This window comes from Lycorma delicatula, chromosome 11 (assembly GCF_047948215.1).
Source record: "Lycorma delicatula isolate Av1 chromosome 11, ASM4794821v1, whole genome shotgun sequence".
Classification (NCBI taxonomy): Eukaryota; Metazoa; Arthropoda; class Insecta; order Hemiptera; family Fulgoridae; genus Lycorma; species Lycorma delicatula.
In genome coordinates, this window is record NC_134465.1 from 31,059,355 (window position 1) to 31,636,070 (window position 576,716).

The 576,716-nt window shown below is 30.4% G+C and overlaps 6 protein-coding genes, 3 long non-coding RNA genes and 1 other non-coding gene across 14 annotated transcripts; 5 read left to right on the top strand and 5 right to left on the bottom strand.

The window, feature by feature from the left end:
* Window positions 1-145,785: 145,785 nt before the first annotated feature.
* On the top strand, window positions 145,786-197,136 carry Mulk (acylglycerol kinase-like protein Mulk). Of its 5 annotated transcripts, none has more exons than XM_075378682.1 (10): window positions 145,786-146,063; window positions 146,516-146,635; window positions 149,578-149,749; window positions 150,002-150,214; window positions 153,129-153,411; window positions 157,098-157,238; window positions 162,204-162,331; window positions 163,931-164,008; window positions 174,952-175,072; window positions 197,000-197,136. In XM_075378682.1, the coding sequence occupies exons 1-9, from the start codon at window positions 145,954-145,956 to the stop codon at window positions 175,027-175,029; spliced, it is 1,323 nt and encodes a 440-aa protein (XP_075234797.1). In that variant the 5' UTR covers window positions 145,786-145,953; the 3' UTR covers window positions 175,030-175,072; window positions 197,000-197,136. The 5 variants fall into 5 exon arrangements, with proteins under 5 accessions (XP_075234797.1, XP_075234796.1, XP_075234799.1 ...); XM_075378681.1 differs by having other exon boundaries at window positions 145,795-146,063; window positions 157,095-157,238; XM_075378684.1 differs by lacking the exons at window positions 174,952-175,072; window positions 197,000-197,136 and adding an exon at window positions 171,111-171,155 and having other exon boundaries at window positions 145,807-146,063; window positions 157,095-157,238.
* On the bottom strand, window positions 166,694-197,147 carry LOC142332318 (glutathione S-transferase 1-like). Its single transcript, XM_075378687.1, has 8 exons — window positions 197,054-197,147; window positions 196,878-196,972; window positions 194,219-194,392; window positions 190,241-190,299; window positions 185,960-186,101; window positions 173,333-173,500; window positions 171,743-171,883; window positions 166,694-168,677 (listed from the first exon to the last, which is right to left on the bottom strand). The coding sequence occupies exons 1-8, from the start codon at window positions 197,145-197,147 to the stop codon at window positions 168,531-168,533; spliced, it is 1,020 nt and encodes a 339-aa protein (XP_075234802.1). The 3' UTR covers window positions 166,694-168,530.
* Window positions 197,148-207,370: 10,223 nt separating this feature from the next.
* LOC142332366 (putative protein FAM10A4) lies at window positions 207,371-338,323 on the top strand. The gene is made up of 7 exons (XM_075378774.1): window positions 207,371-207,454; window positions 213,215-213,495; window positions 215,128-215,295; window positions 219,708-219,952; window positions 324,918-325,136; window positions 334,989-335,220; window positions 338,043-338,323. The coding sequence occupies exons 2-6, from the start codon at window positions 213,219-213,221 to the stop codon at window positions 335,211-335,213; spliced, it is 1,134 nt and encodes a 377-aa protein (XP_075234889.1). The 5' UTR covers window positions 207,371-207,454; window positions 213,215-213,218; the 3' UTR covers window positions 335,214-335,220; window positions 338,043-338,323.
* LOC142332364 (uncharacterized) lies at window positions 221,376-310,958 on the bottom strand. The gene is made up of 11 exons (XM_075378771.1): window positions 310,779-310,958; window positions 252,149-252,256; window positions 245,431-245,495; window positions 243,413-244,460; window positions 241,209-241,264; window positions 237,519-237,723; window positions 232,046-232,162; window positions 229,527-229,699; window positions 227,332-227,523; window positions 224,673-224,936; window positions 221,376-224,171 (listed from the first exon to the last, which is right to left on the bottom strand). The coding sequence occupies exons 1-11, from the start codon at window positions 310,852-310,854 to the stop codon at window positions 223,788-223,790; spliced, it is 2,688 nt and encodes an 895-aa protein (XP_075234886.1). The 5' UTR covers window positions 310,855-310,958; the 3' UTR covers window positions 221,376-223,787.
* On the top strand, window positions 257,950-258,071 carry LOC142332645 (U5 spliceosomal RNA). Its single transcript, XR_012758360.1, has one exon. It is a non-coding gene; the product is annotated as a U5 spliceosomal RNA (small nuclear RNA).
* Window positions 338,324-339,642: 1,319 nt separating the features above from the next.
* LOC142332367 (uncharacterized) lies at window positions 339,643-363,961 on the bottom strand. Its single transcript, XR_012758281.1, has 3 exons — window positions 363,817-363,961; window positions 351,059-351,169; window positions 339,643-341,288 (listed from the first exon to the last, which is right to left on the bottom strand). It is a non-coding gene; the product is annotated as an uncharacterized LOC142332367 (long non-coding RNA).
* On the top strand, window positions 363,134-479,982 carry Mtmr6 (Myotubularin related protein 6). The gene is made up of 16 exons (XM_075378773.1): window positions 363,134-363,594; window positions 428,482-428,598; window positions 433,842-434,004; window positions 438,642-438,799; window positions 442,844-442,969; window positions 445,783-445,917; window positions 446,528-446,660; window positions 450,343-450,575; window positions 456,795-457,045; window positions 458,331-458,459; window positions 460,635-460,761; window positions 462,607-462,723; window positions 465,148-465,238; window positions 468,554-468,690; window positions 473,334-473,612; window positions 478,014-479,982. The coding sequence occupies exons 1-15, from the start codon at window positions 363,388-363,390 to the stop codon at window positions 473,481-473,483; spliced, it is 2,274 nt and encodes a 757-aa protein (XP_075234888.1). The 5' UTR covers window positions 363,134-363,387; the 3' UTR covers window positions 473,484-473,612; window positions 478,014-479,982.
* Window positions 479,983-516,010: 36,028 nt separating this feature from the next.
* LOC142332326 (uncharacterized) lies at window positions 516,011-525,550 on the bottom strand. The gene is made up of 3 exons (XR_012758255.1): window positions 525,403-525,550; window positions 523,341-523,531; window positions 516,011-516,114 (listed from the first exon to the last, which is right to left on the bottom strand). It is a non-coding gene; the product is annotated as an uncharacterized LOC142332326 (long non-coding RNA).
* LOC142332325 (uncharacterized) lies at window positions 518,018-527,842 on the top strand. The gene is made up of 3 exons (XR_012758254.1): window positions 518,018-518,247; window positions 522,095-522,196; window positions 527,028-527,842. It is a non-coding gene; the product is annotated as an uncharacterized LOC142332325 (long non-coding RNA).
* A 29,678-nt stretch (window positions 527,843-557,520) lies between these two features.
* On the bottom strand, window positions 557,521-568,713 carry LOC142332501 (uncharacterized). Its single transcript, XM_075378950.1, has 4 exons — window positions 568,584-568,713; window positions 565,631-565,665; window positions 562,174-562,302; window positions 557,521-559,279 (listed from the first exon to the last, which is right to left on the bottom strand). Exons 1-4 carry the CDS (start codon window positions 568,711-568,713, stop codon window positions 558,941-558,943), a joined length of 633 nt encoding a protein of 210 aa, XP_075235065.1. The 3' UTR covers window positions 557,521-558,940.
* Window positions 568,714-576,716: the final 8,003 nt, after the last annotated feature.

Here is a 576,716-nt window from a genome sequence, read left to right on the forward strand (position 1 = left end):
TTTACTCTAACTAAAAATATTGTTTAACGAAGTATCTAGTCTATAAAAATATGTTTAAGCGTTTTGGGCATATAACAGATTTAACCAATCTTAACCTATGCTCGCTTCATTCGGTAACTTTTAGTAATTAAAACAGCAATGTCTTAAGTATTTAATAAGAGATGTTTTTGGAATGATTAGTACTTATACAAGTGAAAATATAAATTTTAAATTACGGCCAGTATTTGCAGAAAATGGCGGCCAGCATACATATAGGTAAATGTAACTATAAAGAAATCCACCGGGTTCGTCTAGCGGTGAATGCGTCTTCCCAAATTCAGTCGATTTGGAAGTCGAGAATTCCAGCGTTCAAGTCCTAGTAAAGTCAGTTATTTTTACACGGATTTGAATACTAGATCGTGGATACCGGTGTTCTTTGGTGGTTGGGTTTCAATTAACCACATATCTCAGGAATGGTCGGACTGAGGCTGTACAAGACTAACAATTCATTTACACTCATACATATCATCCTCTGAAGTATTATCTGAACGGAAGTTACCGGAGACTAAACAGGAAAAAAAGAAACTACAAGGAAACCGAACTGAACCGGCTTGAATTACAGCTATTTGAGGTCATTTTTCTGCTACGTTGGTTGTGTATGTTACTTCTCTCGCCTACTGTTGCCGATTCTAAACTGTTCATGTTTCAGTACAGTATAGTTTCTCGTTCTTCGAAGTTGTGTTATTCTAAAATTCCTTATTTGATCGAGGAAAGGATTACTGTAGTGAAAGTTTACGTTCATTTTGGATCTTTTCAATAAACAAGTCAAATATTCGGGGAAAAATTTCTGAATGCTACAATTTTAGTTAGGTATAACGTATATTATTCGATTTAAAATCGGCGTACAGTGGCATCGGTTTCAAACAAAATAGCACTCCAGAGGTATTTTTTGATAATCAAAGAAGATCTGCCGGTTCGAAAAAAAATTACATTAAGTTTTCTTAAAAAAGGTGGACTTTTCTCAAAAAGTAAATTGTTTAGGCTAGATGAGTAATGGAAAACGTGATAGAATTTTGTTTACTACAATTGGTCTTAACCTAAAAATATTGAAAATGAACCTAATTTGTTAATTTACTTAAGATTATTTAATTATTTCAAGAAATAAATAAATAAAATATAGCCCGTTGGTCACGTGACATAAAATACCAATCAGAGCGCATGACGTCATGTCTTGCAAAACGTCAGAATGTTGTTTATGGCGGTCTATGTGATTTGTAGATTTTGCGCTCTAAAATTGTGGTTCCCAACCTTTTCCGAGTCTTTTTCAATTAAAATTTTTCCATGGCGCCCTACCCTAAGTAAAAATATGACTACTCGAAAGTAAGAGTTAAAAATAAAGAAAACTCGTGTATCTTCTTTTTTTTACTTTATTAACATCAAATTAATAATTATAAATGTCTTGGTTCAATTAATTATGAAGCTTTTACAATATTTCGCGGCGCCCCTGTGAAGAGGCCGCGGCGCATTGTTTGGGAATCACTGCTCTAAAACACATTTTTACGCGCGTGGCGCCATCTAAGAAGTAACTAATTAATTATTGGTCAACGGGCTATTAAGCGGACAGCTTAATTAAGTGGGCATATTACGGATTTTGACCGTACTGTTTTTGAGGTTAGTTGTCAGAAGAAAAACGTATCTCAAAATTAAATAGGTATAAAAATGGCTAAATTTGATTTTAGGTCATCAAGACCATCGTATGTGAATGATAGCTGAAAAGCTACTTGCAGCTAAAACGTGATGGCAGAATATGTACAGTCAACTGTAAAGCATGCCCGGAAAATAAAGTTCGTACGAAATTGTATATAGTTTATAAACATGTATATAGTAAAATAAACAATTTTAATGGTAGTTCTTTCACACTGAGACACTACACAGTACTTGTAAAACTTGGAATTCATTTTAGACTTAGTAATTTTCGAAACATTGGAAACATTCCACTAAACATCTGATTTTTTTGTAAAGCGTGACGTCATACGAGAGGCCATGATTTTCACCTGCAGCCGTTGTCATGTTGAGTAAATTTGAAGTTTTTCTGAACTGCAAGGTGGAATTTTTTATCCGCTACTTAGCACAGGTGAAATCTACCTCCGCCTTCCGGCGTGCCGAAAGGAATGTTTTATACTTTATTCATAAAGTATCGCAACTGTTTTTACTCCGTTGCGGTTAAGTTTTAAGTTGTTTACTCGGTATTTATTAATCAAATGTTAAATAAACCTGGAACAAATTTTAATAATAAAAACAAAAAAGAATTTAATCAATTATCTTCGTAGGTAGTTTAATCCAATTTTTTTTTTTTACTTTTGAATGTAAATAATACCGTGTTTTATATTAAATATACTTTTTTAATATATATATATTAAAAAAATATATATATAAATAAATTTATATATCTTTTTTTTTTATAAATACCAGGAATATCGAAGTAAATGACACAAAATAATTTAATGAAAATATGTTTAAAAAAAATGTCATTAATTGATTGAATGAAGGTCAACGGTTTTAAACAACAAATGTCATCTGTTCGTTTCTCACGATAATTTGAATATCAATGAAGGTGAATTTTCAAATAGTTTATTTTTTTTATTTTTTTTTTATTTAATCAAGAGAAAAATAAATAATAAGGATTCTCCGTTAATCACTAACGTATTTTTAACGATATTCTCTTTTCAATTAGCGTAAGAATTATATAGTTATTGTGTGTGTGTGTGTGTGTGTGTGTGTCTCTCTCTCTCTCTCTCTCTCTCTCTCTCTCTCTCTCTCTCTCTCTCTCTCTCTCTCTCTCTCACTCTCTCTCTCTCTCTGTGTGTGTGTGTGTGTGTGTGTGTGTGTGTGTGTGTGTGTGTGTGTGTGTGTGTGTGTGTGTGTGTGTGTGTGTGTGTGTGTGTGTGTGTGTGTGTGTGTGTGTGACCGTACTTGTGTATCCTATTAACAGTGTGTGTGTGTGTGTGTGACCGTACTTGTGTATCCTATTAACAGTGTGTGTGTGTGTGTGTGTGTGTGTGTGTGTGTGTGTGTGTGTGTGACCGTACTTGTGTATCCTATTAACAGTATAAATCATAAAATTAAAAATAATTATTTTAGAAAAAAAAATTTCTATTATTATTATTTTTTTATTACTATCTGATTAAATTTAGGCATATTCATATCAATATTTCGATTACTATAAATTTAATCAACTGAGGACTTCAAAGCTATTATATTAAATTCATTTTGACTAATTAGAGATTAATATTATGATTTAAGTTTTTCAATTTACAATATTTATTTAATTTTTTTTTTTTTAATTTCTTGACATTTTTGGCATTTAGGTTAGATCAATTTTGTAATAGTGGGACAACTTGCAGTAAAAACTAAAAATTAAGATTAGAATATATAAAGGAGGTAACTGAGGATGTTGAATGTTGTAAATATATTGAGACTAAAGTAGCAAAGAGAGAAAAATGGAGAGTAACATAAAACCATTCCTAGTCAATTGACTGATCCCCCCTCAAAAAACAGAGGAATAAATTAAAACTAACCGTGCGAAGTTGGGTGTATATTACATATTGTATGTAAATCTCCATCAAAAATTCCATTTAAATGTAAAAATACTATTAAAGCATACCAGCAAAGTCGAATTACAACGGTCATGACCTAAGTGACCTTGAATTCAACTGTTACAGATTCTTTCTTCATGGTTAGTTTAGGATGAAATCCAATCTATCTCCTCTTTTTTTTAAATCCTTGACCCCTTCGTTTATAAGACTTCCGTAGTTATAAATTACATCCGGTATATTTCCTTTTAAAGTAATCGGTTCAGTTATATATATTAATGTAGGTTAGCTATTAAGGAGTTTAGACAAGAATAAATATGTAATTTTATATCAGGGCTATTCAGTTTACTGTTATTTAAAAGACATACAGCATTTCCTTAAATAATAATCGAGTTTTACTCCTGCAAATATTGTTAATATATATCCCCTAAAGATACATTCTAAAACATCTGATGTGAACATTATATGTCTTCCTTGTACGCCTATTAAATTACATATACACATTTTTAAAAGTACATAAAATTTTGTTTTATCAATAACTTCTGATTTTTAACTTTTTTTTTTGTTAATGAATTATTATTTTTTGTATTTTTTTTTTACAATCAGAGGTTAATAATAAAACATTTTATTTAAATTTTTAAAAAACTTGTTAAAAAAAGTAAATGGACTCGGATTTGAACCGATGTGCCTTCCCCTTGTAAGATCCAAATATTTCATTAATTAAAATTTTATTTGTTATAACTCTGAAACTAATGAAAGTAAGTACTACTCATAATATATCGCTGAAAATCTCTCAATGAGGGCTTATTACAGTAGTTAAGAAAAAGTCTAAAATCCAAATTTTTTTTTGGATTTTGGGCTTTTTTGGACACTTTTGGTTTAGTCGATTGCAATCAAAACAGGAGGTGCACAACTAGATGTTACAACAGTCCTAAATCCAAAATTTCAACATTTACGGCTAATCGTTTTTGAGTTATGCGAAATACGTATACGTAGTACGTATAGACGTCACGCTGAAATTAGTAAAAATGGATTCAGTGATGGTCAAAATAGATATCTCCGTTGAAATTTTAAAACCGAATTTTTACGCGGTTACAATATTTCCTTGTAAAAAATGTTATTGTAATATATTAAAGGAATAAAGTTTCATTTCAATTATTTATTCTTAAATAAATTTTGAGCCAATAAATTTTTTGAAAATTCAAAGAAGACCGATGGATTTCCTTTTTCAAAAATAACCCTTTTAAATAAAAGTTATCTTGTATTCTATTTTATTTTAAATTTTTTCCCAAATATTTTGCAGAAAATTATACTAAATGGGTAGACCTAAATAAAAACTACGTAGAATATTTTTATTTTGTAAACTTATAATTATTAGTTCTCGCGGCCAGTTTAGACAATTATTATTAGCAATGTGTACGTTGCAATCTATTCAACTAGTAACCAGTAAGTAATCTTCCCATGGCCCAATCAGATGAGGATGATTTGTATGACACGTAAATGAGATTAAACAATGATATTAAATTTAGTAAAACCTATTAATAATTTTCTGAAGAAGTTGCTATCGACATTGAAATTCAATATTCCTTAAACCATCAAAACTTAGTTTAATATGTAAAACATCGAAAATCTTTCATTTTAAAATCAAACAATTTTTTTTTATGTATATTAGATAGTAATAAAAATTGATCGTTTGTAGGCTTAAAATTAAATGTAGTAAATCTCATAGTAACGGTTTCTGGTAGCGTCTCGACCTTTAATCTGGAGGTCCCGGTTTCGAATCGGGCATGGTATTTTTACACTCTATAAAATTGCCATTCCATCTCATCATCTGAAGCAATCAATACCTAACGGGGGTCCCCGGAAGAAAAAAAAAGCGTAGAATATCGATGTAGACAATATCCATCGATATAGACAATGACATTAAATTTAGCAAAAGAAATTCTAGGTTATTTATTTATTTATACATTTTTTTTTACTTTCCTGGAATCATTGCTGTAGATATTTTTTCCTGGGTGCAAAACAAAGAGTCGTCATCAGTGCTCATACACGATATTTATGTAATAAGTAAATAAATATAAAAAAATAACAATTAAAAACTAAAATCCAGTAATATAAAAATACATCATAAATGGATAACGCCTGTGACGTATGTTAAAAGCGAAATAAAACCACAATGAAATTTTACATTAATAATCTAAATTAAAACAATAAAATTACCATCTGCTATAGGCCAAATGGCATAAATATCTGAAACAACTATAGTAAATATCAGATATTTGAATACAAATTGACAGCCTTGAGAAATCATAAAATAACATAATCGTAAAACGTGATAATATAATCTCATAGCTTTCTTTCTTTTTCTTGTTTAGTCTCCGATAATTACTTTCAGATAACAATTCAGAGAGGATGAATGAGGATGATATGTATGAGTGTAAATGAAGTGTAGTCTTGTACAGTCTCAGGTCGACCATTCCTGAGATGTACGGTTAATTGAAACCCAACCACCAAAGAACACCGTTCTGGGCCCATTACTATGGGTCCTTGTCTTTGATGGCATACTTAGTTTAAGGTATCCAGAAGGGGTACAGCTTATTGCTTATGCTGATGATTTAGCTGTGCTCGTACAAGCTAAAACAATGGAAGAAGTTAAAGATAAGACAAACCTGTCACTAGAAATAGTTGCTAGATGGTTGCGTACAAGAAGGTTACAATTATCTGTGAATAAGTGTAAATATGTCAAGTTCACCGGACGTAAGGTACTAGAATCGGTTGATATACACATCGATGGTCACAGAATAGAGGAAGTACAGATGCTAAAATATTTGGGAGTCACATTGCAGAAGAACTGTCGTTTTACAGAACATGTTTTAAAAATATGTGATAGTGCAGAAAGAATGATGAGAAGTTTGAATGCGTTAATGTCAAAGAAGAGAGCACCAAGGGCGTCGAAGAGAAGACTTCTTGCGTCGACAGTGACTTCTGCAATGTTGTATGCCGTTCCGGCATGGTGGTCAGCATTCAATATTGGAAGGAATAGAGGTAGAATGAAGAAGATACACAGAGGGGTACTCTTAGGAGTTGTATCGGCCTACAGAATGGTCTCTTATGAGGCCCTCTGTGTCCTTTCTGAAGTTTTCCCTATAGATCTTATCGCTAAATACAGAGTTGAGAAATACTTAGGCAGAACAGATAATGAAGTAAAAGAAGAGATATATAACTTATGGCAGCAAAGATGGCTGGATGCAGGGGTAGCTAATTGGACTAGATTATTAATACCTGACATATTAATATGGACAAGTAGGCGTCACGGTGAAATGGATTATTATGTTACACAATTTTTAACAGGGCATGGTTGTTTCAATGCATATCTTCATAAAATTGCCAAAAGAGATCAGCCTATGTGTATGTACTGTGTAGAACAAGATGATGTTGAGCATACCATTTTGAGGTGCCACAAATGGCAGGAGTTAAGGCAGTATGCAGGTATTAGAAGGAAAACGCCGAAGGAAACAGTTGATTATATGCTTGATAGTGAGGTAAAATGGAAAAAGGTTGCTGATTACATAAGAACAGTTTTAAAGCAAAAGAGCATAGATGAAAGAAATATGGGGTACTAGTTTGTTAGGTGGGGTGGACAGCCTCAGCAGTGAGAGCCAGCATGCTGAGGTGTGCTGGTTTCAATGAACTGCTGAGGACTCTTTGGGTATGTTTGGTAGGAATAAAAAATAACAAAAGATCCACGGGCCACACCACGGCATTGAGTTATGGTGTGGTGCCATAAAGGACAAAAATTAAAGAAACCTCAAAAGAGCCACCGGTTAGCCCGACCTGCCATGCCGGTATATGGTCGTAGGTAGGGAGGGCTAATTAGAGTAACGGACACTCCCCTGGGTGGCGTAATACCATCAAGTCGGTCCGGCCCAGGGAAGTAGAGGAAAAAAAACCAAAGAACACCGATATCCACGATCTAGTATTCAAATCCGTGTTAAAATAACTGATTTTTCTAGGACTTGAATGCTGGAACTCTCGACTTCCAAATCATCTGATCTGGGAGGATGCGTTCACCACTAGACCAACCCGGTAGGTATAGTCTCATAGCTGTAGAGCTATAACAACACTGGTCTAGTGGTAAACGCATCTTCGCAAATCAGCTGATTTCGAAGTCGAGAGTTTCAACGTTCAAATTGTAGTAAAGGCTTTTATAGGGCATTGAATACTAGATCGTGGTTATCGGTGTTCTTTGGTGGTTGGGTTTCAATTAACCACACATTTCAGAGATGGTCGACCTGAGACTGTACAAGAGTACACTTCACTTACACTCATACAAATCATTTTCATTCATCCTCTAAAGAAATACCTGACGATGATTCCCGGAGGATAAATAGTAAAAAAAGAAGCTTTAGAGATATGCTGCAAGAAGGAAAGTATGGTAATCGGTCAGAAAATGGGGTATGGTTTTTTTTTTAATTTTTCATGACCCAGGGGCTCCTAAAAACAAAACAAAAATTGGGGGTAATATTCGTATGTACGTATGTGCATGTTTTGAAGTGTTTGAAGCTTAATAGATTTGGATTGAATAAAAAAAATTTGTTAAAATTTGGTCCAAAGGTACGTGTATATCGGGTAAACCTTTGAGGTTAATATTTTCTGGGTTAGAGTAGATAGTGTTTTTGGTTATTTTCTCAAAATTTTGCAAACATAACCCCCACTTTAAAGCGCGTATGCTTATCTTAACATTTTATTACAAATTTCTCCATAAATTCCCCATTCCCCAAAAATTATAAAGGCTATCTTTTAATTTATTGCATATATTTTAACCGAATTGTTTTTAATATCTTCCTACGCATAATATTCGTACAAGTTACTCAAAAAAAAAAAAAAATACTTTGGGGGCGTTATTAGTGATGGGAAAGTAGATAAAAGTTTAAAAATACAGTTTTTACATTTTTTTAAATCTTTTTTTTTTTATTTAAACTTATAATAATATTAAAACATTTTCAATAACAACATTACAATAAAAATTTCATCATAATACCCCCCACCACCAAAAAAGAAATCTTTTTGTTGGTTGTACATTTTTCAAAGGAATTTTTTTTAGTTTCTTCCGTTTAATATAGTAAACGTAGAAAAATAAAAACAAAAATCTTAGAAGGTGATTTTGTGGTGGGGAGCAGGAAAATATTGACGATTTTTTTTATTTTTTAAAACTTTTTTGGTTTATTGTTAAACTTCATCATAAATCACCCCCATTACAAAAAAAAAAGTCTTAAGTCATTTTTTTCATGTATCATTATTTTTATACTACATAATAATAAATAAACAACGCCAAGAAAGTTTTTTTGTCTTCAGTCATTTGAGTGGATTGATGCAGCTCTCCAAGATTTCCTATCTAGTGCTAGTTGTTTCATTCCAATATACCCCCTACAACCTACATCCCTAACAAACTATTGTTTTACATATTCCAAACGTTGCCTGCCTGCACAATTTTTACTTTCAACTTGTCCCGCCATTATTAAAGCGACTATTCCAGTATGCCTTAATAAGTGTGTTTCTTTTTTTAACTATATTTTTCCAAATGCTTCATTCATCATCGATTTGCCGCAACACCTCTTCATTTGTCACTTTATCCACCTACCTGATTTTTAACATTCTCCTGTAGCACCGCATTTCAAAAGTTTCTAATCTTTAGTTTTCAGGTACTCTGATCGTCCAAGTTTCACTTCTATATAAAAACATTCACTTTCAAAATTTTTTTCCTGACGTTTAAATTAATTTTTGATGTAAAAAAATTATATTTATGACTGAAGGCTCGTTTTGTTTGTACTATTCGGCATTTTATATTGCTACTGTTTCGTCCATCTTTAGTAATTCTACTCCCCAAATAATAAAATTATTCTACCTCCACATTCTTTTCTCTTCCTATTTTTATATTTAGTGGTCAATCTACATTATTTCTAGTACATTTCATTGCTTTCGTTTTGTTCTTGTTTATTTTCATGCAGTAGTTCTTGCGTAGGACTTCATCCACGCCGTTCATCGTTTCTTCTAAATCCTTTTTACTCTCAGCTAGAATGACTATATCATCAGCAAATCGTAGCATCTTTATCATTTCACCTTGTACTGTTACTCCGGATCTAAATTGTTCTTTAACATCACGAAAATATTACACATTTATTAACATATGTTTTATCTATGATTTATATAGTAGTGTGATTGATTAGGTTTGAACTGTGATAAATATTCCGCGGGTCATAAAAGAGCTACAGTTAAAATTTTCTAATGATTGATATAGTAATCTTTAGGGCTATCGGGAACAAACGAAAAATATTTTTTTTTCTTTATATGTTAGAAGTCTTATTAAGACTCAAACTCATAGGCATATCAATTATAGCACATTCTATTTTTGTACCGTATTGATAAGTTGATTGATTTAATAATACTGTTTATTGACATATATATATATATATATATATATAAGTTCTACCAGGATATTGCCCAACTAATATGGCTGCTTAATAGATTAAACTTAACAACGCAGTTAGTGTTTTTTTTTTTTTTCGCTTTAGTGAAAAGGCTTGTTAGTATATTACGTGATAAATAATAGTTATTAATTTGTTAAAAACCATTAATTACCATTAACAAGTTGTTGACTTTTTCAAGAAAAATGTCAGATACAATACAAACTAAGAGTATTGTTTCATTGTGTGTTACTTGTTATTAAATTGATAGATTTATAATAGGTATTTGTCTCCTGAGACGTTAATTTACTGTTTTACCTGCTAAAGTTTTCTATAGTTACAAAGTTGAATAGTTAGTAAAATGTTTTTAAAAATTCTTGTTGAAATTGTACCATAAATTAAGCAACTTGTAATAAATAAAAATTTATTTTTTTCCTTAAAAATACGTAATTAATTATAAAATTAAAGAAAATAGGTTTCAGTTGTTTTTAATTCTTGATTCTTGTTAAATGTAATGGTTAGCTTTTATAAAATAAAATAAAAAATATTAAATCAACTTCAGAGAATATTACGAGGTTTGTTAAAAAAAAAACCGAACTTTTTTAATTACGCGCCAATGGAGATATTTAGTGACGTGCGGTTGGCATCATTGTATTCCGCATAACCTTCTCTGTAACTACATGTTCTTGGATTGTTGATATCTCGTTCAGTTTTCGTGTTATTTTTATTTGAATTCAACATGTTTAAGCGTTAGTAGCGATTTCTATAATTTGCGATTTTTTTGATAATTGAACTTTTATCTCAATGTTGTGGCCGTAAACCCCTACTTTCGTCTCCCGTTATACTCCTTTGCATGAATTTTTTATCATCATCGGCTTGTTCAAGAAGTTGTCGGCAGTTGTCCACGCGATGTTCTTTCTGCTGTTCGTTCATCAAACGAGGAACAAATTTTGCTGCAACTCGATGCATGTTAAATTTTTTAGTTAAAATGTCATGGCATGATCCAATCGGGATGCTAATCCTTTCTGCGAGTTCTCTGACAGTCAATCGGCGAATTACACGCACCAGATCGCTGATTTTCTGAACGAGTGTGTCATTAGTTGAAGTCGAAGGACTTCTTGGTCGAGGTTCATCTTCAATTGACTTAAGACCACTTATAAATCGTGAAAACCATTCGTAAAATTGCGTACGACCCAGAGCATCATCTCCGTAAGCTTTTTTCAAAACTTGAAAAGTTTCTGTAAAAGTTATCCCCAGTTTCACCCAAAATTTTACGTCGTATCATTGCTCCCGAAAAACGCACATAACAAAAATCGTTACAAACATGTTGCACTCAAATAAGAGTAACAAGTAAACTAAATGAGATATCAACAATCCAAGAACATGTGTTTACAGAGGGTGTTATGCGGAACACAATGCTGCCAACCGCACTTCACTAAATATCCCCGTTGGCGCGTAATTAATAAAGAAACAGATATTCAGGACATGTTCTACTGGAGAAAATAATGAAAAAAATTCATATAAACACAGGTATGGAAACGCTTTATTTTCGAGTTAAGGCTAGCGAAAATTTCACCCGGATTTCAGCTCTTTTAATAAAAAGAAGCCCTTCGGTAATTTTTGGGACCCAAATTAAGGAGTAAATTTGGTAGTTCTTATGTAATTTGAGCTGGAAAATAAGATAAAATAGACACCAGAACTGCAACTCCAGTAGTTTTTTATGATATCCGACGTAAAACACAAAATTAGGTGTCGAAAAACAATTTTTTTTAAGTTTTGTAATACAACAGCTTTGTTAAATGACTAATAAATGCGAAAGATTTAATAAAAAAAATTGTAGAGAATTTAATTTCGAGAAAATTAATGAATTACAGCCAGTAAAAAGAAAAAACTTTTAAAAAGAGGGTTTTTATTGAAGTAAAGCAGACGAATATCATTGTTGGATATTATAAAAATTACTGGAGTTACAGTTGTGTGACCTCTTTTATCTAATTTGCCAGATCAATTAGATAAGAAACCAACAACTTTACTCCTTAATTTGGATCCCAAAAATTACAGTGTGGCTTCTTTTTATCAGAAGAGCTGAAAACCGGGCTAAAATCTTTTGCTAGCCTTAACTCTAAAACAAAGCGTTTCTAGACCTATGTTTACACTACGAGTAGATCGTGGATACCGGTGTTCTTTGGTGGCTGTGTTTCAATTTACCACACATCTCAGGAGCGGTCGACCTGAGACTGTAGAAGAGTACACTTCATTTACATTCATACATATCGTCCTCTGAAGTGATACAGGTGATTCAAAGAAACGGGAAATTTTGAAAGTTGTGTTGGTAGCCGTGGGCGATAGGTACCACTTGATAAGTGGCGCCAGCCTCTGTAACCTAACCTGCCATTTAGTTGTCATGGATCCTTGGAGTGGTGCGCAACGTGCATTTGCTATTAAAGCGTTTTAAAAAAACAATGACAGTGTGGAGGGAGCGCGTAGAGAATTTCCCCGTCGTTTTAATCTAGGACGGCACGACCGTGTTCCATCAGCACATGCAATTAAAACATGGATATCTAATTTCGAGGAAACCGGTTCGGCAATGAAAAAGAAACCTCCAGGCCGTGAGCGAACCGTCACCACAGAATGTTCAAGCTTTACAAGATGCTGTCGCACGAAGTCCACATCGGTCAATCCGTCGTCTCTCAGCATCTTTACAATTGCACAGTTCAAGTGTTCGAAGAATGTTAGTGAAGGACTTGCAATACCACCCGTACAAGTTGCAGATCGTCCAGGAACTGAAACCGAACGATGCGGTTGTGCGAGCACGATTCTGTAACGTAATGCTTCAGAAGATAAATGATAACGAAGAGTTTGTTCACGAACTGTGGATGTCAGACGAGGCGCATTTCCACCTCAGTGGATTTGTTAACGAGCAAAATTTCAGATACCGGGCGCAAGAAAATCCTACGCAGCTACACCAGCGTCCGTTGCACAGCCAGAAAGTGACCGTGTGGTGTGCTATGTCATCTTACGGTCATCTTATAGGCACTTATTTTTTTGAGGATGACAACGGTCTTGCGATTACAGTGACGTCGGCTCGTTACGTAGCCGTGCTTGAAACCTTTGTTGTGAAACAACAAAAGAGATTTCCACCGATTTTTAACACAGCCTGGTTTCAACAAGACGGAGCAACGTCACATACTGCATGAATATCGATGGCAGCCGTACGCCGATTGTTTGGACAACGTGTCATTTCACGAAATGGTGACATTAGATGGCCTCCCAGATCGCCTGATCTCTCGGCTTGCGATTACTTTTTGTGGGGTCACCTTAAAATCAAAGTGTTCCGCAGTAGACCTGCTACAACGGAAGAACTGAAGGAAAAGATCCGAGGAGCAATTGCGGAAATTCCAGTTGAGATGTTACGTCAAACCACGAACAATTTAACGAAGAGATTTCGTGAGTGTTTACGTAGAAGAGAATGTCACCTGGAAGATGTAATCTTTAAAAAATAAACTAAAATGTATGTATCCTAAAATGGAAACATTTGTACAATTACATGAAATAAAATTAATTTTCAAAAAAAATTTTTCATTAACGTAATTTAATTTTTTTAATTTCCCGTTTCTTTGAATCACTCTGTACCTTATGGTGTTCCTGTAGGCTAAACGGAAAAAGAGAAAGAGTTGATATGAGTTTTTTATTATTTTCACCCAAAGAACATGTCCTGAAAATTTCTCCGTTTCTTTGAGATATTTTGTATATGAGTAATAGATAAAAACAGATTTTTAATTTAAAAATAATATTTTGATAGAGTAGGAAGTTGATTTCCCGAAAAAGTTAGGAAAATTATGCAGTTTTTTCGTAATTAATTGTTAAGTTAATAAACTGTTAATCTTAAGTTGTAAGAAATAGTTTTTTCACGTATTACTGATTTCGGTCGCAACACTCCAACACACCTTTATACAGGTCATATATATCTTTTGTTTCCTCGTAAATTTCAAATAATTATTTTCTTTCCACAAAAATAAACGAATCTAATTACTTATGAACAGTTAGATTATCATGAAATATTGAAATGCGAACAAAATTATAAGTATTTATTTTTATTATTATTATTATTAATCTATACCTAGTATTTAACAATTATTTGTATTTTTGTTTTATGAAACGCACAAGTATTTGATAAAACATTTTCAAATAAATTATATGTGTATGTAAATAATACTAGCAAACACATAGGTGCGTTTGTTTTGCATATATTATTACAATTCAAAAAGATTAAATATAATATGTAATTATACGCAATAAAGTATTTTAACTGTTAAATACAAATACATAAATCGGTCAGGGTCTGTAGTACTTAAAACATACAAATAAATAAATTAATTTTTTTAATTTTCAATTGTATTAAAACAGAATAAAAATAATTTTATTTTTTTTAAAACCACGTTAATAAAAAAAATTATGTAATAATGTTTCACTTTATAATTATTGTATGTAAAATATTACAAACTATTTTTCTTTTTTTTTACTTATGTTGAAATCTAATTAAAACTTTTTTATTTCAAAAAATATACGTGTAGTTTTTTCGTTATTGTTACGGACGAACAAAGTATTTTTTTAAATATATAATTTAGGTGACGTTGATTTTTCATCAGTACTTCATTAATAATTAACATTGGTTAACTTTTTTTTCAATTATAAATGTCATAATTATTATTATATATTGAAGGGAAGAGATGTCTACATGTTAATTTTATAACCTTAACATTAAAAAAATAATGTTTTACGTCACAATTTTACAACAAAAATGGATAAACGAGTAATAATTTGTTTATTTACACATTTTTATTTAGGATATATAATAATGTAAAAAGCACCTGAAGTATAAAAGAAACTAATTATATTTGCTTTTTCTGAGAATAGTGATGTTCATTGAGCATTACGTCTCAGTGTTAAAAAGAACGTGTAATTTTTTAGGGTAACACATTTATATTCAATCGTATAATTCACTGAATACAGAAAGCAACGTGAAATTATGGGTGCAACAATGAATCTTCATGCTTGGACTACAACGCTTAGTACGGTGCTTGTTACCCAAACTGAACTCACCGAATTGGTCTACTGGTTAAAATCTTCATCGCAAATCAGCTTATTTCGAAGTTGAGAGTTCTAAGATTTAAATCCTAGTAAAAGGTAGTTCTTTTTATACGGACTTGAATACTAGATCGTAGATACCATGTTCTTTGGTGGTAGGGTTTTAATTAAACAAACATCTCAGGAATAGTCGACCTGAGACAATAAGACTACACTTCATTAACGTTCATACATATCATCCTCTGAAGTAATACCATACGGTCGTTCCGGAGGTTAAACACAAATCTGATCAAATCTGATATAGACAACATATGACTTCCTATTACGCCTATTAAATTAAATTTACACATTTTTAAAAAATGAAAAGTACATAAAATTTTATTTCATTAAAAACTGATATTTTTAATTTTTTTTTTATATTGAATTATTATTCATCGTAAATTTTTTTTGCAATGAGAAGTTAATAATTATTAATAAATCAGTATATTTAAATTAAAAAAAAAAAACGTTAAAAAAAGAAGAAGAAGTCCGATTCGAACCGATGTGCCTTCCCCTAAGATCCAAATAGTTCAATAATTAAAATTTTATTTGGCTATAACTCTGGAATCAATGAAAATAAGTACCACTTTTTATATATCGTTGCTCTCGTAATTTTGGGTCGTAATTATCATATCTATTATAGTGAGAAAATTATTATTTAATTTGATAATAATTTACAATACTAGAATTAACAATAAATAAAAACATACAATTGAACATAAAGTGGAGGACATGAAAACAGACACATAATTACAACATCAATTTTCTGCCATAACTCGGCTATTTGTAAACCGATTTTAAAAAATAAAATGTCATTTTGTTCAAAATAAAAGACTTAATATTTTAGAAAACATACATTTTGATAAAACTAATATTTAAGGAGATATAACGGATTGAAAAATAAACATGGCCCCCATTTTGTAATTTTCGAAGGTATTTAATTCCTGATTTTTTTTTCTAATTTTAAAACTCTATTACCAAGACGCTTACCAAATATTAATGTGATACGTATATCCGAACTTCAGATATAATTTTTTGTATAAAAATATAATGGCGGACAATGGGAGAACGAAGTAGAAATTGCCATTTTTCCTAAGGATATTTTTTGTTTAGTTTTACAAGTAGAATCAAAAAAATATATAGCCAACCCACCATTTTAGGAACATTATACACAAGTAGTTAAGTCAAAATTAAAAATGTAAGTTCAAAATATTAGCCTTACATTAAGGTGATAAAATTTAAAAAAAAAAATTGTATCCTGCTATCTAGTACTAACACCATAATACATATTACGAAGGCCCATTCTTTGTTAGGTAATAAATTGTTATGCTAAAAGGATAGTCCTTTTTCTGTTTTAACCTCCGGGAATTACCGTTCAGTTATTACTTCAGAGGATAAATGAGGATGATGTATGTGAATGTAAATGAAGTGTAGTCTTGTACAGTCTCAAATCGAATATTCCCGAGATGTGTGGTTAATTGAAACCCAACCACCAAAAATCACCGGTATCCACTATCGGTCAAATCCGTATAAACGTAACCGCCTTTACTAGGATTTGAACCTTAAAACTCTCGACTTCGAAATCTTGATTTAGAACTCGAATTAGAACTCTCGACTTAAAATTAGATTTGCGATGACGAGTTAATCGCTAGATCAGCCCGGTGGACTTGCGCAAAAAGTATAGAAGAACGATTCGAATCGCGGCTATCGCTGCCGTGACACCAAGCATCAAGATTCATTGCGCCACCTGCACTTTTTCTCACTTTCTCCGTAGAGAAGTGGTAGCTGTCTTTAATTTGGAGGTTTCGAGTTCGATTCCCATTAAAATATGGCGCTTATCATACGTTACAAAATTTGTTATCATCCATCAATAATTTTTATTGGGCATCATACCGATGCCCATTAAAAATTATATAAATAAATAAATCTGGCATGGAATGTTTGTTATTCTTGAAAATCGCTAGAATCTCAGTTTTTCATTTATCGAGTTATCTATAACAATTATATTACTTAATTAATAAGCCCATTATAAAGCAGAACCAGTTTCATTGTTAAATAAAATAGTTTTTCATATTATTTTTACTTTCCCGTCTAGCTTTAGAAGGGAAAGTATTGTAATTGGTCCAATTTAGGCCTATGTGGTTTTCACCGGATCTTTACCTTTAGACACCTAAGAATCCCAAAAAAACACAAAAACCGGATGGAAATTTTCCGGATGTTAATGTTCGTATGTACGTGTGTGTTCGGTGTCGCCCTTTAAAATCACCTTATATTTCCAGAACTACTTGACCGATTTTGACCAAACTTGTTTAGAATACATTTACATATTGATACCATTAAATTTTCAACTTAAAAGGTCCTGGAGGTGAGCTTATAGAGCAAGATCATCGAACTTCCTCTGGTGAAGTATCTCGAGATTACCTTAAGATCTTAATTAAGAATTAAGGTCTTATTTTTCTTAGACACATTTGTTAAAAATTATAAATATTTCCAAAAAAAAAAAATAATAATTATACAAAATTGCACACCCACACCAAAAAATGCTCTAAATAAACTAGTGGGTATATCGCGTCAATATTACTCCCTCTCACCACAGGGAGCACTAGTGTTGCACTAACATACAGCTGTTGTAGTCGTCTGCTATGTTGACAAGTTGCTATGTCGACAGTATCAGTGTACACTAAGAAAGGATTTTAAAATTCCGAGTTTAAAAGGTTAAAGTGAAGTAAAAATGAAATTTGCCGGCTTCCGTGGAGTGAGTGAAAGCGTCTTGGTCTTTCATCCGGAGGTACCGGGATCAAATCCCAGACAAGTATGTCATTTTCACACGCTACAAAAATTGTCATTCATATCATCCAATACATAACGGTGGTCCCGGAGAATAAAAAAAAAAAATCTGATGTGGACACCACGTGACTTCCTTGTACGCCTATTAAATTACATATACACATTATTGCTGTAATTTAATTAAACCTATTTCATTTGAAAGTGAGATACGATCCTCTAATTCTTTAATAAATCTGGACAATGACACAATTGCTAAAATATTCGTGTTTATTAACATCAAATATTTATAAAATTATTAATTCAACAACCTTACCTGAAATATTAGGTTAGAGTAAAAGTCCCTTTATTACTCTTTAAATAAATGTAAGTCTTATATCTATCTAATGCTATGGTTTTTAAATTATTATGATGTAACCATCAACAAAACGTACAAAAACGAAACAGGGAAAGGTTATTAAATTTTATAGCGATCAATCGCATAAATAAAAATAATACGATTCTAAATTATAATTTTCAATTAATATTAAATAATCATATGTTTCAGCAAATCTGATGTGGACACCATATGACTTCCTTGTACGCCTATTAAATTGCATATACACATTTTTAAAAATACATAACATTCTATTTCACTAATAACTTCTGATTTTTTTCTTATTCTTTTTTTTTGCTATTATTGAATTATTATTGATTGATTTTTTTTTGTTTTTACAATCAGAGGTTAATAATTATTAATACATCAAAATATTTAAATTTAAAAAAAAAAGTTAAAAAAGGAAGATGAACTCGGATTCGAAACAATGTGCCTCCCCTTGTAAGATCCAAATATTTCATCAATTAAAATTTTATTTGGCTATAATTCTGGAACCAATGAAAATAAGCACCACTTATGATATATCGTTGAAAAGCTGTCAATGAGGACTTATTACTTCAAAAAAGCCCAAAATCCAAATTTTTTGGATTTTGGATATCCTATGGCTAATCGTTTTTTTGAGTTATGCGAGATACATACGTACGTATAGACGTTACGCCGAACTAGTCAAAACGGATTCAGGGATAGTCAAAATGAATATCTTCGTTGAAATTTGAAAACTGAAATTTTTTGCTATCACAATACTTCCTTTATTTCGTACAAGGAAGTAAATAAACAATGAAATTTAGTAGTTTTTTTTTAAATTTATCAGTAAAAAATTATATATATATATATAGTCTAAATAAACAGTAATTCTAAAATAAATAGCAGTTAAGAATTATAATTATTATTATTACTTTTTTTTTTTTAGTCAGTAGTATAGGAGAAATTTTACTTTCTTAACCGAACTATAAGTCCTCTAATGTCATGGCATCTTAAGCACCGTCTAACGGCACTCAACTATAGTTACGGTTAGGGTGCTGTCGCTGACAGTAAGCAATAAATTGCAACTACTTGGTTTTCCCTTAGAAAAAACCTAACCTTTCTAGATGAACACCTCTATTATAATAAAAATAAAAAAAAATATATATTTTTTATTTAATGTTAGCTTTGTTCAGTTTTTAACATAGTTAAATAATGAATGATAAATGGCCGACTAGATAAATGTTTTTAAAGCGGATGGATAATCTAATAGAATATTATTTCAAAACCATTACTTACTTTTTCTATATTGCCGGAACACTTTGCGTAAATAAAATATATATTTCAAGCTAAAATTAGCAGTTGTAATGAAATTCGTTTTTTACGTGTTTTTTTTAAAATTCAGTTTTGAATTAGAATTTCATTATATTAAGTTATTACATTTATTCTATAACTACTATTTTAGTACAGGTTGAGATTTTAATTTAAAAAAATTAAAAGAAAAAGATTTTTTTACATTCATTTAAAAATAAATAAAACATCTGATGTGGACACTACATAACTTCCTTATGTGCCGATTAAATTATACATCCACAATTTTTTTAAAATGTAAGTAATTTTTACTTATTTTTTTTTCATGTTTTTTTTTTTTTATTGTTATTATTGAATTATTATTTATTCTAAAAGTTTTTATAGCCGGAGAGTAATTATTATTAATATATCAATATATTTAAATTAAAAAAAATGTAAAAAAAATAATAAAAAAGGAGATGAAGTCTAATTCAAACCAATTTGCATTCCTCTTGTAAGTTTCAAATATTTCATTAATTAGAAATTGATTTGGCTATAACTCTAGAACCAATTAAAATACGTACCACTTACGATATATCGTTGAAAAGCTCTCAATGAGGGCTCATTATTGTACTTAAAAAAAAAGTCCAAAATCCAAATGTTTTTTGGGCTTTTTTGGACACTTCTATTTCAGTCGATTGCAATCAAAACGGGAGGTGCACAACTACATGTTACACAACAGTCCTAAATCCACGATTTCAACATTCTACGGCTAATCGTTTTTCAGTTATGCGAGATACATAGGTACGTTCAGATGTCACGCCGAAACTGGTCAAAATGGTTTCAGGGATGGAGAAAATGGATATTTCCGTTGAAATCAGAAATCCGAAATGTTTCGCGATTAAAATAATTTTTTGATGTACAAGAAAGTAACAAAAAACACTTAAAAGTATTTTATAAAAAAATTAATTTAACTAATTCTAAAATTATATTGTCATTTTGATTGTTACGCAGTAATCAACAACAGTAGACAATGAGGAAATTCGTATAATTATACAGAGTGATTTTGGTGGAAAGGGAAATAACTTGGAAACTGATTCTACAGGTTGAAATGAGAAAAACGTACCCAAATATATCCAAATTCGCTTTATTTTCGAATTACGGCTAGCGAAAAAGTTCACCCGGATTCAATTCCTTCGGTGAAATGAGGTCTTACTGAAATTTTTAAGACGTTATGAAAGGGGGAGTAAACTTAATGGTATCTCACCCAATAACTAATAATTTTTAATTCTATTACAAACAAATTTTAAATTTGTTAAAAATTAAAAAACACGCTGCCAAAAAAAAAAAAAGGATATCCGGACAGTGCAGAAGATAATTACAAGTCAGTGTAATATAGAAGTGCGCTTAAATCTCAGACCATTTCCATTAGATCCGTGAAGCTTTTATACCAATATTACTGAGTCCCTCGAATATTACGCATCATAAGGTGAACGTTTTGAACAACATTATTTGAAAAAAAAAAATTGCTATCATCTATTTAAAAAATGATTTTAATTTATTTAAATGACCCTTCCGGTAACGTAAGGATTCCAACGCGGAGTCACACATCTAAAATAGTTCAGCCGTTGAGCTGCTTCCGTGGAACAAACATACGTACATACATACATACGTCCTTCCTTTTTCCTGTTCAGCCTTCGGGAATTACCATCAGGTAATACTTCAGAGGATGGTATGTTTGAGTGTAAGTGAAGTGTATCTTGTACAGTCTCAGATCGACCATTTCTGAGATGTGTGGTTAATTTAAACTCAACCACCAAAGAACACCGGTATCCACGATCTAGTATTCAAATCCGTATAAAAGTAAACTGCCTTTACTAGGACTTGAACGCTGCAACTCTCAACTTCCAAATCAGCTGATTTGTGAAGACGCGTTCACCACTAGACCAACTTTTTTTTTTCTTTTTCTTTTCCCTACATCCCCGAGCCGGACATCCAATTAAGTATACTCGACTCGGGGACGTGTCCTTTCTGGATCTTTTAATTGCCTGCCTCTAATCTTCAACGGAAGAAACCAGGCCCGGCTATGCCGTACGCCCAGAAGCGACTTCCTATGAATGCTAGTTAATTTTCTTCTGTTGCGCTTGACATTAACCGCATCGGCCCATACCGGGGCGGCGTACAACAGGAGGCGTGCCTTCTAGACGCAAGTGGAATTCCTTGTCTCGCAAGGCACGGACCAACCTGGTGAGTTACATACATACACCCTAGATACACAGTACATTACACTCGTTTTTGGGCAGTCGAATAATTAAATGGCTACGTCAACTCATTTTATTTACTTTATCATAACATTTAATATTTATATTTGGTTAAATATTTTTAATATTAAATTTTGTAATTTGCGAAGGTATTTAAGTCCTGATTTTTTTCTAATTTTAAAACTTTATTACCAAGACGCTTACCAAATATTAATGTAATTCGTCTATCCGAACTTAAGATATAGATTTTTATATAAAAATAACAAAATGTAGGATAGGGGAAGAACGAAGGAGAAATTGGCATTTTTCCAAAGTATATTTTTTGTTTAGTTTTACAAGTAGAATCCGAAAAAGTACCACCATCGGTCTAGTGGTGAAGGCGTCTTCCCAAATTAACTGATTTGGAAGTCGAAAGTTCCAGCGTTCAAGTCCTAGTAAAGTCAGTTATTTTTACACGGATTTGAATACTAGATCGTGGATACCGGTGTTCTTTGGTGGGTTGGGTTTCAATTAACCACACATCTCAGGAACGGTCGAACTGAGAATGTACAAGACTACAATTCATTTACACTCATACATATCATCCTCATTCATCCTCTGAAGTATTATCTGAACGGTAGTTACCGGAGGCTAAACAGGAAAAGAGAAAGTTAGCCCACCATTTTAGGAACACTCTGTATAACAAACTCGAGAAATTTGTTTTCCTTTATCTATATAAGAAGGAAAACGTTGTATTCAATTACTTTTGTTTTATGTACACTGGTTTAATTATTTTTATTTTATTTTATTAGATGTTTATTCTGTTTTTACGAGAAATAAATTATTACTATTATTTTATTACAATATTTCATAATAAACTCAGCGATATAATAAATATATCTTAATAAGCATTCTTACTGACATCTCGCTTTTTTTTAATTTATTAATAGTGTTTTAGAGATTTTGGTTTGCCGCATTACCAAGTCTTTTGGAGTTTGTAGTATATTGTACTTTAGTATCATATTAATATTCAATTTAGTGTTACATACGTTTATATACGTTTCCCCTGTTCCTGATAGGTCTAGTTCTTCCACCAAGGTTTTATTTACTGTTGTTCTATGCACTTTCTTCACGTTGCCGTAGATCATTTAACTTCTCTCTTTGTTAGAGTTTCTTCATGGAGGTTGGGTTAGCTGTAAGGGGAAATATGAGAGCATAAAAAAAGAAAATTATTATTATTATATAGCTTAAAAGTAGTTTTGCTTCATAATATTTATAAATAACCTTCTGTACAGATCTGTTATGGAATTAATATTAAAGAAATTTATGATATCATGAAAACTGTTATTGAAAAAGTAAATTATAAAAAGCAAAACCGGAATGACTTAAATGTAATGTAAATTTAAAAGTAACAGGTTTTTTGTTAGGCATGCAGCACGGGTTATATAAAATAATGTTGTTTTATTTGTGAATGAGGCAGCTGAGCTAGGGATCGGCATTATATAGTAGCAAAACAGTGGAACAGACGTGAGAACTTAACTGCTGATAAAAAAGAAACATTAATCATGAGATTTTAGTTAAACTAGAAAATATATTTTTACCGCCTTTTCATATCAAAGTTAGAATAATAAAACTTTAGTAAAAACAATGAAGAAGGGCGTTAGAAAATTATTGTACGAACGGCAGAAATTCCCTAATGTAAGTAAAGAAAATACGACAAGGGTTTTTTTTTGGCTCACAAATAAGGAAACCGGTCAGAAATGAAATGTTTAAATCTGTATCAATCGATGTATACTGTACTCATGCTTAGACAACTTTTAAAGACACTCGTGAAAATTCTCTGAGTATCTTTATAAATCACAAAATTAAAATTACGTTCATCTATAAGATATTGTAGGTAAACTAATAATAAATTTATACAAAGCTAAGGGATGTAATAAATCGTTAAAAGTTCATTTCCAGAATCAAATCTGAATTTCTTTCCGCCAAACCTTTGGGGCAATAAGTGATGGACACGGTGAACGTCTCCACAAAGATTTATCAGTGTTGGAAAACCGATTCAAACGGAGTGTTAATATAGTAACTGATTACTGTTCAACTTAATTCGAGATGTACTTCAGACTATCTACAAAAGAAGAGTATCTCCTAATAAGTATATGATATCTAGAGACCGGATTATATACATTTGCATATTAAGCTCATTCTCACCGGTTATTGCATATTTTCGTTAAAATCTAGTGATTATGCATATTTTCGATATATTTAAAATATTTTTCGGTAGAGTTCCTTGTTAATAAATGAAATCTTACGTTGTAGCCGGCCAAACCTATTAGCTGCACGGCTCTTAGAGCGCACTTAGCAGCCGCGGAACAGTACCTCTGATTGTTTATGTTTACAAAAGTAAAAAAATGTTAAATAATTGTTAATTATCGATATGTTTGTTATTCAACTGCTTACTTATTGTATGCTGATTTTGAAATAAATAAAAGAAGAAAATTACTATTTTTTTATTATTTAAAGTTGAATATTTTGACACTTTTTGTGTATATTTTAAGCATTTATCATGCATATCTGCATGCATATTTCAAGCTTTTTATGTTGCATATAATCCGGTCTCTAATGATATCCTATAACATTAGTTATATAAATTTTTAAAGCCGTTCAATATATAATTTCTATTAAACTGAGAAGGACAGAAAGATTCTATTCATAGATATGTAATTACGGTATATTTATGTTATGTAATTATATCAAAGTTATTTCTGTTCAATAACAGAAGGTGGTACATAAGGATAACCTAAATTTGAATAATTATTATACATCTAATATTTATGAAATTTGAAAAAAAAACCTATATAAATTATACAGAGTGTATCACGAAGTTCTTCCGATACTTCCATAACCTATTCTAATCGTGAAAATAATAGAAAAAGTTCATCATATAAACATATGTTCTAAAATTCTTTGTTTGCGAATTACGGCTAGTGAAAGATTTCGCTCGGATTTCAGCTACCCCGGTCAAATAAGATCGTACTGAAATTTTTAGAACATTAATTCAAAGACAGAATTAGTGATTTATTATGGGTTTTGATTAGAGAAATCAAATAAAATAGATCTTAGATCCGTATTTGCAGTATTTGTTGCGAAATCTTCTGTAAAACACCCCTCTTTTTATGTTTGACGTACAATAATTTTGTTAAATGGGTAATTCAAATTTTTCTAACTGTTCTTTGTTTTATTCAACTTATCTTACACCATTTTGATCACAATTAAATTTTTCTACAAGTTCTGTCCAAAAGTTTTATGTATTTATTACCCATTTAACGCAGTTATCATACGTCAAACATAAAAAAATAAGTTTTTTAACGCAATTTATTGGTTTTCACCAAAGATTTCTCTAAAAATATACCAAATACGGATCTGAGATCTATTTTATTTGATTTATCAACTCAGAAACCCTAATAAATCACTAATTATGCCCGTTAATTAACGTCCTAAAAATTTCAGTACAACCTTATTTGACCGAATTAGCTGAAATCCGGGCGAAATCTTTCATTAGCTGTAGCTCGCAAACGGAGCATTTTAGAACATATGTTTATATGCCTTTTGTCCATTATTTTAACGAATGGAATAGGTTATGAAAGTCCCGGAGAACTTTGTGGTACATGTACACACACACACACACACACACACACACACACACACACACACACACACACACACACACACACACAGCCATCAAACAAAAAAAATAAAATTAAAAATAATCATAAATGATTTTTTTTTAATGATCATTTAGTTTTATAACGCATAATTTTAGCTAAGAAGGCTTGCAAACAATAAATAATTCCGCATTACTCATACCATCTTATTCAATTTCTGTGTGGGAAATGATAATGATATAATACTGATAATGATAATGATATATATATATATATATATATATTTTTTTTTTGTCTTCAGTCATTTGAGTGGTTTGATGCAGCTCTCCAAGATTCCCTATCTAGTGCTAGTCGTTTCATTTCAGTATACCCTCTACATCCTACATCCCTAACAATTTGTTTTACATATTCCAAACGTGGCCGGCCTACACAATTTTTCCCTTCTACCTGTCCTTCCGATATTAAAGCGACTATTCCAGGATGCCTTTGTATGTGGCCTATAAGTCTGTCTCTTCTTTTAACTATATTTTTCCAAATGCTTCTTTCTTCATCTATTTGCCGCTGATTTTTAACATTCTCCTATAGCACCACATTTCAAAAGCTTCTAATCTTTTCTTCTCAGATATTCCGATCGTCCAAGTTTCACTTCCATATAAAGCGACACTCCAAACATACACTTTCAAAAATCTTTTCCTGACATTTAAATTAATTTTTGACGTAAACAAATTATATTTCTTACTGAAGGCTCGTTTCGCTTGTGCTATTCGGCATTTTATATCGCTCCTGCTTCGTCCATCTGTAGTAATTCTACTTCCCAAATAACAAAATTCTTCTACCTCCATAATCTTTTCTCCTCCTATTTTCACATTCAGTGGTCCATCTTTGTTATTTCTACTACATTTCGTTACTTTTGTTTTGTTCTTGTTTATTTTCATGCGATAGTTCATGCGTAGGACTTCATCTATGCCGTTCATTGTTTCTTCTAAATCCTTTTTACTCTCGGCTAGAATTACTATATCATCAGCATATCGTAGCATCTTTATCTTTTCACCTTGTACTGTTACTCCGAATCTAAATTGTTCTTTAACATCATTAACTGCTAGTTCCATGTAAAGATTAAAAAGTAACGGAGATAGGGAACATCCTTGTCGGACTCCCTTTCTTATTACGGCTTCTTTCTTATGTTCTTCAATTGTTATATATATATTTTTTTTTTTAATTTTATTTTGTTTGACGGTTTCTCCACATATGCTTTAATTTTGTCCGTGACAAAGGAAATGAAATTTTGTAGCGTATGAAATATCATGCCTGACTGGGATTCGAATCCGGAGCCACCAGATGAAACACCGAAATGCTACCACTCCGTCTTGGAGATCGGCAGTAAAATTTATAATATAACGTAGAGTAATATTACAATAACTTATCAGAGTAATAAATATCGCCTTGATTTTTTTTTCTTAATCTTGAACCCAGAAATTATCTGAACTTCATATCACTGACCTTTGATCGCACATTTAGGTAAAAATTCACGTGTTCTTAAAAGTTATTTATTTTTACTACAATGTTATTCATGACTATATGTCTATAAAATTTAATACATATTTAAAAAAAAATATATAATAAAAAATAAAACACGTAAATACTAAAAAATTAAAATCTTTATACAGTTTAAATCATTGAAGATTTTAGATAACCTATTAAACCCATTATATTTTTAAAGAAAGAACGTTAGAATAATCAATTAAATAAAATTAAAAATTTAATCTAAATAAAAATTATTTATGAGAATGAATTATTCAATAAAATCTTTTGAACAAAACTAGGAGTATTCTAATCTATTACTTAACTTTCATTTAAACTACTCACAAATAACTATAAAAATTTATTACGTAGAAGTAGTAAAACAAAAAGAAAAAATTAAAATTCCATTTTAATTTTTTTTTTATGATCGTTTAGTTTTATAACGCATAATTTTAGCTAAGAAGAGGCTTGTAAACAATAAATAATTCCGTATTACTCATACCATCTTATTCAATTTCTATTTGCGGGAACATTTGGATTAACGATTTTAGATCATACATTTAGATAATATATGGACGGATATGTGCGCACACGCGCTTGAACAACAAATTAAAAAAAAAACTAACTTATAAATTGCGTCATCATACATAATGTATATTAATATCGTTTTGTATGTATGTATTGATCGTTTGTATGTATTGTATGATGTTGGTTTATTTGAAGTTTAATAAATCATCCTAAAATAACTATAGTAAAAATTTATAAAGAGGATATATTATTCTACATTTACTTCTTTCTTAAAATATGTATTTTTTTTTCATTACGGAAATTTGTTTTTAATAAAATTAAAATAAAAGTACCAATTTTTACAATTTTTTTGTCTATCTCATTTTTATGACTGACAACCTAGGCAAAAAAATTCTTCTTAATAAATCTACATCATTTTAATTTAAAAAAAAAACCTGACACACAGTTATAGAACTTTCCCGCTACGCGGTTTTTTTCTGATGCACGGCTTACACACAAATACACACAACTTTATTTAAAATATTTATCATTTTATCTAAATATAATATTTTTTGTTTATTTAATTCAATGATTCTAACTGAAGCGAGAACGAATACTGTATTTCATTCGGGCGGGTGTGGCGGTACTAGCGGCCACTTTAAATACTATTTTAATATTATCTATATTTATATAAAAATGAATGTTTGTCTCTTATGCCTTCCTAAACCGTTCATCCCATTGCGATGAAACTTTGGTAAGTTGTTGTGCGCATAGCAGTCAGTATCAGTGTACACTTATATTGTTGTTTACGTTTATATGTTACGCAATATAGAAGCTCCTAAGCCTGGTTTGTCATTTTTTGACTCTCGTACCGCCTTTTCACGAAAGTTCGTTTAATACGGCATAAGGCCGTTTTCTTATACCCTGTGAAGTACGGTCCTCTTGGCAGATGTCCCGGAGTATATGTACATTGGGTTTACTTTAACAACAATTCTCACAACTCTATACATCTGCAATTTGACATACCATTTGTTTTTATATAGTTTAGTTAATTGCCGTTTTTTTAGTTAATTATCACTTAAATTACATATGAAACCTGAAAGTTGTATAATTTTTACTTTAATTCATGAAAAAAGCCGTTGTATCCTCGGAACGGTGGTTCATAAACATTGTTTGTTTTTCTTAAGCAATCGACTTTTTTAAATAAGTATCGCAAGATGTTTATTTAATTCTATAATCAATAATTAAGTCGTATAGCAACGATATTTCTTTTTAGCCTCTGAGACCACCGATAGATATTAATTCAGAGGATGAGATGAATTGATAATTTTCTTACTTGTGAAAATGCGATATCTAATCGGGGGATTCAAACCCGGGGACGTCCGGATGAAAACCCGAGACGTTACCACTCGTCCCATGGAGGCTGGCGTATAGTTACGATTACGTTTAATTTAAACCATCCATTTTATAATTATGTTTAATTATGATACGGTAGTTTTTTTCCTACATTGGAAAGTTAATTACCAATAAAATTAAAAAGAAATTAAGAGAGGATTTCTTAAAAAATATTTTGATGGTACTTCATAATTTTAATGAGATTTTATTTTAATAATAATAATGTAAAAAAATAATTATTCCAATCTACAATAATGATTTAATTTTTTTTCTTAATTGATGATAGATGAATTAAAATTTAATAATATTTCTGATTTAATTGAAAATTTAATTAATAATAAAGGACTCTTTATTTTCTTAAACTTTTGTTATTGTTCATCAATTCTACAATTCATTTATTTAAATCTATTATCTATAAAGTGGTACAGTCTTATCTTCGAGCATCTGGGCTCCTTCCATTTTTCAGCGCTCTTGGGATTTTCACCCTAAACAAGGAGAATTTTCTGTCTTTAATATAAATAGGTTTGCTTACCAAATAAAAAATCGAATCAATAATATTTTTTTAAATATATTAAAATATTTAAATGCTCATTTTACATGTAATCGTACCGAGATAAAGAGAGAGAAAGTATTGTGTTCCGCTGGGAGACTATAATTTCGTGTTTTTTTATCGCTGTATCCCCAGAAAGACTTAATCGACTTTTATAGAATAAGTACCAAAACACTCATTTCAATAAACCTAGAGAAATTGAGTTTTTTTAAAGAAATTAGATAATCAACGGTAGAGATATTTTTTCACAGTATTAATTATAAAGAAATGCATCTCCTACGTATTTTATAAAATTCCTGTTGAAGTTAATGCATTTGTGAAATCACCGCCTCGCCTCTCCTCGAGTGTATTCGAACACTCGAATACATGAGGTTTTATTTCATTTCAAACCTCACAGATCATTAATTCTAGCATAGTTTACAGGTATATGTTAGGTTATGTTGGAAAACTGGCAGATATAGCAGTTTATTGAACACCAGGAAAGATTAGCTTTAACTACAAAGCAGCTGTCTATCCTATTACTACAAAATGCAACCTACCTCTCGACTGATTTATTAATAGATATTTCGGAGGATTCCAGATATTGAATGCAAATTTCTTTATTTACGAACAGTTGGCAGCTGCGTCGATTATTAATATATTGAGTGTAGTAATAACTTTTTTCGTTTCTTTTTTTTAGTTTATCAGTTTTTATTCCACCCCCCTGGAGACAGACCCGAAACCAAGTATGAACATATCTCCAGGGGTTGCCATCGCCTCAAACTGCCTAGTCGAGAACTGACGTTCCCCCAGACGTCCGGGACTCGGTCTATAATTAGCCGCCATGCCTCTAATGAGGGAACCTCGTAGAGATCCCCCCACCGCGACTCCGGTCTTGACGCCACACCTCAAATGAAGAACCCACTAGAAAAACGATCTTACTTTGCCCCCCTCATCGAAGTCCAGTCGGAACACTGAGGGAGTTCCTGACTAATCAACGGCAGCGGGACACCTAAGCGGCCCACCCCTCCTGGATAAGGCTGTCGCAACCCAGGTCTTCCTTAAAACACAGGGAAAGCACCTCATTATTTGGTCTTGTTTCTGCAGCCGCGTCCCATGAGAGAATGCCGCCGAGAATTACAAAGGGTACATTTGGCCTCCGTTGGGCAATCCTTACGTAGATGCCCCGCAATCCCACATCCGAACCCTGTAGGGGAAAACACCCAACTTGTGACGATTCAGGTCGTCACCCCCCCCCCCCTTCATAACCCTGCTGGGCTTTAACGAGATCCCAAATCCCACAGTTGAAACAATGTCCTCGTCTATTGGGACCTCCGCAGTACCCAGCCCCGTTCCCAATCCCCCAACATCTATAGCAACGCTCCTCAGCTGACTTCCATGAAACCCGGCAAGACACCCACCCAATGCGGACGCGGCCGTCCTTCAGCAATTTATCCGCGAGCAGAGGCGGAACCGCCACCGCTGCCTCGTTTGTATTCCCAAATGAGGGCCGCAGAGAGAGGACATCTATCCCAGTGATGATACATGTCCTCTCTCTGCGTCTTCAGATGTCATGCGGATATCACGCACTAAATTCACCTCAGAGGTAAAGGCGACTACGTTCTTTATGAGCAACTGAACACGCCGAACGTTCCTACCGGCCGTGCCCTATTGTGCGTGACGTCGATACGTACGTATATATCTCGCATAACTCAAAAATGATTAGCCGTATGAGGTTAAAATTTTGGATTTAGAAATTTTGTAACCTCTAGTTGTGCACCTCCCATTTTGATTGCAATCGATTGGACAAAAGTCTCTAAAAAAGCCCAAAATTCAAAAAATATGGATTTTGGACTTTTTCTTAACTGTAGTAATAAGCCCTCATTGAGAGCTTTTCAACGATATACCATAATGGTACTTATTTTCATTGATTCCAGAGTTACAGCTAAATAAAATTTGAATTAATGAAATATTTGGATCTTACAAGGAGAAGGCACATTGGTTCGAATCCGACTTCATCTCTTTTTTTCTTTTTGAACTTTTTTTTATTTAGATATATTGATTTATTAATAATTATTAATCTCCGATTGTAAAAAAAATTACAATAAATAATTCAATAATAACAATAAAAAAGTAAAAACTATGAAAAAAAAATATCAGAAGTTACTAATGAAATAAAATTTTATGGACTTTTCATTGTTAAAAAAAATTTTATATGTAATTTAATAGGCGCATGAGGAAGTCATATGGTGTCCACATCAGATTTTTAAAAATAACATCAGTAAAAAATGTAATATCACAATTATATATTTTCCAAAAGGTTTTTGAAAGTTTTCATTTCTTATATAGAATTATCAAAAGATGTCTACAATCTTTTTAAATTATAAACCCTGGACCTAATTTTCATAATTTTTTTTTTATTTTACCCTTTTTTTAAATGGGAGTTAGGTTTAGAAAAAACTTTACTTAAGAAAATTTGTTACGCGTAACCTATATATTAAAATTTTTCCCCACCTCTAAAAATTATATATATTTTGTTTTTAGACTTTAATTTTTTTTATTTTTATTATTAAAAAAATTGTCTGTATTTTTCTTCGTCACTTAAAGAGATATTGAAATTGAAATAGCTTTGGCACCTATATTGTATTCCGGACCTAAATTTAAAAGCAATTTTTTCCATTATTTTCGTAAAAGTTATACTTTATTTTTTCAAAAGTTTTAAACAATTCTCTTTTAAATTTGTTTTTTTTTTTATTAGACATCACTTCTTCATAAATAAATTTTACTAAATTTTCCTCACAGAGTAAGGAAGTCCCACAATTAAAAAAAGTATTTCGAACTGTGGAAATCTTTATACTTAAATCATATCTTTGTAATCGTGGTAATTAATTAAAAAAAGCCCCCTTGATACTTGGGCTTCCAAATAGTAAAAAATTTCGTAATTAACTTTTTTTAGTTTTTTCAATCTCAAAGTTTTTAAAATTAAATTTTATGAATTAGAAGGACATTTTTAATATGGCATAAATGAACAAGCATATAAATGATTTTTTAAGGCCACTTTATTTTACAATTAGAATTTTTATGATAATATGTTTTTACAACTTGTTTTACTTTTTTGTATTTTACTTTTTCCCCTAAGAAAAGTCAGGAAGTGGGGGTTGGTATCCCCACGGCCCAATCTCTACAGCTTTTCTTCTACTACACCCCGAGCGATTGAATACACTTACACATAACTACACCCAGAGAGAACACTACACAAATTACTACATATACCCTTACACAACTACATAACAACATCTTACACTGATTTTTCGTACACTTATGATGGTGTTTTGACACCTTACAAAACGCAACCGTAACCCAAGGTGGAAACTATCGTGTCGATAGGTGCATGGCTTTACGTATGGGTGCAGTCTCGAAAGGTGTCCTTTGGGCACCTAAGTGAATCGAGTTGTATTTAGTTCAAGCCTATATACGCGTGAGCTTTGCAGAGGTGGTCTTGTATTTCCTCGGTACTCGTGGGACCAAAATTAGTAATGATGATTGGTCACCCATCTAAAAAAACATCACCCGAAGCCACGTGAAAAGACCTCAGTCAGGGTTGTCTGATGAGGAGAAAAACGCTGTTGATGAGAACAGATTAACTGGTGACGGATCCCGTTTACATTATAAAACCGTAGGATTTGTTGTTCTTAAAAACAATCAGGAAGAAAGCTCCCTTTAGAAGTGAGACTTTTCATGTTAAATAAAGTTATAACTGGCTAAAGTCGTTCGTAATTATTTCGTTTTGCGTGTGTAAATTATTAAATATTCTGTACACAGCTAAAATATTGTTTTATAAATTTTGTATTTCATTTAAAATTATTTTCAATAATTAATGTTTTTGTTTTTAAAAAGAATGTTTATTAGGTACACGAAAATAATATCATTCTGTTTTGTTTCAATAAAAAAACCGACTTTCAAATGTATTTATTTATTTTTTATAAGCTGTATTTATATTAATTTTTTCGTAATTAAATTCTTTCTTTTTCCTGTTTACCCTCCGATAATTTCCGTCAAATAATACTTCAGAGGATGAATGAGGATGATATGTACGAGTGTAAATGAAGTGTAGTCTTATACAGTCTCAGTTCGATCATTCCTGAGATGTATAGTTAATTGAAACAGTCAAAGAACACCGGTATCAACAATCTAGTATTCAAATCCGTAAAAATAACTGACTTTACTAGGAGTTAAACGCTGGAACTCTCGACTTCCAAATCAGGTGATTTGGGAAGACGACTTCACCATCAGACCCGGTGGGTTTCATAGTTAAATTATCTACATGTTTCGTTTCTAAATCTTCCGCATTTATTCGTCATTTAACAAAGCTATTATACTACAAAACCTAAAGAAAAATTGTTTTATGACACTAAATTACGTGTTTTACTTCGAATATCTTAAAAACTACTTAAGTTACATTTCTGGGATCTGTTTTATTCTATTTCCCAGCTAAAATTACATAAGAAACCACCAATTTTACTCCTTAATTTACTTTCCAAAAATTACAGTAGGGGTTTTTTATTAGAAAAGTTGAAATCCGCGTCAAATCTTTCGCTAGTCGTAAATCGAAAACAATGCGTTTCCAAACCTACATGTTTATGTAAATCTTTTTCATTATTTTCACCAATAAACATATCCTGAATAATTCTCAGTTTGTTCGTGAGACGCCTATATATATATATATATATATATATATATATCAGTTTTATTGGAATTAACTGATGAAATTTATAATGTACAAAAGTTTAAAAAATAATATAGCCAACATATTTATTTTTATTTTTCAATACCAGTAACCACTGTTACTTTATTACCTTAGGCAGATCTGATTATATATATATACACACGCTACGAGAATATCATTTCATCTATAACTACTTCCTTTTCTTTAAATTTTACGCGCACGCACACGCACGCGCACACGCAGAGAGCGGGAGAGACTCACACACACACACATGTACTGTAAATTAATATTACTTTTTAGATACAACAGCATTATAAAGATATTTTTTCAGTTAAAGATAATAAAAATTATATTTTATGTATTTTTATATCATTTTACACAGAATAGAAATTAAATTGGATATAAATATACTCACGAAACAATTTAAATAACCTCACTTAAAGGCAACAGGTTATTTCGGTAATATAAAAGTAAAATATAGTTTTGATATGGATAGATCACTATTAAGTAAATTTATTGTAAAATATTTAAATAAATAAAAGTAAGTAGTTTTATATTACTCTCTGTCTCTTTCTCACTCTATCTCACACACGCGCGCGCACGTGAATGTATGAGATATTAACATAATCTTATTAACATGCATATATGAAATACATAGTAATATATGTTTTAGACTAATCATGCATGAAAATAGCACAAATGTAATAGACCATAACTTCATTTCTGTTTTCCCCTATTTGTACATTTATTTGTTTATTTTTTTTTTTTCGTTTCGATTTCAAATGAAACATTTACTTTACTTATAAACAAATATGCAAATAGATCGATGTAGATTCTGATTTTTATCGATACAAATTGCAGGTAAATTATTAGGTTATAGTATTAAATTGGAACACCGAGTTGGGTTTAAATAATTTATATATGATAGTTACATTTTAGAAACAATTGAGATAGAAATTTTTATATAAATTAACCTAATAAATTCATAACGTTAAAAAAAAGTCCCTTTCGGCATGCCGAAAGGCGGAGTTAGATTTCACCGGTGCTAAGCAGGGAATAAAAAAGATTTCCACCTTAAAGTTAAGAAAAACTTCAAATTTACTCAGTACAACATTGGTTGTATGTGAAAAAAATATTTCACAAGTTTAGCATACGAAAAGTCCCATCTTCTTACAATTCCAACAATATTTTGGTCATCCCTTGCCGTAAGGGTTGGTCATATCAACTTGTTAGAGACAAGTATTATGTAATGTTTAGAGGAGTAACGACCAGTTTAAACCGCTTCGATTTTGTGCCTATTAAGTGCGGTATGATTTTTTTTTTTTTGGTCTTTGAAACCCCATTTTTTCCATGCCCTGGTCCAATGGTTGGTAATATCAAAGAGCTTTACTTAGATAGGTTTTAGGTCCTTATTCAAAGAATAGTAGGAACTTTAAACGAATACGATATTTTACTTAATAAGAAAGTTATAGCGATATTTTTTTTTCGAAAAAGTCTCCCATTTCCAGTCCCATGGTCCGATTTTTCCCATTAACGAACTCGACCGAGATTTTGGGTCGTTATATTTTATGTCTCAATTTGAGAGTGATTGGCGCAAAATTACGGCAGTTATCGTGTGCACAAGAAAGTGAAATCTACATATACAGGCTGTCCCAAATAAAACGCAACCCATCAATCACTCATCCATGAAATTTCAAAAGTCAAGCCTACTCCCCTACTAGTTACTGAAATGGACTCGTCCAACATCTGAACATCGCGGCGACGCAGTAGAACACTACCGATAGTAACAACAATGCAATCATCAGGTTCAGTGTATTTCGCTAGATGGTGTTTTCGCTAGATGAACGTGTTTTCATTGTCGAGTCGTACTTCAGAACGAAATCAGCGGTTGCAGTGCAAGATTTGTTTCGCCATACGTATCCAGATAAGCCAGCTCCTAACAAAACATCAGTATTCAAAATACTGATGTTGGTCAGTCGCAAAATTTAGAGAGACCGGTTCTGTTAATAACAAGCAACACAAAAGATCTGCGTCAGTGTTGAATACAGATACAGTCGCTGAAATCAAAGACCGATTACTCGCCTCGCCAAATAAATCGATCAGACGTTTGTCTGCTAAAATTAATTTGTCTAAATCAACTGTTTGAATTGTTTGGCGACCAAACAATTACAATTACGACCTTATCGCATTCAAACGGTTCATCAACTTCTTGAACCCGACAAAGAAAAACGGCTACAATATTGTCAACGGTTCCGTCGATTTCTGCGTGAGGGAATTAATGTTATGGATTGTTATTTTTCACAGACGAAGCACGGTTTCATTTGGATGGCTACGTTAACAGCCAAAACAGTAGAATTTGGAGTGCTGAAAATCCCCACGTTTATTACGAAAAACAATTACACCCGCAGAAGTCGGGCGGGTGGTGCGCGATATCGCGGAAGAAAATAATCGGTCCTATTTTTTTCGAGCTCACCAATAATGCAGAACGATATCAGGATATTTTATTTCAGTTCATCGCACTCTTGGAAGAGGAAGAGAGACACTGCTGGCTACAACATGACGGTGCGACATCGCAATACCCAGGTTCAACTTCTTGAGGAATTCTTTGGTAATCGTGTTATCGGTCGAGGCTTGTGGCCACCAAGATCTCCAGATTTGACTGCGGCGGATTTTTTTCTACGGGATTACCTCAAACAAAAAGCCTACAGCAACAAACCACGAACACTTGAACGATTGAAAGTCAATATTGAACAAGCTGTATTAAATATCCAGCCACAAACTTTGAAAAAAGTTGCAAGAAACGCTGTAAAAAGAATTGAAGCTTGTATTCAAGAAGATGGCGGCCACTTCCAAAATTTACTCTAAATGTAAGGTAATGGATGGTAATAATAAAAATTACATTTACATTTACACATGCCTTTTTATTATTTCAATACCTACCAATATAAGGTTGGGTTGCGTTTTATATGGGACACCTGTGTATATATATATATATATATATATATATATATAAATGTATTTATAAACTTTTGTACTGATGGTGGTTTTGGGATCTGGGATATATGAAACGCGAAGGTTTGTCGTAATTTTTCGGAAGTCGAATTATGGTATCCATTACAATAGGTAGCTTTCTTATGAAGTCTACTTAATTAACAGTTAAATTTTATCATTTAAAATAATTATTTACTATAGTTTTCTTATCTAATTTATAGCACTAAATGAGCGTAACTTTTCAATAGTTAAACACAGAATAAAGTTTAGCAATTGTTTCACATCGAAACCATGTATTTCATTGAATATAAAACGACTATTCCTCCATGACCATGGATTAATAAATGGAAGGACTGTTATGATTCATTAATTCAAAGATCATTGAAATGAAATTTCAAGCTACGATATCCTCAATTAAAGTAGCTGAATTTAACAGTTTTCAAAGATAGTTTCAAATGCGTCCTACAGTATACGTCCCGAAAAGCAGTGGTCACTTATCAAAAAAATAGATGGTTTTGAGGAATGAGCAATTGCTAAATTTTATTTTTATAAAGTTGTTTAAGAGATACTGTAAATCACTTTCGAAATTATCTTTGATCTTAGATGGCCGCCATTGTATCCATAGAATGTAGTGGTATCATGTCAACTAATAGATCGTTTCAACGTAACTGCATTTATTTTTTTCCTAATGCGTGTAGTTGCAATTTGTCAACTAGTGAACAATGTCAACTAGAGACACGTGATATTCCAGTGCCCGTGGTGTGACGAGGAACGCAGCGACTGTACTGCCGTAACTAAGCATCTCGAGGTGGGGACCATCGTTGGAACGATGTTACGCAGTTCGGTGGACTTTGACCCTGCGACGGGATTTGTGTCGGGAATATTGCAACTGAAATATCGGGAAGCGAGGGGGTGAGGGAAAGATCCGCACGGAGTTGCCTTTCGCCCGTGCTTGCACGGGTGGACGGTGATGATGAAGTGCGGGGACTCTCGAGCCTGTGAGCTAAAAGACTGAATTCCGGGGAGGCCGTCCCTCCGGGGGTGTTCCCGTTAGAGGCGAAGCCCAAAGGACCAAGTCCCGGTTGCTGGGTGATGGAGGCCGGGAACGGCATAACCGGGCCTGGCATTTCCCTCGTCTGGCGACTAGAGGCAAAGGCACCTCCCGGAACTGTATTCATGCTTAATTGGGAGTCTGGTTCCGGGAGGCAAGGAAAAAATAACTAGTAAACAATAATCAAACCCTCTTTCACGAGCCAGATCAGGATGATATTTATGATTAATAAATGAAGTGTACTGTTGTACAGACTCATGCCGACCATTCCTGAGATGTGTGGTTAATTTAACCCCAACCACTAAAATACACCGGTATCCACTGTATAGTATTCAAATCCGTAAAAAAGCAACTAAAATTTACTAGTATTTGAATCTGAAAACCCTCGACTTCGGAAATCAGCTGTTAAATAATTGATTTAGCCCACCAGGCTGGACTTGTGGTTAACTCGTCGTCGCAAATCAGTTATTTAACAGCTGATTTTCGAAGACGAAGATTCTGAAGTTCAAATCCTAGTAAAATTTATGGATTTGAGTACTAGACAGTTCATACCGGTGTAGTTTAGTGGTTGGGTTCAATTAACAACAGGTCTCAGGAATGGTAGGCCTGAGTCTGTACAAGACTACAACTCATTCCTCATCTCATTGGGCCATGAAGAGGGGGGTTGCTTATTATTCACTAGTAGAACAGTTTGCAACGTACTCATTAGGAAAGAAAAAAAATTACTGATTTGCGACAATTAAACCACTACACAAGCCCGCTGGGCTAAATGAATTTGTTGTTCATTTTTTTATGTTTAACTTTTGTAAAGTTATTTATGGATTACCATACTTTATTTTTTTAACATCCACTATATATATATATATATATTTAAATTTGATTATTCTCATTTTATTGTTGTGAATTGTTAATTTATTTAAATAAAATATACTAGAATTAAAAAAAAAAAATTATTTTATGTCAACATTCTCAGTGATGGAATTTCAACTTTCCATAACTTAGACCATTATATAAAGAAAAAGAAATTGTATATTCTGAATTAAAGATAGAATTTTTTCCCCTTGGAAAACATAAACAGGATGGAAAAGGAAATCTGGAAGAAGGAAGAATTTGTATGAAAATGGGAGAAAATCTTGACCGTGGTTAGAAAAAAAAACAGTTGGTTTACATAAGTATTTAATATACAGCATGTATTTGTCAAAACATAAACAAGGGCTTCGCAAGTCGAATGGTTAAACGTTAAATAAACATGTATCTCATTCCTAAAAGGTTGTATAACGCCTCGTGTCCACCGATTCATTCTATTGAAACACTATAATTACCTGTCACCTTTGATTGCGATCATTTACACTCGCCCGCCTTACTATACTTGACCAATATGGCTTCTTTTTCTGTTATTTCCATTTATCAAAGTCCAACACATTATTAGAATACACACTTGACGAACATAACATTCAAACATGTCTATTTCTTATGTGATTCGATGTCAAAAACATAGATCTGAAATAGAACCGGTTTCTTAATTGACTAGAGGCTATGGGAACGCCAAACCGAAACCCGATGAAGTTACTGAACTAATCGCGCAAGGTGAAACTAATCGACCATAGAGATCTAACTCAGCCCCAGGCTAAGCGGGTTGGACCCAAGTCTGGTCTAAAGAGATTGTAAAACTGAGATTACTGGCCACAATATCAGGCTAAAACATAAAATGATACAGGCAGCAAAAATCCCGAACCTAGTTTGTAAATACAACTGCTCTAAGTAATAATGCTTACTCGATCGATCATTTGCTTAAACTACGATCACAAATCATAATAAGTTTAAATAATGAATTATTTTTTATTTATTTCCACAACACTATGGTTAAAGAACCAGAAATTATCGTCAATTTTTTTTGTATAGTCGAACTATGTTCTCCCCGAATTTATTCCTGTAGGTTGGATAGAGATCCGGGTTGGTTTAGAATTATCTCTAGCGTTTTTACATTGCAAAAATATAATTGGTTATATTTTTAAGGGATTCTTTTTATTTTAATACATTTTTACTATTATTAATTTTTTTTTTTTTTGATGGAAAATAGGTGGTCTCAAACTACATAGCATTGTATCCCTTCGGGTTCTCCAACTAAAATGCCTCTTCCTTTACAACATGATATGCCGGGCCCACCTCACGGTATTATCATACCATCCCATGTGCCTTGTGTATGTCACTCCACGCCCTCATTACTGGCCCCACGCCTTTTTTTTTATTAATCTGCAGGAAACCCAGGAAAAATTAATCAATCCTAGACTTCTTCTGCCATCTTCGTATGGAAAATCTTCACAAACATCGCGGGAAATATTTACCAGCCGTTGAGTTCGCAACGTAGTCCCTATGATGTTACCTGACTTCTACTGCTTGCGGTAAGAAGCTACCCTCGAGAAACGGCTGACCATCGGTCAAATACAGCTCCAAGCGCTATAATATGGTGGACAAGTACTTGCTGCCATTAAGCGACCTAGGCGTGGCTACAAATCGCTGTCCTTGACGTATTAAATTTTAATTTATCGTCAAGTCATATATTTTAGTATGTAGGCGGGGTACACCTACCCTTTTCAGTAATATATGTCAAGCGAGCGGTGGGACACGCAAGCGAATGGTGTAGGAGACCACGCTTATTCCGCTCACGCAGTTAGGTAAGCTGTAGGAGCTAATTACGATATTGGTCGTTAAACCGTTTTGAGTCAAAGTAGCCGTTTGTGACACGGACATTTGGTCTTATGCTTTAGGGCGACCGAATGGGGTGGTGGTGGGAGAAATGCCTAACAAACCAAATGATGTTACCTGGGGAAAACCCGCCGAATTTTTTCCATCATGTTTCCCTATGCTGCAGAAACTGATCGCACACAAACACGGTATGTTTTGCAGGGTTCTTCATTCTCAATTATCGCATTAGCAGAGGGGTATTTTCATATCTGTACAGCCACGCTACAAGAAGAAAAGTATTGTAATCAGTCAAAAAATTGGATGCTTTTTGCACTTCTCGAAGTTTTATAACCCAGGGACCAAAAAAAAAAAAAATAAAATAAAACGTTGTGGTAACGTTAGTTTGTGCGTGTGTTGGCATGCTCAAAGCTTAATAATGGTGTACTGAATAAACTGATTTTCATGAAATTTAGTACAGAAACTCGTGCATGCGGGAAAATTTGTTCGTAGAAGTTTGAGATCAATCAATATCTTCAGAGGGTTTGGGGTCAGTTTTCTCAAACTTTTGCAAACAAATTCACTTTAAGCTCAGTACATGCGTTCATCCTTATCACAATTTTTAAAATCATTTTGCCCCAAAATTCCCCTTCACCAAAAATCGAACAAAGTTTTTTTTTAAATTTATTATATATTTTTTAACTGATTTTTTTTTTTTGTACGTCTTCCTAGGCGTACTAGTAGTGCAAGTAACCCAAAACAAAATACTTAAAGAACAATATTAGGATGGGGGAAACCGATTAAAATTTAAAAATATCGATTTTTTAAAGTTTTTTCATATATATTATTTTTCCATTAAATAAGAATAAATAACCAGTGCCAGGAAAGACTTTGGTGACACCTTTTTTTACTTACTGGGCGAACGTTTCCTTTTTTTTTATTTTGCTTAAAATAAGAAATTTTTATCTTAATTACGTTTTTATATAATTTTATTTTATTTTTAAAAATAATATAATGTAATGTGAATTCGAATAAATCTGTTTGCTAATCTGGTGCAATACCTTACAGGTGGTACTGACCATGAGTAGGCTAAATGAAACTGAAAAGAAATATGTACGTTAAGAAATCTTCCCTTCAAGTAAACATAATATAATATTATATTAATATGCCAAAGCGTGTTTAATTATATAGAATATAAAAGAGTGTTTGTGGGTTAATATAGATCGCAACAAAGATATTTTAATTCTGTTATTTTTTACTTATATCCACTAACCACTGAACTATAACTAACTTTGTTACGGTATTATAACTATTAATTATAATAAAATAGCGCGTGATTTAAGTTATAATCTTTTAATATTATCATTTAAACACCTATTAAGTTTTTTTTTTTAAATGCTGTATTATATTTATTATTATAGTATTTATAATAAAAATATTTACTACACTTATTCTTCCGTAACTGTTGTTATAACGAAACTAGTAATTATCCGGAGGTCCCGGGTTCGAATCCCGGTCAAACATGGCGTTTTCTCACACGCTACAAATCATTCATCTCATCCTCTGAAGCAATGCCTAACGGTGGACCTAGAGATTAAACACAAAAAAAAAATGGTAATTATATTAGTAATAATTTATATTGTATTTATAAACACACACATGTGCAAGTAATAATTAAATTTTTCTGATTTTAAATTAATATCATTTTGATATAATTAATGTTTAATACATTATAATAAATTAATGGAATGAATATTTATTTATTCATCGGTTTTTTTTTTGTCTTCAGTCATTTGACTGGTTTGATGCAGCTCTCCAAGATTCCCTATCTAGTGCTAGTGGTTTCATTTCGGTATACCCCCTACATCCTACATCCCTAACAATTTGTTTTACATATTCGAACCTCACTAATTCCTACTACATCTTATCCATTTCCCTCTTTAAATTTTCTAACCTACCAACCTTTTTTAAACTTCTAACATTCCACGCTCCGACTCGTAGAATGTTATTTTTTAATTTTCTGGCGACCCCTTCCTTAGTAGTCCCCACCCGGAGATCCGAACGGGGGACTAGTTTACCTCCGGAATATTTTACCAAGAAAGGCGCCTCCATCATTGTTATATGAAAATGCAGAGAGCCACATTTTCTTGGAAAAAAAGCAGCTGTAGTTTTCCATTGCTTTCAGCTGCGCAGTACTCAGAGGACTGAATGATGTTGATATGGCCGTTTAAGTCATTGTGACTCACGCCCCTAACAACTACTGAAAGAGCTGCTGCCCTCTTTCAGGAATCATTCCTTAGTCTGGCTCTCAACAGATACCTCCCCGATATGGTTGCACCTTAGGTCCAGCTATTCATCGTATACACAAAAAAAAATAAATTTGTGCTACGAGTGTACATATCTAAGTAAAATTTTATAAATTTACTCACGGCTTTATATTCACGTGTCACGTGCGTTGATTTTGTTTATGTAACGAAATCCAAAGCAACTAATATTATTATAAAAATGTGTTATGAAATATATATATACTTCTTTTACAGTAATTATTCAAGCTATATTTAAAAATCATATATATATATATATATATATATTCGTAATCCTATTTCGTAAAACTTAAATAAAATTCATTTTCACCCTTCACACCCACCGTGTGACTAAAAGTAATACCGTATTTTTCTTCGAAAAGTCGGTAAAAATCGTTTTACTTTTTAGTAGGTTATATAAACGCATTTTAATTACTTTTACGTATTTAGTAATAAATTGAAAAGAAAAAGGCAAAATATTAAAAATAAAAAACACGCCTGCTAAAAAAAAAACATTACTCTTCAATATGATTCCATCGTGATTTTTTATTATACTAGTAAATACCCCGTATGAATTTTGAAAATTGGAAGATCAGTTGCAAAGATAAAACAACATTTTCGAATAACCGTGATTTTTTCGATCGAGAGCATACCTACTGCATGCAAATGTTAGCCTTCAAACAATTAACAAATAGCCCGTTTGAATTTACAAAATCGTACGACTGTTTGCAGAGATATTATAAAAGCACCCCATTGCACCTCACAAAACAGCGCTCCAGGGGCACCCCGTTTTTTCTAGTTGATGGCTGTGATTAGTCTAGCCTCGCACGTGGTGCTCGCATCACCTCTCCACTCTAGCCTCACACGCAATCTCCACGGGAAGCCCATTATTATTAAACAGAATTTTATAAAATTTATTTAATATTATTTTATTTTATTACCCACGATGGAACGGAGATGGTTTATACGTTTGGGGTAAAAGTTCGTGTGCGTGTGTGTTACTATTTTCCTCAAAAACTACTGTACCGATTTCGATGCGGTTTTTTGCATTACATAGGTGTCATTTCAGAGCACGTTCTTAGACATATTTTACGGTAATAGAACATCAGGGGCGGCTGCAGTAGATGTGTTTCTCTAAAACGGCTGGGCCGATTTTGATGCAGTTTTTTGCATTACATAGGTATCACCTTAGAACAGGTACTTAGATTAGTTTTACGGTTATATGCCGCCAGGATACGCTGCAGTAAATATGTTTCTTCAAAACGGCTTCGTGGGTTTTTAACATTTTTTAATTTTATCACTTACTTCACGTAAATTAAATTCTATTATTTTTGTAATGTTATTCATTCGATTGATTCGAATCATTCAGTTCAAACCCATTTACACAATGATAGAGCCTCGCAGTTCATTAATACAGTTCATTAAAGTTTGTGCTATACAAAAGGGCAATTGTATTTATGTTCGTCTGTATGTGTGTCCGTCCCCCTTAGGTTAGTTCCGGAATGTACCGAACGCTAGCGGAAAATCCCGATTCGTTAGTACATGGTGGTCAGGTGTACACTTGTTATATCGATATATCGCATATATATCGATATTTGTGCAAAATCTATATTAATAATATATTTTTTTATCTATGGTATTGTTTTTCTTCATAAAATAATAAATTATAACCAAAAAGTAGGCACCGAAATGAACCGATCACTTGCAGAAAATCCCGATTTGTTAGTATCAGTTTTCATCATTAAAAAAAAATATTTTTACACAAGAGGTAATCAATTTTGGATACCTAATAATCCCATCCGAGCCGCCGCCCGCCAGGAAAACCTACCCGGAGGGCGTGGCTGTGGCACGCCTCTGCAGCTAGTCTATATATATATATATATATATATATAGCCTATGACAACGTAAGGATTCCAACGCGGGATCGTAATCTAAATCGGTTCAGCCGTTGAGGTGCAATGGTGGAAAAAACATACATACACCCTAAATAAATTACATTCTTTTTTGGACAGTCGCGTAATAAATATCACTATGAAATTACAAACAGTTGTAAAAAATATATTATTAATCCAAACAAACAAAAATAATTTTATAGTTTCTCAAACAACTGTATTAAATCTAAGCGTTTAGTCTACATATATAAAAATGAATGTTTGTCTGTCTGTATGTCTCTTATGCCTTCCTAAACCGTTCTTCCGAAAGCGATGAAACTTTGGGGAATGGTTGGACGCATGCCAGGGAAGGTTTCTGAATTAGTTTGAACCCACTAAGTGGCGCTGGGGTCGAGATATTTCGAAAATTGTATTTATTGTCCGATTTGGCTCATATTCAGAATATATATTAATTACGTGAAAAAAAATATTTTTGCAAAAAATGGCCGCTAGATGTCGCTCGGGTTGAGATATTTAGAAAGATTGTATGTGTGTCCGCTATAGACTATAAAACTACTGGGCTGATTTATGGGCGGGAAAAAGGTAAATAGGAAAAACAGGTTGTAGTGAAAGGTTAAATTTTGTGAAATTCTATATTGTTTATTTTTTTTAATGTTTTATCAAACTTTTAATTTTGAATTCAAAATACCGTAAAATCAATACGGTGCTGCGTTATCAGAACACATCTGAATTTATAGTATAACTAGAAGTCCCGGCAATGCTTCGCTATTGCTAGATTTGTGCATATATGTAGGTTAAATGAACACAATTGAAAATGTTTAATCTACATATATACTCAAATCTAGCAATAGCGAAGCATTGGCGGGTCTTCTAGTTATACTATAAATTCAGATATGTTCTGATAATGCAGCACCGTATTGATTTTACAGTATTTTGAATTCAAATCAGTCACTACAGTACCAGACCGATCGAAATAACTCATTTAGAGGGGAAAAAATTGTTAGCTGAACTTTTATAAGTGGAAATGTTAAAGGGGCTTATAATAATAGTAAAAAAAAATAACTGCGTGAGCGTGGGTGGTGGAGGGTTGATTTAGGAAAGTGAAAAGGGATGAAAAATGGTATTATTGTATTATTGCAATTTCCGGCGAAAGTTTACGTCAAAAAATTTGTGGTTATTTAAGACACAGAAAGGTATACTTTCACCAAGTTTCCGAAAAAATTAAATTATTTTTTCGGAAATTAAAAAAAATAAAATCCGAAAAAAAGGAATATTTTTCGCATTTTTCTCGGAAATTTTGAGGTTATGTTAAAAAGTGTACGCTACAAAGTTGTAGATTTTTACATGATCTACAATTTTTTCAACCTCCAACCAAGAAAATCACCCCTTCACCATCTTTATTATTTAATTTTTTTTTACGATTATTATAAGCCCATTTCAACTTATAAAAGTCCAGGTAACAATTTATTTTTCTCTAAGTGTTATGTGGTTGTACTATACTGCATTTCAATTAGACTTCAAGGGAAAGTGCTAAAAAATAATAAGTATAATTACCATCGTAGTTTACCGTTCCAAAGAAAAAAAACCAAGTGAAAATGAAATCCAGATATAAAAATGTAAGTACTATATTATTTGGAATATAGTACATTCAGATACTTATAATTCTCTTTTAAAGTGTACTATTATTTTTTTTAAATTTATATACAATAATATATCATAAAAACTTTTATCAAAATTTTTTGCAATTGTTATATATTGGAAATTAAAAAAATGACTATATAATAAATTTCTAATGTATGATTTATAAATATATTTTGTAAGGAGGTTAAAAAATGAAGTAAAAAATTTACGTGCATGAATAATTTAAATTGTGGAGAAAGGATTTTTAGAATAAATTCTTCTCTTCAATCTGTCCTTGATTTTTATAAATTATTATCGAAGTAATATACTACGTTATTATTTTAATTTATAATGTAAGTTATTATACAATAATTCGTTAATCTTTTGTTTATAAGTATTGTAATTTTTCGTGTACGCTTGTTTGTATGTATATGTATGTTAAACGCCTCCTTTTTAAAAAAGTTTCATCATTTTTGCTGTTGTCTTACCTTTAACAATTTACCTTTTCCTTTTCATTTAACGGTTTCTCTATCTTTCTTTTCCTCTTTATTTCTCTTAGGTTAAACGTGTACTTAAATAGTATCATGAGTTCGACCGCCACGGTATGCAATACCATCACTTACCTAATCTTTACACCATTACACCAATCACATTATGTTCCCGTTGTAACAACACCGCAATTTTTCACTTTTCATTTATTATATCGATATTGCCGTAGGTTGTCAAACTTTTAAATTATTCATTGTTTTTTTTTTTTTTCAAGTGTTAACATATGCTATTAAGGATAAATATATCTTTTGAATTGTAAAGTTGTTTTTTAATTTATTTTATATCATTATATTATGTTAGAAAAATCGTGATAGGTATTTTAAATAGGAAAAGTTGTAACATATATATATATATATATATATATATATATATATATATGTTATATAGGAAATATATAAATTAATTACTTTAGATTAAGATTATCCAAATAAAGGAAGAACATCTCTAATCACGTGATCATATTTTAAAGGGTTCATTGTATTTTAATAGAAGTATTTCTTTTACCTTGACATTTTAAAGCAATTTCCTTTGGAATTGGAATGTATTTTGAAGTGAAGTCAACATCTGTTGTTTAATTGAATATTCTATTTATTATATATATATATATATGTTACAACTTTTCCTATTTAAAATATATATACAATATATTGTATATATATATATATATATATATATATACATTTTGTATTGTATATATATATATATACAATGAACATTTCTAATTTATTATTTAGTTATAATGAAATCAATGAATTCATAAAAACAGTAAAATTAGAAAAATGTATTGTAACCTTAATGATTAACAATTGGTACATTAAAGGTAGATGAGTAAAGAAACATAAAAGCCACTTATTTGTTTGACATATTTAGTTGTTAGCCATTTATTAAGTTTTTTGAGATTATAAACGAATAGGGTGGAAATGTTCTTTTATATATATATATAAAAGAACACTTCGTGAGCAGTGGTGGCTCGCGTGTAGGCACTGTGGAACGGCAGCACTCCCTACCACTTGATATTGTGATAAAATGTTATATGAGTCCTTCTCTCTTTAAGTCTTTATTTATTATACTTGTACAATACATAATCTTTAAGCTTAATGTCAGTAGCCATCCCCCAGTTTATGAAAATGATACAAAAAGTTTTGTGTGGAACTGTGCGCTTCACAATTCCAGCGGCGTGATGTTTGACTGTTGTGCGAATGCGCACATAAGAAGCTGCACGCGAGGCTGCGAGGGAGAGAGAGAGTGTGTGCGTGTGTGTGTGTGTGAGGGAACTGTCTCTCTCGCAGTGCCAACCCTGGCATGCTGGTGTGGTGGAAGGTAGATTTTTTTACTTCCCGTGTGTATGGAACGTTCCTTGTTCTTCCTTTTCTTGTTTATCCTTTTCTTGTTTAGCCAGTAGAAAGAATATGAAAGTGGTTTAATTGTTTTTTCAGTAAGAAGATGGTGGAAATCAAGGGCTCTTTGATTGCCAAATCTGTCCAAAAACATGCTGCAAGGGCAAAAGAGAAGGTAATTAGTAAAAGCTAATTATGTATTTGTTTCTGTGTACATAGAAAATTAAATTAATCACCATTGAACTGCAGTATATTTAAGCGGACATTTTGTTAGGTTATCTTTCTTTCTTTCTTTTTCCTGTTTAGCCTCCGGTAACTACCGTTTAGATAATTCTTCAGAGGATGAATGAGGATGATATGTATGAGTGTAAATGAAGTGTAGTCTTGTACATTCTCAGTTCGACCGTTCCTGAGATGTGTGGTTAATTGAAACCCAACCACCAAAGAACACCGGTATCCACGATCTAGTATTCAAATCCGTGTAAAAATAACTGGCTTTACTAGGACTTGAACGCTGGAACTCTCGGCTTCCAAATCAGAGGATTTAGGAAGACGCGTTCACCACTAGACCAACCCGGTGTGTTTGTTAGGTTATCTAATAATACTAAAAGTAGTATCTGTATTGGCATTTTATTATTTGTTCGGTTAAACCGAATAAGGTTTTTAAGCACAATGTGCTTAAAAACCGAGTATCATATCCTTGAATGTGATAAAGTGTAGAATTAGATTATTATTCTGCTTCCAGCTATTCTATATGATTCATTTTTTCGGTTCTTTTAATTTAAAGAAAACTTTAAGCCTTGAGAAGCCCCAGAAAAGATTTTCTGAAGCAGCGCCTCCACTAATTTTAGCTACGAATCGCCACTGGTCGTGAGTCAATCATAATCAATGCTCATCAAAAACTAATGAAGATAAATTGATGAAACTTTGTGTACATATTAGTCTTACGGTGTAAGCGCACACTAAGAAAGGAGATTTTGAAATTCCGAGTTCAAAGAGTTAAAATGGAATAACTATGAAATTTACAATTTTTTAATTTCTCGGTAACAAATAAAAGAATTAACTTGATTTTTTGTGCATGTAATCTTCATTTGATTATCTAAAAACTAATTTCTTAATTTGTTGAAATCCCAAGTTTCAAGGGATTAAAATGGGGTAACATTAAATTTTATATTTTTTTTTAATTTCTCTGTAACGAAATAACTTGATTATTGGTGTTTGTAATCTTCATTTGAATATGTAAAAAATAATTTCTTAATTTTTTTAATTCGTCCTTTTAAAGGGGTAAAGAAAGATAAACAAATTTTGAATAAAGATTGAAAATTGTTCCCATTTCCGACTATACTGAACGAAATATTTGGGCTTACAAATATGCTTCAGATAAATATCTAAAAACCATGTTTGGATTTTCTGAATTTTCATATTTTAAAGGGTAAAAAAAATATAAATTCTTTTTTTTAATTTTTACCGTTTTATACTACCGCTATTGAAAAAATCTTTATAAAATTTGGGAACGTTGTGATGATAATTTATGTTTGTAACTCTGATTATGTATTTCACCAGCTAAGTCGCGACAGGAAATCTAAAAACCAATTACTTGGTTCTGTATTGACGAAACAATTGCTCTAAAGAAATTACAATACACTAATCATTTTTTTTCAAATTGAGCAGACTTTAATTTTTTTTTATCATTATTATTCTTACAAGCATGACTTTAATGAACACAGGGGATCTATGGGATAGAATTATCTGGCTAAAAATCCCCTGACCGCAAAAGGAAACACTAATAAAACGATATAGCGCGGCCCCTATATATATATATATATATATATATATATATATATATATATATATATATATATATATACATATGAGAGGTTATCTCTAAAGACCGTTTCATTGTAAAATGGTTTATTTTGAAAACTTTATAAATATTTTATATTTCTTTTAAACCACATACGTTATATACTACTTCGGTGTTAATCCTACATGCATTAAGATATTTATCGTAGCGATACACCGGCTTCAATATACCCTCGTCGTATTCTTCTGCCGCCAGTCCATTTAGCCACCGATTAACAGCATTTTTAAGTTCATCGTCACCCGCGAACTGCTTACCACTCAAAAATTCTTTCAATTTCCCAAACAAATGGTAATCAGAAGGTACTAAATCCTGACTATATGGTGGGTGATCTTAATTTTCCATCCAAATATTCTCAGTAAATCACGTATCGAACCCGCAACATGTGGACGTGTATTATCGTTCAGAAGGACGACGCCATCGGTCAAACGTCCACGTCGCCGATTTTGGGGAAATTAGGGTACATTTACATGGCCCATAACCTCCTCTTTCCAACGATAATGCGTAATTTATATTTCCGGCTGGCTTTTACGCGGTGTGAGGCTGACATATTGAATTCTTATACTTTTTTACATGTTTACATTAATTTTTTACACATAAATATTGCCTAAAATACACTTATTATTACTAAAATCGATCTATCTTGACAAACTTTAAACAAAAACACAAGAATTACCGTGCTATCACGTTTAAGTCGTGAGTTACACTGAATGGAAATGAGCGAGAGCGCCAGTTTTGGCCGACCTGCGCTGTGCCTCCTCTCCGCCAACCCACTCACCAGTGATGTAAACTCAAAGTCGTATCTGCGAGCTGACCATGTAAGTTATAAAATGAAACCGCATTTACGTCTCTGAGACTAATAGTTAGGGAGTTATTAAGACAGGACGATGTAGACCTTTTTGTTACGTTACAGATTTTTGTTCTGTGATTTTAAAGACGTTAGACGTCAAAAAATATTTCCAGTCGGACCCAATTTTTTTTTTATATATTAAAAGGCGGAAAAAAAAATTCTGTTTAGATTCGAGCAAATAAGGTATATTATTGTAAAAAACTTTCATTTGCTAGTAATTAATTTTTTCCAGGTTTTTTTTTCTTGTATCTATAGCAGCCTAATTACCTTGGGAACATCTGTAATTTACCGAATAATTATATTACGATAATAATAATTTAATTGTACAATAATGATAAATCTAATATAATTTAAAGATTATAGTCTATGCAATGTTATATTAATATATATATTGCGGTTTAACATTATAAAATGCATTATCCATAACAGAATGCAAATTATTCTACATATACACACATGTATTATTTGAACGTGAAACTTGACAATGTAGACAAGCGGAAATGGTTTAATATGAAAATATCGGCCAAGGTTTAATTTTTTTTAAATTAATAATAATAATAATAATAACATAAAATATACAGTACGTAATAATTTAATCAGGAAAAACGTTTTTATCTAATATTATATTTAATATTTGTATCCTTTTGAATATTCTACGTGAGAAATATTTAATAATAGTTCAGAGTTAATGTAAGACACATACATGTTACACGTTTCATTTATGTATGTGTAAGGGTGTAGCTTATATCTATGCAACATGTGTGGTGGAAAGGAAAAGCTAATCTTTATTATTTTCTTTTTAAATATTTTTTTTAATACAAGGTTCTATCAAGGGCGTGTGAACACAATTATTTCTTTTTTTAATCATTTAACTGGTTCGATGATAGTCTCTGTACCTTTCTCTTCTATGCTAATTATTCTATTTTTCTTGTCTTCGGTCATTTGACTGGTTTGATGCAGTTCTCTAAGATTTCCTATCTAGTGCTAGTCGTTTCATTTCGGTATACCCCCTACATTCTACATCCCTAAATATTTGTTAACATATTCCAAACGTTGCCTACCTGCACAATTTTTTCCTTCTACCTGTCCCTCCAATATTAAAGCGTCTATTCCAGGATTCCTTAATATGTGGCCTATAAGTCTCTCTTCTTTTAACTATATTTTTCCAAATGCTTCTTCCTTCATCAGTTTACCGCAACACATCTTCATTTGTCATTTTATCCATCCATCTGATTTTTTATATTCTCCTACAGCACCACATTTCAAATCCTTCTAATCGTTTCTTCTCAGGTACTCCGGAAGTCCAAGTTTCACTTCAATATAATGCTACGCTCCAAGCATATTCTTTTAAAAATGTTTTCCTGATGTTTAAATTAATTTTGATGTAAGAAAATTATATTTCTGACTGAAAGCTCGTTTCACCTGTGTTATTCGGCATTTTATATCGCTCCTGCTTCGTTCATCTTTAGTAATAACACAATTCTTCTACCTCTATAATGTTTTCTCTTCTTATTTTTACATTCAGTGGTCCAGCTTCTTTCTACTACATTTCATTACTTTTGTTCTTGTTTATTTTCATGTGGTAGTTCTTGCGTAGGACTTCATCCATTCCGTTCATTGTTTCTTCTAAATCCTTTTTACTCTTAGCTAGAATGACTATATCATCACCAAATCGTAGCATCTTTTCTTTTCACCTTGTACTATTACTCTGGATCTAAATTATTCTTTAACTTCAGGAAAATATTACATCTTTATTAACAGATGTCTTATCTGTGATTTATATAGTAGTGTGATTGATTAGGTTTGAAGTGTGATAAACATTCCGAGGGTCATAAAAGAGCTGCAGTTAAAATTTTGTAATGATTGATAAAGTAATCTTAAGGGTTATCGGGAACAAACGAAACAGACATTTGTTTCTTTATATATTAGAAGTCTTATTAAGACTCAAACTCATAGGCATATCAATAATTGCACATTCTATTTTTGTACTGTATTGATAAGTTGATTGATTTAATAATACTGTTTATTGACATATATATAAATTATACCAGGATATTACCCAACTAATAAATAAACACAAACAAATAACACAATTCTTCTACCTCTATAATGTTTTCTCTTCGTGTTTTTATAATCACTGGTTCATTTACATTATTTCCACCACATTTCATTACTTTTGTTTTGTTCTTGTTTCTTTTCATGCGGAGTTCTTGCGAAGGACTTCATCCATGCCGATCATTGTTTCTTCTAAATCTTTTTTACTCTCAGCTTCAATTACTCAACTTCAATTACATCTTTAATAAAGATGAACGATCTTTATTAAATTTACTTCCCAAGAAACAAAATTCTACTTTCATAGTCTTTTCTTGTCCTATTTTTATATTCAATGATCCGTCTACTTTTCTAGTTTAACAAATTAAAAATATATCGATATCTTCAATTATTTGTTTTCTATAATTCAATATTTGGATTCTTGTAATGGTTTTACCTTTTACATATCCTTTTGTTAGCAGATTAATTAAATATGGATGTCTTAATACATAGAAAGTATTAAAATCAATGATCCAAACAGATATATTTCATAATAAAGATTTGTTACATTCGGAAGACAAATTATATGCTATTCAAAAATGTTTAAATGTCTAGTTCTATAGCGTGGCACAAGGAAACGGGAAATTTTAAAGTAACTCTCGCAAACGTAAAAGCAATGAATTTACAAGTTTTATTGTTGAAAAAAAAAAGTGTTTCAAAACAAAAAATTTCAATTTGTCAAAATATATGGACATTATTTTGACCATGTAGGCCATTCGATGTATGCATTCATGGAAGTGAATGGTCAGATTTTGCAGGGCATTTTGAAACAATTCCATGGGAATCATTTCACCACTTAGTCTGATGGTTTCAGCTCCTATACGATTTGAATTTCAATTTCTTCCCTAATCCTATGTTATTCAACATTTCTTTCAATTTATTTTTTATTTCTGCTAAAAAACTGATAACCAAGGTTTCTTATAAAAAAAAAAAAAACTAGGTAATACAGTAACGCCGCCGTCCGTGGCGCGAGTGGTAGCGTCTCGGCCTTTCATCCGGAGGTCCCGGGTTCAAATCCAAGTCAGGCATGGCATTTTCACACACGCTACAAATCATTCATATCATCCTCTAAAGCAGTACCTAACGGTGGTCCCGGAGGTTAAAAAAAAAGTATAGCAAAAAAATAACCGCTAAAAAGTTTGATGGTAGTATCAAAATAGTTCATTTTTTGGTACGATTGTTGTCTATAAATAAAAAAAGTTACGTGTTATTTTTTTTCTCGTCAAAACTGATTATTATTAACCAACCTCGCAATTTTTATAAAGTTTAAAATTTAATTATTCCAAACTCCATACGTGATCGTGTTGAAAAATTATTTTTACTTATTTTAGATAAAAATTGATGATAATTCCTTTATTCGATAACCGAAAGAGATATCGAAAAAACAAAGAGTTCTTTTTTGTAGAAGATTTAATTACAAATAATTACCATTCTGATCCACTAGGGGGAAAATACCAACCTTATGACGATTCCGATCACACCTCACTACCTCCTTCGTTCCTAGTCGTGTCGGGATTTACCGTAAGTCATCTTATTGATCCTCACATACTTATTACGTATCAAAATCATCAGCTTCGCCTCTGTCAGAATGTCACGATACAAATGCCTCGGTAGACATCTCTATCAATGATTTTAGCTCAGCTTTCTTCTTCGCACTAGACTTCTTCGGGCATAATCGCTTCTATCCTTCTTCGTAGCTCTCATAATTATTTGATCGAGTACGCGGAAGCGCAATCCTCGTGCTTCACTCTTAACACCAAACGAGAATTTTCTTTCTTTTTCCTGTTTAGCCTCCGGGAATTACAGTTCAGATATTACTTCAGAGAATGATATGTATGAGTGTAAATGAAGTGTAGTCTTGTACAGTCTCAGTTGGACCATTCCTCAGATGTGTGGTTAATTGAAACCCAAACACCAAAGCACACCGGTATCCACGATCTAGTATTCAAATCCGTATAAAAGTAACTGCCTTTACTAGGACTTGAACGCTGGAACTCTCGACTTCCAAATCAGCTTATTTGGGAAGACTTGTTCAACACTAGACCAACCCGGTGGTTTAAAAACACCAAAGGAGACTAATCACAATTAAACAAACTTTACAAAGCTAGACTGTGATAATCAACTTATAATTAATTTAACTTTAATTAAAATCAAAGGAAATAGAAATATTTGATCGCAAAACCAATAATTTTGCACCTGTAACCACGCCCAGGTGCATTTTAAAAGAATAAACAAAGTGGGAACTTCTCTCCCGAAACGTCCAATAATTCTAAGGAGATTCCACCGATTTTAACAAAAAAAAAACATCCTATCTGATCCGCTATTGGAGCAAAGACAATGCCTTCACCCTCCCACATCGCAGCTTAATCACAGCGCCTAACTTCTAACTTCCGATCTAGTCTGGTCTTGGAGACCAATTTCAAATATTGCAACCGGTTTCTGAATTCGATTTGAACAAAAATTTGGATGGCAAGGAACATAATCCGGTTGTCACACTATTAAACCGGCCACTATCGTGAATGGTGAAACATTTCGAAACGGCAATAGTCTTAATTTCTCAGATTTAAAAAAAAAACTCTATCGCTATAAAGATGCGTTACGTCAGAAGGAGGATTTCCGGGTTTGGTTAATCTTGAAAATGTACCCAAAACCTCAGTCGTTTGTCTCTAAATATAGTTACTATGAACCGATTCGCTTTAAAACCAGTAAGATTTTATTTCTACTAGGTTTACATCATCCTACCAAGTTTCATTAAAATCTATTAAAAATTGCGCCCAATAGAACGAAAAAAGCTGAAAATGTACCAAAGAAAGAAGTTTTTTGGCTCTAACTCCGACTCCTGTTAATCGATTCGCTTAAAAATCAATTCCCAATACTTTTATATCACACCACCAAGTTTTATCAAAAATTTGTTTCATAAATATTTACTAGAGCGGGTAATCTTATATATACGTATTATACAGAGTTATCATAAAAGAATGGTGCGGTTTCAGTAATTCATAGGAAGATTGTAGGGAAATTTCTTGATGTCATATTGGTATCCCTGAAAGCCTCCAACCCAAAAGTTTGCTTATCAGCAGTTGTAACCACAACGTCAGTTTTTGTATTGTTGTTGCGGTGAGTTTAGTGAGTTACTATGTTCTCGGATAAAGACAAAGCAAAGTGTGTTTTATTGATGGCCGAATTAAAATCCGTAATTTTAGTTCAACGTGCGTTTCGACGTGAATTCGGAAGAGATCCACCACACAAAAATAACATAACACGTCGGTTAAAACGATTCGAAGAAACTGGATCGGTTAAGAAACAGAAATCAACCGGCAGACCAAGTGTACCAGACGAAACGGTTGAACTAGTTAGACGATCGGCAATTAGAAGTCCTGGGAAGTCCATCCCCCGTCGAAGCGTCGAATTAGGTATTCCAAAATCAACAGTTCACAAAGTTTTACATAAAAAACTGAAATTACACGCTTATAAAATCCAGATACTGCAGGAATTGAAACCCGATGATGGTGTAAAACGTTACAATTTCGTTGTTGAAATGTTGTACAGAATAAGTGAAAACGAATCATTTTTAGACGATATAATTTTTACAGACGAAGCTACATTCCATGTGAACGGATGCGTTAACAGACACAATTCACGAATATGCGGCTCTGAAAACCCGCACGCAATTATTGAGAAACAACGCGATTCGCCTAAAGTTAATATTTGTTGTGGTATGATGAAAAATCGTGTAATAGGGCCTTTCTTCTTTGCTGAAAAAACAATTAATAGAGTTGTGTATCTTGACATGTTAACCGATTATTGCTTTCCTCAGCTGGATGAACTCGAAAGCATTCATCGACTTCATTTCCAACAAGACGGTGCTCCCCCGCACTTCAATGCGTTGGTCACGGACGCTTTGAACGAAAAATTTGGAGATCGATGGATAGGCCGGCGAGAACCCATACTTTGGCCTCTAAGGAGTCCAGATCTGACACCTTGCGATTTTTTTTCTTGTGGGGGTACATCAAAAGCGTTGTTTACACACAAAAAATTCGCGACCTAAACCGCTTAAAAAAACAGGATTAATGAAGCAATGACAATCATTAACGAAGAAATGTTAACTAATGTTTGGAGAGCTATTGAGTATCGTTTGGACATTTGTCGAGCGACTAAGGGCGCACATATTGAAATTTATTAATTATGTAAAAAAATGTTTGAGACGACAAATTTGAAAAATAAAAAACATAAACTGTAAGTAATTCTGTTTTAATTTAAACCATGTTCAGAACCGCACCATTCTTTTATGATAATCCTGTATATAAGTATGACCGGGCGATTTCCAAATTCTTGGGAAATCCGCTAAAAACTATGTTCATGCAAAATTTCAGTTGAAATGGTCGAATAATTTTTCTGTAAATGAATAACTGACTCAAAAGAAACCACTAGATTATATATATATACCAGATAATATCATGTATCGAATAGAATAAAATATTTATTTATTTCCTAACACTGTTTTCACTTAATTTAAATATACATTATATATATATTCGTATTTTTAACAAATATTTAAACGAAATCATGACGTAAGATATTCTATATTATCAAATGTGTCACTAAATTTCTCACGATGATTTATCTTATGTAAATAGACTTACACAATGTATATATATATATATATATATATATATATATATATATATATATATATATATATATATATATGTGCGTGTGTGTATTGATAAAATATACTTTTATTATACATTTCTATAAAAGTTTATTTAAACGTTTCAATAACAAATCTATCTGGGTTTTCCTATCCCCTCCTTTTCTTATTAACACATTTCACTTTGTTGCACCCTTCAACCATTCTTACTTATAATTATTATGAATGATGAATTATATATACGTATATGCGCGCGCACACACACACACACACAATAAACAAAGACTATTCCTTCAGTAAAATTTCGCAAGTTTTGAAAGATTGACAAATATTTAGCAATAATATAAGATCACGTATTCTCTTTTCAGATGACACATAAGTATATTTTAAGAAAAGAAACACGTTATCAAAATTAAATAGGTCAAAGAACATTTTGATTTTATTATTATTATTATTATTTTTATTATTATTATTATTATTATTATTATTATTATTATTATTATTATTATTATTATTATTATTATTCATGATTGATGAACTAGAAAAATTTGAGGATACGATGATGGAAAGTAATAGACGTCGAAAAGATTGTCATGTTTTTTTTTAATTTATTTGCACATGTTTATAATCATACATAAACATGATATCCCATTCATATTATATGTTAGTCTATTGTGTTTCATATTTTATATATGTAGTACAAAGAACTTTATGATATGAGAATTTTAACATGAAATAAGTATTTACAAAAAAAGTCACGAAAAAATGAAAGAATAAACACGATTTTATTCATAAAAACGTAATATTATAACAAAGATAATAATACATTTACGTATAGCTATTTTTAAGTATTAAAAAATATATATATAAATCGATAAAAGTAATCGATACTATACGATTTTTAAATTAAATCGTGCTTTATGAAGTATTTATCTACGATAATTTTATAAATTATAAATCAGTAATGAATATGTATTGATAAAATATTTAATTTTAAATTAAATTTTTTTATTTCGTGAATTATTGGTGTAATATCGATATTTATTCAAGCATACATGACAAGTAGGACAACTATTAGTGCATTTCGTCATGTAAAAAAAAAAAAAAAAAAAAAAAAAAAAATATTGTTTTTAGATAGTTTTTATACGACCATTTCATTTTTTTTTTTTTATATTAGTTTAAAATCAAAAGATATTTTCGATAATTTTATGAATTTACAATTTATTAAAAGGAAACTTGGAGTTATAAAGAAAAAAAAAAAAAATCCTCAAAAATGTCACTAGCTTTTCCTTTTATAGTTTCAATATATTAAATAACTTTTTTATTTCCGGCGAATAAAATATGTAAAATATAGAATCCACTACATTGAAGGATAAAAGTACCGTGATCATGTCAAAAGTGGGGTATCGGATTTTTTGGAAATCTTTACGTTTTCACGTCCAATTAGTTCATCTGGATCAAAAATCCATACGTATGTATGTATTGTTTGTCACACTTCTTTTGACCTTTTACCTCAAGAATGACCGTACCGATTTTCTTCAAATTTGACTCAAATATTTCTATATATGGGGCACTGATCGTATTTATTTTTTTCAATAAGGAAAATTATCACGTAAAAACTACCTTCAATTTTCTTCTGTGATATTTTAGTGAAAAGTTTATTAAAGTAAATTTATTACCTATAATTCAAACATAAATAATACAAAAAAAAATGGTAAATAATGTCATCCCCCCCCCCCCGGGCGTTTAAAATTGAAATATATATTTTTAATTCTTTTGTTCTCCCTTCGGTTTAAATATTTTTCAAAAATTTATGGAAGTTTGTATTTCATATATAGAGGGTATTTCATATACCCAAAAGGAATCTGGGTATATTTCTGAAGATATTTTAGTCAGAAATATAATTTGCTTACATCAAAAATTAATTTAAACATCAGGAAAACATTTTTGAAAGTATATATTTGGAGCGTAACTTTATATTGAAGTGTAACTTCCCGACGATAGGAGTATCTGAGAAGAAACGATTAGAAGCTTTTGAAATGCGGTGCTATAAGAGAATGTTAAAAATCAGATGGGTGGATAAAGTGACAAATGAAGAGGTGTTGCGGCAAATAGATGAAGAAAGAAGCATTTGGAAAAATATAGCTAAAAGAAGAGATAAACTTATAAGCCACATCTTAAGGCATCCTGGAATAATCCATCCTATTCAAATTTACATCCTGGAAGGCATCATTTTATATTAGAGAAACAGGTAGATGGGAAAAATTGTGCAGGCAACAACGTTTGGAATATGTAAAACAAATTATTCAGAGTGTTAGGATGTAGGGAGTGTACCTAAATGAAACGACTGGCACTAGATAGGGAATCTTGTACAGCTGCATCAAACCAGTCAAATGACTGGACAGAAAAAAGGGAAAAATTTTCGTTGTTAGATCAATATTTGTTAAAGAGGTGTGAGTTTAGAATAAGTAGACCCAAAAAATACATTTTTGATAGTAAAGTCTAGTTTGATTAAGGGAAATGGCTATCTGTGTTCTTCGGTGTTAGAAATATGCACGGGGATAGCGCTTCTACTAAACGGTTAATCAGTTTGTTGAGAGGGCTACAAATTAGAGTAGATGGGCGAAATTGATGAAAGCTTTATACGAAGGTGACCACAGTAAAGTTAAATAAACACACTCATGGGAGTGTATCCCGAGGGTTTTGCATCGGTGACATTCTGACAGAGGTCAAACTGATCACTGTGAAACGTAATCAAATTTAAGAGGGTCTAGAAGGGTAGATAAATCCTACCTGGGGTAGGAAAAGAAGGGATGATGTGCCGACCCGTAGAGGAAGACACTGGTCTTCCCCTACGGAGGTCAGGATTTTCCTGCCGCTGCTATACTACTACTACTACTACTTTTATTATACTAATACTTCTATAATGTGAAATAATTTATAGTTGAAATATAATGAAACATGCTATATATAACAGGCCTAGTCAAGGTTTGATATTTTTTATGAAACCTTTTTTTTAGACGGCAAGTATATCGTTTGATACTCATAAATACCGGAAGGTAACTTAATGTTTTTTTTGTTTTGAATAAGTACTTTGACTCTTAATGTTGATTTTTAATTAACTTGTTTTTTTATTAACTTTGTTAATATGTTGTTCTTTTTCATTATTCCTAACGTGTACGTTGCAATCTGTTCAACTAGTGAACAATAAGCAACCCCTTCACGGTCCAATGGGATGAGGTTGTGTAAGACTACACTTCAATGTAGTCTTATACAGATTCAGGCCGACCATTCCTGAGATGTTTGGTTAATTAAACCTCAACCATCAAAGTACACCGGTATTTACTCTCTAGTATTCAAATCCGTGTAAAAGCAACTAACGTTTACTAGAGATTCGAACCTGAGAACGTTCGACTTCAAAATCAGCTGTTATACAAGTAATTTGCGACGAGTTTACCACTACACCAGATTGATGGACTATAAATATATGTTATACCATCATATAAATGAGTTCATGGCAAATGTATTGAAAATACGTCAGAATTGTTAGAGATAAATATGAATGCAATAATTGCACAGTAATATATGTATAAACTAGCTGCAGGGCGTGCCGTAGGCATGCCTCCACAGCTAGGCCCTCCGAGCAGGTTGTCCTGGGGGGGGGCGGCGGATCGAAATGCTACTTTTAGGTGTCAAAAATTGATTACCTATTGGGTAAAAATATTTTTATTTTTTATTTTTTTTAACGATGCAAATTGATCAAGGAAAAGCGAAAAAATATCAGTATATCTTTCCAGTTAAATTTGGTTTAGATCGGTTTAGACAACTTTTAAATATTACACATAATCAACATTTTCATTAAGATCCATAAAAACCATATAAAAATTCACTCTATACGAGAGCTGGAAGCTTAAATAAATAAATATATATATATATATTATTTAATATTATTATTATTATTAAATAATAATAATTTTTTTTTAATATCTAATGGATTTTTCATTCATTCCTTTTATGATAATTTTTCTGAATTACTTTCTGTAGAATTTATTTTTTAATAATTTTTTTTTAAATTCGGTTTTGATTTTGTCCTCTTTTTTTGCAGTTTTCTTACTACATAAACAGTACTTACTAAAACGTTATTTTAATCGCTGTCTCTCTCTCTCTCTCTCTCTCTCTCTCTCTCTCTCTCTCTCTCTCTCTCTCTCTCTCTCTCTCTCTCTCTCTCTGTGTGTGTGTGTGTGTGTGTGTGTGTATGTGTGTGTGTGTGTGTGTGTGTGTGTGTGTGTGTGTGTGTGTGTGTGTGTGTACGCGCACACACACACAGAGAGAGAGAGAGAGAGCGTGAAAAACTTATGAGTCATTAACCGTGTTTTAAATAAATCTAAAAAAAGAAGTAAAGATAATTTTACAACAGCATTACCGTCACTGACAGAAGTACATTAAAATTTATCATTGAGCCAAATACAAGAAGACGTGCTTTACAGTTTGTTAGTTGGCGTGATCATAAGTACCGCTTGAACGTGAATGCGTGTTGTGTTCTCTCATCGTAGTTGTGGTTGCCATCATCCCGAGGACATAACCACACTGTCTTACTCCCACAATATCGAATAAACCTGACAAAGATTCTTGTTATACTCCTGTATTTTTTCTTTTTAATTAATTTAATCCTCCCACAATTATTTAAAAATAGAAGTTAAATTAAGTGCTGCAAGTTATTGGCTTTTTTATACCGTGTCCGTGACCTGATGACATGTATAATTTTAACATGCGTCGTTTAAAAGTAATTTTTTCGTTAAAGTATTGTTTAAAATATTACCAAATATAGCTACTTAATATTTCAATATATATATATATATATATATATATATATAAATATAATAGTTTATTATATAATAAGAAGCAACACAACTTTTTTGAAAGAGTCTACAATTACTTTTTTTTAATGTATTTTAATGCATTTATAAATTAAGGCAAAATAAATGTAATTTTTAAAAGACCAAAGATATGCAAAATATTTTTATCAAGTGATAAAAATTACAATGCTACCCACTTTTACGAATAAACCAATTATTTCGTAAACAATGTATCACAAATAAACCAAAAAAAAATCTCTTATATAAAAGAGAATGTCCTGACTTATTCAGTGACTCATAATCAACGTACAACCAAAACTATTATAGGTAGAGATTTGAAATTTTCAGGGTACCTTCGTATCTTTAAGAAAGCATGCACTAAGAAAGGATTTTGCGAAATTTTGATTTTAAGAGGTTCAAATCGATGAAAAACTATATTTCGTGTTAACAGCGCTAACTGTTGAACGTAAAAGCAACCTACGCTATACTAAATATTTTACGGTTCCATTGCAATGTTTACGTTATGTGTGTCCGCTATAGACTAAAAAACTACTGGACCGATTTACGCGCGGAGAAGAAGGGAGAAAGGGGAAAATCGGAAAAGGGAAATAGGAAAAAATCGAAAAAGATAAAATGGAAAAAAGAAAAGCGGAGAGGGAAATGGGGGAAGAAGAAGGGGATTAAATAAATTTTACTAAAATTAAATAAAATAATATTAAATTAAATTTAAAATGAATAAATAATTATATTAAAATGAAATTAAAAAATTAGAATATGTAAATCAAATAATTGAAGATGTCAGATGCAAAATAATTGGTTGAGATTAAAAGCGTAGGTAAAGCATGGAAATGAAGTAATTTATTACTTTTGTCAAATAAGTAATATTAATACATTGTGTGCGCGCGCAGAGCGACAGAATTAATGTGTGAGTGCCCCAGAAGAATGCCACTAAATTTTACAGATGCATTTCTCTCTTTAAAATAATGAAAAAAGTTCGTAATAAACTTGTGTCCGGAAAAGGCTTTGTTTTTAAATTAGGAATAGAAAGGAATTTTATCCTGATTTCTGCTTAGCGGCAAAATCAACTAATACCGAAATTCATCGAAAACCAATTGGAATCGAATCGGGGAAGAAGGGAGAAAGGGAAAAATCGGAAAAGGATAATAGGAAAAAATCGAAAAAGGGAAAACGGGGAAAAGAAAAAACGAGAATAGAAAATGGAAAGGGAAAAGAGAAAAAATAAAAGAGGAAGGGGAAAAGGGAAATGGGGTAAGAGAAAAGGGAAAGGGAAGTAAGGAAAAAGAAACGGGAGAAGGAAAAGGAAACCAGAATGGAGAGCGAAGCGAGCCATGACCCTCTAATCGTGACGGGAAGCGCAAGTAACCTTAAAACAGGGGCGAAGCCGCGATGGGGATGCTAGATTTGGGAATGTAATAATTTTTTTGTTTATATTATAAAAGCATTGCGAGTGAAGCTACATCTATATTGTGGGTGAAGTCGCGACGGGGTACGCTTATATATATATTTTTATTAACCGCATGTTAAAAATTTTCCTATAACTCAATTTTTTTAAATAAATTATGCCGATTTGATTATCAAGTTAGTTTTACTAATAAAAATAACTTAGATTAGAATAAAGTTAATAAATCTAACGTGGAAAGAATTAACAATTTATGATGTTAATTATTTCAATTAATTTGAAGCTCAGTCCTGAATAAGGGGATTAATACGATATTTAATTGTCCGGTTATTTAACTGTGTGCAATATCTGATTAGAATTTTTAATACCGTGGGTAATTGTTAGCTCACAGTGACGAGAAATAAAACTCAAAATGTTCATTCCACCAGCTGATTGGTGTTGAACATCATCATCAGAAGGTATTCTGCCCATTAGCAGGTCCCTGACGCCTCTAGTTCTTTCTTTTCCATGCCAGCTCTTGAGTATGTTTGTTTAACTTCTGTTCTTGATGTGTCATCTTCAATCTTCTTATTCCTCTTCTCTTTTTCCCATTCACAGTATCCTCAATAGATTGTTAATAAACATTTGCTCTTAATATACTTTATCATTGGTTTAATTTCCTATTCTGATTAAATAATTATGGCAGTAATCTGTGAGAGCGGTGAATCTTAAATGTAATCTGTGGCACTGAAGAGTGAAGGTGTATGTTTTCATTGGTTTATTTTCCTGTTCTGATTAGATAGTAACGGAAATAATCTGTGAAGGCGGTGAGGGATATTCCCTTTTAATTCAACAAATTTTCGAAAATTTTATTGCATCACTATTTTTGATGATATTTGGTATTTGACCCACCTTGTAGTGGCCAAAAAATATATTTTATATTTAAAAAAAAATGATTTTCTTCAGTAATAGAATATTTTCTTACTTGCCAACTTTTTCAATGATTTCTTCACTTTTTCCATGAGCTGTAGCTCATGGAGCTTTTTGCATTCTTATTTTACATCGTACAGATAATCAAAAAGGGCTTTTTGGAAAGAGTAAAGATGGATCTTCATTGTAGTGCACACAAAACTCATTTTGTGTACATAACCAAATCTTTTAATGCCCTTTATTGAAATTACATTTACAAATTTTTTTTTTTCAAATTTTGGGCCCAAAAATATGTTGTAAATATGTCACCCTAAGAAAAGGGTAGCAGGCCTTTGTTTACCTTTTAATTCTTAGATATACTAGTAGTACTTATAAAAAAAAAATTTGGACTGTTACCAATTGTCCTTCATTAAAATGACAGCCGCCAAATCGTAACATTTTGAAAATGTTTCATTTTTAGGACCCAAAACGCACATGTAGGACAGGTGAAAAAATATGAAATGTTTACCGTAGTAAGAATGTTTTATGAACTTTAAAACCATAAAACATTTATTTTCTAACTCAAAGGGGTTGACGAGTAATGAAACCAACAAAATTGCTAAAAACTCCATTCCTTCTAACATAAACATCACATCAAAAAATACTGATCTGTATCTTTTCAGATTATAAAAATTACAACTATACTCATTAGAATGAATATATGGATAATTAATAAATAGTCAATTACAGAATGATAAATAATTACAAAATGATAAACAATTCAAATACATAACAAGTTGTTCAATTCACTTTTACCTTATTTTACTCCTGCTAATGGAAATTATGAACAAATCTTGCACTTTTTGATAACAAACTTAACTAACATAACTTAGTGCTCCTGCCATTTTTTTAATGAGTAGAACTGATAAGTCCTTATTCATCTTTTGTGTAATGTTGTGTCCTCTTCCAGTTGTTGATGGCAAAAGCTCTGAAGGCGTGAGAATCTTTAAAGTATTTTCCAGTTGAACCCATGTTTGATTATCCCTCATTGATTTCTTGAATTAACTACCAGGACCCTGTGGATGGAAAAAGTTTATCTGATATTCCTCTTAATTCTCATGTATTTTTACTTCGTCTAACCACCACGTGCCATCGTATACGCAGCAGACATAGATTTTACATTTTGGCTTCAGTAAACCTATGAAGCAATCAAAAACACTAATGTCCTTTGCACTGGTACTGACATAAATGTTTCGGATTCAGAATTCGCCCGGACTTTCAGAATACATTTCTGACTTGTTGGAACATGACTGAGAAACATTCTTGTTTCTGGGACTGTTGTGATTACCTGATAACAAGAACTGAGGTATCCTTCAGTCTCTTGAACGTCTTTATTAGAGCAGAAAATAAATGTAATATTTTTAGTATTGTCTGCAATAATTGTACATTTCAGAAGGTGTAAAAATTTGATTGTTGACTGCCCTTTGAAGGCTTGATTTAGTCACAGTTCTTTTTACAGTTCCACCAATACCATCACATGGTCCTTTTCCATGGTATGAGGCAAAAAAATGCCATTCTCTTGCTATTTCAAAATCATCTTGATGGTAGCACAAATTGATGACATTTTTTTGTTTTATACTGGGCTGGAGCCATCAGAGAAATAAAAAAATTGTTTAACTTGCGGTAACAGTATTTTTATTTTATTAAAAACTTGGTTTTTAAAACAGAAGAACGATGTAGTATTGTACTTCAAGTACTCACTAATCACACAGTAGTATAATTCACACATGTAATAACATGTTTTTTGTCATTTTCCTTCTTTTTTAAAATTTATGAGAATTGGATGTACTGTGGCATAAGTTTTTGACCATTGATATGATTGGACTTCATCCTATATCACAAAAGGAAAATTTTGAGTGAAGTCTCCCATTACAATACATCCACCCTCCAACAAGTTTTCCTTTTTAATGTTGAGGAAATTTGCTTGTTTCTTTGCAACAAAATCATGTCTTTTTAGATTTAAATTTTCAGTAAGTTTATCTAAGTACTCTTGAAATGGAAGAATTTGAGTTGTCAGTTCACAACAGCCAACAGAAACTCACTGTTTGAAGATAATTTCAAAATCAAAATCATCGTAGCTCTCTTGCAGTAATCTGAGCACTTCATTAGTGCTTGGATGTTTCTCACACTGACAGCATGCACGTTTCATTTTCTGTATCACATGTCATGATTGAAAGGAGAATTTTATAATAAAATTTCATTTTTAGAGCTGATAACATAACTTTTACATTTTCGTGGGTGACACACACACAAATAGAGTGAGTACCTGACCCACCAGCCAGAACAAAAAATTTAGGTCTTAAATCAGCACATTTTGAAAAATTAATTTTTAAATTATATTTTTGTTTGAAGGCTGCATACAGTTCTTTTAAGTTAGATAAGTTTTTTGAACATTTCTTCCTGTCAGTTTGTCTTATAGAGACACAATCGTTCTTACTTGGCATCATTCGGCTGTGTTCATCATTCTGGTAAAAATCTTGAACACATTTAATAACATTTCCATCAACTACGTGACTGGGTTTCTTTTTGCTGATTTGTGGCAAAATTCTACTTGTTTTAACTAATTTTTTGGATTGACAGTCTAAATACTGTTTAATACTAAACTCATTTTGAATTTTTTGAATGCTCCAGCTGCTTGGTAATAAACTTAAAATATTAATTTGTTTCTGGGTTGATGTAACTGGTTTCATTTTATCCTTTATTTTAATGAATTATTCTTCATATTCCCAACTTATATCAGTATAATTTTCTAGTACTAAACTGGTTTCTACTGTAGAAATATTTAAATCAAAGGAATCGTTTAATTTATTGGTAACTGACTCGACTATTCTTGTAACTTTATTTTTTTTTAAATTGGTTCCTCTGCGCTGCTCGATAATTTTTTAATCTTAACGGGGGAAATGCAAAGTCCTAAACAGCTTTATTCACCGACTCGACTATAACACATGAGGCTCAAATATATCTTGAAATTCCGGTTTGCTTTCTGTATCATCTTGTGGTTTTTGTATTTTGTTTAAGCATTTCGTACAAAGTACTCTGCCTGGAATTAATTTTAAATTTGGAGTGAATGTGTCAAAGTTATTTCTCGAAGAGATTTCTTAACCGTTTAGTGTGGCAGCTAAATGGGTCAGAGCAAATTTTCCCATTATTATGAAAATACTTATCTAAGCTGAGCTTATCTAATTATCTGAGCTTATCTATTAGAACTTATCTAATTCGGTTTTATGAATAGTACAGATATTTTTTGTTTCAGTACATCCGCTTCTTAAAGATATCACGTTATTTTCAGTTCAGTAAACTCTAAAGTATCGTCCAATACTGAAGATCTATTGCAAGCCAATTTATGACATACTGTTTCAGTGTGAATGTCAATAGAACATTCCGTAATCCGTTTTTATAAAATGCAAGTGTTCTTACAATAACAATACAATTAGTATAAATTATAAAACTACCAATTGCACCTCATTTTGTCTTATCCCAGTTTCTCTGTAGCTAAAATAAAAATTTCTCTAATTAATAAAGTTAAAAATAAAAGATGTCGCAGAAAAGAGAAGTTCACTTGCTAATAAAATTACATTTTTTCCAGTTCCCCTGGGTTGGTCCTGCAATCAAGTATGTGGATAACTCAATCCAAGGAAGTATCCTGTGAATCATTAATGGGCCTTCCCAGCCACCGGCAGCATGTCTGATATGGCAGGTCGACCCACCGGTTCCCAATCTTTTACTATGTCTTGCCTGCCTCTAACTGACAGGACAGGGGAAAACCCGGGGCCCGGAACCCCCACAGCCGGGACTCGATCTTTAATTTACTTTATTTGCCTGTCTCAAGCTTTGAGGCGGGAGGGCCGGGCCCGGTTATGCCGTTCCCGGATCCCCCCCCCCCGCCCCAAACAATCATGTTACACTCGGTCTAACTTTTTTTCAGACCATTAGCCATTCTCTGTATTCAGTTTCCTTCTTCTGTATTATTTCCGTTACCAGTGATTAAATTGTTTCCCATTCTTCAACACCTTTTGACATGTATTCCACAGTGTTTTCAGGCGTAATCCTCCAGAGGCTGTGTCTTTGCTTGATTCTTTCCCATCTGTGGCACTCATAATACGTAAGTGTGGTGAGGCGAGTCTATCAAAATTTAAATTTTTCTTATAAAAATTGTATTAATGGAATATTTGGATATTACAAGGAGAAGGCACATCGGTTCGAATCCGACTTCATATGCATATATTTTTTAACCTGTTTTTTTTTTTTTTTTTAATTTTAATGTATTGATTTATTAATAATTATGAACCTCTGATTGTAAACAAAGTTTTACAATAAATAATATTTCAATAATAGCATTAAAAAAAATGAAAAAATCAGACGTTATTAGTAAAATAAAATTTTATGCATATTTCATTTTAATTCAATAATTTTTACACAGGTTAATAATTTTATTAATAAATCAATGTATTTAAATTTTTAAAAAAAGTTAAAAAATAATATATGTATATTAAGTCGGATTCGAACCGATGTGTTCATAGTTACGGATCCGACACGTTCTCACTTAACACCACATAACTACTTATGTAAAGTGAAACCAAATAAATACTCATAATAATTGTGTTTTGGCTTCTTGAATATTATTTGCTAAAAGAGCGAGGTCATCTGCAAATCCTAGGCAATTTAGTGTGATGGAGTTTTTCTTAGTACCCATTTTTATATTTGTGGGATTTATTTCATACCATTTTCTCATGACAAATTTGAGGGCGCAGTTAAAAAGGAGTAGTGAGAAGCCGTCTCCTTGCCTCAATCCAGTTTTTTACGGAGAAGGGTCGAGAGAGTTCATCTCTGAATTTCACTCTGGACTGGGTATTGGTTAAAGTTAATTTTATCATATTTACGAGTTTTGGGTGAAGGCCCAGGTTTCTCAGAATATTCAGCATGGATGGTCGGTGTATACAATCATAGGCCCTTTCAAAGTCGACGAAGGTGATTATTAGTTGTTTTTTTCATCTGTATATATATATATATATATATATATATTTACTTATTTATTTATTTATTGTCCAAGCGAATGTAACTAGAGTAGCTATATTAAAAGGGAAAGTACGGTGATTATATCAAAAAGGAGTAATCAGGTTTTTTTTTGTAACTCTACATTTTAGGGTCCAAGTAGTTCAACTACTTGTAAAAATAAATAAAGACTTAAGATCATTTAATAATTAACTTTTTTTATGGAGGGGGAAAATTACATTTCAAATTTTGTGTATGTTTTATGTAAATGTTATGGTTAGCTCTTTTACAATTTCTTTCTTTTTTATTAAGGTCAATATATCTGCAAAATAGTTATCGCTTAATAACCAAGGTATGACATTCTATGCGGACAGGAATGCTCTGACAATTATATTTTTAAAATAACAAAACATTTCTATTTATTTTATTAAAAAGCTTTTCCTTTATTTTAAACGACTTTTATCCGTTGAATATTTTTTTGGTTTAATTTTATCAAATGAGTTGAATTTGGATACGCTATCTATAATTTTCTTTATGCCATATTTTCAAACTTTCCTTCTCCTTCATTTTAAACATCTTCTTTTTCTTTGTTTTCCTTTTATTCTTATATTTCGTGATTCGAAATGAATTTTTCATCAAGAAAAGTAACTGTCATTCAAAGTATTCCCCGCAGATCAAAATGGTCGGAAACCAGGGAAATCTTATTCACAGTACATACCCCAACATCGTTCCGTTGAATTTTGTCTCTCCCCTTTTTTTTTTCTTTTTATTTCTCATTCTCCTCTCCCTCTTTTATTTCATTTCTTATTGTATATTTCTCCTTCTTCTTTTGAAAAGTAAAAAGGGAAATACAACTGTTATGCGTACTCCTTTATTAATCCAACTCACGTTCTGTTTTAAGTCGTCTTCTCCTATTGGATAAAACCACTTTTTTGTGTTTTTAAGTAAACTAGAAGAAATGTTTTTTCTAATAAATATTTAAACAATTTCATATTTCTATGATTTTACTATTCAGTAATTTGACTATAAAGTAAGATAAATGAAAGATAAAATGTGTTTTTAATTTATTTTATCTACTTACAATTTTACTATTTACATTTTTTAAAGTACATCAAAAGAACTAATAAAAAATATGTTCTCAATTAGATAAGTAAAATTATGAAAATCTAATGTGGATACCACATGACTTCTTCCTTATACGCCTATTAAATTACATATACACATTTATTTTTTAAATGAAAAATACATAAAAGTATATTTCATTAATAACATGTGATTTTTTTATTGTTGTTATTGAATAATTATGTATTGTAATTTTTTTTTACAACCAGAAGTTAATAATTGATAATAAATTAATACATTTAAATAAAAAAAAAAAGGAAATGTAGTCGGATTCGAACCGATATGTCTTCCCCTTGTAAGATTGAAATATTTCATTAATTAAACTTTTACTTGGCTATAGCTCTACAGTCAATGAAAATAAGTACCACTTATGATATATCGTTGAAAAACTCGTAATGAGGGCTTATTACAGCAGTTAAAAAAAGTCCAAAATTCAAATTGTTTGAATTTTAAGCTCTTTTGGACACTTCTGGTCCAATCGATTGCAATCAAAACGGGAGGTGCACAACTAGATGTTACAGCAGTCCTAAATCCAAAAGTTCAACATCTCACGCCTAATCGTTTTTGAGTTATGCGAGATACCTACGTACAGACGTCATGCAGAACCTAGTTAAAATGGATTCAGAAATGGTGATAATGAATATTTCCGTTGAAATCTGATAACTGAAATTTCTCGCGATTACAATACTTCCTTTTCTTCGTACAAGGAAGTAAAAAATCATTTTTAATCAAATCTATCTTGTAGCAATGTAGTAATGGTCGATACATATATGAATCGTTAATAAGATTAATCATCGATGTATCGATAATTAATTTTATTTAAAAACAGCACAAACAGTAATCATATTTTTAGGATATTATTTTTATAATTTAGAACATTTTCTTTTTTAAATCTTATTTCATAAAAAAAATTTTGTCATAGAATAAATTATATACAGAATGATCATAAATTTCCGCGAATTTTAGGTGTTAATCAAAGAATAACAAAGTAATGTACTTACATGCATATTTTTATTGTTGTACAGAGTATTTCAAACAGTTTTGTTTACAACACTTATTAATTTCAAACAAGTTTCACATGAGCACACTTTGTGGTTCTTAAAATGTCTAGACGATAATCAATTTTAAGGTACACGGTTTTACGGTTACGAAAAATATCTGGAGTTATTCTATTAATAACACTTTTGATTTTTCTTTTTAGTTCATTAATGTTAACAACCTTCATTGCGTACACCCAGTCTTTGACATTCTCCTAGAAAAATAAATCGATTGGTGTAACGTCAGGGGTCGAGGTGCTTTTTTTTTCCCCCCCTACTCTCCCCGACCGGATATCCATTTAAGTATACTCCGTCGGGGAGAGTGTCCTTCTACTCAAAGGGGGCGTCCCCCACCCACCGGCTTTACATCCGGCACGGCAGGTTGGCCCCCCCGGTCTTGGATCTTTTGCTTTATTTTTTGCCTGCCTCTAATTCCCCGCGTTAGGGCCAAGGTCCGGCGATGCCGTCCCCCAGCCCCTCCGCAGGGAACCGTGTCTCGGTCTTTACGCCTATGCCTCTAACCGACGGTACCCACCCCACAAGCGCCTAGACGCCCGCAGGGAGACACACCGCCGGCCGGGACTCGGTCTTTTCTTTTATTCCCATCTCCCCTGGAGTTCTCCCCCTTCGCAGGAACCCGCATACCAGGGCATACGGGCCCTCCACGGAGAGACTGTCCACCCTTCCCTAGTTAACTTAATCACAGTCTACCGCCCTCTTCTTCCTTAGTTCTCAGGATCTCTCCAGCAAACCTTCTGAACCAGTCCCAGTTCTCTTAATTTTGTACCATCCAATTAATTAGATTATCCGGTGTTAATCGATTTGTTATAATTACCCTCCTGTTTTCAGCCCATCTAGGACATACAAATATAGTGTGCTCCGCATTATCTGTTTCCTCACAATAAACACATTGTGGTGTGTCCCTTTTTCCAATTCTGGCTAGGTACTGCCCGAAAGATCCATGCCCCGATAATAACTGTGTCATATAGAAGTCAACGTTTCCGCGTCTACTTCCATACCACCTACCTATATCAGGGATTAGTCTTCTAGTCCAATCCCCGACTCTTGAGCGTGACCATTCCAACTGCCATTCTTGCTCCAATTGAGCCGCTATCTCGTCTTGTGGTTGTCCCTCATATCTAAGCATCCTGCTTTTAATCTGCAGGTCTATTGGTAGAACCTCTGTTATTACGCAAAGCGCGTCATAGGACACCGTTCTGTAACTAGCGGCCACCCTCAACAGTGCAAGTCTATGCGCGCTTCTCAATTTTCCTTTATTCCGTTTAATACTAATTGTATGTCCCCAAACCGGGGCCGCGTATAATATCATTGATTTTGTTGCAGCAGTTATTAATTTCCTAGTTTCTATTTTTGGTGTTCCACGGTTCTGGAAGAGTCCTCTCAGAGCTTTGACCCATTGGAGTGACCCTACTACATATCATATCGATGTGTCTGCTAAATCTCAAATTTTTATCGAGTATGACTCCCAGATATTTTGCCTCATTGACTTGCATAATTGGCTCTCCTCTGATATTCAAATTTATACCTCTAATAGGTCTTCTGCCGGAAAGGGCAATACAACTGGACTTCCCTGGGGCTATCTGTAGTTGGCTTCTTTGTAACCATTCATCTATAATTCCTAATGCCAGATTGGCTTTGCATTCTAAGTTATCTACATCCCTATCCTCAACGAGGATTGCTGTGTCATCAGCATAGCCAATTGCAGTAACTCCTTCAGGATAATTCAGTCTGAAGACTGCGTCATAAAAAATGTTCCACCAGGTTGGGCCCAGCACAGAACCTTGAGGAACGCCACCAAACATCTGGAAAACTGCCTTACCTTCCAAAGTTTTGATCTCAAGAAACCTTTGATGTAGATAGTGATTAACTTGATTTATTAGACATTCACTTATTCGCATCTCATGCAATGCATCAATTATAGATGACCAGGGTACTGATCCGAACGCGTTCCTAATGTCCAGCATTATCACTAGGGGGATTTTCCTGGTCCTCCAGGTATCACTCCAGCTATTTAAAGCCCAATTTTTAACTTTCTCTAAGGCATTTATGGTAGATCGGCCTTTTCTGAATCCATATTGTTGTGGATGTAGACAGCCCTTTTCCTCAAGCTCTGCCCTAAGCCTGCCTTCTATCAGCCTCTCAACCACCTTTCCCATATTATTAATAAGAGTAATCGGCCTATATCCATTATTTACCACCGCCTTGGGTATAAAACCCGTCCTGGCTGCTTTCCAGCAGCCAGGAAAATTACAGTTGTGTAGACCATAACTAGCCAGATCCACAATTTCCCAGGGTATTATTCCTGCTATAGTCTTGATGATGGCCGCAGGTATGCCATCCGGCCCTGGACTTTTCCAGTTTTTCAACTTTTTAATGGCCTCCATTACCTCTTGTTCTGTGAATCTGCCACCTTCACAAACAATTGTTTCCCTTTCAGATTTTCAGATCTAGGGAAAACAATCCTAACTTGTCGTTCCGCTTCCTCCTTACTCAACGTTGACACCTGTCTACCTAGCCTTTTGGTAATTATCTTAAAAGCTTTCCCCCAAGGGTCAGTGTCAAGTTCGTTACAGAGCTCTTGCCATTTATTCCTCTTAGATTGCTTAATGAGAAAGTTAAGCTTTTTCCTGGCCTGTCTATAGTCTTGGGCAGCACGTCGACTTTCTTCATCGTTACTATTCCTTGCTCGCGACCTCTGAGCAGTTCTTTTGTGACGCTGCATGATTTTCCTTTGGTCTTCGATTTCTCTGGTCCACCAGTACACCGGATGATATCTGTTACCGGACTGCGGTATTTTAGCAATTTCCTCTTTGATTATTTCTTGAAATTTCTCTGGTTCTATGTTTTCACAGTTCCTAATCCTATTTGCCGCATTATTTGACACCCGGTGTATCTGGAAATCCGTAAATCTAGAGATAATATTATCCTGCCTTACCCGCCTTGGACAATCTCTGATGTTAACCAATACGGCCTTGTGATCACTACCAGTTTCTTCGGTAAGGACAGCAAACTCGACGGTATCTGCTCTAAACCTACTATCCACAATTACCAGGTCTATTGTTGATTGGTGACCTCTTGCGCTGTATGTAGGAGCCCCATCATTTATACAGCACGCACCCGTAACCTCCAACAAGTCCTCGAGAATTCTACCTCTAGCATTTGTAGAATTGGCACCCGCTACAGTAGTTTTACAATTAAAATCTCCAAGCACTACCACTCTTTTCCGCGATCTAGTCATGATCTGCTAATATTTGGTTTTGATAAAACTCTGTAGTGCAATTGGGGCTGATGTATGTACCCACAATAATCGTGTCACTTAATTCAATAGCTATTATTCCGTTTTCTCTGCCGTACAAGTTATAATCCACTCTATCGAGTATTCTTCTGATGGCCACAGCCCCATTCCTGTCGGGTATCCATTGACCTCTGGCAGCCGAATACACATTAGGCTCCGTAGACACCAGAAAGTCGACATTGTATCTTGTGGCTATTTCCAGCGTCAGGTCTCCTGATAGTAGGCTTCTATTATTATTACTTAATAATATTTTAATCATTATGTTTATTGCAGCTCACACTCCCGGTTCTGTGTTCTGTACTTCTGCAATCGAGACACTTCATTGCTTGCCTACAGTCTTTGATGAAATGCCCCGTATTACCACAGTTGAAACATAAGTTGGTGCGGTCAGGGCTCCTGCATTCTCTTCTACCGTGCCCCATGCTCCAGCACCGGTAACATTTTTCGTTTTCGATGCGGATATATGCCCTACAGCAAACCCAGCCTACTCTCAGTCTTGCTGTTATTAACTTTGTTGCGCTGCGTTGAGTAGTAATTACTGTAGCATTTTTGGTACTACCGTATGCGTTTCTCATAGATGTTATTTGAAATCTCTCACCCATTCCTAGGACCTTCTCAATTGCCTCTTTTAGCTCAGCTTCCGTAGTATCTCCAAGCATGTCCTTAATGTGTACAACTATTCTACGGTCTCCCTTGTTACGTATATCGACCTGAAGATCCCCTGCTCTATCCTTCAGCATTGCAGAAAACTCCCCTGCCTTCTGTACTCCACTTACCCTAACTTCTAGCTGTTCATCTCTACCCTTTCTTATAGAAAGAATTTTTCCAGCCTCCTCTAATTTAACTTTCTCTTTCATAGTTTTTAATAGATCAGCTTATGTTTTCCCTTGTCCTTGTACAACAATGGTTTTACTCTCGGCGACCGGTGGGGTTCCTCGCCTTACAGACGCCGATCTGGATCTTGGTCTCGCATTGTCACTTGGATTGGGGAGGACCATCCTTGGTAAGGTCTTCCCCTTCCTTAAAATATATATTACTATTTTCCTAATCAAAATGCCTGGAGGGCCATTTGGTATCACGAAAACTGAAGACTCAGAGTTACCCACTACTCTTCTTAGTGCCTTAAGTACGTGTGACGCCATTTCCTTATCCCCGCAACTGGAGTCATAGATGACTGTGTATCTTTAGTATCTTTGTATCATTAGTTGTGACCTTACTGTCTTCGAGTATCGTTGATTCCTGAAGAAACATTGCACCAGGCATTGCTCCTGCATATATGCTGTTTGGTCTTATGCCATTCAAGTCTACAAAGTGACAACTACCCTCTCCAGGTTTTGCTGCGTTAACCTGAGTGATCCTGTTCATCACCCACCTTGACCATCTGGAGGGCAGTCTCTCTATCAATTGCTCGTCTGATAGATCAACATCCAAAATATCCGACATCTCGCTGTTATAATGACCTTCAGTCTGAGTGGTCTGATTACATGTCTCCGCTTTCTCTTCACACAGTCTTTGTAAGTCTTCATATATTTCTTTAAGTTCCCTTTCATGGGCTTTGATTGTAGTTTGACTCCCCTTGCCAGTCATGTGTTTCAGTTGTGTGATTGCATTACCTAATTTGTAGGTAATTTCCTCAAGAGTAGGAGGGGTTTCTTCCTCCTCCGAAGAACCCGCTCTAGGTCTTTTGGCTGCTCTGCCCTCGGTTTCCCTCCATTTATTCTTTTCCTGGGTGCTCACCGTAGTATCCATACCTTCAGTGTCCACTGTGCCACTCTCTTTCCTTCCAGTTGCTCCCTTCCAGGGTCCAGCCCCTTGTGAGGCTGTATCCTCAGATGGGTGGGAGCTACGACGTCGCATGTCTCGAAATTGTACTTAGGGGACAATTCCGCATCCGTTGATACCAAAAAAAAAAAAATATATATATAAATGATAGCTTGATAAACTAAGCTACAGCAGTCTATCTTATCAAGAGATAACAACAACCGAAATTAATTAAATTAATTCCAATATCAAAAGTTTATCACTTGAATAATAATAAACAATATTATCAGTCGATGCAACTCAAGGTACACCACTACTAACTCACACTAACCACTGCGACCAGCAGTCAACTATGAACCTTATTGCCAAGCAATAAGGCTACTCAGATAAAAAAAAATTCAATAAAAAGGTCAGTCCGCAACCAAAAATAACCAAATTATATTAAAACACTTCCGAAAATTTTCCACCGTCGATTCCCAATTCCAAAAATCAGATATAAAACCGTTAATCCGAAAAAAAAAACAGTATAAGACAGAGCGCACAACAATACGTCCGACCGCAACACAAGCTTCCACTCGACTGGGGTCGAGGTGCTTAGGGAATTAGTCCATCACGGCTAATCCATCGAGGAAATTGTTCAAATATGTAGATAATTCCTAACATGTAATCCCAGTGTGGTGGGCGCCATCTTGTTGGAAGTAAACGTCGGGTTACCAATGTTCAATTTGTGGTTTTGCATACTCCTGCAACATGTCTAGATAACTAGCATGCTAGTAACCGTTTGATCGGTGAAGAAAAACGGTTCGATCACTTCATAAGCTTTCAACGAACGGCACCATTTAAAAAATCGGTATTCAGAAAGACCCGAAAATGGTTTTCAAATATTTATCTGAAGAGTATTTGTAAGCCCAAATCTACTGAATATAGCCCGAAATGTGGGAAAATTTGCAATCATTTTTTAACTTTCCTCTTCCCTTTCCAGGTCGAATTTCGAAAAATCCAGGAATTGTTTTTTATATTCACATGAAGATTACACATTCCAAAAATCAAGTTCATATCTTCATTGAGAAATTAAAAAACCAGTAAATTTCATTGTTATTCCATTTTAATCCTTTAAATTCGGAATTTCGTAAAAATCCTTTCTTAGTGTCCACTTACACCGTAAGAAGAACGTGTATACAAATTTTCATTAATTTATCTTCACTAGCTTTTTCTGGGTGTTGATTAAGAATTACTCGCTACGTGTTATTTTAATATATAGATATACTAGCATCCCCATCGCGGTTTCGCCGCGCTACGTGGTTACTTGCGTTTCCCGTCGCGGTCAGGAGATGTTTAACCGATCGGGGCTTGCTTCACTCACCCTTCTCGTCCAGCCAGGGAGCTGTGTACCTTGGACCTCTCTCTGTTCATTAATGCTTGTGAGAATATTATTCTTCTATATATATAAAAATGAATGTTTGTTTGTTTGTCCCGTACGGGTTCCTATACCATTCATATGATTGCGATGAAACTTTGGTGAGTTATTGTGCGCACGCCCGCGAAGGTTTGTGATATAGTTTGGACCAGCTAGATGGCGCAGGGGTGGAGATATTTAGAAAGATTGTATTACGGTCCGATTTGGCTTATATTCAGAATATGTATTAGTTACCTGAAAAGAAATATTTTTACAAAAAAAATGGATCCGCAAGGTGGCGCTGGAGTCGAAATATTTCGAAAAATTTTATTTATGATCCGATTTGGTTCGTATTCATAATATGTTACGTACATGGAAAGAAATACCTCTACAAAAAATGGACCCGCTAGGTGGCGCTCGGGTTGAGATATTTAGAAAAATCTTTTTGATGGACAGATTTAGCTCATATTCAGAATATACATTTGTTACGTGAAAAGAAGGATCTTTGCAAAAATTATACCCGCTAGGTGGCACCGGTGTCGAGATGTTTACTAAACAAGAAACAAATATACTATATATAGTCTGCAGTAACAGACTTTCTTCTTTATATGTATATATATATATATATATATATATAGAAGATAGAAAACATTACCCATGTGAACAAGATACATAATACAAAATTTTACATATTTTAAATTCTCCAGAAGATCTCGTAAGCAAAAGTACCTAAGCTCTGAAGTGGTCTGAAAAAGAACTATGAAAAAGTGCATTAGTGAATAAAGTGTAAAAAATAGTAATAAATAAGTGTTTAACAATTTCGCATACGAATGCATAGTTAAGAAAATAACATATTATTAAAAGTTTGTGAGTTATTGAGCGCACACCCGCAAAGTTTCTGAATTAGTTTGGACCCGCTTGGTGGCGCTGGATGTCGAGATATTTCGAAAAATTGTATTTATGGTCCGATTTGGCTCATATTTGTGCAAAACGATAAAACATTGGTCGACACACAATTAATCATGTGTAACAATTATATAGCGCGGGCGAAATCGCGACGGTGATACTAGTTATAAATAAAAATGAAATCTTGTTCAATTTATAAAAAGTATTAAGAGTATTGTAATTTCTTCACAACGTATGATTAGTATAGGCCTAACTTTGAATGATTTTAAAAAAATATGAGTTTCAAAACAGTCGGTCTCCAACTTAAAAATATTACTTATAACTTAAAACATTAGGTAATTTTTTTTCTATGTTTAATGTTTGAAAAGTTAGTTAAAGGTTCCTATACTTTATTAAAATTTATATAATTGAACTAAGTCGATCGATTAAAACTGTAAAAATAAATTTAATAAATTTACAAAATCTTAAATGATAGTCAAAAACGTATTACATAATATAAAGTTATTTAAAAATAAATGTAGTCATACTAAAAATAACCATACATTTTAACAATTGGATAAATAATTTATAAAAAGATACAGTATTTACTTTTATTCTCTGTTTAACCGATTTTTCGATTAACCGATTAATATGTAGTCGGTAAATCGAAAAAATTGGTTATCTTCCTATCAAAAGCTATTAAAATATGTAACATAAAATGAACAACAAGAATTTTATGATACCTGTTTAAGGGACTATACATTAATTAATAGTACATTTAATAAATATTCGATAAAATTTTATGTAAAATTATTTTATTAATAATAAGAAAAGAATACGTTTTACTCAATAGTTATTCACTGTTGTTTAGACCTTCGTGATCGTAATAAAACACTTCAGTTATCATTTAAATGCTTTTTGTAATCGGTCACGTTTGACCTTTAACGTGTAAAATAACATGGGCATATTAATTGCAGATTAATTCTACTGATTTTGGTGAAATGATGTTTAATTTTTTTTTGAAAAGTTTCTTTTTATTTCTTTTTTTTTAGACTGTTAGGGATGTACTATCCCTAACAGTCTCTTCATTCTTTTAAGAAATCGGCTTGCATTCCATTAGGCTATTGTTCTGTGTAATTAATTTTTAAAAATATTTTTCATCTTTGCCAACTGTACTTCAATTTCGACAACTTCATATTCATTTTTACCCGTTCATTTTACCACGTTCATTTTATCGATTTACCGATTTATCGATTGTTTTTCATAACCAAAGTTTTTATTTTTCCTTTATTAAAAAATTTGGTGTAGATACCATGACTTCCTTGTACGCCTATTAAATTACATATACACATTTTTGCTGCATTTTATTTCAATTGAAAGTGAGATACCATCTTCCAATTCTTTAATAATAGTCGACAGTTACACAATTGTTAAAATATTAGTTTTTATTAACATAAAATATTTATACAATTGTTAATTCAACAATCTTACCTGAAATATTAGGATAGAGTAAAATTCCCTTTATTATACTTTAAATAAATGTATGTCTTATATCTATCTAATGCTATGTTTTTTAAATTATTATGATGTAACCATCACCAAATTGAAAGCAAAAACAAAACAGAAGGTTCTTAAATTTTATAGTTATATTTAATATCAAGTAGATTGAACAACTGCGCATAAATAAGAATAATACGATTCTAAATTATAATTTTCAATTAATATTAAATAATCAGATGTTTCACCAATTCTGATATGGACACCACATGACTTCCTTTTACGCCTATTAAATTACATATACACATTTTAAAAGTACATAGAATTTTATTTCATTAATAACTTCTGATTTTTTTTCATATTTTTTTTTATTGCCATTATTGAATTATTATTTATTGTATTTTTTTTTTTACAATCTTAAGTTAATTATTAATAAATCAATATATTTAAATTTAAAAAATGTATATGAAGTCGGATTCCAACCGATGTGCCTTCCTCTTGTAAGATCCAAATATTTCATTAATTAAACTTTTAATTGGCTATTACTCTGGAACCAATGAAAATAAGTACCACTTATGATATATCGTTGAAAAGCTTTTAGTAAGGGCTTATTACTGCAGGTAAGAAAAAATCAAAAATCCAATATTTTTTTTGGATTTTGAGCTTTTTACGACACTTTTGGTCCAGTCGATTGTAATCAAAAGGGGAGGTGCACAAGTAGATGTTAAAAGTCCTAAATCCAAAATTTCAACATTCTACGTTTAATCGTTTTTGAGTTAATACGAGATACATATGCACACACGTACATACAGATATTAGGCCGAAACTATCAAAATCGAGACAGGGATGATCAAAATGGATATTTCCGTTGAAATCTGAAAACCGAAATTTTTCACATCACAATACTTCCTTTACTTTGTACAAGGGAGTAAAAATCCAATTGTTTATATCATCTAGCTCTTAAACATAGTGATTCCTTCCCTTTTGGGAATAATTTTAACTCTGCCCTTTTTTAATATTTGTGAATCACAAACATTGCCTGCCTGGCAATGTTAATACATTTAAATAAAAAAAAAGGAAATGTAGTCGGATTCGAACCGATATGTTCGACATATCGGTTGAAAACTAATTTTAAATAAAAAAAAAAAAAAAAAAAAAAAAAAAGAATCAATAATTGATTCAACAGCGATCAATATATCTGAAAAAAAATCAAAGTATTTTGTTGAATGGAATATTTAAGGAACTAGAGCAAAAGAAGAAAAAACATATATCAATTTAAGAGGTAGAAGTTTATTTTTTGAAAAAAAAATTTTAAATTATTTATAAATATATTATAGGTAACAAATTTGCTTTATTATAGTTTTCATTAATATGCCTATGAAGAAAATCAAAACTGGTTTTTAAGCGATATTCCTCAACCCCCTTAACGAATTTTGAAAAAAATAATATGATCAATGACCCGTACATAGAAATATTTGTGTCAGATTTGAAGTTAATCCTAAGATATAAGCAAAAAACAGTGCGACACACATACAGCCGTATATATTTTTCTTTTGGTTTAGATCAACTAACTGGATCTAAAAAATAAAATTTTCAAAAACTCTATACTCTGTTTTTGAAATAGTCACCATATTTTTCACTTTTAATAAAGCTATTCTAGGTATATTTTCGGGGAAAGTATAAATTAATGTTTTTTTTTTCTTTTAATTTTTCTTAACCAAAATTTTTGAAAAATATACAATTGTATCGGTAATAAAAAATGAGTTAAGAGTAAACGAATCTTTAAAAAGTCTTAAGGGTTATAAATTTTAAATATTTACCCTTTTAAAATTTAAAAGTAATACGAAGCAAGTTTTTATGCGTTTAATTCAGTATCAGTAACGAGAGAAAAGAATATTTATTAATCGATTGTGTTAAAATAACGTAGATTTTTTTTCCATTTTTTCAGATGTCGCAATCAGATAACGCAATTATACATTTTATCCGTTAACATTTAAACAACATATTTGAAAGACTAATTTTTTTAATAATAATAATCTGTGTTCTACAAAACTTTAGTAATAAATAAAATAGATGAGTGGGCGTTACTAAGATAAATAAAATAATTTTCTATTGAGAAATAAATCAATTGTCTGTTTGTATATTGTACCATACATATTAGCAGCTATTTACCATACTGAATTTAGCACATAAAAACTAACAGCAAGCAATCAAATAATATAACAAATATTTATATATATGTATACATACCTTTAGTCGTTATTAAAGTTTATGCAATAAAAATATTTATCTGAGATTAAAGAAAAAACAAATAATATTAATAATAATAAAATGATTGATACAGCTTTGAAATGTACCTACATAGGCTACATTGTTTTTATGTACGTATATATATATATATATATATTATTTAAAAATTATACAAACGAAATTAGATTACATTGAAGTTTATAGTTTATCCAGTTCAAGTAGTATAAAATAGTACAACTTAATCACTGGGCCGAGTTTGTTTTATAAGGCCGCATAATCTTCAATTTAAAAAAATAATAGTAATAATTTATTTATGGGTTATTAAAAATCGTGGTCAATTAACATTTTTTTTTAATTTAATTGTTCTATAGAATTAATTTAATTGGCTAATAATAATAATAAATATTAAATTCATTTTATTGAACAATTTTATGTCATTTTAATTCTATGTAAATGTAATTTAAATTCTAAATATAAATATATTTAAAATTTAAAGAAAAATTAGTAAACCAATTATAATTTAAAAAGTAATTAATTAATTTAAAGAGAATAGTTCTGAATTAAGGATGTACTTCATATTAAAGGGCATAAGTTAATTATATATACATATATAAATAAACAAACCACAAAATATTAAATAAATAATAATCTAAACTTAATTTTTAATTAAGTTTTACCGATTAATCGACGATAATATATAATTATTATTATATTTTAATCGATTTTTTATTTTTATTATGGATTATAGCTGTTTATAAGGTAGATTTCAAAAGAAAGCTATCTATTGTAATGGGTACCATATTCGACTTCCGGAAAATTTCGACATATCTTCGCGTTTCATATCCCCCAGACACCAAAACCACCATCAGTTCAAAAGTTTAGATATACATTTATATATATATATATATATATATATTTCACCTTCTTGTGGGCATGATACCTGCCGTAATTTCGCGCCAATCACTATCAAATTGCTCTTTAAAAATAACTCGTCCCAAAATCTCGTTCGAGTTTGTTAACGGTCAAAATCGAACCATGGGGGTGGTAATGGGAGGTGCTTTTTCGAGAAAAAAAAACAGAATATTGCTATAACTTTCTTGTTAAGTAAAATATCATATTTGTTTATAGTTCCTGCTATTCTTTGGATAAGGACCTAAAGCTTATTTAAGTAATTTTTTTTGATATGAGCAACCATTGGCCCAGAGGGTGAAAAAAATTGGATTTCAAAGACAAAAAAATTATACCTCCCTTAATAGGCACAACATCGAATCGGAAAGTGGTTGTTAGTCCTTTAAACATTACCTAAAACTTTTATCAGAAACAATTTTTGATATGACCAAACCTTACGGCAACGGAAGACCAAAGTATGGGTTGAATTGTAAGAAGATGGGACTTGTCGTATGATAAACATGTGAAATTTTTTTCACATGCAATCATTGTCGTACTAGGTAAATTTGAAGTTTTTCTTAACTTTAAGGTGGAAATCGTTTTTATCCCCTATTTAGCACCGGTGAAATCTACCTCCCCTTTCCGGCGTGCCGAATTTTTTTTTGTAATAAATATACAAATAAGATCATTATATAATTAATTGATAGTTTAAATAATTCTATTAACAAGAAATTACTTAAATAAATAAATAATCTACTTAGAAAAATATAGTTGTTCTTTCGCGGTTGTTATAATGCATAGGTGTCTCATGAAGTAAAGATTCATGATTTACATTCATTGGGTCAAAATTGCAATAAGCTGATAAAAAAAGCTGTTAAACTTTCCTGATATTGGTTATTTTTGCTTGCTTTATGTTAACTCCCAATGTTTTTTTTTTTAATTTTCAATTTTTTTTTCTTTTTATGTTTTTCCTCAAATCATCTATCCTTAATTTAGCATACTTCCTGAGATTGCCGATTGATGAAATTTTTCACAGTTATTAAGGTCGGGTGACAATACAATATTCCATTATTACTTTTGCAAACATCCACCTGTACGGGGGTAAATTAAGAATGCGGCTGTAAAAGATTGCAAAATCTAAAAAACGATTATGCAGGGTTTAAAATCAGACCAGGACTTTATTTTTTATGATATTCAACGTAAAACAGAAAAAATCGGTGACAAAAAACATTTTTTTTTTAGATTTCAAGTTCAATAACTTTATTAAATGATTAATAAATGCGTAAATTTTATTATAAAAACTTGTAGAGAATTTTATTTTGAGAAAATTAATATAAATTTATGAAAAACAAAAAAGAATTACCTTATTATTACAAAAAATCTGATGTTTACACCACATGACTTCCTTGTACGCCTATTAAATTAGATATACATATTTTTTAAATTAAAAGTACACAAAATTTTATTTCATTAATAACTTCCATGTTTTCATATATATATTTTTTTTTTTTATTACTGAATTATTATTTATTGTAACAGATTAATAATATGTTGATGATAGTCCGTGATATTCCACGGACAGAGCCCATGGGAAGGGTTTTGATCTGGCTTAATTTTATGAAAATAAATAGCCCATAGAGCACTCTTCATTTCTTTTATACTATGTGTATTTTTTGTTACAGCAACACCATAGCAGCCCTGATTTTAATTGATAAGTTTATCTTTCAGTTGATCCTTTCCTAACCAGTTGACCATTTTCTAACAAAACATACTTCAAGTTTCTGTTGAGATTTCACAATCATGACTCTTTCCGCTTCTGAATATGACCAAAATTTCAAATTTAACCAAAATTAACAAAACACTAAATTTCCCTTTCATAATAACTAGACAGTACCAACAAAAAAAAAAATAAATAAACAAAAAAATAATAATCTTTAAAAAAATTCAAACTTCGGATTTTTCAGTGAGTAGTGTTTAACATAAAAAATCAATTTTGGCACTAAAAATATTATTTTTGATTTTTCTATTGTTTTATATGGATAAAATAACATCTGAAATAAGCAAAAATTAAAAAAAACGAATTTTAAAAAAAATACAAGGTACCAGGTGCCCTTAAGAAAAACTTTTCCAAAAATATTCATTTATTGGTTAAGTTTAGCAAATTTGTTTAAGTAAGGAATCCTCTAAATTTATCACTCCTTCCATTGAGGCTAAAATAAAAAAAAACCTAAAAATGTCAAAAAACCTTTTTCTAATTTAGTTCCGGGGTCGATAATTTTAAAAAATTGTAGACATTTCTTTAGTATATGAAGTATAAAGTTTCAAAGAATTTTTGAAAAATATTTAAACCGAAGGGAGAGAGAGAGCAAAAGAAGAAAGAAAAAAAAAATATATATATATATCAATTTTAAGAAGTAGAGATTAATTTTTTTGAAAAAAAAATTGGATTATTTATATATGCATTTTTTTTCTTATTTTAACCTCCGGGATCACCGTTAGGTATGTTTCAGAGAATGAAATGAATGATTTTGATATGGGTGTGGGTGTGAAAATTTCATGCCTGACCGGGATTCGAACCCGGGACATGAAAGGCTGAGACGCTACTACTCGCGCCATGGAGGCCGTCTTATATATGTATTGTAGGTAACAAAATTACTTTTAAAAAAAAATTTCTAAAATATCTCAGAAAAAAATCGAAATTGATTTTTTCGCGATATTCCTCCGCTTCCTAAACGGATTTTATAAAGATAAAGCTGACAAGTTGTAGAAAGTTGTGGAACTTTTCCGTTACTCGACTTTTTTTCTGATGCACGGCATACGCACACAACACTTAATTTAAAATATTTATTATTTTATTTAAATATAATATTTTTGTTTAATTCAATGATTCTAACTAAAGCGCGCGTACCGTATTTCATTCGCGGGGGTGTGTTGGTACTACCGGCCACTTTAAATACTTTCTTACACTTTTAATATTATTCATTTATTTAATTCTACCGGTCCCCTGTGACATCACAACATAGCAGACGAATGTAGCAGCTGTACATCAGTAGTATTCTAGCGCTCCTGGTGGTGAGTGGGGATACTAATGACATAGTATACCCGCGTAGCCATTAGTTTATTTAGAGCATTTTTTGGGATAGGAGTGCAATTTTTCAAAAATGTTTTTGAAATTTTTTTTTTATTGTTACAAATATACCTAAGAAAAAGTAAGACCTTAATTAGGCAAAATCTCGAGATACTGAGGGAGACCTTGCTATACTGAGGATGAATTTGCTCTACAACTCACCCTCTTGACCTTTTAAGTTGAAAATTGAATGGCATCAATGCCCCCATATATAGAAGTAATCTGATCAAGTTTGGACAATATCGGTCCAGAAGTTCTAGAGATATAAAGAGTGCGAAAGCAAACGCGCGCGCGCACGTACGTATGAAGATCCGGAAAATTTCATCCGGTTTTTTTGGGTTCCTTAGGTATCAAAACGTAAAGATCCGGTGAAAACCATAAATTTCCAAATTGGACCGACTATAATACTTTCCCTTCTAAAGCTATAGCGCTAGACGTGAAAGTTAAATTAATATCATTAGTGCCCCATATAAAGAATTATTTGAGCCAAATTTGAACAAAATCGGTTCGGTCAGTCCTGATACATAAGGCCATAAGCAGTGCGACATATATATCGATACGCACACTCATGTTTTTTTTGGCTAGATGAACTTTTTTTCTTTTCCTGTTTAGCCTCCGATAATTACCTTTCAGATAATATTTCAAAGGATGATATGTATGAGTGTAAATGAAGTGTACTCTTGTACATTTTCAGTTCGACCATTCCTGAGATGTGTGGTTAATTGAAACCCAACCACCAAAGAACACCGGTATCCACGATCTAGTATTCAAATCCGTAGTAAAAACAACTGACTTTATTAGGACTTGAACGCTGGAACTCTCGACTTCCAAATCAGTTGATTTATTGTCTAGATGAACTAGTTGGACCTTAAAACGTAAATATTTTCAAAACACCCGATACCTCATTTATTTACGTGAATTTCCCTTTAATATTCCGACTGTATTCGGTGAGAAATTAATGTTTCTTAAAAAATTTTGTTGTGCTATCCAACCTCGATAATTAATATTTACGCTACAAGCATTACGTAGATTTATTTTTTAAATTGGTTTCATTTATTTATATTCAGGGTATTTAATTTTTAAAGTGACATACTGACGATATACAAGGTTTTAAAAGTAGACCATATTTTTCAATATAAAAATGTACATTAATTTTGTATAACATTACTAAATATAAGTTTAAATACAAAAATATATATTTTTTTTACAACATATAATTTTAAGCTTAATTAGCCTATTTAAATGAAATATTATATTTATTTTATTTATATAACAAATTAAAATAAATATAAATTTAAATACAACGTTATAATTTAAATATATATTTTTTCTGATCTCATTAGCTTAATATGGATAGTGTGAATAGGGATATTTAACAAAACATATACACGTTTAAAAAATGGAATTCTATATATATATATGTTTTTTTCAAAACGTTAATTAATTTTTCTTCTTTTACAAGAACATATTATTTTAAGTAGAATGCTAGACAAAATTTATTTAAGGTTATGTGTGTATATGCTTAATTAAAGGACTAACATAACATGCTTGACGCAATTCTGATACAAACGTTACGAATATATAATACCAATAAATTGTACATATATAGACCACTTACATAAACAGATTTAATAATTTTACTTCATATTACAGATCTCAAGGCCCATAACCTATGACTTCAACCTTCTCCAGTCATTTACGTATTATTTTCCTTTCTCTTCTCTATTCAATTCCGCATGTATGCATATATTTTATCTAATAAATCCATCTTTTTCTAGGTCTTCCTTGTTTTTCTTATTATTTTAAAATTTAATTCATATTTCTTTTGTAATATAATACTTCTTTTTTTTTACCCCATATTTTTTTTTTTTTTAAATAAACTACGATTCCAGAAGATAATATATTACAAAAATTTTTAAAAAGTTGCTTTATACTTTAATAAAATTATTATTTTACATTGCACGAGTTTAAATTAGTAGGTTAATTTCGATTTCAAAAGATAACATCATATATTAAAATCTGTATAAATAAAAATGTAAATGTTCGTTTATTCAAAATCTTAAATCTCCGAAAGTTTTTTACCGATTGCTTTGAAATTTTTATACAACGTTACATTCGAATACGCGCGTGTTTTTATATACGTACTATTTATATACCTAAGATGTCACACTTGTGACAGGTAAAAACATGTTTTTTTTTTAAAACAGCGCTATTTGTTGGACGTAAAAGCAACACTTGTGTACTAACTATTTTACGATTCCATTTCAATGTTTCTAATATGTGTGTCCGTTATAGACTAAAAAATTACTGAACCGATTTACGCGCAGGAAAAAAGAGAAGAAGGGAAAAATCGGAAAAGGGAAAGAGGGAAACTCGAAAAAGATTAAAGGGAAGAAGGGGAAAATGGAAAAAAGAAAAAGGAGGAAATCGGGGGAAAAGAAAAACGGGGAAAGAGATGGAAAGGAGAAAAAAGAAAAGGGGAAAGCGGAAAGGCAAAGAAAGATAAGGGAAAGAGAAATGGTGAAATGAAAGGGAAGTGTGGATGAAAGGGGAAATTTGGGAATCGAAAGTAAAAGAAATAAAAGAAGATATGTTGCGAAAAATTTCGATTTTCAGATTTTGACGAAAATATCCATTTTGATCATCCCTGAATCCATTTTGACTAGTTTCGGCGTGACGTCTGTACGTACATATGTATCTCGCATAACTCAAAAACGATTACACGTTGGATGTTGAAATTTTGGATTAAGGACTATTGTAACATCTTGTTGTTCATATCCCCTTTTGATTGCAATCGAGTGAACCAAAATTCTCCAAAAAAATGGGGGAAAAAATGGGTTTTAACGTTTTCTTAACTGCAGTAATAAGCCTTCATTGAGAGCTTTGCAATGATGTATCATAAGTGATACTTATTTTCATTGGTTTCAGAATTATAGGCAAATAAAATTTTAATTAATGAAATATTTGGATTTTACAGGGGAAAGCACATTGTTCGAATCACACTTAATCTCCTTTTTTTAACTTTTTTTTCCGTAAATATATTGATTTTTAATAATTATTAACCTCTGGTTGTAAAAAACATTTTACGATAATTAATAATTCAATAATAGCAATAAATATATATATATATGAAAAATTATCAGAAGTTATTAATGAAATAAAATTTTACGTACTTGTCGTTTAAAAAAAAACGTGTATATGTATATTTTATTTTCATTATTTAAGATAAAAAAATTGTTAATAAGATAATAGATTACAAAAAGATAGTTGTAATTTTTTCATTGAATACTTACCAAATTTTATTTTTTTTTAATGGGTTACTTTTAAAACGTTCTAATTTAGGTGGTTTCCAACATCATAACATTTTCTTAAACATAATCACTCACAAACGCACATAAAACATATTAAGGTCATACCTAGAGTAAACTAAACAACATGACAAGGGGGAAATAGTGAGAGGGCTGTAGGCATACGTTTTATAAACAACTCAAGACAGATAGAGGATGAAATAGACATGTGCTGCTGCTGCTGTTCTTGTTTTCCTTCACCCTTTACTTCGTTTACAAGAATTGCTTGCTGTTAATCGCTTTGTTATTATTATTATTATTACAGTTATGGTTATTATTATTATATCCTCATAGGAACAATATTAATGAAGGGGAATTATTTGAGTTGTATTGGGAAAGTGGAGCGGGGAAACTTGTTGATGTTAATATAGGTGTATTTATTTAATGTCTTATCACGGATTTCCGGTACAAGATAAACGATAAAATCAGTGTTGTAGTTATAACTACAACACTGATTTTAACGTTTATCAAGTTATAACTTAATAATAACGCAATAAGATTATATGTGTCATTGAATTTATTTAAACATAATTCAGAATATTTTATTTTATTTTTTTTTTTTTTTTACTTTCCTCGATTATAGCGATATATGTTGCTAGAACAGCTGCAGCTATACGGGAAAGTATATCAGTCAGAATTATCCAAAAAAACTTTGGTCCATTTTTAATTCCTTGAACGAAGTATTGTGATCGCGAAAAATTTCAGTTTTCAGATTTCAACGGAAATAACCGTTTTGATCATCCCTGAATCCATTTTGACTAGTTTCGGCGTGACGTCTGTACGTTCGTACCGTATGTATCTCGCATAACTCTAAAACGAGTTTTTTTTAGACGTAGAATGTTGAAATTTTGAATTTAGGACTGTTGTAACATCTAGTTGTCCACCTCCCGTTTTGATTGCAATCGCCTTGACTTAAAATTTCCAAAAAAGCCCAAAATCAAAAAAGAAAATATGGATTTTGGACTTTTCTTAAGTGCAGTAATAAGCCCTCATTGAGATCTTTCAACGATATATCAAAAGTGGTACTTATTTTCATTGGTTCCAGAGTTATAGCCAAATACAATTATAATTAATGAAATATTTTGATCTTACAAGGGGAAGTCATTTCAGTTCGAATTTGACATCATTTCCTTTTTTGTACCGTTTTTTTTTTAATTTAAATATACTGTATTGATTTATTAATAATTAACCTTTGATTGTAAAAAAATCTTTAAAATAAGTAATAATTCAATAATAACAATAAAAATAAAATATATGAAAAAAATTATGAGTGAAATAAAATTTGATGTACTTTTCATTTTAAAAAAATGTGTGTAATTTAGCTTTCAAGTCCAAAAAAACAATCTACTTTTGTCAGACGAACATTATTGCGAACATATGCTGGCTTGTATTTGGTCTTATAACTCTGGACTCCGCTGACCGATTCTCTTTAAACTTGGTAGACAGGTACTATCTTCAAGAGGAAAGAATGTATTACATTTTTTGCAAAAAATTTATAAAGGGGGGGTGTTTAGGCCGAAATATAATTTCAAATCTTTACTGGGACACTTGCAAAAATATTTCCGTTCAAAAGTTGAAGTTTTTTTATCAAGCTCAGAAATTACCAAAAGAATTTTATCTGCACTCCCTCCCAAAAAAAAAAAAAAAAAATAGTTATATCTTGCTTCAAAAAAGGAATTAATGGAAGTTTTTTACATCTATATTTTCTATTTCAATAGGCCTTCAAACTACTATAAAAATGTTTAACCATCTACTCCATTGGTTTGTGGGTAACAAAAACTATTTTTATTAATTTTTAAAAAAAACTTTTTTTAAATGAAATCCATCTTGGAAATCAGTCATTGTATTTAAAGTATAAAGATCTTAATTTTTTGATAGCTATTATTCTAGTATTACTTGAAAAAAAAAAATTATTCAAAAATCTTTTTTAATTATGGCTCGTTGATAAATATATTTTTTTAATTTATTATCACCACTAAGAGATTTTTTTCTTAAAGGTTAATTTTATCCAAATGCTTCCCCTTGAATACTCAAGGGGTGTCTCAAAATAAAAAAAAATATTTTCTCAGTGTTAAATTTTTAAAAATCATAATTTATTTTAACAATTAAGTAACTAAAATAATTTAATGCCCCTCCCGTGATGGGGAGCTCCCAAACTTTTGAAAGAATCCAAAAGATTTGTTTTAAATTTTTATTTTAATTCATTTAAAAACAATTTTAGTGAACATTTTAATCATTAAAAAAGCCGTACGTTGTTTTTTTTTACTCTCAACTATTACATTTACATTTTTTTATCTTTTTGGATATTCATAAAGCATTATTTAGTTTAATATTAAAGCGAAGCTTCTTAATGCAGGCTTCTGGATGGGGAGTAAACTGAAAAAAAATCGACCGTCACGAAAAAGCGTCACACGCCAGCTGAGTTCCCCACTATGACTACCGCGTGCTATATATATATATGCCAACACGAGCGGTCGGTAAGCTCTCTCACTCTCTCTCTCTCTCGCTAAAAAAATTTCATTATTAGTTCATAATTTTTATTAATAAAAAGTTTTGTCATTTGTGTACATTGCGTATACGTTACTTTGCACCATTAATAATTCATGTAATGTTGCGAAAGAAGCTTTACTTACGTCGTGTGTCCACGCACCGACGCACTCGTTTTATATGAACATTGTATTTTTGATTCATCATAAATCTCCTTTTCCAGTTTTTTCCAAAACAAATAGACGTCATAAAGGCCATAGCAAAAGGATTGGCAATCGGTAAGTATTGGTTTGGCTTTGAACTTTGCGAAAGTTTTTTTTTATATATCTACCGTACAATTTAGATAAAAATTTGAGATTCTTTAAGGCGGAATTGATTCAAACTCATATTCATAAAGTATTTCACCATTATAATATTTATTTTCCTAATGTGTACATTGCAATCTGTTCAACTACTGAACAATAAGCAATCCTCCCCTAAGGCCTAATCAGATAAGGGAGATAAGGATGATATATATGACATATAAATGAGATGTAGCCTTGTTCAGATTCAGGCCGACCATTCCCGAGATGTTTTGTTAATTGTAACTCAACCACCAAAGTACTCCGGATTTCTCCTTGCCCAAAGGCACCTCCTCGGGCCTGTAGTGCTTGATCGCGGATCCGGTCCGCGAGAGTTGATGAGGTGATTAGGTTTAATCGGTAGGGCGCAGGCATAGATACCTACTGTAATAACAATTAGCGGAACCTGTTGCGAGTCCGACACTTTGTCCGTAAATGGGATTCCCCCTCATCAGGAAAAACCCAACCAAAGTACACCGGTATACACTGTCTAGTATTCAAATCCGTATAAAAGCAACTAAATTTTACTGGAATTTGAACCTCAAAATCTCCGACTTCAAAAATCAACTGTTTAAAAACTGATTTTCCAATCACCGTAATATAAAAAAAAATAATAAATTCATAAAAATTGAATTGAAAAATGAATTACCGGATTTTTTTTTAGTAAGTATTTTTTTTTAATAAATTTGTTAATTATTTCCCAATAATGAAATTAAATTAATAACCGAAATTGTTTTAATGAATTAGGGTTGTCGAAAAATAAAGGTTTTTTGATTCTTTTAATTAATTAAAGATAAGTAATATTATTCCACACATTAAAATAAAAATAATTATTTTACATCTTCCTGAAAAATTAAAAGTGCTGATATCTAAAAAATAAAATAAAAATATTAATAATTTTTAGCTGATTTGATACAAAAATAAAGAAAGATAGGTGAAGAAACAAAAAGATTGATTTATTTTAAGAAGTAAGAGAGAAAGACTTATGATAAAGAAAGAAAGGGTTTATTTTGTAAGGGGGGTTGTAGGATTCGTAGCTGTATCTAGCTAGAGCTTGCTTAGTGTTTCAGACTCCCTAATGCTCCCAAGGGTAAACCACCCGGTTCACTTACTCACCCACACACATATAAACCCCTATATGTCAACAATGACGACAGAGGTTACCTTCTCTTCTCCTTTACTAAGGAGAATTCGAGCCAGTATTATTGAACTATAGGGAACACTTATCCTCCTCTGTGACGTCACCAAGGTAACCTAGTCAACTATTCGCTTGGAGTTTACGTTGTAAACTAAATATTTCCTACTACAACATAAGTTATGACTCTGTACATAAATTCTGTCAAACTTTTGTATGCATAATAGGTAAGCAAGCACCTTCTTCCCATGAGTTGGTATGCGTTGTTTGTGTGTGTTTATGTGTATGTGTTAGAGTATTTTAGTCGACGAGAATAACAATTCTGTTTATTATTCACATAGCTGTTGTTAGGTTATAAATACATTATGTAAAAATAAAGATTACATACTATAAATCATACTGTATAACTTAATTCAACATTTCGGGAAACTCTAGCTTCTTTTGTATAACACTAGTTAAAATGGTGGATTCTAAATCGGCTCGTTTCGGATTCAATCTCCGGAAGTGTCTAGTATTAATCGTAATAAGCTGGAAAATAACTATAATGTAATCATCAAATTATTCGATTATTACAGAATGCGTGTAAAAGAATCGAAGGCGACAGAATAAAATCGATTCGCGTTATTCAACGTAGTTTCGATCGCATAAAAAGAAGATCCATCACAAGGTATCACCAAATGAATTATATTTGGGGTATCTAAAGTAGTGTGAATACTGCTAATAGTGCAGTGGAGCGGATACTGAACCACGACAGGATCTCATAGATAGGAAGAGACCAATAATCGCCGGTCAAGAAATTCTTCCTCACCCAACACGTCAACTGAACTTTCTTAATAACATTCCCCATAATCGTATTGTTACTGTATCATACTCTAATCTCCTACAACTGTAGAAATTAAATTAATAAAAATCTATTGTGGACATCACTAGACTTCCTTGTACGCATATTAAATTATATATACACATTTTTTTAAAATGAAAAGTACATACAATTTTATTTCATTAATAACCTCTGTTTTTTTTTTCATTGTTTATTTTTTATTTTTATTATTGAATTATTATTTATCGTAATTTTTTTTATAATCAGAAGTTAATAAATTATTAATAAATCAATATATTTAAATTTAAAAAAAAAATTAAAAAAAGGAGATGAAGTCTTATTCGAATCAAATGTAGTTTCCCCCTTATAAGATCTAAATATGTCATTAATTAAAATTTTATTTGGCTATAATTCTGGAATCAATGGAAATAGGTTCCACTTATGATAATATGGTTGAAAAGCTCTCAATGAGGAATTATTACTGCAGTTAAGAAAAAGTTCAAAATCCAAATATTTTTAGATTTTGGGCTTTTTTGAACACTTTTGGTTCAGTTGATTGCAGTCAAAAGGGAAAGTTCATAACTAGATGTTACAACAGTCCTAAATAAAAAAATTCAACATCTACGGCTAATCGTTTTTGAGTTAATGCGAGATACATACGTACGTACAGACGTGATTCTGAAACTAGTCAAAATGGATTCAGGGATGGTCAAAATGGATATTTCCATTGAAATCTGAAAACCAATTTTTTTTACCATCACAATACTTCCTTTATTTCGTACTAGGAAGTAAAAAGCAAAGGTTATCATATAATTTATCGAAAAATTAGTTAATTCTTCAAAAAGCAGCATAATTTTAATTTAAAATATCTAGTGTCCCGTTTTACCTTCTTTTACCTGATGTGGCTCCAAAATGCTTAAAATTATACCTCGTTGTATGATTTTTTTTTAATAAAGAAATATTTTAATTATATTTTTTTTTTTTTTTTGTCTTCAGTCATTTGACTGGTTTGATGCAGTCCAAGATTTCCTATCTAGTGCTAGTCGTTTCATTTCAGTATACTCTCTACATCCTACATCCCTAACAATTTGTTTTACATATTCCAAACGTGGCCTGCCTACACAATTTTTCCCTTCTACCTGTCCTTCCAATATTAAAGCGACTATTCCAGGATGCCTTAGTATGTGGCCTATAAGTCTGTCTCTTCTTTTAACTATATTTTTCCAAATTCTAAAATATTTTTCCAAATATTTTTATTATTAAATATAAAATTTGCTAAGTGATATAAGAAGCTAATGTGAAATTAGATACCTCCTTATGCTGTTGTCTGTAGAGGACAAAAAACAATATAATTAAATTCTCACTCAAAGAAATACTCTGGCTTAATTTAGTGCTTAATTGTTAAGCTGGTTTAGAAATATTAGGTAAAATCTAATATTTCTAAACTTAAATCTAAATTTCTAAATTTGTTTTTTTATACAAATATAAAAAACAAATTGGGTACGGCCCAGTCCTTGACAGATTGGACCAAAAATTTTAATGAAATTAGAACTTGTGTAAAAAAAATTACTTTTTCAAAATTCATATTGTTTAATTATCCATTTTGGAATTATATAAAAAATTCAAAAAAAAATTAAGCTAATAATTATTCTCTTACCTCTAAATCCGATCGATTTAAAATTTCAGTATTTTAAACAAATTTTATAATATTACTACTTTCTTTTCTTCTTTCTTTTTCCTGTTTATCCTCTGGGAATTACCTTTCAGATAATACTTCAGAGGTTGAATGAGGATGATGTGTATAAATGAAACCAAAGAACACCGGTATCCCAAGCTAGTATTCAAATCCGTATAAAAGTGCCTTTCTTAGGATTTTAATGATGGAACTCTCGACTTCTAAATCAGCTGATTTGCGTAGATACGTTCACCACTATACCAACCCGGTGGGTCAAGTTTCGGGTCCTATACTGATCAAACTGTTGCTCTGCAAAAAATTACAATATACTGATATTTTTTATAAACTGGATAGCCTTTAATTTTTATTTATCATTATTATTTTCAAAAGCATAAATTTAATGAGCACAGCTAGGGCTAATAGTCAAAAGCCCTCGGGCTAGACTGGAAGGTCGAGCCGAAGCGAGTCATGATCGTCTAAATATCAACTGACCGTGTAAATTTCAATAAATTAGGTGTAAACTTGAAAGTTTCATACGTTTCTTTGACATGAAAAATCGAATAAAACAGGTTTCAGAACTGAATTTCCCGTACTTTTCATGATATCCAACGTAAAACCGAAAAATTCGGTGACGAAAATTATTTTTTAGTTTTATTTACAACAACTTTGTAAAATAATAAATGCGTAGATTCTATTTTCAAATGAGTAGAAGATTTTACTGTGAGTAAAGATTACTCACTGGAGTTTATACTCTAATAATTTATTTCACGACTGCCCAAAAAGGAATGTAATGTATTTAGAGTATATTTATGTTTGTTCCAATGTAGCAGCTCAACGGCTGAGCCGATTTAGATGTATGATCCAGCATTGTAATTTTTGTTACCGGGAGTGTCATAAGCTATATAAATATGTATATATGTTTAAATAAATTTAAGAAATTTGAAATATATTATGCAATATACAAATATTGAATAAAAAATTGTCAAAAGTACGCTCTTTAATTATCCTGTACTAGTAATTATCCTATATTAAACAGCAATGTTTTGTTGACAGTTATATTTTTTAATATTTATCTCTCACAAAATGATAATAAACCAAATTCTATAAAAAAAGATTCTGTTTTGTAAATCCAGTTCGGAAATTTTTTTATTACACGGAGGAGACATGAATTATTTATTTAAATTAAAATAAAAACTAATAATAAAAAATCAAGTTATAATTGACACAAATAAAATAAAATTTATACAATGGAATTTATGTTTGGAAATAATAAAAAAACTAATTATAATATAAATAAATAAACAAACAAAATAAATAAAAAAATACGTATATTTTTTTATATTAATACAACCCAAAAAATAATAACAATGATAATAATAATAAATTCAAATAATATTTTGATTCCGGCATAAAAATATTACATTATTATATTTTAAAAATAATAGTATAATATTAAAATAAAATTTAATCTCACCAACCGTAAATGGTAAACATTTAATTAACAGAATAGCCTAAGTTATTTTTTTTTTTTTTTTACAAAAGATATTTCTTAAAACTAATTACATTTTTTTTACTATTCAAATTATTACAATATTAAAATCACAGAACATTATTAATTATAATATATATTACTGTGTTCTAATTAGAAATGAAATGAAATAAAAATAATATTTTATTATCAGATTTAAATTAAGTTATAAACAAAATATAATTACCATATTTAAATAGCTTCAAGCTAATATTTTATGTAAAATATTAATTCAAAAAATGAAAGATTCATGTATGAAAACAAAGAAAGAATTATAATGAATCAGTTGTAGGAGGCAAAGTTAAAGAGTAACTGATAAAAGGGAATAAATTTTGTAGGTGGACAGAAAAAATAACCAAATAAATGGGAAAAAAAAACATTAAATCGAAACAAAAGAGGTGCTTATTGTTATCCTTGTTATATTTAAATTGTTATCCTTGAAAAATACAAAATTACATATTAGTAACTTAATGTGATTAGCCGATCAATTTTAATCATTTGGTAAATTATAGCATAGTAATGACTTATATGCCCCTTTTAAAAATGCTGCGGTTATATTACATTGTTTTCTACTTCTTTTTCAAAAAAATATTTCTTTCGTATTCTATATATAACACTTATTTTTTGGTAATTTTTACTTCCTTGTACGAAGTATTGTGATCTCGAAAAATTTCGCTTTTTAGATATCAACGGAAATATCCATTTTGACCATCCCTGAATCCATTTTGACTAGTTTCGGTGTGACGTCTGTACGTACGTATGCGCATATGTGTCTCGCATAACTCAAAAACGATTAGTCGTAGAATGTTGAAATTTTGGATTTAGGACTGTTGTAACATCTAGTTGTGCACCTCCCCTTTTGATTGCAATTAACTGGATGAAAAGTGTCAAAAAAAGTTCAAAATCCAAAAACTTTGGATTTTGGGGTTTCTCTTAACTGCAGTAATAAACCCTCGTTGAGAGCTTTTCAACGATATAAGTGGTATTTACTTTCATTGATTCCAGAGTTATAGCCAAATAAAATTTTAATTATGAAATATTTGGATCTGTAACGGAAAGGCACGTCGGTTCGAATCCGATATCACTTCATTTTTTTAACTTTTTTTTAATTTAAATATATTGATATATTAATAATTATTAACCTCTGATTGTAAAAAAAATGTGTATATGTAATTTCATAGGCGTATAAGGAAGTCATGTGGTATCCACATCAGATATGGTGAAACATCTGATTATTTAATATTAATTGAAAATTATAATTTAGAATCGTATTACTTTTATTTATGCATTTGTTTCAGTCTACTTGATAATAAATATCGCTATAAAATTTAGTAATCTTCTCTTGTTTCGTTTTTGTTTTAATTTTGTTGATGGGTACATCATAATAATTTAAAAGCATAGTATTAGATACATATAACCCTTATATTTATCTAAAGAGTAATAATTGGACTTTTACTCTAACCTAATATTTCAGGTAAGATTGTTGAATTAATAAATTTATAAATACTTGATGTTAATAAAAACTAATATTTTAGCAATTTTGCAACTGTCCACTTTTATTAAAGAATTGGAGGATCGTATCGCACTTTCAAATGAAATAAGTTTAAATCAAGTGCAGCAAAAATGTGTGTATGTAATTTAATAGACGTAAAAGAAAGTCATGTGGTGTCGAGATCAGATTTTTTTTATTTAATAAAAAATTCAATTAGGGCTAAAAATTTCCTTCGAAAAGCCGGAATTAATGAACAACATCAAAGAATCTTCCACTTCCCTAAATACGAAAAAAATATTAAAAAAAAAAGTTAAAAAAATGAAGTGATATCGGATTCGAACCGACGTGCCTTTCCGTTACAGATCCAAATATTTCATTAATTAAAATTTTATTCGGCTATAACTCTGGAACCAATGAAAGTAAATACCACTTATATCGTTGAAAAGCTCTCAATGAGGGTTTATTACTGCAGTTAAGAGAAACACCAAAATCCAAAGTTTTTGGATTTTGAACTTTTTTTGACACTTTTCATCCAGTTAATTGCAATCAAAAGGGGAGGTGCACAACTAGATGTTACAACAGTACTAAATCCGAAAATGAAAAAATTAACAAAATCAGTAAAATTTAAATATTTGAGTGAATTAATCTAAATTAATGATTTAAATAAAGAAACCAATCAAACAAGAGTGAGAAAACAGAATTGGATTACCGATTCACAAAAGATATTTGCAATAACACATTGACAAAGAACATTTTTAATTTTATTAATGTAAAAAAGACAAAAACAATTGGTACAAACAAATCGAAAACCACCACGAGAAAATAAATATATTAAAAAAATTGTTTATATGAAAGAAATACATTTAGGAAATTGGTTGATGAAACTGCGAATTGATCGATTCCCCATAATACTTTGTCATTAAAAAGCGGAATTTTTTCAACTTTTCCCTACTTTTCCGCTGATTAAAACTCTAACCATATCAATTCCAGCAGGCAATATGATGTTTTCTGTGATTATAAGGGGTTTGAACATCTTAGCTACTACGAAATAATATGCTTCCAGTATACATTTATCAGTATGGTTTGATTTATAAATAGAAGCTTGTTGATTTCTCAAAGTATGTAATTTTTTTTTTTTTAAATTCCAAGGGTTTGCTTTTATGATCCGGATGTTTAGTTTCAAAGTGTCGAATTAATTTTGATGGCTTCATGCTTCATCGCGACGACTTGAAAGCAAACAATGTACTGTGGTTTTCCATCCAATGAGGTAAAACAATAATTTAAATAACTATCATTATACGTGCAATCGTATAATGACAGTTATTACCAATTTTGCTTTGGAAAAAAAGCAAAATTGATAATTTTCTTTTTACCAATCGATTCATTGGTAATATTCATTCATTGGATGGTAATGGCCCACTTCGATTTTTCACAAATTTATCCATTTTGCATTAGAATCTAATTGAAAAAAAAAACAATTATACCGTTTTACCACATACTAAAAAACCGAAACCTCAATTATTAATATTATTGTCAAAAAAAATACACTTTTAAAATATTAAATAAAGGCACCAGACTCACGTTTCGCATTGGAGAATAAACTGACTGTAATCCCTTACGTCTCTTTTATACTGCTGAGAGCACGACGTGTTCAAACGTGCCATATGCATGTTCGAACATGAAGCTCTCACAGAAAATATAATGCAACCAGACCAAATTACTTGAAATGTGTACACATCAAGTTGAGCCTGTAAATTACTCATGTTTGTACACTTCATACATGCATGTTAATACCCGTCGCTATCAACGTAGTTAAATAGTTTTAACAAGATTTCATTGTGTTGGGGTTGGGAGATTGCGAAATATTCTTTTTTTTTTTGTCTTCAGTCATTTGACTGATTTGATGCAGCTCCCTGCATCAAATTCAAAATTCCCTGCATCAAATTCAAAATTCCCTGCATCAAGATTCCCTGTCTAGTGCTAGTCGTTTCATTTCGGTATATCCCCTACATCCTACATCCCTAACAATTTGTTTTACATATTCCAAACGTGGCCTGCCTACACAATTTTTTCCTTCTACCTGTCCTTCCAATATTAAAGCGACTATTCCTGGATGCCTTAATATGTGGCCTATAAGTCTGTCTCTTCGTTTAGCTATATTTTTCCAAATGCATCTTTCTTCATCTATTTGCCACTTTATCCACCCATCTGATTTTAACATTCTCCTATAGCACCACATTTCAAAAGCATCTAATCTTTTCTTCTCAGATACTCCGATCGTCTAAGTTTCACTGCCATATAAAGTGACGCTCCAAACATATACTTTCAAAAATCTTTTCCTGATATTTAAATTAATTTTTGATGTAAACAAATTATATTTCTGACTAAAGGCTTGTTTCGCCTGTGCTATTCGGCATTTTATATCGCTCCTGCTTCGTCCATCTTTAGTAATTCTACTTCCCAAATAACAAAATTCTTCTTACTCCATAATCTTTTTTCCTCCTACTTTCACATTCAGTGGTCCATCTTTGTTATTTCTACTACATTTCATTACTTTCGTTTTGTTCTTGTTTATTTACATGCGACAGTTCTTGCGTAGGACTTCATCTATGCCGTTCATTGTTTCTTCTAAATCCTTTTTACTCTCGGCTAGAATTACTATATCATCAGCAAATCGTAGCATCTTTATCTTTTCACCTTGTACTGTTACTCCGGATCTAAATTGTTCTTTAACATCATTAACTGCTAGATCCATGTAAAGATTAAAAAGTAACGGGGATAGGGAAAATCCTTGTCGGACTCCCTTTCTTATTATGGCTTCTTTCTTATGTTCTTTAATTATTATGTTACTGTTTGGTTCCTGTAAAAGTTAGCAATTGTTCTTCTATCTCTATATTTGAATCCTAATTTTTTTAATTTCTGAACATTTTATTCCAGTCTACGTTATATTCATTACATATATATATTTTTTTTACTTTTTGGGGGTCGTGGAGATAAAAAGGTTGAGAATCACTAGTCTAGATGAACGAGTTCGACACTAAAACATCGGTTTGCTTGGCATTTCTCCCGCTTCCACCCCATTCGATCGTCCTAAAGCATAAGACCGAATAGCTGTGCCACAAAAGGCAACTGAGCCTCGAACATTTTAACGACGAGTACCCTAAATAGCTCCTAGAGGTTACCTAATAGCGTGAGCGAACTAAGTGCGGTGCCACACATTTCACCGGCTTACGTGTCCCAACCGCTCACTTGTCACATATTTTCTAAAATGGGTAGGCGCTCCCCGCCAACTACTAAAAATAAATATGACATCCATAAATTAAAATTTGTTTCGTCTAGATAGCAATTTGTTGTCACGCCTAGGTCGCTGAATTCCCCTAAAACATAAAAATTTTCAAAAAGAATCCGATATCTCATTTTTGACATGTTCGTCATAATTTTCCCTTTAAGATAGCTATTCTAGCTATATTCGCCGGGAAAGTAGAACCTTATTAATAAAATATATACGAGTATATTCAGCAATAAATAACATTTTTTTAGCGAACTGATTAATTCTTTTATCGTTGGTGTTACAGAGGCTCAATGATATGCGAGTGTGTCATTTTGTTGGTACAGTGATATATTAAGAGAATATTTTTACTAAAAGAAAAATAAATTAGTATTTTCAGGTGTGGTCTTATCTTATTAACATTTTAATATGATATTGTTACTGAAAAAAAATAAAGTATTAAGATTTCATAAATCGCAATTTAATTTTAACGAAATAAACGTTGTAAAAGATATTTCATCTAAAGAACGAAGAGACAAAAAAAAATTCATATGAAAGATAAATTGACTAAAAATTTACAATAATCTATTACTATCCATTTATCTCTTCTCGGTTATCTCATTATTTATCTCATATTTTTTCTTTATTTCCTTTTTTTTCTTTTACTGAAAACACTCATAAGCAATTTATCGTTCATATACATTTAACACTGTCCTAATATTAATTGTAAGGAATAACTTATTAGACTGCCTTAAGTTTATTTTTTTTATCTATTTTTTAGTTTAAATATTAATTCAAAAATCAATTATATTTCCAATCTGTTAAAAATACGGTAAAATTAAAAATAAAATATATTGTTAATTTATTACCATTAATTTCGTGTTTAAACGAAACAAAATCTTTGAGAAAAAACTTGGAACATCTTTTATTGAAATATTAATGATACGTCAAAAATTCTAATGTTGCCATTTTTTAAAACTTTATAAATGAATAATATAAAGTAAATGTTTTACATAAAAATTTGTTTTTAACATTAACACTAAATTTTATTCGAATATTTCTTTTTGTTTTTAATAATTTAAATATTGTTTTACGTAACTACTAGTCTTTGGTCGACAGATTTTTATATCTAATACATTATACGATTTTTAAATATTAATAAACTTTATCATTATTATATAAAATCGATTAAATAAATTAAAAAATCAAAAAAGGAAACCAATTATTGTAATATTAAGCAAAATCTAAAAAAAAAATGTTTAAATAAATTTAAAAAAAAAACATTGTTTTAATTACGGCCGTACCCCATCATCGAGTTAGGGCCAAAATTAAACAGAAGTTAGAATCTACGTAGATAAATATTTTTTTAAGGTTTCGTGAGATTTGATTACCCATTTTGGAAATTATTCTTCTTCATCTTCCTCCTGTTCTTGTTTAGCACTACAGCCCAAAATCTTCCATCCCCAAACCTCTCCAACTGTCCCTATTCATCACCATTTCTATGAAACCTCCATCACCCATCCTTCCAAGATTATCAAGAATATTATCTTCTTCTTCTTCTTCTTCTTCTTCTTCTTCTTCTTAATTCAGTTGACTCCTGATGGATACGGCCTCCACCTGACCCTGTTGGTTGCCTACCGCTTGAACTCCTCCTAGGTCCTTCCTCTTTTCCTCAACTCCTCTAACAATATCCTTCTCCAAGTATTTCTCGGCCTATCAACCCTTCTTCTACCAGCAGGAGGATTCCTGCTGGACTCAAGGGCTTTTCTAGCCACCTCACCAGACTCCTTCCAAAGAGTGTGGCCGACCCAATGGCACTTCCTTCTTTTGATTTGCACTTCTTTGGGTTCTTGGTTAGGCCAGTACCACAATAATTCAGTTGTTATGAAGTCAGACCATCTCACTTCAAATACTCTCTTCAAGCACTTATTGACACATACCTGAAGGTTTCCTTGTGATCGTTCTGCTCAGCTTCCAGAATTCACACCTTTAAAACGACTCTTGAGATTTGAGTTGAAAATTCTTATCTTACTCCTTTCAGAAAAGTTATTTGATCGACATATCTTACTCAACATACTGAATCCTCCAAAGGCTTTACTTATTCTCTTTTTTATATCACTCTCGGTCCCTCCACTCCTGTCCACAACATCCTCCAAGTAATCAAATTCCTCCACCTCTTCTTGCTCAACTCTTGGATTTTTATTGTAATTGTTCTCATTGTTGATTTCAAACATACATCATTTGCAAACTCAAGATCCTAAAGCTATTTAAAAACTCTCCAAGTGATTCCAGTACTCTCCTTCATCATGTGATCCATGACAATCAGAAAAAATGTGTCTGATGAAGAGCATCCTTGCTTCATCTCACAACCGCATTCAAAACCCTATGAAAACATTCCTTCTTGCAGTACTCTCAATAAAAAATCTATTTACAGTACTTTCATCATTGGCATTATCAACTCTGGCATTCCATACCTTCTCAACAGTCTTCACAACAATCCGCAGTTTACTCTATCTTTTCCTCTATTATCTTCTCAAAGTCAACAAAAAGCAAGTGCAACCTACTTCTCCATTCTCCTCATTGTCCAATGATAATTCGTAATATTATTTGGTCGGTACAACTTCTTTTCTTCCTGAAACCAGTTTTATTCCTTCTTAAAACCATTTCAAAAGGACCCTTGATTCTCTTCAGTAATGCTTTAGCTAAAATTTCACTTGCGTCACTCAGGAGAATAATGTCTCACCAGTTACCACACTGTCAGTTACCAATTTCTCTTTCCCATCTCTGTTGGGTTTTTTCCTGCCTCACTTTCTGTCAGAGTGGTCTTGTATATTTGTATGCAGCTTTCATGGCATTTTTAAATCCAGCCTCTTCATTCTTTCTCATAACCTCAAAACTAAAAAAAAGAAAAAATTTTAATTGGTGTAACCAGTTGTTTGTATTTATAACTTATTAAAATAAATTATTTCAAACAAATTTAGAAAAAAATTAATTTTCAATTAGCTTCATAGAAGTCTAATTAACTATTTTATTGATGTGTTTTATTGATTTTTCATTTTTTATTTTTTTTATATCCGCCATATTTTGATATGTTTTGCTTTTAATAAACTTTGAAATTCTTACGTTTGTATTTAGTTTTTATTAAAAGAATTTTACTCATAATCAAATTTTCTACAACTTCTTCTTTTAACTTTTGTATGTTTATCACCCATTTATTAAAATTATTTTACGCCAAATATAAAAAATGCCATGTTTTTTCATTCTCAATCATTTGTCTTTTACCCCAAATTTCACAAAAACTAATAAACATACAGTTCTGGGACCTTTTTTTTCAATTTTTCAGGCCAGATTTCATTTAAACCACTAAATTTACCCCTTAATCTGGGTCCCAAAAATTACAGTCATGTTTTAACTTTACTGAAAACGCCTAAATCAGGGTGAATCTTTTGCCGGCTGACATTCGCTAACGAAGCGTTTCCGACCCTTATTTATATAAACTTTCTTCTTTATTTTCACCACTAGAACATGTTACAGTATACAATTAACAGCGAGTACTAGTGTGACGTGTTAAAAAATTAAGTGAAACCTGCAGTAAGGGGGAAACATCCTGGTTATCTATCAAAAGGTGTAATTCTGCGTGATAACACTCTTCCATACCACCTAACAGTCTCCCTTGAAACTTTTCAAAAGTTGATTCGGGAGATGTTGCTATAACCCACCTTACAGCCTCGATCTCTGTTATTAGATGTTATTTTTTTTTTTGTTTACTCTCTTAAAAATTTGCTAAAGGCACTGCATTCGTTAACAGTAATTGGTTCAAAAATGCGGTACAAGAATAGCTTAGACACCGTAATGAACAATTCTTTACTACTTGAAAAAGAAAATTTACAGAGAGATGGGACAAGTGCCTAAATTTAGAAGGGAAGTATGTTGAAAAGTAGCCCTAACTTCATTGTTATTAAATGAATAATAATTTCCCCACAGTCATTTGTCTCTTTAAATATTAAATATCCCTTGTGTGTGTGTGTGTATATATATATATTAGTTATATTTATTTAATGTTTATTATTTTTATTATTATAAGTTAATATATTATTTTGTAATTGGGTAAATTTAGATTTTTATCAAGTCATTTATAATCAGTAATTTAAAAAAATAAAATAACAATGGATAATTCAAAAAACAAAAGAAAAAACCTACGTACATAAAATAAAATATATTGTTAGTTGCAAAATACCTAACCTAACCCTGTAACCCTTATAAGAAAAAATTATTAGTCTATAAATTGAATTAATAATAACCTAAATAACAAAATTAATTATAGTTACCAGCTTATTTAAATTATTAATACGACATTTAAATTATATTTATGACAAAAATAATTTTTTAAATTATAAATTAACTATAATGTAACAATAGTGTAACATAACCTATAATTGTTTTTTTTTTTTTTTTTTTGAAAAAATAAAATACTAAAACTGGGCCAACATAAGCTATTTAGCCTGTAGTATTATTGCTTTATTATTAATTACAATACCAGAGACAAAGCGGCAATCATAAAACATGTATTATTATGTAGGCCTACGTTATATTAAGTTAATAGAATTCTGCACAGGGTTAATTGTTATTCTTCGATTACGTAATTTTATATCATAAACTTACGCCTTCTTTTTCCCACTGTTATATCAATATGTATAGAACTGTCGTATAAAGATATATTAAAATACCACAATCATTTTGTATTATCTTAAATATAAGAACATACGAGTAGAATTAAATTTTTGAAAAGTATTTTTCTTTACATATATTAAACAAGAGATAAATATTACAAATTAAAAAATCCCTTTCGGCATGCCGAAAGGCGGAGGTAGATTTCACCGGTGTTAAGTAGGGGATAAAAAATATTTCCACATTAAAGTTAAAAATGAATAACTTCAAATTTACTCAATACGACAATGGTTGCATGTGAAAAAAGTCTCACATGTTTATAAATTTTCCAATGAAGAATATGTAGTTATTATTTTTTTACGGGTTCTGCAATGAAAAACACGAGTTTCACAGTGAGAATATCGTCAAAGATTTTCGAATTGGAGGATTTCAGGTCACAGAACCTTTGTTTTGGTGTTTCTAAAGTAGTGGGCTGGCTATCCTTTTTCGGATTCTACTTCGTTTTTCCACTGTCCGCTATTTTGTTATTTTTATATAAAAATTTATATTTCAAGTTCGGATAGAGGAATCACATTAATATTTGGTAAGCGTCTTTGTAAAAAAAAAGTTTTAAATTAGAAAAAAATCAGGACTTAAATACCTTCGGAAATTACAAAATCTTTATTTTTCAATCAGTTATATCTCCATAGATATTAGTTTTATCAAAATTTATGTTATTCGCTAAAATATTAAGCCTTTTATTTTAGACAAAATGACATTTTATTTTTTTAATCTGTTAGTCGAGTTACGGCAGAAAATGAATGTTGTAATTTTGTGTAATAATTGTTAGCTCTATTATTGTGAGAAAATTATTACTTAATTTGATGCTAATTTACAATACTAGAATAAACAATAAATAAAAATAAAAAAATATTTAATGGAATTGAACGTAAAGTGGAGGACATGAAAACAGACACAAAATTACATAAATTTCTCGGCTACCTGTTAACCGATTTTAGAAAATAAAATGTAATTTTGTTCGAAATAAAAGACTTAATATTTTAGAAAATATATCCATTTTGATAAAAATAATATTTATGGAGCTATAACGGAATGAAAAATAAACATGGCCGCCATTTTGTAATTTGTAAAGGTGTTTAAGCCCTGATTTTTTGATAATTTTAAAACTATTTTACAAAGACGCTTACAAAATATTAATGTGATTTTTATTCTATCCGAACTTAAGATATATAAAAATAACAAATTGGCAGACAGGAGAAGAACAAAGGAGAAACTGCCATTTTTCCTAAGGATATTTTTTATTTAATTTTACAAGTTTTTTTTTTGTCTTCAGTCATTTGACTGGTTTTATACAGCTCTGCAAGATTCCCTATCTAGTGCTAGTGGTTTCATTTCGGTATACCCCCTACATCCTACATCCCTAACAATTTGTTTCACATATTCGAACCTCACTAATTCCTACTACATCTTATCCATTTCCCTCTTTAAATTTTCTAACCTACCAACCTTTTTTAAACTTCTAACAGTCCACGCTCCGACTCGTAGAATGTTATTTTTTAATTTTCTGGTGACCCCTTCCTTAGTAGTCTCCACTTGGAGATCCGAACGGGGGACTAGTTTACCTCCGAAATATTTTACCAAGGAAGGCGCCTCCATTATTTCTATATGAAAATACAAAGAGCTACTTTTTCTTGGAAAAAAAGCAGCTGTAGTTTTCCATTGCTTTCAGCTGCGCTGTGCTCAGAGGACTGAATGATGTTGATATGGCCGTTTAAGTCGTCCTGACTTACGCCCTTAACAATTACTGAAAGAGCTGCTACCCTCTTTCAGGAATCATTCCTCAGTCTGGCTCTCAACAGATACCTCTTCGATATGGTTGCACCTTCGGTCCAGCTACTCTGTATCACTGAGCACTCAAGCCCCCTAACCAACGGTAAGGTCTCATGATTCATAGAGGGAGAATTTTACAAGTAGAATCCGAAAAAGTATAGTAGTCAGCCCACCATTTTAGAAATATTCTGTATATATATATATATATATAGTACAGTACTTAAAAAACAGTAGAAAAAATGTACCATCTCGCTGTACATAAAAAATAAAAATTAAACTTGTCTATAAAGAAAAATAAAACTTTGATGCTCTTTATCTGCGGTATACGAGTACATGTATATATATATATATATATATATATATTCATATGTGACTGGGTATGATTTTTTTTTAAATCTCTTTTTGTACACCACAGACAAAGAGCATCAAAGTTTTAATCATGTTATTTATCTGTATAGACATGTTTAATTTTTATTTTTTATGTAAAGAGTATACTAACTTTTTGTACTGTTTGTTAAGTACTGTACTAGTTTTTTTTTTTATATATCATTCTAACCCCGATAGAGGAATACACCCGCCTTGTGGCGATCTCGTTCGCCACCCAATCCTAACCCCATGGGCTTTATCGCAGGTCGTCTTTCAGACCCTCTTAACTTGGTAACACAACATAGTCATCAGTTTTGCATCTGTCAGAATGCCACCGATTCAAATACCTCGGCAGACATTTCCATTAGTATTTACATAACTTAATGTCGCCCACAACCACCTACCATAACTTACAACCCTCAACTATCAAATTAATCGATTCGCGGAAACCGATCCCTGCGCCTTCCTCTAACAATGAAGGTTTTATATATACCTTTTTATATTCGTTTATCCAGTTTTCAGTTTCCTGTATAATTTAAATTTATAATTCCATTATGTCTACTGATGATTGATTTAATGAAACGCACACATCTAGTTTTTTTTTTAATATTTCTATCTTCATTTATTAATAATATTTCTCAAGGAAAATGAAGTACTTACATTACTACTATATTACCCTGACACAGAAATTAATTTCGTTAATTTAAAAACAAATAAAAGGTAAAATTAATAAAAAAATTAAAAACTAAATATATGAATATATATATAAAATGTAGGATGTATTTAATATAAATTCAAATTAAACAGTAATTAACCCAGATCAGAATGGAATGTATATGCCATTAAGCCAACCAAAGGACTGATGACAGGAAAAATACTGTTACTTTTTTTTTACAACGAAAAAAATATATTTATATTAATAAATAGATAATTATCTTATAAATAAATTAAATATTATTTACTATAATTAGTCTGGAAATTACTGAACAATCTAGTATTTTTTTAGATGAATAATCAGGTCTCATTTTAATATTTATAAAATAAATATTATGGAATTCAATGCAAACCTATCTATATATACCTGCGTATAAATCTGTAGATTATCTATTTAAATTTTAAAAAATTGTAATAATAATAATAATAGTAAGATAGAAAAAGAGGGAATAGAGAAAAAGCGAGAGGAAAGAAAATATATGTGTTTTTAGTTTGCAACCATACGATACGGAAAATGATTCAATTATATCAAATTATACTATATGGTAACCATCAGCACACTCACTGTTCCTTTATAAAATTAAAAAAGAAGGTAATAAAGATAAGAAAGAGAGAGGTAATTAAATGCGTGCACATTTTAACCTTGTGTTGATAATCTTTAATTACAATCGGATCATGGTCTGTACTAATTGAATGGATTAAAAAGTTGCTTAAACAAGTTTCAAGTTAATTCAGTGATGTGTTACTATTATTTCATATTGCTCTACTTGTAACTTTTTTTTCATGTTAGAATAATATTGCCTGCCTTCATTTTTTGTTATTATTACTATCAGGATCTTAAGAATATCATTTTTTGTTATAAATTCATATTTTTAGATAGTAATCTAAAAAATTATATAGACGATTCATTCAGAACTTTTCATGGATTCATTTGAAGATTTTAAAATATTTTCCAAAATTTCGAAAAATTATTCCAAAAAAAAAGAAACCTTGCGTAGTTTTACACAAGTAGACCGGCTTTTCGTTAAATTTAATTTGGTTTAATATTGCTAACAATTGATACCGCAAATAAAGAAATGTTAGCATTCCAACTTGCAGTATCATAACGAATCATGCTTCCTAATTTGCCCTCTTGCTCTCTTTTTCTGTTTAGTCGCCGGAACCACCGTGAGGTTAAATTCAGATAATGAATGAGGATGATATGTATGAATGTAATTGAAGTGTAGTCTTATACAGTTTCAGGTAAATTATTCCTAAGATGTATAGTTAATTGAAACTCAATTAAAAATGAACACCAAAATCCACGATCTAGTATTCAAATCCGTATAAAAGTATCTATCTTTACTAAGATATAAATCTTACAATCTTTTGACTTTGAAATCAGCTGATTTGCGATGTTATGTTCAACACTAGACCAACCCGATTGGTTTCCTAATTTGCCCTGCTCAATTTTTTTTCTTTTTCCTGGTTAGCCTCCGGTAACTACCGTTTAGATAATTCTTCAGAGGATGATATGTATGAGTGTAAATGAAGTGTAGTCTTGTACATTCTCAGTTCGACCATTCCTGAGATGTGTGGTTAATTGAAACCCAACCACCAAAGAACACCGGTATCCACGATCTAGTATTCAAATCCGTGTAAAAATAACTGGCTTTACTAGGACTTGAACGCTGGAACTCTCGATTTCCAAATCAGCTGATTTAGGAAGACGCGTTCATCACTAGACCAACCCGGTGGGTTTGCTCAAATTTGTTTCGATTAAATTAAACGTAACTCAAGAACTACTCAACAGATCATCAAAATTTCAGATGTACAACTTCAGAAACACTACTACAGCATCTATAAATTTCAGTGAAATTGATCTAGTAGTTTTGGAGATTATCCTTATATACGAGGATAAGTCAATTATTATCCGCAATGTAGTTATAAATTTTATTGCAATACAAATAGGAAACTTACACGTACATCATTTTTCAACATAGTCCCCTTGAATTTCAACGCACTTGGTCCATCGTTACACAAGCTTCCTGATGCCCTTATAAAAGAAGGTTTTCGGTTGAGCTGCGAGCCAGGAATGCACCGCTTCTTTCACTGTTTCGTCTGAGGTAAATCGACGAACCCTTAATGCCTCTTTGAGTGGACCAAACAAGTGGTAATCAGAAGGGGCAAGATCAGGACTATACGGAGAATGAGTCGGTACTTCAAAGTTGAGTTTCTGGAGCGTTTCAGCAGTGTGGACAGCAGTAAGTGGACGGGCATTGTCGTGCAACAACACAACACCTTTCGACAGCAGTCCTCGGCGTTTGCTTCGAATCGCAGGCTTCAATTTGGCAGTAAGCATCTCACTGTAACGCGCACTGTTTATTGTCGTGCCCCTTTCCTCATAATGTTCCAGTACTGGGCCTTGTGAGTCCCAAAAAACCGTAAGCATCAATTTTCCTGCGTACGGTTGGGTCTTGAACTTTTTTTTGCAGGGCTAATTTGGATGTTTCTATTCCATACTCTGCCGTTTACTCTCCGGCTCGTAATGATGGATCCGTGTTTCGTCACCGGTGATGATTCTGTCTAAGAAGTCTTTAACGTAGCGATCCAAATGTTTTTAGCAAATGTCCAAGCCCGTTTGTTTATGCGACTGTGTGAGTTGTTTTGGGACCCTTCTTGCACAGACTTTATGAAACCGAAGTCTGTTGTGGATGATTTCGTTGGCAGAACCGTGACTAATTTGTAGATGATGTGCCACTTGATCAATAGTTCAATAGTCTGTCTGAGGAAACCATGTCCGGCTCCTTCGTCGTGCGTAACACTTGTGCGTCCTTATTTGAATTTTTCAATCCGTTCGTAGACACTCCGTTGCGGCAACACACTGTTCCCGTACTGTACCGAAAATCTTAAATGTATTTCGGTCCCTGATACACCTTCCGACCACAAAAGACAGATCGCTGAACGTTGCTATTCTGTGGTGCAAGCAGAAAGCAGAGCAGCCGTGGTTAACGGCAGGGCAGCGATAACTGAACTAACCTAGCAGCATCAAACCTGCACAGACATAACAAAAATTAAATCATGCATGCGTCATCTACGCAACACGACAGTACTACCAACATAAACAAAAATATAACTAAATTGCGGATAATAAATGACTTACTCTCGTATATATATATAATTATTAAGGAAAATTTTATGTATAAATGTTATCGTGAGAGACTGATATCTGGCAAAAGTCGATATTCTCCGGTGAATATCGATACTTATCAAATACGTCGGTGAAAGACCGAAATATTAGCATATACGGAACTTCCTCGGTATATGTCGACAAATACAGATAAGCTCTGGTAGAGGTAGAAACGATAACCCATCGGGCTGGTCAAGTGGTGAATGCATCTTCCCAAGATCAGCTGATTTAGAATTCGAGAGTTCCAGGGTTCAAGTTCTAGTAAAGGCAGTCACTTTTATACAGATTTGAATACTAGATCGTGGACACTGGTATTCGTTGGTGGTCGGGTTTCAATTAACCACACATATTAGTAATGATCGAACTGAGACTGTACAAGATTACACTTCATTTACACTCATACACATCATCCTCATTCATCCTCTGAAGTAATATCTGAACGGTAATTCCCGGAGGCGAAACAGGAAAAGAAAGAGAAGGGGTAGAAACGATAACTAGAAACTAAAAAAAAATCACCCAATACCAGTCTCTAAAGTAAATAGATTATAAGAAACCCTCGTAAAGAGAATGGGAAATTAAATTTAAACCAAACATAACCTACACTTGCTTCGTTCGCTAAATTTGTTTAATTAACGTTATATATACAAATTATATGTTATTTTCCAACAATGTAGGTGATTAATCAAATTCACCGCATTTATAAAAAAAAAGATTTAATCTAATTTTTAGCATTCTATAAACTGAAAGGCCAATCAGGATATACAGAATATGTTAACTGCATGGATAAACGATAACGATACAAATAAATGGTCAGATGATTTGTCCTTTGTTCAATTATTTACTTTCTTGTACGAAGTAAAGGAAGTATTGTGATCACGAAAAATTTCGATTTTCAGATTTCAACGGAAATATCCGTTTTGACCATCCCTGAATTCATTTTGACTAATTTCGGTGTGACGTCTGTACGTATGTATGTAGTGCGTATGTATCTCGCATAACTCAAAAGCGATTAGCCGTAGGATGTTGAAATTTTGAATTTAGGGCTGTTGTAACATCTAGTTGTGCACCTCCCCTTTTGATTGCAATCGACTGGACCAAAAGTGTCCAAAAAAGCCCAAAATTACGAAAAATTTTGATTTTGGACTTTTTCTTAATTACAGTAATAAGCCCTCATTGAAAGCTTTTCAGCGATATATCAAAATTGGTACTTATTTTAATTGGTTCCAATGTTATAGCCAAATAACATTTAAATTAATGAAATATTTGAATCTTGCAAGGCACATCGGTTCGAATCAGACTTCATTTCCTTTTTTTTATTTTTATTTTTTATTTTTTTATTTAAATATATTGATTTATAAATTATTAACCTCTGATTAGCTAATATTAGCTGATTAAATAATAAAAATTTTCATTACTTTTAATTTTTAAATTTAATAATTATTACATTTATTTATTTTTTATTTATTGGTTATTTATATAATTTATTTTTTATTTTTCAGTGCATTTGTATATTTAAAATATTATATTTTTTGTTTAAAATTCTCAATTTGATTTAATTCTTATTTTTTACTTTTTAGAGGGTTTTTTTAATTTGTTTCCTTTTTTATTAAAGTTAATATTAATATTAGTTAAATAAAAGCTTTTTTAAAAAATAATTTTTTATATGTAATCAAATATTTTTTTGTATTTTTTTCTTTTTGTTTTATCATAATGAGCTTATGAAAACCATGATCTTAACATTCATGAAATTTATAATCCCAAAAAAATAACAGAAAAAAACATATTCAATGAACAAACATAATATAGATTGAAAATATCTTTCAATTACATATTTTCTTAAATATCCATACGGTTAAGTTTCCTAACCTTTATAAAATGAACACATCAAAAGTAGTGCTTTTGAAAATTGTACAAAAGAAAATACTGCTCATTAATACTAGAAGAATTTTGGAAAAATAAGTTCCATTAACTAAAAAAAAAATGCCGTTATAATTTTTAAACCTGTTACGGTTGATTTTGTCTCGTTTTTGAATTAATTTCTGTGATTATGCAGTCCAAGAAATTTAAGCCTTTATCTTTTTTTTTTTTTATTTAGCAATAAAAGTTTAGTAGATTTCGTTGATGTTTGTGAATAGTAATATTTTCAGTGATTCTATTGTACAAAAGGTTACGTCATTGACTTATCTATAGCTTCAGATTATTTTGTTTGAGATCCTGTAATTTTTTATTTGGATTTTTGTTTTTCAATCAGTTATAAAAAAAAAAAAAATTCTTCAACTTATATACCTGAGGTGGATGAACCTATAGGGTAGTCCATTAGACATATTTATTATCAGCCTTGACAATAAATAAATCTGTAAATAGATTTTAAACAAAACACACAGCACTCCCTGTAATATTCTGAATAAGTTTAATGTAAAACAAACACTAAATCAGAAAGTTTTTATTTTTAGTAAAATAAAATGTTAAATTTCCTTTGATATTTTTTATAATATTTATTATTTTTTTAATACTTTCAAAATTAACACAAAGTAACAAATAGTTAACTATAATAGCAGCTGTTGTAATAATAACAGATATATGATATTGTGCTATGCTAAAAGCACAGAAAACTAACTGTCGTATGAATGCTTACATCCTTCAGTTTTTTTAGTTAAGATACATTTTTTAAGATCATTGATTTTATAAAAATAAATGCTATTGTTTATTTATTACTTGCAACAAAAATAAAAATAAATAAATAAATAAATTTTACCACAGTTGTGTTTGAACCTTGACGATTCCAATTCCTTGAATTTTCCTGGTAGATTTTATGGTTGGTTCGCCATTGCCTTTCCAATGTGGTTAATTGAAACCCAACCACCAATGAACACCAGTATCCATAGCCTAGTACTCAAATCCATATAAAAGCAACTGCCTTTACAAGGATTCAAAATTTAGAACTCTTGACTTTGAAAATCTTCTGATTTTGCAACGACAAGTCTAGCCACTTGATAACCCAGCAGTTAGAAAAAAAAAAATGACTATTCAACTTTCAAAGTAAAAAATATTTATCTACAAAAAATGTGTTATTTTAAAGAATATTTAAAAATAATAACACTAATATATTTTATTATTAAATTAAAACTTAAAGTTTCCTGCTTTGTAAAAGTTAAAAGATGTGTATTCCCTTACAAGAAAATGTCTGCCACCAAAAATTGTATGATAAACCAAAATATATTTGACTATACCCAATTAATTTTGTCTTGTCAACAACTAGAGATAAAAAAAATAGATTAAAAGTTTTTTATTTTTATTTTTCTTAAATATGTTTATACTATTTATAAAATTTTGAAAATTGATATTATACTTAACGTGTAATATGGAACCAATAATGAATGGATATTTCTGTAAAATTGTTCTTCCTAATCTTATAATATTAATACTTTTGCTGTATAACTACATACTGCAAGTAAAAATACATTTTTGAAGTTAAAAGAAAACAATGATCTTTCATAAAGACCAATGATATTGAGTATACAAAAATAATTATACAAATTTTTCTAAGATACCATCTAAACTTGCCATAAATAATCTCCTTAAAACATTTTAATTAGTTTTTAAATAATATGCAACCAAATTTACAAACACAATATTTTTTTGCAAATATTGAATAATCAATTTAATGTTATTCTACCAGAATAGTTTAATAATAGACACATATTGTCGATGTCAATGATTTTCATTTATGTTAATGTAACATATTTACAGCTACACATTTACATATGGAAGATATTATTGACATAACATACATGTAAGTAAAATATGATATTAAATTATTTTCAAGTCATATTTACATAATATATTATCTCTAATGGCAGCTAAAAAAATAATAAACTGTCAATCATCTATCATTTTCATATACAATTTTTTTTATTGTTATCTGTATTTAACATAATAAGTTTACATAAAGCAATATATATAAAAGTTTTTTTGTTTTATCTATCATCAATATTGTTAAGATGTACTGTAGTATTATGAAAGTACTGATTTATTTATTTATTTTTGTTTACATAAATTATAATTTAACCTTATTGAATAAACATTTACTTTGGGGGAGGGTTGATAAATATTCAATCTTTATGATTAAGAAGTACACTATGTCATTCATCATTTTATTTTATCGCACTCACACACATGCATGCATGCGCACACACACACAAATATTTGTATCATTTAGCATATTGTAGCATATAATTTCCTCTCTTTTTTCTGTTTAACCTCCTGAACCACTATAAGGTATTACTTCAGAGGATGATGTGTATGAATGTAAATGAGATGTAAGTCTTGTACAGTCTCAGGTCGGCCATTCCTGAGATGTGTGGTTAATTGAAACCCAACCATCAAAGAACACCAGTATCAATGATCTAGTATTCAAATCCATATAAAAGTTTCTGCCTTTATTATAATTTGAACCTTAGAACTCTCGACCTTGAAATCAGCTGATTTACAATGACAAGTTCACCACTAGACCAGCTCAGTGGGTTATAATTTCTTGTTTTCTGACAGTGAACCTATTTTTTTCTTACAGACAAGTTTTCTTTTTTTTGGTATTATTTTATGTTTTAAATATTAAATTTTACATTTTTTTAAACAATAAATGGATTAAATTGCTATAGGATTTAGTAGATGCTACATAAAATGCAAAATCATAAATATTTACACTTCCATGGAAGGTGGTCTGGCTGAATAGTTTAACTAGATAATTCTCAATACATCATAAAGTTGTAGAAATGTAGCTCTTCAATATCTAAAGAAAAATATTTATGTTGGTCAATAATGTGTTAAGCTAATCATGGATCATTATGCCGTAATATCCTGAAAAACTGTAAGCCAAATGGATACCCATTGTTTTGAAGCAATAAATTTAAATAAAATCATATGGATAATTTTTCATTATGATTGTAAGTAGATCAATTCTTTCTTACTATCTACTCCTGTTACTTTTGGCTATGTTTTCTACCAGATCTATGCTAAGATTATAGAGATAATTGGAGTTTCTATGTTTTTAGAATTTGGTGGATTGGTGGAAAAGTTTGATCAATTGACTATAAAAAAATTCTGTTTTGTATCCATTATTATAAAAAGCTGAAACCATTGCTGAGATGTTTATTTATTAAATAAAGCTCAAAATTCCTGCTTTTATATACGTAGACAATACATTCATACAATCGTACAAGAGTAAGAACTGCAAAAATTTTTGTAAATAAAATTTAATTTATTTATCTTTCAACTTCTTTTTTTGAGTCTAATAACGTGTTTCTACTGTCAGACATGAATATATTAGTCCATTATTATGTGGTGAATAACAGAATATGGACTCAGCATGGTAGGTGCGCCTATTTCCTGTATAAATGGGGTAAAACACCAATGCCCCTTTGTGAATGTGGTAAAAATCAAACTATCAGACACATCACAGAAGTTTGCCCTAGGACAGCTTATGAAGGGAATCCTGAAGATTTCCTGATGGCGACTCCAGAATCGATAGCACATACGAGTATTAGTTTGTTGAATCTCTGTTTATAATTTTGTCTGTTTAGCATTCTTTTGTTTAGTATTTTCCTGTTCTCTCCAATTCTCCTTAATACTTCTTCATTTGGTCCATGGTCTTACATGGACATTTATCATTCTGCGCCATACCCACATTGTAAAAGCCCCAATTCGTTTTCTGTCTGCCATTCTCATCATCCACATTTCAGCTCCATAGAGCATCACATTCCAAATAAAACATTTCATTAATCTCTTCCTTAACACTAAGTTTAACTTTCTACACAGCAGGCTTCCCTTCTTATTAAATACCTGCTGACTTCTTGATATTATTGTTTTAATTTTTACTGCGCAAGTCAGGTCATCAGTTATAAAGCTCCCCAAGTACTGAAATCTCTTCATCTGCTGTAAAAGTTCATTTCCAATCTTAATGTCACTCCTACCCTCTTTTCCTCCTAATACCATACATTTTATGTTCTTTTTGTTGATCCTCATACCCTGACTTTAATAAGCTTCATTTAAGTCATCAAGCATTTCATTTAGTTTACTTGGACTCTCCACCAGTACCCCCATGTCATCAGCAAAACATATACATTCTACTTTTCTTCCCCTAATCTTTATTCCTCTTTTCCCATTCACGAAGCATTTAATTATTTCTTCTAGATATATACTAAACAGTGTTGGTGACATGCAGCATCCCTGCTTCACTCCCCTTCCAATCCCTATTCTTCCTGTTATTTTGTCTCTTACCCTCACTTTAATTCTTCGGTTAGTAAATAAACTAACAGAACAATCTGATAGAAGAATATCAATCAATGCAGAGATATAAAGATATTAAGATTTATTAATAATATTTTTCTTTTGGCTAAATAAGACCAGGCTTCTTATTCTATATAAAATCTAATCTTTTGTTACATCAATAAATATGTAACTTAGGTTAGGTTTTGGAGGCTTTTCACGATGTTGCAAAAGAATGTTAAAAGATTTGAAAGGTTTATAAATTTTTAATTCAATACAGTAAAAGAGAAAATTGTGTGGTCAAATATTTCAAAAAGAGTAATTAGGATGTGGCACTCACATTATTTAAGAATTAGTAATAGAAGGCATAATAGAGAGTAAAACTACATGAGAAGCTCAAATGGATGATATTTGGGAAGCAATAAAAACACTTAATTAATGAAAAATTAGTCAAATTTTATCTGTAAAAAGTATTCTAAGTTGTTATTAAAAATTTTGAACAATTTTCTGTAAATATAAATGTACTGGCAAACTAATTAATGGTATTTTTATGGTAATTTAATAGTTGTTACTTCATTTTCATTAATTGTCACATAGATGATAGATGACACAACTGTACCTATAAGTATATCTGAAGATAATTATTTAAAAGGACTTGAAACCCAATTTTAGCACTTGAAAAAATATTCATTAAGTAGATTGTGACCATTTAACTGTAAATATGGATAAAACTGTTGCATTTTACTTCTCAGGTAACTTTGCATGGATAGAATCCCTTATTATTATTATTATTATTATCTTTTATGACTACATAGGATCACTTAGTCAGTCCATTATCCAAGTCTCTTCAATGGAACTATTTGGGCTTTGCAGTCCTCCCAGTTTTTTTTTCAAACGTTCCGATCTTTGTGCTTTCTAGTGTTGAAAATGTTCGTATTGTGTGTATTTTCTTGTGAGTGTGAAACGAGTGTTTTTGTTCCTGATTTTCTTGTTTAGTTTTTTTCTTATCTGTGGTGTCTTCTGGTGTAAGGACAATTTCTTTCAGATCCTCTCTTATTTCTTTTATCCATCTGCATCCTGGCTTGGTGTTTTTCAAATCGAGATTGTACTGTACTACGGTTTCAAAAGTCTTGCATCTTGCATCCTCATGATATGTCCAAAGAATTCTAGTCTCCACTTACGCATGGTATCACTGATGGGTTCTAACTTTGTACATGACCTTGTTGGGTACAACCCACCACTGCCTGTCTTTCTGGTAGCTTTTATTAATGCAGGTTCTTCCAATTCTTCTTTTGATTTTCTGGAGTCTGTCTGTCTTTGATTGTTTGTTCAGGTGGAAGAGTGTTTCTGCAGCCTAAGTGGCTTCTGGTATTATAACTGTGTTCTAATGTCACAATTTTTTGTTTATTGATAGGCATTTTTTATGTAAGTGTTCCAGGTAAATTTTTGAGCTTTGGCTAGTTTATTTCTTCTTATCTGGATCGAGGTTTTATCGTTCAGTTTGTTTGTTATTAATTCTTTGAGGTATTTAAATTAGGTTACTATTTTGATTATATTACCGTTTATGTTTACTTCTTTTAGTCGTATTGGTTTTTGGGAGATAATTTCTGTCTTTTTAAGTGATATTTTGAGGCCAATTTTATCTACAACATTCTGAAGTTCTAATATCTGTGATTTAGTTTTGTTGATGTCATTTGCTAGCAATGCTAAGTTGTTGGCCAAACCAAGACAGTTTGTTTTGATTTTTTGGGCTATTTTTACTTTTGGGGGCATTTTTTGAGCCATTCCCTCATTACTATTTTTAGAATGCTGTTGAATAATACTGGTTAGAGCTCATCGCCTTGTCACAGTCCTGTTTTAATCTTAAATGGTTCTGAGAGCTTGCCTCTGAATTTTACTTTGCTTAATGTTTATGAGGGTCAGTTTTATCATGTTTATTAATTTGGTATATAGTCTGAGGTGTCTTAGAATTTTTAGTAGGGATTCTCTGTGGAAGCAGTCATAAGCTTTCAGTTGAATAAATCGATTTTGTTTGAACAAAACCAAACCACATTGTTTTTCTTTGAAGCACCTTAAAAATGCTAAACTTGTCATCATTATTAAATATTTATTATGTTTATGAACATTCCCATCTGAAGTATATCAATTATCTCATGGAGCTACCCTCAAAAAGTCAGGATGAGTTTTCAAAATACAAAAATAGGCTGTGAGATCATTCTTTGGCATTCATAAATGATAACAATGTTTATAGATTTTTGATTAAAATTTATTTTATTTCATCTTATATTTATTAAACTTATGAATTTCCAATATTTTATCAATATTACTGAACTAATAACCACCCAATGTGTTTAAAATACTAAAACTAGAATATAGGAGGAGACTGTTGTATGACACCCAGTTTTTAGAGGGTTACAAAAAATGTAATTTTCATTGAGGATATCCTATATGTGTTATTATCCTAGTATTAATCAAAGATATTTTTATTTTATGCTATATACTAATGAGTAACATGTAATGTCTAACTTGTAACATGTTGCAAGAATTATTATGAATCTTCAATGGATTCAAATAAAAACTTACATTTAAACTCACTCAGATTGTATGAATTACATATTTGTAAATCTTTCTTTTTTAATAACAAAATTTACCATCTATAATTACTTGTAAAGTAATACAACTAATGAACCACTTTTCACTGCTTCATTTACTCATATATATTACTATTATTGTATTATTTTAGTATAATACTAAAAAAAAAACTTATTTTTTTTTTTTTAGTAAGACTAAGATAACAAAATTTTGTGATCATTAATAACAAACATAATACAAATTTTAGCATACAAAAAAATCTTTTATTTGAAACCTGGGTGAATACTAAATTACATTCTTATAATGTGATAGTTTCATAACATCTGACAGAATATTGGGTTAATAGCCCCCTGGAAATTAAAGGGTATGAATTGAGGATAAAATACCCAGTGCCAAAACCATTTTAATAAACCAGTTCCATAGATCATTGAAATTAAATCTAGTGGGTATAATTTCATTACATATAGTTAATATTTGTTAGGAATACAAGCATAGTTAAGATCAATTAAAATTAACAAAAAAAAACAAAGGAAAAAAGGTTTTATATTATAAACTGAACATTTTTAAAAATAATTATAGAAAAAATATGACAAGTAGCTAACAATGCTTGTATTCAAATAAAATTCACCACATGCTTTATGATAATATAATGTGTGCTAATTTAAACAACTGACAATCACAGCATGACTAAAATTAAGACAAAAAATAAGATATAAAGTCCTAACAATCTAAAAAATCTTTATATTGCACCTTAGTTAGATGTCAAAAATAATATCAAAGTTATGACACTGACATTTTCTAAAATTAAGTTAATTTGAACTGTTAACAATACTAATTGGGTAACCAAATTCATATAAAAAAAATTGTAGAATTGAAATCATGTTTATTTTACATTCAGTGATATGTTGTTTAATGATGACATCAGTAAATAAACATTAGAATATTAATAATCCATGAATAATTTCAAAAAAATAAAAAGAATGTATAATGTTGAGATGATCAATTTTAATGACTGTGATTATACGTTTATAAATCCTCTAATAAATATATTCCAACTATTCTTAAAAATTATCCAATATTTCAACAGTTCAACTTTCCTCAGTTTATAAAAGGAATTTAAACAAATAATTAAAGTAGTTAATATAAAAAATGTGTAGGTTTAATTTTTTTTTTAAGTAATGACATTTATTTCCTTTATTGTGAAATAAAAAATAAAACACTTGTATAATAAGTAAGGATCAAATTATAATCAGATATAAAAACATAATATATGTTTAATAAAAGTAGGAATAGATTTAAAACCAAGTATAAGGATATCACCTGACTCCAGTAGAAAAGGTATTTGAAATGAAATGTTTAAGGTGAGATGGCAAGTAAATTTGAAAGCTGGATTTGAATGTTTACACTGGGAAAAAGGTTTAACTTACTTAATTACTATCAGTTCATGTAAAACTAGTTAAATACATTAGTGTTCAAAGAAGATAAACCAGGATAAAGAATGTTTAATCTTACATAATTAAACAAAAGAGTATTCAAAGCTATCTAGCAATTTACTGTAATGAAATGTAGTATTATTGACAACATGGTTTCTCCTTGCTTTAAAATTTTTCTCTGTCCAATACTATTTTCTGTGATCACCATCTCATGTTCTTTAGATCTGATTGTACATTGTCTACTTTTATCTATCTGTAGGGAACACTTGACAGTAAAATTTTGTTTATGGCTTGTTTTAGTGTATCCTTCACCTATCAGCTTTTTTATGTTGTTTGTTTTTATCATACCATTCATCTGCATTTATCTATTACCCTTCCTCAGGTTTTAAATTTCCTGAAGAATTTTGAGCTTAAAAATTACAAATAAATTGAATAAAAATCATTTATTTAATACTAATATTAAAATTTTTTTTAAACATAAATTATATTTAGCCACATAAAATTAGCTAATAGCAGTATTGTTTGATTTTATTTATAAAAGATATAATCATAAAAAGATAAATTGAATAACTGCTTGATTAACATTAATTTTAAACTTTAAAACATGTTATAATCCATTTAATATTTATATTGTGCACCATTATATTACAACATTAAATATAACAGTATTACAATTACTTAGTGTTGAATTATGTAAAACCAAATATACAGGAAAGAATGCAGATTTATACTTATTATTAGTGGTTTTTATTATTATTATTATTCTCCCTCACAGTTGTGACCTTAATATATCTGCACTCTCAAGCTATGCCAAGTCAGTACAAATAACATTATGATTCGGTATTTAAGAAAGATCTGACAATGTTACATATTTTGAGTATGACTGACTTCTAGAAGTCTCTCTGTATGTGTGTATTGAGTCTAACTGTGCTAGATGTGGTATGAATACATTAGGTGTGAGGCCCGATACTGACATAAAGAGTGGGTGATGACAATATTCTTGTTTCCAGAGCACACAACCTCTTTATTAGTTTTGGTATGTCCCTCTTTCATATTAACGAACAGGATCTCTGGTTGCTTTCGAGACAAACTGGAACTTGCCTCTCGCTTGTCCTTGATAACATTTCCGCTGAGCCTCAGGAGGCTCAGTAACTGACAAAGGAACAGTCTCCTTAACCACCACTTCCTTCACCTGAACATGCTTATACCTGGACTGGCATATCCTTCTGCCAATGCAGATACAATTTTTAATTCTTTCAATTGTGAGGTCAATTTTGACTTTACACTAGCTGAGGCACTTCTGGGATTCTCCAGAAAGGCCATCAGCTGTTCAAACTGCCCTCTTTAAACCCTCATCAAAGGTATAGAGCTATCAGGATTACCTTTCGATTTCAGAAAATCAGCCCCATTTTCCTTTACCCAGGTGGAAGTCCCTGCCTGACTTTCTTTATCACCAGAAGAAGCTAACAAATTGTCAGTCCTTACCTCAGCAACCTCAACAGCCCTAACCCATTTGGGCTTGGGTTGCTTCTTAGATTTGCCTTCCAACATTGCCGCCTGAAGAAATAAAAGATGTAACGAAGGTCATTATCTACCTACTAACTCAAATGGATGAACTCACAAATATGACAACTGTCTGTAGCGAGCCACATCGCTTCATCATGCTCCTGTCACTCACCTCCTGGCCACTGTTAGATTGGCTGCGCAAGATCTTGGCTGAATAAGCAATCACCTAATACCAGAGATTACAGTACACAACCAAAGGGTGTAGACAGACCAGCAGTCATTGTCACTCCTTTGCCACACGTACCCTTCAGAACCTGAACAAATAGCTTTGAAGAACCCTCAATGAGGTCGGTGCATGCCCAAACCTAACCTAATTACTATTTGGTGAAGAACAACAAATGATGTATCTTGTTGCAATACTTAAGACTGACACAATGTTCGATACCAGTGGCAGTACACATGCAACTACTAGCTCATAGAATTACCAAAAGCAAGCTCAAAGCAACAACTTTGGATGCATCAGGAGGGACCGTAAAATAAACTTCAAAGCATATTAAAAAGTTCAAAATTATGCTAAATTTTTCTGTTCTTTAGATGTTGGTGTTTTGAAATTTGTGCCAAATTTGAACAAACTGCTTGCTAAATCTTAATTTGGCTCCGATTTCAAAATGTTAAAATTTAAAACATAATAATATTATTTTTTAATCTTTGTATATGTTTGATATTTATTTAATTTATTTTTATATAATTTTTCAGGTTTACTTTTATTTAAAATGTTAGTAGACCTACAAAAACATCACTCACTGAAAAAAAATCATAAACAATTGGAATCTTCTGTCCTCATAAAAATAAGAAAAATTTAAATTATGTAATTACTACCAAGTGTGAACTAAAGATATCTGGAATACAGGAATATTTATTATTTTTTACATCAAACTTTCCTTGTAATTTTTGTTTAATTGTCATATAAGGATAACTTTAGGCATTATGCTAAACAATCTAATATTGAATAACAATGCCTGTAGCATCTTTTATACCCACACTGTAGTTGTTTCATAGAGGATCATAAACAAGACGCATCGTTATCTTAGGTAACATTTAGAAAAATAATATGAAATCACTATGAATGTTTTCAAACATAAATGTCATAAATAATATATCATATGCCATTGGACAATTAGTGGTATTAGTGTGTGAGAGAGTTCAGAAAGACAGAAGTGAAGGAATTGAATTTCTGCGTGGGTGAACAAAGATGAGGTATTGTGAATAAAAATAGTTGATGGGTCCATTTGTATTGTTTTTCTCAACTATAGGAAACTAATTTAAAATTATTCATCTTGATACATGTCAACATATCTTTATATTGTAATAGCGTTTTTATTGTTCGATTTATACGGCAACTAACATGTCTACATCATTTTATATTTACATGTATGAAATAAGTACAATGTGGGTAGAGTGAAAACAACAAAAACATAAATATTTTTTAAATCGTGAACATTATGTGAAATTTTTTGTTTAAAGAATTATCCACTTCAGCTCTCTGAAGGTTACTTCAAGACTACCCATCTTCCCTAAAAATTGGTAAATGTGGTAATGAATAATTTTAATACTTTGCTCATCACTAAGACGAAGTTATTGCATCTTTCCAGAAAGTTCCAAGTTTGAACATACTGGAGCCTTACTGGTTTTACTGGTCACTGATTTACAATAATAATGGTTATCTAGTTGTAAATTTTAAGTAGGACTTTTGTAAACTGTTTTTGAGTGAAATTTGTTCTCCAGTTTAGTTTAATGATAATTTTTTTTTGTCTTCAGTCATTTGACTGGTTTGATGCAATTTCCAAGATTCCCTATCTAGTCCCAGTCATTTCATTTCAGTATACCCCCTACATCTTACATCCCTAATAATTTGTTTTACACATTCCAAATGTTACCTGCCTGCACATTTTTTCCATCTACCTGTTCCTCCAATATCAAAGCGAATATTCCAAGATGCCTTGTTTTATCCTATAAGTCTGCCTCTTCTTTTAGCTATATTTTCTAAATGCTTCTTTCTTCATCAATCTGCCACACCACTTCATTTGTCACTTTAGCCACCCATCTGATTTTAACATAGCACCACATTTTAAATCCTTCTAATCTTTCCTTTTCAGGTAATCCGATCGTCCAAGTTTCACTTCATGTGAAACTTATTTTCCAATTTTTATTTTCATGTAGTAGTTCTTGCATAGGACTTCATTCATGCCATTCATTGTTTCTTCTAAAACGTTTTTACTCTCAGCTAAAATTACTATATCATCATAAAATCATAGCATATTTATTTTTTCACCTTGCACTGTTACTCTGGATCTAAACTTCTCTTTAACATCATTTTAATGATAAATATTTATTATAAATTAGTAAATTGTGCATATAATTTTCTGCATATTATGTTATTGTAAATATAAATATTAATTTTAGTAGAATCTTAAAGAAATTTTATTAAATTCAGAACTCAGCGATTTTACAGTATGATTTCTGAATTCAATTGATGGAGGATTGGTATCATTTCACATGCTAACCAAAAATTCATTTGTTGTCTTACAAAATTAAGTAGGGTTATAAATTTGCATAGTCATGGGTAATCACCAAAAATAGAGTATTAGATGAATAAATGAACAGTGAAAAATGTTATTGGTTGAATTGAGACCTATCCCCTTTTATGAAACCAAGAAATTGTTTTATGTTATGAAATCACAAACTCCAAATTACAAAAAATGATATACCTGTATATTTATAATAAGATATAAACTTAATTAATAAGACTATTAGGCATAAAGCGTAAACCATACCATTGTCTTTTAATTATAATTATTATTGCTTTATAAATAAATAATTATTATAAAAAAGAAAAGTAGCATGTTTTTATCAAAACAAAATAAAGAAATAAAGAATTCCTTTGAAAAAGTAAATTGTAAATAAATATATTTATATGTAAATATTTATCCTTATACAAAAAGAGAAGTTAATCTAGATACATAAAATATAAAATAAATACATTTCATAAATCAAGATAATAAATAACAGTGATACATGATGTATGACACTGGTATAGCATTGTATGTGTGTCTATGAGAAAATAATGTACATGTTATTATTTAACATTAGGTATTTATTTAATTTGCATTGCATCCTTTCTGTATAAATTATCACAGTTGACAATGCTGTAATAATAATAAAACAATTTACATTTTATCCTAAATAAATATTCATAAATGTACATTTATAAAAATACTGTCGTAAGTTCCATATTTTAAACTTTTCACAATATAAAACATACTTAGTATATGTCTCATGATACTTAATGTACATATATTATATTTATAAATAATAAATGCACTTTTAATTTATAACTTAATAAGTAGGAGCACACTATACAGTAAAAACTAAGGTTTTTTATAATTATAATTAATAAAAAGAATTAGGAATGATATTTCCTAGTTATATAGAATTTACTATTAAACTCATTCTTTGGGATACCTGGGTAAACTGTATCTCTAAAACCTGGAGGTTATATAATTCATGTAATTTCTAAGAGAGTTATATCTTGGAAGTTGAAATGTAAATCAGAGCTTGTTGGTCTTAGGGTGTGGCAAGCAAAGCAACCTTGGATACTGGATTCAACATTCAAGTGCTTTGTTTTTTCAGTTAATTTCCCAAGTAATTTGGTTTTTCAAAATAATCCACTTTCTAATAAAGTGTTATAAATAGACTTGCATAATAGGGAAGTGGTTTTTAATAGATTATAACAGGTGTAATGATCTCATAAAGGATTCAAGAAGACTGTTTCTTCTTTATATTGGGTAGTATATCTATTTCCCAGTATAAATATGAATAATGATTAAACACACCTGAATTTCTCTTTATTGTCAACAATATAAAACAAAAGAAAAAGCTCTTAAAAACAATAGAATAAAACGTTCACCAATTTTTATAAAATAAAACAAATAGTTGAAAATTTTGTTTTAAATGTTACAACCTGATTGAGAACAGTCCAAGCTAAAAGTAAAAGGCTGGCTTTTAATATAGTCTGTTCCATTTAAATTTTCCAACTACATGTGCTATCATTGCCCTGTTTAATCCTTAATGTATGAGGTAGAGCATAATTAAACATTTAGCCTATTTCATAATTTAAAATTTATTCTATGTGTTCTATATGCTGCTATCATTAGTAACCTAAGTTTTCCAATTATCAAATTCCTAATTATAGTTATTTTTAAAAAATTATTTTCTTCTTTTTTTTTATGACCAGTTTCCAAACAATGTTTAATCACGGTCAATTTTTCTGATCTTTCATACTTATAATAAGCATTTTATCTTTTTATGTTGCTATTCTTAAGGATTGGTATGTCATCTTCAGGAATGGTCAGGTTGTTTTTATTATGACAAAGAGTATTCTAAAAGTGAAGCAACCTTATGGAAGAATGTTTCCTTCTCTTGTTGCAGCTTTAATTGAGGAAAATTGAGGAAAAATGGGCTACCACTGATCAGAAAATATTCATTGTCTTCCATAACATTAGATGTGCCTATTATGCCCAAACCCAGAATGCCTTCATAGAAAACTATGATGTGGGTGAACCAAACAAGTCCTCTATCAAGCTTCTGTATGACAAGTTCCAAGAGATAAGGAATGTGACAGATACCAGCAAAAAGTGGTTGAGCAAAATTGCTAACACCAGAAAAGTTGATTGACGTACAAGCTGCATATTCTGTTAGTCCCAAGAAGTCTGGTCTCTCCACTGGTAGTACCTACACGGCATTGCACAAGTGTTTAAAGATGCATTCATACAAAATTCATGTTGTTCACGAGTTGTTACCTGCAGACTCTAGAAAATGTGTAGCTTTCTGTCAGCAGTTCATGTCATTTGTAACACCAGATGGGGGAGAACTTGATTTGTTTCGATCTGACAAGACACGGTTACATCTTGATGGGTATGTGAATACACATGCATTTGGTGTATGGGAAATTCACATCAGCTGCACGATTTTCCTCTGCACAGACAAAAAGTGGGCATTTGGTGTGCTATGTCACATGCATGAATTTTCATGTCATTCTTTCATTGGACAGTAAACAATGAGTGCTACTGACAGATGGTGGAAAAATTTGTAAACACTATACCTGCAGACAGGTTAGAGTACACATGATTTCAGCAGACAATGTTAAGGTTTATTCAGCCAACAACACCATGACTTTCTTGGATCAGTGTTTTCATGGAAAAGTGATTTCGAAGAGGTTGTGGCCCCATCGGTCTTCTGATTTATCACCTCCTGACTTTTTCTTGTGGGGACACCTTAAGGATGCTGCTTATAAAACTCATCCTCACATCACTACCAAATTGTAGAGTAAAATTGAACAATATGTCGCTGCAATTCCAACAACTATTGTAATTTACTCATCTTCCCATAAGGTTGCATCATTTTTTGAACACTCTGTACTTAACATACATTCATATATTGGAAGTAATCCCAGATGTAAATTTAAAAAAAATATATCTTTTCTTTTCTTTTATAAATACAATTTTAATTTTCAATGTATTTCATAATTCATGGCTTTGTTTATACAAATTTATTAAAATTATTTATTTATTTTTGACTCTTATTTCTATTAATTATACGTATTACAATTCCATTACTGATGGCAAATTGTAACATTTGAAATGCACATCCAGTTATATATTTTTAATATTCCTTTTTGTATCAAAAAGATTGTAAAACATTTGACTATTTTAAAAATAACCCAATTTTTCTTTTTTTACACCATCTCTTTAGGATACAATTGAGAAAATTCTGTTTCTTTAGAAATGAAACTAAAATTGCAAATATCAGCTTAATCTCTTGATAACAGTGAAATCTAAACAGGAAACAATGAAATAACAACCAGAAACATTGGAACAGTAGCAACTACATGGTACTTAAGTAATTATAAGATCAAATTTATCAGTAGATTTAATTAATTTAGTTTATTACTGCAAAAAATATATTATTTTCTAACTTTTTTAAGGTTTATATGATTTTAAAGAACAAATATTACTCTAGAATTAATTTTGTCTCATTATTAAATATACTAATTCCACTACTGCAGAAACTAATTCCAAGTTTAATATGCACCAGATAAACCAAACAGTAATATAATATAACAATATATATAATATAATATAACAGTATATGAGCATTGCAACATAATTTTATATACAAGGTATAAGAGTATTAAAACTTTTTCTATATTACTTCAAAGCCTTATCACAAATTGTAATTTATTAAAACTGACCACCAGAATGTTGAATCAGTTATGTAAGCAATAAACTCTTCTAAAACATCAGCCTACAAAATCATATCAGCCAATTATTAAATAAATGATACTGAGAGATTATGATTAAGATTTAAAGTGATATTTCCAGGTTGAAGACGAAGTTTAAGCCTGAACTTGAGAAAAAATTAAAAAATTGAGTTTTAGTTGTTATGGCTCAAAAGTGAAAGATGTACAAATTAATTTATTTAATAATGTATATAGAAATAATGTTATTTTTCTAAATAATTCCTAACATCAGCTTTATTTGCACGTTATTTTTAGTCCTGTACTAAACATTTATATAAAAAGGTTGTTGGTTCAACGGTTTTATTAATTTTAAAGTTTTCCAATCATCATTATTTTTTTTTTTTTTTTATTATTTGTACAGGAAAATGCAATTCCTTCTTCAGTGGAATTTCCAGCAGTACCTGTATTACTGTAGTAGTTTAACCAGAAACTCCTCCACTTAGAACAGTGCTATTAATTAACTCTAAAAAATTTCTGCAAGAACAAATGTAACTAATTTGTAAGTAATTCATTAACAGTTTTTAATAATTTTACCAAGTTATCTTACATAGAATTTCTAAATTTATTAATCTTTTGAACAGTTCAACATTAAGATTGACAGGTTAGATTATTTGATTTGTGCGATATCCTATAAAGAATTAAATTTAAATATTCTATTACAAATAATATATAGCCAATACAGACATAAATGAAATATGAATATATCAGTAACATAGTTTTTATATCTGTCATGTTTCTTGTCTAGTTAAAATAATAAGGTGAAATGTTGAATTTCCTTGTCATATTATATGCTTGTTACCGTTACACATTTGCTTGTTACACTCACACATTTGCACACACACACACACACACGTACACATGATCCACATACACCTAGGTTATTTACATTTTTAGTTGATATCTGTATACCATATCTGGATATCATTACATTTAACTAAAGGAAGAAAAAAATTACCATTTGTAAGTAATTACCATAACAGCATTGAATTTTAATGCACTTTCTTTTTTCTAACCTTACTTAAAGTTTTCATACACAAATCCAGTCAAAAAAAAAAAAAGCAGCTACTATAGTCCAGTTTTTGTAGTTTTTCACTCAGAATTCTTTTAGACAAAACCAATTGACATGAAATTTGGACAGTAATTAGGGAATAGCTAAAGGAACAAAAGTTATATAGTGCCGATGCATGCTTTTACCTTGGGGGTGGATGCCACCCCTTCTCTGCGATGGAAATTATTACATTCAAATTAACTGCAGAAATCAATAAAAGAATAAATTCTAAGCAAAATATGTTATAAAAATTTTTTTGTAATCAATACTTTTTGAGTTATTCGTGATTGAAAATGTTGATTTTTCATCCAACCATTGAACAATTTTTCACGAATACTAAAAAACCTTTCGTTTTATCGAAAAAATTATTATTAGCAAAAATTAAACTTATAAAATAACAAAGATTTTTTATTTATTTTTATAGATGCAATACGAACGGAGTTATGCCTCGTTGAAGGTAACTTTTTGTTCGCTGAAACCTAAGTTAAACTTTTCAACGTTACATAACGGAAAAACAGGAAATCTTTTGAGGAAAACTTATAGATTATTTTTCAAAGTACTTAAAAAGAAATTTAAAATTAGCTTTGATAAAAGTCGTTAGCATGAAAACTGATGGAGTTATGATGAAAATAAAATCGTTGCCTTGCTTTTTCGGAGGAAAAAATCAGCAATGAAACAAATGACTTTAACGCAAGAATTGGAATTGTTTTTTTTTTAATTTTATTTAAGTACTAAAAATATGTTCTAGAAGTTTGACCCGTTTGGAATTGCCTAGATTTGAAAAAAGGTTGATTCAAATTTGAAAACTTTTTTGAAATTTGTTAAAAAATTTTCTTTGTTTCACAATAATTAAAAACTAAAGAAAATACGTAAAAAATGTTTTATTTTTTATAGATGCAATACGAAATTTACTTTTAAATTACTAAAAGTAAATTTTTGTTTTACTAAAAATTTTGTGTTTTTTTTTTTTATTTCTGTAGAATAAAAATTGATTGAGATATCACTATTAGAAGTTTGCATTTGAGTGCGAGGACCACCTTACCCGCCCTTTAAACTCAAAAGTTTCAAAAATGAAGGGCCAAGGTATCTGAACTTTACATGCCTTGTAGCCCTTAAAATTCCCTGAAAATTGGTTTTGAGCAATTGGACAGCTTAAAAATTAAGGAATTTATCATTGAAAAACAAACTGCATTTTTTCTGTGAAATTTACCGAGCATATAAATTTTTATATTCTCAAAAGTTTTGAAGCTTTTATGAATACATGTGAACACAAATAACTGTATATATATCCTCATGCACTCATATTTGTGTGTGTGTGTGGGGGGGGGGGTGGCTGTGGGTGTGTGTGTATGTATATACATATTTATATACAGATGAAAGTATAGGTAGGAGAAGAAAAGTAACGGAGCATACCATAGGTGAACACCTGCTGATAGATGATAGAACTTTGTGTGCGTAGATATATTCTACATATGTATGTATGTACATGTAAATATGAATGTATTTCTCTTTTATATGGTGTAGTCAGTACATTTCCAAAACCGAAAGAATAAATGCGTGGTGGTAGTTTTTAATTTTAAGTAAACATGATTGTTAATTTTAATCAAAAGGCTGGTTTGTAAGGTTTATGGATATTGCAATAAATTATAAATTACATTAACAACTGTATATTATAAACAGTAAAGGGATTTTAATTCATTATAAATGCATCATTAAAACATTTCAAACTGTAAACTTGAAAACTAATTTTGTTTATAATTTCATCATAAACAATGGGGTGGTTTCTAAGGGTTGAGACATAGTAAAACATCATAAATTATATTCCACAACATAAAAATTGTTTATTATACATATTTAAACATGATTTCAATCTACAAAACATTTAAATCTATGGTTTTGGAATTTTTTTTAACAAGGGGTAGTTTTCACCCCCCAAAGACAAAAAAGCATCAGGAAAATGTAACTTTTGAAGCAGAGGGGTTAGATAAGCTTAATTTACAAATTTTCATGAAAATGAATGTGGTCCAAAAGAGTTCTGAAATACTTTATTTTTACTGTTAACCACTGGACTACTATTATGAAAACAAACTCATTCTGAAGAAAGGGATATTTGTGTGAAAATATATTTGACAGGGACATAAGAGAAAAATCATTATTTTTTTTATTATTTTATTTTTTTTAATTAACATACTCTGTTACTAGGATCTAAATTATTGTTAAAATATTTATTAACACTTGCGCACACACACACACACACACACACACACACACACATATATATATATATATATATATATATATATATATATATATATATATATTATTATATATATATATGAATAAGTTTTTAACTTAAATTTTTTTAACTTATTCAGACAGCTAAATTTTACCTTTTTATACTTAAGGTTGAGTTATGACCTTTCATTTTTTTAGATGGTCACTTATCTTTGCTGAGGTGTTTTCAGACTATCAAAAATAGTATATATTTTAGGAATTTTCAATGAAGGTAGAATGACTCCACTTAAATTATTGCCTTATTCTCTTAATTATAATCTTTTTTTGTTTCTTTACAGTTATTTACTTATTATTGGAAATGATGGTATCACAGTGTTTAATAATATAGTTCTGCAAATTGTAGAACAAGAAAGTTTGTTTAATAAAATTATTTTGTGATTGTCAAGGATCAATAGTTCATTTTATTAAAGATATCTTATTTATTACACATATATTTTGGGTTTGGAGTTTTCCATGATTATTTTTTAACAGAATTTTTTTTTATTTTCACAATTTTACAATAAAAATAAACTGAAAGAATGGTTGTGTAAAATCTAAATGAAAATTTTAAGAGTTATGTTCAACTACATTAACATAAATAATGATTTACATTTTTACATAATCCTCCCTGACTTGCTATTTTTTTTTTTTTTTAAATTGTTCTTCCTGTCATTAAGGCAGGGAAATCTTTGTTAAGTTTATTTAAGTGTTATATTTCGTTTTATTTAGAAATATCAATATTATTTTAAAATTAATTTTATCATCAAATAAATTACACATATTTCAGTAGAAATTTATTTATTTACTGAAGAAATGCATATTATTATTATTATTTTGTATGCCTCTTTTAAGATTGTCTATAGAAATTTGCTGATCTCCATGGGAGTATGATAGCATCTCAATGTTCAGGTGTTTTATCCTGAGGGCGCGGTGGGAGGGGGGTTGAATCCCAGTCTCAGATGGCATTTTTCATTCACTTCAAAATTCCATTTCTATATTTGTACATATATGCTTCAAAGTTTCTGTGGTGAATTAATACATCAAGCAAAAAAAAAAAGTGGTGTTTATTAATTCTTATATGTTCAGATGGTATTGTTATGTTTCGTGTTTTTGTTTCTGACTAATGAATTTTTATTTTATAAATAAGAAAAATATTTATTAACTAAAAAATAAATCAAACTGCCATCCTCCTTTTTATTTATTTATTAAACAAGAAGATATTTACTCATTAAAACGAGAAATATATTTTTTCACACTGAACATAATACAATATTATTTAAACAAATTTCTCATAGATGATGAAATTTTATATAAAAGAGTATATATATCTACTTAGAAGTTCATAATCCAAATACAGAATTATTTGTTTGTTTTAATAACTTATATCATAGAGAAATAAATAGTTATAAATTTAAGTGTACAAGAGATATAGAAATACCAGATGTAACAATAACAAATATTGATAGTGGCTGGCAGAAATGAGTGAAGCAATAACTTAATTGAGTGAATTTTACAACAGATGGCACTATAATATTGTATGATATTTTTCATTCTCCAGTTTCATTATATTAGTAACCATCATTTATTTGTCTGTCTTCTTTATCATTTTTACAGCTGTACTTTGTATTGTACTTCACACCTCACTCATTTTCTATACTCTTTAAAGTTTTTAAAAATTATTGAATGCATTATTAGTGATTAATAAGAAAGATTCTGTAATTGTTTTTGTAAGATTTACGTTTTTGTATTATACATAAACTTCAAAATAAAAAACCCTCAAAAAATTGTTTAAAAAAAATGTTTACATAAAATCTAAAACTGACTGGCTGTTTTGACTGTAACAAAATTATCATCAGTAGATACTGAGGAAATAATATATATATATATATATAAAATATATATAAACTGTAAACTAATCAAACTAATATATTATTAATAACATAATAAATAATTCGTTTAATAGGTTTTTAGAAGAAAGTAATGAATTATTCTGTTATATAATAATTTATTTTGATTTTTTTAAGTTAAAATCTAGTTATTAGGTAAAATATGAAGGTTTTTTAATATATTTTTTAAAGCTGTACGAGTATTTAATAATTTACTTGTTTTTATATGTTATGTACTATGAATATTAATAGTTCTTAATTATAATTTCTTGATTATGGATGACTTAGTCAATTCATACATCTTTTTAACAAGATTTGATAGTTATTAAAAGTTTTATTTATTTCAATTAAAGTCACTACTTTGCAAAAAATAAAAATAAAAACTAATCAATGGATAAAGTTCATAATTTTTCTGAAATAATTTTTGTTATTAAAACAACAATCTACAACAGAAATTAAATTGTATACTTTCATTTTTTAGAGGCTTTTTTATTCTATTTTTCCAATGAGATACAAACCAGTTGGGTGAAAGAGTAGATATTTAGATAGACAGTGAGGAGTATTAGTACAGTCTTATTCCACTATCGCTTCTCAGCCTCTTGGCTAAAATCAAAATGTAATCTCATTCCACTCATTGTGTATCCTTTATAGTTTATTTTTAATCTTATTGCACATTATTATTGTTTGAGAGCTAATTTATAAGCAAAACATTTGGGTCCTGTTTTTTTAGATGATTCACTAATTTACAGATGAGAATAGTACAATATTTTATAAATATTGTAAAGGTTTAGTAAGGCTTTAGTAAGTTTTGTTTTATATGCATTTTCATCAATCAGCCAAGCTAGTTTATATTTTTTATTACTGCAGAACGTTATTAAATCAAAACTGAAGGAATTGGCAACATAATTTGAAATTATTCAAATATGAGTATTTTACATAAAATCAAAATCTAAACTCCAGGTAATTTTGTATAATTAATTTATTTACATTATCATCATTCTAATCATTTTACAGTTATCTGTCCTTAGGCAGGTCCCTCACATAATGTCTTTCTCCATTCTCCTACATTCCCATCCAGAACTTGAGTTCTAATAGCTGCCATTTCCTTTAAGATCATTTGTAACTTTTATGCTTCGTGGCTTCTCTTCTTTCCACCTTCTACTGATCTTTCTAGCATTGTTTAAATCAATCCTTCTCCTCTTATATTCTGTCCCGTAGAGTGTGTTTCCTATTCTGAATTGTTCTGATTAACCTTCTGTTCTTGTTCTCTCATCATTACTTCATTAGTTTTCAGTTCATCTGCTGATTTAATCTTCTCCAATCTACTCTACGTCCAAATGTCTAATGCTTCCAGTTTTTATATTTCGAAGTGACCCTCTTTGACATTCATATAGAAATACACTCTAAACACAACATTGCAGAAGTTGCTTATTCAAGGATAACTCCATCTTACTATATAATAATTGTTTCTATTATACATTTCCTTAGCCATTACTATTTTCATTTTTGCAAAAAAAAAATTAAAATTGATTGTTAAACAACCATCACTAATTACTTTCTATTAACATTGTACCAAGTATCTGAATTTATTCAATTCTTCCTTATTTGCATAGATATCAATGGGTTTATTGTCTCCTTTTCTTGTTACTTTTGTTTTCCTAACATTTATTTTTATTTCGGATAGTATCTTTTAAATTTATATCTGTTTTTTTACATCAAATTAATTTATATCATCTTAAATTTATATCACCTTTTTAGGAAAGTGTAAATTCATCAGAACATAATCATCAAAAACATATAATTATACCAGGATTTTCTAGTTCTGTTGTCCTTGTTTTTTTTTTTGCCCATTCTTTTAATTATCTGCTAAGTCCAAAATATTATTTTTATCTTTCAAATGAGTGAAGAGTATTTTCAGATGGTCTCTTATTCTTACATCTCTTTTATTACCTTTTTCATAACAATAATGATTGCCATCTTTTTCAAAAAAGTTAATGTTTTGTTATAGACATGTATTAATTTTAATCAATGTTCAGACTTAAAATAAAGATAAAATTGATATATACTTAAATATTGTACTAAATCACTTAGTAAATAGAAGTTTCTTGAATCATATAACAAAACATGAAATTAACTGAAAAGTAAATCTTCTATGAAAATATACCTTCTCCTCAGAAGCAAAGGACTGAAATATATCTCTGATTGATAGAAGAAAGTGACTATTAAAAAATAACCTAATAAAAATACAAGACCAATTAAATGTGCTCCAGACTATCAGGTTGAAGACAGTATTTTTAAAATAAATCCATTATCAGATAAAAAATCTTAAAAATTTCTCAACTTTCCTAAATTACTGAGTTGTCTAGACAGATGTAAAAGTAATGTGAACTTTCTGACTTCTACAAGTATAAGAATGTTGGTCTGGTTTGATTTTCAACGGGTTTAAGATTATGTTTTTAACTGGTTGTAGTTACGTGCAGTAGACAACAATATTTTGGTATAATACCTTTCCAAGATACTACTATTGTGCTGGTTGTTCTTGTAATCATACCAAAAATTTCACTGAAAATTAAAGTGTGAGATAAAATAATCAGATTTTTACTAAAAATTTAAGGCTAGTAACTAATATAATTTAAATTAATGAACATCAAAATATAGACAATCTACACAAATTAATACAAAAGAAATTTATTTATTTAGACTACCTTCAAGATTTATATCAAACTGGCTTATGTTTTCTCTTTTCAAAAAGTTAATCATGATGATTTCTACAGTTTTGCAAATTGATTTAAACACGATAAACTGAAGCTGGTAGTAGCTAGTAACTTTAAAAATGCATCATTCTTTTCATTTGAGGTGAAAGAAATCTGCTCATTATTTTTTGTTTTGGTAGGTTTTATAAACTGCATAATTGTACACAGTAGAACTTATTAATGCCCCTTAGGTAGCTAAAATAATTTCTGATGATGTTTGGTCTTATTCAAACCTCCATTAAATTATGTGAAAGAATTTAACTACACTTTGAGTAAAATTTTGAGATAAGAACTCGAAGATTTCACTGTTCTCTTAACAAATTATGAGCAAAATTAAAGGGCATCAATATCTCACATACAAAAATCATTGTGCCAGATTCCATCCAAATCCAGTCAAGCAAAAAATAAGCTTCATACATTTAAGATTGATATATAAAATGTCATAATTTCTAAATGCACTAAAATTGTGTTTTTTTAATAGAGAGGATAATTAAAAAAGGAAATCCTGAAAAACATAGATGTGCAAAAGATTTGACTTAATCATCATACTTTTCTTTGTGTAGTGTATACTATACAATCATGAAAATAAGCATAAAAATATCCTTTTATTTACAATAGTTATTAAAATATTCAAGGATGCTTATTGTTATTACTAGTTGTAACATTTCTTTTGAATATGACACAATTTAAATAATTTTGAAAAATAGCTATTCAGTAATGATATAAAGGGTCTTTTTTATGACTACCTCTCTAAAGCAACTAGTTTTTATTAGTCCAGTAATAACATGTAGGTAGATTCTACTGACTATGTGTATGAGCTTCTGTATTTTATCTATTGTTCAACTAGATACACGCTCTTTTTACTGGTTGCAAAGATCAGCTCTAAAATAAGCCATATTCAAGATTCCTGTAAAAAAAAAAGAAACTTTATTTGAACTGAAGAAAGTACACTTATGTTTTGGATAAATTCTTCTTTATGATTTTCTTATTTTTTTTTGTCTTCAGTCATTTGACTGGTTTGATGCCGTTCTCCAAGATTCCCTATCTAGTATTAGTCATTTCATTTCGGTATACCCCCTACATCCCACATCCCTAACAATTTTTTTACATATTCCAAATGTTGCCTGCGAACACAAATTTTTCTTTCTACCTGACTCTCTAATATTAAAGCGACTATTCCAGGATGCCTTAACATGTGGCCTATAGTCTGTCTCTTCTTTTAACTATATTTTTCCAAATACTTCTTTCTTAATTTGCCGCAACACCTCTTCATTTGTTACTTTATCCACCCACCTGATTTTTAACATTCTCCTATAGCACCACATTTCAAAAGCTTCTAATCTTTTCTTCTCAGGTACTCTGATTGTCAAAGTTTCACTTCCATTATAAAGCAACGCTCCAAACAAATACCTTCAAAAATGTTTTCCTGACATTTAAATTAATTTTTGATGTAAACAAATTATATTTCTGACTGAAAGCTCATTTCACCTGTGATACTCAGCATTTTATGTCACTCCTGCTACATCCATCTTTAGTAATTCTACTTCCCAAATAACAAAATTCTTCTACCTCCATAATCTTTTCTCTTCCTATTTTCACATTCAGTGGTCCATCTTTCATTATTTCTACTACATTTCATTACTTTCGTTTTGTTCTTGTTTATTTTCATGCGATAGTTCTTGCATAGGACTTCATCCATGCCGTTCATTGTTTCTTCTAAATCCTTTTTACTCTCAGCTAAAATTACTGTATCATCAGCAAATTGTAGCATCTTTATCCTTTCACCTTGTACTGTTACTCCGGATCTAAATTGTTCTTTAACATCATTAATTGCTAGTTCTATGTAAACATTAAAAAGTAACGGGGATAGGGAACATCCTTGTCGGATTCCCTTTCTTATTACAGCTTATTTCTTATGTTCTTCCATTATTACTGTTGCTGTTTGGTTCCTGTAAATGTTAGCAATTGTTCTTCTATCTCTGTATTTGAACCCTAATTTTTTTAAATGCTGAACATTTTATTCCAGTCTACATTACCAAATGCCTTTTCTAGGTCTATAAATGCCAAGCATGTTGGTTTGTTTTTCTTTAATCTTCCTTCTAATATTAATCTGAGGGCTAAAATTGCTTCCCTTGTTTCTATACTTTTTCTGAAACCAAATTGGTTTTCTCCTAACACTTCTTCCCCCTCCCCTCAATTCTTCTGTACAGAATTCTAGTTAAGATTTTTGATGCATGTATTATATTAAGCTATTGTTCTGTATTCACATTTATCTGCTCCTTCTTTCTTTGGTATCATGACTATAACACTTTTTTTGAAAAGTCTGATGGAACTTCCCATTTTTCATAAATATTACACACCAGTTTGTATAATCTCTCAATCGCTTCCTCACCTGCACTGTGCAATAACTCTACAGGTATTCCATTATTCCAGGAGCCTTCCTGCCTATAAATCTTTTAATGCTCTCTTAAATTTACATCTCAGTATTGTTTCTCCCCTTTTATCCTCTTCAACTTCCTCTTCTTTCTCTATAAAACCATTTTCTAATTCATTTCCTCTGTATAACTCTTCAATATATTCCACCCACCTATCGACTTTGCCTTTCGTATTATAAATCGGTGTACCATCTTTGTTTAACTCATGATTAGATTTTAATTTATGTACCCCAAAATTTTCCTTATCTTTCCTGTATGCTCTGTCTACTTTACCGATGTTCATTTCTCTTTCCACTTCTGAACACTTTTCTTTAATCCACTCTTCTGTTACTAGTTTGCACTTCCTGTTTATAGTATTTCTTAATTGTCTATAGTTCCTTTTACTTTCTTCATCACTAGCATTCTTATATTTTCTACGTTCATCCATCGTCTGCAATATATCATCTGAAATCCAAGGTGTTCTACCAGCTCTCTTTGTTTCACCTAAGTTCACTTTTGCTGATTAAGAATTTCCTTTTTAACATTCTCCCAATCTTCATCTACATTTTCTACCTTATCTTTTTTACTCAGACCTCTTGCGATGTCCTCCTCAAAAATTTTCTTTACCTCCTCTTCATCAAGCTTTCTAAATTCCACCTATTTATCTGACACCTTTTCTTCAAATTTTAAACCCCAATCTACATTTCATTATCACTAAATTATGGTCGCTATCAATATCTGCTCCTGGGTAAGTTTTGCAGTCAACGAGTTGATTTCTAAATCTTTGCTTAACCATGATATAATCTATCTGATACCTTGCAGTATCACCTGGCTTTTTCCATGTGTATATTCTTCTATTATGATTCTTAAACTGAGTGTTGACAATTACTAAACTGTACTTCGTGTAAAACTCTGTAAGTCGGTCCTCTTTCATTCCTTTTGGCCAGCCCATATTCACCCACTATATATCCTTCTTTGCCTTCTCCAATGCTTGCATTCCAATCTCTAACTATTATTTAATTTTCATCTCCTTTTATGTGTTTAATTTCTTTACTTTACTTTACTTTCTTTACTTTATTAATTTCTTCGTACACACACTCTACCTCATCATCATCATGGGCGCTTGTAGGCATATAGACATTAACAATCATTGTTGGTTTAGGTTTTGATTTTATCCTTATTATAATGATTCTATCGCTATGCATTTTGAAATACTCTACTCTCTTCTCTATCTTCTTGTTCATTACGAAACCTACTCCTGCCTGTCCATTATTTGAAGCTGAGTTAATTATTCTAAAATCACCTGACCAAAAGTCGTTTTCCTCTTCCCATCGAACCTCGCTAATTCCTACTACATCTACATTTATCCTATCCATTTCCATCTTTAAATGTTCTAACCTACCAACCTTTTTTAGACTTCTAACATTCCATGCCCTGACTCATAGAATGTTATTTTTTAATTTTCTGGTTACCCCTTCCTTAGTAGTCCCCACCCTGAGATCCGAACGAGAGACTAATTTACCTCCGGAAAATTTTACCAAGGAAGGTGCCTCCATCATTGCTATATGAAAATGCAGAGAGCTACATTTTCTTGGAAAAAAGCAGCTGTAGTTTTCTATTGCTTTCAGCTGCGCAGTACTTAGAGGACTGAGTGATGTTGATATGATGTATGATATGATGTTGTAAGTGGTCCTGACCTACGCCCTTAACAACTACTGTAAGAGCTGCTGCCCTCTTTCAGGAATCATTCCTTAGTCTGGCTCTCAACAGATACCTCTCCAATATGGCTGCACTTTCGATTCAGCTACTCTGTATCACCGAGTACTCAAGCTCCCTCACCAACAGCAAGGTTTCATAATTCATAGAGGGAGATTTTCTTAAATTCATAGAATTTCAGAATCTTTCACCAGTTCAAGGAAAATTAGAGTTTAAATATTTTAGTTCAAATTACTCATGTTCAGTTTACATCAAAGCTGTGCTTCCTCAAGATTTTTAAGTGCTAATTATATAGTTCCTTTACCAGTCAAGTTATTAGTAGCAATTTTGTTTACAACACCTCTCTTGAATTAGTTAGAAATACATTTAGTGTCTGGTTAATATATTTCTTGTAATATATTTTCATGCCAAGGTTCAAAGAACATAATCAAATTCAGAAATTCAACTTATTGAAACATGACAAACAAAAATAATATCATAAGATAAAAATGTTAAATATGAAATAAAAACGATATATCATCATGGTTGGACAAAACTACATTTAAAACATAATAATTTGTCAAAATCGGCTTATCAAATGAGCAAATTCAATAAAGATGAAATATATTATTCAATTACAACTGCTTTATACCCTACTGCTTTAACACGGGCGCCATTAACAGCAGTGCTACCAGTAACTGCACTGATAAATAACCAGAATGATTACTACAAAGAAACCTAGTGAAAGCAAAGTTTCTCCCTAATTTGGAACACGTAGTTAAACTATTTATTTTTTAATTTTTAAATATATATTTTCATTGCATCATGCTGATCAACCAACATTGTTATTCTTTCACATGTTTTGTGTGATGTCAAAAAATTTAATTTATCGTAATGACAATATTTGTCATTCACACTCATGCAACGCATGAGAATAAATAAACTGGCTCACAATGATCTTAAAAAGTCGAAAACAGTTAAATCATGAAAAGTTGTAGAACTGGAAAACGTTCAAGGTTAAAATTTAATGGTCTGTCAACCGGAGATTACAAAAATGTGAAATAAAATTCGACATTGTAGAATCCCGTGGAATTTCAAACTTTAAAGAAATTGAATTTCAAATTTATTTATGTAGTTGAAAAACAGAAATGTACTTTCAAACTGATTTTATGATTATTCGATGATTTTTATTTGTAATTAATTTTAATATTATTTGTTTAAATTTACCTTTCAAGTTTACCTGCATAATTGTCAATTTAAAAAGATCATGATGGCCTTTGGTTATTACACCAGCTTACAAATGAAATTGAATGTTGAGGTTAAGTTGAACCTGTATGTTTAAAACCGTGTAAACCGTTAGTTTGAGATGGCAAAAGTTATTAAGGTGTTTAAGGTTATTAGGAATAACTGGAAGAAAAGTGTATTCTTTAGTGGTGTTTTGGTCTACGGAGTTAACTATGGTGTAAAAAAATATGAGTAAGTTGTATACTTTGTTGTTTGTCACTTTTTAATGAATTAAAAGTTATAGTAGAAAAATAATGAAAGGTTGTTTCCTTACCATATTTTTTAAAGAATGTAATATTAAAACCAAAAGTAACTGTTGGTTAATTTTTTCATCCCGTCCAATGAAATTATGAAAAGAAACATTGCTGGATTCTAAATGTAAGGATAATTAAATGGTCCTCGGTTATTAAAATCATAATCTTACAACTTGTATCGATTGGTGAAACTGATTCTTCTTTCGACAATTACCCATCAATATTAGAAGCCACTGGCTTTATTTTCATCACTGAAATCAATTTGAGCTAACATTTTTTAATAACCTATAAGGCAAATGACTTATTTCATACATTCAAATATCATTTACTATTATTTTAAAGGACTATTCATAATTTAATTTTAATTGTTCAATGGTTTTTTTTTTTCAGCACATATCAGCAAATGCGACATTACTGTTTAGAGGCAGTGAAAATTGGAGATGAGATAATAAAAAATAATATGCAACCTAGACATATTACGGTTATATTAAATCCAGCAGCAAACAAAAGGTAAGCAAGCATATGAATTTAATCTTTCTAAAAACTGTAACAAGTTGACTCTTGCACTTACATGTCTGGCTGTAGCATCCAAATTCAGTAAATTTTCTTCTGTTTCTAGAAGAATGTGGTTCACCAACTTACATCAGTAAATAGACTTCTTATTTTTTGTATTTTTTGTTGGATGAGGTTCATTGTATTAGGCTGTAAAAATTCGATAGTAATGTTTTTTAAACAATTTGGTCTCAGATGAGCAGTACAGTTGTCAAACAGTAGTTTGATTTTTATTAAATTTTTCTGCAATTCAACATCCCAATTACTAATCCATTCTGAAGAGATTGCCCTAGTCATACAAGCATTTTTATTAGAAATGTAATGTTCCAGCAAACTGTCCATTCTAAGCCACTTAAAACAATGATGCTTGGCAGCCTTTCCAATTACGATGAGTTTTCGTTTGTTACTTCCAGACATATTAGCACATCAAAGTGCGGTAACACAGCCGATATTTTTGGATCCAAATAATACTTCATGTTTGTAGCACAAGGATCCATCCGGTATAGCACAATAATACAGTCCTGTTTCATCAGCATTGTAAATGTTGGCATCCCAACTCCATAGGGGAAGACACCCGCCTTGTGATGCTTCCGGTCACCACACCTCCCACCCCTGTTGTAAATGTTGGCAGAAAAACTCTGGAAACTTTCAGTGAGTTTGATAGATTTCCATGAAGCAGCATTTTCTGTATCAGCACTCAATTTTTCACCATGAGCCTTCTTGTATTTTATCTGATATTTCGTTTTCCAACAAGATAACCAGCCATCTATTACTTTAGGTTCATTATGATTAAACTTTTTAGCAAAATTTTCTGCCTTCTCTTTAAGCAGTGAACCATTGACACTGAGACCTTGTGAAGTTATAGTGGCGAACAATTTATTCAGAGCTTCCTTATCAAGTCACCAAGTAGGTCCTTTCCATCGCGTTTTCTTTTGTGAGATTTTGCATGATCTTTTAAAGCCAATTCTTGGCATATTTTACCTTCATGGTGTATGATACAAGTTATCATACCTTTCAGTATACCAGTTAGGTTCTATAGCTTACACTGGCATAAGTTAGGTGAATATGTTTTTATTTTGTCAAGAAGCTTTATTCGTTCACCCTGTCATATTGTTATGCAGCATTTTAACTCACAATTTTAATTAACTGTTAACAGTTAGATTAACAACAAAAATTGACACAGTTTAAAGACGTTGATATAGGCTTACAATAATAAATTGTAGGCCTCGCATAAAAATCAACAAAATGTGTGAATCAACTGGAGAAAAGTTGCTTAAATAAAAAATCAAAAACTATACTGCTGATAAAAAACAACTGGACATTAATAAAAAAGTGTGTTATAGTACACTCTTTGTTGGTGAAATTAAGTTATTCACACTCATGAAATAAAAAACTAAAGAAAAACATGGAAATACAAACGCTCAATGTATACAATGCAAAAGACAAGGGACAGCTAACCATTAATTACAAAGAAGCTAGTGCTTTAGTGGATATAACTCACTGAAATTTGTAGAAACGATAATTTAGGATTTATTAAACATCGATCACATCACGGGTGATGTTATGTGCAATGACAAACTCCTTTGTTGTGATTATTATGATGAACGTTTGATTGATTATGTTTGTTATTTTTTGTGATAAATGGACTGAATGTCATTACTGCAGTTTATCTGTCTGAATGTTTACTGCCTCTATCCCGCACCATTATTTAGCCACTAATTCTCAGAACTACAAAGTTTATTGTTCACCACTGGCCTGTATTCATTTCAATAAGAAATATACATCAGATATTGGCCTGAATAAGCAGCATTATGAACCAAATAAACGAAGTACTTATCAGTGTAAATAATTTTGATTTTGTTCTTTTTATAACTGTCCCAAAACACCGGCTGCCCGAATTAACTAGTGGACCAATTATCAAGAATCTACTTTATATATAAAAATGAAACAATGTCCAATTTGATTTGATGATTGAAATACAGTCAAAACACTTATCAGTAATTATCATACCATGTGACGAAACCTCATAGGGATGTTTTATAAGCAGTTGGTTTTTATTTAATTTTTTTTTATAAATGCTAAAATATTTTTGTTGGCATTAAAAAGCACTTCATCTAGAGACTTAAAAATAACAACTTCATTTTGGTTTGTATTAGTGAAACATAATTGAAACTTCATTGGTAAAGTTCACACCACCATGAGAAATCTGAAGTGTGGTTATAGATTCTCATGAACTTAATGAAAATAAGTTAACGTTTCTTCACATTATATAAAAAAATTATTTTCACTTATATTCCAAAAAAAAATATAAATTTACCATCCAACTCAAGTAGAATAATAAAATACAAATAAATGGTTGGCAATACTGTAAAAACTGAACTTCTGTTTATGATTTTTATACATATCAATAACTTCTTTTTTTATCTTTAGACTATTTTCACTGAAGGACAACCTAAGCTCATATTGTTTTGAATAGGTAATATATCTGCTAAAGTAATTGAGCATTCATTTTGTATTCTATTTATACAGCTCATAGAGTATCAGGAAATATATTCCTAAGTAGCTCTTGAACTCGGGCATGATAATTAATTCTGTGAATTATCATTCATTCACAGATATTTTAAAACAAAATATAATTGCCCTAGTGAATATTTCACTCTTAGTACAATCTATAATTTTTTTATAGAACTAAACTATTGTCTACCACCAGAAAAAATTTAACTGTTACCAACTGCATAAGAATAATTTCCCTCTGTGTCCCTGCAGCCAGAGGTACATCTCAAATTCTGGGAAATGCGACTTTTGGACAATCTGTTATATAATATAATTAACAGGATGTTCAGCCAGTTCATGAGAAGCATTGTACTTAATATAATATTTTTTTTATTTTTTTTTATTAGAAAAGCAAAGACATTGTTTGAAAAATATTGCGCTCCTCTTTTGCATCTATCTGGTATTCGTGTTGATGTACTAATTACCGAAAGTTCTGGACAAGCAAGATCGCTTGCTGAGAATTTAAATTCACAAACAGATGCAGTTTTAGTTGCTGGTGGTGATGGTACACTTTCAGAGGTTAGTTATCCTTTTATATATCTTTTTTTTGTATAGAAATTAATGTTCTAATTGAAAATTTCTAGAATTAGTTTTTTAAAAATTTGAATAAAATGGTTGACTTCGAAAATATTTACAGGCTTGAGCGATGCTTAAATTGATATAATCTTTTCTACCAAAACTTTTAATAAATTTTACTTTTCATATACTTGTTCTAATTTAAGATATAACCCAAGGAATTTTTATAAAATGTTTATCAGTTTTTTTTTATAGGTTGTTACTGGTTTAATGCGAAAAAATGTTGGAAAATGTGATTTAGCTATTGGAGTTTTGCCGTTAGGTAGAACTAACAGTCTAGCTTTATCATTACTTGGTTGTGATACAACTGCAGCAGAGTCTGTTACAACGAAACACTTAGCAGAAGCAACTATGGCTGTTATACGAGGAGAAACTAAGCCAGTTCATTCTCTAAAAATAGAAGTGTTAGTAAGTATTTTTATAACTTTACATTTAGTCAAACTTCTACATAGTGAATCATTTATGTACTATAAAAAATTGTTTTACAGAAAAATGTTAAAAATGTGTCTATGTTAAAAAAATAGTTATTTCTAAAAAGTAACCCTGTAAATGCGGACACCAGAAATATAGTGAGTGGTCTGGGGGTCTCTTCTTCTTTGCTCTCTGGGCAAATGTTCGAGTTAAACCTATAAAGATATGATTTAAAGCCACCATGGCCTACCAGGAACTGCGTAAGACTGTATCCCATGAGCCATGCACTCTCACATCATCCCTTCAAATCACCAATGAGGCAATGTGTCCACCGACACCTCATGCTTTGGGCCCATTTCTCTTGCCACAATTCGATGAGCTTACCTGTTATTGTCTTAATTGCCAATTTGCTGTCTACAAGCTGCAAATCCCCCAACTCACTTATTCTCTTCTGTTGCAGCAATACCAAGTCTATCAGCATACATTCAGCCAGCCTCTAACAATACTGTTCTATATGCTGATATAGCCTGCAAACAACACCTCCTGTGGAGGGACTGCAGTTTCCCTCTATATTTACAGTATTTAGCTACTCCCGAGCACAACTAGGCTCCATGCCAGAGAGAGGAATAAACAGCTCTGACCAATAACCTCCTTCTCTGTTGCTGAGGTCCACCTCTATTTGGCAGAAGGCCCGCAATCAGCCACAGCATCCTATCAGCCTTATCACTTGCCTTAATCACATGAACTCCAAAACGAAGTCTGGTTTATGTCCAAGATACTTAATAGCAATCGGTCTCGTAGCAATCTTCTTACCCTGTAGCATAAGTATCAAAGTAGGTCTTCTTTTAGCAGCAATGATTACCACTGCCTCAGTTTTCTCCAGTGCTAGCTCCAGCTTGGCGTCCTTCATCCATGCCTTAATCACCAAATAAGAGTCATGCATTGTAGTGAGAGCCTTCCTCCATGTGAGGGCATGTATGTTACCCTTACCACCACTATTAACTCATACTTTTTCAAATGTGTCAACTAACACCTAGGCCAAGTCAGCACCGTCATCAGTGTCCATTTGAAATCTGTTTGTGATCAGTCAGTTATCACTTCTACCATCACCAATTAGCCGAGCCTCAACTGTGGCCTAACTACCAGAACACTGGACGACAGCCCTCATTCATCTGCAACACAAAAAAGGGGACAAAACAAACTAGTAGTTAAAAGAGAATCTCACTTCTAGACAGCATACAAAATTCTTTCAAGAATCATCCTCAACAGGATCAGTTCACAACTTGAGAAAGAACTAGGAGAATACCAGAGAGGTTTCAAACCTGGAAGAGCAATCAAATAATCAAAAAATGTTGCAATGATGTGATAAGACGAAGGACAAACTAACATCCACCCAACATATAAAAAACTAATTATCCTCTAAGATCAGTTTTTCCAATATCAACCAGTTAGTTCATTATTCCCTTTTTTGTATGCAATTAAAATTATTTATTTCTAAAACATCTTGTGATATATACGAGTGTTCAGAAAATAACTGAAATTTATTTATTTTTTTTAATCTTTATTATTAATTTTACAGATTATTAGTCCTTTTCCTCTTCAAATTATTAGTACACCCCTTCCATATTCTTACACTTTTCCCAGGGCTGTTTCTACTTCGTGAAGCAGTCCTGGATAGCTTCATTTGAAATGGTCTTTAAGGTACATGATGAATTTGCTTTAATGTCATCAGTAGTTCCTTCATCATATAGCCTTCCTTTCATCATTGCTTTTAATTTTGGAAATAAGAAAAAATCACAAGGAGCCACGTCTGACAAGTAGGGAGGCTGAGGGAGAATAGTCATCTGATTTTTGGCACAAAACTGATGAACTGACAAAGCTGAATGTGCAGAAACATTGTTGTAGTGAAGGAACCGTGAGTTGTCTCATCACAACTTTGGTCTCTTTTTACGGATTTTTTCATGTGACCACTGTAAAATGTCTTGATAGTTCACACGGTTCACTGTTTCATCTTGAGGCAAGAATTTATTGGGCGTGGAGATCCTTTGCCAATCCATTGTGATGATTGAACTTTGGTCTCAATGTCATAGCCGTAAACCCAGCTTTTGTCTTCCGTTATGAACCTTTGCATGAATGTTTCATCGTCATTGGCTTTTTCAAGAAGTTGCCAACAAAGTCCACTTGATGTTCTTTCTGCTGTTTGATCATCAAACGAGGAACAAACTTTGCTGCAACTCGATGCGCATCAGTACAGTTCAGTTTTTCAATCAAAATGCATGGCGCAATCCAATTAAGATGCTAATCTCTTCTGCAAGTTCTCTGAGAGTCAATCTGATGGGCACTTTGCACGTACCAGATTGTTGATTTTCTGAATGCGGGTGTCATGCGTTGAAGTCTAAGGCCTTCCTGGTTGAGGTTCATCTTCAGTTGACTGATGACCACTTTTAAATCGTGAAAATCATTTGTAACATTGCATACGACCCAGAGCGTTATCTCCGTAAACTTGTTTCAAAAGTTAAAACATTTCTATGAAAGTTATCCCCAGTTTCACGCAAAATTTTACATTGTATCATTGCTCCCTAAAATCACACATTACAAAAATCACTACTAACACTTAAAGACATTGCATTCAAATAACAATAACACAAACACTAAATGAGATATCAACAATATGTGGTTGTAGAGGAGGTTATGCGGAATGAAATGATACCAATCACATATCATTAAATATTTCCATTGGCACTTGGTTAAAAATGTTTGGTTACTTTTTTAACAGACCTCATATATATATATATATAAGATACAGAGTTGACAGAAAAATATGCTAAATGAAATGAAATTATGTGACAGATTACTGTATTCAAGTTTTAGTTTTTATTTATAAGTAACAATTATTTATTCTTTGTCTTAGGAAGATGAAATACCTAAACCGGTCTATGGTTTAAGCAGTATTGAATGGGGTGCTTGGCGTGATGCTAAAAGTAGGAGAGATAAATATTGGTATTACGGCCCACTAAGAAATTATGCAGCATATTTCTTTAATCCTCCAACATTACCATATCATGGTAAATTACTATTTTCGAGTCCTTGTAGTGGATGTTCACGTTGTTATGCTTCAAGACCTGATCTTCAGACTCCTAATAGAGAAGCTAGATGGTGGCATGTATTTATACCAAAATTAGGCCAAAATAAAAGTAAGTTAATTTTCTTTATAGTAAACTAAAAAATAATAATAGTTTATAGTTTAATCAAGATGGGGAAGTTTTGTCTTGTATAGAAATTAAATGTATACCTAGATATGTATCCAATTCCTTGCAATTTATTGGATCTGAAAACTGACTAAGCCTTTCCATTTTTCTCTTTCTCTAATTTTTCCAGATACCTATAATCTTATCTGTTTCATAAAGCAGTCCATTCATCTTTCCAGCGTTCTTAACTCCTCTATCTACCTGAGAAATCTTCCTTCTCCCTCCACTTGATGTAACCAAACTGCCACATGAGACTTTTCCAAATTGTTCATTTCTACTTCTGAACTAATTTCTTCATTCTTGCTGTCCCCTTATGTTTTTCTCATTGAAATTTGATTTACATGCTTCCGCTCCATATTTTATTAAAATGTAAATCAATGTTTTCAAAAAGTGATGCAACCTTATGGAAGAATGTGTCCTTTTATTGCAGGTTTAATTGAGAAAAAAAGATTACACAATGCAGTAAAGAATATTTATTGTCTCCCAATATATTAATTAGATGTGCCAGTTATGCCCAGACCCAGAATGCCTTCACAGAAAAAGTACGGTGTGGATGCACCAAACAAGTCCTCCATCAAGCAGCTGTACGACAAGTTCCAAGCAACAGAGAATTTGGCAGATGCAACCAAAAGTGGTCAACTGGAAGTGCTAACACCTGAAATGTTGATCAACGTGCAAGCTACATATTCTGTTAGTCCAAAGAAGTCTGTTTGACTTCTATCTAGCCAATCTGATCTTTTCTTGTTGTTAGTGTCCACACACCATTGCGCAAGAGCTTAAGATGCATCTATACAGAATTTGTGATGTTCATGAGTTATTACCTGCAGACATTGGAAAAAGTCTAGTTTACTGTCAGTGGTTCATGTCATCTGCAATACCAGATAGAAAAGAACTCGATGATTGGGTTTGGTCTGATGAGGCGTGGTTCTATCTTGATGGATACATGAATACGCAGAATTCACGCATTTGGTATACAGAAAATCTACATCTGCTGCACCAGTCTCCTCAGCACAAGTGAATGTTGGGTGTGCAATGTCACATAAGTGAATCTTCATGATATTTTTTCATGGCACAATGAGCACTACATACAGATGGTACTACAGTTTGTAAACACTAAACCTTAAACTAGAGTACACGTGGTTTCAGCAGGATAATGCTACAGCTCAAAACAGTCAACAACACTATGACTTCCTTGTAACTTCACTGTTTTCATGGACAAGTGATTTCGAGGAGTTATGGTGTCCTCAGTCTCCTGACTTTTCTTATGGGGATACCTTAAGGATGCTGCTTACAAAACTCATCCTTACAGCATTTCTGAATTTCAGAGCGAAATTGAATGATATGTTGCTACAATTCCTTAAAAAATGTTCCAACATGTGTTTAAGAGCATGCAACGTCATCTTCAGTTATGTGAATTGAAGTGGAGGCCACTTTCAACAACTACTGTAAGTTACTCATTTTCCCACAAGGTTGCTTCACTTTTTGAAGATCTGTATCTCATAGCAGTTGTTTATTTCCATGACAAAAATTTTCTTTCCTATACTGAATGGAGACAGTGGATATAATCCATTTTTCTTATAGAAAATATTATATTATTTTGTTACACTACCTGTTTCAGTTTTTCTTAATCTCATCTTATTATTATTCCCATTGATTGATTAAGAGTTCATCATTGAAAAGATCTTTGCCTAGCAATCTTCAGTAGCGATTCCTAATTATGATATATAAAAAATATTTTGTAAAAAAAAAAAAGAAATAACGAAAAAAGATTGCATTTGATTGAACATGCCGTATTTCATTATATTTTCATACCATCAAATTAAATCGCTCATTGATTGGTTGTTCAGTTTTATGGTTTGACGTGCAGGTTTCAAAGTGTAAAATAATTTTAACCATCATAATAGTTTAAGATTTTTATTAATATTTTATATTAAGAAAAACTTTTTATGATTATATGTAAAAGTGGTGAGATGCAATTTTTTCCTTTTTTTATGTTAAGATATTAAATTATTTTTTTAATGTTAATAATAATTAGGAATCAAGATGGAAGATGATCTAAGGACCAAAAGATATCTCAGTTATTTTGTTCTGTTTTATTAATCTATTAGCTAGTGATTTATTAATATTTTGATATTGACAATAGTGATAAAGCTACATTTACCTACCATTGAGGTGTGTAACTACTATTGCTTAAGTTGCTTGGTGTACTGCCATTTTATCCAAATATTTGTACTTGATATTTACATAAAGTAAAGCATAAATTAAGTATTTAAACATTTGTAAACATTTTACTTTAATATCAATAACTTACTTTAATATTAAAACATTGTTCAAATAAAAATCAAATTCGATTGCTAAGTTATTCAAGATGTTAAAAAAATGTATAACTATCTTAACTTTTCAAAAAACTGTGATTTTCTCTTCATACAGTTATCATAGTTTTCAATTACATTCTTGAAAATATATAGCAGTATACTGCTGTATAGGTTGCGTTATAGGATAGCTTGCGTTATCTTCTGTACTGCCTATCACTTGATTTGCTATTGTTCACATAAGCATGCAGTTCACCATAAATGTACAGGATCATTGAAAAAGGTTGCAGCAATAAAAAAAAATCATATATTCTTATGTAATTGAAATAAAGTATCAATTGAAACTGCAAAATAATCAAGATATCATTAGATGTGATTGGCCGTGACCTTGAGCCAATGCGCACAACGGCACAATGCACAACGCCTCTGAACCACTGTCAGTGCAGTGACAACAGTTCCACAGAAAGCACAGTGCACTTTGTGTTTAGCAGAGTATAAATCAGTTTTAACTTTCAACGGACTTTATATTAAACATGCTGTTTGCTTGATCCCCCTCAAGCAAACAGCATTAGACAGTGATACGAGCAGTTTAAGGAATCTGGCAACGTTGAAGTGAAAAGGTTTCCCAGATGGCCCAAAATGAGTAACAGAGCAGTTCAGCATATATGCCAAAGTTGTTAAAGAAGCCCTAAAAAATAAAATTGAACAAGAAAGTAATGCTGTGATGTTTCAACAAGATTGTGCGCCCCCACACTTTAGCCTAGGCATATAACATGCTTTCAATGAAAGATTCCCTAATAATTGGATTGGTAGGGCTGGTCCTGTGCTTTGGCCTCTGAAAAGCCCAGATTTGACACACCTAGACTCTCTTTTATGGGATACGTTAAAAAGATTGTCAACAGTAAAAAAATTAAGGGATGCACAACATTTAAGACAACGAATCACCGCTGCTGTTGCCGCAGTTACTCCTGTTATAATCAAGAGGACCTGGACAGAAGTAGATTACTGGCTGGATGTTTGCAGAGCAACCAACAGAGCTCATATTGAAACATTCTAAGGTATGTAAAAAAACTTTTTGAATTGGTGAATTTTTTAAAAAATACTCATTTGATTAGCTCTTGTAGTTTCTGAGTTACGATTTTTTTGCGACAACCTTTTTCAATGACTTGTGTATTATTTCATGCTATTCCATATAAAATTTTTTGTTCCAGTATTTCATATTTCCACTGTATGCCCATAGGAATTAATCATGAGGTACATTATCATTATGCATATATTCAATCATAAGTATTTTCAATTAAATCTTTATTTATTTAGCAGGTAATGAACCAAAGATCGATTATATGTCGATAGAGAACAATAATTGTGGTTCCTACACCGAAAGAGAAATTCATACTTTGGATCTTTCAGTTGTGACACCAAATATTAATCCATCGTCATCTGCTGTTGATATCATTATTGGTAAATATTGATTTATAATTTAATTAACTTAAGATTTTAATCTTCCCCATCTTCATTTATGTGTTTTTAAATTTTTTTATTAAAACCATCGATTTTTGGAACCTTTCTTTTAACACATTGGCTATTATATAAAAAAACACAATTCATCTGGAGCCATAAACAAAACTAAATAGGTGTATTAATTGAACAGTATTACCAAGAAAAAACACCAGGGAACAGTTACTTCTTATTCTCTTTAGGCCGTATAAAATTTCATATATTATCAATAAGATAAAATGAATTATTGTAATATGAATGTAGTCACCATCCATGCATACAACCAATACATAATGTTGGCCAGAGGAACAGCAATGCACCTTCAATGTATAAGCCAGATGACTTTTATTTCCTTATATAATATATCAAATTTGATGAAATTTTTTATGTATTATTAAATTTTTAAGCATAAAAACTGAAATTAATGTAATTAAATCCAATGTAATCAGTACAGTTTGCATATAATCGCTACAGTAAATGTTTTTTCACGAGTGTTTATCCACATTCTCACTTCTTATTTATTTTAATTTTTAATTTACGTACAAGTACCTAAATTACAAATTAATGTATATACAGATAGCAAAAGCTCTACTGAGTTTTAATCTAAGTTACATGTTGCTTTTAATCATTTTTGAAATCAGGATCTATTATTTCATTAATATCATCATCAATATTATTACTGTGTAAAACTTCTAATATTGAATGATCAATTATTTAGTAACAAATTACTACTATATGTATGAGTGTAAAATGAAATGTTGTCTTGTACAGTCTCAGTTCGACCATTCCTGAGATGTGTGGTTAATTGAAACCCAACCACCAATGAACACCGGTATCCACGATCTATTATTCAAATCCATATAAAAGTAACTACCTTTACTAAACTTGAACACTGGAACTCTTGACTTTCAAATCAGCTGATTTGGGAAGATGCATTCACCACTAGACCAACCTGGTGGTTTACTACTTATACGACTTGGTGTGATGAAACGTAATGATTAATGTGGTTGAATTTAAAGTCAGCTTATAAGCCATTTTGCATTAAATTTGTGACTGCTTTTACTATTCTACATGATTCCCACAGGCAGAAAAATTCAGGAAATGCAGACGTAGTCAGGAAAAGTCTGGAATTTTTATAAAACATTAGGAAAAATTGCAAAAAAAATTCAGACTTGCATTTTCAGAGGTGGCTTTTCTATTAAAAAATCTCTTCTTGTGGAGAATTTGCTTGAAGAGACTAATTGATCAACAAAAGGTTTGGTCAGGAAAATTCAGTAAAGATCAGGAAAAACAAATTTTAAAATTTGGTGAGAACCCTGATTCTAGCTTGAATCATATAATTATTAATTTTACTTAACATATAGGAATCATTAATACATGTAATTTATTACTTCCTTGATTTTAACGGAAATATCCATTTTGACCATCCCTGAATCCATTTGGATTAGTTTTGGAGTGACATGTGTACATACATACGTATCTCATGTAACTCAAAAACAATTAGCCGTAGGATGTTGAAATTTTTGATTTAGGACGTTGTAATGTCTAATTCTGCACCTCCCCTTTTGATTGCAATCGAATGAACCAAAAGTGTCGAAAAAAGCCCAAAATCCCCAAAAGTTTGGATTTTGGACATTTTCGTAACTGCAGTAATAAGCTCTCATTAAGAGCTTTTCAACGATGTTTGATAAGTATTACTTATTTTCATTGGTTTTAGACTTATAGCCAAATAAAATTTTAATTGATGAAATATTTGGATCTTACTAGGGAAAGCACATCGGTTCGAATCGGACTCTTCTTTTCTTTTTTTAACTTTTGTTTTAATTTAAATTTATTGATTTATTAATAGTTATTAAGCCGTGATTGTTAACAAGTTTTACAATAACTAATAATTCAATAAAAAAAAAAATGAAATAAGTTAGAAGGTATTAGTGACATATAATTTTATGTACTTTTAAAAATGAGTATATATATTTTAATAGACATTATTACACTATGTGTATGTGTAATAGATTTGGTGAAACATCAGATTATTGAAAATTATAATTTAGAATTGTATTATTTTTGGATTTTCTAGTTTAATTTCTGTTTAGTTTTATTTAATTATTCTGGAATTTCTGTTTAATTTTGTCTACATAAAGTTAACTACAGAGTGACTGAAAAATAGACCCTCACAAGAACAACATATATACATACATGCCCAATCTTTAATAAATTGCAAAAAAGTCTTATCTTTTAGTTCATTACTCCTCTGATATTGTTGGACTATATTCTCCCTAAGTCAAAGTTGATCATCATTTCGTTTGTTTTTTGTTGCCAATCATTTAATCGCTCTTTGGTTTGAAATAAAGATTCTTCTTATCTTAATTTCTGAACACATTCTCTAGTTTTAAAATTTTTTCTGTCTTTATATTTATCATCTTCTCTTAATCTTCTTATTCTTTCTTTGGTTTTAACATTTTCTGCCTCTTCATATTCATCTTGTCATTTTTTTTTTTGAAATATATTTCTTCATGTTATCTTTCTTTTTCCTGTATGTTTCTTTTTCATTTTTGATTATTCACCAAATAATCGAATAATAAGAACTGAATATTTTACACTGTAAAGTTAAAATTAACATTTGTAACCAATATACAGGATTTACTAAACGGAATAATTGAATTATTATTAACTTTTATTTATACAACACACCAGAAATCTGAAAATTTTGTTAATCAGCAACTCACGAAGATACAAATAATACTGATCTAATAATACAAGTAACAGAGGGTCTTTTACTCTATCCTAATTTTTCATGTTGATAGTTGTATAAATATTTGATGTTAGTAAAAATTAATATTTCAGCTATTGTGTAACTGTTCACTTTATTAAAGCATTGGAGGATCGTATCTCACTTTCAAATGAAATAAGTTTAAATAAACTGCAGCAAAAAATGTGTGTATGTGATTTAATAGGTGTACAAGGAAGTCATGTAGTGTCCACATCAGCTTTTTTTTACTTTTAAAATTAATAGTTTTAAACAATAAAAAATATATATTTTATTGAAATGATCATTTTGTTAATTAAACTTTTGTTAAAATAAACTCTTTTAAAAAAATCCTCTCGCATAACTTAATCATTAATTTCAGTTTTATTTAATATACTATATTTTTATTGCACATAAAAATATCACATCAATATATTATAAAATGATATATTGGATTCAATAAAACTGCACTGCATAGCCATTGTATGAGATATTACTTATAGAAAAACTGTACATATTTGATACATATAGGCTGCTTCAAAAAGTATGTGTTCTATTTGAGTATAATTTTACTCAAAACATAATACTGTCATCAAAATTTAAGGGCCTAGAAAACTGTATCAAAACACTCCAAATGCACTGACTATACTTCTGATAATTATCACAGTTTCATATACAGTTATTTCTTGCCTATTACTAATACCATGTGGGTAGGTAGTTCTAAGGTGAAATTCATATAAATGTAATATAATATTTTTTGATTATATTCTTTGATTTGATAGGTGAATGTTTTATAAGTACATATATGTATACAAATAAATACATTATTGCCTTCTCCCTTGAACGTACATAAAAAAAAATAGAAGCACTCATATCTCAAGATTTGTGCTTGTTACCCCCCTCTCTTGATTTCTTCTGTAAATCCTAATTATGCTGATAAACTATTAAAAATAAATTATCACTTGCAGATAACTATGTGGTTAATTAAAAATTATATACATAAACGAAAACTTTCTAAATCGTAGTCTAGCATTGTGCTACTAATCATACAAAAAAAAAAACATACCACACTTTTTTACAGGATAATAATATATGTATGGTTTATATTAAATGAAGCAGAAGTATAATATATGTTATTAGTTTGCAAAATTTTTGTAATATAAACATAAAACTCCTACAACTGTGGGCTGTTTCTGATGCACGGCTTACACATACATACACACACCACTTAATTTAAAATATTTATCATTTTATTTAAATATGATAATTTTTTTATTTTACTTAATTCAATAATTCTAACTAAAGGGTGTCTACATACCATATTTAATTCACACAGTACTAGCGGTGACAGTTGAAGCTAACTAAACTGATGTAATTTCACAACTTTCATAGAACAAATGTCACTTGTACAGTCAGCATACTGGTGTAGCCGCAAGCCTTAACACACTAGGTACTGAGTCAATCAGGCGATGAGTTTGAGACCAAGCCAGACTGAGTTACTATTTTACACTTTGAATAACATTCATTTATTAAATTCTACTGTTCACCTGTGATATCACAATATAATAATAGTTTAGAGCATTTTTTTGGGTGCAGATGTGATTTTTCAAAAAATGTTTTTACAAATATTGTTATTTTTTAATCGTTAACAAATGTGCCTAAGAAAAATATTACCTTAGGCGAAATCCTGATATACTGAGAGTTACCTTGCTGTACAGCCTCACCCCTTGACTTTTAAGTTGAAAATTTAACAACATCAATGCTCCATATATAGAAGTAATTGGACCAGGTTTGGTCAAAATCGATCCAGTAGTCCCGGTAATATAAGGTTAGAGGATAACACCAAACACACACAAGTACATATGAACATTAACATTCGGAAAATTTCCATCTGGTTTTTTGGGTTCCTTAATTATCAGAATGTCAAGAACCAATGAAAACCGCATATACCCAATTTAGACCGATTACAATACTTTCCCTTCTAGAGATATAGCTCTGCTATAGCGCTATCTAAACAGGAAAGTAAAAATTAACATATTGAAGTTACATCATGAATTAATTCTGCTTAATTTTTATTGCTGCTGTAATTCAAAATGATTCATTAGAATCATTGTTTTGTTATTCTGAAATGTTTTATTTACTAAAAATCATTGCTTAATATTTTTAAAAAATTTTTGTTTAAGGACCAGAAAATATCAGCTGGACAGAATTTGTAGCAGAAGGTTGGAGAAGAGAAAGAGGTGATAAAACAGTACCTCTTGAAAGAATAGAAGCACAACACGTTGAAATCAAACCAAAAGATAGTGAGAAGGTATTTATTTTAGTTTAACATTTATAATCAACTCTTATATAGCTTAAATAAAGCTTTGTAATTCATAAATATTGCTTCACCAATGAAGATTTAGTTTTATGCTTTTAGTCTTTGAATAATATTTCACTTCTATTTAAAAACAAATAAAAAATTTAAATTCTACTCCTCATGAGTTACAATTATAGTTCTTAATGCGAATTGCTTTACTTATGGATATATTTTACAGTTACAATAAATTTTTAGTTATTTTCTTAGGGTATGTGTGAATAGTAATTGTAAATTGTATATGTTTCCTTAGGATCTATCTTTATACATAAGACTTACACACTGCTTATGGAAAAGTAATCTGTGTGATAACCGTTTCCATAATTCTGAATTATATAATTATATTGTAGAGATATTTTTTTAAAGCCTGCAACATAAAAACAGTCTACTTGGTTCATGATAATTACATTCAGTCTTCACTTACATGTTATTTAAGAGGAAGTACTATCTTATTTCTTCTCTCTTCTTCTTTTGTTGACAATCCTAGGATTGGTGTGCAGTTGATCTCAAGCTTTCCAAACCTTCACACAGGTGCAGTCATTGAAGTGGCAAAAATCAACAAGTTATGGTTCAGATTACTGTAACACCCTTCATATTCACCTGATCTGGCTCACAGTGATTATCACTTGTTTCCTAACCTAAAGAAAAATGGCTTGAAGAAAAGAGATTTTCAACCAGTAATGAAGTTACTGCTGCTGTAGATGGTTATTTTAAGGAGTTTGATAAATCGACTTACCAAACTGGCATAAGCACTATTGTGGAATGTTGGATTAAGTGTATAGACCTTAATGGTGACTTTTGAAAAATAAATTAAAATTTACTCAGAAAAATGTATGTTGTCTTCTTATCCAGGCCCAGAACTTTTCACTTACCCTTATGTATAACATAATTCATGGTCATCCTGTCCAGGTATTCTGTTCACATGTTTAGTGTTCCAGAACGTTTTCAAGAAACTTTTTTTCACTTTAGAGCTTCTAATGCATAAAATTTTATAATCCACCTATTCACATTAATTCGATGAGCATGTTCTTTTAACACAAATAGATTATAAAAAATTATAAATATCACTAGATTCACTTTTTTGTCTGTTAAAAACTCATTACAGCATAGTAGTTAAACACGTTGATTGTAGCAGACACATTCGACTCTGTGACAACAACTACGGACAAAGAGCTAATGAAAAATAGTGAATGAGTCTTGACATATTTATAGCAAGAGAATTTTGAAGCAACAAATTCACGCAATAAGTATAATATTTTGTTCTTTCATAATATGTTTTTTTTAAAAATATAATACTTTTATGAATTTATAAGGTATGAATGTTGCAAAATTTACACTAGACATGTTGAGCAATGTGGCGAATAAAGAGAAGAGATATTAAACATATGAAGACTTCATTTAAGATATTAAAAAAGCGTGAAACCCCTTTTTTGCAACGGTGCATAAAATTGTGATCCATTGTTTGTATATAATCATTATCATATTTTAATTATGTTATATAATTTGTTAAATATATTTGATGATATCTATGTAATTATTCATTTTTTTTTTTAGGATTGTGAAAGATGGTTGTCAATTGACAATGAGGATTATGAGGTTAAACCTATTAAAGCAACTTTGTTGTATAATTCAGTACGTATGTTCTATAATAATTTAAATAATGAAAGTTCATATTTTAATCAATATTAAAATTAATTTTTAAATTAGAACTACATGATTTTTTTTTTATTTTCAAATAAATTTTTCATGATTAATAAATATTTATTTGTTTAAACTTTGTACATTTACTTTTTTTTCTAGAACAAGTCACAATTGTTAATTATCATATCTGTTTATGCCAAAACCAAGATGTTTGTAGGCAATTTGGCATATATTAAAGTTACTTCTAAAACTGATATCATCCCTAAAACTAACAAATATTCCATTGCAGCCTTCCTAGGGAAAGTGAGTAATGAGTCTTTAGTGAAAGTGAATCTTTACTTTCTTCACTGAACCAAATGTATGATGCATATCATTATGTGAAGTCAATTGAAATGAAGGTGATATTCAGTCCTACAAGTGATCTTACAAGTGAATCTTCATTCACCACAAGGGCTGACTGTATGGTAAACATCATTACTCTTGGAAAAAGCCATTTCTACATCAGTTCTTAAAATATTGAAAAAGGGGAACATTTTAACAAAAAAATAAAAAATAAAGCTCTAGCAGATATGCATGAGTTAGTAATTATAGTGTAGTTAATAAAAGAGGGCAGCTTAATTTGAGTTGTGATATTTTGTAACTTAAAATCACAAAAAAGAAGTACTATAATATTTCCCAAATTAAAGTGTTTATTTTTACATTATTTTATTAAGAACTCATTTAAATAAGAAACACATCATTTACTTGAAAAAAAAACAGTGGGAAACAGTCTTTTTTTGTTTCCCAAACAAACCGGTTGGAGATTTTCCAGTTGTTAATGTTAGTATGTATGTCAGTATGTTTGGTGTTGGCTTCTAAATCATCATATATCTACAGAACTACTGGACTGATTTTGACCAAACTTGGTCAAATTATTTTTATATATGGAGCATTGATGCCATTCAATTTTCAACTTAAAAGGTCAAGGGGGTGAGGTTGTAGAGCAAGGTCACTCTCAGTATCTTGAGATTTCACTGAATTAAGATCATATGTTTCTTAGGCACATTTGTTAACAATTAAAAAATAACAATATTTGCAAAAAACAAATTCACAAAATCACACCCCCACCCCAAAAAATGCTTTAAACTACTGCTATGTTGCGATGTCACACATCATCTGTAGAATTAAATAAATGAATAATATTTAAAGTGTAAAAAGGTACTCAATTTGGCTGGGTCTCAAACTCAATTGCCAGTTGACTTGGTACCTGGTGTGTTATGCCCCACAGCTACACCAGTTTGCTGGCCTATACAAGCAAAATTTGTTCTATATAAGTTGTGATATTATATTCGTTTAATTTGTGCCAACCATCACCACTAGTACCACCACACACATGCTAAAAAAATATGGTGTGCACACACTTGCTTTAGTTAGAATCATTGAATTAAATAAACAAAAAATTATTATATTTAAATAAAATGATAAATATATTAAATTAAGTTGTGTGTAAGCTGTGCATCAGAAACAACCCACAGTTTTAGGAGTTTTCCAGAACCGCATTTTGGCCATGTGACATGGGAAGGTCCTACAACTGTGTTGTCAGCTATTTTTTTTATAAGCCATTCCCTAACATTTAACTTAGAAAAAAAAATTTCTTAAACATGGTTTCCACTGATATATTTTAATAGAATAAAAAATAATAAATGCATATCCGTGTTAACCACCAAAAAATAAAAAACCGAAAGATAGAAAGATAGAAAATATACGAATGTATATTTTCTAGAGCTTTCGGTTTTTTCAAATCATCATAAGAAGACTAAATATAATATTATAGTAAGTCAAAAATGTGTACTCATTTTAATTTTTAACTTATATTTTTAATCTCCTGATGATGATTTGAAAAAACCGAAAGATCTAAACAACATATATCTTTTTTGCTGGTAAGGTGAATATACATTTTTTTTTTTATATATTTTAATTAGCATTGATTGCTACAGTCACTAGCCACTACTAATAAATTTCCACAGCTTGAGCATGAAATAAAAATTCACTCAATTTAAACTATCTATGGGAGCACATTTATTATTTTTGACATTTCAGCATTTTACTTTACCCTTCAATTTTGATGAATTGAAACCATCACACTAAAACTGATGTAGTCATAAACTTCTCTTTATCACTTTATATTTTCAACTAAGATCCATATGTTTTTGTAATTTACTTCTTTTGTTTTATGGTGTTAAAATTAAATTTATTTATTAATTTCATTACATTTTAATAATTTTTAAACATATTATTTTATATCTAAAGGTATGATAATTTCTTTCAATTACCATTCATTATTAATTGTTAAAATAATATTTTTATTAAAAAAGTTTAAATGAAAGTCTGCAAAATTATGAACTAATAATGTCTAATGGACCTAAGGTATGGGATCATATAACAAAGGTTCTTATGAAAAAGTTTATAAATAAAAATATAAAATAAAAGTTTACACAATATGAATCTGAAATTATAAATTGCTTCCTCAGCATAATGTTTTCAGGTTATCTATTTTACATTAGTAATTGTTATTTTACGTATATTACAGTACTTTAATATCAGCTGATCATTTTTGTTTGTTATTAACATCATTGTATGTTTTATATAATCTACTGAGATCACCAGTAGATTCTAGTTAAGTAAAATTTTAATTCATTGGTATTATTTATACCCTGTAAACTCAATTTTGTTTTTTTTTTTTTATTATAATTGACGTCTGATTTCAACGGAAAAGCTGTCTAAATCAAAGATCAGCCATTTGATTCCTGAATCAAATAAATTGCTTGGATGCTATCTTAGCATGTTGGAAATTAGAAATTAATTTCTTCAATTTTCTTTCTTGAACAAATATCCTCTTTTAACCTTGAACTAACTTTTTTACATAGCAGTTGCATAATACAACTTTAAATCATAAATAATAATTGTAGATGAAAAAGTCAATTTACTTTATTTTAATGATATGGAAAAATAATTGCATTTACTATTACTATTAAATCTTGTCAAGCAATATTTTAGATTGCTTTAATTATTGTAAAGAATCAATATTGTTTATTTTTTAAATTTTGAATAGGCAACGGATGATTCTAGAGGGTGATTTTTTAGTCCTGTTACCTAATTGTTAATGTCTGGTAATTTTTTTCTAAGAAAGGGAAATTTTGTTTTGCGACACGAAGTTGGTAGCGCTACTCAACCGGTATAGATACGGCAGTGTGAGTTGATTCTCCTTGAACTGTATAAACTTTTGTGCTGTTTCTGGTCGTGTTACGAACAGAATGTCTTTTACCATAGAACAACGAGTTTTCATTCTTGAACAATATTTTGCTACGAAATCGTACGCGAGTGTAAAATAATCATTTCAAATTAAATTTGTTGGTGTTCCTCCGCCAGAAAAAAATGTCAATTTCTAGGCTAGCAAACCGATTTCAAGAGACAGGTAGTGTTTGCGTCAGAAAACGTAGTGGTCGACCAACTCGCTTGACAGATGACGTTTTGGAGAATGTGAAAACAAGATGGCTCAATTCTCCACAGAAAAGTTTACGAAAACTTTCCACGCAAGTTGGTTTGTCATATTCGAGTGTTCAGTAAGCTGCTAAAAATTGAAATTGTACCCATATCGCATACAATTAGTCCAAGAGCTTCAGCCTCCAGATTTAAACAAGCGATAGCAATATTGCCGTTGGTTTAGGTCTCTCGTAAATGATAACGGAATCAAATTTTAAACACAGTGTTCTTTAGTGATGAAGCTTGGATCCATCTCGATGATTACGTGAACAGTCAAAACTGTCGAATTTAGGCGGTTGAAAATCCTAACGCTTTACAAGACAAATCTTTGCATCCTGAAAAAATTGGTGTGTGGTGTGCAATATCTCATCTTCGTATTGTCGGACCCATATTCTTCGAAGAGACAGTAAATGGTGAAGTATGCAGGAATATTGTGCGCCAATTTGTGTCCCTCCTGGAACCTCAAGAATGGTATTGTTGGTTTTAGCAAGATGGCGCTACTTGCCACACGTCTCGAGAAACCATGGATTTTCTGCAAGAGTTCTTTGATGATCGAATAATAAGCAAGGGCTTATGGCTTCCAAGGTTCGCAGACTCACATCTCCTGACTACTTTTTGTGGGGCTATATTAAGTCTGAGGCCTTCAAAAACAATCCTCACACTATTGATGAACTTAAAGTCAATATTACAGACTTAATCACAACTATTTCCAATGAAACTCTTAAAGAGGTTTCTGCTAATATGCTGAAAAGAGTCCGTGCTTGTATAACCGCAAGGGGTAGGCATTTTGAGCATATTCTTTTACAATTATGTAAGTAATAGCTTTTTATTAAATCTCTTTTGTAAGTAACAAATACATTTTTTTATTCCACCTAAATTTCCCTTTGTAAATTACATTTAAAATTGGGTAACAGGACTAAAAAATCACTCTGTATAACGAAACAGGTGTTAACTGTTAAATTGGACAGTTTGTTCCCATTGTAAATTGAAGTCAGATTCTTAAAACATATTTTGGTTTAGGATATGTATCATACATCAAATTACTATAATTAATCTTAGAATAAGTTTCTTGCCCCATCAATGGATTTATTTCTTGTTTTATGTATTCTGCTTGTCTTCTAAATCGTCTTTGTTTTTGCTGAAACAAGATATCAAATAATAGTAACATTCAATTATTAATTTGATATATATATATATATATACATATAAAGTAACATGCAAATTAATTCAAACAGGGAATTTTTTGTTTATTTTTATGTTGTGGCTACACTGCTGGAACATCCATTTTTTAAGTTATCTGCCTAATATAAGGTTATTGTTCTTTGGTTATTTAGCAATTTTCATGTTATAAATAGTGTTTTGTGTTCTTGAATATATAGTAATGGACATAACTTCAAGAAAGTGTTTGAAAATTATTTTTCTTTCTGAGTATGCCAATATGATACAACTACAGAAAATAGCTTCAGAGTATGATCGACTATGGACAGTAAATGTTATTTTAAAACAATTTAAAGAAAATGATTCCTTTTCACCTCAAAGGAACGGCAAATGTGACTATAAAAGTAAAACTACTCCAGCACAGGATCAGTTAGTTATTAGTGAGAAAAAGTGAACTTGATCCAAAATTATCTGCTTTGGACTTAAATCAAGAATTAGTAGCCAATGTAATAGATCTGCACATGGCAACTGTTAGATGCTGAATTCTTGCAGCTAGGCAGAAAGCTCATTGGCCCAGTTATAATATCAGCTATGTGCAAAAAAGGCTTTTCTAGGACATTCCACAATGCTCCTGTAGATCGAAGAGGACTGGAAAAATGTTATGTTTTCCGATAAGTCACATTTTTACATTTAGGGGCAAAGGGTTCCATATGTTCAGATGAAAATACATCACTGGCTCATATCCAACAGTCAGTTAAACATCCCAAGAAAAAAATGTTTTGGGGTAGTTTCAGATTTGAAGGGCCCTGTTCATTACTTCCAGTAGATGGTATGTTGAAAGTGATGAATATATCAAGATTCTGATGCACAGAGTGGCGACAACTTCAAAACAGATTCCCTGTAGCCTGCCTTATAGGCTTAGTAAATAATGAAGTATAGACAGGTTTTATTTAAGAGTTGTATTCAAAGGTGTTACAGAAGGCATTCTTTGTCAAGTAAAAGTGACACATGATGCCACCTTATAGCTGAAACAAAAGTCATGGTTATTTCACTTAGCATGAAAGCTCTAGAGAAGTTGAATGACTCATAGAAATGAAATCAAATATAGTAAGCACCCAATTTCATTTAATGAAATCAGATAAGTAAATTTAGAAAGTAATATGATATCAGTACCATCATGGCTTTTTACTAATGCTTGATATGAAAGTTTAAGACCACGGGAAGTATTGAATACAGAATGGTTGGCCAAGAGTATCTGACAAAAATGTAAAAAGAGTGTAACAGGCATTTATTCATTGTTTGCACAAGTCAACATGACAAGCATCATGTGAATCACGTTACTCATTCAACTGGTCATGGTGTATTAATAAAATATTTTAAAATGTATCCTTATAAACTTCATTTACAATAGGCAATTGTACAAAAGGATAAGATTGGTCATAACAATGTTTTTATTACCACACTTGATAATTTGGAAAATGACAAAAATTATCGTAATAAATCTTTATTTTAGTGAGGTTACTTTTCATTTTTCAAGAAAGGTAAATAAAACATCAGAAATTGGGTTTATATTTCAGTGCTGAACTCTTTGTGTAATAATCATATTTTGATTAATACTAGCCGATCAGGGCTCACTTCATTTGCCCGATCATCCAGCCATGGGACTCACCCCCAGGACCCTCAACATGTTCGCATCCTCATGTTTGTGAGAATATTAAGTATTTTATAAATATTTATTAAAGAAAAGAAATTAGTAATTTTACTTAATTATATTTTATGTTGCCATGGTGACAGAAATGTAATGAAGTAAAAGGATTAATACATTCATATTGTTCGTATCAAGAAGCGTGGTGCTTCTGTACTTATTTATTTTTATAAAATTTCAAAAAACTTATTTTACAATAGTTCTTTTTAACAAAATATAAAAAAATAATAAATTTAATAAATGTTAGTGTAAGCAACATACCATTTATAGTACACATTAAAATTTATTATACAGATTATTATTTATTATTTATTTTTAGTTCAATTTTTTTTCACTAGATGGTAGTGCTTCATTCAAAATAAAAAACATGAGCACATATAGCAAACAAACCAATGCACCAGCTATTTTTACTGGAGAGATTTCCAGGCAGGCTCAACATAAATTTCTTCAAAAATTACCCAAAAAATGCTATGTATATGTATATATATATATATATATAGAGAGAGAGAGAGATAGAGAGCATTGACTTTAGGAAAAATTGAAAAAGGGAGGGGTTTTCCCCATTCACCTAATATCTTAAAAACTCATTGTCTAAAAAAGTTGAAATTCGGCAAAATGTTTTTGGCTATTTATATCCTAGTTTTGGCCTGATTTTCAACTCATCAGACAGAAGGCATCATAGTATTCTTATTCATTTTTTCCCAACAGGATGACCCAGGAGGTTCTGGCCAAACATAAGGGACTGATTCAGGACATCAAAGTAAACAAAACAGTTTATGTGGAAAAGCCTTTTCTTGCTTCATTTTTCCTCCTATCAGTATGGAATATACTAAAAGATCCCAGCTAAACTAAGGAACTGATTCAGTACATCAAAATAAATGTCATTGTGGTCAAATGCCCTATCTTGCTTCATATTCCTTCTGTTTGCCATTTAGTGTTTTTTCAATAAAAATGTACATCTTAAAAAACAGATTGAAAATTTTAAAGAAATTTGATATATCTATGCCCAACAGCAACATCTGCAATATAAATGATTTGAAAATTTACCTTTGAAAGTTCCAAAATCGCGATCATTTAAATATTTAATATTATTATTCTTAAATATTAATTTTATCAAATATTGTTTTATTAGATAAATTGTTAAGCCCTTTATTGTGAACAAAATAACACTCATTCAAATTGATTGATAAACAGCTGCAAAAGGAATAAATTTTTAAAGTAGAATTCAAGAATTATACATAAAAACAGGCATAAAATTGTCAGACTGTATAATTTCCAGTCTACCCAATTTCCCATTTATTAGTTTTTTTAATTTAGTATTCAGTAATGTGTATTCATACCAATTTCTCCTCCCACATCTGCTTCATTTCAGCTAATGATTGATCCATTATTATATTATAGCTAGGAATTTCACGTTCGCATCTGTCTAACCATTTAGTAACATATAAGTAACCATTTAAATCTGGCATTGTTGGTATCATCTGCAAAAAAAAAAAATAAATAAAAGAGTTTTTTTTTTTTTAATTTATATTAACTCTCACTTTTTCTGTTTAGCCTCTGGAACCACTGTAAGGTATTACTTACTTCAGAGGAACCCCCACGAACTAGTATTCAGATCTGTATAAAAGCAACTAACTGCCTTTACTAGGATTTGAATTCTAGAACTCTCAACTTCAAAATCAGCTGATTTTCAATGACGAGTTCACCATTAGACCAACTCGGTGGGTTAGATATGTATTAAATACTGAATAATAAATTTCCTTACACATTTTCTAAATTTAGCTGTTTAACTTGAGTAATATTAGCTCATCAGCTGTTTCATTTAGTAGTACTCAGTGGTACTCATTTAGTAGTATTCAGATATGAAAATTTACTCTCTGTTGTATATGTTGGCAACTTAGAAAAATAAAGTTTTGTTTTAAATAAATAAAGGTTTTTTAATTTGTTTTAAATTTTAATATCTACTTTTTGGACAACTATCATTTATTTTAACTTAACCTTTGTATGATTTTCAAATTTCAAGGAATTTATCATTATGATCCTGGGCAAGACAGTAAACTATTTCTACCTCCTTGGGTAGATTAATTATGTTCTTCCTGTTCTTATTATCCATGCTATTCTATTTCCATGATTAAAATCCACAGGTTTTGCATCAGCAGTTGCACTGGCCTCATTTGTGGTGCCAAGTTTGCACCTACTGGTAGGATGCCTTTTTTTTATGGTCATCAACTTTAGGTTTGTTCAAGAACTTATATATTATATGAATAAATTAACAATTAATATAATCCACCTTACCAGCACGTTTATATGTACTCTAGATCTTTCGGCTTACTTGGAAGCCATCATCAGGAGTTAAAATTAATACATTTAAAATTAAGCAATTTAAAAGCAGTCATGACTGACCCAGTCCTACTAGTGTATTAGTAGTATACTACCAATATTATATCAGTATACTAGTCGGACCAGGACAGTCATGCCTGTTTTTAAATTTTAACTATGATTTTTTTAAACTTTTGACTTTATTATACTCTATATATATTATACTTTGTACTCTATTAATATAGAGTATATTAATTTTTAATTTATTCATTTAACATATCAGTCAATGTTAAACATTTCCCACGTTTGAGAAATTAATTATATATTATAGTTCATTATTGTCTCCTTGACAGTGTTGTATACTTAAAGTGTTTATATATTTAACTGCATATAATTATTACATTTCACAATTAATTATAGGTTCTCTTTTTTTTACACATCATTTGACATTATAATGGACCATTTTTTTATTTAAATATCATTTTAAGAAATGGTTGTATAATTATTTACTAACACTTGCAGTTTTAAAGTGAAATAAAATACAGTTTAAAGAGTTTATGTATTTATGATTTCTTTTCTTTTTATATATGTATTTTAACTGGTTTACTTACTGGCCAAGTATTGATAAGAGAAACAAATGAAAAATCAGCTACGGTCATATGATTACCAGCAATCCATGTAGAATTCATTAGAATATTGTTGATATAACTAAGTTCTGTTTTTACTTCTTCTGTATCGCCCATTGTTAAACTCATGTCTGTAGTTAATAATACCTTATGCTAAAACAAAAAAAAAATGTATAAATACTATATATATATTTAAAATAAGTTTGAATAAATAATTTTTTTTTAATTTTAAGAGGAGGAAACAATGTTATAAAAGGAGAGGTAAATATAATCATATTTGTGAATGAAATGATTTTAAGCAAGGTGTGTAATTTAAGATGTAATAAATGGACTGTAATCTCATATAAGGTTCATATCACAGGAATAAAGTTCACAAAGTGTTTAGAAATGAAAAACTAACTACGGCTATAATTGAATTCCAAAATAAGATACACTATTTCTTGATGTTAACATAAAATTTGAAAAATAATAATATCAATAGTTGTACATTAATAATAAAGGTAAATTAAGATACGATTGCCGCTAGCCGAGCTGGAACTCAGTCGTTGTTGAGGTCTCGAACAACACTGACTGTGGAGGCAGCGCAATTTACCGAACCCCCACCACTCCAGCCAAAACATATCCAACATGAGCAAGGTATTGATGAAATGTATGATTAGCTGAATATAAGGAGCATGATTATTGAAAGAACAAGGACTGAAACGTAATCTAGAATAAACCCAAATCATTTTTCTAGGAAGTACTATAAACCTGAAGAACAAGTAATATTGGAAGGAGCACCCATTAAGAGTAGTTGATCAGATTAATGATTAACTTCTATCTGATTTTCAAATAATAGAAAGATAAAAGGAGAATCACTCGATGGATTGAATAAGAAGCTAGATTTTAAACCTCATGATGTAGGCACAAAAGAAATACTAGTGAGGGTAAATTATCTTTTGTTCAAAATCTCTTATTTCAAATTGCCTACAGAACTGCATAAGCTCTCAAAGTGCAATTCTTGATAAAGATTTGATTGCCAAATTCTATATACACCAATTTACTCCATATCCTGCTCTAAAGAACTGCATTAGTTTTTGGTTTAAAAGCTTAAACGATGTCAGAATAAATGGTCATTCCTTATATCAATTCATATCAGGTTTAGGGAATATTATGCCATAAAGGTTAATGTGGTGAGTCCTGGGCAAGATGGTACTTCAATCATAGGCTGACTTTCTTGTGTTTATCATTTCCTCATCTTTTTTCCTTTTGTTAGCCTTTCTTTCTTTCTGGATTTGTGCAGTGCAACAACTTCCACCCTTATTCTATCAATGCTGATATGTTTCAGTAATTAACAGAGCAGTTTTTTTTTTGAGTCAGTGGACTTACAACCCTCTATATCTGTGATACTATCCAGGGTTTGCTAAAAGTCAAATTATCAGTCTGATTGTAATCTGAGGACTGTTGTTCTTCACAAAACCTAAGAAAATCATATTAATATGTTGATAAACCATTTTAGGCCTTGGAAATTTCATTCACTATATTAAGATATCTGTGTATTGTATCTGTTGAGGGATGGTTTAATCAAACTGACATATTACATTTGACTGTCTTTCTCTAAACAGGAATTGAAATCACACTTTGAAACTAGATTGAATATTAGCTGCAGTGAGACTTTTAGCCATATTGGTGATGAACTTTAAAAATGAAGTTGGATTGTTCAACCATCATTAATTTGGAATAGAAGTGAGTCATTAACCACACTTATATCTTTGACAATTATTAGTGTCTAAAATCTTATTGGTAAGGCAATAAGTGAAATGGGTGTGAATTGTTAATTAGGTTGGCTTCTACCCAGTCTAATTGCCTTATTGAAATACCTTAAATATACCTCAATCTACCATGACTAGGCTTACCAGATTTTGTGGGTCCAGGACTTATTTTTTAAATTAATTAAAAGTCTTAACAGTTTACTGAAACATTAAACTTTATTGAGTTGTATTTTTCATTAGGCATGACTTTTCAGAAATGGTATGTTTTGTTTTAATTACATCATCAAATTCACAACAAGAAAGTTCTGAATTAATTTTAACATTTAGCAGGTGTTTAACAGTAGATACTGAAAGTCTACCTCTTTCTGCAGACCAAATAAATTGAAAAAAACTCTCTCAAATGAGGCAGATATCCCAGGCAAAGACATCGCAAACACAACCATTTTAGAAATGTTGCAACATGAAATATCAGTCTTTTTAAACATCTAAAAATTGCTTTCCACTTCTCTTCAATAGTATCTGGTACTTTTTCAGAACTTGAACCACAACCTACCCTTTGGTTTTGAATTACCTAGTTCAACAATGTACATTCATCAAATAGGTCCATCAATATTTATGGTATCTTTTATAATTTCATTAACAACTTGTGCACTCTTTTCTAAATCAGATCAGCAGTTTCAGTTTGTAAATTTTAAAACTGAAACTTACTAACTTTATCAAAACTGGTTCTCCACAACTCTATTGGAGACTAGAGTTATAATAAAAGTCTACACTTGAGAAAAAGTTTTGTTCCTGAACATCATTATTTTCTTTTAGAGTGCATAGCAATTCTAAGAGAGCATTAAAAGATTTAAATGGCAGAAAGGCTCCTGGAATAGGCGGAATACCTGTAGAATTACTGCGCAGTGCAGGTGAGGAAGCAATTGATAGATTATACAAGCTGGTGTGTAATATTTATGAAAAAAGGGAAGTTCCGTCAGACTTCAAAAAAAGTGTTATAGTCATGATACCAAAGAAAGCAGGGGCAGATAAATGTGAAGAATACAGAACAATTAGTTTAACTAGTCATGCATCAAAAATCTTAACTAGAATTCTATACAGAAGAATTGAGAGGAGAGTGGAAGAAGTGTTAGGAGGTTTCAGGAAGTGATTTGGTTTCAGGAAAAGTATAGGGACAAGGGAAGCAATTTTAGGCCTCAGATTAATAGTAGAAGAAAGATAAAGAAAAACAAATCAACATACTTGGCGTTTATAGACCTAGAAAAGGCATTCGATAACGTAGACTGGAATAAAATGTTCAGCATTTAAAAAAAATTAGGGTTCAAATACAGAGATAGAAGAACAATTGCTAACATGAACAGGAACCAAACAGCAACAGTAATAATCGAAGAACATAAGAAAGAAGCCGTAATAAGAAAGGGAGTCCGATAAGGATGTTCCCTATCCTCGTTACTTTTTAATCTTTACATGGAACTAGCAGTTAATGATGTTAAAGAACAATTTAGATTCGGAGTAACAGTATAAGGTGAAAAGATAAAGATGCTACGATTTGCTGATGATATAGTAATTCTAGCCGAGAGTAAAAAGGATTTAGAAGAAACAATGAATGGCATATATGAAGTCCTACGCAAGAACTATCGCATGAAAATAAACAAGAACAAAACAAAAGTAATGAAATGTAGTAGAAATAACAAAGATGGACCACTGAATGTGAAAATAGGAGGAGAAAAGATTATGGAGGTAGAAGGATTTTGTTATTTGGGAAGTAGAATTACTAAAGATGGACAAAGCAGGAGTGATATAAAATGCCGTATAGCACAAGCGAAATGAGCCTTCAGTCAGAAATATAATTTGTTAACATCAAAAATTAATTTAAATGTCAGGAAAAAATTTTTGAAAGTATATGTTCGGAGTGTCGCTTTATATGGAAGTGAAGCTTGGACAATCAGAGTATTTGAGAAGAAAAGATTAGAAGCTTTTGAAATGTGGTGCTATAGGAGAATGTTAAAAATCAGATGGGTGAAATGACAAATGAAGAGGTATTGCGGCAAATAGATGAAGAAAGAAGCATTTGAAAAAATATAGTTAAAAGAAGACAGACTTATAGGCCACATACTAAGGCATCCTGGAATAGTCGCTTTAATATTGGAAGGACAGGTAGAAGGAAAAAATTGTGTAGGCAGGCCACGTTTGGAATATGTAAAACAAACTGTTAGGGATGTAGGATGTAGAGGATATACTGAAATGAAACGACTAGCACTAGATAAGGAATCTTGGAGAGCTGCATCAAACCAGTCAAATGACTGAAGACAAAAAAAAAAAGAAGCAATTCTTTGGCAGAAGATGGTATAAATTTGTGAGTTTTTCTTTCCTGAAGCTGACAAATTAATTCAGAATATGTCTGAAATGCTTCTGTTGCTGTGATAGAATTAGCTTCCAATTTCAGAACTACATCTTATATATATATATATAAGACCTATATAAAAATGAATGTTTTTTTTTTGTCTCAAATGTGTTCCTATACCATTCATCCAATTGTGATGAAACTTTCATGAGTTGTGCACATGCTCGTGATGGTTTCTGAATTAGTTTGGACCCGCTAGATGGCACAGGGGTTGAGATATTTCAAAAGATTGTATTTATGGTCCGATTTGGATCATATTCAGAACATATATGAGTCACATGAAAAGAAATATTTTTGCAAAAAAAGGAAGAATGTTGAAAGAAAAGAGGTGTAGGGGTGAAGATTGAAAGTGAGAAAGAGGGAAAAAAAGAAAGTTAAATTTTGTGACGTTCCGTAATGTTCAATTTTTTAATGTTTTATCAAACTTTCATTTGTGTTCATTTAATTTATATATATATATATATATATACTCAAATGTAGCAACAGCAAAGCACTGCTGGCTCAGCTAGTTAAATAACTGTAGAGTACCATATAAAAATTTAAAAAACAGTTCTAGATTTTCAAAAAACAAATAATAATTTTTGGCATTTGTCACAAGATAAGAGGTATGATTTTAGGCCATCAAAAATGGAAAGAATTCTTTCTATTGCAGGTAAAAAACTAAGGAACCTTGTGCTGCTATGAGATAATGCTTTTGTGTAAAAGGGTTCCAAAAATTCACAGAACTCTTAAGTTTCGTTATTCTTACTGTATAGATATGAAAATATTTATAAATTTTTATAATAATAACTTCTACACCCACAGGTAGAGACTCACATGCTGTTTGTAGTGATTGCGTACAATGTGGTCTGAACAACCAATTCCTAAAATAGGTCTATCTAAATCACTTTGAACTTTTCTGAACACTTTTTCATTCTCCTTTCTCTTCACACCACCAAAATTACTGTTAGTGTTATCAGCAGTATAACAAACCAACTTTTCTTCAAGTTTGTGTTTTTCGCACACTGCAGAAGATACAGAGTCAAAATTTGAGGAATTTCACCTGACACTTCATTGAAATTTAAAAGTTTAACTTGAATTCCCTCCTCCAGAATGAAATATCTTACAACAATCAGAACAAATTTTACGTCACTTCTGTTTGAGTTATCCATCGTTACTGTTACATAATTAATGTTTTCCAAAGAACACAACACATTATCAAATATAAATGGTGAAATAACATTAACAATAATTTCCCTCTGTTTTGGTTCTAGCAGATGAAAAATTTGGGTCATATAACTTTTCAACCAGTTTAGATATGCAATCTGGTGTTTAGCAGTGTAGTATGAAAATATAGTTTCTTTAGCAGTACATACCAGATCATTGTTATTCCCATCTTTGGCTTTAAAAAAATCTCTTATGTTTGCTGAAGAAGTAGCATTAATAGCACTCCTATGTTTAGCTGTTTTCACGTAGTCTTCAATTTCACCACCCTTTACTTTATGTGCAACAGAAAATTCTCCAGTACATAGTGTGCAATAACACGTTATTGTTACTATCAATACACAATTTCAAAAATTTATATTTCTGTTGCTGGTTAACATTAAACACACATTTTCTTTTGCCCATTGATAAACGATGAGACAAAAAACTAATAGAGACAAAATGGTCAAAAACGTGTTGACAAGTTGGTTCACACATGAAAACAACATAAAAACATTGCCCCTGTTGGTTGCCAAATGACTAAGTAAAAAGTTGTGGTGAGACCGGTAGCCAAGCCTCCCTCAAAATTGACATCAGTGTTTACTTCAAGGTTGGCTGAGAGATGCACAGCTGTAAGAGAAAGTTTAAAAACACGATATCGAACATATAGGTATAAGATTAATACAAATTCTCAAACCCGGGATATTTTTGCAACCCTGAACATTACCTCGGACAGCGCTAAAAAAACCAGGACTGTCTGGGCTAATCCTGGATAGATGGTAAGCCTAACCATGACCAGTAGATGTTCTCTATCAACATCCATCCTTGATCCTGTTTTCTCTATTATTGCTCCCACGGATGCAATTTGTTCCTGCTAAGTCAGGACTTGAAGAACCAGTGCATCCTTGCTAGATAGCAAGGATGCACTGGTAGTAAAGGTAGGTTTCTTGGGGGATTGTTTAGTGACTGTATAACTAATCTAATGGTTGAATTGTGGGTAAAGGTGACTTTCTAATCAAGAAAAAACTAACTTTGAGAGGTTATAGTATGCCTTTACTTTAATAATTTTATCTCATTTTAAAATAATTAAATTTTTCTTTTATCCGGATTACTGTATTAAAGAATTAATGTTACGAATGAGTATTTTATTTACTTTTCATTAACATCTAAATTTGTATTGATTTTATTTATTTAGTATTTTTATATTTTGGTTTTACAATTACTTTTATTTAATAATTTTTTTATTAACTGTATATTTTACTCCGATAAAATATTTACCATTTGGTTTCGTTTGATCTGCCAAACAAATCCTGGGATAGTTCCTTTTTAATTTCCTGGAAATGTAGCTAGAATAGCTGTATTAAAGGGAAAAGTATGGTTATTAACAAACAAACAAACAAACTGTAAAACTGGGGTATCAGGTTTTTACAGATCTTAATGTTTAGAGTTCAACTAGTTCATCAGACCAAAAGAACATATTTTTTTGTCTGATGACCAAAAAACATACTTATGTGTGTCACACTGCTTTTGGCTGTATATATTAGGATTGACCAAACCAATTTTCTTAAAAATTTGGCTCAAATATTTCTATATATATGCCAATGATCAAATTAATTTTTTTTCAAAATACATTAAATAAAAACCAATTTTTATTTTCTTCAGAGCCATTTTAGAGAAAAGAAATTTATTAAAGCAAATTTGTTACTTACAGTGCATACATAAATAATCCATAATAAAATTTTTCAAAAAGTAATACCAACATTTTAAGATTGAAATATATATTTTTTATTCTTATGCTCTCTCTCCCACCAGTTTAAATATTTTTCAAAAATATTTTGAAAGTTTATACTTCATATGTAGAGCTATCAAGAAATGTATTCTATTTTTTTTTTTTTTAATTATAGATCCTGGACCTAAAATGCAGAAAAGTTTTTGAAAATTTATTTTTCTTATTTTAGAATTTATTGAAGGGAGTGTTAGAGTTAGATAAAATTTTACTTAAGCAAATTTTTTTTAGCTTAATCTTTTTTTTTGTCTTCAGTCATTTGACTGGTTTGATGCAGCTATCCAAGATTCCATATCTAGTGCTAGTCGTTTCATTTCAGTATACCCTCTACATCCTACATCCCTAACAGTTTGTTTTACATATTCCAAACGTGGCCTGCCTACACAATTTTATCCTACCTGTCCTTCCAATACTAAAGCGACTATTCCAGGTTGCCTTAGTATGTGGCCTAAAAGTCTGTCTCTTCTTTTGACTATATTTTTCCAAATGCTTCTTTCTTCATCTATTTGCTGCAATACCTCTTCATTTCTCACTTTATCCGCCCATCTGATTTTTAACATTCTCCTATAGCACCACATTTCAAAAGCTTCTAATCTTTTCTTCTCAGATACTCCGATCGCCCAAGCTTCACTTCCATATAAAGCGACACTCCAAACATATACTTTCAAAAATTTTTTCCTGACATTTAAATTATTTTTGATGTTAACAAATTATATTTCTGACTGAAGGCTCATTTCGCTAGTGCTATTCAGCATTTTATATCGCCCCTGCTTCATCCATCTTTAGTAATTCTACTTCCCAAATAACAAAATTCTTCTACCTCCATAATCTTTTCTCCTCCTATTTTCACATTCATTGGTCCATCTTTGTTATTTCTAATACATTTCATTACTTTTGTTTTGTATTTGTTTATTTTCATGCGATAGTTCTTGCGTAGGACTTCATCTATGCCATTCATTGTTTCTTCTAAATCCTTTTTACTCTCGGCTAGAATTACTATATCATCAGCAAATCGTAGCATCTTTATCTTTTCACCTTGTACTGTTACTCCGAATCTAAATTGTTCTTTAACATCATTAACTGCTAGTTCCATGTAAAGATTAAAAAGTAACGGGGATAGGGAACATCCTTATCGGACTCCCTTTCTTATTACGGCTTCTTTCTTATGTTCTTCGATTATTACTGTTGCTGTTTGGTTCCTGTACATGTTAGCAATTGTTCTTCTACCTCTGTATTTGAACCCTAATTTTTTTTAAAATGCTGAACTTATTATTCCAGTCTACGTTTATCGAATGCCTTTTCTAGGTCTATAAATGCCAATTATGTTGATTTGTTTTTCTTTAATCTTCCTTCTACTATTAATCTGTGGCCTAAGAGCTATGAGCTTAATCTACATATGAATATTTTTGGAAAAAACTTTTCTTAAAATTTATTTTCCTCTCGAAGAAATATAGTGTATATTCTTTTTTTAGCTCTAACTTTTTTAATTTTTATTAAAGAAATGTTTTGTATTTTTCTTCTTCATTAAAAGGAATATTAAAATTATAGTAGCTTTGGCACCTATATTATATTCAGGACCAAAATGAGAAGCAATTTTTTCAATACTTTCATATTAGTTACACTTTGTTTTTTTTCAATATTTTTAAATTAATTTTTTGTTAGGGATCACATATTTATAAATAGTCTTTATTCTAAATGTTCCCCACAGAGTAAAGAAGTTCCTAAAATAAAATAAAAAAATTTATTCAAAATTTGGGAATTTTGATGCTTAAATCTTATTTTAGTAAACATAATAATTAATAGAAAAGTTTTCTTGATACTTGGGCTCCAAACTTTAAAAAATTGGCATACTTTTTTTTTTTTTTTTTTTTATCCTACCCTTAATAAGATTAATTATGGCGAATATTAGCGTTAGTAAAAGAGTCTTTTTAATACAGCAAAATCGTACAAGAACATACGAGATCTGTTCAGAAAAAAAAACTGAACTTTATCATTTTAATCTTTATTATTCATTTTACAGATTACTGGTCCTTGTCCCCTTCAAAGTACTTTCCTCCTTGATTTCCACACTTTTCCCAGCGATGTTTCCACTTCACAAAGCAGTCCTGGATAGCTTCATTTGAAATGGGGTTTTAAGGTCCGTGACGAATTTGCTTTAATGTTATCAGTAGTCTCAAAACGGCGTCCTTTTATCACTGATATTAATTTCGGAAATAAGAAAAAAATCGCAACTCGGAACCACCGGATTAAAGTCCGAGACGTTACCACTCGCGCCACGGAGGCCAGCAAACATATTCGTTAGGAGCCGAATAAAAACACGACTTACCAATATGGCGTTGTGTGTTCAACCAATTTTATACGGACTATAATTACTTTTAATACGCGAAACCCTTTGCAATGATTGAACATTAACTTAATCATCTTCAAAAATTATTCCTTTTGAACTAAGCCACATTTTGATATCATTGTTTTTCTATAACACGGCTGGAATTCTTTTCGTTTAATGATAAGAAGCGTTGTCGAAGACAATAACCGAATTCTCTTCCAAAGGACATAATACATCGCTAAACTCTTTCTAAATAATTAAAATTTGTGTAATTTTTTTACGAATCGCGTTTTTATCAAAATCTCACCTTTTTCTCAATTGACCTGCGGGGTTTTATTTTCTTTGGAGACCGTAATTCATTAGTAGATTCATACTCGAGAATCACGTTGTACACTGAAGCAACACAACTTCTACTTACGTTAGCAGTTTATTAACATCTGAAATCAACGCCGTTTGATTATTCTGTAATTTGTAAGCATTTAAAATGATGTGTTTTTTCGCACGACTTGGGCTTTTTTTCGCAGCCAGCAAATCTTTATATATAAAAATGTTAAGTTCGTTGTGTACGCTTCAAAAACTCAAAATTTTCTGCACCGATTGAGCTCAAATTTTAGCACGATATATAACCTGCATCAAAGATTGTTTTTATCTATTTTTCGCATCAGTCATATACCCGCGACCGCGAGAAAACAGTTTTTTTAACGGTCAGCTGTGTACCAGTGACCGCGCCATCTGCCGGAAGCGAGGGGAACACTCGCCATACTAGCTAACGACAACCGCAGTCACGTGTGAAACAATACCTGTTCCCAATTACATTGTTTATTAACAAAAAAAAAAAAAAACGTATCCACTTGCATCTGATTCAGATTATTATACAATCTGAATTAAATATTCACTTTAATCGAGGTACTTTTGTGTGATCGTGTAGTGATTGAGCTGCACCAAATTCGCGCATTATTCGCAATTATATTGACCGCTTGCTTTCCTTCATCTCCCACAGAGTTATGGAAAAGATATCGATCGCATATGGCTGAGGATATTTAGCATAAAGTACGCCTAGAAAATACCAATATGACCATGGAATTTACAATGAAGCATTGATAAATATTGAAGACCAGTGCTTAGCTATTACAAATAAAGTTCTTAGTCAATTGGGAATGCCAGCACCCACCCGAGCTGCGATTGCTTTATTTGATGTGGATTTACGCCGTGAACAGAGTTACAACATTGGTGATCTTCAGTCATATGTCCAATCAAACATTCCCAAATTAACGCGTGAACAGAAAGGCATTTATGATCGCATAATGCAAATGATAAATGACGAGGTTGGGGGGGACCTTCTTCTTGGATGCGCCAGGAGGAACTGGGAAAACATTCCTCATTAGATTGATTCTAGCAACGGTTCGATAAAAAAATGACAATTATCCTGTTGCGGAATATTAATCAGCCAAAACTCTGCAACGGCACGCGACTTGCAGTTAAGAAATTGATGAATAACGTAGTGGAAGCAACGATTTTAACAGGGCCTTTCAAAGGTGAAGATGTCCTCATTCCTCGAAGTCCCATGATCCCGACCGATATACCATTTTAATTTAAAAGATTGCAATTCCCAATTCGATTGGCATTTGCAATCACAATCAATAAAGCTCAAGGTCAATCTTTAGAATTGTGTGGTTTAGATTTAGATGCGGATTGCTTCTCACATGGGCAACTGTATGTTTGCGTGTTTCCGAGTCGGCAAACCACCTTTCTTTTTCCTGTTTAGCCTCCGGTAACTACCGTTTAGATAATACTTCAAAGGATGATATGTATGAGTGTGAATGAAGTGTAGTCTTGTACATTCTCAGTTCGACCATACCTGAAATGTGTGGTTAATTGAAAACCCAACCACCAAAGAACACCCGTATCCACGATCTAGTATTCAAGTCCGTGTAAAAATATCTGGCTTTACTAGGACTTGAACGCTGGAACTCTCGACTTCCAAATCAGCTGATTTGGGAAGACGCGTTCACCACTAGACCAACCCGGTGGGTTCGAGTCTGCAAACCAGATAGCCTTTATATCTACGCAGACAGTGGAGAAACAAAAAATATTGTATATCCACAAGTATTGCAAAATTAAACTTCTATGAAACGTATGCTTTGTTTTGTTTCTCATTTCTTATCCATGCAACCACAATGTGCCACAGCGAAGCGTGGCGGGTAGAGCTAGTATTTAACTTCGAAACTATTAGTCCTACTTTAAAAAAAATGCATAGGACTATTTTTGTAGGAAATTTTGTCAGCTTTAATTTTCTACGTATACAATTTTTTGCTACGAGTGATAATTTCTGAGATATAATAAGAGAAAAACTAAAAAAGGTCATCTTTAAAGGCTCCCCTTCGAGCTCATCCACCACCCACCAGAACTTTTTAATTTCTTCAGACTTAGGTATCGAGGAACAACTGTGCCAATTTTCGTAACTCCGGAATTTATTTCACTTGATTTATCTAGCTTGACTGAGCTAAAATGTTACTTTGTATCATTGCTCCCGAAAATCACACATTACAAAAATCGCTATTAACCACGTTGCACTCAAATAACAACTAAACGATATACTCGTATCAACAATCCAAGAACATGTGGTTGCACAGGGTGTTATGCGGAACACAATGCTGCCAACCGCACGTTACTAAATATCTCCGTTGGCGCGTAATTAAAAATGTTCCTCTATTTTCTGAATAGACCACGTAAAATGACTTTATAAGTCGTTTTTATTTTATACTGGCTTGCAAATTTAAATTTTTTTTTAGTTTTTCGATTTCTACATTATAAAAAAAAAAAGTATTTTTAATACGGAAAAATTGTGTAAGAATATATAACGACTTCTTAAAGCTCTTTTACTTTAAGATTTTTTTTTCAACTGTTTTACTTTTTTTATTTTACTATTTTTTTTTTTAATTTGTACAATTTCATTTTAATGTTTTTACGATTTTACAGCATTACTTTTTACAAATTTTGTAGCTTTTTACGATATTAGAAAACCGGCTTAGCCGAGAAAGTCATGTAATAATTTGCCAGCTTTTTTAATTTACTGGTATAATTTTATTACACTCAGAAATAGTATTCATAAAATCTAAATATGTTACTAAAAATTTTATTAAATGTAGAAATTTTTACTTACAACAACATACCTTCCAAGTGGTAATAATACCTTTTCGAAATATTCCAATCTCTTTTCTATAATACTTTCTTCTTCAGTATTTGTTGGATACAGCTTATCATTACTTCCATATTGTCGTACTAAATACTTCATTACTAAGTTGCTAGAAAAAATTGTAATTTTATTAATTAAAGAGCTGAACACTGCAACACAATTTTTTTTGTTTTATTGAACTTTGTAGGAAAGCAAACTTAATTTGTACGTGTAATACCTTCGTTTCCATTTTAAAAAACAGCTTACCAAATTCCAATTTGATTTCCTCAAGCGCTTTCGTCTATTCTCCCATCTTCAGGAGGAATATAATTATGATTAAAATTATATAACAATTCGAATTGTTATAATTCAAATATGGTAAGTTTTATCATTTTAATCATAATTATATTCCTCTTGAAGATGGCAGAGTGGAAATTCCATCTTGAAGATTGAAATTAAACTGGAATTTTCTAAGCTGTTTTTTTTAAATTATATATAATAGTTATTATACCAAACGATGCCATGTTCGAAAAACTAATAAAATCAAATTTCTTGAACTTGTATTTATTACATAATTTTTTCAAAATTAAATTCTCCATAAGTTTTGATAACAAATTTTACGCTTTTATTAGTTATTAAACAAAGTTGTTGTATTACAAACGTAAAAAATCTGACGTAGACAACACATAACGTACTTGTACGGCTATTAAATTACATATACACATTTTTTTTTAAATGAAAAGTACATAAAAACTTTAAATATTTTTTCTATTTTTTTTTTGGTGAATTATTCATCGTAAAACCTTTTTACAATGAAAGGTTAATAATTATTAATAAATCATTATTTTTAAATTAAAAAAAAAAAATTTAAAAGCAAAAAGAAGGAGATGAAGTCTGATTTGAACTGATATGCCTTCCCCTAATATCCAGATATTTCATTAATTCATATTTCATTTGGCTATAACTCTGGAACCAATGAAACTAAGTACCACTTATGATGTATCCTTGAAAAGTTCTCAATGAGGGATTATAACTGCAGTTAAGAAAAAGTCAAAAACTAGATTTATAGGATTTTGAGCTTTTTTTTTATACTTTTGGTTCAGTCGATTGCAATTAAAAGGGGAGGTACAGAACTACTTGTTACAGCAGTCCTAAATCAAAAATTTCAACCTCCTAGGTCTAATCGTTTCTTAGTTATGTGAGATACATACGTACGTACAGATACCACCCCGAAACTAGTCAAAATGGATTCAGAGATGGTCAAAACGGATGTTTCCGTTGAAATTTGGAAACCGAAATTTTTCGTGATCACAATACTTCCTTTATTTCGTACAAGGAAGTAAAAACGTGTTTATAGAAAACAGATTTTTGTTTTACATCGGATATTATACAAACAACTGGAAATATGAATCTAGAACCTCTTTTAATCAATTTTTCAGATCAAAAATCATAAGATATCATCAAGTTTACCCTTTAATTTAGTTTCCTACAGTTTTAGTATGGTTTTATTTCACTCCTTGCCCAGGAATCAGGGAGAAATCTTTTGCTGACTACAACTTGCTAACGGAGCATTTCCGGACCCATATTTATGCGAAATTTTTTCATTATTTTCGCTAGTAGAATGAACTTAGAAAGGTCCGGTAACACCTATGTGAATCACTCTATATATAACAGTGTCCCACAAATAAACTTTTAGGACATGTTCTATCTGCAGAAATAATGAAAAAAGTTGATATAAACATAGGTCTGAAAACTCTCTGTTTTCGAGCAACGGCTAGCGAAAGATTTCGCCTGGATTTTACCTCTTTTAATAAAAAGAAGCCCTACTGTGATTTTTGGCACCCAAATTAAGGAGTAAACTGTATAGTATTTTATGTAATTCAAGCTGGAAAATAGGAGTAAATAGTACTGTAACAGTACTGGGGACTCCCAGTACTACAACTCCAGTAGTTTTTAAGAATCCGATGTAAAGCACAAAATTCGAGGTCGAGAAACAAGTTTTTTTTTTGTTTGTAGTACAATAGCTTTATTAAATGACTAATAAATGCGGAAGATTTAGTAACAAACCTTGTAGAGAATTTAATTCTGAGAAAATGAATGTAAATACATTCAATAAAAAGTTAATAAAAATTTTTTTAAATCTGTTTTTTATTGAAGCAAAACAGAATCTGTTTTTTATTGACAGAAAATCGTATTATTCTTTCTGTAGCTAATTAACATATTATTCTTAATATAGCAAAACAAAAAAAATAAAATGCTTGAAATTATAAATGGTAATAGAATAACGAACCTCAGTTACAGTAATTATTCGAAATTCCCTCCATCACAATGTATACTGCACTCTGCCCGATGTAAAATATTTCCGGGTGGCTTTCCGTATCATCTCAGGATCGTTTCGAATAAATTCAATAGCATTTCGTATTTTAATCAGTAACTCTTCTTCAGAATTAAGTCTCTGTTGGTATACTATAGTTTTCATGTGGACCCAAATGAAACTGAGTGCATAGTCTATTTGAAGTTAGATATAAAAGATTTTTGTGTGAAACCTTCGGTGTTAGGGTAAGCGCGGAGATCGCTTTCGTGAATCGGTTAATTTGATAGTTTTTGTTTGTAAGTTAGGACAGGTGATTGGGTGGTTATGACAGTTCTTGGTTGGAAGAGGCCACACGAAAGGCCAAGGTAAGTTGAGTAAATACAGTGATGGAAATGTCTGCCGAGGCGTTTGCATTGGTGACATCCTGACAGAGGCGAAACTGATGACTGTATTGTGTTATCAAGTTTAGAGAGTTTAAAAGGTGACCTCCACTAAAGCCCATCAGGATTAGGAATGGAGGGGGTGATGTGGCAACCGGAATCGTCTCAAGGCTTCCCTTACAGGGGTCAAGATGCGGTATTAATTCAAAGTCTTAGGTGAGCAAGATCAGCAGGCAAAGGTGGTACATAAAGCAATCTTTAATGAAACCCTCAGGAAAAAGGCTTGCAGGGTCAAATTTGTAGAACGAGGTGGCCATGCAATTGCACTTTAACGACCAATCCACCGAAATGGAAATCAGGTATCAAGAAAATTTTGGACATTTAGGTGGAAGTGAGGTGGTACTCTATCTTGCTGATAGTAATGTCGTCCATTTTGGTCAGCATCATCTAACTGAGGATTTGGAAAATTTTGAAGCATGTCCAGTTAAACGATACCATTTACGGTTGTCTCCAAGTAGAAGATTGGGCCGTACAGTTCTTGTTTGCTTAGGCCACAATAAAACATCACAAATGTGCTGCAAAATTTCATGAGGGTTTTCGCTACCCTTTATTCAGGTTTGTTCATTTTGCTACTGATGTGAAATGTTGACTCATCACTAAAAATTACATTCTCTAAAAATCTATCATAGTTTGCAATTACACCCATCATTTCCACACAAAACTGCAAACGAGAAATTTTGTCATTATCTACAGTGTGTTGAATTTGAGTTAGTTTGTATGGCTTCAATTACAATCGTTTATGTAATACGCGCCAAGCAATCGTTTGTGGAATGCTAGTCTCACGCGAGGCACATCAAGTTGATTTCTTCGAACTACGTGCAAAGCTTTCTCTGAGTTGCACAGCAGCTTCAGAGATGTGTGGACATCCTCGTGATTTTGCTTGTTTAACGAACAACCTGTCTCAGTGTGAAGGTTTGGTGCCAAGAGTAAACTGTACGCCTACTAGAAGCCATCCTATCATATTCACTATGAAAATTACATTGAACTGCAGTTGCTGACTGCAAATAGTGAAACCAAAACACACAGTGAGCACGTTCTGCACTAGTAATGTGTCCATTTTTAACAATATTAGTGAGCACTGGTAGCCAAATTCGATACAATAATTATGTCAGTCAAAACTTTATGTGTTTTGCTATGAAATGAGATCTCAACTGAATCTGTAAGTTTTCTAAATAAATTTTTATATTCTGTTAAAGTTGTGATGTCTTTCTTTAATCACCCGGTAGTTTTATCTGTTAATTAATTACGCTGACATAGATCAACTCTATATAGGTTTTATAGAGTTTTATTAATTGTCTGCCAATTTCCATTGAAAAGGTAGTAGCAACAAATCATTTCATCTGTAAGGTACTGGATTCAAATCTTGGTCAGCCATGGCATTTTCTTTTCATATTTCCATATACAAGTTTAAAGTTTATATGGTGAATTAATCAAATATCAAATTTTATTTTTTAAGGTATTCTATTATTAATAATTTAATTAATATAATTAATTATAATTATGTTTTCATTTTACCTTTGAAATACTATAAATCCATCATCATCCAGTGCTGGGAAAATCTTTGATGGATTCATCTATACAAAAAAAAAAATTTATACAAATGTGATGTTAATTAAACATTAGTGAGTTAGTGCTTAAATGTTTAATTGACTACTAGCATGTATTTTAAAATAACTACTCTACATTAATTCTGGTCAATTGATATAAGAAAGTTTTACAAGGCTTTGCTTATATATAACGTACATAGTATAATATTAAATCTAGGCTATTGATAATATTTTTATTAGTATGATCTTGATATTAGGTTAAGTGGAATTTATTAGAGAAAATAAGTTAAAACTCTGAAGCAGAATGTTTAGTTACAGATGAAAAGATATTACTGTATAGAATAAAATAAAAGTACATAATTAAAATACCATGTAATAATACTGACTGGCTTGCTTCATTCTAAAAATGTTCACGTAACTGTTCAATATCTGTTTGTGATTATGTTGAAAACATGCATTAGAGTGTCTATTGGACATGCTGTGTAGTCAGAGGTTGAATAGTATATGCTACAATACATATTTAATTTGTATTATTAAGTATAATGCAAGTGTATGTTTTGCTTTGAAGCACCTAAATAAAATGTTGAACTTTTCTTCATTATTAAATATTTATTATGCCTATGTATATGCCTGTTTAAAGTATAATGTCATCTCTTAGGGTTCTCTCAAAAAGTTGGACCAATTTTTAAGATACAAAAATGGGCAGCAGATCATTATCTGGTACTCGTACAAACAAATTATGTAGCCTGATATTTAGAAAATTGAATATGTTAACTTATCCCTGTATTTATATTTATGAATATGAATTCCTTGCTGAAGAGTTTTTTTAACAAAAAAGTTCTTCTGTATTCTGAAAAAATAACAATATCCTTCCCTATCAAACTAGATAACAGAACTTTCTTTTTGCTGTTTAGCCTCCAGGAATTACCATTCAGGTATTACTTCAGAGGATGCATAGGATGATATGTATGTGTGTAAATGAAGTATAGTATATCTTGTACAGTCTCAGTTCGACCATTCCTGAGATGTGTGGTTAATTGAAACCCAACCACCAAAGAACATTAGTATCCACAATATAGTATTCAAATCCGTATAAAGGTGGCCTTTACTAGGACTTGAATGCTGGAACTCACAACTTCCAAATCAGCTGATTTTGGAAGACATGTTCACCACTAGACCAACCCAGTGGGTTGGACAATAGAGCTGTTTTCATATAACTCAGCACAATGCTTTGGTTCATAAGAAAGTACCTTGTTATACTAGTGTTGCCATTTCTAACCCATTTTAAATCTCTTGAAAAATATCACAACAATTCTATTTAAAATTATAATTTAAAGATTTTCTTTTGCAGAAACAATATCACTTTGTTGAAGAATTTAAAAATAATATTAGTTAAAAACAAACAAATAATGATTTATCTGCATCCCATTCGATGTGTACACTCTAATATGTGCTCAAATAATTTTCAGTTGCACCATCTGAATTGTGAATTATTTTTTGTCATTTTTTATATTTAGTGAATTTATATTAATTATTTTCTTTTTCTGTTTAAATAATTAATCGATTTTAATCTCTTTTATTTTTTATCTTAAAATTTATTTTTATATTTATTTATTTTTAAAAATAGAATAAATATTTAAAGAATAAAAACTTTGAGTTAAACCTAATTAGCCTGTTGCAGATTTAGAATGAGCTGAGTTTATTAATTTATATTCCATTATTTTGTTTTTAAATTTTTTGTCAAAAAATTGTATTTCTCTTGTGTCTAACCAATTTTTTAAAACATTATGTGTTTCTCTGAGATTTGAAACAGAAAGTACAAAAGATTTTAATAGATTTATTAAACTTGTTTGTTTATATGGTAACTTTGCTATAAATATTTTTAAAAAGCAATCAACATCTCTTACTGAATGAATACACTAATTTTAAAAAATCTGGCAAAGAATTTGATACTTCATAATTTTGATTACTATTTAGGATGAAAATTATTAATAGCTTAATAATTCAGCTTTAATAACTTCAACAGTCAGTATATATCAATATAAAGGAAAATAATTAGAGGATTGATATGTACTAGACATTTTCTGCTAATAAAAATATAAAAGCTTCCTACGAAATATTTTTAAATTATGTAATTATTCACTTTTTGAGTGAAGTTTTGGGATGAGATTCAGGACCTATGCCAATTTTGTCTCCCCATCTCATTAACAAATTCAACAAAAACTAAATGGCATCAATTACTCTATTCAGAAACCATCATACAAAATTATTATTGCCAGAAAGAAATTAACCGAATTCATAACCAAAATGACATTCTAATGTAATGGAACCAATTATTTAATACAAATATATGACTTTTAGTTCATCCTGAACCAATAGAGAAAGAAACCTCCATGTGAGAGTTACGATTGCCATGCCACCCCCTCCGTGTCTAGCCCTTATGGGCTTTACTGGAGGTCATCTTCAGTACCTCAGTTATGACATTTTACAGCCTTAATCTAAGCCAGGATGCCACCAGTGTGAATGCCGCAAGCAACATTCATATTGGTGTACTACTAAGAACTCTAATGAACAAAACAGATCTCAAGTCTTAAACAAGACTGAAAAAATAACAAATGAAGGAACTGAAACTACCTACCCAGAATAGATCAATTGAGTTCGACATATAACAGACAAAAGATAACAATAAATAATATGACATAACACTAATGAAACAAGGACATAAAATTAATCAATACAGTAAGATGGCTAACACAAAAATAACTGAAACTAACAATCAACAAGCCAAACATAACAAAAACAAACAAAACAGAAAAAACCCAGGCGGACCCTTAAATCCCTTTGGCTGTTCTCTCTTTTGCCAAAAAAATAAAAAATTCAGATTGTTTTTTGCCCTGTAACTTCATAATTTCCATTTTGTTGACCAAAGTTAAATGATATTAATCTGCCATAAAGAGAAATCAGCTTGGCAAATTTCATCCAAATCGGTCCATCTAACCAAGCATAAAACAGATCCACACACATACATCCTTCCTGAATTTTTCAAACTTAAAATTGTACTTTTTGATTAGAGCAAGTTACGAAACAACAAGATCTGACCCAATTATCATACTTTTCATTATATAGCTACATAGTACTACAGCTACATAGTATAACTATATAGCAAGGAAGGTAAGATAAAAATTTACATAAACATTTAAACAAATTTAATTTATCTGGGTTCTACAAAGTTAGTTGCTCAAACTGTAAACATTCTTTATGACATAACAGCACATAGTTTTTACACAATTGAAAAAACATATTAAATCACTTTACCATTAAATCCATTTTCCCAGACCCCTTCATTGAAACAAGTCGTACATGCATAAATATTTATATTAACTTGAAAGGTCTAAGGGATAAAAATATTAGTAACTCAAAAAATTGTTAAAGAACACCAAAAACACATGAATGCAACATTCTAAATTAGCAAAAAATTTAAATCGCTCATACTGTTTGAACACATTATCAATAACAAACAAAGATTCAGTGTCATGTGCAATGATAAAAATACTCAACAGTCTATGAAAAGTTTAATTAAAACAAAAACTAATTCAGACTCCAGTGTAATTTTTATAACACAAGCATTAAAATAAAATTATATGGTAGTAGATTTAAAGACTGCTTTCTGTAATAAAACAATATTCAGACAGCAATTCAACACATAAGCTTACACAGTTAACCAACTGGCAATAATAAAAGTGGATCAAGCTAACATTTCTTTAAACAAAAACCTTTTTTTATTCATGGATACTGAAAAAATATATCTCCATAGATGTTTCAATATTAAATTTTCAATAATTAAAATGTGGATTCTATATATTACTTATAATTATGTCATATATCATAAAGAATAATTATGAAAATAAAAATATTCATTATTGTTATATTACAGTTACTACTTTACATAAAGGAGATTCATTAATCTTTTACTAGATGCTGCTTGGGACTTTTGGTATGAACTAAAATTAGTAAATTTTAATTCCAAATTAAGTGCTTCAATACACAATTTTAAGGCTTGAACTCCAGTATTACATTCGTTATAATACAAAATTGCCTTCTTCAATGCACGCCTTTTTGGCTAAAACAAAAAGAATAAAAGATTGATATTAATAAATGTAATTTATGTAGACTACTTCAAAATTAACTTTTGACAGGCTTTTAAAAATAGATCAGTTGGCATACCAATACAGCTTATACATAGCAGTTACTAATCTATAACATTATACATTATTCCTTTGGCATCCATTCTGTTCAGTATCAATAATGCAATAGCTGGTGAAACTTGGAACATTCACTACTGCAATCTCTGATATACATAGCAGCATTATTTGTTTTTTCCACTGGAAAAATACAATCTGCTGCATTTATTGTAGTAGTATTGCAAAAGACTGAAATTTTAAAAATTGGCACTAGAAGTTAGTTAAAGGAAAAAAAGTTAATTAAAAAACTAGCATGTAAATATACACAAAAAAGGGAAAAGGATGATTCTCAATTGTGACCAATAAACTAATTCTAAAAGTTCAATAAATCATGAGTTGAATAAATCAATAGAGTTATTTCATGAGTTTGTGAACTTAATTATTTTGTTAGTTTTTTAGAATGACTCTTGAAGATCAATGTAAAAAAAAAAAACTTCAAGATATACTAATGAAGGATGTATTCTGCATGACAGTGCACTGCCCCCCATCCATATACGACAAAGAACTTGCTTGATTTGTTCAAATGGGAGATATTTTTACAATTCTCCCTAGAACATAATCTACAGTCACTGAATGATTACCACCTTTTCACCTAGACAAATATGTGGCCGACTGTCCCAGTGGCAGTACTTCAATGAAAATCTGCAACAGTTGCTATTATAATAAAATAAGTTGATGAATATGGATGCTGAAATGTGAGAAACCAATTAAGTTATGTATTTAATAAAATCATTTTAAGTTAAATTTTTCAAACATGGCACCGTTGGTATATGAAATTAGTTATAAAAAAAAATTAAATAAAAATCAACATTACCAATAATGTTGATTGTTGAGGATATTAATCCTCAAGTACTTTCAGTCATAAGAACCATCTTCAGGAAAGAATTTTTTCTAATTTAAAACATTAAATTAATGAAAGTCAATTGCTTTCTATTATATTATATACTTTACTATTAAAATGTAAAATAAAATTATCAATTTTAATTTAATATTTTAAATTAGAAAAAATTCTCTCCTAAAGATGGTCAAATGACTGAAAATACTTGAGGATTAATATAAATTTGTTGGTAAGGTTGATTTTTAATTTTTTATATAACTAAAATCATTTTACTTATAATTTTCCTGCCAATCAGAATTTAATTTTATCATATGTTGGTCGAATTCAGACATCATTAGGACAAGCCAAATTTTATTCCTGCAACATAAAATCTTTGTACATTAATATAGAAGTATTATACATACACATATATAATGTATATTATCTATCTCTCTCTCTATATATATATATATATATATATATATATATATATATATATATATATATGTGTGTGTGTGTGTGTGTGTGTGTGTGTGTGTGTGTGTGTGTGTGTGTGTGTGTGTGTGTGTGTGTGTGTGTGTGTGTGTGTGTGTGTGTGTGTATTAAATTAAATTTAAACTACCAAAACACAGTATAGATAAATTAAACTTATTGTATTAATTCCAAGAATCGATTTTTGCAGGATGTCGTGTTTTGGTGGTTTAAATTTCATTTAATGTAAATTTTATTAGCGCAGTGGTCAATATGTTAATGGATTTTTTGAAAATTCAAAAAATATATTTATGTTTGTTTGTAGTCACTCTCGAATTCATGTAAAATATTTTACTCCGGTTTTCTAAAGTCTTATCAACTGGCAGAGTCCTTACGTGCCCCATCTTGGTAACTCATTTGCTTAGTAATTTTCTTTGCTTATTTTCATTAAAACCTCTAATTTTCATTATTCATAAAATTTTAATAATAATTATTTTATCTTTTATTCTACTTTTTTTGTTTCAAAAATGGATATTCATTTTCAGCTTTTATTTCAGAGTGGTAGCTTTTATACTCTTTATCTGAAATGTCCTGTGATCTGTTTATTTGATATTTTTCATATAATATCTTTTAATATGGGGATTGTTATTGGGCAATAATCTCTAACTGCTGAAAGAAAAAAATAATTCCCATTTTTTTTTTATGTGTTTTACATTTGAATATAATTCAAAATTTTTTTTAATTTTATTTTAGAAAATAATTATTTTATTTTTCAATAACTTTATAAAAACAATTATCCTAATTTTATGACTTGATAAATCTGTAAAGAAAATAGCTTTGTTGATGTATAGAAAGATAAAATGTTTACAAATTTAAGAAAATTTACAGTTATATATAGGAAAAAAACAGCAATTAATATTTTATATTAAATCAACACAGAGAAAATTACCAGGGTTTGAATTCAACCTTTTGGCTCAAAACCAGAAACGATAAACCCTCCTTAACAGAGGTGACAAATTCTCTGTTAATGCCAGATATTTTATTACTTATAATACGATTATTTATTTATTATTTACCTGCTTAAATGATGTATTTTCATGCTTAGTTGTATTATTTTGTTTCAAATTATTTTCTTTATCTTGTTCGTTCACGTCATAATCAGACATTGGTCCTGAAAGAAATGTTTCATATGCTTCAGGTGGTGGATATAATGGATTTGTTTTTTTTGATAAAAATGATGATGTTATTGTACCTGATACTGCCGATGATGATGATGATATTTCTCCATCGTTGTATTCTAATAAATTAACCAGTAGAAAAATGGCAACATAAAAGTAATTCAACATTCTATTAATTTAAATGTGTTCTATTATTCACTTAACAAGATTAAATTACTACTTCAGGCTTATACAAATGTGTATAAATTAAAATTATTGAGCAATTATTTTTTATATGTTTAATTAATAATAATAATAATATTAATAATAATAATCTATTTAAATGGATAATAATGTTGTAAAAGATGATAATTTTATCTTGTTAAATTGTCATTTACTGTAACTTAGCTATTTTCAAATATTTACCTTATGATAAAATAGATTTTTTCTTTTATTACATTTAAATAAATTATTGAGGTACTGTAAAGAAAGTGTGATACGTCATGTCATTTGTACTATAAAATGATTCCATTTTAATTACCTAAAATTTCAGAAATAATTAATTATATATGTATCATTTAATGTTAGGACCATGCAGTAACAGACCACAGATTACATTAGTTTTATTACAAAATAAAAAACATTTTATGTTAAATATGATGTACAAAACAACAAACGATAATATTCACATAACTAGTACAACCATAATTTGCAAAATCTTGATTCTAAATTTTCTAAAAACTATTTTTACAAATTTATAATGTTTTTGCTATACAGAATATTACATTTTATGCTTTTGTACCATCAATCTTTACTTTATCAATGGCTTGTAGTAGCCATCATACAGAAAACAGCAGTTCCTGAATTGGTCCACAACCTCCCTTTCAGGTGCCCTAGTTCTACTATCAAAGTCACAGAACATCTTCAGTATGAAAGATTACTGTTAGGTCAGACCTACATCTGTAGAACTGATAATGAGGAAAAATCAAGGGTTGTTTTTCAAAAAGAAAAACAATGGATTGTGAGAAAAAATAATCTACAGTCTGGATAGATAAGGGTCTTTAAAATCTAACTCTGTATTATCCATTAATTTCTCAGCATTAACTAGACTAGTACAGGATTATCCCTTAATGATCATAGTAATATTTCTGGTTATCTTTTAAAATTGCATCAAATAGTGTTACTATTCAGAAGATTATAATAAAAGAAAATATTCATATTGTATTGAATCAAAATGTTGGATACCCAATTTGATTAATTGAGGTCTCCAAATCCAAATAAACCAGGTTCAGTTCTTTATGTGTAGATGTGTGTGTGTTTAAGCATATGTACAAAATTATCAAAAGATATTGGTAGGGTTTCAGCAGCTGAGATCAAAGCATTAGGGACATTTTCAGAAATTATCTTGGAAACACTGAAAGCTTCCACCCAGAAAGTTGAAGTAACACAGATTTTAATCAATGCATTAGTCTCTGTATTGTTGCAGAGGTATGTTATCTTACTTGCTAGCTTTTCTGTTCCAAAATAAACACGATGTGTTATGTATCATTTCAAACTAAAATAAATAATTTTAATTCAGCTTAAATGTGAAAAGGAGCCACCATATGAAAACAGTATACATCTCTGGTTCAAAGAAATATGATCTGTTCCCAAATAATCACCTGAAAAAAAAACATTTTCAGTTCAATGTTGAAATTTTAGATAAAATTAAAGAAATCATTTTTAAACAATCAGTTTCTAGAGGTGAAGCTTAATGTGTATATGTTAATGGACACAATTCATAGGGATCTGAAAACCAACATGTATTTTTTGAGAAAGCATGCGATAGCCTAAGTTAATGTTTGTTGATTTAATGAAAAATCATTTAATCAGGCATTTTATCTTTGCTGAAAAGAATATTAATTGAAATGTAATATTATCTTTATATATTAATTTAATATTGCTTTTCTCAAATGAATAAACTCAAAAATGACATCAAATTTATTTTCAACAAGATTGTGCATCAAAATACTTTAATAAATTGTACTCAACATTTTAACCAGGCTTTGAATGAACGATTTGCAGTTAGATGGTTAGGCCAAGACAGCCCTACACCCTGGCCTCATGAAGTCAGAACACAAATGAGCAAGGTAAGGTATGAGAGAGGGAACTGTTAAATGTTTATCAGATTTTTGGGTTTACAGAACCTCACCCATAAAAATACAAATTATTATGTTTACCCCCATGCTAAAAAATATAAGTTATTGTGCTTACTGATTGAAACTATTCCATTGCCATTTTATTAATGAGGCATATTAAGTATGGGAGTAGTTTTATCATAGAAATTGAAGTTAAAATTTTAAATATGTATTAATATTCCAAAATTTTTTTGTTTTTTTAGGTATATTTAACAATAATTTATGAAACACTGAGACAGGTTACCTTAATACAAAATTGAGTTTTTGCTAATGCTAGATTGGGTTTAACTGATTATTATGGACATTTTTGTATTTTTCTTTTATAAATAAGTGAATAGTGAATATTTTTCTACTTTTCTTTTTGTTAAAGTCATAAATATTTTATTATATTTGTATGCTGTTATTTCATATTATTATTTTGATGCATTTAATTCATCTGTTGAACTCCATGATGGATTAGTAGCTGTTTCATGTGGGAGGTTCTGAGTTTGAATTCTAGTCAGGATTTGAATTTTTACACTATAAAAATTCATCTATTATAAAGTGACTATAATTAGCAACTATCTGATGTTGCTTAGAGACTATTAGTCTTTTCAGTTAGTTTGTTGTTGAACTTGATATTTACACAGTTAAAAATTTTACTTTTGCCCCGTTGAGAAAGTTGAAGCACTGTCATAATGATCTTAATTACTTTCTTGTAAAATTAAAATTTCTAGTTTATTTGTTTAAAAAGTAAATTACAATGAATATTGTTTTGCGATTATTGTAAATTGTCTTCCTAGTCCAGATAAAAAGTGTCAATATTATAACAAATCCATGTAACCACATTTTATTATGATTATTTTGATGCTATCAGTCAATCATTTTCTTTATTTACCAGATCTGATTAAAATACTGTCCATTTTAAAATGCTAGAATAGCTTCTATAATTGTGAGTTAGTCTACTTCAGCAAGTATTTCATATAATATATATCTGTACCTAAAAAGCAAGCTGTCCTGACTGACTGACTGATTCATCAATGCCGTTTAGTAGTTTCAGTAGTAGTTTCAGTTTCAGTAGTTTTTTTCAGAAAAAACTACTGAAGATAAATTGGTGAAAATTTGTATACATGTTCTTCTTACAGTGTAAATGCACATAAGGAAAGGATTTTTTGAAATTCCAAGTTTAAAGGGTTAAAATGGACTAACAATGAAATTTATTATTTTTTTAGATTCTCAGTTACAAATGCAGATACCAGCTTGATTTTTGGTGTGTGAAATCTTCATCTGAACATCTAGAAACAAATTTGTAGATTTTTTAAATTCCAAGTTTAAAGGGTTGTAATGGATTTTTAATTTTTTTTAAACACAGCAATTTTTTTTTCATTTCCCGGTAACAAATGAAGACATCAACTTGGTTTTTGGTGTATGTAATTTTCATGTAAATATCTAAAAACTAATTTCTAAATTTTTTTATATTCGACCTTCAAAGGGTGAAAGAAAGGTAAAAAAAATTGAACAATGATTCCAAATTTTTCACATTTTCGACTATACTAACTGAGATATTTATTAGAATGGAGCTTGCAAATACTTTCCAGATAAATAAATATTCCAAAGCCATTTTCGTTTTTCTAATTTCGATTTTTTAAGGGGTGCGACGATGGCGGCTCAACCAATATAGCCACTGTTAATGTATGTACGACATGACACTGCACTTGCATCCTGTTGCTTGACTAAAAAACATAAAGTAATTCAATTTTTTTTTTTAAATGAGAAACGAAATATGTTCACCTCCAAGTGATGTTTGTCGGATAACGCTCACAACCGGTCAAAATACAATTTTACCCGTAATTGGGGGTAACCCAGTTATAACTAATATTTTTAAGATAAGTACCACCGACTGTTATAAAACCCACATTATTAGATCACTCAAAGTTTCGGGTCCGGTACAGACCAAAGTGTTGCTCTGAAGAAATTACAATACCCTGATATTTTTTTAATAAATTGAACAGGCTTTTAATTTTTATTTATCATTATTATTCTCACATGCATGAGTTTAATGAACACAGCGGGGTCCCAGGAGCAGAGCCCTCTGGCTTGACGGAAAGGGTGAGCGAATCGAGCCATTTCCAACTAAATATCCCTCGACCGTGACGGGAAACGCAATTAGCCATGTAGCATGAGTTTATCCAAAGCGAGCAAGGTGGGGATCTCCCCTTCCATGATGGAAAAAACGGAAAATAATAAATCTTTGAAAAATTTAAAGTTCAATAACATTTTAAAAGAAACTAATTTCAAAATAGAGACACTCGCATCATCTGAAAGAAGATTTAAGAACTACTGTTACACGCCGGCGGCAACAAGAGTTTTCTAGAATAGATCGTTACTCCGTTTCACAACGGAATATTCCACAAACTGTTTACCAAGTATATAAGAGCCCACGCATTTTTGGTTAGAGTTAGTGCAGTTGTTACTTTTACACTATGTGTAAGTACTTAATACTTTTTTTCACGATTTTAAAGTCTGTTTTTTTCGTGCGGCCACTTGCTTTCCAGTTTATTATAACGAATGGATATTAAAACAATTTTTGGACTGACTACTGTGATGTTTATTATATGCTTTTATTTTACTTGCAATATATGTACCCTAAATTTACATAAGTGTGGCTCTTTGAAAGCATGTAACTTAAAATTCTTTATTCTTCATTTTTTTACTAGCTTTCTATGTGTTATGCCACTTGGGGTTCTTTTACATCTTTCAGTATAAAATACAGTTTCATATTTAACTTAATAATTTTTGTTAAGTCCTTCCAAATAATCAATACTTTTGATGAACAATTAAAAATAATTGAAAATATGGCCTGATGATTACCAATATTGCTTTTGGCAATTGCTCAGTATTTATATCAGTAAAATCGAGTCGTTTCTGATTTATCTTGAATTTGTTAGTAAAGAAAAGAAAACATTTAACTATCTTGTGACAGATTTATGATTACAATATGAATTTATGGAAATATCCGTTTTGGGATACTTGAGTCCAAAAGTGGTTTTTAAAAAAGTTTACATGTCTGATAAACTTCATATTCATGATTCTTCCATAAGTTTTTCATGTTATAATGATAAGAGATATATATTTTAATTAAGCTCATCCTGACTCCGTAGGGGAAGACACCCTCCATATGACGGTTTCGGTCGCGACATCATCCCTCCGTACTCAGCCTTTATGAACTTTACCGGAGGTCATCTTCAGTACCTCGGCAACGACATCTTTCAGTCTAGTCTCAGCCAGAATGCCACAAGCGACATTCCGATCGGTGTACTATTAACTAACATAAACTCCAAACAAAGCACATCTAGCCAAGTCTCAAACAAGAGTGAATGACTTTCTAAGAACGAAGGAACTGAACTCTACCTACCAGAAAGCTAAAAATGAGTCACCAATCATAAAACGCAACACAAAAACGCTAACGAAACATAACAATAAGTAATGTAACATAAAACATAAATAACGAAAAGCAAACAAATCTATAACCAAACAGAAAAAAACAGCAACAAAACCAAACGTAAACACAAAGAAGGAAAGTCCAAGCGGAACATCACATCCCTTCAGCGATCCTTTCTTTCGCCAAATATGTGATAAAACTTTCTTTGATCATCGATTCGGGCCGACTTTTCCAATTAACACGGAGGTCAAGTGTCGATCCGACAATAACAAGCCTACAAATGATCTCCGTGCCCATTAACTCATACCTGGCACATTCATATATCACATGATAATCATCGTCCAATAATCCGCATTGCGGACACATACCAGAGTCCGCCAGGCTGAAGTTTTGTAGTCTGTCCCGGAAAGCGCCTTGCCCTGAAAGAAATTGCATCACATACTTGTTCGGGTGTACCCTAGAGGCGTCCAGCGAATCAACAACATTAGGGAAAAGATCATGCGTATAACACCCACACTCTGCCTCTTCCCATCTGGCCTGCCAGAGGGCGACATCATGCTGTTCTGTCTCCTTTATTTTCTGCAAAGTCAATTCACCTGACTTCTTAGCTACATAACGCTGTTGTCTCTCAGACGCAATCAAGTCTATCAGTTTCATGCCTGCCATCACCAAAATCGCCTCCCGTGAAATTGTACATTAACGTTAGTAATATAAGATGTTGAGACCGTAACAAAATATTCCGATACCTTTTAAATTTTAGCCTATCCGCCCAAACAGGCGCCGCATATAGAATAATTGCGTCGCAGACGCCGTTATACAAGATATTCATAACTTTGAAATTAAGACCCCAATGAGAATTGACCACACGACGAATTCCGAAGAAGGCATTACAGGCTTTCCGCGATTTATTGAAGGTGCTTATTAGACTGTAGTTTCTCATCAAAAAACACCACGAAGTACTTTTGAACCTGAATATATCTAATACGTTGGCCTGACATCGACACGCGGACTCGCCACCTCACAGCCAATCGGCCTTTGAGGAACACTATCGTGGTCTTCTCCGAGCTAAACGTCATCTTATGTTGATGAACCCCATAGATCGAGTATCCTGCTTGCTTCAAAGGCTCAGAATTCAATCTCCCTCGACCGGCAAAAGCCCATTGTCACAATAAGCCACGATGCGATACCCACTAGGCAACCTCAGTCGTAGAAGTGAATCAAAAGCTACTACCCACAATAAAGGACCCAACACACTGCCCTGCGGACAATTCTTGGACAGTGTCTTTCCCACATGACTTGCCCTCGCGGAGCAGCACATCCCGATGACTGAAGTAACTTTATTTAACCTACAGCTCACTTACAGTACAATCTCTCTTCTGTAATTGGTATGTAGCAGAAGGCTACCAAAGGTTATTAAATGCCTCAAAAAATGTCGAGGAAAATTCCTAGAACATATTCTTCCAGACTGGAGGTTACCAGACTCATCACTAGAAGTGTAGCGTCCTCAGTACCCTTTCCGGGACGAAACCAGTACTGATTATCCATTAGTAAACCGCGCGAGGTCAACCTCTTATTTATACGAAGGTACAGAACCTTTGAATAGTTTTATCAATAACCGGCAGTAACGTCAAGGGCCTATATGACGAACTAACTGCGGGATCCTTGTCGCCACCTTTAAACAATAATTTCACAATTCCCTTCTTCCAACTCACTGGGAAGTATCATAAAAAGTTAAAATTTATAAAAAAAACCCACGATAATTCTTACACTTACCCCTACCGAGCGAACAAGGAGCCCGTTACCCCATCGACTACCTCTACCTAGGCTACCTAGGCTTGACGCACCTCGGCCTCAGTAATCTCCAAGGAGGCTCCCCGTGAAACTGAGCAACCTCACGCCTAATCCGCTGATGGCATGCGGTCTTACCTACTTCCGTATCATCATGCAATAAATCGTTAAGTAGTGTGTGCAAAATTTCAGACATGTCTGAAGTTACAACGAACCGGGTCGAGAGAGCGGATCGAGATCTAAGAAAATTTCTAAGAAAATAAGATCTAAGAAAATCATCGCCAACAAGGACCGCTCGCTGTTCCGGATCAAACTAACGCTGTGATGCTTCCACGAACGACAGACAGCCTGTTTCATTCACAACAGTCAATTCCCTGCTCCACCACATAGCGAGCCTCTCTTGACCGGAACTAAAACAAAAGAAAAATACCAGCAGCAGCGATGCGGATGACGATAAGCATAAGGAAGTACAACCATCCTCTGGTTCAAAGTGTAACTGAGGGGTCTTCTACGTTTCAAACCAATGTGCAACACAGTGAAAGTGAAATTGAAGACGACAGTGATTATGAAGATGATACTGAAAAATTTGTCGGTCTGGCGAGCACTATGCCGTTTGATAAGAAAATACCTCTCTTGTAAAATTTGTGGGTCCTTTGAAGAGCTACGATTTTGTGGTGTATGCCAAACACCTCAAGAGAAAATTCAATCATCAATGACTGGACACATATTTACCATGACTACCTATTCAAGGTGACTCAAAGGTGCTAAAAGTGCTTTCTGTTAATATTGTATGTTGTTTCCGCTGTCAGCTAGAACGATGAGAGATGGTTGGGGTTCTTTTTCCATCAGACCTTTCACTAAGTACAAGGGCATGCATGATTATTGCAAAGCACATATACAGTCCCAAGGACATCAGACTGCAATGGAATCTGCAAAATCATTCATGGAAGGCATTCCAGTGAACTTCATCAGTTTTCTCAAAAATTAATAGAAAAAAAAGTACTGTCCTAAATTCAATTTTTTCCTGCATCATTTCTTCCAGCACACTCAATTTACCTCTCAGAGGCAAAAGTCTGAATGAAGTCATAACTATCAGCTTATGAAATTATAATCGAGGCAGGTGATTCACAACTAAAAGACCATTTTGTGTATGAACTGAAAATCATGTCATACCAATTACCTATCATCGGGGAAAATGAAATAATTGATCTATGTGGTGGTTCATTCAGGGAAGACATGATCACAAAGGTTAAAAAAAGCTTGCGTTTACAGCATTTTGGCATGAAACCACAGATATTTATGGCAAAGAGCAGTTGTTTATTGGATTATGTTTCTTTGATGAAAAGGTCAACAAAACTGAAGAAGAATTTTTAGGTTTTGTAGAGCTGATGAACTTAATGCCATGAGTATTGCCAAAGGCATTGAAGATTTTGTGGCAAACTTAAACTTAGACCCTGACAAGTGTGTGGGGGTTAGGTTTCGATGAACATTGCACCATGTCTGAGAAAGAAGGAGATGTGCAGGTAATCTTGAGACAGATGTACAAAAAAGCCTTCTACTTCCATTGTTCTTCTCACAAGCTTAACCTTGTGAACAACTTAAATGTTATCCCAGAAATTTGAAACTGCTTTGGAACTATCAGGGAGATAATTACATCTTTTTGCGAACCCATTTTACTATGCAAGCATATTGCTAGCATTCCTAAACTGTTTGAGACTAGGTGATCAAAGAAATACAAGAGCATCTGTGTTTTTAAGAATCACTTTGTTGATATTGTTAATGCATTAGAGACCTTGAGCTGAAGAGTAAAATTCTGCAACAATGAAATATGCTTATCAAATGCTTGCAGCGGCGTGCAAATCTTCATTTATTGTGTTAGTAGCTAAATATTCTGCTATACTGGAGCCCGTAGCAAATGCACTTCAGTTGAAGACACCTTACATAGTTAAAGCCAACCAGGACATTCAAACTATTCTTGACATGTTCCAAGTTCATCGGGAAGATTCAGAGAATGTCATGACTGCTGTTTTAAAAGAAGCAGGCGATATTGCAATGAATTTGAATGTTGATGTTAACACCAGCTGCATTTGTAGTCAACAGGAGTACAGAACCAATCATCCAGCCAAAAATCCATCTGAATTTTGGAGAAGATCTCTAATAATTCCTTACTTGGATTCCATCATATCATCTTTAAAAGTCAGATTTTCTGCAGTCAAATCAACTGCATTTTTATTGATAAATTTCTATCCAAGTAAAATGAGAGGAGTATCAGGAGAAATGGGGTGACAGCACCCCATACTACATCTTGTGCAACTTTCTACAATTGAGGAGGCATTGAAGGAGAAAAGGAATTGTGTTTCAAAATTTAGAATGAGGTACAGGAAGTGCCAGACATAATTGAGGTTTTATAAAAGAACAAATTGTTTTTCCCGACTATTAGAAAGTCTCTGCTGATATTGCTTTTACAGCCCTGCACAAGTAGTATTGAGCATTTCTTTAGCTCCCTTCATCGAATGGAGCTAAGAAGCATTATTGGTGAAAATAGGTTAAATGCGTTATTTGTTAAGCATTCACCGACAATGGGTTTTCACTAACAAGGAGCAGTTAGTTGAAGCTGTAGTTGGACAATTTGCATCTAATCCTCGCAAACTACTGTTACAAAATTTAGCTTTTTTTTTTAAATAAACATTTTATTATTCCTTTTGGTAACGGATATTATTATTGTACAGCACCCGCCTTATGGACTACCCTTTGCTCATGATAAAAATTAAATTCAGAAAACTGCACTCCCTCCCTTCCGTTTTGAGATGGTTATGCCCCTGCCATATAAAGTGGGGAAAATCGCGACGGGTATACTCTACATTTTGGGATTGCAAATATTCTTCAGATATAATTTGAAAACTATTTTTGAGGTTTCTTGAATTTCGATTTTTTAAGGGGATTTAATGTTGAGCATAATAATATCGATTTTTCATTTTCATTATTTCGGTTATACATCGATACAAAAAGCTCGATTGTTTGTGGTTTAATGCAGCGATTCTAGACTATTCCGAAGTCGTGGGTTTGATTGTAATAACAGTTTGTTGGTTTGTGTTCAAATTGGTTCTTATGTAAGTTATTTTCTTATTATTTTGTGTTATTTAGACAATTTTATAACAAATTAATTACGTTAGATATTAAATTATGTTTGTTTATGTTATGTTAATATTCATTTGAGTGTGTTTTGCTGTACTGCCGAGCGTGACTAAACTACGTACGATATACAGCTAAGTAATCGTTTTTATGATCTAGGAGGGTCCCAGCTTCATGAACCTACCGTTTATTTAACAGTTACAAATTTACAATTATTGTTTTCTATTTCTGATTAGATCATGTATTTTTTTTAGTAATACGTAAATAACTGATACTTTACGAAATGTAGGACTGATACATAGATACAATAATTCTCTGTAGTTTTCATTCTTAAACAAGTTAACCAAAATCTTACTTTTCGTGCCCAGTAACTAGTGATTATTGGATAAATTATAAAAGTAATTACATTAAATTGTGTTTGTACAACCTTCTAATAAGTTTACCTTGAATAATTCACTGTATTTTATCCAAATCTTTAAGTATTATTTCTGTTTTAGTTTTGTAATACAATGATGTTTTAAAAAGGCATATTTCGTTTATTAGTGTATCAGGCTAGTTAATATAAGTTTTCCAATATTACTATGTCGTTAAGTTTTTGACTGTTAAATACAGAAAAGAAAATTTGTTATTTATATTTTTACATCAGAAACACAAAGAAAAACGTACAGAGGTAATAAATTAAAAGAAAGTATTAAGAAATTCCATAGTGTGTTTAAAAATGAAAAAAAAGGAAATAACTGCTATGTGTACATTAAGATAGATTGTAAAAATCCTTAAATTGAATATATAAAGGAACTGTTAAAAAAAGTTTTGCCTAAATAATAAAGCAATTGTATTATGTAATTGTGACATATTTGTATACATCTGTTGCTAAAATGTTCACTATTAATTTAAAGTACATATTAACAAATATGGTAATTAATTGGGGTGGCCCAGTTTTGGAAACAAACACGACATTATTTTAAAATCAATTACAATATTTTATTTCAAGATAGAAAGATATCAAAACTTTAATTACGTCTTAGATAGTTTTTATTTCTAAGTTATATTTTTTCAGAAATTATGAAACGTTACATTACATTGTTTTCAGTTAGAAACATTGAAACATTAAATTGTTTTCAGAAACTATAAACAAAAAGATCATTTTTGTTTATAATTTACTTAAAAGAGAGAAAGAAAGAGAGAGAGAGAGTGTGTGTGTGTGTGTGTGTGTGTGAGTGAGATTTAAATTATTTATGAGTAGACTGTTATTTTTATGTTTTGAGTTGCTGAAGTATGTCTAGTTACATCATTTGTTGTATATGTAAAAAGATTATCATGCTATTGTTTTTGTTTAAACATGTTTCAATGACGTATTTACAAAAGTAGATTTGGTAATGAAGTAAAGTGATTTTTGTTCTTGTGATTCACGTTATCATGGAGTCCACTTTTGGAAACCAGCTCTTTCAGACAAATCATGCCTATAAACATCAAAACATAAAATTTATAAGTAAACAACAAATAATATATTGTAGACAGTTGAACAATTGACAGTAAAAATATATAAAGCAACACTATAGATTAAAAAAGGAAAAAAATTAAACATGTACTTTTCGTCAGAAAATTCATCAAAACCTAATCCAAACATCAGTGCTGCATCCATTGGTTGCCAACTTCCAATGTTCCAGCTGCAGTTTAAAAATAAAAACTAGCTTTAATACACATAATTTTTTGACAATTTTCTGCGTAGAATAAAGTTTACTGTTATTTCAAAAAGCATTTCATTGTTTAAAACAAAATATTTCATAGATATGAAAACACAAAATAACATTTTTAACATTCGTCCTATTTTAATTGTATTATATTATTAAATTAAGCAATGAATTATTTTTCTTTATTAACTACGTATATGAGGATGAAAAATATAACAGTAGTGTTAATAAGTGAAATTATTAACAACTTTATGACTTGATGAAAAGTAATTTATATTGCCTTTAGTAACTGGTGATCAATTATTCATTCCCAATAAACTTGTATCTATTCCTCTGGATCTTTTCCCTGTTTCACTTCAAAGTTATGAATGAATTGTTTTTTATGTCTACATAGAATTAGTTTTCAAATAATATGTTAGATGAAAGTGAAAAAAGGAAACTGGTTAGATTAATAAAAAATAGACTTACAATTAGGCTAAGTTGTTATGTTCATTTTGCTCAGTTATAAAACAGCTTGAACTCAATATTCCTCTTGTGAATCTTTGCACTCAAGACAAATATACCTTGCTGAAGAATAATTAACCTAGAAAGATCTGACAGCCTCTGAACCCATTATGCAGCATGAGAAGAATAAAATCTTGGGAGATATAAGACACCTTCAGCAAATTGGATTGAGATATGAATTGACCTGGGCAGTGTAGAGCTTATGCCTGTTTTGAAAAAATAGTCTGCAATGCAAGCTAGTAATATTGACAGTCCTAATCTTAATTAACTGGCATTGCAGTTTTTTTATATTATTTATCAGGTATATTTAAAATCAGACAGTATCTCACATTGATTTAAAAACACAAACCAGTAACATTAAGAAGTAACTTTTGTAAAGTTGAGTTGGTGTTGATTAGCCCTGTCACAAATCCAATATGGTAATTGTATACAGTTGCTAACTTATCTCTGATGTTGATAAAATATGGAATATACTTTATTTAAGAAAGTTATTCATTACAATTGAAATTATTCATTGGAAACGCTTTTCACCAGAGGGAAAAGTAAGTTACACAGTAACCCACCCTTACCCTTATAAGTAACTACACCCAAATTACAATAATAAATTACAATTATACAATAAATTTCTTATATAATTACACAAATAACATTAAAGAATTTATAATAGTAATTCTTTTATAACAGAAAGATATATTTTTCTTTACTGTATGTTTACTTTTAGTTTTTTTTTGTTTTCTTAAATCGTTTTTTCAAGCTTTTGTTTTTGATCTATAATATTCATATAAGTATTCTATTATCATTCTGTGAATGTTATTTGTGGTTTTGCAAACATGTAAAAATTGTATGAATGATTGTTTTGAAATATGTACAACTTAATTATTTGGTTATTTTATGTTTATTTTTTGTCTTCGTATCCTAAACTTAATTAAAAATGTTATTAAATTGTTACAATTATAAGAAAGGACTTAGTCCTACTCATCACTGTACAAAAATTGATTGATTCATTCATTCTAGCTGTGCATTAGATTTAAAACACTTAATTTTTTACTGCCAATGTATTATAATACGTGTTGTCCTTTCATCTGAACAACTTCAAAACTTAAGTGTACAATCGTAATTTATGAAGAAAATACTTCTTGAGACTATACATCTATGGTTTGTTCAGTGTTAGAAAATTTCTTAGTTTGACCTGTACCAGTCTTACAGTTAACTAAAACTGTAATATAAAAATACTTAACTATCATTTTCCAGTAGAATCTATATTATGTGATGTCCAGTTCTCACATGAATCGATTCTTAATTAAAACATCACATGTCTGCATAATTTAATTTTTCACCAGGTAACAAAATTTTTTTCTTCACAAAGAATGAAAAATTTCATGGTATCCAAACTGCATATACAAATACCACCCAATTCAGTATAGAAAAGTAAAAAAATTAAATTATTAAAAATTTTCCCCAAAAAATTTAGAAAAAGCTTTGATGGATACATGTTAGAATTTTAAACAAAATGTTTGTTATTAGGAAATGTAGGAAAAATTAATTTGGTTTTAGTTAATGATAAAATTCATTTATTTTCTACTCTTTTACCTATTTTATTATTAATAAATTTAAAAAAAAATGCAATAAAAATTTATTTTCCTTACATATTTTAATACAAAAAATATATTATTTTCAAACTGCTAATCTTTATCATTATCTTTTTCAGTGGAATCCCATGCCAGTATTGATTCATAACATTATTATGATATGAATAATAATGTTAATTATAATGTTAAAATAATATAATTGTTAATTATCATCAACAATGTATTATTGCACTGTAAATATATCATACAGTTTTTTTGATCGAATTCATTGAGACATTGGGGAAGGCATTTTTAGTTGGTAATATGATTGATTTCAGAATATCATTGGATTTTAAAAGTTTAAATGTATGCTTCAGTAATCCATCAATGAATTCTCTGGCAATCACGGTCCCGTCTTAAAAATATTCAAATGTTCAAAAACCAGATATTCTAAAAACCACTTTTTGATCTCTCGGTACGATTTCTCATAAGATTCCACAGATAACACACAATTTTTAGAATAAGTTTTCCACCACTTTTTAAAATCATAGACAAGTTCATTATTTTCAAACAAATTTACAGTAACAATACCTTTTCCACTGGAGGCTATGATTTTAGCGTATTCCTCTGGAAAGTAAATGTGGTCTAGATGTGTGGATTTGTTCACATATCTCAGTTGGCATATCATGTGGGTTAGGATTAAGTCCTCTTTTGTCAATAGGTGTCTCACCTTTAAGAAAAGACTACTTTTTCTTCGAAGCCTAGCTTCACCAAAATCAAAAATGTTTAAAATTGGTGGCTGAGATACCTGAACTAGAGAATTATTTTCCTTTTTTAAATAATATTTAAAAACAATACTTATTTTTTGACTTTTCATCATCATAACCAACGTAGACAGTTTTTTTGAAGTATGATGATTTTCTATTAATGCTTGTAAGAATAAATTTTTTTTCATTTTTGCTGTTTAATTAATTAAACAACTGTTTCCTCTCTTGTTCTGTAAATAAATTTAAATAGTCTGTTTTACATTTGCATGGTTATTTTTGTTTCTTTGTTAAAACAGTTTTTTTTTTTTTTTGATTAACATACTCATGGGCAGCACATCTTTCCTTTTTTCTTACATTTACTTTCCACGAACTCTTGTTTATGACTCCACGCTTTTATTTTTTAGATTCCTTATTTTGACTTACCTCACTACATCATTATCACTTATTTTCTTAATGTATTAAAATCTTAATTTCAACTTAAAAAACAACCTATGAATCACATGGACAGTAGAAAAAGTTTACTAACCTAGAAAAATGTTAATTTAAATACTATTCAGTAATCAGCTGATTACTAGATGGTTTAGAATTGTAACAAAGCAAGCCCAAGACATGTGCTATTTCAATTCTAAACAAAATTACGTAGTCTCCATAACTACCTATAGAGTAGAGTGCATTGGGATGTGTGATATTTCTTCAGTCATAGAAATGCTTCCAATCTCTTAATATTTATCAAAAAATGAAAAAGGGGCAAAAGTGGACGTGTGATGTTTTAATTCTAAACGATTCCACTTGTATCCTCTACCTGATATTAGATGATAATAATTACAGTCTCAGTACTTAGTTAATTCTTAACCTTACTTCATTTTTATTACCATATCATCACTTTACATAACTAATTGAAACTTTGAAATTATTTTCCCAACAGATTCTGAAGACAGTGCTAATAAGTTTAATCTGGTTTCAAGCAATCATCAAAATTGCATTCCGGTTGTAATAATATATGATTATATACACAATAATATATGAGTAGAATAAGTACTTCTTTAAATAACTACTATAAGATATTACCATTAGCAAATAACCTGAATAATTCTTTATCAGATCATTTCTTACCATTGAAAATTGTATATAATTGATATTTTTTTTACAGTATATATTTTTTTATATATTTATTATTACATACTTATTATTTTTCATTTTGCTTGCAGCAATATGGAAATTCCACCAGAGGCCTTGGCTCAATTAAAAATATTTATTACTCTTTGTAAACAAAACCCGCAGATTTTATATTCACCTCAGTTGGCGTTTTTTAAAGAATTCGTTGAGTCACTGGGTGGTAAAATACCATCATCACCAAAGACTTCACACGCTTCTGCCAAACCAGCTGCTGATGGAGAATCATTGAAAAATGAATCTAGTAAACCTACTGGTGAACCAGAGATTGATAGTGAGGAAAGTGATGTAGAGTTGGATACCACTGGGGTTATTGGTTAGTTTAATTTAAAAACTTTATTTTTTGTTTTAATATTTTTTAATGTTGAAAAATTATTTTGATAATTAATATATCATTTTTCTTAAGCAGTTCACTTACATTGGTTACATATAGGTGTCTCACAAAAAAAAACAGAGAAACTTTCAAGATATGTTCACCGATGAAAATAAGGAAAAACGTTCATATAAACATTGTTCTGGAAATGCTTTGTTTTTGAGTTACAGCAAGCGAAAGATTTTGCTCGGATTTCAGCTCTTCTAATAAAAAGAAGCCCCACCGTAATTTTCGGGACCCAAATTAAGGAGTAAAGTGGATGGTTTTTTTATGTAATTTGAACTGGAAAATAGGGTAAAACAGGTCCCAGAACTGTAATTTCAGTAGTTTTTAAGAATCCTATGTAAAGCACAGAATTCATTGTCAGTTTTTTTTAGGTTTGTAGTACAATAGCTTTGTTAATTGTCTAATAAATACAGAAGATTTAGTAACAAAACTTGTAGAGAATTTATTTCTGAGAAAATTAATGTAAGTACAACCATCCAATAGAAAGAAAATAAAAACTTAAAAATCAGTGTTTTTTATTGAAGCAAAACAGACAAAAAATAGAATATAGAATACAGAAAATCGTATTATTATTTCTGTACTCGATACATACAGCATCAACATTCTTTTTAAAAACAAAAAACTAATTACTGAAAATAATTTCATTGAACCAAAAGTTCAAAGACTGATTCCAGAAAAAAATCAACAGTGTGTGCCATGACAATGCGTACCCATATATTATGTTGTTCTGTTGATATTTTAATTGATTGTGCTTGGAAACACTTCGCCATTCATTTATAGCCCTGATTTGAGTCTGCTGGATATCAATCTCTTTCCAAAGCTTAAAGAACCACTCTGATGAATTTGTTTTAACAGTTTTAAAGAGTTATTAGCTGCTATGACCCAGGAAATTTGACACAACAAAGATAGTTTCCTGACAGGAATCCAAAAGCGGTCAGACCATTGGCAAGCAAGTTTTACTTATGGGTAGAATTATATTGAAGGACAGATTTGGTGTACAAATAAATTGCCTTTGAATCCTGATGAATTGTGCATTATTTTTAGAACAGTACTCATATCCACTCCTGACATGACATGATGTTTACTTGTGTACCAATGTGAATAAAAATATTTATTTAGTAGTTTATATTTAATAGTAAATATAAATAATACCACATGTTATAAAAAATGTGATTAGCAGTGATTGCAACATACTTACAGTGTGTTTTATATTAAAAATAATGTTCTTGAACAGAGTTGTTCCAGTATGGTAAAGAGTAAGAAGTTTATTTTGCATGTAAGTGTATAGCGTCTTGTTAAATACAGATTTATATACATAAGAATAAAATTGAAATTAGTAAATGTGAAACAAAATTATATCTGGTATTTGTGGTTTAATGCATTGAAATAATAAATAAATAAAGGAAGTTAAAGTGATTAAAAATCAGAAAATGTGTTGATTCTTTACAATTGCATCAATTCAGAACATATTTAAATTAGATTTTAATCCATAAAAGATTTATACTGTTCATTTAAAGTAAGAAAATTTAAAGCATTTTTAATGAATTGGCTGTATTTCCTTCAATGTAGAACCAGATACTCCAGAGCCTTTAAAAGAATATGAACCAACTGCAGAAGTTACTGAAGAGAATATGGATAAATCCAATGAAAAGAAAATTGCAGCTATTGGTGCTTATCAAGAAGGAGATTTGGAAAAAGCATTCCAGTTGTTTTCTGATGCTATCGAGTTAAATCCTAGTAAGTTAATTATTATTATTAATGCTAATAATTTTTTTTTGAGGTTTGCTTTGTTGTATTTTTCTTTTGACAGGTACATTTTTCTTACTCCATTTTACTTTCCTGCCTAGTGTTGTAGCAGAGCTATAGCTTTAAAAGGGAAAGTATTGAATTGGTCAAATTTGGGTTTTCATCAGATCTTTACATTTTGACACCTAAGGAACCCAAAAAAACAAAAACAGGATGGAACTATTCACATATACATGTGTGTGTTCAGTGTTTCACATCTTATATTTCTAGAACTACTTGATTCATTTTGACCAGACTTGGTTAGATAACTTTTATACATGGGCATTGATGCCATTACATTTTTAACTTAAAAGTCAAGCTGTAGAACAATGTCACCCTCAGTATCTCAAAATTTTGCCTAATTAAGGTCTTATTTTTCTAAGGTTTATTTGTTAGTTAAAAAATATTAATATTTCCAAAAGAAATTTTTGCAAAATCATACACCCACCCCAAAAAATACTCTAAATAAACTACTTTTAAATGGGCAGTGTGTGTCATTAGTAGCCCCTTTCACTACAAGGAGCACTAGCTGTGACATACAGGTGTGTGTCATCTGCTGTGTTGTAATGTCATATGCGAATGGTAGAGTTAAATAAATGAATAATATTTAAAGTATAAAAAAAGTATTTAAAATGGCTGCTAGTACCGCTTCACTCATGTGAATGAAATACAATATGCACACGTGCTTTAGTTAGAATCATTGAATTAAATAAACAAAAAGTATTATATTTCAATAAAATGATAAATATTTTTAATTAACTTGTGTCTATAAGCCATGCATCAGAAAAAAGCCGTATGACGCGAAAGTCCTACAACTGTGTTGTCAAGCTTTCTTTGATGATACTAAGCATCATCTTCCATTTTTTATCGAATTTATCCTTTGTAATATCTGTAAATATTACAGTCCTTCCTTTTATTTTTTATTCTATGTTATTTTCCTTAAGACAATTTTTATATAGGATGCATTCGAACCAGGATGTTTCTTTCTTTCTTGTCATCTTCATTAAACTGTACTCCTCTGTTAATCTTCATAATATTCCTTATTTTGCCTGTTATTTCACTTTTTCTATTTTTCTCCTTAACAGTATTTCAAAATTCCAAATACTTATCTTCTTTCTTTCAGATGATCCACTTTTGAGATTGATATGATAATGTACTCCCTACAAATCATCATCAGACATCCTTCTCAGTATAATCTGGATTCTTTTTGCTGTTATTAATCCTTTCACCTTATCAAAGATTATTTTTTACATAATAGATTTGTGTGTATTACTCATATCTTCTTACCCAATTCACCTAACTTCCCAACTATTTAAATGATTTAACATTTTGTATAATCTTTCTTTCCAGCAATATGTCAAAGGCACCTTGATTTTTACAAAATATTATCACCTTTTTTCGTTGTATGTTTTTACCTACCTTTTTGATTCTTTCCCTACTCTTACAACATTTTGTCATAGACAGCAGTTTCTCCTTTGATTCCACCTATGCCGTATGACAACCTGCATACATATGATTGTTTTAATTCTTTCTACTTCTATTACAGTGGAAATTGCGTCCATTGCATCTTCTATTTGTTTCACCTTCTCTTCTTTATCATCACTTCCTACTATTACTTTCTGTTTCTTTCCTCCTCATTACTCCGCATTACTCCTCTATCCTTCCAATACTATATTCCAGTGTTTATTAAAAACTACATCGCACTCCAATGCACTCTGTCAAATGCTTTCTCTCATCAGTCAATAAATAGGAAGTGATCAGACAAATACAGGATGTACACATGTTTAGTAAAATATAAATTTAACAGTAGGTACTGTTGGCCAGTTCAGAAAAAGGGGCGGTACTTACAAAAAGATAAGAAGCCATCTCAGATCCATAAGTTTAACAATGGCTAATTGTTAAGTTGCTAGTTTAACTATTCAAATCTAATTGATCATTTAAAAGTAAATTAGAATTTTTAAGGTTATTAATTTCCAGTGACTAAAACTTTAAAACCTTTGTTCTCAACATAAAGTACTTTGAAATTATCATTAGAAACATATTTTCATCAATTAAATGACAAGCATAATTATAAGTCTTCTTATTATTGGAAAAAAAAAATTTGTGGTCCCTTATATGTTTTTAAAAGATCTACCAGTCAGTCCAATATAAACTCTATCACAAGAACCATATTCAAGTTTGTTCCATATTCAAATTCATTCCAACAAATTTTTTTTTTTTATAAAAATTAAACTTAAAAAAATATATTACAATAAAATTATTATTGGTTTTTAATTTATTATTGCAAAACTTCATAAGAATCCTGAAAAAAAAATGTACTTGTAAAGTAATTTTTTACTACTCTGTGGTCCAATTACCTTCAAAGGGAGCATCTTGCTGATTGGTTTAGTAAATATAGTTTGTTTACTTCAATTGAAGTCACATACATTTTGAGAGTGTTGAGATCATTTTCTATAACAAAGCTCCTCACTCATAGATTGATTTTTATTATGTAAAGAAAATACTATTTGTAATAGCATATATTTGAAGTTGATCAGTATATATCTATTGTTCAGTGAAATTCCTACTTTAGAGTAAATATCTCCTAATATCCTACAGGAATTTGGGATGAGTGGATGCCAGTTCTACATGGAGTGGTCTTTGAAGCAATCAGTATCTAATATATATACATATATATATATATATTTATTTATTTATTCAGTATGTTTAAATAATGGATTGTTTTATTTATTCCTTTTATTAATATTTTTTCCCTGCTGGCAAGAGAGTTACAGTTATGTAATATATTGTTTTCCACGGAAAGAGGGGATATATTATGCTGCATATTATGCTTTACACTGTTTCTTCCTGTCTTTTGTATGACCATAATACATATAAAATATCTGGGATATAAATAGTAGTAGTAAAATTAGAATTCCTTTTTCTGAGAGTAATGATGTTCTTCTTTGTAGTCCTTTGGTGAAGGTGTTACTTGTTGGGACAGAGCATTCCTGCATTTTGTGGGCTTAGCAAGTTTATTCATAGCCGTATAAAAAATTCATAGTTTCCATTAAAAAAATAGGAAGCTACTTCTACTTTATTTCTAATCCCCCCCAGTAAACCTGACATGTGATACATGTTATTCTTTTGAGTGACTATGTTTTCAAAGGTGACGAATTTTTCATGTCAGGTTACCTGCAACTATTCAGTTACCAGATCTAATTTCAAATAAAATGTTTTTTTTTTTTACTTCTTTATGTCTGTAATAAAGATAAGAAAATGTAGAAAATGGCTTTTCTACGCATGCTGTATTTTTAAAATAAGGTCCATGTTGAAATAAAAACAGAAGTGAAAAAATATGAGCAAACTTCATAACTTATGAAATAAAAACTACATTTATTTACTTCTTTTCTATATAACTGCCATTAACTTCAATACATTTTTCATAGCATTTTACTAGCTTTTTCATTTCCTCTTTAAAAAATTCTGCTGCCAGTGAGGGAATTAAATAAACTAAGTAGTACCACAATTTTTCAATTCATTGTCATTGTCAAACCTTTGTGATGCTAGACATTGTGTAAGACAAAAAAAAAGAAAATAATTGCTGTGAGCTAATTCAGGGCTATAGGGTGGACGATTGAAGATTTTCCAATAAAACTTTTCCCATTGCCTCATTGTCTGCATTGCCTTTTGTGGCTAGTCATTGTCATGCAAAAACAAAATTCCATTGGATAGCTTCCAAACAAATAACACGTAAGTTTTTTATAGCTCTTCTAAGAGTTTTAAACATTTCGCAGTGGGTATTTGCATTCAAAGTAGTTTGCAATCACAAAATTCAACAAGCAAGACGCCTGTTTTATCTCAAAAAATAGTAGCCATAAGCTTTATTATCAAATGTTTGTTTGAATTTCTTCAGTTTCAGAGATGATAAATGCTGCCATCGCATTGATTGCTGCTTCGTTTCAACTTTCAAACTATCTACTACTACATTCTTCATCGTAAACATTTGTTTGCCCTTCTCAAAAATGAATCGCACTACTGTCTCATTCACTCATAGCATCACTCATAATATTCGGCCTATAAACATCACAAATTTGGCTGTGAATTTTATCTGCAGAATTGTTTTTTATCATCAGAAGTCTGATTACTTCACAGATTGACAGAATTATTAATTGTAATACTCATTATAAATGGATGAATACAAATAAATACTACAAAAGAACTAAACAGTTATTGCTAACAGCTGACATTTGATTGAAATAACTGAGCTACGCAAGTGCCATCTGCTTACATCGTGTATGGGTGGAGTAAATTTGAAACTGACTTTACTTTCAAAACATGCGTTATATTTACTTTTTCTAATTTATTTTTTATTTTTTTCATAGACTCTGCATTGCTTTACGCTAAGAGAGGACAGTGCAGTTTAAAACGTAACAAACCAAATGCATGCATTCAAGACTGTTCACGTGCTTTAGCCATTAATCCTGACTCTGCTCCAGCTTATAAATATCGTGGACGTGGTCATCGATTATTAGGACATTGGGAAGAAGCTGCTAAAGATCTCCGTAATGCGTGTAAAATTGATTTTGATGAAGAAGCTGATGAATGGCTTAGAGAAGTTACACCAAACGTGAGTCAGAATGTTCTTTTCTATTTTGGTTCTTTTTTCAGATAATACTTTTTTTATTTATGATTTTTTTTTAAATTTATATTTTTATAGAGTAGTTTTAGAAAAATGATTTCTGCACTTCTTGATTCTTGAATTAAATTGATACCCTCCAGTTTTGCTTATTAGTTTTTTTTTTCATTTTATCATTCAAATTATATTTTTTAAACATATATAAACTTAATATATTTCTCCATAATATAATTATCAACTTTTTTTTATATATATTTTTCTATTAATGAGCTTTAAAATTTCTTTTTTTTTAGTTTTCCAACCCCAGTCCATTTTAACGAATTAGATAACAATCAGTCAGCTGCCGTGAACCCATCATGCACAAATTTTCATTGTATTGTTGATGTTATTAAATATAATTGATACAGTGTTAAATACATTCAGGTGTGAATTATGTAGCATGTGTTACATTATAAGTTAGTAATAAATTTTTGTTTATTTTGATAAAACAGGTGAACTCTAATTGCTAAACTAGTAAATGCACTGTATTGTATTAAAAGATTGCTTGAAAACAGTTACATCACAATTACTTAATATTTAGAATGACACTATTTTTCAAATTCATGGAAAGACATCTGAATGTGGTTTCAGTATCATAATGTATGTAAAGTATGTCTTATCATTTTGTACTCTTAACTTATTCTACCGCTTCCATAGAACAAATTCTTAAATCTTTCCCTGTGTTAATCTATGCTTGGGTTAGTAGATGAAAAATGTTTGCTATGGTGTTACCTTATGTCCGCTGTATGGACTGCAGTGTCCAAGCAGATGGAGTTATCTGTAAGTGAATTTTAGTGAACTGTTCTTTATATAGCTGCATAATGAACGAATTAAGAACTATTTTGATTGGAATTTGTTATATTTCCAAAGGTCTTTGTTTTTAGAACTGGTATGGTTAGTAGTACAGATCTTAGTACCTATCAGGTTGGTCGAGTAGTGAACTCACCATCGCAAATCAGCTGCTGCTGATTTCTAAGTCAATTGTACAGGGAATTAACTGATTTCGGATCATTGGTAGGAAGTCACCTGTGTAAACACTATACATAAATGTCCCCTTAGCACTGTCATTAAATGTGAACGGTTACTGAGGTAATATAGTAGTGGTGATGCTAAGGTATGTATGTTTATTTGTATGGTGATTCATTCTTCATAATGTCTTTTATTATTTTTTTTCATTAAAAAATCTAAAAAATAGGTGGTGATTTTTTTCTTAAATTATTTCACTTTATTTACCAAATAACACAGCATCCATACACAGAGTACATACAAATTATTTAAATTTATAGTAAATAAAATAATGTGAATTATTATATATATATTTCTTTTTTTTTTTCGATAAAAGAAAAGGTATTTTCTAAATAAAATTAGGCAATAATGTTTTTTATATATTTGATTTTGTAGATATGTTCTAATTTTATTTATAGATGGAAGCTTTATGTAATGATGGATTCTGAGGTTTGATAGAGTCAGTGAATGGCGTCTAAGATGTTAAAATTGTATTAATATTAACGATATATTACAATTATTCATAGCGCCTTTCACTTACATCAAGCAATAAGCGTTAACATTCCTCATTCACCTTTTTTTTGTGTTTTTTTTTTTTTTTTACTTATGTATTAAGCTTGCATCCATATTGTCACACATATTTACATTTTTTTTTTTTTAACATTAAATCTACAGTAACTTAATTAAATGAACAACAAAACTTCTTATCAACTACTTAATTTAAATTAAATTAATTTTAAAACTAAGTTTTAACGGGAACGAATGAATAATAAAAACATAAATAATATAGTAATAATAATAACAATAATAATATATATGTAGCTATATTATATACATAATTTATTTTACAGCACTACTTATTTAAATTATGTTAACTTAAATCTTAAATATTATTTATTTATTCTATTAAATTTATAAACATGTTACCAGCAAAATTAATTAATTCTTTTAACGTAAGATTGTTTAAGTAAATTGTACAGTTAGTATGATTTTGTTGTTTGCCAAAGTTAATAAAACAGAAAGTTACATAGGGTTTTCAATTTTTTTTACAATGGTGGGTCTATTTAAAAAATATATAAGTTGGGAATATTTTAGATGTTTAATTTTCAATTTTGTTTTTTTTTTCTTTACAAATGTTTTTTCTTTGGTCATTGTGTTGATATATATATATATATACAGGATGTTAATGCAGGAAATGTTATCACTGTAAATTGTCTGTTTAATATTGTATAGGCTTCTAGTAGAAATTAGACAATTATTTACTCTATTAATAACAGATATTATTCATAATTTTTTAAATAAAGCCCTAAAGATTATATTGTTTGGTGAGATGCTTGTAATAGAGAATTACTTTTAAAAAATAGTCCATCGTAGCTTAAAGGAACCGATGAAATACATGTGTAGTTGGATCCTTTGTTATAGAATATGGAGTTATAGTTGTTATTTCAATACTTTTCAGCTTTAAGTTGATCATTTCTAGATTTTGCAAAAACATATTTACTGTTCTAGTATTTTGTCTTCATTTAAACTTTACTGGTAATGCATACATACACGCACACACACATACACATATTTTATTTTTAGTAAACTTACAAATACATACATTAAAATTAAAAATGAATTACATATTAAATCCTTTGTAATATTTTTATTTAGTTTTTAATTTTGTTATAATTTCATTCTTATTAGAAGTAACCTTTTACCTTATGTTTATTAAATCGAGGGAAATTGATGAATTTTATAAATAATATCTTTTTTCAGTGATCATCACTTTATATTATATTTTCTAATAACGTCTTTCTTTATGCCTAGGTTTTTATTAAATATTTTATTCTTCATTGTTTACGTTTTTTCCATAATGCAATCAGTTGTTTATATACATGTTTTACATTCTTTTAATTATTTTTTTAAATATTTACTTTAATTTTTTCTTTATATTTCTTTTCTATTTTTTCTTTAGTTCAGAAGGAACTGTTTAAATCAGATATTTAATTTTATTGATTTTATATTTATCAGAATATATATATATATATATTTTTTTGTTTTCTTGGAATAATTTTATACATTAGGAAAATGAAAAAAAAAAATTATAATCTGTTGTTATTTAAGTAGGAAATCGTTCTAACACTAATAGAATATAAAATAAACGTTCATATAATAGAAATCTCTGTTGTATTATTACTTTAATTTATACAGTTCTTATATTTATAATAGTAATATTTTTTTTATTTTTATTTTTTTTACAATTCACTAACATTAAAATCAAAGTCTTATGTATTTAGAATTTTTTTACTATTTCTAATCAGAAAAATGTATATTATTTAAAATGTTTTCTGTAATCACATTTTTTTAAATTGAAGATTATTATAAATATTTTTTTTGCTTTTATGCCCATCAGTTTTATTTCCTTCCATATGTTGGGTCTTTTTTTTTGTTTGATATCTTTACTATATCCATTTAAAGCATCTTTTGTAACCTCGTAACATGTAACCTCTCTTATGTTGTAGACACCTCATAAATTAGCAACACTGTTGGAGATATTTTATAATGATAACTGAGTGTTATTATTTTTATTATTACAAGAAAAATTGCAATTTTACAATTTTAAATTTGTTAAAATATTATTGTAGTAAAGATTATTGTTTTTATAAAAATAAGTACTTGATCTGAATAAACAGTATTAGTAAAAATGTATGTGATTACAGAAGATTTGTTCAACAGTTCTTTTATTTATTATTAATAGTGATGTATTTTAAATTTATTTATCCAAAAAAATCACTATTCAACTTTTTGGTTTTTGAGCAGCAGCATTAGTAAGAACTTGTTCAGCTGATTTTTTGTACTTTCCGACTAATTCTGGGAGATCATAAGCAATTGCAATGTCTAATCGATTAATCGGACAACCGCGGAAATAGGTACATGTTGATGATAATTGTTGGAATTCATATACTGCATTTAAACGGAAGAAATCTCTGTACACTTCTGGATCTGGTAAATCATAACGTGATATATTTGTTAACGTGCTAAGACCTTCATAAATATGATAATTCTGCGGATGTTCAATAATATCATCTGCCACTTTTTTCTTATTGCCAAAAAATGATTTGTGGTTGTAGAATGTTGTTAAATAGCAGTCAACCATTTTTGCATGGTTACGAACTCGTACCTGAAACAAACCAGAATGTTTTTTAGGTGTGATTTCTATTTCTTGAAGTTCTGTATTAAAATTAAAAAAAAATTTTTTTTTTAAATTTGTGTAAGCTGTAATAAAATTTATTGTGCTCTAGCAATGAATTCATCGAACATGACAATAGTTAGTAGAACACAGATTTTGAAAGAAATTCTTATATGAATGAGGAAAAATAATTTTGACTTTTTCGCTTAACATTTTCAGAAAAAAGTAATTTGATTCTTGAATAAGTATAACATGATTTCATCAACAGATGCTGATATTTGAAGATTTTCTTTTTCTGTTCAGCACCTCTATATAAGTTATTGATTATATAGTTTTAATTAAGATTGAAGATAAATAAGTATATCGTTTCAACCTTTGACAAGCCAATTGTAAATCAGTATGTTGTAAATTAATGTTACCTGAATAAATTAGACCACACTATATTAATATATTATAATTACTATATAAATTAATTGATAATTTTAAACGTACCGCAAATCTCCTTGCACTTGCAATTTTATTTTCTACACGTTTATCTACAGCCTCTCGTAAATCACGTAGGAATGCTCGTTCTTGAGCGTATAAAAGACGTGCAGGTGCACCAACTTCATATGGTAGCGACCATAACGATGTTGAATACATTACTGGTGGTTCTGGACTTGACATTAACGGACTTATATTCCATATTAATGTTCCTTGTACTCTCATTAATTCTTCCGGTTTAACTTGATCAGCTTTATTAAGAATTATTCGGGTCTGAAAAAAAATCAGTTTATTATTTAATTGCGATAAAAAAATTTAATTTCTTACAAATATTAAGTTTTATTAAATACCTGTATGTACACACACATTTACAAATGCGCGCACACACACATACACACATATATATATTACTGGTGCTCTTATTTATTAGTGCAGTGAATTTTTTTCTTTCAGTTCCTTTCATAGAAACTAGCAATAGGTAATAATGTATCTATTTAAAATTTCTTCATAAATGAATATGTTGAAATTTAGTAATTTTACCTGTAGATTATCTTTTTGTGTTTCTTCTATGCACTTCACATATTATTGCTAATTAATGGAATTTCACTGCAGTTTAAGCTCAGAAATTTAATTCAAGTTTATCTTGTATTTATTTCACTATGTATTTATTAAAATGTGATCAAAAATTTGAACTTATAAAAAAAAAGGTTGTCAATTTCTGTAGTTCTAAATTTAGAATAAGTAGATTGATTGACCCATCATAGCAGGTACTATTAAGTAATTCTATGTTAACACAGTTAATGTACATGTGTATATAAACAAATTTCTCTGACTTTCTAGTAACGCAGTTTTCATTTCTAGATAAACCAAAAGTATTATGAAGATATGACGAATCTCACTGTGTAAGAGAAATTTCTCTTCTCACTTTTCATTCTGTAAAAATTTGTAAAGGGAAAAGTGACTTTATTTTTTTATGTTTAAATTGTACTTTGCACATTTCATATGTTTTATAAAGAACATTAACTTATTACTTTTCATTTTGCATTGTTTACTTCTATAACATTTTTATTTCCTTGTATGAAGTGCAGGAAGTATGTAATCACAAAAAATTTCAAAATAACAACGGAAGTATCCATTTTGACTAGTTTCGGCGTGACATCTGTACACTATATATATATATATATCTTTGCAAGATATCTTGCAAAACTCAAAAACAATTAGCCGTAGGACGTTGAAATTTTGGATTTTGGACTTTTTCTGAACAGCAGTAATAAACCCTCATTGAGAGCTTTTCAATGATGTATCATAACTGGTACTTATTTTCATTGGTTCCAGAGTTATAGCCAAATTAAATTTTAATTAATGAAATATTTTATAATCTTACAAGGCATATCGGTTTGAATTAGACTTCATCTCTTTTTTTTAATTTAAATATATTGATTTATTAATAATTATTTATCTCTGATTATAAAAAAAAATTATGATAAATAATTCAGTAACAAAAAATTTTTTTTTTAATATTTGTTTGAAAACTTTTCGTGTTAACTCAGTCCATTAATTGGCAGTCTATTTTGATGACCGTCTTATATCGTCTTATTTATCTTAAAGTTTCGCTGGAGTTTGTTACCTCAGTTTATAAAATGATTTATAAAAATACATTATTTAATTTTCATTTTTTGGGTTATACGCAATTCAAATTTTGCAAATAAAGTGTTCCTTTCAATAGAAGTGACTAGAACTGCCATTTTCTTTTTGAAGGCTGTTGTTTCTTGATTTTTCAAAGAAATTTTTCTTATTTTAACTTTGCTTACTATGTTTTTATGTACAACTAATAGAATCATGTAGAGAGTAATCTTATCCATAATTTTTAAGGCTACACTTCAAAATGTTATTCTGAAAAGTAAGAAAAACCTTTTAAAATCAGAGCTACTCTGCACCTTTTTATAAATGAAAATGTGGTAAGTGTACTCGTAAGTTTTAAATAAAACTTACGAGTTTCTTACTTCCTACTTTTCACTTCATATTCTTCATTTTGCAAAACTTTTCACTCCTACTTTTCAAATGTTTACCTCATAAAAAAAAGGCAACAAAGTGAGACGGAATAGTTAAAAGATAGGCTGTAGAGCTTACTTTAACTTGTTTTAAGTGATGAGTAGTTTGTTTTAATCTATTCATGTTAGTATTCAGTTGGTTTTCACGTACTCATTTTGCAGTATATTTTATTATTCATACTCAAAATTTTCAGGCTAACATACTTTGTCTGATTGCGTACTTCATTTTATTCAATATGGTATTTTCTGAATAATGCCAGTTTTTTGTTAATCATAAAAGATTTTTCACTAAAACCATGCTTATATCCTACATCTTTGGCATTTATATTTTTGCAAAGCTTTTGGCATAAATGAATTATATTGTATATGTTTCACTAAAACCCATTATCAAAAAGGTTAAACAAAATTTGATATTGAATTAAATTATTGGTATAAACCAATTAAATAATTGGTGTATTATTTTGGATTCTAACATGATGATTTTATTGCTGGTAACAAAAGCAAAAAGCAAGTGATAATAGCATTCATCACAACATAACTTATACTACAACTCTTTCTAATTCTGTTGATATATTTTATTTTTAATATTGACAATTTAAAAGAAGTTAGGCATTTACCTGGTATTCTCTGCCCTTTAATTGATCAAGAATAGCTTCAGTTTCTGGTCCAACATCTAGTTTTGACGGATCATAAACAAGGAATATTATATCTGCTCTATCAATAAACCATTGGCACGCATCGTTAAATGGAAACAATCTTTCCACTTGTTTCCTTATTTCCAGTATACCTGGTATTTCTACTATATTAACCTAAAAAAAAATTTGTTTACATTTTATTATTTTATATTTATCAAATAATTACATACCAACCTGACTTCAGTCAAGTCCTGCCTTATTACATTATTATGAAGAATCTTCTTATTTGGTGAAATATATCTTCCTGGCGAATACATTTTAATATTCCAATTTAATATTGGGATTATCTCGTAATCAAATTTGTTTGAATAATACATTTGGCTTATTTTATTTTTACTTTAAAAACTGTACTTGTTTCTGAAACATGAGTTAACTGGACTGAGAAACTTCCACCATTAACCAAAAGTTGAAACTTTATTCATAAACTGTACACTACAATAAAAGTTAGCTTAAATTTCTCAAACATGGTTACTGCTGATATATTTAACAAATTATTAAAAAAGTGAAACTCCACCTTACCAACAAATTAAATATGTCTCACTCAATGTTTCAATCCTTAGACCATCGTCAGGAGAATAAAATAATAATGTAAATTAAAATCTAATTAATGAGCAAAAATTTTTTCAAGATAAATTGTTTAAACATGCCATGAATATAGATATAAAGAGATAATAATTTAATATAAATTTTTTTTATATATTTTTTTAATAGATTTTAAAATCAATTTTTTAAAAATTAAAGAAAAAATATATTTTAGCTAGTATGTTATATAATATGTAATTACAGCAAATATAATGTCATTTATCAGTATAACTTCTTTTTTTTTTTAATAATATATCGAACAAATGTTCTCCACCATTTTCTATACACTGTTGTAATCTGTCCTGCAGATTTTGCATTGCTGCTTGCAGCCATGATGTCTGGGATTGCTTTGATTTCTTCTTGTGTGGAGGCTTAGAGTTTGTAATTGTTATTAGATTTTTAGATATACTATTGAACACTAGACATTTGATACTCCTCCAGAGAAAGTATTCACTGAGGGGATCTGGAGAATTTGTTGGCATGTGAGATCTCACTCTTTGGAAATTCCATGTTCTGAAAACATCTCTCAAACACTACCATAGATGCTCTGGCAGTATGGGCTTTTACTCTATCCTGCCGGAACCACATTGATTTCAAGTTGATCCCACAACAAAGCAGTTCACAAGCAAGGATATCTTGTAATATCAGTTTACCAGTCAGAATTGACTATTACCATGTGCCCTTCCTCTTCAAAGAAATAAGGGGCTGTGATTCCAAAACTTGCCAGAGCACATCAGACAGTTGCACATGATCTGTGAAGAGGATTCATATGAAACTGCTTAGAATTCATATTGAATTAGTAACAAAATATTTTTTGTTCTCTGTGTCTTATAAATGAAAATGAGCCTTGTCATTCATTAGCAAGACCATTTCATTGGTAAACAAATTAATGAAATATGTACAAAATGTCGCCTGACTTGCTTTGTCACACTAACTTAGATCTTGCTGTGTCATCATTTTATATAGATGAAAGTTCAAATCCTTGTGTAGAATTTTTCTGACTTTACTGTGGGAAAAATTAAGAGCCGCAGTATGCTTTCTTATTAAGTGCTGAGGGTTCCTCATAGTTGCCTGCCTTATTCTGTCAGTGTTTGGAGGAGTTCTTGTAAGTGCACAGGTTCTAGTGATTTGTTTTTCATTGCAGAAACAATAATTTAGAAATATGTTATCCGTAATTTTGTTGTACTACGGCTAGGAACAGCACCATTAACATGAAATATTAAAATGCTAACCAAGTTGTGTAATCACAACCGAATCACCATTTTTAAAGTACATTTCCACTATAAACACATGGTGTACAGTAATCTACTGCTCCATTGTTACTGAAATGCAAGCTCACAGGCATTTCAATTCCTGTCTATATGGCAGAGTTGTCAACTTATTTTTCTTTAAAAATTGTCAGGTTTCTATGACTCGCCTATATATCTCTTTTATATTCAAATAGACTAATTTTATTTATTTGTATTGGTGAAACAGGCAATAGCTAATTGTATGGTATTTATAATTAACTTTATTATAGTTATAATTTGTAATACCTTTTCTAATAATGGTTTATTAAGTCTAAGCCCTCTTAATCTATCTAATAATCCTTGTCCAAACTTTTGTAATCCAGAAAATGTCCAGTCAGCTGCTAGTTGTGTTCCGTCGAGTATTTCTTCATCTTCTCCCCACATAACAATATTAAAGTAAGCTGGTGAGGGTTCAGCACCTATTAAAAAATTATAATTCATTAGAAATGTTCTTAATTAAATATAAAATATGTGAAGTTTTGTGTAGGGTTAAGGTTTGGTTTTGTTTTTATTGTACTGACTTAGACTGTGTTGTTTCAAATATTGAAATGCAATTCGTTACATATTATTTTTAATTTGATAACTCTGGGAAACTAAAAGTTTTGAATTTTCACATATAGATGTGGATCCACAGGCTAATTCCATTGTTTCTCTCATTCTTTGGAAAATTATAAAAAAAATTCTGCATATTCAAAGTGCTTTTGAAAAATATCTGCAAAGTTTCATAGCGATATTTTAATTTTTTTTTTATTGTCAGTGTTTTTAAAATTTTAAATTTGTACTTTGAACTTGCATGAAATATCAGAACATATATCTGTATAAAAAAATTCAAATGTATTGCATTTGCAAATTGAAAAAAAATCATGTTTGAATTAGTTCTGAAATTTATACAATGTATTAGTTTTTCATAATTACTGTTCAATTATAATTCCTAATTTATTTAACTTTTAAATGACTCATTTTTAAATGATAAATCTTTTTCTTTCAAAGTATTTTCTGAACTAATTATCAATTCCAGATTTGAAGTAAACGCTTCATTAATTGTGTAGTGAATTATTTAATAATTGTAATGTGACATCACATCTATATTTTATCACACTGTTCCAATAAATTACCAGTATATTTCAGTAGAATTCTGAATAGTCAGGTTGTATTAGACTAACCTTTGTTTGTACACTACTTATTAAAATTTAAAAATATTATGAAAAAATTAAGGGAAAATTAATAGATATTTTTTATCATTATTTATCATAATTATTATTTATTGTAAGAAAGCAAAGCAGTTATGTTTCATGGTATTATATGTAGTTGATAAATGCCTGTTAATATTGTATAATTATTCCAAGAACATTGTTTATTATCAGAAAAAAATTATGGAACACCAATTTCTTATCTAAGAAATAATTTTATTTTATAAAATTTAACCTCATGTTTTCTCTTAATAATTTAACCCAAAAATAAAATTGCTATATTTTTTTGAATGCTGTAAGTTGCCATTTATTTATGAAACATTTTTTTTTCATTGTACATGATAAAAAAAAAATCAGTTTTCAGGTGTTAAAAAATAATTAACTGTTCATAATTACGGGGTATGTTTAGAAAATAACTAAACATTTTTAATTACATGCAATTACATTGATTATTAATCAATAAATTTATTTTTTTTAAATTACCGTTTGTATTTGATTCGTCCTCGTTTATAAAATTTATTGATTCAAATAATATTTATTTTAATTTGTATTACAAATATTTGTTTATTTCTCTATATACTCCTTGTAAATTTTATTAATTAATATTAGAACAATAAGTGATTATGGTTGGCCTGTTTGTAGACCTGGTAAATTTTACAACATTTTGTAACAGATGCCTGTAATATATTGCACAGATACTTTTTTTTTTAAATAATCATTTGGGGAAAACTTACTTATGATCAGAAATAAATCATGTACTAATCTTAAAGACTGTTGCTTCTACAACACCAATTGTGAGTACAAAATTTCTTAAATACTAAAAAAGAAACATGAAATTTTTATTTGGAAAGATTTGGCAGTTACGGATATTCATATTGTTTAAATGCGTAGGACATATTCTAAAAAGAGGTTTCTTTATTAAAAGTTTGTCAACGAACCCTACAATTTCAACAAATTTTTAATTCATGCTTCTACACAGATAATTTTGTGTGTGTATGTGTTTATATATGTAAATAAAATTCACCTACAAACACCAAAATTACTTGTTATAGCTTTGGATTTTCAAAGAAGCTTTTCGAGAATCTGTGGATTATAAATATTATTATTAGGTAATTAGTTTCCATCATTATATTTAAACACTGCTAATTTTCACAATCGACTGAATTAAATAGTGGTTATAATTAACTTTGCTATTAAAACAGGGATGCCAATTTTATAACTGCTTTAATTGTAATCAATAATTCAGCTGATCATGAAAATGATCAGTTTTTAAATATTATTGATGGAATTACATTACTTGATAATAATAATGTTTTATAGCTGATAATGAATCCATGGATTCTTGAAAAGCTTTTTATATAAATTTGTAATTTTGTGTTTTAAACTTGCTACTTTGGTCTATTAATTAATCACTTTTGTTAATAATTATTAATTATAACACACTAGACAATGTATTAAATTAAAATTTTGTATGTACAAGTATCATTTTTAGTTTGTAACTATATACATGATAAAATAAAAATATGATGTAAGTTTTAACAATTACTTGTAAATTTTACATATTAATTTTTTTACCTGTTCGTAATGCTGTTTTCTTATATTCATTATCAAGCAGGTAGTTAATAATTGTTGATTTACCTCCACTCCATGGTCCCATAAATAATACTAAAGGTTTGGAGAATATTTCTGGATCTGGAAGAAAAAAGATTAAGTTTATTTTTGATTTCTACTATTTAAGTAAGATAATTTATCATTTTTTCATAAAAAAAAAGTTTTTTTTGTAGTAGGTCTTTTTAAAAAACACCCTCCCAGAGAAAGACTTTTTAACTTAGTGTTTTCATGAAGTAATGTATATAATTTTACTGCTCAAAATAAATAAAAAATCTCTCGTAAAGATAAATTCTACAAACACGTTTGTTTTCAAGTTATAGTTGGCAAAAACTGTTTCCCTATTTTATGCTTCAAAGATAAAATGATACATTAAAATTCTGGGACAAATTTACTGGTATTACATATGTTATCGTTAACTTTTTAAAACTTGTCCTAGAATTATTATTGGTCCAAGAAAATATTTGTAATTAAAAAAAAATTAGAATGGAAAAACACATTTTTTTAAGTTTGGTATAAATTTACTTTATTAAATTGCCAGTAAACAAAAAAGAAACTGCTACAAAAGGTTAGAGGATTTAATTTTGAGAAAATTTATGTTATTAAAGCCAATCAATGCAAAATTCTGATATCATGACGTGGTTTTAAAACCAAGTCTTTATGCAGCAAAAATTTTAACATTAATCAAGAAAGACTAGAGAATATTTTGAAAAAGTAAAAATTGTAAGAATAGTATTAGGCTCGATCTGTGAAACTAATAAAAATGTTTTATGATCAAATAAGAAAATTTATAGAAAATTTTAAAACATAATTGACATAATCGAGAAAGATTAAGAAAAATGATGATTGAGAAATGACAGCAGATTAAAGCCTCAAAGGAAAAGTAAAGTTTGTTCACATGGTTCAAAGGCGGCCAATTTGAAAAAAACTTGTATCAGCAATATCAACTGATTTTCGAAGTCAAGAGTTCTAAGCCTCGATTCCTTGTAAAGGCAGTTGCTTTTATATGGATTGAATACAAGACTGTGGATACCAGTGTTCTTTGGTGGTCTGGTTTCAATTAACCACATTGGGAAGGCAATGGCAAACCACTCATAAAATTGCCAGGAAAATTCTATTCTGTGGAATTTTCACTGATTTAATTTTTTGAATTATTTATGCTTAACATAGATCATTAAAAGCATTAAATGTATCCAATTTTTGTGATACTTTTCAGTTCTTTAAATTTTTTTTGAAATCCAGGAAATTTTAAACAAACAACTTACAACTTCTTCATTTGATACTTAAACAGTCAATTTAAAGATGAATTTAAAAGTATTATTTTTATTATAATTAATTTTTTAGTTTTATATTTATCTATTATATGCAGGCTTATAAAAAAAAGAAATAAAAAGCCATTCACAGGAATTTTAAAAGTGAGAAAACCAGTTTAATAAAAATAATAAAGGAATGCAGAGAAACAGTTTAAAAAGAGAAACTGTGCTTCCAAATGTAATTAATGTTGTATACTGCAAATGTAGTGTATTATCAAATGTGATTTAAGACTGTAGTCAGCCTAGAATATGATCAGCCTGTAGTGTGTGGTTTTCTCAAAGAATTTTCTTGAATTTACATGAAAAAGTATTTCGTAATAACAATGATATATATAAGCTATTTATCATTATGTTATAATATACAGGTGTTGTAAAGTATGGAAACTGGTTCATATTTCAAAATGGAGGAATACAAGGAGGTAGAAATAAGTGCAGATCTACATAGTCACAAAAATTACTTTTTTACGACGTGTTTGAAATTTTTGACCACAATTTTATATCTACTACATTGAATTGAACTTTTTTTTTAAATAGGAAGTTGAACATTTGATACATGATTTTAATGTAAAATTGTACGAGAAAAACTATGGTGAAAACAGTTTATAAATTACTTCATTTTCGAGTTGAATGGTATTATTATTATTATTAGTGTTTGGATCATTAATTCCAACATTAACTGTTTAAAGCTTGTTATCAGATGTAATTTGGAAGGTATTTCAAAATAAAAAAAAATTACTGTGGGCGTTCTACCTTGTTTTATTTCTACTTCAATATTATTTTTTTTTATAACTAATTGCGTATAACTCAGAAACAAAGGCATTTATCAAAAGACAGCTTTCATCATCATTGTTTTCTTGTAAAATTTTACATTAAAATTCTCTTTCATATGTCCACTTTCCTATTTTAAAAAAAAGAGTTAGATTCATTGTGGCCAATCCAAGTTGGCAATTTAATTCAAATGTTTTTTCTTATTTAAATTGGAAATTGTCTGTTAATCTTAAAAACTTTGCCAAAGTTAAGTTTTCCATTTAAAAAATAAATCTTATAAATTATATCTAAATTATACAAACTATTTTTGAGAGGTCATTTTAAAATTATGCAAATAGTAGTCACACAACAAATAATTTACTTATTTTTTATTTTTATTTAGAATTTAATAATGGTAAGTTTTATTTTGAGATCCATTACAAAACAATGATTGTTGTAGTTTTTTATGATCATGAGATGCCATATAATTATAAGAATTTGTTAATCTATTATAAATTACAGTGTAAATTAAATGTAATATTTGAGAAAGGATAATGAAAAAAAAAGGTTTAAATCTAGTTTAACAATCGCAATATGACGACGGGTTTGTGCTATTTGGCAAACGGTCAAATTATCTATTACATTTAGGTTACTTAGACAGTCAACTGTGCCAAACAAATATGTATGTAGTGTATAGAATGAGTTTGAAGTTTAGTTGTAGGATTAGGAACTAGGAATTTTTTTTACTTTGGAAATATAGAGATTAAACGGTCTGATTAGAAAAAGATATTTAATGCGTTGGAGAAATATATTTTTTTTTTTGTTAATGAAAAATCTTGTTTTGCATTTTTAAATATTTTATTTGGATATCGTTATTAATAACTTTGAATTTTTTTCAGTTCATTTTTACTCAACTTATCATATAAGTATTGGCAAATATACAAAATTATTATGACTAAATTGTTGTAACTAGAGTGGAATATGTTATGATAAATGGGATTTTTTTTTTTTTTTTAATAAATTGTGACTCATGAAATACCAGTCTTAGAGCAATTTGATTAGAGGATTAAATATGAAGGAAAATTATATTTTATTGCTGTTTTCAAAATATTTGTAATAGCTAGTCATTTGAACTTCTATATAAGAAACATTAGAAAAATCTTGTTAAGTTGGAAGTTAAAATTGATGACCATGAAACACAAAAAAACTATTTTAGATGCATTTTTGCTAAGATTCTAATGTGCAACCTATGAAATCTGGTCATTACACAACACCAGGAATGTTGCTGGATTGAGTAGTATCCTGGAAATTGAAGGGTGTTTGTATACAAGTATATATCAATGTGTAATAGTACTCTTCAGCAACATATTTGAATCGGTTTTTTTTTCTTCACTTTTTAACTGAAAAATCACATTCAAGTGAATTTTCTGTATTTTAAGTTATATATCTTTTATATTATTTTTTGTTCCTAAAAAGAAAATTATATCTTTTTATACGTATCAATAAATATTGATTCAGAAGTTATGAAGTGTTATACACAGTTGATTTCATCCTAAATATAGTCTGAGATGATTGTATTATAAAAATATCAGTGATCAAGATGAAACTAATGGGTTTTTATGGGAAGTAGCCAGTAAGAACAATAATTGTTTTGTAGATGAGGTGCCAAAACAGATGGAAAGTTTCACATACCTGGGTAGTATATAACTGTGAAGAAATTTTAAGAAGGATAGGTAAATTTCAATCAATTGTTGATACTTTGGTTCATTTAGACATAAAGCCAGGAAAGACATTTGTCTTAGGTTGTTTGATATAATGGCTTTACCAAATTTGCTTTATGGTGGTGATTTGAGTTTTAAAAATAAAATCACTGCAATAAGTTAAAGCACAGAATTGAATTTTTTAAGTGCTACAAAAGGATGTAGTTTGATTGACTGTAGGAAATGAAAATAGTTTATAAGAGATATTCAGGAAAGAAATGGTAGTAGAAAATTTATTATAGTATTGTGAAAGATTGGTACAAACATGTGGAGTGCATGTCTGAGCGTAATGCATCACTATGTGCTTTAAATATCGACAAGTTAGTAGTCACAATCTAGGAAAACCAAGAAAGCAGTGATTTAAAGCTGCAGTGTTTGTGCCTAATCTGTAAGGGAAGAAGTAAAAAAAAAAAAAAATTAATGTTTTGAATCTATTTTATTACATATTGCCAGTGACATTCTTTTGGCAAAAACCAAAAGCCAAGTTAAAAGTACTGAACACTGAGGATTTATGGCTTGAAGAGAAGTTCAGTTTGAAATAAATAAAAGTAAAAAAAAAATTACAAAAGTGGGCAGAAATGTTTGAAGTCAGTTTTCTGTTTAAAGATTATTTTATTTGAAATTTTATAGTTTTATTTTTGTTTGAAATTTGATATTCTACCTTTAAAAAACACTGCTCATTCAAAAAATAAGCTATTCACAAAAAATGCAAAGTTGAGACGCAGAGAAATGATTGTAAGTTGAGACTGCTACTGAGTTTAAGCTAAGGCTGTCTGATGTGAATGAATATTTATTTTTATTATTTACTGTATTTTAATAAAAAGGAAGAAAAGGATTTGATATGAAGATCCTGATATGTTAGAACTGTTGCTTTGTGGAATGCAGGGATGTGAAAGTTTTCCTCAGTTTTCAATAAATTTTTCTCAGATTTTTGTTAAGAAGTGTTTTTAATATGAGAATCAATCAAATTACGCTTGATTTTTTTATAATAATCAAATACTAAGCAATGATCAACAAAAAGAAGAAAAATATCATCAATTGTCTATGTAGACAGTGTTTCTATTATATTAGTTAAAAAAAATAATTTTTCATTTTAGTTAATTGGAAAAATAACTTCTGCTTGAAATGAGTCGAAGTGAAGGCTTCAAGGTGATTGGTTTGAATGTACTAAACAAAATAATACACAAACACGTAATATGAGGGTTGAATGAAGGTTCTTAACCTTAAAAGGAGAAGTCCTTTTATTGAATTAGTTAAATAATGTTATTTAAACCATGTGTTTGTTAATAGAATGGTCAGTCAGTTAAAATATTGTTGATTAAAGAACACTTTTACTAAAACAATTTTCTTTATTTAGGAATTCACTGATATATCAAGTTTTAATGTTTATCTTAATGTGATGAAATTTCTGTGCATTTGGTTCTGGATGCAGTTAAATAAATTTAAGTTTATAGTTCTGTTTTACTTGAGAAAATTCCAGCTCTGTTTGCTTGTATTCAGAGTCAGCTATCTACAGCTTTCAGTATTTTTTCATTTAACAAACTTTTTTATTTTAAAACTATTGAGTTATCCGGATACTTATTTTCTAGGTTTAAAAAAAAAAAAAATAGGTAGTATTACCTCCAAAATGCCTGTTGCTGAGATCACGGTATTTATATAACATCTCTAATGGCTTTATTGCATTATCATATAACCGTTTTAATTCTCGTAAGGTTATATCAATTGTTTTACTTAACAGTTGTTCAGTTTCTGCTGCTTCTGGTCCTAACCGCAATATTTCTGCCAGATGATCTCTTGAACGTAATTTTTCTGGTATAATTACATCCTGTAACAACAGAACATTTTTTTAAAAAAATATGTTGTAGTAATATTCATTTTTTTCTTTATTAAGCATCATCTTAAGCTGTTATGATGGCTTTTTTAAAAATCTTATATAGTTACACGTAAAGCTGCTTTTCTATTAGATACATTAAATTTTTTTCTAAAAAAAAAAAGCATAGTTTGCTAAAAACATTTATATATGTAACATATAAGAATAATTGTGTGTGAAAAACTTTTTTAATGCACGTTAATATTTTTAAACATTATATTTATGGCTTTCCTCCTGAAAATACTTTTTTAAAAAGCGAAATAAGTTTAATGATTTAGCAACTTGCGACATAAGATTTTTTATGCATAAATTATTAAAAGTATTAAAATTTTTTAATAGATTTATTAATATTTATATAATTTTCTTACTAAGTGAATTAATGAAATTTGGAACAAAGGAAATTTGGTATTTTTAAGTAGAATAGATCGTGAAGAGGATGTGATGTGATCACAGAGTCAGGGCTAAACCTATATTTTGTTGTTAGCACATCAGAAATAATTAGTATTTAAAGACTATGACTGTTTAGTATTATGCATAATGTTTCACTGCTCAGTATTACAAAACTTCAATGTCTGAACTTGCAGCTTATACAGGATCAATGTATGCAATAGAATGCCTTCACTACAATTAATAGAACGTATTTTTTCTTCTTTTTCTAGTCTGACATTTATCACCTGTTTGAATTGTCATACATCTACTTGTGAATTTTTGCTTCTAGTTAACCAAACTTCTTAAATAAATTGTACTTTGGATTACTCTGTTGTATTGCTTTTTAATAGTGGAAAGTGTTTCTTAACAATCATATTTTATCTTCTTTGCAGCAAATTTAATAGCATGTGCTAGTAAAACAAAAGAATGGAAAGAAGTTATATGAAAAATAAACTTTAATCTATTAATCTTATAAAATACAGGATAGAATCTAAAAGATATGTTCAAAAAATTTCTGAACTATTTTTGTTTTACAGAACTATGTATGTTAAACAATTTAATATTTCCTAAAGAAGTAATTTGTTTTAGTAGCGGTATACTTTTGCCAATATTCATACATTTCTTAGAAACATCTTTCTTTATGTTGTTGATAATTTATGTAATGTCTGTTGTTTTCATTTCACTACCCAGGAACAAGTAAAGATCGATTGATTTCGAGTCAAAAGAATATTGTAGATGCCTTTGAGATTTTATATCGTGCTGTAAAAGTTTCTCTTGACCATCACAGGTTGACACGCTAAACATTGTCATGCAAAAGAGTCATAAGTTTTTTTTCATTTTTCAGAATATTTTCTTCTGATAATTTCATAAGATAATTAGTACATCCAATACTGACATACATTTTCTTATTCCTTGTTATGTCTTCTGGCTGGAATATGATGAATAATATCCATTGTATTAGAAAATACTCTGAAATAACCATTTTGTTTCCTCTTGTCCACGTTTACATCTTCATCAATATTAATTTGACAGAAATAATTGTCTTACTGATTAATCTGTGCCTTTCTTAAGTAATATTTATTTCATAATAGCAAGTTTTGAACCAAAAATGTTGGTACCTCGTGTTATCTAGTAATCTTCCAGTTTGTCTTTAGATAACTATCACATAATTGTTTCACATACTCTTTGTGCAGGTTATGCAGCAGTGGATTGGGTATTCAAATACAACCTATAGGTTAGGTTATAAGGTATTCATCCAGCACACCCAATTGGTAGTGTACTGGGTGATGATCAGATAACAAAATCACAGTAATATTTAAGTTTGTTAAATGTATAAGCCTTTTGTATTAATGAACTTTAGGTAGTTTTTCAGTTATTGTTATTTTTTGTAGGAAAATTTTACTCTCCTTTCTTAGTTAATACTGATTATATATGTATTAAATATTGAGAGATATTTTGAACTGCAACAATTCCACATTTAACATGATATTTACTCTAGCATACAACTTCTGTTTGGCAGGTAACATAAACATGATCTAGCCACATTGTGTTGTAAAAAATACCAAAACTATTTTGTGTACACAGAAATCCTTTAATAAGGATTATTGGTGTTGCAGCTACATTGCATTTAGATTTAGTTATATATCATGATAGCTGTGAAAGAAATAATCATATTACCATTGAATATTGTAAAATGATGTAAATAAAATTACAGGCTATCTCAGGGAAGCGAGAAAATTAAAAATGTATGTATTTTAATAAATTTCTATTTTAACATGAATGTTTCTACAGTTTTCTGTTAAGTAACTTGCCATTTTATTTTTTTAAATAATAGTTGTCAGGTGGGTACCATTATGATGTATGTACTCTTGGGTGGTCTTAATCGAAAATTTTCAATTAATTGCCATTACATGGCTGGTGTAATGCATGTCCCTTCTTGAATTTTTAATTTTAGTTCTGCTAACATTTGTAAGTCGCTCAACATACACCTAGCTCTTGAGCAAACCCCAAAGAAAAAAGTTGCATTCAGGCAAATCAAAAAATCTAGCTGCCCAAACTTGTCCCCATTTTTAGATCCAATATGGTGTGGAAAGAGTTCTCTTAAAGCTGTAATAGACACATGAACAGTGTGACTTATAGCACTTTCTTAATGTAATACTGGAACCATGTAATTTGTGGGAATTGAACTTATTCTTGCCTGAAAAATGTTGTGACCTTGCTTGTGTAATGCGCTGTAGTAACAGTTGTAATGTTTCCCCGATCGTCTTGAAAAAAATAATGGTCCAGTAATGCTAGATGATAAAAGTCCAATATCAACTATTCTGCTTATTTATGTCTTATTGTAATCATTTGGATGAAGTGAGCTTCATCTTGTTATAAACATATAGTGGATTAAGTTTTCATCACCATCCAAATGTTACAACATCTCGTGACAAAAAATTAATATTACTGAACAAAATTAGCATCTTTTATTCCTGAAAAATTTGAATTTTATACAGATAAAACTTAGGTTCTTATGTAAGATTTGACGGATTAATGGTTCACTGATATTCAATTACAGATGTTTAACAGCAGAATGTTTTGAATTCTGTGTTACAGCATTTCAAACACTGTTAATGTTTTCTGGCATTCTAATACATTTTTCTGCTCCTTTATGTTTAAAATTTAATGTGGATCCAGTTTTATCAAAAGTTTTAGCATTTGGAACTTTGAACTAATTGCAAAATAACCTTCATACAATTGTTTTTAAGTCATCATTTTTATAAAACGATTTAACACAGAAAGCATGTAGTGCACCTTACTGTTTTTGTTTATTAAATGACACAAATCACTGATTATTTATAAAGTCGATGCCCTCACTCAAATGTCAAACAAATAACCAAGTTTTTAAATTTTCCTGTTTCACTGGTGTGCCCCGAATATCTCACAAACTCTTTTTCTTATACGCATGCACAAGCTAATGTATACACACCTACACAAAACTGGAATTTTTAGTCAAATTTGTTTTTTACCAGAGTCAAATCTTCCTCAGGTGTTTCCTCGGTTGAAGTTACATCTTCTTCTCCACCTGTAAAATTTTTATTAGTTAAGTATATAAGATTATATTTATTCGTTATAAATTTCATTGTTACTATTACTTATTGATAAGTTTTTCCCTTAATGATACTGTAACTTATCAGTTCTTCAGTTTAAAATATTCAAATGTTTTTCAGCTTGAATGTATAATACTATTTGGCATGTTTTTCAAGCTTAATATTCAGAAATTTTGTAAGTTACAGAATAACTGGTAGAAGCCTCTGATAGTTGTGTTTATTTGTTTATGAAAAAAAATATTATGTGAAAAGGTTTCTTTTAATATTTTAATCATTTCAATTTTTCTTTCCTTATTTGTCTCTGCATTACCCAAAAATGACTCAACTAGTTTTAACAAAACTTTCAGAATGAATTTAAATTAAAATTTTAGTTACTTTGTAAAACATTGTTAAAAAAATAATTATAAACATTGTTAAACAAATGTTTAAAGCAATAATGTATTCTTTATTTTAAACAATATTGTTTAAATCAGTAAATTTGTTACTAAGTAGAATTTATATTATAATTTGTTAAAAATAGCAACAGAAGGGTATAATAGCCCCTTTCTTGTGCAATAAAGTATTGTGCTAGGTTGTGTGAAAATACCTTTATTGTCTGGTTGGTAAAAGTGAATATTATTTTTATATGTAAATGACTATCTTTTTTTATTTATGTATTTATTTTATTATTATTTTTTTTTTGTAATATCATATATTTTTGTAACCAATAAACTGAGAGATAAATAAATTAATGGTCTATTGCAAGTTAAGTTTCCCCAAAAAAATATTTTCATCTTTATATACAATTTTTTCTCTATTTAAATTTTATTTACCCCCACAACTTTTTTGCTGTAGATTCTTCTAAAGGCGATCTGGATGGAATCAAATCATAGTTAGATACAAAAAAAGTTGTTTTAAGGGAAATTTCTATAAGAGTACTCAAGACCAAGTTAAAATCGATTCAACATTTAATTATTAGGTAGAGGATTGATTACTAGATAATTCATTTTATCTTCAAATTTATAGAATTTGCCAATTGTTATAGTTACATAATTTCCATTTAGATAATCAGTTATTTACAAACTGTTAACTGTTATTGGATATGATATTTAAAAAATAAGACTTTCTCATGAATTATCAGTTCAACTGAAAGATATCTTAATAATTAATGTTGTTTGATAAACCTTAAAAAATGAGCACAGTTGAGGTTGATTTCTTAAAGTTATGTCAATAGACTAAATCCAGAATTACTAAAAAAAATTTGCTGAAACAATACAACATTATTGTGTTTTTTTTTTCAAATTAGTTACGGTTTGTTCTTTCCTGGTATGTACTAAGTTTTTAATCAAGCCCCAAATTCCCAATTAATCCGAAACTTTATTTAATGAAATAATCATTTTTCTTTCATTTTGACTTTTAAATTCAGCATAACAAAATATTTTTAATGAACACAATAAAAAATTAAGAAAAAAAATGGTTTGATTACGTGATCTGTAGAAATATGTTATTATTACAATAGTTTTTAAATAAAAATGAATGTGATTTATAGTCAGTTACTCTGTATTAAAAATAAGAAAAAAAAGAAAAAAAATTAACTAAGCAATATGATTAATAATCTATGAATGAGTTACAGATATATAAATTTGTTGTGTTGTAGCATTGATTCAGCTGTTTTTAATTAGTAATAAAATTCTTTGAATCTAAAGAAAAACCTGTTAAAATTATTAAAAAAAAAAACTTTGAGGGAGTGTCTATGTTAGGCAGAAATCTTTGGATTAGAACAAATTTTGTTGGTGGTTTTAACTAAATGTAATATGAAATGCTGCATGTAAGGGAATTCAGCGTTAAAAAGAATTTATATTATGTATATATTTTATAAAATTTAATTATAAGCATTACAGAAGAATAATATGAATCTTAAAATGATTAATTTCAGTAAAATTACTTACTTATATACTTAAATTATAGAAATTGTATGCAGCTAGCTGCATAAAACGTATTTTAAGTTTAACTGCATAAAATTTAAGTAATTTCAAGTTGTAAAAAAACAAATTGGCTGGTAATACAAGTTGTTTTTTTTTTTTTTTTTTTTACTTATAAAAATAATTGAATGTTATATTAATTCATTTACATAGATATCTTACCTTCAGAAGATTCTGCTTCAGCTTCTGTCACAGCAATAGGCTTGGAGGTGTCCTCTTCTCCAGATACCGTCTCTGGCTCGATTTCTTTTGATTCTGCTGATTCTGTTAATTCTGATGCAACTTGCTCTCCTTCTTTACTTTCTTCTTCAACTGATTCATCATTTTCTTGACTTTGTTCAGCTGTTTCTGTTTTTTCTTCCTTACTTTCTTCTATTTCTTCAGCAGATTTCACTTCATCTTGTTCTGCACTTTTTACCTCTTCTGTTGCTTGCTCTGCTGATTCTTCTGTTGCTTCTGTTTCTGCAGACTCTTCTGCCTGTGTTTCTGTTGATTCTTCAGGTTGTGTTTCTGCCTCAGTCTCTATTGATTCTTCAGTTTGTGTCTCTGCTGATTCTTGTACTGTTTCAGCTGATTCTTCTGCTTGTTCTGTTGATTCCTCTTCTGTATGTTCTACTGATTCCTCTGTTTGTTCTACTGATTCCTCTGCTTGTTCTACAGATTCTTCAACAGTTTCTGCTGATGCTGGGGTTTCTTCTTCAGCTGAAGGTTCTTGTTCTTTACTTTCTGCTGTTTCAGCTGATTCAGTTACTTCATCTTTTTCTTCTGCTGATTTTTCTTTAGCTTCTTCTGTCTCTACTTCTCCAGAATCAGTTTCTTTTGATTCAGCCAGAACTTCTGTTTCTTCAGTAGATTCTGTTGGTTGTTCTGCTGATTCTACTTCCTCAATAGTTTCAGTTGATTTCTGTTCTGATACTTCAGCTTCTTCTATAATTTCAGTAACTTCTGCTGATTCTTCTGCTGCTGTTTCAGTTTCAGCCGATAATTGTTCACCACCAGCATCTTCAGTTGACTCTTCTTCTTCATGGACTGTTTCCTCCTCTGTACTCTCTCCCTCACTTTTAGGTTCATCTGCTTGCATTTCACCAGATTGCTCACCACCTTCAGCACTCTGTACTTCTTCACCGCCATCTCCTTTTTCTTCAGAAGGTGTTACTTCTATGTTTTCAGTCTTCACTGGTGTTTCTTCAGTATTGTCGATCGATCCTTCCTAAGCATAAAACCTTAATGAATTTTTATTTGAAAATTACTTCTGTCGACTATTTGTATTTATGTGCTTGTATGTATGTGAATATACACAGCTTTAAAAGTATTAAATAAAATTCATAAAAAATATTATGAATAAATTAATCAGTTTTGATAATGATAGATTATTATTCAAGTTTATATTTAAATAAACTATAATCCGATAATTATTACTTTAAATTGAAAGTGAGAAATATACAAATATTCATTTGAAAAATAATTTCTGTACTGTAAGTAGAAGTGTTAAGTAGGTTTCCTACCAGGCTGATCATAAAATCAGTAGATATTGAGAACTTTAGAACTAAACATTTTGCCAGAAATTACTGGAAACAGAAGTAAATTTATATTTTATAAATAAGCTTCTATTTATTATAAACAGAAGTTTGGAAACATTTGAAGACAGTGTAATATGCACTGTTCATTTCCTACAGAAATTAGTACATTGGTTTTTTTTTTTTTTTATTTTTATATTTATTTCAGTCATTCTTATGGTAATGATACATGTAAAGCACTTGAGGTACAAATGGCACTAGTTAGAGGTTCGTTCTCTGATGGTTAAGGTGTCCATTGTACACCAGTCCCTGCTGATTAGCAGAGTGAAGCCCACTTGGTGGACGAAGTATCACCTGCATTTCTGAGTGCTCATTGAAAAAGATAACAGAAGACCATATCATGCCTTATTCTCCATAACAAGCCTGGTAGATCCTTTTTATTCTTAGAAATTGTTATGTTCTTTTTTTGCATCATCTGCAAGCATTGTGTGCAATGGTGTGATGAGTCCACAATTAGAAAAACTTTTGTGCATACATTATTTTTTTGTGAAGAGTAATATATTTTTTTTAAATTTATTAATGCTTTAAGTTAGTTTAAATTTATTATAAACTTCAATAATTATTATTACTAATGAAAATATATGAGAATTGTTATGAATTTACCTCTGAAGCAATTTCAGTTGGTGTCTCTGTTGGAACATCTTCAGTTGATGTTGTTTCAGCTGCCTCTAAATAAAAAAAATTGCATTTAGCATTATTTTTTTGTTATGATACCAAAATAGTTTATATAATTATTAATTTGATTTTTTATTGCTTGCCAACAGACGTATTTAGTGATGTGCGGTTGGCAGCATTGTGTTCAGCATAACCTCCTGTCTAACCACATGTTCTTGGATTGTTGATATCTTGTTTATTTATTGTTATTTGAGTGAAATGTGTTTAAGTGTTAGTAGCGATTTTTTTTATTGTGTGATTTTAGGAACAATGATACAACATAAAATTTTGTGTGAAACTGGAGAAAACTCACAGAAATGTTTCAGTTTCTGAAACAAGTTTATGGAGATGATGCTCTGGGTCGTAAGTCATGTTACAAATGGTTTTCAGATCTAAAAGTGGTCATCAGTCGATAGAAGCTGACCCTCCACCAGCAAGGCCTTCAACTTCAACTGATGACACCCACATTCATAAGTCAGTGATCTGTCGGATGCAAATCACCGATTGACTGTCAGAGAACTTGCCAAAAAGGTTAGCATCTCAATTGCATTATGCCATGATACTTTGACTGAAAAATTGAACATGCATCGAGTTGCGGCAAAGTTTCCTTGTTTGATGACCGAACAACAGAAAGAACATCAAGTGGGCATTTGTTGGCAACTTCTTGAACAAGCCAATGACGATGAAACATTCATGTAAAGGATCATAACAGGAGACAAAAGATGGGTGTACGACGTTTGGACAAAAGTTCAATCATCAAAAGTTCACACATTACAAAAATCCCTACTAACACTTAAACATGTTCCACTCAAATAACAATAACACGAAAACTAAATAAGATATCAACAATCCAAGAACATGTGCTTACAAAGAAGGTATGTGGAACACAATGGTGCCAACTGCACATCACTAAATATCTCTGTTGGCATGTAATTAAAAATGATAATGTTTAAATTTTTAAAGATCCTTAAATTTATATATATATAAATAAATATAAATTTATATATATATATATATATATATATATATATATATATATATATATATATATAAATAGAGAGAGAGAGAGGTCAAATTTTGGGAAACATCTTAATATTTTCTTGAAATTGGTTTAAAATTGAGTTAATTCATAACTAGAGGAATTGTCCTTTTTGAAAAAGTTAGTCACATTTCATATTTCAAAGCCTAATCCCTATTTCGTTTCAGTAAGTATTTCATATGCTATTACTTAGATATATCATTTGTATTATTGTTTCTAATATTTCATTATTTCAAATTATTAATTAGAATAATTTATAGTAAAAGATATAGAAGACATCAATAACAGCATGTAAGGAAAAGATCAAATCATTTAATATATGATTTTATATTCATATATATACACACTGTTCATAGCAATTCTAAATTGGTGGATCCAATTTAGTAACTCTATATTTCCTGAATTATTCATTGTATCTGACTGATCTACATAGTAGTTGAGAGAGTACTTTGAAATTTTCGAATAACATCGCTAGAGCTCAGCTCATGTAGTTGCATAAATAACTGTTAGATTGCTTATGCTGCTATTGTATGTCAGCTGTGAGTAAGATGGCTACAGTGCAACAAGGTTTTCGGTGTTCTTGAGTATGGCATATCTCGGTTGGCAATTGCAGTGTAGTGCACTTTTTGTCTCTAACTTAATATTGACCCTTTAACAAGGAAGATCAAATGTCATTGGTTTCACCAGTTTGAACAAACAGGGTTTCTCTGTTAAGGCAAGAACACAGTTTGGCAGAGGAGAACATGAGACAAATTGAAGAAAGTTTTATATGAAGCCCAACAAAGTCAACCCATAGAATGAGCAGAGAATTTGGAATACCTCAACCAACTGTCTGACATGTTTTGAGACGTCATTTACTTTTTAAGCCGTACTGCCTACAACTTTTACAGGCTTTGCATAGGTGACGAACCAAATTGTGTTGAATTTTGTGATTAAATGCTTGAAAACATGGAGGATGATACTTTCTTCTGCATTTAATTTTTACTGGAGAAGTGATTAGATACGATGTTTACATGTAGGTTCTACAAAATCTCCATGGATTTGAATACTAGATTGTGATACCGGTGTTCTTTGGTGGCTGGATTTCAATTAACTACGTATCTCAGGACTGGTCGACCTGAGACAGTACAAGACTACACTTCCTTTATATTCACACATATCCTTGAAGTAATACCGTACGATTGTTCCGGAAGCTAAACAGAAAACATTTAAAAAATTTTTAAAAACATGCTTTTAAAAAATATAAAAAAATGGATTACCCAATAAAAATAAATAGAAGATAATTCTGTTTTCAACAAAGTAATATGTATAAAGTTGTCTATTTTTGCAAGACCACAATGAAAAGCATGGGTTGTGATTTCAGTTCTATTTTGCACCTTAACTTTAGTTCATAGAGATTTACTAGATATTATATATTGAAGCTATTGTTTCTATTTTCTATTAAAACTTTTGTCATATTAAAAGAATTTATGTAGATATTGAATATGAAAGTGTGCTCCATGTTTTCATTATGGTCTTGTGAAAATATACAACTTTATACATATTATTTTGTTGAAAACAATATTACCTTCTGTATATGTTTGCTGCGTAATCCATTTTTTATATTTTTTTAAAAGCATGTTTTAAACCACACACAGATGTTCATCCCAAAAACCTACTGTGCATTAAATTCAATTCAGCAAGTAGTAACCCTGGAATGAAAGTGAGCTAAAGAAAAGCATGTAAAAAAGAGATATTATCTCTTAAGACACTATCTGAATGAATTTCTACCTTAACAATGGATGATAACCTGGCTCTTCAGTATGGACTCCCAAGATCATCTGATCTTATGCCACGTGATTTTTTTCTTGTGGGGGTTTATGAAAGATGCAGTTTACATACCGTCTCTACCAACAAATCTGACCGACTTGCACTACCGAATCACAACTGGAGTGAACTCGGTAACACAAAATATGCTTCCTTGTGTGGGACAAGTTCACCTACTGCTTGGATGTGTGCCTTGCAGCCGAAGGGGGCCACATTGAACATTTATAAATTGTATCTGTAAACTATATTAGGAATATTATCAGATGCAATTTACTTCACATTTGTCATTAGTTCCTAATTTGGAATATAGAGTTACAGAATTGAATCCATCATTTTGAATTGTCCTGTTTATTTAATCTGCCTTCTAAAATTAATCTGAGAGCTAAAATGTATATATATATATATATATATATATAAATTGTTTATAGTGTCATTGGATATAATAACATATCAGATATAATGACCAAAACCTTGTCTATTGGGGGGTTGGTTTGGTATGCTGTAATTATATAAATACAGTATGTATATTGTTTATAATTACATCAGTTATTGTGACATATCAGTTATTATGACTTATTTTTCCTACTGCAATACAAAATTTTGCCGCTCATAACGATTGACAGAAGTGACTCATCAGTAACTTAGTATATCTAAATTGTAGCTACAAAAATATTTTGACGGTTAAAATGAGTCACAATTTCCTTTTTCTTACATATGTACTATAGTTTGTTTTTTTTTTTTATCTTCTTCCTGTACCAGATTATTATAAACTGAAGCAGTCGCATATTTAGTTATTAATCTTTTGCTGTGACCGTATTATATCATGCGGGTACAGTATTTTATTTTACGTATCTTGTGTAAGTCATTCAATAGTGATTTAATTATGACTTCATGAAAAGCATTCACGAAAGAGGAAAAGTGCACATTATCTGATGGTTTCAGAATGGTGAAACTAATAAGGACAATGCTTCTTATTTTCACTGCAGACAGAGCTGCAGTGAAAACTTTGCCACTTTTTCAGTTTTACAGAACTTGCTAATGAAGAAACAAAGAGTGTTTGTTTTGATTTAGAAAGGACTTTCAAAAACTGAACATAAAATGTTCGAAACGAATCAAAATAACAGACTTTGCACAAAAAGTAATTTTTACAATTTTTCTCTATTTTCTTTTACTGTACTGTATTTGTATTTATTGCGTATTTTTTGTTTTTTTTTTAATATTATTTTATTGTGGGAATAAATTATTATTTTTAATGATGATTGTTATTACTATTACTGTATTACAATACCCGTTTTGATGGTATATTAAAGTAGTACCGCTAAGATACCTTAACATCAGTTACTGTGACTGTGATTATAATGACCTAAATGGTCGGTCCCTTGGACATCACTATAAATGATATTTACTGTATTTATTAATTATGAAAGGTAGATTAAAGAAAGACAAAGCCATTCATGGTATGTGTAGATATTGGTAAATTATTTGATAATGTCGCGGAAAATGAAGTGTTAAAATTGTTTTTTTTAATTTGGACATAACTATAGGAAAAGAAGTTATTTATAATTTGTACAAGAATAAAATAACTGATAAGTTATTGTTAAGAGTAAAAAATTAGGAAAGATAAGCTACAAATAGAAGTAAGACAATGATGTTGTTGTCCCCATGCTTGTTAACTTGTGCATGGAAGAAACAGTAAAGCGACTAAAAGAAAAATTTAAGTGTTGATAAAAAAACCAGGAATAAAAATTAAAAATGTTAGAAGTTATTGAATATATATTAATTTAATTGAAATAGGATTGAGTAAGAAACAGTAATAAATATGGATTCATTGCTGTAAGCAAAATTCAATTTGAAAGGTATATACCACTAAAATTAGCCAATTTTTAAGGTTGAAAATGGTAATTGTATTAAAATAATATTTAATTGTAGAAGTGAGCTAAAAATGGTGTAAGCATGTTGTAAAATACTTGCAAAACATATTTTGAATTTTACTATCTAATTCATTCCATAAGGGATAAATTAAAATAGTAAAGGGAGAAAAGATATATATATATAAAACAGATTGTTAAGGATATAGGTTGCATAGGCAGGAGGGTTTGGAAAGTCTGGATTTAAGGATTTAATTAACTGATCAGTTCAACCATCAGGTATATGCAACTACTACTGGAAACTGAGTTTCCATATTGGTCTACAAGATCGTCCAAGAATGCACTGGTTCTTCAGGTCCTGGGATCCTCAGCATAGGGCATAAATTTAGCAGGATCATATCTGCACCCACAGAATTAATAATATGGAAGGAGGAACAAAAATGTGGAAAACGGGTATGTGGTGAAAAAAAAACAATCTAACCTATTAGGGTAGATTGTGATAGTTTATTGTCTTGCCTAGAAAACACGAGTGAGTAAATTATGTTGATCCTAAGAGATTGACACAAAACAAACAGAAATGGAAAATGTTAAAGATTAGTCAAATAAGAGATTATATAAAAAAAAAATTATGTGATTAGGTGAATATCAGGCAGGCTTCAGAAAAGGAAGATCATGCATCAAATAGATCTGGAACTTGAGAACATTTTTGAAGGTTATATATATAGACAAACAACACTGGTCACTTTTGCAGCTTTTAGGAAAGCATATGACTCCATCATAGATAGACAGAACCTCTTTGAACCTCGTAGAAGGATTCGGCGTAGATAGTAAAATAAGGGCACTCACAACAGACACTCAAGGACACCACCTCCAAGATAAAATTCACGAGGGAAACTTCAGCACTATTTGAAATACAAACAGAAGTTAGGCAAGGAGACTGGCTCTCACCATTGTTATTCAACGTGGTTTTGGACAAAATTATCAAACGGTGGGAAAAACATGTCAAAGGGATACGTCTGGAAAGAGCATAAGATAACAAAGCAATCATCAATGGCCTGGCAATACTTAGCACGAGAAGTACTGAAACTGTTACACAAAATCGCTGCCAAAAGAGGATTAAAAATATCATACAAGAAAACACAATACATTGAACGGCAAAACAATGACACAAACCATACACACAAAATACTGAAACATAAGGAGAGTCAAAAAATTCAAATACGTAGGGGAGTATATACAAACGGAAGATCAAACAAGGCATCCAACATGGAAAGAACAGAAAAACTTCAGAAAAGATACAGACTCACATGGTTGCACTATAACAGGCGAAGTATATAGTCAGGTGAAACTCTAGACACTACAGGACCGTTGTGTTACCAGAAGCACTCTACGCATGAGAAACTCCACTGTTGGAGCATCAGGCATCACAAAAATAGAAAAAATACAATGGAAAATATTTAGAAAACGTTTTGGAGCAGTATATATTGATGGCATATAGATGAAGAGATCAACCAGGGAATTATATGAACGAATGGACACACACAGACATGATCAGAAAATGCAAACTTACATTTTATGGGCACATACGCGAAAGAACACAACAGACTCATGAAGAGGATCTTTGATGTAGTGAACAGCTCAATCAGGAAAACCAATTGGCATCACAAAATAGAAGAGAACCTAAGACAAGCAACAGTCAGATCAACAGGGAAATGAAGGAAGAAAGAAGAAAAGTTAGAAACAAAATTATAAACGCAAAATTTGAAGTGGAAGAAAAGAAGAAAACAGCAGCAGTAAAGTGGACAGAACAAAGGAAACAAGAGCACAGTCTAAGAATGAAGAGATTTTGGGAAGAGAAAAAAAGAACGCAACTTAGAATTGCATAATCGTGAAATATTCAAAAACTGTCCTTATGTGTAAAAATGAATAATAACAATAAATTACTTGATCTTACCTTGAGGTGTTTCTCCTAGTTGTTCTTTCAGAGCTTTTTCGATATACGGTCGACATTCTGATTCTGATGGTGTTGGTTGTACTCCTCCCCATCCAAGTGCGCTGACTTCTGTAAAAATAACAAATTTTAAAAATTAACATATTACAAAATTTAAAAAAATAATTTTTAATGAAATTTAACATTTTGATATATAATTTCTACCTTACGAACCTTGGTAAAATGGTTATTTTATTTATTTATCTAATTAGGTAGAATATGTATGGATTTATTAAAAAATATTTTGAAATTATTTTTAATGTTAGTTAGAATCGTTTTCAAAGAACTATTTTTAATTTAAAAAATATATATATCAATCTGGTAATACAACTAAGAATCACTTTCCAAAAACTTATAGCTTCATTTTCTTTCTCTCTCTCTCTCTCTCTCTCTCTCTATATATATATATATATATATATATATATATATATATATAAATAAATAATGTGTATATTCTATCTCTGTCTGATTTCACCCAGTCACCAATTTTACTAAAATAACTGTTCCACACCCCTGTAACGTCATTGCATTTCATGCTGTGTGCTTTTTCCTACCATTTATCTATCTATATTTCTCTTCTTCCTGCGGTATATCTCACGGATATTATAACAGAAAATAAAATAATGTCTCTTCACCATAACATTATTTGTTATCAGTTCTACCAACATAATTATTTCTGTGTAATAATTTCTTACTTAATTTTTCTTCTTTAATTATAATTTCACATTATTACTGTAAAAGATATTGTATCATTCATAGAAGTTCTCAGTATTGACTTTTTAATGATTTTATATATATTTTTAGTATTCCATTTTCACCCAAATGTATATATATATATCTTATATATATATATCTATTATTGCTTTAGCATTATCAATTCGATATTGAATGAGATTTAAGGTGTGTAACAAATATTAAAAAAAAAAAACCGGTGAATTTTGAACACAATCAAATTGCCTGGACAACTTTGGTTTTACAAAATAATTGAAGTTTATATTTTTGATAATGTAATTATATATTGTTGTCATTAAAAAAATCTGATGTGGACACCATGCCCGGGACTCTGTGGTGCAAGTGATAGTGTCTTGGCTTTTCATCTGGAGGTCCCGGGTTCGAATCCTGGTCAGGTATGGCATTTTTACACACTAAAAAAGTTGTCATTTATCTCATCTTCTGAAGCAATACCTAACGTGGTCCCAGAGGTTAAAAAAATGTGGACACCACTTAACTTCCTTGTACATCTATTAAATTACATATACACATTTTTTTTTTTAAATGAAAAGTATATAAAATTTTATTTCATTAATAACTTCTCATGTTTTTTCGTTTATTGTTCTTATTGAATATTATTTATTGTAATTTTTTTTATAATCAGAGGTAAATAATTATTAGTAAATCAATATATTTAAAAAAGTTAAAAAAGAAAAGGAAATGAAGTCTGATTCGACCAATGTACCTTGCAAGATCCAAATATTTCATTAATTAAAATTTTATTTGGCTATAACTCTGGAACCAATGAAAATAAGTGCCATATGATATTCGTTGAAAAGCTCTCAATGAGGGCTTATTACTGCAGTTAACAAAAAGTCCAAAATCCAATTTGTTTTTGGGCTTTTTTGGACACTTGGTTCAGTCGATTACAATCAAAAGGAGGTGCACAACTAGATGTTACAACAATTCTAAATCAAAAATTTCAATATCCTATGACTAATCGTTTTTGAGTATACATGCAGATGTAATGCCCAAACTAGTCAAAATGGATTCTGGTCAAAATGGATATTTCCGTTGAAATCTGAAAACCGAACTTTTTGGCGATCACAATACTTCCTCTACTTCGTACAAGAAAGTAAAGATGAGTTGTAACCATCTAACTTTAAATATGAATAAAACGGTTGCATTGTGCTTCTTAGGTAGATGAAATATTGATGATCGTATGGATAGAATTCCCATTAATGATATTCCTAATATTTCTGTTGTCCATTAAGTGAAATTTCTGGGTGTTCAAAGTTTTCATGTAAGATGATTAAATTGGTTCCTTTTGTAACAAAATTATACCGTACTGTTTTGCTCAGAAGTGCCTTTACAAAATGCTAAGCTTGTCTCATTATTAAATGTTTATTTTGTCTCCATACATTCTCATATAAAGTATAATGTTATATCTTGGCGGTGCTCTTAAAAATATCTGAATGAGTTTTCAATATACAAACATGGGCTGTCAATTCATTATCTGACATTCATAAATATAAATTTTGTAGATCTATATTTAGAAAATTAAATGTGTTAACTTATCCTTTTGTTTGAACTTCTGATCGTGCAATCTTTTCTAAAAAGAATGGTCACATTCTTAAAAAATAATAATGTCATCTTTATTAAACCAGACAATGGAAATGTTTTCATATAACTCAACCCAACTTAACAAGAAAAGGTCTTATGCTGTCATTCTCATTTTTAATAAATTGCCAAACCATTTGAAAAAATCTTCCCACAATTTATTTAAAATACAATTTAAAAATTTATTTTATGGAAACTATTTTTTTATTTATTTATTTTTTTTCTGAATCAAATGATACTAATCAAAAACAAAAACAAAAAAAATACGATTTATCTTCATCCCGTTCAGTATGCACATAATTATATGCTCAAAATAATTTTCAATTGTGGTTTTTGAATTTTATAGTAAATTTTTGTATTTATGTATTTCCCTTAACATTATTTCATGTATTTGTATTTGAATAATTAATATGTACTTAAACACAAGGATTTTTTTTTTCTTATAATTGGTATTAATAATTTATCTTACATTGACATTATCTATGTGATGTATTTTTATTTTCCAATCAGGATAAAGATTTATTTGTTAAATGAAATGTTTATTTAGCTAACTTCATATTTTTCTGGGACAAGAATCTGTTTAATACAACATTTAAATCGCTTAATTTAGATAGATTTTTTGAACAAAAGACCCCCCTGCGATTTATGTAGTAAGTATTTGAATTGTTAATTTGGCGTTTTATGCAACCCGTGTTGGAAACAAGAGTCTTTGAACAGTTTCACTAGTACAAGAAAGAGTTGTCTCCACACTAAATCCCAATAAAGAAACGGTTGCCGTGCCGGCTAATAGAGGATACTAGCATGACACATCACAGATAGAACCTATGTAAGCTTACCTGATTCCTACGGTCCTCATCCATTAGATGAAGAGAAAAGGAAGGTAAGAGAGAACTATGATCCACTTATAGAGGGACTGCCTCAGATCTAGGTGGATTGCCATAGTTTTCTAGTTTTTCTGAGATCCAAGTTCCGTTATAAAATCTGATTTATCAAAGACAGTCTAGATAATATATTTGGGGAAGTTTGATATAATTTCATAGTTTGATTGATTGACGAGTTGTTTGTTTCCTGAATAGCGTCATCTGAAATCCAAGTATAGTGATATGTCACAGCTAATTTTTAATTTTAAAATATATATCTACAAAACCTTTGTTTTAATTTATTAGAATTAGTTTTTTCCCTGACTGATATATCTTTTTTTAATGATAAAGTAACGTTTCCTCCGTACGTGTATAGTTTGTGTGTGAAAATCGTGCAAATCTTACAATAATTTAATGATTTTTTTTTAATTTCACAGAACATCGGATAAATTATAATTATAACCAGTTCAACCGGTGATAATTACGTTATTAGATTAAATTTCGGTTTTGTTTGCAGTTTTAATATCATTAACGTGTAGCTATTCTATCTGAATACTTGGCCAATCTTCTTATTTTTCCGTCTTTAAAAGGAATTTATTGGTAAAAATAATTGATCTAAAATTAACTTTATTTTTAGTAAAACTTTGTTGAATTTTTTTTGATAACAAATTTTATTTAATCATCTCCTCATCTTAATGAAGTGAAGTGGATTTTTTTTTTTACAATTTGGCCTGGTAGTGTGTCAATAAGTGATCCTTTAATAGAATCTTAGTCACCATGTACGAGTTAAAGTTAATTTCTTTTATTTTCTCTAAATTTCTTTTTTTAATTGTTCATTTTATTTAAAGTTCAGAAACGTCTTTTTTATCTGCGGGCATCAAATGCTGTTAGCATTAATTAATGCCAACAGAATAGTAAGTGAAGATTACACCATTTCTGTGATAATGGATTTGTTTTGTGCACGATCTACCAAGATCAGTTAACCTTTGGTATTTTAATCTTTTATCCTTTATTTCTTTATCGAAGATGATACTCTCTGGGTTGTTTCAGATATTGCGGTATCGTTGAGATATTAATGGATGCAATCTGTCATCTATACCTTGCCTACCAACCAAACATAGGTTGGTAAGTAAACGTTTTCTGGCTTTAAGCCAAAAAAACTTATATAAGGGGTTTTTTATGTTAATATTTTCTGCTGGAAATTCAAGTACAAACTATTGGAAAATATTAAGATTTCAAGATTTTAAAAAAGATTATTTTAAACAATTGAAATGAGAAAGTAAAAAAATAGCATGAACTTATTTAAAAGTCATTCTGTATAATTCTAAAGAAGTAGGATTTTTATTTCAGAGCCTATGCATTGTTGTAAGCAGATTGATATTTCTTCAAGTTATTCTTAATGTGCATTATATATTGTAATGACTTGTATTTTTGGAAAGTGGATCCTTGTCTTGCCAAAAATTGTTCTGTTCTTTACATTTTCTCATTCAGGATACTTTTGAATGAAAAATAAATACTATTATTAATAGTAATTATAGACAGTAATTTTTTTTTTAATGTTTGTGGGAGTATGTTACTGTATTGGCATTTTGAGAGTGTTTTGTCCAAATTATATATTTAAAAAATGTAATATTACTTTTTGCAGTTGTCAGGTTGTCAATGAATATAAATATATTCATTATATAATACAAATATATAAATTGTATATTATATGTTTGTAGTTTTTTCTGTTTTATTCTTAGTTTTGAATGTTATTTTCTTTCCGGTTTTTTTTTTTGTTGAATTTTTTATTTACATATATTAACTTGAAGTTTTTACTTTGTATAAAATAGTGAAAGAATGTGGTTTATATCCATTTATATATATCAAATGTTGTTTGAGGTGAATCCATTACCTATAAAATTTTATAACATGAATTTTATTTACAAAATATTATTAAATTCAACATTTGTTTATTTAGATTTTGATTATAACATTCCGAAAATGTTTACTAGATTTTCTGACCCTTTCACAGTGAGGTTTTTTCTTGCTTTTTTTGTTATAGATAGTTGTCATATATTACAAAAATTGTTTAAATAATTTTTACATTTTTTGATTATTTACAATTTTTTTTTACTAAAATAATTACTGTACATACAGTTCTTGCTAAAATGATAAATTACTCTGATCTCCTTAAATGTTGCACGTATCTTTTGCAGTTTAACTGTATGTCCTTTCTTCACCCTTACTTTTGCTATCGATAACAAATTTGGCTTAGCGACATCTCTTTGGGATATTTTCATATACCATTGAAATTTAAATAATTAATATGGACTTAAACACAAGGGTTTTTTCTTTCGTATAATTTATTTTACATTGACATGATCTACGTGATGTATTTTTATTTTCAAATCGGAATAAAGATTTATGTATTAAATGAATTGTTTATTCAACTAACTTCTTATTTTTTTGGAACAGAAATCTGTTTAATATAACATTTTAAATCACTTAATTTAGATTAGATTCAACATTTTTTTTTTAATCTCCGGGTCCGCAGTTAAGCAATATTTTTCCGCAGAGGATAAGATGAAACTGCAACTCTGGTTTCTTTTCATTTCGTATAAATCTTTCGCGTGTTACTAAAGATTTCCGTTTTAAAAGAAACCTGTTACAATTCGTCGGTTCAAAGTTTTCACCTCGCCAACTGCTGTGACTAATATGCTAGTCATTATATCATCTGTTGTGTTTGCATTTTATATACAAATGCGTCATTTTGTTAGTATTTTAATTTGGTTAAATAGTACAACAAACCCCGCGCTCACCCGTCCCGCCTAAGCCAGCCGACAGTTGACAGCCTGACGAAGACAGGGGCAAACCTTTAGCTCACGTAATGTGTTTAGTGGTGATTATCAGGTGTTTCAAAAACGAAACCCTAAGATTAAGAAGGTAGAAATCACGCGTAGGTAAATTTTATTTCTCCGTACATGTCAATTGGCAACACTGTACTCAAGGTTAGCAGTTTGTAACAGTTGAAATGTCTTTATGCACTAGTATTCACCAGTATAAATTCGTCTCTATTTTGTTAACTATGTCTTTTTCCATTGACGAACGTGAGTTTATTATCGACTTACTGCGTGTATGAATCTTACGAACGAGTGAAAGATAAGTTTTGGATAAAATTTCCCAATTCTTCAGTTCCTATTAAGTCAACAATATCGCGTTTGATTAATAGATTTCGTGAAACCGGGAGTACACATGATCGATAAAACGCAGGTCGACCATCACTGTTAACAGTAGAAGATCTGGTGGATGTGAAGGAACGTTTGACTCGCTCACCCAGAAAATCGCTAAAAAATTATTTTCACTGATTAGACTTTCACTGTCTACAGATTACTAAAAAATTACAAGTGCATGCTTATCGCATCGGCGTCGTTCAAGAACTGAAAGCAGTAGACGACGAAGAACGTTTACAGTATTGCAGTCGGTTTCGTTGTCTTGTTAATGACCACGGTATTGAAATTTTGGACCGTGTTTATTTCAGCGACGAGGTTTCACTCGGCTGGCTACATTAACAGCCGTAACTGCTGAATATGGAGCGCTTAAAATTTTCACGCGTTTCACGAACGACAACACGCACCTAAAATTAGTGTTTGGTATGCGATCTCCCGGCGTCGTGTAATAGGGCCTTTATTTTTTGACATCTGTAAACGGTTGGTTTATCGAAACTTAATCGAACAGTTTATTGCCATGTTAGATTTACACGAACATGAATGCCGGTTCCTGCAGGATAACGTAACTTATCATACTGATAATGAACTGCTGCATATGTTACGGAAATGTTTTGGCCGTAATTTGATATCAAAAGGGTTGTGGCTCCAAGATCCCGGTTGCTAAACCAGCAGATTTTTTTCCTTTGGGGGTATTTAAAAAATATAGTTTTTAAAAAGAATCCTCATACGCTTGACGAATTGAAGTCTAACATTGAAAATGAGATTTCAATCATTACGAAAAGTGCAGATGTTATGATATGAACGTGTACGAACTTACAACGAGATCACAGGAAATCATTTGAACATCTGTTGTAAAATTATTAAAGGTAATTTGAATATTGTTGTATAAGTACTTTATTAATATTATTATTTTTGTAATAAATTCACGTCCTCAAAAAAAGGGGTTGCGTCCTTTTTAAAACACCCGTTAGTATCTGGAACAAAAGCAGTGTGTTACAACGTATGCCAATCTTTTGACGGTACAGGCGCTGTTAGGTAGATTTCATTAGAAAGCTACCTATTGTAATGGGTACCATGATTCGACTTACGGAAAACTTCGACATATCTTCGCGTTTCACATCCCCCAGACCCCAAAACGACAGTCGGTTCAAAAGTTTATATATATATTTCACTTTCTTGTGAACACAATAACTGCCGTAGTTTTGCGTGTCACTTTCAAATTGATATATAAAATATAACGACCCAAAATCTCGGTCGAGTTTGTTAACGGACAAATTCGGACCATGGGGATGGAAATAGGGGGGCTTTTTCGAAAAAACAAAATATCGCTATAACTTTCTTATTAAGTAAAATATCGAATTCGTTTAAAGTTCCTACTATTCTTTGGATAAGAACCTAAAACCTTTCTTAGTAAAGTTTTTTGATAATACAAACCATTGGCCCAGGAGTTTCGAAGACAAAAAAAATCATACCCGCCCCCCCCCCCCCATTATAGAATCGATTTAAAGTGGTCGTTAGTCCTCTGAACATTACCTAAAACTTTTGTCTGATGACCAACCCTTACGGTAAGGGATGACTAAAATGTTGATGGAATTGTAAGTAGATGGTGCTTGTCGTATGCTAAACATGTGAAATTTTTTTCACATGCAACAATTTTCGTATCGAGTAAATTTGAAGTTTTTCTTAACTTTAAGGAGGAAATCTTTTTTATTCTCTACTTAGCACCGGTTAAATCTACCTCCGCCTTCCGGCGTGCTGAAAAGGATTTTATTTACTTAAAGAGGCTTTTTACATTGAAGAATACAATTATTTTTCTTATTTCGCGGCCCCTGTGTCGGTAAATCTCTCTTTCATTATCCGACCCGGGTTGTACTTAGTCTTATTATATTACTATTGTATCCGTTCTTAGAATGTTGGATCTGCAGTATTTAGTTTTGTAATTTGAGGTGCGAGTGTAGAAAACCGCGTACTTAGAATATGAAAATTTCTGGATAACGCAGGGCTACTATTCCTCAGCTTAAATCATAAATTTATATGTAATTTTTGACATCGTGTCAATGCAGTCTTTAATGATTTAGTTCTGTTCTTCAAAACTATCATCGAACTGTACATTTTTACAGTAGTATAATATTTTCAACGGTCTTTCGTGGGAATCTCGATTGTTAGACCGGATTTTTCATAAATTTTTATTTCGACATAGGGTGATAAGTACAATACGGTTTACCACGGGTCGTTCTACGCGGTCCAAATTGAAACTCTACTGTTTAACTTTATATCAAGGTGATTAGGTAGACTGCCATTCTTATCCTTTCTGTAACGCCAAAGAAACGACCGATTTCTTTGGGCTTGTTTATTTGAAACAGGGTAAACCGGTAAGTCGGCGTGTGACCTGGCTATGAGAATCCGCATCATATCCAGGAGTTACAACAAAAAACCGACTGCAGTATATTTTGGGTAAACCGGGAATCGAACCCTAACTTTGATGCAATATCTACTGCTGAATCCTTGACGACGAACGAGTGACCCAGGGAGGTTGCACAAAACTTGCAGACCCGGGTGAAACCTGGTTCATCAATTAGCATATAAGATAATATATTTATTTATGTTTTTATTAAATCAATCACAACTATATTCGTTTGTTATCCGATTGATTTCCATTAAAATTGTTGTGACAGTTTCTGTTTGTTAATTTAGTATTGTATAAAAAGGTGACAAAGAATACTGTAATGATGTTTTTTTAAACGTGCGCTTATGTTTGTGTATTGGCTTAATCCCAACCGAGTTTCTCGTCGTTAACTATATTTTGTTTTAGCTCTGCTGCACTAATTTTATTTGCTAGATTTTTTTTATTTAATTTGAATGAAAGAGAAGAATATTAGCTGTTACTGAATTATTTGGTGTTCGTCTCTGGATTTGTTCAATTCTCTTACTGTAACGGAAAGATTGTAGTAAAATTAAAAAAAAATTACTATTGAAGTTTTTTTTTCCTTGAAAAAATTAAAATAAATACGTCCTCGGCGGGTAAATTCCTAAATAAATTTCATGGAAAAATAGGAACCCCCCTTTTTAAATTTCCTAAGGTTTTGAAATTAATTAAAATTTATTGATTTTACGTTTTATCAATTCAGGTATTCCGTATTTAAAAAAAAATATACTTGTAAATATTTGAAAAAACTACAGCGGTTATGAGAAGGTTATAAGGAAGTAAAATTGACAAGAAGAAAAATTTGAAATTTCAAAACTGAAATTTCTGTTTTTTTTCATAATTGATTTAATCTCAATTTTGTCCGTTGGAATGTACTGCTGGTAAATTGAAATGTTTCATTGCAAATTACAAAAAAAAAAAAAGGAAAGGTTAATCGAAGAAAGGGGTAGATCCCTCTTTTTTAATTTTAAAAATGTGTTTTCTAATTAAAAATGTCTTGTTACAGAACGTTTTTTTATGGAAATCAGTGTTAATTTTCAGATTTTTTCCCGAAATATTTCCCCATGTTTTATCACCTAAAAAGGATGCGTTCAAATGATAATATTACAGACTTATATATCATTTATAATAACTTGTTAATCTATGGAATTGAATATTGGCGTTTTGTTCCTTACGTTGTTATATTAAATCTATGATTATTACCAAAAAAAAGGGATTTTTCTTTTAGCTGACCTCCTTGGAGGAATTATAACATTTTAGTTTCTACTTCCTTATACAAAATAAAGGAAGTATTGTGATGGTGAAAAATTTCGGTTTTCAGATTTCAACGGAAATATCCATTTTGACTACACCTGAATCCATTTTTACTAGTTTCGGCGTGACGTCTGTACTTACATATATACGTACCTCGCATAACCCAAAAAACGATTAGCCGTAGGATGTTGAAATTTTGGATTTAGGGCTGTTGTAATCTAATCTAGTTGTGCATCTCCCATTTTGATTCCAGTCGATTGAACCAAAAGTATCCAAAACAAATTGGATTTCGAAGTGTTTCTTAACCGCAGTAATAAGCCCTCATTTAGAGCTTTTCAACGATATATCATACGCGGTACTTATTTTCATCGGTTCCAGAGTTATAGTCAAATAAAATTTTAGTTAATGAAATATTTGGATCATATAAGGGAAACCACATCGATTCGGATCGGATATCATCTACTTTTATTTTTTAACTTTTTCCCCCTATTTAAATATATTGATTTATTAATAATTATTAACATCTTATCGTAAAAAAATAAAATTAGGATAAATAATAATTCAATAATAACAATAAAAGAAAATAGAAAAAATTTCAGAAGTTATTAATGAAAAAAAAAAAGTGTATATGTAATTAAATAGGCGTACAAGGAAGTCATGTAGTGTTCACATCAGATTTTTTAATTCAAACTGTCTCAGATTAGAATGCCGATTTGACATAACATTTTCCATATGCTACAATGTTTCTGTTCCGTATTCCCATATTAAAGCTTCGACCTTATATAGTGAATTTATCATAAAAAAGTATTATTATTTTTAAATTATTTTTTATTGACTGGTAACAAAGGTATTTAAAGAATGCAGGTCCGAGGTTTATTGTTAAGTTTTTTTTTACGGTGTATGACTATTTAAAAAGAAAAAATCGCGGTGTTCAATTATTTTCAAAGCTGTTTTTAGAGATTTTGGCACGCTGTGTCTCTGAAGTACGTTGTTGCACGTTTGCATTTACCTTGCTGTTTTTTGAGTAGTCTTGGCCATTGTAATATGCTTAAGAATATATATTATTTTAATTTAACCTTCTTCATTTTACGTCAAACATTAAACAAACCTTTTCTTTCACTTTTTGTTATAAATATTTCTTGAAGTTTAATAATAGTTGTTTTCTTCTCAATTCCATAATATCGACACTGAACTTTTTGAATATTTTACGGAAGAGGTGTGTGAAGTTATCTAATTTTTTTTTAGAGTAGATACTTCTTTTGGTCCGATCCCAATGTATGTCTTTTCTAGAACTTAGTGGAAGATATTTTAACGAAAATAATATACTGTACACATAAGAAGTTGAAGAATTTTTTCTATAAAAATAATTTATTTATAGTTACGCATATTATGTTTAAACTAATGTCATTTTGATATTTTAAGTGTTAACAAGCGAAAATTCAAAAAAGTTAATCTATAAACTTGGAGTAATAAAAAATAAGACTTTCCGCATTTCATAAAACCGTAAAACACGCTTTTCATAGTCTTATCGTTTTCAGTATTTTTTTTCAATATGAAGGTTCTCGGGATTCTGTTTTCTTAAAATTGAACTTTTTTATACGGACAGTGATTTTTGTAGGCTATTTAAATTTTAAACTAAAATAAACCTCGTTAAAATATAAAATAGATTTAAAGAAAATATTTAACCACAAAAATTAAAAATAAATGTTTTATTCAGTAGTTCTTTAAATTTCGACATTTAAAAAATTAAAATAAAGTTATTAAAACGGTTTTTTTTTTAAACGGGATGCCGTATTTTTAGTAACACGATTTCGATGGTTCTTTTATTTATTTTTTACTAATGGACCCGGGAATGCTTCGTTATTGCCAAAATGTTTATCAAAGTTTAAACGTCACCGATCTCACTGCTATATAAATCATAAATAAAAAAATTTGATGTGGACAGCACATGATTTCGTAGTACGCTTATTAAATTACATATACACATTTTTTTTTTTTTTAAATGAAAAGTACATAAAATTTTATTTCATTAATAACTTCTGATATATATTTTTTTCAAATTATTATTTATCGTAAAACTTTAATACAATCAGAGGTTAATAATTATTAATAAATCAATTTTTTTTTTGTCTTCAGTCATTTGACTGGTTTGATGCAGCTCTCCAAGATTCCCTATCTAGTGCTAGTCGTTTCATTTCAGTATACCCTCTACATCCTACATCCCTAACAATTTGTTTTACATATTCCAAACGTGGCCTGCCTACACAATTTTTCCCTTCTACCTGTCCTTCCAATATTAAAGCGACTATTCCAGGATGCCTTAGTATGTGGCCTATAAGTCTGTCTCTTCTTTTAACTATATTTTTCCAAATGCTTCTTTCTTCATCTATTTGCCGCAATACCTCTTCATTTGTCACTTTATCCACCCGTCTGATTTTTAACATTCTCCTGTAGCACCGCATTTCAAAAGCTTCTAATCTTTTCTTCTCAGATACTCCGATCGTCCAAGTTTCACTTCCATATAAAGCGACACTCCAAACATATACTTTCAAAAATCTTTTCCTGACATTTAAATTAATTTTTGATGTAAACAAATTATATTTCTGACTGAAGGCTCGTTTCGCTTGTGCTATTCGGCATTTTATATCGCTCCTGCTTCGTCCATCTTTAGTAATTCTACCTCCCAAATAACAAAATTCTTCTACCTCCATAATCTTTTCTCCTCCTATTTTCACATTCAGTGGTCCATCTTTGTTATTTCTACTACATTTCATTACTTTTGTTTTGTTCTTGTTTATTTTCATGCGATAGTTCTTGCGTAGGACTTCATCTATGCCGTTCATTGTTTCTTCTAAATCCTTTTTACTCTCGGCCAGAATTACTATATCATCAGCAAATCGTAGCATCTTTATCTTTTCACCTTGTACTGTTACTCCGAATCTAAATTGTTCTTTAACATCATTAACTGCTAGTTCCATGTAAAGATTAAAAAGTAACGGAGATAGGGAACATCCTTGTCGGACTCTCTTTCTTATTACGGCTTCTTTCTTATGTTCTTCAATTGTTCCTGTTGCTGTTTGGTTCCTGTACATGTTAGCAATTGTTCTTCTATCTCAGTATTTGAACCCTATTTTTTTTTAAATGCTGAACATTTTATTCCAGTCTATGTTATCGAATGCCTTTTCTAGGTCTATAAATGCCAAGTATGTTGATTTGTTTTTCTTTAATCTTCCTTCTACTATTAATATGAGGCCTTAAATTGCTTCCCTTGTCCCTATAAATCAATATATTAATTAAAAAAAAAAAATTAAAAAAAGGAAATGAAGTCTGATTCGATCGATGTGCCTTGTAACATCCAAATATTTCTTCATTAATTATAGCCAAATTTTATTTGGCTATAACTCTGGAACCGATGAAAATAAGTACCGCTTACGATATATCGTTGAAAAGCTCTCAAGGAGGACTTATTACTACAAATCAAAAGTTTTGGATTTTAAGCTTTTTTGAACACTTTTAGTTCAGTCGATTGCAATGAAAAGGGGAGGTGCACAACTAGATGTTACAGTCCTAAATACAAAATTTCAACATCCTACGGCTAATCATTTTTGAGTTACACGAAGTACATATGTACGTTACAGACTTCACGCCGATACTAGTCAAAATGGATAGTTCCGTTGAAATCTGAAAACCGAAATTTTTCGTGATCACAGTAATTCCTTCACTTTTTTTCAAGGAAGTAAAAAAAAAAAAACTTATAAATAAATAACCTAAGATTTCCTTTAATAAATTCAATGTCGAGGGATATCGTCTATATCGATTGTTGTCTATGTCAATATAGATTTCCTCAGATAGTAATGTGATTAAATTATTATGGAACTAATAATATATAAATACTCCAGGGACATAAATTGTGAAATTTCTAGCGAAATCGGTTTAAGTAGTTTTTCAGATATTAGGGCACACACAAAATGAAGATTGTCTTTTATTTGTATAGTTTATAAAAAAAATCCTTTGCTGGATCCGTAATATGTTTTCCACAAAATTTAAATGAAAAATAATTTTAATGAAAATTTATTTTTCTGACGATTATTTTTTTTAGCTTTGTTGTCATTAATGCTTAGTTTTGGATTATAATAATATAAAATCTAACGACATTTAAATATTCAAAGTTACTTTGTATATTTTATTATTTATTTTTTTATTTTCCTAACGTGTGTGTACGTTGCAATCTGTTCAATTTTTGAACCATAAGCACTCCCCTGACGGCCCGATAAGGTGATAATATGTATGACATGTAAATGAGGTGTTGTCTTGTTCAGACTCAGGCCGACCATTCTTGAGATTTATGTTTAATTGAACCCCAACCACCAAAGTACACCGGTATCCGTTGTCTAGTATTCAAATCCGATAAAAGTAACAAACTTTTATTAGGATTTCAACTTCGAAAATCAGCTGTTAAATAACCGATTTGCGACGACGAGTTTACCAGAACAGTCCGGTGGGTTATTTTGAATATTTAAATGCGAAATTTTCAGAAAATTAATTTGAAAACGTAAAATAACAAAAATGAATTATATCCTCGAATCTTTTTTTTTTCCTCCCCGGACCGGATCCTATAATTATTACACAGCCCAGAGGAGTGTCCTTTACTCTATCAGGCTTCCACTTCTCAGTCCGCCGGTCGGATCTCTTTTTGCGCTCGCCTCAAACTCCCAGAATAGGATCTACCAGGCCCGGCTATGCCATCCCTGGGTTCCCACTCCAGGAGTCGTAAGTCGATCTTTATGCCAGTGCCTCTAACGGGGAGAGGCACTGGCATGTGAGAGTTCCCGTGTCTCAGCGCTTCCGCCCACTCGTGGAAGCATGTGCGAACGGTAGCTCCGTAGAGAGCTGTTCCTCATCCCCAACCCCCCCCCCCCCGATCCTTCTACTGAAGAACCCTCGCCACGAACCCTGCAATGGTGTCAAAACTCTTGGGGCTCCGCTACGTGATGCCGATGATGTTCTCCACGCTGATCGTCCGGTAATCTCCGAGCAAGGTAGGCGGTGATATCCCACTGCGGGCACTAGAACATCACGTGTTCTAGGGTATCCGGGTCGACAATAAATCGTATTAAAAAAAAAATGTAAAAGATATGGAAATAAAGGACTAAAAATCGTTATGTAGTATTTAATTAAATAAAATAATGGGTGACCGATCAACTTTCAGACAGTTTTATTTTGTTTAAATATATTTTTCGTGTTGTAGAAGTAGCCGGCATCTAAGGTTGTATAATGATTTAAAGTTCTCATCACCAAGTGTTACATCGATAAGAAAATTTTGTCCGTCAACGAAGATATTCAGATTCGACAATAATGGGCTCGATCCTCAATCCGATGCCGAAAGGATTATTTTTAATCGTACTGTCATCAAACTCTACAAAGAATGTTTGTGGGAGCTCGCCGGATTCAAGCTGATCTCAGCGTAGTGCAGCCACTCGATTTCTCTGAATATATCAATTTTTGTTAGGCTTAGTTCCATCGCAATTTTGTATTATACTATCAAATACCACCCGGTTTGAATTTTGAAAATCGTAAGATCGGTTGCGAAGATATAACAAAATTTCCGAATAACCGTATTTTGTTAGATCGAGAGTTTACCTGATGCATGCAAAACTTAGCCTTTAACCTACTAACAAACACCCCGTTTGAATTTTGAAAATCGGACGTTTGTTTGCAGAAATATTTATTATAAGAACACCCCATTGCACCTCTCAAAACAGCGCCCAAAGGGCATCCCGCTTGTTACCAGTTGATGGTGATCGGTCGAATGAGGTGCTCGAATCGCCTCACCGACTCCAGCCACACGCAGTCCTCACGGGAAGCCCGTTATTATTAAACAGAAAGTTTTTTAATTCATTTATATTATTTTATTTAACGTAAACTTAATTTATTATTTTTTTAATATTCTTCATTCGATTGATTTGAATCGTTCAGTTTAAACCCAGCTTACGCAATGATAGAGACTCAACAATTCACAGTTCATTAATTCATTTCACTAAAGTTTGTGCTTCAACCGGCAAATCTCCACTAACATATATTTTTATGTATTTATATTCATCCAAGCGCGCGTGCGTGCGTACACACACACAGAGAGAGAGAGAGAGAGAGAGAGAGAGAGAGAGAGTGAGAGAGAGAGAGAGAGAGAGAGCTCATGAATATGGAAGATTTCAGTAGCCAAAAAAGTGTAGAAATTAAAAAAAAAAAATGTTTTACCATACTTTTCACCTCTAATACATAGAGATCCAAAAGTCGCGCACATCAAAGTAATAAAAAATAACACATTAATTAATAATATTTAAAAATTTATTTGTTTTCATATATGCTCAGAATGGTTGTCCCGTTCGGTAATTCATGTACGAATTCTTTTTATCACGTTCGAGGCCACATTGTGGAGCATATGTGTATACTGATGTTAATCTCCGTTATTATGTTCATCTTTAGTTCCTCCATTGAGTGTGGCCTATTTTTATAGACCTTTCCTTCAACATAACCGTGTAGGAAACTCACCGGCTTGGTCTAGTGGTTAAACTCGTCATCGCAAATCAGCTGATTTCGAAGCCGAAAGTTGTAAGGTTCAAATCCTAGTAAAGGCAGTTACTTTTATACGGATTTGAGTACTAGATCGTGGATACCGGTGTTCTTTGGTGGTTGGATTTCAATTAAACACACATCTCAGGAACGGTCGACCTGAGATTGTACAAGATTACACTTCATTTACATACATACACATCATTCCCTGAAGTAATACCTTACGGTGGTTCCGAAAGCTAAACAAAAAAAAAAACGAACTCCCAGGAAGTCTAGGGACGTCAAATCGGGTGAAGGTGGGAGCCATAATCCTTCAGAGATGATACGCTCGCCAAAAAACTCGTACAAGAAATGCACGGTTCCAGTAGATGTATAACACGTGGCACTGTCCTGCTGGAACCAACAATCATGTTTCAATCACCTTCAAGAAGCGAAATACAACTGTTCGATGATGTTTCGGTACACAACAATGTTCAGTGTAGTTTCAAAGAAAATAGGGACCACTATTCGACGACGTGATAAGACACATCATACTCCCATTTTCTGATAGCGTAAGGAGTCTTCATGTAACACATTTGGATTTTCAGTCGACCAAATTAAAGTGTTTTGACTGTTAGCCACTAAGGTGAAAACACGCCTCATCGTTGAAGAAAATACGGTCAAGCTCTGCAATTCCACGGTTGTCAACAAATTACCGAAACCATGTACAGTACAGAACGCGCTTTTCTTTTGTGCGGGTTCTTCGATTCCAGAACACTGCCAACATGATATGCAGGAAAGTGTAATCGCTACATCGTTCTTCTGAGCACTTCCATATGAAATCTGCGAGTGCGCTGATAGTCTCCTCTAACTTTTTGAAAGCGAACGCTGCGTCACATTCTTAACCTCAGCCGATTTAGCATCAGTCAAAAAGGCCGGTCTCCCGGTTCTCTTATTGTCTGCAACTGATCCGCATTTTCTAAAACGGCCGATTAATCTCGGTATGGTCGAATTGTTAGGCACTGTCACATCCGGATATTTCCCACGAAATTCGTCTGCAACACGTGCATAAGAACGACTGGAAAAATAATGTTCAACAATAAAAACTCGTTGCTCTTGGGAAAACGACATCTTTATCAAACAATAAACAAAGCATTGCTGCAAGCGTCTTGTGATCACTACACATCACATTGGCGTCTAGGTTTGTTGTTAATACTCATAGTGCTAACCCACCGTGTTGGTCTAGTGGTGAACGCGTCTTCGCAAATCAGCTGATTTCTAAGGTTCAAATACTAGTAAAGGCTGTTACTTTTATACGGATTTGAATTCTAGATCGTGGATACCGGTGTTCTTTGGTGGTTGGGTTTAAATTAATCACACATCTCAGGAATGGTCGAACTGAGACTGTACAAGACTACACATCACTTACTCATACATATTATCCTAATTCATCTTCTGAATTAATACCTGACGGTGATTCCCGAAGGCTAAACAAGGGAATAAATACCCATAGTGCTTTTTATATTGTGGTAGCTGATAATACATTTTTAATTATATTATTATTATTATTATTATTTATAGACACTTTCATTTTAATGTGCGCGACTTTTCGATCTATCTACACAACATTTTTATTCAAATGTTAAAAAACCGGCAATAAATTCCATAATATTTCTGGCTAAGTCGCGCCGGTCAAGTGATTCAAGTTGATTCAAATGAAATTCATTTTTGAAAAAATATTTTATTTTGTGATCTCCCATACTCATGGGGAAGCATTCGGGTGAAATTAATTTTTTAAAAATAATTCCCAAGTAGTGATAACAAAAGTTAAAAAGTTGTTATTTTCTAGGAAGGGTGTAACATTTTTTGCTAAATTTTTTCCCAAGAAATACTGAAGAGAATGGGATTTAAAAAAAAAAATTACATTTTAATTGGAATGGGTAACTTGCGAGATGGATTTAAATTTAAAATAAATTTTAAAAAGTAAAAAAAAAAATTTGGAGTGAAACGGGTAAAAATTTGTTGTAGTGCTTTTAAGGTTAATTGTTGTAGAAAATATAGGTGTAAAAAATTCCTTTCCCTTGAAGTAAAATGTAGTTAAAATAATTTGATGTGGACATTACAGGACTTCCTTGTACGCCTATTACATATACACATTTTTTTTTAATGAATTGTATATAACTTCTTATTTTTGGCTTGATATCGCTACATAAGCTTGAAGCTTGGCGTGGAATATGGAAATGGAATTTTGTAGCGTATGAAAAATGCCACGCCTGATCGGGATTCGAACCCGGGACCTCCGGATGAAAGGCCGAGATGCTATCACTCGTGCCACGGAGGCCGGTATCACTAATAACTTCTGGTTTAACTTTTTTTTTATTGTTATTATTGAATTATTATTTATTGTAAAAAATTTATTTTAATAATTTTTAATAAATATTTAACTTTATTATTAATAAATCAATATACTTAAATTTAAAAAAAAAGAAGGAAATGAAGTCGGATTGGAACCGATGTGTTTTTCCCCTTGTAAGATTCAAATATCTCGTTAATTAAAATTTGATTTGGCTATAAATCTTGAACCAGTAAAAATAAGTACCTTTTACGATATATCGTTAAAAAGCTCTCAATAGAGCTTATTGCTGTAGTTAAGAAAAAGTCCAAAATTGAAATTGTTTTGGATTTTGGACTTTACTGGACACTTTTGGTTCAGTCGATTGCGATCAAAAGGGGAGGTACACAAGTAGATGTTACAACAGTCCTACATTCAAAATTTCAACATTCTATGTTTAATCGTTTTTGAGTTATGCGGGATACATACGTACGTACTTACTGACGTCACGCCGAAACTAGTCAAGGAAGAAAAAAGATAAATATATAAAGTAGTTTTTTTGTGACGGGTGGGAATATTGAATAATTTTTTTTTCTGTAATTTGTGGTCTCGATAAAAAAACTTTCAAAAGAAATTTTTTGCCAAAGTACCTAAGTAAATGAAATTTTATTTCTATCAAAACACACCCCCATCCTTTTATCCAATTTTTGTTAAGATTTAATAAATGTGTTCCCCCTTCCCCGAAAGAAGTATCTGCCTACCATGTTTGTACTTACATACGCTCGTCTGTCAAAAATAATTTTTTTTTTGGATTTGAGAAGATCGGAGTAAAAGATTTTTTAGCAGATTATTTACGATATATTTAATTTTTTTTAAATATCTCCTTGAAGTACAAATTTTAAAAAAGACCAAATTTTTGTTTTTAATCGATTCTACTTTCCCATTATTGCTGCAGTTGCTGCATATATATCCGAACAATTAATGAAAACGAAAATACTTAAATTTTGTTGAAGGAAATGATACGGTTGTTAATTGTTTTTTTTTTCTTTCAGTTCTCTATTTTTCGAAGGAGGTTCTAGTTTCTTTCACGTTGTTTCATTTTTAATTCGTATTGTAAATATCGAGTACTATCCAACCTTTTTTGACCAAATAATTTTTTTTTCTCGTTACTTTATTAAAAGATTATAAAGCATTTGAGTTCCCTGTCTAGGTGTATTTTTAGTGGTGACGTAGACTAGGACCTTACTCTCGTATATACATTTATTTTTTTTTATTTTTTTTTTTAACATTTGGGTCTCGGCCATTTTCTGTGTCGGATTTGGACTAAACTCAGATTTTTATCTAAGTAGGTCTTTAAATGTGTTTGTGTGTAAAAACTTTAAATTGAAGAAATTCTTGTGTGTTAATTGGTCATTTGTAATTAATACTTCTTTTGTTTAAATAACCTGAAATTTTAACTTTAAAAAGATTTAGTTTATTTTTATATTATTATTATTGTTGTTATTTAAAGAATAAAAGGCTGATTTTTAACTATAATTTATTATTTTACAAAATAGGTTTTTTTATATTTTTTTCCATAGCAGGTGTCTTAATCGTATTTTAATTTACTTTTTTTGTCATTCATCACTCGATTGGTTTGATATAATTTTTAGTATAGCTTTTTGTTTGTATACTGTTGATAAATAAAAATAAGTAAATCAAAATGATGTTTTCTTGTTTTGTACGTGAAAGGAAATTTAATTAATTACATTTAGCTGTTAAAACTTTTTTTCTTTACATTAAGAATGCTTTTTGGTTAATGAAAGAACGCCTTTCTTTTAAAACGACTGACATCTCGACTGAATCATCATACTAGCAATAGAATTCTATTTTGGTGTATGTGTGTATGTTGTATGCACAGTTGTCTATTTGTGTGCGATTTATTGGTGCATTGATTAGATTCTACTAAATATCCATTTATATACATTCATATATTTTTTTAAATATTTCTCTCTCTCTCCTCTCTCTCTCTCTCTATATATATATGTATATATATATAAACAGGATGACCCACAAAGAAACTGAGAAACATTCAGGACATGTTCTACTGGTGAAAATAATGAAAAAGGTTCATGTAAACATAGGTCTGAAAACGCATTGTTTTCGAGTTATGGCTAGCCAAAGATTTCGTCCTGATCTCAGTTCTTCTAATAAAAAAAATCCTATTATAATTTTTTAGACCCAAATTAAAGGTTTCTTATGTAATTTCAGCTGAAGAAATATGATAAAACAGATCCCAGAACTGTAACTCGAGAATTTGTTAAGATGTCAGACATAAAACATTTTATTCGATGTCTAAGAACAAGTATTTTTAGGTTTGTAATACAATAGCTTTGCTAAATGAGTAATAAATGCGAAAAATTTAGTAACAAACTTGTAGAGAATTTAATTTTTAGAAAATTAATGAAAATACAGCTAATAAAAACTTTTAAAAAACGGTTTTTTATTAAAGAAAAACAGACGAAATTGATAGAAAATTGTATTATTCTTACTCTACCTAATAAATATTCTTCGTGGGACAGCATTCTGTAATATATGATTATTAAATGCAAGTTAAATTTTTCAATTTTTTTCTTAAATTTTAATTCTTTAGATTAAAAACCAATATAAGGTACAATAAACAAAAAAAATTAAATTATTTTAAAACAATAATTAATTAAACCAAACAAAAATTAAGGGCAATGCTTACTCGATGTTTTTTTTTTTTTTAATCATACACTCTTTTAATCATACACATAGACATTTTCTAACCAAACCGGACATTACGTTTACATTTGAGCTTAATATCGACCGAATCCAACCGACTATTCCAGTAACTCGCTATTGTTTTTATTTTTTTAAATTCTCAAGCAACTTGGGCAAATTCTGTTTTATCATCAGGTTTTTTGACTGGTTTGATGTTTTACATTCCTTTCTGTTCTTTGCAAATCTTCCATTTTCTTATTTCCTACATCTTCAATTATTTTTTTTTTTAATATAATTGTTCTTTTTTCCCGTTTGTGTGTATCTCTTCGAGAAATAAAATTAATTCTGTATATCATTTAGACTAAAATTTTGTCGTTCTGTCATCTATTTATTTAATTTGCTTTTTTTATGTTGTTATTATCATGTTATTGTGTGCTAACATAAATAGGAATCGTCAATCTCTGTTTTTATTGTTTAGTTTTTTTCCAATTTTAAGTAAATGCAAAGTGATAAAGTACGGAAACGGCTTCATATTTTTAAACTAAGGGATACTAGGAAGTAGAGATAAGTGCGGATTTACATAACTACAAGATTATTACTTTATGATGTGTTTGAAATTTTTGTCCGTCATATTGAATTATTTTATTTAATAGGAAGGTTGGCATTCGATACATGATTTTAATGTAAATTCCAATATTAACGTTTGTTATTGATGTAATTCTGAAGATATTAAAAATATATAAATAAAAAAGCTGGCAACACAGTTGTTTCGGATGCACGGCGTACACATACAGATTAATTTAAAATGTATATCATTTTATTTAAATATAATATTTTTTCGTTTATTTAATTCAATGATTCTAACTAAAGCGCGCGCGCAAACCGTGTTTGATTCGCGCGCGTGTGGCGGTACTAACGGCGACGGTTGACACTAACTAAACTAATGTAATTATATAACTTACATAGAACAAATTTCGCTTGTACGGTCGGCAGACTGGTGTAGCCGCGAGACTACACCGAGTCGATCGAGTTCGAGACCCGGCCAGACCGTCACTTTTTTACACTTAAATATTTTTAATTTATTTAATTCTACCGTTCACTTCGGGTGTCACAACATGGCAGGCGACTACACCAGCATTTTTTAATGTGGGGGTGCGAGTTTGCAAAAAACTTATTTTTTGCAAATATTGTTATTTTTTGATTTTTAAGAGAGTACTTAAGAAGAATATGATCTTAATTAGGCGAAATCTCGCGATTCTGAAGGTGACTTATTCTACAGCTTAACCCCCTTCACCTTTTATGTTGAAAATATAACAGCATCAATACCTCATGTATAGAAGTAATCTGACCAGGTTTGATCAAAATCGGTCCAGTAGTTCTGGAGATATAAGGTGATTTAAAGGTCAACACCGAACTCACACACGTACATACAAACAGTAACATCCGGAAGATTTCCGTCCGGTTTTTTGTTTTTGGGTTCCTTAGGTGTCAATAAGTCAAGATCCGATGAAAACCGCATATACCCAAATTGGACCGATTGCAATACTTTTCTTTCTAGAGCTATAGTTTTCCTATAGCGCTGTCTAGACGGGAAAGTAAAAATAAATATTGCATGGTTGATTTTTTTTCGTTGATCTAATTATTAATATGCTAGAACAATGGATTGGTCTAAAAAATGCAACACGATACCAATTTACTTCTTCCTATCTTTAGTGTTTGTACGGCATAGAAAGCATATTGTTCTTTAGCATAAAAATATTTCATTTTCAACACGTCTTGTGTGTGTGTGTGCGCGCGCGCATGAAATTCTATTAAATATCTCATGTCAGTGGGGGTAAATTATTCTTATAACAAAATGATTAGTTGCCCGTCCATTATGTTACGAGATCGTTACATACTTTTCCTCTCCGCAGGACTTATTCATGTGGTTTTATTTCCCAATATTAATTTATTCCTGTCGTATACACATTAAGTATTTACGAGGTCTGTTCAGAAAATAATTGAACTTTATTTTTTTAATCCTTATTTTTTTACAGATTGTTGATCCTTGTTCCCGTTAAAGTATTCCCCTCCCCTATTCACACGCTTTTTCCAGCGGTTTTTCCACTTTTCGAAGCAGTCCTGGATAGCTTCATTTGAAATGGGGTTTTAAGGTCCGTGACGAATTTGCTTTAATGTCATCAATAGTCTCAAAACGCGATCCTTTCATCACTAATTTTAATTTCGGAAATAATAAAAAATCGCAAAGAGCCAGGTCTGGCGAGTAAGGGGCTAAGGAGGGACAGCCATATAATCATTGGCACAAAACTGACAAAGCCGAGTGTATGCAGGCGCATTATCGTGGTGAAGGAACCATGAGTTATCTCACCACAAGTCTGGTCTCTTTGTGGATTTTTTCACGTAACCGCTGTAAAACGCCTTCATAGTACGCACGGTTCACTGTTTCACCTTGAGGCAAGAATTCAAACTGCACAATTCCATTAAAATAAAAAAAAAACAGAGAACATCACTTTGACATTGGATCGAGACTGGCGTGCTTTCTTGGGGCGTGGAGATCCTTTGCCAATCCATTATGATGACTTTTGTCTCGAATTTGTAGCCGTAAACCCAGCTTTCGTCTTCTTTTATGATCCTTTGCATGAATGTTTCATCATCATCGGCTTGTTGAAGGAGTTGCCGACAAACATCCACTCTATGTTCTTTCTGCTGTTCGGTCATCAAATGAGGAACAAACTTTGCTGCGACTCGATGCGTGTTCAATTTTTAAGTCAAAATATTAAGGCATGATCTGATCTATATGATAACTTCTTCTGCATATTATTTGACAGTCGATCGGCGATTTCACGCACCAGATGATTGATTTTCCGAATGTGGGTGTCATTAGTTAAAGTCGAAGGCCTTCCTAGTCGAGGGTCATCTTCAGTTGAGTTACGATCACTTTTAAATCGTGGAAACCATTTTTAACATTGCATACGACCTAGAGCATCATTTCCGAAAGATTTTTTCCAAAAAGTTAAAACGTTTCTGTGAAAGTTTTCCCGGTCTCACGCAAACGTTTACGTTGTATCGTTGCTCTCAAAAATGGCACATTACAAAAAATCGTTACTAACACTTAAACACGTTTCACTCAAATAACAATAACACGAAAGCTGTCAACAATCCAAGAACATATTACAGAGGAGGTTATACGGAATACAATGCTGCCACCGTACGTCACTAAATATCTCCGTTGGCGCGTAATTAAAAATGCTGGGTTATTTTCTGAACATATTACTTAGTACACTTTTTTCTGTAGGAGCTAACTGTTTGTATGTTTTTTTTTTTTGTCTTCAGTCATTTGACTGGTTTGATGCAGCTCTCCAAGATTCCCTATCTAGTGCTAGTCGTTTCATTTCAGTATACCCTCTACATCCTACATCCCTAACAATTTGTTTTACATATTCCAAACGTGGCCTGCCTACACAATTTTTCCCTTCTACCTGTCCTTCCAATATTAAAGCGACTATTCCAGGATGTCTTAGTATGTGGCCTATAAGTCTGTCTCTTCTTTTAACTATATTTTTCCAAATGCTTCTTTCTTCATCTATTTGCCGCAATACCTCTTCATTTGTCACTTTATCCACCCGTCTGATTTTTAACATTCTCCTATAGCACCGCATTTCAAAAGCTTCTAATCTTTTCTTCTCAGATACTCCGATCGTCCAAGTTGCACTTCCATATAAAGCGACACTCCAAACATACACTTTCAAAAATCTTTTCCTGACATTTAAATTAATTTTTGATGTAAACAAATTATATTTCTTACTGAAGGTTCGTTTAGGTTGTGCTATTCGGCATTTTATATCGCTCCTGCTTCGTCCATCTTTAGTAATTCTACTTCCGAAGTAATTTCTGGTCTTCTACCTCCATAATCTTTTCTCCTCCTATTTTCACATTCAGTGGTCCGTTTGTATGTAGAAAGTAGCAATTACCTTCCCGTTCGGAAGTCAAAACAGTTAAAAGACTCGAGTAGACTAGCTAAATTTTAATGTTAACAGTTTTCTTTTTAACTCCTGATTATTCCCTTTGTTTGATACTAATTAGTAACAATTTATTGTTGCCCAGAGATATAACAAACTATGTAAACAACTGTTACGAGGAAAGGTTCCTAGGATCTGCATTTAGGATCCGAATCAGCAAAATTACGCTAAATATTTTGCGTTCCCCGATCATCATAATGAATCTGTGATCACGAAAATACCCGAGAAATCATTTACTGTAGTGAATAAAAGTGGCCCTTAATTGCAGAACTTTTCCAGCTATTTCCGGGTGAAGTTATGCAATTTATTTGTGAAATTAAATTTTTCATTCAACCATTTTAATCTGTATTTTTATCTATGATAAAATTCCTTTTTATTGAAGAACAATAACCAAAACAATGAATTTATTTTTTTATATTTTTATGTACAGATATTTATTTCTAATTTTGTGATAAATTAAACAAATAAAAACAAAAAAAAAATTATTATTTCTAAATTTGTGGAGGTCTTAATGAAAGTTGAACGGTGGAACTAAAGTTCTTCTGTGTTCTTGTTACTTTGTAAACATATAAAATTGTTTATTTGTATTGTAAGAGGGCCGCCTTTTAAGTTTTTACAAAAAGAATGAAAGAAAAATTATTTTATGGTACATATTGTTTTAATGTTTCTCAAAATATTTGACTTTAAGATTTATATACTTTTACATGCGTTCGAACCAGTTCTCGAAACATTTTTTCCACCTGAAGTTGGTACCTGAAAACCATAGATTTGGAAGGATTCAACAACTTCTTGAGGTGATGAAAATCTCTGTCCACGCATTTTTTGTTTGACATTCGGGAAAAAAAAGAAGTCGTTAAGCGATGAATCAGATGAATGTGGGCAATAAGACATATTAATACAGTGTTTTTCTCAGTCGTATAATCAATTGCTTTACATGATGTGTGAAAGCTGGCATTGTCATGATGAATAATGATGCGATGTTTTCGGTTGTTTTTCCTGGTTTTATTGATAAATTCTGGCAAACAAACAGCGTTATCTGTTCTTCGATCCTTTAAAGCGGAGGTCAGCCAAGTTTTTGTCAGTAAGGATGCAAAATAAATTCGAAATTTATTGGGGGCGCCACACTATTATTGCACAATACGCAAATACATTTACCTTTAAAGTCAATAAAACGAAATTGTTCTTCCCAGTCAACATTAAAGCTATCGTGCATTATGGGTTATTTATAAAATCCGTTTAACCATTAGGATACGTTTTTGATAATGAAAAGCGCGACTATCTTGCGTGATATGGTTACTAATAAATCGTAAATAATAAATTATAGTTAGTAATAATAACACTCAAAATAACGTACTACCAAATTTATCAGACGCGAGAATATTCCTACGTGCTAACTAGCAAGTGTGTCAATGTTATGACCTTGATTGCTTTTTAGCTGACACTGAGCTTGCGCAATTATATTGTCCTGTATACGCGCGACGCCGATACGGTTATTAGGCTTAGTAGGTGTATGATATAGTGAGGGCGTATAAAAATTTCATCGAGGACGCCATGACACCCGCGGGCGCCGCGTTGCAGACCCCTGCTCTAAAACAATGATTACATGTCTAATATAGCGGAAGAAACATACGATCATTTTCTTGGAAGTGCTTCGCAAACAAACCACTTTTGTTGGATTCGGATCATTTTGGAACACCCAAAGAGTTAATTATTGCGTATTTTCTGGCTCGTACGAATATTATCAAAATTTCGTCGCCTGTTACGATGTTGTATACGGATTTTACGTTTCCTCGGTCGAATTTTTTGAGAATTTCTTTCTTTACACCGATTGATACTAGCCTGTTTTTAAGTTTCGGTCAAATTATGGAAATACATCGGGATTAGATCTTTTTCACAGGTAAATGTTCGTGCAAAATCGATTGCACTGTAATCTTTGATATGCGTAAGGATGCCTCTATCTCACGGTAATTCACATGCTGCCGATCCTTTTCAATCATGTTGCGCATGACATAGATTTTTTTTGAAACGACCGATTTTGGTCGACCTTCACAGGAAATTCGCTGACGGAAGTTCGATCACGACAATTGTAAACCGTTGTAAATGGTTTACGATTCTGGAAAAACAATTTTAGATAATATTTTCTAGTGATGATTCATTACCGAAAGTTTAACGAAGCTATTCGAGGCATTGTTGTTAAATTAGGCCCTTACTAAAATCGTAAAAAATCATCGAACGAAAACCTTCACGTGAATTTTTTTTCATAAAACTGTATTTTTTTAACGCTGACTAAGAACAAACTGCTCGGCCGATTTCTGAGTTGCCACCATTGCAACAATAAAACAAGTCAGATTTTAGAATGGCAATGTCATATCCCAATAGCACCATCCGGTGGTCGTTTGTAATAAACTTAAATGGCGACCTCCTATATTGCATAAATTTAAAAAACAACTTAAATTTGTTTTAAAAAAAATACAAAGATACAGCCATAATTTTAAATAAAGTTGTAATACTCAAAAGAAATTCTTTTTCAAGAGTTACTAAAGAGTAAGGGGCTGTCAAAAATGAAGATTTTTTTACATTTTAAATAAAATGAATAATTTGCGAGAAGAATGTAAATTAATTTTTTTTAATCAAAAAATTTTTTTGTTACCGTTGGAATGGGTTGGGCAAAAACTGTTTATGGTGGTTTGAAGGCTTTTTGATGTAGAAAATATGATGCAAAATAAAACTCTCATTAACACCTTTTTTAAAGCAAGATATCGATAAAAAAAAGCAAAATATATAACTATTTTTTGGTGGATGGGGTGAATATTAAATAAAACCTTTTGGTAATTTGTGATAAATACTTGATAAAAAAAAACCTTTGTCAGAAAATTTTTTTTTCTAAAATGTTCCATTAAAGGTTTGAAATTCTATTTCGGTCAAAACATTCCCATCCCTGTAGAATTTTAATACAATCTTTCCCCCCGAAGCTAGTACTTGATTTTTTGTTTTTGTCTTCACTCATTTGATTGGTTTGATGAAGCTCTCCAAGATTCCTTATCTAGTGCTAGTCGTTTCATTTCGGTATACATCCTACATCCTGCATCCCTAACAATTTGTTCTATTTATTCCAAACGTTACCTGCCTGCACAATTTTTCCCATCTACTTGTCCCTCTAATATTAAAGCGATTCTTCCAGGATACCTTAATATGTAGTTTATAAGTCTAGTACTTGACTATCAACTAGAAAGTCGGTCAGCCGCGACCAGAGTTAAAAGACCGTATATTGGCCAACATATTTACGCACAAACGTCCTTCTGACAAAAATAGACTTTTTGGACTCGGGAGCATTGGAATAAAAGATTTTTCGCAAATTATTTACAATTAATTAAATTGTTTTTTTTTTTTTTTTTATTTCTTATGGCATAAAACTTAAAAAAGGACAATTTTTTTTTAGATTTCTTTTTATCGATCCATATACTTTCCTGTTATGGCTATTGTCGGGAAAGTAAAAAGTCTATTCAATTCATTCGTAAAATGGTGACAAAAGTTTTGATTACATTTTTTTGAACTAATTATTAATATACCAGAATATTTATTAGGATCTATAAAGAAGGCAGCAATAATTCTTGTTCTTTAGAATGAAGTTTAGGTGTATATTTAGAATCCCCTTAAACCTTTTGGTTGTTTTAGTATATCTCTACCGTATTTATTCAGATGGCTGTTTATTTTATAGGAAAATTAATTAACTTTTTTTTAATTTCTTAACAGGTTGTAATTTGGTCAGTTACAGGTAATTTAAAATGAATTTACCGTAATAAAGATATTTAGCTAAGCAGCTTGTTTATTTAGTTAATAATTTGTTCGTTCTAATGATATAGCTACAATCTCTATCTATTTTTAGTGTATTTTTTGGCAAAAATTTCATTAACTATTTCAACTTCTTAAATAAATAACTGAATTTTACTGTGTCTTGATTAACGAGTAACATTATTATGAAAATAGTTCGTCGAGGAGGGATGTAAAAGTACAGCAGGCATGTAAATGATATAATAGTTACGTAACAGCTGTCTGTATTTCTTTAGAGGGTTTTTTTATTTTTTAGTTATAATAGAATTTGTATCTTTATACGTAGGGTGGAGAGGAAAACTTTTTTCTAATTTTATCGTAAAACTAGACAGCTGAATTAAAAAACGTTTCTGTTATCGTCTGTTCTTTTATTTTTTCGAGAAAGTAAAAACTACTCAGATTCATCAAAATGCCAAAAATAAATCCTAAAGAGGTTTTTTTTTCCAAAGTGTATCTTAATGGTGTAAATACAAAAAATGTACTCCTATCCCATCCCAATCCCGTAGGGGGAAGACACCCACTTGTGACGTTAACGGTCGCCACAGCACCCCCTCCGTTGCAAGTTTTGAGGGGCTTTACCGGAGACTTTTTTGGTTCAGTCGATTGCAATCAAAAAGGGAGGTGCACAACTAGATTTTACAATAGTCCTAAATCAAAAATTTCAACATTCTACGGTTAATCGGTTTTGAGTTATGCTAGATACATTCGTACGTACGTACAGACGTTTTGGCCAATCGTTATCACATTCAACACCCTCCGGCGAAGGTATTGAATCGTATCCTTTAGGGTCTCATCAGGCGCACTCTTGTTAGACCGAAAGGCACTTGTACCGACAGGTCTTCAACGGATGAATCGTACCAGGAGAAAGACGCAAATTCATTGCCGGTCTCCCAGATCTACCAAGGTTAGCTCAAGTAATGATTTCAAATTGATTTCAAAGGATCGGTACTCGATTCACAATTCCATAAACAAAACCAATATATAACCGACATTAAGCAAATACCAGTCCGATAATAATAACAGTTCGTTGCCTAGCAGCAACGAACTGTTTCCAGGCTCTGCGATTAATTTAGGGAGATAAGCATCCCCTGTTAAAAACTTGCATTCCATTCCGCGTTACGCTGTAGATGACGATTATCGTGTAAAAGACGAAATCGAGAGCTCATCCTAATCTATTACGTTTAGGGCGCAGTAAGTTGTCCAACAGATTCCTTATATCGTCAGATAACGTTGTTTTGGGTTATGATGTAGCGAAAATGGAGAATCATTTCAAATTCTTCAATTATTTTCATTTAAATGAACTTTAACTTTTTTTTTGGAAACTTTTTACGCGGCGTTCCTCCACATATATATGTATATAATTTTTTTTTTTTTTTTTTTTTTTTTACGCAAATCTGTTTTCTGAGATATGAGTTACGACGTCCGTTTAGTTTTCAAAACTGCCTTATTAATGGACTTCCGTTTACAATTCCTATGTTGTTTCGTTACAGTTTTGTATATGTACGAATGTATTTTCCTAATAATCTTTCACGTTATATTTTATTACTTATATCGTTTAGAACATTCGTTCTCAAAGTGGGCGATAACGGCCTCTTCTGGGCGTTGGAGATCTTGGTGGGAGGGGGCGGTAGAAGGCGCACAGAAAATTTGGGGCCTTCAGGCGGTCTAGAAAGGCGATCGCTGATTAAAAGAAAAAGGTAAAAATGATGTTTTCCTAATATTTCAAACTAAAATTAAATACCTACTACAGTAGTACAAAAAAATTAAAGGGACACCTATATTTTATGATAAAAACGATTGTATTCAAACTACTTTAACTTTGCAACCGACAGGTCTAGAGAGACGAATAAAAAAACTTAAAGCTTGATTACTCTACTTTTTGACAGAATACTTCAGATTTCAAAAATCATCAAATAAAAAAAATAAGAGAGTAGAAAAGTTTTAAAAATTTGAAAGTTTTTCTTCGTGTTGTATCGAGCGCATGGGGGAACGATTTCTAATAGCATTCCCATTGTCGTATTTGTCTGAACTTGGATTTTGTGCTGTACCAACGTTGCTAACCAAAAAATCGGCTGGATGTTACCGAACGCGGCGACTTACGGCTGTTTTTAAGTAAATTCGAGCCTGATATTAACAAAGTCGTTAAAATACATCAGATTCATTCTTCACATTAATGAAAGTGTAATTTTTTAATTGAAAGCTTTGTTTTAATTATTGTATTATTATGTCGAATATGCTATCGCTATTGTTATATAACTATATAGATACAATTGTAATTTTTTTGAAAGCAATTTTAATATAAATACTTTAAATATGCATTTTAATTACTCTCATTTAAAATGTAAGTTTCAACTCAGAAATAGGATATTCCACGTTTAAAAGCAATAATTGCAATTATAATAATTTTTAAGAGCGCATCTTAAAAACAGCAATTACAGTTATTTTTAACAGATGGTAAGTTTAAAAAATTTGGAGACGCTAGAAAATTTTTGATTCTCAGTGTGAGCGGTGGGGAAAAAATTTGAGAATCAATGCTTTAGAGGTTTTCCTCAAAATGTTATCAACGGTTTTCATTTTTTTTATTCCATTGTGGTATTTAGTTTCTCATATTTCTCAGATGATTGTGATTAATAAAGCTAAGCTCTCTCTTGTTTTTAATCTTGAAAAAAAAGGTGTCCATTCGATTATCACGAATAGAGCCGCATCATACTATATCCTGAATTAACATTTAAAAGCGCTTGGTATAGTCTGTATAAATAATAATTTTAAAAATCTTGTATAATGTATCCGTGAAAGTAAATAATCACTATTTATTTATTTTATCGCTTATTATCTATCTTGTCTTGGTGTATCTCATTTAAACTACAGAATTGTAAACAACCTTAACCTATAAAATGTTGTGTATATACGAACATACACATATATAAAGGGATATTAAAAGCAGAACACAGATTTGATTCGTGTTGATAATGTATTTGTATACTGTTCTAAATATGATGCGTGCGTACAAAACACAGATATATGCAAATTTATAATATATACGTTACAGTCGTTTTTATATATACTTTGTTATGCGGGAAAAAGTAATATTGTAACGTACGAATAACTATTCTTAAATTAACTTGCAATTCTATTTTTAGATTTTCTACTTCATCATTTCATGTTGCAAGCTATTATTAAATTTTCTTTTATTTAATGATTTTTAGAGATTGTACTCTATGGAAAGTAACATTTTTATTTTAAAGTAAATAAATATATACAATGAAAACGCGTGCAATTTATGTTTAAAAAATTGTAAAAGCTAAATGTTTATTACGTACAAAATATTTAACTAAAAATATAATATTTTAAAATTAGTAAAACTAATACATATATGTAGAGATAAAATAATTAATTTTTGCATTATAATTGAACCGATTAAGTAAATGAATGAATACACGTGAAAAATGTAACATTATTATTTTACTGTATTCCGGAGAGTCAATATGAAGTTATAAAGATTTTAACGTAACTATACTTTTGAAAATTATAAATTGAAGATTAAATACAAAAATGAAGCAAATGGTTGTGCAAGAACAATATGAATTTAAGTGGGAAGGAGTACAAATTGCGATTGATGTAATAGGAATTATTGATGGAAAATGTGTAGAAAGAGGTAAAAAAATATATTTGTTTTATAGATGTATAAAGAGCTTTTGATCGTGTCAATTGTGTTAAACTAATTTAAACATATAAAATAATTGGAAAGTTGGAAGATTAATAAAAAAATGATCGTTCTTGAATCAAAAACAGGGTAATTATTTAGTTGAGGTGCCTCACTCCGAAATCACAAAAAAACATATCAAATCGTTGTAAAATGTTTTGAAATGTATTTTATGATGGAAAAGTAGATATTTAAATATTGATACACTCGATAATGCAGATTCTCACCTCCGGATAATGTAGAATTCTTTCTTATTCGCTACACTACATTTATTATTTATAACTTATTCATTATATTGTATTGTTGTCTGCTATTCTCACACGGCGTCCAAGTTTACTGAGTTTTCTTTATAGAAGTTACAGAGTGTTCAGTAAGTAGAGTGTAGAGTGAACTACATAATCCACCGGGTTGGTCTAGTGGTTAACACGTCTTCCCAAATCAGCTGATTTGGAAGTCGAGAGTTACAGCGTTCAAGCCCTAGTAAATCCAGTTATTTTTACACGGATTTGAATACAAGATCGTGGATACCGGTGTTCTTTGGTGGTTGGATTCCAATTAACCACACATCTCAGGAACGGTCGAACTGAGAATGTACAAGACTACACTTCATCTACACTCATACATATCATCCTCATTCATCCTCTGAAGAATTATCTAAACTGTAGTTACCGGAGGCTAAACAGGAAAAAGAAAGAAAGAGAGAGTGAACTACAACGGATAAAAAAAAATCTACTGAACCTGAAATGTATATGTAAAAATTTTGAATTTATATTTATTAGACTTCTGAATTCTCTCAGTCGGTTGATAATGCGAGACACTGTTTTTTTTACAATCATGGCATTTTGCCGAAACACACGACAATGTCGATCGTGTAACAACGAAATGAAGCTGAATGACGATCGACACATTTTCCGTTGTAAAAAACGCCTTCCTGTACTTAACAAACATAATAAATATGAAAGTAACAGTGTAACGTAGCCGTTTCGCGATTCGCCGATACACGGATAACTACTGATAGGTTAGAATTACCTGTTGTTTTGTGTTTCTCCATAATATGATGTGTAATAAAGCCACCTTGGCAAGATATGTTGTGTAGCGACCTAAATTTATCGTCTAGTACTGTGATAGATTGGAGCAATTATTTTCGGGAAATTTGTTTTGAATATTTGTGTACTAATTCGAAAAAGGTTGGAGAGGTAGGCAAAGTTGTAGAAATCGATAAAGCCAAAATCGGTAAACGAAAATATAATCGCGGCAGAATTACAAATGGAAATTGGATATTTGGTGGGATACAACGAGACGCAAAAGAAGTTTCCACGGTTCCAGTACCGACACGTGATAAGGAAACTTTGCTCCGCATTATAAAGGACTATGTGCACCCAGGTATTACAATTATTAGTGACTGTTGGAAATCTTATGATTGTTTACAAAAAGGGGGTTTCCAACACTTAACTGTGAATCATACGTACAATTTTATAGATCCAGACACTGGGGCGCATACGCAGACAATCGAACGTCAATGGAGGGAATTAAGAAGCAATGTGCCCGTTATGGAAATTCCAAACACCATTTCCACGGACATACGGCCGAATTTTTATTTAAAAGGAAGTATTGTGATTAGAAAACACGATTTCACCATTTGTGGCGAATTATAAACGAGATACACATTGATTCGGCAAATCGCGTGTGTGATGATTCTGCAGTGTGAATCTGATTCACATTAAAAGGCATTTCTTTTTTTTTTTATGTTCTTGCTGTTTTTTATTTTATGATTTTTCTATGTTTATTGTTGTGAGACTTGGTTTCTTGAGTTTAGTCTTTCCATCATAACAGTCATATTTCTTTGACACTCAAATTCAAAAGGGAAAGTAATGTAATATTCAATAAAATAAAATTGCTTCCAGTTAGACTTCAAATTTTAAGGTTTTTATCTTAGTTAGTATTTGTACACTGATGTGAAGAAAAAGTTTACACTTTTATTCACTTTTCAAAAAATTAATTTTTTTTTAACCACTTGAGAGCAACCGGTAACCACCTAGAAAACGTTACTTCGGTTGGTCCCAAGTGACGTATATGAAGACTAGGCCTCCCTTAGTGCAGCTTGAAGCTGAACTCCCGACGGGGTCCCTTTTAGATCATTGAGATATCACGACATTCCTCCCGATTGCCGTGGTGACTCTCCTCAAGAGGACTACCCTTCCCTTTCCTATCACCTAGTCTGGGTCCGAGTCCACGCATACCCCCCTCCTTGAATCGCGCGCCCACCTCACAAACCTCGATGATTCTCAATTGGTCATCAGAACGTCCTGATCCAGCCTTCTGGTGGACCCCAACGCCCTCAGCAAAGAGGCTGCCTACCTGGCCCTGCACATTTCCACGATTCGAACCCCTGGCGACAGAATCTTTTTCGACAGTTCCCCCGAATTTTTTTTTTTCAAAAAATTAATATAAGTTGCAAATAAATATATATTTGTAAATTTCATTTTCATACTTATATTTTCCATTTTCAACAAGTGATAACGTGTTAAAATATATAATAAAATATACAGAATATTAACTATGAAATTTTCCTAAGTAAATGCGGTATAGAAACGGGTCACAAAGAGAAAAATTTCACCTTTTTTGATGGGTTGAAAACCAGTTCTGCTATGTGATCCAAAATTGAGTCGTACAATAAAAACAATATTTATTAATGAAATATACAAAATATTAAAAAAAAAAGAAGACTTCAAACATAACATTCATTTTAGCGATTCCGATAAAAAAACAATATCAGCAAAATGAGTTAGGCCAAATTTAGCCATCGGTAATGTATATAAATGGCGTGACCCACTTTTGTGTCACATGGCAGTCAACCTGTTAAATATGTTGAAGGGAGATAAAAAATGTTTTCGAAGAGAATGAAAGGTTTAACATAGAGGTTATGCTTGGAAATATATGATGGAAATTTTATATCTTATGAAAAATTCCGACCGAGATTTGAATCCTAAATCTTCTGGTTGAAAAAACCGTTCCGTATTTGTTATTGTTCAGTTTAGCAGTTGTTCTGATGTATATAAATCAGGTGTTATTTTGTTACCCCCCTAACTCATCGACATCTTTATTTTAGACTCTATTATTCTTTATTAAAATAAAGATGTTTTTAAAGTAACACCTAGAAATATTCAGATTACACTTTCATCGGAGTATTCATTCGTATTTTTAAATTATTGCTACTGTGTGATACGTTTGATTGACGTAGATCCAGTTAGAGTTTTTATTTTAAGGTGTGTTTACACGGATCATTAACGATGATTTTCGTTGTTGGTGAGTCATCGAGAGTAAATTTAGTGATGTACCAAATTTTGTTGATCTATGACTCAGTAATAGTGAAATCGTCAGGTTTTTTTAAGTAAAATTTCACTCGAGCTGTGGGTGTCAGTAATATGTTTAATGCTGTAGGAACAAGCAGTGACATTTGTATAAACACTCATTTCACTCGGAATGATTCATATACGTGAACAAATGTTGGCATCAACCGATTTCATTCATCTGGAACTTCATTCATTATACTGGATGATCACGTTTCATTAATATTTTAATAGCTCATTTTTAACGATTTATTTAGATTTCGTCATTTAAATTGTATTGAATAAATTCGATTTTTTAAGATCGGTCGGTTTGAAATAAGTTAAAGACAAATTTGCTTACAATTTGCTTTCTTTTTTGCGCAGAAGTTAATCGATGCCTAGTCGTTTAGATTAAATTGGTTTCCTTGATCTTCCACCGTTATTTAACAAGCGGCCTATTTTATTTAAAGTTATTTCAAGTGATCGTACCAGCTATCTTAGATTTCCAGGTAAATAAAGACGAGGTAAATCCGAAGACATACGTTTATGTTATTTCATTCGTTTGGTGCCATAACCTTACTGGTATAGACGAACTGAAGTAAAATGCAACCCCTGAAATTGGCATAACCGTTCTCATTTATAACTAACATCCATACAAGACTTGCCAAGAAAAGTAGAAGTGAAGTGGTTTCCCAGTTGCTTTGAGCCAAATACATTCTTACATCCTGGTAAACGTAGATTACCGAAACGTAATGTTATCTTTACTTAACTACAAGAATTGGGTGTGTGATCAAGTGCCTTTTGTACTTTAGATTTTTTACAAGAGTCTCTCTCAGATGTAATAAATAAAGTAAGCGACAAATTTTTTTTCAAAACATTTTATCCCGTATAATCTTAAACAAAATAGAAGTAAATCAAGTAGCCTTGGTATATGTCATTTAAAGTAATGTTTTTTTATGTATTTTGAAATGAACGATATTTAGAGATCCATTGAAGTCTATGGATGGGTGTTGTATTATGAATTCAGGTTTAATTAATTCCAGCGTTCAAGTCCTAGTAAAGCCAGTTATTTTTACACGGATTTGAATACTAGATCGTGGATACCGGTGTTCTTTGGTGGTTGGGTTTCAATTAACCACACGTCTCAGAAACGGTCGTACTGAGACTGTACAAGACTATACTTCATTTACACTCATACATATCATCCTCATTCATCCTCTGAAGTATTATCTGTGAACGGTAGTTACCGGAGGCTAAACAGGAAAAAGAAAGAAAGGTTTAATTAATTCGGTAATAGAATGATATTTATAACTTAAAAATTGTAGAATAAGACAAAGTTTGGAATATATAAAATCGAGGATATACTAAATATGTTGGGATTAAAAGATTTATACTCTCCCGGTGAATACAGCTAGAATATTTAAGGAGAAGATATAGTGATATCAAAAATGGGGTGTTAGGTTTTCATCGGTAATATTTATGTTTTAGGGTCCAGTAGTTCATACGTGCCAAAAAATATATATACAGTGAAACCCACGAATAACGAGAACTTTGTTGTAAAAATCACATTTCCGGGATTTGTATCTCATTAATGATAAATTAACTTGCTTTTAGCGAGTCATCTACGCATCATAAACTTGGTTATTACATGCATTTTAATTTTTTTAAATACTGTAATTCAAAAAAGTTAAATAACAACAAATATTCTCAACGCAAGGAAAATTCCATTTCTTCATTTACGATTTGAACGTATCCATACCCTTAAATTATCGGGTTAATACATTTTTATTATTGTTTTACAAACAGATGAAATTATTTTATTATGCAAATAAAAGTAAGAGCCGTAATGTTTGAATTGTAAAAACGTTTCGGCAAAACCGGAAGTCATGCTATACTTTTCCAGATTTTATTTTTAACTACAATTCTGTTGATTTCTTTTAAAAACATTACCGTTCTTTTAATTTCAGCTTAATAGTGTTGATTTAATCTTTATAATAATTAATCATCTATGTTGAAGTAACCTCGAGGTTACTTCTGCATTACTTCGCCTGTCTTTCTAATTGATAGTTCGAGGCCAGCCCGGACCTGTTATATTTTAACCGTGACGGCTCATCGATGCTGTTTTCCGGCTTTACCATTCTGTTGTTGAATTCTAATTAAAAACAAACCAATTGTAGACTGGCGATTTTAGAAGCTTCTAGTATAACAAATAAATGGTACAGGTGCTTACTCAATAAAATCAATAAAGCTACACAAGATACTGAAAACTTTGTGAATATCATATCGATCTGTTAATCCTTTTTTAATGGTTATTATCCTTTTTAACAACAATTTTCTACGTTAATTAAATTTATTTCAGATAATCGTGTGTATTTCGAGAAATATATTTTTTTCGATTAAATAAATATTACTTTTACTGAAAAAGAAATAAGACTTACGTGCACAGATTGTTTACTTACTGTGATTATGAGAAACTAATTAAAATAATTCCCTTTTTATTTTTATTTTTTTAATATTCTTTTAAGTTTACTAATTCAGAGATGATCTTTTGTTCTAAATCTAAAATAAAAACAAGATGAATAATTGTATATTTTTAAAAACAAAGTTTATTTACAACTAAGATGTGTGTAAATTTGATTGTAATATCTTTTGTACTCGGTTCACTGTATGTTGTTTCTTGATGTAAACAAACAATAGTATTAGAGGTACAAGCTGGTTATATTTATAGTATAGCCTTGCTTGATTCAAATACATTTTGTCTCATAGTGATAGCCCAATGTGTTACTGACTTTTATACAAGTTACTGACCAGGAAAACGGGAAATCGGGAAATAATTTTCACGAACTTTATAAAAAATATTTTCCAATCTTTATTGGTAAAATTTCAAACTATATATACTACATGTTATTAAGGGTTCACATACCAATTTTCAGTTTTTAAAAACAATGTCGAACAGGTGGTGTGTCCGCCCCGTTGTGTCCATTCCTCGAATCAAAGGTGAAGATTTTACATGGTATTTTGCAACACTTTTATGTTAATCTCGCAGATTTTATCTTGAATTCTGGTTTTAACTGACGCTCAATTCTCACTTTCTATGGCTGAAATTCTAACTCCTGGTGAAGTATTCGTTAAACGGTTATCCGGCTGAGCGTATTTACGAGCAAAACGAAGCCCGAATAACTTCAATATTCTGTGGGGTTCGCCGAGTTCCAGGAGCTCCTAACGATTTCTTCTTTATAGCTTTCCTTCTTTCTTTTTCCCGTTTAGCCTCTGGTAATTACCGTTCAGATAATGCTTCAGAGGATGATAAGTATGAGTGTAAATGAAGTGTAGTCTTGTACAGTCTCAGTTCGACCAATCCTGAGATGTGTGGTTAATTGAAACCCAACCACCAAAGAACACCGGTATCCACGATCTAGTATTCAAATCCGTGTAAAAATATCTGACTTTACTAGGACTTAAACGCTGGAACTTTGGATTGCCCAATCAACTGATTTGGGAAGATGGGTCACCACTAGACCAAGCCGGTGGATTCTTCTTTATAACTGACCTCAAACTTCTTAACTCCTGTTTTCACCGCGTGGTGAAATGGAACACGATCATGACGTCCTAAATTGGTGTGACGACGAAATTCCTTGCACAGCATTCAAACTGTTGTTTTCGTAGTATGCTTCTGTGGAAATCTCGCGAAGTTTCTGTTGAATTCTGGATTTCAACTTCGCAATTATTGTTGATCGAGTACTTAATACTTTACGCTTAAGGTGATTTACCCTAAACGAAGTTGCATATCAATAATTCCGGTATCTTGGAGGCCAAATAATGTTATAAACCGTGAGACTGCATGGTCACTAAAGAAATGTTGAACGGTTATCTATAATGTTTTGCAGTATAGGCCATGACACCGTCTTACTGAAATCACAGATTATTTATCTCTGGGAAAATTTTGAGTTTTCTAACACAAGAGGTTTAACCATTGAAACATATCGAGCTGAAATCAGTCTCAGTTTTTATAATACGCCTTCACGCCAAACGCGTGACCCAGTGATCCGTTGTTAGCTAAATAACAAGGTTGTTCCTGCCTGAACAGTATGGTCATGAAGTGCTGACACTACACGTTTCATACTTTCCCGTTTTCCTGATCATCGTATATTATATGAACAATCTATCCTAAGAAAATTTATTTACGCACCTTCTGAAGTTTACCTCGGGTTAGAATTTATGATTAGTTTAGAGTAATAATATATTTACATAAAGTTGATAGGTCAATTGATTTACAATGCGATATAGGTTATCGCTAAGGTTATTATTTACCTTTTCTAATTATAGTTGAGATATTTCAGAGGATAACTCTTTCAAAAAGCAACTTATGTTTAAAAGTATATTCTATTGACCTTGTCACTTTGACAGAATAGCAATCTCATTCATTAGTTTGTCTAAATGTTGGAAGTATTATTACTTTTGCAGAATGAATGAGAACATTCTGGATATTTATTTCATTTGTTATAATAAATCTAATTTACTTTGTCTCACGTTGATGCTTAAACTTTGATTATGTATAAGAAGTTTCTTCATTTACTGAATGAAAAAAATATTTGTTCACTTTATGAAATCGCTCTTATACCAATTTAGTGTATAAATAGAATTAATTACTTTTTAGTTATTAAAAAGCGGGAAATATCTTATAAAATTTTCCCCTTCAAAAAAAAAGAAGCCTTTTGTCATATTGTTTCTTTTTATTTCGTGCTATGTTATTTTTTGGAGGATTAACTAATTCACAGAATTTTTAATCTATACAGTTTGGAGGTGAAAAGTCATGAAACCAAATCTTCACATAATTGTGTGTTCCTTAATAAAGTTTACGATGTTGATTGCCTACAGATATTTTATTTATCAACCGACCTGGCTGAGTATTGACACCAAAAAAAAAATCGCAAATAATAAATCATTACATATTGTTAGATAGATTTCATAAGAAAGCTACCTATTGTAATGGGTACCATGATTCGACTTCCGGAAAATTTCGACATATCTTTGCGTTTCACATCCCCCCAGACCTCAAAACCGCCGTCAGTTCTAACGTGTATATTCATTTTTTTGTGTACACGATAACTGCCGTAATTTTGCGCCAATCACTTTCAAATTGATATATAAAATATAACGACCCAAAATCTCGATCGAGTTCGTTTATGGGCAAAATCAGACCGTGGGGATGAAAATGAGGTACTTATTCAAAAAAACAAAATGTAGCTATAACTTTCTTATTAAGTAAAATATCGAATTCTTTTAAAGTTCCTACTATTATTTGGATAAGGGCCTAAAACTTATATGTAAAATTTTTTGATATCACCTACCATTGGTCCAGGGGGGGTGGAAAAAATGGGGTTTCGAAGACAAAAAAAATCATACCTCCCTTAATAGGCACAGTATCGAATCGGTTTAAAGTGATCTTTACCACTCTAAACATTACCTAAAACTTTTGTCTGAAACAATATTTGATATGACCAAAATGTTGCTGGAATTGTAAGAAGATGGGGCTTGTCGTATGCTAAACATGTGAAACTTTTTTTCACATGCAACCATTGTCGTATTGAGTAAATTTTAAGTTTTTCTTATCTTTAAGGCGGAAATCTTTTTTATCCCCTACTTAGAACCGGTGAAATCTACCTCCGGGGTGCCGAAAGGGATTTTTTTTGCATTCAAACAAAATAGCGACTTTCAAAATGAAATATAAGATTTAATAGTTAGGAAATTTATTTTACAGCAAAACAAAATCACCGTTTAAGCTTAAATTACTAGTATTTTTTATTTTGAAGAACTTAAAAACGTACAATGAGGATGACTAAAAATTTAAGTCCATTCATAGGTAAAATTTGATAACCTTTTCTTGGCGGGAAGGCTACAAACCGTGTCACCCTGAAACTTCAAGACCGAAGTGAAAGCTTAATGACACGATCCATATTTGCCCGAATGTGGGAATTTTTTCGATGAAATTGCTCCCCGTTCAACTATTATCGACGAATACGAATGCAGTCGCCTGTTAAATTTTATACAGATGACTGTAGCGGTGTGCAGAGACAGTATCTGGCGTAAGAAATAATACGGCTAAATTGCTCGATAGTTGCAAACCAGCCAAGCCTCAAATGAATTCTATCCTAGAGTTATTTTAAACTTCAACTTAGTTCAGTTTCGTTTATTAATTATAAGAACGATATTATTATTAATAATTAGAAATGGTTGATATTTTTTTTATATTTCTAATTAAAAAACAAATACAAATAATTGTTTCTTTATTTTATTATATTTTTACTTTTAATCTTTAACGCTGTTTGTATAATAATGAATAGGTGTTTATTTAATATTTCTTTTTCGGTTTTTATTTTTCATTTATTCATATTTTCTTAGTTATTACTGATGATGATTGTTTAACAATCGAAATAGCCATCTAGTTATAAGATTTTAAATGAAGTTTTCTTGAGCATTTTCTTGTTTTCTAGTTTATCTCAGTAACCGTTAAGGGTATTTCTTCCTTCGTAATCCTTTTATAAACATTTTGACGTAAGATAAATTGTAATACAAATTTTTTTTTTGTTAATTTTTAATTTTAATGATTATTTACCTAAGGTGTTTAATGAAAATTTTTTAAAAGGTTATATTTGTTAGATAAAATATATTAAACTAATGCCATTAATCTGTAGCCACGTAGGAATTGTGGGCAATGAACGCACAGATTCCGCTGCTAAAGATGCATGTAGTCAACCTTCTTTCACCAATCGTGTTACTACATGCGATTTTATCAGTTGTGAAAAACACGCTGATAAGAGCCACAGAGCCATAGTGGATAATCACTTCAATACATTTAATACACTGTATTGCCGTTGGATTCGTCTTTCAGAAAACAACGTCGAGAGGAAATAGTCCTTTGTCGATTGCGGTTAGGCCATACCAGTGTCACACACGGATATCTAATGTCAAAAGTAAATGCACCAATATGCGTACGATGCAACTGTCGTCTTTTGTCTGTGTGCTACATTCTTGTGGATTGCATTTATTATGCGGCCTTGCGTTGTAAATTTAAATTGCTCAGGAACATTCGTCGAATTCTGGGCAACGATAAAGAAGTTTTGGACCGGGTATTTTTATTTCTTACAAGTATTAGTGTGTTTGTTTAATAGTGTTACGAATTTAAAAATAAAATTTTTTTGTTATCCGAGGAGCCTTTTACACTCCTCTCGGAGTTTTTTAAATTTATTTTTGTTTTATATATATATATATAGAGAGAGAGAGAGAGAGAGTTTAAATATTATTTATGTTTTTTACCTGTGACAGTAGTTTTGATTAATTTTTTACTATGTTAGCTGTGATAGTAGTTGTATGTTTTTGTGTTTAATATTTTAGTTTAAAATGTTTATTTTGTCTTTGTTTTTTAATATTTAATTCGTTTCAATTTTGCTTTTAAATTTGTAGCTTGTTTGTTTTTATAATTTTGTTTTTGTTAGATTTTATATTTTGTTTTTATAATTTATTTTTGTTTTACGGGCGATGATAGCATGTAAATGTTTTTCGCCCCCCTCCCGAAAAAAAAAGATATATTTTAAAATAAATTTTACACTTGAATTTTCCACCTTTTCTGAAGAAAGTAGTTTTCCACTTATCATTGAATTAAGTAAAAAAATTAAATTCATTTCCATAACACGGTATAGGTCGTCCCCTCCCACTCCTTCTTAACGGGTCGTAGTTAAGAATCTGTTTGGGAATCCTTGAATTCTCCATCCATCATGATCCTTCCATCGCTTTTTATAATCGTTATAACATAAATTGTGGAAGTAATATTGAAAGTCTCTTCTAACATCCTCATCGGGTATCACTTCTTGTTACACATTTAAGGTTCTTTAAGAAATTCATTTCGATGGCTTTTGTAGAACTTAATTCTTTTCGACGTAAAACTCAAACCTCAAACCAATATAACAAAATAGGTACAATGATGGTATTGTACAACTTTGGCGTTTCTCTTAATTTTTTTTTTTTTATATTCCACTTTCATAGTCGGTATTCAGTAAAAATTACTGAAGATAAAGTGATGAAAATATAATACACTATGAAAGGAGTTATTGAAATTCCGAGTTAAAATGGAATAACAATGAAATTTACTTTCTTTTTTTTTAATTTCTTGGTGACAAATGAAGATAGTAATTTGATTTTTGGTGTGTGCTATCTTCATGTGAATAACAAAAAACTATTTTCTAGATAATTTGAAATTCGACCTTGAAAAGGATGAAGAAAGGTAAAAAAATTTCGAACATTGTATACAAAGTTTTGCCAATTTTCGACTATACTAATTAAAATATTCACTCAATTTAGGATGATAAATATTCTTCACATAAATATTTAAAAACCATTTTCCGAATTTTTTAATTTTAAATGTTTTTTTTTTACTTTTTTACCGTTACTGAATCGATCTTTATGAGATTTAGTTACATTTTGGTGGTAATTTATATTTAGAAGTCTGTTTATATATTTCGCGAAGGAAGCCGTGATGTGAAATCTAAAAAAAAAATAATGGGTCCAGCACTGACCGCGAACTATCGCACTGAAGAAATTTCATACACTGATAGTTTTTGTAAATTGAACAGAGTTTAATTTATATTTATCATTATTGTCACAGAAAAGAGTTTAATGAACACAGGGGTTCAGAAAGCAGAGCCCAGACCGAATAAACATCGCCCGACTGCAACGGGAAAAATACAGAAAAAACATTTGGTCATCTAGGAATAATTTATGCAATATTAGCAATTGGTATTTTAGGATTTATTGTATGAGCACACCACATATTTACTGTAGGTATAGATATTGACACACGAGCATACTTTACATCTGCAACTATAATTATTGCAGTGCCAACAGGAATTAAAATCTTTAGATGAATGGCCACTATACAAGGAATAACAAAAAAAAAATCACCCCAAATAATCTGATCTATAGGATTTGTATTCCTATTTAGATAACCACATATACCCACCAGGTGAACTATTCATTGGAAATCATCTGATTTCGAAGTTGAGAGTTCTAAGGTTCAAATCTTAGTAAAGGTTTTAGACGAATTTGAATACGAGATCGTGGATACCGGTGTTCTTTGGTGATTGGGTTTCAATTAACCACACATCTAAAAAATAGTCGACCTGTGATTGTACAAGACTGCACTTCATTTACATTCATACGTATCCTAATTCATCCTCTGAAGTAATACCTTACGATGGTTCCGGAGGCTAAACAGAAAAAAACAAAGCGACGGGAAAATGCTAGTTATATTTACCACTAGTCGAGCTTTTCCATAAATAGTTTGCTAATTTCGTAATATTGTAAAATGTATAAGTGAATTGACTTGTTATTGATTTTGAAATTCGGGTGTTTATTTATTTTTTGAGGGACTTTAAAAAAAATAACTAAAAATTAAAATTTTTCCTTGGCGCCCTACCCTAAGTAAAAGTATGACTACTCGTAAGAGATAAAAGTAAATAAAACTCGTGTATCTACATTATTTTTTTACTTTATTAACATTACTAATTATAAATGTCTTTTATATTAATTTTGAAGATTTTACAATATTTCGCAGCGCCACTCTGCAGAGGCCGCGACGCACAGTTTGGGGCTTAAGTGATAAATGAATGAAATGTGTAAAAATTACAGGAATCGTTTCAGAAAGATAAAATTAATCTGTATGATTAAAAGCGACTTTGGACGACCTCGAACGTCATCGATGGCTTTTTGAAAACGTATTGATGATAATTTCAAAATATTTCCATTTCCGATGTGGAATTAATTTTCCCGAATGTTTTTTGAGTAAATTATTAAAAAAGTGAGAAATCCACCTAACCAACAAATTAAATGTTTCTCTCTTGATCTTTCAGTCCTTAGACCATGGTCAGTAGAATAAAATCAAAAAATTAAAATGATTAAGCCGTCATGACTGTTTGCTTGTTATCAGCATACTGAATTGAAATGTAAAGTGTAATCTGGCGGAATAAAATGAAATTAACGGGAACCATGTTGTAAGAATGATATTTTATTTATTTAATCATCTCTATATATCTATATCTATATTCAGGGCATGTTTAAACAATTTATCATCTTTAAAATATTTTCGCTCATTAATTAGATTTTTATGATTACTGTTTTTTTTTTGTTTTTTTTTTTTTTTTTGTCCTCAGCCATTTGACTGGTTTGATGCAGCTCTCCAAGATTCCCTATCTAGTGCTAGTCGTTTCATTTCAGTATACCCTCTACATCCTACATCCCCAACAATTTGTTTTACATACTCCAAACGTGGCCTGCCTACACAATTTTTCCCTTCTACCTGTCCTTCCAATATTAAAGCGACTATTCCAGGATGCCTTAGTATGTGGCCTATAAGTCTGTCTCTTCTTTTAACTATATTTTTCCAAATGCTACTTTCTTCATCTATTTGCCGCAATACCTCTTCATTTGTCACTTTATCCACCCATCTGATTTTTAACATTCTCCTATAGCACCGCATTTCAAAAGCTTCTAATCTTTTCTTCTCAGATACTCCGATTGTCCAAGTTTCACTTCCATATAAAGCGACACTCCAAACATACACTTTCAAAAATCTTTTCCTGACATTTAAATTCATTTTTGATGTAAACAAATTATATTTCTTACTGAAGGCTCGTTTAGCTTGTGCTATTCGGCATTTTATATCGCTCCTGCTTCGTCCATCTTTAGTAATTCTACCTCCCAAATAACAAAATTCTTTTACCTCCATAATCTTTTCTCCTCCTATTTTCACATTCAGTGGTCCATCTTTGTTATTTCTACTACATTTCATTTTGTTCTTGTTTATTTTCATGCGATAGTTCTTGCGTAGGACTTCATCTATGCCGTTCATTGTTTCTTCTAAATCCTTTTTACTCTCGGCCAGAATTACTATATCATCAGCAAATCGTAGCATCTTTATCTTTTCACCTTGTACTGTTACTCCGAATCTAAATTGTTCTTTAACATCATTAACTGCTAGTTCCATGTAAAGATTAAAAAGTAACGGCGATAGGGAACATCCTTGTCGGACTCCCTTTCTTATTAGGGCTTCTTTCTTATGTTCTTCAATTGCTATTGTTGCTGTTTGGTTCCTGTACATGTTAGCAATTGTTCTTCTATCTCTGTATTTGAACCCTAATTTTTTTAAAATGCTGAACATTTTATTCCAGTCTACGTTATCGAAAGCCTTTTCTAGGTCTATAAACGCCAAGTATGTGGGTTTGTTTTTCTTTAATCTTCCTTCTACTATTAATCTGAGGCCTAAAATTGCTTCCCTTGTCCCTATACTTTTCCTGAAACCAAATTGGTCTTCTCCTAACACTTCTTCCACTCTCCTCTCAATTCTTCTGTATAAAATTCTAGTTAAGATTTTTGATGCATGACTAGTTTAACTAATTGTTCTGTATTCTTCACATTTATCTGCCCCTGCTTTCTTTGGTATCATGACTATAACACTTTTTTTGAAGTCTGACGGAACTTCCTTTTCATAAATATTACACACCAGCTTGTATAATCTATCAATCGCTTCCTCACCTGCACTGCGCAGTAATTCTACAGATATTCCGTCTATTCCAGGAGCCTTTCTGCCATTTAAATCTTTTAATGCTCTCTTAAATTCAGATCTCAATTTTGTTTCTCCCATTTCATCCTCCTCAACTTCCTCTATAACACCATTTTCTAATTCATTTCCTCCGTATAACTCTTCAATATATTCCACCCATCTATCGACTTTACCTTTCGTATTATATATTGGTGTACCATCTTTGTTTAACACATTATTACATTTTAATTTATGTACCCCAAAATTTTCCTTAACTTTCCTGTATGCTCCGTCTATTTTACCAATGTTCATTTCTCTTTCCACTTCTGAACACTTTTCTTTAACCCACTCTTCTTTCACCAGTTTGCACTTCCTGTTTATAGCATTTCTTAATTGCCGATAGTTCCTTTTACTTTCTTCATCACTAGCATTCTTATATTTTCTACGTTCATCCATCAGCTGCAATATATTGTCTGAAACCCAAGGTTTTCTACCAGTTCTCTTTATTCCGCCTAAGTTTGCTTCTGCTGATTTAAGAATTTCCTTTTTAACATTCTCCCATTCTTCTTCTACATTTTCTACCTTATCTTTTTTACTCAGACCTCTTGCGATGTCCTCCTCAAAAATCTTCTTTACCTCCTCTTCCTCAAGCTTCTCTAAATTCCACCGATTCACCTGACACCTTTTCTTCAGGTTTTTAAACCCCAATCTACATTTCATTATCACCAAATTATGGTCGCTATCAATGTCTGCTCCAGGGTAAGTTTTGCAGTCAACGAGTTGATTTCTAAATCTTTGCTTAACGATAATGATTACTGTAAATGAGATATTTTTTTCAAAATTAGTTGTATTATAATAATTATAAGAAACGTCTAAAATTTTCATAAAAGTATTAGGATTGTATGTATGATCATTATCTAACATATGTTTAGCAAAGTTAAAATTCTCTGGTGTATTGTTATTATTATTATCCATGTGATCTGTACGTATAGAGAATTTACGATTAGTCATACCGATATATATCATGTGATAATCTTCACAAACTAAACTATATACCCCTGTTTTATCAAAATTAGCATCATTATATATCTTATTATAATTATTATTAATATATTTGATTAATTTATTATTTATGGTATATGCAGATGTTATGTTAATTTTTTTATACAATTTTCCAATTTTTTGACTGAATGGAGTGTTTTCATTTTTTATATATATTTTTTCGTTTTTATCCGGTAATAATTATTATTATTACTTTCTTATTATTATATTATTTAGTCTATTGTATAATTTATTTACAGTATTAATGTTTTAACCGTTAGTTAAAACTTAAATAGCAATATTTATTTTGAGAAACCGGTTTTTAGAGTAGTTTTTATAAGAGAATTCGTTTCGTTGTAACAAGGTTTGTTTAATTAGCTGTTAACGACCGGTTAAAGATTATAACGGAGGTATTTTAAATTTCGTGGATTGCTATGAGAAATGTCTCGATGATTGCGGTGTAATGTGATTAAGTTACATATTTAAAAAAAAAAAATTATAATAAATGTTAAAGATAATAGGAAATATCATTTACGTTGACACAAGTAATATTTTTATTAAGTTTTATTAAATATGTAATTTTAAGTGTTAGAAAAAAAAACGTAAATATGTAATAAAATGTAACTTGTATACAGATATATATTACTTAGTAACTGCAACCGTATGGTTTTTAATCTTATAACATTTTCAATATAAAGTATTTATAGTTAGGCGTATAAATAAAAGTTGGCTGCATTGCTAAATTTATCTCGTCTTTTTTTTCAATTTCTTATAATATGCTTGCCGTAGTAAAAAAGAAATAAAAAATTTTTCGATAAAAAATTATTCATTTTTTTATCTTTTTTTGCTATTTTTTAATAAATTTTAATTTAATGTAAGATTTATTTTTAAATTTCGCTTAAATAGTGAATCGTTTGTTAATTTAAAAATCTAGAATTTTTGTTACGCGTATCGTAATATTATATTGTAAAAAAAAAATATTAACGGATATTAAAAAAGTAAAATTTGTCATTCATTGATGTATGTAATATTAATAAATAATATTTGTAAAAAGTATATTTAAAAATTATAATAAAAAATAAAATCAATTGTGTATCTTATATATAAAGCCGAAAGTTTGTCTGTTTGTTTGTTTCTTATAGCATCACGCGAGATCCAACAGACCGACCAATTGATTTGAAATTTACAGAATACATTCCTGTTATTCCAGGGAAGGCCGTAGACCGAGGTCCTATAGCCCCTTGAGGGTAAATTTGTGAATTGAAGATATTCATTAAAGAAAAAAAACTGACGACACAATTGTTTCTGATGCACGGCTTACACGCACAACTTAATTTAAAATATTTATCGTTCTATTTAAAAATAATATTTTTGTTTATTTAATTCAATGATTCTAACTAAAGCGCGCGCGCATACCGTATTTTATTCGCGCCGGTGTGGCAGTACTAGCGGCGACTGTCGGCATTAATTAAATGAATATATTTTCATAACTTAGAAAAAATTTCGCTTGTACAGTCGTCATACTGGCTTAACGCACCAGGTACCGAATCAACCGGGCGATCGAGTCGGAGACCCAGCCAGACCGAGTTACTTTTTTACACTTTAAATATTATTAATTTATTTAATTCGTCCGTTCACTTGTGACGTCACAAGATAGCAATAGTTTATAGAGCATTTTTTGGGGTAGGGGTACGATTTTGCAAAAAAAGATTGGTAAATATTATTTTTTAATCGTAACAAATGCGCCTAAGAAAAATATGACCTTAATTAGGCGAAATCTCGAAATACTGAGGTCGACCTTGATTTACAGCCTCATCCCCTTGACCGTTAAAGTTGAAAATTTAATGGCCTAGTGCCATTAAAGGTCGACCTCAGTATTTCGAGATTTCGCCTAATTAATGTCATATTTTTCTTAGGCGCATTTGTTAACGATTAAAATATAATATTTACAAATATTTACTTCTTTTTTTGAGAAAATCACATAGATACGACTGGAGCTCTTTAAATAATATTTATGTTACTTAATATGATACCAGAAATGGTTATGGGTCTCCTGACGTAAATCACAAATCACTACACAAAAAAAAACTTAAAAATAAAAAAGGCCCATGTCAGGTTTACTAAGAAAATTTATGAATGTTAACTAACAGCCTAATCTAACTACTCTTTTTCATTTCCTCTGGTTAATTTTGATTTTTTTTTTTTTTTTTTTATTAGCTATTTTCCAAGAAATTCATTTATTGAAATCAAAAAGTGGTATAAAAAAAAATGTATGTCTTAAAAATAAAACAGCTGGAAAAGCTTAAGTTACAGACGGTTTGTATACTAAAGGGTGAAAATGTATTAAAATTAGCTTCAATACGGATGACGTAGTGTTGTTACTTTCGTTTGAAAATGGCTTGCCTCGCGTCGCGTCTCTTTATATATAAATTTCTATTATTGAATAATGGATATGTCGTTTTTTTTGTTTTGTTTTTTTTTTTTTTTTTTGCTTGTTGAATTCATAACTTGAGTTCGAAATTTGCGTGTGGAAAAGTGATAATGAAAGTTTTTTAGCGTTTGAAAATGTCATTTCTGACCGGTATTCGAACCCAGGACTACTGGATGAAAGGCTAAATCGCTACCACTTTGCCACGGAGATCGACAAATAGTTCAATTAACTATTCAATAACCTCGTAATGTTCTGTTGTAATTTAATTTTTATATATTTATATATTACTTTTTTTTCTCTAATTTCTTGCTGAATATCGACATTAAGGGGAAAGGACAGTGATCATTTGAAAATGGAGTATCAGGGTTTTTTTTTCAAATCTTTACGTTTTAGGGTCCAAGTAGCTCGTCTAGACCAGTGGTCTCCAAAATGGGGTACGCCAAAGAAGTAATATAAATAAATATATGATTTTTGATTGCGCGCGCAATCACACATACATACACAAATATATATATATGTATTATATTATACTGGGTACAGCTTATAATTATTTTCGTCGTAGGGGTACGCGATCAAAAACGTTTGGAAATCGTTGATCCAGACAAAGAAACATATATATATATAATAAAATAAATCTTATAACTATTTAATTAAAATTACAGTTTTAGCACGTATATAACACTCTGAACCCAAAATTAGAGCCAGCTTTTTTCATTACTTTCGTAGTTACACTTTATTTTCTAATAGTATGGAACAATTCTGTTTAAATTAATTTTTTCTATTTATAAATAAAATTCAGGCCCTTAATGTTGAGTTACAGTGAAAAAACTGTGCAAGAAATTGTATGACTTAACCGGTCAACCGGGAAAGTCTATATTTAGCCAGCTTTTATAATTTTTTTTTTTATGATGTTTATAAATTTGTAATTACCGCAATTATTTTTTTTTTTTTTATAATCTCTTTGGCACAAATGATATACTTAGTTTATCCCCCAAATCTTTTATTAATTTATTTTCATTATTGTGTAAATTTTCTTCAAAAAAAAAAATGAAAACTACATTTTAACCTATCTTAGCTTTACATCTTTGTGAATGAAATGCGTAAAAATAATTCTAAAGATGTAATCTAATCTCGTAACTGCTTAATTGGTCTTATTTTCAACCGGTTTGGACGTTTTTCGATTAACGGTTTTTCAATTATCAATCTTTTTCTAATTGACTACTTTTCAGATTTGATTATTTAAACGTTTATTTTTCAACCGTAAATTTATTCTGGTTAGTCAATTAAGGTTATACGAAGTTCAATTCCAAAAAAGATCAAACTGTTCAATAAAAAAATTTAGGTCGGATTTGATGATCCCATTGATCAAATAACGTTTGTTTACGTGATCAAAATTATCTTTTGTATTTAGAGTATGATTTCTTGAAAAAAATAAATTTTTTAAAATAAATTAAATAAACAAAATTTTTAGTAAAATATTTAGGTTTAATTAGATGACACCCTGGCTGGACAGCTACCTTATAAATTTATATAACTTACTTACTATATTCGTTTTGTGTGTGCCCTGATAACTCAAAAACTACTAAACCGATTTCCCTGAAAATTTCATAATTTATTATTATTTGTCCCGGAAGTACTTACATGTTATTAGTTTCATAATATTTAATAATTTAATCATATAATAACTATCTGAGAAAGTTGATGTTGACATAGACAACGATCGATAAAGAATATCTCGATATATACAATGACGTTAAATTTAGTAAAAGAAGTTTTAAGTTGTTTATTTATACGTTTTTTTTTTTTATGATTTATTTAGTACGGCAGATTGATATATAATATGGCACATCAGATTTTTTTAATTTTATCCAAAATTTAATCCTATCAGTGTTATATTTATAAAACTATTTTTAACCATTTTTCGAAAAATTTTTGTTGAGTCATTGCGAAGTTATTAATCAAAATACAGGCCAACACAGGTACGTACATAATCCGGATATTCTATAATTTTTTGGGTTTTTTTTTTGGAATAGGAAATCTTGAAAACTCGACCTTACAAAATCCCAGTTATCCAAAATCTTGCCCGATCGCTATACTTCCCGTTATAGTTATGTCGAGGCAGCAGCCTTAAAACTATAATCAGGTAAGTAAATAATTCGATAAATTATTTTTCTGTCGGTTTTTTAAGACAAATTTGAACGATTAAATTATATCGCATAGAATAATAGAAGACTAATTGGGATATAAGGTATAATTGGGGACTAATTTGGGTATTGGGGTAACGTAATATCACCCTCGATTCATTTTTTTTTATCGTCTTTACGAAGTGAGTTATTTTGTAATATTTTATCGGTCAACTGTTCGAAATTACATTGTAACGTAATAACAAATTAAATTGTTAATAAAATTAACGTTTTTAAATACTCGATAAAAGATGTATGAGTAGCGTAAACTTTAGGAAGTTCCTTTTCATGGTTGGTGTAGGACTATACTGTTACTATTACTGTACTACTTCCCGATGTAGCAGATATCAATATAGTTATTTTAAAATACTTTTCCTTTCAAATTTAATTTCGTTACCATCGTGATGTATATACGTTACTTTCCTGGCATCGAAGCTCAAGAGCTAAACTGCGAGAAGAAAAGTATGTTAATCGGTCAAAAAAGAGGGGTGTGGGTTTTTTCCATTTATCGACGTTTCATGACCCCAAAAAATCTGATGTTGACACTACTTGACTTCTTTAAGTACATGTATGCATTTTTTGCTGCACCTCATTTAAACTTATTTCTTTTGAAAGTGGAATATGATTCTCCAATCTTTTAATAAAGTGGACAGATACGACGCAATTGCATTGTGGTGGACACCACAATGCATCTTTTTTTTTGTCGGTGTCCGTGTAAGCATTTTATATATTAGTTTATATATTAATTTTGTTTCACATCGTTCAAGTAGTTATTTGGTGTAAGTGATAACGGGTCGGATCCTTAACCATGCACACATCGGTTCGAATCCCACTTCATATACATGTATATATATATATATATATTATTTAAATATATTGATTTATTAATTATTATTAACCTCTGTAAAAATTTTTGAATTAAAATGAAAAGTACATAAAATTTTATTTCACTAATAACTTCTGATTTTTCTTATTTTTTTATTATTTATTGTAAAACTTTTTTTACAGTCAGAGTTTAATAATTAATTATTAATAAATATTTAAATTAAAAAAAAAGGAGATGAAGTCGGATTTGAACCGATGTGCCTTCTTCTTGTAAGACGTATTACTACAGTTAAGAAAAAGTCCAAAGACCAATTTTTTTTGGATTTTGGGCTTTTTGGATACTTTTAGTCAAATTGATTGCAATCAAAAGGGGAGGTGCACAACTAGATGTTACAACAGTCGTAAATCAAAAATTTCAACTTTCTACGGCTAATCGTTTTTGAGTTATGCGAGATAAGTCACACCGAAACTAGTCAAAATGGATATTTCCGTTGAAATTTGAAAACGGAAATTTTCCGACATCACAATATTTTCTTTTACAAAAATTTGGGGGTAATGATCGTACGTACATGTATATAAGTGTGTTGGGATGTTTGAAGCTTAATAATATTTGACTGGATAAACCGATTTTAATAAAATTTTGTAGAGATTCGTATTTATTAGGCAATTTGTAGTTAAAATTTTGGCTGTTAATATTTCCAGAAGTATAAATAAATTTTTTGGGTGAATTTTCTCAAAATTTTGACAACATAACCTCACTTTATATTAAGCTCAGTACATGCGAATCTTACCTATTTAAAAAAAAAATTCTAGAAATTCCTCCTTCCCGAAAAACTATATTTTTATTTATCCCATTTTTACTTTATTTTCCTTGGCATAGTAGTAGTGCAAGTAGCCTAAAAACAATTATTCGGGCGCAATATTGGAAGTGGAGAACCGATCAAAGTTTAAAAATATAATTTTTAAATTTTTTTGGTTATTTAAACTTTTAATAATATTATTACAATAAAATTTCATCATTATTCATTCCCCCACCCCAAAAAAAAATAAATTTTAGATAACTTTTTATTGGTTTACATTCTTCAGTGATTTTTTTTCCAGTTTCTTCCATTTGATTAGTAAGAGTAAACGTAAAAAAAGTTTTTTTTGGTGGAGAGGAGCAGAAAAAAATGTTAAAACCCGTTTTTTTTTTAAACTGTTTTTGGCTTATTTAAACAATTTACAATAAAACTTTATCATAAATTACCTCAACCCCAAAAAATAAATCTAAGGTAACTTTTTTCCTGTATCCACTATATAAGAATAAATAAAGAATGCCAGGAAAGTATTATAAAACTTTGTTCTCAGATTTTTTGTAATAATTTTTACGGCCATTCTAAAAGTGGCCGTCTCAAAAAAAATTCCAAATTTTTTAAGGATAATGATTAAAATTAATTATTATTAAATAGTTAATGGGGAATATCTTTGAACTTATTTTATTTTACCAGAGTACGTTTCCTGTAAGCGTAGTCTGTTAGGTTAAAAGTCTGTCAGAGAATTAGGTACTATTTAAAAATAAATGAAAAACTGAATAGATAAATAGAAAATTGGTTAAAAAGTAAAAAAAAAAGTTGGTTTTTTATAAAACCATTTTTATACAAGATTAAACTAAAGAGTATCTAATGTAAATTAATTGAATTAATAGTGTTTTTGATTGAACGAACTTAATAATAGAAAGAAAAATTGAATTGGTTTTAATTTACGAAACGTAAAATATTTATAATACAAAACTTCAAAAAAGAAGAATAAAAATTTTTGTAAATGGAAAGTAATATGTTTATTACTGTATGATAGATAACTTAGGTATATCTATATAACCTTCAATTATAAAGGTAAAACGGTGGTTCGCTGTGTTTATTTTTAAATTGTTTTAATTCAGCCCTTGAATCTATTTTTACCTTCTTTTCTTTTTCTTTTTCTTTTTTTATTTGGGACAGGCTTATGACCTACAGGTATGCGAGGTAGGCTGATAATGGTTATTGTACGGTATTTTGTTAAGAGTTGATTTATTTGGTCGGGTTATATTGAAATACGATGAAAGGATTTTTAGATCTTCTTTGAACGTTGATCGTATCATAATTTATGTGTGTTTAATAATATATTTATATTATTAATATAAAATACAGTGTAGTTAATTAAACCCTAATTATCAACATGATTGGTGGTAATACAGAATTAAATTATTATAATATATTAATCGAAATTAAAGTAACATAATACATAGTTTGATTACTGATCGTTAAATTTACATTTTGATCCATCGATGTATTTTAAATTAACATTATTTTTTTTATTTTTAGGAAAATGATCTGTCTCTTAAAAATCCCAAAATTCATAAAAATAAGTGAAAAGGAAATGGATTTAATAGAAAAAATCTCATTATGAAATATTATTTTAAAAAATCAGTATGTAGTTGGGTTTTGGTTAACGGCACTTTCTTTTATTCTCGGTTTACTTTTTTGACGAAAGTAAAAAATTTCTGTACTTTAATTTAAGGATTATATTTTATGAAGAAGTTAGTAAAAGTTCAGTAAAGTAATAATTTTTAATTATTGTTTTAGAATTATAAAACTATCTATTTCTGCTTTCTCTTCTTATTAGAAAAAACAAAAAATGTATTGCTATTGGAATAAACAAAAATACCTCCGGCTGGATTTTTTTATTTTATCGTCCTTGTGAGATACCCTAAGTTCAAAAATATTAATTTTATAAAATTTTGTAAATTTATTTTATATCAAAATTATTTTAACTTAAATTCATGAAATTTTATATCATAGTTATACATTCGAGAGATTGATTCCATTTATTTACTTTTTTGTGAATGCTGTCAAAAATAGATTCTTTGACGTATTTTAAAATACATTTTATAATATTAAAAATTAAAGTTTCACTAACTTTTTTCTAGTTAAAAAAATATGTTGACGTCATATACAACTTTCTTTACGGGGAAAAGTTTTACGTAAATCCCAGATATGTTTGGCAATATCTCTTCTGTTTTTTTTTTTTTTTTTTTATGTAGGGATAATTTGAGTAAAAAAATATATATTATATATATGTATTATTATTTAGGTTTACAATTTATCATATAAAAACCGGTATTCGAACCTAAAACTTTCTAGATTGTAGAATGAGAACTTATTTAACAATCTATCTTAGATGTTCTGTTTTTTTTTTAGGTATATAATTTATCATTTAAAAACAGATTCGAACCTAGATCTTTCTAGATTACAAAGTTATTTAACGATCTACCATGGAGTTTTAATTTTTATATTTAGTTTTTCCTTAAAGTTTTCATTTTACACTTGAATTATATTTAGTATAAGTAATTTTTTTAAAACTTGATCGTTGAGATATGTTAAATTACAGGATTAAATTTTCAAATTATTATAATTACATAATATTAATTATTAAAAATAAAACGTACTTTACATAAACACAGAAATTCTTGGCACATATTTATTTATAAATTCTCAACTTATTAAAAAAAGAAATCAAGAAACGTCTAGAATATACTAGTGTACTTAAATTCTTTTAGGTTATAGGGAAAAAATTATAGAATTTTTTTTTATTTACTTGAACCGATTTCTTAAATAATTATAATTAATTAGTTACATTTTTTAATTTAAAAATTCATAAAAAAAGTTATATACTTTAAGGTATTTTTTATACGAAATATTTTTTTTAATTTTTTTTTTCTTCGTCTATTGGTCGAATAAAAGTAGCTAAATTTATTTGATATTCTTTATAGGATACTAGGTTAGTATATTCAACGACACATCTAATAAGTAAAATAAAACATTAAGGCTACGGACATATATAGGAGGTTATGTATTGATTTCATTTATATATTTTTAATTGATTATTGATATATAATAATAATAATACTTATATCATTATTATTTTTTTTATAATTTACCTTTTGTAGTTGATATTAGGAGAGCGAAGTTCGTAATTAGTAGAAGCAGTAGACGATATGTCGGGGTGGGAGACATTTTACAGTTCTCCACACTCTCCTTGTTCGCGGTGTTCCGACTCGATTTCGCGCCGCGCCGCCGCGCACCTCCGTACCGCGTGTCGCGCCACTGTTCCTGCGTTACCCGTAGATTCTGTTTTCACCCACCTCCATACTCTGTCGTTCTATCTTTTACTATTTCCCCTTGATCAACCCCCTCTTCTGTTATTTCAGTTTCTCTCCCTGATTTCTTTCTGTCAACTATCTCTTATTTTTATTTAATTCTATTTTATTATTTCTTTTACTTGGCCGTCTTTTTATTTTATTTATTTTTTTTATTTTTTTTTTTGTTTAAGTATGAACGTTGTTGGTTTCGTCATTTTAGTTTATTGAAACACCTGTTGACTTAATTTTTAAGTTATGCCAATGTATAGTTTTATAGGTTATACTTATACATTACGCGAAACGTGTATATATAATCATTTATTTATTTTTTTTTGTTATGAATTTATAAGTTGCGATCAATTTGGCTTTCCTGGAAAATATTTTAAAGAAGGAAGAATGATAAAATCTGTTTATTTTCATTTCATGTTTTCATGCATGTCGTTGTATTGTGTGTATATTGTTTACGTTAATGTTATTTTGTTTTATTTTTATGTTTTACTTTCCCGGGAAACATAGCTAGAATAATTATATTAAAGGGGAAAGTATGTTGATTATATAAAAAAATCGGACATCGGATAGTTTCAAAATATTTACGTTTTAGGATCCAACTAGTTAAATTAGCCAAAAAAAGTCTGATGTGGACATCACGTGACTTCCTTGTACACCTATTAAATTACATATACACATTTTTTTTTTTTTTTTAATGAAAATTGCATAAAAGTTTATTTCATAACTTCTGATATGTTTTTATTGTTATGATTGCATTATTATTTATCTTTTTTTTCAATCAGAAGTTAATAACTATTAATAAATCGAAATATTTCAATTAAAAAAAAGGAGATTAAGTCTGATTCGAACCGATGTTCCTTCCCCTTGTAAGATCCAAATATTTCATTAATTAAAATTTTATTTGGCTATAACTCTAGAACCAATGAAAATAAGTACCACTTATGGTATATTGCTGAAAAGCTCTCAGTGAGGTCCTATTACTGCAGTTAAGAAAAAGTAAAGATTCGAAATTGTTTTGTATTTTGGGCTTTTTTGGACACTTTTAGGTCAGTCGATTGAAATCAAAAGGAAAGGTGCACAACTAGATGTTACAACAGTCTTAAATTAAAAATTTCAACCTAAGGCTAATCGTTTTTTAGTTATGCAAGATACGTACGTACATACAGATGTCACGCCGAAACTAGTCAAAATGGATTCAGGGATGGTAAAAATAGATATCCGTTGAAATCTAAAAACCGAAATTTTTTGTGATCACAATACTTCCTTTACTTCGTACAAGGAAGTAAAAAACATATATGTGTATGTGTGTTTCGCTGCTTCTGTTCTTATATCTCAGGATTGACCGAACCGATTTTCTTCAAATTGATCAAATTAATCATATTAATCGTATTTTTTCTTCAAAATCCTTAAGAGAGTATAGAAATATCGTGGAAAAACTTAATTTTGATTTTCTTCAGAGGCTTTTTAGAGAAAACTTTGTAAAAGCAAATTTGTTATCTGCAGTGCATATATAAATAATCTAAAAAAAATTTTTTTCAAGAGAATCAACCCCCAACTTTTAAAATTTAAATATATCTTTTTTGTTCTTTTTTCCTATCACTCTTCGATCAAAAAACATTTTCAGAATTTTTTTGAAAGGTTTACTTCGATTTATAGAGATCTATCGAGAAATTCTACAATTTTTTTTAAATTAAAGACTTCGGACTTAAAATTCAAAGAAGATTTTTGAAATTCTTTTTTTTCTTATTTTAATCTTTATTAGGGGGAGAATATATTTATTAAGGGGAGAATATACAAAAAATAGGATGGCAGTATTGAGGAAGAAAGAAAATTTGGCGGTATTAAGAGATGATGTCTCCGACTTGATAAAAAATAAGTACACTATACACTATCTCAGTGAGAACGAAGAGTAGAGGTGCCTGACTGATGTCCTGGTGGCCTTTAGGAGGATTATTAAGGAAGGCAAGCGAATTACCTTTGTTATCCCGGCTGGTCGATTGGGGGATACCATCAGGAAACTATTTAATTACCTCTATGAAGGTATGGAAGATGAGGCCAGTGTATATCCTCCATCCGTTGCGCAGGTTAGTCACGAGACAAAGAAACAAGACGTGCTTGAAAAATCCCCACCTGTGTAGGACAGTGGCACAATAATAATCAAGTCAGCAGGGAAATCGTTTGTGGACCTAGTTAAAACAGTGAAATAAACTGTCTCCATGGACTTTGCTTAGGGAAAACGAAACCTAGTAAACAGTTCCGACAGAAGATTTTCTGTTCCCCAGTTACATTATATTGCAGTATCTTTGTTTGATTTGAAGACGGTTCTTTAAGTATTAATGAACAATTTAAGAACACCCGTGATTCAATAAATATATGGTATTGTCATTGAAATCAGTCTGTGTAATATATTATTACTCGTCAAAGTGTAGAAAGCTCAGTTGACAAAAGGTAGTAATGTATTTCTGAATTGGCGACTGAATTTGTTACTACCTACGACTTCCTTTCACGGCATATTATCCCCACCATTTTACTATTAGCCGTGCGTACATCACTTTGGTCAACCCAGGTAGAACTACTGCGCTTATGTGTGTGTGTAGAATATCTATAAAGAAATCGTATATATATACTAGCCGGCCAACATGGACTCCCGGGGCTCAGGTCAGCCCAGGCGAATCCCGGAGCCAACTCGGGGCCTCCTCCCGAGGCTAAAAGCCCTATCCTATGGCCGCAGAGCTCGCTTCGCTCGCCATTCCCAGTTTTCCAGGGACGACCGGCGCCCTGGACACCCGCAGAGCTTGCTTCGGTCGCTCTCCCATCTGCCCAGAGGGCTCCATTCTGTGGACCCCTGGACTGTACGTTATCCTCATGGTTGTCAGAATAATAGATAAATAATAATTATACTATTCAGGCTTTACAGAAACCTGAAAAAGAATCGAAATCGCAAAAGATAATAGTAATAATAGTAAATATGGTAACTGAAGTACGTATACTTCTGACGGCGAAAAATTCATAACTTATTTTTTGGCATGGTGGCAGAAATATAGTAATAATATAGTAAAAGGATTAATCTATATTTTCCTTAATGAATATTTTTAATTCACAACTTCACCCTTCTTGGAGACGAAAAAATAATGAATATTTTTATTATCTTAACTTTCTAGGGAGCTAGGGCCTCGGTCAAAGGCTTAAAACCTTCCCAGGAATAACACGAATTCATCCTGCAAATCTGAAAGTAATCGGTCGGTTGGTTTTAACGTGATGCTATAACAAATAAACAGACAAACTTTTATATATACACACACACACACACACATCCGAATAACCGTGATTTGTTAGATCGAGAGTGAACCTAATGCATGCAAAAGTTAGCTTTCTACTTACTTACAAATACCCCGTTTGAATTTACAAAATCGTACGACTGTTTGCAGAGATATTATAAGAGCACCCCATTGCAACTCCCAAAACAGCGCCCCAGCGGAACCCCGTTTGTTAGTTGATGATTTGTCTAGTTTCCCACGAGGTGCTCGCACACCTCAACACTCTAGTAGCCTCATATGCAGTACCACGGGAAGTCCATTATTGTTAATAAAGAATTTTTTTTTTTAATTTACTTAATATTTTATTTAATATAAATTTAATTATATTACATTTGTAATATTATTTATTTGATTGATTCTAATCATTCCGTCCAAACCCAGCTCGCTCACTGATAGAGACTTACAGTTCATAATTCATTAAAGTTTCTGCTTCAACCGGTAAAGCTCCGCTACTACGTATATGTATGTTTTTTCAAGATGAATGTATGCAAAAATCTTCTCAGTTATGTCAAGATACACGGGTAAAAATTTGGTTGCGATTGATCGAGTAGTTCTTTGTTTATCCCGAACAAAAACCCTCTTCCTCTTTATATAATAATATAGATAATATATATATTTTACAAGTATTCGAGGTCTAATGATGACCTATCAAAAATAGACAAATTATTTTCATTATTAAAATCGATTAGGCTAACATTTTTAAAAAATATCGATACTTCCTTTTAATGTTATTAAAACTGTACCTTTTAATGTTAGATAACTGTAGTATAACGTTAGTTATTAGTCGATTTTTATAATCTTTGTTATTAGATATGTTTTGAAATTTTTATCTAAGAATTATAAACATTAACTATCCCGCTATGAGTTAAAATTGTGTATAATCCATTTTTTTTACTACGGAAAGATGTTAGATTAATTTATTGTTTTACATCATCTACCCGTATGTTTACTATGATTGCCGCGCGTTTTAAACAACAAAAGTTACTGTCTCTGAGAGTAATGATGTTCACAATACATCATACTCTCTTTAGTTAAGTTGTCTCTTGTTAGTCTGAATATCACCTGTATTTCAATGGACTTGGCTTACTAATATTCACTAATAAGTTTGATTTAATGAAAAAAACGGGAAACTATTTCCCCTTAGTCTAGTAAACCTGGAATTGGGTGTTTGTTATTCTTGATATATCATCCTCGTGAGTGATTGTGTCCTCGTAATGTCTGTATCCATTACGTTTATGTCACTTGGCATAAATAAATATACTCGAGTAGAATTTTAATCTTCTGTAACACGAAATTAGTTTTTTTTTATGACATTGGATTGTCTTTTTGGTCCGGATAGCGATTAGAAGACTGACCTTTTACATTTCGACACAAATTTTCTATTTTCCCAACTTATCCGTGTTTATATCCTCCGTGGAGACTCGACCAGATGAATTTTAATTATGACCTCACCATATATAATAAAATATCAATTCGGCAAATGTTTTACCAATTTCTATCGAAGACAAACCCAGACACAGTAGTATACACAGATGGATCGAAACAAAATGATACCGTTGGTTACGCTTTTGTTGTAAGTAACAGAACGTATATGTTCGGTTTACCTGATATTATAAGTGTTTACAATGCTGAAATGTGACCGTAAATAAAACTTTGAATAGCAGTATCCCAACATACCGTCACATTCTCATTTTTAGCGATTCGTGTAGTGCACTCCAAGCTTTAAAGATTTGTATTCTAAATATCCTTTCGTCACCGAAATTAATAATGCAATCGCCGAGTTGAACCGACGCAACACACAAGCGAGTTTCTCTGCTGGATCCCTAGCCATATGGGAATCCCGTGAACGTGCGGATTCCGCTACTAAAGACGCATGTAGACGACCGTCTTTTATTACTCGTTTTACTACTACCGATTTTATTAATTCGAGGACGGTGGCAAGGTGACAGGATTATTCCAGTAGATAATAAACTCCGACACATCAAAGGTACTTTGCTGCCGTGGAATTCTTCAACCCGGAGGAGTTTTTTCGTTTACGAATAGGGCATATTAATCTTACATTTGAACACCTAATGAGTCAGACCTATATACCATCGTTATGTTCTGTTCGCTGCAACTGACGTCTGACAATACATCACATACTTATGGACTGTTTGTGTGTTATGCGACATTGCGTCGTAAATTTAAATTAGGAACTAACATCCAAGCTATTTTAGGAAACAGTACGATGATGCTATCGAATATCTTGTTGTTCCTTAAGGCCGTACATCTGTATTCGACTGTTTAAATATGCTTTATTTTGTAATATTGTATTACGTTTGTTCCGGGCGATGATAACGCAAAAGCATTTTTCGCCCTCCCACAAAAAGAAAATAAATAAAAAAACGAGTTTAGGATAGATCTTTCTTGCTGTTAATACAATCTTTTTTCTTTATTCTTCGTAATTTTTCCTCTATTTTTGGTTGTGTGGATGATCAATCCCTGGTAGGTCCACGCTAAGATTATTTTACAGTGGTTAAATAATAAATCTAATGGCTGAAGTGACTGGATTTTGCTTGGTTCCCACAGACAGGAAAAGTTAGGAATTTTTAGAAAAAATCGGGGAAAAAATTTCAGAGAATTGCATTTTTAGAAGTGAAATTTCTATTAATAAATCTTCTCTTGTGGAAAATTTACACGAAGAGACAGTAATTTATCAACGAAAAGTCTTTGTGCAATTGTAGATGCTGGGGGCAAGGAGAATGTTTTCATTATCAAAAAAAATGTTCACTACAGTGAGAAGCTGTAGAAGACGATATGAAGAATTTCTTATAGAAAAAAAGAAAAGGGTTCTCTCAAAAACAAAATAGAGCCCTGAAAATGAAAATATAAGCAGGAATTTAAAAAACTGGAGGTAGAAGGGAAAAAATTGAGAGCCACAATCTTGCCAGAAGAAGAGCAGGTAGCCGTCAAAATTAAACTTTTAGAAAAGGGCAAAGCATTAGGAACCTGAAGATATTGAAGAAAAGTTGCCCTTTGTTTTATACATACATAATAATACGCATGTAATGAGATCTCTTTTATTTTTTTTTGTATAGGTTAGAATAATAATGACAAAATATTTTTCAAATAAATGTTAATAATTTGTTTGTTTTCTATGCAAAATAAGACATTCTGTTTTATTTTCTTATCTGTATTACTTTTAGTCAGAGTGACTGTAGTTCCCTTTAAGTGGTGATCATACGACCCACCGGGTTGGTCTAGTGGTGAACACGTCTTCCCAAATCAGCTGATTTGGAAGTCGAGAGTTCCAGCGTTCAAGTCCTAGTAAAGGCAGTTACTTTTATACGGATTTGAATACTAGATCGTGGAAACTGTTGTTCTTCGGTGGTTGGGTTTCAATTAACCATACATCTCAGGAATGGTCGACCTGATACTGTAGAAGACTTCACTTCATTTACACTCGTACATATCATCCTCTGAAGTATTAGTCTCCGGAGACTAAAAAGGAAAAAAAAGAAGTAGTGATCATACGTAATTTGTTAAATTGAAATCTTTGTTTCTTAGCACTTTTATGAAAACCAAGTTTAAATATTCTTTTTTTTGTATACTTTGAACAATAATGTAGGTTAGCTACATTATTAAATAATGTAGTCTAAGGTGCGAGCCAATTATTTTTAAAAATTACTTTAATTAGTTTATTTTTTTAATTAGTTTTTATTTCTTATCTGTGTTACTTTTAATTACGACGATGTTCATTTTTATGTAAGAAATTTATTAAATATTGCTGCTGTTTTTACTTCCTTGTACGAATTAAAAGAAGTATTGTGATCCCGAAAAATTTATGTTTTCAGGTTTCAACTGAAATATCCATTTTGACTATCTCTGAATCCATTTTGACTAGTTTCGGCGTGAAATTTGTACGTCCGTACGTATGTATTTTGCATAACTCAAAAACGATTAGCCGTAGAATGTTGAAATTTTGGATTTAGGACTGTTGTAACATCTAGTTGTACATCTCCCCTTTTGATTGCAATCGACTAAACCAAAGGTGTCTAAAAAAGCCCAAAAATCAAAAAATTTGGATTTTGGACATTTTCTTAGTTGTAGTAGTAAGCCCTCATTGAGAGATTTTCAACGATTTAAGTGTTAGGTGGTATTTATTTTCATTGGGTTCCAGAGTAATAGCCAAATAAAGTTTTAGTTAATGAAATATTTGAATGTTACAAGCGGGAAGGTACATTGGTTCGATTCCGACTTTTTTGTTTTTAATTTAAATATATTGATTTATTAATAATTATTAACCTCTGATTGTAAAAAAATATTTACAATAAATAATAATTCAATAATAGCAATAAAAAAAGTATATATATGAATAAAGATCAGTTATTAGTGAAATAAAATTTTACGTACTTTTAAAAACGTGTATATGTAATTTAATAGGCGTACAAGGAAATCATGTGGTATCCACATCAGATTTGGTGAAACATCTGATTATTTAATATTAATTGAAAATTATAATTTAGAATCGTATTATTTTTATTTATGCATTTGTTTTAGTCTACTTGATAATAAATATCGCTATAAAATTTAATAACCTTCCCCTGTTTCGTTTTTGTTTTCATTTTGTTGATGGTTACATCATAATAATTTAAAAAACATAGTATTAGATACATATAAGACTTACATTTATTTAAAGAGTAATAAAGGGATTTTTACTCTAACCTAATATTTCAGGTAAGATTATTGAATTAATAATTTTATAAATATTTGATGTTAATAAAAACTAATATTTTAGCAATTGTGCAACTGTCTTCTTTTATTAAAGAATTGGAGAATTGTATCTCACTTTCAAATGAAATAAGTTTAAGTGAAGTGCAGCAAAAATGTGTATATGTAATTTAATAAGCGTACAAGTAAGTCATGTACTATATACATCAGATTTTTTCACTTTGCAGTGTAATATACTGAAACATTTTATCACAAAAAATAGTCAAATTTTAATTGTATATTGTAAAAAAAATAATTAAAAAATAAATTTTAAAAATGAATATAATAATAAATAATAAAAAAAGGGCGTGAGTTGGGAAGCTATGGGGACGGTGGAGATTGCAAAAAAAAATGTATTTATTTTTCAGAGTAAAGTGCAATAGCATAACATTATGGGAGTCAGGAAAAACGAATATTAAAATTCGGTGAACCCTGGATTTGTGTTAAATTTATACCGTGTTTTTCGAGTCTAAAATCAATCGATCCATCGACAGAAAACTCTTTAAATTGTACTTTAATTATTAATTATTGTCTGTAATAAAAAAAAAAATAATAAAATTTGTAAAACTTTCATTGTAACCTACATTTGTACTTGAGATGTATCCATTTTTAATAAATGATGATTCATAAACGTAGAGGGTTGACCGATATAAGTTACGCGTTATTCTCAATATATTTTTTTATTTTCTAATATTATTATTATTAGTTAAGATTTATGCTTAGCAGATGTAATAAGTTTTATAGCAGTATGACAACTGTTTGTTTGGTATTGTTGTCTTCCTCTTAAAAGTTTTAAAGTTATTTTACGATGGCTCAGTTGATGACGTTTACAGAGCAGACAACTTTTTTTTCAATGACTAATATTGCAGCACCAGTTAAGATTTAAAATAAAAAAAAAAGAAGAAGAAAAACACGCCTTCTCGTTGACGAGGGCGCTACCTGTTACACTTTAAAACGGTATACTGTACGCGGTGTATGTACGTATACCCCCACAGTCTTCAAAACGGTCGGTCCCAGGCAAGTTAGATGCGCGTCTGTATAACGTGTGTAGTTTACTGCTAGACGCCGGCGTGTACAGAGTACACCACGCTTCTCTTTCGTTGGTCCGTATATTTAGATATGCTACAAGTAAGCCGAGCGCCCTTATAAGGTCGCCGGACCCCGGAATTCCCCCTCCTCCTTAACTTTTTATCTTTATCCCTCTGTTTTACTTTATCCCCACTTTTTTCTTTATATACTTTTACTATCCGTCTCTATCGTGGTTTTCTATTTTTTCCTTCTCTTTCTCTTTAAACCGACTTTCTTTACATAATTTAAATATGCATCGGTAAAAATAATTACTATCATCGTTGGATGTTCATTTATAGTTGAAATCGTTTTAAGTTTATACTTGCTACTAAACGTCATCCAATTCATATTATAGTAGTTATTCGCATAATTATTTATTTAATTTTTTTCACTCATGTGGATGCGCGTGCACAAACACATTGTCAATATATTGATAATGTACCTAATCAAAAAGGTTGAAATTTTTTTTTAGACATGACCAATAAAAATTTCCATTTTGTATTCCTATGAACTTTTTCTTTCTTTTTCCTGTTTAGCCTCCGGTAACTACCGTTTAGATAATACTTCAGAGGATGTATGAGTGCGGATGAAGTGTAGTCTTGTACATTCTCAGTTCGACCATACCTGAGATGTGTGGTTAATTGAAACCCAACCACCAAAGAACACCGGTATCCACGATCTAGTATTCAAGTCCGTGTAAAAATAGCTGGCTTTACTAGGACTTGAACGCTGGAACTCTCGACTTCCAAATCAGCTGATTTGGGAAGATGCGTTCACCACTAGACCAACCCGGTGGGCTTGTATTCCTATGAACTAATTTCATTCAACCTTACGTGCTGAATTAATCTTTTAAAATATATTTTTAAGAAGTCGGTAATGAATTTCATAACTTTCCCAGTAATGCCAGTCACGTAAGAAAAGGGTGATAATTTTTGGCTATTATTTTAAGCTCTATCATAAGATTTCTACATTTTAAATGCAATGGGTAACTTACAGGATGGGTTTAAATTAAAGAAATTTTTTTTTTATATAAAAAAATGTTTTTAGTTACTGCAGACAGTTGAAATAGGATGAGTAAAAACTTTTAGTGGTTTGAAGGCCTATTGATATAAAAAATATAGATACAAAAACTTCAATTAACTTCTATTCTGAAGCAAGATGTAGGTAAAAAAAAGAAAATTATATAGTCATTTTTTGGGGAGGGGGTGAAATCAATTTTTTTGGTAATTTATGATCTTGATAAAGATAAACTTCAATTTTTGTTAGAAAAAAGTTTTGCTGAAGTGGTCACTGTACAGATTTGAAATTTTATTTCGGCCAAAATATCTCCACCCCTTTTCCCAATTTTTGCCAAATTTTATTTCATTCTTTCGCCCTGAAGGGAGTATCTGTTTACAAAGTTTGAAGAAAATTGTTCAACGGCGTCCAGAGTTTTAAGACCAAAGACACGTCAACATACATAAGTATATGTCTCACAAAAATACATTTTTGAACTAGGGAGCATTAGAATAAAATTTTTTGTTAATTTTTTAAAAAAATGTTTCCATAAGCCATAAACCTTAAGAAGACCTATTTTTTTAGATTTTTGTGACTGACTTTCCTATAGATGTAAATTATAACTAGCTATTGCTGGGAAAGAAATATTTTTTTATTAATTTTATTATTATCTTGCAAAATGGAAGTTTATTAAAAATTTTTTTTTTTATGGTATTTTAAGTGACCAAGGATTTTAACCTTTTAGACTTATTGTTCACAACTAATTGGATCAAAGTCAATCCCGTACATACCTCATCATATCAGGGTATACTGACTCCATTCGTTGTGACATCCTTATGAACCTGGATTGAAAGAAAGTTTACGCTATAGAATAAGATAAATAATCATGCACAGAGGATAGCTCTAGGCATACTCCGGGTAATGAATGTTTGTTTATCTTCCCCGCAGTACTACAGGAAATTAAGATATTTTTTTGAAGAATGGGAGCACTTTATTGTTAATATTTTTGTTGATCTGTTCAACAAAAATACTGTTTTGTATGTTACATTCATCCAGAAAATAAAGAGAACAACTCGATAACAGATTTAGAATTTTGAAAATAGCAGTATTACTCATCTGAGGAATTATATTGCAGCTTTCAATAAAATGCAAGTACTATAAACTGAAAAAAATCTGATGTGGACATCACATGACTAACTGACTTCCTTGTACGCCTATTAAATTACGTATACACATTTTTTGAAAATGAAAAGTACATAAAATTTTATTTCATTAATAACTTGTCATTTTTTTCATATTATTTTTTTTTTTTTTTTTTTTTTTACAATCAGAGATTAATAATAATTGTTAATAAATCAATATATTTAAATTTAAAAAGAAGGGATTTTTTTAAATTTGAAGTCTGATTTGAAACAATGAAAGATCCAAATATTTAATTAATTATAATTTTATTTGGCTGTAACTCTGGAACCATTGAAAATAAGTACCTCTTATGATATATCATTGAAAATCTCTAAATGAGGGCTTATAACTGCAGTTAAGAAAAGTCCAGAATCCAAATTTTTTTGATTTTTGGGCTTTTTTGGACACTTTTCGTCCAGTCGATTGCAGTCAAAAGAGGAGGTGCCCAGCTAAATGATACAACATTCCTGAATCCAAAATTTCAATATCCTACAGCTAATCATTTTTGAGTTATGTACATATTACAGACGTCACGCCGAAACTAGTCAAAATTGATTCAGGGATGGTCAAAATAGATATTTCCATTGAAATCTGAAAACTGAAATTTTTTGCGATCACAATACTTCCTTTACTTCGTACAAGGAAGTAAAAATAAGTTCAAATATTTTTGTTTTAGGCTTGATAATTATAAAATGATGAGACTAGTTTATCCCAAATTAATATAATTCACTTTTGTATAATTTTCAATTCTGTTGTAGGAATTATCATCCAAACAAATATTAGAAAGCATTTATTTTGTGTTTTTTTGCCACAGAAGGGAAAGCTATTTAATATATGCAAGGAATAAGGAAAACAAACCTAAGGAAAATAGGCAATCTTTTAAATATTATAATTAATGTAAATCCTTAAGTATTTATATAAATCAATGATAAATTATGTTCAGACAGATTTAAAAATAAATTCAGGCATAGTTATAATACAGATTTAGAAAGAGCAGGTTTGTGAATACCTATAAAACAGTATTATTTGAATACAAGCTGTCTTATGTTGCATCAAAATTAATTACCATATAACATTGCTATCTGTGATGATGAAAAAAGCTAATGCAGTTTTTGATTGAAAGATTCCATTTTCAATAATAATTTGAAAGTAATACAATGAGACCTTGTTTTTCTCTCACCCATTCAACTTCTCTGTCAATAGTTACGGCTGACCGTAATAATAAAATTATGATAAAAATTTGTGTATGGTTCTACTTTATTCTGTGATCACGTTTTTGTTAAACTGACTTCATTTTTTTGTGTAATTTTTATTTGAAAATAAAACTAAAGAAATATACAAATATCACCTATTTCGACTATTATTATTAAATATTTCTCGACTTTATGTGTTAATGTAAAAAAAAAGATTATCTACAACAAGATTCAAACATTACAATGTGGTTATTAAAACCTGCTTTTTATGCTAGAAACCTTTAATACTAAATAATCAAGGAATATTAGAGATTAGAAAAAAAGAAAGAAAATTCTAAGAAAAATTTTACACCTAAAAGTTAATAAAATATTTTTAAGATTAAACAAGGAAATTTATAGAAAATTTGAAAACTTATAGGATTAAAAGACTGAGAATAATGCTTTATGGGCATTTAAAGAGAAATAATGGCAATAAAGAATTTCTATTTGTTATTTTCAAAAGTAAAAACAATAAATTAAAATGTTTGTTCACCAATTCCAGGAATGCCCAATTAAAAAAAAAAGAAAAGGTATTATTATCAAGTAGTTTTGTTTTTAAATAAAGAAAAATTTCATTATTAATTAATTTTTAATACACACACACACACACACTATTTTTAAAGTATTAGTTCTTTTTAACTGTGTATTCTCATAACAATTATGGTTAAGTTCTTAACTCCTGATAGAAAATGAGATTTTACTGTAATAAATAAGTTGAAAGTCATACTTTTAGGTTTAGATTAAGTTCCTCGCTTTATACATAAGGTATTACATTACTAGAGATATATTAAAAAAAATTATAAGATTTATTTACCTATGTTGTCAGAAAAATAATACCTCCTTTTCAGTTGTTATTTCATTTACTTAGAAAAAGCAAATTATGTGTTTCCTGAACCCGATAAAAAGATTTTCCAAGATCAGTGATTATTCTACCAAAGAAAGAGTACTTTATGTAAAATCGATTATTTGTTGGAATTTTTCATGATACGAATGGATTTCTTATGAAACATTCTATTTGTTTTCTACTCATTTTTTCCTAGCTTAGAAATTCTTAAAAATAATGTTTTTTAATTGTTCAGAAGGTTGAAATTTGGATTCTTATCAATTTAAATCTGTTGAAGGAAAAAACTGTAATTATTGTAATGATTATGTATAAAAGAAAAATTTTTTTTAAAAATATGACATTAATGAGATAATTAAGAAGTTAAATTTTCAGTAGAAATCTTGGGAAAAATATTTATAAGTCAAGGTTTGAAGAGATACAAAACAACAAATAAGTTAATTAAATTAAGTTATTAAATAATTAAATAACTTATTAAAACAAGTTCATAATATATTTATTGAAAACAGATAAGTGAAAAGAGATTATTTTATTTTTGTTGCAGGCTCGTAAATTAGAAGAACATCGTCGTAAATATGAAAGAAAAAATGCAGAAAAAGAATTGCGAGAACGTTCCGAACGATTGAGGCGTGCTCGTGAAGAACATGCAAAAGCTGCTAAAGAAGCTGCTGAACATCAGCAACAAAAAACAGCTGAAGAATCAGCCACAGCAGATGATGTGTTCGGCTTAATAAATGATCCTGAACTTAGAAGTGCTTTTATGGTATTTTCTTTTCTTAAATTCAAAAATATGTTGATTGCATGTGCAATTATTGAAATTTAACCACATTAATTTAATTCACTATTAAAGAGGGGTAATATAGAAATAAAACCATTTCTACTAAAAAAAAATCACAATTCAAAACTGCCATGAGTGTTAAAAGTATGGTAGCTGGTAAGGATTCCATTTTATTATTACCATATGGGTAATGTATCTATATGGCTTGTGTAAACCATTGTTACTGTTTAGTATATCTGTAAAGAATTGTAGGCTAAAGTTTGCTAGTTATGCCAGGTGAGTAACTTTAAATCACACCGAGTTGGCTTGAACTACAGTCATTTGAATGTCACCTGTAGCGCTGGTACTACAAATATCACTATTGATTGTGTATGTTACTAATCTTGTTGTCAGTTGTAAACTGCCAATTCGTCAGTACAATGTAATTAAGTTCTTTGAAGTTTGTTTTATTTAAATGCCTTATTTGATCAACCAAAAGGTTACTGTAGAGGAACTTTATGAGTGTTTTGGATATAATTATTCACAGAAAATTTTCTGAATCCCAGTATCCCAGCAAAAAGTTGCCCTCACTGTTTGATTAAAACAGGGTCTGTTTCAAACACAAAATGAAATAGGCAACCTTCTGTTAGGACTCCACAGGCTGTAGGCATTATTCAAAGATTTTTTTCAAAAAAATAAAACTTATATATAATACATGTTACTTTTTAATCTTTACATGGAACTAGCAGTTAATGATGTTAAAGAACAATTTAGATTCGGAGTAACAGTACAAGGTGAAAAGATAAAGACGCTACGACTTGCTGATGATATAATAATTCTAGCCGAGAGTAAAAAGGATTTAGAAGAAATAAACGGATTTATGAACGGCATAGATGAAGTCCTACGCAAGAACTATCGCATGAAAATAAACAAGAACAAAACAAAAGTAATGAAATGTAGTAGAAATAACAAAGATGGACCACTGTATGTGAAAATAGGAGGAGAAAAGATTATGGAGGTAGAAGAATTTTGTTATTTGGGAGGTAGAATTACTAAAGATGGACGAAGCAGGAGCGATATAAAATGCCGAATAGCACAACCTAAACGAGCCTTCAGTCAGAAATATAATTTGTTTACATCAAAAATTAATTTAAATGTCAGGAAAAGATTTTTGAAAGTATATGTTTGGAGTGTCGCTTTATATGGAAGTGAAACTTGGACGATCGGAGTATCTGAGAAGAAAAGATTAGAAGCTTTTGAAATGCGATGCTACAGGAGAATGTTAAAAATCAGACGGGTGGATAAAGTGACAAATGAAGAGGTATTGCGGCAAATAGATGAAGAAAGAAGCATTTGGAAAAATATAGTTAAAAGAAGAGACAGACTTATAGGCCACATACTAAGGCATCCTGGAATAGTCACTTTAATATTGGAAGGGCAGGTAGAAGGGAAAAATTGTGTAGGCAGGCCACGTTTGGAATATGTAAAACAAATTGTTAGGGATGTAGGATGTAGAGGGTATACTGAAATGAAACGACTAGCACTAGATAGGGAATCTTGGAGAGCTGCATCAAACCAGTCAAATGACTGAAGACAAAAAAAATACACAACAAAAGGTGTAAAATACTCATCTTGCCATAAGATTCTTTATGATTTAAATTTGAAACCTCTTCATGTAATAACTGTGCAACAGTTTAAAAGAACAAATAAATCAATATGTCTTAATAATTGAAAATGGCTTCTCAAAAACATTTTTGCTGGGCAAATAGACAAATATTTCATCAAGTGTCATCAAACGCCAAACTTCAGTCTCCTCTCAGAAATCCTCATTTATTTCTTAATTGAGACTTCCTGAGGTAAATCACTTTGAAGGTTTATCAATGCGTGATGACATATCTGTGAGCTGTTCTGAGCAGAATAAAAAATCAGCCTGATCATCCAGTAAAATTTCTGGATGGACTGGAAATAGGTTTTGACCATGTATTTTACATGTGGTAGGAAAGGAAAGAGAAAAACAAGGGGGTTGTGGCTGAGACATGTTAACGAAATAAGTTCTTAACAGATTTTTAAAAATATATAACATTATTTTATAATAATAATAATGCTGTCTAGCAGCACAGGCCCGGTAGGTTTTTGGAAATATTTAACTTTGTAATAATAACACTGTGGAACAGCAATATTTTCATAAAATATTACGTGTTGAAATTGCATTTAGTCTGTAGTAGTTCAGTTTTAAGTTGTTCACCCAGTGCAAGCTTAATCCGTTTGTGCCCTATAGTGTAATAAACTCATTCATCCTTTTTTCAAAGCAATTTAAGTACTATAATGACAGTACTTTGGACATAATTGCTATTTTATAGGCCTCACTTTCAAAATCAATGTTGAAGTAAATTTTAATTTATTTACTATAAGTTCATGCATTACAAAACATCAAATAATCTATGCATTTTTTTTACATTCACACGTATTTAAGTGATACAATCACATATTTTTACACTTCACACTTCGGCTGTAATTTTCCAGATTATATGGGTTTTCATTTTTCCAGAGCTATCTATTACAGATGTCACGATTGTATTGTATTAAACGTCCTAGAATTCCCATACAATCAGTTTTTTTAATTAACCTATAAAGTATTAAGAAAAATCTGGGGTTTTTTTTTTTTTATTTAACAGCCACCTGCCACATCATATGTTAGTTGATCATATCTTGAGTTGGGCCAAACAATCACTTGATTTTGTTTTTCGTGTGCATTCCTTAATCATGGTTTATGTTGGTGTTTTTATACAAATCAGTTGTTCAAAGTATTGTGGGATATTCTGGCCTTCTACGGAATCCTTTAATAATTCTGTAACTAAATAAGCATGGAAGGATTTAGAATAAAACTCTTAAAAAATATTTTATAGAAGTTCTCATCATACTTGTCCACAAAAGTTTCTGATGTTGTGCAAGAGATTTAGATAATATTCTTTTGGTAAGGAAGGATTAGATGTTAATTAATGTCATTTATGTATATTTTATGCATTTTAATACTTTCTAGATTTGCTGTAACTTACTAAAGCAACCTTTTTAATATGTTCCTTGGATACTAGAAGACAGCAATCTTATTCTATTTACTGTCATCCTGTTTTGTAACAGGAATTGTTTTTCATCAGTAAACAGGATTCTATAGTTATATAATAACAAATACTCCAAACATCTTGATATTTTTACCGATTCAGTTAAAGAATATCAAAATAAATTCCTCTCTGTAGCAAAGATTTTTTTTTTCATTCCCTTATGTACATGGTTTTAGTTAGAGTTGTTATCTATCTATTATTCATAATTATTTTTGGTAATTTTTTTAAGTTGTTTGAATGCTGCTGTTCATTTATTATTTTTGGTTTATATATGTAATTTTTTTTGTTATTTTCTATTATTTTGTTGCCTATATTTGTTATATAGATCATATTCTAAATTTAATAAGTTAATTACATGTTTTGAGATATTCCAAACCTGTGCGCTTTCATCTAGTGTAAATAAATAAATATTGTAGAAGTTGGAAAATCCAAATTACTGTTTTGTGAGTGTGTATGTTTGTATATATATGAAATCCCTCTAATACAAGATGTGTAAAAATAATTATCAATCATTTTGATGGCTTATACATTACATCAGTAAAAATGAAAAGTTCATGTATTCGTAGATGTGGAATTCTTTAGAATTTTTTTCATGTTAATATTTTTTTTGACTTGCATTTAATAATTTGAACTCTAGTTTGTTGACCTGAATTTTTTTAAAGAAATTAGTTAAGTTTCAAAGATTATCCATTGAAATTATATCTGTTAAATGAAAACCTGTATTAATTCACAAATATTTTATTTACCCTTTAAATTTAATTTTTATTTTGCAGTCTAGCCTTTAACCATGTTTCTGCCTCCACCTTTTTTTAGCCATTAAATTAGTTTTGATGATGATGAATAATATAGTCAGAGACCGGTATTCAGCAATAGAACTCCAACATGTATATGAGCTTATAGCTAATGTACAAGTACACATTTTAATAAAGTTTGCTAATAGCTATGAATAATTATTTTTATTATATTAAAAAATCTCTGCTCTATTGTCACTTTAGTCATCTTATTTAATTGTTGGAGAGTGTGGTGCCAACAAATATTTAGCTTGCAGATTGAGATGATTTATTAATGTTTGTTTAGATTGTCAGTATAATTTGAAGTAAATGTCATTGATGTAGCATATTTATGTCATCATGAATAGTTTATTTGAGATACATGATGGTACATCTGCCTGTAATCGCATTGAATTTTGTCTGAAACTTGTATTCTTATTAGAATTGAGGGTTACAACTGTGAGTTTAACTTATAAAAATACAAATTGAACACAAAACGTATTTGTTCGATATTAATTCTGTGAAAGAAATTGATATAATGTTTAAATTTGTTACCAAGTATTTAACAGAAACATGTTTTATTCTATATTATTCATTTGTGTTAGTAAAAAACTTAAGTAGCAGACAGAATTAAACTACAGCAAAGTTCTCTTAAACAGGATGTTTCACAAAAAAAAATTAAGAAACTTTCAGAACATGTTCTACTGGTGAAAATAATGAAAAAGGTTCATATAAGCAGCATAAGTCTGGAAACGATTTTTTTCAAGTTACAGCTAGCAAAAGATTTTGGTTGGATTTCAGCTCTTCTAATAAAAAGAAGCCCTACATAATTTTTGAGACCCAAATGAAGGAGTAAAGTTTGTTCTATCATATATCATTTGAGCTGGGAAATAGGATAAAGCAGGTGTAGAACTATAACTCCAGGAGTTTTTAATATGTCCAACATAAAATGCAAAATTCAGTGTCAAAAAACCACACCTTGTCATCTTATAAAATCTTATAAAAATATGTCTATAAAATTTAAAGATATCAATCAAAACAATAGCTGAAACATTAAAATCTGGAGCAATCCAAACATGAAAAATTTGACCTTATTAGTAACCGAATTACTGTACATACCAATTACAATTAGTGACTCTGTTTGTATTTGTAAACAGTATAACTATGTAGTCAAGAAGGTAAACATCAATTTTAATTTTATTAAGGATTGATTGTGAGGGTTTAATTTTGTTAGCCATTTCTTCTAAAATGTGTACAATATTGTTCTTTTTAGAATACGTTATGGATATTAATAGAATAGTATTTTTATATGTATAGCTTATTATTACAGCCATTTCGGTCCTTAAATATCGTTATTTAAGTTGAGGAAAAAATATTTTTTTTTTATCTTTTTTTGTAATCATTCCAACTTAATTTAATGATACCAATTATTGCCAGTTATACCAAATATAAAATCTTAAATTTAGATTCTTTATGTTTTGGTAAAATAGAAATAAACTTAAGTAAAGTAACCTTATTAAAGGTATAATTAATTTAAAAAAATTAATTATACCTTTAATTCACCACTAAAAATTATTTTACATGTCTAACAACTCAACCTTCTGGTTGGTTGTCTTGGATAAATGGTACTATTTTCAAAAAATAACACTTTTTTTAAGAATCAAGATGTACTTTTGTCTTTTTGTTTCTGTTTTTGAACCAAGTAGCACATCTAATAAATCAGATACTTTGGATTATTTTGTTAAATTAGTGATATCTGAAAGGAATTTGTAATAATGCAGTTAGAACAAACAGACTTATTTTTAAGATAAGAATAAGATTCTCAAGTAATGAACAGAAAATTCTAAGGAAATATGATAAATGTGACAAATGAAATTTGTTGATTTAAAATATGTTTTGCGTAAACCAATTAGAATAGCTGTCGGTGAACAAAAGAGGTCTCATATTTTAAACTTAAATTTGATAAAAATTAAAGCTTAAGTGAAATATACAACTATATAAAATCTTTGTCCAGAGATCTGGAAAAAAGAAGGTTGGATACAGCATGTCCCACAAAGAGATATGTGCGCTTTTCATTTAGTATCTGTCGCCTATGCCCCCACTGATTTTATTGAAACTTTACAGCCCTTTTAACAAAGGTTCTAAACATGTTATGTGAAAATTTTAACCTTCTAGGATTTATAAAAACAAAATGGCAGCTTTCAAATAAAAACATCAGTTTTGGATAAATCACATTTTTATTCATTACAAAATAGCTGGTAAAAATGATTAAAAACTATGTATTGTTAAACAGCTGTTCAAATTGAATAAAACAACTTAATAATTAGTCATAACCATGAGTAATTAACTGGTTTTAATTATTCTAGTTCTGATTGTCTGTTTTTAATCATTTTTACCAGCTATTTTGTATTGAATAAAAAATGTAGTTTATCTGAAATTGCTGTTTTTATTTGAAAACCACCATTTTTTAAATTTTTTTCTATAAATCAATTCCTAGAAGGTTGAAATTTTCAAAGAACATTTTTAGAACCTTCGTTAAAAGAGCTGTAAAGTTTCAGTAGAATCGGTGGGGGGAACGTGTAAGTGATACTAAATCAAAATTGTTTATGTCTTCATGGTACACATGGTAATCATATAATCATAACTGAAATTATATTCAGAATATTTTAATCCTTTTTTTTGTCCTTGGAGGCAATGAAAGTAGGAGTAATATTTATTTGTCTATTTATTTTTTTAGTTTCAGTCATTTGATTGATTTGATCATCTTCATTCTTTTATATTCTGTGCTACTCGTTTAACTTCAGCATATCTTACATCCTTGTTATCTCGTTTTGTATATATTCCAATCTTTATATTCCTTCACGCTTTTCTCCCTCCACACATCCCTCTGTAACTAAATTAACTAAATCTAGATATCGTACAGGGGTCTTTTTTTCATCCTCAAACCAATATTTCTTCTAACCTGTACTGCTTGTAAGGACCACACTCCTGTACAAACATTATTTTAATTATATATATATATATATATATATATTTATAAATAGTATTAAATAAAATTTAAACCATCAAAACAGAGTAAATAAATAAGTTAAACTTGCCATATTAATTCCAAGAATCGTTTTTTACAGGATCCTGCAACTTCAGTTGATATTTAATCATACTATTACATTAAAGTAAATTGTTTTTATAATTTGTGAATTTTGAATTTGTTGAAACTGTTACTGTTTTATAAATTTTGAAATTATTATGGATGAATATGCAAGATCTGCTAAATGTAATTTAATTTTCCGATACTATAATAGGTTGTATATTTAATGGTAATGTAACTAACGATTCTGTGTACTAAACTTTATATGATATCAACATAACCTAATGCTCACTTCCTTCCGTAATCTTAACTAATTAATATTAAATATACAACTTATTAAAAACAAAAGTGATATGTAAACTAAATACTTAATTAATATACAAAAAACTTACACAAAACAGGGAAAATTGAGTTGCCCCCCGTTAATACAAAAGTGCTCCAATAATTTATATATCTTTATTATTTTGAAGTTATTACATAAGTATACGAGTATTTAATAAAATAATATAAATCTTTATAAATCATTTTTTGAGTCTGCAAGCCACGAAAGCCTTTGAAGCTGGCTGCAGGAATGAAGACCTATGTCTTATATGGCCTGCTAATCTGGTTCACCTCTTACAAATTCTGCCATAAATTTTGTTTCTCTCGAGTATATTTTAAGATCTTTTAATTTTCACTTTTATTGATACATTAATTTTTAGCTTCTTCCTGTAACAACAGATTTCAAAGGTCTCTAGTTTTTTTTTGTTTCTTAAAGCATTACACTCTACACAGATATTTTCAAGAACTTCTTTTTAAATTTGGTCTTTCTAGTTCTTCAGTCTGTGGTCAGCAGACTTCATTTCAGCATAAAATCTTTCCTTGATTTACCAGTCAATCCAATTTTGATATTTGCCTTATTTCATCCATCTTTTATAATTTGTCATCATAGTAATAAAATTCTTCAATTTATGTTGTATCGTGATCCTCCTACTTAAATTTTTTTTTCCTTTTTATAATACTACCTTCAATCATATTTTATTACTTTTGTTTTTATCTTAATTCAAATGAATTTGTTTCTCCTGTAATATAATTAATCCATGTCATTTAGTAATTTTTCTAACTCATCTTTATTTTTTACCCAAAGAATGATGTGATCATCGATTTATTTCTTATCCTTGGGTAGTTACTTCACTTTGAGAAGGTTCCTTAAAATCAATATTGGTGAAATTTAATTTAATTTAATTTTTATTCCTGGAATAAGTTGAAAAGCAACAGGGTGAAATTCTTATCTCACTACTTTTTGTAACAGAGCTTATCTTTTCATCCTCTTCTTTTATACCACAAATTTTTGAACAGATTGTAGTAACTTTTTTGAATTTACGAGGGACATTCAGTAATTAATGAGACAGATTGATGTTGAGAAAAAACAATTTATTCAATGACAATGAAACTTACACTACTTTTCAACATAGTCTTCAGCAACATTTAAACACTTGTCCCACTATTCTGTGAGCTTTCTGATTCCCACAGCGTAGAAGTCTTTACCTTGCTGTTTGAACCATTCACTTTTTTGACCGCTTTGTTGTCGAACTTCTTGCCGCATAAAAAGTCTTTGAGCAAACTGAACCAGTGAAAATCAGATGGGGTGAGGTCTTGTCGGTAAGGAGGATGTGGCAACACCTACAAACCCAACTTCTCAAGTGTTTCTCTGAACGATGTGAGGGCATGTGTTGTCATGCAAGAGAATCGCACCTTTTGAGAGAGTGCTCTGATGTTTTTGCCTTATCGCTGGTCTCACTTTCTGTTGGAGCATTTTAGAATAGTACTCACTGTTCATAGTATATTGTTCTTCTATGTAGACACTAAAAATTGGGCCTGATTAGTCCCAGAAGATCGTCAACATCACTTTACCAGCTGATGCGTGAGTTTTGAATTCTCTTTGGTGGATGAATCCGAATGTTTCCATCTAAGATTCTGCTGTTTAGATTCAGCCTCAAAATAGCATATCCACTTTTCATCACAGGTTATTATACGATATAAAAAGTTACCTTCCACTTCAAACCATTCTTTGAGCTCAGAAAATTTGCAAATCCAGATTACTTTAGGGGCTTGAGTCAGCTGTTTTTGAACCCATCTGAAACACATTTGGCAATAATTCAGCGTGCCATAAATGATTGAATATGTGATTCTAGCACTAATATTACACAAACTAGCAATTTGGGTATTTTTGACTCCGCCTGTCTTCGTAAATAAGATCATTTATGTGATTTTGCAGCGCAGTAGTTGAAACTTCAACTGATCTTCCAGAGCGATGGAGATCAGTCACACTTGTTCTGCCTGAATTAAACTGTTCCACCTACTTAACCATGTTACTGCAGTTTAAACACTTTTCACCATACTGTTTCAACATGAGTAAATTTCTGTCAGTTTCACACCTGGTAGCAAAGACCTTATCGCTGAACATTGCTCTTTTGGCAGACAAGTTTCAAGCGAAGCTGACATTCTGAAATCAACAAAAGAGGGGTTATGTTTAAATTAATTATGATTGAAAAGTGACTAAATGTGTTGCCAACTTGACCCTCAAAAAGTTTCATTGTCATTGAATGAATCATTTTTTTCTACATCAGTTTGTCTCATTAATTATTGAACGTCCCTTGTAAGCCCAATTTTCCTTAATACTTAAATATTTTATACAATTTATGTTATCAAATGCAAATTTATTCTTCTCAAACTTACTTTCTAACATTATTATGAGTACAAGAATGGCTTTGCTCTTTCTGAAATTAAAATGATAATTTTAAACATCTACCACATTTTCTATGTAAACAGAATGTTTATATTGTTTTACAGTTATAACAAATTAGGGCTTATTTTAATGTTAATTTTCTTTCATTTTCAGGATCCAGAAGTGGTCACTGCTTTTGAAGATATTTCAATGAATCCATCAAACATACTTAAATATCAAGATAATCCAAAGATAATTGCCATTATGGAAAAAGTAAAGACTAAGTATGGTAAAATGGCTGGACAAATGGGTTTAGGTGGATTTAACCCATTTTCTTCCCCACCACCCCCTCCACCATCTTCTGGAAATAATACTTGTGATGATGTTGGCCTTGATTAAAATAGCGGTAAATAGTTAATTACATAATAGTTAATATTTTACATATGATTCTTTTTGTTTTATTACTTCACAGTTAACCAAGAGAGTGGAGCAATTGTTATTATATTTTAGACTTTTTTTTAAATTATTTTTTTACCATGTTTTTAGAATCTGGTGTATGAGTGAGGCTCAAGGTTAACTTTGTTGACTTTTTTCTGTAACTTACAACTTATAATGCCTCCGTATGGTTATTTATGTGTAAGTTTTAAAATGAATATGATAATCAGTGTTGTCATGAACTATGAAAAGTATTATTTTTTGGACATGAATTCATTGTCGAAACTCACACTACAAATTCAGCAATTTCCCGAACTTTTACGCATCTTTCCTTGCAAATAAAATCCTTAATGTGATTTTACAAAGCATCAGTCGAAACTTCCACCCAGCTTTTATTACTTTGAAAATCAGTGATATTTGTTCTGCCAGTTTTAAGCAGTTCAAGCCAAATGAAAAAAATTTGCATGGTTTTACAATACTGTTTTAACGAGTGAATTTCAGCCAGTTTTACAGCTTGAGATCTTATTGCAGCGTGCTGTTCTACACATTTCAAGTAGAGCCGACATTTTGAAATAAACGAAAGAGGAAAAGAAAATTCTTTTCAAACAACTGATATTTTCTGTCAGGGGTGCCGACTTGAATGTCAGATATTTAGTTTATTTTATTAAATACCATTACCACGGTTGCCATTGTCTCTAATAATTAAATGACCTTGTAAATTACAGAAGAATAGTAGCAGCCTTCCTAATGCGACTAATATGTTTAATTATATTAGTAAAGGTGAACAGGAAGTGAAGAAAAAAGAAAGCAAAAACATTAGTTCAGGTCAACAAGCAAATTAATTTGTGTAATGTATTGTTGTATAACCTAACAAAGTCATGACTTTTATTACTATAAACGTTATCAAGCTTATTTATCTAATTAAATTACAGATCCATTATCTGTATCATTTATTAAATTAAGAATTTCATCAAATAAATATTTTTAGAAAAATAACATTGGTTTGAAACATGTTTATATTATAAAATTAATTTCTTGATTAAAACTGTCTAAATTAAAAATTAATTAGAATTTTTATATAATTTAAGAGCCTTTTTTTTTTTTACATAATAGAATTATGAACAAAAATTTTTAACAGTATTCAGAATTAAAAACTGTCTGATGTTACCACTCACATATACCAGAATGAATTGAAATATTGAATTATAGCTGTATCAGTTGGTCATCTGTCAGTTTTAAATGTATGACAGGGTTACCAGGTTATGAATTGAAATATTGAATTATAGCTGTATCAGTTGGTCATCTGTCAGTTTTAAATGTATGACAGGGTTACCAGGTTATGACTTTGAAAGTACTATTCTTTATCTATATATACATATACGATCCATGTTTTTTAAGTAAGGACCATTTTGATATAGAAATTTAAATAAGCAAAATAGAAAAAACGTTATTATAAAAAAATAAACGTAAAAATATGTACATGTATAGTATATATATATATATATATACTCTTTTTCTACATATTCGCCATTCACTGCAATTCATCTTTGAGATCAGCTTACCAGCTTCATTATTCCATTACTGAAGAATTCTCCAACCTCCAATTTAAACCAATTAATTACTCTGTTTTGAAATTCCTCATAATCTTCAAACTTCTGCGATGCAAGCTCTTGTTTTAAATGGAGAAAAGGGTAATAATTACTTAATGCAAGAACCAGACTTTGACGGATGTTCAAAGATTTCCCAACAACAGTTGTTCAGTGGTTTTGTTCTACCGAGTAAGGTCGTGCATTATCGTGGCGAAACAAAATCCTGTCAGTTAGCTTCCTAAGCCGTTTGTTTTGAAAGCGTCTCACATTATGTATCGACATTAACAGTTCTTCCACGTTCAAGAAATTAAGTCATCAATATCCCTTCAGCATCCCAAAAAACCGTAGCCATAAGCTTTTTCATTGAACTTGCTCGTTAAACGTTTTGGGCTTCAGGGATGATAAATGCCGCTATTGCATTTGTCTCAACATTTGAATAAGATATCCGTTTCATCACCAGTCACAACGTGTTTCCATAAATCATCACCTTGCATCTCAAAAATGTTTGAGCTGCAGCAAGATGTTTTTTTTAGTGTGTTTCTGTCAACATTTTCGGTACTCGTTTAGAACACAACTTTCTTCTGTAACCAAGTTTTTTCAGTTAAAATGTCAAATTTGTCATTTCAAAACAAAAGGAAATTCAATTGATAATTGAAAAACAGTTACCCTTATGCACTCACATTTTCAGTCGATTCATCTGTGACCGTCGGGCGATTGCTACAATCTTGATCGTGTACATTCGTTCTTCCTCCATGAAACAAATGACACAATCGGTGAATTTTACCTTAGCACATAACACTGGGTCCATTAACATTGATAATTTCACTATGATTATCAGCAGCAGATTTTTTTTTTGCCAATAAATAACATATTATTGATTGCACTTCACAACTCGCAGGATTATTTATTTTAGCGCTCATTTCAGCCAGGCTATACACAGCATCTAACACAAATAATATTAACCTATTGTTGCAAACAGATGATCATTGATATAAATAAACATGCTACACTAGCGCAATCAATTTCCACCACATCTAATTGTAGCAAATTGAAAATGGTCCTTAAAAAACATGCCTCTTGTTTATATATTTTAATATACTTGTGTTTGTTTCATAAACTTAACGGATAGAATTCATAATTTAGAAATAATTTTTTTTTAAATAGGATTTTTTTTAAGCTATTGTTTTTTGTTTATTTTGTACAGGTAATGCGAGTTTTGCTGCTCCGCCCAGTTATATATTTTATTATAACTGCCATATAAAAATAGATATATTAACACCACTCAATATTACAAGAATTTATCTACAATAATTAAAAATAGGTTTTGTTAAATATATATAAAAATATATATTTATGTGAAGTTGATTTGTATGTGCAGAATTAAAATTTATCCTAATTACTGAATATTAATAGATACTGGAATTAAACAGTTATACTCATAAATATTCAGGTTACATAATTTTAATTTGTTTTATTATTGTTTTAATTAATAAATATGTCTTTATTAGCACATGTTAGTTAAAATATATGTATTAATAAGTTTACTTATTTTGTATATCCTTTTTTCCATAATTATTTTCGTTGATGATGATTTGTGTTTACTTATTTGATTAAATTTGATAGATTCTGTGCGATGAGATATTTGTAATAGAATTCATTGAATGCTTTGGTTTCTGTATAAATCATTAAATAATCGATATTGATAGGTGGTCGTTCAGCCATTTTTGTTAACTAGCTCTGGAATAATATGTTCCTAAATCATTTTTAAAAAAATTAGCCTTCTCTTTATAGAAATGTAAACATAATTTCATTAAAAAGAGAAACAAATTTTTTCACATTCTTCTAACTTGTCATTGATAGCAAGAAGTCTTACTTAATTTGTCTTCATTTTCTGTTTTTAACTTATCTATTATTTTTTCTACAATCTAATTCATTTATCCTTACTGCCTTAATGCACCCATCAATTTTTTCCTTCTGTGTTTTTACAAGATTCTGTCATAAAGTAATTAATTTTCTATTCATCTTAAAATCTTTTTTTATTTTATACTTTTTAAGCTACCAAATTTTCAATTTTTCTGTAACATCATTTTATAAAAAATTCCTTTTTTATTATCTGGTATTATGTATTCATTTTCATTGGCAAAAGGAATTTTGTTCCATGCAAATATTTTTTTTAATATCTAAGAAGTTTAAAATTGAAAATTAATTCTAACAAGAGTTTAAGTTACACATATTTATAAATTTAGAAACAATTATATATATATATACTAAGCTAATTATATAATATAAACTTATTCAGCCAATTCTCAAACTACAGAATTAAAGAGCATTCTTGCCTTATATATTTTTTTTTTTTTCATTAAAGCGCTTTCCGGCATATGCCCTTTTTCAGTAATTTTTTTTAATTTTTTCACATTTACACATTAGAATACGTATGTTAAATTAAAATTTATTGAACAAATATTTGTTCAGTCAATAAAAACATTTTTCTTTAAAAGCGCTTTAATGGAAAAAAGGGAGATAAGAAAGCTCTTTAATTCTGTACTTTGTAGAGTGGCTGAAGAAGTTTATATTATATAATTATCTAGTATTTACATGCACAGGAAAAATGGACTATAAAAAATTTAACTTCAACAAAGAAAAAAAATATATATACATATATAATTTCTGTATATTTACATTGAACAAATAATATATTTTCTTCGTAAAAAGAAGTTGCGATCTTGGTGAGATGGAAATAAAGATAAAGAAATTTTGAGATATTGTTAATGTTTGTTTTTAAGTTAAATATAATGATTAGAGGATGAATTGCATGAATTCTTTCTTATACAAGCTTAATTAATTTTTTGTTTTAAATTAAATTTGATATGCTCCTTATCTCAGAAATTAATGATTTCAATTTTTCTAGTTTGTGAACACAATGTTAATAAAAAATGTATGGAGATATATAGGATTGCATTTTATTTATGTCATATTTTATATAGCTGAATCAGAAGAGATTTTAACCTCAAAAAAATTTACTACAGCAAATAGAGTATTGGAATCGGTTCCGAAAAATATGTTAAATAAAAGTGTGCTTTAGGGTCATGAGTGATTATTTATTTGTCAATTAACAAAAAGTTCTTAGTTTTGCTCATAGAAAAATGTACCCATGAGATTTTTTTATGCAAAACTTCCTCAGCTATCTGTTGGTGCTTTTTATTTAACATGCGATTAAAAATAAAGCCACTGTTGCCAAAAAACTAAAAAAAGGTTTCCTTAATCTGTTCATAAATAAATTTAATAGTTAATCGCTCATCTCTGCTAGGACATACTTTTATTCTAAATACTTTTTCAAATCCATTCCAATAATTTATTTGCTGTAGTGAATTTTTTTGAGGTCAAGGCCTTTTTCAGTTTCTGTTGACTCGGCTAGAAGTAAAAATGCTTTATATTAAAATTTTTAGTTAATTCAATTTTATCATTTTAATAATTAGTGTTTAGAATGAGTAGGTTTTTTTTATATACTGAAGTGTAGCCATTAACATCACAATAATTTTTTTTAGAATAATTTTTTTACATATTTGTCTGTATTTATTTTTTCTCTAATGTGTTCTGTTTGTCTTAAAACATAAATTCTCATTAAACTAGTCCATAATCTTTGTTCTACCTTTTCAATTACTTTTTAATTTATTTTTTTCAATTATTATTAATTCATGTTAATTATTTTTTATGCGTTACCTCAGTTTTAGTTATACAATAATTTAACAAAATAGTGTAGTACTTTTGTCAGCAATGTTTTTTTGAAAAGTTTTCATTGTTCAATATCAATAATTATTATTAATCATTAGGAATATTGGATACAGGATACGTTTGAAGATATTTATTTTCTATAATTGAATATTATAGTTTTTGTATAAAACATTTTTTTAGGTTTTGGTATGAATAATTTGAATAAAAGAACAAATCATAAAAATAAAAAGTGTTTTGTAATTACTATCAGTAATTTTATGTTTTAGCAAAATACTAACTATGATTTTCAATCAGTTTTTTATTTTTTTTTTATTTTTGCTTGAAATTATATTGTTATATTAACTGCTGCTTTATTACTTTTTAGGTCTTTCTATCAGAATAATTGGTCTTAACACTTCTTATTTATTCCTGAAATTACATAAAATTATGACAGTAGAACTATCTAAAGATATAATTTTTTTTGTGTGATAAAATGTATAAAAATGACATTTGTAGGAAATTATGTGAACTTTTACTTTTTTTCACTCTGCAGTATTACATCACTATTTTTTACATTGTTTTTTTTTTTTTTTATCTTTCAACCTACAATCAAATTCTTCTCTATTGAAGTTTGGTTGTTCTTATTGATAAGATATTCCATTTTAATCTGCAGTTTTTCCTCTCTTACCCAAAACACTTGTTACACATTTTGGAGAAATTCTTTTCAAAACTGTAACATCTGTAACCAAAATTACATTCATGTACTCATACTACAACTACTACAGTTTATTAATTTTTTTTTCACCTCCAAATGGAATTATGAAATTTTACATCTGACCTCAGAGACAGTGCTTGTAATCATACATTATTAGGCTTTAATAGATTCGATGCACTTTATTCTCTTTAAAATATTATGTTTCTAGCATTAGTAATTTAAATTTGTCAATCTTCATGCAAAAGGTTCTGGGTTTCAGTCGCAGTCAAGCATAGCAATTTTTTTCACACACTACAAAAAGATTCATTTCGTTATCATTCATTGGCAGTTGTTACAAGTATCTCAGAATAAATAGAATATAGAGGAGTTAATTGCTTTTGAGCTTTCTCTCCTTCAAGTCAGTTATTGTCGTTAAACACTTTTATTATTTTTTTGTGGTAACAGATTAAATATATAATTATCAAAAGAAAATATTTAATTCATAGAAGTTGAAAAATGTTGGTTTTAGAACAAAAAAATAGAATTGTAAACCTTAACAAGCTATTATATTTTTTATTTTTTGAAATATCTGAAAGTAGCTAAGAAGAAAGAAAATAAATGACAATTTTGTTAAAAAATATTGAAGATAAATTTAGCATTAAAAATAATTTTTCTTTCATTTTTAAGATAGATCCTGCTAAATTTTCAAAAGAATATTATTAAAACATCAATAGTAGAAGTTCTGTATATCAATCAAACCATTGATGTTGTAAATTCAAACAAATTACTATTATGGGCTATAAACTTCTATAAATCACTGACAAAATTATACAAGATGTATGCTCAGTTCCTTAGAATTCGATTAAATTTTTATAAGCTAACAATATTGTTTAATTTTTTTACTTTAAATCAGCATATAAATTAAAGGAAAAATTTCTTAATATTTCTATAAAACAAAGTTGATCTTGTTTATTTATATGTTTCTATTTTAAACCACTTTCAGAGCTAATATTTAATCTAGAATATTTAAATCACTGCTTGCATGACTTCATCTATTATTAAGGGCTTCATTATCTGAATCACACCCAAAATTATTCATTGAAAAATCATTATCATTAATATATTAACATTTTTACTACTACTTAAACTATATTTATCTCAATTTACAAAAAAAAAAAGTAATTGATGACATTATTTTAGAATAAAACAAGAGGAGCCTACTTTAAAAGGTATTAAAAATATTCATTAAATCTTTGTTAACATAGAGCAATCACTTTGTTGCTATATCTAGTTAAAAATGTTTTAGAGAATTAATAGAATTACACGATGTCACTACAGAAACATTTTATATTAGATTTTTATTCCTCTGATAAGCAGATTGTACAATTTATTCCTACAGCATCAGTACATTCTAACACATCATTAATGTGCTGTTTTAAATGTACACTTTATGTATAATTTTTTTGTATTCTTTTCTAGATACTAACTCTATATTATACGACTGAAATGCTGTATTTTTCTAGTCTTCGTATTTTTCGGATGTTATGGAAAAAAATGTAAAAATACAGATTCAAATAAGTGAATGTAGATACTATGTAGAGTGTAATCTATTAAACAGTTAAAACTTTATTTATTACACCATCAGATATTAAACGTGTTATTTTTTGTTTAATTTCAGTTATAACTTTTTGTTATGTAATAATTATAATAACATATATTTAAAAATCAAAATTACATGTACTACTGTTACTATATAATATTTTTCAAAACAAAAATAAATATTGAAATTAGAATTAATGGAATAATATTGATAGACGCATCAAAAGTTTGTAGTGGTCTATGTATAATTAGATGTTATACTAATATCATCGGATTTATATAAATAAGTTTAGTTTACTAAACTGCCAGTTTGCTACATGGTTTTGCCACCTAGTATAATAATGTTAATTATTTTATGTAGGTAAAAAATAAATTCAAAAACTGTATTCCAAGTAGTAGAGAATATATATATGTACGTATATCACGTACACTACAGAAGAATACAATTGTGTTAATCCAGTGAATGTTTAATAAATTTATACATTACTATGGCCTTAAAAATTAGTAATGAAATATATTTCTGTAATATAAGTTATAATACAAATATTTGAATAAAATAGTATAATTATTATTTAACTGGGTCACTAAAACAGTAAAATATATTAAACAGTAAATTAATTAAATTAATCATCAATGATCACTAAACTATAATTAAAAATAAGTTAAAAAATTATACATGTTTTATTGTAATCATAACATCTTTTTTTGTTGATTTTCTTTCATTATTTTTCTTGTTTTATTTTATAGTCGATTAATTTTTTGTTTTCTGTAGTTTCTATATGCATGTTTTGTTTAGTAATGTTTTTTTTTTAAATAGTTTGTTTAATCCCATGTTGATTTAACTTTTGTAATAGTATTTAACTCTTTTGCTGCTTTATTTAAGTATTATCAAATAGCATGAAATTGTGTTTTTTATCAAGTTTAGCTTTAGTTGATACCAAGAATTATTATTGATATTGTATTGTGCAAGTATTTGTAAAATATATAAATATTTTTTATCGGTCTGTTTTTCAACATGTTGGAGTAATGTTGCAATCAGGAATTAAAAAAAGATAGTAACTAAATTGCCAGTATATTATGGTAAACTCAATAATTACAGAAAAATATAGATGATAGTTGGCATCAATAAAAATGTAGTTAAAGTAAAGCTTATAATGTAATTGTCACATCAAAAATACTTTATTTAAAAAATTGTAGTTAAGTTTTTATAGTACTATCTTGCAGTTGCAACATGTTTATTAAATCAATTAGTAGTGTTTTATTTTGCATGATTTCATAGTGAGTTAAATATTAAGTCATTTAACAAGTTTTTTAAATGTTCTTAATACTTTTACTTTCTCGGCTGTAGCTATAATGGGAAAGTATTGCTATAGCAGCTTATATCGCTCTAGCCAGGGAAGTATAAAAAAATAGGTCTTTTTTTTTAACAAAAAAAAAAAAAAAAAAAATAGATTTAAATAAATAATAAGCTAAAAACTTTTTATTCCAGTGCTCCAAAAAAGTCAGAAAAAGTAATGTCAAAAAATGTCAGATGGAGTTTGTGCATATGTATGTTGACCTGACCTGTTATATTTGTTCTTGTAACTCTGAATTGATTTTCTTCAAACTTGGGGGACAGATACTACCTTTGGGGTGGAAGATTGTATTAAATTTTAGCAAAAATTGGAAAAGGGGGTGGGATGTTTTGGTCAAAATAAGATTTTAAATATTTACTGGGGAAGTTTAGCAAAAAGTTTTTCTTACAAAAGTTGAAGTTTTTTTTTGTAGAGATCACTGATTACCAAAATATTTTATTTAATATTCATCTACCTCATCTAAAATGATTATTTTTCTTTTTTTAACCTATATATTTCTTCAGAAAAAGAATTAATAGGAGTTTTTTATATTAATCAATAGACCTTCAAACCATTATAAAAATGTTTTATCATATAGGTACAAATAGAGCTTAAAACGATCGAGTTGTAAAAATTTTTTGGCATCAAAAATGAATTGCATAACTTGACCACCACAGCCAGGAAATTTATGCGATTCATTGGCAGCTTTTTTTTTATTAATAACAATTGATTTTATTTGTAATAATTTTTTTTTTCAGTTTTACCTATATATTTTTACTCATTATTATGGCTATTTGTAGTAATTTACAAAAAAGGAAATAAGTTGATAAGAAATTTAGAAGAATTAAAATTATTAAATAAATATGGGTGAATCAGTTTAAATTACTGCATAAATTTTAGGTACAAGGGAAACTACTTAAAACTAGAATATTATTTAAATAATAAAATTCAAAAACATACCTCTTAACTAAGTTATATTCTAAGATCCCTTTGAATGATGCATTGAATAAAACAAATTTTAATGGTTCTAATAACAAAGAACTCAAGTTGATACTAAAAGAAAAGGTAATTGAGTTGATAATTTTTTCTGCTAATAAAAGTTTTTTGAAAACTTGTGAAATAAGCACAGAAACAATATTCCACTATAATAATGAAAAAAGGTATTTTTTGATACAAAAATCGCTAAATTCACCTTACATTCGAAGTGTCTTTTTATGTTATTATTGTATTGTGGTGTATATTTCATCTGGTAGATTTTGGGTTCAAATACTTGTCGGACTTGGCATTTTTCACATGCTACAGAAAGTTCATTTCTCATTCATAAGGAAGGTAACTACAACTTTGCCTACCCCTTCAGTTAGGAGAGTAGAATGGATTGAGTGCTACAGATCTACATGTACCTGTCTGCTAATCACCTTCTGCTTACACCTTTGTATTCAAGCACTAATATGTTTTCTATTGCAATATCTTTCTATGCAGCAGTTGTGCTCTTTATCATTTAAAAGCATGTTAGTTCTAGTTTTAAGTGTGAAATAGTTTTACTTTACTTAATAAACCTTTAATAGTCTTTCTCAACTGAAAGCACTGGAGCAAAGCTAAACAAATACATCAAACAAAGATGTAAAACCAGAAATTTTGATTAAATCTGGGTAGTGGCAGACAAAGTGAATTATATAGTAGAAAAAACAGCAATAAACCTGAAATTATGCTTGAAAAATCTTTTTAAAGTGTTATTGAAAATAATTAATATAAATCAAAAAAATCATCCAACATTAGTACAATCCCAAATACAATTGCATGATCATCTAAGATTACCAAACAAGAAAATGTAGACTTCCCACGGATCCCTGGTTTATGTATGTCATTGCCAATGATGGTAAATACGTATATTATTTTTATTTATATGCTGATGACTATTTTGAACTTATTTTGCATGAAATAAATAATTATGCCAAAAAACTTGTTAAATAATATTTTACCAAAGAATACTCAAATTATTTAATGCAGAATCACAAGCTCAAGGTCGTCACCAGACATCTAGCTACTGGACTACCAGTTGAACTTATTTACCAACTATGCATCATTGATTGTAAAATAACTAATTTTTAAAGAAGAATTCCTTTAAAGACTTGAATGGTGTTTTTAGATATATGTTCATTAAACATTTTTTGTTCAATTCAAAATCTAGACTCATTTTCCAGTTTGGCATGAACTTTTGTTAACTTTTTATTTATATATATATATAAAACTTTAAATTTTAGATATACATATACTAGAAAGAAAATATGATACAGAATGCAACAGTATAATTAATACAAACATCAAAATATGCTTAATATAGTTAAAGAATTTAAACAACCTTTTCATTTTAAGATGGCAGTGGCCATCTCATATTATTTATTTATTTATTTTATTTTTTTTCAAGAAAAACTTTTACACCTTTTCTTTTACAATTCTAGGTATTTTTGATATTAATTTTTAATAATAAAAAAACCTATTATAATAATTTATGAAATATTGTATCAAGTTCTTCCAAGTTTCTTTTTTTTTAGATGGAAATTTTCTTTCAAGCTCTTCCTATAAAAGTTTAGTGGGATTTAAAACTGGTGATTGCAGTGGCATCATATATTTTTTAAAACCTCAGTTTTGCTTTAGACTGGATAGTTTTTTTATACATTTCTTTATTATAATCTCATTAAGTTAGCACTTATTAAACACAGTTTCACTTTAGTCAGAGAAATGGGATTTTGTAAGTTTCATTTAATTTCACATGTATTTCTAGTGCAATTAAATGTCTTAACTTTGCTTACTAATGACTAACAAAACATTCTTTATTTTAACTATTTTTTAATTTTGTTCCTTTGTAAATGACTGTGCAAGATTGAAAATTGTCATTTTTCTTAATACAATCTACGGTTTAAAGCACAGAAGTCTTTGATAACTTCAACTAAACTGCTATAGGGCACTAATTTTCCTTTTTTATGTAAGGTGATAATGACTGAATGTTTCTCAATTCTAATTTCATGGGCTTTTCCCATTTTAACAGGTCTTTACTTAAAACATTTAAAATTAAGAATGAACTGTGTTTATTATTATATATAACAGACTTATTTATATATTATTAATAACTGACTATTTATGTTACAATAATGAAAAATAAAAAATGACAAGTTTAACATAACAGTATAGTCTATGTAGAAAAAAATATACATACAATGAGAAGCAATAAGAATGATGATTTTTGAGATAAGTGCTTTGTCACATACTGGATGTAAAAATGGAATGTAAGAGACACTTGGAGTGGCTGTACAAAAACAAAAGATCCATATGTTCATAGAGAACAATAAATTGATCAAAACACTATTTAGTTGGTGAAAATAGTGCAAATTTTATTTAAATTTTTGGCCTCCAGAATATACATATATATAATAAATTATCTAACAGCAGTCAACTAAACAGTAGTAATAAAAGTACTACATTTTAATATTATTTTGTGTATATATATTTTACTTAACTTAAATAGTTGGTAAATGTCTATATGCATGGTAAAGTGAGATTTTTTTTTCTTTCCTTTCATCTGGAAAATTCTTTGTTTAAATCCCAGTCAGTTCAGCATTTTTCATTGAAAAATTGATCTCTTGTAATCATTATACAGGAATTGTTATTCACTCTGTTTATTTGTTTAAATAAATTAGTTAATTTTACATGGATTTAATTAAAACCATGTGTAAAAAAAAGCGTGAACCAGTTTTAAAGTATCATATAATTTTTTTATTTTAATCTCTGTAGAAAAAAAAATCATTAACAGCAAAAGGGTTATTATTAGTTTATGATTTAAATAAATTTAAGAACCTGATAACTATTTTTTAAATGAATCTAATTGACTGGTTTTAGTCAAGTTAGAAAATTTAAAAGTATTTTTCATATTTGAATTTTTTAGTTTTATGCCAGTATCTCAGTAGCATAGCATAGTTTTTATTAGATGTTAATATTTCTTAACAGTTTATTGTTATTGTAAAGCATGTATTGTTCAACACTTTTTGTGATATAAAATTATTCTGTTATCTTGCTCTAAAGAAGGTTCCTGGCTTTAATGATGACTTGTGTGCTGCCTTATTTTTATTATTATTTTTTTTTTAAGAATAGAATGTTAATTTTAGGACATAAGTAATGTTTTTTCCTTAAAAAAATCTCTATACCAGGCCATGTCTTTTTTCAATACTGCTTTACAAATTAGTAATTTTTTTATACAAAACAACGAAAAAATTCTTTTCAGTTAAAGAACATTTTACTTACATCATATTCAGCAGAAAATCTTTCTCAGTTCCCCTCAATTTGTACCTGCTCATAAATTAATCTTCCTTTTCCATCCCTGTAATCTTATGGCATGTATGTAGTCATTTTTTTTATACAAAACAACGAATAAATTCTTTCTCAGTTCCCCTCAATTTGTACCTGCTCATAAATTAATCTTCCTTTTCCATCCCTGTAATCTTATGGCATGTATGTAGAGGTATTGTTTTTATAATGTAAATTACTCGCTATAAATCAATCAAAATTTTATTGTAGTATTATTTTTGAGTAATATCAGGTTCTCATTTTTTCTTAACTTTTTTTGTAGTGTATTTCTATTGTTTTAGTTATAGAAAGTTAACGATATAGAAATTGTCTGGTCTATTAAAATTTGATTAAGACTGAGTAATTATTATTAATTAATGATTGTTTTTATTAATCGCCTAGTAGTTTTAATGGATTGTTGGGTTATATAATTTGTTTTAGTTGAATTTGTAATAAAATGTGTTGTAGTAGTATTAATGTAATTTTATTAAAATTTATTAGATTTACTGTTTTTAACAGCAAAGATTATTAAAAAAGAAGGTGTTTTTTTTTTAATCCCATTTTTTCTCATAATACAAGTTCTGTTTAAAAAAAACTGATGTTATTTTTTTCATTTTAGGCAGTTGTATTCCGCAGTCTCTGCCAGGCAGCCGCAGTATTTGGACATCTGCCTTGAGTTTATCGTGTCCTAATTTGGAGTAAAAAATTTCACAGCAGACTGATCAAACATTATCCATTAAATGTTGTCTGAACTGAAACTCATGATAGTCTGATCAGAAATAGTTTAAAAAAATACAAAAAAAATTACAAAAATTTATTTGATTACATATAAAAAAGGAAACAAATTAGAAAAACCCTCAAAAAAGTAAAAAATAAGAATTAAATCAAATTGAGAGTTTTAAACAAAAAAATATAATATATTAACAAATTTAAAAATGCTCTGAAAGTAAAAAATAAATTATATAAATATGTAATAAATAACCAATAAATAAATGTAATAATTATTAAATTTTAAAATTAAAAGTAATGAAAATATTTAATTAAATAAAAGTGTGGCTCAGTTTTTATGATTTATGTAAAACAACACAACATTTATTTTTACAACAATTAATTTTCATTTTCAATAATGACGCGAGCAGGCGGAAAGGTCTGCTGGAAACTAACCAATTGAGACTGACTAGCTACAAGTAACAATCTGGGTAAATGCACCTACTCGCTTTCTTTGTATGTGTTCTCACATAGTTGAAGTTCATCTTCGAATTCTGCTTGTAATCTAAGCCAAATTGAATGCACTCTTTCCGCTAAAAGTTTCATTTTAATTATGAATTTTTATTTAATGAATTCATAATTACGATTACAATTATAATAATTAATAATTTTTCAGAATACCGTCAAAATGTAATAACTTTGTGCAAGATTTCTAACTTTAATTTTTATTTTTAATCTTATTAACCCTTAAAGGTCATCTCAGTGCAAATTTGAACATCAAAGAATTAAAACTTGAGTTATTTTATTACACATAAATAAAGTATATACATATACTAAACAACCTCATTAAACAAAAAATATATTTTAAAATACAGCAAATGTCTATAAATACTTATTCGAAAACATTGTTATAAAAACTGCGCCATGCTTTTATTTAACTAAATATTTTCATTACTTTTAATTTTAAAATTCAATAATTATTACATTTATTTATTGGTTATTTATTAGATATTTATATAATTTATTTTTCACTTTTCAGTGCATTTTTATATTTTTTTGTTTAAAATTCTCAATTTGATTTAATTCTTATTTTTTACTTTTTAGAGAGGGTTTTTCTAATTTGTTTCCTTTTTTTATTAATTTTAATATTAACATTAGTTAAATAAATGCTTTTTTAAAAAATAATTTTTTATATGTAATGAAATATATTTTTGTAATTTTTTTTTTAAGAATAAAAAAAGTAAAAATATTTATTTTTATACGATAGTTCATGAGAAATGAACATTTTCAACTAAATGCATGACTTTAATGTAGGGGTAGTGCATGGGGGTGTGGAGGTGGATCATATCAAATTCCGACACCTTAGTGCTGTATTTTCATCAAAGTTACATACGTGTACCAAATTTCATTGATTTTCATATTATAGATCAAAAGATATAGCAGTTGCAAGATTTGATTATTCCTAAAGCAAGTTAAATAAAAGCTTTTAAAAAAGGATCAGAAGTAGTTTAAAAAAAAGAAGGTTTTTGGTAAAGAAGCTGTAAATTTTATTTGTATTAAAATGTGGTATAATTGTTTTAAGGATAACTGAACGTCAGTCATTGTCTGGTTGCCCTCTCAGCCAGCAATAGTCCAGAAACAATTAAGAAACTTTTGCAGTTAATGTGGGAAGATCATAAAATAACAAAAAAGTTAATATTTTATATGATTCAGTGCAATCAATTATACCTAACAATCTTTGCGTGTATTGTCCCTGAAATTTTTGTTTTCACTCTTGAAAAAATAACCTATCTGCACATTCAAATGAGAAATATACTGGATTGTAATAAAACTGACCTGATTTTATGAAGACCAAAGATGAGATTCTGGTAGTCAAACACAAAGTCTCATCTTTGATTATGAAACTTGGTCTTTAGATGAAGTTTTGAATGTCCATTTTTAGTTATCCTGAAATAAATTTACAGCCATATCAATAAAAAACATTCCAGTCTCTCCAGCTGAAGAAGACGCAATATTTAGTTTAGATTAGTTAACATCATATTAACTTTTTTTCAACCATCAGGACATAATTCATCATGAGTATGCTCCTGAAGGTCAAATTTTTAACAGTGAGTACGATCTTTGTTCTCTGTCATACATAAATTGCTATTAAATACAAAAACAACAGCTTTTACAAAGTGACAGCTGATTAATTCATCATGACATTGTTCCTGTCGACAGATCACAACTCTAGTATATTGTAATTCCATAATATGTAATTGCACAATAACTGTTAGCTGTAAGTACAGTTTTTTGTTATAACTTGATCACTTTTATTATTATTACTGTAAGATAGGATGATTTACATACAAGTGTAAAGAATAACTAAAACTTATTCTGCAAAAAAAAAAGTAATAAATTGTATTGCGAAATCAGTTCGGCAATTCACGATTTTCATACGTACACAACAAAATAATTCTAAGTTATTGGGAGGTAGCCTTCCAATAAAATATCAATATTCCAGTTGACTCATAACATTTACATAATTTGAATATTATATTTTTAATTCTACAGTATAAACCAACTAGTACAGAATATTGAGATAAGACATATCTTACCTTAATTTTATCATGAAAGTACTTTTGTGGGATCCCGCATCCTGAGTCATGAATTGATTATTTAATTAAACTGCATATTAAAAGTTAAAAGTACTAAAATAAATTAATTACTTTGTTTAATGTTTGTTACATTACTGTAATATTAAAATGAAAATGAATATTAATTTATTATAGAGTGTTGCTATGTGTTGTAGTTTTAGTAAGACTATCTCCATCAAATACTGTGATAATTTTACAAATTGAAATTTTGTTCGTATTTGTATATGTAATATTTTTCTAATATTGTTTTTTTTTTTTTTACTAACAAAATTTCAATTTGATAAACCATCGGACAGTGTTTGAGATTTTGAATAACAGAATTATTTTAATCATGACTGAAGATGCAGAATCCCACAAAAGTACTTTCATGAAAAATGAAGGTAATACTCGTATATGTCTTACATCAATATTCTGTATTAGGTAGCCTATTAATAGAATTTAAATATAATTTAATGGTACAGAGGGATAATATGAATTTTAAAAAGAATAATTTCAATAAAATTTTATACATATATCAAAATAGTTCTTTATTTTTCATCTCATTATCTCTTACAAACAATTTCAAGTTGCTGCTTTAGAATGTTTATGTCAAAGCTTGGTTTGTATATATCAGCAACTCAAGTCTAAAAGAAAAATCCAAAACAGTAAGATTTACAGAATGGATTTATGTAGAGGTGCTTCCATTATTACAGATCACTGATCAACAAAGAAAATAAAACTTTCTAATTGACGAATTTTTACCAATTCTCATTGAATCTACACACAGCTAATAATTGCACTTAAAAGATGCAGAAAAGCACACTTAAGATGTTTATTATTACATCATTTGGCTGATATCACAAATATTGTGAAGTTTTTGTATAGTAAATTAATTCTACTTCAAAAATCAAGATGAAGTGGTGTTAACTCAGATCAGATGGTGATCTCTAACAAACTTTTAGAAACAGATTGTAATCCAAAAGGAAAAAATTGTATCATAATTACTTACCAATCAATGTTAGGATACAAAAATGTATCGTGGATATACTGTTGTAGACAAACATTTCCTATTTGATTATACTCAACATTAAGTTGTTGCATAATATGAATGTAATCTAAAAGTTAGTTGAAACGATTCAAAAAATGTTAAGGAATAAAAAAAGTTAATTAATTTAGATAAATTTTCGTATAAAAAATAAACCTAATTTTTTTTTAGCTCATACAGTTTTTCAAACGAAATATCTTCCATGTTAGTTAATTCTGGTACACTAAAACGAAAAACATTTTTTTTTTTACGTAGGCATATTTGTTTTTCCTAAACATTAATATTTTGTAAATTTTATTCTCTACTTCTAAAGTTTCATTATATAAACTCATTAATAAAATGAAGTACAAAAAACAGTTCATACATGTTTAATTTGCAAACAAACATTCATTATCTGAACTGCTAAAATTCAAAACAAGTGCTATGCTTTAAATTTAATGTTTGTTAATAAAAAAAAAAGTTTTTCAGTGATAAAATGCATAATTTTGTAATAGTCTATACAGTAAAGACCTTTCTTTCATTATTATATGTAGGGAAGTAATGAAAAATCATACTCACAAGAAATGTGTATAATAAGAAAGAAAACAGAATAGAAAAGATAATTCCTTTTTCTTATCTCAGAAAGTAGTGTTTTTCTAGAACATTTTTCTTAGTTTTAGATGATACTATGATTTTCTACAATTTTTTTTTATAAATTCCTTTTTTAATCTTCATTTCTCTTTAATTTTTGGGACTGGGTCTATGTTGAAGGCCTCTATTCTCTAAATTAAACAAAGCTTTTTTATTATACTACAGTTTGCTAAGCATATAGAAATAAGTATAATGAAATGACCAGCAGATATGGTACAACTTACTACTATTTGATATAAGATATAATGACATGAGTATGATAACACTGAACAGTGTTGCATTTATATAACTTAGTGCAAGATATTTTTTTTTTTTACAAAAAGTACAAGGTTGGGCTGAGAAGTTTCCGACCTGAGACACCTAGATTGCACTAACAACTCTAATTTCTTACTGGCATTCTATAATACTAACTTAACAACCGGCCTCTGTGGCGCAAGTGGTAACGCCCCAGCCTCTCATCTGGAGGTCCTGGATTCGACTTCCGGTCTGGTATGGCATTTTTACACATGCTACAAATCATTCATCTCATCCTCTAAAACAATACCTAACGATGATCCCGGAGGTTAAACAAACAAAGAAAAAAGCTTACATAACAAATTTCAGGTTACTAGCTTTGTTAGTCTAGGTTGGACAGCCTTTGTGAAAAGGATGTCTTTGTTATTTTCACATCTAGCGAAAAAACTTGTTTCACAATGACAATGCATCAGAACATTCATCAATCATCGCAATGATTAAAATCAATGAACTGAAGTTGCAGTTGATCTCCAACATGTTATTCACCAGATTTAGCACCCAGCAATTATAACCTTTTTCCTAACCTCAAAAAATGGCTTTGTGGACAACATTTTGAGAGCAACGAGGAAGTCAATTTGTATTTTGAGGAGAATGATGAATCACATTATAAAGTTTGTATAACTGCATTAGGTTAAGAAAATTTTATTAGTCTTTGTGGAGATTATACTGAAAAACAAAAGCTAAAAAATAAAAAAAAAACTGTTGTTTTCTTTATCAAACCAGAAACTTTTCAGCCCACCCTTGTACATTCTCTACAAAGATGATTTTGAAATAATTTTCATTTTATGACTGTTTTCATTTCATAATATCAGACAGTATAATATTATTTATTTAAAGCATTTTCATAGAAAATTAAAAAAAATTATTGAAAACATATGAAACAAATAATACTTATTTCTGCACTACAGAGAAATTTAGCTAACACTCACTCCATTCTCTTTACGTAGTTTCTCAGAATTCCTTATTTTATTTTTATCAAAACAAACGTTTGCCTATAGATTTTTTTATATGAGCAACACTTTTTGTTAGCCTATTCATGTATTAAATTAAGGTATGTAAACTATAATTAACTTTTAAAAAAACGTAATTACCTTCACAAGTCTAATTTTAATTTTAGGAAGTTTCTACCAATTTGGTCCCAACTTCAAAAAATTGAAAAAGTATTATTTAATATTGCAGTTTTTAAATTTTGTTTATTTTTTTAAATGAAACTTCTCATTCAAACAGTTGGAATGTATGAACAGGAAATTTAAAACAATTTATGTGACAAATTTTAAAATTATTACATAATAGGTATGAGTGTGCTAAAATAAGAATTGATTATGTTCTCATAAGTTACAGTTTTGTTGCCTACTACTTGTTTTCAGAAATTATAGTTAAGATTTTTAATTGTCTTAATATAAATCTGCACATCTCTGAAATCAGAATACTGTATTTTGTGAACCAGTTCAGCAGTGTTAGAAAAACCACATTATAAGACAGACTATATATAAAGATTGTATACAATCAGCTGAGTTTTATTATTAAACTTGTCTCAATAATAGTGTTGTAATAAACTTAATATGCAATATTTTTAAAAGCTAATCAGAAATAAATCTTTTTCTTAAAGGTGTAGCTTTAATTATTCAAGCAATAATTGATGAAAACATGATAATTTTAGTATTAATATTTCAAGGCTGAGCTTTAATCAATAGGCTTTTCAATTAGGAACATTCTACAACTACCTAACATGAAACAAGATTGCCCAATTGGTGTACAGTCAACCCTTTACCACTAAATGCCAATCTCTGTCATGGAATGGTAGTGATTGGAGCATTCTACAACTACCTAACATGAAACAAGATTGCTTGATTGGTGTACAGTCAACCCTTTACCAGTAAATGCCGATCTCCGTCGTGTAATGGTAGTGAATGGAGCATTCTACAACTACCTAAATGAAACAAGATTGCCCAATTGGTGTACAGTCAACTCTTTACCACTAAATGTCGATCTCCATCATGGAATGGTAGTGTCTCAGCCTTTCATCTGGAGGTCCTGGGTTCAAAACCCAGTGAGGCATGGCATTTTTCATACGCTACAAAATTCCACTTCCTTATTCCAAGCAAAAGAATATGTGGTGATATCATAAAGCCCCCCAAAAAAATGTATTGTTAACTGTTTAGATCACAGCAACTTTAACATGAACAATTTAGCAAGGTTAAATTTCACAGTTGTAGGACTTTCCCACCATGTGGCTTTTTTCTTATGCACAGTCTTCACACATAACATAATTTAAAATATCATTTTAATTAAATATAATATTTTTTGTTTATTTAATTCAATGATTCTAACTAAAGCATGCATGCTTACTGTATTTCATTCACGCAAGTGTAGTGGTACTTCTTTATTTTTCCTGTTTAGCCTCCGGTAATTACCATTCAGAAAATGGTATCTATGAGTGTAAATGAAATGTAGTCTTGTACAGTCTCAGTTCGACCATTCCTGAGATGGTCAACATAAAATTTGAAACTAAAGGGAGTGGAGTTTTATATAGTATTTTATCTGCTGAATCTGAATATGTATTCTGTAACAACCAATCATGTAACATTCTTTACAACCCCTTAAATTTATTTGTTCCATCGTTCGTGGAACAAACAATACAAATAAGTTAGTACATCGGTATTTTTATTTATTCACATTGATTTACATTGTGATAGACGTATAGACTGTTATGTTATATAGATTTGATACAAATCTATAAAAATGATGTTATTTCTTGTCAAGCCAGACATGTAAGTGAGTCAAGTAATGAGTTATTCAAAGTGATGAAATTTTCTTCAGTATGAGATTATATATTTAAGATGTTTTCTTGGTATGACTTGCAGTGTTCTTTGGTCATGGTAGTGGTTTTATCATACACATATTATAAAAATTGTTTTGTAAGTGATGCCGTAAATTTAGTGAAAGATTTTTAGCCAAAAAAATTACAATGAAATTGTAAACTGTACAGTAAGAATACTTACTTACTTAACAGATATCATTACTTGCACTCAAAAAACAAAAATTTCTGTGATATAAATAAAATTTTTTTTAACAAAATGATATATCAAAAAAGGAAAGACACTATCATTTCTATTATCAAAATTTGTTATTAATTTAGAATTTTTGTTAAAAAAAAATACATGTTAAATATATGTAATAGACAATATATGTACAAGAATGGATAATAAACAGTGTTTAAGCTTTCCATATAATAAGCAAAAAATAGAAAAATTTGTTACAAAACTCTTACCGGTCTGATTTCATTTATATGTAATACATATCACATTTACAGAAATAATACAATTATTATGATTATTCGTTGTTTAATAAATGAAATCGGGCCAGGAAGAGTTTTGTAACAATTTTTTAATTGTTGTATGGAACGCTTAAACATTGTTTATTATCTATTATTGTGGACTTATTCCTTTTTTTTTAAACTCTGGGACCACTGTTAGGTATTTGCTTCAAAGGATTAGATAAATGACAATTTTTGTAGTGTGTAAAGATGCCATCCCTGACCGGGATCTGCGGATGAAAAGCCGAGACATTACCACTTGCGCCACGGAGGACGGCATTATTGTATATCTATTATCTGTTACTTGTATTTAACATGTTTTTTTTTCAACAAAATTCTAAATTAGTAACTGATTTTGATAATAGAATTGTAGTGTTTTAGCTGTTTTGATATCAGTATCATTTTGTTAAAAACAGTTTTATTTATATTACAAAAATTTTTCTTTATTGAACGGAATATTTACGAGACTTACCGTACGGTTTACAATTTCATTGTAATTTTTTTTTATATCACTGCGTTTTGTTGGATTATTCTTTTTTTTTATGAATTACTGATTACATTACAGATTTATTATTAAAATTTATTGCATTTCTAAAACAAACAAATATTCATTTTTGAATTTGTCTGGCAATTTTTTTATTGATAGTCATATCATTCACTTCACACCATATTTTTCCTTTTTTAATACCTCGCGAATCGAAGAAACGTGATGTAATATTGCACTTATTACTTTGTAATTGTACCCTCGATTGTTATCGTATTCGTGGACACACATTTTATATTATTATTATTTTTATTATTAAATGTATTTTTTTTTATTACTCCATCAATAGTTCTAAAATTGTAGAATAAAAGTTTTCCAATCGAATTTATTTCTGTTTTACGTAACAAATCTTTTTTCTCACATTGGCAACACTTTCCTACAGTTCGTGTTTTATTTGCAGCTATATCTCTTGTAAACCAATACTTTCAATTTTTTTAATGAAGTGATGGAAATTAAGGAAATTGTTTCATCTTCAGTACTTTCATTTACATAAGATAATTTACAATTAAAACAAGCTGTAGTATATTTTCTTTTAATTAAATTTATTATTTCAAGTATATTATCAAGTTTTTGTAAACTAACTAGTATTATCAAGTACTTCTACCTTTTCTTTCTTTTTCCTGTTTAGTCTCCGGTAACTACCGTTTAGATAATTCTTCAGAGGATGATATGTATGAGTGTAAAATGAAGTGTAGTCTTGTACATTCTCAGTTCGACCGTTCCTGAGATGTGTGGTTAATTGAAACCCAACCACCAAAGAACGCCGGTATCCACGATCTAGTATTCAAATCCGTGTAAAAATAATTGGCTTTACTAGGACTTCAACGCTGGAACTATCGACTTCCAAATCAGCTGATTTGGGAAGACGCGTTCACCACTAGACCAACTCGGTGGCTTAAGTACTGCTACCTAGCGGCGCATTTCGTATACCCGCCTTTTTGAGGAAAAAGTGACATATTCGAGTACCCCGGTTCATCAAATGGAAGAAAGAAACATTGTATAACAAAATTCGAGGTATTTTTTTAAAGTATTCTTTATAATAAATCTAATTGAACTGAAATATAATGTTTTCATGCTTATTTTTTAATTTTTCCCACATTTTCATTTCACGTTTAGGGTAGGTCATGTTTAGAACTGTGTACGCAGTTCGTTGACTTTCCGTGCCGTCCAGTTCTGCGGACTATTACCAGCGAAATTCCAACGGACTTCGTGATGACAGAACAACTTTTGGTATTATTTTATTGAACATCAAGATTTTTTAAGTTGTGTGTGTGTGTGTGTGTGTGTTTCATGTTGTGTTTTATTGCATTCCATGGTGGAACAATTTTATTAAGTATTTATAAATTGAAACTTAATTAGTTTTATAATTAAGTAAGTATTTCTGTAATATTTCAGTTTACATTTTGAATTTTACAGTGAATAAAATCAGGAGGTAAAAATTCTCCAAATATTTTTTTTTTACTTTTGCGTAGAATACACCACAGTCAACAAAAACCAGTATTGAATCTGCTGAAAACTACTAACAAATATTATTTTGAGTGTATCTTCGGAGACCAAAATAAATTCTGCGCTCCACATGTAGCATACATCAAGCGCTACGTTAAACTTACCCATTGGTTAAAAAGAAAAAAAGAAGATTTGCCTTTTGGTGTACCTATGATTTGGTGACAGTCTACTAACCATTATGATGACTGCTAAACCAAATTACCAAAAAAAGTATCACCTTAATTATGCGAAATCTGGAGACGATTTCGGTTTTCCCTCTGTATCCCCCAGCTTCTAACCTTTGGAACTGAAAATTTAATAGCATCAATGCTCCTACTATAAAAGTACTATAGCCAAATTTGGTGAAAATCGATGAAGTAGTTCTGAAGATGTAAGGCAATTTACACGTCAACACACATACATACACAAATTTTTTCATGGAAATTTTGATGCCTTTTTTTGGTTTTCTGGGGTCCTTAGAAGTCAATTTGTTAAGATTTGGTGAAAACCAAATATGCTGAATTTTGACCAATTACCATACTTTCCCTTCTATATAGCTATAACTGGTATATAGATTGGATAGTAAAATTCATTATATAGTAGGGCAAATATAAATAACATTCATACAGTTATTTTTTGCATCTTATATACGATCTTATGCATCTTATATGTTTTGTTTTATTCAGGTATTGGAATATTACACTTCCGATATTAGATTGCGAGAAGTGGTGTAGTCATGGGGAGAGAACCAGTTGGATTCTTGGTTTAGGTTTCTATGCAATGGGTATGATTATCTAACTAAAGAGTTTACACAGCGTATAATTTTTGTAGTTTTAACTGAGTTTTTAACGATCATAAGAAAGAATGAAAGTAATTTTAGTTTGAAAATTGTAAGTATGCATTGCAAAGCATAGGAGATTACATGAATTTTTTATTTTTTTTTCATATTGGTTAGTCAGCTTAAAAATGTATAAGATATTTTATAAATGTTGTCAAGTTTTAACTACCTATTCAGATTCCTAACAAAGAATAAAGAATGCTTTAATAACTTATAAAACAGTCATGTAGAATTTAATTAATATATTTAGATTAGTGAATTAAGATGGAACAAAATGGAATTCAAAATATCAGAACATTTAAATGAGCAGTGAAAAGAAATCACTGTTCTTAAATTGGACCTATATTTTGACTTTAAAATACAATTTTTCTTTTAATAAAAACAGAACTCTTTGTTAATTCAGTTTTATTTTTATCATCAAAATTGTTCTCTTAATGCAGCAATTAACATATATTGAAGATCCTAGGTTCAATCCTGGTTTGTGTTTAGCATATTTTTTTAGTTATCGTGCTATCATATTTTTGCTATTATACCGCTTGCATTAAAAGAGTTGTATATGTATACATGTGTGTATGAGGGTGGACTGAAAAGTTTCCAGCCTGACAAACAAAACAACAGTATTTGGATTTTTTTTTTTTTTTTGCTTTTATTTTCCAATATAACCTCCACAATGACTAAAACTTTTAATAACTGTGCTCTAATGCTGTTATACAAACTTTATTATGCGATGCATCAAACTCCAAGAAAGCAAACATTTTATAGATTTAAGAATGTTATGATTTACAGTTTATGAATATCCAATTGATTATTGAATTTCTTTTTAAGGTTTTGGAATTCTATATTAATCAGTATTAGACCATTTGTTTACATAACATAAACACAGTAATAAAAAAACTAATACCAAGTCGACTTTCACAGGATCCCACACATCACTATGTACATAATTCTACAATTACATCAAAAACTAAAAAGAAAAAAGAAATGAAAATTTATAAAACATAAACCCTAACAACACCAAACAATAAAACTTGAACAACATAACTTCACTGCCAACTGGAATGATGTTGGCACATCTAGTTCAAGTTTGTTGCTAGGAGTTGTTAGGGTTTATATTTTCTAAATTTTTAAGTTTTTATTTCTTTTTTTTTTATGTAATTGTAAAATTATATGTAGACTGATGATGCAGGATCCACGAAAGTTGAAAGTTTTGGTATTCATTTTTTAAGTTTTTCTGTTACTGTGTTTAGTGGTTATTTTGTTTCTTTTTTTTGGTTAATTTGCACAGTCAGTATGTTGATGAATTATTTGAATTTTCATAAAGTTTATATAAATAAAACTTTCTTTGTGTGTGTGTGTGTGTGTGTGTGTGTGTGTGTGTGTGTGTATGTGTGTGTGTGTGTGTGTGTGTGTGTATGTGTGTGTGTGTGTGTGTGTGTGTGTGCATGTGTGCATGTCCAAGTGTGTGTATAAAATTTATATTTTATATATTTAGTATATATATTGAAATTTTTATTCGATGTTTATAAATAAATGAAAGGGAAATTAATTGATATAACTTAATATACGTATTTCAATTTTTTTTATGAAAATTGTCTGTGAAAAGAGTACAGACAATTTTTTAAAGTAATAGTTTATAAATCTTTTTGTAATTTGGTTATAATGACCAATTTTGTTTACAATTTAAAACTTTAAAGAATTAAGTTAGGCGCACATAAACAACAGAAAATAATATATTGACACTTGTAAAAATTATGAATGAATAAACGCAATTTAAATGTTATATTCTTTTGAAAAGATTGCAGTACCAAAAATCATTAAAATCTTATCCAAACTTGTGTGTTATGAATAACAGCACAATATTTATAACTCTTCTAACAGCATTCATATTTTTTTGTTTTGATATTCTCAATTCCATTTTGTTCCATGTTAATTCTTTTAATAAAATTCTTTAATAGTAAGAATTAAATTTAAAAATATATATATTTTAGTAAATTTTTATTTTGAAATTTATTTTTTATTTAATATTAGATTGGTAGACTGCATACAATTGAATCAAATTATTCTTTTTTTAAGGACGTAGTAATTATATTACACAATTTTTTTATTTATTTGATTATAATTTCAGGATATTTGGTTGACTTATTTTTTTGTATTGTATTTATTTTGTAGACGAAACTGGAATTAGATCGTGGATACCGGTGTTCTTTGGTAGTTGGGCTTCAATTAATCACACATCTCAGGAATGGTTGAACTGAGAATGTACAAGACTACACTTCATTTACACTCATACAATATCATCCTTATTTATCCTCTGAAGAAATTATCTAAACGGTAGTTACCGGAGGCTAAGAAAGACGAAACTGGAATAAAATTAAAACCATATTAAAGTGTTGGTTGTTTAAATTTAAAATAATGCGCTGTTTTGTCAGCTGTTGAATAAATAGTTATACTTAAACACCAATAGATAGCAGCAAGTTTGCTAACAACTTGTACTACTTGCGTTAGCTGTGTAACATGTATTAAATATCCCATCTGTTTACATGATCAATTTCGTTTTTAAAAAATATTAATTTTAAGTTTTAGTTCGGTTATGGTATATTGCAGGTGCTGTGTAGTGTATGTTTTAAGAGATTAACATCTACGTTTGAAAATGGATCTAATTAAAACACCTAAGGTGAGACTATATTTCTTTGATTGTAAGACATAACCTGTTACTTGTCGGTTTCTGATTTATGTATCTTTCTTGTTGAGATAGTGATTGAATGTTTGTGATTATTTTTCTATTCTGCTGTGTATTTATGAAGTTTTTTTGTATTGTTTAGCCTAAAGTGTTATTTGTTTTTATTTATTTGTAATCTATTGTCCAATTCAACTTGTTATGAAGCTATTAGTTTCCAATATTTTGACGAATGTAGACCTTCATACATTTTTTCTTTCTTTAAGAGAGAAACTGTTGACTATTTTTTGTTTAAATTAATTAATTTAAAAGCTTTTTTCAAAAGGAAAACACTTTGAAATTAAAGAGTAATAATAAGGCAACATGGCATGCGCGTTGATATAGATTAGTTGAGTTAGAACTACCCCTCTCTAGGATTGTATTCCCACCCTGCTAAAACTTCAGCAAGGTCAGTTGCATTTGAAACTCCTACTCGTGAGGTTGTTGAGAACAGTTTGATATAAATTGTGGTTGTGAAAACTAATTGTTTATTTTACTTTTATTTGCATAAAAGAACATATATTAAAACGTTCATAATATTTTTGTTTCAATTTAACATTGGTTGTGATTTCGATTGAAAGTTTTAATTTTCTTGGTTTTTTTAGTATGTTGAAAAAAAAATCACTTTAAAGTATAAAAAATAATTTGATCATTAAAATTTGACTAATTAAAAAAAAAAATTATGTCGTGTTTAAATAATAATCAACAAAAATTAGAGGAAATGTTTAGATCATCTGCATCTAGATTTTATCAAGTAGGGTCCTTACCGGGATCGCCGTCTATGTACGGACGTTTACGTGCATGGTTAATTCAAGAACCATGGGTTAGCGATTCTCAAGATATACCAGTTATCCATGAAAAAACTGGTCAAAAATTTACCATGAAAAAGGTATGTTAATTTACAATTAACCAAATTTTTATTAATGAATAAAACTAAAAATTGTATGTATTTTGGTTAGGTTTAAAAATTTGAATTTATAATTTTAAAAATTTTTTCTTCAAATTCTGATTTTATAAAACTTTTTATTATTGTATTGTTTAATATTATTTTTTAAAAATTAATATACATGCACCATTTACTCATTCATATTAAATCAAATTTTGTACTAACCTCTGAATGTATGTGGTAGTTTTAACTGGATTTTTATTGGGAAAAGATATCTCCATTTGAAATCTAATTTGTGAAACTGCACTTATTCTTTGTTGTTTATAATCTGCTAATGCTTTTAAATTGTCGTTATTAATTGTTTTTGACATTAAGATTATTCCTTTTTTATTAAAGAACTCAATTAATTATTTTTTATTTGAATTATAGTTTATTAGTGACCTTTGATAGTCTGTTATCTAAAACTGTATAACATTTATTTATTACACATATAATTATTTCTAGTTGTAATAAAAATAATTTACACAGTAAAAATATATATATATATATAAAATGTAACTTTAATGGTGTTTCAGCTGTTTTTAATTACTTTTAAGAAAATTTGATGAAATTTGTTCTAAGAAAGTATTTATTTATTTATTAGTTCATATGCACGTAATATATTATCTTAAACAATGGTTTACGTTTACATTATTCTAAGAAATAACCAATTGAGCAATTCTGTTGAAGATTGGTGTACCACTACGATTAACTGGTAATATTTGCAACTCCTGTATTATTATTATTATTATTAAATGAGTTTGTTTTTTATTTATTTTTATTTAACTGTTAGATATTCTTATTTTTGATTTTTGTAGAAAAATAATATTTTGGATTGAAATCGCAACTAAAGTGTTTAACTGCTTTTTTGTGATTTCTGTAGGCAAATGATTTGAATTCATAATTGATTTGTAACCTATAAAATAAATAAATATAAAAAAATACAAATAGCACTAAAAACTTTAACGGTATCTGCACTGTTTTTTCCTTCATTACTGTTCTGTTTTATGGTCACCAGTTTTGTAGGGGATCTTTGCTTTTGTTTGTCACTATATTTGCAACATATCTTATTTATAACAAAATTAACAAGTACGTAAGTTGAGTATTTTTTAAAATGTTTTCATATTTGGGACTGTTTTCCTTTAAATGTACATTAAAGTTATTTCAGCAAATGAAGTTAATATATTTTTCATCCTATATTCATAATCAGTCATGATGTTTCATAACCAGTCTGTAGTGATTATTGGCACAGGATTAAGAGCAAAGATTAAGAATTGGTCATGAGGCAAGTGACCAAATTTGTGCGCAGAGTTATCTGGAAATATTGTTTCTTATTTTTGGGAATATGCATTAATTAAAACACTTATTAGAGGAATTTTACCCTCTAAATTGGCAACTGGTAATTACAAATTTAAAAGAACACAAAGACTATCAGTTCTTTTGTGATTTGTTAATAACTCTGCCCCTAGGATTCACTACTGCCTTAGATTATTGGAAAGTGGATCAAAACCATCTTTTAATGTCCTTTTTTCTGGAGTAAGCTAGAAGGGATTTTATAGGTTAGCATGGGATAGTTGTTTCTTGAGAATGGCCTGGGAAATTTTAGGAGTGACTTATGTCTCATTTTAAGTTTCTTAGAATTGTTTTCATTATGCACTCAACAAACAAATAAGTTACATAAGTGACATTTGTATTAAAAATATATATGTAAAAAAATGTTTAGATAGCATAAGTATCAGCACATTTGGAGTGGTGATCTTGCTATGTGGTTGTGGTTTATAGTTAAGACAGTTTCTCACACCACTTATTTCTAGGAATGAGTGACCTTATTCCTTTAGTAATCTTGCTCTGTTTTCATCAGCTATTTAATTTCTGCAGGTAAAGCTACTTTAATTTCAGCATTTATGAATATAATTTAGAAAATAAAGACTATTGCGGTTTAAACAAAAATTAAGAACAGGTTTTGTAATTATTTTAATACATCCTGACCCCCACAGGAGAAGACACCCACCTTTTGCCGATTTCGTTCACCACACAACTCCGTCTGCTCCTAGCTCTGATGGGCTGTACTGGAGGTTATCTTTTTGACCCTCTAAACTTGAAAACACAATCCTGTCGGTTTGGTGTCTGTCAGGATGCTACCAGCAGAGATTTCCATCAGTGTATTTGCCCCACCTACTATCGTCTTCATTCATATGGCTTCTTCCAACCACAACCACCTACCATAACTTAGAACCCTCAACTATCAAATTAACCGATTCATGGATGCGCGATCCCTATGCCTTTCTCTAACACCGAAGGTTTCATACAACTCATAGTTAGACTGTGCCCTCAGATCATTACTTGATTGAGTTTTTAAACATCAAAAATACTATCCTCATATCAATAAAACAAGTATTGATTGCAACAATGATAATTTTGTCCTACAATTCAATTTCCTTCTCAAATTCCTTCTGATTTACTTTAAAATCAAGGTTCACAAATTTAATAAGCGTCTGATGAAAACGTATGCTATGCTCTGGTCTGCTTTTGGGAGCGAGGTCAATGCCTATACCCTCCCATACCATAGTTCCATCATGGAATTCTCCAGACATCCATTCTAATCCTAACAGCGAATATCCAGACAAACCGTGGCTTGATGCTAAAACACCTATCTTGGTGATGTAAACAACCAGGCAGTTCCTTAGCCACCTGGGTACTATTCCACCTATACATCTATAACAGGATCAGATCCCTCAGCCATCATCCGCAGGGTAAGAATCTAAGGAAGCCAGCATTTGTGTTCCATTCCCTTTTGGTTTTCCTATTATCTTGCAGATCAGAACCACAGTTGAACCTCACGAACACCAGCTACTTTGGTACATTCAGCTTCATACCTGGGGCAGACATTTAAGACTTGGGGCACATATCAATACCTTACACTCTGGACACAAGCCTGAATTAATCATTCTTTATCTGACTAACATATCTTTAAAAGCACCATATCCAGGAAGAAACTGGGTAATATGCCAATTAGGGGAAATCCACCTAAATAACTGCGTAATTCTCACATCAGTAAAACTATCATGCGTGTAACAACCATCAGGCGATTAGAAGAGAATAGACAGTACTAACCAACCATTTTTAATGGTTTAATCAACCATTTTCCTTATTTTCAGTTGTGTTAACCTCAGAGTGTTGTTTTAACCTCGTTAAAACCAGACAGGATGCTGGTACTTGTAGAGTTAACATATCCTTTTCAGGTTGAGAGGGTTCGCTATGAGTTAATTCCAGGGACTTTTACTGTTCGGTGGGTGGATAATAAACTTAATACCTACAGTACCTGTTGGGTAAATGGAGCCTCTTAATCCCTTGTAAAAGTAAAAATAAGTGACAGATTTCACATTATTACAAATTTTTTTATGATTTAGGTTAGCTGTAGGACATTGAAAAAAAATCGTAAAATGTGATGAATGTTGTATAGAAAAATGAATGTAATTTCAATATTTGTTTACAATCAGTACGCTGAAAATTATTGCAGAATCCTTTTAAATAGGTTTTTTATGTTAATGCACATAAGTTTATGTACATAAATTATACGGTAACCTAAATTATAACAAGCATCATACAGTGCTGATTATTATGGTAATTTCATAAGGTATAGCAGCTGGTTTATCATAATGTGATAATTATACTGGCATATATACTTGTGTTATTGGATTATATGAATGTGTGAGAGAGAAAAAATTATAGGGTTTTTAAATTATTATAATATATACGTTTGTTGTGTTTTGAGTCAAATACATCATGTAGCCTGTATATAGGGTTTGTATTACTGTTCTGTATCATTAAACACCCTATTTCCTGTTTTAATCAGTCTGTACCATGTTTCCTATGACTATGTAAAATATATTCATTTAAACATAGTGTAGTTGATACATACATACATACATACAAACATAGTGTATTGAACTCTCAATTTTTCAAGTAGTTTTTAACACTAAAAAAGTTAAAAGTTAAAAGTGTTGAAAATGTTATCTGTAGAGTGGGCGGGAATTCATTTCCTATTGAAAATCGTTTATTACTTTTAAAATACTTAACTAATTTTCGTGAAACAAAAAAACATTCTGTTCTTTACAATGTAGAATTGTTATGCGTTGCTAAAATTTCACATAAGAACCACCATTATCCACAGTTTCTGTAAACGGGTGGGGATGTTTGCGACAGACTTCTGCAGATAATCCAGCGGTACGTTTCCAGTCGTTTACTTGGCGAATTCGTTTCTCCAATTCATCAAGAGTTTTTGGTTTTGCGCGATAAACTTCCTCTTTCGCCCAACCCCCAGAGGAAGAAGTCGCAGGTCATTACTCCTTTCCGGCCATTCAATGGTGTCACGAAGTCCCAACCAGCGTCCTGGAAAATGGGTGTTGAGCCACGCACGGACAGGACTTGCGCGAAGTCCCCATCTTCCATAAAGATTAGGTCCTTATAATTTTCCTGTATGGATACAATACCGTGATCTTCAAGTATATCAAGGTACCTTTCTGCATTCATTGTGTCCCGAATGAAATATGCATCCACAACTTTTGTTGATGTCATGCCGCACCACACTGTGATCTTTGGACGGTGTTGGCTTTTTTGACAACCACCCTCTGATCCTCTGTTGCCCACTAATAACAATTGTGCCGGTTAACAACCCCCGCCCCCCTCCAACATGAAACACGGCGTCATCTGACCGCAGAATATTACCAAAAATATCGGACCAGTCTTCATACCAAGCCATCATCTTTCCATATTCCAGCCGATGATCACAGTCTTCCGTCGATAATTCCTGGCAGTTATCTGGTTTCCACGGACGAAAATTCTTATCTTTGTTAAGAACATTTCACATTGTGGGTCGGGTTAAACCGCTTTCGCGAGATGCCTGTCTTTGTGATTTTCAGAGGACTTAGGGTGAACATTTCCTGAACCACTTGAACATTTTCCTCCGTCCTGGATGTTGAGGGGCGACCGTGTCTCCTAACATCTGATACAGAACCTTTGTCCATTGGCTTGGAGTAGCAATTCTTTATGCTGTTTGCATTGAACGAGGCACGAGATCCTTTCACACCTCGCCATCATCTCCGTACTTGTACCACGGTTCGTCGTATTTCGTACCGGGATGCAGCTGAGCTCGCTCACATAGGTTACACGTTGCGCCATGGTCTGCCACTGATACTTGCAAAAATATAAATGGGATATAATGTAATAAATTCTGCCATTGTAAGGAAAGAAAGTGCTTTTTGTTTCATGAAAATTGGTTAGGTATTAAAAAAGTTATAAACAATTTTCAATAAAGAGTTAATTCCCGCTCACCCGGTATATATATCGTGAAAAATACCATTGGATATAATATGTGTAAAAAGTTTATTTTTTATCTAAAAGAAGTGGTAGTTATGTAACTTTTACTCTTTCAACTTATTGAATTATATATATATAATTATAGATAAATTGTTACAATAGTGGGAAAAATTAAATTTTTAAAAATAAGGGTTTTTTTTCAAATAGTCTAAAATATTAAACGGGGTAATTCGCGTAGAGTTACCGGCGCTTTCTGAAATTATTCTATTAGCGAAAATAATGAAAAAAGTTCATATAAAAATTGATCTGGAAACGCTCCGTTAGCGAGTTATGGCTAGCGAAAGGTTTCTTCCTGATTGCCGGGCGAAGAGTGAAATAAAACCATACTGTAATTCTAGAAACCCAAATTACGGTGTAAACTTGATGATTTCTTATGGTTTTTCATCTGAAAATTTGAATAAAAGAGGTTTCCAAAACCGTATTCCGAGTAGTTTTTATAATATTCGATGTAAAACAGAAAAATTTGTTTAAAAACACGTTTTTTTTTACGTTTGTAATACAAAAATGATTAATAAATGCGTAAAATGTATTATCAAAACCTGTAGAGAATTTAATTCTGAAAAAAATTATGTTAAATATCCCAATAAAAAGCAGAAAATCAAATTTAAAAAAAAATCTGATTTTATTAGTAACACTTAACGTACGGAAACTTTTGAATGTTATCAAGTACGGAAAATGAAGGTAACATACAATTGATAAAATGTTTAAAAAAATTTCAGGAGAGCGGCCTGAAATCTCCGGGACATCTGCCGAGAGGACCCTACTCCACAGGGTGTAAGAAAACGACCTCATGCCATATTAGGCGAACCACTGTGAAGAGGCGGTACGGGAGTCAAAAAATGACAAACCAGGCTTAGGAGCCTCTATATCGCGTAACCTATAAATGGAAACCGCTCGAAAATTCCGGCTGGGAAAGTGATCGTTTTCACAATTAAGTTTTGTTAAAACTATAAAAACCTAAACAACACCCCACACTGTTCCACGAAGGGACCACAATTTAATTCAGTCAGCATATGCGACTCCCTCCGGAGAAGGGGGCGCATTGCAATCTCCAAATAACTAGAGCCCCGGTTGGCGTATTCCTACTAGGCCATAAGGTGCTGATACCGAAAGGACTTCAGCGGACGGACTGAAGGGGAATCACGCCGGGAGTACGAGGCTCAAAAGCTTAGTCTCTCACAGTCAGACTCAGTAAATAAATTTCACGCTGGTCTATAGGGATAGGAACGCGAATTACTAAAATCCGTCCATAAATAAAAATTCAAATTTATAAACGCTGCTAAATAACCCATGAAACCCGCCCGATAATAGAAAGATACAGCAGCAAGGGGCTCTGCAATCTGTAGGGAGAAATACTGAAACTCCCGCCATTCTTGCGTTCTGTTCCGTTAAAAAAAAATGATGTAATTGATAGATTAATAAAGTTTATTTCAAAAATCTATCCTTTAATAAATTTGGCTGCACGCTTTCGGATTGCTAGCGTCGTTCTCCTTAATTTTGCGCGACTTTCCTTAATTTGTGCGGCAGCGTCTGTAACACGAGCAGCAAACTCTTTATGCGTATGAACTTTTCTCTTGTGCATAATACATTTCATCTAATCCCACACGCAAAGATCTAACTGGTAAATCAGGTGATATTGGTAGCCAGAAATGTGGTCCGCTGGGCAATCCATTGCTCTGGAAATTGGTCATTTAAATATGCTGATAGACGACGGCACTTGAAAAAATAGGGAGGCGTACTATCGTGCTGAAAGTATATGCGTTATCTGGATGTTGGTAGAACATCTTTTAACAGCAGGGACAATTGTTCCTTAAGGAAATCCAAGTAACTTCGGAATTTAGACGGCTAAATTAACATCTTTTAACAGCAGGGACAATTGTTCCTTAAGGAAATCCAAGTAACTTCGGAATTTAGACGGCTAATTAACTGATCGTAAACTAGACCACCCCACATATTGATGTTAAAACTGTCGTGTGAGGATCGAATTTTGTCCAACTGTTCGTTGCGAAAGTTATTGATGCCGTCCTGAGTAAACCGAACATCGTCAGTAAATAAAAGAACCTGTGCTATTGGCGGTTTATATTCAACCGGTTGTAATATTGCAGACGAAGAGGAGGATCTCTTGGTTAAAGATTATGGTAAAGATACAGTTTCTTGTTTCGAAGGTCCTCCACGCTATAGACTGGGAAACTCCGAACTGCCGGTAAAGGCATTGTCTACTAACATCTAGACTGCGTTGAGTGGTCTCGATAATTGTTTCATCAATATCTGCATCATGATGAGCAGTACGGTCGCGTTTGGTATTAATGTTGGGAAGTGTACCCGTTTCTCATGGCATACGAAATGTACCACTATCTGTTTTAGGATTTCCGTCACACACCGCCAAGATAAATACCATGTCAGCATATTTCTCAGTTAACGTAAAATGCAGCTGATTTATGTGCAGTGGCGGCTTGCATTTAGACACTGTGGAACTGCCGCACTCTCTATTTACACTTGATACTATCGATAACTTTTAATATAATGAGTCCTTTTTTCTTCGTTTATGCTTTTAGTTCTTTATACTTGTACAATATATAATCCTTAAGTTTAATGTCAGTAGCCATTCCCCATTTTATGAAAAAGATACACAAATCTTTGTGGAACTGTGCGCTTCACAGTTCCAGCGGTGTGGTGTTTGGCTATTGCACATAGTAAGCTGCACGCGAGGGGAGAGAGCACTGTCGCGCCCGCAGTGTCGACCGTGGCGTGCTGGAGGAAAGTAGTTTTGTTTTACTCTGCATGTGTTCGGAACGTTTCTAGTTTAGACGGTGGAAAGAATATGAAAGCGGTTTAGTTGTTTTTTCAGTAGTGATCAGAAGATGGCGGAAAGCAAGGGCTCTTTGATTGTCAAATCTGTCCAAAAATACGCTGGAAAGACGAAAGAGAAGGTAATTAGTAAAATCTAATTATGTATTTGTTTCTGTGTACATAGAAATTGAAATTAAGTACCGTTGGGCTGTAGTATTTTTAAGCGGACATTTTATTAAGTTATTATTATTATTATTAATACTAAAAATATAATCTGTATTGACATTTTATTATTTATTCGGTTAATGGCCTAAAGAGTGGGGTGCTGCAGCATCCCACTCTAGGTCATTCATCACGCATAAGAAAAAATTGGCAAAAACATAAAATTTTTAATTTTAAGCTATGATTTTTTTACATAATCTTTACATATCACCATCAGTCCTTGCTGTAAAGTCCCCTCTGAGATACCGTCCTAAAATTATTTTTACCTTTTAGTGCTTTTAATTTAAGAGTGGTGTTTCAAAAATTATTTTTACATATTTTCTTCTACCTTTTAGTGCCTTTAATATAAGAGTGATTTTTAAAAAGTTTTTTATATATTTCTTATTTTGTACTTTTTGGTTTTCTTAGGTTTATATTTTACAGATGCGCTAGAGCACAGGTTTTTGAACGTATTTAGCGAAAGGTTGGATCGGTACGTTTTACGGTGGATGAGTGCAGCAATCAAAACATAGGGTTTTTTTAACGAGGTAGAGAAACCCCATTTACGGGCGTCAAGGCAGTTTCGGGCTCGCTAACAGGTTCTGCAAGAAGTTATTAAGTGCGTATGTGTACCTGCGCACTACCGACTAAACCACTATCCCAGGCTAACCACCTCTCCTGAAAACCGCTAAAGTGACTTCAGGACGGGGGTAAACGTTTCCAAAACATAGGGCTAAACGATTAAATTTCCGGATAACCAAGATCCGGTCGATGAAGAGTATACTCGATGCGTTAAACAGTTAGCGTCCGACCTGCTGATACATACTCCGTTTGAATTGTGAAAATCGAACGAGTGGTTGCCGAGATATTACGGAGGTACCCAGTCGCAACCCCTCCACAATTAACGAACGGTGCCCCCGGGGCACTTGAAAATATTATCATCCGACGGGTACCACTGCGAACGGGTGGGGTTACCGTTGTGAGGGGTAGAAAACATTTTTCAGATTCCTAGGACCGACCGTTTTCGAAATATTTACGATTTTTGTCCAAAAATTCGAATCCGGTTAAAAAGTACTAAATATTTCCAAAACATCGATATATAATAATATAACAAGTGTACACCTGACCACCACGAGACATGTACTTAACGAATCTGTATTTTCCGCTAGTGATTGGTATATTCCGGTGTTAAGGTAACGGGGACCGACACACACCGACAGACAGGCACACATATAAATGCCGTTAGGGTAGGATTATTAAGGCAAACAAATAATATAAAAAACCTTTAAGCCACTTAGTAATTCTTTTTTCACATTCTTTTTTATATCTGTAAAAATTATAAATTTCAGAATTTCATACAATTTTTCTTTTTTTTTTTGAGGTGGATTTTATAGCTGTTTTTATGGTCAGTAAAAGTAATTTTTAACTTTATTACATGTTAAAATGTGTTCATTAAATCTGTTAAGTACTAAACCATAATTAATTTACTAGTAATTAGCAAATTGGTTTATCTAATGGATTTTATGCTAATTAAACACTGCTTTTCATAAATTATACATTGCCATTGAATTAATTCATTTTATATCCTTGTATTTTTTACATTCTTAAGAGTTTTATAGTATGCAATTTATGCTAATTATTTGACCTTAATTTCAGTTAGTTATGCTCTTTATTTTTTACTTTAATCGGGTGAAGTTTTGAAAGTATGTAAAGAATTTGTCTGTACCATATTACAGTTGAATGCCTTGTTTGACCTCAGTCGTCACTATTCTTTACTTTATTTTGTAAATTAGATCATGTTTTATTTTTTATATCATTTTATTTTCAGAATGAGTTTTCTCTTGTTATTTCCTTTTGCATATTTTTAGAAATGTGTATTTTATGTTTTGATCTATTTTTTTTATCCTCACCACTTATCTTAAAATACTAACTTTCTAATGTTGATAGTAATTTTCTGTATTTCTTTTCTTAAATAATTCTTCATTGTTATCCTTAAACCCTTTAAGGTTTTTATTTTTCATTTAAAAATTTTCTGTTTAAGATTTTGTATAATGCACGAAAAGGGTATACATATTTTCCTTCACATATATTAGAGTATTTTCTTTCTCTATTGTGTCTGCCCCAGTCTTCTTGCTGTAATACATTTAAAACCATTTAAGATCATAGAATACGAACTAGAAATGTTTTCCTTTAAGAGTAATTATGTTCATTTTAAAATCAGTACCATAATTAATACAGTTGAGGTGCTTTTAGGGTAGGATATTGCCTACATATCAGTAGGATTAACTTTTTAACATGCAGCTGTTTATTATTTGGTCCGTTAAAGCAGGAAATGTATTATTTTTAAAAATTGTAATATAGTTTTTAAGTCGTTGTACGAAGTAAAAGGACATTTTTACTTCCTTGTACGAAGTAAAGAAACTATTGTGATCACAAAAAATTTCGTTCCAGATTTCAACAGAAATATACATTTTGACCATCCCTGAATTCATTTTGACTAATTTCAGCGTGACCTCTGTTCGTATGTACATATCTTGCATAACTCATAAATGATTAGCCATAGGATGGTGAAATTTTGGATTTAGGACTATTGTGACATCTAGTTGTGCACTTCCCCTTTTGATTGCAATCAACTAAACCAAAAATGTCCAATAAAGCCCAAAATTCAAAACCTTTCGGTTTTGGGCTTTTTCTTAACTGCAGTAATAAACCCTCATTGAGAGCTTTTCAATGATATATCATAAGTGGTACTTATTTTCATTATTTTCAGAATTACAGCCAAATAACGTTTAATTAATGATATATTTGGACCTTACAAGGGGGCCCTTCGGTTCGAATCAGACTTTTTTCTTTTTTTTTAAATTTAAATATATTGATTTATTAATAATAATTAACCTTTGGTTGTGAAACATTTTTACAATAAATAATAATTCAATAATAACAATAAAAAAATATTATCAAATGCCATTAATGAAATAACATTTTATGTACTTCTCATTAAAAAAAAAATGTGTATATAATTTAATATGTATACAAGCAAGTCATGTGGTGTCCATATCAGATTTTTTTTTTATTTATGTTGAGAAGCAGTGCCATTACATACTGTTGTCTTTTTTCATTGGGTGAGGTCCATTATAAATCTGCCCCAAATTGTGTCATGTCTACTATTTCACTCTATATACTGTAGTGAAACATGGATTTTAATAGTTGCCAATTGTAAGTAGATTACATTTAGTGAAGATATGTTTTTCTGAAGTTACAAGAAGAAATGAAATTAAATTGTAGAAATACAAGCGCTGGAGATGTATAATGTACCTAAGAAAATTATATGTAACATTGTATGTAAGAAAATTGTATTATGAAATAATTGAAAATAAAATGTAAATAGAATGGTTGATTGATGTCACCTGAGAAAGTTTTGTAATTAGATCTGCGTTTTCCAGAATATTGGATGACTCCAAGGAAGATAGATTGGAATGTTAAAACATTATTATTGCAGTCTTTAAAAAGAAACTTTATTTTTGGATATGAAAAAATGTCCTCCAGCTCTGAGGACAAAGTAGATTCGTTCATTCATAATGCTCTGCTATTAGGACAGTTCCTACCGCAACTGCTGCTCTCCACCTTGTTCTATCCTTTGCTAACCTCTTTGTTTCCGCATATTTTCCCTTTTCCATAATCCACCCATCATTTAAAATCTCTTCTTTTTTCCATTTACTAAGCCTTCTGTCGCAACCACTAATAAACATCTTCTCATACAATGCCCTAGCCAGTTCCTTTTCCTATATTCAGTCACCTTTACCATTTTGTTCAACTGAATTTTACATTTATTTTGGTGAACTAATGTACAATATATTTACCTCGGTTATGAAAACAATTGGAAATTACTTTACTCCAAAGTTATCCTTTAGTAAAGTCATAAAAAAAGATGTTTGGATTTCAATGTAAAATATGTAATGTAACAAATCAACTTATTTGTTTGATTATTGTATTGAACTGCTTAAAAATGGGTGAAAACTTTTACCTGGGTTACACCATTGACCTTAAAAATATAGTTTGTACACGCTAGTCATCCTGTTACTTATAGTGCGGAATAATACATTATTATGTAACGGATTTGAATACTAGATTGTGGATACCGGTGTTCTTTGGCGATTGGGTTTCAATTAACCATACATCTCAGTAATGGTCGACCTGAGGCTGTACAAGACTACATTTCATTTACATTCCTACATATCATCCTCACTCATCCTCTGAAGTAATACTTTATGGTGGTTCTGTAAGCTAAACAGAAAAAGAGAGAGATGTAATGGAACCATTTATGTTTGTTAAATTAATTGTTAAAATAACTTTAATGTTGATATTTTGTTTATTGTTAGATTTTCAATATTTAAAGGGATAAAGGGATTATGGTCATCTTTCAGGAAGAAATGTGCTTGTACTAACCCTATTAAAATCAGTTTATCAAAATGCACTCAACTAAAGGTTCCAGATCGTTGGATTGCCAGAGACAGTCCTTATTACCTAGCCAATAAGAAACCTCTAAACTGATATTGCTATTTTTTTTTTCATAGCGTAAATTAAAAATAAAGTTTGTAAAAAAGATTTGTGATTTATTATTGCTGTTTTTAGTCACATTTGGCTGGAGATAAAATGTTCTTTCACTATTATTTGTTGAACAGTAAAAGATGGTATCATTGAAATTTACAAAGGTATTTAATAAATTGTTGCAGTTTCCTAATATTTTTATTTACAAAATAATGTGTTAAATTTAATTAGATATTTTATTATTTAGTCATGGAATCACATATATTTAAAACTGTTTTTTATACCCTATATTTCTATAATAATATTAAAGAAACAATTTTTTTTTTCATTACACTTCATGAATCTGAGGTATTGTATATATATTTATTCAATTCTATGTTATGAATAGCTATGATTTATACAATCGTATATCATTGTTGGTAAAGGTAGGATTCAGTATTGGTTTATTTTGTGATTGGCTAGTCTTAAAGTTTTTTTTTTTTTGTTTATCTGCGTTAATCCATCATAATACCAATAGTTATGTGAAGGTTTGATACTCATCAGCTACTTAATCTTATGAAAATATTTTTAATGAATAAAAGAGGCATAGTTTGCCTGTTAAAAGATGCTTCGGTGTTCTTAGCCATCGATATGTCATTCATTGTTTTGATATTATTCTTGTCATGTTATCTTTGATTGAAGTTACAATGGAATGATTTAATAATATATATATTATAAATTAAAAGTTATTATTAAATAAAAAATATTAAAAATTATAACTTTAGCGTATGATAGAGGAAATAATGAGTGATCTTTGTATGTGCTATTATTTAACTGATTTTTTTTTTTGTGATAAATTTTGTAGAGTTTAAATTTAAATGTATTTTTACGTATTAATAATAGTAAAGGCTATCATTATCAGTTGATCTTTAATCAAATGTGTGTGTTGTGTGAATTTTATGTAGTGTAAATGTAACTGAAACTAGATGATAAAAGCAAAACAGATTTATTTTTATACATGTGCATTTTTTAAGTTTTAATATATTGTTGGTCTTGTAATTATTTGTAAGTTTTTTTTTTCTATATTACTCTACATTATTAATAGAATTAATTGATATGACTCCATTATTAATTTTATTATCTATTAAATTTTCAACATGAGTTATTAAATTTATAAAATTAATGTGTAATTATAATCTATCTTTTTTTTTGTGAAAAGGCCAACTTTAGGACTATGCAAATATCACTTTATCACTTCTTTCTAGCTTATTTTATCTTCTATCATGAGTCTGATTTGAAAATTATTCTTTGGAAGTTATCACTATTGTAGCATTAATCTTCTTTCAAACCTTTCCTTTAGTGGTCCACTTTTATCATCCATTTTAAATAATTTAATTTGCTTTTCATGTTCCATAGCTTTTCAAAGATATTTTATTTATTCTGTTGGGGTCTAACCTGATCATACGCCCCAAGAAATTTAACCTTCTTTTCCTTATAGTTGTGTCTAGGTTTTCTTGTTTTTAATAGACCTCCTTGTTAGATTTCGGCCTGTATCCTTTCGCTATTATCTTTGGATCATGGGTTTTACTTAGTAAGCTGCTTTTGATCTTAAGCATTTTTTTGAAGTTGGTCGGGTATAAGGTTTCAGCATCTGTATAAGATTACTGTTCTTACTACAATTGTATAATGTCTTAATTTTTTGACGTGTGACAGATTATTTTGTCTCCAGTTTTAATATTTTATTTTCAGCTGGCTCTGTATATATTCCAGTTCTCCTTATAATTTCTTCTAGTACTTAAAGTGATCGGTGATGTTTATATTTCCATATTCAGTTCCTATTGTCTTTTGTGTGAATGGTTTGATGTTTGTCATGATTTCTGTCTTGATAAAGGAAACGTATAGGCCTGCTTTTTAGTTATTCCTATTAACTCTTCTATTTGTGCTTAGTTCAATTCAGCTAAAACAGCCAGGATATCATTAAAGGCAAGGCTTCTTATTTTGATGTTGTGGTGTTTGAATCCGAACTTCACAGACGTATCGTTCAGCTGCTACAAAATGTTTCATTGTTTTGTTCAAAACCAAATTAAATTGGATTGGTGATATTCTATCACCTTATCTCAACCTTGTTGTAACTAGGAAAGATTCGCATATTTTTGCCATAAATTTAACTTGTACATTATAATATTTAATAATATATAATATGTTTGCAAGGTTTATAGTTTGATATCCCAGCCATGATTCTTTCTGTCAGGTTCTAATTAACAACATATCTGGCCCAGCTTTCCGTGAATGGATACACTTGTACATACAGAATTTAGCTACCTGGAAGCTTTGAATTGAAAAAAGCTACACTAGATAATCTTATAACTTGAGGAATATCATATGAATCAATATTGCTTCCTAATGTAATCGGGGTGTAATTTGATATGTATTTTATTGATGCAAATGTCTGCCGAGGCTTTTACATCGGTGACATCCTGACTGAGGCCTGGCTGATGACTGTGAGATGTAATCTGTTAGAGGGTCTAAAGATGACCTGCGGTAAAGCCCCTCAGGGCTTGGAATGGAGGGGGTGGTGTAGCGACCGGTAACGTCACAAGGTGCATGTCTCCCCCTATGGGACTGGTATATACCTACCTTTTTTTTTCTCATGTCCACTGTTATTTTTTTGTATGGCCTATTCGCTGTATGACTGATGTGTATGGATGGGTTTAATCAACCCCAGAAGAGGTTAAAATTTAATATCGCTATATTTAAGTATTTTTTTAATATATCTATTTTATTTTCCTAATTTGTACGTTGAAATCTGTTCAACTGATGGACAATAAGCAACTCCCCATGGCCCAATGAGGATGATATGTGTGACATGTAAATGTGGTGTGGTCTTACACAGACTCAGGCCGACCATTCCTGCGAGTGTAATTAATTGAAACCCAACCGATAAAGTAGCCGGGCCTCCGTGGCGCAAGTGGTAGCGTCTATGCCTTTTATCCGGAGGTGCCGGGTTCGAATCCCGGTCAGGCATGGCATTTTCACACGCTAAAAAAAATTTCATTCATCTCATCCTCTGAAGCAATACCTAACGGTGGTTCCGGAGGTTTAAAAAGAAAACTGAAAAATAAAAAAAAAACCACCAAAGTACATCGGTATCCAATGTCTAGTATTCAGATTTGTATATAAGCAACTAACATTTACCAGGATTTGATACTCAGAATCTTTGATATCTAGGTGTCCATAGATACTCATTTTAGATCAGTTATACTTACACAACATGTTATTAATGGAATTAAGTATTTAATTTTTTTTTTACGGGGAAGTGGATATGATAATGTCATAAATTAGCTATGGATATTACAAAATAGAATATATTGTAAATCAAAATCGTATGAGTAATATAGATAAATCTTTATCTATAATACAATCTTTCTACATTGAAGCTTTTATTTACAATTACCTTGAATTGAAAGAAGAACAATGAAATTGAGAATAATGAAAACATCAATAAAAATAGTTTGAATGTGGGGATAAAATTTTTTTATATATAACGTAAAGATAATGTTCAACAAATAGTAAAGATAACATTTAAATAATTTTAAATATTTGAATACCTAAAATGATGACACTACATTAATGGATGAATTGGTTAAGATCTAAAATAGTAATATTATTATCTCATCTCACTTACTTAATTACATTTACTTATGTAACGGCCAGTGGCTGCTCGTAGCTAAAATTAGTGGGGGTGCTGCTCCAGAAAATTTTTTTTTGGGCCTTTTCAAGGCCATGGTTAAAGTTTTCTGTAAAATAATCAAATATAGCTGGAAGCAGTTGTAGAATCTAATTCTGCACCTTATCACATTAAAGAATACGGTACACGGTTTTTAAGCACAATGTGCTTAAAAACCGTGTATTTTATTATTTATTCGGCTTAAACCGAATAAATAATAAAATATCAATGCAGATAATATTTTTTTATATTATTAGATAATAGCTTAATAAAATTTCTGCTTAAAAACACTGTAGTTCAACGGTGCTTAATTTAAATTTCTATGTAACCAGAAACAAATACATAATTCGTTTTTACTAATTAATTACCTTCTCTTTCGCCCTTCCAGCCTGTTTTTGGACAGATTTGGCAATCAGAGTCCTTGCTTGAAAAAAAAAAAACTAAACCGCTTTTATATTCCTTCCATCGACTAAACTAGAAAAGGGAACGAACAAGGAACGTTCCGTACACACGCGGAGTAAAAAAGACACTACCTTCCAACAACACGCCCGGGTCGGCACTGCGGGAGCGACAGTGCTCTCTCTCCCCCACGCAGCCTAGCGTGGAGCTTCCTATGTGGGGCGTGCTGTAGGCACGCCTCTGCAGCTAGTGTAATATATATAAACATAACGATAGAATTTTTCATTGTCTTTTTATTTAGTGACAGCGATAATACTGACAATTACGTTGAAGTTAGTGATGGAAACGAGGAATTCTACCTGAGGAATTAAACGGGTAATTCATTTTCCAGTAAGTAATTAAAGTTACAGTAATAACTATCTATCGTGTAATATTTACCGTGTAATTGGTAATAGATAATATATTGTCATCCGTTATTACATTTTGCAATGTATAGTACAGAATTAGCCGACTGTATTTCATTTTAAAATTTTAGCATTCATTTGTTACAGATAGAACAATTATTTGGTAAGAGGGATTACTAAGAGGGAGGAACATTTTTTTACGTTGGACAGTAACCGTCGCCACTCCAAGCTAGCCTTTACTTGGCGGCGACTCTATGTACAGTAATAGTATTTCGGTTAATAGTATCGATGAATGAGAAGGTTTTTTTAACTCTGTGATAATATAAATGGGGAATTTGGTTACACGATAGCCTGTACAATATTTTACGATAGCCTATATTTTTTATGTATTTATTTAATTTTACTTTCCATTAACGTTAACGTTTATTATCATCTCTATTTTATTTTTAAACTGTAATTCCATTTCCTTAAGAAAACAGTATTTGTTTGTAGTAATACAATGGAATATTAAATGTAAAAAAAAATTAAAAAAAAATTGGGTTGCGTTAAGAGGTTGCAATTAAGGTTAATTGTTCTTTTTCTTTAGTCTCCCATTTTCTTTATTGTTATCACTTTTTTTCATCGCTGCCTTACCTTCTATTTAAATTGTTTTCTTTCCTTTATCCTTGTTTTTACTTTGTTATTTCCCTCCCAACCCTTATTTGGATCTAATGTTATTAACTTTTATTATAATGGTGCTATAGTATAATTATTTTTAACAGTTCTTAGTTATTTTAATTTCATTTTTTATTATATTCTTCTTTTTAAATTTAATTACGAGAAGTTATCTCTAAAGTAAAGACGGTTTCATTGTAAAAAAAAATATTTTGAAAACTTTATAAATATTTTTTATTTCTCTTAAACTACATACCTTATACTACTTCTCTATATAATCGCCACATGAATTAAGATATTTATCGTAGCGATACATCAGCTTCAATATACCCTCGTCGTATTCTTCTGTCGCCAGTCCATTTAGCTACTGATTAACAGCATTTTTAAGTTCGTCGTCGTCCACGAATTGCTTACCGCTCAAAATTTCTTTCAATTTCCCAAAAAAGTAGTAATCAAAAGGAGCTAAGTCCGGACTGTATGGTGGGTGATTGTAAATTTTCCATCCAAAGCTATAATAGTTGTAAGCGATCCAACATGAAGTCAGTACTGAAAATGACAAAGCCATTTTTAAGAATAATCAAAATTGATTGTTCTTAAAAAGGTTTTCCAAGCTTATTAGAGAGAATCAGGAATGAAGTAGTTTGCCTTTATCTTCTTCACCGAATCGAACATACTGTTTCATATCGGTATCCTAAGTGCAACGATATGCTAGTGATATACTACCCTTCAAATAATGTCTTCGCCTCTGTTCACTACAGGAGCAGGCTGTATTGTAAAGCACATGTTTAATTTCTTACTTTTGTTTGTTCTGTACCTCATATGTGTGTCATCCATAACAAACACTCTGGCAGTTAGTGTAAAGAAAAAATTTAATTTTACGTTTCCTAAATAAGTTCAGAAATTTTTCCGGAGGCTTTTTTGATAGAACTGAAGTACTACTTAGTATTTCAATTCAGAAGGTCCTTTGCATTCACTTTCGAAATCATAACCAGATTAATTCAGATTTTACATTATTATTCGTCATTGGGTTTTAAATATAATGTAACAAGATCGGTATAGCGGACCTGAGTAACGTATTCCTACCAATTAAGAAGAAAATAATAGGAAATATAATAATGGGAGGAATCCAGAAAGGGGGCAAAAGGAACCTTTTTAGTAAAAGTAACAGTTCCGTTTTACAATCGTCTTTTGTAACACTGCCCACTGACACATTAAACACATGTCGTTCCGTTAGAAGAGTTACCGAACCAAGGTTTAGAATTTCATGGAAAATGTGAGGGCGGTCGGTCGTTCTCACGCTTCGAATTGGGTCCGGTACGGCAGGTAAAGAGGATAGAAGTATAAATACTCCGGGAAAGACCAGTTAAAAGAGAGTTCTGCGAAACAATCTAACCGAGACGTTATGATGTCAGTCAGCGATAGTATTCTGCGAGAAGGTCAGTGAAGGAGCGAATTTCTAGTTTAGGTTGGACGTAATTACGATGACCTTACAAGTAATTCCAGTACATAAAATTAAGAAATGGTTCGGTGAGTTATTGTAATTTTTCAAATTTGTTTCAAATATTTCTATATATGGGAAATTGATCGTATGAATTTCTTTCGAAATTCGTTAAAGGAGTGGAGGATATCGCGAAAAAACACTTACGATTTTCTTCTGTTGTATTTTAGAGAAAATTTTATTAAAACAAATATCCAGTGCATATATAAATCATCTCAAATTTTTTTTTTTCAAAAATCAATCTCCGCTTCTTAAAATTGAAATATGTTTTTTTTTGTTCTTTTTCCTTCGGTTTAAATACTTTTGAAGGATAGAACTTAATATACAGAACTATAAAGAATATCTACAATTAAAAAAAAATTTAAACCCGGATCTAAAAATGCAGAAAGGTTTTTAAAAATTTTATTTTTCTTATTTTAGCCTTTATTGAAGGGGATATTAGATTTAGAAAAAAACTTTAGAAAATTTGTTAAGCTTATCCTATATCAGTATTTTTTAGAAAAATCTGTCTTAAAATTTATTCCCCTAACTCTAAAAATATATATGTTTTTTTTGTTTTTGTTTTTTGGTTCTAGCTCTTTAATTTTTAAAGGTTATGTATGACTTGGCTGTCATAGCCGGAAAAGTCATAGAATAATTTACCAATTAAAAAAAAAAACAAAAAAAACATTATAATTAGCAGTTAATGAATACCCAAAGTTATAATGAAAAATTATAGTCTGATTTTAAGATTATAGAGTTATATTAAACTTCATTATTTTGTTTTTTAATTAATATTTTTATAATTATAAAATCGATATTGGTGATAAAGATGCCATATAAATTAGAGAAAATATAGATATAATCTTCATTTGAAAAAAAACTATTAAATATTCAACGATTAAATTAATTCGTTTTTTATTATTGCCCGTTATTTTTTTGTTTTGTTGTTTTTATCCTGATAAAACATTAAAGGGTAAGTTTTTTTAGTTATTATGATAAAAAAAGTAGTTTTACTATTACAATTTTTTTTAATACGTTTTACTATTTCAGCCTATCGCCTCTATTGAACATCAGTTTCCTGATTGAAATTAAATATGTATAACTAATTGACTAGTTTCTGCGTGAAGTACGTACGTATGTATCTTGTATAACTCAAAAAAATAATTCTTTTCGTATCGTGGGTAATGATTATAAATTGTATGTTTTATTAAAATACCAATAAATTTCAGACTTCAACTTTTCTTTTCTTTTTTTATCTTATAATAAATTTGAATTGTTACTTCCTTGTTCGAAGGAAAGAAAAGTATTGTGATCACGAAAAATTTCGGTTTTCAGGTTTCAACAGAAATATCCGTTTTGACCATCCCTGAATCCATTTTGACTAGTATCGGCGTGACGTATGTATATCGCATAACTAAAAAACGATTAGCCGTAGTTTGTTGAAATTTTGGATTTAGGACTATTATAACATCTAGTTATGCACCTCCCCTTTTGATTCCAATCGACTGGACCAAAAGTGTCCAAAAAAGCCCAAAATTCAGAAAAAGTTTATTTTGGACTTTTTCTTAACTGCAGTAATAAGCCCTCATTAAGAGATTTTCAATGATATATCGTAAGTGATACTTATTTTCATTGATTTCAAAGTTGTAGCCAAATAAAATTTTAATTAATGGAAAATTTGGATCTTACAAGGAGAAGGCACATCGGTTCGAATCCCAGTTTTATCTCCTTTTTTTTAATTTAAATATATTGATTTATTAGTAATTATTAATCTGTGATTATAAAAACAAAATACAATAAATAATAATTCAATAATAACAACGAAAAAAATCAGTTATTAATGAAATAAAATTTTATGTACTTTTCATTTTAAGAAAATGTGTGTATGTAATTTAATAAGCAAGGAAGTCAATTTTTTAAAAGAAATTTTAACAGATTTTTAAATTTTAAAACAAATTTATCTTGTAGTCATATACTATTTAGATCAACCAACTTTTGTTTTGGATTATTAATGTTTTCGAAAAATATTTTTACGTTTAATCAGTGGAATAAAGTAATATGTGTTAAACTTTATTTGTCTTTTTATGTTAGCAACTATAAATGCATTTATTTCTTATCTGTTTATGCAAATAATGCTAGTTTCTAGTTTTAAACATAAAATCGATTTTATTTCGACGCCTGCCAGTCTGACTGCTATTCCAGTTAACAATTGTCATGTTTCGCATCTTATATATACCGTTCTTAGTGTGTGTGTGTATGTGTACACACTCGTACACAGTTAAAACTGTTTTAACATGGTTGTGCAGCTTTTATATATATATATATATATGTCTTTTTATTCTCACACACACATTACTAAGTTTTAAATTATATAAAACTTGGCTTCACATTACTAACGAATAGCCTATTTCCTTGAAAGTTTCTTTCATATTTTATATCACCAAACCACGTTACAGTTTTATAGCCACGCTGACGCCTTAGAGTTACGCTTGTTTATTGATCGGTCTGTACATATCATTTTACTGTATATACAGAAATTTTTTATAATATTTGTTTTTAATTTTATTAATTTATTTAACCATATAGCACGGTTTTGTACCGTGGTATATGGTTACTTTTTTCCGTCGTGGCCAGTTCTTTTTTATTTTATGTTTTTGTCAAGTAATCGGAGGCAGTTGCAGCCAGTCGCGTCGCACGTATAGTAACAGCGGCAGTGGCTGTGTTGGTTTAGTCGCCGAGCCGTACACCGTCACACTAATTAAAAAATCTAAATTAAAAAAAAAAACCGGAAAATGGTTTTTAGGTATTTATCTGAAGAGTATTTGATGGCCAACATCTAGTGCATTGACTTTCAAACGTTTTCGCTCATCGCCCACATTGAGAATAAAACATTTTCTATCTCCCCAAAATGTTTAATCTGTTAAAAATAATAATCGTAATTGCTGTTTTTAAGATGCGCTCTCTTAAAAACAGCAAATTACAAAACCCTTTAATTTCCATATTTGTATCGATACGTTGCTTAGATCGGGAAGTATGCATCATTAAAGACAAACTTTAAAGAGGACTTTTAAGGAGCTTAAGGACTTTTAAGAACTTTTAAGGAACTTTAAAGAGGCCTTGCCTCTTTAAAGTGAAATATTTCGGTTCAGAAAAATCGTAGAGAGACATATACAAAAAAAAACCACATTAAAGCAAAGTCTTAAGCTTTTAAATGATTTTAATGCAGTTTACTGAAAAAATTTCATTTCCCCCATGCGCTCTATCAAATACGAAGAAAAAAATTTCAAATTTTTAAAACGTTTCTTCTCACTGATTTTTTTTATTTTAATTTGATGGTTTTTGAAATCATACCGTCAAAAAGTAGAGAGTATTCAAGCTTTAATTTTTTTTATTCGTCTCTAAGCCCCTTGCTTGCAAAATTAAAGTAGTTTGAATACAATCATTTTTTATCATAAAATACAGGTGTCTCTTTAATTTTTTGTACTAGTGTAGTAGGTGTTTAATTTTAGTTTGAAATATCAAGAAAAAATAATTATTGCCTTTTTTTTAAATTAAACCATCGCCTTCCTAGACCGCCTGATGAACTCCCCCCACTCTTCCGGGAGGGGGGCGGCGGTAGAAGGCCATCCACCCTGAAGGCCTCCAGCGCCCACAAGGGGGCATTATCGCCCGCTTTGAGAACGAATATCTATTAGAATATTTCGATTAGTAGAGTCGAAAATTTGCAATCGCAGTTTAATTTTTTTTTCCTTCCTTCACCTCTTTCAAGACCGAATTTCGTAAAATTTAGAAAATAGTTTTTAGATATTTACATGAAAATTACATACACCAAAAATCAAGTTGATATCTTTATGTGTTAGCATGAAATGAAAAAAATCGTACTCCACATGACTTTCTTGTACGACTATTAAATTACATATACTCATTTAAAAAAAAAAGAAGAAAAATACATAAAATTTTATTTCATTAATAACTTCTTGAATTCTAATTTATCGTAAAACTTTTTTACAGTCAGAGTTTAATTGTTATTAGTAAATCAAACATTATTTGTAGAATTTTTATAATTAAAATTGCTATACATTAATTGTAAATAATTAACTTTTAACATAATTTTGCGTATATGTTAGATGTATTGCGAAATAGGACGATGAATTGCATCGATCGAGTATTGCAATAGATCTTCAATCGACGAGAGTCTCTTCAGAACTGAATAAATATTCTGTACACTTGGTACAGGATGCAGCTGCATTGCATTCCCACCATATGGTAGATTTCTAAATATTAAGCGATGTAAAGCACACATGACTTATGGAATGCAATGCAGGATTTTACTGTAACATAATTTCCCATCCCCAAATAAAACACCGAGTGGTTGATTGTCAGATACAGGTGTGTTTTCCTATAAATATTTCAATATACAATGCAATAATAACAATTACAATTAATAGATAATATAATATTATTACCCAAATCGATATATCACCTGTGACCATATTATTTTCCCTGAACATTGACAAATTGTGTAGGGTATTTTTTTTTTTAATTTTAACTCTGAAGGTCTACTGGTAATTCCGAGTGTTGGACTTCGTCCATAATCAATTCATTTACATCAATAAATTTAGGATACCCATAACTTTTAATCATGTACTCCAGTGGGATATCCTTATACAATATTTGAATTTATTAAATAAATCCCTTGTACCACTTAAGTTACATTTTCTTTTTCATTTACAATCGTTAACCTTTCTTTCCAAAAATAATGCGATTCTAAATTATAATTTTCAATTGACATTAAAAAATCAGATGTTTCACCAACTTTGTTACATGTATACACATGTAATAATGCTTATTAATTTATATATGCACATTTTTAAAAGTACATAAAATTTTATTTTACTAATAACTTCTAATTTTTTTCATATTTTTTTATTATTATTGAATAATTATTACAATCATGAGTTAATAAATTGTTAATAAATCAATATATTTAGTTTTAAAATGAAAAAAAAAAAAAAAGAAATGAACTCTGATTCGAAGTGATGTGCCTTCCTCTTGTACGATTCAAATATTTCATTATTTAGCTATAACTCTGTACCCAGTGAAAATAAGTACCATTTCCATCATTGAAAAACTCTCAATGAGGACTGATTACTGCGATTAAGAAAAAGTCCAACATCAAGATTTTTTTTTGTATTTTGGACTTTTATTGGATACTTTTGACCCAGTCGATTGCAATCAAAAGGGGAGGTGCACAACTAGGTGTTACAACAGTCCTAAATCCAAAATTTCAACATTCTACGGTTAATCGTTTTTGAGTTATACAAGATACATACGTACGTACTTCACGCAGAAACTAGTCAAAATGGATTCAAGGATGGTCAATATAAATATTTCCGTTGAAATCTGAAAATCGAAATTTTTCGTGATTACAATACTTCATTTACTTCGTACAAGGAAGTAAAAATATGAAAAGAATATCAGAAGTTATTAATGAAATAAAATTTTATGTACTTTTCATTTTTAAAAAATATGTATGTATAATTTATTAATAAGGATGAAGGAAGTCATGTATTGTCACATCAGATTTTTTTAGATTGGAAAAACATGTAAATACATTGTATTGTTATGCTTTATTATTTTACACTAATTCCGTAAGTAATATACGCATTGTATTATATCAAAAAAGTCACATTAAACGAATAATAAATTACTTATTTTGGTTTAATTTTACTTATTGTTTTCAAATATGAATATTTTTTATTTATTTAACATTCATAGTGTGACTTTAATAAAGGATGTTGTGCACGTAACCACTTGAGAAGTTAGTAAGTCAAGATTGATTTTAGGGTTGGTAGTGTCTGCGATAAAATGACACAACAAGTAGAGAGAAGTATAGAGAGGAAGAGAGAGAATGAGTGAACGCATAAGATAGCTTCTGTTCTTCTTGCCTCAGTGAAAAGGAAGAAGAACTGACGCTTCTTAAGTAATCTAATGAGCTTGTACTGCAATAAGAAGACCCTACCTATTGGAGTAACGCTTAGGGAGACCGAAGCTAAGGTTCTGACATGAATAGTGTGAGGGAGCAACAGGCGACATCTCTTTTTATACCTTTTCTTCTCATCTCATTTGTTTATAGACAGGAGAAAGAAAGCGTTAAAAGTGTTTTAAATTTATAACCCTTCGTATGTTTTTAAGTGTTTTCGGTTAATATCTATATACTTCATCACGTTCTGCAGAGAACGATTCACTTTCTCATAAAAATGTTATCGCTATAGTAGAAATACTGTACCCTGTCTCGTTTACAGAATTTAGAGTGACCTGCCCCCACCCCCTTATTAAGAGATCACTCCTTTGGTAAAAATCTGTTGTTAGTCAGGGAAGCGCCTCACTTCCTCGCATTAAAGTCTTATGTCGTTAAGTTCACAGTTTGTCTACGGATAATTTTTTCGTGAAGGAGGAATTTTATTTAAATGATTTTATTTTTTGATTTATTTCGTGGTCGTTTTGCTAAAATTGATAAATGTGCTGTCTTCCGAATTCAGGTCTGAATTCAAATCAAGGGTTTACGAAAATACTTTAAAAAATTGATAATAACGAATGGGGTTCTTTTTTATTAATTAAGTTACTGAAACTAACCCACCGGGTTAGTCTAGTGGTTAACGCGTCTTCCCAAATCAACTGATTTGGAAGCCGAGAGTTCCAGCGTTCAAGTCCTAGTAAAGCCAGTTATTTTTACACGGATTTGAATAATAGATCGTGGATACCGGTGTTCCTTGGTGGTCGGGTTTCAATTAACCACACATCTCAGGAACGGTCGAACTGAGAATGTACAAGACTACACTTCATTTACACTCATAACATATCATCCTCTGAAGAATTATCTAAACGGTAGTTACCGGAGGCTAAACAGGAAAAAGAAAGGAAAGAAAGGAAGTTACTGAAACTACACCCGACTCAACTAGCTTCTTTCAATACTGAATTCCTGAAAAACCTGTTTCTGATTACATAGGTTTTAAATTTTTTTTCTAGGGATGTTCATAAAACGAGAAAACAGATTGACAATTTGATGATGTAGTGGTATTTTTAGTAAAATTTTGAACAAGACGAAAAAAATGAATCGTAAATTTCTTATGGTGGGTTCTATATCGTTAAAATTGGAAATGCTTTTTTTTTGTTTACAGTAGATAATAAAATTAGACAAATAAGTAAATGTCATTTCTCTCTGTCTTTAACAGAAGAGAAAACTATCTGTCTTTAAAATAACTTTAAAAAAAATATTTACATGTATATCTCTGTGATATCTGTGCCTCAAATAATTAGAGGCCAAGGGTGTGTGCATCAAATACTATCATTATTTGGTAGTAACCATTAGTTTTATAGCAGTAGGCAGGACTAGTGAGAAGTGTCAAATGTAATCAAGATCTTGCGTAATCACCATCGTGTCTTGTGAATGAAGAACTCGATGGTGGGAGAATTCTTTACTTCTGGGGAAGATTTTTTACTCCTACTACTTAGAATATAGGTTACCGTACCTTTAGTATACATTTTCTTATCCCTTCCCATTTTTTCATAAGTAGATATCTATGAAATGCCGTTTCTCTTCTTAGTTTATTAAACGAATACCTTAAATTGTTACCTATAACATTATATTTAATTTGTACAATCATCATGTATATATATATAATGAAATAACATGTAGTGTGTATTAGGTTTTTATTGCTGTTTTTTTTTGTATCATGTTATATCATTATAAATTTAAAAAAGTGTGTGTTAAATTTTTTTTTAACTTTTTAATTTGAAAGAATGTTTTTTTACTTGTTTAACTTTTATTTTTGTATCACAATATAAATAAAAAAATATACTTTTCATATATCCGTCACTTATAAATAATCATATGAAATGTAGTATATGTTAAATTTTCTTTTAACTTTTTATTTATTAGAATTTGAAAGAAAAATATTGATTTTTTTTGTTTGTTTTCTATCTTTTTTCTAGGTAAAAAATACGAAAAAAATAATATATATTATTTAAATTTATATTATTTTACAAAAAACAAATACATTTAACTCGGATTAAAATTAAATTTTTATATATTTTGGATACGCATTATAATCCAAAAGAAAGTTTCGGAATTGAGAAAAAAATAGTGTTCTTACAACATTTCAATCCAAAGAGATCGAGATTTATTTCACCCGATCTTACAACTTTTCTACGGAACTCACTGTATTCGTAAAAGATACTATCTTTAAAGAAATATGATAATCCATTTTTATAACGGAATACCATATCAATCTTATTCGATACACCGGGGTCTAGACTGGAGATCACACCGTGACGTTTAGCACCTAAATAACATTCCTCGATTTTCACAAAATAATCGCTATCGTAAATGAGGTAAGTTTTTCCTCTGTAATTGCTAAAAAGTGCACTTATATCTATAGAAGAAGAAATTCTTTAATTCGAAATAGGTTTTGGATATCCTTGTATTATTTTCAGCGTGTTGATATCGAACGTATTAATCAAAGTATCGATTATCATTACCGCTTCATTAGTGGGTCTTTGATAAACAATTTTTATATCTTTAAAATTTAAAGGTAAAAATCTTAACCCATCCGTTATTACTAATTGATTAATATACTTTTTGATTTAATCATCATCTTCTCCATCAATATTAAATATCCAACACAATTTTGATCCATTACATAAAGTTTTTGATTAATGATAACGGATGTTTTCAAATCACTGCTTTTATAGTTGCACAAATCTTTTTCTTTCGTCGTTTATTGTTGTTCTTTTGGTAAGTATGATTTTATCTCGGTCTTCGGCGTAGTCATAGTCATAACGAAGGTTGTCGATTACGGTAGTCCATATATACTTTGAATAGCCGCAATATCATCAGTACCTAAGTCGATCGACCCGGTATAACTACGAAACATTATAGCATTTCTGTCTGTAGAGCGCTCTAAAGATAGTGTATGGCCGATTTCATGAATTAGCATAGAATAAAGCTCTAACTCATTCGGATTAATGTTTTCGTCGGTATTATAACTCCATTCTTCAGAACTATCAATATGTATCTCGATCAAACAATTGTTTTTGGTAGGAAAGTAAGCGTTTGCAACAATATTTCCTTTTCCATCGAAACATCTTTCTTTTTTCATTTGAAGTGTGTTTGTAAATCTTTTAAATGATTTAATAATGTCGGGGTTGATGAGGCGCATGGTCGAATTAGTTGTCGCTTACTCGATACGTGCTGATTAAAGTACGGGACGAATTCTCCTGTTGGTTGGATGTGTGACGCGTGACGAAAGGTGCTGACATTGAACTTTTGTAGGGAAAAACTTTAGTAGTTACTCTTTCATTTTATTTTTTGTTCATTACAGCAAACCGAAATTAACAGATATTTATTAGCTTTAAAATTCCGGTGTTCTTTTTTCACTTGTGTATACAAGGATATGCGTATGTTTGTATTCATGTAATAGACATTAGAAGTTATTGCCTAGGGTGTTCTGGCCCCATATGATGGAGTCGGGGCTCCCCGATGATGGCATTAAGGACCCTCAGGTATGAGAGGAACGCGTGGGGGTAGCGGTACGCGGAAAGCGTGCCGGCTACAGGTAGGATAGGGACGGGGAGGGTAGCCCCATTGAGGAGGGGGGAGTTAGCTGCCCGAATGAGGTGGTTGGCTCACCCCGAAGAGACTTTGGGGACCCCGGCGGGAGATCCTCCGGCAGGAGGCAGATAAGGGGGGCAGAGACTGCTGCCACGACACTGCAAGGTGACCATGCTATGTCCTAACGGGCGGAGGCTGGTTGCCTTGGGGTGTTTAATAAGAAATAAAATCTGATGTCGAAAAAATCATTCTTAAAATAAATAAATAAACTAAGTAATAAAGTCCGATTAAATTCGAAACGGTACAATCTTAAATGTCACGTAGCTTTTGTATCCAGGAATTGTTTTTGTTACGAGGTAGCTGACAGTTTATGACGTAGACTTGGGAATGAGTTATAACATATTTCCTATTCAAGCTTCTGCTATTTGCAATAGACGCGGTGGTACAGGCGCGTTTAAAGTTAACTATACCAGAAAATAATTCCGCAGCATAGTACAATAATGAATGCATTAATTTAAATATTCTACTTAAAATAAGCTTTACCTAACTTGACAATTACTTAAATTAAGATATATAAAAGAAATCTGATTTTGACCTACTGCTCTTCAAAGGCCGTTTGGCTGCGTGGGGGAGAGTAGGCGTATCGATGTCTCGAACACGAAGAATATTCTGTCCTCACGGAGACAATTATAAAGGGGGATCACTTTTTCTCTATTTTCTAACTTCCTGTTCGTCCCAGACTGAAACCACCCCGGATCTCCGCCGATCAGAGTCTCCGCTATCTCCTGACCCCAAATCCAAAAAACCCCAAAAATTACACCATCCGAAAAAAAATTTTACCGAGCCAAATCCTTCCGTTTCTAGGCGTTTCAGGTTTTTTTCTGGATGGGGTATTTCGGGACAGGTGTCGGATAGGTCAGAAATGGTGTGAAACGCCTAGAAACTGAAGGATTTGGCCTGACAAATATTTTTTTTTGGGGGGTATTTATTGGGAGTTTTTGGATTTGGTATCAGGAGACAGCGGAGGCCCGGGTCGGTATTGGTCTGGGACGAACAGGAAGTCAGAAAAATTAGAAAAAGTGATCCCCCTTATAATTATCCCTGTGAAGACAGAATATTTTTCGTGTTCGAGACGCCGATTCGCCCCATCGCCCCCAAACGTCCTTGGTAAAGCATCATATTGGTCTTCTCTGAGCTAAACGACTTCTTTTGTTGATGATCCTTAAACGACATAGGATGCTGCAACAAGAAAACATCCAACCCCCTACGCACGGCGATCTCGCCAAGTTTAATCTGCGCAATGTTAGCACCCTACCCATTTAATTTCCCAATTTTAATCTTCTAAAGATATATTCAATTGTAATACATTACGATAGCTCCCTTATAACACGCACAATAGTTACTATTTACAGAGTGCTTACGGTACTTCCGGAGACGTCTGTAGTAAACACTTGTCGGGCCCACCGACTACGTCGGATACTGCTCTCGTTTATGTTTCTCATCATCAAAATGAAAGCACAATATCATCGGATTTTCCACCGTTCAACTGTGTGTTGAAACTGGCAGCACTTATAGCAACGTAAAACATGTTAAAATTCTTTTCCCTTACACGAAGAGAAGTCAGTAAACAACCTGCCCCCAGGTCGGACGCCTTCAAATACCGTATTTATTCGAGTACCCCCCGCACTTTTTTTTCTTGGAATTGGAGAGAAAAAATAAGGGTGCGAGGCTTACTTGAAACATAGCCTTTAGCCAGGATAATTTACGTTAAGTAAACGTTTTCGTAGAAGTACCTAAATTGAATCGCATAAATATAGTTACATTAGGCTTTCGATTATCAATACCGTATTCCGTTTATACAGAATAGATCCTTAATTATTTATTAACATCCTGTTTATATTATAGATAGGTACGAAGTTACGGTATTTTTATAAAACCTATTCATTCTGTATATGCATTCGTATATGTATTCGTGCGGATTATAACCCGCACGCTATTTAATTATCCTGTATTAAAGGACAATGTTTTTTTGGCAGTCCTGTTTGTTAATTTTTAATGTTTATCTCTTCTTATTGAATGACAGAATTGGAATTGTATTAAAATAGCTGCCAGGTTGAAACCAATCGTCCCCAAATTTTTTATATTTTTAACTCGTTTAAAATTATTAATCTTTTAAGTGAATTATGTTCTTAAATTTATGGAATGTCAAGTCGCATTTCAAGGGAAAAAACCTTTTCAGAATTTCCTTTTCCTACCGTTATTTTGTTTCCTTTTTAAATATATTAATTTAAATTGTCACGAATAATGAAATAAATTTAGTAACGATCATTCAAATTTTCTTGTTCCATGACTTGCTTGTATTTTTATTAACTTACATATAAACCGTTACATATTAAAACCTTTAACTTACATATTAAAACCGTTTACATATAAACGGTTTTAAAAGTACATAAAAATTTATTTCACTAATAAATCCGATTTTTTTTATATGTATTTTTTATTGTTATTGTTAAATTATTATTTATCGTAATTTTTTTTTACAATCAGAGGTTAATAAATATTAATAAAACTGTATACGTAAATTTAAAAAAATGTAAAAAAAGGAGATGAATTTGGATTGACCCGATGTGCCTTCCCCTTAGAAGATCTAAATATTTCATTAAAATTTTATTTGGCTATAACTCTGGAACTAATGAAAATAAGTACCGCTTAAGACATGTTGTTGAAAAGTTCTCATTGAGGGCTTATTACCGGAATTAATAAAAAGTCCAAAATCCAAATTTTTTGGATGACAATGACAACACAACACACATTCACTGTTAAATACCGTAGATTACTCTTAAAATTCACCATCCTCACAGATTACTTAACTATCTAATCGGAGTAGGAAAGCCGATAAAAACAAAACCAATGACAATGCACATTCGCTCACCAATACTGCCCTCTCTTAACATTCACCGCCCTCACAGATTACTTTCGTAACTATTTAATCGGAAAATAAACCGATACCAACACGAGTTATTCCATTTTAATTCAACAAATTATCACAGCGACACTATTTTTGATTTTGATGATATTTGGTATTTGAAACTATCCACCTTGTGGCTAAAAAATATTTTTTTTATATTTTTAAAAAACTAATTTCTCAAACATGGTACCGCTGATATGTTAAATAAATATATAAACAGTTAATGTAATTCTCCTTACCAGCATGTTGATATTTATTCAAGATCTTTCGGCTTATTTGCAAGTCATCATCAGCAGATAAAATTATTAAACCAAAGTTAAAAGTTTAAAAAATCACAGTTAAAATGTAAAAACAGGCATGACTGTCTGGTCTGCTAGTATACTCCTACCAGTATAGAGATTTTTTGAACTATTAGTGATGCTCTGATCATTTGTTTGATTATAATGGAAGTAAAAATTTAAAATATTTATTTAACCCCGGAAGTAAAAATCGTTTGAAAAATTTTGTAATGTAATTACAGAACTATTCTATAGTTTTCAAAAATCTTCATGGTTTATAGTGGAGGAAAAACCCGGAAAATTTGATTTTTTTTTTAATTTAATAAAAATATTTATATTATTCGCTTATTTCATTATTTTTGTTTTTTTTTTTTAGTGTATAATTTTATTTGTTTTAAAGAAAGAACGATTGTGTATGTTTTTATGGAGTTGCGTTCTTTCAAATAAATATGAATTATTTAAATTAAATATATCCTTTTATAGTTATTTTATTAACTTTTAAATTGTAGTAGAAGTTTATTTACTATTTCTGCAGATGGTGTTTTCTCTTTATAAATTCATTCATTAGAATGAAAAGGGAAAAAAAGAACAGAAATATTAATAGAGAGGGAGTGAGAGAGAAAGAAATATTGATTTTCTTGTTCTTTCTATAATTTTGGTAGGGAAGAATAATTTACTTAATAGTGCCCTAGTTTCTAAGTGTAATTTAAAATAAAAGATCACAAATTGGCGTGTTGTATTGTAATAAAATTAAAGTTACGTTCTGAAAACTGACCGATAATAGGATTATGTCACGGAACAGCGCGTTATTCCCTTTGTATTCACAAAATTAAAGGTGATGCTTGATTTATAGAAAATCTTGCGCGTTTGTATTATATTTTTGTTTTTTTATACGCGTCATAACACATTCATTTTTTTTCTATTTTTTTATTTACTAGTGTTAAATTAACTTATACTTAGCTTCTTTGCCGATGGGTTTAAAGTTCACGTAATAACGGTAAATCGGCATTAATAATATATTTCACGCACATTAATTCCTGTATCAAATAATTCTCTTCATAAGAACAGAAAAAAGCTGCCAACGCAGTTGCAGGACTTTCCCGTCACGCGACTAAAGCCGCTTTCCGAGGAAGTCTTACAACTTCGGGTTGTTTCAGATGCACGGCTTATACGCAACTTAATTTAAAATATTTATCATTTTATTAGAATGTAATATTTTTTCGTTTATTTAATTTAGTGATTTAACTACAACGCACGCGTGTACCGTATTTAATTCACGCGGATGACTAGCGGCGATAGTCGGCACTAACTAAATTAATGTAATTTCACAACTAGATAGAACAAATTTCGCCTGTACGGTCAATGGACTGGCGGCTTAACACACCAGATACCGAGTCAACTGGGCGATCGACTTTGAAACCCAGTCAGACCGAGTTAATTTTTTACACTTTAAATATTATTAATTTATTTAATTCTATCGCTCACCTGTGACGTCACAACATAGTAGTTGACTACAACAGAATTTTTTTGGGGGAGGAGGTGCGATTATGCAAAAAGTTTGTTTTTTGTAGAAAATATTGTTATTTTATAATTATTAACAAGTGTGCCTAAGAAAAATATGACCTTAGGCGAATTCTAGAGATATTGAGAATGACCTTGCTCTACAGCCTCAGCCCTTTTAAGTTGAAAATTTAATGGCATCAATGCTCCATATATAGAAGTAATCTGACCGAGTTTGGTCAAAATCGAACCAATAGTTCTGTAGATATAAGGTAATTTATTGGCTAACACCGAACACATATATACATACATAGAAACATTAACATCCGGAAAATTTCCATCCGGTTTTTTGGGTTTGTTAGATGTCAAAATGTAAAGATCCGGTGAAAACCGCATATACCCAAATTGGACCGATGAAAATACTTTCCCTTCTAGAGCTACAGGGGTATCTAGACCGGAAAAAGTAAAATCGAAGGTGGTTTTCTTTACTCCCAAATCTCTTTTCTGTTAACCTAATTACCATTTAATTTATTAGCTGAAAAATTCCCTCCAAAAAATGAAAAAGGTAATTAATTTTTAATTTAACTTCATTTAAAACTATTGTGAAACAAGAAAACAAATTTGTGAAATATTCTCTTTTCGTAACTACATTAAATTGTTAATTTTATAAAATTTATCCATTTATTCCCTACAGGTTGACGTCCAAGTGTAATTTCTTGATGTTAAATGAATTTTTTAGCGTATGGAAAATACCAAGCATTGCCGGGATTCGAACGGGATGAAAGGAAAAAACGCTACCACTTCGCCACCGTGAAGTTTAAAGAAATAAAATATTTATGTTCCTTTAGAAAATAATGAAATCGTGGATGAAATGATGTGTATTAAAATAAATAACGATGCAATCAAATATTTCGCTCCTGTATAATCGATATAGTCATAAAAAATTATTATCGGGCTTTTTATCTTGCAAGCAGCAGTTCGCTATATCAATTACAAATACGGGCATACGATTATTATAAAAGTGTTACAGTAATTTTCTCTTTGGATCAAGTAATGTAACATGTATTTTAAAATTATTTTTTTTATTTTTACTTTCTTGTACGAATTAAAAGAAGTATTGTGATATCGAAAATATTCGGTTATTAGATTTCAACGGAAATATCCATTTTGACCATCCCTTAATCCATTTTGACTAGTTTCGGCGTGACGTCTGTATGTACGTATGTATCTCGCATAACTGTAAAACGATTAGCCGTAGGATGTTGAAATTTTGAATTTAGGACTGTTGTAACATCTAGTTGTGTATCTTCCCTTTCGATTGCAATCTACTGGACCAACAGTGTCCAAAAAAGCCCAAAATCCAAAAATTTGAATAAAGGAAAAATCCAATTTTGGATTTTGGACTTTTTATTAATTGCAGTAATAAGACCTCATTGAGAGCTTTTCAACGACATATCATATAAGTGGTATTTATTTTCATTGGTTTCAGATTTATAGCCAAATAAAATTTAAATAAATGAAATATTTGGTTCTTACAAGAAGAAGGCACATCGGCTCAAATCCGACTTCCTCTCCTTTTTTTAAATTTAAATATATTGATTTATTAATAATTATTAACCTGTGTGTAAAAAAAAAATTTAAATAATAAAATTTCAATAAAAAAATGTCAGACGTTATTAATGAAATAGAATTTTATGTACTTTTAAAAATTTGTATATGTGATGTAATACGAGTCCAAGGAAGTCACGTGGTGGTCCACATCAGATTTTTTTGAAATAAGATCTTGTTCCTTTTTTATTTTTCCTGTTTAGTCTCCGGGAATTACCGTTCTACTGAACTGTATTGAAGTATTACTTCAGAGGATGATATATATATATGAGTGTAAATGAATGTGGTTAATTGAAACCCAGCCACTAAAGAACAAGGTATCCACGATTTAGTATTCAAGTAGTACAAAAGTAACTACTTTTACTTGGACTTGAACGCTGGAACTTTCGACTTCCAAATCAGCTGATTTGGAAACACGCGTTCACCACTAGATCAACCCGGTGGGATAGAATAGTAGTATTATCTATGGCAACTAAAGTACACATACCTTTGACGACGAAAAATTCATAACTTATCTCTGTTGCTGCCAAGATGATAAAAATATAATAACGAAGTAAAAGGATTAATCTTTTTTTTCTTTAATGAATATCTTTAATTCACAACTTCAGCCCCAAAGGGGTTAGAACTTTGATATATGGATTGAAATCTTCCCTGGGATAACACGAATATATCTTGCAACTTTGAAAACAATCGGTCGGTTGGTTTTTGCGCGATGCAAGAACAAAAAATGAACTGGCAATCAAACAAAAATTTTCGGCTTTTTATTCGTATATATAAAATTCTATCAGTTGTATTTCTATAAGCTTAAGGATTTCCCTTTTGTGTCTATCAGTCGGATTATTCCGATAAATATTAGGCACAAAACGTTTGATTATGCTGTTCAAGATATGTTCAGCTTTCATTTTTTACACATTATTGCAATATTAGATAACAGGTTGCATTATTGACTAATGCAACACAATACATTTTAATTAAGATCTTACTGTTTATAATAAGAAATTAACAGCTCCTCTCGTATTTTAGCAAACATTTTACCATTTTCTATCCGAGACAAACGCAAACGCACTAATATACAGTTAGGTTGAAGTAGAATGATACCGTTGGATGCGCTTTTCTTGTAAACGACAGAACTTGTGTGTTGTGGTCTACTTAGTACTACAAGTATCTACAATACTGAACTGTACACCATCAATATGGCTTTGAATATCATTAAATCAAACATTATCATATCCTTGTCTGTAGTGATTCGTGTTGTAATCTCCACGCTTTAGAGGATATGTATTCTAGACATCCTATCACCGAAATTCATAATACAATCGCTGAATTGAATCGTCATAACAAGTGAATTTCTGCTAGGTTCCTAGCCATATAGGAATCCTGGGTAATGATCGTGCTGATTCCACTGCTAACAATGCGTGTAGCCGACCACTCGAATTACAACTACCGATTTTATTAACTCCATTAAACGTACACTTCGAAGAAGGGGTGGCAAGGTGACTGGAATGCTACAATGGATAATAAACTCCGATATATCAAAGATACGGTAATACCATGGGACTCTTCATGCAGGAAAATTCATCGGGTGGTGGGGGGGGGGGAAGTGGTCCTGTGCCGATTACGATTAGGACATACGAGGTGTGATAAAAAAATACGGTGAATAATTTTTTATTAAAAAAAGTAATAAGGTTACATAGAATTCGATTTAATCTCCTTCAAAGTACTGTCCTTGGCTAGCAATGCACTTATCCCAACGTTGACTCATGACTGGAGGCATTTCTGGAAGGCGTCTTTCGGAAGGGCTTTCAGCTGCTCGGTCGTGGCCCTCTCAATGTCAGCAACGGTGTCAAAACGTTTTCCTGTAAGCACAGTTTTAATTTTTGGGAAGAGCCAAAGTCGCGTGGTGCTAAATCCGGTGAGTATGGCGGATGAGGACAGACAGGAACACTTTTTTCGGCCAAAAACTCGCGAATGAGAAGCGAAGTGTGACACGGCGCGTTGTCGTGGTGAAGAAGGAAGCCATTGGTCCATTTTTCTGGTCGCTTTCTTCCTGCGTCGTTTCGCAAACGTTGCAGTACACCCTTATAAAATTCTGAGTTTACAGTTGTTCCCTTTGGAACGAACTCTGATCGCACTATGCCCTCACTATCGAAAAAAACAACAAGCATGACCTTGATGTTGGATTTTTTGACTGACGTGACTTTTTAGGGCGAGGAGATGAACTGGTTTTCCATTGGGAACTCTGTATTTTGTCTCAGGGTCATAGCTATAGACCCAAATTTCATCTCCAGTTACAATTTTGGCCATGAAGTCCGGATCTGCATGAAGACGACTCCGTGCAAATTGACGCACGATTTTCCTTGTGTTCATCACTCAAAAGTCTGGGAACAAATTTTGCATTCACTCTTCTCATTTGCAATTCATTAGTTAAAATGCTTTAAATGGATCCGTACGAGATGTTAAGGTCTTCCGATAGCTCTCGAATAGTTATTCGCCTGTTTGAACGAACCATTGTTTCCACTTTTTGCACTTTTTCAACTGTTTTTGAGGTTACTGGACGTCCCGCACGCTGCTCGTCTTCAACAGACTCATTTCCGTTTTTAAATCGGTCATACCACTTGTACACAATCTTCAAAGTTACCGCATTATCGCCGTACACCGATTCTAACATTTCGTGAGCTTCTCTGGCACTCTTTTGCAACTTAAAACAAAACAATGTAAATGCGTTGTTCAAAATCCATGTTGCGCGACAGACACGATAAACACAACCTCACTCTAGCGACTCTGGCAGCTGACTGTCAAGCTCGAACGTGTTACAACTTGTCCCTGCCTGTCTCAGTTGATCACGCTATTGGACAAATTACAGTATATGGATGTAGCGTCGGCAGTTGCCGCTATAAAAATTCATTCACCGTATTTTTTGATCACACCTCGTACCATAACTAATCACCAATACCTGATGTCGGCAGAAAACGTACCACTGTGCGTACGATGCGACTGCCGTTTGACTTTGCGTCACATCATTGTGGACTACATATGTTATATACGTCGCAAATTTAAATTACCGAAGTACATTTCGCATTCTAGGAAATGATAATAATATACTAAACCAGGTATTTTTACTTCTAAGAAGAATCAGTGTACTTAATAAGATTTAATGATAATAAACTGTAAATTTTATCCGTGTTACATATTTTATCCTAATGGTTGCATTTCTTTTTATTATTTTATTTTTAATCTTATCTTCGTTTTAATCTTATTTTATTAATATTTTTAATATCCAAGAAGGGTATTTTTTGTTACTTTTTGATCCGGGCGGTGATACTAGCTTTTTTCGCCTCCCCAAAAAAAAAAAAAAATACAACTCAATGTTTATTAATTTGGAGTAACAAATTTATTTTATTGTTAGCTTACAGGTTAAAATATATGGTTAGCTTACAGATATATTGTTTTTTTTTCGTTTGTAAATAATACAAATTAATCCATGTCTATAGTTAATTTGGTTTGAAGTTTGATAATAGCGTGCATGATTTTAACTTACAATTTTCCGCTTTCTCGTTTAGTTTGCTTGTGTTTCCCTTTCTATTTGTAGCCTTGTTTTTACTGGCATGTAACTATTATTATTATTATTATTATTACGTAACGTTTTGCTCTGCTGATTTATAATATAAAATTGTTTATAAATAGTATAGTGTAAGCAATAGACCTTAAAACGTGTAGTCAGCAGCTTTTCCCGAATTATACATAAATATGTAGTTTAAGTGTACTAATTTCAATCAGTTAAAAATGATATACCGATTCATAATCGGGGTGTGACAGTCTAATTTCCCGGAAAATAATCTGAAAAATTTACTTGTAAAAATATACGTTCGGAACTGTACATTACCTATAGCAATCCTCAAAGTTTTCCCCTTGTGCACTGATTTAACCAGTGCTTCCATTTTTGAAAACAGGCCGGAAACTCGTTCTCCAAAATACTCTTGTTGAATTTCTTTATTTCAAAATACTGGATATCAAAAAATCTTCGTTCTCTATCGTACGTAGTCCTTGATCTTTTTATATTAACAGTTTAGAAACAACTGGGAGCTAAATAAGAAGTGACATAATTTGGTAATTAATTTATTGACCAAAGACTACGATGAATGCATGGTTTGGCCCATTGTAATGGATTTTTCTTTTCAATGTTTTCCTTCCAAACGTAATTTTTTCTGCATTATTAATCTTTCATCAGCCATTAATACCACACTATATTATTTAGACTTTTCTAAAAGATTATTATCAAATCTCGTTTTCTGGTCAAGATGGGCTCCCGTTCCTTGAGGGAAGGGAAAGGCTGAATGAGACTTTCCTTGGTAGATGGATTGGAAGAGTCGGTTCAATTCCCTTGTCACCCAGATCGCCAGATCTAGTCAGGATCACCCAGATCTGGACTTCTTCTTCGGGATTATCTCAAAGACAGGGTGTATACGACAAAAGTAGCAAACATCGTGGAGCTGTGTGACAGCATTCGGAATGCTATTTCAACCATCACATCGGAAATGCTTCAAAAAACATAGCAAGAAATCGCTTTTCGGCTTGATATTCTTCGTGTGAAGCACGTGTGGAAGTGATGTGATGTAATATAATTTTTTTGTTATTTGATAAGGTAGGCTTTAATTTAATTTTTGTTTCATGTCGATAAGTATAATATTTTGGGAGATATAGTTAAATAAAAATAGGGCATTTCAGTTGGGATACCTGTATGTCATTTTCAACAATTTCTACATTTCAATAGTAGTTCTTGCTGATTTTCATAAAAAATTTGAAGTTAGCTTGCCGCTTAGCAGTTTGATCATTCATATTATACGAAAGTTTACAGGCAAATCTTCATTATTTTTGCATAGGCCAACTAAAAAATGTACAACAAATTATATATAAATATATATATATATGTATGTGTATCTGGTGATTTACGAATAATGTAGCATACCTTCAAGAAATGTTCTACTTGTAAAAATAAAGAAGAAAAGTTCATGTTAATGAAAAGAAAGTTCAGAAACAACTTTGTTAGCGAATGTAGGGTGGCAAAAGATTTCGTCGTAATTTTTCCGCCTTCGGTAAAATTAACCTGACTGTAATTCTTGGAATTCAAATTAATGGGTAAATTTTGTAGTATTACATGAATTATGAGCCAAAATTGTATTTTTAGTAGTATTCAAGAACTCTAGGGTAAAAGAAAAAAGATTGGGGTGGAAAAAAGAACTATTTTATTTTATATTTAACTTTGTTAAATGGGTAATAAGTACGTAAACATTTAAACAATACTTATAGAGAATTTGATTCTAAGTAAAATTTTGCGAATAAAGTCGTCAGAAACTAAAATACAAACATAAGAATTTCGAAGTTTATTAAAAACAAAACATATCAAAAATTTGGAAGATTTTTACACGGGTATTAAATGAAACAATATTAAAAATCAAATAAAACAGCACATCAATAAAAAAACTTATTAGACATCGTTAAAGTTAATTAAAGATTAATTTTATCTAATCTATATTTGTACACTATCTATTTGTTTAAAATAATTATTTCATAATTTGGCTATACTAATAACTGATTCCAACAATATTTCAATTTTTCTTGTCAGAGTTTATGTAAAACCAATAAAAAAAAGTCCCTAATTTGGGTCTTAAGAATTACAGTCTGGCTTTTACCGAAGGTGAAGAAATCTGGGAAAAATCTTTCCCAGAAAGTTTGTTACATTCCTTGTGAATCTTTTTGTAAATATACTTTAGCGTGCAAATTAATCCGAACAGGGAATTTTTTTGTTTATTTTTATGTTGTGGCTACACTGCTTGACCACGCTTTAAGTTGACTGTGTAATTTGAGGTTATTGTTTTTTAGTTAATTAACAATTTTCATGGTAATAAATAATGTTTTATGAAAGTTTATTCGATTTTTTTTTTACAAAATCTTATTTTCATATTTTTTCTCTCTGTCTGGAATACATAATAATGGACAAAACTCCAAGAAACTGTTCGAAAATTGTTTCTCTTTCTGAGCATACCAATATTATACAACGATAAATAACTTCTGAGTGTGGTGTTGAACTAAGGACAGTGAATGCTATTTTAAAACAATTTAAAGAAGAGCGATTCCTTTTCACCTCAAAGGAAAGGGAAATATGCTCGTAAAATAAAAGTTTCTCCAACACAGGATGAATTTATTAGTGAGAAAAAATAAATTTGATCCAAAATCAGCAAATTATCTTTTGCGGACTTAAATCGAGAATTAGCAGCCCTAGAACAGATTTACACGTGTTAACGGTTAGACGCTGACTTCTTACAGCTGGGCTGAAAATTGGTCGGCCAGCCAAAACAAAACCAAAAAAAAAAACAGCTTTTAATACTAGCAATGTCCAAAGAAAGGCTTTTCTGGGCTAAAACGTATGCTAATTAGACCAAAGAAGACTTGGAAAATGTTATTTTGTCCGATAACTCACATTTTTACTTCCTTGTACGAAGTATTGTGTTAAAGAAAAATTTCAGTTTTCAGATTTCAACGGAAATATCCATTTTGACCATCTCTGAATTCATTTTGATTAGTTTCGGCGTGACATCTGTATGTACCTATGTATCTCGCATAACTCAAAAACGATTTGAGTTGGGATGTTGAAATTTTGTATTTAAGACTGTTGTTAAATCTAGTTATGCACCTCCCCTTTTGATTGCAATCGACTGAACCAAAAGTATCCAGAAAAGCCCAAAATAAAAAAAATCTGGATTTTGGACTTTTTGTTAACTGCAGTAATCAGCTTTTATTGAGAGCTTTCAACGATATATCATAAGTGGTACTTATTTTCATTGGTTCCAGAGTTATAGCCAAATAAAATTTTAATTTATTTCATCTTTCATGGGGAAGGCATATCGATTCGAATCCAACTTCATCTCTTTTTTTTTAATTTAAATGTATTGTTTATTAATAATTATTAACCTCTGATTATAAAAAAAAATAGAATAAATAATAATTCAATAACAATAAAAATAAAAAAAATATCAGAAGTTTTTAATGAAATAAATTTTTATGTACTTTAAAAAATGTGTATATGTAATTTAATAGGCGTACAAGGAAGACATGTGGTGTCCACATCAGATTTTTATGTTCAGGGGCAAAGGGTTCTATAAGTTAGAAAAAACATCCAATTAAAATACATCACCGACGCATATCTAACAATTAGTTAAACGTCCTTATAAAAAGAAATATTTTGAAGTGGCTTCACATTCGAAGACTCTTGTTCATTACTTCCAGAGGAAAACATTGTGTCACAACTTCAAAACAAACAAATTCCCACTAGGCAGCAAGGTATTCCAACAACATTTGGCGTCATGTTATACTGACAAAAAAATAGAAAAATTTTTTGAATAATGAACGATTAAAAGTGCCTCTGTGGCAGGAAATTCCTCAAACTTAACCAAATTGGAAATCTTTGGGCTGTAGTGAAAAAACGACTCCCAAAAATGAATTTTACCATAAAAATTGACCTCATTAAAGCAATATAAGTATGGTTTCATGATGAAGATAAAAGAAAAATACGTATACTCGTAGTTCACTTGTATGAATGAATCTATGCCAATTTTGTACATGAAGTGGTTAAGAATAAAAGAGGACATATTAGTAAGCATTCACAAATTGTACAGAAATGATTTTATCTAAATATAGTTAGTTTTTATTAAATAACATTGAGTTTGGATTAATTTGTACATTGCTATATACTCATGTATATTCCATAATATGTGTTATGAAAATAAGATAATCAATTTGTAATTATTTAGTTGCTTATCAACAAATTTTCAAATGTAAGGTGTCATTTTATTTACAATGAAAAACTTAATATTTTAGCTAATAAAATCTATTTTGATAAAATTGTTTATTATAAAGTTATAAAGGAATAAAAAATTGACGTGAAAAATTGAATAGCCTGATACACTTTACCGTTATACTCTCTGTATTGTGTATATTGTTCATGTATATATATATTGTATGAATAAATTATTGGTTATTGGTTGGCTATAAATTCTTATGACGGTATGAATAGAAGAAAGATGAATTTTGTGTCACATAAATAATACAAAGTAGATAATATATTTCAATAGTTCATTTTGACAGAATTGATTCAAAATGAACTACCCGGGCTGCTCTCCTGCCATCGATCTGCTATGCCTTGTTGAAATAGTAGATATAGCTCGGTACTTGTGGTGGGAAAAAAGTGAAAGCTTTCTATCTGCGCTAGATTTATTCACCGAATTTCTGAAATTTATATGTTTTCTGAACAAATCGTTATTCTTTATTGAATTGTATTTATTTTTATTTAAATTAGATTACAAGCTGTATTGTATGTAATTTTTTTCGTTTGTTTACTTTTAATCGATTTTTTTCTATTGAAGTTCACATTAAATATATACGCGCTTGCACGTATATTTCTTTTTAGTGATTTTCAGTTTACTCAAAAAATTCTTGCTTATTTGATACAATATAATATAATTTTCAAGAAATATTCCAAAAAAATTATAAAAAAAGGATTTAATAAAAATTTTAAGAATTTACTTTATTGGCCCATCGTGATAATCGCAAAACTTATTTAGATTTTTGTTCTACTATCTATGCCCAAGGATTCAAGGCATAGTAATGTTTATTTTAAAACTAGCTGCAGGGCGTGCCTACGGCACGCCTCTTCAGCTAGGCCATCCGGGCGGGTTGCCCTGGCGGGCTGGTTCTCGGAATGGGATTATTAGGTGTCCAAAACTAATTACCTCTTGTGTAAAAATATTTTTTTTTGATTGATGAAAATTGATATAACGAAAGTTAAATTTGATATTTAACTCTAGAAATTGATACTAATGTATCCGGGTTTTTCGCTAGTGATCGGTACATTACGGTGCCTACTTTTTGATTATAGTTCATTATTTTATGAAGAAAAACAATCGCATAAATAAATAAAAAATATGCAAAAAAATTATTAAAATAGCATTCTTAAATTAAACGCATTAAAAGGTAAAAAATAATTTTACGACGGTATCTCAGAATGGATTTGACAGTGACAGACAATCTTTGATGGTGATATGTAAGATTATGTGAAAATCATAACTTCAAATTAAAAATTTGATGTTTTTGCCAATTTTTTTCTTATGCGTGATGAATGGTCTGAAGAGTGGGGAGCAAATACGCATAAGAAAAAATTAGCAAAAACATCAAATTTTTAATTTGAAGCTGTGACTTGCACATATACATGTCACCATCAAAGCTTGTTGTCAAATCCATTCTGAGATACCGTCCTAAAATTATTTTTTACGTTTTAGTGCGTTTAATTTAAGAGTGGTGTTTTAATTTTTTTTTTTCTTCTACCTTTTAGTCTTCATAAGTTTATACTTTACAGATGCGCTACCACACAGGCTTGAATGTATCTAGCAAAAGATCGGATCGGTATGTTTTACGGTGGGCGAGTGCAAAACATAGGACTAATCGATTTAATTTCCGGATAACCAAGATCGGGTCGATCAAGATTGTACTCGATGCGTTAAACAGTTAGCGCCCGACCTGCTGATACATACGCCGTTTGAATCGTGAAAATCGAACGAGCGGTTGCCGAGTTATTACGGTGGCACCCCATCATATCCCCCCTCCAATTTACGAACGGCGCCCCTGGGGGACTTGGAAATATTATCATCCGACGAGTACCGCTGGGAGCGGATGGGATTTCGTTGAGGGGAAAATTTTTTCGGAGTGCTAGGACCGACTGTTTTCGAGATATTTGCAATTTTCGTGTGAAAATTCGGATCCGGTTAAAAAGTACAAACATTTTCCAAGACTTCGATATATATCGATATATTTCACTTATATATCGATGTATATATATATATATATATATATATATATATATATATATATATATATAATATATTATATACGATATATCGGTATATAATAATATAACAAGTATACACCTGACCACTGCAAGACATGTACTAACAAATCCGAATTTTCCGCTAGTGATAGATTTATTCCGGTGCTAAGGTAAAGGATTACGCCCTCGGCGTAACACATATACAAATGCTGTTTAGTAGAGTAGGATAGTCATTTATTTATTTTTTTTTATTCAGCATCGGCATAAAAAATATTTAAAATTTTGTTACAATGTTATTATGTATAAAAGTATCTTTTGGTATAAAACCTGGTAAATTTTATCAAAATATTCCTATGGGTTAGAATCCCATATCCCATCAGAAGGTAATACTAGTAATCTCTTTTCCTCTAGTCAATCATAATTTTAAAAAAAATTTTGTAACTTTTAACATGTGCAACATTAACTTTTTCACTCAAGCATTAAGTTCCTAGTTTCATTCAGATTTTAATTTTACAAATTAACAGCTTTTCTTCAGTTACAATTTCTGAACTATTACCCTTAATCAAAATTCCAAAAGTTGTTTCAATTTTTTTGGCTTTACTTTTTTCAGACACAACCAGCCTTTCATGTGAATGGGATTAAATTTGATTAATGATCCATCTATACAACTGGCCATATGAAAATCTAGCCAGTATCTAGAACTGTGAGCTATTATAATTCCCAATGGTGTGGAGATAGTGCCAAAATGTTTATTGTGTTAGATGACTGTGGCGATACTTTTTATTGTGTTAGATGATGGTGATACTTTTCGTTTGGAACATTCAAAAAGGTTGCAGTTTCAGATTCGGATACTTTAGCTATTCTGGTTCATTTTCTGTTTAAACCTTAATTTTCAGATACTGGTGTTTGCTTTGTCCCTCCTCAGGCTAGACTTAATCTTCCTTGTAACGTAGTGGATTGACCCTCGCTCAGTTAAATCTGTTCGATGACTGCAAGTTGGTTAGGCCGTGATTCCAGACTGTAGTAGGATACCGACTAAATATGATGCTCACAGTAGTAAGCAGAAAGGGTTGGTTTGTGATCCTAGGGTGGGGATGGTGAACTTTGATGAGCTAATGGAGATTTCAGCAAGTAATCTTTAAAACTTGTCCTGCAACTCATAGCAATAGTGGATAAGTGAAAGATAAGCATGTGGCTTGTAAATTGACATTTGACACTGTATTAATTATGTTTTATACTCTTGGAGAGGTGCAGGTGATCGACTTAACATTAGGGAAGTGATTCAGTCTATGAAATCAGGATTAAGCAAGTGGCATATGTCTGGATAAATTTTTAAAAAGAATATGTGCAATCTTACTTTTCTATTCTTCTGCAAACCATTATGCAGTGGTTTCCATCTTGCTGAAATTCCTTTTTTTAAATCTTTTGCTGCTACAAAAGTTCTTTTCCACAGAAGTGGGGGATGGAGTACTGTGAAATTGAAAAAAATATTTGAAAATTATAAGTTTGTTTTGCTTTAATATTATCCCTTAAAATACATCTGAAGAAGTAGAACCTTAAAAAAATTTGACAGTTTTGAATAAAAGTTGTTACAGATTTTTAATCCATCTTAATTCTTTAATTTTCTTTTTTTGGAAGTTCATCCGGAAGGAGTAAATGTTGTAACGGTTTTCTAACGGGAAGTACCATTTAGAAAATATTTTGTGTTAAGGTGATAGATCTGTTGTCAATGAAGGTTGAAATAAATCAACCTAAAATTCATAAAGCATATAGTGTTCTTACAAAGTTACTAATTAACTGATGTAATACACTAATGTGCTTCAGTTGGGTATGAAACACAATGATATCATGCCTAAAATAAACAAATAAACCATTTACAGGCAAAATTTGTATTTTGTATTGATAAATAGGAATAAAATACTTCTATAACTTCCAGTGAACTAAAAAAAAAAATGTTTTCATGTACCTTGTAAGTTCTTTGCCCATGACTAAAAGTCCTGGAGTGGTTATTTAAGTAATTTATTATGATAACTTACTAAAATTGGTAAATAATATTTTAATTTTGCACATGCATCAAGTATATCTTAATGAGGAAGATGAGACTTATTAAGGGTTATGTAAAAGCATATTATCATGTTCGTGTATCATTACATTTATTTTACTCATATTTTACACTGGTTATACATACTGTATATACAGGTACTGAAATTTATCCTGCTTCTATATTATAACTAATGTTTATATAACATTACTTGTTGAATAAATTTAAATGCGTAAATCTTGGCCATTGTAACCTAACAGTTACAGGTAATTTGACATTGTATGTGTAACACAAATTACTTTTAAAGTAGCATAATCATTCTCATGAATAACAAGTATTCCATACCGGTTTTACTAAGAAAAGTAATGAGTGAAATAATTTTCCATTGCATTTTTTCTCTACTAAACTGAACTGTAAGCATGTTAAGCCCTTTAAAATACAGCCTATAAGTGATAACATCATTTATCTCAGAAAAAACAACTCTTGCTAGCACCACTTTTTCCTCTATTCTTTACATACATCACAGTACTTAAAAATAACGCAAGAGATATTTTTAACCGATAAATCGATATACTGATGCATTATATATGTTGTCTCTACTTGGTTGGGGAAATGAATAAATATATTTTTTGATTTAAAAAAAAATTTACATTTTTTTAGATCTTCCATTACACTGAAATTGAAGTTATATCTTTTCTTTATAATTAACTATGTACTTGTATTGTTTGGATGCTTCTGAACAAGGTGGTAAACTTCTTAGATTAGGTGTAGCCCCTTTTCTTTTTCATAATTCCTTCTTTCTCTGATAGGTATCTGAGTAAATTCTTTTGGGTAGCACCTTATTGCCATTTGTAGAAGCCAGTTATTTATTATGGTTCAATGACATAGTAACTCTTCCACTGAAATTGTCCAGTTGTATTACTTCCTTGTACGAAGTAAAGGATGTACTGTGATCTTGAAAAATTTTTGTTTTCGATAGAAATATACATTCTGACCATCCCTGAATTCATTTTGATTAGTTTCAGCATGACGTCTGTACGTATGTATCTCACATAACTCACATAACGATTAGCTGTAGGATGTTGAAATTTTGGATTTAGGATTGTTGTAACATCTAGTTGTGTATCTTCCCTTTTGATTGCAATCAACTGGACCAAAAGTGTCCAAAAAAGCCTAAAATCTAAAAATTTGAATTAAGGAAAAGTCCAAAATCCAAAAAATTTGGACTTTGGACTTTTTATTAATTGCAGTAATAAGCCCAAATTGAGAGCTTTTCAACCACATATCGTAAGTGGTATTTATTTTCATTGGTTTCAGATTTATAGCCAAATAAAATTTAAATTATTGAAATATTTGGTTCTTACAAGAGGAAGGCACATCGGTTCAAATCCGACTTCCTCTCCTTTTTTTTTTAATTTAAATATATTGATTTATTAATAATTATTAACCTGTGATTGTAAAAAAACTTTTAAAATAAATAAAAATTCAATAAAAAAAAAATATCAGAAGTTATTAATGAAATGGAATTTTATGTACTTATAAAAATGTGTATATGTGATTTAATAAGTGCACAAGGAAGTCACGTGGTGTCCACATCAGATTTTTTGAAATAAGATCTTTTCCTTTTTTCTGTTTAGCCTCCAGGAATTACCGTTCTATGAACTGTACTGAATTATTACTTCAGAGGATGATATATATATATATATGAGTGCAAATGAAGAGTAGTTTTGTACAGTGTCAGTTCGACCATTCCTGAGATGTGTGGTTAATTGAAACCCAAAATCAAATAAATTTGGATTTTGGACTTTTTCTTAACTGCAGTAATAAGCCCAAATTGAGAGCTTTTCAATGATTTTTCACAAGTGGTACTTATTTTCATTGGTTCCAGAGTTATAGCCAAATAAAATTTTAATGAAATATTTGGATCTTATAAGGGGAAGGCACATCGATTTAATCCGACTTCATCTCCCTTTTTTTTTAATTTAAATATATTGATTTATTAATAATTATTAACCTCTGATTGTAAAAAAATATTACAAGAAATAATAATTCAATAATAACAATAAAATAAAAAAAATGAAAAAATATTAGGTTATTAATGAAGTAAGTTTTATGAACTTTTGATTTTAAAAAAAATTATGTATGTAATTTAATAGATGTACAAGGAAGTCATGTGTTGTCCACATCAGACTTTTTTGTTTTCTATCCAGGAATTGCATTAATTCATGTGAAATTTCTTTAGGTAAATTTAGGCCTTCTACTTTTGCCAAAATTTAATATTAAATTATTTCATGTGTAAATTACAACAAATTATTTATGATAATCTTTATTATTATTTTACATTTCAAGTTTAGAATTGTATTGTTATTCAAATAAGTAATAATATTCAAAAGAATCTGATCAATATCTCATTACAGAATTATCAAAAAGTCATATACATATCAAGATAAAACAGTATATTTTATTGTATGTCAATGTTACAGGTTTTTGTATGTTGTGAAAACAATATAAATAGGCCTAAAAATAATTTTTCTTATAAAACAATTTAGATAAGATATTATATTTTAATTATATAATTCAATATAGAAAATTTTCTTTAATATTGTTTATAAATTAAATAAAAAACAAGATTGTATTATTCAGACTGTAAATTTAATGTTTTCTTTTTATCAAAGGTTAAATGAATAAATTAAACACACTGTAACTGTAGCTTAGTGTATTAGTTATACTTATCGTTCAATTGGCTGGCATATTCACAACAACTTATTATTATTAATGTATACTATAAATAAATTGAATTTGTTATTTAAGTGAACTGGCGTTTATGTTGTTTGGTTTACGAGTATCACCTTGAAATTAATATTTAAAAAAAATAAAATATTGTTATTAGGTTGTTTTCTTTACGTGTTTTGCTTTATTTACATTCATTTTTATTACTTATTATTTGTAACGTCTTATTACAAATGAAGAAATTTTCATCTAGCATTATTAAATTAGAAAATAACATTGGGAAGGTACATGTCAGGATAAAGGAAAATAGAACTAAATTTTATGTTGATTATCGGTTTACATCACCTGTACAAGTAAGTTCATATTTAATGCATGATTGTTTTTCTTTATTTAAAAAAAAAAAATTGTAAATATAATTTCTTCAACGAAGAGGTTTTTATATGAAACTGGTGTAGATATTTTATTTATCGACCAATTTAGCTGTGGATATTAAAATGTAAAATAAATTAGCATATATTTACTTTATTTTCCAATACTTCAATTATGTAAAATTATCAGTTTAATTGTTATTTCATCTACGATTCAAATTGTAGCTGTTACTGTACTGGAATTCTATTTTTAGTGTAGTAAAAATTTATCAATTTATTAAAAGCAGAACAAAGTTATCTAAAAATTGGTGTGACTTGTTTTGAAATCAACTGCTGTATAGTTTTTATTTTATCAAGATTCAAAATCAGATATGTATAATTTCTGCACAGACAGTGGTTCTTTCATTTTTTCCAATATTGCTATTAATTTTTGTCAGTTTGCTTACTTAGATATTCAGTATATTTTTTTGTAAACTCAAAAGATCAGATAATTCTAGTTAAAGACCCTAAATAAAAATATAACGGGTTAAAGAACTGCAAGGCTATGGAAGAAATGATACAAACCTGTGATTAGAATCAGGTATATAGAGTGTAAGCCATAAAACAGCATAACAAAGTAGAATATATTTTCAATTTTATATTAGGATGCTGTTAAGGGAACAACCTTTACCAGTTTATACAGTATTTATTCGATTCCATTTGTCATGAGTATTCATTAGTGTTAATTATTAATTTTTATTGTTTGAACTTCTATTACTGTTCTACTTCTTGTACCATTTGAAACGTGATAAAGCATGTATTATTATTAAAATTGCATTTTCTAACAAATAACTCAGTTCTTACAAATCGCTAATTTATTTTTTTTTCTTTTTGTATTTTCAGTAGTTTTTTGAAATCGTAAAGTATTTTATGGTAACGCATTTCTTATAAGTGATTTGAAGTGGCCATCTGATTTGATTGACTAATCATGGGAGTACCTCTATCCCAATATTTTTATATGCTAAAAATATTAGTTTATTTTTCATAAACATATTTACTTTTTTTCTATCAATATCATTTATTTCTAAACATACAAAATCATAAGGAGTTTCTCAACAAGAAAAGAAAAAAAAGAAAGTGTGCGTGTGTGTGTGTGTGTGTGTGTTCCTTATGTTTAAGTGTACTGATTTTGTTAATTCTTTTTCGTTTTGTATGGCAGATTCCTATAATTATCCTTTAATAATTTTCCAGTTAATTTGAATATTTAAAAATTTTTTTGTTAACAATAGTTATTGGTGAATTCTTCATCTTCTGCTTATTCTCTTTATCAATATACTGGGTTGGAAATGGATACCCAACCCACAATACATCTTGTTTTATCTGTTTACCACCTCCCTCTCTTCCATAAACATTTCTATTTTCAAACCTTATTTTATTCTACTTTTATTTAGCCTTCTCAATTTTATCTGGTCACCCTTTCCTTTGTTTTCCTCTTAATTTTCTACTCTTTTAACATTTTTAATCCAGTTTTTCTTTCATAATTTTCTCAACGTGCCCAATCTATCCTAACCTTATTTTCTTACTGAATGGCCATTGCATAGTCCATATATTTGAAAGTTCTTACCTTTTACATCTCTTTCACAAAGTTTACTCATCTTTTTGAACGTGTTTATAAGAAATCTCCTTTACATAAGCTTGTTGTTTATCTTTTTTGTTGACTTTTGTAACCCAAAACTCACCACATTTCAGAATTGGCTTGAAATACATCTTATATATGACTTCTTTTCATTTTCTTGAACACTTGTTTACTCACTAATAAAAATTCCTTGCATTCTATATACTCTTCTTTCCATTCATTAACTTCTCTGACCTTTGTTAACTCGCCAATCAAATATTTAATTTTTTGACATTTAAAGAATTTAATGTTATAGTTTTAGCTTTTTTCATTGTTCTCTTCTCTTCTCTTTTCTTTACTTTCACATACCATACTGTGAACCTTTTAGCCTAAACAGCAAGCATTTTTGAACATAATTTTCACTTCTATTCTAAATGATAATGTAGTTATATGAGTAATCATGCTTTCTTTCCTAACACTTTTTATGACCTTGTTGTCTTCTGTTTATAAATTTTTCTCATCACTATTATAAATAGAACTGATAATAGTATGCTCTCCTGTCTCAAGGAAGTTATAGCATCAAATCACTCTTAAGTGCCTCATTTCTATTTTAACACACCTCTTAATACCTTTGAACATTACTGTAACAATTCTCATTACTACATCCCCAACCTAATACTTAGAATTAATTTGTCATTACATATAGCGTGAAATCATTTTTATATTTAAAATTTTCCGTTTTAAAAAATTAGTTGTGAATTTACGGTAAAAAATTATATTTTTTTTCATACCTTAACTTTTTTTCCTGTTTAGCCTCCGGGAATCACAGTCAGGTATTACTTCAGAGGATGATATGTATGAGTGTAAGTGAAGTGTAGTTTTGTACAGTCTCAGGTCGACCATTTCTGTGATATGTGGTTAATTGAAAACTAACCACCAAAGAACACCGGTATCCATAATCTAGTATTCAAATCTGTATAAAAGTAAACTGCCTTTACTAGGATTTGAACGTTGGAACTCTCGATTTCAAAATCAGCTGATGTGGGAATATGCGTTCACCACTAGACCAACCTGGTCCTTAACTTATTCTTATCAAAATGGTTTCTTACCTTTTTCTTCCTTGTAAATAGTTTTATTTTTATATGAGTAGTGGGTTTTTCTGTAGGCCTCCTCTACCTACTTATGTTAAGGAAAGTTAAAAAAAAAGAAAATCAGTTTAAAAAAAACACAAAAAAATTAAAATTCAGCACTCCTGAAAAATTTAAATGTGAAATACTTGAAGTACCACTTATCATAGTTACTTTATCTCTGAGGTTTACATTGCTCATTACAGAGCCAGTCTGTTGTGAATCAAAGGTTTCATGTGTACGGCCGTATATTACGTTACTACATTTTAGTCTTTGTATTATACTGGCATGTAAGGTAGTATTTAATATTAATACATATTCTATCCATTGGAAAAAAGCAATTTGAACCACTTCACTCCTCATTCCCCTAGCAGAAGATGCTTGTTTGAGAATAGTTATTTTCAAAAGCGACTTTTGACTCGTGTTGAGTCATTGCAACCATTACATTTGTGGTAATTATTCTACATAGTTATTGTTAGTTGTTTGTTTACGTTGAAATTTAAAGAAGCAGATAACGGGTGTTTCAAAAAGGACGCAACCCCTTTATTTTAGGAGTGAATTTATTAGAAAAATATTAATGTTAAGAAAATACTTATACAACACTTTTAGAATTACCTTTAATAACTTTACAATAAATGTTCAAAATGATTCCTGTGATCCCGATGCAGGTTCGTACACGTTTCATAACATTTGCAGCCACTTTTCGTAATGTCTGAAATCCCATTTTCAATGTTAGCCTTCAATTCGTCAAGTGTACGAGGATTGTTTTTATAAACTACACTTTTTAAATACCCCCAAAAAAATGTCTGCTGGTGAAGATTTGGGGATCGTGAAGGCCACAACCCTTTTGATATCAAACAATAGTCAAAAAATTCTCGTAACATATCCACAGTTTCATTAACTGTATGACACGTTGCGTTATCCTGCTGGGTTATTCCCGTTTTTGTAAACCTAACGTGGAAATAAACTGTTCGATTAAGTTGCGATAAACAATACCATCTACAGATTTGTTAAAAAATAAAGGCCCTGTTACACGACGCCGGGAGATCGCACACCAAGGACCAATTCTACGTGTGTGTAATGGTCGTTCGTGAAACGCGTGAAGATTTTCAGCGTTCCATATTCGGCAGTTTTGGCTGTTAATGCAGCCAAAACAAGAAAACAAAACCGACGACAATACTGTAAACGTTTTCTGTGGTCTACTTCTTTCAGCTCTTGAAAGACACCGATGCAATAAGCATGCGATTGTAATTTTTATAGTACCCCTGAAAGCTGTAAATAGTGAAAGCCTAGCCTGTGAACATAACTTTCTGGGTGAACGAGTCAAACGTTCTTTTCATATTCTCCAGATCGTCTACTGTTAACAGTGACGATCGACCTGTGCTTTTCCGACCATGTACACTCCCAGTCCCACGAAATTTTTAATCGCGATATTGTCGACTTATTAGGAACCTGAAGAATTTGGAAATTTTATCCGAAACTCGTCTTTCACTCGTTCGTAAGATTTATGAGCGCAATAAGTCTCAGTAGTAAATACACGTTCGTCATTGGAAAACGACATAGTTAACAAAATAGAGACGAATTGTCTAGTAAAAACTGTTACGGAACGGAACGCAAGAATGGCGGGAGTTTCAATATTTCTCCCTACAGATCGCAGAGCCTGGACAATGTCCCTTGCTGCTGTATCTTTCTATTATCGGGCGGATTTCATCGGTTATTTAGTGGCGGTTATAAGTTTTATTTATGGACGGATTTGGTAATTTCCGTTCCTATCCGTATGGATCATCGTGCAATTTATTTACTGGTTTTGACCGTGAGAGACTAAGCTTTTGAGCCTAGTAATCCCGGCCTGATTCCCCTTCAGTCCATCCGGCGAAGTCCTTTCGGTACCAGCACCTATGGACTAGCAGGAGTGCGCCTACCGGAGCCCTAGTTATTTGGAGGGAGAAATGCGCCCCGTTCTCTGGAGGGAGTCGTATATGCTGACTAAATGAAATTGTGGGACGGTGTGGGGTGTAGTCTAGCTTTTTATAGTTTTAACAAAATTTAATTGCGAAAATGGTCATTTTCGCGGCCGGAATTTTCGCGCGGTTTCCATTTATAAGTTACGCGATATAGAGGCTCCTAAGCCTGGTTTATCATTTTTTTGTCTCTCGTATCGCCTGTTCACGGTGGTTCGTTTAATACGGTATGAGCCCGTTTCTTATACCCTGTGGAGTACGGTCCTCCAAAAAAAAATCTTATTACCTGCTATCCTTGAATTCAGTGTGGCCAACGGATAGATAGGGAGAAATAAAATTTACCTATGCGTGACTTCTTCCTTCTTAATCTTCAAAAAGTGTTTCAAAAAGGGCTGCGTCCTTTTTGAAATACCCGTTAGTATTAATTTTTATCCTTTAATGCATTTTTGTGTTGTTTTTTAATGTTATTTATTAATTTTTTGTTCAAATAGCCCAGAATATTGCTCTGTATCTCTCTTTTTAGATAATTTTTTTTTCTGTTTATTTTGTTGCTGAGGATATATTTTAATTAAAAATTAACGTTGAATATCATTGCTTTTTTTAATACAATTTGTTTTCATTTTAATTTAGAGTATGGGTTCTGCACTTTTGTAATGATTTTTTTTATTTTATATTTTATCATTTAGAAGGTTTACATAAAATTAATTTTAGAACTAGCCTGAGTGTGCATAATTAAATTTTTTTGAACAAATTATTTTCAATGAACTAAGTATCATAAATGGTATGGGTGAATAGTTAGTTGCTCGTTATGCAGTACCTCTTTTTAACTCAGTGCTATAGCTAAACATTATATAATGTTCAAATGTAACTGTTTGACTAATTTACTTATTTAATGATATAATAATAATAATAATAATAAAACTTGATATTGTTTTATTTCACGGTTTAATAATTATGTTTTATTTTAATTTATCAACTTGAAGATAATCCTACGTCAACATTCATATCTTTTTAATATAAATTCATACAATTCTATAATGCATAATCTTTTGTATAGAAATTGATAGAGACAACATTTTTGTTTGTGAGGATGTGCATTTGCTAATAGGTTAATTAATTAATTTAATTTTACAGAATGATATACACATACTCGTACAGATATACACTTATACACATACACTCATCAATAAAAGTCTTGATGAAAAAAAAATCTAAATGAAGGAAGCACATAATGAGTTCTCTTGACTGTGGAAATCAATTAAGGAGGGTGTTACCCTCAATCTTTTTTAAGTATATATGTTCAAAACATAATAAAAAATGCTGTTGGAGAAGTTGGAGAGATCAACATTGGATGAAGGAAATTAAATTGTATGAAGTTTGCAGATAATATTGTGTTTTTTAACAGAAGCACAGGATATTAATTATGAATTTATTATACAATTATAAATTAAAATTTATTTTAAAATAATCATTTACAATCCAAAAATCCCAATGAGGAGTCTTGTTTTTTAAGATTTTTGGGGGTTGGCATCCCCACAGCTTTAGCCTCTGCAGCTTTTCTTCCCACTACAGAGCTGCAGAACACTTAACACTATATACACACATTATACCGACAACACTACACAAATTACAACATATACCCTTACACAACAACATCTTACAATAACTCTTCCTACACTCGGTGGTGTTGTGACATCTTATGAAACACAACCGTAACCCAAGTTGGAAACTATCATACCGACAGACAGGTGGATGGCTCTACGTAGTGATTCTCAAATAATGTCCTGTGGGCACCTGAGTGAACCCAGTTATATTTAGCTCTAGCTCCAGTACAGGCTGATAGTGTCTTCATATTTCATCCAATAGGTTTTAGGTTCAAACTCTATTTGAGTTTGTTATTTTTTTCATATTTCAAAATTAATATAAATATTTGTTAGCTATCACATCTTTTCAAGCGGGTGCATATTTGACACAAGTTACTCTCAAAAATGGCACATCTTTTCTCTAAAAAAATATAAGTAACCCATTTTATATGCTTTTGTAATACTTTAGAAAGTAAAAAGCAGAGTGGTTTTCTTTACTGTTGAATACAATTTGTACATCAGCAAAGTATTCAGTCATTCAAGCAAGACTATTTTATTCGCATTAGGGAATGGCTTTTATAAATATTATTACTCTCATTTAAAGCAACTCTGACTGTCGCTTCTTTTATCTTGAATCCTTTATGTTCTGTGAGTAAGGCTGAGTCAGATATTTAAATTAAAAAAATTATATAACTTTTGTGTAAATAAAAAAAAACATTTTTAGTTATTTTTATTTGTTTTTTTCCAAATATTTATCACCTCTATTTTCAGATTTAAATTCTATTTAACTTTTTCTTTGACTTCTTCTCTCACACACTCTTTAATTCTTTCTATTTTCCTTTTATCAGTTTTTTTAATTACACCACCATCTTCCTTTACTTCATTAATTTTTAATTCTTCTATGTTCACTACTAATTTTAATTTTTTATTGTGCGTATAAAAACATTGCATGAAGATGGGGGAAAAATAAATACAATGTTCCCTTACCAAAGTGCAACTCCCTCAGGGTTTCTTATTTTGTAAGCTTTTTTAACTGCATACAAGTTCTGTGTACACCACTCTTACATTGTATGTGTTACAGAATCATTACACATCATTCAATATTAAAATAATCGTTTATGAGCTCATATTACTTTGTCTATATTATAAAAAGAAGATTAACACTTTAAAATCAAAATAGGGTATGATCTTAAACAAGGTCGTTCCTTCATCTTATCAGTGAGTTTAATTACTTATATAATTTCTAAGTGATTCAGAGCTAAGTAGGGAAAACTGGATTTTAAGGCGTTTGGAGTAAATGGAGTTAAAATATTGTTATAGGTAGTGATGAAAAACTAGTAATTACATTAAAATCAGATTGCTATGGTATGGGAGATTTATTTTTTGTAGAGCAGAAACATGTTATTATCAAATATTTTATATTTAACGATTAGAATATTAGTGAAATTTAGCCAAAAAAAATTGAAGAAATGAAAAAATTTTTTTTTTATTGTTGTAGATAATAGTAAACTTGTGAGTTAGTTATAATGTTCGTTAAGTTTGAAAATGGATTTAGGGTTTAAGATGGACCTAGGAAAGAGTTGTGTGTGGCAGAATTCTCAATAAAAATAAAATTCCAAACAAGATCATTCTACCCAATAAATAAAATAATATTTTGAACTATAATAAATACATTTATTTTACTCACATGAATTCGAGCACGACCAGTAGAAGAACCATATATTATTACAGGACAAATCCTAACCACAATTTACTTTTCATTTTTTATCATCCATCCCATGTCTACAAAGATATGAGATAAGTTATAAGTTACAAGTTAATAAGCTCAAAGCAATATAACTTGAAATTATAGGAAAGTATAAAATAATATTGAAAAAAATTTATTTAAAGTATAAAATAATATAAAGTAAGAGAATATTTGATAACAACAAAATTAGATAATCACAGTTTAAATAAATAAGACTGCAAGTTATGCTATCAGTTTAATTCATTATAGGTAAAATTCATTAATTCTGGCTGTTCATTAATTTAGCGTACATTAAAATTAATCCATTATTAAATGGATAATTGAGGATATGGATCTGTAATAGGAGATAGATTAAATCTGTTTTCTAGCATTGCTTTAACAATGTAGATAAGATGGAAATTCTTGGTGTTGCGAATTTTAACAAGGAGCCAATGATTAACTTTATCATATACTGCTAACAAATCCATGAAAACTGCTCTGTCCACAAGTATTTTCTTGAAACCATCTTCAGCTATGTTGAGTCAGGTTTATAATCTGACTGCTACATGATCTTCCAGTTTATAAATTGGCCTGCTCAGGAATCAACATTTTATCAATCTTTGCTGCTGTTCTTGCTACTATCATACACTTTAAGGCTTTACACAGGTGAAAAATCGATGATAAAGGTCAAAAGTTGTTTGGCTCATTCGGCTCTTTTCCTGGTTTCAGCAATACAGCCACTTGCGCCTTCCTGTATAGTCTTACAAACTGCAGTCTTCACGCACTGGTTCATCATGCTCACCAACCATTTAATTGTAATTTTTATTTTTAAGGATGGAATTTAAAAAATTTTATTTTATTTTAAATATGGTTAGGTCTAAAAAAATGCTTCCAGTCTGAAAAAGAGCTATTTTATATGAAAACAGTTGTTTTTTTTAATTCAAAATTTTTAACTAATTTTCTTGAATTTTTATATGAAAATAATTTGAATAACGTAAAGTTAGGTATAAATAATAAAGCTTTGAATTCTACTAATAATGAAAAACAGTCTTTAAGTATTTTCAAACCATATTTACAGAAAATATAATTTTTCATTAAAAAAACTTTCACTGAAGTTATCTCTGAAAAAAAAAAATGTTAAGACAGCAAAAGAATTGCTCAAGAAAATTAAACCAAAAAATCACAAAAATTGGTTGGTCTGGTAAAATTCATGATTTAAATTACAAAAAAAGAACCTTGTTTTGAATTGAAAAAAATATTGTTTATAAAACTTTTATCATTTATAATTTTTTCTTAAAGTACAGTTTGAAATGGTTGCTATTTTTTACTGCTTAATTTCTTTAATTTTTTAAAATATAAAATGTTATAAAATATAGTGAAAACATGATAAAAAGAAAATTTAATGCTTTAGAGGTCTGTTTTATTTATTTATTTATTTTTTTTTTAGAAACTTAAGTTGAGAAAAGTTACTTGTGTGAGATATCTCATGTAATAAATTATGTATGGTCGTTTATAAACTCCTTGTAAACTTCCTCATATAACTAAAATTAAGTTATGAAGTTTAATATTAAGTTACTGAAGGTAGATGGTTGCATTATAAGGTAATATGTTGAGGTAGATAAGAGGGTGGAGCGTAACTTAACTTGTATTAAATTTTCGTCTTTGTACCACCGTATGTTGTAAATAGTTAACTATGTAGTATATATACGTTTATTGAACCTCTGGGAAAAATAACATTTACTTCCCACTGCTATTAATTTATCATATTACATATTTATTAGTTTACATATATTTATTTTTTATAAATATTTTTACATCATATTTTATTACATTTAAAATGCTAACTTTAGTTACATTTTTTCTTATTCAGTTTTATTTTAAAATGGCATTATTTAGCTTAAATATAAAAAATTTTGAAAAATTTTCCTGTTTTAAAAGGGATGAAACTGTTTTTTTAATTAAAAAAAAGTTCTACAATAAAGATGCTGGAATTTTTTTAATTTTTAAAAGTTTTTGTTATAATACCTTTATCAAAAATGTAAAAATCTGTTTAAAAAAGTTGTTTTATTTGAAAAGAAGTAATTGGTTGTCTAGACAAAAACAGAAAAAATACTCGTATTACATCAATAAAAATAACTGAACCTGGTTACAAACTTCTGGTTCTGTATGTAATACCTAATAAATAACTCTCACAAAATCAACTTTAAAAATTGACTAATTCTTATGATATTCGAGAAGTATCAAATAATTTAACGGGTGAATTTTACTGTTGCATCTAGGATCCAAATTAGCCTGTACATCTCTGGCTTCCAGCTTATAATGTATTGTTAGGTAGAAAGTGAAAACAGATTGCTAGCAGGAGATGGTATTTAAGGAGTTATTAGTTAAAATTTGTCTGATCTAACTGGGCTGTGAATTGTCTCATGCTAGGAAAATCAAGCACTAATCCTCTGCACCACACTATCTTACATCTTGTAAAATAATAAAGTGTTTGTAATAGAATAATAAAATACCAATTCCCTAAGCCATATCTAACAAATTGGTTTGTATGGAGCAGTTTGAAGTAAATGCTGAAGTTAATTCTGAAAGTTCTGTTTATTTATAGCCTAGTAATATTTACTAGCAGTTTTGTAATATAGAATTAACATATTGAAATGAAAGGTTTTTGTTTTAATTATCTGTTTGCTATTGAGCCTTTACCATTATTGTACGTGAATTGTATTTTATTGTATGTATCCTTTACATTTATTGTAATATTTTACAATATTACAATATTATTGTAATATTGTATTGTATTATTTTACAATTATTGAGGCTTTTACAATTATTGTTTTAAAAGTTATTTTTTCAGCAAGTTGCATTTTGTTAACTGTTATGAAAACTTGCTTCATGCTAGCAGATGTTTACAGTGAATTTTTGTGCTGAAGAAATAATTCAAAATTTTCAACTACAGATCTTAATTATTTGGTAATTTTATGGCATTAACTGAGTTTAACTTTTAATCAAATAGTTATGAAAAATCATTATTTCAAACTAAAGGTAATTGTTGACAGAAAATTTTGAAATATTGTTTTACTCTTTTCAGTTGCAATTTTCTAAAATGGTACTTAATAATTTTTTTTTAATAATTTTTGGTAACATGCTCAAAACTATGAGAAAATACTTTTATACATGTAAATACTTGTCTATACAAGTATTATTATTAGTTATTAAATTTAATTATTACCTTTTCTTTTAATTTTCGTAAGTATTAAGTTTTTTTTGTTCAGAGAGATCCAAAAGTTTCACACATCAGAATTAAAATGTATATAAATAATATTACAGTTAAAAAAGTTCCATGCCATTAACAACAACAAACCTAGACACCATTGTGATTTGTATTGATTACATGATGCTTGCAATATTGCTTTGTTTATTGCTTGGTAAACATGTTGTTTTCCTAGGAGCAACAAGTTTTCAATGTTTAACATTATCTTTCCAGTCATTTTTATGCACATATTGAAGACAACTTTCATTGGAAATATCTGGATGTAGCAGTGCCTAAAAATTTGACCGTAACGAGATTATTACCTGTTTTAGAGAATGTGGAACAGTTGCAGATGAGAAGAGAATCGGAAGACCAGCTATTTTGACTGATGCTAAATCAGCTGAGGTTAAGAATGTGATGCAGCATTCACCTTCAAAAAGCTTGAAGGGACAGACTATCAGTGCACTCTCAGATTTCATATGCAAGTGCTCGGCTAACGAAGAAGCGGTTACACTTTCATGCATGTCATGTTCACAGTGTTCAGGAATTGAAGGAGCCGAATAAAGAAAAGTGAGTAGTCTACTGTACGTTGTTTTAGTCATTTGTTGACAACTATGGAATTGTAGAGCTTGAACATTTTTTCTTTACTGATGAGGTGTGGTTTCACCTTAGTGACTATGTGAACAGTCAAAACAGTGGAATTTGGTCAACTGAAATTCCACTTGTGTTATATGAAAATCCCTTACGCTATCAAAAAATGGGAGTATATGGTGGGCGTATCACATCGTCGAATAGTGGCTTATCTTTTTTGAAACTGCAATGAAGTGTTGTATACCAAGACATCAGTACACAGTTTATTGTGCTTCTTGAAGATGATGAATATGATTGTTGTTTCCAGCAGGACAGTGCTATGTGTCACACATCTAATGAAATCGTATATTTCTTGTGCAAGTTTTTTGTATGAGTGCATCATTTCTAAAGGATTATGGCCCCGTGTTCACCCGATTTGACATCCCTACATTTCTTCCTATGGGGTTACTTAAAGGAAAGGTCTATAAGAACAGGCCACATACATTCGAGGCACTAAAGATGAACATAATAACAGAGATTAAAATCAGTATACATGTGTTTCACAAAGTGACCTCAAAACATGATAAAAAGCATTCGTATATACATTACTGATTGGGGCAGCCACTTTGAGCATATGTTGTGAAAATAAATAAATTTTGAAACATTATTACTTAATGTCTTATTTTTCTTATTACTTTGATGTGTGTGACTTTTGGATCTCTCTGTAATATTCCTCAATATCTATTAATTATAATTGTTCCAACAATTGAAATGACATCTTGTTTTAGATTTTTTTTTTTTGGTTGATGACTTAATTTACCACAAAAGTTTATAGATAATCTTCAATGTGGTAATATGGAAATGGAATTTTGTAACTTATGAAAAATGCCATGCCTGACTGGGATTTGAACCAGGAATCTCTGGATGAAAAGACACTACCATGGAGATTGATTTAAAATTTTTTGTTTGTAATTTCTTTTTGAATATTTTGTAGTTTTCAGATTTATTTATTATTGCTATTTATATTTAATTCTAGTTTTATATTTATATTATGTTCTTTCATTTGAGCTCAAAGAGCCCAAATTATATTAATTGCTATAGCTTTAAATCATAAATAAAATCAATCAACATAAATCATAACAAGTTATGTATTAAAAATTTCAAATAGTTTTGAATTTGTATCTATAACCTTTAAATAAAATAAAAACATATTTTTAACAGTTTTATTTAATAAATCTTTATATTATTTATTGTGGTGTGTTTTCTACTATGATCTACTTATATGCTTGTTTCAGCAGTAAAATTTTTTTACTCTAGCTTGTCAACGCTATTGTATTTCATTATTCTCTCCTTCATCATTGTTTTGTCCAACCGTTGTTGTAAGTGGCATGCAAAGTTTATATTGTCAAGCTGTCAACATGTACTGTATTGTTATATTTTTTTCTTTTTTCATGTATATAAGAGTTTTGTGGATTTCACATTGTTTTTTTTTTCTTTTTGTACAGGCGGTCATTTTCAACTATCTCATCTTTTTTTTTTTCCTCCCTGTCCTCCTCATTTTCTCTTCACACTTCTCTTACCTTCTCTTTATCCTTCTTTCGTATTTTTTCCGTCTAATATTCCATTGGAGGGTGTAGATAAAAAACTTATTTATATTTTCTTTGACTATTGTTCTGTGGTATATCTCTATTTATCTGTTGAATTAAGTAATAAAGTACACAGAACTGTATATTATTTCATTTTTTTTTCTTTGATCTCCAAAGGATGAGATGAGATAATTCCACCTGATAGAACAAATTCAGGTGGCTGAAATTAACTAACCTTAGATCATAATTCCATTTATGCAAATATATTATTAATTGTACAACAGGTTAGAGCTGATTACATTCATGTAATCATTTTTTACTGTATTTAACAAAATAGAGTAGATACAGCAATGTATTGTTTTACTCTATTTAACAAAATTCAGTTTAGGAGCTTATTTTAAATGTTACGTTTGTCTTCACTTATTCTTTTTTTTAAGATTTCTGATTGTAGAACTCAATTTTTCAGGTCCTAATTTTTTTTCTAGTCATTCTGATTGTGGAATTCTCTCTTATACTTATTTATTCTTTCCTCTTACAGTTTAAATCTAGAGCTTTATCAGTGTTATTTTTCTTCCTATTTCAATCTTTTTCACGTTTAAAAAAAACTTAGGTTATTGCCGGCCTCTTTTTATTGTGGTGAAAAGAAAAAATAAGGAAGAGTTATACTCTCTGCCAATTTAATGAATTAAATGTGTTTTTTTATAACTGAACTATGTGACTGTGTTTTATACGCGGTCAGTGCTTGCTTCATTCACCCTTCCTGTGTAGCCACAGGGTTCTATCCCTGACTGCTATACCTTAGAAGTCACCTCGGTTTGGAAGTTTTACGATGGCACCTTTAGCAATTGAAATTTCATTTGAAGGATTTACTGATTTGATTTATAAAAAATTTTCTTCTTTTGTTTTGTTTTAGGTTGAAAATGTGAGAATGTTAGATCGTTATAATATGAGGAAACCTTCACAAGGAACCTTATATCTTACTGCTACTCATCTTATTTTTGTGGATCCTGAAAACAAGAAAGAGACATGGGTATGTATGAATGTAATCTATTTACTAAAGGTTATAATAGCAACTGGCCTTTTATTGCTGGTACTTATGTGTGATATTTTAAAGTATATTGAAGTTTTTTGGAAAAAGGTTCATCAGAGTAAATAATTTTAAATTATACTTCTTTTATTTAATTATTTGCCTTGTTGGATATTTATGTCATCCATAGATCTCTCATCTAAATTCAATTCCTTCATCTCTTCTTTAATCGCCCCAAACCTATCATCCCTCTTGGTACATATTCCTTAATAAGTTTTAGAATTCAGTCTGCATCCATTCTTCTTATGTATATAGAGAGAGCTGTTGTTATGTATAATCATTAATTTTAGCATTTAAATTAAAAATGTTCAGTACTTGCTTGTATACTCATTACACCTTCTGTTCAACTTTGGATATTCTACAACAGCTTTCAAGAACCTCATCTCTCTGTTTTACAGTGTTTGCCTGTGAGCCGATCTTATTGTCCATGTCTTGGACAATAAACAACCTGGAACTGACATTACCTGATAAATTTCAGGAGGATTTCTCATCTTACCTTATTTTTAAGCATGTTTCACTGTGCTACTCATTCTGTTGCCTCGTTCAGTCATATTGTTTATTTCAACCTTACTGTGATAAGATTTGTTACATCCAAGAAAGTTAAAACAGTTGACGTACTCAATAGAATAATCATCAATTACAATCTTTGATTGTAGAGGTCGTCGCTCTTGTAAAAGCCAAAACTTTGCTCTTTGTCAGTGAAAATGTAAATTAAAATCTTAAAAAAACATTACAAAATACCAGTGTGCAGACCTGACATAACATGACAACAGTATTGTTATATGAACTGGTATGCTATTGTTGAAGTTAATAGACTGTTGAATAACAGTCTTAGATGAAATGTAATTTTCTATTTTATTTTTTATCCATTTATATCTATTATTCGTTATCTGTTATTATTTTATTATTTTTTATTGTTATTTATGTATCATTATTATTATTATTATTATTATTATTATTATTATTATTATTATTATCTATTGTTATTTTTACTATTTCTTATTTGTTATTTGTTATCTATGAGATGCTCTACAAGTAGAGCATCTCGGAAATTTTACCGAGTCTCATTCACCTAACCCTAGAAAAACTTTTGTTAAAAAACAAGAAAATTTCATTGTACCCTAAACCAAAATAGACAAAGGATATCCTGTTAATTGATACATCCCCATCTCCCAGTGATCAATTTTAACTACATATTGGAAACCTCCTTATTTGGTAAAACAATTATTTTGTGAATAACCCCTTCCAGTGAATTGTTTTTATTTAGTAGCGATCAATCATTTTATTGGTTTAAGGTAAATTAATATTTCAGAAGGAATCTATTGAAAATTAGTGCTACTGATTTAAAGGAAATTCATTTTATTATTATATAGTCATTAATCAAATTGATGTTTAACAACTGAAAACAGTTATTTCCAATCTAACAGTTGTGTGAGCTTTATGTCAGTCTTGTCACAATATGTTAAATTTGTTAATTAATAAATAGATAGTTTTTGCTATTTCTAAACGTAGTGTTAATATAATTAAAAAGTTCAACATATCATTAGCTTTATTAGCAACAAATCCTTCCTTTTTTAATGTACTTTTAATTTAAAACTTTTTAAATGCAGGAAAAGTTTACTTTTTTAGCTTTTGTTTTGAACTGTTAATTAGATTTTTGTCTTAAGTTAACTTGTTTATCATTCCTTTTTGTTACAATATTATAACTTTTATGTTAGTTATTGTTATCTTTCTTATATACTTTCAACCTCTGTTAATGCCACCTTTTTATCTCTTTTCTTCACTTTTTTTTGGTCATAATATTTCATTACGCTCCTTGGAGTTGCAGAATATTCAGCCAAATTTTATTCTCTCCCCTCTTCGTTGGCATCTCCTTATCTTTTCTTATCTCTTTACTTCTCTTTCCACATATTCTATTCAGGTTTTTTTTTTAATTCATTCTTTGCCTCTCTTTGTTCACTATTCATCCAGTCTCTTCTTCAGTATTCATTTCGACATACTCGTATCATTCATTCCTTCTACACAATCATATAATCTAAGTTGTCTGTTTTCTAAGAAGTCCAACACCGGGTTCTGCTTTAGTTATCTTCTCATGCTAACAATCATGTTGATGCGATCTTGTTATGTCATTCAATCAATTCTAAAATATTGGAGCTCTGTTCTTATTAATTAGTTGTCTTTAACACAAGTTTCTGCTCCATTCTTGGTAGGGAGGAGGCATCAACTATTCTCTTCCCTCTTTATCGGTATTTTCTTATCTTCTCTTACCTCTTTACTTCTCTTCCATATATCCCGTTCAAGAATTTTTTAAATTCATTATTTGCCTCAACATCTTTAAAAACATCAACATATTTATATCACCAGTGCTATACATTTGTTAAAGCGTATTACACTTTAATACAATGGTGATATAATACATATTAACATCTTTAATACTTCGAATTTGGTGCATGCCTCCATGTGGTTTGGCTGGATAGTTTTTTTTGTAGAGAAAAAAAGGCCAAGAGAGTGAACTAAAATGGAATTCCTCTGGTAACTGGTAGTGCTGGTTGTATAGCTGATGCCACAATTGTACAACTTCTAACTGTCGTCCTTTTTCAGGAGTTTTTGAAGAATACTACCAAAGGTGGTTCTAATCCATCACGTCTTAAGAACGTGTGACCGGCCATCTCGGATTATGCGGGATCAGATACAGAAAAGTCTTGTTTAAGACTTGAGATGAGATTTGTTTTGTTCATTAGAATTCTTAGTTAGTAGTATGTGAATGTTGTTGTTGGCATTCACATTGGTGGCATCCTGGCGTAGGTTAAGACTAGAAGATGTCATAACCGAGGTATTAAAAATGACCCACAGTAAAGTCCATGAGGGCTAGGTACGGAGGAGGTGGTGTGGCGACTGTAACTGTCACATGGAGGGTGTTTTTCCCTTCTAGTTCAGGATGTCCCTCTTAATTTAAATATGGAAAAGAAGCTTTAGTGATTTCAAATAAAGTAATTACTTTAAAAACAAGAAAACTAATGACAATTTATATATATTTTTTTGTTATGAAAGAATGGGAATCAAAAATTATGGTCATTAACCTGACAGAAATTGGTAGCGTATGAAAAGACCCCTTTCCTGACCAGGATTCAAATCCAGGACCTCCATGAAATGCTGAGAAGGGTATTTTTTCACAACACTGTACGGAACTTCATTTGATATTAACAAAACCTCTGTTAATTAGATGAGCTCCTTAAAGTTCATATTATATTAATTTATTTTATTTGGATCAATTGCTAAGAGATCAGTTGGATCAATTTTTAATTGTCACTCAAAAATATCAACGTTTTATGAAACTGAACTAGTGTTCTTGGTGGTGATGTATAGGAACCAGCTTAAGTATAGGTTTGGCTATTAAGGCTTTACCCTTTAAAATACTACTCTTTATTTAAGTGGCATTGACTGATAAGATCATTAGTCACTGACTAATTAATTCCAACAACGTGCAGTGAAACTGCACCCAGCATTGTGTTTAACTTTGATTATCTACAGACACTAGTTTCATAAACATAACTTGGTCACTAGTATTTCACCATAACTACATTCAGTTACTTATTCTAGGCTGCAGAAGAAATCATCAGATATATGATAAAAATAGAAAAATATGAAACATGTAGGTTATATTTTAAAACTTTATAGTTAATGATGGTTGTTCATTATTTTTTGTTTGTAAAGCAATAATCACTTCTAAGCAGACAGATTTAACAAGAAATTTAGATATTCATAATTATAAATGCAAGATGTTGAAGCCTAAGTTTGTGGAAGTCCATACAATAATATTACCATCTTTCTTGGGATATATCATTGTTACCTATAATGTTAGAAATATTTTTTATAGAAAGTTTAAAGCAGGTTCTAATTGAAAAATGTTTTTACTTATTTATAGAGTTTGTTTCATTAAGTAGTGTAGATAGTTTTTGGATTAGGATTGGATTTAAGGTAAATTTCTAACTCGTCCTATACTGAATCACCCTGGTGATTCAAGAAACTTTAGTACTGTGGCTTTTATTATTACGATAGTATTAATAAAAACCTTCATATCCCTCAGTTTTCAGAATGTTTCTCCATGAGCTGTTCAGATATTGAAAAACCATCAAGTATTAAGAAACTGCTGTTTATCATCTTACCAGTTTTCTGTTTCTTGTATCTTTTAACATTATACTGTCGCATGTTCATGGCTCGATCAGGATATTGAGAGATTAACAATTTGAAAATGTTTATATAATTACAATTTGTTAGTTTAACAGTATAGAACATAAATAAAATAAAACCAATCAACAGTAACAGACATTAATAATAAAAATAATTACAACAACTGTCAATAATTATAATAAACAATGATTACATACAAAATAGAATTTAAAGTAAGGTCAGGATTTATTTGCAGGTAGTTAAATATTAAAAACCAGAATTCAGCCCATTGACAACAGACATTATCATGACCACTAATATTTACACCTCTTAACAACTGGTTTTGTATTACTATGAAGATAATATTAGCTCAAAGTTCTTTCATTCAAATACCTTCCCTGTTCACAAATAAAATTACCCTAACAATTTATGAATGAGTTCAATACTTTATCTCTTTCACTAATTTTCTATAGTCACTCACCGAACAACCTCCTGTGGCCTCCCACTGTCCTCACGGAATGCTTGAGATGTCACTTAACATGTTCAAATATGCACTATCTCACTTCTTCACTGACTTGCGTAATAACTACTCGCTTTTTCGAAACTGAACTCAGCTTCCCTTCCCTGTTGTATTTATACTCCTATCCTCTTTACTTACAGAACCAGACCCAAGTTAAAGCATGATAATGATTTTCAGAGACATTTTCCCATACATTCCCACCCTGGTCCGGCATTTCTTCTCGTAGAACAACATCTGTGGTAGGTGTGTTGTTGGGCGGTATTAAAAAGAACTATTGTTCTTTGTTGTTTGTTTGTTGTAAAGAGATCTGTTAGCTTTAGAAAAAGGATCCCCTTTAGTCCCCTTCTGGATTCCTTCCATTATATTTTCTACTACTTTCTTGTTAATTGGCAGGAATATTTACTCAGGTCTGTTATACCGGTCTTGTTATAATATATTATGGAATTTATTTTACTAATATTGTTATAATTATGTTATAATTTTTTTTATTTTTCAGGTTTTACATATGCATATCGCAAGTGTAGAAAAGTTGCCATTGACTACGTCAGGATCGCCATTACAGTTACGATGTAAAACATTTTTATCCGTTACATTTGTTGTTCCTAGAGAACGTGATTGCCACGAAATATATACAACTCTACAACAGTTGTCTCAACCAGGTATTGTTATTATAATTATCATTATTATGTTTACCTTTGAGGTGAAGATAGCAACTCTACCTTTCTTCCAGAATATACTTGGTTTTTTCTTCCTAATCATATGTAGCACTTTCATCTGCTACTGAATTCATTTATCATAAAGTAATTTTAAGTCATTGTAAGCCTGTTATGTTGAAAATAAATAAGTAGATAAAATTAAATTATTACTATTATTCTGTTTTTTATTTACATAAACAAGTGTTGAATTACTTAAATTGTTGAATATTATTAGCTTGTAATATCAGTTTACCTTCCCTTTTTACAATTTCACATTAACAGTTAATTTATTTGAATAGTGGTCCTCAACAAGCTACATTATAACATTAATGTTTTCTTTTTTGAAATAAATAGTGTTATTTATATTTACTAATCAGGGTGTGTATTGATGAGTAAATATTAGGTCCTGTGATTATAAATAGGCTATAGTAACAGACTAACCTGGATGGTTAGTGAAGAGGTTAAACTAGTCATCACAAAATCAGCTGATTTTCAAAGTCGAGAGTCCTATGATTCAAGTCCTTGTAAAGGCAGTTGCTTGTATATGGATTTGAATGCTAGACTGTGGATACCAGTGGTTTTTGGTGGTTGGGTTTCAGTTAACCACACATCTCAGGAGTGGTCGGCCTGAGTCTGTTCAAGGATACACATTTACCGGTACATTTACAATTATACGCCAGATTGCGTACAGATGCCTTGGCAGTTTAAATATGTATTATATGAAAAAAAATTAATTCCACAAACTCTTTCTTTAAAATGATATTTTAATTTTAAGCATGAAAATGCAGAAGGAAGAAGTTAATTGTGAAGGTATCTTCCTTTATTTTGCAGTTAGACGAACTATGGAACACATAAAATATCATTTCTTTTGGTTTCTTTTTCTTTTCTCCCAATATTCTTTCATTCTTTTTGCGTATTTAGTTTTTCCCCTTCCTACTATTTAACTGTGGTGCGATTCTTTTCCTGCCTCACTGTTTTACACTCAACTTCAAGTATTTTTGTCTGAATAGTTTTCTATCTTTCATTTCCTGTTCTTGAATTGTTAAGTTCTATAATTCTTTCTTCATTTGTGGTAGGTTCCCACAGTTGATCTTTTCTTCCCAGAGTTTAATGTTTATTTATTTAGTCTGTTTGTTGATTCTGTACTTCTGACCCAAGAATTTCAGCTTCTTCTTCTTACCACTTTTTCAGTATTCTCTATTTCTTCATATAATTTTCGGTTGGATTTCTGTTTATATCCTTCTGTTTTCTTGAGGACTAGGATTGTTCTCATAGTTCTCTATTTTCTTTAATGGTTCCAGGTCGGTAATGTGTAATGTTTCCAGTTTGGCTCTTTTTGAGTTCTTTTTATTGTAGATATATTTGGCCAGGAAACATGATTTATCCAATTTGCTTGTTCTCAATTCTATTGGCACTCCATCTGTACTATTGTACTCTATTGTTTCCCCTAGATATTTAAAACTAGACACCATTTTAAGATTTCTTTCTTCTGTGCTAATTTTCTTTTTGGAATAGTTTTTGATACTGGGCATTATTTCTGAATTTTTTAAAGGATATCTATAGACCTGCTCTCTCAGCCTCCTGTTTTAGACCCTTTTTTCTTCTGCAGTTTTATTTGTTTTCTTTGAGGTTTCAATTAAACTACCTTTTTTATCATTAGTATTTCAGCAAATTCACAACTTTGTCCCCATTTTAAAACAATTTTCTGAAAATTAAAAAAAATAATTTATATGCCATATGAATCTTAATTTAAGCTGCAATATGATAAAAACATGTAACAGTTTAAGTTAAGTTACTTATGATATAAGGTTATTAAGAAAATGTTTGCTGTGTTAACTTTTTGAAAAAACCATATCATATCATTCATACATCTTCAACATTCAACATCTTCATCTTCTAAATATCTGTCTACCAGATAATTTTGCAATAGAACAAAAATATGAAATTAACTTGGGATTATATCAGGGCTTTGAAGTAGATGTTGAAAAAAATTTAATTGGCTTCATAAATTTTTTCCAGAGTGATTCAAGCCATATGAGATTTGGCATTATTAAGTTAGAGTATTATTCCTCTAGTCAGCAGGTTTGGACAGACTTTTTTTTTCAATTACAGCTCAAAGCAACACCTGAACTTCACAGTATGATTTACGTTATTTATACCACGTTGTTATATACCACCAGCATCTTCAAAGAATACCAGAACATTATGACGTATATCCTTACCAGCTGAGAATTAAACCTTGAATTTCTTATACAAACGTGAAAAATGATTACCACTAGATTGAATCATACTTTAATTCAGCTTGATAGTGAAATACTCATTATTCATCCAATAATAATTCTATTCGATGTGTCTTCTCCATCATCCAGTATATTTAAAGGAATGTTGAAGTGGAAGACCATCCAGTTCATTTTATGTCATTATCAGCTGTCTGTCTATCCATTATTAGCACACCTAAGTGGAATCTAAATGATCATTCATTATGCTATAGGCTAAACTTTAAAACCTTAAACTTTAAGGTGTAAACACCTTAAATAAGGTGCAAGGTAAACCGTTGCAAAGTGTTAAACACCTTAAAATTTATACCTTTAATCCTTAAAATACCTTATCAAATTTGCTACATTTTTTATCTTTACTTACCTGTCAGTTTTTATTGTCTCCTCACATATCAAATTATTTTGTATGTGGCAGTCTAAATATTGGTCTTTTTAACAACTGTAGGGAAAGAATTTATTGACTTGTGCATGAACATTATGTAATATTTTTCACCATAGATATGAGGCGCAATTCAAAAGTAAGTGCTGGTCAGTAGCAAAATGAGACTTTAAAAAATGAAAAATTTATCTGTGATTTTAAATACTTATATATTTACTTTATTTTTCTGCATAATCACCATTTTGTTGTTCCAAACACTTTTGATATCAGGAAACAAGCTTCTTCAAACCCACTGCATAAAATTTCACTGCCTGGGATTGTAGCCACTTTTGCACTGAGACTCAACTCCTCATGTTTCTCAAACTGTCGAGTTTCAAGCTAGTTTTTGAGGTGTAGTCAGAAATTGTAGTCACTGTATATGAGATCAGGACTGTAAAGGGATGATAAAAAATTTTCCATCCGAATCTTTGAATTGTTTCTGTTGTGCATGCAGCGATTTGAGTACTTGCATTATTGTGAAGAAGAATTCCTGATCTCAGCATTCCCAGTCATCAGTTTTGAATGTCATGATGCAAGTTAGAAACTGTTTTACAATAGACTTGTCTTGTGATGCGTGTTCCAGGTTTTATAAAATCAATCTAAAGCACAGCCTTTTGGTCTCAAAATACAATTGCCATGAATTTCCTTCAACGCTGGGTGTGTTTGAATTTTTTTGGTTTAGGTAAACAGGAATGATGTCACTATATGGATTGTTGTTTTGTCTCAGAATTGATGCAAGATATGCATGTTTTGTCAGTAGTGATGATTTGGGAAAAAAATTTGTCTCTCATGGTTAAAGCAGATAAATGTGTGCAGATGTCATTCTGTGATCTTTGTGAGCACTTGTCAGTATTTTCAGTACCCATCGTGCACACAGTTTATGTTAGCCAAGAGTTTCAGTCAAAATTCTCAATAATGTTGTCTTTGAAACTTCTGGAAATTTTAAAGAAAGATTGTTAATCATAAAGCGACGATTTTCTTTCACTTTTGTATTCATACATTCAACAAGATTGTATGAATACAATCTGTATTCAGTCAGTCTGGATACTAGGCTTGTCACTTTTCTGTCCATCATGAACATTTGAACAGTTTTCCTTAAACTAATGACACTATTGACTCACTTTTTCTTCACTTATTGCAATTGGTACATATGTTTCACACAGTTGATGTTGAATTTCAGTAGCATTGTGTCCTCTTGTGTTTAGAAATCTACACTGATCGAACTCCACAACTGGTAGGATTTGTTATTACCACATTCATTTAACACACCGACTCACAAAGGGAAACAACAATGAATTGACGGCTATGTGACAGTTACATGTCCAACAGACCACTTAAAGATACTACACATGTGTGAACCAAACAGTGTTGCCAATCACTATTTACAACTCATCGGCCCTTACTTTTGAACCACTCTTTGTACAAAACCTGTTACTAAATATTCTTTGCAGAAAGTCCTCTTTTTCCATGAAAAATGCTCAACAATACACTATAAGATACACTATTTGAGTATGGTTGTTATTTTTAAATTGATCTGTGTGTGTATGTGTGTGTGTGTGTGTATGCATGTCTTCTACTTAGCTGAATATTATGAAGTTGGATTGTGCTGTCGCCTAGTAATACTTTTACAAATAGGTCATTACCAGTTATCACAGAAATATAAAAAGTGATTTTTGTCTGTCGTTGTTTGCACATTTAACCCACGTTTTTTAACTTTGGAAACCAGTTTATTTAATGTGTTTAATGGCTTTTTATATCTATACTTCACATCCTTCAATTTCTATGCTACTTCTGATTTGCCACCAGCATTATGTAATCCTGTTGGTATTAAGATTTTACTCATGACCTATAATCTTCCCCCTTGTAAAATATTTGTCAGTTTTAATTTTTGTTTTTTTATGTTACAGTTCATATGGAGGATCTATACTGTTTTCATTATACATCTAGTACAGAAGACATTCCAAAGTCAGCTGGTTGGAATTTTTTTGATTTACAAGCAGAATTCCAAAGAATGAGAGTTCCTAACGATCAGTGGTGTTTAACTAATCTTAATGAGTTTTATGAAGTAATTTATTTTTTATTACTAAAAAAATTCTTTCTGTTAACAAATAAAAGGAAGAGATTTTCAAATCAACTCTTCATATATTTCATTTTTTGTGTGTTCAAGTCTCTTACTCTCTTTCAAATGGGCTGATTTAAATGATATATGTTTTATTTTGTAGGGAAAATTTATCTAGTTATCGTGTTAGATTTTTTATATAACTTGATTGAAAATTAAAAAAAAAATGAAATTACACTTTCTACACTGATGACTTGATGTGTTTATTAACTTTTTCCATATAATTGCACAGTATTGGATTATTATAATACTCGTATGTGACCAAATGTGGGAAAAGGGAGCTTATTTTCCCCTTATATTTAAGTTATAAGTTATATTTAAGTTATTAGTATCCTTGGAAAGAGCAGAAAATTCTGAACAATTTGATATAAAATTTGAGGTATTCTAAAAACTGTTAAAGTAACTACCAGTTAAATTTGCAATTACAGAAAAGCGTGTTTTGAGAAAAAGCTCGTTAAAGTTTTGCAATATTTAGAGGAACATAAGCAACTGCGCAGTCATTTGAATGGAAATGTTGTGCCGATTTCAGACATGTTTTCAAAATTTACTAGTGATTCATAAATTTGAAGCTGCAAAAAGTTAACTGTAAACATGATACAACAAAAACTGCTTGCAAGTGTAATAAGTAATTGAATAGTCTTTAATTATAAATTGAATTTATGTTAAACTAGTATTTACAACTTGAGTACTAATACATGAAACAATTGAGTTTTAAGAAAAAGATGATTATTTTTACTGATTAGTATTAAAAATTATTTTGTTTAACGTTGTTGGTGCTTTTGAGGGAGGGATACAAAAGTTGTAGCTTCTTTTTGTACCTGAATGGAGAATAATTAATTATATTAATGTATTGATAGTTTGGTGGTTTCAGCAAGAGGTTGATATCTAGGATTAGGGCATAATTTATCTGCAATCTTCATCACAGTACCGACGAATTTTATCAAAGAGTTACCTTTTCCTTTTTTGAGATAATCCTGTTGATGAAAAATCATAAACTCTAATAAAAATATCTCCGCTTTCACTCTCTGTGAAGAAAGCAGTTGGTTTAAACCAAATTGGGTAGAACTTGATATAATTTTTGCTAGCTGTGTCAGTGAACTAACTTTTCATTTACAAAATTTCTGTTTCACCTGGCCAAATGTCCAATCACAAGAAAATTTTGTGTGGCCTATAGGCAAAAATGATAATGTAATGGTTTCATTTAAATTATTAATTATTCTCTAAACCAAATTTCATGTCAGAATGTTATTTTTATTCTGAGCTACACAATTGTCGACATTTATATGGAGATGTTCTCACCAAGACTATGTTGCTCTTAGCAATAGTGATGCAGATAGCTTACCACAGTGTTTGAGCCTTTGAAACTGTTGGCTGCTTCAGGAATTAAAAAATTGTAGTATTTTTTTACTGTCATTCATGATTTCAACAGTCCAACTTTATATGGTGTCAGAAAGTAAAGCGTTCCAGATTGCAGAGAATCATTGGTCTATGAACCTGTTGTACATACTATAATGTTATTGAAACTATAATACACACTACCATCATAACGAATTGGGTATAACTTTCCTGTCATTATTTTTCTGGATTAGTAATTTCATAGTTCCATCATGGGTTTTTTCTTTAATTCATCCAAAGTATTTTAATGACTGATTTATAAAGTATCCTTTTAACTAATACAATATCAATGTGGTCCTGGCATTTTTTTAAGAAGACTTGTTGTTTCTCAACTTTAGTGCGACCATGAAGTTTACCAAACAAAATCATACTTTTCTGATGAAATTCACAAAGGTCAGTTTGTGGATGCATTGTTATAATGTCAGGGCAGCAGAAATTCCTCCATGTATCTAAAAAGTAAGTGTATCCTCCACCCTGCTCTGTTGCCTGCTGACAAATATTTTTGTACTTCTTGTAAATTGCATATTAACAAGTAAAAATAAATTAAATAAAGCAAAATCTATTCTTGAAACAAGTATGTTATACAAAGCAGTCAAAAGCGATATTATTATCATTATCTATGTAAATCATATGAGTGGAGTTAAGGTCCCTTTTGTATCTGGTGTAAGGGTTCACAAAAATAATATTTTACGCTATCTAACATTGTAGTACATGAAACAAATGAGATCATAGTTGTTTAGAAAGTGATTTCTGCAGTAATCTAAAAACTGCATTTTATGCCCTGAATCACTAAAAAATAGCTGTTCTGAGAATTCTGCCTCGTGAAGATAAATTCCCTGTTACTGTGTAATTTTATTTACAATAGAAAATTATACATAGTCTGATGTTTTAAATATTTTTTTTAAATATTCAAGAAAATTATTTGCTAAAGTTAGTAATAATAGAAATAGAAAAATAATATGTAGGAATGTATTAACACATTCCTATAATTATTTTTATCGTAATATTTTTTTTTGTTTTTTCATTGAGTATTTTAAAGATTTATTTAAATTTTAATGAAAAAATAAAAGTAATGAATTAAAAAAAATTAAAACAATATTAAAAAACTACTTTCATTATCATTATGTTAAATCGTAATTAAAAAAATAAATAAGTAAATAAATATTAATATAATACTAAAGTAATAATTAATATATTGTAGTTTAATAAGTAAACAGGATAAATAATTAAGATACTTAATTTTATTTAAAATTTTGATTTTTTGATGTTGGGACCAAATTTAAATTAATTATACTGTATTCAGTTAGCTTATAGAATGAAGAATAAACAAACATTGTGTTTTGTGAGTTAGTTTGTCATGATTCTGCTGAATCACACCCCTTGCATCAATGTCGATTCATAATGCAGCCATATCTATATACAACACTATAATCATTACTCATTCAGTCACCATATAATTTATATCATTGTGGATGACAGTGCCATGTGGTGTAAAATGTTTTCAGAAATAATTGTTTTCAATAGAAACCAAAGATATTTGATTTCAAATTTTTTCTGAAATGAATGATTAAGTATGCTTTTACTTATTTCACTCTTTATGTGTTATTCTGCCATATTATTTCTTTTTAATCTATCACTCTATTAACTTGGTTCATGTGCTGTTTTAAACCCTTTGTTTTTTGAGCTCTTTCTTAGTGGTTGAAAAATTTTTTAATTCAATAATTTTATTTACAATTGAAAATTATAAATTTGTAATGTTCTATGTTATATATATTTTAGGGTTATGCTCTATCTGATCACAGAATTTTTGTTATAAAAATAGTTTTTGAGTAATTTTATTCATGCTAGGAAATTATGACTAAAAAAGTTTAAAATTAAAAAAAAAAAAATATATATATATATCACTCTCCGTAAAAAAGGATGGTACATGAGGCCTGTCTTTTTCCTAGTCTGTGTATATAATATACACATACATATTTTGTAATATAAACATTTAAGTCTTATGTTATTTTAATACGATTTATATTAGTTATTTACTTTGTTAGTTATTGCTACAAATTAACAAAAAAAAAATGTTAATGTAAGTTATTTATTTGACCATGTATGCAACTAAGTAAACTACATTTATGTATGACTTGTGTTGTGGTGAGATAAGTCTAGGTAATTCTGAATTATAATAATAATAACTGTGGTAATAATAATAATAATCTTTTTCATTTTTATGATTGGAATCAATTAACTAATCAGTATATAGTAGGAGTTGTGGAATGACTCATTAAAGAGGGTTTTCAGATGCACATTATTTTGTTGCTTTAAATTTAATTTTCTATCCAATTTAACATTGTAATTTAATTAAATAATTATTAAATATAATGGCATTATGTGTTGCAGACTTAAAGTGATAGGCAATAAATTCAAGTTAGTAACACTCCAAGTTATTCTAAACTCAGTTAAATTTTTTATAACTTTTACCTTAAATTGAACTACTGCAGTAAATTTTAGAACATTTTAATGTTATAATTATAATATGCATTATTTTGTTTTTTCTGGTAGAATTTTTATTATTTTGTGTCCTGTTTTTGTTATTATATATAGCTGTGCGATACATATCCAAGGTACTTATATGTTCCATCTACAGTTCATACCAAATTATTAATTGGAAGTTCAAAATTTCGAAGTAAGGGTAGATTACCTGTTTTGACTTATCTACATAGAAATAAGGTAATTGTTATTTTTGCTTTATTTTTTTGTATTTATTCATTTTATACAACATGTAATTAATTATTAGTTTATTTGAATAATGGATATCAGTCATGTTCTTTGGCGTTATAGATTTTATAAGTACCTACATTATCAGTACTCTCTTTGAAGTTGGTTCAAGAAGTTGAATTTTTTGTTTGTCATTATTATCATGGTGTTTTGAATTAAACTTCAGAAATATTGTCATTAGTAAATGGAAAAACTAAAATAAGTTTGTTATTGATAGTATTCTCCAAATTTTTATTTGAAATCCAATTTTTATAAATCCTAATTACCTGACTTTTTTTTTAATTTGAGATATTTTAACTTCTTCCAAACTTTCTTAATATGCATAATGTGCTGAGAAGATTATTTGTCTTTGCTATCATATTTCTTTATCTGTTATTAAGAATTCAGTTTTTATATTCTTTCTGTACAACTTTTTTTTTAATATTTCAATAATTCTAAATTCTTACATCTTATAATCTGAAAATGTCAGTAACCCAGACTAACAGTGTAGGGCTTTTAATCATGAAAATCTTAAATTGTAATGATTTTATCAACAGAATTTATACAGAAATCTTTTTTTAAATAAAAATTGAGTAAAAAAAAAAATAAAATATAATTTCAGTGCTTTATAAAGAGAAGTCTTTTTCATTTGTTTCCGATAACCTTGAAAATTACTGAACCAATCGTTACAATATTTTAACTGTAGCTGTAGTTTTAACTGTTCTTACAACTTCCGAATCTTTAGCATACCAATATCACTATATATAAATAGTAAATAAAAAAAAAAGTATGAATAAAGAACATAGAACTTCTTTAAACAAATATAATGTCATTGTCTATCTTTCCTATAAAAACGGATGGTGAGTGGGTTTGTTTGTTGTATGTGCTCACATTTTTATTTTGACTACTATTGGCACAAGTTCTTGTTGTTGATAGTACGCTAAATTCATGAATGTTATATATTACAATTGGCGAAAACATTTAACTAAATCATGTATAATGAAATGTAAACTAGGTAACATTTAGCTTTATTCCTAGTATCTATAGATAATGTCTATACCTATCATTGTGTATGTTAATATTGTCTTCTTCAAACTGTTATTATGTGAATTACTAAAATTAATCATTGTCTATGAAAGATCAATTTATATTATTACTGTAATATACATAAAAACAAATTAATTTAATAATAAAATTTAAGGTAATGATAAACATTTTACATTTTTAATAACTGAAAAGTTGTTATCCATCCAGATTAATTCGTTTTATCAAGTAAATTGAGGATAGCGAAAACTTGGGAGCTACAACCCACCTCTATATTAAGCCACCTTTATATACTGTTAAGTCTTTATATTAAATATGATACAATTAATTTTACTTTAACGTACATTATTCAGTACAGTTAAATAATTTACTTTATTGCTCAACGTGAATGAAAATTTACATAAGTGAAATAAAAGGTCCATAGAAAAGATGCATAGTTTTGAATAATTTATAATAAAGTAATGTGATTAAATAACTAACCTTTAAAGAAAACAAAGAGATAAACAATTTCAACTGTAATAAGAAATAATAAGACACTTATTTTTATTTTTTAGATTTTTTTCCATCGATTATAGTCACATCAACAATATTAGTCATTAGCAACTTAAATATAACTACATGATCATAAATAATTAAATAATAAATACCAAACACAATAAATAATAAAATCAAGCAATAAACACAAACTAGGAACAATAATAATAATAATAAAATTAATAACAAAAACAAAAATAATAATAATGTAAGCAAAACTACTAAATTAAGTTTTTCATCCCACTATCAGAGAGAATCTGCAATAGTCTTTTTATATATTTCTTTCGGTTGAGTAAACATCTGAACCCAGGGTTAATTGTTGTTGAATAGACTCTAACATTGAGCAATCTATGAGTAAGTGGTTCACGGACCATTTTATATTACACGCCTCTTAGTTCTGCTGAGAAGAGCCAAATAGATGGGTATGGGTGTGGACTAAGTCATCCTAACTTGGTTCTCAGCCAAGTTAAGATAACTTGGTCTCTTCTGTTCTGATAAAAGGTTTCTTGAACACATTCTACTGGATGCCATATAAAGCTGTAAGAGGACTTATCAGCCAGAATTTATTCCACTGAGTACGTAGTTTGACATGGACTGTCTTCATGAAATCACTCTTCCACGTTAATTCTAATTGGAAGCCATTTGTTGCCGCCGTCTTGTCAGCTGTTTTAATAAATTTTTAATCTTTATGATTTTTTTTTTGTTCAATGTTAATAAAAAGATGTAGGTCCTACAAACATTCATTTATATTGAAATTAATAACTTAGTTTACAGTTATTTAAAAATTAGAACTTTTCAATACTTGATTTTAGGGTCTTAGAGAATGCACACATAATCCACAATCTTTTTTAATCCAAACAGGTGTGGTTTTAATTAATTTTGTGTACCTGAAGTATTATGTACAGTATTGTTCATTTTTGTAAAGCATCCGTTGTTGCCAGATGTATCAGTTCTGTTATATCAAGTAGAATTATAAAGCATTTTTAATGTTCGCATTTTGTAAATGTGAATTTTCAAATTCCACCAATTAATAATTGGAAATCAAGAAGAAGAGAAAATTGTGACTATTTATATTAGTATTCTCCAACTTTATTTATTAAAGCAACTGATTTAATTGTCTAATAGTTAAACAAATGAACTATATCTACTTTTATTTATTTTTTTTAATTCTGTTGTTTAATAAATTGAGTTTTTTGTTTTATTTATAGGCCGTTATAAGTAGATGCAGTCAGCCTTTATCTGGTTTTAGTGCACGTTGCGTTGAAGATGAACTGATGTTAAACTGTATTCTACAAACAAATCCTGCACCTGGTTATATGTATGTCGTTGACACAAGACCGAGAGTTAGTAATTAATCTAATTCATATATAATTTGTTTTAAATTTATATTATTTAAATTCAATCAAAAATTTCAGATTTGATTTCAGATTGATTACTTTTACTTTTTAAATTATAAAGGATATAAATTTATTTATTGGGTATATATTTTTTTAAAGATTAAATGTTTTGTGATATAATTATATTATTAAAATTATTATTTGCTACATTACCATAGTACTTTAAGCTTTAATTGGTTTAAGCTTTAGATGGTTTGAGTAGTTATAATATTAATAAATCAGCATAATAATTGTTTTTTCTAGTCTGAAAACCATAGAGTTACTTTGATAAGTTTAATGATTATTATGGAAGTAAATGTATCATGTTAAATTACAAAGGTTGTAACACATTTCTCTGTACTTCAAAATGTTTAAACTATTACCTGTTTATAACTATTATATCATTTTTAAGAGGAAACATTGCATCATAGAGAATAAAAAAATATTAATTGATGTATTCCAATTTAGTGAAAAACCATGATCCCTAATCTCAGGCATAATTTTGTATTTGTTTATAATTTTTTTATAATCTAGTTTTATTTATTTTTTTTATATATTATGTTTTTTTTTTCTTCAGATAAATGCAATGGCAAATAGAGCAGCTGGAAAAGGATATGAAAATGAAAATTTTTATGAAAATATTAAATTTCAATTTCTTGGCATTGATAACATTCATGTTATGCGTAATAGCTTGACAAAACTTATTGAAAGTAAGTTGTTTAATGATTAATAATCTAACTTATTGATTAAGTTGTGAGAATATCGTCCTTTTTATGACTGCTTGTTTGTATAGAGGTGTTCTCTCTAAATACTGGTTTGTTTTCACTGCTTCACAACTGAAATTATTTGTTTTTATATTTCCTACGCCCCCAGTTTTCATCCACCAAAAGAAATTGAAATAACACTGTATGTTGTGCTACCAATGGAAACCAGTTAGAATAACATTTCATAGGTGTAGTCCCTACATCTTTATCTTAATTCTTACCTCCTCTTGCTTCTCTTGAAGGAACATGCAAGATATGACAATAAAGTTCACAGAATCATTTTATTGTGTGTGTGTGTGTGTGTGTGTGTGTGTGTGTGTGTGTGTGTGTGTGATGGCAACACTGGGTGTTTGGTAGCAGTGGCATAGCAGTTCTTAACATTTCACGCAGTCAAGCAATTGTTTTCAGTTTTCTCGACAACATTGTGTTAAGCGTAGCTCTGTTTTTGTATACATGTGATTTGCTATTGTGAAAATGGAAATCAATCGTGATTTTGAAGAACAGCAAGTTGTGATGAAATTCTTTGTGAAAGCAGGAAAAATGAACTCGGAAATTCTTGAAATGATGAACCCTTTTTATGGAGGCTGTCTTGTGAAAAGAAGTTTATTCTTCAAATGGATGGCAAAATTCATAGAGGGGAGAACTGCAACAGAAGACATTGAAGGTTCGGGTCTTTCCTCCATTGTTTGAAGTGGTTCTGTGTAAAAAATTAAAGAAGCAATTAACTCAAATTGTTACCTCACAGTCAGAGATATTGCTGAGGTCACCTGAATCAACCGACAAACCATGCTTCTCATCCTTACTGAATTGGGGATGTCAAAGAGTTATGCTAAGAATGCCAAGAACAAAAGGAAAATTGGATGTTTGTCAAGATTAGTTGAAAAATGCAGACTCTTTTAAAATATGATTATAGGAGATGGATTTACCAGTGCAATACTAAGATGACGTAGCAGAGCAAGGAATGGGAAAAACCAGATCAGCCACTGATGAAAAAAGTCAGGATATCTGTATCATAAATCAAGGAATTCTGATAGTTTTTTGGACTCGTGGAATTATAGTCCAATAATGGGTTCTTCAACATCAGAGTTAATTCTGCTTACTACCTGGAATTAATGAAACATCTACATGAAAGAGACATTGCTTCACCACAATAATGCACTCTCTCACAGCCAACATTGTCAAACAGTTTTCAACCAAAACAGCAATCACAGTCCTTCAACACCTCTCCTATTTACTGGATTGGCGCTTGTTATTTTTTTATTTCCTAAAAATAAAGAAAAAATTAAAGGGGACCATATTCAGATTCTGGGGAACATTAAAGAGTCAATGTCACAGGTACTGTCAGGAGTGACAGGAATAATTTCACAACTATTTTGAAGGCTGGAAAAGGCAAATTGAGAAGTGCACTCTAGCTCAGAAGGAATACTTTGAAGGGTGCAATATGTAATTATATTACTTTTTTCAATAAATAATTTTTACAGCATTAATCTATGAACCTTATTGTTTGTTTGCTTGATGATCTCATTACACACATTAGCTTGACGCTTGTGTATGGGATATGGAAACAGAATTTTTTTGTAGCATATGAAAAATTCCATGCTTGAACGGTATTTGAACTTGCGATTAAGATATTGTCATACATTGTAGGAATTAAAAAATAGAACAAATTGGTAAAAATTTGAGTGATTTGTGTAAACCAGTGGTTCCCAAACTTTTCCGAGTCACAGCACCTTTTTTCAATTAAAATATTTCCATGGCGCCGTACCCTAAGTAAAAGTATGACTACTCGTAAGTAAGAGATAAAAATAAATAAAACTCTTGTTTTTTTTTACTTTATCAATATTAAATTAATAGTTATAAATGTCTTGGTTCAATTAATTATGAAAATTTTACAGTATTTCTCAGCACCCCTGTGAAGAGGCTGTGGCGGCTCCCCGGGACACCATAACGCACAGTCTGGGAATCACTGATGTAAACTGTTCTGTGCAATCAGTATAGCTTTCATTTCATTATATCTCATATATTTTCCCGTGAGATTTATCAATAACATAAGTTTCAAAATTTGAAAGCTACATTTTTTTCAATTATAGATCAATCATAAACAGAAGAATTTTTTGTTAAATTTTATAAAATGTAACTATTTTAATTCATTGGTTTAGATAGTGGGCAGTGCAATGAACAATACTATATTATTACATTGTGATATTTTTATTTTTGTTTAAATGCACAAGCTTATAATCAACATAGGTTGTTAAATTTTTGAAATTTAAAATTGTAAATAACATTAAAAGCTACAAAAATATAAATATAGCTTTAAAATTGTGCTGACACTTTTTAAATAAAATTTATAATATGTAATGTTTTTATGAATTACTAAAAGCTAAACACAGATTGTGGGAACAAAGTTAAGGGTGAAACAGCTAACTAGATTGTGGATAATCTCATATGAGCTGGTAAGGCATAATTAGACTCTCAACATAACAAGAATTAAATGAATTTGATAAAGTTATCTGAATATATGGTTATTAAACAATGATTAAAATTTTATATCTGAACTACATTTTCTAATTCTGTTTTTCCACAAGATTTTTTTTATTGTAACTTTCTTCTAGCGCTTCATTTTATTAATACAGTTTTAAAATATAAATTTGAATGAATAATAAACGATTGTTGATTTGTTATGGAAGAATATCTGAACTAATTTTTAAAAACCTTAAAACGATTGTAATTATGATAGAATAGGAAATATAATCTAAACTCAATATATCCATTAAGAGTATTGCCCTTTTTGGCACTTCTTCTCTTAACATTTGTTTATTATTTTAAAGTAAAATAATTCTATTTAAAATAGTTTTTTATTAATTTTTTTTTTGAAATTTTGTTTCTTTTGTGCAGCAATTCTTTAATTTTTTCATTAGAAGAATATTGGCTGAAAATCTCAGGAGACAAATATTAGAGTCCTTTAAAAAAGTGCATGTTGTGTGTAAGATTTAGAGGTGCAAACTGTATTTTTTTACAGGATTATGCCAGTTAATGCCAACTTCTGTAATTTGGACTCACTCAAGTTAGGTGGTGTCTGGTTGTAGTAAATTGTAATGCACTTATATAATGATTTCATTGTTGAATAGGAGGCATTGAAAAAGTATTAAATGCATTATAGAAATGTATTTAATGTTCATAATAATTAGTTATATAGTAGAAATACATTTTGGAGGTAATATTAATATAGTGGTACAAAATATAATACAGTAACTTCACTAGCTATAACTCACTAGCTTCATCTCAAAGCTGTTTACCAACAATTGGTTGCTTTAAACCTGTTATATGGATATAACAGCCGTGTCTTTTATTGTTGTATTATAAATAACTGTCAAAATTAGTGTAACATTAAAAACAATATAACTATTAATCTATTAGTCTATAAATATTAATTATTGCTAAATTTTCTTAGCTATGTTTAATTAACATTTTCCAGAATCTTGACTTGGAAATACATCTACATTATTTTGATGCTTAGTTCTAGTGCTGTTGTTTTAGTTTTAGATTAATTTTGAGAAAAAAATTGAGTTAGTATAATAATAAATTTATTATATATACATATTTATTAATCATTTAATTTTTCTTGTAGCTTGTGAACTGAAGGCTCCATCAATGAGTAGTTTCTTAGGTGGTTTGGAATCTAGTGGTTGGCTTCGTCATATTAAAGCGATATTGGATACTTCATGGTTTATTGCGCAAGCGGTTGATTCCGGTGTAAGTGTTGTTGTACATTGTTCTGATGGTTGGGATCGCACTGCACAAGTTTGTTCATTGGCAGCATTACTGCTTGATAATTATTACCGTACCATTCAAGGTTACCAGGTAAGACCACATTTTATTTTATTTACAACTGCTATTATGCACGTCTGGTTCTTATGTGTTTAAATAACTATAAAAATAAATCTTTCACTGGTTTGGTAACAACTATTAAGTTTAATTAAAGAAATAATGAATTACTTATAATAGTCATTACAAACAACTTAGTTCTAATAACCATGTCAAAATTGATTTATTAATTTAATTTCAGATATATTAATCTTAATTTATTTAGATGTACAGTAAAACTTCCTAATATCAAACATGGCGCGGCAACAACAATCTGTCCATTATTTAGAGGTGTCTGCTATTCAGAAAAATACGAATACAGTATTATGTTTGTTTATTGTACAGAAAAAAAAACACTCTGAGTAGAACAACATTTTTGCATATTTATTTCATGTAAATTAAAATTTAAAAACAATTAGTTAGTAATTAAAACAATTTTGTAAATATTCAAATTTTTTAATTGTTTTTCTGAAAATAAAAATTGTCCTCAATGTTCATACTTTAATAAAAAAAAATACTGTACTACTGTAATCAACCAATAAAAGAGAGAATAAATTACTGTACTCTACTAAAATAAAAAACCATGTATGCTGCAAAAATGTATATATAAGAATATTTATCAAAACAGTAAATAAGAACAATAAGAATATTTATCAAAACATGTGCAAGAAATAATTTTAAAATAAAAATAAAAAATTAAATACAGATAATACAATTTATTTATACACAGATGGTTTAAAATACAGGATGTCCCATATAAAACGCATCCCAACCTTATATTGGTAGGTATTGAAATAATAAAAAGGCATGTGTAAATGTAAATGTAATTTTTATTATTACCATCCATTACCTTACATTTAGAGTAAATGTTGGAAGTGGCCGCCATCTTCTTGAATACAAGCTTCAATTCTTTTTACAGTGTTTCTTACAACTTTTTTCAAAGTTTGTGGCTGGATATTTAATACAGCTTGTTCAATATTGACTTTCAATTGTTCAAGTGTTCGTGGTTTGTTGCTGTAGGCTTTTTCTTTGAGGTAACCCCATAGAAAAAAATCCGCCGCAGTCAAATTTAGAGATCTTGGTGGCCACAAGCCTCGACCGATAACACGATTACCAAAGAATTCCTCGACGAAATCAGAAGTTGAACCTGCGTAGTGCGATGTCACACCATCATGTTGTAGCCAGCAGTGTCTGTCTTCCTCTTCCAAGAGTGCGATGAACTGAAATAAATCTGATATCGTTCTGCATTAATGGTGTACTCGAAAAAATAGGACCCATTATTTTCTTCCGTGATATTGCACATCACACGCCCGACTTCTGCAGGTGTAATTAATTGTTTTTCGTGATAAACGTGGGGATTTTCAGCGCTTCAAATTCCACTGTTTTGGCTGTTTAGTAGCCATCCAAATGAAACCGTGCTTCATCTGTGAAAAATAACGAATCCATAACGTTAATTCCCTCACGCAGAAATCGACGGAACCGTTGACAATATTGTAGCCGTTTTTCTCTGTCGGGCTCAAGAAGTTGATGAACCGTTTGAATGCGATAAGGTCGTAATTGTAATCGTTTGGTCACCCGATGAACAGTTTATTTAGACAAATTAATTTCAGCAGACAAACGTCTGATCGATTTATTTGGCAAGGCGAATAATCGGTCTTTGATTTCAGTGACTGTATCTGTATTCAACACTGACGCTGATCTTTTGTGTTTCTTGTTATTAACAGAACCAGTCTCTCTAAATTTTGCGACTAACCTTAATACTGATGTTTTGTTAGGAGCTAGTTTATCTAGGTACTTATGGCGAAACAAATCTTGCACTGCAACCACTGATTTCATACTGAAGTACAACTCAACAATGAAAACACGTTCATCTAGCAAAAAGACCATCTTGTCTCTAGCAATACACTGAACGTTATGATTGCATTGTTGTTACTATTGGTAGTGTTCTACTGCGTCGCCGCGATGTTCAGATGTTGGACGAGTCCATTTCAGTAACGAGTAGGGGAGTAAGCTTGACTTTTGAAATTTCATGGATGAGTGATTGATGGGTTGCATTTTATATGGGACACTCTGTAGCTATCCATTTTAGTTTGAATTAAGTTCTGGTACATATTTTTTTCAATTAGTGACTGCACTTCTGATATTAAAATAATGCCTTCTGGTAATCGTTTTTGTAAGAAATATCGCTTCAATTTTCTTTCTAACCTCTTCTGTCGCTTCCTTACTCATAATGGTAAATCTGGGTTTATCGTCGTTTGTTTTGGAAGTAATCAGTGGATGTTAGTTGATATGTCCTCTGTGTTGAGTGCGTTTTCAGTATTCGTGTACTGTTTGTAGTTTCTAAACAGTTCAATAAGTTGTTGTAATTTACTCTGTTTTACAGAATTTTCATTTGATTCAGTAAGATTTTCAATGTTGGAATTGAAGTTACTTTGTGGAGGTTTATTACTGGCTTTTATGGAACAATTTCTCACTGTAATAGCAGTATCCTGCTTTATTGTCATATGAATCGATAAAACTGCACCCAGTATACTAATGCTTTTAGAAAGCTCATCAGCAACCGTGCTTTCATTCATTGTTGACAAAAGTACCATTACACCTTTTTTCTGTACTAATTTTAAAGTTATGAATGATCCTGTGATCAAGCGGTTGGTTGTTCAGGGGATCATTCAAAATAAAATGATCTTCATCCTGGAATTATTTTACCTTTTATTTTTTGTTACGATATTTTTGTTTATACCAAATGTTACACATGTTCATTGTACAGTATACACTTACACATAACTGATGAAGAATCACGCTGGATGATGAATTGATTGAAATCATAGCATCAGCGTCTAGGTGGGAAGTGATGCAATTAACAACATAAACAATTTAGTCTCACTGAGTATAAAATAAAACAAGAAAAATTACAATCTTTTTTCTGCTGTCTATTTTTCAAAACTGAACAGGTTTTATAGGTAAATTCATTATACTTGTCCATTATTTGGAAGATCCGTTATTGAAACATATTTTATCCATTAACATTAATATAAAACTGCCGGGGAAACTAAAAGTGTCTGGCATTAAGCGAAGTCTGTTATTGAGAAGTATTAGTTGAGGGTAGTTCGACTGTATTAATTTAGATTCCATAGCAGCTAGAATATTCAATAGGCATCAGTAAAAAATTCCCCTACATAAATCTCCTACTAAATAAATAATTTCCTAAAATTTTAGAATTTCATTTTGTTAGTTTTTATATCTAGGAACAATATCCAGAAAGTAAGTTCCATTTTTAAATATTGCCACTGCAGCTCTACAATTGCAATTCTACAGGTGTGCTGAATCGCCTGAAATTTTAAGAAGGAACTGACACATTCTAGTCAGTTGTCTGATCTATTCACTTCTCATTATGTGTTTTTAGTGTTTAAGAAAATCAGACATCTTCTGCATGTGAATTTCAGTCTGTGATCTGTTTCTTGAATGCAAATAATATTAAATCAACTGAAATTCATGATCAGATTTGCAATGTTTACGGAGAAAATGCAGAGAGTAAATGCATCGTATAGAGATTAGTGCGATTATTTAACGACAGCTACAATAACAAGCACATCAATGAGCAGAGCAGATGACTAACTTTGATTACTGACAATTTGGTATATGCAGTTGATGACAGGATGAAAGAAAACAGATGATTCATCATCATATTTTTTACGTGCATTTTTCAGAAATTTCATATTTGTTTCTACATATAATTGTGTCATATAAATGCTGAGTGCTTAAGATACTTATAGAAAATCAGAAAATGAAGCAGTTGGGCAGTGCATGCAATTTTTGACTGTGTATAGAGAGCAAAATGACAACTTCTTGAGTTGTATCGTCACACAGGACTAGGCACAGCTGTCGCACATAACATCATTGTATGAAATGGCGACATACTTTTTTGCTCAGAAAAACAAAATGTAAGCTAATGTTTTCTGCTCAGATCATATGCACAGTATTTTGGGACTGAAAAAGTAACTTTGCTTGTCAACTTCTTGAGGCTGTACAATCATTAATGATGTTTAATTGTGAAATGCTGAAAATATTGTATCATGCGATCCAGAAGAAGTGATATGACTTGTTTACTGCATGCATTGATTTGTCTACTAAAAATAGCTGAGTCTACTAAAGAAGAAGTTGTATATATGTCATTTATTCTGATAAATTTTCTGGAAGAACAATTTCCATATAATGTTTTGTTCATAATGCTGTTAAAATTCAGAAAATTAAATGAGGAAAGAGAATTTTACACAATGGACAAAAACTAATCTCTCATCTTAAAAAATAAAATTAACTCTTTTATTTGATTATATTCTAAAAGGATTGTTTAACTTTATTAATGTAATCATCATTAACAAAATTGGTACCAGTAACTGAAGGTGCTGTTAATTAGATGCAGAAAGACCTTTGGAACAATAATTACTGTTTATTTTGAAAGCGAGTTGCTTGTTATTTTTAATAATTTTAAAACAACAATTATAGAAAATAAATGTGAATGTTATTTGTAGAAATAATAAACAATATTAGATAAGAACAATTTAAAAAAATACTATATCTATTGATAAAATAATATGTCAAAAGTGATATCTCCACTTTTGTTTATTATTTTTATTGATGGAATCTTCAAGAAAGTTAAAAAGAAAATAGCAGAAGAGAAGAACAACTTATTATTTGCAGATGAACTGGTTTTATGAGAGGAAGTCTGAAAGGGATGTGCAATAAATGTATGGAGTGAAGAAATTCAGAAATGTGGAATGCAGTTTTAGTGTTAAGAAGAGTAAAGTTATTGTGCAAAACAGGAAAAATGGAAATTCAGTGCTCATAACTATGAATGGCAGAAGATATAGAAAGGATAAAACAGTTTACTTTTCTAGGAACAGTTTTTTTCTGAGGATGGAAGAATTAGTTAAATAAATAAATAAGTGCATGAGTACAGAAGGCGAATGGATTTTATCAAAATATAAGACATCTTGTCTGGAACAAGGAGTTACCTTTGCATTTTCATAGAGTTATGTATAAAGCCTACTTTGTGCCAGTTCTTACCAATGCGACAGAAACCTGGACAGGTGGCAGAAAGATGGAAGGTCGAGTATGATCAGCAAAAATTAAATTCAAGAGAAGCATTCTAGGAAAGACAAGAAGGGATAGGGGTAAGGAGCAGTGCGATTAGAGAGGAACTTGAAACTTATAATTGGGAAGCCTTGTTTATTCAATTGTAAGATCAAACCTCAGGGGATTTGGGCATATTGAAAGGATGGATGAGGAAAGAATACCAAACAGGATGCTGCATGCAGATCAATTAGATAGAAGATCAAGGTGTAGACCTAGAATGCAGTGGCTAAATTCTATGATGGAAGAAGTGCACATGAGGGGGATGTGGTGAGAGTAATGAAGAAAGATGATGGTTCATGTATCAAGGTAGGTGGAGAAATTTTGTAAAAGGACCAACCTAAGGAAACTTGAATTAATTGAAGGAAAAGGGAACTGAAAATGATAAATTATTTCTATGAATTTAATGTATAATGTAAAGTGGGTGAACTACCAACTGGTTTATGAACCTGAGAGTTTATTTAAGTTTGTAATGTTAAGAAAATATTTATACCATTACATTAGTTTTACTTTTTCAATCGCAAACAAGAAAATTTTAACTAGAATAGCATATGGCAGTTCCGCTCTTTCCAATTGTTTCATAACTATTTGGGAATCATCAATAATGACAAAACATATAAAAAAACTAGATTTGCAGTTCATCTATACATGCCTATTGATGTTCCGTTATCATCGATTGACTAAATTTTATTTGGATTTGTTTCAATGTCACAAGCATTTACTTTTTAGCTCTGACAAAGATTGTTAATCCAACAATTTAATATAATCAATCTCTTGCTTTGTACTGTGGTTCCATAATTTCTCCAGCAATTACAGTATGGGTACAATTAAAAATGTCTTCATAATTATTTCATTCAATCCAAGAAGCTTATTTAATTTCATATTTAATAAAAATTTTACTTAACTTAAAAACTTAAAAAATTTGATTTTCAATTTATTGCTGAGAAAATTATAGTAATAAATAGATATCATAATAATTTACATGCTACGTAGAAGAACAGTCTTATTTTTGATGAATAATTGTCTTTTTATGTAAATGTTTGTATTAATTAAACTCCTCTTTTTTCCTTGTATTTCTCGTTACAGGCATTGATTGAAAAAGACTGGTTAGCATTTGGCCATAAGTTTAGTGATAGATGTAGTCATATAGCTGGTGATCCTAAGGAAGTTTCGCCAGTATTTACACAGTTTATTGATTGCACATGGCAACTTATAACACAATTTCCTAGTGCATTTCAGTTTAACGAACGGTTCCTATTAACATTGCATGATCATTTAACATCATGTCAGTACGGGACATTTATTGGTAATTGTGAAAAGGATCGAATTGATCTCAGGTTGGTTTAATTAAATTTTTTTCTCATTTTGTATGTGCTGCTGTAGTAAATATCAATTGAAATTGATATTAGTAACTGATTATTAGTAATTGATACTAGTAAGATAACAGTAATTAATATTAGATATTAGTAATTATAATTGAAATTTAGAATAAATAAATATTAGTAACTTACAACAGATTACCTTTGAAGTGGTGAATAAAAGATTATTAACCAGATGTATCTTGTCCCCAATCCCTGAAGAGATTTTGCACAAAATCTCTCAGAAATTCAAAACTATCTGAATTTTTATTTATACAGAGTGTCCCATGAAGTAATGGAGAAACTTGGAGCTAGCTCAAAAACAAGCGTTTTCGATCAAGAAACTCGAAAACAAAACATTTCACCAGTAGAACATATCCTGAAAGTTTCTCTGTGGTACGCTCAATAAAATTCTGTCTTGCATGGTACTATGTAAAATTTGAAGTTAATTTTGTGTCGTTTAAAAAGATGACTTCAAAGTTTTTTTTTTTTTTTTTCATTATTACGAGGGTTGTTCAGTAATTAAACAGATAAATGGGAAAAGCACAAAAAATATTTAATAGAATATACTGAAACTTTGTTACATTCAAGTAGACACTCCTGTCAGAATTTATCAGTTATTTAACTGATAATGGAAATTCAATGAAATGAATTTCCATTGTTATAACCTCTTTTCTTTATTTAAAAATATCAGCTCAACTCGAAACAGGTACAATGGAAGAACTGGTGCTGTGACAGGATTTTTATTTTCTGAATGTGTAAAACCAACCATAATTCATCATGGATGTTAAAACAGTACAGCAAAAAGTGTAATGACTACACAAATTTTTGTAAGTGGACCAAACAGTTTAACCAAAATCAGGCAGTATAAATATCACTTCATCGTAGTATGATCTTATTTGCAAAAATTTCAGAGATTACTGAAATTTGTAGTGTGAGTATTAAAACTCCATTCTGTTATCCATGATGTAATATAATTAATAATATAATTTAACTATTTTAAATTAGTTGCAACTACTTGGATATTTTTCTTTCTTTGTATTAACATGAATTAGATTTCAACTAAATCTTTTCATGTGGTTTACATTGATTTTAGTTGTTTTAGACCATTCTTGTTGAATTTATTTTTTTTAAATTCTATTTTGCATCTAAATTGATGCAAAATTAAATTAAAATTCAATGTTTTGTATAAAAAAACTAGTTTTATAACAATCATAAACAACAAAGTGTCATTTAACTGATTTATTGATATCTTATTTTATAGGTTGAGTGAAAAGACATTTTCACTTTGGGGTTATATGGCAAATCATATGAATGAATATATTAACCCATTGTATTCTGCAGATCATTCACCATATACATTGAAACCCAATTTAGCTCCACAAAATATAAGGTAAAATTGTAATAATTATTTTTTTATAATTTTTATTTTTCTAATATAATTTGTGTTTTTTTCTTTAATGTGATACATTATGTATTTTATTATTTTTTCTTAATCCTCTATAGATAAACACATTAGATGAGATGTTTAGTTTTAACATAAAAAAAGCATGAAATCACAATAATTCGTTATAAAGTAAAATGCTGTAGTAACATGTTTCACTATAATTAAATTTTAGATGTAGAAGAAGTATATCCTCCCATGATAGGTATTTGTTACAATACTTGATGTTGTAACATGATTTCACGATGAATAATATAACGGATCAGTTCTCCATCTGTGAATCATTGCTAAAATAAATGAAATCAAACCATTTTTGAAACAGCTTAATACAAGCAATGAAAAGATATTACAACAATGATGTTCAGAAAAGATTGTGGTCAAAGCAAGGTGAAGCTCTGCAGTTGGTGGAAAAGCCACGATTGACTCCCAGAAAAATTCATGCTCAATCTCTCTCTCTCTCTTTCTCACTCTCTCTTTGTGTGTGTGTGTGTTTTTGTTTGAGTTGCTGCCACCCAGTAAAACATTTGATTCTAACTTCTACTGTCAATAACTGGAAAGATTTTGACAAGTAATCGAGATAAGGCAACCAGAATTTATCAGTAAGAAAGATGTCTTCCATCACAACAAGGTCAGATCCTACAAAAATGTTGATCTGACAAAAATTGATAGAGAGCTTGACTGGGAAATTTTTTATCCATCCACTGTGTAATCCTATGCTGCACCATCAGACTACAATTTGTTTTGACCTTTATAGAACTCTCTTAACAATATTAAGTTGGCTTCAAAAGACGCCTGTGAATATCACGTATCACAGTTATTTATTTTTTTTGTAAAAAAAAAAAAAACAGAAATGTTTTGTAGTATGGTATGATTTTACATCAAAAGTGACAAAAGGTGGTCAGTCAGAACAGTACGTATTTCATTTAACAAACTTCATTTGACATATACAGAATGAGCAACATAAAACCGAACCTATAATGTAACTGCTGCAGAACCGTAGGTTATGTTAGAATGAAATTTGATGAATGGTATGGTAAATTAAATAAGAAAAACATAAAACGTAATTTACCTTATGTATTTACCTTATTGTTACAAAATATGTTCAAAATTACCACCCTGGGCATCAATGCACTTTTGTGCTCAACTGATATTGAGAGTCGTCTGATGCAAAACATTGTCAGTGTGTTAATTTCTTGTTGCATGTTCACCTTCAGTTCATCAGTATTGTGGGGATTAGGTGCATAAACTCTCCCTTTTATGTAGCCCTAAAGGAAAATATCGCATGTAGACAACTCTATTTGCCCACCAACAATGTTTTTGAGAAGCAAGTTGCAATAATGAAGTCGTTACGGTTTGTCTGTCTCATGAATTTAAAAACACAATGAAAATTCCTGTTACAAATCTTATAACAAAGAAATTATTATGGTAGTACAGTAAAGAAAAATACAAAAATAATGTAACATTGAAGTGACTAAAGAGCGAGAAATTAAGAAATTATCAAAATAAAATCATTTTAAATCAGTGTAGTTTTAGAATTTAACTGGATGGAGAATCAAATTAGTTATAATCAAATTAGAATTTTTTCTGAGAATAATGATAATTATACTTATAGCATTTTAAGAGTAGTAGTCAGAAAGTAGGATTGCCCCCTCATTTGTTGCCGAGAAGAACTCTGAGTTATCCTTTTAATAGGGTTGTTTATCTTATGCTATGATTTTTCCATTGATACATTATTCTTTCTCACCATCCACCTCTTTTCCATATCTTTATCCTTGATCTCTTCTTTTTCATTTTATTTCTCTTGTGTAGTTTGCGTCTAATATAAGTCCTTAAAAGGATGCTAATATCTTTAAAGTATCCTTGGTGTCATCTGGTGGAATTTCCTGTAATTTATATGGACTGATTTCAAAGCTCAGCTTTCTGTGCAGTGGCTATACAATAAATGTAAATGCTGACTAGTATATTGGATAAAACTGGATGCCCTAATTATTCCTAAAATAGAAAGATACAAATGTTTAAACCAATTCATTTAATACATGTATTTATAGATATCACCAGTATTTAAATAAGCAATAAATTTTATTTTTTATTGATTTTTAATGATGTGGATATAATATATTGTAGATTTTGGCGAGGAATGTACTGTCGATTTGAAAGTGGTGTCCATCCTCGTGAAAATCTTAGCGATCTATTACTTGCTACATGTGATCATAGCTCATCACTTGAGGATCATATAAAACTTTTACAAAAGGTATAATTACATTTTTATTTATTAAAACAAAAGTTTTTTTTAAATTTTATAATATTTGAACTCCTGCTGTTAATAACGTTAACCGTTTGTGAAAGTTATGTGATAATTTTATAAATTATTTTATATTTATGATTGTATAATTACTAAAGAAATTGTTACCATTTTTTTTTAAATACAGTGCATTTGGAAAGTTGCTGTGCAGTGGAATTATGGAAGTGTAATGACAAAACTTTCTTTGTATTTTTATTTCATTATTTTATAAAACAATGAAATTGTTTTATAATAACTAGAATAGTTTATTGAAAATGACCTCCACCAATACAACACAGCACATGTTTCAATTTGTATTCAGACACTTTAACCCGTTGTTGTACTGGAATGTCTTGTGTGTATGCCATGGTTTTTAGTTCATCAATCATACATAGTTTGTTATGATACACTGCTTGTTTTTCTGCCTCCTATAGAAAGTAATCTGGGGGGGAGTCAAGATTGGGTAGTTGTGTAGGTCACAAACCCCTCAAAATGATTGGTTCACCAAAGACATTTTATAAAATAGTCATTGACCTGTTAGGTGTGGCGCCATCATTTTGAAACCAACTGTGATTGAGTTTAACTTCTATTAACTGACTAATGAAGTTTGTTAAAACAGCATTATATTGATCACTATTAACTGTATTTTAAAAAAAGATTGGACCCACAATGCATGTTATACTCGCATCGACCCAGAGTGCAATTTTCGCTTCGTGTAAAGATTGTTCATATAATTCATGGTTGGTTGTTGACCACAGTCATGTATATTGTGAATTAATATACCCTCCCAGACGAAACTACGCTTCATCTGTAAAAAATGTAACATCAAGGATACTTATGGAATTTTGGTCAATAAAAGGTTTAAACCGTTGAAAATAATTTTAATAATAATCTTTTGGCATGATCTGTAGGTTTCAATTTTTGCACACACGTAGGGCCAAAAGTAGTTCTTTTCTTTATGCTATAGATTTTTTCTTATACATGCGGTAACAAGACTGGTATATTGCTGCTGTGCTAACTTACACATTGACTTTGATGAACTTTTGGCCGTAGCATCCAAAATATCAAGCAGCTCCTGTTTGATCAGTCAGTCAGTGGTTACAACTGATTATTTGCTAAAATACTACTCAAGAATAAAAATACATTTGTCTTATGAAAGCATCATCTTCTATCTAACAATGTACTGAGTGTTATGATCGTTTTGTTATGGCTTTCAGTGACAGTCTACTGAGTGAGCGTGATGTTCGCTTGTTAAATGAGACAATTCCAGTAAAACAGGAAGTTGGGCAGTCATCCCAACCCTGTAGAGGAAGACACCCACCTAGTAACATTCCGGTCGCTACACCACCCCCTGTTCCTTGAAAGTTGGGCAGTCAGTTAAAATATTATAGAAGGCTGATCGGTGGGTTGTATTTTAAATGGGGCGCTCTTTATTTTAAACATAAGTTAATTTTTAATTAGCCCTTGTAATTTATTAAATAAATATTATGAATTTTACCTAAGAAGCATTTGTGAAACGTCCTTGTGAAATTTAATCCTAAATAATAAAGTGATTTTTGTTTTATTTTTTTAATTTATTTTCCAGGAAGAATGTATTTTTGATATTTAAATTTCATACACCATCTTTAAGTTATACATATTTTTTATTAGATGTTAAAATTTTTATGTTTATTTTTTTAAAGCCTTCACGATTTTGAAGTATCTATAAAATTATTTATTGTTATTTGATGCACCAGTGACTGTTTAAAATATGTTTTTATTTTTATGTTTTATAGTATTTTTATCATTTTTTTATATCATGATGGTTTGTTACAGAGGATAACACTTTTAAAGCAAAAGTTAGCTGAATGTGGTGAAAATGTTAAATCAGAAATATTCGATCGTACAAAAGAAAATCAACAAAATATTGATAATAAGTTATTATATGATAAGGTAACATTTTGTTTTTATTTTTTTTTTGTCTCCTTTTTTCTGTTTTGTATATTTTACATAAAAATTATCATATATTCAGCTTTGTTTGATGTCAGGTAATTTATTAAATTTTTCACACTGTATGAAAGCCGTTATGAAGGTTGTCTAAAATAAAACTGTGGGTGATGGTGAACTTTACTGACATTTGCATAAAGTTTAAAATTTAATTCTTCCACAGTGATGCATTTGAAATTACCCTATGACTTTTCATATTAATTTATTTTTCTTTAAATAAAAAAAAATTAATTTTAATCAGTTGGATTTTGTAAGCCAACAATAATTTTCTCCTAAGGCATCTCAACCACTAATTACCCTACTGAATTCTAATATGATATGCAGTTGCGCACTTACTCCTAAACGTGTAAGTGTGACATATGACGCTACAGATAAAGCCAGGACAGTGTCTTTCACAACTCTTATGCAATGTAAATTAAGAAAAATAGATAAAGGAGTAAGAAAAAAGGATGAATAAAGGGACACCAGTGACATGCACAGGAACTAATTTAATTAAAGTAGCTTGTCTTGCCTAGAATGACCCTGTATAAAAGTACACTGCCGTTATGAAATGTAATTTTAAACATTAATTTTTTAGGTTATTATAAGTCAAAAATTAGTTAGAAGAATTTTTTTTAACTCTATTAACATGGGAAGATTCCATGTAACATCCTTAGGTTGTTATCACATCTCAGCGGAATACATTCTGTTTTTTTTTGTTCCATTTCTAGATTTCATATTTACTTTAATCAGTTGACCAGTACCAAGTAATATTTCTACTTACCTTTTTTTAATCCGTATTGTAACAATTATGAAATGTATATTACTATGACATGTTTCAGAACACATCCGTGTTCCTTAATCTATGCGTATTTCAATTATTATTTTTTGGAGTCTTCACGTATTCATTACGTGAAACGATAGGTCTTCATCGGTTATTGGTAGGGGGTGGGATATTAGGCGGCCTAACTTTAACTGATGTGCACTTTAGCTATTGGTCTCATTATGCAGCCATTGGATAAGAAATAGTCATTTAGTTAATTTATAGAATCTTCCCCTAACCAAATAAAAAGGATTCATTGACAAACAGGTCCTGGCATTCTCAATATGGTAAACCTAGTAGGGTCAGATTTACACCTAAAGAAGTGGTAATGAGGAAGAAAGAATCAAGGAAAAAGAGGTGGGTGATTAAAAAAAGGGCAATTACCCATGTGTGTATTTCACCATATTTTCCAACTCCCATTTTAACACCAAAATATAATAAAATGAATAAATATGTGTCTTAGTATTAAGCATTATAAAGTTAATATTAGTAAAACTGTATAATAGTCCTGATTGGGGTTTAAATTTAACTGGTTGTTTGTTATTTTTGCCCAAAAACAATGCAAATAATCCAAATGCAACTCCAAATTCTCCCACAACATTAAAATAACAATCTTTACTTACTTTACATACGAACAAGTTTAAGACCATTCCTGAGATCAGTAAAATTTTGTTTATTTAAAATTAGATGGCGAGTGTAATTTGATTTTTATCTGTATTTTTAACGGATATATTAAACATTATTATAACTGTGATTCAAAATTTAAATTTCACCCAAAATGAGATTTATAAATAATGAGTCATAAACAAAATTATTAGGTAAAAAATACAGAGTATGTGATATTTTTATGAACATTTACAAAATGAATAATGCTATATATAATTTAATTCTTAAAATAAATAAGAAATATGAAAAACAGCAGTTTTAGTAATTTAATTAAGAAATGCAATAGAGTTTTGGTTTCATCTTGAAACATGGATTGTTTGGTTTGAATAAAATAAAAATTAATAAACTTCACTTTCCCAATTTTTTTAGTAATACTATTTATTATCACATTCTAGAATTATTATAATTGAACAAATAATTAATGAGCTTTAAAATTTATTCTACAATTACGATTTAAAATTTGTCCCATTTATAAGGGCTGTTGAAAATAATAAAATATATTCCTGTTATTTATTCAGTTAGTGAATTATTCTGCGCTTGTGAAATTTACTCTGCTCAAGTGTATAAATTTGTCATGGTTTAAAAAAGAATTGCCATGGTTCAAAAGTATTTTAGAAATAAAAGATTGAGTTATCATAAGTGTTAGTTAATCAAATCATTTGTCATCAGAAGTTAAAAAATGAGAATCGAACTTTATTATCATTTCTCTTAAACTTTTATAATATATCAATATATTTATTTTTAGATGTGTAAGAAGGATATTTTTACTGGAGTAATGGACTATTCATTATTAATTCACTAGCAACATGATACTTCTGTAAATGTTTTAAAACGTTTACCACTGTTTTATGAATGAAAAAGCATAATGCTATTCTATCAAAGAATTTTTTTTTATTTTTCAGGCCGAAGAGTTATCAAGATATACAACACTAGAAGATGCCATTGGTGGCACTGAAATAAAACAAGCATCTGAAATCGATAATACTAACATAAGTAATGAAAAATATTTTTATTTATTTTACTAATTTGTAATCAGGGCTTAGCCATACAGATTCATTTCAATATTACAATTGATAGTAATAATCATGACTATATGTTGACGTAATAATAGTAATAATGAGAACATAACAGACAACTGTCCACCAGCAGCAGTCTCTTTAAAATCTTATAACATTTATACTATACATATTATTGTATTTGATATTTTTGGTGTATAAAATTCACATAAAATAACACCATTATGATTGCAGTTTCTGTTTAATTGGTTGTTTACAGAATTATAAAGTTTATTATATAAGCTAATTTAATATATTATCTACAGATAATAATTGCGGAGAATTAAATCATATGAAATTAGATTATGAGTAAAATAATAATTTGAATAGATCAGTTATTTCACTAACAAAATTTCATTACACTTGGAAAAAAGACATTTTCTTAAAAAGAAGCAAGAAAAATAAAATGAATAAAAGGGTGAAAATTTGAACATAATGATTGACTAAGAGACATAATATATTCATATTTAATTTAAATGAATAAAAAATATGTAACCTATTTATTATCAAATTATAGTATCAAAAGATAACGGTTTCATTATCTACAATTATTTACAACAGATTGCAGTATCTGAATAATGATTTATTTTATTTCTTCGACTTAGGTGCCAAACTTACATTTCTGTTGTTTTAATACTGGGTGTTCATAAAAGAATACCAGGATTTTAATTTATAATATTTCTTGGATGAGATTTTAGTGTTGATTTAAGGCTTAAATCAAACAGCAAAATGAACAGTTGTAGTTGCGTGGCCGTAGATTGATTCCCTATTTTTCTGCTTGACAGCATCACTAACAAAAATGGCGATTCCTGAATAGAAATCCTTCTGTGTTTTGCAGTTTCCTAAACATGAATTTGAAGTTATAGATCAATGTACATTCTATAGAAAGTTTAATTGTAGTACTTCAAGTGAAAATAACATTCATTAATGGCATATTAAGTTTGAAACGACTGGATGTCTGTGTAAAGGGAAGAGTACGGGATGACCAAGGTTGTCCAAAAAGAATGTTGAACTTGTAGGAAGTCTTTCCTGTATAGCTCACTCTAAAAAATTAATTAGAAAGGCTGGTCACAAAATAGCAATACTGGTAATGATTAGTAAATGTTTTAAGGAAATTTCTATATATTTATCCATTCCTTTTACAGATGTTATAGAAGCCTACTGACTGCTGTGATCAAAATGTTACAGCATGAAGACAATGACTTTCTTGATTGTATATTGTTTAGTGATGAGTGAACATTTCATATAAGCATAAAAGTTATCATACATTATGTCCATATCTGGGAGTCAGAAAATCCCCATGAATTCTTACAATGCGAAAGGAACTCCCCAGAATTAAATATTTTCTGTATGATATCTGAAATAGAAGTTTAGGGGCCATTTTTTTTTACTGAAGCAAGCTTAAGAGGAATTGCTTGTTCATATATGCTGTGACTTTCCTCAATTACAAGATAAACCAGTGAATTTTATTTGGCAACAAGAAGGTGGCATAAATTTATGCAGGTTTGGATGAATGATGTTTTCCCCTTATGCTAATTTGGATGGCATGGAACCAATGGCAGAGCTTGTTTGGGGTGGCCTCCTGGGTTACCACTTTGATCCGAAGTGATATTTACCTTTGGGGTTTTATAAAGAATATTGTATATATGTATCTCCGCTATCTACTGGTTCTACCCAAATTGAGATACAGGATTGAAGCAGCTGCTACTTCCATTACTTAAGAAGACCTACCAGTTAAAGTATGATACAAACTCCCCTATCTGTTGAATTTTTTTTTTTGTAAGAGTACATCTTTCCAGAGAAAGCTGAATACAACAAAGAATGCAGTCCATACATTTGGTTTAGTTATCCAATTTGTGTTAAATTTCTTGCCAATAGAATCATGAAACAAGGTTAATGATTCTTTAAGAACTTTATGAATTGCTGTAGATAATTCACAAAGTAGATCCTTTAGGCAATTAAAAAAGTTTCTTTGGTCTAAAATACATCACCCTGACAAAACAAATTAAATTTTTAATTTTTTGTATGGATTAATATAAACAAATCATTTTATTTTAATATTGTGTAACCTATGTATTGGACGAAATAGCATAATAGCATAATTATTCTTCCAGTATCCTACCTTTCTGTAATTTGGAAAATTTGCATCCACAGGTTAGCTACGTATCATAAACAAAAATATGATGTGGACACCACATGACTTCCTTGTACACCTATTAAATTACATTCACACATTTTTTTAAAATGAAAAGTTCATAAAATTTTATTTCAGTAACAACTTCTGATATTTTGTTTATTTTTTTTTTATTATTGAATTATTATTTATCATAAACATTTTTTTATAACCAGAGGTTAATAATTATTAATAAATCAGTAAAATTAAAAGAAAAAAGAGTACAAGTCTGATTCGAGTCGATGTGTCTTCCCCTTGTAAGATCCAAATATTTTATTAATTAAAATTTCATTTGGTTATAACTCTGGAACCAATGAAAATAAGTACCACCTATGATATATTGTTGAAAAGCTCTCGATGAGGTCTTATTACTCCAGTTAAGAAAAAATCCAAAATCAAGATTTTTTTTGATTTTAGGCTTTTTTTGGATACTTTTGGTTCAGTTGATGCAATCAAAAGGGGAGGTGCACAACTAGATGTTACAACAGTCCTAAATCCAAAATTTCAACATCCTACGGCTAATCGTTTAAGTTATGCAAGATACATATGTATGTATGTACATATATATGTTTGTATAGACATCATGCCAAAACTAGTTAAAATGGATTCAGAGATAGTCAAAATGGATACTTCCATTGAAATTTTAAAACCAATATTTTTCACTATCACAATACTTCCTTTATTTTGTACAAGGAAGTAAAAATTATAGTTTTTACTTTTTTTTTGTTTATCTATTTCACGTCATCATATTTAATACATATTAATTTGTGAACATTCCAAAGCATATTAATCTCAAAAAATTACAGTTGGTCTCATTCTATCTCTTTTCTTGTACTTTCACAGTCTCCATGTATTTCAAGACTTTTCATGTATTAATAAATATATGAATGTTTGAAAGAATGTAAAAATCTTTTTACTTTTATTTTAATCATTTAATATTAATGAAAATTTAACTGAAAAATTTAAATTAGCAAAATCTTATTACTATTTAGAATGAATTGAAAAAATTGTTGGAGACAGGCAATCAGCAGAGGTAACCTATATTTTGCTTCAGTTAAATCATTTTAACTTTTGTTTCAGGTGGTGCTGAGAGTATTAAAGGTCTTACTACTGAACAGTTAGCTACGGAGCTGGACTCTGTTGCATTAGACTGGAAAACTCTACGTAACATCAAAGAGTGTGTGTGTTCAACACCATTTGATCATTTTTCCAGAAAGGTGGTAATCATTTAATTTACATTAAAAATCTTTGTGTGTATGTGTGCGTGTGCATGTTTGGAAAAAAATTATCCTGACTTTACAATAACACGGAGAGGAACAAAGTTGGCATAACTTGATCTTATACTATTATGCTTGTGCAGCAGGTTACATCTCTGCTGCTAGTTGACTTATTTGAGTAATAATTTGTTACTGTTTTTAGGTTTGTAAATCCAAGCACTATTTCAATCCTGATGAAAATATTTAAGTAATGAATTTGTTTTGTTGTATGAAAAATTTGGTGAAACAAAGATTATCTGTGGGGAGATGCACAATCTCTTTTATGTACCTCTCCATTGAAAAAATTAAATTTAAGTACAACTGTTCTGAAAATTTTACATCATTATTCATGGGTTAATGACTTATCATTAGTTTCATATGAACCACTTTGAATATGAAATAAGTTTCAACCAAAATTTCTGTCAGATGATCAAAAAGAAGTTTTGTTTTATGCTGGCTTATGTGCATTAAAACAAAATTAAACTAAATTAATTAAAATTTTAATTAAATTAAACTCATGGGTTTGTTTATATGTAAAACCTGGTTTAACTAAGGTCAGTCCATGTACTTTAAAAAAACATGGCAACCACAGTTTGTCTAAGAGTGGTTGAATTCCTTTTTTAAACTATAAAGGAGTCTGCAAACAAATATACTTCATCAATACAGATGACCCAACAAGGAGCACCTTTTTTTTTTGGGACGGAGGTGGAAATGCATTTACACATGAAGTGTCGGACTCCTGCTGGTGGTCTAATCCAACCGCCATCAACAGACTGCCGACTAAAACCACCCCCATTGGAGTAACCCTACGCATCCCGGAATCACCCCGAGGCATTACTTCGAGATGTGTAGGCTCCCTTACGAACTACGACTTACGAACACGTAGATCGGTAGATATATCGCGACTTCAGTAGCAGTCTGCGATCCAACATATTTCTATTACCGTTAATTATGAATAAAACCTAGCCTCCTCCTCGGTTTTCTTTTTCACTACTGCCCTGATAAACGTGGCCATGGCAGCCCAGGACGTCTCACTTCTTAACATTATCTCTCCGATACTGTCTGGGGAGATGGGACCCACATCTTGGACTACCTGCATTCTCAGGAGCTCCCACCTGGGGCACACAAAAAATGTGTGCTCGGCAGAATCGACTGCTGCCTTGCAATACACTCACTCACGGGTGTCTCTCCTCCCCCTCTCAAACAGATAAGAGTTAAAACACCCATGTCCACTAAAGAACTGGGTGATATAGAAGTCCAACTCCTCCAACCCTCTATCCACCCAGTTTTGTACGCTAGGCAGCAGTCTTCTTGTCCATCGCCCTTTTAGGGAATCCTCCCATCTACTCTGCCAGCAAACCAACAGATCTCACTGAGTTTCGTTACTGTTCTTGCTCCCCTTCCACTCCTTTCTCTCCTTGGCTATCAGGTCGAGAGGAGGAAGCCCGGCAAGGACCATGGTTGCCTCAACCGAAACGGTACGGTAGACTGAGACCACATGTATCGCTATTCTTCTGGGTATCCGCACCAGGATATCCCGACCTCTGGCAATGCACAGCCCCGCCTCCCACACAACAACGCCATACAGCATTATTGAATCTACCACCGATGCCAGCAGACGTCTCTTCGACTGACGTGGCTCTCCGATGTTTTCCATAATGCGGCACAATGCCGAAGCTGTTCTTTCAGCCTTGCCGGTGATTTCCCTGATGTGTACCTGGTACATCAGTCTCTTGTCTAGCCAGACGCTCAGATACTTTACCGCCAGAGCCGGCACCATGACAGTGGTACATCAGTCTCTTGTCTAGCCAGACGCCCATATACTTTACCGCCGCAGCCGGCACCACGACAGTGCCCCTGACCGAAAATGTCACATCAGCAAGTCTCCTCCTCCCGGCAAAGACAATGGTTTGCATCTTATTGACAGCCACCTGCAATCCGTTGGCGTCGAACTAGTCCATGATTCTGTCGATTGCGTCGGCGGCTTTGGCCATCAGTTCCACCTCCGTCCGAGCAACCACCAGTAGGCCTAGGTCATCGGCGTACGCTATGGTTTGTGACCCCTGAGGCAGCTCCAGCCGAGGTTCTGCCTGAGGCAGAACCGGGTCGTAGGCCAAGTCCATAAAGAAGGCCCAAGAACAGAACCTTGCGGCACGCCCGCGGTCATCACTCTTGTTACCACGTTAACGTTCGAATCATAGACTGTCTCCCTCTCACTGAGTTAGTCGTGAAGAATTCTCCTCAAATAGTCTCTGACTCTCCTCCTCTCCAAGGCTTCTGTTATAAGGCCCCACGGCAACGTGTTGAATAAATAGTTTCTGATATCGAATAACATGAGACCCGCGATCTTCCTAGTTCTACGGGTGCCGCTCAATGCCTCCTTGATGATACCAACTACCTTGGAGACCGCATCAATAGTTGACTTGCCCTGACGGAAGCCGTACTGACTATCCGCAAGGCCATCTCCTCTTCAAACCTTGAGAGTAGTAATCGTTCAAAAAGTTTTCCTCCTGCGTTAAGCAGACAAATCGGACGGTACACCATAGGCTCCTCGACTGACCTACCTGGCTTCTTAATTAAAACCAGCCTCGCTCTCTTCCATTCCACTGGGAATCGCTCGGAGAACAAAAGGCCGGTCATAAGGTCCGCGACCAGCTTTGGAGCTACGCCCACAAGTATCTTTATCACCTCAGCTGGTACCTCATCAGGCCCCGGGCTCTTACTGCTACTGAGCCTGCCCGCTGCAGAGACTACCTCATCCACAGTGAAACGCCTGATGTCATCCGCGACTAACTCTGCTCTGGTCACAGTCTCAACAAGGAGCACCTGCGTCAAAATTATATGGCGTTTGTGAGATACAGTTTGTTACAAAAGACCAGCAGCATTACTCGAGAGTGCTGAGTGGTATTTTCACTATGATGATTTCTTGCCAAATATGGCAATCCACAGTTGAACAATTATAATAGTTTACTTAAATGCCAAATGCTTGTTATAAAGGAAAAAATTCAAAATGTTGAAGGAATTAAACAGAACATGACATAGGAGTTTACACAGCTTTTGAAGATATCGAAAATTATTTGAGCAACTGAAACAGTATTGGCTGGGTATAATTAGGCCTATTAATACAATACAGTAGGGCTATTGATAGCCCGAGCTAAGTAAAGTATTGGGCTTTATTCAGAAGCCATAGATTTACTTCAAAGGTTTTTTTTTTATTAGTAGTCCTGGCTTTACTCGGACCATTGGTTTGTGAAGTCGCTGAACAAAAAAACTATTTTGAGTTAATTAGCAGGAAGTTCCCATACCAAATATCAAGGATGCTACTGACTCTTCAATCCTGGCATCCTCACATGCAGGATCAGAATTACATTCATAGAACCAATAATGGTGTAAAAGGAATTAGGGATAAGGAAAAATGGTGGATACAGAACAAATCGTTTTGATAATAATCACTGAAGGCTTACTTGAAATCTTTTTTATTATATTATCTGGAACCTTTTGATGACACCTAAAAAAAATGTTTAGAAATTCTAAAGTGATGGAAAGTTTTCTTTTCCCTGTTTAGCCTCCGGTAATTACCATTCAGATAATACTTCAGGGGATGATATGTATGAGTGTAAATGAAGTGTAGTCTTGTACAGTCTCAGTTCGACCATTCCTGAGATGTGTGGTTAATTGAAACCCAACCACCAAAGAATACCAGTATCCACGATCTAGTATTCAAATCTGTGTAAAAATAACTGACTTTACTAGGATTTGAACGCTGGAACTCTCGACTTCCAAATCAGCTGATTTGGGAAGACCTGTTCACCACTAGACCAACCCGGTGGGTTAAAGTCATGAAAATTTGAATAAATTTATCTCCACCTAAATAGGTGCTTGGGAAAGCCTGAACTTTTCTTATGAAAGCTCAAAAACAAATTTTTCTTTAGTATCAGTTTATTTTCAAACAAGATATTAAAAATCATGTTAGTGGATGTATTTTTATTTACAACAATTAAATAATATTGAACTGTATTGAGAAAAAATTAATGTAAATGAAAAATGGGTTACTGTAACCTTAGTTTTAATAGTTTAATTTTTCTGGGCCTATTTGGCAGGACTTCTAGAGCCAAACATCCTTCATGCCTTTCTTTTTCTGTTTTGCCTCCAGAACCACTGTAAGGTATTAACTTCAGAGGATGAATGAGGATTATATGTATGAATGTAAAAGAAGTATAGTCTTGTACAGTCTCAGGTCGACCGTTCCTCAGATGTGTGGTTAATTGAAACCCAACCACCAAAGAACACTGGTATTCATGATCTAGTACTCAAGTCCCTGTTAAAGTAACTGCCTTTACTAGGATTTAAACCTTAAAACTCTTGACCTCGAAATCAGCTGATTTGCAACGATGAGTTAACCACTAGACCATCCCAACCCCATAAGAGAAGACACCCACCTTGTGACATTACTGTTCGCCACACCACCCCTTTCCCACTACATTATCTTATATTTTATTGAGAAATTGTTGGTTATCATTCATATGAAGTATATGTATATGCATAAAATTAATTAAATTGCACTGCTGTAATTTAAATAAATTTTATCCTTTTTCTGTTTGCAGTACCATTGTTGGAAATGTGGTAATGTATTTTGTACAAGATGTATTGGTAAACATGTACCATTACCAGGACATCTGAGTGAACGGGCAGTACCTGTTTGCCGTCCTTGTTATAGAGTTATAACTCGCTCAGATTCCGTTGAATCACCTTAGCTAATGCGACGCTGGCGTCCAGTCGTACCTCGTTTGGCTACACAACCTGAACAGTCATACCAGTACAGTAGAAATCGACGACGTTTTAGTTTCGTTAGATCTTTCCGCTTTAGAAATATACTTAAATAAGTAAATAATTTTTATATATTTATTTTATTTATTATTGTATTAAGTTATTGATATTATTGGCATGTATTGATAAAACAAATTTTAGTGAATTTTTTTTGTGTTCTCTGTGCACATGTTCATGTGTGTTGGTGTGTGTGTGTGTGTGTGTGCGCACCCGCGTGCGCGTGATTATTTATGTAGTAAGGGTAGTTTTTTTTTGTTAAGAATATGATAAGTTTATTTTAAATTTCAGATTTTTATCTTGTGCTAAGCAATTAGCCCAGTGTACAGACTAAACGTCATATTGTGTGTTAAATTTGTTAATTCTACCGATCAAATTTTAGGAAAAAAAAATTAAAACATTGCCCTTTAAGAAGTATGTTAATATACCTTCTAACACATTTAATACAATTACAGTACAGTAAGCTTATAAAATATGAACTTCTTGATTGTTAAATTTGTCTTGTGGTAGCTGCAATACGTATGTATCCCTCAGGATTGTGGAATTTCTTATTATCATAAAGCTGTACTTTGTTCATTTCTTTTTGAAAATATTTAATTCTTTAAATACTAGATATATGCTGAAAAATATGTTGTAAAACTACTTAGTACATTTAACAGGTTGACTGCAACACCCAAATCTGCAATGCTATAATTTTTTTTTTATTTTCTGTATATATGTTTTCTATACAAAATTTCATTCTATCATAAATTTTATAAAAAAGTGTAATTATAATAAAAGAAGTGTGACATAAAATTGATAACCTCAAAAAATGATAAATACAATTAATTAGACATAATTGATGTCTTATAATTTACAATACACTGTTTTGTTTACAAGGATGAAGTAAGGAAAAAAACTATTTCACTTCACATCTGAAATTATTTAGATTTATATGGTTTACAACACACGTGGGAAAAATTTACATCCAGTATTTCTATATACTCATCTTTTTTTTTAACCTTGTAATAACAAATTCAAAAGGAATCTTATAAATACAATATTTCAATAAAATACAATATTTTTTTGCTAATGAACATAGCAGTTTTTAAAAATATTTAAAGGAGATCTGTGTACATCTCTTTAAAACAATATATTTACAAGTTCTTTTTATCTGATTATTTCAATGTAATAGTGTTGTAGAAAAAACACAGCCCATACACATATGCATAGTACATTCCTGATACGGGGTCTTAAATTGAGTTACATTTCTTTGCCACAAGTTAAAACTTTTTTTTTTATAATATCATTTACATCTAGATCTCTTTACTGATTTATCAGTACATTTTCTTCATGAATGTGGTCCAGAGAGTGTGGTCCAAATAATGATAATACTATTTATTCTTTAAATTTTATTATTGTCTTTTTTATGACACTGTAATGAAGACATTGTCAGTACAACCAGTACTGTAAATGCTCTTACAGTACTGGTTGTGATTAAAAGATCAAAAACTATTTTCTAGTGATCTTCTAAGTGGGCTACTGCATGACCCCATTTGATCTGATAGGTCTGTAACATTTCTCTTTATTAAAATATATCACTGCTGCAAACTTTGTAATTTGTTTTTGTCAAATTTGATTTGTGACCATTTTATCGGTTACGTGAGGAAATTTCTTGAACTGTATGATCACGAGGATATCTATTTTACCTTACTACTTGAGAATTATAACATTGTTTTCATTTTTCTCTGCAACACAGTCACTCAATATCAATTTCCATTCTGTGACATCTGGTGGATTAGATTTTTTATTTATTCTTCTCGTGCCAGCTAAATGTGTTCTACGATTTAATAGATGTTTAGCAAATTGAACACTTCAGTATCAATTGTTGGTATGTAGAATTTGATCATAACCAAGATAAGATTCCGCTAGTATTAGAATTACTTTTTCAAAACTGTCTTTGACATTTTTTTTTACTTCAATATACTATATATTGAAGTAAAATGAAGTAAATCCTTAACACAAAATTTAAAAACTTTTATGCTATAAAAATAGCATTTGCTTTTTAAATATTATCTGTAGAAAATTCAACTTAAAAATAGTACCACGCTTTCATTTATAAACACACTGATTTCTAGAACTATATCATTCTATAATTTGCCAAAATAGCATCAATAACCTCTTGTACATTATAAAGCCTGTCGTCAGCTCGAGCTGTTTTGCATAGTGGAGCATCCAAGTAGTATTTCACACCTATTCTTTCTCATTTACTTTCATGTAGGTGATTAATATAATTCACCATTGCTCCAATAATTTGATGATGAAGAAAAGTAATTTGAATCATCCATGTACATGAATTAACTGCTTATAATTATAACTGCTTAATCATTATAACTGCTTAAAATTTTCATTTCATGAATATTTTTGTTAAATTATATTTATTAATGTGAGCATTATGTGTAATATTTATTTCACATTCTTTTCCTGCAAAACATATCTATAAAGCTTTCAAAAAACATATTGAAGAGTAATGTAGTTAAATTACTATGCATCATAAAAATATACTTTCTTAAAAAATATAAAAAAATTGAAAAAATTACAGTTTGTTTAATAGAATAAAACTTAGTCAATAATCAGAAATATACCTTTAAAAACTCTATTTCGTCTTAAAAAAAAGATCTGCAATCTCTACTTGCTTTAATGTTGATTTTTGTTTATGAGCACAAGACCATATAATTGTTTTAATCAAAGAATCTGTATAGAATCACATACTTTTTATCCCTCCAACCATCCATAATGATGTACAATCATTAATTAGGTTTTTCATGTGACAACCCTGACAATCCTAGAAATAAGTCATTATATCATATTCTTGCCTACCAGTAAATGTGTTTTCTTCACTATTTTCAGATTAATTTTAATTTTAAAATTAGTTTAATACAGAGCTAAGTTTACATATGTTTTGTGGCTAAACAAATTACAAAAAAGTTATTTTAAAACCCCCAAAAAACAAAGATTGATAAAAATACATTTCCTGTTGAAGCAAAACTTTATTAAATTTTATTTTAAATATTGCCAGGCTCCATGTTGGAGTGGTAAATTCTCAGCCTTTCATCTGGAGGTTCTGGGTTCAAAGTTCAGTCAGGCATAATATTTTTCATACGCTACAAAATCCCATTTCCACCTCTCATGTACAATTTCAAGCTTATGTGGTGAGTTAGTCAAGCAAAAAAAAAAAATTAATATACAAGAATAATATTATTTTAGATTTTTTAAGAACCATATTCATTTTTTTTAAATTGCCTAAACAGTTCGAGTAGTTGGACCTCATGAAAATCGGCATCCCACTGTTGGAATCATCATGATTTGCTCTATAACAGTATGATGTTTTTTTCGTGAAACATGAAATGCACTAGAAACAGCAGTTTGAAATCACTATTGGACTGAGACATCAAAATGGGCCTCATAGCCAGCTGCAAATATTACTTAAGATCCAGAATCAAATCTCAAAGCAGTCAACCTGTTAAATGTGTTTTCACATTGTTCCTGAAAGTCAATCAAAAAGTTTGAGTTTCACTATTTTATAATTTTGTGAATAAAGACCATTAATTAAACTATTTCAATTATAAAAATTAAAAACTTAATTTTTGGATATTACTTTTTTTTTAAATAATTTCAATTTTATGAAATGAAGTTTTGTCAATAGGAATTCTAATCTGCCATTGACTCGTTGGACAGATGTCCATGTTTGAAATAAAGATTTCTCGTAGATGTCTGGTTTTGAAAGAAACAGGAACATAAATTGTTAAAAATCATACCTTTCTGTCTTTTTCTGAAGAAAACAATAATAACCCAGAAAATAGTGCGAAAAATACTATAGCCTTTGATATTCAGTTACTTTTTAAAGATCAAAATTGTTAATTTATTTTTATTACAGTAATAATATAAATATTTAAATGAATGAAAATTAAATTTAATTCATAAAAAAATAAATCAAAAATTGACGTCTATTTTTATTATTTAGAAAAAAGAAATTGAAATTTTTTAATAACGAACGGGTATTTTATGTTTTTTTTCTTAGACAACTGTATATTTCTTACAAGTTAACAAATCTCGAGATGTATAAAAATTAGGTATCCTTAAAATAAGAAAGTCATAAATCACATTGATTTTTTACCAGGTAAATGTTATTCTGTACTATTTAATATAATCATGCTTATATTGGGTGAGCATTTAAAAATTAATTTAAGAAAAATTTAACATTTAATTTCATATGAAACATGAATTAAATTAAAAAAAAACAAAACTATTAATAAATATTAATTGTACAAATAAATGAGAATGACAGACAAAGGATCTAATCCTGAGAAATTTATTTAACATATCAATACATGCTATTAATTAATTATTAGTTTGTATAGTACTATTATGTGGGCATCATACTGGATTTTTTTTTAAGTAAAAGATTTGCTATTTTGCAGGTGTTAATATATGTATCTACAGCACTGAAATCTGTGTGGCATTCTCTACTTTAGAAAATCTTGCAATAAGAAGAATCTTGCAATGTGTGTGAATATAAAAAAATATATATACGAGGTGCGACAATAAAGTAATGAGACTGATGTGAAAAAAATTTTGCTTACCGTTTTAGTCATGTTTAGTGTTGTCTCCTTCAAAGTAGTTCCCCTCTGATTGCACACACTTATTCCAGCGCTTCTGCCATTGATGGTAACTTTCTGGAACTCATCTTCTGTAATATCCTCTAAGACCCTCGTCACAGCTTTTTGGACATCTTGTGTTGTTTGAAAATGGTGTCCCTTGACCGCCATTTTGACTTTTGGAAATAGAAAAAAGTCGCACGGAGCGATATTTGGTGAATAAGGTGGCTGTGGTAGTACTGAAATTTGTTTTGAGGTTAAAAATTGCTGTACTGTCATAGCAGTATGGGATGGCGCATTATCGTGATGCAGAATCCAATTATCAGCAATGTTGGCACGGACACGAAGAACTCGTTTACGAAGTCTTTATAAAATTTCTTTGTAGAAATATCGGTTAACTGTTTGTCCAGGAGGCACCCACTCTTTATGAACAATTCCCTTGGAATCGAAGAAGCACACAAGCATGCGTGTTACTTTTGACTTTGACACGCAAGCTTTTTTTGGTCTGGGTAATCCCTTTGAGCACCATCGCGAACTTTGGCGTTTTGTCTCTGGATCGTATTGAAAAAACCAACCTTCATCACCAGTGATAACACGGCTCAACAAATCTGGATTGATTTCCGTTTGCTCTAACAGATCGGCTGCCACATTTTTCCATGTTTCTCGCTGTTGTGTGAGATTTTTGTGGACCATTTTTGCACAAATCTTTCTCATACCAAGATCTTCAGTTAATACTAGACGAACCGTTTCTCGATCGATGTTGAGTTCTTTTGCAATCATTTTCACAGATAATCTTCGATCAAATCGTACGATTTCACGCACCCTGGTCAAGTTGACATCTGTCTGTGAGGTTGATGGTCGTCCACTGCGGTCTTCATCTTCAACATTCGTTCTGCCTTCACTAAACATTTTATGCCACCAAAAAACTTGAGCTCTTGACATAACCTCCTCTCCAAAAGCCTTCTGAAGCTTACCATAAGTTGTCGTCACGTTTTCATCCGATTTAACGCAAAAAGAAATGGCATACCGTTGCGCAATATTTTGTGGTTTCATTTCTGTGACGAGAGACAAACACGTGTTCACTTATTACAGCACAACTCATGACTGAGCAGTTGCATCAATGTGCCGCTTGGACTAGAAGTAGCTTATAGAGCAAGGTCAAAAGTGGTGTGCCTACGCAAGCTGCAGGGTTGCCACATCTTGCAGAGAAAGATCAGTCTCATTACTTTATTGTCGCACCTCGTATATATAAACTCATACATTCCCATATCTGTTATAGTTTGTAAGTTTATGCTTTGTGCAAAAACTTTGGTTTACTTTATGATGAAAACATTTATTGCATTTCAGGTTTTAAGTGTCTTCATAGAAACTAGAAATTGTTCATTGCACAATACAGCATATAGGCTTTGTAAATAAAAATCCAACAACTTGTTTAATTTTGCCATTAAAAACTAAAATTAATATTTGCTAAATCATACAGATCTGACACAGAAGCTAGTAAAAACATCATGTGAATCCATGTGATCAATTATGAATGTGTTAATGCAAAATTTAATCATTTAGTAAAGCAGGTCAATTTAAATGGATACTCTATAACAATTAAGCAATTATCTAGCAGATTGTGCTCTGATACGCACATTCTATAATTCTTGATTTTTTTAATAAAAACATCAATAATTTAGTTTATTAATATTTAAAAATTAAAATAAATTCATGAAATATCTAATAGAATGGCAATGCTATATGAATTTTATATATTATTATAGCATTTCAAGCTAATTCTGAATTATTTCAAAATTTTTGCAAGACAATATATACTGTCAGTATATTTCTAATTATAAAAAAGATTGCTAATCAATTTTTATATATTCCAATAAAAAAAATTTATTAATTGATGGCCATATAATAATATTTCACCTATAATATTTTTATTTGTACATGAAAAACATTTTTATTAATACAGAAAATATAATTTAAATTTTATTTTATAGATTTGTTAATTTTTTAATATGTATTATTATTATATTATTTAACTGTAAGTAAAAAGAAGGCAATACATGTTATTTTGTTGTTATGCAAACATTGTTGTAATTGTATAATAATACTTATTAGTTAGAAATATATTACTGCTAAACCTGTATTAATTCATTATAGTTAATTTATAATGTATACAAAAATACAAATTATCATGTGTGTGCTACATAAGTTTATATATATTAATATGATAGAATTAGAAAGAAATAATAGTTATTGTAGTAAAACCTTAGTATGATTAAAATGAAAAATTTTTTTAAAGTAAGGAAGAGTGTCAGTAATAAGAAACAAAAAACTTAGATAATGTTACTTAAATGAGTTATTTGTGAAGAAAATTCTTGTATTTTATCACTTTCCAGACATAATAACCCTTACTGCATAACTTTTTTATTTGTGATGAAAAAAGTTATATTACATGCAGTGCATCCTAAATAATAGAAAAATTGTTTAAAAAATGTTTCCTCACGTTGCTTTACTTCCATGTCCCAAAAATTGGTTTGGTTCTAAGTGGGACATGTATCACAAAAGAGGAGACAGTATGATGTTTGATGATCCAGTCTCACATCTCTTGGTGGTGCTATAGCAGCTGGATCTTTTTGTTTAGTTGTAGCTGTGCTTCAACTTCATTTCGTGTCTGACCTTTTGATGGAGTGATGGGTTCCCTGTACTTGCATAAGGCTACTCCTATTTCTGTGAGAAACTGAGCAAGCCTTAATTTAGTTTTTTCACCTCCTTCCGAACAACCCCTTTTATACAGCAACCAGGAATTTACAATTACCAAGCCTAGTAAGTGGTAAAACAACCTAAAATACCATTTTTTGCTTCTTAAACTATTCCTATACCTATCAACCATGCTGTTTGATAAGTCAACTCTTCCCATATGTTTATTGTATATAGTAACTATTTGGGAACATTCGACATTAATTGTTTTGCGTTCTTTTCTATCATACCTTTTTACTGATGTTTTAGGTTCTTCTACAAATTTTGAGGCCAAGATAACAGTTCTGTTATCTTTTCAGTCTACTGCTGATATCTCTACTACTTCAATTGAAGTAGCGCACTTTTCAGAGTACCCACAAGGCATTTTGCTCATATACTTTTCATTATGAAGTTTAATGGCAAGAAATCAATTTCTGCAAAAGGTACTCGGACCATGAATCTGCCTCTTTTCCAGTTCCACAAGAAGAGGAAGAGTTATGTAGTAATTATCAAAATATAGCTTATAGTGATAGTTCTCGAAATCATTCGAGAATCTTACAATTATATTTGCACTTGGTCCTAAATCTCATTCTACTTTGTTTGCAAAGCCCCTTATTCCAACAAGAATGAAAATTTTGTATCCCCATCTATGTGGCTTTGCAGGCGTAAACTGTTTTAGAAAATGATTCGCCTTTGTAAGACACATTTGTCTATTGATAACAAGTGACTCTTAAAGAGGTACCAATGCAAACATCTCATTAATAGAATCCAGAAATGGCCTTAATTTATGAAGTCTATCATGTCTAAAATCATTAAATGGTACACAAGTGTCATTATCATTGAAGTGCAAGTATTTTGTGATACTTTCAAACAGATTTATAAGCATAGTTTCAATTATTATTCTATTTCCAAGAACATCATTCCAGTAACTTGTGCAGTTAGGACCATGAATTAATGACATAATAACACAAATACCTAGAAGTTTTGTAAGTTCGATTTTTATAAAAACGATTATTAACATTAATTTTATACTGTACTTATGTGTAACATTACAAATATGCTATAATAATTCTTCCGTAACAAACAAATTAAAAAATTGCTAGGGTGTTTGTAAATTAGATATTTCTGTTGGTAAAGTGGTTATGCCAGAGAATTCAATATCCTCTTTTTGTTTTTCCTCCGAATAACATTTCTAAGCTTTTCAATATCTGGTGGTTTGATAGAGGCTGTTACATCATGTTTGTTGGTAGGCTGCTCTGAAGCGTGTAATTTGTGTTTTGTACCTTTTCTGTTTTCTTCATTTGGCTCATTCAAAATAGGTGGTTCTGTAGAAGTTAGCTCACTTGCAGGTGCAAGTAGTAGTTCTGATTGATGATTATTATATCTTTCCAAGTTAGTTACTGATACTGTGGCTAAAAGTTCTGAGTCTAACATTGGCGGTATATAGGCGAGAAGTGAGGTTGTATCTGACAATATTAGGTGTAATTGGATATCGGATTTTCTTCTGTATCAAACTCGTCATCAGAGATATCAAGTTCATCATCACTATTTAATGATATTGCCAAAGGTATGTTTACCATGGTAGTAATGTCATCTGGCAGAAATTTATTGAATATTTTTAATATTTTATAACAAAACTGTTCAAGAAATGTATAATAAATGAAATTTATAAAACTAAAAGCAAAATTTATGAATAAATTTCAGAATGACAGCAGAAAACATGCTGTAAATGTAAATATAAATGCATACAGTTATGTAAGCAATCAAACATAACCTCAACTAAAATTCAAGTATGTACTACACAGTGGATCTTATGAGATACAAATAGATACAAATACTTTTCAGAAAATATCTGATGATAAACTAAAATAATTATGAAAACAAATGGTTCACATTAATTTTAAAAACATATCAAATATTACGTATATTTTTTAATATGTTGGCTGCCGTAGTATATAGGAAGTAGTTCTGGTGCCACAGTGCACAAGGAAAAACCTGTCTGTCAGACCATAACAAATTATAACTGTTTTTAATTTTTAAAGCATGTTTTTATATGTATATATAGTTAAAATTTAATACTGACCTCAAATCTCCTGGCCTCATAATGATGCACATATCATTTATGTGTCCTCAGTATCATCGGCATTACTCTCCCAATTAATATCTACTAATAAAATTAAATTCATTGTTAATGTTAGGCTTTAAAATTATAATGTACATATACATTTTCTAAGTTATCAAAAATAATAAAAATACAATGCAAAATTAGCACTGAAAGATGGCTTCGGGAGAGTCCCTAAGGAGCACCTGCTCAAGGTCAACATCAGCAACTCTATCTTCGACCGCCTGTCAAAGCTCCTCCAGCGACCAAGTTGTGATCCGTCCCAATCCCCCATCTGGAGTTTGAGATGCTGTGACAGAGATGACATAGCACATCTGAGTAGCCTTGTTCTGTATTTGGTCAAACCGTTTTTTTCCCTTGAGATCCATCTTCTGGTCAGCCCAGAATTTCTTCAAAAGACTCCAACATTTACCCTTATTATAATTAGTTATTGCTGCTGGTTTACTTACTAGTTTTCCCAAACTATTTTTTTCCCTGTGGTAATCTTTCCTAATGTGCATTTTGTACTAAAAAAGAAAAGTTCTCGCTTGTCCCTTCATTTTTCAATGACAGTGCTTCAATAATATGCCCCATTAATTGTTTTTTGTATGGAAAAAAATCTAGTAGAAGAAGACCTTTTTAATCCCGGAACAAGACCAATACTTTCTCCACAATCGAGTTTTGGCCTTGATAGGTGCAGCTTTTCTTTTCTTTTGCCATTCCACATTCACCTGCTTGCTTTCCAGGATGTAGTGAAGTTTCATTGCAAGTGACTGTGTAGTCTAGAAAAAGGTTTTCCTTGATCTCGTACTAATTCAGTAGCCATTGGCAGATGTCAAGAGAGAAGCATTTCTTTGGTTCCTTGAGAGAAGGAACAGAACCCAACAAGTTGACACTTAGCTGTACCCAAGCTCATCATGAATGATTTTTTACATACTGCCATAATGATCTCAAGTTGAGCAGCAATTTCATCAGTGATGAAGCAATTGTCAGTCATCAAATGGTAACAAATTGCAATAATGTTCTCGTTTTTCAGACACCTTCTTGATGATGGCACTCATTTTCAATCTTCTCTCATCTTTCAAAGAATGTTTTATGCCATAAAAAACACACAATTTCTGTCTATGTGTTATTAAGTATTAATTTTTACTCAAATTGGAAATATGTGTGATTATTGAGTATTAAAAAAAGTAATTTCACTGTTATCATTAACAAAACTTAAAGTTTTTAAGGTTAAAGTTTATTTTTAAATCAGGTCACACTTTTTTAACATAGTTAGATATTTATCATTCAGATTACTGATACTCTACCACAAAATGTTATACTCATATGTATGAATTGCTATTTTTGTGAATTGTTAATTTTTTAATGTAATTCAAATTAGAGAATATTTACTAATCTGATATTTTATAATTAAAGGACCAGCTGACAATTTGAAAAAATAAAAAGAAATTAACAAAATATTATTTTAAATGTTAATGCAGCACAGTTATATTTTTTTTTATTTTTCCATTATCTCAACTTTTATAGATACGGTCTATTTAACCTTGTTCATGTAGTTAATTTTTAAATGCATTGTGTTTCTTTTTCCTGAACTGTAAATAAAGTCTAGGAATCACGATCAAGACTATTAAGTTAATATTTTTCTAAAATTTTCAGTCATGAATTTGAATCTACTAAGGAATGAATATTGAATTAATAAAGATTTTGACAAATTTGAACAAAAATTTATTTTGGAAATAAATAAAGTACCAATTTAATACTTATTTTAAAATGTTAATATATTTGTAATTTATTAGAAATATATATTTCATATTTAAATATGGTACTTATGAAGTATATTATTTAATTCTGGCACTGTATGTTATTGGATATAATTAATATATATACATACAGACTGCCATATTTAAAACCAGCTCAAAATTTATATATAAAACCTGCAAAAATGTTAGTGGATGTTTAATTTAGCATATAAGTGTGTGTATATGCAATTCTTTATGTATATTTAGTTATATCTAAACATCAGGTACAATAATTCAATCAATTTTCTTGAAGCAATACAAAAAGATTACATTATATCAACTATAATAATAATTTCCATCGATTGTTCTTAATTTTAAAATATAATTTCATATATGTATATTTTCTTATCTTAAAAAGATAATTTCCTATATATATATATATATATATAAATATTCTTAACTAAATATTTGAAAATTTCTACATCAGTAATTAAGAAAGAACCGAAAAATATAAAACTTCTGTATTAAAAACTATAGTGTATGTAAAATCTAAAGGCCGGTCCTACCTACAAGCTGCCTCTACTTTCCTCCTATAACTCACCATGTGGAACATGTGCTACTACTGATTGCCACAAAAGTAAGACCTCAAAAATGATAGACTTGTATTTATTATTATTTTTATTTTTTTATTATTGTTTATTCTACTGTATTCATTTATTTTTTCTATTATTTATTTATTTAAATTTGTCATTTAATTATTTATTTTATCTGTTATATACTTATTCTACTGTATTTATTTATTTGAGCTGCTATATAGATTATTTTGTATGAAATCATTCCATGTTTTACGTTTATAAAATATAGTACAAATTAATGTTTTAATTAAATTAATTTTACATTATTTATAGTATGAAATTAATATTTCTGTAGTATTCATAAATTTTTATTTATTTATGTATTTTTTTTGTATAATTTAATATTTTTATTTTGCATTTTGTAGGCCTACAAAGTTCAAAAGAATATTAGTTATTGGTGCGAACGGTGCTATTTAGAAATAATTTTCGTAAAAACTACACCACGTCAAAGAAAATAACATTATAATCTATAATAAATAAACAAATCATTTCACATTTCATATACTTTTGTATTCCGTCATCATTATTGCTTATTTATAGCAAAAATATATTTTAAAGTTCTTTTTTTCTTGGCATCTTTTGTTTCCGAGCCCCCCAGAGCCAGACCCACAATTAAGCTTAAACGCAGTTCCAGGGGGGGGGGGTGCGTAGCCAGGACTAGGTTTTTTTGCTTGTCATGCCTCAAGTGGGGGAATCCTTGCCCCCATGCCATAGGGGCAAGGACTCCCATCGGGATTGCGGTTTTGATGCCTTGCCTCTATTTGGGATTCCCCACCAGGACTACGGTCTAATTTTTACCCCTCAATGGCATCTCAAGGGAGTCGCCACCCGATATCATCGTAGGTAGAACCACCCCTCCTGAGTGAGGCTTTCCCTCAAAGAAACCATGATGTTCCTATGAAGACACAGTTCCAGATGTAGATGAAGCTGTCTTACATCTCTGACCTCCGGGCGCATGACCATGTGACTTGCAGGACGAGCATCTAAGTTCCTGCTTGCAATCCTTACATAAATGGCCGTTTTTACTGCATGTAAAATGTGGCCACTCCCATTTACACCAGAGCAAAACTTGGCCCTGTGGCATGAATTCCAACATCTGAAACAAACTTCATCAATGGCACCCGGAACAAACTTCTAGGGTGACCTAGACAGGCCACCCATCCAATTAGGATGTGCCCATCAGATAATAGTTTGTCCGCCAGAATGGTAAAGATTCTCCCCTTTGCTTTGCCGGAAGGAAGGAACCTCAGTTTGCACTGGTGAAACCGCCCCCTTCACCGAACTGAGAAGATCTGCGAAGGTCCGCCCCTTCACCTTAACCACAACGGTGGACCCGCAGGTCGCTTCTTGCCTGTAGGCATCTCTGGTGGCGACGCCCGTATCAAATGGACGAGAAGTTGCTTCCTTGCTCTTCTGCCCACATACTCCACAGACCGTAGTAAAATTTGCCCGATCCGCCCTTGCAGATCACAAAAGCACACTTTTCGATCCTGTTATCCTCCAACACCCGCAGGATGGATTACAGATAGAGGACATCCCACAATCCCCTGCTGATGAAACAAAGACCAGAGCATAATCGGTCCGACCGAGTGCAACCATGCCGCTGCTACCCTCCTCGGAAAGGTCCCGAGTAGTTGACTGCAAAAGGAAAATCTGGCCAGGTTTTAATTTACCAGTAGCAACCAAGTCCTTAAGCCAAGGAGCTTTCCAGTGTACCGTCATATACTGGGAATGCTCAATTCCAGCTGCCATGTCAGCAACCCAGGTGGATCCAACTTCATCCAATCCGTCAGTGTCCTCCACAAGAGTGGAGGATTGAAAGATGTCTTTGGAGAGTCCCTAAGGACCAGCTGCTGAAGGTCAACATCAGCAACTCCATCTTCGACCACCTCTCAAAGCTCCTCCAGCGACCAAGTTGTGATCCGTCCCAATCCCCCATCTGGAGTCTGAGATGCTGTGACAGAGATGACATAGCACATCTGAGTAGCCTTGTTCTGTATTTGCTCAAACCGTTTTTTGCCGTTGAGATCCATCTTCTGGTCGGCCCAGAATTTCTTCAAAAGACTCCAACATACAAACACTTCTGTCCATATCCTCAGAGCACCCTTTAATTTCAAGTTTAATATTCAAGTGCTGTTGAATCAGTAAATTCAGCTCCCTCAGACTATGAAAGAGAAGCCTCATGTTTTGTGCAAAACACTCTTGTTTCATATCAGATCGGGACCTTGTCCTCAGGTCCACCTGAATCAGCCATATATCAGTTACAAGTTTATATAAAACAAAAACAAACTGAATCAAGAAATAATAACCGTAAAAATAAATCATTAAACTTACAAAACACAGCACCCGAAAAATCCAGTACAAAAATTATTCTAAGTGCAGATGTAAACAACAACCCTGATGGAGGGAAAAAATTATTCAAAATTTTTGTACTCTAAACCGCTAATATAAAAAATAATTTAAATAAGATTATAAAAGTCGACTTAATAAACTCTGTAAGCCGAATGTAAACAGAGATGGAAATGAAATAAACACAGCTGATTTCCAGTCATCAAGCCCTGATAACCATAGGCTAAGAAGCATTTTTATAAATATAAAACACCAAAAACGATTTAAAACAAATAACAAACAACAAATTAACAATGAATACAGCAATTAACACCATGGAACTGAGTAAAAACACTCATACAAGTGCAAAAAATGCGCAAAACAACAAACAGGAAACAAAACTAACTCAAATAAACTCTAAAGACACAACAAAAATACAACAGAACGATGGAGAAAATGCAAAAAAATAAAACTTAATAATGAAAACAAAAACCATAAACAGAAAAACAATGAAAACAAGTACTATTTCACCGAGTGAAAATTCAGTCATCTCGAGAGCTTAACAACAACAGTTTAACATACTTGGAAATAAAAACATATACGTTCAAGAAATTAATAAATAAATTACTTCATATATATCTTGAATAAAATGTTAGGGATAATTAATTTTATTTATAATAACAAATTACCAGAACATATTTTGTTACTATTATAGTGATTATCATAATTAGATATGGTGCAAGTCATTGCAAATTAATTGATGTGACTTTTGGAGTACACTACTTTGGCTGCTGGTGTGAGGAGAAATGGCTTTGTGATGTTAAGAGCAATGGAGGGGATGCCATAGCATACTACGGACTAGCCTTCAGATATTACATACACTATATTTTATTCACTGTAATAAAAACGGACTATCTAAAAAAAAGTTGAATATTTTTTAATTAGTTGAAAATAATGATCAATCAGGGTAGATTTCATCCATATAAAAAAAATTATGAAAACTAAATTGTTCTAACAATCATTTATTCTGAACATTTATTTTTCTTTTTTTCATACAAAAGTGACATAAGAGACTAATCTAGTAATGGGTTTGGTTTATATATAGTTTACAGTTAAGTTACGTTCTACACAATTTTAGAGAAAAATAATTGTTTTTCTTAATTAAGGAATTTTGTACGTATTCTCCAATGATTCTATTATTTCTGGAGTTAAAACACTGTTGGTTGTTTCTTATATTAGAGGAATTCAACACAAAATCATGACAAAAAATATATGCTTCTGTTTAGGGAGAAATTTCAATCTCCCAAGAAATTGTTTGCAGGTTAGATCTTCTGGAAAGAACCTTGAAGTTACATCAAGTGTGGAGTTTTTTGTTGTGTACTGGAGTTTCTAGAAAGGTAGATCATTCCTTTTTGAGCGCCCGCTCCTTTTCCTTATCCTTAATTTCTCCATTTTGTTACTGTGAGTGTATGTATGACCCTATTATGTTCATCCTAATGATATGATGACAAGTAGCAATCTTGAATACAACAATCCAGGACTCTTGTTTCATTGGTGACTGCATAATAAGTCTAATAATAGCTGAAGTGCCAATTGGGTGAAGCCAAACCTTCTAATTCTTCTAAAAATTATAATAAGCATAAGATATTGTAAATAAATGAGTGCATTGTCAAAGTATAGCATTCATATCATATTTTTTATATTCTTCCTAACTCTTTTATTTTCATATCTCCCTCAAATGTGTTATTTTTTTAAATAAACATCATTATTAATTTTATATGATGAACTCAACTCATTTGCATAACAAATTTGTTTATAATTATTTGGCTTTAATTTTAACAAATACAGCCAGCCATCTTTATTATTATCCAATCTAAAACATGTAATATGTATTTTTATTATTCCTTATTTTTGCCTTGAGATATAATACTGTTTTATATCAGTGTATTTTTTTTATCTCTTACTAGTATCAAATACATAGCATTTTCCCCCATTGATGTTATAAACACTGAACAAGTGTTTAAAAAAATTAAGGGTGCAATAAATAAGTTGGAAGTAATATTAGTTGTTAATAAGGTCATACACATGTGAACAAAATTCCCCTTAATGAAAATCAGTATATAAAAGTAGTTATAAAAAAATACATTAAAATAAACCTTAAACGATGTATTTGTAATCCAAACTGGTATCTATTGAATTAGAAATCAACTACCTTAAAGTACTATCATTTTCCCCAATGGTAACTTGTTGAATCATCACGCTTTTCCGATTAAAATAACATTATCATTTTATTATATTTAAAGAACTTTCTTTATATATGTCATAGTAATCCCACATTATTATGTAGTACTCTGTATAGCTCATTCATTCTCTACATAAAATATATTATGACATTTTTTGAAAGTCTTCTATTCTGGAAAAAAATGTATAAAACATATAGTTTCTTAGTTTTTCTCTTAATTCTTTTTACCTGCCAAAAAATATTCAAACTGCTCATTTTTATTAACTAGGAAACTTAAATTAATTTAATAAATTATTGTATGCTTACCTATAAAAAAAAAATAGTGTGTGGGTTTATTTGTTGTGTATGCTCACATTTTTACTTTAGCTACCCAGAGCAGCACCGGGCAGCTGCACGCAGCGCACAAACAATTCATTTGTTTAAATAATTTATCTAAAATTATATTTGTGTTTTGGGGATAAAAAAGGAAACGTTGGGGGTTAGAGCTGTGTTTAAAAAATCACAACTCAAGAAATAACTAAAAATGTCTAGGATTTTGTAGCTTTCCATTGAAAAATTTTTGTTGTTATTAGTATGCTAAATTCATGAACATTATTTAGTTACAATTGGCAAAATCATGTTCATGTGTAATGAAACAAACTAAATAACATTTTCACAACGGGCCCGTCTTTTTCCTAGTGTTAATAGTAAAGAATTGTACTAAGCAAAACTAATTCTACTTTTTGGACAGATCTTATTTAATTCATTGGAAATAACATACAAAAGCATATAAAATATTTCTTTTTTGTAATACCAATCTTTCTTAAATATTTTTTAGGGCTAAGGACAAGGAAAAGTAGCAGAATTTTTATGTATGGATATACTTTTCAAAGACATATTGTCTATAGGACACCAGCAACTCAAGATACAATTAAAAGGTCATCTCTCCATTTACTACATGGTGGCGTACAAAATGATCCAACAATTTTTTTTGTTAAAAAATATTTATTTGAATCGCAATACAGAAAAGCAAAATACATGTGTTTACTATATACCTGGAGATTATGTTCTGCTTATCACATGTTTAATACAACCACCATCACTTACTTTTACTTCTTCAACATGAACTATGTTAATAACCCAACGACACATATCTTTGGTTATCCCATAGCACACCTCAATGATCAACACTCACAGTTCCATCACTTATGAGGATATTTAGGGAAAATCTTTTCCTTTAGAAATCCCCAAAGAAAATAATCACACGAATTCAAATCAGGATTATTCTGTCCACACCCAAAACAATTAGAAAATCAGTTTGAAATGACATTTACACTAAAAGTTTCATGTATATAGTTTAAAACAACATTAGCTGTGTGTGTTGTGGTTCCTTTCTGCGTGAGCCACTCATTTTCTAATTGAAACTCTTTTGCAAGAACTGAGTAACAAAATTTTTATGCAGCATGTTTAGATAACGTTCATTGTTTATTGTCTGTTCAAAAAAGAATGGTCCTGTTACCAGATGACTTGAGATAGCGGCCAATACTGTAATTCTTGAAGCATGATGCATCTTTTCATGAAACACATGTGGATTTTTGGAAATCCAAAAATGCACATTTTGTTTGTTAACAACCCTGTTTAGGTAAAAATGTGTCTCATCTGAAAACCAAACATTGTTCAACAATACATCTCGGTTCACAGCCCATTCAGTGAATGCCATTCATTGATGTATATTGTCAACCATTAATTTAGGCAACACTGATATTTTGTTTGGATACAAATGCAATCAGTTTTTAAAATTCGCTGTACAGATCACCTAGAAATCCCAAGTTGTGCTGCTGCGTTTCTTCTTGATTTGCCCGGGCCCGTTGGCAACGCTGCACTGACATCTTCAACATTCTGTGGAGAATGAACATTGGCAGACCGTTTGCACTTACTCTCAAACACTGAACCATCATTATTAATTTTTTCATAAAGTCTACATATTGTTTTAAATAAGGGTGATCACAGAGTTTGAAACTGTGCACGAAACGTCTGTGTAAGTACTATACTTTTCGTTTCATTAAAAAACAACAGTCTTTATGCACTATTCAACAATAGTCTTCGTTTGTCAGCCATCTTGGAACGATACACAAACAGCACACTCTGAAAGAGAAGAGACTAATATACATGAACTGCTGTCACTTCTGCCAACATAAAACACATTGATAATTAACATAAACAATTATTGACAAAACAAAGTTAGATCATTTTGTGTGCCACTGTATATAATTAGATATTTTTTAAATAATTCACCATTTTTATTTATATAAAAAATTTTCTCAGGCTGCAGGACTATGGTTAAAATTTAATTAAAGGAAAAGTAGCTTAAAATTGTACTAGAATACTTAGTTACTATGATTGATTTTGATTTGAGTGATTTGATACTTATACATATATGATTGATTTTAGATTACTAGAAACTCTTTTGTTCATTACTTTTATATATTATTTTAAATGGATTGGTGTTTGAGTTCTGTGATATGGAGATCTTAAAGCACATCTCCTAATTAAAATAAATGCCTTAGTTGCGAAGGAGATATTTAGAAATATAAAACAAAGGTTGTAAGTAGTTGTAAAAATAAAACATTTTTGAGTTGTATAAATTTTTTCTACCAAATACAAATTCATTTTTAGCAAAACAATTTTACGTTTGATTCTATTTTAAAAAGTTTTACTTTTGTAATAAAAGTTTAGAATCAGTATGAATATCAATAAACGCTATAAACATTCAACGATTACAAATTAACATAAAGTATTGTAGATATTTTATTATCAAGCAATATATTCAACATTTATTAAATAATTATTATTTATTTTTTATTATATTTATGTAAATATATCTGTGTTAATGCTTACAAAGAAACATAGTATGAATAATCGCATAGAATTCTTCCATGTTCAAATTTTCATATATTTTGGTGAATATCAATTGCATTTTGGTGGTCCTAAAATGCTATTGTTCATTTCTATATCAGGCTCATTGAAGAAGGCAATTGAATACCACAAAGTAATTTACCTATTGCTGTAGGGAAATGATGAGCCATTACCTTGTTAAACCTTGCAAGGGATGTTTTTATGTTTGAGAAGAACTTTTTCTTAAGTAAATTGTGACTTAAGCCAAATTGCTTGCAATCATTATGGTTATGTTACCTAATAAAACTGTATAACTATATAAAAAAATGTACATTGTATTAAATTATTTTTGGTTTCACATAATATAATCTTCTTACAGCAAAATTTTTTACAAGTTAAAAAATTTATCTTGTTTAGAATTTGTATTTAATATACATTATTATTTAATTTAAGAAATTTCCTTGAAAGGAAGTTTAGTTTGAGTCAAAACCTTCCTGGATATCAAACTGATATTCAGAATCTTCATTAAAGAATGGTGGTTTTAAACATGTATTAAATGAAAACAAAAATGCTTTCAGTTGATGTTGTTTACTTATCAAATTTGTCATCTCAAACAGTTTTTCTTACATAATTAACAAATTTCAATATGTGCCATTAGTCACTCAGTAAATCTCCAATTGATACTCAGTTTTCTGCCCATTCCTGAATTAACATATCTTCTGTTATGGTTACAACTGCTTCTTTAATTCTTTCCTTTAAGTGGCATATGTCATATATTTTTCAATTTTTTTTATAAAACTTTGTGAATTGTTATTTTCAAAATATCTAAGTCAAGGCTTTGACGAGAGATAGATTTGTTAGACTCCTGATTGCAGATTGTTCAACAGTTAATTGAATCAACAGTTTATTGTTAACTGTTAACAATTAACAGTTAATTGTTCAACAGTTAATTATCAACTGATAATTTGTTCAACAGTTTCATCTGATACTCGTAGTCTGCCAGTTGATGTTTCCTTGAGAAAGAACCAGTTTCTTCGAACTATTTGAACCAATCATACGTTATTTTTATGTGGTGGCTATTTTTCATTTTAACGTCAAAAGGCATGCTGAACTAAAATTACAGACTTTAATTCTGCCCGCCACAAAACACACATAGCTTTTTTTTGAACAGTGAACATAATAATGAACGCTTCCGCAATAATACAAATCTACTGCGGTGGTTTGAACTGCTGTTACACAAACTTTTAGGTTGGAGACTATCAGGGCTACCAAAATAACTTTTCAAAATTTCCCTTCTGCTTTGATCCTTTTTTTAACCTCTGGGACTACTGTTAGGTATTGCTTCAGAGAATGAAATGAATGAAATTTTTATAGCGTGTGAAAATGCCTTGCCTGACAGGAATTCAAACCCAGAACCTCCGAATGAAAGGTCGAGATGCTACCATTCACACCACAGAAATCAGCATCTGAATTAGAGAAAGTCCAACTTTCTTTTATGATTTGCCGCGCAACTAATTGTGCCCAATTCAAATTTTTAGTTATGTAAGAAAACTATATGAGATGAGAAATTTGATAAATAAACATCAACTGTAGGTATTTTTGTTTTCATTTAATCCATGTTCAAAACCCCACTATTCTTGTATGAAGATCCTACATTTTAATTAGGAGTTAACAAAATTACTAACAGACATCAGAGCAGTTGATATGAATCTCTTGTTCAGTGATTACTTTGCAGTAAGGCATAGCAGTATCTACTATTAACGACAATTTTTCAAATTAACCTTTGCATTGTGTTCAATTTAATTTGGAACATGGAAGTTTTATAAATATACAAATGAAATATAAACAAAATGATTATTATTGTATTTAAAAATATTTAATACATAAATTTTGTATTGTATTAGTTTAAGTTATTCAATTTGTGGATTTTTTCTTCAGATTGGATTTTTTGTTTATTTTAATTTTAATGGAATAAATTAACACTTTTTTTTTGGATCAGTCTTGCAACTTTGTTTATTGATATAATGAAGCAATCTGAGTTGTGTAATCCTGTTATCAGGTTAAAATTGTTGTTCACTTATATTAAATTTTTTGTAAATTATAAAAATACTTGTTTATAAATAAATAAGACAGCTGATTTTATATACATTTATCAAAAGTTTGCGATCAGTTTTTATACAGGTGATTAAAAAGCCCCGACTAAATACCTTTTTGTTTTTTTTTTATTTTGATAATTAATTCTTACTTATAACTGCACAGATTCCACCAAGAACTATAAATACATTAATGTAGAAGTGGATAAAAACGGTTGTAATATAAGAATTTCAAATTCATAGCTTCAGAAGTTCAACACAAAATCTCTTTTCGATAAATATATTGTATCGTACAATCATCAGTCGTTAAGTGAAGAAGGACAGGATATTGAGACAGAAATCATTTCAAAGTATCAGTCAACTTTTAACAACATACACTGTACAAAAACATCGACATGATTGCGAGATATGTGTAAAATTATCATAGTAATTTATATTTTATGATAAACTTAACAAGACTGAAAGATTGTAATTGGTATTCCACCATCTCTTCACTAAGCAGGGAAATTGATGTTTGTAACTCCTGTAAACATCGATTTCCCTGCTTAGTGAAGAGATGTATTCCCACAGAAAGGAATTAATTAGTTTGTCCCTTTCTGCTGTTTATTCAATTCTCTTCTTATGACTGTGATACATACAAATTATCTGATATAAATGGTGCACTAGTCGTAAAATACTTTTTGTAAGAATGATGTATATTGTACTGTCATTCCCTATTATAAACAAACAATTGAATGGATTCAATATTTAATGGTGAATATAATGTGGATTTCACTTTTAGAACTGAAAATTACCTACATTGGGTTTGGCATCATCATAAGTATAAGTATAATAAACTTTAATCAGGGCATCAGGAAGCTCTTCATTTCTCATTTGAAATAAACCTATCATCAGATGCTAGTTATTGTTGTGTATAATTATGCTATTTTTATGAATGATTGTTTCACACCAGTTCGAATACCACAAATCTTTAATGTTATGCTATAAAACATAAAAAATCTTTTTATGTTTAAGTGTTTAATTTAAGTGTTACATCACTCAAACAAAGTTAAAAGATTGATTCATAGATTAAGGTGATTTTCTTTAATATAAAAATTATAAATATAATTTTCTATAGTATTATATAATTAAAGGAATAAATCATAAAAAATTATTTTCTTAAATAGCTTTATAAATAACTAGCTTTTATTTTTGTATATAACTTATATATAAATAATATATTATTAATTATTCTTATAATTATTGTTTTATTAAGTAATTAAGTAATCTTTTATTATTTATTATTGTTTATTTTTAATTATATTTCTTAATATTTAGTCTGTGATATGATAAAATATGTTATTAATGCCATTTGTTGTTTTATTATGTCCTTTCCACTTTAGTTCTTTATTAATTCTTACAACAGAATATTTATTTAGTAGTAAATTAAATGGTTATTGAAATAAATCTGAATATAGAAAACAAGATGTTAAAAAAATAAGTCTTTTAAAGAAACATAAGATTTTTTAAATTCTACCGTAATTTAAAGATGGATATTTTAGTGGGTAAATTGGTCGATTTACCTTGGCTTTAATAATACTTTAATCTTATCAAATTGTTTATAGCATCTGACTTTATTTTGGGAATGTTTTTTACTACAGATTTTATTGACAATCCATATTATTTGCAGTGGCGCAGATAATATGGATTTTGAACACTTCCCTGCAAACTACATTAGTGGTTTTACATTCAGGTGCAAAAATGACCACAGACAATCTCAAACATGCCTCCTAGAACTGTCCATGAGCGTTAAAATAGTTCACTAAAATAATATATAAGACACAATAATTTATTGTTAAGAAACTTTGCGTAAAGTTCATCTTAGGATAAACTTAAAAAATTAATGCAAAAATCTATCCAACAGTAGTCAACTCCCATAAACCTCCATAAGTATGAAGTTGTACCGTGTCATCAAAATACCCATAGTTTCCACCATTACTGTCGGTACATTATAGAGGATTCGATCCAGTAATTATTTATTTGTTCGCACACTTCATACGCAGTACTTGCGTGCAAAAATTCGTACAATAGCAGCTGAACAGACATGCTCCCATTGCCTAAAACTTTAGGAATTTGTGTGGTATTACAAGGTGCTACCCAAAAGTTTGGGCAACACGAATGAAGACTAATAATAATGACTTTAAGCATTATTAGTCTGTAATTATAATTATTACAAACTAATGTCCATAATAATTATTCTGGGGGATAATGACCCCAGAATCATCATGTCCACAGATTGATTAGAGACGATATTGTTGATAGTAATAGTGATATCTCAGGGAATGAAAGTGAATCTGATAATGTGCGTTTCCTAACGGAGAATATACCATGGCAAACTCTACCAATTTGTGCACACCAGAAAATAGTTTGCAAACCCTTGGTGTTTTTGGTTTTTAATAATGATCTAAGAACACTTTGTAATCAGTTTAATCATCTTCCTGTGGAAGAGGCCAGTGAGCAAACTAATCAGTAGGAGAAGGTTAAACCTTCACCAATTGTATTGTATGGTGTCACTGACGCATGAAAACATTATGAATTGTTAAAAACAATCGTGACCAAATCCGAGTACAGTATGCGAGTGATTAATAAAAAACAACTGAGAATAATGCTTATAAAAGGATTATTCAATCCCTTAGAGAACGCAATCTTATAGGACATGCTTTTACCAGAAAGGACGAGAGATCGTTCTGGATAGTACTACAGAATTTACACTTCTTGAGTCCAGTCCATGTGATCAAGGAGGGAATTGAAGATCAAGCCCAGATGGTTCGTCAACACCGCCATTGAATTACAAAGGAACAGATACTGATTTTTTTATTTACCTAAAATTTCAAAATTGTAAAAAAAAAATTTCAGTCAGATATATTGACAACTGCAGTGCTAGGTTTGAAGAACCTAGGTGTTCTGGGATAACCTACCGGGTTGGTTTAGTGGTGAAAACGTCTTCCAAAATCAGCAGATTAGGAAGTCAAAGAGTTCCAGTGTTTTATCGGTAGACATTTCCATGAACTGGTCGTGAATCTCCAAATGGTAACTTAGCAGTTGCAGCTAATAAATAAATTCAGTACCAATCTCTTCCAGAAAAAATTTTTATCTGCCGGGAAACACTCGCCCACTGAATTTTTAGCTCAGGCAAATGCATCTTCATGCTATTCAAACTGTGGTGAATAATAATTCTTCTCAGTATAATCAAAATTGTTACTTTGAAGACAAGTAATCCAGACATCAAGCCTCTTAATGAAAGCATGAACTATGTTATTAATAAAATTTGGCCTGACGAAGATTTTTTTTTGGGGGGGGAGGGTTTTTTGGATTTGGTATCAGGAGACAGCGAAGGCCCGGATCGGTATTGGTCTGGGACAAACAGGAAGTCAGGAAATTTAGAAAAAGTGATCCCCTTATAATTGTCTTTGTGAAGACTGAATATTTTTCGTGTTCGAGTATCGATACGCCGACTCGCCCCCAAACATCCTTGGGGAAGCATCAGAGTGGTCTTCTCTGAGATAAACGACTTCTTTTGTTGATGATCCTTAAACAACATAGGATGCTGTAACAAGAAAACATCCAACCCCCTATGCACGGCGATCTTACCAAGTTCAACCTGAGCAATGTAAGCACACTACCCATTTAATTTCCGAATTTTAACTATCTAAGGGTATTCAATTGTAATACATTACGATAGCCCCCTTAAAACACGCACAATACTTACTATTTACAGAGTGCTTGCGGTACTTCCGAAGACGTCTGCAGTAAACACTTGTCGGGCCACCGACTACGTTGAATACTGTTCTCGTTTATGTTTGTCATCATCAAAATGGAAGCACACTACCACCGGATTTTCCACCGTTCAACTGTGTGTCGAAACTGGGAGCACTTGTAGCATCGTTGAACGACTTCAAGTTCTTTGGCCTTACACAAAGAAAATTCAGTAAACAACCTGCCCCCAGATATTCAATACAAAGAACTTCAGTCAAATTGTACTGGAAGACAAATAATTTTTGGTAAACATGTGTTCTGCAGAAATTCATTTTTATTATCTATATATCAGTGTTTGTTTAACTTTTTTATAAGTGGAACTCTGTTTAATGCCCACCTTTTTTGTGGAACCCCCTGGTTTGCTTCAATAGTATGGTTTTAATGAAATTTTTTATAAATGGATTATTTGCAATAACAATGAAAAAATTATTTTGAGCAATATTTATTTGCTTCAAATAATAATTTTAACATTAATGCAAAAATTCTTAAAATATCTAAAAAATAAGTTATTTAAACAGAATTTGAATTTTAATGAAATGAGTGGTACTGCATTTTATTATCGCAGATATACTTAATATTAGGTTTTATAAATGAAAGTTGAATTCTCATGTCAGGTTTGGCATTCATTCTGTGGCGATATTTATTTTTTGTCGACACAAGCTGAGAACCTCGTTTTGCTCATATATATAATTGCAAATGGTAAAAGTGGCAACATGGCCTTTTTTGACAAATGAGGATATTCATCTTTGAGTATCAACTGCACCAGAATTCTATTAATATCATTAATTTAAATTTTTCTTGCAATATTGACTCAGAGGTCATTTCAGTAAAAGTTTTGTACTCTTCTGCTGACATAGTTGTTGGAGGTTTTGCATTGACAATAAACCACAATGAATTTTGATATTTAATCTGTTGTTCATTTGAAAAATACTTTTTAAAGCTTCACTCAAACCTTTCAGGTTCTGAATAATTTCTTCAATATATGTTTCTTCTATTTGAACACCTTCTTCTGAAAAACTTTTTATTGTTGGGAAGCAATAAAAATTGTTGGAGCTCACACAAATTGTCCAAAATTCAATCTTTTTTTAAAAGCAAGAATCTTTTCGTGGGTAGTAAATTCATTTACTTGTTTTCCCTGAACGATTAAATTAAGTTCATCAATTTTTGTAAAAATATCACTTAAATAGGCAATTTAAACAGCCAATTTCTATCAAATAATTGATTTTTCAATTCAAAATTGTGGTCTAAAAAAAGGCAAGCACCTTTAACTCAAAAATACGGGTTAGTATCTTTTCTTGAGATAACCATCTTTTAGTTGTAAAAGAAGAGATGAATGTACCCTTCCCATATACTCACATAGTATTTTGAATAAACCATTATTTAGTAGCCAAGATTTTATGAAATTAATCATTTTGACCTCATCAAAAGCAATTCTATGACTGGGAGACAATTTTTTTACAATTGCGCTCTTTCGCAACAAGTGTGGAATATTTTTACATATAATCATGCAGTGGCTACTAGAACAGTTCTGGGGATATTTTTAATAAGCTGTACAGCCCCATTAATGATGCCACTGTTTATAATCAAACCATTTATTTATTTAGTTTATATGCCTTTTACTCCATAGGTACAGATATCAATACAGTTGTCCCATGGTATTTGATTCTCTTCAAGAAAAGAATTTGAGGAGATCAAATATTTCGACTCCAGTAGTATGTGTGGTAGAGATTTACAGAACAGAAGATCCCCCAATAATGCATTTTCGTGCTCATATCTAACGATTACAATTAAAACTGCAAATCCAGCTATGTCGGTAGATTCATCCATTTGTAATGAAAATTTGCAAGATTTCAGACGAAAAGTAAGTTCATTCTTTAAAATAGCTGCTAAATCTCTGATGTGCCGAGCTACTGTCATTCAAAATTGGGATCTTAGCAATTTCTTTTGTTGATTTAACATCTGACATACATTTTACTATCTCCACAGCGGAAGGCTTAATAAGATTTTCCGCAATTGAGAAAGCTTCACCGTGTTGAGCTATCCGATAGCTGACTAAGAAGCCTCAGTTGCTTTTTCATTTACCGTTTTTGTAATTCCATAAAACTTTTTAATTTTAAAAGTTCTTCACTTTTTTTAATGAAGAATTCAACATCTTTTTCTTTTAATTCGCTATGAACAGATTTCAAATGCCGACGCATTTTAGCTGGAACTATTTGGGAGAACTTGCTGCATATATACACAATGAGGATTACCACAAATCCTAAAGACATAACTTACATCATACTTCCTGAGCTTTTTAGTAACTGCCTGGATTGATTACTTGTAGAAGCAATAACTGGCGTAACTTCTTTTGAGGTCATTTTATTTATAGCACTCTCGTTATAACCAACGTTATCTTTAACAAAAGACTTAGTTGTTGAGTCCGAAGTACAAGAGTCAATTTCTACAGTAAAACGCTTTAGTGACCTCCTTTCCATCCTGTAACAAAATGTTGAAAATGATTTTAAAGCAAAAAATTGTGTGACAGGTAGCTTTTAAATCAGAATAAAGTTTATATGGTTACTAACATTGATTATATGATTAACTACGGAATATAAAACACAAACACATTATTAATACAATTTATGGGTTTTAAAACTTCAAAGACAAAACCAATAAAGTTTATCAATAAGTAAATATTTAAAATAAAAAAAATATGACACATCGACAAGTGACTATTTCGTTATAAATGCAATTGAATTTGACTGGACTTATGACAGATAGCATTAATTAAATTCTTAATTATCATGGGTGAAAACTATTTATTGACAGAAAATGAAATCATTTCATCATCTTTAGCTCTGTTACACTAACTATACTTTATCAATGAAAACATTACCTGAACTCCATTGTTGGCGATAGTGTTTTCATTTTGAGGTTGTGTCAAATGCAAAGACGATATTGTGATTGTTTTTGCAGTGCTTATGGTTTTATTCATTTATTTTCACAACCATGCTAATGATTGCACATTAAAATCACAGATGGGTAAGTTAATGTATACATACTTTCATGAACACATTAATATATTTATGGATACACCTATTGATTTTAAAGATTACTCTGTAAATTACCATATTTAAATAATGTCCACAATAATGTAGGCAGGCAACCATGCACACCTAAACACCTGATGTGAAGACAGGATTTTGGTGTGATGTTACAAAAAAAATCGTACTGCGTAAGCTAGTGGAAGCGATGGTTATTTGGGATTTTATTTTTTAATTTCGGGGGGGGGGGGGTTAATTTTTATAGTTTTGTTTTGAATGTTAAGAAAAAAAGGACATGCGTTTCACAGGACCCCAGGGTTCCATGGAACACACAGTTTAAGAAACACTGATAAGTCTAAGCAGATCCCCTACACAGAAGAGAATTAAAACAAACAAAATTTATTTAATACTAATTTCAACTTGTCATGTTGATATCATAAACATTTAAAACGACTTATTTCTCACTTTCAACATTTCTCTTATGTTAAATATTGTTATAAACTTAATAAACAGAAACAGACTGACTTCAAATCAGCATGCTGGCTATAAGAAAATAAAACCACTCTCGATATAACAAAAAGGAAAAATTACATTTTGATGAAAATAATAAAATGATGTTGAGAAACAATAAATACAAACTGCTAACAAGCATAAGCTGGCTCTTTGAGATACTGATAAGATAGTAAATACCCTGAACTACTCATCAAAACAGATTGTTTTTCTCATCTTCCATCCAAGGTTATTCGTTTTTATTATCAATTCTGCAAATGCATTTCTAATCCTACTAGCTTTTTTACTTTCAGGATAACAGAACTTGATTAGTGCATCATTAATGATTAGCATCATTCCTGTGTGTAGAATGTAGTTTTTGAGAAATCTGGGGTGAAATCCAATAAATAGGTGTAAATGTAATATGTATATAAATACATTCTTGCAGAAAATGAAAATATGTTTTCATATCAGTAAACATATGTTTTCATTATAAAGGAAAATTGACTAACAAACAGAAGTTGATAATTAATTTAATAATAATTTATCTAAAATAATAATTTTCATCGGTTTCAGTTTGATGATACAAATTAAAACTATCAATTTTAACATTTTTATTGTTTTTAATTCTCTGATTACAGAAAAACATGCGTACTGTACTTGAAAATTATGGTATCTTATTGATTGTGCTATGGTTAGAAAAAAATAAAACTTTGTTATCTAAATAAAATTTACATGGAATTTATCTACATTATTAGTGCACATAAATCATTAATTTAAAATATACAAAAATGTTTCATATTAGCTGTGCAAAATAAAGGCAAATTTTGAAAACTCTTGCTTACCATGGCTGGATAAAGAATGTTCAGTCTTATCTATAGTATTGAATCAGTTCTCACAGTTTAAATATATAATTCTGAAATTCTCATTGCTTTTTAATTAGCTCAAATTTATTTTTATACTTATATTTTTATAAAAAGGTTCATATGCTTTCTATCATTTACAGAATGATCAACTCAACACGGCCACCATTGGGGTTTCAGTAAGTATACATTTTTTATGAGAAACTTTAAAAGGGGAATCTACCCTAGATTTTTCCTTAAATTAAAAATACAGTATTATCATTTTTTTAAATTAATTTCCAATATGGCTGCCAATCTCATTTTATCAATTTTACCCCATATTTTATTGTATGTCTGCCTAGAAAATATTACTTCAAGACATTTTAATTCTTGGATATTTTCTCTGAACACAGCTGTTATGGAGCTATGGGCTGACAATTGTAAAATTAAATATGGTGGCCATCTACCTATATTATTTTAATTGAAAATCAAATGCATTGGTACCTGGTTATTAAACATTATTCTCAAAGTTCATAAATTAAGTAAAGTTGAAAATAAAGTAAAATAAGATTAAAAGAATTTTACCTTGAACCAGTGTGGTTTTAGTTTTATTTATTATGAAGGAAGAATTACAACAGAATTGTAGCGTCAGTTATAGCAAATTTTCAAAATTGCCACCATTGGTAAAAATGCAGGCAGTTGCCCTCCTGAAAATGTCATTAACAGCTTTAAAAAAGTGTTGTAATAAATAAGCTGTTATTTCTTCCACTGAAGTATACAGAGATGTGTACAATTGGTCTTTCACATATCCCCAAAGAATGTAATCTAATGAAGAAAGGTCTGGACTTGTCGCTGGCCAAGCAAATATTTTGGAAATAAACTTTTAAAACCTCTTAACCTCACCATAGTTGTGTGCTGGAGCTCCATCTTGTTGGAAATACATTTGCATTCAACAATCTAAAGACAAGTCATTAATAGGTGGCAGTAGAACATTTTCCAACAATTGATGCTCTCGAGCTCCTTCGTAGAAAACCAAGGCCAAAATTTGATTATTGATGATGGCGCACTAGCAGTTTATGGAAAGTCTCACTTTATTGTGTCCTTCTCTGACAATTAATGCATTTTCTTTTGACATATAATGATGTACAATATTTTATACCAATGAAGTATAATTTTAATTTCTTGGCAATTCAAACAACCAATGAATAAGGGCAACACATTAACCATCAATGATTGTACTGTTAAATTTGAGAAATCTTTTCAACAGTGCAAAAACACCTGATAATTATTTACCAATAAAATTGTATTTTTTAGTTTATAATTGTCAGTCCATAGCTCTGTAACGGCTGCATTTAGAGAAAAATACCAAAGAATAAAAATGTTTTAAAATAATATTTTCATCCAAAAATGCAATAAAAACATGGGGTTTACATTAGAAATAATGAAGTTTACCACCATACTGGAAAAAGGACAATGATTTCAAAAATGGTAATATTGTATTTTTAATGAAGGGAAAAATCTGGGGAGGTTTCCCATTTAAAGTTTCTCACAAAACTTAAGTTTCTGAGATCCCTTCTTTGGCCATCTTGAGTTGATCACTCTGTAACAACTATACAGATAAAGCAATGTATACAATATTTTTTTTTTTTATAAAGGATGGGGTATATTAACCTTTTGCTTTATATGAGCTGTCCCAGTGTTCTGATGCTGTAAATCACCTGAGTACAAGAAGCACCAGTCCTAATGAAAAGAATCAAGGTGTCATTTGTAAAACTAAATATCACCTACATTTCAGTGGTTTGGGATACTGATAAAAACAGCATATTCCATTCAACGAAACATTGGGAAATCACTTCATCCTTTACTTTCTCAAGTTAGTTTGATTTGGATTTTAGTTACTCCTAACAATAATTAACTGTTACATATTTTATGATACTTAAATTACTCATAAATGTAACTGTTTATACACATTTATTGATGATTAATAAGTAAGTAAATAATTATCTGTTTCAGGTTCAATTTATATTTAAAGCTGCTATTAGTTAGCATATTACCAGTTATTGACAAGCTGTTGGTTGCCACTGGGTAGCCGGCGAAAGATAAAAAGCCGTGGTTCGGCGTTGGATTGGTGATACGCTGTGGTCGAAGAATAATCTTACCTGAATTGCGGCTTTCTATCTTTCGCTAGTCACCCGCTGGCAAGCAACAGCTTCTCAGGGCGCCCAACAAAAAAATTTAATTCACACACACAATCACATACACATATTTGTAAAACGTCACAAGATTGTCGAAATATACTAATATATATTTCATTTCTCTCTTGTGTAACCTATATACAACATTTCTTACGAACTTGAGGGAGGGTTTGCTATAGCCGATGGGTCTAAGGCGTCAGTAACTCACGCTCCGTCGTCACACAGTTCGAGTCTTAGGCAGTTTTTTTTTTAAAGTATATATAAAATTTTTTCATAGATTTTTTTATTGTTATTATTGAATTATTATTTACTGTAATTTTTTTACTATCGGAGGTTAATAATTATTAATAAATCAATATATTTAAATTATAAAAAAAGGAGATGAAGTCTGATTCGAACCGATGTGTCTTCCCTTATAAGATCAGATATTTCATTAATTAAAATTTTATTGAGCTGTTAACTCTGGAACCGATGAAAGTAAAGCTCTCAATGAGGCCTTACTGCAATTAAGAAAAAGTCAAATATTTATTTTTATTGGTTCCAGAGTTATAGCCAAATAAAATTTTAATTAATGAAATATTTGGATCTTACAAGGGGAAGGCACCTAGGTTCGAATCAAACTTCATTTTATTTTTTTTTTCAATTTAAATATATTGATTTATTAATAATCTATTCAACAAATAATAATTCAATAAAATTATTAATAAAATAAAATTTGATGTACTTTTCATTTTAAAAAAATGTGATGTGTATTTGTAATTTAATAGGGGTATAAGGAAGTGATGTAGTATCCACAACAAATTTTTTAATTAAGTATTTCCAACTGATTTGTTTCATTTTATAAATATCAGCTGATATTAGCAGAGGAAGTTAATTTTAATTTTGAAAATAATATCAGTTGATATAATTTGTCGTTTCATTGTTAATTATTACCGATATTACAGCTTTGCTATTGCCTGCATTATGAATGGAAAATGCAATAAAATTGATCATGCATTGCATTTTATTATTAAAACGATTTTTCCATCGTTCCAAATTTGAATGCTTAAAACTCGATAACGAAGGCGTTAACAGAAAAACGGCGTTCACTACTTTTTTTCTTGTAAAATTTTAAACCGAAATCATGTATCGTACGTCAACCTTCCTATTTAAAAAATTAAGTTTGATTCAATACGGCGGAAAAAATTAAAAACCCATCATAATGCAGATTTTTTTAACCGGGGTGAACCCCATTTCTTTCTCCCTCCAAAGACCTCTCAGATATTCAGTATAAAACTGTTTCCGTACTTAAATATCACTCTGTATATAACACTTATAACTGCATTTCAAATGCTTTTTCAATCTTGTACAGGAACTGTAATATTGATCTGAAAATGAGTGCGTGCGCGCGCACACGCTTTTTTTCGAAGTATAATAAATTTACACATTTTTTTAAGAAGAATTCTGAGATTATATTTCTTCTTCGCTTCCTTCGCCCCAATTTAGCGAATATACTAGCTGCAGAGGCATGCCTATGACACGCCCTCCGCATGGTTTCAAACGGTTCGCCCTGGCGGGTGGCGTCTCGAAATTGGATTATTAGGTGTCCAAAATTGATTACTTCTTGTGTAAAAATATTTTTTTTTGGAATGATAAATATTTATATAATGAAAGGTAAATAAGAAATTTAATTCTAGAAATTGATACTAACGAATCGGGATTTTCCGCCAGTGATCGGTACATTCCGGTGCCTACTTTTTGGATATAGAACAAAAACAATCGCATAAATAAATAAAAAATATGTAAAAAAAATGTATAAAACACCACTCTTAAATTAAACGCACTAAAATAATAAAAAAATAATTTTAGGACGGTATCTCAGAATGGATTTGACGGTGATATTTAACATTATGTGAGTCATAGCATCAAATTAAATATTTGATGTTTTTGCCAGTTTTTTCTTATGCATGTTTGAACCCGTCTTTAGGCGATTCATCACGCATAAGAAAAAATTGTCAAAAACATCACATTTTGAATTTGAAGCTATGACTTTCACATAATGTTACATATCACCGTCAAAGCTTGACAAATCCATTCTGAGATGCCGTCCTAAAATTATTTTTTATATGTTAGAGCGTTTAATTTAACAGTGGTGTTTTAAAATATTTTTTATGTTCCACTTTTCAGTCTCGATAAGTTTATAGTTTACAGCTTCGCTAGCGCACAGGTTTGAGCGTATTTAGCGAAAGATCGGATCGGTACGTTTTACGTCGGGTGAGCGCAATCAAAACATAGGGCTAGACGAATTAATTTCCGGATAACCAAGATCCGGTCGACCAAGCGTGTACCAGATTCGTTAAACAGTTAGCGCTCGACCTACCGATACTTACGCCGTTTGAATCATAAAAATCGGACGAGCGGTTGCCGAGATATTACGGTGGCACCCCATCACACCCCCTCCCCAATTTACGAACGGCGCCCCGGGAGCGCTTGAAAATATTATCATCTATCGGGAACCACTGGGAGCGGATGGGGTTGCGTCGAGGGGGATTGAGAAAATTAACAACATACCCTGTTTTTATTAGAGGCTTACCAACTTTGTAAATGTGTTTCTTGATTTTTAAGTAAATAAGACGACTTTAAGTAAATTGAATTGTAGGACAAAACTGTCGTTGCAGTCAACACTTGTTTTGTTAGCACGAGGATAGTATTTTCGGCGTTTAAAGAGACAATCAAAAATGATTTGAGTACATCGTCTAATTGAAGTTAGATATAGGGAGAATTTTTGTGTGAAACCAAAAACCGGTGTTAGCAAAAACACCAAAATGTCTTTAAATTAATTTATAACAAAATTCATTTTATATTTAGCCATTTTCACTAATATTAATTAACAAATTAATACCTTATTCTGTCTTAGAGAACATAATATTACCAAATATTTTTTGTTAACTGAAAAAAAATAAATATCGGTGAAAAAAACGAAAGTTCAGTTTTGTAAATTACTATTAAAAAAAAACTTCTGTTAATTTTGGACTACATCGGCAATTCTGATGACGTAATTTGTTTTTATAAAATAATATTTTAATACAGGTAAAGGCAAAAAAAAAAATTGTTTTTAAATTAATTCCTTCTTTTTATTTTAAATTTGGATTTATATTTTAAAGTGATTATTAATTGAAAACTACTAAGAAGTTATGTCAGGAGGGATTCATTAGAACGATAAACAACTGTAATAACATTGACCAATCAGAGACACAGAAAAGTAATTAACTTGTTTTTCAATTCTTTTCTCTATTGTGTATAGATAGTTGTTTGTCTATAGTTTTAACTGTGTACGGATTTAGATACGTCATGAGGGAGCGCTCGAGTCTCTACCGACTACACAACTCCGATATGATTGACCAATCAGAAGCACAGAACAAAAATTAACTTGTTTTTAAACGTCATGCGCAGTAAAAGACCGTCGTACCTTTTAGTTGCGTCGTATCCGTTGCTGTGTGCGTGTGGTACTTCGAACAATCTACTAGAAAAGAAAACCACACAATTTAGGACATTATTTTAAGTGAGGGACATTTATTTTATTGTATGCAACATAGATTTATTATTTTTTTTTAATATATCGGTTTTAAATTAAACATTTCTTTCTTAATTTACAAACATTTAAACGTGGTTTTCTAAAGCACGTTGTTACAAGTTTAACTTTTTTACTGTAATTTTGTTTTTTAATTAACTATTATAGATAAATAATAATATATATCTATTATAGATAAATAATAATCTCACATTTACAAAATTTGTTTTATAAAAAAAAAAAAATCAGGGGTGATGTAATCTTTTTTTGAAATGAATACATCTACTCGCAAAATTTTTATATTAATTACTGATGAATTTTCTGTAGGAACTAAAATGAATTTTATTCGAGAAAATGTATTAATATTTTAAATAATTTTATAGGAATTGCATTTTTATATATTACATCTGGATTCATTACTTGTATAAATAGTTGAAGTGTAATTTATATGTACTGAATAGATAAGTTTTTCTTGCGCTTGGCTACCTTTAATGTCTACTGAAAATAAGTACAAATACCTTAGTACGATAAATATCTTGCAGGAACTATCAAATTATTGTTTGATGTATCGAATACTTTATTATTGCTTAAAACAGGAAATATTGTTTAGAAACTGTATTAAGAAACAGTTTGTATTTTGAATTAGGAAAATAACAATGTGCAGTTTTATATCATATTTAAAATACACTTATTCCTTTTTGGTTTTTTCAGATGATCATAATAATTATGTTATCTCCCCACTAGAACAATCAGAATCTTCTTTCTTACAAAATCATTGAACTAAATCTTATTGGACAACCACACATTTTCACATCTACATTGTTTAAGTTCCTTTTTCTGTAATTCTCTAGAAAATTCTAGAAATACAAGCCAATTATCACTTCTACAAATATTTTCCATTATTGAAGATATATTCTTCATTTATTTCTCAAGAGTTTATAATAATCTTTTATTTATTAAAGTTAATTTAAAATTTATTTTTGTTTCCTATGTTTCTAAATTTTTCCTGGACGTCAGTTGTAGTTAACTGCATTCATTTCTGGGTCTCTCAATTGTAACCCGATAAAGAAATCTTTTGTAAAGCTGTTTTTATTGTGTAATCGACCGATCCTTTTTTATATTATATTTGCATAAATTATTTTAATTTTTTTAGTTCACTAATAAATACCAACAGAATATTCTAATAAAAATAAAACTTGTTCTAATCCATTTTTAATATTTTCATTTGATCCATTACCATGTTTAGCGAATTGCCAACCGGCACACAAATTTCTGAATACTGTAATACAATCAAAAAAGTTTAATCATATTTTTTAATTATTTTCAAGCAGGTGCAAATTTTTTATTTTTCTGATTATACAAGAGACTAGGTAGAAAGAAAAATAAGGGCATAATTTTTTTAGTTACTCATTTTTCTTCTAAATGAATTTTAGTCTACGCTTTAATATATTTTTTTATGTAATTCTTAACTTTGTTAGGTTAGGTACTTTGGTAGTAAGGTACTGATGTCCTATCTCCCTTGTCACTACATTTATATCAGAAAGTTGGGCAATTAATTCAAATAATTTCTTCATTGAAATCATTTACAATTTTTTAGTCTGTTTTTTCTTTTCAGTTACAATTATTTTACTGAATTTATTTAACAAGAAGAAAAATACAATCCCAGTTTATATTCATGCCTTTAAGTAAGTAGTCAAATGACCATTACTGTAAAGGTTCCATTTATTTTCATAATAAGTAGTACACTGTAATTTTGTTCTTTATGTGAATTCTCGGTTTTTTAATGTAATGTAAATAATACATTTTTTCAAAAATATTAATAAGCATCATTTTCCTAACCTTTTAATTAAATATTTAACCTCTTTGGAGAGAGATAAATGTTTTTACTATGTATATTTCATATACAATTATGTTTACATGGTTTTGTTGGCTCATATACAGTAATTTAAATAATATACATAAAATAATTAGGTAGCTTGTAATTGCATGTACTTGTTATGTAGCTAGTAATTTCATGAATTTTTATGTAGCTTGTAATGGCATGTTCTTTTTATGTAGCTTAGAAATATAACTGTTTTATCATAAAAAGTTGTTTTACTAACATTAAATTACTAACATTAATTATACTAATTTAAGTTTAGTTGATGGGTATTTTATGTATATCATTCATTTTGCTGTATATGAGTTGAATATCTAAATTTAAATGTAATATAAATCGATTTTCAAGTATTAAATTAGAACTGTGTCTTCAAAGAGGTTAAATTATAATATAATTGATTTTAAGGAAGAGGGTATTATAAACCACTTAACAGGCTGTTAATACAATTTCTGCAGTTTTCTGTAAATTTATTATTTTTACTATAATTTTTTTTTAAATAAGCAGAATTTTGTGATTTGCTAATTCATAGTATTGGCTTTTTTCAACCGTATTTGATCTGTTTATGTAAAACAGCCTCGCATCTTACTTTCTTTGTGGATTTGCTTTTATTTTATAATTACACTAAGTAATTTCTTAAATAAATAACCATATTTAACAACAAAATGAATTCTAAAATGTCCCTTTGATTATCTACATATAAACACATTTATGAATATAACACATCAGATTTTTTAGCTTTCATTTAAAAAGATCTATCTCACCCTAACCATCTAATGTTACATAAATCTATTTTTGACACCATCAAACAGTATTTGAAAGTATAGTGCAGAGAACCATAAGGAACTATTACAGTATATCAGTCAGGAATCATTTTAGTTCTATTTAAAAGGCCCATCACTATTACCATTGATAATTTTTACAGGAATGTTAACCTAAAAATACACTACATTAAACCTTTCATATGAGCAAACTATATACATAAAACAAAGCTCTGGTTTTAGTCTTCTAGAGTATATGCCATATCTTGCCTGGTGGTTATCCACTGAAATTATTAGTTTATTTTTCTATAAATGTATGTTTTTTATAAACCATTTTCCAAAACCATGTAAAACTAAAATCGAGCACATTCTCTTTTTTTATACGAGATTAGAATTTGCTATTTAATCGGTACCTGTCACCTGCTATTAATCATTTTGCACCTCCCACTGTTCACATATAGAATTAAACTGTAATTATATTTCATATTGTTGATGAAAAAAGACCTCCTTTTGGATTACTGAATAATAAGATTTAATTTTTTTCTATAATCCTACAGATAAAGGTAACTTCAATATTACATTTAGTATTTGCATTAATAAATACCCCCTTTTTCACTTGGATTGTCATCAATCACAACTTTTTTTCATTTGCTATTCATTAGTAACTTTACCTTTTTTTCAATAATATAGATTATAATATAGGCTTTTGTTTTTTTAATTCCAATTGGGATTGGCCATATTATGCTGTGAAAATGCATTCTTAAGAGAATCTTAAAGGGGGTAATTAAGAGGTCTGGATGGTAATGCATACATCTGCACAAGTGCAAAAGGGAAAAAAAGAAAATATGGAAAATACAAGTAAATTCATTATGATTAAAAACTCTGAGTAACTGATTTCTTTGAAAAATCTTCTATTTTTAATATTGAAAATAATAGAAAAATCCCGTAAGTTATATTTCATCAAATCAATAACATTTTTCTGTTTAAATTTTAAAACAAAAATCTTCTGGTTAATTCATACATTTCCCTAGTTCAATCTTCTAATTCGGTTTCATTTTTAGAAATACAGTTTCAAATTATGTAATTGTAAAAACACACATATTAGGGTGTATTATACAGATACCAAATTTGCAGATATGCTTTGGCACAGGTCAGGGTGTATTACTTTAGATTCTTGCTTAACAGGTAGAAAATTCTACCTTCTAACAGGTAGAAAAGGTAGTGTATTTATTATTCACATCTTAGCTTATCAGTTACTTAATATGATAACAATTATTTTTAATTATAATTCTTGATTACATATTGACATTGTAAATATCTATGTTGTATGCAATGAATAGTTTTTCCAAGTGCCGGGTACATAAAAAGCATTCGTACCGCGTCAACCGTGTCGCGCCCGTATTTCATCATCCCGATATCGTTCATCGGGTTTCGGTTGGGGGGTTGCTGTGGTGCTGTGTATATTAATGTCTATATATTGGGGGGTGATATATAAATATGTTAATGTTAGAAATAGTTTATTCATAATATTTATAGTTTTTCTATGTGTATTATGTTTCTTTGTCTTTTCAGCTCATCTCTTCACTACAAGTGGCTGAAGTCCTCCTTAACTCAATTTAAATTCATAAAAAATTAAATTTTATAATTTAAATTTATATTTTAATTTTTAATTTAATCGCATAAAAATTCCTATTTTAGTTTATATTGCTTTATAAAATTTTATTTGAAATATTAATAGTGGATTTTTATAATTACCTTTTTTGTAAATTATTTAAATTTTGTTCATTTCATTGACAAAATTAATCATTTAAATAAGTTTAAGAAATTAAAAAAATAAGTAAATATGTAGAGGCAATTTCTTAATTAAATGCAGCTTTCGAATCTGGTTCATGTAGGATATAATATGTTTATTTTTAATTTTTTTTTTTATTTGATATATATTATATTACATAAGCTTTTTCTTAAATTTTTTTGGTAGATGTTAATCAAATTGAAGGTTAGAACATATTTATATCTAATAACAGTTTTAAGAATTTTTTATTTTATTTGAAATAAATTTTAAATTTTGAATACCACCCCTTTGCTTTCCCCAATCTGCGTTCAGCCAACCTGCTTCAGAGAAGATGCATGCTTGCATGTTAGTTTAATTTTTTTCAAACCAGAGTCAGCTGATTTTAGAGGTGCCATAATAAATTATTTCACTTTATTAGCTTATTTTTTTATTAAAAAAATTAACTTAGTTGCAAAATTTACCATTTTATGTGGTAAAAACCTAAGTAGAATGGTTATTTGAAAAAAATCCATCTAGCATAACAGTAATCAAAATTACTTCAAAATTTAATAATTTTTATATGTAATACTTTGCCTTGCATATTAAAAAGGCGTGTACTGATTCTGGTTTTTAGTGTGTAATTATTTTATTTTCACATATTTTAAAATTGTGGGGTAAATAAAGTGATGGTGTAAATAAAGTGTGAAATTAAAGTGCGATCAACATCAAAGTGTGAAATTAACGTTATCTTCCTCACTACAAAAATGTACAAACTATAAATAAAAATGAGACTTGAAATAATACAGATTACCAGGTTGTATTCAACATTTCATCAACTTTTCACTTCATCCTGCATCCTATATCTTCAGAGTACCAGATCGATCTATTCTTTCAGCTGCTCGATGAATTTGATCCTTGGATTAGCCGTGGTGATAAATGTAAAGCTGTGTAGCCAAATGGTAAAATATTAAGGTACTACTAATTCTTTACTACATCATATATATTTCATAATAATACTAGTATTTATTAAAAAACTCCATCCATTTATGCAATGTTTAGCTTCAGTTAGAGCGACCAAGTAATGGAGCTACTCACTCTGTGGCTTCAACCAGCCACTATCACTTACCTTGTACCATGGGCCAGGGTCAAGGCTTTACCCCACCTGGTCTAGTCTAGTGGTTAACTCATCATTGCAAGTCAAATGATTTCAAAGTCGAGAGTTCTAAGGTTCAAATCCTAGTAAAGACTTTTAAATGGATTTGAATACTAGATTGTAGATATCAGTGTTCTTTCATGGTAGGCTTTCAATTAACCACACATTTCAGGAATGGTCGACCTGAGTCTAAACAAAACTACACTTAATTTGCATTCATACATATCAATATCTTATGGTGGTTCCAGAGGCTAAACAGAAAAAGAGAGGGTCAGAGCAATGTTTTAGACCCCAGTTTACATCATCGATAGGTAACTTTCTCTTTTGATACTGCAGTTACTTTTATTTCTAACTTTTTTAATAATTTTATGTAGATCTGGCATTAAATGTCATGCGAAACACAGAAATTTTGTGTGGCAAATTACAATATAAATGCAATAAAGGAAACATAAGTATAATAAAGAAAAGAAATTTAGTAGTGTAACATATCAAGATATGCCAGTATCTGGCCAATGCCTAATTTGTTTCTGATATATATATGTTATTTGAAATATAAACTACAAAAACACACTAATTAGATAAGTTAAACTTGCCATATTAATTTCCATTGACTGTTTTTCGCAGTACCCTGCATCTTCAATCTGTATTAAATTTTATTTTTATTACATTAAAACTTATTCTTTTTAATGATTTCTCGTTTTTAACATAAATTATAATGTTATCTATTGTTAAATTTTAAATGATATTATGAACATAAATAGGGTATACAACATACCCTATTGTACAGGTACAACGTATACCAAAATGAAACGACTAGCACAAGATAGGGAATCTTGGAGAGCTGCATAAAAAACCAGTGAAATGACCTAAGACAAAAAAAAAATTAACATAATAAATATACTTGTGAAAATATTTTTAATTTACACAAAAATAATACAAATAAATTAAAAAGAATAAGATAGAATTTAATAGCAAGTGAAGGTGTAAGATACTGCACAAACCGGTTATTGGAAATAAATAAGGTAAGTATAAATAATCTAATTACTGTTTTTAGGTGGTTTATATTTCATATAATGTTAAATTTATATATATATATATTTTATATATATATATATATATTATATATATATATATATATTATATATATATATATTATATATATATATATATATATATATTATATATATATATATTATATATATATATATATATATATTTTATATATATATATATTTTATATATATATATATTATATATATATATATATATATATTTTATATATATATATATTATATATATATATATATATATATATATATATATATATATATATATATATATATATATATATATATATATATATATAATGTAAAATAAATGAAATAAGAATCAAATTATTGTCATGGCAGTCATCTTTCACTTAGATACCCCCAAACATTTAATTATAATAAAAATGAATTTTATCTACGTTTACAGATAGAGAGCAGGTTTTGATTGATGAAACAAAGCGATATTTTCATTTAACTATTATTTTAATAGAAAATATACTGTGTAAAAATTTAGAAGTGGTTTCACAAGTTTTTTCTTTTTGACAATGAAAATTTAATGAAACCATGCTTGCACCTCTTTGTCAAAATTTGTTGAATAACTTATAAAGTAGATGGCACATAAATATTTCATGAATTTTAAATACCAGAGCAATCAAAGCAAGTGGAAACCTATATAAAATTGTAAAAAAATAATAAGAAAATAAATGATGCATTTCATTTTATAAAAATATTAAGTATGATTTAAAAAAAATAATATAAAAATTAGTAAAAGTATCGGGTGGTATATAGATATCCTGTATCGATTTTTGTTACCATTCAACATTATTCTTAGCTGAAAATTTTAGCTCGGCCAAGTAGGTTCATATAACACACATTCCTGGATGCAATATAGATTTGTGAACCTTAATCTAATTTAACCTTATAAATTAACCTTATATCTACATCAGTGAACCTTAATTCAGAATAGTGTTTTTGCATCTATTCTTGGTAAAGCGCTCTGATCTTGTACGAGAGGAATCCTTGCTGCCTTAAAAAAGGGGCTTAGAATATTTTTGAGAGAGTTGTCTTGTTTAGCAATCTTCTGTGGATTATTCCTTTCCAACCTTCTAACTTTCACTTTTTTCCACCTTGATTTATTAAAAGGGTGTTTTTCAATGATTTCTCAATGGATATCTAACGATGCGGGGTCTGTAAAAAATTCAATGTTCTTTGTATCTATCTAGTCTGGAGGAGGGTATAGCTTTTCTTGTGTACCTATCTAGCTAGCAATTCTATTTCTGTAAAAAAATGTCTATATACATACTTCTACCTCAGGTTAAATATTTAAGGAGTAAAAATGGACCACCTAATCATTCCTAATAAATATTTTTGTTAGAAAAAGTTCAATGCTATCATATATGAAATGAATTTAATAATTAAAACAAAGCTCTATTAATTCACAACCGCTAATTGAATTTGTCTTATTTTCTTTTGTTTCAGGTAACTCAACGGTTCATTTAATATTCTAAGGGAGAGCTGCCATGTTAAGTGGCCCTCCTTACATTGTGGTACTCCCTTTTATTGTAGGATAATTTTCTACTATAGGTATTTTGTTATTATTTTCTACTTTTGTTGTTATTGTTTAATATTATAAATTTTCATGTTAAAAATAAGTTGTGTAGTTTTTAAGGTGACAGTATAATATTCTTATAAAATCGCGGTAAGTGCCTAGTCCCAGTAGGGTCCCCTGATAGGAACTTTCCTTTAGGGAATTTTTTATGTCTATTTTTGTGTGTTTCTATTTCAGGTTCAACATAAATTTTACATTAAAATTACTTAGATAAGCAATGTAAATTAAGTTTTATGAAAATAGATTTAGATTTTGTATATGCTGTGTATTTTTTTTCAGGTACAATGTACATATTATTTTATTATTAGTTAGTTAAGTCGCGTCCGCGATCCCAATGCCTAGTCCCAGTAGGGTCCCCTGATAGGAACTTTCCTGTAGAGAATTTTTTATGTCTACTTTTGTGTATGTTTTTGTTTCAGGTTCAACGTAAATTTTACATTAAAATTACTTAGATAAGCAATGTAAATTAAGTTTTATGAAAATAGATTTAGATTTTGTATATGCTGTGTATTTTTTTTCAGGTACAATGTACATATTATTTTATTATTAGTTAGTTAAGTCGCGTCCGCGATCCCAATGCCTAGTCCCAGTAGGGTCCCCTGATAGGAACTTTCCTGTAGGGAATTTTTTATGTCTACTTTTGTGTATGTTTTTGTTTCCAGGTTCAACGTAAATTTTACATTAAAATTACTTAGATAAGCAATGTAAATTAAGTTTTATGAAAATAGATTTAAATTTTGTATATGCTGTGTATTTTTTTCAGGTACAATGTAGATATTATTTTATTATTAGTTAGTTAAGTCGCGTCCGCGATCCCAATCCCTAATAGGGTCCTCCTCCCTAAGGGGGAGGTTTTTTAGTCGGTGAGAGCCCGACACTACCGTCTGTTGCGGGCACAGACGGTGGCTGATACAGCTTTTTCCTCCTCCTACGGAAAACAAAAAAAAAAAAAAAAAAAAAAAAAAAAATTAACAGTTTATATTAAGTGCATTACTAATCTTTTTGCCAAGTGATTTTGAGTTGTAGGTGCTTTACCAGGAGTACTTTTAAATTCATGGAAGCTGTAACAAAAAAAAAAAATTGTTACTGATTTTCAAATGTAATATTGAAAGCAGAAAATGATTATGGAAGATAAAGAAAATTTTAGTTAAAGTGACTATCAACCGCAGTTTCAAATATGGATTGAATAAAAAGTAAGTACTGTAAATGTCTAAAACATAATTTTTTTTAAAATGCAGCAAAATAAAAAAAAAAACACATCTAGAATTGGGCATGGTGATTTTAACAAATATTGGGTGCTGAATTCAAAACTTACAAAATTTTGTGTAATACATTGCATTTTTAGTTACATACGAATTATTTACCAATAAATGCATAATCAGTGTCATACCAATATTTCAATAAGTTATTATTTTTGTGTATTCATTTATAATTTGTTTAAATCAGCTAAGTTTTTGTTATTCAAATACAGATGAATTGAAATATATTCAATACAGTTTTTAAATGATTAAATCATTGGAACTAAATTTTTAAAATAAGTTGGCAATTGTTTTCTTGCTTGTGCGATGTTTTATCAGTTTCTCTAAATAAAAACCAACAACAGTCATCAATCATTCTAGCATCCCATCTTCCTTGGAAGTGATGCTGACAGAAACGGTCTCCCTGCTCATCACTGACAGCACAAATTTTCAGGATAAAGTCTAGATGAGACTGTAGGAAATGAATTTTTAATGACATACTAAATATTTGTAATTACAAATATTTAAATATTTATTTGTAATGACAAATATTAGTAATGACATACTAAATATTTGTAGTTTTTAAACAGTTTATTAACCATAAACATAGTTTTCATCTTTTCTGTTGCCTAAAAACACCAACTATGTCTCTGAAGGACTTCCTGTTATTTATCATGCATTAGCTTGTCGTTTCCTGTTGAACTGTTCACTTACTGAGCACGATATAAAAATAACATGAGGCACCCAGATTTTATGTTGATCCCTGAGTGCGCAATCAAAATTAACAGGCAGTTTTCATTGATTTATAAATAAGTATTTCTTTGAGATTTATGCGTACATTTACCTTTAATGTAACAATAACTGTCTGGATGATTTGAGTATCCACAAACTTTTATAGATGCCATGTAGCAAATAAAAATGAGAAAAAAATCTCTTCAGTATTATAAAGAATTTATGAAAATATAGCAAAACACTAACAACTGTGTTAACACAACACACAGTACAGACAATTGAAGCTAGACTGAATAAAATTTTAAGCTCTGTAATGGCAACAACAGATGTCTGTATGATATCATACATGTCTACTTTCATGATACAATGTACACATTCTTTATTTATTTTTTCTTTATTAAGCATGTGTGCATACTGTTTAAAAGTAAAAATACAGAAACTATTCTGAATTGTAATGAGTAGTTGATCAAAATGAATTTATTACCAAAAAAACATTACAAATTTATGATTTATGTAAAACCTTAACATAGTAACACAATTTCAATGGCATATTGGAGATCAGCACCCAAATTACAGTAAGGAAAGTTGTGTAACATGTTAGATACAAATTTTGCATAGACAGTGTTATTTCAACATCTGACAATATGTTTAAATTGAAACAATGTTTTATTTAAATTTAATAAAATATTTAATTATTTAAAACAAATAATTTTAATTAACTATTTTACATCTGCAATGATACTTCATTCGATTTAATGCTGGTAAACGAGTACTCGATGAAACACATGATGTTACTGTTCCCAACTGTGAGGTACATTTCGCGAATCATTTTCTGTGACCTAGCAGAAGTTGTAACTTCGGTTATTGAATTAAATAATCTGTCATAATCACAATGTAGTGATGAATATAAAGCGCAAAAGAGATAAGAGGTACAATTGCTTTCTATTTTATTAAGAATAATGATTTTGCATATGCGACCAGTCCCAGTGGTGAATGGAGTGAAGGGGTTGCTTGTAGAGCTGAAAGATTTCCTGCGTTTTAGTGGGCTTGGCCTACTCTATGTAGAAGATGACTGGCAATTGTTTCAGCCCTCACTTTCCTTACTAAGCCCGGCATGAAATGCTGTTTTCTTGAGAATGCCAATGCCATTTTGTGGGACATGCATCTCGTATCTTGTCGCATTAAATCTTTTGTTCATAGCAAATGACATATAAATATGATTATAATTATTTTATTGATTTATTTTTTCTAAGTACAATTTCTTCTTACGTAACTAGAAATAAAAAAAATTATCATAACAGCTGTGGTTCCTCTATCATGCTTTAAAATAAATATCTAAATATCAATCAGGTTTAAGGTAATTCTTGATTACAAATCATTTTTCAGCTGTTCTTCTGCAATGTTAGGACAAATTAATAAAAACTGCCAAGTTTTACTTTAGTAAAAATATAAAACTATCGTGAAAAGTCAATTCTCCAAAACGTACAGACAAATATGGAATGTACATGAATTTTGGTAAGAAAAAAAACAATGTCTAAATATTTTATTATTTAGATCACTATATCTTATAAACATATCTGCACTACACTTTTCCCTAAAATCGCTCCACTCTCTGGCATTTGTTGCACCACAACACCAACTTTTGTAGAAATTATTTTAGAAACCATCACCCATTTCTGAACCCCTTGTTACGTTTCATTATACTGATTAACAGACAAATCTTTATCTTAATAAAGAGATGGTATTCAAGCAGTGTCTAAACAGGAGTAACAATAAAAATCTCCAACTTGAACCGACAACTAAAGCCTTTGAGTGGCATTTAGCATAACGTTATGCGTTTTCATTCAGAAGAATAATTGCTATTGAGAGCAGTCTGCATGATTTGATTTGTCCAAACTACTTCAATTCATAATAAGATTCTGATATCGCTGCAGTCTCAAGTTCCATGAATTCTGCTAGTAGACTCTTTTGTTCTCAAAATATTGTGACAATCATTTTTCAGTTCAATAATATCATTTGAATCTGTTTAGCTTGCTTCTCTTTGATTTTCTGTCATCATGACTACATCACTCATAATAACATGAGATTATAATCTACAGATTTTAGTAGTTTCACTGTTTGCTTGCTCACAAAAAATGAATTGCAAAACGCATCTCACAGTTGGAAACAGCAATATCATCATGTCTTTCATCAATTGCTCCTTTACCAGCACTAGACAGAATGAAGAAGTGGTTGAACAAGTTATTACATAATAAATTCCTGATCTGTGACTTCTGTGTTATACAAGTCATGCAAGATACAAGTGATACCATATAAAGTTGATTTCTTTACATTTATTAAGACACAATATAACCATTCAATGTGAATTAGAGTAAAAGGACCAATTTCAGGGCTGAATATCAGCTATAGTTTAGTTAGCTTCGTGCTGATATGCAATAATTTTGAGGCAAAGGCATCAGAAAAACAATTAAATATCAATTTTCCTCAGCAAGCCAAACTCGTGATGTTGAGTTTTTATTAAGACTGGCTCTGCATTTTTTTTTGGGGAATAGATATGTGTCATGTCAGGTTATCTGTTGAATTGTGACACCTTCAGAGACATAAATATTAATTATTATTATTATTATTGAGAATTAGACTTCTTGAGTCGATTGGAACCCCTTTTCTTCATATAGATTCCATGAATATCAATTACATCTTTGAACTTCGTCTTTGATAAAATTCTGGATTTATCTCTTGTACTGAGGCAACTTTCTTAATGTCCCCTTAACAGAGTGGTATCTGTCTGCTTATGAAACTTATTTCCCAGGCAAATTATTATATTAAAAGAACAACATACTAGACTTTGATATCTTGATGAATTAATTTACATTTCTTATAATTTAATTCACCGAATTTCTTCATAACATAAAGCATAAAGATAATTTTATAATTTATTTATGGACTGTATTCACAATTATGAGTGAACTTATCAGTAAACAAATAATTATACTAATACAACTTGTAGACTTGTTGGTTATTTATTTGTCATAATTTAATAATAACTAAACTGGTAAGTTTTCTTTTTCAGCAATGTCAGGAGTACTGATATGGAGGACTTTTATCCCAGAATTTAATCAGAAATAGAATCCTAATTTTCATTAAATTAGATTGGAGAGGAAACTGTAAATCGGTGAGTTTTTAATTTAATTATTATAACATATAAAATGTGCAACACAATAAGTAAAAAGCATTAGAAAATTAATGTAGAAAAGTGGTGACATCAACATACATTTAAGTGTCCAGCAGCTGTTAGAGAGGGAAGACAGTTGTAACAAAAGATTAGAAGGGCTTTAAGAAAAAAAATTCCACAGGTTTTTAAGTTCAGAGAAAATACTTAAAAGGATTATGAAAATCTGGGATTAACTCATCACTTCTTGATTCTACAAATTTTTATTTATTTTATTATATTTGAAGGCTTAGCTCTATATCATAGTTTATAAATGTAATTAAATTACATTATATCAAAAATTATTTGTCTTGAAGATCATTACAATATTAGTAATGAAGCGATTAATTTGGATAACATCGAAAGTTCCAAGTTAACTTCAAGTCTTTTAGATTACTTCATATAAGAAATGCAGCATATCCTGGTGGGTTTCAATGTATCTACCAAAGAAAGAAACGATCTACTTAATTTTAAAGGGAAAATTTTTTACGTTTTTTGGGATAAGAGTGACATTTACACTTTTACTGTTGGGAAATTTTATTTATAATCACCGATATTCTTCAGCAGAATTTACAAAATTTGCTGTAATATTATAAGTTTCAAACGATATAAAAATAACTTATTTTAATAAGTGTTAAGAGAATCAAGCTCATCAAATGAAAACACCTTTAAATCATTAATTCACTTTCAGGCATGATTTTTATTTGTAACTTACCTGTAAATTATGGTAGAAAATAATCTACTTTGTTATCCACTAAAAATTCTATACCTGCATTTGCATGTAGAATCTACCGTAACTTAGTTTAAAATTATATTTTAATAAATGATGTCATTTTGTCATTATAAAATTTTTAACAGTTAAGCCCAAAAATATAATTTTAATAGAACATATGAGATGAAGAGGTGATAATGATTTGAAAATTAACATAATCATCACAGTTTACTTATTAACTAGTAAAGAAAAATTTTATTTTAAACCAAACTTTTGGTATTTTGTAATATTGTTCAGGACAGGTACAGTGGTGGAAAGATTTGTTATCACACCATAATTTCTAAAAAAAATTAACCTTCCAGCTGTTGTTGATGTAACCTACCATTGACAACCTACCTGTCAGTTCCAATCTATTCTCGGCAGTCGTATAAAATACACTTTCATGATTTATTACACCTTCAAATCTAACATTTTTCTCTGAGATCATTCTGTTATTATGTAGCATTACTTTGTTCTTAGTAGTATATTACATTCTTAAATTTACAAATATTTTATTTTTCATTTTACCTTCAAATAACTTTCGTAAACTAAAAGAAAACAAAAACACAAAAAAAAATGGGGATATGCTGGTTGTAACTTTTAAAATATTGTTACCATAAATTTATATATAAATTACAATACAATACTATTGCAAACAATAATTCCATTTTACAATTTAATTTAATCTTCACTGTAGTTATTCTCTCTTTTTAGAGCTTAATTTATTGTTAAATTTATTACAAACTGAAGCTTTATTTGTCACAAATACTAATTTATCAGAAAATGTAATAACTATACAAAATATTATCAAGATACCTCAAAACTTACTGAGAAATAATTTTTAGAAAAACAAAAATGAGACAGATAATATAGATGGTAATATACATAGAACTTTTGATGGTAATAAATGAACTTTTATTCTGTTTTTCATATACTGAATCTATTCTTAAAGTATGTTCTGCATTACCTATCCAAATGCTACTTGATCAGAGTAAGATGTGTATATTACGTACTTAAAATGTCATACTCAAATGCGTGATAACTAAAAGAAAGTGTATACTTATATTGCTATGTTTATTCTTGATAAATATTATTGTACAGTGTACTGACAGGGCAGCTTAACAGCAAGTGCACCATTATATTTATAAGGTAATCTAATTTTTATATTTCCATTAGCAGACATGTCTTAAAAGACGTAGCTATTTCCTGGTTTTTGGAAAATATTTTTAATTCTTTAAGACAAAAAAAAAAATATTAAGAACAAGAAAAGATATTAAAATATTAAGAACAGACAATAAGAGAAATATTGGAAAACATTTATTTATACCGATAAAACAACTTAGAAGCTGTGGTATCAGTATCTGAAAAGAAACTTGCTTTTCAAGTCGTACCTCACAAGTTGTACACAAGTAGTAGAAATTTTATCATTTGCCAAGAATACACATGTAAATTTAGGTCCTCGCTTCAAGATGTAGAGTGTGGAGCGCCTCAGGAAAAATTTTTTGCTTTGTTTATTGTTTATTAATGATCTGCTGAAAATTCTTGAGCCATTGATTACAACTCCTTTCACAGCTGTATTTATATTTCTAAAGATAATTAATAAAAATGGATTGAATTTTTCACAACTGCAGCTTTAAAAAATTTTCACTGGATGGATTATAACAATGTAACTTAAAATATGGATAAAACTGTCACATTGTGCTTCTTGGTTAAACATAACATTGCAGATTGTGTGGCCAGAATTCCCATTACATATATAGTAATTTTGTTGTCCACAAAGCAAAACCTTTGGGTTTTTTATTTGATAAATTCTTGTGGGATGATAAATATGATTTTGTTTACCAAAATGTAGTGAACAGTTTTACTCTGAAGCATCTTTATAAAACACTAAGCTTGTACTCATTATCAATTACTTTTATGCCTAAATATTTTCTCGTATAATGTGTAAAGTCAAATTTGTGGGCTTTTTAAATACATAACACCTTTTAGAATAAAAAAAAAATTGCTTTCAGATCATTATTGAGGCATACTTTATGAAAAAGGAAACTGTATAATCAGTTATCCATCAGCCTATTTTACAATTAAAATATTTAGTTTTACAGAAACAATATTGTTCTGTTGATGAATTAAAAAAAAAGACAATTACATGATTTATCTGCGTCCACTTCTACATGTACAGATATTAGTATATGCTCAATATGATTTTCAGTAGCGATTTCTTTACTGTTAATATTTTGTAGTAATATTTTATAATTAATTTATTTACCTTAACGTCATTTCATGTATTTGATTAAATAATTAATACGAACTTTAAACACATCTATTTCGTTTTAAAAATTTTATAATTTGTTCTTATCAGAATAAAACATTTATTTATAAAGCAGCAAGTTAGGTTAAATAATTTGTTATAAAACCTTACCAACAGTTTATATTATATCCCTAGCGTTTTGGGTCATTTGACCATCATCAGGAGATAGATTTTTTGTAATTAAAACTTTAAAATTAAAAACGTAAACAAAAAATAACAAAATATTATTAACAAAACCATTCGTCAATGTAACTAGATAATCAAGTTAGGCAACTTGATAATTATTAATTTAAATAGAAAATCATCTTCAAATTTTATATGTCCCTTTATTAATTTATTGTTGTAAAAATAAACATAATTTATTTTTGAGATTGCTGGTTTTATAAAAATTGTTGGAAAATCTGATATATAAATAAAATTATCCGGGCTGTAATTATGTTTATTTTATAAAATGTGTTTAGCATAATTGGATTTTTCGAAACAGCCTTTCTTTATACTATTAATATGTTGTTTAGCTGTAATATAAAAAGAAGGGTTGGTCATAACAATATGTTGTTGACGGTAGTTTTCACGTTTTAAACTATACCAATCTTGTCTAAGATATTTATTTCATTATTTTAGTAGAATCGCTATTGTGTATAAAATTTATGTTTTAAAAAGTAAACTTATAAAGTAATAGAACTTTTAATATATCTTTATATATATGTTTTTTTCTTTAAATTGAGATTATACCAACCGGGTTGGAAGTGGTCTTTGCAAATCAGCTGATTTCGTAGTCGCGAGTTACATCTTTCAAATCGAAATAATATGATTTGTATACTCATTATTTCAGAAGTAATACCCTCGGTGATTCACGGAGACTACAGAAAAAAAATTACAAATTGATATCACGTTATACAGATTATGTACATCGAAGTTTTTTCCGTGATTTTCATAACCTATTCTGCTTGTGAAATTAAAAATTTATTAAACAAGGCTAAAATGTTTCGTTGGTAAATAACGGTTAATGAAAGATTTCGCTCGGGTTTCAGCAATCCCGGTGAAAGAGGTCGTACTTAAAATTTATAGGACAATAATTAAGGGGCAGAATTAGTGATTTCTATGGGGTTTTTACCTTAAAAATAGAATAAAATAGCTACCAAAACAGTATCTGAAATAGGTTTTAAGAAATCTAGGATGAAAATCAATAATTTAAAGTAAAAAACACGTTATGTTTGATCTACAATAACGTTGTTAAACGTGTAATAAACATGTAAAACCTTTAAATAAAACGAATAGAAAATGTAATTCTGAACATAATGGTGCAAGATAAGTCAAATAAAACAAAGAAAGTTTAGAAAAATTAGAATTCAATTTAGAAACAATACAGTAAGTCGTACCTACCAGTTTATAACAAATATTCAAAACTAAGCCCACCAGTTTCAAAACCCTCCCTGCTGTACTGCTTTTGTAGCTCTTTATAGTACTTCAGGGCTATCCTTAAGTTTCTCAGCAGCATCCATAATGTAAACCATTAATTCCTCACGAGAATGTATTTTTGTTTTATATATGATATTTCTCATCTGTCCCTAGATGCAAAAATCTAAAGGTGTTATAACAAATGTTCTTGGTGCCCAGAAATGTGGACCTCCACGACTGATCCATTTCTCAGTGAAATGATTGATACATGATCCTTTAGGTTTATTTATTTTATCTTTTTTTTTTTAATGCAAGTGACTATTTATATATCTTTGCAGATTTCATCAAGACAAGAGGGAGTACAACACTTATAATTTAAGATCTGATCATATGATCAACGGGTTTAAGAATTAAGGAGCCAAATCTTCCAACAACATCCATTTAGTTATTTCATATGGCAGTCATAAACTACATAACTAAATTTTATGATGGCTGTATCATTATATTGATTGATATTACTGTGAAGTCAAGTAACAAACTTTTAAAAATTAAAAGCGTCAAGTACCATAAAACAATAAAGTAAATGAATTACAATCAAACTAAAAGAGAATGATGTGAAGTTAAAGCAAAATTAAGTAGGAACAAGTTTACAAGTTATTACAAAAGTAGATTCTATAGAAAGCCAAACGAATAAATGTAAAAAATAGAAATAATAAAGTCAATAGAGTTAATATATTAGAAGGAACGTGGAAGACAAAAGATGCAGTGAATGGTATTCAACAGAAACCGGCTAAGGAAGATCGATTGAAAGATACTGAGGTATAGGAATGACAATAATTAAAAGAAATGGATGTAACCAAAAATAAGGAAAATTTTTAAGAAAACAAAGCTGAAATGAAATAGTGAAAGTGCATACGATAACGTTTAGGGTGGAAGAAACATAGCAAATGACTATACAGAGTGTAAAGTTATAGTGCTGGTAGAGAAAATGAACCGATTTTGAAAATGCAAAATTTGATTAAGCATAGAGAGACTTGAACAAGGAGCAAGAACTGAAATGTACAATCACAGTAACTATGTTGTGTATGCAAAAGACATGAGACCTGTGTTGGCTGTGTAAGATGAGTCTGGTGAAGTACCATCAAGAATTTCAATAAAGTGTTTTTTTTTTATATATAAAAGTAAAGAAACTCCTGGTTTCTTGTTCTTTCTACAAGAAACCAGGAGCATCAGGATGTATAATAGTTTTAGTGATTAGATATTGTAAATACCTAATTAATATATACTTCTTATCATCTGTATTTCTGTTATTTTAACTCTTCTATCTGCTTGAATTTTTATACAGCTTCATTCCTGATGACCTAATATAATCGTATGGAAAATCATTAGGAAATTATTTAAATATAAAATTATTAGTAAATAATTATAAAATGAATACAGAAAATCAATGTTTCAAGTAAAATGAAAAACATAATAATATATGATTTTGAATCATGTTTTGTTTTATTATTAAATGTATTGTGTAATATTTTAAATTCTTATTTGGAAATATTGTGGAGAAATTATTCATTAAGATTATAATACTTAGTTTTATATTATGTAAAATTAATTTTTCTTTCGCCATTGAAAGTAATGTTGTTAATTATTATTAAAAATACAATATTTTTTATATTTATTTGATTAATTTCTTTTGGATTTTGTTGTATGTTAAATTTATATTAAGAAATATTTTATTACTGAAAAACATTTATTAACTTTTATACTCTTTATTTATGTAAATATGTTAATTGTTATTTCTTCTACAAAAGAAAAACTAAAAATATTTAAAGTGTTAATTACAAATATTTTGAAGAAAAACTTTCACATTGCCCAACAAATATATATATTTTAAGGTACTAAAACTTAATTTCTTGTATATTAAAACTAGGGTTTGTTCTTATTTATATTTATAATCATAAATGTGTAAAGACAATTGTAAATGTTTGATAGTCACTAACGTAGGGCTCCTTCCTGACAAGAATATGTTCAAAAAATATGAGATTTTTCTTTGTTAATTGATTTTATTTCAGAACATAATATAATTGGAAGAACTTAAATTATTTCTGATTGTAACGTTTATTTTTTTTGTACAATGAATGTTTTAAAATATTTTTGATGTTCTGACCAAGGTTTTACCATGGTTTCCCTTGGTTGTAAGGCAAATGCCAGAACAATTCATTTTGCTTCCATGGTTTGTGCTTAAATTTTTTTGCGAGTGCATATTTAATCAGAATAATAAAACAATATTTGTTTTGTTATAACACAAATTTGTTCAAAAATATTTAATAATAATAATGAACATGTTATAAAACCATACAGGTAATTATTATTTAAGTCTATTTATTCAACTTTACCTTGTATACCTTTATTTATTTACAGTTTTTATATTTGAGTAGGTACTCAAAATATAATATAGCGCAAATAATTATACTTATCTCCATTGCCTATTACATCTAAAAGTAAATTGTAAGTAAATAAATAGGTAAATTGTAAGTAATTGTAAGTAAATTGTAAATTTTATAGGCAGAGCTTTCATCATTTCAACACTTATGAGAACACCAAACAACTTTGTTCGACATTGCCATTGCATGTATAGTACAGTAGCACCACATATAACATTAATGACTGTTGTTTACTTAAAATGTTACCGATAATTATCTATTTTCTAATCTTTTATCAATAATTACTGTTTATAGTAAGAAAACCAGGTTCATATACTATTCCTATAGTTTAACCTTTACAGGCCCTAATGTGTTTTATTCCATAATATTAAAAAATTGATTGCGATTAATAAATGCATTTAAACCAAACCCAAATGAACGAAAAATTTTCATTTTGTAAGCTATTTTAATTAAAATGAAAATATTACAAAGGTAAATTTAATGTAAGTGAATTTATAATGTAGATGTTTGTCACCAGAAGCATACTGTATAAATTATGTTTTAAAATATTCACAACATTAATACTTAAATCGCTAGAAAATAAATTTTTTAACAACCCACTTATGTAATTTTGATCACAACTTCTAAATAAAAACAACTTCTCCAGCAAAAATTATGAAAATGCATATTACAGCTAATAACTGATTTAGATTGTATTTTAACCCTACAATGCATGAATTTTCAAATTTAAAAAATGTGTAATTTATCAGAAAAATAGTTAAAAAATTAAAAATTGGGTTTTTAAATTTTTTAGAAATTTTTTTTATATGGCTGACAAACCGCTACTTTATGCATTTTGAACCATCTATTAGGTTCTAAATTATTTATATGTTGTTTATACTGTTAAATTTTGTTACAAAAATATATTCTAATGCTAAATCATATAAAAAACTATCATTTTCAACAATGTAATTAAAAATATGCAATTTTAATAAATTTGAAAAAAAATATATATATAAATATACAAATAAAAATGTTAGATATTTTAAAAAGATGAATCTCAAATTATTTTTATTTTTAATTATTTTTTAGTTTTTAACAGATTTTCGATGCCTATAATCAGACTTTAAGAAAAAACACTTTTAAAAATTAATACTCTATTTTTGATAAGCCACAAGCTAATTTTTTTAAATGATTTATATTGACAATTTTTAACATTATAATACTATCCTTTAGCCAAAACAATAATTTTTCTCTAATCACTTTACATTATCTTCACAAATAAACAGTCTAATTATGTTCATCAGTACGAGATTTCATAAAACAATTATTTTTGTTATTGAAATACAAATAAAGTAAACACTGTGCACTTTACTCTTGTAAATCCTTTACAATTTGGAATTTTACATTTTAATTTTTTTATACGTACAGGCCCCAGTGTTCATATTTATCCAAACGAACATCAGCTGGAGTATCAGTTGACGATTTTAATTTTTTCTTTGCTGGAACTAGTATGACCTCTAGTCGATGTTGTATTTATACCAATTTTACATAATAATTAAGCTATCTCCAGTCTGAAAACAAATGATGACAGGGTTTTTGTTTACTACTGGTAGCTGTATTTTCTAAAACTCTCCTGTATAAAAAAATATTTACAACAGTTTTATCGATTGTATGATAGAACAAACTATAGTACCATTTTCTTGTTCTCTTCACAATTCATCCTCACCCATTTGAACGAACTATTCATTAAGTCCACTCCACCCACGTGTTTATGTCGCGATCATGTTTGGACAAGGTACCTATTCATGGGACTTTGTTTTTCTATTATAATGCACAACATTCTTCACAGGTTGGGTTCTAACAAATGATTAAAACATTGTGAAAACTTTGTTATCTTACCAATCAAAATTGGAGACTTCAGTTCCATCAACGCACCAACAAATTCAACAATAGTTTCCCTTGGCTGTTTTTTCAGCTCTTCATCTGAAAGAAGAATGCAGTTAGTTATCAGGTTACGATGCACCGTACCCAAGGACAGAATATTCCAAAATTTTTTAATTGAATTGTAGAGATTCTAAATAAATCATGATTATAAATTGAATTTTTTACTCAAAAAGTAGAATTTCTGAAAAATATAAAATATTTTGACGATATGAAATAATAAATTTTAATTAATTGTAGGCTTCAATCGGAGAAGTCTATTTACGTGTTTCACATGTATGAAATTTTCAAAAATGTTGGGTGATAGTCTTGAGTTCTTATTCGTTTTCAGCATCAGAAAACAGATGAAAAAAATGTATTGCATGTTAGGAAACTAAAATTATGTTTATAAGGGTATTTAATATTAATATGTATACTCATATTTAAATGATTACTATTTATTCTAATATGATAATGTGCTATTCACTAATGAGTGGTAAATATATTTTTGTAAATAATTTTTTGGGTATATATATACGATTTATTTATTAATGAACAAATTATTTATGAATGTATGCCTTTTTTTAGAATTATTGTAACAGGCCTACCAATATTGAAATGAATCTTAAAATATCATTTAGCAATTTAACAAAATATTTTTATGAAACAGATTCAGAATTCACTGTTGCAACTAAAAATGATGAAACCTCACCTCAGCTACTAGAAATACGTCCTTGTATTACTATTATTTCTCATGTATGGGTTATATCATATAGAAAATAATTTTATCGTTACTTGTTTATTTTTAAATTTATTAATATACTTTATCGTTGCGTTTTATTAAGCAGAAAGATGAGTGCTTTTATCAGAAGAATATTTCCAAAGTTGCTGATTTTTTTGTATGGCGAAAATTGTGAGAAGTATGCTTGCGAGAGACACATCGAACCTTTTCAGGCAAAATTTGTTAAATATATTTCAGAAAATCTTGTGAATGACTAAAAATGACAAAAGAATGTAGTGATTTTTATATTTAAATCAGAACAGCGCTTGTAATTGAAAGATAAATCCGAAAAAGGTTTCCTATAGAATAACTGAAAAAAAAACGATTGCCTTTAAATAAGTCCGGTTGAAAAATTTTAATGACAGTTTTTAAAGGGTTAATGAATGCATTATACAAAATATAGGTTCTTGATAACTTTCTGGTTAAAAAGGACTTTACAGGGATTTTCATTTATTCCCAGTTACCACGTCTTAAATATAGTAAAATCTTTTCGAAAACTAAATATACAAAATAGTATAAACCCTTAAATTTTCATTACTGTTTAACAGTGTACTTATACAACGTAAATGCCAAGCAAACGGATTATTATTTCAAATTTGTAGACTGTCAATTTCAGGGTCTTTTATTGTACTTATCTTTGTGTGTGTGTGTTCGCGTGCGAATGTATGTGGGGGAGGCGCGATTTTTAATGAGAAATTTAGTTTTATTTAATTAGAAATTAAATTATTAGATCATATTTCCATTTTATTTCCCAATCTTACGCAAAAAATTACGCTCGTGGTTCCTTGGTTTATTGATTCCTTTCAATGGTTATTACTTCCTTGTACGAAGTAGGGAAAGTATTTTGATCGCGAAAAATATCGGTTTTCAGATTTCAACGGAAATATCCATTTTGACCATCCCTGAATCAATTTTGACTAGTTTCTGTTCGTACGTATCTCGCATAACTCAAAAACGATTAGCCTTAGGATGTTGCAATTTTTATAATTAGGACATCTAGTGTTGCACCTCCGATTTTCATTCCAATCGACTGGACCAAAAGGTTCCAAAAAATCCCAAAAATGTGGACTTTTCACTATTTCTAAATTCCAGTAATAATCTCTCTCATTGAGAGTTTTTCAACTATTTAAGTGGTCCTTATTTCTTATTTTCATTGCTTCCAGAGTTATAGCCAAATAAAATTTTAATTAATGAAATATTTGGTCTTACAAGGGGAAATCTTTGCACTGTTGAGATTTATTAGTGAATAATGATACCATAATAAAAAATGTCACTTACATTTATTTAAAAAAAAAATCATCTAATCTGTTTACTACAATTGATTTTAAAACATTACAGATATATTAATTTGATTGTTTAAGTACTATGAAATTATATCATAGTCATTCATTTGAATTAGACAAAAACATGTGTAAAATCTACTTCTGTAATGCAACACAGTAATGATTTTCACAACATTTCATTCTGATAAGAGAAACCAATAATTTTTTTTTTTTTTTATTAGAAAAAGGAGAACAAATGTTTGAATCATTAAAAGCGATGATATTCTTCTGACATTTTTGGGCTATAATGTCCAATATGGGCTTATTTTAAGGCTGATGAATTACTTTTCATATGAATACATTTTACTTTTTTCAATATTTACCATAATAATTTCCAATGATTGGTTTTCACAGTATCCACATCTTCAGTTGGTATTAAATTATTTTTTTAATTTTACATATTGTTGGCTGGCAGTCAAAACCTGCTACGTATTTTCACTTGGAGAGCTAAAAGTTATCATCATAATTAATGTAGCTCTGCTGTTAACATGATACAGTATATATTCATAATTTTTCATATATTATTAAGTTGCAGTGGTCTCAAATATTATAAAACCATGATAATAGCCGTTTTTTCTTTTTTTAAATAAAACATAACAGTTTTTTTCTCATGCACTATAAGAAGGAAATTTAGCCAATAAAAAATATCATAATAGCAGTAAAATTGTTTATTGTTAAAAATTACAAGTTGTATAAAGAAGAAAATTGCATTCTCATATAATAACTTTTTTAAACATTTCTTCTTAACTTCACTATACGTACCAAACTTAATATACCAAACGCACATCAAAAACTTTGATTAAACAAAATAAAAAAATTATAACAATTAAAGAAAAGAATAATGGAAAAAATATTAAAAACAGAAGTAGCAGAACTTGCAAAAATATGAGAATTTGAACTCCTTGAGTATAATTATTAAAAATGATTTAAGCTGTCATAAAATGAATTGTAATCGGCTGGAATGAACAATTTAAGCTGTTGAAAGATGGTTGTACTTTTGTTCGTAACTTTTCTAGTTTGCAAGTGTAATGCTTTTGAAAACTTTGAATTTTCTTCGTCAAATTTGCTGAAATGCTTAGGAAGAGGTTTTCACTCTTCATCATATTTTAATTTATAAAAAATCCCATCAGCACTGTATCTCATAGAAATGAGATATATCAGTTACGTTTGGATCTCCTGCACTACATCCTGGCCTAATAGACAATACATAATTTAATCCTGACCTTTTCCAGTAAATTTTTTAATAATTCCAATATTCAGCTTTTGACTCAGATGAAACAAAGCATTAATGTCAAATCTCAAACAAAGCATAATGTCAAATCTCTATTCTGATAGGTGCAACCATCACTAAATAAGATGATGGTTTCACCTGATTTTATACCAATCTTTTAAAAAATTAATTTGCAAACAACAAAAGAAAATTCTTGGGAGGTGATACCACCTTCTGCTTCATGCCATAAGTAGCAATCCTTTGTTTTGTAAATATAAAATGTAAAATTATGCACACAGAGTTTCAGTTTGTAATAGAGAGCTGAAAATTTAAGGTTTGGTTCGAGAAGCGCTTTTTCTAAATCCATTGTGAACACATTAACCCCATCACTACTCAGATTATCTTGTTCTTTCTCTTTCCTAGCATCCCTTTTATTTTTTATGTAGTTTTTATAATCCTCTTTAGTTGTAATCCAGACTTAGTTTTGTTTATAACCAGTATACACTGATCCTTTTTCACAGATACATGACAAATCTAAACTTTTTCAACATCTGTCCAAACATCTTGAATCACAAAGGTATTCTTACTTGTGAATGGCACACTTCTTTGTATTTGAACAATTGCACCTTTGAGTTCCAAATTATTTCAAAGTATAGTTTCTCAGTATCATGACGGCGATAATGGGATTCCATTTTGGGCAAGTCTATTAAAAATTCTTCCAGATGATTCTTTTGTTCTATAAATTTTGTATCTGATATAAGACAACTTCTTTTAGATTTTTCAGACAAAAAGAGGGTTCATCAACCTGCTCATCTGAGTCGCATTTGGAAACCTGGTTTGTGGGCAGAGTTTTGTTATTTTGAATCCACGATGAGGCTGAGAATTTTCCCAATCCTAAAGTGTTTAAAAACAAAGTTCTACAAACTCTTTTTCTTAGTCGTTCAGCTCGTAAGTGAAAATTATAGCTGTATTTTCTTCGATAAACTTCATTCCATTTATTTTTCTTATCTTTTGCCAGGAATACATCTACTAAAGTGGCGACATTTTCTCTCCACTCTAGTCAAGATTTGTTCAAAAATTATTTTTCTATCATGTTCTCCAAAACTTCCACACTTCAGTTTTGTATTTTCTAAACTCAATTTACAGTTGCAAGATTCTTTCAGTTTTCTTGGAAATTTTTCTTGACTATACTTCCATTTTCCTGAAACATTATCTTTTTTTTAAACTTTTATAATTAAGTCCTTTCTTTCTACTACATTTACACTCTTTTCCAAGGCCATAGATATATGAACAATTACTTGGTACAGAATTCTGTGATTATTCCAGTGTTTCTGAACCATCTTCAAGGTCCAACTTTTTAATATTACAACAGGTGGCTGATCTTGAATTTCTTGGATATTTGACACTAAATTTTCAATTTCTATATTCTCTGCTAACTGGTTTGTAATTGGTATCTCAAAGCAATCCATTAATCCATATCTTTAAAATCATTTTCAGAGAAAGTGGCATTATTTTTTGCATAAGTATGATCAAAGACAGCTGTAGAAATATTTAAATCTTCAGAGATTTCCATATTGCATTCATTGGTCAATCACGATTGTTTAAGCAAATCACAGTTTTGTTACAGTCATTATTAGTAATAATGACATAAGCTAAATAAGCAGTAGCTGGGTTAAGATTATCATTTCATTTTGATTCAGTTAATATTTCATCTACCACACTGTTACTTGGGTCTGTCATGCTAGCTGAAATATCTAGAAAATTTTCTCTATCCACAGCAATTCAAATAGGCATGTTACTTATATCTAACAATGTTTTCTCTTCCTGTTATTTCATTTTGAACAGCATTCTTTTCCACTGACTTTTTTTTGCTATTTCAACTAGTTTTTTTACATCGGTTACTCACATTTAATTGATGATCCATCCTGTAATGGAAGAACATAATAAACTGAAAATTGCAACTGGCAATTAATCTATTAAATACAAAAAAAGGAAAGACAATTTTACAGAATATAATAAGTATTGGGAAAAATCTGCTATGTCTTGTAAAATAGTAAGCTTTTAAATCGGTGCTGGTAACTACAGATTTCAAATTATTTGACAGTACTTATGAAACTGATTGATGAATAATTTATAAGGACTTTATTCCTTTAGACTATGAAACTGTAGTTACAATATTACTTTATTATATTCTCAACAACAAAGTAAACATTCAGAAAAAAAAAACCAGTAAAAATTTTTAAGATTCAATTCTAAATAAGTCAAAACCTCCTAAGTCTAAATGGTAATCAAGAGAACACTCAAACCCTGGTATATTTAAACACATTTAGAGAATACTATTTTAATGTAAAATATAGTTAAACAAAGCAAAATACCTTCTAATAATGTTGTATATTTGTTTGAGCTTGTTTAATGATACCAAACTAAACTATCAGAATAATCAAATTTCTTAATTAGGAAAAACATTAACCACCATGTAAAGAACAGTATACCATATACCAGACTTAGCAGTATTGTGCACATTTGAATTTTACAATGAATAAATATCAGGCTTGAAAAATTCTCCAACAGGCCGATGAGGCTGGCAAGAGAGCTGCAATAAATGGCATCTGAGTACAATCGACATGTGAGAAAGACTTCATGAGATCAGTCTGTGTAAAATTGCGGGCTCAGTGGAATAGGTTCTGGCCACTGAGTCCTTCCATGCCATTACATAACATCCGGGAGAATGTGCTCAAGAAACCTCTTTCCCAGAACAACAGAAAAGACCAAATCATCTTAACCCGGCTAAGGACTGGACACACCAGGCTTACCCATACTCATCTACTTGGCTCTCCTCAGATGATCTGTAAGGCTAGGTCAAATGGTTTGTGCAGCATCTGCTTTTTGATTGCCTAATCTTTGGAACTATCTGACAAAACTTAGACCTGGGATCAGATATGAAGTTTCTACTAAACCAGAAAGATGGTATAAAATGTCTGTTGCAGTTCCTCTCCTACAGTAGAATGAAGAATACAATTTAGTGGTTTTTATCTGATTTATGTATTTTTTGTTATTTGCCTATGTTTATTTTTGTTGTTTGTGATTTTTGTTGTTTTATGTAACACTACACTATAGTGTTACTTTAGTCGCTAATAACTATAATTGTTGATGCGACTGTAAATAAAAGTATTAAAAAAAACTATCAGGTTTGGAGAAATTCTCCAAATATTTTTTGTCATGTTTGTGGAGAATTCACCACAATAAGTCAACAAAAATCAGATGGAATCTGCTGAAAACTGTTTATAAACATTATTTTGACTGTCCCTTGGGAGACAATTTAAATCCTGGGCTTAAAATGTAGCATGCATGAAATGCTATATTAAACTAACCCAATGGTTAAAAGGAAAAATGAACATTTGCCTTTGGTGTACCTATGAGTTGGTGCGAGCCTATTAACCATACGATGACTGCTATTTTTGCACAACAAATGTTACTTGTTTCAATTCAAATAATAAAAGCAGTATTGCATACCCTAATGTTTGTTTAGCTATGAGACTGATTCTTCACGGTGTTGATTTACAGATTCCTATTGCTCTAACTTCTTGAAAAGAAATTACTCAACTGATGAATCCTCAACTTCAATAGATATTATACATTCCAGAACAATCAAATACTGAACCTCACCTCATCTCATAAGCAGAACTGAGCGACCTAATTCATGACTTGTATTTGTCTTTGCTCCAATTTGTGGGTTTAGAAAATTTTTCTTGTAATTTACCTTCTAATAAAAGTATTTTCTAATAAATCTTGCTTTGACATGGTCACTAAACAAATGCTCTTTACTTTCGTTTTAGATGTCCCTAATGAGTTATTATTGCCTATTTAAACCAATTTAAATCATTTAAACCAGTGATTCTCTACCTTTTTAGCTCCACAACCTCCAGAAAAATATAATGAATATTTTGCAACCCCCCCCCAACCACAGCTCGATGAAACCTAGTTAAAAATATTTTAGATATGCTGGTGTGATGGGTATGAACATGCATGTATATAGTGTATAAACATGAGCAAATTACAGTTTCCAACTTTATGTATACATGGTCCTTGTAATTTGGTCTACTTGCATAATATTCACTGTGAGAGTGTCATCTTTGAACATGCATGTGATAGATTTCAAAACACATTGTACTCTCAGCAGTACAAAGGAGGTGTAAGGGATTGCAGAATGTCAGTTTAGTTTCAAATGCAAAGCGTGCGTCTAAATTGATAAAAAAATCACCAGTTGTTGAAGATGGCTCCAAAAATGACTAAAATCTGGTTTGCAACTTATTAAAAGTTTATTTACATAATCCTAAATATTCAATTGACAAATCCATGTATGTCTACAGACTCTGCATGTTGATATGAACCAGCACAACCATATTACAGTTTTATAGACAGGTTTGTATTTTAGAAGTAAGTTATGTAAGAATATGTAATGAACAGGATTAAAATAAAGAATGTATTAATTTAAAATAAATTAAAGTATTTATATTAAAATAAAAATTGTACAAGTTACAAATTAGGAAGAACTTTTCTAGTAAAAGCACTTACTTTTATATGGATTTGAATACTAAATCATGGATACTGGTGTTCTTTGGTGGTTGGGTTTCAATTAAGTACACATCTCAGGACCTATCAACCTGAGACTGTACAAGACTATAATTCATTTACATTCATACAAGTCATCCTTTTCATCCTCTGAACTAATACCTTACAGTGGTTCCGGAGACTAAACAGAAAAAAAGAGAGTAAAGTGTAAGTTGAAATTAGAAACGAATGAGTTATTTCTCATAATTTATCTTTATTATATAAGATAAAATTATTATAAGATTTTATTAATACATATAAATAATATATTATTATATAAAAAATATAATAAATATATTATAAATTAATATATGATGTTATTATAAAATAGAACCTTAAGATATATCCCACAACTAGTACCTAGTAGTTCAGCTTTGATTGAATCAAAGTTTATTAATCTTGGCTTGTCAAAGGAGAGGGTCATTAACCAAGAGCCCAAGACATTTTACCCACCTTTCTTCTTTACCAGTAGCTTTAAATAAAATATTAGGAGCTTAATTTTTTTAAATATCAACTCAACTTGACCCCTACCCAGATCTTATTGAGTTAAATGTTTATTGGCGGTTCATATAAAAGCAGTATATTAGTTTTGATGACTTTTGATGTTTACTATTGATATTGTCATTGGAGTGTTGTTCACACACTAAAAGTTTAGGTTATGTAAAGTTAGTGTGTAATCTCCTGTAATGTTAATGTAGGTTAATTCTATATTTGTTAAACATGTTTTTACCTTATATTTTAAGAGCAGTGTTAGCAGTTTATTGTGCATCAGAAAGAAGAAGAAATTAACATTTTCCTTCTAACCTCCTCTACAGTAAGTTTGTTTTTAAAACCTAACATCCTTAGCAAGTATTTCGTTTTCTGCAATCGTGGATAATACAATATAATCAAGAATAATATTCTCCATTATCCTTCTCAATTGAAGTATAATTGAAAAAAAAAAAAAAAATTAATGAGACTAGTAAATCTAGAAAAAATATTTTACCATCCTTTCATATCAAACTGAGATTAATAAAATATTCTGTAAAACCTATGAAGGACAGTCAAGGATTCTTTTATACACGGCAGAAATTAAAGAAGGGATTTTCATTGACCCACAAATAAGGGTCACAATAACTGGTCAGAGATGAAATGTTCAATTCTGTGTTGACAGATGTAGAATTCACAGTCTGGAATTCACATTACTAGTGACATCTGCATTTCTTCCTGCCAAACCTTGGGACAGTAAGTGACAGCAAGATATTTCCACCAAACACTGAAATTTATTAAAAAAGTAATAAAACAAAATCTGTATAGGTAAACATTCAGTGCGATCCCCTGTATTTTTATTTTTATTGAAAATACAATTTACCCTTTTGGTGAATTTAGATAAATTTACTTACTCGTATTTGTCTTCCTTACTTTAGTTACTAATTTACTTAACTAACTTACTCTTAGGTCTTTTTCAGAAAGTACACCAATTTTTTACATTACGATCAATATTTTACAACTCTATTTAAAATTACATCTAAATCATACAGTCTTGAAATTTCCTTTTATGGATATGCATTACTATACTGTTTCACCTCTAATTTGAAAAGTTACAGTATAGGCTGAACGATTCATTATTAGGGCTGGAAGTATATATCCAAAATTAATGAAATTAAAAAATGATTTTTATTTTTATTAATATATAATGAATTTTAACATTAACATATGACTTTAACCACACAAAGCTGACTCCCACTACATTTCCTAACTTATGACCACTACTTTTAAAACATAAATTTTCAATTAACATAACATTATTATATTAGTTGAAAAAGAAAAACATCACATCTGAATTTACTGCTTTTACACACAATAATTATAGAAATAAGAAATGAAAGATTTTTTTTTGTCTTCAGTCATTTGACTGGTTTGATGCAGCTCTCCAAGATTCCCTATCTAGTGCTAGTCGTTTCATTTCAGTATATCATCTACATCCTACATCCCTAGCAATTTGTTTTACATATTCCAAACGTGGCCTGCCTATACTACTTTTCCCTTCTACTTGTCCTTCCAATATTAAAGCGACTATTCCAGGATGCCTTAGTATGTGGCCTATAAGTCTGTCTCTTCTTTTAACTATATTTTTCCAAATGCTTCTTTCTTCATCTATTTGCCGCAATACCTCTTCATTTGTCACTTTATCCACCCATCTGATTTTTAACATTCTCCTATAGCACCGCATTTCAAAAGCTTCCAATCTTTTCTTCTCAGATACTCCGATTGTCCAAGTAAAATTATATTTCTTACTGAAGGCTCGTTTCGCTTGTGCTATTCGGCATTTTATATCGCTCCTGCTTTGTCCATCTTTAGTAATTCTACTTCCCAAATAATAAAACTCTTCTACCTCCATAATCTTTTCTCCTCCTATTTTCACATTCAGTGGTCCATCTTTGTTATTTCTACTACACTTCATTACTTTTGTTTTGTTCTTGTTTATTTTCATGCGATAGTTCTTGCATAGGACTTCATCTATGCCGTTCATTGTTTCTTCTAAATCCTTTTTACTCTCGGCTAGAATTACTATATCATCAGCAAATCGTAGCATCTTTATCTTTTCACCTTGTACTGTTACTCCGAATCTAAATTGTTCTTTAACATCATTAACTGCTAGTTCCATGTAAAGATTAAAAAGTAACGGAGACAGGGAACACCCTTGTCGGACTCCCTTTCTTATTACGGCTTCTTTCTTATGTTCTTCAATTGTTACTGTTGCTGTTTGGTTCCTGTACATGTTAGCAATTGTTCTTCTATCTCTGTATTTGAACCCTAATTTTTTTAAAATGCTGAACATTTTATTCCAGTCTACATTATCGAATGCCTTTTCTAGGTCTATAAACGCCAAGTATGTTGGTTTGTTTTTCTTTAATCTTCCTTCTACTATTAATCTGAGGCCTAAAATTGCTTCCCTTGTCCCTATACTTTTCCTGAAACCAAAAAGGTCTTCTCCTAACACTTCCTCCACTCTCCTCTCAATTCTTCTGTATAGAATTCTAGTTAAGATTTTTAATGCATGACTAGTTAAACTAATTGTTCTGTATTCTTCACATTTATCTGCCCCTGCTTTCTTTGGTATCATGACTATAACACTTTTTTTGAAGTCAGAAGGAAATTCCCCTTTTTCATAAATATTACACTCCAGTTTGTATAATCTATCAATCGCTTCCTCACCGCACTGCGCAGTAATTCTACAGGTATTCCGTCTATTCCAGGAGCCTTTCTGCCATTTAAATCTTTTAATGCTCTCTTAAATTCAGATCTCAGTATTGTTTCTCTCATTTCATCCTCCTCAACTTCCTCTTCTTCCTCTATAACACCATTTTCTAATTCATTTCCTCTGTATAACTCTTTAATATATTCCACCCATCTATCGTATCGACTTTACCTTTCGTATTATATATTGGTGTACCATCTTTGTTTAACACATTATTAGATTTTAATTTATGTACCCCAAAATTTTCCTTAACTTTCCTGTATGCTCCGTCTATTTTACCAATGTTCATTTCTCTTTCCACTTCTGAACACTTTTCTTTAATCCACTCTTCTTTCGCCAGTTTGCACTTCCTGTTTATAGCATTTCTTAATTGTCGATAGTTCCTTTTACTTTCTTCATCACAAGCATTCTTATATTTTCTACGTTCATCCATAAGCTGCAATATATCGTCTGAAACCCAAGGTTTTCTACCAGTTCTCTTTATTCCGCCTAAGTTTGCTTCTGCTGATTTAAGAATTTCCTTTTTAACATTCTCCCATTCTTCTTCTACATTTTCTACCTTATCTTTTTTACTCAGACCTCTTGCGATGTCCTCCTCAAAAATCTTCTTTACCTCCTCTTCCTCAAGCTTCTCTAAATTCCACCGGTTCATCTGACACCTTTTCTTCAGGTTTTTAAACCCCAATCTACATTTCATTATCACCAAATTATGGTCGCTATCAATGTCTGCTCCAGGGTAAGTTTTGCAGTCAACGAGTTGATTTCTAAATCTTTGCTTAACCATGATATAATCTATCTGATACCTTGCAGTACCTTGCCTGGCTTTTTCCAAGTGTATATTCTTCTATTATGATTTTTAAATTGGGTGTTGGCAATTACTAAATTATACTTCGTGCAAAACTCTATAAGTCGGTCCCCTCTTTCATTCCTTTTGCCCAGCCCGTATTCACCCACTATATTTCCTTCCTTGCCTTTTCCAATGCTTGCATTCCAATCTCCAACTATTATTAAATTTTCATCTCCTTTTACGTGTTTAATTGCTTCATCAATCTCTTCGTATACACACTCTACCTCATCATCATCATGGGCGCTTGTATGCATATAGACGTTAACAATTGTTGTCGGTTTCGGTTTTGTTTTTATCCTTTTTACATTGACTCTATCGCTATGCGTCTTGAAATACCCCACTCTCCTCCCTATCTTCTTGTTAAATGAAAGATAAAATAACATAAATATACATGAATATCTCTATCTATTCATTATTGTCAGTGATTGGGGGTGGGCAAACTTTGTTTACAAATCTAAGGATTTGGTTTTGAGTTTTTATTTTATAACCACTCTGACATTGCTTCAGTAATATGCCCTTATTTCCACTTCAATGGTGTTAAATTATCATCATGCATGTATTATCTTCTTAATGTAGTACAAGAATATCAACTTGAATGTTATGATTACATCACTGAACTTCAATCCAAGGTGAAGTGGAAGCAACTTATCTTTTTGCCATCTATCCCAGAAATGTTGAGTAATCCGCTTAAGTCATTGCCATCTCAAAAGGCTATTAGGTTGTTACCAGCAGCATCTTCTTCAGGAACAGCTGTTGACCAATTAAAAATTGCCCAAGAGTGAAAAGACTGAAATCTCTAGGATCGGATGAGAGGTTGGGAATTTAAACCAAGCTTCTACCCTACATAAAATGTTATATTTAATTTCTTATATATTAAGGAAGCTTTGCCAGCAGTACAGACAATATGGTTCTTGAATTATCCCAGCCTCCCAAAGGCCACCAAAATGGGATGATCTATGTGGAATGAAATTCCATTTTATGCTTTCATAACTAGTTGCAGAGATAGTAGTAGTTTCTTGAATTTTTTCCAAGAAAAACATATCGTACAAATCCCTGAGCTCCAGAACAGGCCATAGGTAACAGTAAGTTACCCATGACTGATTCTGTAGCTTTTTGGTTTGATTCTAAAGCATGTGATACATTTATGACAAGCCGATTTAATGACCTACCTTCCTTTACTGGCAATACCGTCTTCATTAGAGTTTGTCCTTCTTTTATTAAATGCGTTACATAATTAGAACATTTTTTTTGATTTTTGAAAGATCTCATTTGTTTGTTATATCTTAATGTATTTGAATTTAATAAATTTCTATGTATTAAAAAAAGTATTAATTAAAGTGTATCAAAATCTTTATACAGCTCACTTCTACAACTCACTTTATACAGCTCACAATCTTTTAACAGCTCACTTGAAACCTATGTTAATATTTGGCTCATTGTTATTTTCTTATCAGATAATTTTTCTGTCTTTCCGAACCACTGCAATTTAAAAATATAGAGGAGGGAAGTTAAATGCGTAACAATAAACTTACATTTATTTTACGGGGTAACCAACTTGAAGACAACAAGGTGTGGAGTTAATTTTAAGAGGGAAACATTTTGTAATTCATAGGAAAATAAATTTATTTTATAATGAATGTTTTTCTAGCTGTATATATACTATCTGAAAATTTTTTTTATCATGTTTTTTTACTGGGGCTTTTAATTGACTTATTTGTAATTCATTTAGCAAAAACATATATATATATATTTTGGCTTTTGTAAAACTAATTATAAAGCAAATTCCTACACAGTGTATTTTTTTAACCATATGATTGTACCTCTTTTTCCTTACACTGTACAAATGTTCCAAATTTCTTTTTAATTTTACTAAAATAAATTTATTTTTATATATATATTTACTTAGTGTATTACTCATTAAACATTAGAATGATATGCCCACTATATATGATAAACGTTTTTAAATTATCCAGATTTGGCATTGCAAAGGTCAATCTGGATAATTGTTGTTCCAATGTATGCAAAATCTAACACCCTTACCTCTTCATTATAAACTTTAAAATTTTCTGATTTAACTAAGTTGGTCTCTTCAATTGCTAAAGGATCTTTTTCAATATCATCATCAATAATATCAAGCGGTTCCTCTTTCAGTTGCATATCAAGCGGTTCCTCTATCAGTTGTAGTAATTCTACTTGCTGTAATAAAAAACAAAAAATGAATGACACAAAGTAAATATTTTATGATTTTTTTGTATAAAGCAGGTCAACAAAATTAAGGGATTTGAAGTTTTTTCTAATCTGATAACTGATTTTTATGTTATTTTGTGCACTGTTTTCAAATATGGCCACAATTTTTTTTCTGTCAAGTAACATTATTTCTTACCCATACGCGGTTATTTTTTTTACCTTCTACTTCTACTGCCTTTTTTCTTCCTTTCAACGCTTCTCAGGTCATATTTTCTATTGTAGTCGGCTTGCGGATCATCTATATGGAAGCACTAACAGTACCCTGCAATTAGGTTTACATTCTGACTTCCATTTCATTAGCGTGTTCCAGTTTGTTTATATCTACGTGAAATCTTTCAACCTGTTCTTCACTTACAGCACCAAGATTATCGAGTAAGTAATTAATATAAGAATGCAGAAAATGGACGTTCTCGCTCATCAAACAACCCCAAGTCTTGGAATTTCATTAGCATGACTTCCACTATACACTTAAAATTTGGGTTCTTATTGTTCCCAAAAAATTTCTTTACGACTTATTTAAATGCTTCACAAGCTTCTTTTTCAATGTCCTCTATTTGGTTTTGAAAGACTTTGTCTTCAAAAAGTTTACAAATATCGGGACCATTGAAAACACCTTCTTTCACTTTCGGTTCTGACAGCTGTGGAAACATATAGCATATATATTTAAAACACTCTCCTTCTTTATAGAAGAGCCTTTATAAATATTTTATGATTTTTTGAGATAATTTATAAAATAAAAAAAAAATTGTATTTCTAATTCACGTATCACAAACATTAACAGTGCAGCCACAGTTAAATTATTATTATTATTATTAGGTGACTTTAATGTGCTAGGTTTTGTAAGGGAAATCCTACAAAATGTTTCTTTGAAAAAGTCATCCAAAATTAAATGTTAAAAATGTTGCTACTCACTTTACACATTTTTCTACAAATTATAATCTTTTACAATCAAATATTTTGTTATAACTCTTGCTGTAATTCTCATGATTTAGTTTTTTCTAATCTTACTGACATTAGTGTTAATATTGCTCATGGTGAAATATTTTATCATTATAAATATATCATTTACCTTTACAGATAACAACGTTGTCTTAAGATTTTGAATTCTATCTTATCTCTCATAAATATTTCACAGATTATAAAAATATTAGTATTATAAGATTCAATATTTACTAAATGATACAATGTACATCTACTAATTTTAAGAATTATTTAACAACAAAGTGTATGTAATACTCTTAGTTGTAAAGATTTATTATTAAATTATACTGTTAAAGTTGAGGAATCTTTATTTAATGATTCCATAGAATATTTATATGCTAACAAAAATGACAAAAGATCTTCTCCATCTCATATGGATTTTGAAACTCTAACAATGATTTTTTCAACTGAAATTACATTGAATTGTAATGACTGCTACAGTAAAGGTTATTCTGAGAATGATGTTGAAGAAGTAATTTGCTGACTAATTATAATTTTTCGATTGGCCCAGAAAATATTCATCTTCTTTTAGTGAACAAATTCTCCGCCTTTTTGTACAGTTTTTAACTAAGCTCTTAAATTGTTCTTTAAATACTCTTGTTTCTTATAGCATTTGGAAAGTTTGCTACATATGCCCATTATTTAAAAACAGTGATATCCATAATTATTGCACTATCAGCAAATGCAAAGTTTTTGTCAAACTCTTAGATAAGGTAGTTTGCATGAAAATTACACCCCGTATAGAGAAATTTGTAATTCTTGAAAAACATGGTTTTTTGGAACGTAAATCTATACAAACGACGTTTTGTGTATATATGGATAATAATGTTGATTCACTAAATGATGGTTATTAAATTGATGAAATTTATACTGATTTCTGTTGTGCATTTGATGTAGTTAATAACATATTAGTTATTAAAAAACTTGGTGCATATGGATTTAACAATTAATTGTTTTCTTTGATAGATTAATATTGATCAAAAAGAATCCTGTATATAAAAAAATGATAATTTTATCTCTAAGCCTATTTATGTTAGATCTGGCATAAGGCAAGGCATGCATTTGGGTTCTCCAGTTTTCCTAGTATTTATAAGCGAGATTCAATTTAATTATATGCTATTCACATTCTTTATTATTTGTGGATATGAAATTATTTAAGCTTATCAAATTCTAGTTTACATTAAATTACTTCAAATCAATTTGAACTCTGTGCAAAAATAATGTAACTTAAATACAATTTGTTCAAACGTATTTTTTTTTCATATTTAATTTGGAAGAGGTTTGCTAATGTTGATAAAATTATTTACTTAATAATACTGCATTACTGAAGGTATTTTCTATTAAAAACTGACGTCAATATTTTGATAGAAAGTTATTCTTCAATAAATACACTAGTTACACTGTATCTAAGTCACTAAAAATGGTAAATTAACTCTTACGAAGAGGTAAATTGTAAATTAACTCTAATTGATAACATTAATTTTTCAGAACTTTAGGTTATGCTTTTATTATCCCCAGTCCCAAAAAACAAAACATGGAAAAATCAATAGTCAAGAAATTTTAATATATGGGAGTAAAATCAAAATTAATCGTTTAGATAGCGAAGCCAATCAAAAAAGAATGAGAAAAATAGAATTTGCCTACTAACTAAGAAAATATATTATAACAAAAGTAACACCTCAGTTGATGCCAAAATCAGACACCAAAATTTGGTAATCAAACCCTAGGTTTATATCAGGTACATCCTCAGTTTGAAATCAGATAAAATAAATCCAATTACAAAAACAAAGTAAAAACTTGAGAAAAATCCTAGGACCAATAAGAATACAAGAAAATGAATGCAAATTAAGAAATAATAAAGATACTTATTACAAACACAATAAAACCAAGAAAATCTCATATTCCATCACAAAAAGAAAAGCAAAATCTTTTTCCAGGCTCATAAAAAAGACCAACTACATTTACAGCAAAAAAAGGAGATCAATAAAGGTTTCAAGGATTTCAAAGAGGAGAAAAAGGCACATTTGGTCAAAAGACAGAAGACGAAAATAAAGCAAAAGAATGAAGAACTGTTTGAAAATCAGGAACGAAAACACACAGCAGAAATAGATATAAATGCAAAAAATTGCTTCTGTCGGCCAAACATACAAAATAAAAAATTAAAAAAAGCTTACATGCTCAAATGATGTTTCAGTTTCGGTCATGTGATGCGGTAAAAATAAACATGTAATTTCTGCTATATCATGCTGTTCAGTCTCTAATTTAATATCTTTATTAAAAGGCAGAACTTCATTAATAAAAGTATTACTTACTGGCCCATCCATTATCTGTAAAAAAAATATAAATAAACAAACAAAAATTAAAATGAATACCCCTAATAAAAAAAAAAAAAATAAATACTATAAACATCTGCCTCCTATTTCCTTAATAATAGTTTTCGGTTTGTTTTATGATGGCTTGAATGTGATTACATTTGATACAGATGCAACCTCTCTTCTTAATGATAAAGACAAGAACAGGCGAATAATATTAACACATTGATTGCCATTTGCACCATATGTTGCTCAAATTAAATCTGTTTGTGAGGTCATGTAATACAGCCCTTGTCTCAGTGATTACTTGAATTGGAAGCCACGGGAAAGACATATGGCTCATATGCATATTCTTAGAATAAGGCTTGCAACAAAATTCTTTTTATATTTAAAGTGTAGTCACAGCCTCACGGTTATGAACCTTTTTCAGAAATTTCATGTAGGGAGTAGTGATGACATGATAAATCAAGCTGATGAACTTCACTAAGGTAAAATACAGGCAATTCAAAATTGCATGGCAATCTCTCAGGGCATGATTCTATAGCAAAAATTAAGAAAAATTTTTTATGTAAACATAGATCAGAAAACGTATGCTAGTAAGTTTCAGCTTGCAAAAAACTTAGCCCTGATTTCTGATTCCTCTGTGAAATTAAACCATACTAAATTTCTTGGGGTACAAATTGAGCAATAATTAACGTTTCCTAATGGTTTTTGATCTAAGAAATTGAATAAATGTGGTTCCTCTATCTCACTTAAATCAAGGAAACATGTCAGAACAAGAAAACATTTTATCAGAACATAGTTTTTTTGGTTCAAAATAAAACAATATTGTTAATTTCCCAATAAACAAATAAAAATTCTAGTTAACATTGCAGAAAATTCACTTCTGGGAAAATTTATGTAAATAACATCTATTAAAATTAAGTTGGACTTAACACAACTTAATTCAGTCCAACTTTAATTGAAAATAAAACACACCAAATAGATTTGAAAAGTGATACAATTTTAAACAGAACAATTTTCATTAATAATTGAACAACATAATGTAAATGAGAAAAAAACATAAAACTTAACAATAAAAGAAAAAAATGATTAAAAATAAAAACCACATACCTTTTGGTTTCTTTTTTCTAAAAATTATTAGTATAAAAACCTCCTTTATGAATCATGAGACCTTGCTGTTGGTGAGGGGGCTTGAGTACTCAGGGATACAGAGTAGCTGGACCGAAGGTGCAACCATATCGGAGAGGTATCTGTTGAGAGCCAGACTAAGGAATGATTCCTGAAAGTGGGCAGCAGCTCTTTCAGTAGTTGTTAGGGGCGTGAGTCACAATGACTTAAACGGCCGTATCAACATCACTCAGTCCTCTGAGTACTGCGCAGCTGAAAGCAATGGAAAACTACAGCTGCTTTTTTTCCAAGAAAATGTGGCTCTCTGCATTTTCACATAGCAATAATGGAGGCGCCTTCCTTGGTAAAATATTCCGGAGGTAAAATAGTCCCCCGTTTGGATCTCCAGGTGGGGACTACTAAGGAAGGGGTCACCAGAAAATTAAAAAATAACATTCTACGAGTCGGAGCGTGGAATGTTAGAACCTTAAAAAAGGTTGGCAGGCTAGAAAATTTAAAAAGGGAAATGGGTAGGACAAATGTGGATATAGTAGGAATTAGTGAGGTTCGGTGGGAAGAGGAAGGCGACTTTTGGTCAGGTGATTTTAGAGTAATTAACTCAGCCTCAAATAATGGGCAGGCAGGAGTAGGTTTCGTGATGAACAAGAAGATGCTCACTTCATACTTTTATTCAATGCGTTTTGAATAAACGCTATGCGTTTTGAATAAACGCATAGCGATAGAATCATTGTAATAAGGATAAAATTAAAACCTAAACCGACAACGATTGTTAACGTCTATATGCCTACAAGCGCCCATGATGATGATGAGGTAGAGTGTGTATACAAAGAGATTGATGAAGCAAATAAACATGTAAAAGGAGATGAAAATTTAATAATAGTTGGAGATTGGAATGCAAGCATTGGAGAAGGCAAGGAAGGAAATATAGTGGGTGAATACGGGCTGGGCAAAAGGAATGATAGAGGGGACCGACTTATAGAGTTTTGCACGAAGTATAATTTAGTAATTGCCAACACCCAATTTAAAAATCATAATAGAAGAATATACACTTGGAAAAAGCCAGGCGATACTGCATGGTATCAGATAGATTATATCATGGTTAAGCAAAGATTTAGAAATCAACACGTTGATTGCAAAACTTACCCTGGAGCAGACATTGATAGCGACCATAATTTGGTGATAATGAATAGTAGATTGGGGTTTAAAAACCTGAAGACAAGGTGTCAGATGAATCGGTGGAATTTAAAGAAGCTTGAGGAAGAGGAGGTAAAGAAGATTTTTGAGGAGGACATCGCAAGAGGTATGAGTAAAAAAGATAAGGTAGAAAATGTAGAAGAAGAATGGGAAAATGTTAAAAAAGAAATTCTTAAATCAGCAGAAGCAAACTTAGGCAGAATAAAGAGAACTGGTAGACGATATATTGCAGCTGATGGATGAACGTAGAAAATATAAGAATGCTAGTGATGAAGAAAGTAAAAGGAACTATCGGCAATTAAGAAATGCTATAAACAGGAAGTGCAAACTGGCGAAAGAAGAGTGGATTAATGAAGAGTGTTCAGAAATGGAAAGAAAAATGAACATTGGTAAAATAAACGGAGCATACAGGAAAGTTAAGGAAAATTTTGGGGTATATAAATTAAAATCTTATAATGTGTTAAACAAAGATGGTACACCAATATGTAATACGAAAGATAAAGTTGATAGATGGGAATATATTGAAGAGTTATATGGAAGAAATGAATTAGAAAATAGTGTTATAGAGGAAGAAGAGGAAGTTGACGAGGATGAAATGGGAGAAACAATACTGAGATCTGAATTTAAGAGAGCATTAAAAGATTTAAATGGCAGAAAGGCTCCTGGAATAGACGGAATACCTGTAGAATTACTGCGCAGTGCAGGTGAGGAAGCGATGATAGATTATACAAACTGGTGTGTAATATTTATGAAAAAGGGGAATTTCCATCAGACTTCAAAAAAAGTGTTATAGTCATGATACCAAAGAAAGCAGGGGCAGATAAATGTGAAGAATACAGAACAATTAGTTTATCTAGTCATGCATTAAAAATCTTAACTAGAATTCTATACAGAAGAATTGAGAGGAGAGTGGAGGAAGTGTTAGGAGAAGACCTTTTTGGTTTCAGGAAAAGTATAGGGACAAGGGAAGCAATTTTAGGCCTCAGATTAATAGTAGAAGGAAGATTAAAGAAAAACAAACCAACATACTTGGCGTTTATAGACCTAGAAAAGGCATTCGATAATGTAGACTGGAATAAAATGTTCAGCATTTTAAAAAAATTAGGGTTCAAATACAGAGATAGAAGAACAATTGCTAACATGTACAGGAACCAAACAGCAACAGTAACAATTGAAGAACATAAGAAAGAAGCCGTAATAAGAAAGGGAGTCCGACAAGGGTGTTCCCTGTCTCCGTTACTTTTTAATCTTTACATGGAACTAGCAGTTAATGATGTTAAAGAACAATTTAGATTCGGAGTAACAGTACAAGGTGAAAAGATAAAGATGCTACGATTTGCTGATGATATAGTAATTCTAGCCGAGAGTAAAAAGGATTTAGAAGAAACAATGAACGGCATAGATGAAGTCCTATGCAAGAACTATCGCATGAAAATAAACAAGAACAAAACAAAAGTAATGAAGTGTAGTAGAAATAACAAAGATGGACCACTGAATGTGAAAATAGGAGGAGAAAAGATTATGGAGGTAGAAGAGTTTTATTATTTGGGAAGTAGAATTACTAAAGATGGACAAAGCAGGAGCGATATAAAAAGCCGAATAGCACAAGCAAAACGAGCCTTCAGTAAGAAATATAATTTTACTTGGACAATCGGAGTATCTGAGAAGAAAAGATTGGAAGCTTTTGAAATGCGGTGCTATAGGAGAATGTTAAAAATCAGATGGGTGGATAAAGTGACAAATGAAGAGGTATTGCGGCAAATAGATGAAGAAAGAAGCATTTGGAAAAATATAGTTAAAAGAAGAGACAGACTTATAGGCCACATACTAAGGCATCCTGGAATAGTCGCTTTAATATTGGAAGGACAAGTAGAAGGGAAAAGTAGTATAGGCAGGCCACGTTTGGAATATGTAAAACAAATTGCTAGGGATGTAGGATGTAGATGATATACTGAAATGAAACGACTAGCACTAGATAGGGAATCTTGGAGAGCTGCATCAAACCAGTCAAATGACTGAAGACAAAAAAAAATCTTTCATTTCTTATTTCTATAATTATTGTGTGTAAAAGCAGTAAATTCAGATGTGATGTTTTTCTTTTTCAACTAATATAATAATGTTATGTTAATTGAAAATTTATGTTTTAAAAGTAGTGGTCATAAGTTAGGAAATGTAGTGGGAGTCAGCTTTGTGTGGTTAAAGTCATATGTTAATGTTAAAATTCATTATATATTAATAAAAATAAAAATCATTTTTTAATTTCATTAATTTTGGATATATACTTCCAGCCCTAATAATGAATCGTTCAGCCTATACTGTAACTTTTCAAATTAGAGGTGAAACAGTATAGTAATGCATATCCATAAAAGGAAATTTCAAGACTGTATGATTTAGATGTAATTTTAAATAGAGTTGTAAAATATTGATCGTAATGTAAAAAATTGGTGTACTTTCTGAAAAAGACCTAAGAGTAAGTTAGTTAAGTAAATTAGTAACTAAAGTAAGGAAGACAAATACGAGTAAGTAAATTTATCTAAATTCACCAAAAGGGTAAATTGTATTTTCAATAAAAATAAAAATACAGGGGATCACACTGAATGTTTACCTATACAGATTTTGTTTTATTACTTTTTTAATAAATTTCAGTGTTTGGTGGAAATATCTTGCTGTCACTTACTGTCCCAAGGTTTGGCAGGAAGAAATGCAGATGTCACTAGTAATGTGAATTCCAGACTGTGAATTCTACATCTGTCAACACAGAATTGAACATTTCATCTCTGACCAGTTATTGTGACCCTTATTTGTGGGTCAATGAAAATCCCTTCTTTAATTTCTGCCGTGTATAAAAGAATCCTTGACTGTCCTTCATAGGTTTTACAGAATATTTTATTAATCTCAGTTTGATATGAAAGGATGGTAAAATATTTTTTCTAGATTTACTAGTCTCATTAATTTTTTTTGGAGATAGGGAACATCCTTTCCCTATCTCCGTTACTTTTTAATCTTTACATGGAACTAGCAGTTAATGATGCATATCATTAGCACAAGCTAAACGAATATTTCTTCAGTAAGAAATATAATTTGTTTACATCAAAAATTAATTTAAATGTCAGGAAAAGATTTTTGAAAGTGTATGTTTGGAGTGTTGCTTTATATGGAAGTGAAACTTGGACGATCGGAGTATCTGAGAAGAAAAGATTAGAAGCTTTTGAAATGTGGTGCTATAGGAGAATGTTAAAAATCAGATGGGTGGATAAAGTGACAAATGAAGAGGTATTGCGGCAAATAGATGAAGAAAGAAGCATTTGGAAAAATATAGTTAAAAGAAGAGACAGACTTATAGGCCACATACTAAGGCATCCTGCAATAGTCGCTTTAATATTGGAAGGACAGGTAGAAGGAAAAAATTGTGTAGGCAGGCCACGTTTGGAATATGTAAAACAAATTGTTAGGAATGTAGGATGTAGAGGGTATACTGAAATGAAACGACTAGCACTAGATAGGGAATCTTGGAGAGCTGCATTAAACCAGTCAAACGACTGAAGACAAAAAAAAACCTATATTTTTAATTTAAGTCTCCATATAAATGTTATGATAAAGCAGAGATCTCTGTAAAAGTATTTAATAATGAGGGGAAAAGTAAAGCAGCCAGTGGAAAAATTAAATTTTTTAAACCATTAGGATAATGATAATTGACAACTACAGCAGTTTATTTGTATGGGAAATTTTTTGTATTCTGATAGGTATTAAGTTATGTATCTTTTATGCAATTTTTTTTCTTTCATAAAGTATATTAATTAAAAATTTTTCTTTGTTAGGAATTTTGTGTATGGATTCGCCAATGGTTTATAAAAACCTCTTGATTTTCTGTTAAATGAATGACACAGTCTTTTTTCATTTTTTTATATACTCTTTTGCTAATGACAAAAATATTTTACTAGCAATAAAATTAAACCTATACCTGTTTGGTTACACTACCTTTTTTTTTATTGGTTCTGAACTTGTATATCTTAATACATACTTGTACCTACGAACTTTATTTAACTCTTCATTTAATAATCGTACTAATTTTAAAATATTAGTATAACTTATTTCATAAACATTTTATTTTAAAAGAGGAACAAGATAATTTTTTTTAATATCCTTAAAGATTTTTTATTGAAGGTGCATAATAACAAGTAATTATTATTTCACAACATACTTAATATTATTTTATCATGGAAGGTAATATTGAAATTTATTTGTTCTCATTGTTTTTACTTACATCTCACAAAGCTGTAAGTAAAAACAAATTCTATAAAACAACTACTGCTTTCTATGAATGAATTTGGAGAGATTGTAGTTCTCAAAAAACATACATCATCCATTACTAAATAACTAAAATGCTAATTCACAATACTGTTAATAATTTTGGATTGCTGGTTCAGTAAAATAATAATAAAAAAAATGTAAACAAAGAAGTACATGTTAGCCTTAACAGGAAGATTTTATTTTTTTGCTTAATATTACAGTGTGAAAAATGTGACCGCTTTAATTTATGATTTTCCTTTGCTAAAGAAAGAATTGCAGAAGGGGTGTAGAGTCCTGAGTGGGCTTCTTTTGTTTCTTTGTTTTGTTGTAGAGTTGTGTGTCAAACTTGCTTTTATCTATTTGGGTAGTTAGATTTTAGTTCCTTCACTCAATATTTAGGTAATTCAGTCTTGTTGAAGACTTCAATTCAGTTTTGTTTTCCACGAGTTCACCTTAGATAGTAGTACACCAATGAGAATGTAGTTTTTGGCATTCACATCAGTGGCATCCTGGTTGAGGGGAGACTGAATTTTGTCAATTGCTGAGGTTTTTGAAGATGACCTCTAGTAAAGTCGTCAGGGCTAGATATGGAGGGGGTGGTGTGGCGACCAGAAACATCACATGGTGGGTGTTTTCCACTACATGATCAGGATGGTTGGTACTAAGTAGTGATCATTGAAAACTGGAAACTGTCATTGTACTACTGACTGTGAGGTATGTGATATGATTACTTTTGCAAGTAGAAGGACACAGAAATTCATTGATGATTATGTTGCTTTTAAGGTAATAATATTATGAATATTAGCACCAAAAGATAAGTGTAAAAAATTCCAAATTGAAATAAAAGGCACCTGACAATAATGTGTATTGTTTATTGTAATCACTCAGTGGAACCTGTTGCTACTTTCAAAGTAAGTCAGTGCATTTATTCTGCTTGACATAAAATCAATAAGAAATAAATTTTTCAGATTCACAAAATCTACTCCATTTGTTACAATAGCGTGTGTGAATGAGCTTACCGCACGATTGATTCTACATTATTAATTTAAATAGTTTTATAATAAATCCTTATTTCATTAGTAATAATATAATAAAGAAATGTATCACCTCTCGCTTATATCGATTGAGAAATGTCAAGGCTATTGTCGTTTACCTTTTCTTGTTTTCTTCAGACAGTAGTAGCCCAGATATGGCTAGTCCTACATTAGCCAGTATGATAGAAATAGTAAGACAGTATCATGCATGCAAGTAACAAAAAATAATCAAATAAAAAATGTAACTAACAATACAAAAGAAATAATATTAACATAACAAAGCACTAATAAGAAATCTTACTCAAATAAACTCATTTATATCAGAGGGTTAACAAAAAACACATCGACCACCCAACCATACTCGTTAGCCTTCTAATACACCTAGCTAAAGGTGTCAACCTGCTATTGTGCCAACAGGCAGTGCCTGTTAGAGTGAATAAAAGAAAAACATATGGTTTTGTTTCTCAAATCGCGCTCAGTAACCCCATTAACTGTTTTATGGGTAAAGACAAGCTTTTGTATAGTGTCAGACCTTGAGCAACTGCATCTTCCAAAAACAGTACTCAACCTTGTAGTTTTCAAAAGAAAAGATGCACCATTTAGATTAGTAGCTTCTATACTATTTCACATTGTGTAGTCCCTTGCACAATTCCAGATGATGGCACAATATTCAAGAATAGGTCTAACCATAGTCTTATATAAGTGCAAGATGTTATTTGAATACTGGAAATGCTGACTAGCCTAAAGAAGCAAACCAAAATTCCTTCTGGACTTAGACTATCTTCCTTGCTTGCTCACTGAAAATTACTTTGAATCAAAGTAAACCCCAAGATCAGAAATGCCTTCAACGCGTTGTACAGAGTGCTGACCAATCTTGTAAGTATATTTCATCACCATTACCATTATTACATACAACATGATGTTATATTTTTTCCAGAACATTCGCAAATCACAGATCCTATGGCTTGAACTGTTAGTCACAGAAACCATCTGAGAAAATGTTTTTTGTAAGATAGTAAGCATTGAATTGAGCTTTCAATCCTTGATCGCATTACTGTATCAGCAAGCATATAAATGACTTTTATATGTGAATTAAAATTACAAATTACCTACTCACCACGCACCATGAGATGCATCATTCAAAAATAACATGATAGTACAAGATAAATAATAAACTTTCATCTGGACACACTAGAATACATTAATTTGTTTTTACAAAAAGAATGGTGTATATTTTAAATAAAAATAAACCTGTTTTCTGTAGAACTTTGTTTATTAGATTGAAAATACAATTTTTTAAATAAAATAAATATGTATAAACTTTAATCCCCTTAAACATTTAAGTGAATGTTAAAATTTTGACTACACAGACATATTATAAAATCAAACTACATAATTCTAAAATCTTTTACATTATGAAGAAAATGTTATTTATTAGCATCACATAAAAACTCACAATTTATAGCTTATAAACGTATTTATAAAACTGAAATTCAAATATACTGCACTTTTTATTACAATAAATTATCTATTTCTCCAAGAAAATTATTTTCTAAAACACTAAGTACAGATAATATAATAAATAAATATAAGTGATATAAACTTGCGATAGTAAAATTTTAGCAATTTATTTGAAGACCTATTAAATCTGCAAAATACCAAAGAAAAGCTCAACTGTTTGGAACCAGTAAATAAATTAGAAAACTCAAATTCCCTGAATAAACAAGAAAAAGAATATTTAATCAGACATCTAAAAAATTAAAAAGCATCCCATGAGGAATCAATAATGGTGTATAACTTTTAAAATTATAACAATTTGTTAATTAATGTATGATAATTTATTAGAGAAATTATTTGGAAGACAGAAAAAATCTCATAATTCATACTCTACACAAAAATGAGACAAAATAGAAGTTAATATTACAAAGGAATATCTCTTCTTTTAGTAAGTTGTAGAAACTGAATAGCACATCAATAAACAATTTGGAAAATATATCATGGTGGTTTAGAACAGGAAGATATTGTGTGGAACAAATCATTTGTGTAAAATTAACAAAATGAGATAGACTCGCGAAATACAAGAATTATGTATTACATTTTACATTTTAAAAAGGTATATGATTCTGTTGATAGAAATGGGAATGAATGATAAACTTTAACTGAACAAACAAGTTCCAATGTCTTTTCTAAATTTAAATTTATTCGGAATTGTAGATTTTGTAGAATTGGATAAATTTTGTTACACTTGTTTTAAATTATGCACAGTTGAAAGAATGCTATTATTTTTTTCTCTTAATCAAATTTCATAATATAAGATCTTTGTAATGATATTTTAATATGGATATTATTAAGATGTCTGCCTAATTTAAAGTATAACATTTGTTAAAAGTTAACATTAAGTTAAACACTATAAACAATATTTCTCTTTGGGGTGTAAATTATTAATATGTTTCTTTGCATTAGAAAGATTATTTAAAAGCCTTTTGACAGAAGTAACAAACATAACCTTTCTCTTTTGTATGAATATTAAGATGTTTGTTTAAATTAGAAGGATGATAAAAAATCTTTTGGCAGAAGTTACATACATAAATTTTCTCTTTTGTATGAATATTATGATGTCTGTTTAAACTAGAAGAACAACTCAAAACCTTTTGGCAGAAGTTGCAAACATAACTTTTCTCTTTTGTATGAATATTTAGATACGATTTTAAAATAGAACTTTGATTAAAAGACTTCTGACAAAAGTTAGTATTATTTTTTTTCTCTCTTTAGCCTGAAAGTTAATGTGACTCTTTAAATAACATTTACATTTGAAACTTTCATTGCAATATTCACAAATCAATTTTTTTCCTTTCTGGATAGGTAACTTGTTTTTACTACTTATATTCTCAACTAAATCTTTTTCTGTTGTAACATCATCATATACACACATACATTCATTGGATTTTTCTTTTATAATTCCATCATGTACAGAATTATTTATGCATCTCTTACAATTAATAAAATTCTTGGTATTATCCTCTATAGTTCCTTCATCGATAGTAACCTGTAAAATTAAAAAAAAAAAATTACAATTAAAAATGAAACGCACATCAAAATTCAATGTCTGGTGTTATGGTGAAACAAAAATGACATCATTGATCTGTTTTTTTTTTCTTGGAGCCCACTGTTATAGGGCACATGTGCCTCGACATGCTTGAGGAATTTACTGTTCCTCAGATTCCTGCAGGATTCAGTTTCCAACAAGATGGTGCTCCACCATACTTTTATCGAGATGCTACCGTGTTAATGAACAATGGTTTTTTGGATGTTGGATCAGACGAGGAGGAATATCCACTAATATTTAAATATATTAATGTATATATATATATATATAAATATATTCACATACACAGACAACAACTTAAAAACCAAACAGAAAGCTAGAACTGCAATTATTTAAAGTGTTACCTTTAACAATGCTTCTATTAGCATTACTGGTTGTGTGTTACAACACTAATCTACTGGTGTCAGTTGCAAATTAATCATGCATCAGTGCAGTATGTTTTGTTCCTACTCCAGGAATAAACTTCTCAATTGATGACACTAACAATATATATTCTTTATTCAGGTTATTTTTTACTGATAAATTAGTTTATATTCTAATGAAATAAACTAGTAAACCTGTGGAAGCAGGACTGATAATTGATAATAATGAGATGGTTTTGTTGTTTCTAATTGTATATATGCTATCAGGAATTATTTGGAAGCCACAAATCAAAAGTTATTATACAAACCAGCCCCTTTTTATTACTCCAGGACTTGGGAAAATTTTATCTCATAAAAATTGAACTTCTGTTGCGTTTCCTCTGTTTTACTGATTATTAAAATAATAACCCATCTCCAAAAAATAAAACCTCGTAAAAGATTCATACACACCAGAAATAATTTAGTGGTCGATGAAAGTTTACCGCTGTAACATGCTAGGCTACGTTTTATTCAATTTATTAGAATAAAAAGGGACACACTTTGGCATTAAGACTTATGTTATTGCAGCATTAGAAGCAAGTTATTATAACTTGATAATTTATGTAGGTGCAGACACAAATTACAAAAAACCCAATTCATGGTTACACCACTAATATATTCACAACTTTTAAAATCTAGTAACCTGTACACAAACATCACTATATTTACAACAACAATTATTTTTGCCATCCTGAACTTGCTCTGACTTTCAGTGAGCAAAATACTGACTCAGTGGGTACTGTCAGAAAATAAAGGCGTAATATTCCAAAAGATAATACTGCAAAAGAAATTAAATAAAAATGAAATTCATGTAGTGTGCGATAAGGAGGGGAAAATTATGAAGTGACATCTTGTATATGAATAATAAACAATTAGAAGAAGTACGGAAAGGAAAGAAGACAATCCTTCCAGATGTTGTCAATGATTATAATAATTTTATGGGTGGAGGTGATCAGGTGGATCAAAAGCTGAGCGGATGCTTACTCACAAAAAAAAATACAAGTGTGATATAAAAGGAGTTCTGCCACCTTTTAAATATAACTATATTACATATTCATGTTTTACATACGAAAAGTGGTGGCAAGTACACTTTTATTCAATACATAAAGCCCTTATTGAGCAAATTCATCATAAAGTCATTCCTAAAAAGGGTAGGCCCTCTGTAAGAGATGATACTCTCATACCCTATAAACAACATTTGTCATATATTTCTGATACAGAAAAAACCTACACCAGCAAGATGTGTTGTTCATTATGCAAATAAGATAAGAAAGGAATCATAATATTATTGCTGTGAATGCGATGTTAGTCTTTAAGCTGCCCCTTCTTTTAGAAATTTTCAAAGGAATACAAATATATTTCTTAAATATTTTCATATTTCAAAAACATTAAATTTTATTTTTAAAAAGTAATTATTTATAACTAGTTTTAAACTGAAATATAGCAATAGCTCTGTGAATTGGCAAATGTGAATGTATGTTGTTATTGTGTGATCTTGAATTATGATTGCCTAAATTCATAAATATTTATGAACCGTTTTCATAAAAATTAATTTAAAGCAATTTTTAAGGTAAAGTGGTAATTTGTATAATATATGTTTTTTTATTGTGAGAAAAGTATTCAAAAATGTATGTATATTGACATCTTCATTCACCAAACATGTCAACTTGGTTCACCATGACCCAATGAGATGATGATAATATGTGTGACATGTAAACAAAGTGTATTCTTGTCAGACTCAGGCCGACCACTCCTGACGAGGAAGGTATCCACTCTTTAGTTTTTAAATCTGTATAAAGCAACTAACGTTTACTAGGATTTGAACATGAAAACCTTTAGACTTTAAAAATCAGCTGTTAAACAACAGATTTGCGACAAGTTAATAAATGAACTGTATATAATCCAAAATTTACACATTAGGTAATAATTGTGAAAAGATAATACATTGGGATGCCAATTTTCCAAATGTTCAACTAACTGGACTGCTTAAATCCAGAATAAGCTGTTTTAAAAACCTAATACATTATTTGAAAAATCTGAACACTATTCAAATAAATGTATGCTTTCACAAGGATTTTTTTTATCAATCTTTATTTTACTGGAGTTTTTAATTGACTTTTGCAATTCATTTAGCAAAAACATATGTTTTGGCCTTTCCTACACACTATATTAATCATATTATTGCATATCTTTTTCCTTACATTGTACAAATGTTCCAATTTCTTTATAATCTTACTGGAATATATATATATATATATATATATATATTTTTTTTTTGTAATTAGTATGTTAACCATTAAACATTACGAATGATATGTGCACTATATATGATAAATCCTTTTTAGATTTTCCTTTTCAATTATCTAGATTTGGGCTGGCAAAGGCCCATCTGGATAATTGGTGTCTCATGTATGTAAAATCGAACACCCTTACCTCTTCATTTTCAATTTTAAAATTTTCTGATTTAACTAATTTAGTCTCTTCAATTGCTAAAGGATCTTTTTCAATATCACCATCAACAATATAAAGCGGTTCCTCCTTCAGTTGTAGTAAATCTTCTTGCTGTAATAAAAAAAAAAAAATGAATGATATAAAGTAAATATTTAATGATTTTTTTTTGTACAAAACAGGTCAAAGGAATCTGAAAGTTGTTTGTAATCTGATAACTGAATTTTATGTTATTTTGTGCGCTGATTTCAAATATGGCCACCGTTTTTTCTATCACTTAAGGATTTTTTAGATACTAAAAAAAGAGAATGGAAAAAAGTCTTATTGTGTATGTATTCCTCATAAGAAAAATTTTTATAAAAAAGTAAAAGGACATTTTACCTACAAAGAGGTAAAATAACCTCTACGAAGACTTGTAAGAATTTAGAAGTTACAATGAACGGCATGGATGAAGTCCCACGCAAGAACTACCGCATGAAAATAAACAAGAACAAAACGAAAGTAATGAAATGTAGTAGAAATAACAAAGATGGATCACTGAATGTGAAAATAGGAGGAGAAAAGAAAATTTCTATTATGGAGATAGAAGAATTTTGTTATTTGGGAAGTAGAATTACTAAAGATGGACGAAGTAGGAGCTATATAAAATGCCAAACAGCATGGGTGAAACAAGCCATCAGTCAGAAATATAATTTGTTTACATCAAAAATTGATTTACATGCCAGGAAAAGATTTTTGAAAGTATATGTTTCGAGTGTCGCTTTATATGGAAGTGAAACTTGAACGATTGGAGTACCTGAGAAGAAAAGATTAGAAGCTTTTGAAATGCAGTGCTATAGGAGAATGTTAAAAATCAGACGGGTGGATAAAGTGACACATGCAGAGGTGTTGCGACAAATCAATGAAGAAGCATTTGGAAAAATATAGTTAAAAGAAGAGACAGACATATAGGCCATATATGAGGTGCTACCCAAAAGTTCAGGGAATTTTACCATAAAAATAAGGTAAGCTATTTAGCTTACCTTATAATTGCCACTGTCTCCTTCAAAGTAATCCCCTTGGGCATTGAGATAGTGATCCCAGCATTTTCCCACGATTCCATGCATCCCTGGACGTCTGCAGGCGTTAAATGTTCGAAGCACGTTCTGCGTTTCTTCCTGAATCTCCTCAACTGTGTTAAAACAACGGCCTTTCAATTGAAATTTTATTTTTGGAAAGAGAAAAAAAGTTGCAAGGGGCAAAGTCAGACGAATAGGGTGGGTGGGGAATCACTACCGTCTTTTTGGAAGCCAAGAAATTCTGAACGGCTAGCGACGTGTTGTCATGGTGCAGAACCCAGCTGTTACCCCACAGATCTGAAAATTTGCGCCTAATGCTTTCATGTAACCACTTCAAAGCTTCACAATAGAACATCCCATTGACAGTTTGACCAAGAGGAACAAATTCCTTATTAATAATGCCTTTGATGTCGAAAAACACAATCATCATGGACTTCACAATACTGCGAACTATGCGAGCTTTGTTTGGCCACAGTGAACTTGGCGACTTCCACTGTGATGACTACTGCTTAGTTTCAGGGTCATACCCGTACACCCATGCGTCATCACCGGTAATGATGTTGAAGTTAGGGTCATCTCTTGCTGAATTTTTCAATTCACTACATACAGGCAATTTTGTTTCTGATCGCTGTTCAACAGTCTCTGTACAAATTTTGCAGCAATGCGTCTCATGTTTAAATTGTTCGACAAGATGCATTGCACAGACCCATATGACATTTGTACGATTGCACAAACATCATGGATTGTTTGTCTACTCTCAATAATAGCCTCTTGCACTTTCACCATGTTTTCCTTGTTGATGGTCTTCCTGAACGCTTATCGTCATCGACTGTCGTTCGTCCATCTCTGAATCTTTTGTACCACAAAAAAGTTTTACTTTTACTCATAGCATTGTTACCAAATGCTTCCACAAGCATGTGATGGGTATCTGCACCAGTTTTTTAAGATGAAGCAAAATTTGATGCAGGTTCTTTGCTCTTTAAAATTTACATTTAGAACTTCACCGAAGCAGTAAAACACAACATTACACAAATGCACAAAAGTCAATAATGTAGCCTCTCACCGTCACAGCTGTTGGAACACTGATTCACAAAATGTACTGTTAGCCACATCTAGTGGCAGCAGGTTGTACCTGCAATGATTTGCGCGTGAAATTAAAATTCCCCGAACGTTTAGGTAGCACCTCGTATTAAGCCATCCTGTAATAGTCGCTATAATATTGAAGGGACAGGTAGAAGGGAAAAATTGTGAAATATGTAAAACAAATTGTTAGGGATGTAGAATATAGGGGGGTTTAAGGAAATGAAATGACTAGGGAATCTAGTTTCTAGTTTCAAGGATAGGGAATCTTGCAGAGCTGCATCAAACCAGTCAAATGATTGAAGACAAAAAAAACAAATTATTTAAGCGTATTGCAAATCTAGTTTATATTCAATTACTTCAAATCAATTGAACTCTGTGTAGAAATGATGTAACTTAAATAGTACTTCTTCTAACAAATTTTTATTTTCATATTTAATTTGGAAGGTTTGCTAATGTTGATATTGTTATTTATTGTATAATACTGCATTACTAAAGGGATCTTCTATTAAAGACTTAGGTTATATTTTGATAGCAAGTTATTCTTCAGTGAATACACTGGTTATACTCTATCTAAGTCAGTAAAAATGGTAAATTTTATTAAGTGATTCTCTACAAATTTTAAAAATATTAACTCTTTAGAACTTTAGGTTAGGCTTTTATTCTGACAAGTCCCAAAAAACAATACATGGAAAAATTAATAAACAAATTTAAATATATGCGAATAAAATCAAAAGTAATCACTTAGATAACAAAGGAAATCAAAAAAGAATGAGAAAATTAGCCTATCAACTAAGAAAAGATATTTTCAACAAAAGGAACACCTCAGTAGTTACCAAAATAAGGCATGAAAATTCAGTAATCAAACCAGGACTCTGCATCAGATGTATACTCAGTTTGAAATCAGATAAAACAAATTCAATAGAAAAAAGAAGGTAAAACCTTGAGAAAAAGCCTAGGACCAATAAAAATACAAGAGAATGAATGCAAATTAAGAAGTAATAAAGATATTTATAGATACAATGAAACTGAGAAAATGTCAATTCCATCAGAAAAAATAGCCAAATCTTTTCCCAGGCTCATAAAAACAATATTCAACTATATTTACAGCAAAAAAGGAGATTTCAAGGATTTCAAAGAGGAGAAAAATGGGACATTTGGTCAGAAGAGAAGAGACAAAAATAAAGCAAAAAAATGAACTGTTTGAAAACCAGGAACCAAAACAAACAGCAGAAAAATAAATAAATGCAAAATATTGCTTCATAGTCATGTCTGGCAAACATAAAAAAATTAGAAAAACTTACATACTCAAATGATGTATCAGTTTCAGTCACATGATCTGGTACAAACAAATAAGCATATAATTTCTGCTACATTATCCTGTTCAGTCTCTAATTCAATATCTTTATTAAGAGGCAGAGCTTCATTAACAAAATTATTATTTACAGATCCATCCATTATCTGAAAAAAATAAATAAATAAAATGAGAAACAAAAATTAAAATAAACATCCATAATAAAAAAAAAAGACTATAAACACTTTTCCTGTAATTCCTTAATGATTGTTTTATGGTGGCGAGAACGTGATTATATTTGATATTTCTTACTTCTTAATGAAAAAAATAAGAACAGGCAAAGAATAATATAAATGCATTGATTGCCATTTGTGGCTCACATTACATCTTTCTGTGATTCATTGCATCAGAAGCCATGTAAACTACATATGACTCATACGCATATCCTTAGAATTAGACATTATGATCCTCGTAGGGCTTGCAACAAAATTCTTTTTATATTGGAAGTGTAGTCACAGCCTCACAGTTGTACGAACCTTAACTTTCAAGGTACCGTGATTGTTTGGCTGAAAAGGCTTGAATGTTTGATTTTAGATTTTCCGATTTAAGAATTTAAATAAGTCATACAAAATATTCTTGGCAGAACGGAAGTTGGAACCATTATCTGAAAATATTTAGGTAGGAATACCTCTTTGTGAAATAAATCTCTTGAGCGTTGCTATGAATGACTGTAGTCAAATCAGAGAGTAATTCTAAACGAATTGCCTTGGTACTGAGGCACATAAAAAGTGCGATATAAGATTTTATTAAGGCTTTGGACCGCTGCCTGCCATGATGAATCATAAGTGGACCTACTTAGTGTATTGCGCAGACAGAGAATGGACAAGAAGGTACTAGTCTGAAAGGGGGAAACTGACCTAGTTGTTGCATTCGAGTTTTCGCACGAAAACATAAACAATTCAAACATTTAGTAATGACTGATGGAATGCTTGTTTTAGCATTTAAGACCCAATATTTCTGGTGTAATGAATGATGTGTCAATTGTATACCAGATTGTTGAAGACATAAATGCTCAGCAGTAATAAATAATTTAGTTATATTTGCCTTTGAGTGTACGATAATAGGATGTTTTCTAAGTCATCCAGAAACAGATCAAGTGAAATGATTTTACTTTGGTTAGAAATAATTTGATGGTTCTTAAGTTTATTTAATTCATTACTAAAATGTACATGTTGAGATTGTTTACGAAAAAGATAAGGGTCTGACCCTTACCTTTTCCTTGTAGTTAAATGACGAGCGATTCGTTTAGACCGATTTAATTTAAGATTGTACATAAATCGGAAACAAAAGCTTAATGTACGAATTAGCTTATATAAAAATGAGAATTATTGTCAACTAAAACAATATTTACAAAAGATGATGATATACTTTTATGTTTTTCTAAAAGACATTTTGGATCCTTATTATAATTATTAAAGTTAATATGAGTATTTGGTCAATGAAATGAAAATTGTAGAGAGCCAAGGAGGACCATCCCACCAAATTGAAATATCAATTAATTTAATTGGATTACAAACCTTACACAATACATCAGTTGGATTTTTCAAAGACTTAATAAGTGCCATTTAGCATTTGAGGTATCTCTTTGAATTTCAGTAGTTCTATTACTCATAAATACCTTCCAAGCAGATGGATTTCCAGGACAATGCATTGTTGAATCTGAATACAAATGAATTTCATCAATATGTATATTCAGAGCATTTATTACCTTCACTAATAAACGTGAGTAGTAAACAACCCAATAATTCAAGCCTTGGTAGCATTATTTGCTTTAAAGTAAATTACATGAAATTGTTTGATTAGCAAATAAACTTAGAATGTATATACAACAGCCGTAACCCTTTATGGAGGCGTCTGAAAATCCATGTATTTGGGTTGAGTTAACCTCATCGCCATTGTTGAATTTAACTGGACTTATCTTCTTAATTAATTATATTAAATGTAACTTATTGTATAATTTATGCCATTGAGATAGATAACATCTTTGTGGGTAATCTACCATACCGATTAATTTTAAGTTACTATAAAGATTGTATAAAACATTTGATAGAAAACAATATGACCAATAAATCTAATGGGTCAAATACAACTGCAATAATAGAAAGAATAATTCTTTTAGTATCAGTAGATTGAGTAATTTGAAATGATAATGTGTCTGTAGAATTGTTACATAAAATGCCTAAGGTACGTAACTAATGCTGCTGAGTTAAAGGAACAGAACAATTATGCTTAGGAGTAGAAATATTATGATTATTAAAGAATCATCTATGAAATGGTAATCCATAACATTGGAGTAGATTAAAAATATCAACCGTTAGTTGGATAGCTTCATCTAGATGGTCAGAGCCTGAAATAAAATCATCAGCATAAAAATCATTTGTAATAGTATTGCATGCTTATGGGAAATCCCTTTGGTTTTCATTTGATATTTGAATTAGGCATCTAGTGGCGGTTCCATATGTTATAGTTTTAAGTGCAAACTGTTGTTGATCTGGAGATTCACACCACAAAATGTGTTGTAAATTAGTGTCATAAGGTTTAACTAGTATTTGACAACACATTTTCGCTATGTCTGATGTAATGACATAGTTATAAATTCTAAATCTAATATTACTGAGAATAAAACCTGTTGGACAACAGGCCCAACTAATAGTGTATCATTAAGAGATAAACCATTAAAGGTTTCAGCTGAGTCATCAAAGACAAGTCGCATTTTAGCAGCTAGACTTGTGGGCTTAAATATTTAGTGGTGAGGTAAATAATGTACATCTGAAGCATTAGTTAATAAATCGTCAGAATTAAGTAATGGTATATGACCTAATCTTAAGTATTCTTGCATAAAGGTGAAATATTTTTATGATTAGAATTGTTGCATAATCTCTGTTCCAGATATAAGAACCTACTTTTGGTGTTAATGAAAGAATCACCAAGCTGGAGTTTATCAGATTTACGTGGTAATGAAACAATAAAGCTGCCTTGATTGTTTCTAGTGGTATTAACTTTGAAGTGTGCTTCACTTGTAAGAAGTTTCATTAAGTGAAACATCAGAATCAGTTTCATAAATTTTTCAATCTTTTTCAAGTATAGTTCAATGATATAAGGTATTATTGCTTATAAAAAGGAATGTAACAGTATTCTTATGTTTAAAGTTAGATCTAGAATAGTAACTAACATTATGTAGTTTATGAATCTTGTTGACGTTTGAAGTAGGATGTTCGCGATGAAATTTAAATGCATTGTTGTATTTTAACATTAACATTTCCTAAACTGAATTCCCTAATCTGGTAGTACTATAATCTAGCCGTGTTGTTAGAAATTAAATTACAATGAATTCAAATATGTAAAGTAGAAGTTGCATTCCTTCAAGAGAGTTGACAAATGAAGAAATGTCATTAATGAATTTAGATGGAAGATCTGATTCTCTTTTCCAAAAAAAAATTATTTTTAAAATGCAATCTGCATTAAAATATTCAACATACATTTATTATCAAATTGTTTTATCAATAAATCTAATGCGATTTTGTATTTTTCATCAATTATTTGAAGATTTTTAATAATGGCTAAGGTTTTGTGTTTTACTGACGAATGTAAATAATGTAATTTTTGAATATTTGTTAAATCTTGCTGAGTGTGGTTTAAATCATTAAATATATTAAAAACGTGAGGCCATTCAAAAATGTCACCTTTAAACAATGGTAAATTGATAAGTTGCAATTGTAATTTTTTAATAACTGTGTCTACAGAATGTTCTTGATTATTTAATCTATTCTGACTATTTATCTGCAAATAATCCAATTCTTGTAATAGTCCTTAATTGATTTTCTTTGACATAATTTTGTTCTTTATCCATAATGATTACAATTACTAATATGGCCAAAAAACAAAGTCAAACTACATTACACAAATATTACATAGATATTGGTGTTAATGTAAATTATGAATCCAGTTTCAATGTAGTGAAGAAAACTCCAAAATAATATTTTCGTTCATTCATAATTTAATTATTATTGAAGATCACCAGTGGAAATTTAATTTTCCAAGCTACAATGTATATATATTTATATATATATAATTTGGTCCTTCGGGCTAGATCATTTAAGCAGAGCCTAATTTTATGTAGATCTTATTTTACGTCATGAATTTATCCAAAATTCAAGTTATTCTATTATTCAAAAGACTAAGCTAGAATATACTCTCATCGGTTGTCTTCCTACTAACTGTAAACATAAGAATACTGTTACATCCCCTTTTACAAGTAACAATAACTTAGATCATTCAACTACAGTTGAAAATTTTTGGAAACTTCATGAAACTGATTCTGATGTTTCAGTTAATGAAACTTCTACATGTGAAACACAATTATAACTTCATACCACTAGGAACAATCAAGGCGGATTTATCTTTCACTACCATGTAAATCTGATAAAATCCAGCCTGGAGTACCAAAAATAATGTGCAAAAATTCCAGCTGCGGAGTAATTTGTTGGTTGTGTAAACTGTACACATTAAGTAATTGCTGGATAACAAAGAATTGTTAGGCACTTCCGTTATTTACTGTAAATTTACATTGAATTAATCATTACACTGTGTTACAAGAGTTTCATGCTTTTAATTAAGTTCACATTTTTAAATATATAAAATTTGCTGTATAACTAGAACAGATATAGAATTTAGTAATGATACCTGTTCAACATTTTAAAGGAAAGGTGAAAATTCAGACATTAATAGTTCTAACAAAAATTAGATGTCCTGGTTCATTACCAAATAAGAAGAGAGAAGTAAATATGAAAATGACAGATGTTTACATTGAGCAAGAGGCCAAAGAAAACAGATGGATCTGAACAATACTGAGCATTATTACCATCAAAGAAAGTAATTCTTATTAGTGCTACCTACACCGCTGATGGTTTACAATTATCACAATCATAAGAAAGAATGCAACAAATTAATAAGCTCTTTCTCCAGGAAACTGTGTATTACACACAGTCTCCAGTCTGTGTGGAATATACAGTAATTAAGACTATATCAGACAGTTACTCTACCAGTTTTACAAAATTAAAAACAAAAGTTATCGTAATCTTTTTTTCCTAAAATGATCAACAATTTTGTAGAAAAAATCAAACTGGCGAGTTACAAATTAAACATTTTTAAGTATATAAAATGGATTACTTGTAAAATGAGTACTATTTTTATTGGTAATTCCAACATAAACATTCCTTTATAGTTTGATAATGATTTTGTTCTTTATTAAATATTTTATAAATTAAAAAATTATAGTTTTTATGAATCAAAGAAAAAACATCAAAGAAAAAGAGGTTGTTAGACTCACAAAAATGTATCGCTGCCTCTCTTCTTTAGAAGTATTGTGTCAGGTTTGATTAAGGTGAATTTGTTCTTCTTTTTTAGTAGTATCTTTGTAAATAAAAAATAGAAATAAATTAAAAAATAGAAAAATAATAATTTTTGTATTCTATTCTACAATTTAATTAAAAAGTTGTAATTGATGAACTTGGCATTTTTTAATAAATTATTTTTCTAGGTTAGAAGCGCAACATCATTTTATGAACTACAAATATGGCTTGGTAATTGAAAAAAGCAAACTAGAAATTAATTTAATATATCACCGCATCGATGTCACAGGCGTACTTGTCCGTTATATCGAAGATCCGGGTTCGATTCTCGACTTGGGTCCAGAAAGTGTAACGAATTGGTTCCTGACCGATGACTTGCGACTAGATTTTAAATCATCTAAAATAATTGTTTTTAACACATTAACAGTATTTTGCTTACCCCACGAGTACAGTACGTTTAGTGACCGCAGACGCAAGGATCCAAATTGAACTGCGTACCGCTCGCTGCGCCATCTGCAATCTTTTTCTAACAAACCCGGACTGCCATTACATTTCATTATCGCATTCTGTCCACGTAATTTTTCTGTCGCTCCCCACCCCTGCGCTACGTAGCGTCTAGACAAACAAAATCTCCTCAACTGCCAGAGAAAATAAATTATGAAAAAGTATTTCCTACACTGCACCCTTCACTTCTCATAATAACAACCGACCGACACCTACAGCTGAATATTAAATTTTTTTTTCAGGTTGATATTCATTTTTTTTTAATAATTATACAAAATAATAATTGAAACCAAATTTTCGCTTAAACCTTCGTACATGTTAACAAAGGAACGTAACCAACGATACCCAAACGGTAATGATAAGATTTTCAGTTATTTCGTTTTACCTAATATTCAATTTACGGATATAATTTACATCCGCACATATTTATAACTGCACTTGGACATAAAAAAAAAAAAAAAAAAAAAAATAGTGAAACTCCGTTTATAATTTTTTTCTTTTTTATTAAATACTGCTATTAATATCTTATAATATAAAAACAACAGTTTAAAATACGTAATAGTGTAATTAAAAATGTAGATCTTATGTCAACAGATTAGTGTCAGAAAGTAGCGTGCTTGCTTGCTACACCAAAGGTGTCGGGTTCGATTCCCTGTTAGGGGATCTGGGAATTTTAGAACTTAGATCATATCGTATTTAGTAACTAATCAGCAAAGAAAAGAGAGAAAAAAAAACGGGAACATTTGTTTTAATATAGGTAATAAAAAGCAGACTACCGTATTTCACAACACAGCCCGGCCCGTCTATAATACAAATACGCGGGCGAACACAAACACGCTAACATACATTTAGTATGTATTTAATTCAAAAATTATATTTAGAGGACACAAAGTAATTTATAGTTATAATTTTTCGCGTCTCCTTTCATTTTTATAATCGATTTTGTTACCTCGGTAACGCAGTAGAGGCTGACTGATATACTGAAAGTCACGGGTTTGATTCTCGATTTGGACACCGAATCACAATTTGTTTAGCCAAGTTTCACATTTTAAAAATTAGAGTAAACTGAAAGTTTCGAGTTCAGTTCTCGGTTTAGAATTAGTATTATCGTTTCTGCGAGCAGAATAAGTCGGGTTTTGTACTCGTCGAGCTGAAGACGAAATTAATTTCCAGTTCTTATCATTATAATTTCTTAACCGATCTTTGTTCAAAATTAAATTTTGGAATTATTTTTAAAGAAGTTAAAATTTTTTGTATTAAATTTATATTTAATTTTTATGGTTTGATTACAGTTAGTGCATCAGTCCATATGTTTAATACTTGTATGAGTTTTGTGCATTAAAAAAAATAATCATAAATTAAAGATTCGATTATAAAAATGTTATTAATAGCACGCATAATCCTTATAAAAAAATAAATTAATAAATTTAGACATTACATCAAACATATTGATGTAATGAAAGTATGGGGGGGTTCGATTCCCGATTTTAAAAATTCTTATTTAGGTATCACCTATTATATTTATTTAACAGTTTCGTTCAAATGTACTGTGCATAAAATTAAAAAAAAAAAAGAAGTAAAATAAAAAGGCCGGAGGGTGTGAGAAAGTAATGAACCGAGCGGCTTTATTTTATTCAGTATTGTAAATTTGTTAATTATGAATTTTGTTATAATGCGCTTTACGCACATGCGCGTGTACGGGACGGCAGCTGCAGTTAACCTTGAACACAGCTGTTGTTTGATAGAGAGGGTTGACAACCTCTCATAGCAACAGGATTGTAGACAGCACGTCGCCCAGTTATCTCGCACTAAATTAAACTAATATTTTTAACCGGTTCTTTTTTTTTTAATTTATTTTACTCGAATTGACAACATACAAAGTATCTACATTTTTTCTTTTCGTCAGGGCCAACCGTTAAGTATTGCTTCACAGGATGAGATGAATGACAATTTTGTCGCGTGTGAAAATGCCATGCCTGACCGGGATTCGTACCCAGGACCTCAGGATAAAAGGCCAAGACATTACCATTCACGCCACGGATGCCGCAAACGTTACTTACTACTCAAGCATTTTTTTTAATATTATTTTTTTTCACGTTTGAATTTTGATAATAATGTAAGATAATGGCAAGCGTAAACGGAAATTGAACCCAGAATTATTTACTGTACAAAAGGAACGGAATTCAGACGAACTTCAGATGAAATGTCACCCTCAATGTTTTAACAATATATATGAGTAAAAGTTAAATAAAAATAATGTGTGTGTGTGTGCGCGCGCGCGCCCTCCATTATTCTTTAATTACGCAACAGCCTCAAAACTTAACAAAATATTTTTTGTACATCGCGGTTCCATTCTTTTGATTTCATTGACCCAAAAATGTAAGGGAAGATTATTTTTTTTACAGAAAATTTACTGCATTAGAAACTGTCAGGTCCATCGAGGCGCTTAACAGTCAACAGATAATACGTTTTATAATGGCAACAGGGCTCAATTTTCTGGTTATGTTTTTAGTACTACCGTTCTGTTTCAACAAGATGGTGCGCTTTTGCACTTTAGCCTAGGCGTTCGACGGGGCCTTTCGATGAAAGATTTCCTAATTGTTAAGTCGGTCTTATGCTTTGGCCTGCGAGAAACCCATATTTGACACTCCTAGACTCTTTTCTACGGGGATACGTTAAAAACAATCGTCTTTTTTGGGGTGGGGGTGCGATTTTGCAATTATTGTTATTTTTTAATCGTTAACAAATGCGCCTAAGAAAAATATGGCGAAATTCCCTATAAAGTGACGAAATCGCCTGTGATTAGACAGAATCTGGAGATATTGAGGGCAACCTTGTTCTACAGACTCATCCCACTGACCTTTTACGCTGAAAATGTAATGACATCAATGCTCCATATATAAAATTAATCTGATCACGTTTGGTCAAAATCGGTTCAGTAGTTCTTGAGATATAAAGTGATTTAGAGGCCAACCCCAAACACATACACACACACACACACACACAGAGAGAGAGAACCTTAACATCCGAAAAATTTCCAGGGTGTCAAAACGTCAAGATCCGGTGAAAACCACATTTGGACCGATACAATACTTTCCCTTCTATACCTATAGCGCTATCTAGACGGGAAAGTAAAAATGGAGATATATATATATATGATTTATTGGATATCTTTCTTTGAAGAAATAATATCACGCTGATTTTCCTGATGGTATGGTAGCAAGACTGCCTTTTAACCAGAGATTTCGAGTTTTAATTATAGATACTAAATTTTTTAACAGTGTTCGTCAGTCAGATCTTGCGATAACGGCCTCAGAAGCGGTGTAAACGATTCCTGTTGGCGCGTTAAAATATCGACTTTTGGAAATATCAATTTTCTTTTGTTATTTATTAATTAGCTTTTATCTCGATTAATTTTGAATTATTATTCTTCCATTTTATATGAGAATAAAGTTAACGCGTCAAATTAAAACAGATAAGCACGCAAGGCTAACCCTAGCGTTTTTGCCGCCGTAGGCAAACCCCAAAAATCTCGCCCCCGCAAAGCTTCAAAAAAAGTTTAAAAAAAAAAAGAACTATGTTAACCAGAAAAATGACATATAATTGAATTAAGACAATAATACTAACACAGATTTACGGAAAATTGTTTTATTGAAAAAAAATTACATTTTTAACGAGTTAACGACAACTAAAACTAGTACCCTACTATTTTCAGAGATGATTTAAATATACTTTTAAAAAAATAAAAAAAACTACTAATAAACAGTAAATAATATTATTTTCTACATTGAAGTAATCGAAATATATTTTTGTGGGTAGTTATTTTTTTTTTGCGCTCTAATTCAGGCGGCTTTGTCGCTACTAAATTTTGCCGCCGTAGGCATCGCCTACCTTGCTTACCGCCAAGGGCCGGCCCTGAAACGTGAAAAATATTAATTTTACCGTTTATCGAAGAACAGAATGAATTTTTCCAAACATAGTTTACAGAAGTATACTTAGAAAAAACAACTTTTTTCAGAACTTTGAACGATTGCTTAGTGATATTACAGATATTACTATTGAAAATAACTCTCACTGTTTGAAAACCTATACGCTGTCTAACCTAATATACGCTGTCACAAATTTGAGTATACAATTAAATTGTAGTCTGTTCTACATTTCACTGTATCAAGCAAATTGGACATGTTCGACAAACAAAAACAACACAAAACAGAATAAACCTTTGTAAACCATCTCGTGGAAACTGAATTCTTACATAAAGTTACCGACACGCCGTGCAAATACTAACTTTTTTAAATATGGATAAAGTTTGCGTGATCCACTTCTCAGAAATATATATAGATAAAGAAATATATAAATATAATTGTCATAAATAGTAAAATTTCTGTTATACATAATGTAAAATGTTTGGACCGTCTAATTAGATAATAAATTTTCATTAGAATAATAGCCCGATTTCATTTACAGTGGGTCAAATCACACTGTGTTGCTTTGAAATATTTTATTAAACGCTAATTTTTCATCATCAATAACGATGATAGGGTATACATAAACGTAATTTATCATTACGTTTATGTATACCCTATCTAAAATATAATACTATGTTTTGTGATTACTTGAAAAAGTAAAAAAAAAAAATATACTAAAATAGACTATCAGAACTTCGTTTTGTACCGGTAAATGCGATTCGTGTAAATTATTTCGTAAATTAAAAATTCTGATGTTTCCGTGCATTTATATTTATGAATATATAACATTTGCTAAGTAAATGTTATTTATTATTTTAATAAAAATTAAAAAGCGAAAATTGTAATTATCTGGTAACAGATTAACAAGCAATTTTCCCTTTGCAAGAGTGCATGTACGTGTGAATTCTTGTATTACTGATGAACCTATGTTGTACACATGTAGTTCTATCAAGACGGAACATTAGATTTGATTAAATTAAATAAAAAGCTGTATCAACCCCTCGTGTACCGTGGTATATTTATTTAATCTAGTTTTGAAGGTACAGTTTTATTTAATTTATTGTAAATACATCGCTTGCGATATATTATTAAAATCCAGATTGCGATTAAAACAAAATGTTTACAAATAAATGTAATAAAATATTTTTTTATACTAATAAATTTAAAAAAATAATTCAATAGCCAAATAACATATAGCCAATACAAATATCAT

Excerpts from the sequence above, each read along its gene's own strand:
- Mulk (XM_075378681.1), top strand. The coding sequence starts at position 145,954 with ATGGCAAAAGTTATTAAGGTGTTTAAGGTTATTAGGAATAACTGGAAG. Across the intron at positions 149,750-150,001 it reads GTGATGGTACACTTTCAGAG|GTTGTTACTGGTTTAATGCG; the intron begins GTTAGTTATCCT and ends TTTTTTTTATAG. Across the intron at positions 150,215-153,128 it reads CTCTAAAAATAGAAGTGTTA|GAAGATGAAATACCTAAACC; the intron begins GTAAGTATTTTT and ends TCTTTGTCTTAG.
- LOC142332318 (XM_075378687.1), bottom strand. The coding sequence starts at position 197,147 with ATGTTGAATTACTTTTATGTTGCCATTTTTCTACTGGTTAATTTATTA. Across the intron at positions 194,393-196,877 it reads AAAATACATCATTTAAGCAG|CCAAAAAGGCGTGCATTGAA; the intron begins GTAAATAATAAA and ends TTTTTGTTTTAG. Across the intron at positions 186,102-190,240 it reads GGATTTATAGTATTTCAAAG|CAACTTAGTAATGAAGTATT; the intron begins GTAAAATGAAAA and ends AATTTTTTCTAG.
- LOC142332366 (XM_075378774.1), top strand. The coding sequence starts at position 213,219 with ATGGAAATTCCACCAGAGGCCTTGGCTCAATTAAAAATATTTATTACT. Across the intron at positions 219,953-324,917 it reads TTAGAGAAGTTACACCAAAC|GCTCGTAAATTAGAAGAACA; the intron begins GTGAGTCAGAAT and ends TTTTTGTTGCAG. Across the intron at positions 325,137-334,988 it reads AACTTAGAAGTGCTTTTATG|GATCCAGAAGTGGTCACTGC; the intron begins GTATTTTCTTTT and ends TTTCATTTTCAG.
- LOC142332364 (XM_075378771.1), bottom strand. The coding sequence starts at position 310,854 with ATGTCTCCCACCCCGACATATCGTCTACTGCTTCTACTAATTACGAAC. Across the intron at positions 252,257-310,778 it reads CCTAATATCAACTACAAAAG|AAGTCAGCGCACTTGGATGG; the intron begins GTAAATTATAAA and ends TTATTTTTACAG. Across the intron at positions 229,700-232,045 it reads GAAAACAGCATTACGAACAG|GTGCTGAACCCTCACCAGCT; the intron begins GTAAAAAAATTA and ends ATTTTTTAATAG.
- Mtmr6 (XM_075378773.1), top strand. The coding sequence starts at position 363,388 with ATGTCGTGTTTAAATAATAATCAACAAAAATTAGAGGAAATGTTTAGA. Across the intron at positions 445,918-446,527 it reads TCGTTGACACAAGACCGAGA|ATAAATGCAATGGCAAATAG; the intron begins GTTAGTAATTAA and ends TTTTTTCTTCAG. Across the intron at positions 460,762-462,606 it reads ATATAAAACTTTTACAAAAG|AGGATAACACTTTTAAAGCA; the intron begins GTATAATTACAT and ends GGTTTGTTACAG.
- LOC142332501 (XM_075378950.1), bottom strand. The coding sequence starts at position 568,713 with ATGAAACTTCTTACAAGTGAAGCACACTTCAAAGTTAATACCACTAGA. Across the intron at positions 565,666-568,583 it reads TTCTTTCATTAACACCAAAA|ATCATGTGACTGAAACTGAT; the intron begins GTAGGTTCTTAT and ends TGTTTGTACCAG. Across the intron at positions 559,280-562,173 it reads TTAAAATTGAAAATGAAGAG|GTTACTATCGATGAAGGAAC; the intron begins GTAAGGGTGTTC and ends TTAATTTTACAG.